This window comes from Halichoerus grypus, chromosome 1 (genome assembly GCF_964656455.1).
Source record: "Halichoerus grypus chromosome 1, mHalGry1.hap1.1, whole genome shotgun sequence".
In the NCBI taxonomy this organism is placed as follows: Eukaryota; Metazoa; Chordata; class Mammalia; order Carnivora; family Phocidae; genus Halichoerus; species Halichoerus grypus.
In genome coordinates this window covers 175,948,633-176,525,348 of record NC_135712.1, presented here as the reverse complement: position 1 = coordinate 176,525,348, position 576,716 = coordinate 175,948,633, and the positions used below count along the sequence as shown (strand labels likewise).

Below are 576,716 nucleotides of genomic sequence, written 5' to 3'. Positions count from 1 at the left end.
AAAATCAATTGCTGAAACATTCACTGAATACGAAGTATTGTGAACTGCTGTGTAATGCGACCGAGGCATAGCTGTGGCATTGAAGATGTTTTCCAAAGAGGGTAGCCGGAGGGAGTGGCCTCCTACACAGGTGCCATTCATACCACACGATATCATTAACCTCACAAGGAGATGCAGTGATGAGCAAGGCATGCTGGACTGAGTTCATTCCAATTGAGAGCAGATTTTATGGGCAAGGTAGAATTTTTAAAAATCTCTTGAAGGAAGCAAAGATTGTAAGAATCATTGTTGGTGGCATAGAAAGGCAAGACCGTGCAATGGCAACTCTGCATTTGAAAGAAGAGAGGGAAAGAAATATAGAAAATATTTGGGAAAGAAACACACATAATGCAAATTCTATACAAAGGTCTGTCATGCCGTTATTCCGCTAACAAATTCTGTTAATTATGCCCCCAAACTTTATCTCTTTTCTGTCTCATCCTCTAACTACAAGGCCAGCACGTCAAGCTAAACATCCAAGACTTCATCATCTTTTATGCAGCAACCACCACGGCCTCCTGGTGGTCAGAGTTGGATCCCACTCTGACCTTGGGATCCATTCTCCACATGGTGACCAGACTTCTTTCAAAATGCAAACTCTGTCCAATTTCTTTCCAGCTTCAAACCCTTCAACAGCTTCCTAACACAAATAGGAGAAAATCTTAGGTTTTTCAGTCAAACTGTGAGGCCTCCAAGACTTGACCCTGTCCAAACTCTAGTCAAATTCATCCCCACCTCACCTCTGCTCAGCATGCTCCCACCACACTGCATCCCTTTCCTTTCCTTCCTTAGAACTCCTGAGCATTCAGTTCTGCCTCGAGAAACTACTTTATTGGGCAAATTATCACTCATCCTTTAGGTCGCGTCTTAGATGTCACTTCCTCAGAAAACTGTTCCCTCCAATCTCAGTTGGGTTTCTTTGTTAAAATGTCTCACTATTCCCTTAACCTTTTGTAGGATGCACCCCAATTTGTAGCATGTGTGATCACTGTCTAATGTTTGTCTCCATCATGGCTGTTAAACTCCCTGAGAGTAGAGACCATGCTGATCTTGTCAAATCCCTTGTCCTCAGAGACAGGCACTCAAAAGGTAGTCACTGAATAAATGTATTAATGCAGGCATGACTGAGCAAATAATCAAGGACTTTCATCAAAAATGCAACACACATTTTTAAAGCCTCCTGATGTTTTATCTTCACAGTGTGTTAGGACCTAGTGAAACAGCCACATTTGTGTTGTAGGATTTCTGAGGGCAAAAGTAAATAGAATTCAGTCAGGTAAGTGAAAAGACAGATTTTTATGATTACACTGCTAGTAAAAAAGATAATAATAACAGATAATAAAGGCAATACTTTAAGCCCCGTCTAAGCAAATTATACATTATCTAATTTATACCCCATACAATGGTCACTCTTACTACCCCTCTTAGTAGGGAAAGCGAGGCACAGAGCCTTCACGTGATTTCCTCTAGAGTGCCCAACCTGTAGGACTGGGTGCACAGCCCTTAGGAGTGGCTCTTGTTCATACTGCCTCTCGCTCAGTTTGACTGTCCGTGTATGTAACAGATGGAATTGTAAGTATATCAACTTGATAGCAATTTCTCTGAAATTTTAGATGTTTACTGCCTTATGTTTCCTTTATTATAGTTAAACTATGATCTAATTAATAGTAAGAAACAAAACCATAGACTTTGAATATAATGAGATAGGGCCCGCAAAGTATAGTTTACATGAAAAATTTAAATCTATTATGTTAATTCTTTGAGACCACGAAGGATTCAATTGTTTTGTTTTGCTGTTTGAAAGCTCTCTTAGTAAATTTCTATGTTTTGAAAGTATTAATGTTTCTTATAAAATGATATCATTTCTTACCCTGCACAGCAGAATTTGGGGCCCAAAATTATAGCACCACTTTAGAGGGAAAAATGTCTGTTGGTAGATTAGCAATTATATCAGATGGATCTTGGTATAAAACAGAACTACTTGAAGTAGTAAAGACTATTACGGTAGGACACAATGTTGTTTTTAATGTAGTACATTGGAATAGCTTTACTCTCTAAACCATGGTTTTTCTTTCCCCTCAATATACATGAACCTAAAATTTTGTGAGGTAGAATTATTCTCTGCTACATCTTATTCTTACATTTATTTGGGGCAACGCTTCCCATGTTACTAAACAATGAAGGCAAACAAGTTTTTAGATCCAGTTTGTGTTAAAATAATCCTAATCAATATCTCCTAGGTTTCCATATGATAGCTAATTTTCAATAAATGCATCAACTTGTCTCTTCTTAATGACATAATTATACACTATTTTAAGTGACCTAAATGCCAGCAAAAATACAATTTTAAATCTTTGTTAAATATTTATGGTTCTTCATAGATGCGAAGAAACGTGTTCTTAAGTTTAGCACGTACACCTACACACACACACACATACACACAAACATACACACCCCTCCATATGTAGATACATATATTATATAGCCCAACAGTTAAGACCATGAGCTTTAAATAAAGATTATCTGAATTTTAGTCCTGGCTCCACTGTCTATTAACTTTGTGATTCTGTGGTTGAGTAAATTCATTTATAACATGGGAATAATAAAATTATATATCTGACAGAGTTTTTGTAAGGATTAAATGTGATAAGACAAATTCGCTTTTAACAGAGGGCCTATTCAATAAATGTTATCCATTGTGATATAATTATAAAATATTTGGGCCTTTTATCGCAGAACTTAACAATCATTTGGATGAAAAGTAAAATATTTTCAAGCCTTTTATTCTATACTATTTGAAAAAACTTTGATGTATTCATAAAGAGAATTTCTGATTTGTGCTGAGAGGTCCATTTAAAGTAGCACTATTTCCTTGTTCTACTGTGCCTCTCATTTTGCTTCATTTTTACCTTGTGTTATAGAAGGAAAACAGTGGTAAATAACATTTCAACACTTAGTGAATCTGTCTAACTATCTAATCTCAATCCATCACTTTCCACTCTTAGTGAGAAATCAAAAGCATTCTAACAAAACAATACTGACTCTGAAGAGTGATACTTTCAACTCTCAAGTAGGAAAGATTTAAGCAAGCAAAAATATAAATCAGTATGCAGTGCAGGGTCTGAGGTTGGGTTTTACCAATTGGCACTCTTGAGCTGAGATTTTGGCATATAGAATTTTCATTTGAGAACAAAATGCATCTAATTGTGTAATTTGCATTCCTTAACTAATGCATATGAAAAGCAAGAGTAAATAGAGAGCATTTTAATTTTTGAAGTGAAAAATATGATTGGCTCTTGTAAGGTACTTATCTTCCAAGAATCTTCTTAGCTTAATTTACAGATACAGAGAACAGGTTGGTAGTTGTCAGGGGAAAGAGGGTTGGGGTTGTAGGCACAGTGGGTGAAGGGGGTCAGGAGGTACAAATTTTCAGTTATAAAATAAATAAGTCATGGGGATATAATGTACAGCCTGGTGAGCACAGCTGTTGATACTGTAATGCATAATTGAAAGTTGCTAAGAGTAAATCTTAAAAGTTGTCATCACAAGGAAAAATAATTTTGTAACTTTGTAAGGTGATGGATAAGTAGATTTACAGTGGTGGTCATTTCAGTGTATACAAATGTCCAACCATTATGTTGTACCCCTGAAACTAATTTAATGTTAAATCTCAATTACACTGCAATAAAACAACAACAACCACAACAAAACAAGAATCTTCTTGGCCTAGAGTATATTAATGAAATTGTTAGGTAAAATAAGACACTGGGATAAGTTAGCAATAGATCATATAAGACAAAGAGCTCTGAGATATTTATGCCTTATGTGAATATATATATGTGTTTTATACAATAATGATATGGATTTTCAATTCTTAAATCTACCTCCCCTAAATTATCTTTTACTATCATGTTTAATTATTTGATATTGAATGAACTAATAAGGGTTCATAGAGTGATGCTAGAATCTTGTTCTACTTGTTCTACTTGCTCTACTTGTTCTACTACTTCCACTCCAGAAACGAAAGTCTGATAAAGGAGTTCCACAAAAACATTTGGATACTTGCTGCTCTGTATCTTTGGGATAGAGCTCTCTTCATTATGTATATATGCAATGTAGGTAGAAGACTGGGCCAAGGGCAAAGGCTCCTGCTTACTGAACTTCTCTCTTTACAAAGAGCTTTTCTGGAAACTTCAGAAAAGCTTCCAGAAGGAAAACAGTGGTAAATAACATTTCAACACTCAGTGAATCTGTCTAACTCACCTAAATTTTTGCCACTCACCTAAATCAGGCAAATACAATATTTAACATTTGAAGAATGTAGAGTGTAAGAATCCTGTTATTTTTACTGTTGCTCTTAAGGCAAAATGGAAAGTATGTCTCAAAGCAACTTTCTGATATTTTCATTTCAAAAATTTCATACAGATATATTCAGTCATTCATTTTGTTGCATAAATAGTTATTGAAATATTTACTGCATGCCAGACATTTGCACACATACATTTAAGATATTAATATCTCCTCCCTTACTTTTTATGATGCACAATAATGTAAAACAGGTTGCTAACTTCACAATAACTATTTATCCTTCTTCCTTGACTTAAACAATGTGCCCATCTTAAAAACTGCTCTTCCTTGGATCCATTGCACAGGGTGCCTGTGCAAATAAACTCCAGCCTATGAGATGTAAGTGGAAGTAAATGAATGAAGTTTCCAGAAAAGCTCTTTGTAAAGAACTCCTTTATCAGAGTTTCATTTCTGGACTCACCACACAAGAGAAAAATTGACCCAAATCTTCTCTAAACCATTCTTATTTGGGTTTTATGTTATAAACATCTATTTTTTATTTTTTAAAGATTTTATTTATTTGTCAGAGAGAGAGAGAGAACAAGCAGGGGGAGCAGCAGGCAGAGGGAGAAGCAGACTTCCCACTGAGCAGGGAGCCCGATGTGGGACTCTATTCCAGGACCTGAGCAGACCTGAGCCGAAGGCAGATGCTTAACTGACTGAACCACCCAGGCTTCCCTGTTATAAACATTTAAAGACATTCTAGAAATAACATTTAGGAATGCACATTCCCAAGTTCTTTTTAATAATGAATTAGACAAGTTATTTAAGTTCTATAAATTTGGTAGGGAGTATAAGATCTTAAAAACATACTGCACATTTGAGAAAAGTCATAGATAATATCATATGCAGTAGTGAAACATTAAAACTTTTTTCTTAAAATTAGGAACAAGGCAAGGATGCTCACTCTCATCACTTCTATCAGCAGAGTATTAGAAGTTTTAGAGCATTTAGGCAAGAGAAAGTAATAGAAGAAATGCAAATTGAAAAGCAAGAAATAAAATTATTCCTGTTTACAGATGACATGGATCTTATCTGTGGAAACCCTAGAAATTACACACACACACACATACACACACTGTAAGAGCTCATAAACAAAGTAGCAGGTTAGAAAATCAACACAAAAACCAGTTGCACTTTTTTACATTATCAATGACCAGTGAAAAAAGGTAATTAAGAAAATTGAATTTACAGTAACATCAAAAAGAATAAAATAATTAAGAATAAATTTACAGAGGCAAAAGACTTGAACATTAGAAACTACAAAACATTACTGAAAGAAATTAAAGACCTAAGTAAATAAAAAGATATTAGTACTCATTAAAGATGACAATACAACCCAAAACAATCTATAGATTCAATGCAATCTCTATCAAAATTCCAATGCTTTTTTTTTTTTTTGCAGAAATAAAAAAACCCATGCATCATTTCATATGGAATCTCAAGGGACCCCAAGTAAGAAAACGATCTTGAAAAAGAGCAAATTTGGAGGACTCACACTTCCTAATTTCAAAACTTAGTACAGTTACAGCAATCAAAACAGTATGGTACTAACATAGGACATATAGACCAAGAAAATAAAAAAGATCCCAGAAATAAATGTTCACATGAATGTTCAACTGATTTGCAACATCAATACCAAGACCATTTAATGGGGAAAGACATTCTTTTTAACAAATAGTGCTGGAAAAACTGGATATTCACATGTAAAGGAAAGAAGTTGAATCCTTAACTTATACCATATACAAAAATTAATTCAAATGGATCAAAGACCTAAACTTAAGAGGTAAAACTATTGAACTTTTAGAAGATTACATAGGAAAAATCTTCATGAGATTGAATTGGATAATGATTACTTGGATATGATACCAGAAACACAGGCATCAAAAGACAAAACTGATAAATTGGACTTCATCAAAATTTAAAATCCTTTGTGCATCAAAGGAAACTATCAAGAGAGTAAAAGACAACTCACAGAATGGGAGAAAATATATGCAAATCATGTATCTGACAAGGGATTAGTATCCAGAATATATTTTTAAAAATTCTTAACGGGGGCGCCTGAGTGGCTCAGTCGTTAAGCGTCTGCCTTCGGCTCAGGTCATGATCCCAGGGTCCTGGGATCGAGCCCCGCATCGGGCTCCCTGCTCAGCAGGGAGCCTGCTTCTCCCTCTCCCACTCCCCCTGCTTGTGTTCCCTCTCTCGCTGTCTCTCTCTCTGTCAAATAAATAAATAAAATCTTAAAAAAAAAAAAAAAAAACGACTCAACAACAACAAAAAAACAAATAACCTAATTAAAAAACGGGCAAAGGACTTGAATAGACCTTTCTCCAAAGAAGATACACAAATGACCAACAAATACATGAAAAGATGCTAAATATCACTAGTCATTAGAGAAATGCAAATCAACTCCACAATGAGATACCACTTCACATCTATTAGGATAGTTATTATTAAAAAAAGACAGGACATAACAATGTTGTTGATGATATGGAAAAATTGTAACTCACTGGTGGGAATGTAAAATGGTGTGGCCACTAAGTAAAACAGTTTGGTGATTCTTCAGTTCAACGCAATTACCATACGACCAGCAATTCCACCTCTAGATATATACCCCAAGAAATTGAAAGCAGGGATTTAAACAGATACTTGCATACCAATGTCCACAGCAGCACTGTTCAAATAACCAAAAGATGGAAGTAACCCAAATGTCTATCAAGAAAGGAAAGTATAAACAAAATGCAATATACATACATATACACATATACATACAATGGAATAATAGTAAGCCTTAAACTAGGAGGAAAACTCAAACACACGCTACAACATGGATGAAACTTGCAAATATGTTAAGTGAAATAAGCCAGATGCAAAATGACAAGTGTTGTATGATTGCACTTATAAGAGATCTCTAGAATAGGCAAATACATAGAGAAAAGTGGAATAGAGATTACCAGGGGCTAGGGGGTGTGGGCGATGGGGGGGCAGGTAGAGAACGTGGGGTGATTGTTTAATAAATAAAGTTTCTGTTTGGTATGATGAAAACATTCTGGAAGTAGACAGTAGTGATGATTGTATAACACTGTGAATATACTTAAGATCCCTAAATTGTAAACTTAAAAATGGTTAAAATGGTAAGGTTTATCTTATGTATATTTTATCACAATTTTTAAAAATGTATTGCAAGGATTCCATTCTACTTTTCATTGTATAATTCCTTTAACATAAGTTTAAAATATTTTTTTAAAATTTATGACATTTATTATATCAGTCTAGGAAAGCAATCTAAAATATCATAAAAAATAACTTGTTATGTAGAATTTTTTAAAAGGCCATTATGGAAGAATATCATTTAAATCATATCACCATGACAAGAATCCTTGTGCATTTTTTATATGAACTAAGGATCCCAAAGCTATAGAGATTCTATAGTTAAAACTTACTTGGGCAAACCTAATACTAATAGATGAGGGATTTCAATCTAAAATAAATCAGTTTCTTTAACAACGCTTGGCATCTGCCACAGTTTTGAATATATAAAGTTTAAGATGAAAATCTTAGGTATGTCCAAACACCAATTATGATATCTAGCCTTAGAGTTGTGATCTATTGGGCGCCTGGGTGGCTCAGTTGGTTAAGCGACTGCCTTCGGCTCAGGTCATGATCCTGGAGTCCCGGGATCGAGTCCCGCATTGGGCTCCCTGCTCAGCAGGGAGTCTGCTTCTCCCTCTGACCCTCCTCCCTCTCATGCTCTCTGTCTCTCATTCTCTTTCTCTCAAATAAATAAATAAAATCTAAAAAAAAAAAAAAAAAAAGAATTGTGATCTATTGTAAAACTTATTTTGAAAATAAAATAAAATAACCCAGATTGGGTTCTTCTCTAATTTTAAAAGATTTTTATGTTTTTTTATGAGTTTTACCTTAAAAGAGAAAAAGCAAAGTGCCCTAATGCTTAAAACACAAGCTTTAGCCACATTATAAGGAATTCTAGAGAACATTCTATTTAATTTGCTTTTTTCTAATACATATAGGAGGAAAATCAGCTATAGCATTTCCAGAATAAAGGAACTAAAAATGTAGAGTGTGACTAATTCTGTGATGTGCATTCAAAATAATTCTTTTAAGACGAGGAATGTGGTCACTGTATTCTGGTGACTTTGAAAGTTAAGCTTCTTTTTGTAGATGGAAATCTTGCAGTTTATCTTTGAATATCAAAGCACACTTTGCTTTGGGAGAAAATGGATGGAAAATGTTTTTCACAGTAAGATAGGATGGGACAGATATTCAATCACAAAATGTAGAGAAAATAAAAATAAGAATACCCCCAAAATATTACTCCCTCACTAGTCTGACTCCTCTTTATAATCAATATCACTTCTGCCAATCGTAACACAAAGTTTCCAAATATTAAAAACCAAGTTCCTAGAAGCTGTCCACCAGCTCCTTCCCACACCGCCTCCTTCTAATTGCAGTGCTGGGTATCCAGGGTTCCTAAGCAGCATCACTTTAAGCTCTCAGAGAAAAGTTAAAAGTGAAAGTGAAACTTTTCACCATTTTGTGAACATAGAAACATGTCTGCTTTCTGGATTAGAGAAAAATAGGAATCATGTATTTTTTAAGGAGTGTTGGACCACTGGCTTTGGATACAATCAATATTTATCAGGGATTGTTTAGAATGCTCCGATAAAAACACATTTCATTCATTGTAGCTCTTACTTTCAGAGACAAGGCAATTACAAAAAGAAAAGATTGGCAAAGAAATATTTGCAATATTTTGGCAAGGCTTATCTTCTCTCAGTGAATGGATAGTCTTGGAATACACAATAACAAATTTTAAACTTCCAAACTATGACTAAATCAAGTACATGCATTAAAAAGCTGAAAATGAAATCCCAGCAATAAGCCAATTGTGTTAGTCCCATATATTTGCTCTTAGATATGACAGGTCAGAACAAATTTACCAGCGAAGCAATTTCTTAGATGACAACTAAGCGTCTGATGTTGAAAACTTGTCCAATTGGCTCATTCATAAACACTATCTTTAGAATCATATCACTTATATTTGAGTTGAATCATAGCCTTATGGTTAGAGTATTATCCTATTAGACACAACAGAGCCCCGTACTTGGCAACAAAAGCTTCAATATTTTGGCCTGAAATATTTAGCTTATTTATACGAAAAACGGTTACCAACTGGAGATTGTGGGCTCACAGTTCACTCATTTACTATTTCAAAATCCTCTGAGGGTTCCACTTGGGAACACTGGATGACTAATTACCTAGTTAATGAAGCCCTAATTGTTATGGCATAAGCTAGTCCACTTAATGTTCCAACTTTCCAGAACAATTAGGCATGATTAGTATTACCCACTGACTGAGCTATAAAATAAGGTTTAGCATTTCATTCTCAACAACCTTTGGGTGTCCAAGAAGAAAATATGTCATGACTATGACAACAAGGTCTTCTAGAAAAATTAAATTAATGAATAAGTCAATAAATTAGAATTCAGGTGGCTTTTCAAGTAAATAAAGCAATGTTCTACATGTAAATTCTAAATAAATTGATATTAACATTCAATATTCAAGCATTAATTTATAAATGAAGACCTAATTTCTGTCATAATTAAGGCTTTTTTACTGAAATTAAGTACCAGAATTAATAAGTCAAACTATAGATTAGTGACTTCCACTCAAAAGTGAGATGGAATCGTGGGCAGGATACCAGAGCACCAACCCCTAACAACTAGAATCAGTAATGTTGTAGAAGAGCTGAACAACACTTTAACCTAATTTGCCATTCATAGAACACTGCACCCAGTAATGAAAGAATATACACCCTTTGTGAGTCCATAGAGGACATTTGCCAAAATAAAGTATATGACAAATCATTAAATAAAACTAAAGAAATTGCATGGAATTTAATTCATTCAAAGTATGTTTTTGGGACATATGGCAATTAATTAACTAATTACTCCAACAACAACAAAAAATAACTAAAATATCCCTCAGCTTCTTGGAAATTAAGCAATACATTTTTAAATAAAATGTGGGTCAAGAAATAAATCACAAAAAACTATCAGGAAATCTTTGGAATGAAATGATAATAAATATCAAATCTTCCAAAATACATGTGCTACAGTATTTAGAGGCATATCTATGTTTTAAAATTCATATATTAGGAAGTAACAAAGATTGAGAACCAATGAACTAAGTATCTATCTTAAGAAACTAGAAAGAGAAGTGCAAATTACTCCCAAGAAAGTAAAGGAAGGCAACAATAAAGAACAAAAGATAAATTTGACAATTTAGATAAAAAGTATATATTTTTAAAAATCAGTGATTATCAGGGATGCGTGGGTGGCTCAGTGGGTTAAGCATCTGACTCTTGATTTCAGCTCAGGTCATGATCTTAGGGTTTTTTTTGTTTTGTTTTGTTTTTTAAAGATTTTATTTATTTATTTGGCACAGAGAGAGACAGCTAGAGAGGGAATACAAGCAGGGGGAGTGGGGGAGGGAGAAGCAGGCTCCCGGCGGAGCAGGGAGCCCAATGTGGGGCTCAATGTGGGGCTCGATGTGGGGCTCGATGTGGGGCTCGATGTGGGGCTCAATGTGGAGCTCGATCCCAGAACCCTGGGATCATGACCTGAGCCGAAGGCAGACACTTAATGACTGAGCCACCCAGGCACCCCACGATCTCAGGGTTTTGAGCTCAAGCCCTGCGTCAGGCTCTGTGCTCAGTGGGGAATCTGCTTGAGATTCTTTCTTTCCCTTTCCCTTCTGCCCCTCTCCCCGCTCTTGCATGTTCACACGCTCTCTCTCTCTCTCAAGTAAATAAATAAATATTGAAAAAAAAATCAATAATTACCAAACCCAGTACAAGAAACCCTAAGTTCTGATGGTTTCAGTGGTGAGCCTTTTCAAACATTTAAGAAAGAACATTTGAATTTCAAAAAAAGGACAATCCTCCCTTGTTTAATGAGACCAACATACCTTTGACAGAAATCCTGATAAGGCCATTACAAGAAAGGAAAATTACAGGCAAATCTTTTCCAACAACAGAGATGTAAAATCCTCACAAAATATTGTATGAAATCCAAAACTATACAGGAAAGATTGTACACCACAATTAAGTGACGTTTATTCTGTGATTGCAAAGTTGGTTAACATGGGGGGGGGGATGTAATTAGACACATTAACCACAAAAAGAGGCAAATCATATGGATGCAGATAAAGATTGTGATAAAATTACACACTCCTCATTAAAAATAAAACAAAGCAAAATAAAACCACTCAAAACCTCACAAAAAACCAAAGTGGGATAGGTAAGAATTTTCTTAATATGATACTATCTCTTTGAAAACACAGCAAAGATCATGGATCATGATCAATTATTAAGTAGTTTCTGCTTGAAATAGAGAATGAGACAAAGATGACCGCTATCACCATTTCTAGTCAACATTGTATGGGAAATCCTAGCCAATGCAATGCAGGAAGGGCAGGGGTGGGTGGGCGGGAAGACAAGAGTTGGAAAGGAAGAATCCATCTTTATTCACAGACAATAGGAGAGTACCTGTTGAAAACCAGAAATAATTAATAGGTGAAGTTCAAAAGTAAGTAAAATTCATGTATGGTGAAAAGAAGTCAGGGTAATAATTTTTCCTGTGTGATGGGAAGTAGTTTCTGGAAGGAACATGTTATAATAGCCAGTTTCTTGATCTCAGTGCTATCTACACTGATGTGTTCACTTTTTGAAAATTTACTGACCCATCAGGTTAGGTTTTGTGCACTTTTCTTTATATGTGTTAAACTACAAAAAAATGTACATTGTATGTGATAGATGATATTTATTGAGTCACTGAGATAATTATGTGTCAAGAATTATGCCATTTAATATTGAAAAAATTTCAGGAGGCAAGTCCTGTTTGTAGACTCATTTTACAAATAAATTAAGTTCTTGGAAGTTGATTAACCTCAAGTATACACAACATAAAAAATCCATATACACATATCCTTCTGATGCAAAACTCATCTTTATCACTAAATTTAACATTTTCAATGCTTCTCACTCAAAGTTTTTTCAAATTCTCTGACAGTTCTTTCTATTCAAGACTTTGGGCAACAAGCACAGGTTAAATTCTAATTCAAAATGATTGTGAACTCACGACAGCCATGACCTCAAATGATTACATGCCTGAAAAACCCATGCTTAAAGAAATGATATTGAGCGCACACTGCATTTTACTTATGTTCACGCAAGATTGACTCACTCTGTCAAATGTTTAAAAATCAAAGCCAGGACTTATGACTCAAACATCTATTAAATCATGTGCACAAATGATTTATAACAAAAGCCAATCCACCCCCAGAGTGCTGGCAGCCATGAACAAATCACAGTTATGCCTAAATCTAGAGAACTACTCTTCTCATATATTGTTAATGATGAGATTACAAAGGCAGCAAAACACAGGAGATGAATGGGTGTCCATAAAATATAAGACGTATGCTCCAGTAAGACCCAAAGTAATTGAAAGAAATTAGATCATGGTGGCACTTCTTTCTCCTCTATCTAGTTTTTTTTTTGTTTTGTTTTTTGTTTTTTTCAATCTCCCAGCCGAAGTTGATGTAAGAAGAGAAAATATTTGCCGGTCGATACAACAGGCAGTGAAATCTTCCCACTTTTGTGCAGATGGAAGTTAACTTAATCTGGTTCATATGTTCTAAGAACATCTTAAAATAAAAACTGGAGGTTGATTTGCACCCAGAAAAACTGTGCATAAAGCTGAAGGAAGCAAGCAATTTAAATTTCCAATATGTCACTACAATTTTTTTAATTCCAAAAGGGTAATAATGCTTCATCATTTTTCCCCTCATCATTGGATTGTTTTTGAAACCCACACTTACTTTTCAAATATTACATCTGACCTAATTATTTTAAGAATATTGAAGTTGCTTTAAAAATCAATTACAATACCCAGTATGTTTTGTTTTCACTTACAAATTCATTATTGAAACTTGCTGTCAGAATTCATAGCAGTAGAGTTTCTAGTTATAATACATGTATGACATCTGTTATTTTCTCTTGCAAGTGGAGTCCTTGGAGTACATTGGCAAATTTGGTTATAAAAATATACAGTAACCATTTTAGCATCATCCTACATAACAGGACAATGATTATCTAATTATTGCCATGATACTTTTACGGAGTTTTAAATTCACATGCTACACTTATCTATATAATTATTTTTTGTTTCCCTGGGGAAGACAGAAAAGCCAAGCACTAAATTTTAGTGAAGTATTCTGTTAAGGGGATGGGTCCTCTATTTACTGCTCTATAACTAATTGGCATGTTTTCCATGTTAGCAGAAGAAAGGGGTGGAGGAAGGACATGCTAAAAATAAATTTGTTTTCTATTATTTCAACCCCCTGTTTGTTGAATCAAAGCTCCATGAAGGCAGGTGCCATGTAGGTCTTATTCACAAATTTATTCCCAGATTTTAGCCCAATGACTGTTGCATAGTAGGAGCCCAGTAAATTTCCATCTAAAGGATGAATGAGTTTGCCATACAAGGTCACTTTTGAAAGCTAAGAACAAAGAATTAGAATTAGAAGATGGTACCTCAGTTAAGGGTCCCCAAGACCACCCCCAGGTTTGATGATTCACTGGGAGAACTCCCAGGATTTAGCATACAGAGGTTCTCAAGCCATGATTTATGACGGTCAGAAAAGGGAAATGACTCATGGGGTGAAGGTCTTAGGAAAGTGGGCACAATCCTCCAAGAGCCCTCTCCCAGTGGAGTCACATGGGACTTGCTTAATTCCCCAGTGGTGAGTTGTAACAACATACATAAAACGTTGTCTACCAGGGAAGCTCATCAGACTCCCAGCCTAGGGTTTTTTACCAGGGGTTGGTCACAAAGGCATACGCTCCCTAGTAGGTACCAAAATTCCAGACTCATTGAAGAAAAGTTGGTGCGTAGTACAAATCATATTGTTTGCCTAAACAGCTTAGGCACAGTGAGACATGCTTATCAGTTCTAAACATGGTGGGAAGCCTTTCAAAATCTCAGTTCTCAGATGCCAGCCAAGGGCCAACACTGTCAGCAGTCCTTTCTAGGATAGTGGTCTAAGGACTGCTACTGTTTTCTACAGAGGGCTCATTTCAACTCATCATGCATATATAATATTTGTCAACTTTTCTCTTTGATTCCTAGGTTCCTTTTTAACAGAGCCCTGTGGGAAATTCCATATATATCTGATATCATTGATTATTAGCAAACATTTTAACACTAAGTAACATATCTAATAATATACACTGCTCTTTGGTTGAAGTTGTGATGAGAACCATAATAAACGGCACAAAACAAATTTTAAAAGTCCCTTTCCTTTTTGGGTTTCTGTACTGTTATGAATTATTTTGGTAGTGGTTCCGGGAGGGGTCATTTTTCCAATTTTGATTCATCTAAAAATGCAGAGACATTGTCTTATTAACATTTTGTCCCTTAAAGCATTTGGGCTTTTTATAAATTATTAGTACCACAAATATTTGTTGAATGAATAAATTTATGAATATTTACATATGCTCTTTGAAAGATAAATTTTGCTATTGGCCGAAATTTTAAGACTAAAAATTCCTTTAAAAATATTGCTTTGCTGTCTCCTAGGTAACTTGTTCTGGTTAAGGACATAGATCTTTTTTTCTTAATATTAATCAAAAAAGAGTCTGCTTCAAATGGAAAATGTAGGTGTTTAAGAAAGAAGCTTGAATTGGGAAGTTAGTATTTTCTGATGGGAAAATAGGATGATTATAGTAAACTGCCTTAATAGCACCTTCCAAGGTGAAAACAGAAAATCCAAGCACTAAATTTCGGTAGGACCTGCCTTTGCCATAGATCCATCTTCCCAACGGAAGGCCTGGGAGTCCTCTACAAGCAGCCATAAAAAACTAAAGGCTTTTTACGTTAAAGGTAGTAATGGCATTTTCCTCTTTCACCCAAAACTGGATAAAATGTGAAAGCCTTTTATTATTGTGGCTGGAGAAATCCAGAGAACTAAACATTCAAAAAAATGCAATATTAACTTCTTTGTGAGGTCAGGTTTGAGCAGATGGACTGCTTTTTTATAACAGTTTAAACCAACTACTCCCAGGTTCTTGGGCTGGCAATTTACAGGAAAGCAGCCGTGAAGGACTGGACCTTAAGTCACACTTTCTCTAATATTCCGCTGGCAAGAATTACTTACATAGATACACAGAGGTGCAAGGGGGGCTGGAAATGCGTAGTTTCTGGCTAAACAACAGCCTGCTAGCAACGACTTCACACAAGGGAAGTTAGGTGGTTAACTAGCCATTCCTGCCATGCTGATACAACCACACTTTGCCCGGGGAGACCAGCACCGGACTTCAATGCAGCAAGAGCTCAGTGCATATTAACAGAATAACTGAATTCATGAACTGTCTAGACTCACTCAGTCATCTTTGCCCTGTAGTGTGCATCTAGCTATTATTAGTGTATTTATTGGCTCTCACTGAGTAATTGCTTCATGCCAGGGGCTCAGCTCACGAACTACTCTGTGAGATAGGTATTATCAGTATCCTTGTTGTAGCAGATGAGGAAACTAAGGTTTATGAATAGTCAAGTGACTTGCCCAAGGTCACAGAGCTATTAGGCATTAGAATCAGGACTCAAGCCTAGGTCTGTCTAACTCCACAACTAAAATGTTTAAAGGCCCTTAATGGTTCCTTTGCAGTTTTAGCTCAAGCCTATGCTGATTGATAATGTAACATTTTCCATGTGTGGACATCTCTTTTGCAGTTACCACAAGTGCTTGGAGGAGATAATCTAAGCCTTTAATGATTTTCCCCCCTTGGGCCACCCCCTACCCCACAGCTAGGATAAATTTAATCTTATAATAATCTATACTGAAACGTAGAAAAGGGTACTAAATTATTTCTGTTGAAATTAAAAAGTATTTATTTCAAGGAACTAAAGGCTTTTTATGTTAAAGGTAGTAATGGGATTTCCCCATCTTTCACCCAAAACTGGATAAAAATGTGAAAGCCTTTAATTGTGGCTGGAGAAATCCAGAGAACTAAAAACGTTCATAAAAATGCAGTATTAACTTCTTTGTGAGGTCAGGTTTGAGCAGATGGACTGCTTTTTTATAGCAGTTTAAACCAACTATTCCTGGGCTCTTGGGCTGGCAATTTACTAACATTCAGTTTTACCAGATATTTTTACAAAAATGATTTTACTTTTAGGATAAGCAGGTAGTTGACCTTCATACAAAAATTGAATAAAAATAGTCCATGATTTATGTTCACTGGATCAGTAGTTAATATTAGCCACAACATCAGGCAAACCTAAAAAACCATAGGGGCTTCTAGATCCCTTTCTCCATGACAATGTCTAATCCTCATTAGGGTTGGGTGACCCTCTTCCCTTGCAGCTAGGCTATCTGTGTCTTCTAAGGCTGCAAAGACAGAGAAAGACAGGAGGAGGCACATCCTCTTAGCTGCCCTAGCTCCCCACTGACACATGTCTCTTCTGGCCTTAGTCCATTGGCCAAAACTAATTATGTGACCCCAACTAACTACAAGAAAGCCTGGGAAATGTAGGGGAACAGAAGAGTATTTGATGAGAACTGTTTCTGCTACATTTACAGCAAAAACAGGCACCCAGTTTTCCTGAGAGCTGGTCTAGAAATTTTCCCATGGATCCTAATCCCCCTGCAAAGCCTACTTATTGAGCTCAAAAAAAATTACCTGTGGCTTGTTGGAGCTGTGTTTATCAAGGCTATTATTTAAATAAAAAGACAATTCTGACAGAATCGTGGTGGCAGGTGTTATCCCCACATTCTCAATCTTGTGACTCTGAGTTTGGATTTCTTATTGTTGACCATGGAATTTATTTTCTAAGCTTCAAGCAATTCACAGCTGAAACTTGGTGACTGCAAGCCCAATGATTTAGTAGGAATGTATAGTAGTTGAAGTAGGTATGTTTCATAGTAGGAGCATGTATGATTTAGTAGGATTTTTCTCATAAGGAATATTTTTTTTTCTCTTTGGGTACGAATTCTGTTTCTGTTTCCACAACACAACCAAAGTAGCTTGCGCCGAAAGCTTTCTCCATGGACATATTGCAGGTTTGTTTTTTTAAACACTGAAAACTCAACATAGATTAAAACTGGTAACTAGCCACCTGTTTTTCTTTTCTTTTTTTCTTTTCTTTGATAATATGGATCATGCGGAATGCATTACAATACCAGAGGGAATTTTTTCTGGCATTAAAAGGCTTTAAAATTAATGTCACATAAGGTAGGATGGTATTTTCTAGTCCTATTCCTAAGAAAATTTTGACAGCATCATATTTCATAATAATTTGGACTTATCATTCATCATGGATATCTCAAGTGCTTTATAAACAAATTGCTATTTTTTGGAAAGCAAACAGATTGCCTCAAACTTTGCTCAAACATTGATTAGTAAAGATGTACCTAAGGGAGTTTTGAAATTCTTCCAAATCCTCTCATATGTTAACCACCTTTCATTTTGATGAAATATAGTCTATTATTTATATGTTACTAGTGGATAAGAGAGGTTATTTTAAACCCAGTCCTCCAGCATGGGCTCTGGAGAAAATATTGTAATCATTCGCCTACACCAAATTATTTCAAGCACTCCTTACAATGAAATGATTTTATCAGGAAGGTTTTATTAGAATATTACACTGTGCCTTAACTAATGCTTGTTTTTCCTGACTTTCAAATATCACATGGTATTATGTATAATCATGTAATGACCTCAGAAATACTTCCATTTATCTATTATTTGAAGCCAATGTTCCCCAGACACTGAGGAGAGTTTCCAGAAATTTTTATATCTTTTGTTTAATTTATGCCTAAAAGAGGATGTATGCCTGCCTGGTTTGAGGAAGCTAGAAAGTGAGAATCCCACTGAAGAGAAAAGATCATTTGATCTTTTGATCAAAAGATCATTTGATCACCAGGACAGGGGGCATTCAGCATGAAAAACCCTCTCTTCTTGAAGTCCTAAATATTTGTCAGTGAACTCTGAGCACTTATTGGCTACAAAAACATATAAAGGCAAAATTTTCAAATATGTAAAATGATAAGAGTTATTGTGAAGTTCAATCATATATACAGTTTTCTTAGACAAATTAAAGAATTACAAGCATGAAAAAGTAAAGGAGAAACTCAATTGTTAGAATTGGCAATTCTTCTCACTCTAATCACTCAGCAAATCATCGTGAAATGATAGTGAGATTGAAGAAATGAAGATACTGTTCCCTTGGGGTCTGTTCCCCGTGGCCTCTCCTAGTGTGTGCCTCTTGTCCCCCGACTATGATTCTCATGACAGTTAAGAACTTACATATGACATGTTTTCTGAACACTCACTAACACCTTCATGTATTCCTCAACCAACAAGGAAGAACTGGAGGAAAAACTCCCTGTGCTGGGCTTTCCACACAGTGTATGGAAATTTACTGAATTTTCAAAGATAGCTTAAAATGCCAAATTTTCACTTTACTAATTTCAGAATTCGAGCATCTGACAAGTTTTAATTGATACCATGTAATTATCACAATAGGATCCATATCCACATCATTATTCTCTCTCGGTGGGCCAAAGGATTGGTGGACACCTTGCGGAACTTCTGAGGGTTTCTCCAGAGGATAACGACCAACAGTGTGAGAGCTGAATCCAGAGGTTAAGGCTGAAAAAGCCAAAATTAATGGACTGAGCTTATTTAAAACACAGAGTGCTCAAGATTCAGCCACCTTCATAGCCAAGCTAGTCAGTAACATACAGGACACATTCACCTCTACATCGACAAGGGTTCATAAATCAAAATGAACATTATTCTTTGATTCAGTCAATGCCAACAAACAGCATATGGATTACTCACTATTATAATGCAAGCTTTGGAGGAAGAGGCATTATACACATGCTATTTGAGACTCAAATTTGGCAAACTTTTTCTGTAAAGGGACAGACAACCAATCTTTGTGGCTTTGTGGGGCAGATGGTTTCTGTTGCAATGTTGTTGTAGCACAAAAGCAGCCACAGACAATACATAAATGGATGGCTATGGCTGTATTCTCATAAAGCTCTCTACAAAAATAGGCAGCAGCCTGGATTTGGCCTGAGGGCTGTAGTGTGCCAATCCTGGGTACAGACAGGCTCTGGAAGGCACCTTCCACATCCCTGGAACACAACACAAAACCTCAGCAGCAGCTCTTGCCTCCGGGGAAAAGAGATGGAATGGGTGAAGGAAAGGAGACAGAAATTCACTTTCCATCACAGACCTTTTATAATCTTGAAATCCATACAATACATCACGTTTAAACAATAAATGAACTCATCTTCAGAAATTAATATTCCCACGTGGCAATCAGCTTTCCAAGGCATCCATTCCATAGTCTGTGGAATAAGGGTGTAACATCTCTTCTCTTGCTTCCTCTGGGCGATTATGGAAATAACACCAAACTCTGAATGCAAATATGCTTTATATCAAGCTAAAGTACCACCTAAATATGCAGTGTATTTTCATTATTTTATAACTGTTGCTATGGGGAGACAGAACAGTTTAGCAACTAGAAGCCCAGGTATCAGAGCCAGATTGTTAAACACCAACCAGAGCATTTTCAAACCCCTTGCTTTCTTATCACCTGCATGTTCAAATAGAAGCCAATTTCAAATCAATACCAGGCACAAGAAATTCAGACAGCAAAACTAGCGTCTTGAAAACTAGTACACAGAAATAAAAGTTCTAACTGAAACCCACACTTTTAATAAGAATTCATGGTACTGTCTTCTTAAATCTGTATAATTGACTAGAAAAAACTGAGATAAGGGACATGTTTTTGTTTTACCTAGTTTTTTAACTTTCCCTACTAATTGTGGAGTCAATGAACCTTCGACCCTGTCCCATTGACATTTACAGTTTCTATAAACGTTGTACAACTGGAAATTATCAAGATCAGAATAAGGACCTTAAGCACAAGGAAATCCTCAAGCACTAAGTAATATTTAATTAAATCATGTCAAATATATGATAAAGGGTGAAAATGAAAAGAAATATTTTAAAATCATTTTCAACAGTAAATCTTGTAACTAAAAGAAATTTCAGGTTAAATGACCTTAAACAATTTATTTTCATTAAATGTGTATTTACTGAGATTTATTTCTGAGGAAGATGCAAACGATTTTTGGATTACACCCTCTCTAGCTATTGTTTATAGTCCCTGGAATGGATAAGTTAAGAGACAGAAATGTTTTAAGAAACAGGAAGAAAGACAAGTGAATCAACATAGTGGAAATAAAACACTCACTGTTTAAACAGAACAGCTTTAGTACAGCCCTTTGGCAGTGTGAAATGTGAACAAACGTTGATTAGTAATTGGCAAAATATATACTATATAATTGTATTTGAACCACCTAGAAAGTTGGAAAAAATTCCTCACTTTGTTAAGGATACAGAATCCACAAAGTAATGAAATCTAGATATGAAATGGAGTCTTTGGGGTACTTTTTCCAACAATGAATCCGATATTGAAGTGGAAGACGCCATATATGTCACTGAGTCTTAGACCCTGAGGTAAGGCAACTATGAGCAGAACTATAGGTATGCATGATTCTGAACTCGAGAAGCAATAAATTGGAGGGGGAAATGGACTTTGAGTAGCCAATTCTCTAGGCAGCCAAAGATAAAAGACTTTCCTGTTTACAAATAAAGGCACCATAGCAAAGAACTACTTCATCAATGCGAGAGCTAATTAAATCTTTGAGAAATTGTTCCCAGGCATGGAAGATAGAGAGCAGATATCCAGGGTAATGGTTTAAAAGGAGTGCCCTAAGGATGAAGGAAATAAACCAAAATGAAAACTTCTTGGGGTAAAAAAAAAAAAGGAAAACGAATAGCCATCAACGTGGCTCACATTGTTGCTGAAGTAGGTGGTGGTAGAAACTGAGAATAACACGTGGCATTTCTACTAATTAATTGCCAACATAATAACTGAGCCATTTATATTCCAGAAATGAAATTCCTGGAACCAAATACAGTTATAGAACTTATCTCATGAGGAACAGAGTCTGCTGAAGTGGCCTGTCTAGTGCCAACTGTGGGAAAAGCTAAGCTAGTGCCCGAAGGTAGAACTGCAGGGCTTAAAGCATGTACAATTTGGGGTTTCTGGCTAAGTAAAAAAAAAAAAAAAGCAAAATTAAAAAATTAAAATTACTGATACAAAATTAGGTACAACAGGAGATGCTTCCTTGTAATGAGAAAAGAAATCACAACCAGTTAATTAGGAATGCTAAGAATATGACAAACACAGAAAATCCATGAAAAAAAACCCTAAAATATTTAATTAATATTTTGACATCGATCTGACCCTGCACCTTTTGGTGAAGATGTCATTGACACTGGCAGTAGGAGTAGCTCGGAGCCTTCCTAAGCCAGAATAGCTAGCCACAATTTCATAATATAGATGCATGGAACTGACTGTAAGCCACATAACACCCAAGCTAAGTGTATCCTCCAACTTCATCTCCTTTAGCAGATCCCACAAACAGTCATGGCCAAGGTCACTCAACAGAAGGTGAAATGTGACGGAAGGCAAATCAGAGGTGGACCACAGTGGTCTTCAACAGTTAAAGTCAAAAATGTCTTCTTTTTGCAAATGTTACAAAAACGCATTATGGTGAACACAGTGTGAACAGTTTGCAGGATTCCTCCCAGAACCTTGTGAGGGGCCCATGCAAGCAAGGGGTTCCTGCAGCTTCATCAGCTTCAGAGGGGGTTTGCCTCGCACAGTTACTGGTGCTTCTCAACTGGACATAGGCTACGACCTACAGGAGGCAAAACCAGTGTAGACCGGTGTAGTGTAAGAACTTGACGTTGTGTTTAATTATAACTGAAGTGCTTGACAGTAAGCTGATTACTATGGCATCTATTTCAAAGACAACCATTCTGAATAAATATTGCTAGGTGTATAAGACAGCTACTAGCAAAACAACTAGGTAAGAAACCACGCTGGCCCACCCATGGAGTTTCCCGCTTAGAAAGCCTTGGGCATCGTAGATCACTGACCACTTGAGTGACCCTACTTCTCCCTTCTCATGCCCTCAATCTCTCTGTTACATTTTAAATTCACCAAAAAAGATTAAACCTGTGAAACCCTAGGCACCCCACCCCTTGGACCCAAAAAAGGCAGAACCCAGGTCTTGCCCCAGCTCTCCCCTTCTCTACTCATAACCTGGCTGTGTGGCCCCTGGGTATGTGGTATCACTTCAAGGACCTGTGAGTAATAAATCTCGTTCCTCAAAGTTCCTGATGGTTGCTGCTGAGGTGCATCTTACAATCATAATAAGAACTGTAAGGACCAGTCCAGCTACAATACTGGTTCTAGTCAGTTGGGTCAATGCCTGTGTAGACTTACCACAAGTAGTGAGGGCCCAGGTGAATGCCTCAGGCATTCTTAGTCAATAGCACCATCATAGATAGGCTGAGGCTGACACAAAAGAGCCAGATGCTAGATTTTCATAAAAGTGATGAGGAAGTTGCAATGCAATTTATTTCCAACCATTCTGCTTCCTCTTTAACTTGTAAAGCTTACCAAAAATGAGAGCACTAACAAATACATAAAATTATTTAAGGGAAAATTTTTCTTGTTTATTTCTCTGAAGATCCCAGATTCTTCCACAGAAAGATTAATGGGACTTCATTCCAAAAGATTTAGAATTTCATGGCTACATGGTATGATCTGAAGAATGGTGTTAGACGGTTCTCTGCTCAAGAAAAATCTACCCAGGAAGGGCATTAAACTTCTCTCAGGCACTCATCATTTAGAATAAAAAGAATGATTCAAGGCCACTCCCCTCACTAAAATTTAAATCCCTCTCTAGCGGAAACTAAGCAATTTGGTCACATTATTATCAATTAGAAAACTCATCAGGAATCAGTATATTAGATCAGAGAGTTACCAACCATATATATGAGAGAGTATTACCCAGGAAAGTTATGTTCTGAAGTTTTGAGGCAGAACAAAGTTATGAATATAGATGAAAGAAATGCTCTCTTCCAAAAAGGGTTTCTGCTTCTAGAGGACAAACCATAATTGGGCTTTCAGTGAAGGGTGGGCAAGTGAAGCATAGGGGTAGCTAGAATTCCTGAAGAGGGAAGACAAATGGAAAGGGAAGAAGTGGAGTGATGCTGAAGTTAGTTTTTTTTTTAGTGTGTACTTTTGCCAAGGGCCTGATTTGTCCTTAGCTCCTGACCATGAGCAGGTCTGCATATATAATGCTATGGGACCAAAGCTGCGTGTGTAACTGAAGAGGTCAACAGTAAATTCTAGTGAGTGACAAAAGATCCCTTTTCATGCCAGGCACTTCAGGAAGGGGGAGTTTGATGAAGGGCTTTTTCAGCTGACTATCTTATGTGAGCAGTTCCCAAAAGGAAGTACATGTACTACCCCTGATGCGTGGGATGATGAGGGTTTGGTGGGCATTTCCTTTGAATGCTTTTATTTTGTGTTATACTTATCTTAATGTAGTAAAGGAAATATTTTATCTACCCAGTAAGTTTTCAGAAATGATAAAGTTTCCCTTTTAAATTAATTACATAAAAGAAAAAGTGGGTCAATTTAGGGAAAAGAAAGAATAAATAACAATATTTTGAACAGATGATACTGAGATGCGACAAGAACTATCAAGGTGGACTGAGAATAATGCAGGCTGGCAAAAAGTCATATATAATTCTGTCCTTTCTCAGGAGCCTAAAGAGGAGGAGATTTTGCAAAGACTGTAGAGATAGAACACATTTTGCTTTAAAGGAGCCCCATACCTCAAATTCCTAAAAGTTTTATCAAATAAAAATATAGTTGAAATTCCAAAATGTGGTTACATTCTTTACCTTTTAAATTTGAGCAGGGATCATACACCCCATTTTTAGTTAAGAGGAGCTTGAAGTGTGGAATAAGTAAGTTAATTCCAAACATGTGAAGGGCCATGTTAAGGTTTGAACACAGGTCTACTCCCTCCAAATTCCATAGTAGCGATTAGTCTAGCTCTAGTTGAAGGTGACATCTTGGTAAAAATTGTTAAGGCAAAGAATCAGTATGGGCAACAAAATGGTAAAAGGCTCAGACACAATGGGCATATTTACATCATTAGCTATTCCTGGTTAAAATTTTACCAATTCCTGGAGGAGAACTGTTAACACCAGATCCACACAGCAGTCATGATGTTCAACCAGAAAAATATGGTAAGAATGATGTACGCAAAAAAATTATATATGTGTACATATATTTACGTATGCATACATACACACACCTCCGTTCTAGGTACGTGTGACATGGGACTTTGTTGATAAAAATCAGCATTATACTATATGTTCTGACATTTAATGAGAACTCCAAAGCCTTATTTTCTGGATTGAAATCCCACACCAGTGATGTGACTTTAGATGAGATTTTCAACTTCTGTGAGCTTCAGTTTCCTTGAAACGGTAGTAAGAACAGTAGCTACCTTGTAGAGTTGCCGTGAGGATGAAATAAGGTTAATACAAAAATGTGCTGAAAACTGAGGCTGGGAGATTATAAATGATAAATAACTATGACATTATTCTCCATTTCATGGCACAATTTAAAATACACACAAATGCACAGAAGTCTCGCTCTCGTTTGACACAACAGTTAATCTGTTTCGATCACAGATTTATTTATTGAGTAGAACACTAAAATTATTTTCACACCAGCAGTTGATGGTAGTAAGTGTAAGATGTTTGAAATAGCTTTAATAGTATGGACCCTGACTATTTAAAGGAGACCCTTGCCTGAAAATTTGCCGTAGCTATAGTTGTTAAGTGAGTAAATGTTCTATTATGCCTGAGATCATTCTGATACTTGCCCAGTAGATTCTCCAGTTTATTAATTTGGACTAGAATGTCAGTGCTCCACAAGGGTGAGGAGGAGCAATGGAAGCACATGAAAGAGTTGGCTAACTCAGTCTTGGGTGGAAGTGAATTCGAAGGCTAAAGGATGATGAAGAATCTGCCAGCTGAAATGGCAGAGAGAGAGGCAGAGTTTGCCCTGGCAGTACCCACATATACAAATGTCTGGATGTGAGAAAACCCTGCTTATTCAGGGAACTGCGTGTTTTCTAGTACAGTGTGAGCTTCCATTATAAGTTGAGGGAGCTTGAGGGACTGAGCCCACTCAGGTTATAATAAGGCCTTTGTGTCTTGCTAAGGATTGCAGACTTTGTTCTGAGAAAAGTTGGGAGCAAATGGAGGACTTTAAACTAGAGAATTAACACAATCATCGCTACTAAGAGACCCCTGGCATCTATGTGATAAGAATTCTGAAACCAGAGTCCATGAACACTGCCTGAAATTCAGTGGGTCTGTGAACAGGGATGGCCAAAGGGAAAAAAAGAAATATTTATTTTTACTAAGCAATGTAATGTGGTCATAAAGAAGCATGTAATTCCACATTACAAATTTGTTTACAATATATGAGACTTTTAATAAAATTAATAAAATTGGTTTTCTCTGTAATCCTATGTCTTTTATTTCATGCTTTTAAAAACATTTTTCCGAGAAGGGGTCCACGGGCTTCATCAGGTTGCCAAAGGGATCTATGGCACAGACCGCCATGGAAGGATTACCCGTGTTCATACAGAGAATCTGCCAGGTTTTTATGGCACAGGCAGGGAAGCAGCCAAGAGTTCAAGTACAAACTACAAATCTCAATAAGGTAGTAATTCAAGTAGCTTAATTAGAAACTCCAAACACTGATAGCTCTAGGACTTTACTGTGTTTACTAGCAAGAAAGCTCAAAATGTTAGGTTGTCTCTTTCAATACCAGTCATCTGGCCAGCGTATAGACACTACCCCTGCACATGACTTCTGGTTGCTTCTGTACATACATAATGCCACAGTGGAGGTTTACTGAGGATGTCTCCCCAGATCCATCCCCCTCCTTCTGGCAATAGCAACAATTAATGGACACACTTCTTTTTTTTTTTTTTTTTTAAAGATTTTATTTATTTATTTGAGAGAGAGAGAATGAGAGAGAACACATGAGAGGGGATAGGGTCAGAGGGCAAAGCAGACTCCCTGCCGAGCAGGGAGCCCGATGCGGGACTCGATCCAGGGACTCCAGGATCATGACCTGAGCCGAAGGCAGTCGCTTAACCAACTGAGCCACCCAAGCGCCCGATGGACACACTTCTTATGCTCTTCCAGTGAGTATGGTCTTGGGAGTTCCCACCCCCCAACCAAGGCTAAACAATGACCATATTGCATTCCCTCAACCACATGACCTGTTTGTCCAACCACAGTAACTCTCAAGACTTTGCAGGAACCAGCAAGATTCTAGTTGTTTCTATGGGACATGAACCTGAGGTGCTGTGAAAATGGAGCTTATCCATCATGGCAGAGAGGCTGGCAGCAGAGGAAGAAGTCGGCATGGAGACAGCAGAGGCGAGAAATGGGGAGAAACGGTTCTGTTGACACCATGTGATCCCTGAAGACAGAGCTAACACGGGACTTTTAAAATTCACAAGCCAAGTGGTTTTTTTTTTTATTAATAAAATTAGAGTGATTTTAAGTTTTTATTACTAGAAAGAAATTATCCTAACAAAATTCTATGTAGTTCATATCATAATGTGGATTCATTTATCAATTAATTGGTGAATGCATCAAGTTATCATTGTCATAATCATGTCTTTGGTGGCCATACTGTGTTGATGGCACTCCTTAGGCAGAAGTTTGTCAGGTGTACTCCATGAACCACACGCAGCAGGATCCCGCAGCATGTAGGCTAACAGCAGACATTCCTGCACTCGAGACCAAATGTATTAAATCTCTGGAGGAATGGCTGAGACCTGAAAATCTATATTTCCCTCAGATGCCTGGTGATATCCACACACAGAAAGATCTGAGAACCCTCTTCCTTTATGGTTACTAAGGCTACAGAGAATAAGGAGAATTATGCCATCAGAGTTTCTGGGGTGGTACTGTGCAAAATCTTCACTTGATGTTTTGTATTTTTCACTTCAGTTTCATATTATCGAATGGATGCTTTGCACTGGGATTTGTGGTACCTAAATGGTCACATGTTCCATAATTTGTGAAGACTTTGGTATAAAAGTAGATTCCCAGGACTTATTCTGGATTCAGTTAAGAATAAGTGGAGGGAGCCCTGAAAAATCTGCCTTTTTTAAAACCAAATTTCTTAGGTAATTCTGTTGCATTCTGATATTTAAGATGCATTGAACTGGAGAGATCAAGAAAAAAAAAACAATTCTAAGCAGAAGAGAAAGAATATTAAATCTGAAATCTTTGAATTCCCTTTTTACTCGATCAACTCAAGAGACATCTTCACTTTTCTCCATTTGCTATAGGTTTTTCCTTTTTCATTATATCACATCTTCACCCCTAGAGAAGTTGAGAATTCATGGTGCTCTCTGTATAGAACAACTCAAGCTACTTGCAAGCAACAACCAGTTTTTAATTAGGAATATCCCTAAGGAAAAGACTCCGGCACTCTCACGGGCACTACTGTGCCTGCAGTTTGTCACTGCCCAGCTGGGCTTCATGCTTAATGAATTTTAGGATATTTTTAAAGTAGGAAATTGAGCATACAATTGAAAAAGTGAAAACACTGCTACATTCATCAAGTAAACTCACCGTGAGCTCTGAATTCCATTTCTGTCCCTCAGCCAAAATTGAGTTTGAGTTATGCATACATTTTTGGAATAAGAAAGCTATTACTTATTTCTTTTCAGATATGGGTTTTGGCATCTTCCTCAAACCAGCTGTAGAAATTGAACTGTATGTATAAGTGAGCAGAAATGTTGCAGTGTTTTATGAGGGTGGTTTTTTTGTTTGTTTGTTTGTTTGTTTACAATTGCCTTAGGTAGAAATGAGAATTTTTCCTACATTGTCAACAGTCCACTATTAGGAAGAGGAGAGGAAACTGCATTTATAAAAGGTTTTCATTCTACCAAATGGACAGGGTTGCCTTAATCTGTTGATTCATCGGATACTCCCCCTTTTGTGTGCGTGTAGAAGATACAGATGGAGAGTGGGGATGGGGGAGAGAAAAAAATCTTCTTCAATTGCCTATATGTATTAAGGAGCTATAAAGAACAATACCCATTATATAGTATAACTGTACCTATCATATCTTTTAGTTAATAAATCTGAAGAAGAAAAATCATTTGTATAATATTTTCATTTTTTTTCAGGGAAGTTTTAAGAAGTTAATATCCGTGTATTAAAAAGAAATGTTTCTCATGTGTAGCAACAGTAAGACAAAAGGATCCAATCACTTCCTCTTTCCAAAATAAAGGCATTTTATCTGAACACCGCACAGGGTACATAAATTATCTTTTAAATGAATGTTCAAATCAACCCTTGGAAATAAAGCTGCACAGAGCATTTCATTTCCACTTAATTCAACAAGCAATATGAACACATGAAGTGCAGTGTTGGTATCTCCTATCGCTATAACACAGTAGCATCTATACAAAGATTTGACTCAACATTTGACTGAAGCCAGAGCTTATGTAGGCCCACATGTTCCCTTAATGGTTTATTTGTTATGTGAAACCACTAGGCATTTTCTCATCAGGGACTATTAGTAATAGAAAATACTGTACATTTTGTACAGCCTTGCATCTATTCCCATCCCAGGCCTGATTTTCAGCAAGCGTATCAGTGATCGTTTAATCAGAGGATGACCACTGTGAGTGATTTATGAGGATAAGAACTTATGAGAATGTGGGAGCTGGGGGGCAGGTCCACGCAAGGCTCTAGCTTCTGCATCTGATTGTGGGCCTCAGTTACTATAGTTCAGACAGGATGTCCTCTAGCAGGGGAAGCTGGATATGAAGTGGGGCGCCAAGAACTAAGTGCCACCTGAAAGGATGAACTATAACCCACCAAGGCAAATGACACTCTTAATTTCTTCAGGAATACCTGCCACATGATGTGCGTAACAAAGTACAGGTCCTCTGTGAAGGGTAAACAATGCTTATCGTGGTATTTTTTTCCGCCAGTGATCAGAGACTCTGCTTCAGAATCCTTCCAAACACAGATACATAGTTAGTCATTTCCAATTAAATGCAGTTAATCAAAAAGAAGAAACCTATTTGCCACCTCTAGCTTCAACACAGCTTTCAAGTAAGGGGTGCCCTCTTACGCGCCTCCCTTACTCTCTTGGTCTCAATCTTCATCAGTTTTATGATTTAAAGAGCCTGTGCGGATAATTAATCATGATTTAAGACATTGCTTTCTGAGCAAAAAATGAATTTCAAGGTTCACTAACCATCTTAAGAATTCATGCTTGTTAGATTCCCAAGAGGAAGTATTTTATTAACAGTAGTAATGATAAAACCTACTCTTTTGAAGATTATCTACATTTATTTTTTTTTTGCCCCAAATTTGCATTCTTCAAATCTATGTAAACTTGCCCAAAATACTATTAGATCTTGAGAAGAGGATAAAAGTCAACTGGTGCCAAGCTGGGAGAGACCTGGACACTTCCAGCCTCTACAGAAACTCTTCTGTTAAGTACTGATTTCATATACTTCACAAGTGCATGGACTTTATTTTCTTTCCGCTCTTATTCATATTTGGCTTAAATCTGCCCCTCTCTAGCTTCACTCATGTGATCTGAATTCTGTCCAATTCCTCTCCTCCATGCGATCCTTCAGCTCTTACTTTTCCCTCAAATCTTCTCTGCATCAGAGATATGTGGGTCTTTAAGAAGTCCTCTCTTACCACATAGCATTATTTTTCACACATTCACACACTGTTCTTGATTGTTCTTCTCTAGAAGCATTTTGGTTATTCATACTTCTTCCAGAGTTGGGAGACTCATACTACATTTAGTACGGCACTGAGTCAGAGTATCATAGCACTTGTTCTGGAATATATGCTTCTATGATAGCCTTAGAATTCAAAACAAATTGCTTCTCTTTCTTTCTCTCTCTTTTTTTTTCTGTATCATACCATTTCCTTATATTGATCTTGTGGTCAGTTAAACTCTTCAAGGCTTCCCACACAGTAACTGCACAGCTGGAATATCTAGACTCAAGAGAAGGTCATTATATTTGTCATTTTTATAGCTTACTGGCCTCGAAAATTTCAATGGGAAAGGGCTGAGTGCCCCATGAAATTTTTCTATTGGATTTAAGCAATCACTACCACCTTTCCTAAGTGCTTACAAGTCAACCTTACACACTATTTTGGATTTTATCTGGCCTAGTGGCAAGTCTACCTGTCTATCCAGTACTGTATATTCCTATGGTTAAGAGCTCCACAAAAGTAGGAATTCTCTAGCTGCTTTGTTCACTGATGTATCTCTAGCGGTAGGCCCTCATTTGAATCTGTGGGATAAATGAATGATGTGACAGGTACTTTCTATGCACTAAATTATTTAATCTGCATAATGGCCCTACACGGTAAGTAATATTTTTATTTCATTTTACAGATGAGGAAGTGATGCACTCACTTTCAAATTTCAAAGTGGATATTGACTGGTTACTGGAAATTAGCTCTAACATGTGTATGGAAAACAAGAAACTCTAACCCAAGAACGAGATAGCCAAATTACCTAAAACTGATTAGATTTGCTTTATATACAAAGTATAGGTATTCATTCACTGAGACACATTTTGAGCTGTTTTTGTGCACCAAGCTAGGAGGAATTAGGCAATAAATAGCATCAAACAGCTGTTGATCATGCTCAAAGTAACAGAAAATGTGTGCTGATAAGAAACAATATAGAAATGAAGGACCACACATATGCTTATTTAAGTGTTTGAGTGGGCATGATTCAAAATGACACAGGCAATTATTTTTTTTAAAAGTCAGCAAAACCTCAAGTAGAGTTCACAATCATGGAATCAGATTACAAAATGAAATGTGATAGGAAGCCCTTCTGAACCACATAAAAACTGAGAGGATGGGTGCCATTATGAGACCCACATCAAGATTTATAAAAAAGATTTCATATTGATAAGAAAACCATTGATGATTTATTGCCTCATAAATAAGAGAGTGGCTGATCATATATGTACACAATGAAGATATTCCTCACTTATGAAGATGGAATTAATTAACTGAAGTAAGTAAGGTTTTTAATTGGTCTAGCTTGACTAGTTACAATTTATATCTATTCTTCATTGTTGATCTCAGAAAAATTCTTTTGTTGCAGGACTTCCTAGGTTATAAAGATCATTTCTGGATTTTTTTTCTTTGGCATCCAGGCTATTGATTTTTTTTTTTTTTTTTGTCACTCATACCAACAATGTATTCTAACAAATTATTAGTCAAAAGTTTGGAGGCTGACAGATTTAAGTATAAAAATCTCTAATTGTACGAATCTATAAAGCCTGTATCACAGGCTCATACACATCTCTTCCAGCAGATGCCATCTGTCATTACACACTTGTAAACTATTTGCCTCAATTTGACTTGTTCTAGTAAGAGTAAGCCTAATATGAGAGGTTAGGCTTAATTTCAGTCCGAAGAGACACTGGGAAGATGATTCATAAAATGATAAAAGCTACAAAAAGATTATTCTTTTAGATGATTCTATTCTTTAGATGGCACATTAATCCCACCCCCATCACTATTCACAATTTCATTCAGCAAAGTCACGGTGTAAGCCAATCCTGTTTTCTGAATTTCAGCCAGAAACTTGACTGTGACGTTTTCATTTCCAAGTTTCTAATAATGGGAGCTTCTTTGGTTTCTGATGAAAAGTCCGCTATGAAACTTACTGAGAATCCTTGTACTTCTTGAGTCACTTCTTCTGTTTTGAAAAATGGCTTTTTTGTGTATTGTGCTTTAGGACTTTATTTTTTTAGAGCAGTTTTAGGATCACAGCAAAATTAAAAGAGATGTACAGAGATTTGTCATTCATTTCTATACATGCATTGGTTCCCTCATTATCAACATAACTCACCACAGTGGTATATTTGTTATACTTGGTGAACCTACACTGATATATCATAATTACTCCAAGCCCATAGTTTACCTTAGCATTTATGTTTGGTGTTGTATATTCTATGGTTTTGGGTGAATGTTTAATGACATGTATCCATCATTATAATATCATACAGAATAGTTTCACTGCCTTAAAAATCCTCTGTGCTCTGTCTATTCATCCCTCCTCCCACCCCTTACCCCTGACAACCAATGATCTTTTTACTATCACCATAGTTTTGTCTTTTCCAGAATGTCATGTAGTTGGAATCATACAGTACGTAGGTATTTCAGATTATTTTACTTAGTTATGTGCATTTAAGTTTCCTTCATGTTTTTGTTTTTGTTTAATGGCTTGATAACTCATTTCTTTTTCATTATCTGAATGCACCCCTGTTTACTCACTTATTGAAGGGCAATTTGGTTGCTTTCAAGTTTTGATAATTATGAATAAGACTTTTCTAAAAATTTATTTATTTTTTAATTTTTTAAATTTTATTATGTTATGTTAGTCACCATACAATACATCATTAGCTTTTGATGTGGTGATCCACGATCCACTGTTTTCGTATAACACCCAGTGCTCCATGCAGTACGTGCCCTCCTTAATACCCATCACCGGGCTAACCAATCCCCCCAACCTCCTCCTCTCTAAAACCCTGTTTGTTTCTCAGAGTCCATAGTCTCTCATGGTTCATCTCTCCCTCCGATTTCCCCCCATTCATTTTTCCCTTCTTTCTCCTAATGTCATCCATGCTATTCCTTATGTTCCACAAATAAGTGAAACCATATGATAATTGACTTTCTCTGCTTGACTTATTTCACTTAGCATAATCTCCTCCAGTCCCATCCATGTTGATGTAAAAGTTGGGTATTCATCCTTTCTGATGGCTGAGTAATAGCCCATTGTATATATGGACCACATCTTCTTTATCCATTCATCTGCTGAAGGGCATCTCGGTTCTTTCAACAGTTTGGCTATTGCAGACATTGCTGCTATAAACATAGGGGTGCATATGGCCCTTCTTTTCACTACATCTGTGTCTTTGGGGTAAATACCCAGGAGTGCAATTGCTGGGACATAGGGTAACTCTATTTTTAATTTTTTGAGGCACCTCCACACTGTTTTCCAAAGTGGCTGTACCAACTTGCATTCCCACCAACAGTGTAAGAAGGTTCCCCTTTCTCCACAACCTCTCCAACATTTGTTGTTTCTTGCCCTGTCCATTTTGGCCATTCTAACTGGTGTAAGGTGGTATCTCAGTGTGGTTTTGATTTCATTTCCCTGATGGCTAATGATGATGAACATTTTTTCATGTGTCTGTTAGCCATTTGTATGTCTTCTTCAGAGAAGTGTCTTTTCATGTCTTCTGCCCATTTTTTGACTTGATTATTTGTTTTTTGGGTGTTGAGTTTGAGAAGTTCTTTATAGATCTTGGATACCAGCCTTTTATCTGTAGTGTCATTTGCAAATATCTTCTCCTATTCTGTGGGTTGCCTCTTTGTTTTGTTGTTTCCTTTGCTGTGCAGAAGCTTTTTATCTTGATGAAGTCCCAAAAGCTCATTTTTCTTTTGTTTCACTAGCTTTTGGAGATGTATCTTGAATGAAGTTGCTGTGGCCAATGTCAAAGAGGTTACTGCCTATGTTTTCCTCTAGGATTTTGATGGATTCCCGTCTCACATTGAGTCTTTCATCCATTTTGAGTTTATCTTTGTGTATGGTGTTAGAGAATGGTCGAGTTTCATTCTTCTGCATGTGGCTGTCCAATTTTCCCAGCACCATTTATTGAAGAGACTGTCTTTTTTCCATTGCATGTTTTTTCCTGCTTTGTCAAAGATTATTTGACCATAGAGTTGAGGGTCCATATCTGGGTTCTCTATTCTGTTCCATTGGTCTATGTGTCTGTTTTTGTGCCAGTACCATGCTGTCTTGGTGATCACAGCTTTGTAATATAGCTTGAAATTGGGCAACGTGATGCCCCCAGCATGAATGAGGCTTCTATAAACATCCATGTGCCATGTCTTTTATTAGACTTTCTTTGCTTTCAACTTTTGGTATTTTGACTATAATGTGTATAAGTGTGGATTTGTATGAGTTTGTTCTACTTGGAATTTGTTGAGCCTCCTGTATGAGATTAATGTTTTTCATCAAATTTAGGATATTTTTGGCCATTATTTCTCCAAATATTTTTCTGTCTCTTTCTCCTCTACTTCTGGAATTCCAATTATGCATATGTTGAACCACTTAATGGTGTCCTACAGTTCACTGAGACTCTGTTTATTTGTCTTCATTTCTGTTTCTTTTTTCCTCACACTAGATAATATCCACTGGTTTCTCAACAGACTTATCTTCAAGTTTGCTGAATCAGATCTGCTGGTAAGCCTCTCTTTTGGATTTTTTGTTTCAGTTGTAATTTTCAGTTCCAGATTTCCTTTTTGATTTTTAAAAAAATCATTTTAATCTCTTATTTGCTGAGACATTTACTTTAATTCTTTGAACATATTTATAATAGCTGATTAATATCTTTGACTAGTAGGTCCAGTGTCTGAGCTTGTTCTGGGATATTTTCTATTGACTGTTGTGGGGTTTTTTCTCCTGTTTATGGGATATACTTTACTTTGTGTGTTTGTGTGTATTGTAATGGTTTCTCTGTGTGTGTTGTAATGGGTGATTTAAATAATTTAATGGGACAAATCTGGAAATTATATTCAACTCTCCCCACCTCCACCCCACCCCCAACTTGTTGTTGTTATTGTTGTAGAAGTCTTTTTGTTTAATGATTTTCCTGCACCACTCATGTGAAGTCTGTATTCTTTCTTATATGCCCCTGAAATCACAGGTCAATTACCTTTGTGGTCAGTTAATCACTGGACAGAGATTTTCTTAACTGTCTTAGATGAATAAGTCTCTCATCCTTTGCCAAAGGACTTTGTGTATTCTGGGAGAAACCTCCAAAGTTAGGCAGTTTACAACTTTGCCTTAGCATCCACTTCCTCCTTGTGCAGAGCTTCACTGTTGGACATAGTTGAGAGATAAGTGCCTTTGTAGGTCTTTCCTGAGCACGTGCAGAGCCCTCCATATACACATTGCCTCTAAGGTCATCCAGAATATGTCAGAGCTTTGCAAAGCCTGCTCTGACACTGTTCCTCAGTTTTTCTTTTTATGTTTTCTTGGCCAACTGCTTATGTTTCCAACTGCAGTGGTATCACTGCCTTAGAAAGCTTTAAAGTTAAACAGTTGCTCCTGATTGTGTTTAACCAGCGCTCTGAACATAAAGCTTTTCCCACTGAGTAAGGTCTGAGTCAGTCAAATAAAGACAAACACTGGAAATGGAGCTTTTCCAGGGAGCTATCAGACAGATCAAATACTGACAATTCTCTGGGTGTGTGATTTTTGAGGGGAGCTCCAAACCCATTCTGCACCTCCGGTTATTGCTACGCCACTACTTTCCACATACACTTTGTTTGCAAGGCTGCTGAATTTCAAGGCTACCAAAGACCTAAGGAGAGAGAGTTATAAATACAGCAAGTTAAAAAAACCTGCTGTTCTTACCAAGATTTGGTTCTTTTTCTTGACTATTCTCCCTATAATTCATTGAAAGTTTTGATTAATTCCCTGAATTCTGAAAAAGTCGGTTTCCACTATTTTTGCAAGTATTCTTTTTTTTTTTTTTTTAAGTAGGCTCCATGCCCAGCATGGAGATCAAGACCTGAGCTGAGATCAAGAGTTGGATGCTCAACTGACTGAGCCATCCCGGTGCCCCTATTTTTGCAAGTATTCTTATTGTTCTTATGGAGAAGATTTTTGGAGGCCCTTTCTGTTCCATTTCAAGTGTTTCTTCTGGTTTGCTTTTCCATTTCTGTAATAGATTAATTTTTTTCATTGCTCTTGGCATATGGTTTTCTTTTTTCTTTTTTTTTTAAATTTTATTTTATGTTATGTTAATCACCATACATTACATCATTAGTTTTTGATGTAGTGTTCCATGATTCATTGTTTGCGTATAACACCCAGTGCTCCATTCAATGCGTGCATCACCGGGCTAACCCATCCCCCCACCCCCTCCCCTCTAGAACCCTCAGTTTGTTTCTCAGAGTCCATAGTCTCTCATGGTTCGTCTCCCCCTCCGATTTCCCCTGCTTCATTTCTCCCTTCCTACTATCTTCTTTTTTAGCATATGGTTTTCTTAAGTATCTTATTTAACTAATACTTTTTTTTTTTTTTTAAGATTTTTATTTACTTATTTGACAGAGAGAGACACACAGCGAGAGAGGGAACACAAGCAGGGGGAGTGGGAGAGGGAGAAGCAGGCTTCCCGCAGAGCAGAGAGCCCAATGCGGGGCTCGATCCCAGGACCCTGGGATCATGACCTGAGCCGAAGGCAGACGCCCAACGACTGAGCCACCCAGGCGCCCTTAACTAATACTTTTACCATCATTTGATATAGAGGTTAATGAATGAATTCAATGTATTAAAGATTGCTATGAATATAAATACTATAAGATTTTATATGATTCTGGTGGAGTTTATAATAAACAGATCTTTTACAATTACAATGCTAAATATCAAAAAAAGAACTTTACAATAGAACAATGAAGGATAGCAGGGTAAAGAGTTTTGAAACTTGCAAAATAGAAGTTAGAACATTCTGATCTATTTAAAACAGTAATATTCATTTTAATAGAGACATTTAGATACATAGAAACATTTTTTAAAAAGGTAAAATAACTACAGTGATTCATCATTTTTTGGGGGGAAATACACATCAAATGTCATGTTAGTTAAATGGAATTAACTATGTGCCAAAGAGAGAGAGAAAAAAATAGTGCAGACAATTCTGCTCACCATGCATGAGTTGGGAATGTTAATATGAGTTGGTTCAGGTCTTACAGCTACTAATTATTTAAGTGTCTCATTATGCTGCTGCATCTGATTCTATTGCTTAAAGATACAGTGCTGGAAAACTCCATTTTGCAAGATCATTACCTTCTGGATACATGCAAACATTCCTGTTAACATACAGAATTATGTACATGATACCAGGTGTCATGGGTTATACAGGGTTCCCAAAAAGTCATGTCCATCAGGAACCTTAGAATGTGAACTTATTTGGGGGTACCTGTGTGGCTCAGTCGGTTAAGTGTTTGACTCTTGGTTTTGGCTCAGATCCCGATCTCAGGGTCGTGAGCGCAAGCCCCACAACAGGCTCTGCACTCAGGGCAGAGTCTGCTTGAGATTCTCTCCCTCTCCCTCTGCGCCTCTCCCTGCTCATACACATTCTCTCTTTCTCTAAAATAAAAGAAATAAATAAAATCTTTTTAAAAAAAGAATGTGAATTTATTTGGAAATAGTGTCTTTGAAGGTATAATTAGTTAAGTGAAGATGAGATCATACTAGATTAGCGTGGGCCCTAAATCCAAAAATTGGTGTCCTCATAAAAAGAGGAGAGGACTCACAGAGACATGCACAGAGAGGAAAGACGTATGAAGGTGGAGACAGGGTTAGGAGTGATGCAGCTACAAGCTAAGAAACACCATGGATTATTAGGAACCAGTAGAAGCAAGGAAAAGGCAAGGCAAGAAAAGACTCTTCTCTAGAAACTTCAGAGGGAGCATGGTCCAGCAATATCTTGATTTTGGACTTCTAGCATCTAGAACTGTGAGAGAATAAATTCTATTGTTCTAAGCCACCCAGTTTGTGGTGATTTGTAGGAGTAGCCTTAGGAAACTATTTTAGCAGCGATCCCATACTTTCACCACAGTGAAACTACAGTCCAGATCTTCAGACCCCTCCTCTGATAAAAATTGCTATTCTTATTAGAAGAGCTCCCAACCAGTTTTGCATAATTGGCATGATGGTTAAGGTAGTAAGGTTTTGAGGCTGACATCTTTGGTTCAAATTTTGTCTCCACCTCATACTAACTTTGTGACTTTAGCAATTAATACAATCTTTCTAGAACCCAGTTTCCTTATCTGCGGAATGGATCTAATAATCAGACTCCCACATCATAGAGTGAAGAGGATTAAATGGGTTAAGACATATAGGTATGTAATAAGTACACCAAGAGAGTTAGTGGCTCTTATGATTACAACCAAATATTGTACTTTTGTAAATAGCTGCTATGTAATGCACTTTATGGCTTAATTCTGCTTATGTTTGCATTGCTGTTTGATGTAGCCCAGGGTTTCTCAACCTAGGCACTATTAACATTTTGGGGTGGATAACTTTTGGTTGTTGGGGGCTGTACTCTGTATTGTAGAATGTTTAGTGGTGTCCCAGGACACTATATGCCAGTAACACACATCCCTTCCCACTGTGTGACAACCAAAATTTCTCCAGACACAGCCAAATACCCCTGGGGGAATATCGCTTCTTATTAAGAACCACTATTCTAGTCTTAAATTCTTCAAGGGCTGGGAGTTGATCTTTTGTCACTTTGTTAACTCCCAATTATCTGACCTCATGCTCTTGTATAAACATTGTTTTTTATAATATGCTATATTATACAATAATCAGTGGGAAGCGTATTTAGAATTAAAATATTAAAGTGTACAATAAAGGGGGCTATTCTACCACCATTACCCCCATTATGACCAATATCTAGTAGCTAACTCAGTGCTTGGCTTATGAGAGGTATTTTATAAATGATGCTTAAATGAATGAGAAATTGGAGAAATTGTTCCTTTGTTAAAAGGGGTGCATTACTCCCCCATGCACTGAATCTTCATCTTGTAAAGGCACTGTACTAAATGCCTTACATATGTTATAGCGATTAACTCTGAATTACCATATGGTGGCAGAATCCCATTTTGTAGGTAAGAAAACCTATATTTAGTTCAAAGTCATACAACTAGTAAGAGACAGAAGCAAGGTTTCCGTGAATATCTTCCTAAATCCTCATCTTACTTTGCATTCTTTTGATACCACGGAGTTAAAATTAATAGCCCTAGAATGAATAGAATCATCTATAATAGTATCAAATTTTTCAGTTTGTTTCCTAGAATTACACAGACAGTAGAAAGTTTTAGATCCAAATAAATGCAATAAAAACTAGTGGAAGCATATGATGGTTTTGAAAGACAATTTTACAGTGTAAGGTTGAGGAAAACAAGCAGGTTACTTCCCCAAAGCATTTATTCATCAGTCATGAGCTTAGACCAACTTATCTTATTTGACATACATCTCATCACCTCTACTCAGGCTTGTAGCTCTCATTTCAGGATGGTATGCTCACAGTGGAAAATAAGTCTCAAAAAGATTTATTATGTCATTAATCAACACTCAGTGCCACAGAGCAAATAAACCACAAACATGCTGAATCTGCTTGTTCAGATGTCTTTAGTACGGTCAAGCCAGAGTGACTGAGATCTGAGTGTGCTCATCCTAGGGCTGAGTGTGTGTACAAATACACATATGTGATGTCCTATCTAGAAAAGTTAAAAACTATTTAATAACTTACCACTGTCCTCACACATCTCAGATCACACCATGACTTTATAAATTATAGCCAGTCCTGCTACTTTGTAAATAGGGCAAAAAAAAAAAAAAAAATTAAATGTAGATTATTGGAGGGGGTCCAAGAGGTGCTGTGGTAAGATCCTGAATTCATTTCCTCACATACCAAACTACAGCTATATAAGGATTATTTCCCTCTAAAAAAGATCTGAGAACTAGATAGACTGCTCTCCACAACAAAGGATAAAAGACCACATGGAGAAGGTAGGAGAGGCAGAGACATGATCTTGTAAAATACCCCACCCCTGGCACTGCAACACACAATAGGGAGGAATCTCTAGACAGATAGGTATTTCTCCCAGAGGAGCAAGGTGTTGGTGCCTACATTGGTGACTCCAGCTTCTGAGATTTGTACCAGAAAAATGAGCCCCCAGAATGTCTGGAATGGAAAATCAATAGAGCTGACATCTGGGGGTCCCACAGTGCTATAAGAAATTAGGATTCCCCTCTTGGAGGGCTTGTATGTGGCCTCACTTGCCCTAGACCCAGCAAAAAACAAAAACAAAAAAAAACAAAAACAAAACAGCATTTTGAAAGGCACCTAGATTATCTGTGAGGGAGATTCATTTGCTGATCTGGGGGCATTGGCTGGAGGGGGTAGGGGAAAGCTGAGACATTCTCTAGAGACAGAGGTGGTGGCAGATGTCTTTGATGAACTCTTCACATAGCTCATTAGCATAGGGAGGTAAGATCAGATGGGGCACCCTCCTGCCACCTTGGTAGGATGGGTTGAGGGTGAGCAACTGGGCACTTGCTGAGGTTGAAGAGCATAGACAACTGCAACACTCCCTTGCTTTCTCGCTGGGGTGGGTGAGTGCAAATGGTCAAGGAGTTCTTCTGCTCCCTAGCTAAAATCTGCCACCTAGGGTAGTTGTGACACTCCCCAGGCCTCTGGTGAGCATAAGCAGTGGTAGCATTCTTCCATTCTCTGCCTAAAGCCAACACACATACAGAGAAAGCACTTTCCTGGCATTGCTGAAGCCCTTGGGCACACACAGCCAAGATATTTTCCCAATGCCTTCTTGAAGCTAGCAAGTGTGCCCCACTCCCTACACTCTCCAGATGCCTTGCTGAAACTTGCTGAAAAGGCAAGTGTGTACAATCTATATTGGGAAAACCCCTTGATCACCTGGCCCTGGTGGCAAAGAAGGCTGGTGTTCCAGAGTTCCACAGACTGTAACAACCAGAAAGACAGTACTTGGCAATCCACCACCCCTAGGACACTGCACGGACAGCAGACTGAAATTAAAACCTAGTTTTCCTGTGAAAAGGGCCTATTTATTTAACCTGGAACTTCAGCCTGGGAAACAGGCTCCAGGTGTCCCAAACACCTAGAAGCTAAGGAGGTGCTCCCAGGGAATATGAATAGGAAGACACCATCTTTGTGCACCCCACAGGCCTTGCTACGGCCCGATGAGGCCTCCCAGAAAGGAACTTACACACTCAACTGGAGTCCTAATTCTTGCAACTATCTCCCAGGAACACCTCCAGATTTCCTGGTCTGGAAGCCAGAAGGGATTACAATTGTGTACCCACAGGACTGTATATATTCGTATACTTTTTTTTTTTAAGATTTTATTTATTTATTTAATTGACAGAGAGAGAGAGAGAGAGAGAGAGACAGCAAGAGAGGGAACACAAGCAGGGGGAGTGGGAGAGGGAGAAGCAGGCTTCCTGCTGAGCAAGGAGCCCGATGTGGGGCTCGATCCCAGGACCCCGGGATCATGACCCGAGGTGAAGGCAGTCGCTTAACCAACTGAGCCACCCAGGCGCCCCTATATTTATATACTTTGAAAGCTGCTGCCTGAGGGTCTGGTCTCCAATTAGCATGAAATTAAGTGTTAAAAATGAGACTCCTTCCCTTGGATCACTAATGGGTATTGGCACACCCTCAATAACGGGGACATATCAAGAATAAATCAGGTGCTTTAGGCAATCACAAAGGTTTAAAAGACAACCAAAAGCTAAGGCATGATTAAATGAGAAGTATTATCACCTACACAGCTCCATTCTCTCAAGACAGAGAGGTAGATGTTTCACCTAACATATCAAGGCAAACACAGAGTCAAGCAAAATGAAGAAACAGAGAAATATGTTCCAAATGATAAACCCTCAGATAAAGACTTCAACTGATATGGAGCTAAGTAATCTACCTAATAAAGAATCAAAGTCATACATATGCTTAGCGAAGTTGAGAGAAGAATGGATAAACACAGTGAGAATTTCAACAGAGAGACAGAAAACAAGAGAAGTATAAAACAGTAGTCATAGAACTGAAAAATACATAATTGAACTGAAAACTACACAGGTTTAACAGCAGCCTGGATGAAGGAGAACAGATCAACAACCTGGAAGATAAAGCACTGAAATTCACACAGATAGAGCAGCAAAAAGAAAAAAATACAATGAAGATAGTTGATGAGACCTCTGAGACAACATCAAGTGGAGTAACATTCATATTATAGAGGTCCCAAAAGGAGAATAAGGGACCAGAACATGTAGTTGAAGAAATAATGGCTGAAAACTTCCCTAACCTAGGGAAAGTTGCAGACATCAGACATCCAAGTCGGGGAAGCTCAAAAAGTTCCAAATAAGATGAACCTAAAGACAGCCACCCTGAGATACATTATAATTAAAATCTCAAAAGTTAAAGATAAAGAATCTTTAAAGCAGCAAGAGAAAAATAAATTGTTTCATACAAGGGAAACCTCATAAGGCTCTAAGCAGAATTCTTGGCAGAAACTTTGCAAGCCAGAAGGGAGGGGCAGTACATATTTAAAGTGCCAAAAAGAAAAACTTCCAACCAAGAATACTCTGCCTGGAAAGGTTATCATTCAGATTTGAATGAGAGATAAAGAGTTTTCCAGACAAGAAAAAGTTAAAGGAGTTCATCACTACTAAGTTCACTTTACAAGAAATAATAAAGGGACTTCTTTAAGATGTACATAATTGGCACTAATTAATGACAAGAAATCATATGAAAGTAAATCTAGCTGGAAAAGGTAAATACATAGTAAAGGCGGTGGATTAATCACTTATAATGCTTCTAAGAAGCTTAAAAGACAGAAGTAGTAAAATTAAAACTATAAGAATTAGTTAAGGGATACGTAAAATGAAAAGATGTAAAAAGTGACATCAAAAACATAAAAACATGGGAGGGTAGTAAAAATGTAGAGTTTGGGAATGTATTCAAATTTAAGTTACTATCAACTTAAAATACACTGTTATATACATAAGATGATAAATGTCAACCTCAATGTCCATATTACCCAAAGCAATCTATAGATTTAACACAATCTCTGTCAAAATTCTAATGATATTTTTTACAGAACTAGAACAAATAATCATAAAATTTGTATGGAAATACAGAACACCCCAAATAGCCAAAAAAATTTTGGTGCTGGCAGAAAATCAGATACACAGATCAGTGGAGGAGAATAGAAAGCTCAGAAATAGGGACACCTGGTGTCTCAGTCAGTTAAGAATCTGACTCCTGAATTTGGCTCAGGTCATGATCTCAGGGTTATGAGATCCAGCCCTGCATCAGGCTCTGTACTCAGTGGGGAGTCTGCTTGAGATTCTCTCTCAGCCTCTCCCTCTACCCCTCCCTACTGTTCTCTCTCTCTCTCTCAAATAAATAAATCTTTTTTTTTTTCAAAGAAAGCTCAGAAATAAATCCACCAATATATCGTCCATTAATTTACAACAAAGCAAGCAAGAATATATAATGAAGACAGTCTCTTCAATAAATGGTGTATTGGCAAAACTAGATAGTCACATGCAAAAGAATGGAAATGGACCACCATCATGTACCATAAACAAAAATCAACTCAAAACAGATTAAAGACTTGCATGTAAGACCTAAAACCATAAAATCCCTAGAAGAGAATATGGGCAGTAAGCACCTTTTCTTAGAAATATTTTTTTTAGGGCGCCTGGGTGGCTCAGTCATTAAGCGTCTGCCTTCGGCTCAGGTCATGATCCCAGAGTCCTGGGATCGAGTCCCACATCGGGCTCCCCGCTCAGCGGGAAGCCTGCTTCTCCCTCCCCCACTCCCCCTGCTTGTGTTCCTGCTCTCGCTGTCTCTGTCTCTGTCAAATAAATAAATAAATAAATAAATAAATAAATAAATAAATATTTTTTTTGGATCTGACTCCAAAGGCAAGGGAAACAAAAGCAAAAGTGAACTAAAAAATAAACAAACAAAAACAAAACAAAAATTTCTGCACACTGAAACAGTGAAAGAAATCATCAACAAACCAAACAGACAACCTACTGAATGTGAATAGATATTTGCAAATCATATATCTGATAAGTAGTTAATATCCAAAATATTTAAAGAACTCCTACAACTCAATAGTAAAAACAATCTGATTTTTAAAATGGAAAAAGGGTCTGAATAGACGTTTTGCCAAAAAAAAAAAGACATATAGATGGCCATCAGGCACATGAAAAGATGCTCAGCATCAGTAATCACAAGGGAAATGCAAATTAAAACCACAATGGTGTATCACTTTATAGACAGCCAGAATGGCTATTATCAAAAAGACAAGAAATAACAAGTGTTGGCAAGGACATGAAGAGTAGGGACTCTTGTGTGCCTTTGGTGGGAACGTAAGTTGGTGAAGCCACTATGGAAAACCACATGGAGGTTCCTCAAAAAATTAAAAATAGAATTACCATATGATCCAGCAATTCTGCTGGCTATCTATCCAAAGAAAACAAAAACACAAATTCAAAATGGTATCTGCACCCCTAGTGTTCACTGCAGCATTATTTACAATAGTAAAGATATAGAAATAACGTAAATGCCCATTGATAAATGAATGGTTAAGATGTATATACAATGGAATGTTATTCAGCCATAAAAAAAGAATGGAATCCTGCCATTTGTGACAATGTGGATAGACCCGGAGGTTATTATATTAAGCGAAGTAAGCCAGACAGAGAAAGACAAATATAACATAACTTCGCTTATATGTGGAATCTACAAGTCAGAACAAACGAAACAAAACACAGACTCACAGATACAGAGAATAGATTGGGGGTTGCCCAAGACAAGGTTGGGTAACATGGGTGAAGGTGGTCTATAGGTACACACTTCCAGGCATAAAAATGAAAAATCATGGAGATGTAATGCATAGCATGGGCAAGATAGTCAATAATATTGTAATAACTTTGTATGGGAACAGATGATAACTACACTTGGTAGTGAAAATTCTTCAATGTATACAAATATCAATCATTATGTTATACACCTGAAACTAACATAATACGGTATGTCTGTCAAGTGTGCCTCAATAAAAAAATCAAATGTAACCCTATCTTGTTTTAGGAATATGGAAACAGATAAACACCTCTTAGTACATGGTGCTACCTTCAAACATGTGAGCTCTTCAGTTGAAATGAAATAAATTAGGTGTCTGGGATTTCTGTTTAATGACTTCTGGCCATTACATAGGTTTTGTTATTTGGTGGCAAGAAGGGGGCTTTTGTTCACTTTGGTCATAGTCAATGCACTAATAATTATGTACATTGAAACTTTATTATTGATAAGTTGATCTTCAACTGTACTGTAAACAGGTACTGCATTGGAATCTCCATATATGTTTATTATTTTTCTGTAATATTTAAGAGTTGTTTAGGAGTATACCAAAGGTAGTTACTAAAATGTCTAAATTTTTTCTTCTCTCCCCCTTTGAAAAGAAGGAGCTTCCATTGTTTCTACATGGCTAAAACCATACTAAACAATGTATCAGTAATTTGTAACCTAAGTATTGCAATATGTTAGTAACACTATTGCAGCCTTGTTTTACAAAGTTTATTTTGCTTTGATCAATTCAGTACATTGCACTAATCCTTTTAGTATTTTCATTATATGAAATTTACCATGTGTCGGAAATGATTTAATCTATTTAAGTGTTGAACTGCTAGTAGAACTTGTACATTTACAGTAATTCAGAATTAGTAAGGAAAACAGTTCACCAGTGTTTGTTTTATATGGAGGTGCTTAGGTTGGAATAAAGTGGTATAAAAGGCAAAAACAAATAAAAACACTAAAGTATATAAATTTATTCCTTAAATTCCATTCAATTTAAGATTTTTTCTATCACATACAGTCAACCAGAACTTGCTTATAAATAAATTACATCCTAGTTATTCAGCTTTAAGGCAATTGTTTCTATGTTAGAACATGTTTCTGTCAAGAGTACCTCCATAAAAAAATTAAGTGTAACCCCACCTTGTTTTAGGAACATGGAAACTGATAAATGCCTCCTAATGCATAGTGCTACCTTCAAACATGTGAGCTTTTCAACAACAAAATTTTTTTTAAGATTTTCTTTCTTTATTTAAAGAGAGTGTGAGCTGGGGGAGGGGCAGAGGGAGAGAGAGAGAATCTCAAGCAGACTCTGCGCTCAGTGCAGAGCCCAATGCAGGGCTTGATCTCATGACCCTGAAATCATGACCTGAGTCAAAATCAAGAGTTGGTCACTTAACCGACTAAGCCACCCAGGCACCCCCATTTCTCACTTTACAATAATATGTCATTTCTACAGTCGATCTATAGAATTCTATTTAATTCTTAATGTATTTGAAGTATATAACATTATTTCAACTCTAATCAACCACTACAGTATCATTTTTATTGAAAAACATATTTTAAATTACAGGAAATAGACTTCAATTCCTTAATGGTAATGATGTAATGGGTGATGATGTAGTAGGGTCAAGAATTCCACCAGTAACAATGTAGAGAAAGATGATGCTACCGGATATTGAGAAGTTCTTTTATCTTTTAAATTCCATTCAAACTCTTTCAATATTCTATTTCAACACACGGATTTTACTCTCTGGATGCTCACAGTTACAAACAGGAAGCAAATCCAACTATAAATAACTGCAATAGACTGAGATAAGAATAATAACAGACTGAAAATACGTTAGAGATTATGTAGGGAAGAGGAGGACAAGCAGGATGGTGGCAGAGGATTTAAAAGGGCTTTACTGAGGAGGGGAGTATAAATTTAGGAGATCTGATCTAGAAAAATAAGTTGTGATTTTACTCACTCATGTGAAATTTTATCAATTCACCTGAAATTCTAGCATCACTCAAAGAATCTGGTAGTTAGATATCACACCATAATTATGAGCTATAATATAACCAATTCCTTCTTTTGTTTGTTTTGCTTTGTTTGAGTCTGAAGTTCTAGGAAATAACCTTTTGGAATTCACATTTATAAGAATAATAGCCATAACTGGAGCACTTACTACCACCTAGGAATTACTCCAAGCACTTTATATGAATTGTGTCATTTAATCCTGACAACCAGTTTATGAGGTGAACTCTATTGTCTCCATTTTGTAAATAAGGAAAATGGAGCACAGAGATATCAGTAACATTCCTGAAGTCACAGAGCCAAGATCTGAACCCAGTAACTGTAATTCTAGACCCAGATTTCACCACCATCCCATACTGTTTCCTAATAATTAAAATATAACATCTAGTTTGTTTTCCCCAGTTGCCATTTTTTTTTTTTTTAGTTCACACATTTCAGTGACATTAAAGGAACTTAACCCAGAGACTTCTGCTTAAAATTACTTCTGCTTTTGTATCTACTACATAGCCTATGGCCCAGCAATTCTACTTTTAGAATTCTACTCATTATATCCACATCTTGGTACATTTAACAAAAGACGTAGGCTCAAAGGTCCACAGCATCATTTGTAATACCCCTACCCTGGAAAATAGCAAAATGCCTTTCAATACTACAATGGATATACAATCTGTGGTACACTCACATAATGGAATGCTATACAGCAAGGAGAATAAATGGTCTATAACTACAGTCAATATGGATGAAACTCCCAAACAATGTTTGGCAAAATAAATCAGACAAATGAGTATGTACCATACAAATCCATTTGTCAAGTAGGAAAAGAGACAAACCAATCTAAGCTATTTAAAGTCAGAATCATGATTATCTTTAATGTGTGGGGTGAATGGGGTGGAGAATGAGTGGACTTTTAGGGATACTGATAATGTTAATTTTTTTTTAATGGGTGCTGGTTACATGGATGTGCTCATTGTGTTCTTCATTCATAAGGTATACACTTCTGTATGTAATACAACAATAATTCTTTTAATCAAATGATATAATGCATTGACCACTCAACAGAAGAGCTAGCTATACAAACAACACACTGAATAGAGCAAATACTAACAACTAAATGTTATTTTATTAAAACACTGCTTTGGATACACGATTTCATATATTTAGCCCTTAAGTCATAACATGATGCAAGCAAACATTTTATAATCTTTAACTGAAATAATCTAAGAATTTCATTTTTCTGGTTTGGATCTGAGCAGAGGGTATAAGGTACAGATGAACCAAACAGTCTTAGCAAAACAAGACAAAGGCTTTTGAGATGGGAGCACAGAGATGAGCCGGAAACAGGAGCAGCAAATGAAAGCCTCTAAGAAAATTCGGGAGCCCACTTACTAATTGAGTGGTGTGACCAGAGTATCTAAGGAAAAAGTGAAAGATGTTCTGGCCAGGCATGAGTCTATAAAGGAGTAAAGGCTTTCTTTGACTATGAGTGCAGGGTTAAATTCAAGTGCGAAGGGCAGCAATAAAAAGCAATAGTTGGTTCCAGGCACAAATCCATGGTAACCATCTTAAATTGTGTTCTGTTCCCCTGTTGGTCTTTCCAACTGCACAAACAATTATCACCTTTAAACCTATGGCAAAATCCCCAAATATTAAAAATTATATATATGACTATATCTTGAGCCAAGCAGTTATATGGGCATTTACTTTGTTATTCCTCCTCACTAAAACCCCCCAACAAAGGGAGAATACGTATTAATCCTTAGAATGTTAATGTAAAATATTTAGAGGGATCAAATGTTAGTAGCACTTAAGTACTGAAAATATGAATACTTGTCCTAAAGCACATAAAGCACCATCACAAACCAGAAAATATTAATAAATTATTGCTTACTTAAATTGTGCAGCCCTTGGCTCCCCTAGATGATGAACGTCAAGTAACTCTTTTTAAATGTACACTGGAATCGTCACTCATTTGCTGACTGGTAGAAGGTAAATAAGCCTCCACACTAATCTTTGTGTTAGTGCCTTCTTATCTCCTTGTTAATCTGTAATTAATTTAGGAAGCAGCACATACGGTTTGGGACTGGAATCAGTTTTATCTCCAACATTAGAATGGTAAATCCCTTCATTAACAGAAATAGTACATGGAATAGTTATTAAACTTATCATGTTATATTGGATATTTGTTTCAGATTGCAGTTATGCATGAATGGATATTATATGGTGCTTTGATGACCTTTCGAAACTCATCTGATTAAACGCTGTTGTACTTCATTATGACATTTCTCTCCTTGTACTACCAGATTTGATGTGTATGGCTTAATAATGCAAGGAGACACGCATGCTAATAACTTCACAATTCATTGCTATTTTGTAATGCACATGAAATTTAGTACAAGTTTCTCTGGCTGGAGGCTTACATGAATCATATAAATTAGAGGGTAACAAAAGAACATATTAGCATTTGTTAGCCTAGATGCACGAATTTTGTACTAACCATTTTAATGTGTACTACAACTTTTCCACCCTCAAGTTAAAAAGCCTTTCAATTTTTCAACCAACATCATAATTGAATTGGTTCTCTTTCTGCCTAAGGATAACAATTTTACACTGATGGAATCTTTATTAGATTCTAAGGATTATACTGATGGTTCTGGTTTGTAAAGTCAAACAACTCCACCCAGGGAAAGGGGTATTTTAACGAATCATGAGGAAAAAAAAAAAAAGTTAAATTTGTTTGTTAAGAGGAAAATGCTTGTTTAATTATTATAAGGTGAACAGGCCTCTGATAACGGATTCTCAGGAGAAATGGCCACACACTGAGAAAGCTATAAAACCTAATATAACCTAGAATTTCATAGAGCAAAATTGGCCCCAAATCATGGCAATTTTTCACTCCAGGTGGTGTTTTGTTGATTTCCTGACCAATGCATTTTTAAGTTGGTGTTTGAAATAGAATTTTAGCAGTCATAAGATAGGACCTTTCTTTTTTAGAGCTGAGGATTTTTGTGTGTGACCTTAATCATTTTCTTTGAAATGGGATTTAAATCAACTTCATATCAAGTTATAAACATGTTGCACTTGATTTTCAAAGTCTGACTAGTATCCTGTCAGCCTGAAAGAAAATCTTCAGATGCTCCAAAATTAAAAACTCTAGAATTATACAAAGGACCTTAGAGATAAGCTACATAGGCCCTTGTAATTTTGAACAATGAATCTGATATCTGGGGGAAAAAAGGATAGATGTAGCACATCCAAGTAATTTTGACTATTTTTTATATATTTTATTAGATCTTTCTGCTGCCTTTGGTCACTGGCTGAAATCTAGAAGAGTTAAAACAAGTATTGCTGACCATAAAGGAAGAATTGAGAAATGACCAGGATAGCTGGAGGGAAAGCAGATGAACGTAACTTTCTTGATTGCAAGCCACAGAAAGAAACTGTAAACTGATAAGAACATGCATATACTCATGGGTGCACACACACACTCATACACACCCAAGTCAATTGGAAGGAAATAGGACAATTCATAAAATCAAGAGAAGGGTGATTTCCTCTCTAAAATGATAGGAATCAGAGCAATTCTTGATTTCCAGGTAGCATGAATTAATGGGCATGTGCTTTTCCATTCCAGCATTAATACAAATTTTTTTCTGATAAGTGTACCTAGAATTTTCGCTCAGTAACCAATTCTCTTCTCACTTAGCTCAGGAGAGGATCATGTGTCCCCGGCCTAAGCCAATCAGAGTAATACATTTATGTATGTATGTACGTATGTATTTAAGCCCTGGCAATTGCCTAAGGATGCACATGTAACCCAATAAGTAACATCTTTCTGGGACTTCTCAGAAATATTTATATTTCTACCACCCCAGATCTGAATATCAGAGATTATATTTTCAGGACTTTTATAATAATTCATTAACACTGAAAACAAATCACTGAAAGTTAGCAAAAATTTGGGGGGAAAATATTCACATATGGACAACAAAACCATTATGTGATAAAGTAACTAATGTAGCAAAACCAAGCCAGACACTTGCACATAAGCCTCATAACTAATATAATTTTAATAGAGTGAATGCTCAGTAAATGATGCCTGACACTGCTCAGAGATTAAATGCACAAAAGGTCTTCACTTAAGACCCTACTCAGCTAACCAAAGGCCCCCACTTCCATTAAATCTTGGAGATTCTCTGGAGAGTCTCCATTCAGCCACTTAATCCTTTATCTTCAGCAAAATCATTGTTTAATTAAATGTAGGAATGATGAAGTTAAACCAGAATTTAAGTAATCAGTTGACTTCCAAAGCACAGGAATTATTAAAGTTCGTATCTGTAAATACATAAAATATGTTTTAATAAACTATCCAGAACTACGATCTTCTAAAATTGAACTTTGACAATGGGCCAGTCTCTGAACTACCTAGTTCAGGTACATTGGATCATTTTCTCATTTCATCTCCACAATGACTTTTTTCAGGTAGGTATAATTAGTGTTACTTTCAAGTAAATAGGCAGAGGTACAGTGTTAACTTGCTGAGCAGGGATTCAAATCCGAGTCTATCTGAAGTAAACCTACATCGTTTTCTGCTGCCAACACTTGTCCAATCTAGGGATATATTTTGATTATGCTTCTATTATTACAATTTTAAAACTGAGTTTTTTAATATCTGTAAACTCAAACTGAATCACCTTCACCTATCTAGAATTCAATTTATTACTGGCCTCTCTCATATCAAGTCCCCTCCCCAACAAACATAAACAGTGCTGTTGGGGTTGTGAACTGGTACAACTTTTCCAAAGTATTTGACAGCATGCTGTAAAGGTTTAAAAGTTCTTGTACTATTTGAATCAGCAAAGTTAATGCTAGGAATAGTTCCTAAATCACATTGTTACATTTCAAAGTAATTCAGAACAGAAAAAAATTACAATGCAAGTAAATGTCCAAGGAGCATGGAGTAAAGCAATTATTGCTTAATTACACAATGGAATACTTTGAAGCCATTAAGAATGTTTTCATAGAATAATACACAATAACATAGAAAATGTTCACAATAAGCATATAAAAAATAAAGTAGGATACTTAACACTATGTATAATATGGCTCTATAATCCTACTTTAATACCCACAGAGAGAAATTTTTGATTATCACTAAATAAAGGAATTCTGAGAATTTCTTTGCAAAACCTGTTGTGATCGCAAAGAATATAAACCTACTAGAACTAGCTGATGCATAAAAGGTGAATATATCATAAACTCCAAGGTATTTAAATGAAGACAAGGGGAGAAGTACAGCTGGGACTCAGGAGAGGGGCACTGGAGAGCTGTTGAGAAACAAAGCTGTTACATTCTTGAAATTGCTTTCCTCAAGACTTCTGTTCCTTTGAACACCTGTTTTTATTCTCCTCTATAGTTTGGCTTTCTTTGCTTCCCTGTGTGCATGGCATAAGTTGAACACCCAACTATATCCCAGTTCACATATCCTCACTTCAGTCAATTAGGGAAGGCTGACTAGTATCTCTAAATTCAAAAACTATAGGAGTATCTCATCAATCTAACTTGGGCCACATATGGATCCTGATTCAATAAATGGTGAAAAGGGACCAGGTCACAGATTAGGAATCTCAGTTTCAGTGCCAATCCAGGGTTTGGGAGTGGGAGGTCAAGGGCCTGGGACATTACCTTAAAATTTTTCTGTAAGAGGAAAAAAGTATTTCCTCGTTTTTGCATTATTATGCTTTTCTGAATTTTTCAATGTGAATGCATGCCTCTTTTGCACTAATGAAAAAAAAATTACCAAAAATTAAAAAAAAAAAAAAGATGTCTACTAGGTTAGGAGAGGCCCTGAACATACCAGGTGGTCTCCCAATGTGGACAGCAGAGCCATAAATTATACCCTGCTTAAATTCTCATAAGAGGTAGAGAATACTCTGGCGAGGAACTTGATATGACTCTTTTTTCATCACTACACTCTTTGACCCTTCTGATTTCATTGAAGATCCTGAAGGTCCCAGTAAAATATCTAATGGCAGCGGGAAAACTCTGATGTGAGTCTAAGAAGCCAAAAGCCTCAGAGATCCCAGCTTTGTTTGACTCCCAAGAGAAAACAGGTAAGGAAAACAGAAGGAGCATGATTTGATATAACATTCACTCCACCCTAGGAGAGAGGTATGTCAGGGCTTATGTCCCACCTTTAGGAAGTTACTCTGACTGATTTTTAATTTTATAAAATGAATGGGCTTGAACCAAATAATACATAGGTTTGAAAATATGTAGTTCTAAATATCTGGTAAGAGTAATTTGTAAAATAATGAGCTTTGGATATTTACTTGGTTTTTTATGACAGCTAAAGTATATCTTCAAGCTATTTTGGCCTATGTACCAGAAAGGAAATTTCAATATTTAGGGTCTTAGTCATTTATCACAGAATAGGCCTTGTCATTTAGAAATAATCAGGTATGCAATGCACTGCTATCTTAATGGGTTTTTAAACCCTCCTTCATGGTTCATTAACATGGATGGACATAACTTCAGAGGTCATAAAGCACAATAGCTTTCCTACACTTAGTTGATAAATAGGTCAATCAACTTACTTCATAGAGTCAACAACATTCTAGATAAGCAAAATTGAAACGCAAACACAACTAATTGTATATAGAATGACCAAAATGTCAACTCAAAATTAATATCCATGCATTAAACTATTATCAACTATATGAGATGGCCTTTCCTTTTTGGCTTACTCTATCTCTATGCCACAATACTCTAAGAGTGCATCAATATTTTTTTCTTTTTGAGAGACAGAGTAAGAAAACACAGTTTTGCATATATAAGTTAAATCTTCATCCAAAAATTTATTTTTATTATGGGAGCTAATTCTCAATACATTATACTCATTATTCGGTACTATTTTCCTAATGTGCTTGCTGCACATTATTTTAGTTTCAAATCAATGTGGTTCTTTTTTTAAAAAGATGTGCTACACACCATAAATGTACTTGAATTCTTTCCCTGATAATCAAAAGTCTGTCAAGAGGTTTGCTAGCATCTGACTCTGATATTATACGGTTTGACATCATTCAATAATGTGTTATACACTGAGCAAACAAGTGTTACTCTTTAGTCTCCAACATATGTCAAAATAAATGGCTATTTCAGTTCTAGTTTTCACTGAGTGACATTTCTATGTGGTGTCATGCTTTTACTTATCGACCTTAGCTTCCTGGAGTGATGAGACTCAAGACCAAACATTACCTCTATTGTTCCCCAGCCTATTTTTAACAAGTTGTCAAATCCAAAGATCCATTCCAAACAATTTCATGAAACAGTCTATCATGCCTCATCTACTAAATTGCTTTATTATCTTCTGCACCATTGGTACCAAGACTAGACCCTATCTACCAGTTTCTGATTTTGTAAACTTCAGTTCATATTTCTATGTAACTTTTTTTCACCATAGCTACAGGTTTTTGGATTCTTAATACACATTTACAAGATTATGTCTAGGGATAATCTTAAATAAGTGGGATTATTTAAAAGTTATCTTTATAAGTTGCTTTATAGACATCATTGCAGAGGCTTACAAAGGAAGAGATTAAAAAACTGAATTAGATGGATCTATTCCAGACTCTCAACTTCAGTGTCAAAGTCTTACAGTGGATAATTCAAAACCGCTTCACCAATTTAGTCTGAATTTCTGTGTTCATTTTTTCCCTCTCCCAGTACATTTTCTGATGGTTAATATGACAGATACTCAGTTACATCAATTGTTCCTTTTTTCCTTAAAAGCTTCTATAGTTTCCCTTTGTAACATGGAGTCTTTCTGAAATTTCAAGTGAAGTCTATGCTTTCCCCATCTTTCTTATATATTATTTTTGCAAGTGGGTCATGGTGGTAAGAAGAGAAAATATTTGAAAGTTGGGGAACACTCTTGAACTAAAAAAATATGTCAAAACAATGCATGTTGTAAAGAAATCAAAGTACTAAACATGAAACAATTGTATCTAGCTTTACTATTCCTCACCCTGTCCCCCAATTCACAGAATCAACTACTTTCAAAAATTTTGATCTTAGATCTATTAATTATTACTTCCAAATCCTAAATAGTTCACTTACACTGGTATTTCTAGATTTATCAATATAAGACACTATTAAATGCTTAGTTAAAATATATGGACTTAGGTCATTTATTCTGCCTTTCATCTCCTTACCAACATGTAATCAACACTGTAATGAGCATCCCAAACTCGTCTTTACCATCAGTGCCTCACAAAATTCATTGATTCACTCACCTGATAAACATGTATTGAATAAGAAGTACACGACCAAGCCTTTTATAGGTGCTGGGAATATAGCAGTATGCACAACAAGGCCTGCCCTCATAGAACTTTCATTCTAATCAGGAGAAAATAGACAATAGACAGAATATGCCAGATGCTGATAACATGTAAGAACAAAAAATGAATGCAATGTAAGGAATTCAAGAGGGTTATAGCATCATGTGAGAAGAGCCTTTTGACAAGGTAACATTTCAGCAAACACTGGAAGATAATGAAGGAATGAGCCCTGTCAGTATCAGGTGGAATATGAAGGAAATTATCAGAAGCATAACTGGTCTGAAAAGGGGAGGTAAGAAAGGTCAGTGTAGATGGTGCACAGTGAGTATGAGGCGAGTAGAGAAGATGAGAGGGTTGAGGCAGAAGGCAAGGAAGGGGATGTTTTGCAGATTTTGGAGAACTTTGTTAGCCAATGAGGAAATGCATGGTAAAATGAGTGAAATGGGGTCCCAGCAGCATCATGCATCAGAATGGAGACATACAATGTCTTCACCCACCATGTCTCAGACCTGAGTCTCTCCATCATAGCCTTTGTACCACATAAGCACCACTAGATTCTTCTAATAATATTATTTTTAACAGTGTTATGGAAAGCCTACTGGAGTAGGGAAAAAGCAATGGCAAGACAATGAACTTGTGTAAATCTATGCAAGGTGGAAAAAAGCCTTGAACCAAGGCAGTGACATTGGGTATACAGAACAGTGGACAGACTTGAAAGAAATTTCCCACAAGAAATCTGTGGCTATTTATGGCTATTTAGGGGAGTGACAGGGCAAGGACAGATTCCCAGGTGTCTGTCATAGGAAATGAAGAGATGCAGTTGAGAATTCAAGAGAGGAGGCAGGTTTGCTGAGGTTTAAAATAAAAAGTTTATTACAGGATAATTTAGGTTCTAGGTACCTGTTTGGGTGTTTATCTTCATCACTACAATGTGAAAGCTAGCATTCCAGGGAGAGGTTTTTAAAATTCTTCCTTAGAATTTAGTGTGTACTGTTACTTGTTGGATTAATAATTCTCATCCAGTTTTCTTCAATTAAGATGGAGTTGTGCACTTTGAAAAGGTGATAAGCTTAAAGCCAAAGGTTATATATCTGCAAGTTGACAGAAACTGGCATAACTATTCTGGTCATTTGAAAGTCCCTAACTAAAAATAAATTAATTAATTAATTAAAATAAAATAAAATGAAAGTTCCTAACTACTAGATAACCAACTTTAACATTCCATATCTTGTTGCTGCATCTGATTTCATTCAAAAAATATTTGAGGGCTTACAGTTTTCCAGATGCTACGCCAGTACTGACACAAAAGTGAATAAGGTATGGTCTCTACCCTATTCTTATATGGCAACATATCCCATTAATAAATTATGGGAGGGTCAATCGTAGCTCAATTGGCTGTTGAATAAATACTTTTTAAGGAGCACAAGGACAATTGTTTAAAATCATCTCACTGAATGTACTTTTCTAAAAATTTTAAACAATCCCTCAATGGAAAGCTTTTTAAAAATTATTATTCTGTTTTTCTTAATTTTCTTTTATAAATGATCCATATAAAGTTTGGCAAATGTGTAGTATCTTCCCTTCCCTTCCTGTGGCAGAAATTACTAATCTGTCACAGACTTCTTTCCAAATGAACCCTGGTACAATCTCAGAAATATTTTCTATAATAGAGCACAAGATAGCAGCAAATAATATTTTGTATATATGAGATGAAAACTTATTGCCATCTAAGTCTTGAAAAGGCACTTCACAAAAGATAATAGGAGAAGAGCCTATGTACCTCTATAAAAAGATCAACCTCATTAGTCATCAGGAAAATGCAAATTAAAGTGACAATGAGAGAGTGATGTCTAAAATGAAAAACTCTGACAATACCAAGTGTTAGCGAGGATGCAGATCAACTGGATGTTCCACTGTAAATTATTTAGATTATAAATTGGTTCAACGTGTCTGACAGTAGTTAGAAGAGCTGAGTGTGTACATTCCCTTCTAGCCTGCAATCCACGCCTAGGGTCATACCTATGCAAAATATTTCCATATGTTTACCAAAAGATATGTATAAGAACATTCATAGTAACAGTATTCAAAATAGCCAGAAAAACTGGAAAAAACCCAAATGCCCATCATTATATGGATAAATAACATATTTACAATATTATTATATATTAGTAAGGAAAAATAAAAACATCTTAAGTATATATATTTTATAATATAACATATTATAAAAAACATCTTAAGTATATATATAATACTATACAGTAATGAGAACAAACTATTCTACTTGCACCAAAGATGAAACTCATCAACCCAATATTTAACAAAAGAAGCCAGAAAAGAGTATATGATATAAAATTTTGTTTCTGTAAAACTCAAAACACAAAATTAGTCCAAGGTGTTGCAGGTTACCATTAGAAAGGATATCAAGGTTGCTGGGAGCTGATAGTATTCTAGGTGCTTGTTACATGGGTGGGCTCATTTTGTGGAAAATAAATTGAGCTGCAGTCAGATAATATGCATATGCATGTTACAATAAACTAATTATATGCATATTATAGTAAATTAATAGCTTACTTTAAAAAAAAAAAACACTAAAGACTTTGGCCATCCTTGAAATCCCACCAATTTTGGAATTTTCACTATTTTCAATTTGAAAATCCACTCATTCCAGAATTTTACTCCCATACGAACATCTAATGCTTTCATGATGGGACATCGCTTTAATTAACTGTAAGAAAGTTTAAAAATAAAATTTCAGCTTCTAAAAATAACCCCAGGTTTCTGGTAAAGTGAGTTTCCTACTTCTTCTAAATGGGCTCTGTTCATACTTCATTTGATTTTATGTCTTTATGTCAAAATTCGACTGCAAAATTTTTTTCAAAATAAGTGAAGTAAAATTTGGGAATAAAATACTTTTAAAAAGAATAATGTATTAAATTATTAACACAATGACTTTGAACATTTATCAAAGCTCTTTCTCTCAAGAGCTGGGAAAAGAGCAAATTGAAAGGTAAAAAATATAATATTCAGGTATATTTTTCTAGTACTTTTTATTCTTCTTACTTACATAACTTGTTTCTTATGCTTTCCCTGTGGAGTGTAAGATATTTGCTCTTTTCTGTTGATCATTATTTCTTTGGATGATAAATATAAACTCTGCCTTGCAGAATTTATGGGGAATTCTCAAATGCTTTTCTATATAACAACCTTCTAATTCAACTCACTGGGTTTATAACCACAAAATTAGAAGTTTTTAAAAAGAGAGAGAATACCTGAGATGATCTCTTTAATTCAGTTTTAGAAACTTCATTCTTTTTGCTAATGATTAACACAGAGGCTGGTTTGTGATCCCATTCCTGATTGAGGTAACGTGAGAGGAGGGGCTGTTGAGGCTTGTGGAAGGTGCTTTTCTGCGACACTGTGAAGGGTGCAGGTTTCTGCCTCTTCTATACAATCTGGGCAGCAGGAGTAAACATGGAATCAATCAGTGAAAGCCAAAACTCACAAACTTAATCAGCTTGACTATGATAAATAAACTTGTGGCTATTCATGTTTTTATAATTGATTTAATCTTACTGCAGAGCAGAATTTACAGAATTGGAATAATGAGCCCTCAGGAAAGAAAAGTAAGGTGGACCGACTAGGTCCTTGATGGCATTACTGAGTTATTGAGATTTCCTCACCTGGAGCTGACATATACTGGACTTTGACAGGTAGGTGTGATAATAAATGTACTTATTTCTTTTAAAGATTTTATTTATTTATTTCAGAGAAAGAGAGAGTACAAGCAGGCTATAAGGAAAAATTAAAACATCTTAAGTATTTGAGATGGACAAGTCTATTGTCTTTCAGATTTCCCCAGATTCTCAGTACAGTGCCTCAGACTGACAGGCACCTGACAAACATTTGCTGAATTTGCAATTTGTGCTTTTAGTTCTTGGAACCTAGAGCTAGAGGCATGTTTCCAGAGCTCTTCTCACTACCACGTCCCACCCCCCCAACCTCAGGGTTACATTAAACTTATTTAAAATGGATTAATATATTGATTGATTTAATTAATTTAAACTTAAATTTCGTTTTTTCTCTAAGGAGAGATTGCCTTTTTGAGCGCAGTATCTCCCTCCTGTCCATTAAGAATACATATGTTATCCCCCATGGTCAGTGCAGCATTATTCACAATGGACAAGACATGGAAGCAACCTAAGTGTCCACTGACAAACTAATGGCTAAAGAAAATGTGGTGTGTATATGCAATAGAATATGATTCAGCCATAAAAAAGAAGGAAATCCTGCCATTTGCGGTATGTATGGAACTTGAGGGCATTATGCTAAGTGGAATAAATCAGAAAGAGAATGACAAATACTGTATGATTTCATTTAGATATGGGATCTAAAAAAGCTGAACTCATAGAAACAGCGAATAATGGGGGCTGCCAAGGGTGGGAGGGTGGGGAAATAGGGAAATGTTGGTCAGAGAGTACAAACTTCTAGTTGTAAGAAGAATAAGATTTCTGGGGATCTACGGATCTGGGGATCTAACATAGAGCAAGGTGACTATAGTTAACAAGACTTTATTATAGACTTGAAAATTGCTAAGAGAGTAAAACTTAAATATTCTCACCGCCCCCCCACACACTGAAACTATGTGAGATGATAGAGGTGTTAACTAAGTTTACTGTGGTAATCATTTTGCAGGAATATGTACATGTACTAAATCACCACCTTAAGATGACACAATGTCGTATGTCAACTGTATCCCAACTAAGCTAGAAAAAAGAAGAAATAAAAATGTGTGCGCCAGAGGCTATCTGTTACCCCACACCACGTGTGTGGTGGGGGGAGGGAGTGAAATATCTCATTGGGAGCATCCTGACACCAAAATGACAATGACTATGGCTCATCCTTCTACGCAATGTTCTGCAATACACAGTAAATAGAATTACACAAATATAAATATTTATGAGTTTATTTATCATATTCAAATAAATATTATGCCTAGATTACAAGGTGTTTTTAAAAAATATTTTATTCATGTGTTTGAAAGAACACACATTTGTAACATTTCTTCCTTGGATAGAGTCATATTTTCTGAAACCTGGTAGGCACATTTTTATAGGATGCCTTGTACAATACATCAACAACTAATGAAGAAGAAATAATGATGACGGTGCACTGTAAAATGTATTAGAACACTAATTAGACAATCGCAGAAATGCTTACTAATGGCTTTTAAACACCTGCTTGGTAATTTCTAAGCCTGGGTGTTACTTCATTTAACAATAGACGCTTAATTAGAAGACAGAGTTAAGATTAAATAATAAACCCAGGGCCGCCCAGCATGCTCTATGCTTTTAACTTTCTACCTCATCCACAGAATTTAAGGAATGATAATTTCATTTACAGGGGAAGCAATAGAATAGATTTATCTGTTCCCTCAAGGCAGATTCTAATCGCTGTTATGAACCTCATTTCATAGAATGGCAGAGAAGATTTAAGAAGGACGGTGTGTGTATGGGGGTATGGGAAAGATGTGGGAGCCAAGAGTGCAAAGCTGATCATTTCCAGGTGTGATTTCTCCAGACACCAGGTAGCGCATTTCTCTGTGCTCAACAGAAACCAAATTCTGTTCCATCTTGGTGTCCCACAATGGGTACCTATTGTTTTATGTGCTTGCCACCCCACTTGTACACGTTTACTTTCCTCCTATTTTTGGACACACAAATACAGCGGAAGCTCCCACAATAATAAACATGATAACACCTAGCTCGCCACAGTTGGTGAGTGGTCTCTCACCATTCAGAGAGTGTTCTGTGGACCAGCAGTGCTGCCCTCACCCGGAAGTTTCATTAGAAGTGCACCATCTCTGGCCCTGCCCTTGACCTACTAAATCAGAACCTGAATTTTCATAAATTCCTCGGATGACGTACATGACCGTTAATTTGTGATGCACTGCCCTAGAGTACTTTATTACTGACGTCCCACTCAGTCATAGCTTTGGATTCCCTGCAATACTCTTGTGTCATTGTAACAAATACCCCTTTGTCCTTTAGCTAACCACAATGGGCTTCCCCCACCCGCTACTAGAAGACTCCAGAGAGCCCCGCTTTACCTCTTCAAACAATTTTATTTCCTAAAACAAATGAAACTTTACATTTAATTTCCAAAACAACTTCCTTTCCCTAAGCAGTCTTAAAATAAAGATGGAGGGGGATTCATATTGGGAGGACCTGAAATTAAGAGTTATTTGTTGTGGTTTAAAGGGTGATTAGTGAGTCTTTGAACACAGAATAACTACCCTCGTTCAACGGCTCAATTTATTTGCAGGAAAGCCTGCCACCACATAGAAAAAATGTTTTTAAGAATAATACTGTGCTGATAAATTATAAGAAATAAAGAAGGATGGAGTGATAACCTGTAGATTAAGAGAGACTTAAAAGGCACATTAGGTTAAAATACAGGAGCAAGAATAAACTCGTTTGTCTAAGGATTCACACCTGGTAAATAAAAATATTAAAAGTATTACTATAAAGTCAGGATAATGGCTACTTATGGAAGAGGGAATATGTGATTGAGAAAGAGCATGTGGAAGGGACGTTTAGGTAGGTAGCAAAGTTCTATTTCCTAGCTTGATGATAGTTATAAAATGGGTCCTCTGAAATAATTTTTTAAAGCATACATTTGTTTTGTGTGGGATTTTTTTGTAAGTGTATTTTATTATAAAAATATATAAACAACAGCAAAGAAAAGTCTGGTAGGAGAGTTTAGGTCTTCCTAAGAGCTGAAATACTTTTTCTACATGTCAGCCTCTTTGTAATTGTGTCTAGGGCTTTTGCTTTAGTAGAATAATATTAAAGTCAACTTAAAAAAAAAAAAAAGAAATACCTTTCTTAAAAAAACAAACAAACAAATATTGGGTATATTTTCAGGACTTATCATTCTGGATTCACCTGTTACTGACTCATTTTTTTAAAAGGTTCTATTTCATTTTAGCATAGCAGGAATTGGTTTGTGCTTCACCATGGAAGCTTTAGATCCCAGATGCCCAGATGCTAACATGAACTCATTGTATTAATACAGGGCCCTTTACTCATCCTTATCTTGGAGAGAGGGGTAACCATAGTATCAACCTCAGATATTTTATAAGGGTGAGAGAATATGTATTAAACCCCTAAGTGCTGTGCCTCACCCATTTATGAGGCCAAGAGCTGTTAATTTCTAGTAGAAGTTGTGGAAAGAGCAGGACTTTTGGGGTCTAATGATTTGGATTGAGTCCCAAAACTCATTTAAGCAGGGTAGCTATTTTCTGCCTAATTTCATAAATCATTTAAGTGTTCATTTGGGAAAAGTTAATTTGTAAGGCATTTTCTTCTATTGTTCTTAACATCTGGAAAATAATTCATCATTCAAATCCTAGACTATTGTCTTAGAATAATATCTAGGAGGTTGAAGTGCAAGGTCAGATCATTTGCACATTATGAGTCTTTTGAAATGTACCATACACTTGCATTGTATCCGAGATTAGATCATAAAGACAAAAAAAATTTTTTCAGTCAATATTGTTTTCAAATCTTGATAAATGTTGAATCTAGTTCATGGGTACATGGAGGTTCACTGTATTATTCTCTTTGTTTTTTATGCTTGGAAATTTCATTAAAAACATCTTCAAACTCAAAAAGATACATACATTAAAAATGCACAGCTTTTGTATGTCAATCATAGCTCAAATAAAGGAGTTTAAAAATATACAGACTGAAGAAAAGAATAAAATCTTAAAAAAAAAAATAGATAAAGTGACCCTTAAAAATCTCTTCTGGAAGGAACTCTGTTGAGCATAGTCTAACATGTCCTCTTTATAGAACTCCAACACGGTTAGTATTTCCTACTGCGTTGAAATAAATTGTCTTTTTCTTTGGTTAAGCACCAGATAAAAAAAGGACTTGCCAATTTGATAGTTAAAAAATTACATTTCCTCTTTTAATTTGTATTGCTCTGAATACTAGTGAAGTTGACCTTGTTACATTTTTTACATTTTTTAGTCCAATAAATGTCTTCTATTCATATCTTTGGCTCATTTTACAATAGGAACATTTATCCTTTTATTATTATTCTCTAAGAATTCTTTATACATTACAGATATTAATTTTATCATATAACACATATGCCAAAGTTTCCCTGGTTTTTTTTGTCTCATTTATTAGCGTACATAGAAGATGTTAACCTTTATTCAGATACACATATGTATGTATTTTTTTTCCTTTCTGCTTCTTTCTTTTGCCTTTCTACTTAGAAAATTCTCCCTTTCCATTTATCTGTTATCTATTTACATATATTTTTCTCCCTATTCTTTTAGGAGTCAATAAATTATATAATATTTAATATAGTATATATTTCATGATTTAGTATCATAGTAAACTCTTGAACATGGGTTTGAACTACACTGGTCCACTTATACACAGATTTTGTTCAATACAGTACAGTAAGTATATTTTCTCTTATAATTCTCTTTTTTTTTTTTTTTAAAGATTTTATTTATTTATTTGACAGAGAGAGACACAGCGAGAGAGGGAACACAAGCAGGGGGAGTGGGAGAGGGAGAAGCAGGCTTCCCGTGGAGCAGGGAGCCAGATGTGGGGCTCGATCCCAGGACCCTGGGATCATGACCTGAGCCGAAGGCAGACGCTTAACGACTGAGCCACCCAGGTGCCCCTCTTATAATTTTCTTAATAACATTTTCCTTTTTCTAACTTGATTGTAAGAATATAATATCTAATACATATAACATATAAAATATGTGTTAATTGACTATATTATCAGTAAAGCTTCAGGTCAACAGTAGACTATTAGTAGCTAAGTTTTGGGGGAGTCAAAGTTATATGTAGATTTTTGACTGCGCAGTTAGGTGCCCCTAAAACCCATGTTATTCAAAGGTCAACGAATTCCCTTTGGCAGGTTATTTAGATACATTTTTGAAGTACAGCTCTAACTTGGTTTTTCCCCGCAAGTAGACAGTTATTACTTATTCTGAAAATAAATCCATCTGTCCTTATGTACTTGAATTTTCTTTTTCTTTATATTCTAAAAATTATGAAAACAGGATGCTTTGTGTACATAGAATCTCTTTGTTATAGGTGACCATTCAAAAGCTGACAACAGGCAGCTTTAGTCTCAATAGTTGAATGATAGTTTCTATTATTCATTTTTCAGAAAGAGATGTACTTTTTTAGAAAATAAAGAAATTTTAAGGTCCCCATTTGTTTTCACAGGATGAGTAGAAAGGAGATAGAATCTCAACTGTTCTGTAGGTAGTTCCCCTGCCCTTCTCTTGCGTTCAAAACATAAATTTATGACACTACCATGAAGTAAAAATCATGGTACCTGTAACATTGAAATAATCTTGAAATTTCCATGAGAGGGAAAAAGCTTCATTTTTATTTTGAAGATAAGGCTTAAAAATGTAAATAGCCTTAGAAGAGTTTACATTTTGACCTCAAAGAACTTTAGATATGCTACTGATAAGAGCCAACCCTAGGAGCAGGTTATCAATGATAAGGGATCTTGTGACTGATAGGGCATGTTGGGGATGAAGAGAAGTTAAAAACATAGGATGAAAAATAGACACTTTCTATCGCTAGTCCTGCTATAACCTCCATTTCCAGAAAGACGATCATATCCTAAGTACAATCTAGCAATCCTTCTCTGGTAGACGGGCAAATGAGTCCATCTGTAAAAAAAAAATAGGGAATTCTCTAGGTTGTACATTTCATTTGACCCTGGTGATGAAAATCCTAAGTCATAGGTTGATGAAAAAGATGAGATAAACAAGAAGAGTTATAAACTCCAGATACAACAGTCTACTACAAATACACGTAAGTCGTACCTGTGCTATATGAGGAGAAACTGAAATTCCAAAGAAAAAAAATGACATATATTGTACCTAGAATCCCAGTGGACAATGCTTATAACTTCAGGGAGGGCAGAAATAACATTTAGATGACTTAGGTGATAAGTTGTCCTGACCCCAGGGATGCAATATTTCCACAGGAAGAGAACAACATAATTTTGGTGTTTATCTAGGGGCAAGAGATAACCCTTCCCAGGGACATACTGACCTGGACTGATATAAGCTGAATTTATCACTAGTTTACCATATAGCTGAGATGTTAAAACACCTTCGATGCAACAAACGTAGTATTTTACCAAAAGAAATAATTAACGGGATATTTATTCTTAAGCAACAGGATGGTCAAGGGACGATACTTTCTTCGACAAAGAGACCAAAAGTGCTTTCCTTTTCAATTCTATTTTTGCCCTATTAAATTAATGAACTCCAAGCATTCTCCAATGCAAAATATTGTCTCTTTTACAAGAAAGGGAAACGCAGTCAGTTCATATTATAACTCCTTGCCTATACCTTACTCTACCTCTCTATCTCTTCCAAATAAAATAAATGTTTTCTCATTTATATTGCTCTTCCCTGGAAATTGACTCTTGTTAAGAATAAAGAGTAATATCAAATCAAATTTTCACATGGTTGAAAGGCAAAAACAGAAGCTATTTCTGGTCTTATCCTAAGCGCAATCCTTTACAGATGAAGTATTAGTGTGGCTTTCTTGTGAAATAGCATCTCTAGGATATTCTCCATTATTATTAAATGATATATCATTTTGCTTTTTATATGGAGGTTAACTTGGACTGTACATATGTTTCCCTGTCAGTAATTTCATCTGTTTTTGTTTTTGTGGTCGTGGTCATTTTACAGTGTCTATTTATTGATTTAATGACCATCATTATTTGGATGATATCCAAATCAACACCTCTGTTCATTTTAACACACACCTCTAACTCTCTGCTGGATATTTCAACTACTTCTCATGTCTACCTAAAATCTAGCATGCTGAATGCTAGTCTCACAATCTCTACTGCAGCCCACAAAGAAATTGCTTCATTTGCTGATTTCCTTTTTGGTCTATGATAGACATAGCAATGAGTGGGAGTAGAGTCAGAATCCAACATTAGCAGACTCAACATCTTCTAGTGAAAGATGAGGCTCGAAACACTTCATCCGTATCTCCTTTCCTAACCTTCCTTCCCTCACGTCTAATTATTCACTTGTTAGTTTCCAATCCACAACTTCTTCCTTCATGGATGAAAGCAAGCAAGGACAACAGACAATGAGAACTATGACCTCACCCCTCCCCGTGTCCAGGATGGAGAGGTGTTTCACCTCTACCAGGGCCTGAGGAGAGTTCACCTTCACTCCCTGGATTCGTTCCTCACAGCACTATTAATGACACATTTCTATATAGCTTAGTGATCACACAGTTTTCTTTTATTTCCTTCTGGCATGTCAGATTCTCTCTCTCTTTTTTAATGGAGATCATCTATATTTAAGTCAACAATTATTTTTGGAGCACGTAATACATGCCTGGTGCTGTCACAGAAAGGGTGCCTACCTCCAACAGGAGAGTCTGGAAAGGTCCTACATTTCCAAAAGAAAGAGGAGAGGTATGCTCTTGTGCTAGACACCGCAACACGACGGGTTTACAGTTATTCTTACAACACATCAGTGCTAGAGAACAAATAAGGTAAAAAATTAATTTAGAAGAAAACCTCATTAAGGGCTTATGTGTTAGAGTACAGTTTTCAGGACACATGAAAGGGGTAAGAGAAGCTGTAAGAAGACAAAGGTTAGTGAGGAACCCAGCTCCCCATTAAAATTCCATGTGTGATTCTTCTGACAAGGGTAATGGCTATAGAGGCTTTACCCAGCAGGCCTCCCCACACCAGACCTGGGACCCCGCCAGTGCATGGCAGTCTCTGAAGGGGAGTTCAGTCGAGGACGCAGACCTCCTGGCCAGTCATGCTCTTCACATATTTACATTCCTGACCCAGAACCTTCATTCCTAGGTCTCTTTATCCAAGGCTTCAGGCAGAGGTGTTCCTCTGGTACCCCTGCTGAGGCCTCCTGAGGCAAGTAGGGGGTGGGGTTAGATGGGGAAACCTTGAAGACACTTCTCTCCGCTCAGACTCGGGACCTAGTATTTTTCTACACCTAGACCTCCCCCTTTACCTCCCCTCAGCTTCAGGGTCCATAAAACTACCAGAGTTTTTGTTCAAGGCTCCTGCTCAGCCGCAACACGACCTTTTCCTGGCCCATCACGGGTGTGCAGTCCCATGGAGAGGAAGGAACAGGGGGAGTCCGCACCTTCTCCTGTGTTAGCCTCTTGCTATTACCTTTCCAGAAAGTGATTAAGGGCTTCACCATTTCATTTTTGGCTTCTTCCTTTTACTAGGAGCAAGACCCTACCAAATCCTTTGTGTAAATAATAAGGTCTTCTCTGTGAGGCAGAGAATTTTAAGGAAGCACCTTCTCTGGGCAGACGCATTCAAAATGTTCCTCTTCCTCCAGGACCATGGGGCCAGGGCTTGGAACTGGAAGCTCAGGCCATATTTCACCCCTGTCCAAGCCCCACAACCACAAGGATAGGCCAACCCTAGATTGACAGTACTAGCAAAGCACACGGAAGGAGGAAGGGGCAATTTCCTACAGATAGTAAGGCTCTGGGCAGACAACAGAGCCCACCTCACATGCCATAAGCAGAAAACAGCAGTGGCTACTGGCAGAAATGGAATGGGCCTTTAGTTATAAGCAAGAACCGCAGCGAGACAGAAGGTAAGGTGTGGATGCAGGCATAGACACAGAAATTCACCCAACCATAACACAATGGAGATGAACATATTTATAATTAAAAAGAAAAAAATCACATAAAGGAACAAAGGCTCTTTAAACACTCAAGAGATCTCACACCCATTGTATAATTGGAATTGTGATTAATACCTCGAGAAGAGAATATTTATCCAGTACTTTGACAATGTTTGCTGTTTTGTGAACCATTAAAAGTTTGGATCTCTAGTCTTGAACTTTCTATTTCTATTGCTAAACTACAGCTTCTATCCACAAACTAAAGAGCAGATGAAATATAATTAGAGTATGCCTTTCAAGGAGAGAAAGGAATATGTAATAAGAGCATTTCAAAACACCATTTGAGCTTGGACAAGGATCAGTGCCAAACATGGAACGTTTTTCTGCTGCATGTGGCGATGTTTGAATTGGGGGACCCTTATTGGATAGAGAGATGATTGAAGTCTCACTGAATTCAAAAGTGACCTGAAAAACTGTATTTGTCTTTCTTTCTTTGAAAAGGATTTGGAATCCAATCTTTACCCTCTAAATATAATATTTCAAGTGAGTACTTTTTGAAGACATTATAATGACCCTGATTTCTTTTTATATAGATATGTCCTTCCTAGGTAGAATAATAATCTGACTTCTTAAGTGTCTTTAAATACAGCAATACCATTTTACCTACTTTAAAAAGTCAATATGAATGTAATCACAGATCCTATTAATTATTGCACCTTCAAAATCTATTTTCACCATACTAAATGTTACGCTTTTAGAATGAATACAGTAGACTACTGATACTCGCAGATTTGTGTTTTAAGATTTTGACAATTAGCAATGACTATGAATGTCTATGACATGTAGTACTTTGTAATTTTCTGGAGACCTGCATTTGAATTGCCTGCTGGGAGGTAGATGATCAAAAATAAGTCACTTAGCTAATGATTGAGTACTCTTACCCAGCAGCTGCATACCTGACAAACACCTATTTGCATTAACATAGATCCTAAATCAAGTTGTTTTATATTGTCAGAGGCGACTCTATTCTAACATATGTGAAGTGGGCTGATGATCTAACACAATGACTCTCAAACCTAAGGGTACATCAGAATCGCCCTGAGGGCTTTGTTAAAACACCAATTGCTGGGCCCCATCTCACCCCAGTACAATCTGAGTTTGAAACCGAAAATTTGCATTTCTAACAAGGCGCAAGAGTTCCAAGGGGATGCTTTGAGAACCACTGATCTAAAAGATTTTATCTATTTCATCATTAGAAAAAAATTTTTTTCAAAGCATAATTTCCTAAGCAAATACCGGCAACAGTTTCACCAATACAATTTGTTCAATCACACAATTACAAGAGATAATCTCAGTAAGAATTGATATTTTACTGATAACATTACCTGTACTGATGGTCAAAATTTAAAAAAAAAAAAACAAACAACTTCTGTACAGGTTGTTCAATAGGCACTTCACTGAGACAAGTAAGTCCTTTCCCTCTCTACAAATGCCATTCCCTTCAGCCTACTCAGGACATAAGCAACCAGGTGTTAATACCTGGTACAGTAGGGGACCTCTAGAACTTTTCTTATTGGTCATTGACCTTGGTTTTAGAAAGCAAAGCATAATAGGAACCAGAAACTTTCCCTTGCCCAAGACAGGTCAGCCCCCTCCTTAAGAGGAGGTAGGTAGGGAAATGGGAGCCATTCATAAGGACTCTTTTCTTTTTAATCTTTCCTCTTATTTTTTGATTAATTTCTTTTATCAATGTCTTACTGTTTTATGTGTATTTATCTTTCATTTTCTTGGTTAAAGAAATGCTTAACTATTTTATTGTTTTTTAGTCATAATGTAAATGGGGTTGTTACTTCTTTTTCAGATGCTTCACTGGGGTACAGAAATGCAACTGATTTTTTTTTTTTTTTGAGAGAGAGAGACAGAGAACAGGAGGTGAGGAGAGAGGGAGAGAAGGAATCTTTTTTATTTGTTTTGTTTTTTTAGAAGTGGGAGGGGAAGGGAGAGGGAGAATCTTAAGCAAACTCCACGCCCAGCACAGAGCCTGATGCCAGGCTCAATCTCATGACCCTGAGATCATGACCTGAGCTGAAATCAAGCCAGACACTTAATTGATTGGGCCAACCAGGCGCCCCAGCAACTGATTTTTGTATAATGATTTTGTGTCCTGAAACTTAACTGAATGTATTTATCATTTCTAACAATTTTTCATGGAATCTTTACTTCAATAAAATAAGGGCTCTTTTTGGTTAAAGAAGAGTTGGTAAGCTTATTTATGCTTGTTCCAGTAATGGAGGCTTCTTACAATGGAGTAACATCAAATTGCTATGAATTCATGAGGTCTCCGAATCAGAATCACTCAGCCTTGTTCGTTTGGGTCAAAAATCAGAAAGGAATCTGAGAGACAAACTCTACTGTTAACAGCAGTTCACCTGTTCAAGCACCCTCTCTGTGCCTTTAGAGCCGACCTGGTAACAGCCAGATTAGGATCCAAGGATTTGGGAAGCAGCCACCTCAAAGATTCAACGAGACAAAAATGTCAATGATATTTTGAAAGTTGTCTCATACATAAACATGTTACATAATAATGAATGCATAAGAATTTATCATCACCATATGTTTTTATATAATCATTGGCTTTCAAGATGTTCTAAAGCAGCACTAATACAGATATCCAGGGGGATGTCTTAGTCAAATCTTTGACAGATTTTCCTCATGTCCCTGTTGGTGAAATTCTTCATGGGTAAATTACCCTAGTTTAAATTTAATCACTTTTCCTCATTTGGTCCTTAGAGGAACAATTGTGTACCTCACAAAAAGCTCCCTAAATTTTAAGCTAATGATTTAAAAATCTCTATCACCTTTTCTTTCCTTTCTCATTTATTCAAATAAATAAGCACCTACACCTGGTACTAGGCTAAGTACCAGGGCTATAGATGAATTAAGTTTGACGCTGTCCTCATGACACAACCAACATCAGCGAAAATTACAGGTTTCTAGGAGAGAGCACAAGAGTGGATTAAGTTTGAACTGAGGAGCAATGTAGGGGGAAGAAAAGCATGAAAGGAAGACTTGTCTTGGGAAACCGTTTTGTGTAGTGGAGAAAGAAGAACCGTATGGTTGGAGCAGAGTGGGAAAGAGGGAGGGAAGGGCATAGAGACCACAGCATTCATGACCTTGTTGAAGATTTGGTCTTTAACTTAAGGACAATAGAAAACATTTGAAGAGTTACAAGTTAGGTGTGGTATGAGCAGATTAGATGTGGTGTGGTATGAGCACTGTGGCTGATGCATTGTGGGACTGCACTAGAGAGGACTAGCATGGCGAGATGGTAATTATTGTAGTATTTTACACCAGACATGATGGTGGCTTGGACTAAAATAATGATAGAGAACATGAAAAAATAGGAGCCAATTGGATATACATTCAGAAGGAAAGACAATCAAGATACTTTAGTGATGAAGTGAATAAGGCGGAATTGAGGTTGAGGGAATTCTCAAGACTATGAATAGTGATGTCACTTCCTCCAAGTTCAGGGACAGGGGAGATCGGGAGTTTATTTTCAGTTTGAGATGCCAATGAGCATTCTTGAGGAGGTACCACAGATATGCAAGTCTCTCTCCATAAGTCTGGAGTTCAAAAGAAATTAACTTTTAACCAAGTTAGTCATTAGTATCTGTAGAAGCAATGTTGTATAGTGGCTAGTTTAGGCTTTGGATTCAAAGGCCTAGGGGCAGGACCGAAGACATCATGAATCCCCAGAGAAAGGTTTTGAACTAGCTTAGAAACTGCCTTTTTCTTTTTTAAATGGTTTTCTGGTTCCATTCCATGAGCATCCACATAGTAAACATGATATTATGGTTCACTTAGTCTATATCTTGAAACCAGAAGAAATAGCATAATGGATTTCCATTTGGCTCTACCCAGATGACTAGTTGGCCAGAGACTGGATAAGGAGGCTAAACTCATAGAGATCAATAAACAAAACAAACAGCAACCCTGTCCTGCTCTGGAGACTTCTTTATATATTTTGGGTTTTTTTACTCAAATTGCTTGACACCCCAGTTAATGACTTTCTGTGAGATGAACCCTATGACAAACAGTTCTGATTCTGATGACAGTCAGCTCTTTAACAATGCCATGCACTCATCAGTTTCCTTAGGAGATGTCATCAGCAGAGCCAGTGAGTCCTATCTACGAAATCTACATTTTCATGCAATTTGAAGCAATAAACAAAATTCTCGGGATATTTACTCAGCACCAAAAATAATCTATTTTATACAAGGAAAAAAATTACATTTTTCATATTTGTATATAGACCTTACTTTTCTCTGTACTAGCTTGGGAGATATTCTCTCCCTCAGCTGAAGCAGAGTACAGTTTCATAGCAAAGTCATGTTTGGAAAATAGTATCTTAATATAAATTACTTAAGTGGCCATGATTAAATAAAAAAGGTTTTCTATAACATGGAGGATAATTTTCCTTCTGTTTTAAACTCTGATTAGAAGAACTCATTCTGCCTTGTCACTCATAACAGTTACACCTTTTAAAGATATTAGCACATACCTACTACCCCTTGGAAGAAATTCTGTGCCATGCATTGTAACTTAGTCCTCAACCGTTATAAGAGGCAAGCACTATTTATCTCACATCATATACTTTTATATTAAAAATATATAAATATATGTTTAATGTTATATTTATGTGTTTATTTAAACAGTCAAATAAATTGAAGGTTAATTTATACTGAAGTGAAATGCCCAAGGTCATATAGCTGTTAAATAGCATTTCTAAGAATTGAACCTTCTGTGTGATTCTCAGTCTGAGCTCTTAACAACTAAAAAGATACTTTCAGAATCATTTTTATCTTTATAAGATTCACAAAATTCATGGCATTGTTTGCCTCAGTGAAATTAACAGTTTGAATTAAATACTAATGTGAAAGTCCACCTTCAACAAAACTTTCATGTACCATCTTTGGTACTTGGGGACACATGGGGCTTGGTCTTCAAAGAGAATTATTTTCTCAGACTAAATGCAACTACTGAGAATTATAGCAACTCATTCAGCAGCAGCATCTATTTGCAATGAAATACTTGTCTTTAAAAATGATCAGTTCTCTTAGATATTCAGTTCATTCTCCAACTGTAAATTATTTACTTCTGCAGTTCTAATAAATCCTATGAACTATTTCTCATGATATCATATTCATATGAGAATGTGAAAATCTCCATCTTCTCTGTCTTTTGTGCCAAAATAAAATATAGCAAAGCTGCTGAAAGTTGTATTAAAGCATTGAAATTATGTTTCAAAAAATAATCAGGAAATATTCAAAGAGAGTCTCTTTGTGTGTGAGTGAAACTGATTAAGAGACTAAGGTATTTGCAAGCAAATGGAGATATCATGCCAATAGCATAAAAGGTTGCAAGTAGGTGTCTACTTTGTTTTAACATGAAAACCAACTGCTCACTGTGTGCACACTGTTTTAATGCACATCTCTTCCTTAATGAGTTCTGAGTAATAAAAAGAGAAATATACTAGAAATTTCATATGGAATTATGTAATGTATGAAAAGGGTTTGCATAAGGTTTCTCTTCTATCCAGGAGATGAAGTATATAATTCACTAAAACCCTGGATATTAACAGCTCCTATATCTGGACTGAACAGTCTTAGATATAAATGAAAATTTCATAGAAATATAGTCTAGTTTAAAACAGTGTTCTCAGAAGAAGGTGAGAGAGATGGAAGATAATATTTTTACTTAGATTTGTGCCTTGCCATATATGGACATGCTAAGGATGGTTGGACTTTTTCTTTTCTGTATAAAACACCAGAAATATGCCTAAGGGGCATTGTTGATTTTACTTGACACACAATGATTTCAGCCTTTTCTTGGGAGACACCCTCTGCCTTTACTCTATCATGATTCTAATGTCCCAAAGCAAACATGTTGAAATGTCCTAAAAGTCATTCCATATACCACCAGAAAGTATTTTCCATTCAAAAGCCCAATCTAGGGACTTAATTTAGAAAAATCTTTATTATTCACATAATCTTTAGTTCTTAAGGCATTTGACAAGATTGTTAATAGACAAACCATTTCTCAAATAAATCAGCCAGCAAATCTCAAGTATTAGTTCCTGTTAAGTGAACCCTATAATTCTATCTTGCAATTAGTTCTAATAAAATACATGCATCATAAAATGGAAATTAATTTTCAAAAATCTGGGATTCTTTGACAGTACTGGATACATATATCTGTGGACATAAACTCTATATTTTAGTCTGTTACATATATTTTCCTAAGTTCTGTCCTGTACTAACATCCTCAGAGACAAAGGAGACTTCAATACTTGGACAATAATTGGGAGATGTAAACAAGTACAAAGTGGTATATTCTAGAATTCCAAATATAAAGGTACTTTCAGTTTGCCTCCAACATCAACTGATTACCTTCACTTTCCTCATGATTAAATTTAACATGGTATTCCCTTCTGAAGTAAAACAGGTCTAAAGTCATCAGATGAAGGTGAGCAAGGCAGGTGTCCCGAGGGGGTTTAGGGGGGTGGGAGGCATGGTGGTGATCAGAGATCAGATGATCAGATATGAGGAGGGGTCTTCATGAATGAGTATGGGGTGGGGTGGAGGAGGTAGCCTGGTGTTCCGTGTCAGAGTCCAAGCAGGCTATGGAGGGTTAACTGGTGTGGGGTGTCAGAGCCCAAGAGGGGTATAGAGGACATCTCTGTGGAAGATGGTCTGCCACAAGTATCTGAGCCAGGGAAGAGTGAAAGTGTCATCCTCAAGGGAAAGCAGCCTGGCTAAGGATGACTTTGCAAGGAGAGGATGTGATAGGGTGTTTGGTGGGGGACAGTATTCAGTACAAAGTATAGGAACATGGACAGGGATAGGAGATGTGATAAGTGTGTTGACAGGTGATGGTGTCATTTCTGCACACAGGGAGATTGACCAAATGAGTAAATACCTTAAGGGACATGGGATTTGCGTTTCTCATTGTCAGAGAAAGGATTACCAGACCAAAATGCCACAGAGACCAAACAGATACACACTTTTTTTTTTTACTTTTTATTGTTATGTTAATCACCATACATTACATCATTAGTTTTTGATGTAGTGTTCCATGATTCATTGTTTGTGCATAACACCCAGTGCCCCATGCAGAACGTGCCCTCTTTAATACTCATCACCAGGCTAACCCATCCTCCCAAACCCCTCCCCTCTAGAACCCTCAGTTTGTTTTTCAGAGTCCATCGTCTCTCATGGTTCGTCTCCCCCTCCGATTCCCCCCCTTCATTCTTCCCCTCCTACTATCTTCTTCTTATTTTTTTTTTCTTAACATATATTGCATTATTTGTTTCAGAGGTACAGATTTGTGATTCAACAGTCTTGCACAATTCACAGCACTCACTATAGCACATACCCTCCCCAATGTGCATCACCCAGCCACCCCATCCCTCCCACCCCACCCCCCACTCCAGCAACCCTCAGTTTGTTTCCTGAGATTAAGAATTCCTCATATCAGTGAGGTCATATGATACATGTCTTTCTCTGTTTGACTTATTTCGCTCAGCATGACACCCTCCAGTTCCATCCACGTCGTTGCAAATGGCAAGATCTCATTCCTTTTGATGGCTGCATAATATTCCATTGTATATACATACCAAGTCTTCTTTATCCATTCATCTGTCAATGGACATCTTGGCTCTTTCCACAGTTTAGCTATTGTGGACATTGCTGCTATAAACATCGGGGTGCACATACCCTTTCTGATCCCTACTTTTGTATCTTTGGGGTAAATACCCAGTAGTGCAATTGCTGGATCGTATGGTAGCTCTATTTTCAGCTTTTTGAGGAACCTCCATACTGTTTTCCAGAGTGGCTGCACCAGCTTGCATTCCCACCAACAGTGTAGGAGGGTTCCCCTTTCTCTGCATCCCCGCCAACATCTGTCGTTTCCTGACTTGTTAATTTTAGCCATTCTGACTGGTGTGAGGTGGTATCTCATTGAGGTTTTGATTTGGATTTCCCTGATGCCGAGCGATGTTGAGCACTTTTTCATGTGTCTGTTGGCCATTTGGATGTCTTCTTTGGAAAAATGTCTGTTCATGTCTTCTGCCCATTTCTTGATTGGATTCTTTGTTCTTTGGGTGTTGAGTTTGATATGTTCTTTATAGATTTTGGATACTAGTCCTTTATCTGATATGTCATTTGCAAATATCTTCTCCCATTCTGTCAGTTGTCTTTTGGTTTTGTTGACTGTTTCTTTTGCTATGCAAAAGCTTCTTATCTTGATGAAGTCCCAATAGTTCATTTTTGCCCTTGCTTCCCTTGCCTTTGGCGATGTTTCTAGGAAGAAGTTGATGTGGCTGAGGTCGAAGAGGTTGCTGCCTGTGTTCTCTAGGATTTTGATGGACTCCTGTCTCACATTTAGGTCTTTCAACCATTTCGAGTCTATTTTTGTGTGTGGTGTAAGGAAATGGTCCAGTTTCATTCTTGTGCATGTGGCTGTCCAATTTTCCCAACACCATTTGTTGAAGAGACTGTCTTTTTTGCTTTGTCAAAGATTAGTTGACTATAGAGTTGAGGGTCCATTTCTGGGCTCTCTATTCTGTTCCATTGATTGATGTGTCTGTTTTTGTGCCAGTACCAAACTGTCTTGATGATGACAGCTTTGTAATAGAGCTGGAAGTCCGGAATTGTGATGCCACCAGCTTTGCTTTTCTTTTTCAACATTCCTCTGGCTATTCGGGGTCTTTCTGGTTCCATACAAATTTTAGGATTATTTGTTCCATTTCTTTGAAAAAAGTGGATGGTATTTTGATGGGGATTGCATTGAATGTGTAGATTGCTCTAGATAGCATTGACATCTTCACAATATTTGTTCTTCCAATCCATGAGCATGGAACGTTTTCCCATTTCTTTGTGTCTTCCTCATTTTGTTTCATGAGTATTTTATAGTTTTCTGAGTACAGATCCTTTGCCTCTTTGGTTAGATTTATTCCTAGGTATCTTATGGTTTTGGGTGCAATTGTAAATGGGATCAACTCCTTAATTTCTCTTTCTTCTGTCTTGTTGTTGGTATATAGGAATGCCACTGATTTCTGTGCATTGATTTTATATCCTGCCACTTTACTGAATTCCTGTATGAGTTCTAGCAGTTTTGGGGTGGAGTCTTTTGGGTTTTCCACATAAAGTATCATATCATCTGCAAGAGTGAGAGTTTGACTTCTATGCCAATTTGGATGCCTTTTATTTCTTTTTGTTGTCTGATTGCTGTGGCTAGGACTTCTAATACTATGTTGAATAGCAGTGGACATCCCTGCTGCATTCCTGACCTTGGGGGGAAAGCTCTCAGTTTTTCCCCATTGAGAATGATATTCACTGTAGGTTTTTCATAGATGGCTTCTATGATATTGAGGTATGTACCCTTTATCCCTATACTCTGAAGAGTTTTGATCAAGAAAGGATGCTGTACTTTGTCAAATGCTTTTTCTGCATCTATTGAGAGGATCATATGATTCTTGTTCTCTCTTTTGTTAATGTATTGTATCACGTTGATTGATTTGCGGATGTTGAACCAACCTTGCAGTCCAGGGATAAATCCCACTTGGTCGTGGTGAATAATCCTTTTAATGTACTGTTGGATCCTATTGGCTAGTATTTTGGTGAGAATTTTTGCATCCATGTTCAGCAAGGATATTGGTCTGTAATTCTCCTTTTTGATGGGGTCTTTGTCTGGTTTGGGGATCAAGGTAATGGGGGCCTCATAAAATGAGTTTGGAAGTTTTCCTTCCATTTCTATTTTTTGGAACAGTTTCAGAAGAATAGGTATTAATTCTTCTTTAAATGTTTGGTAGAATTCCCCTGGGAAGCCATCTGGCCCTGGGCTTTTGTTTTTGGGAGATTTTTGATGACTGCTTCAATTTCCTTAGTGGTTATATGTCTGTTCAGGTTTTCTATTTCTTCCTGGTTCAGTTTTAGTAGTTGATACATCTCTAGGAATGCAACCATTTCTTCCAGGTTATCTAATTTGCTGGCATAAAGTTGCTCATAATATGTTCTTATAATTGTTTGTATTTCTTTGATGTTGGTTGTGATCTCTCCTCTTTCATTCATGATTTTGTTGATTTGGGTCATTTCTCTTTTCTTTTTGATAAGTGTGGCCAGGGGCTTATCAATCTTGTTAATTCTTTCAAAGAACCAGCTCCTAGTTTCGTTGATCTGTTCTACTGTTCTTTTGGTTTCTATTTCATTGATTTCTGCTCTGATCTTTATTATTTCTCTTCTCCTGCTAGGTTTAGGCTTTATTTGCTGTTCTTTCTCCAGCTCCTTTAGGTGTAGGGTTAGGTTGTGTCCTTGAGACCTTTGTTGTTTCTTGAGAAAGGCTTGTATTGCTATATACTTTCCTCTTAGGACTGCCTTTGCTGCATCCCAAAGATATTGAACAGTTGTGTTTTCATTTTCATTGGTTTCCATGAATTTTTTGAATTCTTCTTTAATTTCCTGGTTGACCCATTCATTCTTTAGTAGGATGCACTTTAGCCTCCATGTATTTGAGTTCTTTCCAACTTTCCTCTTGTGATTGAGCTCTAGTTTCAAAGCATTGTGGTCTGAAAATATTCAGGGAATGATCCCAATCTTTTGGTACCACTTGAGACCTGATTTGTGACCTAGGATGTGATTGATTCTGGAGAATGTTCCATGGGCACTAGAGAAGAATGTGTATTCCGTTGCTTTGGGATGGAATGTTCTGAATATGTCTGTGAAATCCATTTGGTCCAGTGTGTCATTTAAAGTCTTTATTTCCTTGTTGATCTTTTGCTTAGATGATCTGTCCATTTCAGTGAGGGAGGTGTTAAAGTCCCCCACTATTATTGTATTGTTGTCGATGTGTTTCTTTGCTTTTGTTATTAATTGCCTTATATAATTGGCTGCTCCCATGTTAGGGGCATAGATATTTACAATTGTTAGATCTTCTTGTTGGATAGACCCTTTAAGTAGGATATAGTGTCGTTCCTCATCTCTTATTACACTCTTTGGTTTAAAATCTAATTTGTTTGATATAAGGATTGCCACCCCAGCTTTCTTTTGGTGTCCATTAGCATGGGAAATGGTTTTCCACCCCCTCACTTTCAATCTGGGGGTGTCTTTGGGTCTAAAATGTGTCTCTTGCAGACGGCATATCGATGGGTCTTGTTTTTTAATCCAATTTGATAGCCTGTGTCCTTTGATTGGGGCATTTAGCCCATTTACATTCAGGGTAACTATTGAAAGATAGGAGTTTAGTGCCATTGTGTTGCCTGTAAGGTGACTGTTACTGTATATTTTCTGTGTTCCTTTCTGGTCTATGTTGCTTTTAGGCTCTCTCTTTGCTTAGAGGACCCCTTTCAAGATTTCTTGTAGGGCTGGTTTCGTGTTTGCAAATTCCTTTAGTTTTTGTTTGTCCTGGAAGCTTTTTATCTCTCCTTCTATTTTCAATGACACCTAGCTGGATGTAGTATTCTTGGCTGCATATTTTTCTCGTTTAGTGCTCTGAATATATCATGCCAGTCCTTTCTGGCCTGCCAGGTCTCTGTGGATAGGTCTGTTGCCAATCTAATGTTTCTACCATTGTAGGTTACATATCTCTTTTCCCAAGCTGCTTTCAGGATTTTCTCTTTGTCTCTGAGACTCATAAGTTTTATTATTAGATGTCGGAGGGTTGACCTATTTTTATTGATTTTGAGAGGGGTTCTCTGTGCCTCCTGGATTTTGATGCCTGTTTCCTTCCCCAAATTAGGGAAGTTCTCTGCTATAATTTGCTCCAATATACCTTCTGCCCCTCTCTCTCTTTCTTCTTCTTCTGGGATCCCAATTATTCTAATGCTGTTTCGTCTTATGGTATCGCTTATCCCTTGAATTCTGCCCTCGTGATCCAGTAGTTGTTTATCTCTCTTTTTCTCAGCTTATTTTCCATCATTTGGTCTTCTATATCACTGATTCTCTCTTCTGCCTCATTTATCCTAGCAGTTAGCGCCCCCATTTTTGATTGCACCTCATTAATAGCCTTTTTGATTTCGACTTGGTTAGACTTTAGTTCTTTTATTTCTCCAGAAAGGGTTTCTCTAATAACTTCCATGCTTTTTTCAAGCCCAGCTAGTATCTTTAAAGTCATAATTCTGAACTCTAGATCCGACATTGTACTAATGTCCGTATTGAGTAGGTCCCTGGCAGTCAGTACTACCTCTTGTTCTTTTTGTTGAGGTGATTTTTTCGTCTTTTCATTTTGTCCAGAGGAGAATAGATGAATGAGAGAACAAAATGCTAACAGGGTAACCACGTGCCCAGAAAATATACTCTAAACAAATCAGAAAAGACCTGAAGCTGGGGGAAAAGAAAGGGAAAGAAAGAAAAGAGAAAAAGAAAAAAAAAAAAAAGAAAAGAAAAAGATAAAAACAAACAAAAACAGAACAAAACAAAACAAAAAAACAGAATATGATCAAATATGATCAGGCTGGTGCATAGATCAGTGCCACACACTAGGTTTTGGGTGTATTTTGGTCTGTTAGAAGAAAGTGACTCCCAAAATTTTAAAGAAAGAAAAACTTATATATGTACAAAAATAAGGGTTGATATGATGAAGGGATGGAATATGACTGTAAAGATGAAAATTATAAAAAATTTTATAAAAGGAATTGATAAGAAGTTGTTTGAAAAAAGAAAGAAGAGGATTTAAAAAAAAAAAAAAAAGAAAAAAAGGGAGAGAATGTGATCAGGCAGGAGACTAGAACAAAGCCATACACTACAGATTTAGGGTATATTATGATCTCTTAGAAGAAACTGTATCTCAAAATTTTAAAGAGAGAACAACTTATATATATATGCCAAAAAATAAGGGTAACTACTATGAAGGGATAGAATATGACTCTAAAAATGAAAAATAAAAAATGTCTTTTAAAAAAGGGATTGATAAGATGTTGGTTGAAAAAGGGAAAAAGAAAAATTCAAAAAAAAAAAAGACAGTTAAAAAAAATTAACTTTGGAAGACTAAAGAATCATGGTAAAAAAGCCATGGATTCTATGTGCATTATTCCCCTAGCGCTGGAGTTCTGCCCTTCTCATTGATCGGTAAACTTGGTCTTGGCTGGCTGTTCTTGCTGATCTTCTGGGGGAGGGGCTTGTTGCCCTGCTTCCCAAATGTCTTTGCCGGAGGCGGAATTGTCCCGCCCTTGCCCCCCGGTCCAGGCTAAGTAATCTGCTCGGGTTTGCTCTCGGGAGCTTTTGTTCCCTGCAAGCTTTCTGTACAGCTTTGGAGGATGAGAGTGAAAATGGCGGCCTCCCAATCTCCACCCTGGAGGAGCCGAGAACTCGGGGCTCCGCTCCTCAGTGTGCCCCCAGAGAAAAGCAGTCAATCACTCCCATCTCCCAGGGCCGCACTCTGTGCTCACCCGACCTGTGACCGAGCGTTTCTATCTCTGGCACCTGACCCGGTGTGGAGTCTCCAAACCCAGCAGATCCCTGCGGTGTGCTCCCGCGCCACTCCTCCCGGGGGAGGAAGGTGAGTCTCCCCAGATCTGCCGCTTGTTGGGTCCCTGCTGGAGGAGCAGTGGCCCGACTGTGCCGCAGATCACGGTTTATGGCAACCCCGAGCTGAGAGCCTACGTCTCTGCTCCGTCTCTGCAGCCGGCTTCCCCACTCCGATACCTGGGAGCTCTGCTGCACTCAGGCACCCCCGGTCTTTCTGTGACCCCGAGGGTCCTGAGACCACACTGTCCCATGAGGGTTCCACCCCCCACTTAGCCCCTGGAGCGACGTCCCTCAGCAGAGGCAACTTCTAAAAGTTCCGATTTTGTGCTCCGCGGCTCTATCACCTGCCAGAAGCCGCCATCGGAGGCCCCCTCCCCCGCCGTCTATCCACCAAAATATTGCCTTGGATTCACTTCTCCGCACGTCCTACCTTCCAGAAAGTGGTCGCTTTTCTGTTCAGAGAGTTGTTGCTATTCTTTTTTTCAATCTCCTGTTGAGTTCATAGGTGTTCAGAATGGTTTGATCCCTATCCAGCTGAATTCCTGGGACCAAACGAAATCCAGGTCTCCTACCCCTCCGCCATCTTGCTCCGCCTCTCCAGATGTCCACTTTTTATGGAAAGGCACTGAGGAAGCACTTGAAAAGTTCTAATAGTTGATTAGTGAAACTAATCAGCCAGTGAAACCATACTGTAAGCTGACAGATGAGTCTCAGACAAGTCTCACATTTTCCTGAGACATGGTGCATAATTATGCATCACAAATTTAAAGGCATGAATTAAAGAGTCAATTCACCCACCTGCAGACTGAGTAGTCTTAAACCTAGGATAGGTGAATGCATGGGATAAATCAGACTAACTCATACTGGTGGGGACAGGTGATCCTTCTCCTCCATGAATATAAAACAGTTAAGCTACTGTGTCTCATGAGACTAGCACAGAAAAAGAAACAATGCTAACATGACCCAAGAGATATTACATACTCAACTATGACATATGTTTTAAAGGTTTTGTCTCAGTCCTCACTGCAACCCACTATGTAATATGGATATTGTAAGACCATTTTTACAAAGAACAATGCAAAACTTAGAATTTAAATACACTACTAGTTGGGACATTGGACAAGTGTATTACAGGATTAAAGATCTTAGTCTGATTTCAAGCCGATACTTTTTAGCCTTTATACTCCCTCCCTAAAATGAAATAAAAGTAGTCTCCCAAATATGGTAGCTCTTCAGATGTTGCTCTCTCCCAGCTGCTAGACTTCAGTAACTCTGTTACAATAAATACTATCTTCTCAGTACACATTAGTATTATGTCTTCAATGAAAAAAAAAGTAGCGAGGAAATGTGGCTCTAAGATACGACTCTAAGATAATCAAGTGTTTTCTAAGGAAATGAGTTATTCCTTTTATCACAATGATGACAATTTATACATTTTATATGCAAGGTGATTTTATTCTTTTTCTTATTTCTGATGGCTGTCACTCATGGTGCCTTGTAACCTTTTTTTTTTTTTTTTTAAGATTTTATTTATTTATTTGACAGAGAGAGAGACAGCGAGAGAGGGAACACAAGCAGGGGGAGTGGGAGAGGGAGAAGCAGGCTTCCCACGGAGCAGGGAACCTCATGTGAGGCTCGATCCCAGGTCCCTGGGATCATGACCTGAGCCGAAGGCAGATGCTTAATGACTGAGCCACCCAGGCACCCTGGTGCCTTGTAACCTTATGTGCTTATTGATTTTTAACTGCTTGCTGCACATTTTGTTTGCAAACTTACATAGGAAGCTTCTTTGAGGCATGGAATAAAGTTGAGCGCTGAAAGGGTTACCATCTGGTTCTGGCATGGAGCATAAATGTACTCCTATTGGAAACATGTCTAAATTCCTGCCTTGAATCAGCGTTTTTGGACTGACCATTTAGGATGAATTTATGTTGCAAACTTGTGCAAATGTCAGCTTGTGCTTATATATTTTCAGGGAAGATATTTTACTCTTTCCTTTGGTACCAAGTTTGGAGACAAGCCATTTTCCTATTTCCATCTGGGAACAGAGTTATTTCTAATTCATCTTTACATGAAGAGACTAGTACTCGAGTTCCAACTAGAAGAAAAGAAGATTTCTGCTTTGACTTTCTCATATGGGCTCAGCCTTAAAATTGCTTTCTTCTGTACCAGCACCCACCCCAGTCCTGTGAAATATCAAAAAACGACACTCAAAAAAAACTGTGATTCGCACATGTGATTCGCACATGTGATTCAAGGTGAAAGCTGGCTTCAGTGTTCCAATCAATCTCAGGGCCTGGGCTTCACTCAGCTATTGCTCTAAGTTCTTTACTTTTTTTGTCAGACTACATAAGCATTTCTTTTCTCTTCCATTTTGTTGATTGTTTTCAAAAGAAAGGTCAGTCCTAGATCCTCATCTGCTACATTGCCAGAAATGGAACCTAGAAGGGTAAGTTTTTCATGATTTATTCAGTTAAACTCTAGAGTTCAGTAATACACATTGCTGAAATTAATTTGAGGGAAAGACTATTATAGATGGCGTGGATGATCTCATAACTTCCTATTTAAAGAAGAAATTTAACATATGTTAATCTTTCCCCTTGTTAATGTATTTCTTTTCATTGAAGATCAATAATTTTCTTTTAATATTTTAAGGGATAATGAATTCTTGAGAGGCCTACAGAGAGACTTATATTCTATGCTAATTTCAATAGGAAAAAAAGCTGTATCTCTTGGTAAGTGACAATATCTCTGGATACACTTGCAAGAAGTTATCTCAAAAGGAAAGGTTTGTGTTTCTTATAACTACTCAATTGTGGACAAGAACAATACATGGATGTAAAGATTCAGTCACAAAAAGGCCGTTGTGGGACTAAAATCTCATTTGTAACCACAAGATCTTTGAATGTGTTGATTTTAAATCAATGCATAATTTCATGGCAGTCACTCTCTACTTGTAATTCTGGTGTGTCATTTGGTCTCAAAAGACCTGATCTAAAGTTGGTAATGCTTATTACATTAAAACTTGCTAATGCCACTTGGAAAAATTAAACTATGTTAGTTAATTAAAATATGCAGTATTTAATACGGTGCTTCAAATTATTACAGATACTTGACAGATATACAAGGGGTTCAGTGACTTGTCTTTTGGAATTCGGTGATTGGAGCTGCTTCTTTGAGTCTTAAGTATAATCCTGCACTTCACAAAGTTAATACATTGGAATGTGTCATGAGTACCTGTACAGTTTATTTTTACTTACACTTATTTTGTATGAAATACAGGCTTTTAATACTTATACTTGTTTTGTATGAAATACAGGTTTTTAACAATTACATAGTCAAATCCTCTTGTTTGAGGTCTGATAAAAGCAAGAAAAAAATTCCTCTTGTTTAGTTAAGTCCCATAAAACTAGAAAGAGCGATGCTTGGCAAATGCACAAATGATTGCTTATGCATTTTATATAAACATTGAACTTGGTTTAGGCAAGATATTCCATTGATTGGTTTTACAATGAAACTCACATATTAGGTAATAATATCAGAATTTGTTTTGAGAATAATAGTATTGCCTGGCACAGTATCTGTCACATAAGAACATTAATAGTCAATCAAATATATGTGGGTAAATCAATCACTAAATGAACTATATAACGGGTTTATACATTTAAAAAAGCTCAATAAATATCTAATAGCACATTATCTTTAATTTTCTTAACTTGTCAAACAGCTAGTCTAGATCAGAGCTTTTTTAGCTGTGTGTATGTATGGGTGATCCTCGGGCCCTTGGAATTATGTGCCAAATTGCCAGTTAAATGCCTAAATGTGTTTTTTTCCTCCTGGGGAAAGTGTCACTGCTTCTAGAAGATCCTTCCAGTGTTTGAGATGCATAAAGTTTAAATATCACTATCTTAAGTAAAAGTGGATTTGTCACCAGCTACACCCCAAGACCTGGCCTTGACTGCCCACCTGCTTGTATTCACTAACCTTTGTCTTACACTTTTCCCTAAGCTCTTCTTTCAGTTTTCCTCTTAACTCAGACAAATGAAACTCATAACCACCCCTAGGTGATGGCAATTACCCAGATAAAATCTCCCACTGGCCCAGAGCACCCACACCATTGGAGCTAAACCTGACTCATGCTTGTGCAGATGGACCACAGAGTGACCTCTGGAATGACCTACAATTACCTTTACCTCATTATAATACTAAAACTCCATCCAAGGAGGAGCATCAGCCTCATTTACATAACATACAATGTATGTATAGGCATGTTTCCTTAAGATGCATACATTACCTTATGCCTGCCTCTGCATAGGATGACAAGACATGCTTATCTAAGTATTCATTGTAACCCTAAACAAAAGGAACCCATTCACTCTCTTTTGGGGAGTCACAGCTTTGGGAACCATTCCCTGTGATCTCCTTATTTACTGCAAATAAAAGTTTCTTGGTGAGACAACTCAACCTGGTACAATTTCTGACTCAACAAGAAGCAAACTCACGTTGGTTTGATTACAGATTTATTCTTTTGGATCAAGGTATTTCTCTCATCAACATGGTGGTCTCTTACTGGAACAACAAGAAAAAAATACTCTGATATAGTTAAGTCTTGGGATTTCAAAAAAACAAAGCATTATTAGGCTCAATCATTGCCACTTCCTATTGTAACAAAACCTCACAAGTGTGTAAACTCCACAATGGCAGGAATTTCTTTTGCCTTCTTCACTGGCTATATTTCCCACCACTTCGAGTGGCACCTGACTTATAAAGGTGGTCAAATTTTGTTGAGTAAATGAATTAAAATTCAAATGAACATTGCTTTTTTTTTTTTTTTTTAAAGAAACTCATTGCCTATATTTCAACAATTCAGTGATCTATTATAAATGCTTAATAGGGCGCCTGGGTGGCTCAGTCGTTAAGCGTCTGCCTTCAGCTCAGGTCATGATCCCAGGGTCCTGGGATCGAGTCCCACATTGGGCTCCCTGCTCGGCAGGAAGCCTGCTTCTCCCTCTTCCACTCCCCCTGCTTGTGTTCCTGCTCTCACTCTCTCTCTCTCTGTCAAATAAATAAAATCTTTAAAAAAAAATGCTTAATAAACTTAAAGGATGCAAAATTCAATATCCTCACAAATCCCAAGTTATATAAATTTTAAATTTTATGTGTGACTTACTATATGTACTCAGATTTTGAAACAGTGTAATAATTAACTCAAGAAATACCCAAAGCTATTTTTTAAATGCTCTATCATAATTTTTGAAAATCTGACCTATAACAATTTTTGAAAATCTTCCAGTGTATGGTGAAATATGTCAAAAATTTCAGCCAACTAAGTCCCTAAAAGTCATACCTATGATGTTATGTTCAGGTTTAAAGTCAAAACTTGAATCATCTTCAGGTTTGCTTTATTGAATGGTTTCACATTCAGCTGAAAGAGTCACACTATTTTATTCATTCATCAAAAGCCTAGTGTGCAGTATGAGCACATGTTTGTGAATAAGACAGATACCAACAGAGCTTATACTCAAGCAAGGAAATGGAAAGATCCATGCTTTTGATTTACAGTTCTTTCTAAAAGAATTGTCACAAATAATTGAAATGAAAGAAAGCAAAAAAAACAATTAAGAAATAACAGTGAGTATTACATTATTAATTATATCCACATTTACATGTTAATGAAAACTGAAACCTAAAAAGAACACTTAAGGATGATCTCATCTAACATTCATTTGACAGATGGGAAACCTAAGACCAAAGTGGTGAATTGGCTTGTGCAACCTAAAACAGATAATGCAAGGAGTCAGAAGTTAGGATAGATAGATACCTGTGTTTTCTGACAGCCTTCTCCGAATACTTTCTCATAGAATGGGGACTCACTCATCCCCCATTATAGTTACTGAATGAGTGTTAGTTGAATTCATTAACTAGCTCATTTTATTTTCCACATAAAGAAAAAGACATGTTATAATGTGCTAAAAACCTCAGAGTGATTAAGAACTAAGATGTAGGTCATGTGTACTGATGGGTTAATCTTTATCAGCAGGTATTCTAGTGGTTCTAACTTGCTTAATAAAAGCCAAGCTATGGGTAAATGCCTATCTTGGTAAAGATGGAATGGGAATATTTAGGTACACCATTTTGGAGGGTCATTAGTAATATCTATCAATATTAAATTTGTCTATCTTTTGATCTTACAATCACATCTCTTGAACACAAGTTTACAGACATGCATACAAATTAGCCAGGATACTTATAAAAGTGGCACTTGTAATAAGAGGAAAAAAGGCAAATAGGTAGCTTTACTCAATCATTAGGATTATAGAGACATGACTATTTTTAAAGTCTCTGTGGAAATTTCAGTCCCAGCATTTAGGATGGGTCTGATATATAGTAGGAGCATAATTAAATTTAATTTAACTCTTCGAAAGCACAGAACCTGACACAACCGCTTGTACATAGAACTTCAATAAATATTCTTGATTAATTCATTCTACCCTAAATATATTCATTCAACCTACTGGGAGGCACCTTGACAGCGTCATGGTTGAGAACGAGCATTGGCAAATAGTGTCAAATATCTAGATACTTTTCTAGGCTCTAACACATGACCATTCAAAACCTATTCTTTTGTTTCCTTTTTTAAAGCAGGGATAACATCACCAACCTCATTGGATTGTTTTAAGCAATTATCCTAACATCAGAGACATGGTGAATTGGCCATCATCATCATCTGTCTATGTACACGGGAGTATTATACTCTAAGCATTGTTTTTGCTGTCTAGGAAGTGCTTAAAATACTGGCTCCATTTTATTGGGCTGTAATAGAGGTCAAGAGAATTGTTGACTATAATAGTGCTTTGTGTTTCAGGTAATTGTAAAGTAGCATTATTTAATAACTATTTTAACAAAAATCCTGAAAATTCTTCCTTGAAATATGTCTAATATGATAATTACAATGAATTGTGACAGAGCTATTGAAGCTAACTTTAGTAATAAATCTATTTAAAAGAAAAATATACTAACATATCATGTGCCTACTAGAGATTCTGAAATTATAGTTTTTTTTTTAATTTTTTTATTGTTATGTTAATCCCCATACATTACATCATTAGTTTTAGATATAGTGTTCCATGATTCATTGTTTGTGAGTAACACCCAGTGCTCCATGCAGAACGTGCCCTCCTCAATACCCATCACCAGGCTAACCCATCCTCCCACCCCCCTCCCCTCTAGAACCCTCAGTTTGTTTTTCAGAGTCCATCGTCTCTCATGGTTCTTCTCCCCCTCCGATTTCCCCCCCTTCATTCTTCCCCTCCTGCTACATTCTTCTTCTTCTTTTTTTCTTTCTTAACATATATTGCATTATTTGTTTCAGAGGTACAGATCTGAGATTCAACAGTCTTGCACAATTCACAGCGCTTACCAGAACACATACCCTCCCCAGTGTCCATCACCCAGTCACCCCATCCCTCCCACCCCACCCCCCACTCCAGCAACCCTCAGTTTGTTTCCTGAGATTAAGAATTCCTCATATCAGTGAGGTGAAATTATAGTTTTTAATAGTATAGTGAGTAAAAAGACAAAATTACTTCTCTCCCCAGGTATAACCATTTATTATGTTTGGTCTATTTTTTTGAGGTATATACAAACACTGACTAATATTGAACTTTATGTTTCAAAAAGGAACAATAGGTTATGTTTTGCTTTGCAAGTTGTACCTTCTATAGCTCTCAAATTATATGACAAAAATTTGAACTGTCAAGCTATACAATGTCACAATGTCAACTAGTGTATATTCTTGTGATTACGTAGCTTCAAAACTAAACAGGCTTAATTTTATGTAGATCAGGAATCAGCAATTTTTTTTTTCCATAAAGGGCCATGTTTTTGACTTTGAGGGCCATATAATCTCTGCTTCAACTATTCAACTCTGCCCCTGAAACATGAAAGCAGGGGCGCCTGGGTGGCTCAGTTGGTTAAGTGCCTGCCTTCAGCTCAGGTCATCATCCTGGGGTCCTGGGATCGAGTCCGGCTCCTTGTTTGGTGGGGAGCCTGCTTCTCCCTCTGCCTGCCACTCCCCCAGCTTGTGCTCTCTCTCTCTTACAAATAAATAAAATCTTAAAAAAAAGAAACATAAAAGCAGCCAAAGACAATACATAAACAAATAGGAATGGATGTGTCCCAATAAAACTTTATTTACAAAACAGTCTGTGAGCAAGACCTCACTGAGCTTTGCTTTAGATCTCTTTTTAGCATTCAATGCTAGTGCTGTAGGCCCCTAAACCAGACAGCATTTACATGAATTTTATAACCTTGTACAAACTCATGCAAATGGGAGATTTCATGCACAACCTTTAATTTTTAAAGGCACAGAATTGTCAAATAGTGAGTTAACCACTGTCATAGGGCAAATGAAAGGCATCTTTCATGGACAGAATCCTGTCAGAGAGTGTTACTTTATAAAGAGAAAAGAGCACATTAGTTACTCTTCATTACTTGAAAAAACAAAAGCTACTCACGAAATATTAAAGGCACATGGATATTGAGTGAAAAGAGAAATAGATGAGCTATGGCAGCAAAAAGAACCATTTCAGTGCATTTTATTGATCATTAACCTTTTGCTTTAGGAGGCATTTGAAAACAACAGAGAATTGTGTTATTGGTTTGGCATGAAACCTCTAATGATGCATGAGAATATATGCTCAAAAATGTCAAAGGTCACTGGAGAAATCACATATTGGCAGATAAAATGTTTTTGATGTTGTGTTATACAGAAGTAAAAGGGCAATAAGCTAACTTTTTTTTGTAATGCTGGCTTGGGGAACTTTTGTGGTATTTAGTAAAGTTAAAGCTGAATGTGTTTCAATCTGGCCTTCTCCTTCCTAGATACCATGAGATAAAACTGATTGATAAAATATCAAAGTCAAGGACATATTTCTTACCAAGCTTGCATTTAAAATTGTCAAGAATCAACCAAAATATTTTTATTAGTGGTGGTTCAGCAATTTGTCAGTAAAAATTGTCAAAAATTGGAGAAACTGCTCACTTTCTTTGCTATACAAAACATTCATCCATTTTGCTCCTTCTGTGATTGCTAATGTCTAAAATATGTCCATGACTGGTATCTGATCTTAGCTAGTATAAATATTAGGATAAGCTCATTGGAGCTTTTTCTTTTCCAGAACAAAAGGTCCACAAATAAACTTGAGAGGGATTTTAAAAATCTGAAAGTTTTGTGGGATTATGTACCTTTTACACAGCACCAAATAAGCATTAGTATGCTAAAAAAATTCTGCCACACTTAGAGCATTATGCATTTAGGACCTCATCTGAGTTTCTTAAGCTGCTTTAATTGGAAAAGAATTTAACACTACCTTCCAAAATAAACTCAATTTGCAAAATTAAGCTTTGCAGGTGTATTAATTTGATGAAGATAAAAATGAACTTTAGACCAAAAACATTAACTTGTTATAAGGGTAGGATAGATTTCTTGATTTTGGTTGACAATAATTTACAATCTACCTGAAGAGAAGGCAATATTTGTAACATGTGGCAGAAGTAAAAAACACCAAGTATGCATTAAAGAAGAAATCTTCGTGGATTTTCCTGTAGGTAATGTTTGAATGATCTAAGATGAGTTGGTCAGTGAGTTTTACTTTAAATGATCAAGCAAAAACAAAATAAAAACAAGGAAGTCATACTTTATTTCTAGTTTCCCATCTCCCCCCACATTGAATTCATCAAACACTAATATTGATCCTACCTCCAAAATCACGCCAGGGTTCCCATTTCTCCCCACACTTGTCCTCCGCTCCAGCCCACCCACCAGAGGTTCTCATTGCAACTTTCACACTAACTTCCCAACTGGCCTCCCCACCTCAACCTATTTGACACACAGTGGCCAGTATAATTAAAAAAACAAAACAAAACAGGGGCACCTGAGTGGCACAGTTGGTTAAGGGTGTGACTCTTAGTTTTGGCTCAGGTCCTGATATCAGGGTCATGAGATTGAACCCCACATCAGGCTCCGTCCGCTTCAGATTCTCTCCCTCTCCCTCTGCCCCTCCTGCTCATGCTTGCTCTCTCTCTAAAATAAATAAACCTTTAAAACAAATAAAAGAACACAAACCCCCCAAACACCCCATAAAAAACAAAAAAATGATTTAAATCATACCAATCTTCTGCTTAAGCAGTAAATTGCTTCCCATTTACTGCATATAAAATCCAGCTGCCTTATCAGGACCTACAAGTCAACAATATGTCTACTCTGATTCCATTTTTTCTTGTCCAGACCCTCTTCTTGCCTCAATATCTTTGACTTAGTGATTTCTCTGTTCAGAAAGCTGTAGTCTTAACTCCTTTTATGATTAGAAAATTCTCCTCCTTTAGTTCTTTGCTGAAATCATCCACTACCCCTCACTTCTTACTCTCTTGAGTCCTCCTTTCTCCCATTGCCATTATTAACCCACTCACCGTATTTCCTTTACAGTCTATAATTATTCAGCTCATTTTCTGATTACTTGCCTTATGCCTATTATTTCTTATTGAATGAAAGCTCCATGAGAACAGAGGCATTATTTTCTTTGTTAACTGCTATATCCCACTGCCTAGCATGAAGACCCACCCACAACAGATAATCGGATATTAATTAAGAAATGAGACACAAAGGATGAAAATTCTGCAGATCTAATAATAAAATGACAATATAAGTTACACCCTCCCACACACACAACTAGATGTTTTATAATTAAAGTTTAATGTCCTTATTAGGTGTTTTTTGGAAATATTGCAATTGCACTAAGAGATGAAATATAAATAGACAAGGTAGAGAAAACACTATGGTCATGAAAAAATTAAAAACTCTTTTGTTTATGCAGAAAAATCACAAAAAAAGTTTAAGAACAGAGTGACTTTGTTTATGTAACTGATTTCCTGTCCCCAAACTCCAGAGCCTGACATGAAGCATTGCTCAATCAAAATGTCAAGTCTCAGTTAATGACAACCATTTATTGAGCTCTTATCTAGATCAGACTATGCTTTGTGCTTTCCATGGACTCTCTGTTAATCCTCACAACAACCTTTATTGAGTTGCTATGACTATTCTCATTTTGCAGATTAGGAAATCTAGAATCTTTTATCTCAACAGGCCATAGAACTAAAAAAAATTCAGCAAATCATCTGCTAGGCTCTGCAGATCTTACTGCTGTGCTTAATCATTTATGAATCTTAGTTTAACTTCTGTCTCTGACTGGAAAATGGAGAGACTGTGGAGTGCTCAGTTAATTAAGAAAAAAGACATTGCCTGTCTTTCCCCATGATTCATGCAGAAATGTCAGTGAATGAAGATTGGTATAGGAAGCAAAAGGAATGAGAAGATTATATCAGACTGAAAGTCGAGAGACAATGATCCAGAACTCTCATTCGTTAATTCACTTTATTAATTCTTTTATTGATTTCCTCTCAATTACCAGAGTGCTATATGCGGAGATAAGAAGATAAATAAAAAGCATTCCCTGCCCGAGACACAGTTACTGTCATTTGAATAGAGAGACCAGTAAACCAATAATAAAAATATGCTGATCCCTTCTATAATGGATGGTATGTATGGAACACTTCTCAAGAGTTAAGTACATACCTAACTTCTGAGTAAATTAAACAGTGTGAAACAAACCAGCATTAGATGCTTTTATGAGATTGTAGGGAAATGTCAAAAGCACAATTCATTAAGTAAATAAAGACTACACAACTTAGTAGATAGATACAGAACAGAAAAAAAAATTAGAAGAAAAGAGAAAAATCCCTATTTTTCTCTTTGAAAAATATCGAAGTATTCTATATTGTATTCAAGTATTCAATGTTGAACATATTGAAAAATGTTGAAAGTCCGTATTTTTCTCTCTGAAACAAGAAAATATATTTTCTTAAAGTTTGGCTGTTTACAAACTTACCCTGCTCTCCCAAATCACATCATATTGTTGTTTATTTTAGACATAACGCTGTCCGACTCACGCCTGTTCTCATGCACAGCTTCATCCTTGATTGTCTGAAGTTAATTCCTACGAGCCACTGCCTGAGTTTCCACTTTTACGTTCTCATAATAGAGAGACAAGTTTACCCTTTTCTGGAAACTATCTAAATTTGATTTCCAATACCTCTTAAGGATAAAATTAGCATCTAGACTTGGTAGCTATAAAACATCCAGCATATCCCTGCAATATATTTGACAATTGTCTTACAAACCAAGTGACATTTTGATACTGACAAGTCAAATTTAAGGCATCTTTTCAACTTAACATTGCTGCAAGCACGAACACCTAATTGTAAACACAAACGCTTACAAAAGCATTTCCATTCCTGAAATATTTTTTCTTTTTACTCAATTACAGGTTATTTCCTTAATTACTCTTCATTCAAATATGTTTCTCTTCCTTGACATTTGTGTAACACCGATTATTATAGAGTACTATACTTAACAAAATTTATTTAAATTTTAGTATAATCTCTGTGTTTGATTTTTAATATTTCCTTTTTCAGGTGTGTTTGTTTTATGTTATTCCCGATTTTCAGAGATTAAAGTTTAAAAAAGTTAAATGAATATGTATATACACACTTACACCTTCATATATATATGTATCTATTTATATGTCTTTAATCTGCCCCACAGATTGTATGCACATACACACACACACTTTAGAGAAAATGTAAATAAAACAGAAAGATATATACTCAGGTTTTGCATCATACAGCTTTCCCTCAGGTTCTACCTAGTAACCTTAATTTGATTTTAGGGCCTCCTCCCAAGCAAGCATTTTAGAAACTTCTCTGACCCCTTCTGATTAATCACTAAAGCCTTCCATAAGGAACCCCTCCATTCACCCTCTTTGCCTAAAGATGCAAATTTGGCTTGTGCTTTATTGCATTATTCAGATTCTGAGCCCATTATTGTCCAGTTTTATTTGGATCCAAGAATGATTTAAGATTAGAAAAGGAAAACTTTCTGCTTACATCATCAAGCACTTGTCTGTGTGAATGAATGAGGAAAACCTGCATTTTAAATCTTAGCTTGGCCCACACTGTGGGCTCTAAGGACTGGGGAAGACAAAGTCTTTTCTCCCTTCAGGCTTTTGTCTGGATTAGCATTATTTTACCTGCTGCCCTCACAGAAAAGAGGCTCACGCCACCCCTGAAAAGACAATGCAGTTGTAACAGAATCTGAAACCTAAATCTGAAATAGATTCCATATTTTAGCACGTGGAGCTCAATCAACCACCATGTGAGACTTGCCAAATAAAATGGGGCAAAACAAGTTTTGTGACTCAAGCCCCTGATTCATGCTAAATAAATATAAGAAGTTTAAGGGTGAGAAAATAAAGTGTTTTGGGGGGAGGGTTTGGGGTGTTACCATCACAACTACTTGTTCCCTTGACATGGGAAGAAAATGGTTTCTTCCTCTGTACCTCAATTTAAGAGAGAGGCTTCAAGGAGACCACTTTATATGTCACCTGTATTTTTAGTACACAGTGGATTGGGATGTGTTTCCTACATAAAACTATCTGAAGCATAAGCCAGCCTGCCAGCCTTTCTGAATTGGAATTAAATTAGAATTGCTGCTGCATTGGTCTTGGTTATAAATCCAGAGTTTGTCGGGGCAATGAATGCCTACGTTTTCAAATTTCCTCAGATAAGATGTCAACCACATGAGAGAGTCCCTGGTGCCTTTCACCCCTCCCCACACACCACACGAGGGGCCAGAAAAGCTCAGCAAAAATAAGCTTCGCCAGCTGCCACAGAGCCCAAATGTCTAGTGTGAGGAGTATGGGAACACAGAGCTCCTTAGTCAAGGTACTTAGTAAGAATTCCCTAGGATGGGGCAGTGGGTGGGAAGAATGTCTCCAGAGAACCCATGAGAGGGACCTCAATGGAGTCTCCTTGGACCTGTGATCCACACAGCACGGTGACTCTCAAGACAGTAATTTCTTACATGGCAGTTCAAAGATCCAGGAAATCCAAGCAGAAGGTGCCAGTCTTCTTAAAGCACAGGCCCAGAACTGGCCGAGCCTCATTCTTGGCATATTCTATTGGTTAAGGCAGCTCCTGGCCAATTCAGGTAAGAGAGGAAGGGAAAGAGTCCCCATCTCTTGATGGGGGTTTGTTAAAAATGTGCAGCCACTTTGATCTGTCCATGGTCACAACTGAGGAAACTAATGTCAAGTAGGTGCTGATTTACTAAGTTCTTTCCTGCCTCCTTACTTTGTTCTCTGTTCAGAAGCCATGGTTAGTGAGAAAGTAGAAAAACAGAAGTTCCGGATAAAGAGAAAAGCTATGCCTACTTCTCCCATTGAGACCGATAGGGTGCAGCAGACCTGAGATGAGCAAGGGGACAATTTTGTATTATTTTATTTGGATTTAGACAGGAAAGTTCAGTTATCAACTAGAACACTTAAAACAAGTGCAGACATGTCACTGGACTTGCCTTAACTTATATTCAGGAGTAGAGAAAGAATTAACATCGTAAGACATTTAAAAGGGTGATGAGCCCTGTTAGAATGGCTACATTAGAAAGATAAGAGATGGGAATGTGTTGGTGAGAATGTGGAAAAAAGGAAACCCTCGTACGCTGTTGGTGGGATTGTAAACTGGCGCAGCCAGTATGGAAAACAGTGTGGAGGGTTCTCGAAAAATTAAAAATAACAGGGACCTGGGTGGCTCAGTTGGGTAAGCATCCGACTCCTGATTTCAGCTCAGGTCCTCATCTCAAGGTCATGAGATTGAGCCCCGGCCCCCATTGGCCTCTGCAGTGGGCATAGAGCCTACTTAAGATTCTATGTCTCCCTCTCCTGCCCCTCCCCACCCCAGCTAGCACTGTTTCTCTCTAAAAAAACAAAACCAAAAAACTTTAGAGTCTAACTTGGATTCACAAAGGCCTCCTGCAAATATGAATGAGCCTGAAGATACGCCAAGATGTCATGCACATTTGACTCATAAAAATGTGAGGGTATCTAAGAGTCAAGTTTATCCTTAACCTGTACAGAAAGGCTTTAAAACAACAAAAACATTGAGATCTGAGTATGTTAGAGAAGAGGGATAAACTGTTTTTTGATGCAATGTTTTTTTTTTCTTTAAAAAAATACCGCTTATTCTCAAGGAAGAATAATTGAAATCAAGTGCTTATAGACTCAGGGCCTTAAAATTATTTACTTATGACCATTTGGGGGAAATGTTCTGGACCAGTAAAGAAAAGAGGTCGCTTTTCTTTTTGATCTCTCTTCTGAACCAGAACAAACAAACAAACCGTAGGCATCTCCTTTCAACATGGCATTTGCTGGGTCAGTTTTCACCTTGAGTAGCGAGCAAGTATACAAATAGGATCAATGAAAGTGATACAAACTATGGAATAAAAGGCACAAAGCATTTCAAGGATGAAGAAGTTAGCACTAACCTTCTCATTCTTTCAGTATTCTGGATGGGAGAGAAGTAGAATCGGTTCTGGGCATGCAGTACCGAGGTCCGACTTCCTCAGGTAGAGCGAGAACCCCGTTCTAGGCATTATTTCATCTAATTACCACACAATAGAAGCAGGCACTTGTAACCTCCATTTGACAGGAATTTCAAGGGAATTTAGAGTGATCGAGTAATGCGCTCGAAAGCACTAACCAAGGGAGTGGCAGACTCAGGACTTGGGGGCCGATTCCAAGCCCATAATCTTAATCATTTCCCAAATCTCCTATCATCTTTTCTAAAATACAAGTTAGATGTACTTACCAAGACTTGACCATGACTCAGCTCAGAGCTCTGCATCATTTCCTTCCCACCGGTGTGTTGCTCAGATCTGGAAACTTCCCCTAGGCAAGTTACCATCTGCAATAGGTTACTCCCAGGTGCGGAGGGGCTCTCCCAGTTCTGCCATCTCACCTGAGCAGCTGGGGCTCGTCTACTGTCACAACCACCTGTAGCCCACTAGCTACATTCACCAGGGTGATGGCTGTAAACACAATGTTTTCCACAGGACTTAACAAGTCTGTGAGGAAAAGTATGGGTAGGTGTTATTTTCAAGAAAATCTCTTTGAAGATACGGAACGACTTTTCACTGAAAGGTGAATGTCCGTGAAAATAAGTGAAATGTTTTCGATTGTTACTACCTTGGAAAATATACCCAGCACTTCTTCTCCCTTTTCTCATTTCTTTAGATTCAAATCTTGACCTACATCTGCTGTTCTCTCTGTCTTCAAGATTATTTCATTACTTTGAAATGAATCTCTCGAGCTATGGCATGAGGCAACTAGATTAAAAAAAATAATTCTGTATTTCTCATTTAGAAGTGGGGAAACAGAAGTAGAGAATGGCTTTTTTACCTACAGAAAAGGCCTAGTCAGGAAGGGCCTTGCATAGAGGCAAACGTACTTAACTCCTGAAGGGGGAGGAAAGCTTTACTTCATGTGGTAGCAGTAGCCAAAGACATCTCTTGGTGCTTCCAAACCCAACGGGACAGTCTCTCACTCATGTGTAGTGAGTGGTCCTGCGAGTTGGAGGTAACTGATCTAGGTAAGAACACAAAAATAGTAATGTTCTCAAAATGGGCTTTCGTTGGATACTCTTCACATGATTTCCTTTTATCTAATACATTCCTTTCTGCCAAGGCTCTCTAAAAACTCCTCAGCCATTCCAGACTAACTTCCAGAACCTTCTCTGCACGCTAGACCAGCCCTACCAGATCAAGTGACTCTGGTTTAAACTTAATTACTATGATACATGAGGAACATATATGAAGTCACAAACAGGCCTCTTAAAGGCAGTAACAATAAACCTTTTAGTCTGAGATATAACCATCTTTCTGAATAACATCCTCTGTATATCATCACTGGTGTTGACTTGTGGCAACATTCTGAGCTATTTGCCATTTGGGTCTGCTTTGAGAGAATACGGGTTGTAGACAGCAGAGACTAGGCTCCTTCCATGTGCCCAGCATTGTGCTACAAACTCTATAAACATTATCTTAGTTCTCGCAATTACTTGAGCATATATTCAAAAATACCTTTCTCATCCTCAAATTACTCTCTATCGCTTCCCTTGCTTTATTACTTCCATATAAGCTCCCTGAGAAGAGGAATCTTAGATCTCTTATCTCAAGACCAGGCTCTGAAACTATGGATGAATTCATGAACCAACCTTTGAGGAAGATTGTATTATTATGTGCATTTGACAAGTAATCATTGAAGGATTCAGCATTTAAAACCCAGTAATAACCATAATATGATTAACCTATTAGAGTCTGTTAGTGAGGACCCATGAACCAAACCGTGATAAAGGCATTCTGTGATTACATCATGCTAGGCCACTCCTCCAAGGCAGGTCCTTCCATTGGTGCTATTTTAGAGAAACACTATCTTAGAGGGGATTAATTTCTTCTCCAAGGTCACACAGTTATTTAAAACATGGCTAGGATTCCAACTCAGATCTATGACTGAGAACAAATGCTCTTAATGATGAGGTTATACTGCTTTCTTTCCAGTTTGGTCAACTTGCCCAATACAGATGATCTACTGCTTATAATTACTTCAAATAAGATTTTATAATACCTCTTCTTCCCCTAATTATTGTATCTATTATCTCCAGAGGCAGCACAGGAAGAAAAATTAAGCTAACAAAACAGGAGAGGGTCAGAGGAGATGGTGAAAAATTCACTGACTTAATTCAACAAATATGTACAGAACAGATAAAGATGAGCCATATCCAATGAGAGCACTCGCTCTGCCAGAGTTTACGATCCCAATGGGCATTCTGATGTGTGATCTTGACATTTAGCATTGGAAGGGCAGCCATTCTCATCTGGACGTTTTGGAAAAACCACTACAACAATCACATTGAGTGGACATTTCGCTTCCTCATTAGCCAGTCTAGCTATACATTTCAGATTAGCTTTGGGTTTTGTGTTTGTTGCATTCTACTGTCTGATGCCAAAATAAATCTGCTAATTTGCCATTCTTATCTTTGTCTGTCCCCTCACCCCCCGAATTTTCCCAGGAAACTTCCAATTATACAGTTTCTAATTCTTTCTCTTCCACACAGTACTAATGATCAAGGTAGACTCATCAAGCTCCAAGCTAATTTCAATGGGCGAAAGAAGAGTAAAGAATAGGAATGATGACCAGCAAATAATAGAAGCACCATTTCCTACATATTTAATTCTGTATCAGTGCATTTATTCCGTGTGCAAGTTCAAGAGGTAATTATCACCTATATATAAAGCAAGACATGCTAAATTAGGGCACAGCGTTCAAATAAAAACAAAAGCAGAAAAACCTAACAATTTAAGTAAGTCATATTCCAATCTGTTTATATCATTCCTTTCAAAAGAATGGTACAATTTACTAATTGCTAATTTTGTAATTGCTACTGTGGGTTGATTTTACCTCCAATATTTACTGAAGTGTATCCAACTTATAAGGAGTATCAGTACATTTTTCCCTTTTAAAAAGGGTACAATGCTTCAGAAAACAATAAACCCAATTAAGATTAATTTCAATTCAAAAAAAGATGGCATTATATGAATATGAAATGGCAGGAGGGATTTCAATCGGAAAAAAAAGAACTAGTAACATCCTAATCATTTTTTTATTTTATTGAATCATACTGTTACATTTTCATTGAAAATGGTAAAGTTATTGAAAATCAACCCAAACCACCTTTAAAAAAATTAAAATGTATGGTGAAAATTAAACATAAATCCTAGAAAATATTTTTCAAATAGACAAATATTTTTATAATTTTTACTTAAAAAATTCTGAAGCTGGGACAGTCTTATCTTAGAAAGCCTTCCATGTAAGAATTAGAGAATATCAAAATTTACAATTGCCAAAGGAAAGCTTCCCAGCTTTTCCATTCCCCAATTTGAATTATGATCAATAATAGAGGCAGAACAAATTACACTGCAAGTTGGTACTACAAATTTTTACTCAAAATCTCTAAATCTGATGGATCTGATTTTGATCTTTTTTTTAAAAAAGATTTTATTTATTTGACAGAGAGAGACATAGCGAGAGAGGGAACACAAGCAGGGGGTAGAATCAGACTTCCGGCTGAGCAGGGAGCCCGATGTGGGGCTCGATCCCAGAACTCTGGGATCGTGACCTGAGCCGAAGGCAGACACTTAACAACTGAGCCACTCAGGTCCCCCGATGGATCTGATTTTGAAAGGGATCTAAACATGCCGTAGAGCTTAAGGTTTGCAGTTTGCCTGGGTTAGAATCCTATTTTACTTGCCCTTGTTGTACTTAATCTCGTGGAGTCTTGGTCTCCTTATCTGTAAAATGGGCTTGATATTAGTACCTAACTGAGATGATTAATTTAGCAATAGTAAAGTGGCTCAGAGTCTGGCACAAAGACAGTGAAGATGCTATCTGACATTATTAATGTGATATTCTTATAAAAAATCTGATACAGAATCACTTTACCCTCTCCTAGGAATTACTGGTATCATATACCTTTCTTCTCAGTAGAATGAGATCAAGGGAGAGCTCTAAACATATTAAAAGAAAGCCACCTTCAAATGTTTACTTTTTCTTCCAGTGTCACCTATTTACCTCCTGAGGAGAAGACTAATGATAGGAGCATGGCTCTAAGCGCTGACACACATGGTTTCATTTACTAACTCCCAGCTTTTAAGTGGGCACACCAATAACCTCAATTCACAAAAGATGAAATTCAGCACAGAGGGTGCAGTGGTCACTGAAGATCTCACATCTCTATAAGAGTAATAGTACCATGTCCCCATTCTGCAGATAAGGAAACTGAGGCATAGGGAAGTTACTGAATGTAAGCAAGGTCACACGGCCCTAATTAGTGAGGGTGTAATTCAGACCGAGATGACACGGGCACGGGTTTTAATGACATAATCTGTTTCTGCATATTCCCTCAGTCTTTCCCTTCATTAAGGTACACTAATACACCTAGTACAACCGTAGTAAATTCAAAATCACTCCTCCCTACACACAGGTACACACACACTCACCCCTGGCACAAGCCCTACACATACTTTCCCAACTTGATTGTCCTGCCTCTAAATATAAGAAAACAGTTGAATTATTACTTTACTGTGAATTTTCCTTACATCAACAATAATATTTAGAACTCTTTACTAATTACAAATTAATCTTTTCTAGTATATTTTTTGGAATATTTAGAATACGTTACACTACAAGGGTGGTTTAGGAAGCCTCAAACACTGATACCAGTGAGAAACTATAGGGGACTTGGTAAGTTGATATTAATCTTAAGAAAATATTTGTCAAAAATGTGGGTAGACACCATCAACCAAGTCAAGTCATTAGAAACTAGATACCATAATTATGTAAAGTGAATTTTCTACTTCCCCTCCCTCTCTCCCCATACCTGAAATATTTTTAATATAAAGGACACTCTTTTAAACTGCTGTTTTTACTAAGTCAGTAGGGTATAAAAATAACTTTAAAAAACCCCTTAAAAGATGGAAAGATTAAAATTTGGCTGAAAAATATAAGAAATGATAGCATCAGCATAACTATTATGGTGCCGTCCCATTTCCCCTCTTAAAATATTCTTTTTGACCATACCACAATGAATCATGCATGGACATTTGATTGTTATAAATTTTATTCGAATAATAGAAAATAATACATACAGATAACCATAGGATACACACACAGAATTTAAAGATAACTTTTATACTTTTCAATATGAAACAAAGTACATATCTCATGGAGATATATTGCTACAAATGCCAGGAAACAATAGAGTAATCATCTTGAAAATGGAAAGTATAGGAACATATTATCAGAATTACTAAATAATAAAAAGGTACAATTCCATTACATGTAGCATAAAATACAGGTATTGGAGAAAGTGTTTCCCCACTTTGTGACTGGAAATAACAATGGTCATATGAAATCTACTAGTCATCCAGATTTTTTCTAGATATATACATTATATACAGACCTTGCAGAGAAAATTATAAATATTTTTCTCCTTTGTGTATAATGACTTTATCTCAAATGTAATCTTTCAACGTAAAGTAATATTTCATGATGGTATCAGAATTTTGCTATTTTCTATACTTTTTTGATATCTGAACTGTTGGTTTCAAATTCTGATATCTTTGTAAAGAAGAACAAGTTCTTGCAAAATGTGAAATTGGTAGGAAAGAGGTAAAAAATTGATTTCGCAATGTCTAACACTCAATCTGTCGATTTTCGTATATACTTTACATATTGCTATGAAGTCATGTCTTCAACAATCTTTTGAAAACCACATATTGAAAGACTGAGTCATACATATCAAAGTCAGCAGCATTGCCATGGGTCTATTACAAATTTAACTCAGGAACTAAAAAGCCTGCCAGACTCACTCTGATAGACGGTTGGATTTCATTAAAAAACCATCTCCACCATCCAAAAAAGAGAGGGTCCCTTAATGGAATCAGAAATTGGAAATGAAGAATTGTGTGAATTTTGTTTAATATTTGAGTTGAGAGTCAGATCATTCCTTATTTTCTCCACCGTGTTTTAATAAAACCTGAAAGCTTGTTCGCAGGTGTGAAGGAAACAATTACTTTTAAATTTTTTTTTAACAGTTGAGAAAGAATAAAATGGGATCATTTCAATTTCATAATATCATTGAAAAAAAGAAAGCATTACCCATAATAGAATGCAAGCTTTAAAAAAGTGGCTGGTCCGTATGACTTTTATATGGTTAAATAAATTCTTATTAATATTTTGCAAAGATTCAGCATGTTAAGGGTAACAAAACACTTTCACATTCCCTTCTTTATCTCTTAACAAACGATGCACGGGGCAGGGGCAGGTATGCTGGGTATTATCTCCACAGTCTATAGATGAAAAATTGAGAACTGGAGTGAGCAGGGTGATTTGTAAAGAATCTCGCAACTTTGTCATGCCTAAACAAAATAGGACTGTTCCCACCTCTGGTGTAGCATTTTCCAACATTCTTTTGAATCACATGCACCCTCTTCCAAACAGGGTAATTTAAAAAATGTATTTTCACCCTTGAGTATTTCAAATGAGCATATCAAAATAATACTGATTAAGTCTTCTGAGCAATGCTGTTATCATGGGAAAATAACGTTTGGATTAAATGAGTTTTTCTACATTAAAAAAACAAACAAACAAACATGTGTGCACGTGTGTGTGTGTGTGTACACATGAGAGCATGTGAGTCTATCCATAGGCAGTGCTTAAAATCATAGCTTACAAAGATCTTTATCAAAAGTCTAATGTAGGTAATATGTAAATTCCTTTGGTTTATCAAGTAAATATTAAGGCATTTCAGATTCCCCTAAAAGGATTTACTGTTTTTTTTTATTATATTCATATTTTACCTATAGAAAGTTAAAAATACAGAGTTGGAAAAAAAACATGCATAACCACCGCATTTCATGAAAGCACTTTTTTTGTAACCAATTAACTTTCTAGTAAATAATAAAAAAAAGTTAATATCACCACAAGGCATTTACAACAAAGAACAATACTACAGGTATATAACTTGACACAGCGTGGACATTTGAGATGGCTGAAGTAGAACCTCTTGCATCCATATCTGTCAAAGATGATAAATAACTCATTAATAAAGATTTTTACCAATATAAATTATCAGGGCAAAAGCAATGCCTCTCCTATCAAAATCAAATCATACCATGAACCTAACCTAAAATCACAAGTTATTATTAGCTCTCATTTTATTTATCAATGTAGCATATATTACTTGCCAAGAATATCTCTAAAAATGCCGATGTACTTAAGTTTTTTAAAAAATGAATCTAGGCTTTGTTCATCTAATATTATTTAACTTTAATTGAAATTGCAAAAACAACTTAATCATTTTGAAAACACACTCTATTACAGACAATTTTGAGATAATTCAATGGTTTAATTAAAGAAACCTTCACTGGATAAGAGTTTGGAAAAATCTATGTTTGTTTCTACTTTATGCATTTCTAGATAAATTATTAGGCATAATATAAAACATCATCTTTTTTTTTTTTTAAAGGCAATCAATAAAAGCTCCATTTTCCTAGAGATGGCCTTGTCTGCTCTAGTCCTTGCAAGCTCAGCAGACGGCGCATGTCAGATGAAAAGGCTACTCTTGACTCAGCAGCCCTAAAATGCAAAAATCGTGTCTGTTCCTGCAAAAGCATAGAATCTACTACTCCGGCCATATTAGAATGTGAACTCTACATCTTGCACTATTCTAGGAGTAAGAGAGCCTATCTTAATTACTTTAAAACCTATGTAATAATAATCATAACAAGCTTAAATTTCTAGTTTTGCTCTGTTGAAGTGCATACAGTTTTTAAAAGATCTATAGTCTGAAATGGTTTTTATAGATTTTTATGCTGTGGAACTCAGTTCTAAGATAAACCCTTCCCATTTTCTTGGTATAGTTTAGTTATTTGTTTGTTTTAGTTTAAGTATGGCAGTCTTTATGATTTCACATAAAGATAAAATTCTTCCAAGTTTCCATATCCCTCTTTCTTGTTACTTCCTAATGATGTCGGTCATTTTGTTTTCTAAGGGTAAAGAGAGAGCTTTTAATCTTATGCCCAAGATTACAGACTAGGTCAAGCCCCGTGAAAGGAAACAGGAAACAAGGTTATTTATGTCACTGAGAACTACAGAATAGAAGACAAGACGGCTTCTACTCTACTTAAACTGAGGTCCCCAAACTCCAGATTTGAGATTTGAAAGAATAAATGAAATTTCTTCTACCACTGTCACTGATAAAATATGAATGTGAGTCTGTTTCCCTTAATTCTAAAAGTGTAATTTCTATTGTAAAATAGGTTTAATTTGGATTTTGAAAGGAAAAGTTAGCGTGAACCTCCTTCGAAATCAGAAACGAAGAATTTTTTTTTTAGAAGTGTTTTGGTCTGGCCAAGCAGTTTATGACCTTAACAATGTTACATTTCCCACTTTTTAAAGAACTGATAAGATTCATGTATAATTTCTAGGAGGCAAACAAAGATCTTAAAACTAGTTTGTGGGTTTAACACTGCCCTTGAGAAATGCTTAAGAAATTCTGTTCTTTAGAGGCAATCCAAAGGCAAATTTGGGCATAGCTCATAAGGAGGAAAAAAATTCAGATTAATAAAGTTCTGCTAAATATTTTTTGATGTCTTTTCTATTTGTTATTATTATCTTTCTTCATATTTTGTATCACTCATGAGAAATTTCTGTTACCGTCATCTCTCATATTCCAAAACCTTCCTACCATTCGGACGGAGGACATCATGGAGGAGAAATGGACAGAAGGACATTGACTGACTCACTCTTGGGGGTTCATAATGCTGATGTTATCAATAAAGTGAATGTTGACTTTGACCAACTTACTGGTTATCCTTGGAATCCTGATCTGTTCGCTACTAGCTCCATCCCCTCCATCCGTGGTGGCCTTAACTTCAATAATGTAGTCCTCTTTAACGGGCAACAGAAGTTCTGCTGACGTCTTATTTGTGTTCAGCACTTGTACATTATTTTGACTGCTAGTCCTATAAAACACCTAAAATGCATGAACAGATACACTTATTTCTTACATTGCCTACTCTTACTTTGTTTCATAGAACTGATTACTCTGAAGTTACCTCACTTACATATTGTTTGTCTTGTTATATTCACCAGAATATAAGTTTAATTCATAGCTCTTTTCATAGGTCTTAGGCTGGGGGTCAGCACACACTAGAATCATCAAGTCCTCAAAATCAAGGAGGGGAGGAAGAGTGAACTTCTTCTATGGAAGAGATCAGCTGGCTTGGGCATTTGGAAGGTTGGAGAGAGGGGGCAAGACCCTACTGTACTGATCTCGAAAGCCAGACCAACAGACTAGAGCTAACGATTTCCATTGTTTTTTAAGTAGTATTGGGGAGGGGGGGCATCAGAATTAACAAAGTAATTAACATCATGAACAATTTACAAACATTTTGTCCCAAATCCCTGCATGACCAGAATTACTTCCCTTAAATTTATATTTAAGAAATCAGACATTTGGGGGAAAATATCCTTTTTATAAAAAGTTTGATATCTATGTTAAAATCAGATTGCAGCAACCGTATTATCAGAGTTAGAAAAATCATTCAAACTGAGCTTCCCTTGCCAGGAATAGGAAAAGAAAGCATTGCAAATATCTTACTTTGTATCCCGTTACTTCTGATTCGTTCTCCATTGCTTTAACTTGTTCCCAATTAAGTAACACTTTAGTGTCTGTAGCATTCCAAACAACATTTCCTGGTGGCTGACTGGGAGCTTGAAATGCAAAATGAGAAAATGAACCAGATTTGAACATGAACGATATTTTACATAGAACAGATAAAGGACGGTTATAGGAGGCTTATAAAAATACAGCAAAATCTCTTTGGTAATATGCAGCATATAGGCGGAATCAGAAAAAAAAATAAGGGTAGCTAAATTTCCTTTTCAAAAGGTTCTTCAGTGAAATTGTGAGAATTCATTTAATCATATTCATCACATCTTTGAGGACATTTCTCACTCGTGGCTGTGGGTCGCCCTTTTCTGGAAACACGTTGATAGTAGAGATAAGGAAATTCCTTTATCCACCACTAGAGGGACGCTTGTTGATGCACCAGGAAAGGCAGGCGGTGTGACCCACTTTCACACATCCACACAGAGGCCGAGAGAAATTGCCAACTGAGCAGATTAAAGACGCACAAAATGTAGTGTGGATGATTTTTAAGCCAGCATTGTGTGATGAGATAGGCAAACGGGAGGCAATCAAAGATAAGGGCTACTTCTATTTATCCCCATGAAGTAACAGCTATTCACATGAAAAACTGCAGCAGAGAGTCTATATTTCACTCTTCGTTTTCCAAGTTTTAAATCAGTTTTTGAGAAAAATAAGGCGAAACCCTAAAACATTAATGAGAATTCCATTCGATAATGAATGAAATTCTCTGAGGTTTAAAGACTTGGATTCATAGCTTAGTTCCCTCTCACGAACACCAGACAGCATACTCATGCTGGGGAAAGGGGGTTCAGCGGCAGCAGTCAGGACATTAAAATTCAGTTTCCTGCCAAGCACAAAACAAACACAATATTATCCATTTGGCCACAGCATCACAATTGCCCAAAGCAGTGCTGAAATATGTTGTACTTGTGGATTTAGCCACAGAATGTGATCTGGTTAACTGAATTTGTAATGGGAAAATGATATAAAATATTGGCTAGGCAGGGAAATTTCTAAACATCATTGACTCATGCCACGAGGGAAAGACGGCTGAACTTACAGATGGGAAGAGCTCTCAGATACTTTTATGTGACTAATGACACCAAACAAGACTGTCTTCGCTGCGGATTCTTTTGCTTCGTGTCTACTCTTTCACACTACTCTATGCTGCCTTTGAAATGGTGTGATCTGGCATTAGCAACGACTTAGAGAGTTCAAGCTGCACTGCTTTGATAACAAAAATGTATATAACGGCAGTAGCCTTAGGGTTGAAAGACTGATGACCACGTTCTGGTGACTTAGGGCAAATGATATGAATGCACCAGCCTTAGAACATTTTCCCGAAGTCTGTGATTTCCTGCGTCCTGACAGTTAGTGTAACGGGCCAGGTTCCGCTGGAAGCGGCTCAGGGAGCAAAGGCAGTAAGGTCTGTTTTACTGAAAGGTGCATGCTTGGGAGGTTGGATTTTATTAATATCCAACTTGAGTAATGTTGGCTGAATCATCTCTTCCAACACTAGTCTTGTAGAAGAGATGACTGCAAGTATGACACTGAGGCTTATCTTGTATCAGCCCAAAAATAGATGAGGTGAATGAATGCAGCCTCGATCGAATACTTTTTTGAATAAACAGACGAAACAGGAAAAGGGAAAGGAAGAAAACATTAAGGTTTGTTCTGGGTCTGATTACTCTTATTCTTTTTTTTTTAATAAAGATTTTATTTATTTGTTAGACAGAGAGAGACACAGCGAGAGAGGGAACACAAGCAGGGGGAGTGGGAGAGGGAGAAGCAGGCTTCCCGCGGAGCAGGGAGCCCGATGCGGGGGCTCGATCGCAGGACCCTGAGATCATGACCTGAGCCGAAGGCAGACGCTTAACGACTGAGCCACCCAGGTGCCCCTGATTACTCTTATTTTGAATCATATCAGTGTTTTCTGAGCCTCAAATCATGTACCACTTTCATAATTTTTGCTATCTTTAAAAAGAAGACTCAATTAAAAAAAAAAAAACATAAACAATTACCTTAGCTTCATCCCAAACACTAATACACTAGCATGGGCTTGATATGCTAGTTACGTTCTTACGGTACTATCCAATAAATGAAGCATTATTAAATTAAAAAAAAAAGTATTTGTGAACCACCCTCGAATTATCTCTTACCACCACTGATAAGAATAACATCATCTGGAAAATTCTACACCAAATAAACTTTCCTTCCAAGTTCAAAATCCTATTTGTTAGTAACTAAATGCTTATTAAACATTTATCATATGGACATGGTAAAATGTGCTTTTATATAATATAATTTACTTAATTTTCATTGCATTATAATAATGTCCGTTTCTGTACATGGGTAATCTGGAACCAGAGACTTAAAAAAATTGTACACTCATGTTCACAACAGCATTATTCACAGTAGCCAAAATGTGGAAGCACCCTAATTGTCTGTCAACAGATGAATGGATAATCAAAATGTGGTATATACATAAGATGAAGTATTATTCAGCCTTAAATAGGAAGGAAATTTGCTGACACATGCTACCACATGGATGAAGCTATTAGGCAAAGTGAAATAAGCTGGTCAAGAAAAGACAAATTCTGTATGATTCCATTTATATGAGGTACCTAGAGTAATTTCTGTCAAATTTGTAAAGACAGTAAGGGGAATGGTGCTTGCTAGGGGTTGAGGGCTGGGAATGGGGATTATTGCTTAATGGGTACACAGTTTCAGTTTTATAAGATGAAAGACTTCTAGAATCAGTTACACAACAACCAATCTTAATGCTACTGAACTGTACATTTAAAAACGGGCAAGATGGAAAATTCATGTTATGTGTATTTTTACCACAATTAAAAATTAAAAGCAAGAACTTGCTAAGCGACACAGCTGGTAAGAGGTATTATGTGGATTCAAGCCAGATCTGATTAATTCCAAAGTCTATGCCGCCCATATTATACCGTGCTGAGTAGCTGAGGCCTTATTTAACTCCTGAATGACTGATCACAGATTTGTAAATGATGTGAAAATGAATACTAATCAAGAATGTCACAAAATATACTCTACTTCCACTATCACAGGAATGCTTTTCCTGATTTCTCAGACTAAAGTGGGGGCTCTTTTCAGATACTAGGACCTTTCTTCATAATCCTCATCAAAGGTACATTTTACATTTCCTTGTGACTTTATTTTTATTAATATCCAGTTTTCCCACTAACCTGTAAGAATCTTGTAAGCAGAGACAATGTCCAGTAAGGTCTCTGACACAAAGAAGTTGATATGGTCGATTTTATTCACTAGCCCAATGCCTTGTCAAAGGGAGATATAAAATTAGATTTTGCATATGACTGATGTTGTAATGTAAAAAGCACAAACTCAAGGATCCAGGAAACACTTTTACAGTGTTATCAAGAAATAAGTTTGACCCATTTCCTTTGTGTTCCTAAGGAATGATTCATGCAATGAACATTCTGAATGAGGTAAAGATTCAGAGTAAGTATTAGTGAAATATTTCACCATGGTGGCAGCAGGACAAGATTTGGCTGGCCACACTTCTCAAATGCAGCATATCAAAATTCAAAATGAACTGTCTAGCTACATGTTGAAAGTTCTCCAAGACATCCCAACAAATGCTATACATTTTACAAAGATAAAACGGGGACAGTGAACACTCATTGACCATCAGCTTTGAGACTTGAGATTGAATATGTTCAATTGTACTGAGGCTAAGATGATAAGGAACATAATGCAAAGAAAGAACAGAATACAAAAACCGTGAAAAACTGGTATATTGATTAAATGACTTATTCAAGAAACATCTATGTGTTAAGGGTTAAGGGAAAAAATGAATAAGGAGGTGACAACATCTGGAATAGATTCTGAAAGGCAACTTATGACTTTTATATGTAGAGGCAAGAGAGGGAAAGGCGTCCAACACAGGGATAAACACATGCCAAGGCGCAAAGGCAGGAAACAGCAAGGTATAGCAGGGGGCTCAGAAGTTCTGCTGGTTGCAAGGTAGTGGGAGGAGGAGGGAAAGAGCAGATGCAGCTGAAGAAGCAAGCAGGAGCCAGACGCAAGGGTCCAGGAGACCAAAGGAACTAGAAAAGGAATTTTTTTGTAGGCAATTAGGAAGGCAATAAATAAGTGAAGGTAGGGAAGTGATACTCTCAGTTTTGTAGTTCCATAGATCTTTGTGGGAGCAGAGGGAAAAGGAGGAGAATCTTGGTGGGCATTCTGTTGAAAGAATCTGGTAGCACTTCATGGAAGAGAGAATAAAGGTCTGTTCACATGATGATGATTGCAGCGGAGTTGGAGGGATGGAACAGACATGAAATTTGTGTAAAGTCAACAAGTCATGATGACTGACATCATATGGGTGCCCGCAATAAGAAGCAAAGCTAATTCTAGCTGATGACACAGACCTTGGGGAACAACGTCTCTACCTGGAATTCCCTTTGACTACATATTTAATAACTATTTCTTATGAGTTAGGGATCCTTCCGAGTACATTAAGCAAAGAGATAGACATGTTCTCTGACTTCTAACCATTGGCCTTATCAGTGGTTCCCAAGGATCAATATTTCTACCACTAGAGATGATTTTAATCGGTGGATGACATTTTAAATTGGAAATATGTACATATTTTCACGTTAGGTTAAAAGAAACCTGTCACACCCAATTCTTGATTCACATATAATTCTTTTGGATGAAGCCAATATTGATACATCTGTGGTAATCTACTTCACACCCAACACACAGATCATTAAAACTAGGTTCTAAATAGTGATACAGAACAAAGGCTATTATGCAAACACAAATAACTCAGATGTTTCCAGCTGCACAGATGCCTGCTAAGCATCCTAAAACACACAGTCACAATTCAAACTAACTCTGACCTAAGGAAATATTTAATGCAAATAATTCATCTTAAACCAAGTGATCAGGAAAAGAATATCACTCTACTAATAACACTCCAAAAGACCCTGATTAGCTCATTGCAAAACTTATTTTCAGGTATGCATTTTTTTTTTTTTGAAAATCAATTAGGGTTATTTCTCTTTGCGTTTCATTTTACTGTTTAACTTTTAAACTTTTTCTATTCAAATAATTGTTTTGTTTTCATTTTATAAAAAAAATCTTATGGCTACTACCTTACAATAAAGAGTATTAGTTATTTTGTTTCTAGAAAAGATAGAGTTACCTTTTAAAAGAAATATATCTATTAAATAAATGAAATATATTAGGAAAATAATAAAGCAGGTTTTTGAGTCTGTGGCTAAACTCATGCAAATAGCGAGTGACAGGAGATGGCAAAACAGTGGGCAAGTTAGGAAGAGGTTGAGTTTGCTCATTGCATGATCCAATCTTCCCTTTAGCATCTTCATTCCCATTTGTGGTTTCCATCCTCACCAACATTCAGTTACCTTGTATTGAGCCTTCAATGCCCTTCTCTTCTATCTTCCTAGGGTCAAACCTCAAGTGGGAACCCTTTGCTTCCACAATCTATAAAAAGGCTGCCTATTTTTGTGCGCCAGGAGTTGTCTTGTAACAGCACAGAAAAGATCTACTTCGTATACTTCAGACCAAGGCCTGGAAGCACTGTGGCCATTTACAAGGCACATGTCCTTGTCTTAACCTAACCGAAGCCACAGTGTGTCAACTGTAAAACCAGGAGAAGACCTTGGAGAGCAATTGTTAGATTAAAACCTACAGGAGAGTGAAATTGCTCTAGAACTGGGAAACTTCAGATCAGAAGTTGTGACCTGAAAGCCCATCAGTCAGCTTGCAAACTTTTTTTTTTTTTTTTTTTGGCTAACCCACTGTACTTTAATTTTGCGTAATTGCCAACATTTAAAACTCAGGAGCTTTCACTTAAGTTCTGGGTTTCTGACTGCTGATTGCTCTTGCAATACTGGATGGAAAAGAACGGGCCTACTCTGAGGGATAGAGAGAATGGGCTGGACCTAAGAAAAGATGCCCCAGCCATCCATCCCTGACCATTGATACCTGCCGGGCCATTGAAGGTATCTGACTTGTCATTTCTTTTTTAAAATAAATACTAGTTTGGGGTAGTTTTTATATATTTTAAGGGCATTTTATTGACATATCAGGGTAAGTAATACATCTTGATGGAATAAATCTGTACAATGTAACTGTTTAAACTTGTTATTTCTCTAAAGGCTTGAGGTGGTGGATGCTGAGGGAAGGATGGGAAGGAGGAAGGGTGCAGACATTGGGAGCAGATGAAGCTGTAGTTCAGGGATCTCTAGAGTTCTCTCAGCTACCTGAGCTATAGTCTTAGATCCTCTGGAAACGACTCACTGATGATCCTTATTATTGGCTGGTAGGGTCGACTGTGTTATTGTTTCAAGTATTTTGAGGTAGATTGTATTGCTGTTTAAGATCTTTGCAAGTCCTCTGCCCTTTACTCCTTGTGGGAAGATTATACTTCTCTCTTACTGACATTCAGCTTGGCCATGGGACATGTGGTTCCCATGCCTGTAGAAGACATACTTCTGCTTCTCGCTGGCATCTCACAGACATCAGGCTTTGTCACATGACTCCTTTCAACCAATGGAATGTAAGCAAAAGCACAATGGGTCACTCCCCAGTGGCAGCTTCCAAAGCCAGAGAAGAATCTGTTCAGCCCTTCTCTTCTCCCTCTGCCATGAGATCAGCACAGCCCAGTGAGCGGCTGCTCCTTCAGTCTGGGTCCTGGAGTGAACGTGGCATGGATCGGATCTGAATCTTACTTGTGGTGGACATGTAGGATGAGTGAGAAAGAAACACTTGTAGTTTTAAGCCACTAAGGTTTGGAGGTTGGATACTGTGGCCTGGATTAGCCTAATCTGACTGGAACAGCTATTAGCCAGTATTCTAAATAGCTTTGATGCAACACAGTACATTTTTGTAAAGGCAGGGAGACATGGAATACCATACGTTAATACAGCTTATCTGTTTCACTTTCCAGATTCTATCCTATGTGGAATTTCCCTTTCCAGATTCTATCCTAGGTGGAAGCCCAACACAGCATAGGCTGATTGAGTTCCACACTTTATTAGAACTTGATACATGGTCTATATTTGTAAATTTTTGGTAAATTATGTCTCAACTTTCACATCGTACAGATTTTTTCCAGCTCAATTTCTACTGTTGATAGTATTCTAACGTAGAAAAAAATGACAAAAACTAATTTAATTTTAGTAGAAAGGTAGCATATCACTATACAGCGCAACACTAATTGGCAGGCTGCAAAATTATTTAAATAATTTCAAATGTTGTAACAAAAATAGTATTATGTTGAAGGCTTTTATTATTATTGTTTTTTAAGCATCCATTATGATATCCTCTGTGTATTTAATTAATACACTCCTCAATGTCAGCTTTATAGATTTTACTTAGTCCTCAGCCTCTTGCGTACAAGCAAGTGATAAATAAAAGGTTGTTGACTGGATGAAGCTAGGAATATAAGGCATATCTATCAACAGGAAAATGGTTAAAGTGTGGTATATAATTACAATGGAATATTATATATACACTAACATGTTTATGAAAAACTACTAGTGATAATGGAAATTTCTATGCTGTATAGGCAACTAAATATACAGCATACTTCCACTGTATAAGACCAACATTCTATAGAACTCAAGTCTGAAAAGAAAGCCCAACATTAACGATGGTATTTCTGAGACAGGATTATGGGTGATTTCTTCTCTACAATTCTCTTTTTTTGCAAATTTTCAACAATGACAATGTTTTCTTTTATATAATAAAAAGTAGAGGCTGTTAAAATTAAGAATATTACTGTCTAGAATTTTCCATAGTGATATTTCCATAGTGGTGATGGTGAAACTGGCATTTACTTTCAAAATATGGAATTTTAAGAACATATGCTTGCTGTGATTACTTATGCAAGACTCAACAGATTTCTTAATTTTTTTCTTGATTCCTTGATGATAATGAGGTGATTTAGTGATAAGTGGTTATTCTCACCAGTAGCCAGAAACTGTACTTCGTAGTTGGAGTTCAGTTGAGTTGAATATCAGCATTTGTGATCAAACTGTTGAAACTTGTGACACTGTGTAGGGATCAGGTCACCAAAAGATACTTTCTCCCAAATAATGAGACATATTTGTTTCAGAACCATTAGAGTTATTACAAATGAACAAATGACTTATAATAGGAAACTGACTCAATGTGCAACTATACAACAAAAACATTTTCTTAACTCATCTGAAACTCAGAAAAGACTTTTCTTGGGGTCCAACCTGGAATGTCAGGGAGGAAGATCTTTCTTTGTTTTAAATGACTAGAAATTTCCTTGACCAAAATCTTTTCTTCTTCGGGTAATAAAAATAATACAATTTGTAAACTCTAAGCAAAACATTTAAAACTTTCTAGAGAATTTGTAGGCAAGTGGAAGATTTCCAAAAAAGTGCCAAAGCTCCTACAAAGTAAAGTTCATAAGATTTACACATTTGGCCAGAGGAATGACTTGGTCTTATATTAGCTGAAACTCCCCGACTGAATTCTGTTCAAGTTCAATATTACATTATTATCTTGTTTCAGAACTTAAAACATCAGAAATCATTTTGCTGAAGTCCACAAACAAAACAAACAAACAAAAACCAAACAACAAAAAACCACTCCTAAATCTGAGGAACATGCATTAGTGAACAGTGTTCTATAGCCGTCTGTGATTGGTGGTATATCATATACAGATATGAATAGTTCACATACATATCTGGGATGTGATACATAGAGGACCTGACAAATAACATTAAGTCACCTAGAGAGAAATTACCTTTATTTCTCCTGTTAGCTTGAAGAGAAAGCTGGATTTGGGGATACTGGGTTTTTAATATCTCTTTGATACTAGGTTTTTAGTATCTCTTTGATACTAACATCATAAACAAAAAGGAAGCAGGTTTAGAGGTTTGAACAGGCAAGAGCATGTTGCTAGTATTAAAAAATGGAGAGTGGCTTATTTGTTCATTGTATTTATTATTATTGATTTTATACTATTTATTATTTTGTTAGCATCCATTTATGGCAATGATACCAGTTTCCATACTTGGTTAGTTTCCATTTTAGTTGTAAGTTGATGAAAGCAAAAATTATAAGCTAATTTTTAAAAAGATTTTATTTATTTATTTGACAGAGAGAGAAAGAGAGCACAAGTAGGCAGAGCGGCAGGTAGAGAGAGCAGGAGAAGCAGGCTCCTGGCCGAGCAGGGAGCCTGATGTGGGGCTCGATCCCAGGACCCTGGGACCGTGACCTGAGCCAAAGGCAAACGCTTAACCAACTGAGACACCCAGGCGCCCCTGGAAGGTAATTTTTAAGATAGGTACATATTAGAGGAGGCCCAAAGGAATGGCAAGAATTGAGAAGACAGGTCACCTATAAAATTTGGGAAACTTTGCATTGATACATTTCCCAAGTCATAACTTAGAGTAGATAATTATATAATTAAATTATACATACAAAAACTCCAGAACTTCCAAATTATGTATTTGAAGGAGGAATACTCATTTTATCAAAAACTTCTGAAATATTCTGACTCCTATTCCTTTAGTGTTTGTTTTACTCACATTACCTTTACAATTCCTTAGGACACACTTGATTGGTTTCCTTAAATTTAGGCAACTGATTTTAGCTCAACTTACATGGATAAACATTCCACTTGCAAAAACAAAAACTAAAGTGCAAAACATTGTACCATTTAATATTATTCTGTTTTCTCAAGTGGACATACATGTATAATTATCACCGAAGAAAAAAGAAATTGTATCCCCTTGCTCCGGGGTAAGGTCTGGACATGTGATTCAGGCCAGTCCAGGGAAGGTTTTCTATCAACTGCTCATAACAACTGGCTCTGGGATGAGCCAAGAAGAGCCATAGCTCTGAGTGGAGTTATCAGAAAAGAATAGTCCACTTTTCCCAGGGTGTTTAGTTGACAGAAACAAGCCTTAAGGTGCAAATAGCAATACTTCTACCCTGAAAAGGGAACATGGTAAGAATTATTCCACCTTGGAACAGAGCCAAGAGATGGAGAGTCTTGTTTGTTCAACATCTGTTATTGGGCACCAACTATGATTACTTCAACACTGGAGACAGAGCTCTGAGGACAGAGTTATGATCAAAGTGGGTAAAATCTCTGCCCTAAAGAACTTTTCTTCCAGTCAAAGCAGGCTGGAGAGACAACAATCAAATAAATGAGGACAAATTAAATGTGTGGTAGCTGTCAGTACTCTACCCAAGAACAAAGCAGGGAAGGGGATAGAGTGTCAGGAGATGAGGGATGCACTTTTAAACATGGCGGTCGGGTGGCACTGAGCTGATATTTGAGCAAAGATCTCAAAGAGATGAGAGAGAAAGCCACTGGATGCCTGGAGGAGCTTTCTGAACAGAGGGAACAGCAAATGCAGAGGCCCTGAAGTGAAAGTGGAATGAGCGAACAGGAAAATGGCAGGAAATAAGTCAGAGGAGGATTTGGAGGATGGATATAAAGCCTTGTTGAGCATTATAAGGATTTAGTATTTATCTGACATGAGATGAAATGAAACATCCTGAGCATCACTGTGGCCTATTGGAGACAAGGGTGGAAAGAGGCTGAACAGGAAGGGGTCACTGCCCCGATCCATGTGAGGGATGTTCCAGCTTGCATCAGGATGACAGCAGTGATAGCAATAAGATGTGGTAGATTCTTGCAGAAGTCAGATTCTGAATCAGTTGTTGGGCATGAGAGAAAGAGAAGAGTTGAGGGTGATTCCAAGATTTTTGGCCTGAGCAACTGAAATATTGTGATTTAATTTACTGAGATGGGGAGTTGTAGAAGCGACAGGTTTTAAATGGGGTGGATGGAGTAGTCAAGAACTTAGTTTTAGAAATATTCAGTTTGAGGTCTTATTAGATGAATCTTGAGGATGTTGGTTGAGTGCTAAATCCACCCTTACTGAAAGCCAGAATCATCACTTGACTTTTTAGTTATACAAAGCAGAATATTTGCCCTACAAATTCTTTCTTGCAATCTCTGAACATAAAATTCTCAATATGTTTCCTTTTAGAAGCCAACAAATCTCATCATTTACATGCCATCTGCAATTTTTCCTCATCAGTGCCTTTAGATACAAGATGTTCTTAAGAGTTAGCTCTCCTTGGGTTGCAAGTAACAGAGACCCATTTTAGATTACTTAAAAGAGGCTAATTAGAGTTTAACTCAGAAATGCTTCTAAAAAACACAAGTATTTGGATATCAAAAATTAAGTGTTTAATGGAAGCTACAGTATTTAACTTGAGAATCCTTGTATTATTTTACATTAATCAAAAATAATCACCCAAGATCTGTACTGATATAAAGGCTTGCATACTAAATTCCCTGATTATGACGAGTCCATGAAACTCGCACATTTGAAGAAAGATGGTAAAAGACTATAGTAAGTGTTTTGAATTCACAATGTTCAGTCAAGAGGAAGTATATTTGAGGGCGCCTGGGTGGCTCAGTTGGTTGGGCGACTGCCTTCGGCTCAGGTCATGATCCTGGAGTCCCTGGATCGAGTCCCGCATCGGGCTCCCTGCTCAGCGGGGAGCCTGCTTCTCCCTCTGACCCTCCCCCCTCTCATGTGCTCTCTCTCTCATTCTCTCTGTCTCAAATAAATAGATAAAATCTTAAAAAAAAAAAAAAAAAAAAAAAGAGGAAGTATATTTGATTAATAGTCCTTCAGGCTGGCCTGCTTTAGATTTCATTCATCCATTTAGCTACCCACTCAGTATTTAACAAGTGGCTTGTAGCACCTTGCTGGGCACTAGGGCTGGATGAACAAGACACAGAAGGATTCTTTCCCCATAAAGTTTACAATCCATAGGGGAAAACAGATAGCAAGCAAATAATAAAGGTGTTATTTTAGTTCTTTATGTCTGAAGCATGATGATAATTCTCTTTATAGAGATAATCACAAAAACCTTACCAAAATTCTTAAATAGAATTTGAAGCTAAATCCATGTCAAAGGTTAGGATGACTATTAAGAGTTGCCAGTAACAGTAGTAATAACAGCTTTAAAGGATTCTGTTTTACTTGCATTTTGGTATCTTTAAGGAAAAATTATTAACATAAAATTGAAAATTTAACACATGCTTTTTATTCTAATCTTAGAATAATTAAGGATTTCTATGATCTCTATGAATTTCCCACCCAACACAGGAAATTTTTCCCTAATAACACCTACAGATCAACATGCAGACTCCGAATGAATTGCAGAAATAGGAATGTATCACTTTCAGAGGGATTTTATTCAATTGTTGGAATTCCCATCAGACGACAGCTCTGTGAGCAAAGCAGTGCTGTCTATCTTTGATCACCTTACCCACGTCCTAAGCCTGGAGCAAAAATCCCAATAAATGTTGGGTGTTGAATGAGACATGGATATTCTGATTATATGGTTGAAAGAGAGGACAGCACAATTAAGACTATGTGTAGATTTGGATGCCTATCCTGTTACTTAGTCTGTGATCTCAGGGAAGTTAAATAACCTCCATATGCCTCAGCATCCTCATCTCTACAGTGAGGCTACCAGCAGCTTCCAAGTCATGGTGTTATGAGAACTGAGAATCAGTACATGAAAAATATACTTAGAACAGTAACTGCAAATTGCTCAGTTAGTGTCAGCCATTAAAATCATAATCGCCATCATTACTGTTGCAAATTTCTACTTTAGATTGGGTGTTTATATGCTACACCTAAATCATAAAAATTTCTTTTTAAAATTTTATTTCATTCATTGTACATTATAATATTCCTATTATTTGTCTTTTCCTCTTGTCTTACCAATTTGCTAAGTTCTTCACTGATTCCGTGATGATGTCACACAGTCTTTTACAATCAAATTTTCTAGCAAGTAATCATATCAATTATTAAGTCAGAGGAAAGAGCCAGATAAACTTGTTTGCATATATTCTCGCAATCAGAATTTTTGATTGATGCTGTGCTTTGCATATATAGTGATGTATGTTTAAATCTTACTAATTCAGAATTGTTATTGAGAATACCAAACATATTTAGCAGGAAGTTCTAAACACAGAATATTTTCAGTTTAAGTATTTCCAAGCCCACATACTCCTTAGTCTAAACCCCACCATGTACTAGGAGTAAGAGGTTGGGCCAGGCTTCCCCTAATATCTAGTGAAGGACAATACTGAATTATTACATGAGTTGGTTGCTTGTAAATGTATGCTACTGAAGATTTATAATGGTTTGTTGCTAAACTTTTCCTCTGCAATCTCATTATACTAGTAAATTGGTAATCAAGTTCTCCTTTATTCAGATAATACAAAGATGAACGTGAACTTCACTGATCAAATTAACACTGGCTAACTAAAATCTAAAGTAGTAGAATTATGTTTTATGTATGTTTTAACTTATCCACAAAGCTAGCCAGTGATATTCAATTTTATATTATTGGTACTCTTAGCAATTTTATCTAACAGATGTTAGATAAATTTCTTACAAAAATTTGGGAATTATATACAGATATAGAAATGCATTATAGAAATCATTTTGAAGCCAGTTAAGCAAATGTTTTTACTGAGTTAATAAACTTTGAAAACAAGAAGAAAAATAATTTTCTGTAAATAAAAGTAATGCATTATGGTGTTAAAAGTACTTCATCCTTCATGCCCATTTTCCTTACCTGTACAATGTTAAAAATACTGATAGCTACCTCCTGTGGTAGTTAGGAAGTTTAATTATGGGAATGCATGTAAAGCACTTGGGACATAGAATGTTCTCAATTGCTATTAGCTATAATGATGATAATGACAAGGACAATTCAAACGGTTACATTGCAAGGAGTTACTAACACAATACAACGATTAAAAATATACCTGTGCTATCAGTTTAATTGAAATATATGCAGGAGACTATGGAACTGCAAATCACTGATTTTCCTGTAACGTAACTCAAAGCCAAGTTATGTACATCTCATAACTGCTGTTTGTGAATTTACCTGTGAATACATAGCTAACAAAGACTTAGCTTTCAAGGCAACTGACATCTCTGGTCAGATTTTTTAAAATGTTAGTATATTCATGGGGACCAACATCTTCTGATGGTAATCTTTTAATGCACATTGGCATCTTTTAAATAAGGTAGGAAAGAAAAAAAAGAAGAAAATGACTCTTGACTCTCTGGTGTGAAATTTAACTTATTCACATGTACCAGAAATCCTCAAGCTTTGGGGAATTAAAAGAAAAATGGTGACTCAACACCCCACACTAAGGTTTTGTACACATTGATTTTCACATGGGGTTTCTATCTAAAGATTCAGGGATATCACGAAGACAAAGATATGTATGACTCTGAGTTTACAAGGGTTTGGGATTGGATTTGTAACATTCAGTGGGCTTACTGAGTTGGGTTGTCCATTCTAAATGATAAAGAAGGCTACCAGAAACTACTTCCTTGCCATTCAAAAAATCGAAACTACGTACGAGTTTTCTTTGTGGTTGCATTCACTGTGGTGCTAAAGGGCCCAGCACCAGCGCTGTTGTAAGCCCGGACAGCTGTGTAATACGCCAGATTACTCTTCAAGCCCCGGAGTCTGGCTGAAGTCTCATTTCCCGCCACTTTCACTTTGCTTGATGATTCTTCTTCTCCATTATTCCAGTAGCGCACCTGGTCAACAGAAAAACATAAAAGATGCAAAAGGTTGACACAAACAGTACCACCCCTTGCATTAAGTGATTTTCATTAAGATGGGTACTATAATATTCATTAAGGACACAATAAATGTTCATTAAGGACCTACTATGTGCTAGATATTCTATTAGATTCTGTGTCACAGGAGAAAAGGGACTCCAGGAGGAGACAGAAAATAAACCAGGTAAAGAAGCCAGATAAAGTCAAAGAGAGAAGTGCTAAATACTACTAGACTATAGTTTATAAAAGGAAAATGAGGGTGAAATCTGTAAATTTAATAGAGCAAGCTGTTCTCCCTTCTCAGGCCCAAGCTCAACTCCAGAATGCTGGCAGGTCCAAGCTCAACTCCAGAATACTGGCAGGTCTGCTTCACCTCCACTGGATGGTGGAGGTTTCCTCTGGGAAGAAAGCGAACTGTCAGAGAAAAGACTATCAAAGAGCCAGCTGGCCACTGGATTGTCCTCCAGTGATGGCCAGGTATCAACAAGCTCACCTGTGCATGCAGGACTGCTGAAGAGAAAAGGAAAGCAGTTAATACAGTTAAATTTAAGTTATGTTAACATGTTTTATTTGTACTTCATTATACTGAATTGTGCAAAATGATCTGAGATATTATATAAAGATAAATGCACACGGAGTATAAAGTATAAAAATAGGTTAATGAGAATATTTAATAAAAAAAGAAATAAGGTAGGAAAAATCCAATAAAAATACATGTTTCCTGTCTCCAATTTATGCTGTAAAGTTCTGCTATGCTTTGCTAGAAAGTTTGAATTATCCAGAAAGTAAAAGCAAAACTAACGCAAACAGCAACAGCAACAAGACCACCAAATGGTTCAGGAAAAGTACAAGCATTCCTCATGCTGAGACCCAATATCACCATTTAATCATGTAAAGCAGAGGCCAGACACTTAACATAAATATGTAAGGCAGACTGAGTACATATTTTTTGCTTTCAGAAAGAAATACATATGCTCTCTCCCGTATTTCTTGCAACATGTGCCCTTTCTGACTTTCATTTATCTTCTCTTGATAGCAAAATATGAAAACAGAAGACCATTTCTATAATTTGTGTAAGTCAACAGCAGTTCGAGCACATGAAAATGGCAGGTGTCCTTAGCCATCAGAGTCGTGAAGGCAATAGACACTTATGGGGACTATGGCAAAATAGATAGCCAAGTTCCATCGTAGTAAGGGAGCCACTACTTGGCTCTACTAAGGGAAGGTGGATCCAGTGTTTACAGGTCTTTTGTTTTTTTAGATTTATTTATTTATTTGAGAGAGAGAGAGAGAATCGCAAGCAGACTCCCCGCTGAGTATGGACCCACCCCCCCAAGGCAGGGCTCGATCCCCTGACCCTCAGTTCATGACCGAAGCTGAAATCGAGTTGGACACTTGACCGACTGAGCCACCCAGGTGCCCCTTTTGTTTATTTTTTTTTTAAGAAAAGGAGAAACCTTTATTTTAATGTGAAATGGCCCAAATATAGAGTTGGCTCAATTTTTTTAAAGTCATTGTGTGGTCCAAACGAAACTTGTTTATGAGCTGCTTTAGGGTAACCAGTTTCAGTCCCCTGAGAAAAATCCACTAGAAGTTACTGTTTTTTGAAAAAAAAAAATGAGTAACTATAAAATTCTTTAGTTAAAAAAATTAGTAGCGAAGTATAAATCTCAGATTTTTCAATGATCCTAAATTAGCACACTAATATTGTACTAGAACAATATTTTCCCTACATATGTGTATGTATGTGTGTATATATATATGCATGCGTGTATATGTGTAATGTATGTTTGTACATGTTTGTGTTTTTATTTATATTTGCACTCATATTTATATTTACATATAGGACCCCTTAAATTCATGTAAAATGCTGTGTCCATGTATATGTGTATGTGCATTTCTCTTAGAAAAGAGTTATTAATTTTTATATAAACCTCAAAAGAAGGATATGGACCCAAATGATCAGGACTAACTGGAATATGTAATTTCTACGCCTTTAAAGCACTGAATTAACACTGAAACTTGACGACATTTTAGCAAAAAAAAATCCACATATCTTAGGGAACCCATTATAAAAGAAAACCACATAGATTTTATTCATTAATTAAAGATAACATATAAAATTGTCTTTTATAAAGCCATAGACAAGTAAATTGTTAATGGATACTAAAAACTGGTACACATTCCAAATTCAACTACTGTAAACACTAGGTAGTGTTAGGGTTAGAGGACTCCAAAATGGTGAGAACATTCCCTGCCCTTGAAAGCATTACCCACTTATCATTTAAGAATGACACATAATCAATAATTTGAATAACATGTTACAGACAGCCTGAAACTTGCGGCCTTGGATGTAGCATAGATTGGGGAAAGAAATCACATAATTATGAGTTATTGAGACCCTTACTTAACAGATGGGACAGCAGAGGCACCTAGGAGTTAAGTAACTCAATCAGGGCCATCCTGTTATACACACTGGTCTCTGCTTATGGGCCATTCTTTTTCTGATATGTCAAATTACCTCAATTTAAGTTGCCTAAGAAAGTGTTCCTCAGGTGACTGACTTAAGAAATGAAAATAATTTTTAATAGGCATAAGGAATATCTCTTATAGATTTATTTATAAAAAGTATTTAAGGTTCTTGATAGCAGTATGCTTCTAAAGTACTCCATGTACCAGAACCAGAGATTTATTTTTATATCTTAGTTGCTGACACGTATTAGAAATATTTAGACCATAGAGAAAATCTGTGCCAAACTGGAATGTGATATTCATTGGTTGATTATGTAATCTCCTTACAAAACTTTACTTAAAAAAACTGAATAAATATGCATACAACTTAAACCTAAAAAAACAAGGCACTACATTAATATTCCCAATTTTCTATGAGTAGTTAATAAATTATGACCTATAAAATTTTCCTCAAAAATATTTAATAAGGGCAAATAGTATTTTTTTTAAGGAGGGAAAATTTTAAAAAAAGTAAAAGCAGAAAAATAAAGGACAGAAAGGTCAAGAATGAAATAAAGACAAAGACCATATGTTCCCCTCAGTTGTGTTTGGGTTTAAATGGTAAAAGTCCTATACCTGAGAAGACAGACCATAAGTCCATGCTATTTCGGATTTTATAGACACAACCACAATGCAAGGAAGAAGAAAGGAAAAGCATCTAGACTGAAGGAAAACCTCTGCAAATCTAATTGTGCAAAGTGTGCTAACTACACTTCAAAAAAAGATAGGATAGAGAACATATATATATATAGACAGATATAGATATATATGTTTGTATAACATTTGGTGGAAAAGAGTTAATATAACAATGACAGAATGTGAAAGTTGTATCTACTAAAGATGAGCAGAGAAAAATATTACAAAATACATAAAGAAGCCCCCTAATAAGAAAGAAAGTTAGCAGACTCGGTAGTGGGAGCCTAGCTACAAGATACTGATCTCAAGTGGATCTTAAAATAAGTATATTTAAAATGTCCAAATTCACTAAAGAAGGGACTGAATCTATGTTGCCAAGAATAGAAGATTAAACAAACAAAATAAAACTGGATGGATTTGAAAAATATCAGAAAAATACAGTATTAACAAAATCAGTGACAGAATTAAGTTGAAGACTTCATGATTGAAAAGAGAATTAATAAATCCACAACACGGAGAAAAAAATAAAAATTATGAAAACAAAGTTAAGAGATACCAAAGATCAAATGAGAAGTTCCAACCAGAGTTCTAGGAGAGATGAAGGAAAAGGCAACAATAAAAGAGAACATGTCTGGGAATTTTCCAGCAGTGAATACACACATTTTCGAGTAGTAAATTCTGAGTCGGGGTGGGCGGTGCAGGTAAATCCACTGCAAAGGAGCCGGTGGTAAGAATAACTGTGGCTCTCAACATTTTTCCATCACCATATACCTGAGAGTTACAGCCCATCCTCTGGAATAGCTGTGTGTCACTGTGCTGGTTTGCGAGTATGGAGTGCGCACCTGTGAAGAGAGGCAGCTGTACTTCTCGGCATGGCAGACAGCAGGAGGGGCAGATGCCAAGCTCTGGTCACACACCTGAGGCAGTGTGTGTCTTGGTCCTCACCATATAGCTCTACCAGCCACAGCAAAGCCTGCACATACTAAGCACTCAGTACTGGTGAGTTCTTAAATGACTTAACAAATGCAGTCTAAAATGCCTCCTTCCTTTCCACCACAGAGATTCACAGATCCCCAAACCCTTGGAATCTCCCTTTGAATGCTAATGAGCTATCTGGTGGCTTCAGGCTCTTGGATAGCTTTAGAATGGGGGCTGGTTGCCAAGGGAACCAACCTTATAATAAATAGAGGGTGGGAACCTCCATCCCCACCTCCTGACCAGGGACTAGAGGTTGGGTTAGTTAGGTTAACTAATGATCATTGATTTGATCAGTCACGCCTTTACAGTGAGGCCTCCATAAAAAGCCCTAACTGAAGGTTCTGGATTGGTGAACACACTAAGGTGTTGGGAGGGTACAGATCCTGGATAGGGCATGAAAGCCCCATGTGAGCCTCTTTCTACAGACCATGTCTTATGCATCTCTTCCATTTGGCTGTTCCTGAGTTGTATCCTTCATAATAAATGTATAATAGTAAGTAAAGCACTTTCCTGAGTTTTGTGAGCTGTACTAGCAAGATCTCAAACCCAAGGAGGAGGTTGTGGGAACCCCTGACTTATAGCCAATCAGAAGTACAGGAGGCCTGGCATCTGAAGTGTGTGGGAGGGGGGTAGGTGGGGGGTGGGGGTAGGGGACTGGCAGTCCTGTGGACTAAGCCCTTAATTTGTGGTATCTGAAGCTAACTCTAGGTTTATAGTGTCAGAATTGAACTCAATTTTAGGACCCAACAGGTGTAGGAGAATTGGTCAGTGTAGAGAAAAAAACCCACATATTTGGTGTAAGAAGTGTTGGGTGGATACAACAGAGAGGAAGATTTTTTTTTTCCTTTTATTCACCAAGCTAAGTACTCAAGTCCTAATATTCTGTGCATCTACGATACATTGGAACTCCCAATTTCTTGATAATATAATTATTTTTCTTCAGAAACATAAAACCAATCACAAACCAATATATTTTTATCTGGATAAGTAAACAGAAACAAACTCGAGGAATGTCAGGATTTAAAATGCTCTCTGTTTCTGCAAGTAATTTGGTTATTCCAAAAACTAATGTCCCTGCTATGAGGAGTCCTTAATATCATTGCACATGAGATTTCACTTAATTAAAACTTAACACAGAATGCAATTTATAAGAGTAATGTATTGAAAAACGGCACTTTTTTTTTTTTTAGCCATTAAAGTACAGGTATTAAGTCAGAAATACTATTTTAGTAGACTAAAATAATTTTGTTTATACTTAAAGATTTTCAGAGAGACAAATATTTCAACTTAGCTTCAAACATATTTAGATAAACACAAGGCAGGCAAAAATGCATTCAATAGTGTTTTGGAAGACAAGTCTGGATTTATCTTCTACTCTTCTTTACTTGGCTCTCAGTCATTGGAGGGCTGACCCGTATGCTACATGACCCTAGCCCTCTGGCTTCTCACTGGATTTGGCCAATAGAAGACAGGAGATGGGAGTGTGGGAGGAGAGGCTATCCCCTGGATCCCTCAATGCTGGGACACAGTTTGCTAGGGACTACCTTTGCCTAACAAAGCACACACACACACACACACACACACACACACACACACACACAACACAAACATCCAGTTATAAAATAAAAGTCATGGGGATCTAATGTACAGCAATGGTAACTGTGAAGGTAGATCTTTTTTTTTTTTTTTAAATATTTTATTTATTTATTTATCAGAGAGAGACACAGCGAGAGAGGGAACACAAGCAGGAGGAGTGGGAGAGGGAGAAGCAGGCTTCCCGCAGAGCAGGGAGCCCGATGCGGGGCTCGATCCCAGGACCCTGGGATCATGACCTGAGCCGAAGGCAGATGCTAGATCTTAAAAGTTCTCATCACGCACACACAAAATTTGTAACTATGTGGTGATGGATGTTAACTAGACTTAGTGTGGTGATCATTTCACAATTTATACAAATATTGACTCGTTATGTTGTATATCTGAAATTAATACAATGTTATATGTCAGTTATATCTCAAGCATACACACACAACACACACACACAACACACACAAACACACACAGCTCCCTTTGAGCACCCCTCGGCCACACAGTTGTTACTGCTCTAGCATAACCAATCCTTCCTCTGAGCCAAAAGTCTGCATTTCATTCACTCGAATTCATTTTTGCCTGTTTCCTATTTGTTTAAATGTATCTCAATTGTTTCTATCCAATTTTCCCAAGTTACATTTGACTCATTCTAGAATGAAGTTAATTCTTTGCCTGATAGTATGGAATTAGACTTAATGAATATTTCTTTTTTTTTCCAATAGAATTTTCACACTCTCAAAAAATTACTTAAATATTTGACATCTTTTCCCATTGTAATTAAAATGTTAGAAACCAAGCACATTCCGTAGAGCTGTTTAGAACAGGAGTCTGGGCTAAGGTATCAGTGAAGTTAATAGGCATTTTGCACATATTTCTGGTTATGCTCCCCTCCCACGCATTTAAAAAAATATACTAAGTTTCCCCCAAATGTGCTAATCTGTATTATTTTACACTTGTAGACTTCTGTTTCAATCCCTTATCAAGGTCATTCTCCCCAGTTTTATTTTTTCAAGACACATACTGGCTTTAAGAAATTGATGGTAGATACCATGCTATAATTTTGGAGCTTTTGTTCTTCCGGCACCTGCTACCCATGAACTTAAACACTCCGCATCCTCTTTATCATGTCTGTAACTCTTGTTCCTATCCAAAGGGCACAAGAAAAGATCGGAGCCTGAGTGTTATGGCTTAGCAGATGAAATAAATTGGAGCCCAGGGAAATGAGCTCCTCAACTACTACTTGGTCAAATCAGAAAGAAAATTAGTCTAGATGCTAATGATGATGTGTGCTCAGCATGCCATGTGGCACATGATCAACCCTCACTGAGATGAGAGAAAAGCAGGAGCTATTAACAATTTTAAAGCCATATTGGGGAAACTGCAACCCAGAAAGTTAGCTACACGACTGGTAATTAAAAACTCTGCTAAGTCATTTGTTCTTCCATGTTAGTGTTTAAATCATTATTGAACCTAAGAAAATACATATTTTTATCTTCATGTAATTATATAAAATATTTCTTAAGATTCTCCAAATTGGCACATCTTTCTCTTAGCTTGTTTTCTTTCTCTTCCTATTTAACAAGCACTCAGGAAAGAAATTTTCACTAGTTGTTTCCTTTCAACACTGTATTCATGCTACATTTGGATGTTAGGTTTGCTGCTCTTTATACAGACAGGAAAGATGCGATGCACCCTAACCCACAATTAATGTCAAGGTAAGTCCCATTTTCTCTTTGCCTCTCTCATCTTTTTGCCTCCTATCCCAATGGTAAAACACCAGCACCAACAGAAACAATAGTCACTGAGCCACGCACTTGGATTGTGCTAAGTGTTTCTATTTTTCTTCACTCCTTTTCAAATTTTTCCTTCCAAAGAAATCTTATCCCAGCGACCAATACTCAAAACAGAGAAAAGCCCACGTTTCTTCGGGCTGTTTTGACAGTAGCTGCTTTATCTCATTTTATTCTCCAATGATGCAGTATGTTATTTACTATTATCATCTTTATTTTAACTGAGCTTTGGAGAGCTTTAATAACTTGCTCAAGGCCACACAGCAGTAAGATGGTGGAGTCAAAATTGCATTTATTCAATCAACACATATTTTTTTGCATGCCTCCTGTGTGCTAGATAGGACTCCTGGCACTTGGCATACATCACTGAATAAACAAGCAGACTTCCCAGTCCCTGGTGGAGCTTATCCTCTATCCTAGTGGAGCTGAATGCAAGTCTGTCTAATTCTAAGACGGTGTGGACTTAATAAGATACTATCTTGGCTCTCTTTGGGTTCTTTGGTTTTCTCTTTCATTCAATCACTTTCCTGACATGGACAAAAGAGGTATAACTCAGCTTTCTTATAGAATATTTTATCAGCTTACACTTATATATTGCAAAATTAACATCTATCTGCCCCCATGCTGCCAAAAAATTGCCAGCAACTGCTACCTTTGCTGTGGTGCTTTGAAATCCACAAAGCCCATTTATGTATATTCTCTTGTTTATTTCTCTTAACTATTTCACAAACTATAACCAGCTCTCGAATTATGATCCTGTCTTGTGGTTTGTAAAGGGCAAAGTTATTAATGGGGGTGTGCATCTCAGTCTACTGTCTGAGGCATGCAAAATGTGTTTGTTTATTTTCTTTAAGTTAATTTGATTTACCACTGAGTTTCATATCCTGCTCAGCTAATGGGAAATTCAACCTCAGTCACTGCTGGGGCGCCCATTCCCAAAATCTTTCCAAGAAAACTTAATATTACATTGATTTGATCCCTTTGGTTCCCGGATCATGCTTGGAGAATGGGAAATCATTGATCATTGCTGAATGTGGGAAATAGCTCTGTCCTCTCCTGTGGTCTTACCACCAACATGGAGATTGCCAGGTAGAAAGGTATGGGCCCCCAAGATTTTGTAAGTCTTGGATCTCTGCTTCCACCAAGGTCACCTGAAATTTCTCTTCTCTTTTTTCCTCAGTGGCATTTTCTTTCTTCTTACCCTCCAGGATACATGGAACTAGCTCCTTAAGGGCTTGAATTTTGCAAACAAACCTAGGAAGAAAGGGCTCTTACAGGCAACTCCTCTTGACAACCATCATAAACTCTCTTGAGGCAGAGAAGCTTAGAGTTGAAGAACTGCTTGAGGATATTTACTGGAGAGAATTTTACAAATTAATACTTCAACAGTTCTTTTGAGATATGGCTTGCAATTAGGGACTGTTTACTATTATGAGCCAGAGACTGTGAGAAGCACATTAAGAGTCTAATATCATTCAATACTCCCCATATCCTAATATGGTTAGGCCAATTACTGCCCCATTCTGCAGGTGTGGAAAATGAGGCTCATAAAGTTGATGTGACTTTTCCTGCACAGCCAGTGAGTGGCAGTCAAGATGCTGTGCAGGTTTGAGCTCAGAACTACTTCCCTTTACATCTCCTTCCATCCCACTTACCTTTCCTGACAATGCCATTTCTCTAATCACTGAGGAGCTAATAGGAGTTGCCCACCACCTTTCGCTGCTTATATTATTAAAGGAACTTTCCAACTAAATGTTCTTGGCTTCTTTTCAGGTGCTGATCAAGGCAGTTTGTGGTGTTTGTGTGGTGTTTTACTTCTTCTTTAAGTCTGGACAGCTCTGTCCCTGGTCAAGTTTCTCTGTCAGGCTCTGTGTTTCCTGTATTGAAGGCGTGGGAAGACATTTCCCTATGGATACCTACTAAAAATCTACATTAAGAAGACCCACTCCTAGATATTTGGGTTCAGTGAGTCCAGGGAGGGCTCTGGGGGTTCATCTTTAGCAAAAATTCAGGTAATTCTGGTGAAGGTAGTCCACTGCACCATCCTAGAGCACCGCTGCTCTAGCCTATCTTTTCTCTACTTTATCATTAATATTTATTCAAGTCAATGTTTGGTTACCAGGAACACAAACTCTCTAAATTCAATTATAAAGGGAGTTTACTGAAAAGGAGGGCTAGGTGACATTATGAAAAAGAATAGAGCAAGTCTACTTGAAAATCAGATAATCGTCAAAGAGCTATTCTATTTTGCTTGCTGTCTCTACAGCTCCAAGGGTCCTTGTCTCCTCCATTCATTGGAGTTGTATGAGGGTACGTCTGCTCCATCTCATCTGCAGACAAGCTTTGTCCCGCTTGCCCATGGCCTTAACTTGAGAAGCCTGAACTGAGTCCTATATTCGACATATCACTGCATTACACTCAGTAATTACAATCTCTATATTGCTTAGTTCGAATACCAAACAAGAATCTGACTAGCTCAGCTTAACTATCCATGGATCAGGTGGCCACCCTGGTGTCATAGTTGGAGGTTATGTAGGCAAGTGGAGGGGTATACGGTCCTGTGTTGCAAATGTGCCGATGTGCGCCTACCACTGAATCAGAGTTACAAGCATGAGGGAAGGTTCTTAAAAAGATGGCTGAGGGTGGGGGTGAAATCAGAACCATGACTCTTACAATATCACTGTCAGAGAAGTCTTCTTAAGACTTTACTTTTGGGGCATCTGGGTGGCTCAGTTGTTTAAGTTTTGACTCTTGATTTTGGCTCAGTTCATGATCTCAGGGTCCTGAGATGAAGCCCCACATTGGGCTCTGTGCTCAGCGGGGAGTCTGCTTGAGGATTCTCTTTTTCCCTCTCCCTTTGCCACTCACCCTGCTCTATCTCTAGGAAATAAATACATAAATCTTAAAAAAAAAAAAAAAAAAGACTTTACTCTTTATCTTGCCAGTTCTCAGCTCAACTGCTTCCAGTTCTAACTGCTCCCTAATAAACATGGGGTTGAGTCAGAACAGTTCTTCTCAATATTCAAGGCCATCTGTGACCTGGCTCTCCTGTGTCTATCTGCAGTCATCCTCCTATAGGAACCTTCTTCAGCAGGTAGGTCTCTACTCCTTCTACTCCTCCAACATGCCATGCTTAAACTAGGATTTTCCATTTTCTCTGTTTGCTTACTTTTCCTTTAAAGTCCCATTAAGCCTATGAAAACTTACAAGATTGCTCATCAGTCTCGACCATTCAAACATTTCCTATGTCACCTATTCTGATCTTCATTACATTTGGTCTTGTGCCACCCTATGTTTCAGATCTCTCATCTTATTTCTCCAGAGTTCTCTGAAGGCAAGAATTAGGTCACAGACTGAAGGCTAGAATTAAGTTATAGACAGTTATCTTCTCAAGAGCCTAAAAGAGAATCACACAATGTAACAAGGCCACCAAGAAAGTAAGACAAAGAGCTGGGGGAAAATGATTTCCTGTTGGCATAAATATCCTTTGAACTTAAATATTATAGTTCAATCTCACTTTTATTTTTCAGTCAATCCATCTAAAAGATTGGTCCATCTGATATATGATTTCCTTCCATTTTACTGCTTTCTCTTTTCTTTTTTTTTTTCATTTTATTTATTCATTTGAGACACAGAGATACAGAGAGAGAGAGAGCACTGAGCAGGGGGACAGGCAGGGGGAGAGGGCGAAGCAGACTCCCCGCTGAGCCAGGAGCCTGATGTGGGCCTCGATCCCAGGACCCTGGGATCATGACCAAGCCAAAGGCAGATGCTTAACCATCTGAGCCACCCAGGTGCCCCCTTTTGTTTTTTAATTAAACACTTATTTATTTATTTTTGAGAGAGAGAGCGCGAGCGAGCAGGGGGAGGAGAAAAGGGAGAGGGAGAAAGAGAATCTCAAGCAGACTCCATACCAAGTGTGGAGTCCAACGTGGGGCTTGATCCCACGACCCTAAGATCATGACCCAAGCTGAAACCAAGAGTCCAATGTCCAACTGACTGTGCCACCCAGGCACTCCACTGTTTTTTCTTTTCTATCCCAAGTTATTTTCATTCAGCTTGTTAAGTTAAACTCAATAACCACTGATAATTACATGGGGCCTGTGCTGGTAAAATTTCAACAAAAGTTAGACTTTAGTTTAGATGTCATTGTTAAAAAGAATTTTAAATGAAAGGAGACAAGGTACCATGGCAACATACATACACAGTCTAATTAGTTTTAAAAGAAATTACCTCATAGCCAAGTAAATGTCCATTGCTTAACTTCCAAGGAATGGTATTCCATGACACTTCAATTTCTGAGGAAGATAGGCTATTTGCAGACACTTGAGATGGAGCTATTGTAGGTTCTGTTTGGCAACAGAAAGTGAAATACAATTATTATTTTGGTAGTTAATTTAAAATTCTATTGAAGCTCTTATTTTCAAAAAAGCATTTTAACATATTTGAAAATCTAATAAAATAGTTTATCAAAACATTTGAAAACATAAACTATGTCTTGATCTATTTCCATGCCTTAGGAGTAGATGGGCTTTTCCTTGCTAAACAGCTACAGAAAGCTCTTCTTTCCTCTGCTGCACTTTTTTCTTAGTATCTTTTCTTCCCTTCTTTCCCTCTGTTCTCTCCACCAGGTCCTTATTTCTCTCCTCTTCATCCCACATCTCCTGCTTGGGCACTCCAATGCCCATAAATGCTGCCTATTTATTTGTTTGTTTGTTTAATTTTATCTTGCTAAACCAAGTCATGCTCTACAGACTTCATTTATTCAATAAGCATTTAGTTAGTGCCTTCTGTATCCAAGGCCCATAAGGGGGGCACACTTCAATGAGATGGAGCAACTTCCAGCAGTTTACTGTTTTGAAGGAGTAGACAGACATGCACAGAACTTATTACACAACAAATATCCCTTTGTAATAAACAACTCTTAGCTTGAGGGGCTGACAGTGATTCTCCTCTCTCAGGGGCACAGCTCTGAGCAGGGACTTCCCCTCTTCCAATATCCATTTCTGCATTAAATGATCCCTCTTCTGGGCCGTGCTGATTGATAGTGAGGCAGAGTCTTGGGCCAAGGAAGGGCCTATTAGATTTTCTCTCCTGAGAATTCAAAACTTGGTTTGGATAGATGAGGAGTACTTGAAGCCAGTCAATCCAGTCCTGGCACCCTAGAGAGGCAGATGGTTTCTGAGGTCCCAGAGCTTTTCTTATTAATGATCTTTATGAGGTATGCTGTTTAAATCTTCCTTTGATTCAGTAAGTCCTAGTATATTTCCAACAAATCCTTCACTTTTTCATAGATAAGTCGAATCTCTTTCTGATGTTTGGAACAGAAAGACCTTTACTTAACTCGTCAGTGGTGGCAAGAATAGTTAATAGGAGGAGGAAAGTGCAGGGGGAGAGAGGGTAAAAGCCTGTGGTTGTCTCTCTCTCCAACCTCCAGCCCTCCCAGTCCCAGATGCACAGGGTAGGTGGTGTCTGAAAACTCCCTGGTTAACTGCCATCCTTCCTCAGACCCCTGCCCTTGTAATGAAAATCCTTGGCTAATCCTGGAAATGGGGTCTGGCTATGAATATAAAGGCTCTTTTTTTGCTAAGGTTTTTACGCCAGTTTGTTTTTCTCTCAGAACTCCGTAGAAAAGAAGAGGATAAGAACAGTGTCTGGGGTAATAAAAAATTGAGTTGTCTTATTATTTTAGACATGACAACTGTGGACGACTTTCTGAAATTTACTACAAGGTCTCAGGGTAGAGAAGACACTGTGAAATCACATTTCATGAGTTCAGAATGGTTAAGAGCCAAGGCTTTGGGTTAAAATACTGGCTTGGTAAGTCTGTATGGAGTTTGGCAATGTCTTTCATTAAACTTCCATTTTCTTATGTATAAATGGGCCATAATAATAGTACCCACATGTAATTTCTCCTTAGAAAATCCAAATGAGGTAAAGTCTGGCGATGGTAAGCATTCAATACATGTTAGCTCTTGTCATTCTTATTAAGTAGAACCCCATATGATAGCCAATATTCAGCTGCCTTTGTCCTATAAAATGGCCATTTCATATGATTCTCCTAGTAATCATATTTTCTAAAGAGATACCATAGTTGGGGCAGGTGTGAAAGAAAGGCAGAGAGATGGCATGGGTCCACAGTGGAGTACGTATGACTGCATGCTGGCTGGAACTGGTATGTCACGTCTTTAAGCTACACCTGACACACCTCTCCATGTCATCCTTCTGGCCCTTCTCTCCATCCTGCTAACGTTCTAGTCTCAGGTCATAGGAAACACGATAAGAATTGAGATTAGGGCATTTCCAAGAGAATAGCTTAATCTTATCCCCAAAAGAAGAAGGCTGTGCTATGCCCTGCTTCACAAGCTGGAACTCAGAATGTACTCCTCATCCACAGATTGTAACCAAGAGTTACATCCTCTGGTTAGCGACTGAGTCTTGTACTTCCAGTCGGCATAGTTGATGTTTATTACCTGGACTGTGAATCTGTGACTTCAGTCATCCTAAGAAATTTATCTGAAGTCACAAAGCATTTCCAGATCAGTTTTGGAAACATTAGTGGCTTATTAGGTTGGAACAGATACACAATCCACATGGTCTCTATACCTTCTTCGGCAGAGAACACTGTTGTCACCGGGCTAAAGGGTCCTTCACCTTTGTTATTATATACACCCACTTTAACTTCATACAGTGAAAATGGCATGATGCTTTCATTCCTAAAGACATATCTTGGGGTATCAGGAGATGTGACCACTGTCTGGATCCAGTTGGTAACTCCAAGAGGGCGGAAGGCAACAACATAACCAAAACCTTCACCGTTCTGTAGTTCTTCGGGAACTGGCTACAAAGGAAGGACATATTAAATCACCCTTACACATGAGGGCAAGGCAAAAATAAATAGAGCTCTAATCCTTAGTGTTTTGCAAAACCCATCAAATAATAATCAACATAGTATTAAGAGGTTATATTAAAAAAGGAGAAAAACAGTCAGTGGCAAGTCAGCTGCTTTTAAAGAGACATATGCCACTCTTTCATAGTGATCCAGATAACTAACTGAAATTTTCTAAAGTTATTCAGATTTTTTGAGCATCCTGTAGCCCCTATCTGAGTTATATATCGTAAGATATACTTTTAGTTGAATATACCTCATCTCTTGAGTCAAATAAAAATCATCTAATCCTTAATGTTGACTTTATGGAAAGAAATTACCCATTGATCTGATGATTAAGTACAAAGGAGTAAAACTATAAAAAAAAGAAAGTAAAAACAACGTATTAAGGTCAAAGCTGTATTTAGATCATGTCAAAAATTCCTACTGACACTCCATCATGATCTCTTAACTTTCTATTTTTCCAACAACATCTTCAAATAACACAGCCAATTCTCATGCTTTCTGACTTTAAATGTGTTAATTACAATTTTTTCTAATTACAACATAAAGCAAGAGCTGAGAGCATGGCCAGGAAGCAAGCACCTGCTGGAATCAGTGGGTGTGCATCATCAGCGGGGTTACAGCTGCGTGGAAAGCCGTGAGGACAGCTTGAGAGCAAACAGCCAGGACCTGACTCTCACCCCTATGTTTACCAGCCAAATGACCCTGAGCAAATTATTTAATATTCTCTATGCCTTAGTGTTTTCATCTATAAAATGTTGCAAGAGTGAAATGGAAACAAAAACAAAAACAATAACAAGCAAAACAAGCAAAAACAGAAAAAGAGTGCTAGAAAAAATGATTAGCAGAGAGTGAGCTCCTAGCACTACTACCACCTCCAGTAACACTAGCAGCACCGCCCAGGAGGCCATGATGGGAAGAGCAAAGCCCGCAGCGGGAGGGTGCTGCCGAGACACTTACATCCCAAGTTATCACCAGCTCAGACCGGCTTCCACCTCCTCCACTGACTTCTGAAGGAGGCACTTCTGGAACTGTGTAGGTCAGACAGACAGAGATAAAACCCTATTTGCATTTGGTAACATTTATCTGAAAGAAGATTCAATGTTGCTTATTTCTAATATTTGAAGTAATTTGATCATTGGCACATTATACACGTGTGTGTGTGTGTGTCTATCTGGATTACGTGAAACATGCATGCTATATATATATACATATATATCTTTGATGAGCTCATCAAATAATTTATATTTGCATGAAATTACCATAGATTCACAATATCTCAAACAATAAGAAAAAATGACTCTGTATAGAGGTCAATACAACAAGGGAAAGTGATTCACTGGGGATGATGGGAAATGAATCCAGCACGAATATTTCACTTGTGACTCTTCCACAGTAGAGATGTAACTGCTGTCAACATTGGCTTTACCTAAAAAAATGATCGAGACTCAATTCCTCAAATCTTGTTATGAGGTATTCTTTATAAACCTCACATGGGCATCAGATTCCTTGCTTATACTGAGAACTTTATGCTCAGTCATTTCTATGACACAACTAGAATAGAAGTCTTTGTTCCCAGCTGTATCCACCATATCTAGGAAGTGCTGAGCACACAGTAGACACTCCATAAATATGTGCTGTATGAATAAATAAATGGACTACAAAGATTGGCATGGTTCCCCTATTTCTCACAATTCCTGCCATAAATATCACGTGCATTGTCCTGAATAAGAAAGCATCATTAAAATTACTGAAATGTATTCCATGACTTCTATTTTGGCTCAGTTCTTAAAGTGACATACTAGCTATACTTCAAACATCATTTTAATTAATATTAATTAATCTTACAGATTCCGAAAAGGAAAGCCTATAGATCTCTCTGATGCCTCAGTAATGTGACATTATGTACACTTCCTAAGTTTCAGTTTCAATGTTAGGATATTTTTAGAATTGTAAGAACAGTCTTGAAGGTAATATCAATAGTTGCCTGAAACATAAAATTTTAACAATGATTCTCTCTTAATCTAATAGTTGAGGGGTCAAAATATTCCTAATCATCAGTCGCTTGAGCTCATTCATGGAGCTTGGTGGTGAAATGAGATTTCCTAGCAGCAGAACTCCCAAATGTCATTATCCTACCAATTTGTCAATGCTTGTTATAAATGAAAACAGCATTTCCCCTGTTAACAGGGTGACTATGTCAGATAGTAATTATAACCTTAAGTGACAAAAACATATTCACTCAACATGCACTAATGAACGCTGATGATGGACTGAACTTCTGGAAATGTCGCATTACATCAGAATCACTTACACGAGTGTCTTTTGACAAATGCCATATGGCCAGTTCTGCCATTAGGTAGGTCAGAAAATTGCAACAATGGATTATTGAGGTTAATCCCCTGTTGGCCTGGAGACCAAGGCCGAGAGAAATGAAAGTACACACCCAGGGAAACCTACTAACCCATTTTACTCAGAAAACAGAAACACTAACCTGCCTCTTCAGTTCTTACTTTTTCTGAGGGTAAACTGGGTTCTCCACCTCCGATTTTGTTACTGGCTACAACCCGAAATTCGTATTCCACCCATGGATTTAACTCGACTACAGTAGCTGTGTGTGTTTTCCCATCAATGACCTCAGGCACTAAAAAGGAATATATCAGAGAAGTAACAGTCTGCAGGTCTTAGCACTGACTTAAAATCCATTTATATGTACCGATGGCATTTGACTCTCCCCCTTTACCTGTTGTGGCAGTCTGCCAACCCACGGAGAAAGGTGTCCTCGCCTGGACAGAATAGGATATAACTGGGCTATGGTTATCTGTACCTTCTTTCCAAGAGAGTTGGGCTGTGGTATCTGTAATTTCATCCACCTTCACATTTTCTGGTGGTCCAGGTGAACCTAAGGAAGGCAAAAATGCAAACAGTGGGCAGCAATTCCATAAATATCATCTTCTACCCAAGTGAAGAATGTCACATGATTACTGTAATACTGACAACTGATCCTAATTTCAAAAAAACTTAGGGAAAAAGGGCATTTCCCTAGCAACAAAACGACTACATTTTCTTTTTGACATTTCTGCTGTTAGATATTCAATCTGGATGAGAGTCAGTAATTTCAAAATCATAGTATTTTAGGGTTGCAAATGATGCCCACTTTTTGAGGATTTCTGCACCCTTCCAAATACAACATCGTTTAGTTTTGGCATGATGCCTTTTCCTTTAATCTACCGGTACAACTCTGTAGTTCCCAGTTTGCTTTCTAGAACTGTTTTAGTCTATCACACACTCTGGTCATTTTTCAGCTCAGTAGCAAATCAGTACCTTGGACAGTGACTCAGATTGGCAAATTCTCTCAGGCATTCTGGATGATCCTGGTTTTTTGGAAGTTATCATACACACACTATCACTATTCTCTTTCATATTAAACACTATCGCTGCATTAATGACATGCTCAAAAACACATCAGCTTGGCAGCAGCTGTGAAATACTTATTACAGTGAGAGCTATTCGAAGGGCAGAGTTGAGATATTTATTTTGTTGAATCAGCTCCCATTTTTATCATCATAGTCTCTGGTCTGTTTGGAGGGGGGGATCAAATCAATAATATAACTCACATGCTCATATGCGGCCTGATGGTTTTTCTTCCAGTAAGGAATGATCAGTGAAGATGTAAGATTATTAAAAAACAAAAAACAAAACAAAACAAAAAACCACTGAGGCATTAATGTCTACCTCTTACGATGAGGTCGGCAGCAGATGAAACACTGTCCACCCCTGTCTGCACCATACACACATATTTTCCACTGTGTTTCAGCTGAATGTTTCTGATCATTAAATCGCCAGATGAACTCTGTTGGAAAAAACAGGTAATGAGAACACTGTCATTTTGAAAAAGGAAGAATATTGAAGGCTTGTAGCCAACACCATTGGGATGAAACCCATATTTAGAGAGACCAAGGAGGTTGGCGACTGTAGATTGCTACAGTGGAATGTATGGAAATAAAAACAAGTTAAAAACCATACGTGGTTGCACACATAGATTGCTGTAGCTAAATGAACGACAAGCTTTCCCCTGGGCATTTATGGCTTCAAAAATAAATAAGGGCAGAGCTTATGGTCTCAGAGTCTATTTACTTCCACTAGGGTGACACTTCTTTTTATATCCACTGCTCAGCACTGGCTCAACTCTTCTCTCTGGTACCAACCTGTACGCAATTATCTGCCTGAGAAGAGGAGGGAAGCATTTAGGTATCTGGTGGGAGATAAATATACAGGACAAGAGGATTACCATGGTTGAAACACTTTTCTGAACACATTGGTGCTTAAAAAGTCTAAAGCTGTTTAATTCTTTCACTGCAGAATTTAGGAACAGTCAGTATGAACCCCTCAATAAGAAGAAATTACAACACTTTAAACCCTAAAAATAACAGCTGTCCATAAAGACAATTGCTGGCATCCTCTAGCATCAATTAATGGAGCAAATGTATTTCTAAAAGCTCAACTTCAAATGGTCCACATTTTAAAAGAATATAAAATCATGTTCATAAAATTATTTACTGCAGGCCAGTTCCATGCATTAGTAAAAATATGGATGAAAATAAAATGATTTGGAAAGCAAAGCTCTTTGAAAATGATCACTGACTGAAACATCTCTAAATGCTACACAAGAGGAAGCAACAGTGTTTATCTTATTAATTAAAAGGATAGTTTTATTCTTGGGTTTTCCTAGTATTTTTTGAAAGATGGATTCTACTATCCGGCTTTTAGGTAATTTCCTAAGATCTCCTACAGGGTAATTCCTTAAATATTGCTTCCTAGGCTTTGGATTCTGAATGGGCTATATATTCTCTGTTGGTCAGATTGTGTGGCTTTTGCCTGAATGTCTTGAGTACTGGGAGAAAGCAGATGGGAGGTGATTGATGGCTGTAATTAAATGATAATCCAAAAACTGTTAAGTTTGCACATTTTACTTTCATCAAGTTGAACTTTTTTCTTTCCGTCCCTCTCTTTTCTCCTCAGGGTTATTTAGGAATTTATCCCCAGGACAAAACTTTCAATGCTTGCTGACCTTTAGAAACTCTTCCGGTTTTATGAGTTCCATATACTCACAGGAGGTTGATTATCATTTCTATAGAAATCTCTTATTTTCAGGGAAGTAAGAACTGTTACTATTAAATTCCATCAAGGCATTGGGTGAGTTATTATTCTTCCCTAGGTTTATTTGCTTATTTTGAAAGCAGTTCGGTAAAAGAAAATTGGAACTGGACTTTCTTTATGTCCTTAGACACATAAATACATCTTTTAGGCACATTGGCTGGTTATGTTTGTTGAAAGAATAAGGAAGAGACAGATACTGGATGTGTTCTTTCTTTTCACTTATGGTATGGGTGGGTGAAGAGCGGAAAAAACTTAGCTCGTATCAAAACCAAACCACCTTCCTGAAGAAATGTAGTTAGGCTCACCATCAGGAGAAATATAATTTTTAATTATCTATCTACAATGTAGAGTGGAAGAAAGAAGCAATTAAGTAAGACATGTAGACAGTAGGAACCATTGATTTTTTTTCAGCACTAACATGAAGTTGAGTAGATTAATACATAAATGGAAAATAAAATTTAGCAAAATTTAGAAAGGATGCTCTTTAATTTCTGTCTCTTTCAATAAAACATATTTGTATTGTTCCTCTTCAAATGCTTCTTCTTTCTTACTGTATCTATTCTTTTAATGGATCAGTATACAGAGTTAAGATTCACCTTAACAAAAGTTCATTGAGTGCCTGCCATGTTAGGTTCACTCCAGGATACAGAAGTATCTAATATATGGTCTCTGCCCTCTAGAATTTACGTAAGTAAACCCAAGTCAGGGTAACAGATATATACATGTGAAGCAACTTATTTTTTATAAGTTTAGAAAGCTTATTTAATGAAGGTTAAATAAATTTGCATAGCACAGACCATTTGTAGATAACTTCAGAATAAATGAGACAATTTCAAGTCCTGCTGAGGATGTGGAGCAACTGGAACTTGTTATACTAACAGGAGTATAGATTAGTAGGACCATTCTGGAAAACTACTTGGAAGTATCCACTAAGGCAGGACATATGCATAATCTATGAGCCAGCAATTCCACTCCTAATTATACACCCTACAGAGATGTATGTATATGCTCACCAAAGACATTTACAAGAGTATTTGTAGAAGCGCTACCCATAATAGCTAAAAAAGAGAAACAAGCTAATCACCGTCACAACGAAGTAGATGAATTACTGGAACACTCATTTAAGGAAATATTATTAGACCATGCAAATGAACTAACAGTAACTATAGGTCAACATGGCTGCCTCAAATTCAAAGACATAAACTGGATAGCAAAGAGCACATTACAGTAATCTATTGTATCACAAGCATGGATTATAGTTGCCTTTCAAAGGATGGGTAGTACTATGATGAAGCACCATGAGGACTTCTGGGATAAAGGTCATGTTGTTTCCTGATTTCGGTGCTGGATACTTGAGTGTGTTCAATTTGTAAATATTCATTGAGTCATACACTTATGATCTGTGCATCTTTTGGGTAGAATATAATGGTTCTTAAAATGCAGTTATTATTACATACAGCTATCTGTTTAAATGTTCCACATTAAATAGGACCACAAGCTAGTATTATAATCAAATAACATGATTATAATTCTAAACTCCAAATTCTTTCACATGAATGAAACATTTACTACTAATAATTTAAGTAATTATGCTATTAATTAGAATATCCTATTTCTTATCAAGATGTAACTGAATATTTCAGACATTAAAAAAAAAGATAAAAAAGGAAAGGAATTCCCAAGGAAAGTTTCACTTATATCAAACCAGTTCCCGTCCCCATCAATTTTTCATTGTTAACGGTTACAGTATAGTTAATTGCTGATTAACTGTGATAAAGGCGAGAGAAGAGGTGTATCAGAAAAACACAAGTAAAATTAGTATACTATAACTCAATAAAGCTGAAAAAATTTGTCAAAATGTAGTAAAGCAGTAATCAATAGATTATTTCTCAACAGGTTTATCAATAAAATTGCATCCATTATTTATATTTAATTCAAATAAAACATTTTTAGGAACACTATTAATTCTTTGAATAACAAATAGGTTGTAATTTTTTATCTATTAATTCAATTTGTTAGTATTTCTTTGTATTGTTTTCCTAAACTCTCTTCCTCCCCCCCCCGCCCCCTTCCTTCAAATACAGGGGATCAGAACTGGGCAGAAGTAGAGTCAAAGCATTTTTTTTTTGACATCTCTCATCCCTATTTACCTTAAACTCTCCCTCTCAAAGGACAACAGTGCAATTTCCAGTCTTTCCCTTTTCAATGCTGCTGATCAGAGATTTACTCAGAAATGGAGCTTTTAGTAGTGGGACAGGCCTATTCTGATGGCTTACACAGGAGTTTAAGAAGCAGGAGACATTTCCCTAAGCTACATGAATTTCAGATCTTTCTGAAATGCCCTATCTTTTAAAAAATAAGATAATTCATTCAAAACTATCTATTAAGCATCCACCTGTACTTTAGTCTCTTGGGATACAATGGTGAAAAAAACAACAGTCCATATGTTCATAGAGTTTACAGTTGAAAGACAGTCATTAATCAGACGACTACAATAAATCAATGTAAAATTATAATGTAATAATGCAAGCTTAAAGTACATAGAGGAATCTATGATTTTCTGGAGTTTTGGTGAATTGATAGTTGAGCTGAGATTTGAAACATGAACACAAGCTATCTAAAAAAAGAGCGTTATAAAAATGGTTTATATTAGGGCACTTAAACATACAAAGACCCTAAGGCAGGTGAGAACATAGTCTATTTGGGAGTATGAGGGGAGAGAGGATATCAAGCGTATAGTTAATCCACAAATTGCTCATTTGTCCCCAGAAAACTTAAACTTCATTGCAGATCATTTCAGGTTCATATTTATACCTTGACGACAATAAAATTTTGAGTTTTTTCTACTTAAAAAATTTTTAAAGCTTCACTAGATTTACTTGATCATCCAATTATTTGTTCATCTAATCATATAGATGTCTCCTAGAAAAAAATTCCATTTCCAGAACATGTTACAGGTATAAACAGTAAATGGATTTATAAGCCAAATCATCTTTGAAATAAATGCTAAGGGAAAATTCAGTGTGCATGTAATGAAATAGAAGAGCTTATTAACTTTTTCCCTATATTTTCTTAGATGATGATGCTAATGGAATTTCTGATGTAATTTAAAAACCGCTCTGCCCTGAAAAAAAAAACAAAAACAACTAAACAGTACATGATGTGATAACCCATGCCAGGTGAAAATAAATAAGCAGATAGATCATTAATAATTATAGGTAGGCTGAAAGTACACTGTGCTATCTACCATATGCTAAAAATCAAGGGATAAAATAAACCTTAGAACTCAGGAAACCTCTTGAACGGTGCAAATGTAGCATAAACTTGCAGTATAACAAATTATCAGCAAAAACGAATTCCCTAGTAAGCACTCTCAATGTAAATGCTGCTGCTAGGCTGCCAAGAAGCGTAATTTTCCAGTTTAAGGGGGGGAAAAAGCCTTTGATGGCTATTTGGAAGGTGAGGTTGAATAGGTGGTCCTCCTCCTTTTCGTCACTTCACACAGCCTGTTATTGCATAGATTCCAATATTAATCATTCATCCCATTGCTGGGTTGCCTTCCAAATCCTGACACGGCATGTAAATCATACGTAGGTGCCTTGAAAACAGTCAAACCTGCTGGTACCTTCTGGAACCTGGGTGATGTTTTCCTCCGTGAAGGTCCCTGAAGGAATTGCTGGTAGACATGTATTTCTGACCAACCAAATTAAAACTTGCCCCCCACCAACCCAAAACAGCTGCAGCAAGGTCACTATCCATTACAAATGCACACTGCTCATATAAGGAATAGAAATAATTAGCAGCCACGGAAACATGGGAAACAGGTCCTAATACTAAACAGTCATAGTTTTGTTGACTGACTAACAGCTTCATCTGAAATTGTCCAAAGCTTGCTTGTCTGAACGGGTGATATTTAAAGGCAGGTAATATGGAGTCTGTTAATATCAAAATTTGCTCAATATTCTTTGATACCAATAAACTGGAATAATTGCTCCATTACTGGATTGAGAGTCCCAGCTTGATCCATCAGAACTATTTTTGGAAGAGTGACACATAAAAAATGATAAAAAACTCAGTCAAAGGCACCTCAGGCATATTTCAGGTTGTGTCCAATACCCGTTTGCTGTAAAGGGATCAGCTTTTCTATTGCAACATCAAGTTCATTATTAACAACATGGGACATTTTTTTTTCTGGGTGGTGGTGTGTTGATGGAGTATCTAACTAAGCATTTGTAGCATCAGGATACCTTGTCTTTGTTCTCACAGTAATTTTAACTCAGTGTTTTCTAGTGACTTCATTCACTAGAGTTATACCTCCACAGTTGTGTTTTGCCGTATCTTAGTACAAAGGCTCTTTACTTATTTTTTTCTTAAAATTATAAACTTTCTTAGACTTCTATTTATCTGGAAATTGATATGGAAAATGTACGTCTTCATCTTAAATGGAAAACCGCTGACCAAAATAATAGTTACCTGCCAAAATGAAAACAATGAGTAGAAAACAGTGCAAAGGAACACTGTCCAAAATAATGTAAATGGACATTAGCTGGACAAGTTCAAAGTCTCTGAGACTGAGACCTTTGCTCTCTTAGTTAAAAGGGGAGATTAGCTACTATTAGAGAATCATTAGTGACAAACCGAACATCATACTGAACCATTCTCCTTGATTTAACCTAAATGATTGAAACAAAATTAAAAATAGAATAGATCTCTCATTCTACCTTATTTAGTATTGCCTATGGGTATGTGGTCTGTGCTTTGCAAAACATGGGGCTACCCAGTTCACTACACCCAGCAGTTCTCAGTGTTGGCTGGACAATAAATTCATATGACGAATCTTAAAAAAAATACCGGAAATGCCTAGGCCACATCCCAGAACAATTAAATCAGAATGGACTAGGAAATGGAGACCCTCTACCTGATTCTAATGAGTAGTCAGGGTCAACAACTGTGATACCTCCTGAGATAGTCCATTCTTCATCTTTACTTCTTTTATAAATGAAAGGCTCTAAATAATCACTCACATCTTTTCCTAATTCTAAAATTCTGCAACTAGTAACTGCATAAGAAAATCATTAAGTTAGGCTGTTTACTGATGGGCTCATAAGCTGAGAAGAGCAATCCTATACATATTTTAATCATACAGTACAGGTGAGAAAGCCAGTATTTGACACAGGTACTGCAGGTCAATCACAAGGCACATTTCCGTGTAATTAGACTGCCTTGGTATGTTCACCATAATTAAAAAACAAAAAACAAAACCCAACAGACACTGAGATAATTCAACATGCTGATAAATTTCTATAGATTCATATAGAAACTTACTGTTAGTCAACATGAATTACTCTAGGATTTCTCTGGATTTACGGGAAAATTCTGACACAGAATGAAAGTATTTCAAGTCATGAGAGACTATCCTGAGTAACAATTTAACTCATGGATCAGATCTCTCTCTCTCTTTTTAAATCCTTATATTACAAGCTTAAAATTTAGTAAGAGATTTGTCCCTTATAGAATGAAAAGACTAGTATATAAGAATAGGAATCCACTCATACACAGGAATAAAAAGTCATTGTTTCAGGGAAACTTGACCAAGCTGTGCCAAATGTCTTATGTTTACTTGTAGTTCCAATTACTATTGCTATGTAATAAATTACCCAAAAGTTAGTGGCTCAAAATAACAACGATCCTTTATTCTACTCTGAATTGTGTGATTTGAGCAGAGATCAGTGTGGAAAGTTCATCTCTGTTATAAATCTCATCAGGTGGGGTGGCTGACAGGGGACTGGAAAGCCCATTTACATGACTGGCAAGTTGAGGTGGGCTGCTGGCTGGGAATTCAGCCATACCTGTGGGCTGGGGACTTTAGTTCCTCTTGAGGTAGACCTCTCCACAGTGTGCTTGGGCTTCCTCATATTATGGTGGCTGGATTCCAAGAGAAATTGTGCTGATGGAACAAGATAGAAATGCATGCATTTTTACGAACTAGCCTTAGCAATCACATAGCATCACTCCTGCTGTTTTTTATTGCTCAAGGCAGTCATAAAGGACTAGGTTTCAAGGTGGGAGGCATAGATTTCACCACTCAGTGAGGAGGAGTGTCAAAGCCATTTTGAAAGAAGAGCATGTTGAATAGGGATGTTGTTATAGCTATCTTTGCAAACACGGTTGGCTACACTCCTCCAGAAATCTCTGTACCTACAATACTGCCTCTTTTTTGGGCAGCTGACCTATATGCATTATATATAAAATGGTTCCTTCAAACTCTGCCTTTTCCTTGGGTTCCTCCCATCAGGAGATCTGAGGGAAAGAGAACAGTGAGTTTGGGGTATTTGTTCACTAAAATTTATTCTTGCAAGGTTGTTTTGAGTGGCTATATACCCAGGACCCAAAATAGGTTAAAAACAACAACAACAACAACAACAACAACAACCCTTGCCTGGACACCCTTCCTTTCATGTCAGTAGCCTCTGTGAGTCAGAAAAAGGACTCCTAAGCAGTCAGAGAGAATAAAATTATACCTTCTTCCAGAAGAAGCGCTCTGAAAGAAATCTCTCTGTGTTTATTACAATAGCAGACCAAAGTATTCCATCAGTTTTCCTGATACTTCAGAAGTGTAGGTTTTCATCTCAAAGTCTTACTGAAGAAGATTAAGAAAAAAGACTAGGTTTAATGTCAGATATGACTATTGTTAGACTATTTTTTCTGGTAAAGAGTATGATCTAAAATTTTAGAGTCAGTATAAGAAAAACTGTAAAAAATCAGAGTGTTTACTGTAATTAAAAAAAATACCTAAAATTTCTGATTTTTGTCTAAAAATTTAAACTGCCCCAAAGGAACCATTTATTCTTTACTTTCTTATTTAGGTTCAGATCAATTAAATGGTATAATTAAATATTATGTCTTACAAAACAGAATGATTTTCTTTCTGAAATTGACATAAAATCTAAGCCAACATGAACAATTACAACTCAATAATAAAAAGGCAAATTACCCAATTAAAAATGGACCAGTCACCCTGACTTCTGGTTTTCAGGCAGTGTATGAGCAGCTTAACATTACAGTCTGTTTTAAAAGCAAGGAAAAAGTTGACTGAAAAATCAACAACTCATCTTAGATCTGGCACAAAATGAGATGATAGAGAAAATCACTGCCTCCCAAACTGGAAAAAAACAACAGGTAAATACAGAGAATCCTAATTTACTGGAGTAGAAACCTACGAATGAGCAGAAACTTGCTCAGGAGCCAGTAGTGGGGGTAGAGAAACCTGAGCTGTAATTGATGAATTGCTGGAGGGTCAGTGTGGACAAGCCTGAGAGCTATAACTCCAGGGAACCCAATCGCAGGGGGTTCCCCACATTTCTGTGAGTTGTTCCTCCAGCAGCTCTTCCAGGTCCTCACAGTGAATACTGGAGAAAAATCCCCCCGTGTCTCTGGCAGGGGAAGAGAACAGGAACCATTTACTATGTTGAAATAAGCCAAAGCATTCTGTTCTTAACAAGGCTTGCTTTCAGGAGAAACTATTTTACCAGAGCCTAACCTGCTGGGGTTTTTATCAGAGACAAATACCTCTTCTGGGGGGATAGAAATACCCAAATCCAGCTCCCTCTCGCCTTCAACATGGGGAACAGAAACAGACAACTTCAAGCCCTCTGGACATCTCATCAAATGGGGGAGGGGAAGAAACCCGGGTGAAGTTCACAGTCCAGGAGAACAGGCTCACCAAAAGAATGAAACCTAATCAGGATTATGGAATGCTTTCCCTCCCCCCACACCTTACACTACATTAGTAGTGGCCAATTTACTGCTGTTCTTTTCTACTAGTGCACCATCTGCCTTTCAACAAAAAATGACAAGGCACATCAAAAGGCAAAAAAAAAACACAGTTTGAAGAGACATAATAAGCATCAGAATAGGCACCAAGTATGGCAGGAATGTTGGAATTGTCAGACCAAGAATTCAAAAGAACTACAATTAATATGCTAAGGGATTTAATGGAAAAAGCAAGCAATATGCAAAATAGATGGACAATGAAAACAGAGAAAGGGAAATTCTAAGAAACAATAAAAAAGAGAATGCTAGAGATAAAAAACACTGTGACAGAAATGAAAAACGGTTTTGATGGGATCATTAATAGACTAGACATGGTTGAGAACACAATCTCTGAGCTTGAGGATATGAAAATCAAAGATTCTAATACTGAAAGTAAAGGAGAAAAAGGCTGAAAAAAATAGTAGAATATTCCAGAACTGTAGGATAACTACAAAAGGCATAATGTACACTTAATGGGGATATCAGAAGGAAAAAAGAAGAGAAAGGGAAAAGAAGTCATATTTGAAGCAAAAATGACTTAGAATTTCCCCAAATTAATGTTAGATACCAAAGCACAGATCCAATAGCTCACAGATAATCAAGCAGGATAAATGCCATAAAAAGTACACGTAGGCATATTCAAGCCTCAAAAGAAATCAAAGAGAATCTTGAAAGAAGCCCAAGAAAAAAAACACTTTACCTATAGAGGAAGGAAATTAAGAGTTACATCCAATATCTCCTCAGAAACGAAGCAAGCAAGAAAACATATGGAATGAAATATTTAGTGTTGAGAGAAGAAACCCACCAACGTAGAATTCAGTACCCTGAAAAGTAAAAGGAAAAATATACACTTTCTCAGGCAATAAAAAATATTAAGGAAATGTGTTGCTGGTAACCTGCCTTACAAGACATGTTAAAAGAAGTCCTGCATAGGGAAGGAAAATGATAGAGGTCAGAAACTTAGATTTTCATGAAGAAAGGAAGAGCATCAGAGAATAAATAAGTAAATGTGAAAAAGAAACTTTTATTCTGCTTATTCTTAATAGACCAACAGTTAACAGTTTGTTCGAAATACTGTCATCAAAGCGAATTTGATTTTATATATACATTTAGATATATGTATACATGAAATGAAAGACAGAAATGATAGAAGGGATAGGAGGAAAGAATTAGGAATATTTTGTTATTATAAGGTACCTGCACTACCAGTGAAGCTGTACACAGTTATTTGAAAGTTGAACTGGATTGGTTGTAAATACATATTGCACTCTAGGATAGCTACTTAAAAAATAGTGTAATTGGATATACTAAGAAGGGAGAGAGAGTGGAGTCATATAAAATGCTCAATTAAAACAACAAAAGGCAGAGAAAATGTGGAAGGTAAAAACAGAAACAAAGAACAAGGGCAACAAACAGAAAGCAGAAGAAATATGATAGATATTAATCCAACTATATTAATAATCTCTTTAAATGTCAATGGTCTAAATATACCAAGTAAAAGATGGAGATTGTCAGAGTGAATTAAAAAACAAGAACCAACTTAATCTTGTCTACAAGAAACCCACTTAAATATAAAGACACATATAGATTCAAAGTAAATGGGTGGAAAAAAAAATATACCATGCTAACACTAATAATAAAAAGAGTGGGAGTAGCTATATATATAAATTTTTTTAAGATTTATTTATTTGAGAGAGAGAGAGAGAAAGAACATGAGTGGGGGAAGGAGCAGAGGGAAATGAGGAGAGGGAATCCTCAAGCAGACTCCCCACTGAGTGGGATCCCAGGACCCCAAGATCATGACCTGAGCTGAAATCAAGAGTTGGCTGCTTAACTGACTGAGCTGCCTAGGCACCGTGGGAGCAGCTATATTAATTTCAAACAGAGTTGACTTTAAAATAAGAAAAGTTACCAAAGACAAAGAAAGGTATTACCTAATGATAAAGTGGCCAATATTCCAAGACATAACAACGATTAATGTATATATACCTAACAACAAGGAACCAGAATACATAGAGGAAAAAACAGAGAAAATTTTAAGGAGAAATAGATTAATCTGCTATTATAGCTGAGGAACTTAAAACCCATCTATCAAAATGGACAGATCCAGTAAGTATAAATACAGTAAGAACATAGTTGAACTGAACAGCACTATCAATCAACTGGATACAATTGATATCTATAGACTCCGTCATTCAACAACAGCAGATTATACATTCTATTCAAGCTCACATAAAACATTTACCAAGAAAGACCACACTATGGGCCATAAAATACACTTTAACGAATCTGAAGGGAAAGATATCCTACAATGTCTGCTCTCAGACCACAATGGAATTAAACTAGAAATTGGTAACAGAAAGACAGATGAAGATAGCTGGAAAATTCCCAAATACTTGATATTAAACAGCATACTTCTAAATAACACATAGGTCAAAGAAAACATCTCACGAGAAACTTAGAAATATTTTGAACTAAATATAAATGAAAATACAATTTATCAAAATTTGTGGGATATAGAGACAACAATGCTTAGAGGGAAATTTCCAGCACTGAATGCATGTATTAGAAAGGAAGAAAAATATAAAATCAAAATCTAAGTTTCCATCTTAAGGAACTATTTAAAAAAGAGAGACAAATCAAAAGTAAGCAGATGAAATGAGATAATAAGATTAGAAATCAATGAAATTTGAAACAGGAAATCAATAGAGAAAAATCAATGAAACCAGAAACTGATTTTTTGAAAAGATCAATAAAATTGATCAACCTCTGGTCACGCTAATTAAGAAAAGAAAGAGAAAACACAAATTACAAAATGAAAGAAGAGGTACCACTATGGATTCTCTAACATTAAAGGGCTAGCAAAGGGATACCACGAATAATTCTGTGTCCACCAATATGATTACCTAGGTGAAATGGGCCAAATCTCTGAAAGTCATATTCTGCCAAAACACATATAAGAAGAACTATACTATTAAAGAAATTTAATTAATAATTAATAACTCTCCCAAACAGAAAGTAAAAGACCCAGATGGGTTCACTGGCAAATTCTACCAAACATTTAAGGAAGAAATTATACCAATAAAAGCTAAGGGAGGGCGCCTGGGTGGCTCAGTCATTAAGCGTCTGCCTTCGGCTCCGGTCATGATCCCAGGGTCCTGGGATCGAGCCCCACAGCGGGCTCTCTGCTCAGCGGGAAGCCTGCTTCTCCCTCTCCCACTCCCCCTGCTTGTGTTCCCTCTTGCTGTCTCTCTCTCTGTCGAATAAATAAATAAAATATTAAAAAAAAAAAGCTAAGGGAGTATGTCCCAACTCATTTCGTGAGGCCAGCATTACCCTAATTAATACTGAAATCAGATGAAGACATTGCAAGAAAAGAAAACTATAGACTAGTATCTCTCTTGAACATAGACATAAAAATCTACAACAAAGTATTAGCAAATCAATTACAATAATGTATAAAAATGTATACAACACAACCAAGTGGGGTTTATCCCAGTTATGTAGGGCTGGTTCAATACTTGAAAATCATTTAATGTAATCCATTATATGAAAAATCTAATAAAGAAAAATCTTTGGAAAAATGTCTATTCATGTCTTCTGCCCATTTTTAATTGGGTTATTCACTTTTTGGGTGTTGAGTTTTATAAGTTCTTTATATATTTTGGAATCTAAGCTTTTATTGGATATGTCATTTGCAAATATCTTCTCCCATCCCATAAGTTGCCTCTTAATTTTGCTGACTTTTTTCCTTCGCTGTGCAAAAGTTTTTTATTAGAGAACAAACTGATGGTTACCAGAAGGGAGGATGATGGAGGGATGGGTTAGATAGGTGACAGGGATTAAGGAGGGCACTTGTGATGAGAACTGGATGATGTATGGAAGTGTTGAATCACTATATTGTACACCTGAAACTAATATTACACTGTATGTTAACTAACTGGAATTTAAATAAAAACTTAAAAAAAAAAAAAAAAAAAGAAGGACCATAACATCACTTTTGCCATATTCAACTGGTGACACAAACCAGCTCTGGTACAGCAGGGAAAAAAAAAAAGAAAAAAAATCACATGATCATATCAATAGATGCAGAAAAAGCATTTGACAAGAAAAAGAAAGAAAGAAAGAAAGAAAGAAGGAAAGAAAGAAAGAAAGAAAGGCCTATTCATGATGAGAACTCTCAGCAAACAAAGAATGGGGGAAATTCCTCAACTTGATAGAAAACATCTACAAAATAACTACAATTAACATCATAATTAATGGTCAGAAACTTAAAGATTTCCTGCTAACATCAAGAACAAGGCAAGGATGTTCCTTTTCATCACTATTCTTAACACTACTAGAAATCCTAGTAATTCAATAAGACCAAAAAAAAAAAAAAAAAAAAGAGGAAATAAAGGGTATACAGATTGGGAAGAAAGAGATAAAACCATCTTTTTTCTCAGATGATATTATTATCTATTTAGAAAATCTGAAAGAATCAACAAAACAAAATGCCTGGAAGTAATAAGCAATTACAGCAATGTTGTAGGATACAAGGTTAATATAGAAAAGTCAACTTCTCCCCTATATAACAGTAATGAACAAGTTAATTTGAAATTAAAACACATTACTATTTGTACAGCATTCAAAAAATGAAATATTTAGATATAAATCTAACAAAATACATATAAGAACTGTATGAGGAAAACTATAAAACTCTGATGAAAGACATCAAAAAAGAACTAAATAAATGGATAGATAGTCTATGTTCATGGATAGGAACATTCAATATTGTGAATGTCAGTTTTTCCCTGCTTGATGTATAGAATAAATGCAATCCCAATAAAAAAATCCCAGCAAATTAGTGTATGGATATTGACAAAGTGAATCTAAAGTTTACATGAAGAGGCAGAAGACCCAGAATAGCCAATTCAATATTGAAGAATTAAATTGGAGGATTGACACTACCCAACTCAAGACTTACTAACAGTAGGGGTGGATTCAAGAGTGGAATCCCAGTATGCACTAAGGTAACAACTGATGCCCCTTCCCCAGGGAAAAAAGTCATCTCCTAAGTGGAGTGATGCAATTTTATTGGAAGTTGTGGGGAAACAAGGTGAAATTCCCAGCAAAATCTTCCCAAAGTCTTCTTTAAATATCTGAATCTCCCCCAAAGTTTTACTCCCCATGACACATCCCCCAATTTTTTTATAACACACTCTCCAAAGAACAGTCATTTCAAAGTCTTCTCCATATCCCTCCTCAAATTCCCACAGCTTGTATATCCAGGAAAATCTATGAAAACTCTTAGGAAAATTTATGAAATTCAATCCAGGAAAATTTATGAAAACTCTTAGGAAAAGAAGAATATTGTTTTTTTGACTATGTGAACATGAAAACTTTTATGAATGATAATAAACAAAGTTAGCAGAAAAGTGACATACTGAAAGAAGATATTCCCAGTGAATTAAACTAAGATATAATCAATAGCTTGAATACATAAGGACATATTGTAAATCTGTAAAACAAAGTTCTGAATTCCAACAGGAGAAATGAATAAAGGATACAGATTTGCAATTTATGGAAGAAGTCTATGTCATACCATAAGACAGGAAATGACCAGTACATACTCTGAGTTTATGTCTATGTGAAGAATTTTCTGCTGTGACCACAGGAAAACACTGTCTAATGGACACATGACATAGATGAGATGAAAATCTGATACATGAAAAATGTCAATTTCACTGCTTTGTCTCTGACAAAAATAAAATACGTCTTTTTGGCTAATTGTTGTCTTGAAGCAGTTTGTGTTTTGTTTTTGTAATTTTTGAAAGTCATTCTCTATTGACAGATTAAAAAAATGTTTTTTGGGGGCACCTGGGTGGCTCAGTTGGTTAAGCCTCTGCCTTTGGCTTAGGTCATGATCCTGGGGTCCTGGAATTGAGCCCTGTGTAGGGCTCCCTGCTCACTGGGAAGTCTGCTTCTCCCTCTGCCCCTCCCCGTGCTTATGCTTGCTCTTTCTCTCTCTGAAATAAGTAAATAAAATCTTTAAAAAAATGTTTTTGAATATTCTTCTATATAATAATCCAGATAGGTGGACTTTTGTCAATTTTTCTAGCTAGAAATAAAAAGGTAATTTTTTTTCTCTCTTTTTCCTGCAGAAGTAATCTTCCATTTCACAAAAGTATTAAGCCCCCAACTGTCTTGATTTGGGGGAGTCAGTTATAATTCTAAGTATTTCTTTAATATCTAAAATGTTAATAAGCAAATGGAGAGTTTCTCAATCTCATTATTGACCTGAGAAATGAGAAGTTGGTGATAATGAGATCACTTTTCAACCATCTGTTTGGCAAAAATGTTTTATAAAAATGAAGAGAAAAAAACAGGTGTGGGAAAAGATTTGGGGTAACAGGCACCCTCATGTTCTGCTGATAGGAACATAAATTGCTGCACCTTTCTTTTTTTTTTTAAGCTTTTTATTTTTTTTTATTATGTTATGTTAATCACCATACATTACCTCATTAGTTTTTGATGTAGTGTTCCATGATTCATTGTTTGCGTATAACACCCAGTGCTCCATTCAGTACGTGCCCTCTTTAATACCCATCACCAGGCTAACCCATCCACCCCACCCCCGTCTCCTCTAGGACCCTCAGTTTGTTTCTCAGAGTCCCTAGTCTCTCATGGTTCGTCTCCCCCTCCGATTTCCCCCCCTTCATTTTTCCCTTCCTGCTATCTTCTTCTTTTTTTTTTTTTTAACACATAATGTACTATTTGTTTCAGAGGTACAGGTCTATGATTCAACAGTCTTACACAATTCACAGTGCTCACCATAGCACATACCCTCCCCAATGTCTATCACCCAGCCACCCCATCCCTCCCACCCCCCACCACTCCAGCAATCCTCAGTTTGTTTCCTGAGATTAATAATTCCTCATATCAGTGAGGTCATATGATACATGTCTTTTTCTGATTGACTTATTTCACTCAGCATAATACCCTCCAGTTCCATCCAGGTCGTTGGAAATGGCAAGATTTCATTCTTTTTGATGGCTGCATAATATTCCATTGTGTGTGTGTATATATATATATATATATATATATATATACCACATCTTCTTTATCCATTCATCTGTTGATGGACATCTTGGCTCTCTCCACAGTTTGGCTATGTGGACATTGCTGCTATAAACATTGGGGTGCACGTCCCCCTTCGGATCCCTACATTTGTATCTTTGGGGTAAATACCCAGTAGGCTGCACCTTTCTTGAAGGACAATTTAGAAACAAAGCTACCATTACAGCTAGTAGTAGTAATAGTAATAACAACAAGAACAAGAACTAACATGTGTTGTTCTAAGTGCTTTATATACATATATATATATATATATATATATATATATATATCTGAATAAGATACTATTATCACCTCAGTTTTACAAATGAAAAACTGAGGAAAGAGAGATTAAGATCAACAGTTCATAAGAGAATGAAATAGATTTTAAAAGTTGGAATTCTGAGTTCAGATTTTTTAATGATGAAACTAGATAATTCTAATCAGATTCAGCAATCCCTTGCCTGAGCAAATATCCAAAGAAAACTCTCTGGAAATTACTGACAAGGTTTCACTATTCTTTCAAAATAGTATTACCTATTCTTTTTCTTACCTATTTCTTACTCTAAACACCATCAGAATTATTTAAACTGGAATCAGATTGTTAGTTATTTAAAAACCATGGAAAAATCTAAGAAAAATTAAAAGCCTCATAATACACAGCTGCTTTATTTCATCCAGGAGCACCAACATTTTATGATTCTTTCCCTGTCTTTCTATCCACCCGTCCCTCCCTCACTCCCTCCCTCCTTCCATCCACCCATCCACCTATTCATTCATATTAATAAAGTATTATAGCTTTCTTTATTTAGGTCTTGCATACAAATACAAATTATTAACATGTATTTTATCTTTTCAAGGAGTTTTTTGTCCCATTATACTTTCTTATTGGTTACTGTTGTTACATTAAAAAGCTATTATTTTTTATAAATTTTTCTTGTATCTAAGCAGTTGACGGAACACTCATTAATTTTTAAAAATTCAGAGTTGATACTACTGGATTTTGAGTAGTCCAAATATCATTTTGTCCTCAAATTATGCTAACTCTGTTTCCTTATTTTCAGAGTTAAGTCATTTATTCCTGTTTATACCTCATTGTATCGGTCCAAACATTTCCAAATGGTTTTAAAGTAATGGTATTTGTGTGTTTCCTTTCTTATTGCTGATTTAAATAAAAGTATTCCTGGTAGCTCCCTTTAAAGACATTTTTGGGATGTGGAAGAAGTATTTTTCTGTTTCTATAATAGGTTATTAATTTTATTGAATGTCTTTTAAATACCCATTGAGAATACTGTGGTCTATTTTATTAGATCTATTGATACGATGCATGCACATTGGCTAGAATATCCCCACGTAGTTTACAAAGGGTCATTACCATTATTTTAATATAATGTTCAGTCTTGTTTGACAAAATGTCATTTAGGTTTTCATACTATATTCATGAAATGAATATTTACCTACTAATTATTTGCTATCTTGCTAGGTTTTGTTCTTAGGAGTATGTGAGCCTCACAAAATAAATTGAAAAGATTTTTGAACTTTTTATGTTGTCAAATAGTTTATATAACAAAATATTTATCTGGTTCCTGAAAACTTGAAAAAAACAGTTAAATTATCTGGCCCTAAAATCCTTTTTTTGTGGGAGGGGAGGCGGTTGGTGGTTATTGATTTACATGTTTTCATACTTAATGGATCTATTTAGGCTTTCTAATTCTTATTGATTTTGATTATTTCTATTTTACCAGAAATGTTCCACTTAATTGGATTCCATTAAATACATATGAGTCCAACATGGAATGCTCTGTTTTTAAATATTTCTTTATTATCTATTATATTCTCTTTCTTATTTCTGATTTTAGTTTTATCTTTACTCTTCACTGGTACATTCTAGAGATTATCCATTACTTTTTGACATTTCACCCACCCGGTTTTTTCCATCTCCTTTGTATATAATAGTTTTGCTATTTTTCTTTTCTAAGTTTTATTAGGGTATGAAAAGGAATGCGTATTTTCTATTTGTGTAGAAAAATTTTTATATGTATCTGTTTCTTCCATTATAATAGAGCATCAAAACTGCCTTTTACTAATTTTGGCAAAATGATCTGTTGGCAGTTAAAAAGAGCTCTCAGAGACTATATACTGATTTTGTTTCTCATTTTTCTCTTTGCTTTTGACTTGATGTATTTTAATGGTATATTATTTGCAGTATTATAGTTTATGATTATTATACCTTCATGACAGAGCAAACTTTTTTCAAAATGTATTTATCCTTTCTACTCTTGAGATTTGCCTTGAATTATGATCTTTTTACAAAATAACACTTGTTATTCTCTCTTTTTTGTTGCATTTGACTGATAAATATTTGCGTATTTTTTCACTTACATCCTTTTATTTATAGCCTTGGTTTTTGTTGTAACTGATATTTTTATGGGTTTCAGTTCAAGTTATGTGTTACTTGGTTTGACTTCTTATAAATTTAAATCTTACCATGTTTCCACTAGGGGTAGATGTGGACCATTCATCTTAATTAACATTTTACTTGACGAACACAGTCCTGGGGTGCCAATCACACTTTAAGTAGAAACAGAGCCTCTATATGCCTGGTTGAGCAAATGATGAGTTAGGGAAATAAACTCAACTTCAACAGTTTTGTGCATTTCCCTTTTTCCATACGCATTGCAGAACCCTTGTTTTTTCATCCCTAAGCAGCTTTTTGGGAAGAGCTGGACTTCAGGGAAGTGTTCAAGATAAAGAATAGTAATTTCTCTGGTTTAATCACCACTTTTATAGACTCTTTCCTGAGGATATCCTCTTAATGATCATTCCAAGTCAGGTGATGCTTTGAATTTGGACAACATATAAAATTTATAAGACCATCCAAGTAGGAGATGCTTAAAAACTCAGAGTATCGCCACAACTAGTGTTTGGAGGAGTGTTTTGCCTCAGATCTGTATTTAAAATGCACATACAGGGGCACCTGGGTGGCTCACTCAGTTTGGGTGTCAGACTCTTGATTTTGGCCAGGTCCTGATCTCTGGGTTGTGGGATACAGCCCCACATTGGGCTCCATGCTGGGTGTGGAGCCTGCTTGAGATTCTCTCTCTCCCTATCTCTCTGCCCCTCCCCCCCGCCCCCCCCCCGCCACAATCAATCAATAAAATGCACATAAAACCTTTTTTTTAAACATAGTGTTGTATTATAAAAAAACTGTTATTTTCAAACTTTTAGTCCTCAGACCCTGGTAATTCTATGAAACAAATCAAGTTAAAGTGACCACAATTGTGTTATTACACACAAAGGATTACTTTTTTTTTTTTTTTTTAAGATTTTATTTATTTATTTGACAGAGAGAGACCCACAGCGAGAGAGGGAACACAAGCAGGGGGAGTGGGAGAGGGAGAAGCAGGCTTCCCGCGGAGCAGAGAGCCCGCTGTGGGGCTCGATCCCAGGACCCTGGGATCATGACCTGAGCCGAAGGCAGACGCTTAACGACTGAGCCACCCAGGCGCCCCATACAAAGGATTACTTTTAAAGATATTCTTCTCTACCACCAAGAGCTGGGACATGCATCAAATCCTGAGGCTCACGAGGAGCTGCCATAACAAGAGTGAGCCTGGCCTGTGGGAGATAAATCATCCTGAAGTCAGCCACTCAAATGAATGGCAATCACTGCTAAACCAGTCACCGCTAAAACTCTTACTGCTTCCAGTGACTTTTATCCACACACATTCTAATTCATCATAGATGCAATTCCACAAAATGTTTGTAAAGCTGTACAGCTTGGCTTTCTACATTCTTCATTTCTAAAGCACCTGCACCCCATCAAGTTTATCAAAGCATATCCATTTGAACATCCATTACAATATACACTGAACTCTTGGTATGTTTTGGTTTGAAGGTTTCTATTTATAGTGACCCCCATCATATATCTCAGTCCCAACGGTAGCTTATTAGGCAAGTCAAAATTGTCCTTGAATGTTCTAAAAATTATATTTAAATTGCTAGGCCCCTGATACTTAGGTCCTAGCTCGTGATGTTCTTCTGTTTCTCTTGAACTGTGGGCTATTATCTTTTTCATCCTATTAGTGGAAGCTAAGGTTTATTTAAAAGTAGAGAAAGATGTTTTACCGGGGTGAATGATGGAATCTCTCTCCTTTCTCTCTCTCTATTATTTTATTTTTTTATATTTTGACTGGGTACATGGAGTGGAATTCTGTTGGTTAAATATGAGTATAAGAGAATGCTACTGTATACATATTGCTGAGACTATGTCTCTTCTTCTTTTTTTTTGAGTTGGAGAGAGAGGCAGAGGGATCGGGAGAGGGAGAATCTTAAGCAGGCTCCACGCCCAGCACAGAGACTGACATGGAGCTCGATCTCACAACCCTGAGATCACGACCTGAGCTGAAATCAAGAGTCGATGCTTAACTGACTGAGCCACTCAGGCACCCCAAGCCTATGTCTCTTCTTACAACTGCATTTATATGAAATAAAAGTGTATACATATGAATATATACATTCTTACTTACACACATTACTATATATATACATGTATACATACATACATACATATATATGTATATATATATATATATATATATAAAGATATGTAGACATAGTGAAATGGAGAGATAAAAGTGTTCCAGAAGAGACCAATGTGTGCAAACTCCCATGGTGGGAGGGAACACGGCAAATACTAAAAACTGATGTGAAAAGAGACCAGAAAATGAGGGAAGAAAAGTTAAGTGACTCATTGATGGCATCGTCCAGTAGCAACAGAACCTAGAGCTCATATGTATCTGAACACCAGTTACCCCACAACATGCCTGCAACTGAGATTTGTGTGGCAAACACTGGGCTTAACTGAATTCTTTCACTGCTGATTTATTTATACAACTTTGATTCGTCCCATGCGTACAGGAAGCTTGTCTCTGGACCCATACCTCTCCCCTGTGATATGCCAATTTGCTTTAGTCACTTGGTTTAACAAGCTTTTCTGAATGTATAACCATGCAGAAACCTGTGACTGGCATGATGTTCAAAGATACACAATAGATCTGATCTAAGCTATAAGAGCTTTTTGAGCTTGTGGATTTTTCCCAAAAGGTTGTTTTTTTTTTTTTTTTTTTTTTTTTTACAATAAATGAATAAGTATTGAATACTCAATGTATGGTCCAATATACCCTCTTGTATAGTCCCAATGACAACTGGTTGAATCAGTTAAAATTCTGAGCTAGATTTCCCAATTATAAATTACCCCTCCCCCCTTAAAAACAGGGTTCTCACTAGCCACCTTTCTTGGCAACTTTCCAAGTCACATTTTGCTGCTTTTGAAACCAGGGGATATATCTAGGAACATACTGGATAAAAGAGAAGCAGACTTTTCTAGGTATTAATGTGAATGCTGCAATGAATATACAATCAGAGGACAAGACTTGTTGTGTGATTCCCTCCTGATGCAATGGAAAACCAATTTACTTAATTGCCCATGTTTAAGGTTAATGTCATCATGTATGGCTTCCTGTTTTATACTGATGAGAGAATATTAAGTTACTAATGGCACAAGTCAGTAAAAAAAATTCAGAGGCCATGAACTAGCGTGCTAGAAAAAGAACAGAATTGGCAGGTGATACAATTAATTTATGAAATGTCATGTTTCAGATACCTGACTCTGGTGAAAAGATGACTTTATATAGGACCTATAGGTAAGGCAGGAGCAGGTAAATTATATTAAAACCTCAAACATTCCTAACTCCAAGCTCCTCTTACAGAAAGCAGTAATCTAGCTCAGTCTAAAGTGAGCATTTCTTTTAAGAATGTTTAATGAGCGGCGCCTGGCTGGCTGAGTCGGAAGAGCATGCAACTCTTCACCTTGGGGTTGTGAGTTTGAGCCCCATGTTGGGGCTATATAGAGATGGCATAAATAAATAAATAAACTTTAAATAAAAAGAATGCTTGATGAATATTAAAATCAAACTACTTTGGGTTTCTAGTCTCTCGTTATGTATTTCTTTAGCATTAGGTTAAGATGGAGGACACTGTATTGGATAAAACACCATCAATAATTTATATCCAGCAGATAAATCACAAACACAATTATCTACATTAGACAGCAAAGGTAACTAATGTTTCACATAAGATTCTTTATCTAAGAATTAAGGTTATGACAAGAGCTGAGGTAGAGGAGAAGCCTTTTCCAGACTGGATAAGAGGACTTTATGAAGGGAACATTCTAGTTTTTTCTCTTTTCTTTTGCCTTCCCTCCAAAGAAGGGCAAATGACAAACCCTACGTATGGAGTAGAGTTGGCTGAGAATACTAGCGTATGCCTTTTCCTATTGTGATAGAAATCTGTGACTTTTTTTTTTAAAGGGCATTTAAAGTAATAGTGAAAGAAATGCTAATAGGTTGTAGCAATTGGTGAAGTTCTCGAAAGCCTCGAATCAGTCAGAATAATTAGAGAAACTAGAACTTCTAAAATGGATAAGCCAGACAAAAGAAAATAGAAATGGCAATGACAATGTACTTTCCTTTATCCCCTTCATCAAATCTCTCCCTTCTTATAAGAACATCAGTCATATTGGATTAGGCCCCATTCTACCCCATTATGATGTCACTGTAACTTAACTAAGTGTATCTGCAACAACCCTAATTTCAAATAAGGTCACCCTCTGAGGTATTGGTGTAACTAAAAAAATTTCTGTATCTCCTTTACTGCCAGCTACCACACTTATACTCAGAACACACCACAACCCTTCTGATACCAGATGTGTGTATGTTCTCCACATCAAGGATCCTCTGACACATGTCGATGTCCTATAATTCAGTACTGACACTATCTGCCTGGAGTCAGCATCAGATACCATGAGTTAAGAGCTTGGTCCCAGAGGACTGCCCCCACCTTAGATACCAATCACAAGGCTTGGACTGTCACCTGAACCTTTGACCAACTGGCTGTAAACTGGGATTCCCATGACCCTCTGCTTGGGTTCAATCATTTGCTAGTACGGCTCACAGAATTCAGGGAAACATTTATTTACATACACCAGAATAAAGGATGCAGATGAATGGCCAGATGAAGAGGTACATAGGATGAGGTGTGCCACCCTCCCAACATATAGTTGTGTTCACCAACTTATAAAACCCCATACTTTTGGGATTTTTATGGAAGCTTCATCACATAGGCCTGATCAATTATGAATTCAATCTCTAACTCCTCTCCCCTTCTCAGAGGATGAGTGATGGAGCTAAAACTTCCAAGCTTCTAATCATGGTTTTTCTGGTGACCAGTCTTCATCCTCAAGCTATTCCGAAGCCCACAGAGAGACACCTCATTAGAAGAAAAGCATTACTATCACCCAGGAAATTCCAAGGGTTTTAGGAGCTCTGTGGCAGGACCCAGGGGCAGAAATCAACATATTCTATTATTTCACAATTAGGCTTTAGGACTTGAACAAATCTTTTTTTGGCGGGGGGTGGGGGGGGGCGCACACAATTGAAATCATAACATTATCCTTTTAAGTTGCACATGATCCTAGTAGGTTAATATACCTGTGTGTATGTGTACTTACATTTAATATGAAATCTTTGTCAAATGAATAAAACTGAGTTGTCCATCAGGCCATCTTTTGTTTTTATTTTTTTCATCCAAAGGAAAAACCTTGAACTCTACTATTCACCACTGACATCTTAGCTAAACAGAATGAAGCTATCCCTAAGTCAATGCAAATAGGCCTCCAAGGGCAACTGGCCTTGTGATTCTGGATTCACAGTTATGTGACCAGCTGTGGGGTCTGCTCTTAGTTTGTGTGGCTCATCAACGTTGAGTCACTTCATAACGGTTCTCCTCAAAGTGTTGGTTCTTCCTTGAAATCTGTAATTCTTCCTCACATAGAACCAGCACAAATGAGGAAACAGAATGGGACATAAGAAAATATTTGTGTTTTGAGCACATAAAGATTTAGGCTTGAATCTAGGTCCACACTAACTGACTCAGTGACTCTGGGCAAGTCAATAAATTTTTCAAATCCTTAGTCTGTGTATTTGTAAAATGAAAATTCTCACTGCTAATGCCCAGAGCGACATTGAGGATTAATGTGGATAAAGCTCTTGGCTTGACATAAAGGAGGCACTTAGCAAATGTGACTTGTTTAAATTTCATAATAAATATGTTATGTTGAAAACCGACACCTGTATAAGAAAACTTCCCTCCCATAGGGTACTAATGACAAAATTATCATGGTCTTATGTATAATCACGTATTTAATATAAATAAAACAAACATCAATTTTAATTAAAATTATAATTTATAGGTTGAAGTAACTGTGCTCACTTTGTGGTAATGGCAGTAATAAAATTTGATCACAACAGAATTGGGAATGCAGATTTACTCATAGAACAAACATTTCTCGAGCATCATATATGGGCCAGATGTTTTTTTAGGGACAATGTGTCAGAGCCGCAGGTGATATAAACAGCAAGAGGAAAGTGGCACAACTTACCCCACCGACTTTCTCAAAGTGAGATCCATCTTTCTTAAAATCGGTGAGGGCCCCATTGAAATACCAGGTGAACATGATGTCTAACAGGGGGTCATGCTGCACTTGGCAGGGCAAAATGACACTTTCGCCAACTGAGACATCCATGTTGGATGGTGCCAAAGTGATTCTCGTTGGTTCTATCAAGGAAACAAGAAAGGTTTAAGTAAAATGTTAGCATTTTTATTTTGATGAAAGCATTTTCACAAGCTGATGGTTAATCTAACATTTAGGGTACATGATTAAAAGTCTTCAAGATTAATATATTTTTATGCAGATCTGTAATGCATTTCATCGGATCCACAAATTCTTGTTAAAAGAATTGGGATATCTGAATTTATAGAATTTATCAGTTAAAAATTAAATTCACCTATAAACAAGAGTTATAATACTACTACAAAATCAATTTGAACTTATTTTTATTGCTTTGTGAAATACAGGGGTAGAAATAGAAACCACTGGATTCTCACTGACTTTGAATGACTCCAAAATGCATTGCTACCAAAATTTAAATAGACCCAAAAAGGGGCACCTGGGTGGCTCAGTTGGTTAAGCCACTGCCTTCGGCTCAGGTCATGATCCTGGAGTCCCGGGATCAAGTCCCGCATCAGGGTCCCTGCTCGGCGGGGAGCCTGCTTCGCCCTCTGACCTTCCCTCCTCTCATGCTCTCTCTCTATCTCATTCTCTCTCTAAAATAAATAAAATCTTTAAAAAAAAAAAAATAGACCCAAACACTTGAAAGACCACACAAAAGACATTTAGAACAGGTACTATAAGACGGATGCTAAGTTAAAATGTTAATGTGTTTTACCCCCAATGTCCCCATGTACACTTCCTTCTCCCTATCATCATAACAGTCCTCCCGTGAATTTAACTTCTTATGACCCCACTTTTCCATTGTTGCTCCTCATTTGTTGCCTCCATGTTGCAGCAAAAGTCTTTGAAAGAACCATTTATGTATGTTGTCTACAATTCCTCTAGTAAGTTCCCTCTTTAATCCACTCCAGTTAGCCTCTGGCTCCCTGCAACCCATTTGCTTTTGTCAAGGTTCCCAGTAATCACCCTGCTGCAAACCAATGGCACATTTTCCAATCTCATCTTACTTAATTGACCTCTCAGCAGCATTTGCTACCCTTGATCATTGTCTTCCTGTCAGTTCACTTTCTTTGCTTTGATTCTGGGACACCAAATTCTCTTTGTTTTCTGGAACCATCCTTGCTGGTTACTCCTTATCTGTTACCCTGTCTCTTCCTAAATCTCATAATGTTAGACTGCCTCAAGCTCAGTCCTTGGTTTTTCTTATCCTCTGTCTTCACTCACTCTCTTGGTGAATTTAGCTAGTCTTTTCTTTTCAAGTATATATCTATATGCTAACAACTCCCAAATGTGTATCTCTATCCTTCATCTCTCTCCCCAAACCCAGGTTCATATATCCAACTACCTCTCCGGGACACCTACTTGGGTGTTATGATAGACGTTATTGTTCATCATAATTTCCTTAAACACATACAGTAGGATTAAATTATCAACACCTTTGAATTCAGGCATAACCAAAAGCTAATGCTTGGCCAAAGAAATGTAAGATGGAGTTATGTGTGGCACAGACAGGCAGAAGCCTGGAAGAACTAAGAGACTATCTGGTGTGTAGTCTTTCCTCTTCCACTGTGACAGACAATATGCCAGATGGTGGAGGCACTGGGACCCTTTATTCCTGAACGAAGACAATATGGCTGACCTACCACGGACTTGCTGTATAAGCAAAAAGTAAGTATTTGCTATTTTAACCCACTGAAAGGTTGGGTTTGTTGCTAATGCCAGAATACTGTGGTCTACTTTACACAAATAGAGCCTAATGAACATTTCATACTTAACACATCCAAACTGAACTCCTGGTCTACCTTTTCCCAAACTTGTGCAACCTTCCCATCTCAGTTGTTTTGACTGTCATCATTCTATTATTTGCCAAATGCCCTGCAACTGTCCTTGTCTCCTTTCTCTTGGGCCTCACATCCAACTCATCAGCAACTCCTGTTGACTCTACAAGCAGAGTATTTACAGAATCTGATCCTTTCCCATCAATTCACTTGGGTATTATCATCTCCAGCCAGGTTTGCAGCTGTGGTCTTCTGAGATCTCTCCCACTTCTACTCTTGATTCCCCACAGTCTGTTGTCATCAGAGCAGCTAGACTAAACCTTTAAAAATGCATTTCACATCATCCCACTCCTCTATTGATTTGCACCAGCCTCCACTTCTCACTCCAACTAAAAGCTAATCCAAACGAGGTCTACAAGGCTCCTCCATGATTGTCCCCAAGGAATCTATTAGTTAACTCCACCCTCTCCATGAAATCTTTGTTTAAACCTCCCTTTCTCACCAGGCCTACTCCATTCACAGTGCTTCTGCTCCAACCTACCTCTACCATACACTACTCCGTATTTTCTCAATTGTTTGCAATTTTTTCCTTCTAATAATTTCCTATCTTTTATTCCTACTGCATGTTTTCTTTCTACCTCTGGTAGAAGGTAAGATTCATGAGGGCAGCATCTTTGTCACTTTGTTTGCCAACACAGGCCAAGCACCTGACACATAGTATTCATTTTTTTTCTTGAATGAATAAACAACATATATCCACAACTCTACGTGACTCTCATTGATGGCAAAGATTATTCCATGGGCTTAAACATCTCCAGGAAATATCAATGATATTGTGAAAGAGTGCATTCAGAAGATTTGACAAAACGGAATAGCATAAAAGTTGATCACCAGCATATGCTATTTGCAATTCTTCTGCCCATTATACCAATGTGTTCTCTGGTGCACACTGTGGTGTGTGAAGAAAGATTAACAATTGTTCTCTTGACTTCCACCTGTTAAAAATAACAGTGCAAACAGGTTCTACCTTGACAGTGCACTGCATATTGTAAAAAATCTGGTTTTTTCTTTGATCTCTTAATAACATACCATACAGTTCATCTCTACATAAGGCAATCTTTATATATACCTACCTGTAACAACCAAGTGCGTTGTGCCATTTGCTTTTCCAAACTGGTTTTCTGCTATGCAGGTGTAAGTTCCAACATCAGCTTTAGTCACATTGGCTATTTTAAGTCCTCCATCTTTTAAAAAAGAAATTCTAAAGAAAAATACAAATTAGACAATAAGTGTATAATAGTCATTTTTCCCAAATAAATAGCAATTTTTAAATAGAAGTATTGCCTTGAGCTAGGATTTCTATGGCTAGATAAACCAGTCCTTAGCTTTCTTGGGAATAAAGAATACTAAAAGAAAACTTACACACACACACACACACACACATAGCTGAGTAAGAAAAGATGCTCTACCAATTTGAACTTTTCTTGACATTTTTATGCAGCATTACTTAACAGCATTATTTAACATTATACCTACTTTCAGGGATGCCTTTATCAAATAAGTGTGAAATGTCTTCTAAAAATATATGGTGAGGTAGACTGTTCATGATGGGCTAGCCTTATCAGTTTGGAGAAAATAGAAAATAGACATGACATGAATTCCCTTAACTTTGAAACAGCATATGAGAATTCAGAAACTCTCTCCTTTCATAATGAATTTGGGAGAGTCACATTTGACCCAATATAAATTCAAATTTTGCAAAATAACACGTTCATGGGCACCTGTGAGCTATTGCAAGGAATCTGGGCAATACAAATGAACCTTACATTAGAGTTTCTGAGGATATGCTTAAAGCACTTAAAGCTTTTGTACCTAACTAATTAATTAAGGAAATACAAATGAGTGTCTTACATGTGCTAGGCATTATGAGACTCTCTGGGATTATAGTGTGAACAAGATAGAGTCTCCACCTTCACAGAAGTAACAGTCTACTGAGCAACATAGACAATAAATAACCATGCTCAGATATTGGAGAAGTACTCTGAAGGAGACAAACAGGGTGATACAATAAAGAGTAATAGCTATAAGGAGTGTTTCCATGATAGGGTGCCTCAGAAATGCCTCTTAGAAGAGGTATCATTTGAAATGAGAAAGAAGAATGAGAAAGGGTTTACCTGTCATTAGTCAGATCCATGCATCTTAATTGCCCATCTTGTCTACCCATAATTATTTCCCCTTTCCTTGAATTCCTAAAATCTTTACTACTCATACCATACATTTAACACCTAGGATGCCTTTTATCTTGTATGATTCATATCTTTGGTATGTGAATGTCGTATCTATCTAAAGACAAGGTCAACTTCTTTAAAACGATTTCCAACCCCAGTGTCAGCATGACATGATATATGTACACCATGATCAGTAAGTGTTTCTAACTTTTAGGCTCTACAGTAGACAGGAAGGATGGTAAGGGCATCAGACTATAGTGGACAATCTCAACTCAGTTTATAAGTATTATCCTGCTTGATGCAAGATTTGGAGGTGAGTGTCAAAGTGTGATTAGTCTGAGTTTATGTATCAAAAATACACAAGATACATATTTTATATTACACATACGTATTTTTAATGTATTTTTTATTATGTTCAGTTAGCCACTGTATAGTACATCATTAGTTTTTGATGTAGTGTTCAATGATTCATTAGTTAAGTATAATACCCAGTGCTCATCACAGCATGTACCCTCCTCAATACCCATCACCCTGTTACCCCCTCCCCTGATCCTCCTCCCCTCTGAAACTCCCAGATTGTATCCCAGGGTCCATAGTCTTTCATGGTTCATCTCTCTCTCTGATTTCTCCCCCTTTGGATTTCTCTCCTTCCCCTATGGTCCTCCGTGCTATTGCTTATGTTCCACATATGAGTGAAACCATATGATAATTGTCTTCCTCTGTTTGACTTACTTCACTTAACATAATCCCCTCCAGTTCCATCCATGTCGATGCAAATGGTGGGTATTCATCCTTTCTGATGGCTGAAAAATATTCCATTGTGTATATGTACTACATCTTCTTTATCCATTCATCTGTTGAAGGGCATCTCGGCTCCTTCCACAGTTTGGCTATTGTGGACATTACTGCTATAAACATTGGGGTGCAGGTGCTCTTTTGGATCACTACATTTATATCTTTGGGGTAAATACCTAGTAGTGCAATTGCTGGGTCACAGGGTAGCTCTATTTTTAACATCTTAAGGATCCTCCATACTGTTTTCCAGAGTGGAAATTCCTACCAGCTTGCATTCCTACCAACAGTGTAAGAGGGTACCCCTTTCTCCTCATCTTTGCTGACATTTGTTGTTTCCTGACTTGTTAATTTTTAATGTAAAATTACATATATATATATATATATATATATATATATATATATATATATATTCCTTTGATGACCTGTAATTCGCTTTCACTCAAATCCTACTTTCATTTTCTTGAGTGAGAAAGTGGTGGAATTAGAGCCAGCACACAGAGACCTGCTCATCATCCTGGGTAGAGTATCCATGAATATTTGTTGCTCATGTGATTTTTTTTTTAATATGTCAAGGTATGTGTGAAACAAAAGGGTTTGAGAACAATGGCCTAGAAAGCTAATCAGGGAACACAGAACATTGTATTTTAATTTGAGGAGCAAAGTACAAGGGTTACAAATGCCAAGAACTTTCCTAGGTAGCTGTGAAAAAGGTGTTATATCTGATTTCCCTCATGGAACCCTGACCACTTTGATGGGTATGAAATGTCTGCTGATCACTTTTCTCAAAGAGATCACTGAAGAAAATCTCTATACCTTAGCTTCTCAGAAAACAAATGTTTTCTTAAATAGTGTGTGATGATAATGGAAAGAAGAGACCCAGCAGAGGGACACAAGCAAACCAAACACTTCACATATGGAGACTGGTTTGAGAAACATGAGGAGTAACCTGAAAGAAATATAAGTCTGATCATGTAATTCCGCTATAACCCCCAATGCTGGCTTAGGCCGCTTCTCTGGCATCACACTGCCTATAGGAGAAAAATGATTATATCCTAAGCCTGAGCCGTATTTTCTCATCGGGACCCTACCTCTCTCTAATTCCGTGAAACCCCATGAATTCTACCCCTTGTTTGCTTTTTCCCAGTCACACATACTTTCTTTTAAATGCTTTTATGCTTCTTCTTGTCTTGGCGCCTTTGTGAACACTGTCCCCTGTGTCTGGTTAATGTGTACTGAACCTTCAGATGCTGGCCACTTCCCGGAGCCATGGGTCAGATGAGGTGTTCCTGTAAGCAATGATACATCCTCTGTGCCTGCTTTATAGCATTTGACTAATTTTCTCCTCTAGTAAGCTCAGAGACTGTAAGCTCTCTGGAAGTAGGGAGACTGTCTAGATAGTGTCTGATTTACTCACCACTAAATTCCTAGAACCTTGAACCATTCCTGACATAGAGTAAATGTTCAAAATTGATACTTGTTGAATGAACAAATGATTGTATGCCCCTAGAGAGTCACTACAGAAGAACTGGGATTAGTGAAGGCAGGTTGCAAGGCACTGAGGATTTTAGAAATTATAAGAAAATAAATTCAGAAAGTGTGCAGACTATTATACACATACACATGTATATACATATACACATATATATGTGTATTTATGTGCCATATATAAATATATCCATACATATGCACATGTATATGTGTATGGTTGACCTGTGAAACACAGGTTTGAACTGCATGGGTCCACTTATTCACAGATTTTTCTAATACAGAATTGTAAATATATTTTCTCTTTCTTACAATTTTTTTAATAATACTTTCTTTTCTCTAGCTTACTTTATTATAATAATATAGTATATAATACATATCACATACAAAACATGTGTTAATTGATTAAGCTATTGGTAAGGCTTCCAATCAATAGTAGGCTCTTAGTTAAGTTTTTGGGGAATCAAAAGTTACATTGAATTTTCCACTTTGCATGGGGTTGGCACCCTTAACCCCCATGTTGTTCAAGGGTCAACTGTGTAAATATATATGTGAAAAAAAGAAAGCTGAGACAATAGAAGGCAGGATGAAGAGAATTTAGAAATTCCTAGGATAAGAGGACTACAAATGTACTTTTACTATGAAGAAAGAAGTTAAGAAAGACGGAGAGACTGAAGATAAAGATGGGGAGAAAGGGAAGGAGGAAGGGAGAGAAAGAGTGAGAGAAAAGTTATCGAGAAAAGTCTCTGGGGCGCCTCGGTGGCTCAGTCAGTTAAGTGGCTGCCTTCGGCTCAGGTCATGATCCCAAGGCCCTGGGATTGAGCCCCGCATAGGGCTCCCTGCTCAACAGGGGAGTCTGCTTCTCCCTTTCCCTCTGCCCCTGCTCTCTCTCTCACTCAAATAAATAAATAAAATTAAATTTAAAAAGAGAGGGAGAGAGAGAGAGAGAGAAAAGTCTCTGAATGAGTACAAAGAAGGGCGATGTTCCTGACCCATTTTGCTTGCTAATCCTATCTTTAAAAATTTTGGGCCATGACCCTCAAAGAGGATAGGATTTGACCCATAGCATCGCTCAATAAATTTTACCTACCTTTACTAGTCAAAAAAAAAAAAAAAGGCAACTTTGCTGGAGATCTTAATATGTAAAGAAAGCAAGGTAGGAGATGGTTATCAGAAGGTCTTAAAGGTATTTAAAGTGAGGTAACCTCAACTGCTTTGAGATAGAGGCTGGAGGCAGAATTAGAAGCTCCAGGAAGCTGAGCAACTGACCACTTCCAAGATTAGCAAGCATGAAACCAAAGTAAAAATGTCTCTGGTTGACCGAACAAATATTCACTCGAAGCTCAGACCTTCTGATTTGGGTATCACAGAACAGAGATAGGCAATTTCAGATATCTTCACATGCTATGAATTAGTGTAACAGTGAACCTTCCACTACAAATATAGAACTATTAGGGATATTGGAAGAACTACAAAACCTTTAGTGAGTGAGGTTTAATAGCTGTAAATGAGCAAACCTATCTTTATGACTAAGCCAAGATGAGGCATAATTTCAAAAGCATGGCTAACAACTTAGGAATCACACAGACCCCAAAACAAACATATTGACTCTCAAAGAATGCAAACTCTGTACATTGTAAAATTTTGAGCTAATTGGGTATTTTCTTCCTAAATTGGTTCTTCCAGTAAGATCTAAAAAGGCCACAGGGCATCTCACACAACATAAAAATAAACAATATTCAGTAAATGGATGGAGTAATTGTTTCTCAAAAGAAAACCTTCAATAACCCATGCTTCCCTACAGAGATCCAAAGTGAAAATTTTATACTACTTCAGTATAAATGAAATTGCTTTCTAAGCTTTCTGGGAACACGTTTTGCTGCAAATGGATAGAGCTGAAAATGTAGATAACAATGAGTGTCTCCAAGTCTTGGCACAAAAAGTTAAAGATTTATGAGATTAACATTCAGAAATGTGGGACTCCAGTTTCCTTTGAAAAATGTAGAATTTAAATCACTGTGGCATTTTTGACTCCTTGATTGGTTTTATAATATACCTTTATATATCTTCTTTTATCAGGCTTTCCTTTCATAGTAAAAGAGGTTAATTATTTTACTTAACTCTGTGCCATCTATGGTTAGTTTGGGATAAGTAAACTTAACTGCTCCAAGCTGCTCGAATGGTCCATTCTGTAATTCAGTGACAACATTGAATTTATGACTGTTAAGAAAAGCTGTGTGTTCAGAAAGTTGACTGTTATCTAGGCAAGACTGACCTGTACTTTATGATGACATATAACCATCATAATAACACAGTATGTTTTAGAATGGGAACAGTGTGGCATATTATGCATACGAGGCAGGATTTCTGAATATATTGTTTTACCCTTGCCTATGTTCTGAATATTACGGTAATTTATTCAACTTGAATTTTAACAAACATGCCGCAACTCTACATTTTCTCAGGAAGCACATCTCAGTGGAGATGAAATCACATGAGATCGTAATGATTAAACTGCTGTATAGAAAATAACAAGGCTATTTTGGACTTCACTTTCTGAGTACATATTCGAAGAGATGGATGCTTACAATTAGCCGTAAGAGAAAAGTACTCACAATGCATATATTACAAGATAAATAATGACAGTTAAGAAAAGCAAATATAAATTGAGGAAAATGCATGAGAAAAATAAATGTCAGTGAAAAAGAGCACAAAGTGTATGTTCTTGTTTGCAGCTCCCTCTCAGCCCCAAACGCTTGGCAAAAGAACTCCTGCCGCTTGAGTTCAAAGATAACGTACACACACTATTTAGGAAAATTATATTAGAATTTTCATTCTTTTAACTATACCATTTTGGGCTTTCATCTTATAAATTCAGCGGTGTTAGGTTAGTGATTTATTGGTTGGAAAATCTCCAAGGAAAAGAGAGGCAGAGCAGAGAAGATTCAGCAGTTAATTATCCTATTTTTGAGTAAGCACTAGGCTAATAATATGCGGCGTTGTTATTTTGTTGTACACACAGATTACATGAAAAGGCATCTGAGGTCCTAGAGAGATGTACTTTTTCCACATCAATTAACATTTCTTCATATTCATAAGAAGAGAATCAACAGTAAAGGAACATAATCATTACTTTTATAAAACCTTTCCAAAAGCATGTCTAACATGACAAATAAATCTGGAGCTCAATTTTTGTGACAATAGTGATGTAATAGTGTTTCTTCTAAAATCGACTCAAGCCAATAGGACAAAAGGCCTTAAAGGGGGATTTCCAATTTGAATTATTATATCAAACTACTCATCTAAGTAATTCATGAAGCCGAGGTAATCCATTTGAAACATTTAAATCCTTATATAATGAAGTATCTGCAAAAATGATAAATATTCCTATGTATGAGGGAGTAAACCAAACAAGACAATTAAACAACTCTCTAATGGCTCATGTATTTAAAAGAAAACCTCAAAGGGAATACTTCTTAAGGTTCAAAGCGGTGCCGTATTTGACACTATTCTTTCCTGGTTGAGAGATAGACTCATAAGTGAAATCAATGAAAATCAAAATGTCAGTTCTATTACTTACACTATACAGAAAGCTGATTCAAAACTGCTTAAGTGAGCAGCATGGTTTTCTGATATTTCATCCCTGAATTAGACAGACCTAAGCACCCTGGCTCAAGTGTACAACCCCAGGCCCTTCCTGTAAGGTAGGGCATGGTAAAGAGAACATCAAAATACATTCATTCTCTATAGGAAGGCAGATACCAAAGAGAAAGGAGGGGACCTCAATGCGGGGCTCCATCTCAGGACTCAGATCATGACCTGAGCCAAAATCAAGAGTTGGATGCTTAATCAACTGAGCCACCCGGGCACCCCTGGGAACCATACTTTGAGTAACAGTATTCTAAACTATGCCTACTGGATTCTCCCTCCTTCAACTTTAATTTGTGAAATAAAGACAAAAATGATGCTTAGTTCATTCATTCCAGCACTTTCTGTGAGAAGATGGTGCAATCGCTTCTGCTAGGATTTCTGGAGCCACTTAGTTTTCTGTCCATCCCTGAGTCAGTTTCTGCAACTTACCTAATAATTCTGGGTAATGTCCTTGAATTAGTCCTTAGCTACAGTTCCCAAATCCCTAAAGGATATGAGCAACCACAAATTGGTGCCATGTACATAGTATTTTTTCAATATATATTGTTATCTTAACCAATATGAAGGGTTCAGAAGCAATCTTCCATACAGGGAGGACAAGGTTTTATTACAAATCAAGAATGGCCCAAAAACATCTGCCTTGATATTGTGTTCTTGCACGAAAGGATGGTTCTGGTCCCATTATCCCAATTCCAACATCATCTTCTATTTTAGATATTCATCAATGTATAAGTGGCCATTTACTTCTGCAGTGTAACTAAACTTGCTGGGATACAGAGTTCTTTGAATATTTGAAAAGTGTGAGAACTCTATGCAGAAGAAAGACACAGACATACAACACAAAGACAACAAATGTGATACAATTCAAGTTGAATTATCTAAGGTTCTGTGGACATCAGATTGGCAACTCTTGCTAGCAATCCTACTCACCCAATGCTAATAAGACTGTGCTCAAAAACTTTTTGTCTTGAATGCTTCAGTGCTAGCCTTTTTAGATGCACCTTATTAAGATTTTCCTTCATGATGACTGTGTACATTGGTGACTAGCTCTTTAAAAATTATCTTGTACAGGGCGCCTGGGTGGCTCAGTTGGTTGAACGACTGCCTTCGGCTCAGGTCATGATCCTGGAGTCTCGGGATCGAGTCCCGCATCAGGCTCCCTGCTCAACGGGGAGTCTGCTTCTCCCTCTGACCCTCCTCCCTCTCATGCTCTCTGTCTCTCATTGTCTCTCTCACAAATAAATAAAATCTTAAAAAAAAAAATTAAAAAAAAAAATTATCTTGTATAAAAATAGGGTGGTAATGTAAATACTGAGAACAAACCGGTGGTTGCCAGAGGGGAGGGGTATGGAAGGAAGGGCAAAATGGGTGAAGGCGAGTGAGAGGTACAGGTTTCCAATTATAGAAGGTGTAAGTCACAGGGGTGAAAGGCACGGCATAGGGCATATAGTAAATGATATTGTTATAGCATTGTATGGTGACAGATGGTAGCTACACTTGTGATGAGCGTAGGGTAACATAAAGACTTGTGGAATCACTATGTTGCACACCTGAAACTAATGTAACATTGTGTGTCAACTATCACCTCACTTAAAAAAGAAAGAGTAGTTAATGTTGCACCACTCAAGAATGTAGAGTCTTAGGCCACACATTCATTCATAATCTGGGGTGGGTTCCAAACTGTTTTCTGAGAAAAAATCTCAGTCCTAATAATCTGCACTTTCTTGTCCTTCCTCCAGGCAGAGGTGTGATCATTGTCTATTCACACAGGTTCTGGAGCCACCACACCTTTAATCAGATGATATAAACCTTAATATTAGTTCAATTGACTCTTTATAAGCACTGACTCTTCATTTTCACAGTAGCCCCTCCTTGAGTACCCTACATTCTTGACAGCAAACATAACCCTGAAATAATTTCTATTTCAAGCTCACTAAATCATACATGTGAGAAATAATATGCATGGAAAATTAGCTAGAAGAATGTGGTCTACCCCTTTCTCAAGAGCCTTAAGTTTTAATACTCAAAGTTACGCTTGGATTGCAAAGAATAAGAAAAAAAAATCTTTAATACTCATTGAGAAGTCATTGGGTTTTTTTTTAAAGATTTTTTAATCTAATCATCTGAGACACAGAGAGAGAGAGAGAGAGAGAGAGAGAAAATGAGTGGGGGGGGGTCACAGGGAGAGGGAAAAGCAGACTGCCTGCTGAGCAAGGTGTCTGACTCAGGGCTCCATTCCAGGACTCTGGGATCATGACCTGAGCCAAAGGCAGATGCTTAACCGACTGAGCCACCCAGGCGCCCCAAGAAGTCATTGTATTTTATTGTAAGAACGTGGACTGTTAGTACTACATCACTCAATGTTTTCTTCATGAAAATCCATTGTATTTGGATATACACATTCACATTTTTATTCCTAGGGAGAGCTGCGTATCTCCTTATCAAATGTTTTCATTTCACCTTATGGACATCAAGGATTGTGTAACTGGCAGTATTTTTGTCTGCTTATTTTTAGCAGAAAGCTCTGAGCCAAAATTGTGCATCTCGAATACATGAATGGATCCATTGGGTTATGTTTTGTAAACTTCCCTCAGATACTCATCCAACAACGATTTATTGAACATGTACTATGGATCATGCTCTAAAAGGCAGTAAGGATTCCCTGGTAAGAATTTAGGCTGTCCTAATTTATATAATTTACATTCTAGGCAAGTGGAATGCTGGCATCTTTTTCTCCTCCACAATTTTTTCTCCCCAGTGTGTACTTTGTATTTTGATAAATTGTCTCAAGTTCTTTTAGGAATGAGACATGACACAAATAAATGAAATAAACTAGGAGACATCAAGTTATTAAAATGAGGCTAGAGTAATAAAGAAATAATAAATAAATACAGTGGGGTATCAATATTTTTAAGTACCTAGGAAAACATATAATTTGTATCAAGTTTTAAAATACTACCATTTTCTCAGTTAAGTAAATTAAATTAATAAAGACTGTGGAAAATAAAGAGCCTAATAAGATCTTAAAGGTAAAGTTAAACACGCCTCTTTCTACAGCATTTGAATGTAAAAGGTCAGGAAATAATTTTTTCCCAAACAAGATAGATTTTTATATATTCAACCTCAATTATAGATTTTTTTTCAGGACTACATACTCACAAAGGGTCAAACACTCTCATCTTCTTATAGAAACTGCTCTAGCAATGAAATCTTCATTAAGACATGTATCATATGATCTCACTGATATGAGGAATTCTTAATCTCAGGAAACAAACTGAGGGTTGCTGGAGTGGTGGTGTGTGGGAGGGATGGGGTGGGTGGGTGATAGACACCGGGGAGGGTATGTGCTATGGTGAGCGCTGTGAATTGTGCAAGACTGTTGAATCACAGACCTGTACCTCTGAAACAAATAATACATTATATGTTAAAAAAAGAAGATAGTAGGAAGGGAAAAATGAAGGGGGAGAAATTGGAGGGGGAGACGAACCATGAGAGACTATGGACTCTGAGAAACAAACTGAGGGTTCTAGAGGGGAGGGGGGTGGGGAGATGGGTTAGTCCAGTGATGGGTATTAAAGAGGGCACGTACTGCATGGAGCACTGGGTGTTATACGCAAACAATGAATCATGGAACACTACATCAAAAACTAATGATGTAATGTATGGTGATTAACATAACATAATAAAATAAAATAAAAAAGACAGAATTTAAAAATATCACAAATAAAATCAGGAAGTGGAAAACAGGTCAAAGTGCAAAATCAATTGTTTTTAAGTTTGTTAGGCAGTAAGAAATTTAACTCAGTGTACCAACTCATTAGAACTTATATAACAGATCATAAATTATGAATAACACCTTCCAGCATCAGAATGTGGGAGGCAGCAACCATCACTACTGAAACACATGTTTATTCCTTTTTTTATGAAAGTGCAATGGCACCTCACCTAATCATCCATTCAACCATCCATCCATCCACCCATCTATCTACCCCTATTTCTGTTAAAGGTTCAGGGAGGGGAAGAATTAAAATAAGGAACTTTATTTTCAATAGGAAGCTTCAAGTAGAAATTTATTTAAAAAGCCAATTCTTGTATTTTAAAGAAATTGTTGTTGTAAATTAAATAAGAAAATTATAGGCGCCTGGATGGCTCAGTCAGTTAAGCACCTGACTGCTGATCTCAGCTTAGGTCTTGATCTCAGGGTTGTGAGTTCAAGCCCCACATCGGGCTCCATGCTGGGTGTGGTGTCGACTTAAAAAAAAAAGCAAAGCAAAGAAGAAGTGATTATAGGTATTTTTAAGAAATGGAAACCGCTCAAAAAAGAATGAAATTCACTTCAACAAGTATTTTTTGAGGACTTAAATTGCACTAAGTGTTTTGGAAAATAAGATAAGAACTAGCCCCTACCCTTTGAAGACTTACAATCTAACGGCTGAGGGACATACCTACAGGTCATGCAAAACTAACCAATAAATGTGATCACTTGGTAGGAAATTTTTTAAAACTATAAGGCACAAATTTATCCAACTCTACCTTCAAAATACATGGTATCTTTTTTTTCTCCATTTCACCCACTGTTACCCTAAATCAAGCCTCCAGTTACTCTTGTCCTGCCAACTACAAACTGCTCCCGAACCAGACTTGTGCTCCCTTCCTTTCTCTCTCCGACCCACTCTCCATCCTTCAGCCAGAGTTCTCTTTTAACCAGATCATGTCACATCCCTGCCTTAAGACCTCCAATGATTCTTATTCTATTTAAAATAAAATCCAACATTTCTATCATGGTCTTTAAGAATCCCATCTCTGAGACTTCATATTTCATTTATTTGTTTATTTTTTTTTTCCTGAGGCTTTATATTTTGTTCCTCTCCTGATCCATACATGATACTTTAGTGACACTGGTTTCCTCCTGATTCTCAAATCAGTCAATCTCATTCCCATCTCTGGGCCTTTGTTCTTATTGGGGTGTCTTCCTGGAAGGCACTTCTCCCAATTCTTGGCATGATCCATTGCTTCTTACCATTTAGTTTTCTGCCCCAAAGTTACTTCCTTAATGAGGCCTTTTTTTTTTTTTTTTTTAAATAAAACTCTATATAATTATATATATTTTTCTTTATGGCTAAAGAAATTATCTTTTTAATTTATATGTACTCTGCCTCTCCCTTTTGCAATTTCTATGAGGTCTTTTCAACTTATCTGCATTCTGCATTTCCCTTGTGCAAGTCCCAAGAGGAAGGGACCAATGCCTTGTTCGTGTGGTTTCCTCAGAGCCCAGGGTAATGCATGGCATGTGGGAGGTGTGCCAGATTGCACTTCCCAAAGGTGGCCGAAGTTAGATTTCCCATCCCACCTGCTCCCCTGGAATCCTGCTACTGTCTCATCAAGAGGTAGAGTCTAATTCCACTCCCTGTGAATCTGGTTAGCTTAGTGATTCCTTAATAACCAGTGTAATGCTAGAAAAGTGGAGTGTTGATTCACCTTCCATCTTGCTACCCTGAATATTCACTGGTGAACCCATCAGCTGCCTTGTAAGCATTTCAACTCCCTAGAGCCACCATGCTGTGAGGAAGCGCAAACTAGCCCACATGGAGAAACCAAATGGAAAGGCCTTGGGGCTGCCAAAGAGAATGCAGGGCGTATCCAGCTCCCGGCTGTTCTGGCTCTAGCTACTACCTAAGTCATGGGAGACAAGCTGAGCTAACACCTAGTCAAGCTTGGCCGAGCCTTTTCCCAATTTCTGACCCACAAAACAGTGAAATCTAATAAAGTGACTGTTTTTACACCACTGGCTTTCAGGGTGATTTGTTATGCAGCAATAGTTAATGGGAACAGTAGATGTTAAATAAATATTTGAGGAATAAATGAATGTTGAAATGAACAAACATGTATGGAGCAGAGTCTGAGGCTACCAGGAAAGATAAGCAAAAGGCTCTTTGAGAACCCAGGTAAGATGGCCTTCTGCACAAATAGTTATAATACACTGTGTTAGATGATACAATTGGATAAAGAAACCACAAGGGTAAAGCAGAAGAAAGAGCAATTAATCTCGCCTACTGGGCTTGGGGGAAGGCTTCCCACCATGAGTAACAATAAGCTGGACCTTGAGTGATGAATTCGGGTTTTCTGGGTTGAGAAGAAAAGATATTCCAGCCATGGAAATTACAAGAGCAAAAAAGGCAGGATGAAATGAGAATTCTGTCTCTTTCTCCTTTCTTTTAAAATTTATTCAAAAGGCAATGGTATGCATCCCTGTCCTGTCCTCTAACTTGATAGTGTTAAAAGAGTCAATATTCTTACTTTGAGAGAAAGCATCTGATTTTTCCTATCTTAAATATATTAGCAGGAAGAAAAGCAAAGGGAGTATGTGATGATAATACAGATTTCTACAATAGCTTTAATATATTTTTTCTTTCAATTTTCAGTAAGAACAAGGATATAGAACATTGACTGGGCTGTGGGCAAGTGTGTGTGGGATTTTGCAGCTTGAGTGAGAAATGCTCTATGACCAAACAGATGTGGTATGGGTGGATACCTGAGTATGGGTATGAATTAATTATCCAGTTCTTACAAAGAACTGGCTTCAAGTAGATTCCAATGTTCAGCACATTCAAATTCATTAACCAGCTTTCCCCTACCAAAATCATGACAGACAAAATATTTTTTTAAAGTCGCCTCAACTTTTATAATTCATTAATATCAAATTTGAAATATGGATTTAAGAACCACATGGTCACCTGCTAAATTTAGCTGATACGATTTTTGAAAGCAGCAATTCCGGGATTCCTGGGTGCCTCAGTCAGTTGGGATCGAGTCCCACAACTGGCTCCCTGCTCAGCAGAGAACCTGCTGCTCCCCCTGCTTGTGCTCTCTCTCCCTCTCTCTGACAAATAAATAAATAAAATCTTCAAAAAAAAAAAACAAAGCAATTTCTTGCGGTGCCTGGGTGGCTCAGTTGGTTAAGCATCTGACTTGGCTCAGGTCATGATCTCAGGGTCCTGGGATTGGCTACATTGGGCTCCGTGCTCAGCGGGGAGTCTGCTTGTCCCTTTCCTAGCTCTGCCCCTCCCCCCACTCGTCTTTTCTCTCTCTCTTTCTCTCAAATAAATAAAATCTTAAAAAAAAAGCAGCAATTTTCTTTAATAACATTTAGGTAAAATTTCTTTATTTAAGAAGGTTTAAATAATGAAAAACTCAGTTGAGAGTTGTAAAAAACAAAAGTCTTTACTCACATTTCTTTTTAACCCAGTCTCGTTACTCCTAAAGTACCTGAGCAACATGATGAAAACAGTTAATATTAAAAGCAACATGAACAGCAAGGGGTACCTTTTCCTGAGAGCATATCTAGAAGCCACTATAGAAGATGCTTCACACACACACTATCTTATTTTTATCTTTGCAACTTGAGTCCCCTGAGATAAAGAAATGTGAGAGAAAAGGAGCAGGGACAGAGTTGGACATCATTTTTCCAAAGGAAACTTCGTCCTTTCTCTGCTTGTCAGGGAAGGTCAGTATTTTGTCCAACCGGTGCTAAGAGTATGTGCCAAGCAAATGTCACCTAACAGACTGGCTAACTTTGCAATAAGACCCCATTTCACAAATAAGGAAACAAGACTCAGAGCTTAACTAACATGCCTAGCTCCACCTACGTGGTAAGTGAAAGAGCCAAGATTTAAACCACACCTTTCTGATTCTGATGCTTTGCTCTTTCCACGTGTTAAAATTAACTCAAGAAGGAAATCAAACCTACACTTTGCTTCATCCGACACAGTGAATAATGTGCACAGTACTTAGTATGCTGCATGCCAATTAAGCATAAATGATTCATGTCAATAATCATACAAATACATACTCAGAAACTTAGATGTCTGTGGTTAATGGGAGAAGCTCCGTAGGCATGTTCTGGTGGTTGAAGGGTGGGGGGTGGCAGAGAGGAAGTGATTAGGATGGCTTCCCAAAAGCCCTATTCCAACCCAAAAGTCTGGATTGCATTGATTCTTCTCTTGATTAACTTCACTGTTAAATACTAGCTTAATCTTCTCATAAGATATGGGATGTAAGGGTCAAATGTACTCTTTTCTCTTTTCTTTACAGCTGGAAGCATGAGAGAAATGGAGGTGTGGGTTACGGAACCCAGACAGGGAAGGGGGCTGTTCTCTATTCTCTGAGACTGTTGTATACTTACTCAGGTATCTCAATCTCCCCTTTAATAAAAATAATCTTCTGATATTCACCTCCTTTGAAAGAGAGAGATGGTGCCTTATCCGGAAAATAACTCAGGTCAGGCCTTCTCATTTTCCTTATCATATATGAACTTTAGCACAGACACAACTGGAATAAATACCCAGTTTCACCTCTGTCTATGCCATCCACCATTTTGTTCAGATGGTGTTTTCTCTACTCTTTTGCTCTGTTAGATTTTATAGATCTTTCAAAACGTAGCTCTAGGGTTGCTTCCTTTGAGATGCCTCTCCTTCTATGGAGCTGCTTTCCCAGTTCCCAGAGCTGAGACAGCATCTCTTCTCTGTACTTCTTACTCGCTTCTGTACACCTCCATTACAGACAAGGTGGCAGTGTCCAGTTTCCTCAGACCAGTGCAGTTTATATGTGTTGTCTTGTAGGTAATTGCTAGCAGTGCCCCCTTTCTCTTTCAAAATGTCTCAGTTTATAGAATTCATTATATGGTCCCCTTGATCATATAGTCTAACCCAGTGTAACTGATGGCTAACTTTTCCAAACTCTGAATAGACTATGAGTGTGCTCTTTAAGTGCTCTTGCTGTTTTGTATTCATCTGTGCATTCCCAGTGCTGTGGACAGCCCCCACCACTGAATAAAGACAAATTACTGAACTACATGAATACCTTCCCTATAGATAGGGAGCAGGGACCTCGGTCTCTATTCAATAATATCCAAGTCCTGAAAGGGGCAACAACACACAAATTAAATAAAATTCTCCTTTGATCTTCTAAGTTCACCAGTTCAAGATTAATTTGGAGCTAAAGGTACAGGGGTAAAGAATAACCCGAGATCTTAGCCGTTTGCCCAAGGGTAGATTAACTGAAACTTTGCACTGAGCTTCTGTATCTCTCAGGTAGTTGTGAGGTCACAGCTGTTTAGACGGGTAGACCGAGAATGAAAGGGAGGATCACAGAATCCAGCTCCTTGGGTGAAAGGGGGCAACAGAAGGCAGTCAGAGAAGCGAGCAGCATTTTGAACAGTATGAAACAAATAAAAAACAAAACAAAACAAACAAACAAAAAAACAGACTCTACTGTGATAAGAGAGAGAGGAGCCAAGAAATGTGGGGGAATGCGGAAGGGACGGAGACAGAAATTTTGGCAAAGGACTCCTTGTTCTTCAACTAAGAACTTGAGACAAGAGGAAGTGCCATCTAACAGATTTGCTGGTAGTAACAGAGCTCCTGGACACATCTTTACAGAGCAAGACTGTGGTGACTAGTAGTAGCAAGTGGTGGAAATGCCAAGTGGTTCTTGCTCTGACAGAATTATTCTGGTTCCTGGCAAAAGTTTCGATTCTGCTTCTCAGTGCTGTTGTGGAACTGCTCGGTGTTTCACAGGAGGCAAAAGTGACCTGTTGGGAGCATTTCTTGAGCCTTTCAATTTCTCTATGAAGCTACTCATGAATTCAGGATGAGGTGAATGTAAGAGTGCATGTAAATTTTTGCTTAAAAAATTAAAGTATACTTTATATATAGTGTAATTCACCCTTTTTTGGTATGCAGTTCTGTGAGTTTTAATAAGTCAATGTGGTCATGTAGCCACTGTTGCGATCAAGATCTAGAACAACTCCCTCACCCCTAAAAGTTCCCCCATGTCCCTAAACAGTCAACCCCTCCACCCACTCTGGCAACAGTGACTGCTGTTTTCTGTCCCGAAGGCTGTGCTTTTTCAGCAGTCATATAAATGGATTTAAACAGAATATAATTCTCACTGCATTCTTAAAGCCAGTTTCTAACTATATGTAAAAAGCATGTTAAGAATTGGTTAATACATTTCAAAAGCATTGTGTGGATTATGGCTATTAATATTTGGAAAAAAAAATCTTTACTATTTCTTTCTTCAAAAAGCATTTGAATTTCTATAATATTAAATGCTGCCTAGAACATGTGAAACAATTTTAATGTGTTTAATTAGAAGTAATGGGCCATTCTTTGACTCTCTTTCGAATTGAGGCTATTGCAATAAAATATTTACTATTATAAGTAACAGCATTCAACTGAAAGCCCCATTTTAAAAAAATAATTGGCTAATGCATTGTAAGTATCACTAAGTGATAGAGAAAAGCTAAACATTCTTTAAAATATGCCAACTGGCTATTTCTTCTTGAATACCATGCCTGCTTGCATTCTCTAGAGTCTTTTCTAATTTTGCTTTGCTTAAAGGAGAAAAAACATCCTATTTCAATTTCAGTCTTTTTTGAAAATATGTGGATTATAAGCAAATGAATGAATGAATAAAAGAACACTAAAACACTGACAGCTGGTGTACCACCACTGAACACTCAAAGGGGCAGGGCATTTCTGTTTATTCAGAAAACCTGTTTCTTGCATGGGGGAAAAAGCACAATAACTTTTCTCAGTAGTGGATGATACAAATATGAAACAAAAGAAAAAAAGCAAACAACAACAACTTTGTTCAGTACTGATGCTAGTAATTTCAAAGATCAGAGTATTTGCATACCAGGTGACTTAATATTGACCTTTACTTAGTAAATTGATTACTTACAAATTATGACTGTAAGCCATTTATTTAAGACTATAAAAACGGGCTTCTTCTACCCCACGACTTAAGCTTCCATCAGCTTCAGAGATAAGGTGTTGACCCTCTACCATTTAATGCTACGTACCTTCTAAGACAATTTTATTCAGTGCCATGGTTTCAGCTACCATGTCATGCTCAGAACAACTAAATGTCTATCTGTTGCTCAAGACTTTCTCCTGAGTTCCAGATTCATTTAGTCAACTTCTATATGCTCATATATCTAGATGGGTTTTCAACAAGCACTTCAAACACCAACAATCCCCAATAGCACTTACATTTGTGCTTACTCCTGTTTTTTCTGTAATGTTGCTTGTCTCACTGAATAGGTCTACCATGCTCCCTGATGTCTAAGCTGGAAATTTAGGATTCATCCTGGACTCTTACCTTTTCTTCAAATCATTAATCTAATCAACTCCCAGGTCCTGTGGACTTAACCCCTCCTCTAATTCCTCAATACTTCTCTCCCTTCTCATTGCCATTTCTTTAGTTCAGGCTATCATACTCTTTTGTTCAGATTGGTGAATTTTTACTAATTGAGGTTCTTGCCTCAAGTCTTTCTGCCACTCCAACCCATGTTCCCCATTGCCACCATTGTGATTTTTTTTTAAAGAACATAATCAAAATTAAATTTGATCTTCTAATTCTGCTACTTTGATTTTACTCTGTTGCTTCTCAGCGCCTGGAATAAAGCCCAAGCTTCTTGATTTGGCTTACATGTCATTCCCAGTAAGATTCCTGCTCACCTCTACAGCCCCACTCTGTCTGCATCTGCCCTCACAAGGCACTTTACACTTGAAGTAAACTGAAGCTACTCAAGTTCCTAAGCCCCCCTTTGCCCTGTGCCTTTACACATGCTCTGGTGCCTGAAGCATTCTTCTTCAGTAAACTCTAGTCATCTTTCAAGTCTTGCTGTACATATTACATTCTCCAGAAAGTCTGATCGGATCCCGAATTTATAGATGGGGCCTTCTCTGGTAATCACTGAACATACTGTAGTTTCCTAGTTGAGTTTTACTGTAATTGCTCTGTGTTGCTTGTCTGTATACCCTGAAAAGTATAAACAAGAGGATGGACTTGTCTGATAAAAATTAAATATCTGGTGCCTAGCACAGAGTAGGTACTCAAAATATTTTCCAATGAATGAATGAGCACTTGATTTTGAGACCTCAGGAATCACTATTTGTATTATAAGCTCTTATACTCTATTCAGAACAGCTTTTCTAAAACCTCTGCTGGGAAGTAATTCCTTTATTACCTTAGCTTGAAATGCTCTCTCGACCTCAAAGCAATAACACTGATTTCTTCTAAATGATTCTGTAATTTAGGTGTCTCACTGACTTAGATCCCCATTACTATCACTGATGCATTAATTACAAAGCTGTTATTGTGCTGATATAAAAACTTACAAACCAGGTTGATTATAATTGTTCAAATGTATTGTGTGATTTACATAGTAGACATATTTATTAGTTTATACAATTTTTAGGACATCTTTAATCCTTAGACTTTTTTTCCTAATTTGACTTTATTTTTTTCCCTGATTTAGGCTTTACATAATAAAGTATATGTATGTATTGGCTTAATCAAGTTTATTTGCCACCAGCATTCCCTACACTAGGGGGGAGAAAGCTTTCTCACTTACAAGTTTCTCATTCACTGATGAACCCAAGTTCATATAAAAAACAAAAACAAACTTAAAAAGCCAATGTATTTAAAATCGTGCCATAAATACCCTATAAAAATTTTGTCTTCTCTTATATTTTCAAATGTGTCAATAAATCCATTTGTCCCCCAAATGAGATCTGAATCTGCATGTTTTAAGTTGGAACAGCCAATGATTGAACAACCACAATAAATCTATCATTTAAGGTGCTTCCCCAATTTGCCTTAAGACTGTAGACCAAGTCAAGAGGGACAGACATGGGGCTTTTGCTGCCAAGTGATGGCTGAGGCCCACTCTGATTTCACATGAACTTGGAGAAGATTCAAAAGTACAACTTGTTCAATAATTGCTTTTAGCAGCCTTTTCCCTAAGCATCAAAGCTCTGGCTCATCAGTGCTTTTGCTGTCCAAATGGATAAAAGCAAAATCCAAACCCCCAGACTTGGTGCTATGTACTGAATGGTTGAGTCTCCCCAGAATTCATATATTAAACCCTAATCCCCAGTGTGATGGTATTAAGAGGTAGGGCCTTTGGGAGGTGATTAGGTTATGAGCTGAGGTTGGGGGGGGGAGGCCTCATGAATGGGATTAGTGCTTTTATGAGACCCCTGAGAGCTCTCTTGCTCTCTGTCTGCCATGTGAGGATATAAGAAGATTACCACCTGAAACCCAAAAGAAGCCCCTATCAGAACCTGACCAAGCTGGCACCCTGATCTCAGACTACCATGCCCAGAAGTGTGGGAAATAAATTTCATAAACCACTTGGTTTATGGTACTGTGCTATAAAAGCTCAGACTAAGATACTTGGGAGGGACTGCAACACTATGGACCCTCTTCTTAAACACGTTTTCTCTTTTTAACCCTATTTTTATACCTAAAAGTTTCCTTATTCATAGAGGAGATGTTGAAAATATTTAAAACGAAATGGAGGTCAGTAGTCCTCAAATGGACAGAAGTAACATCTATGAACATGATACATTGCTAGAGTAAACCATCTTCCTCTTTCTACTTAAAACATAATCCCAATTAAAAAGAAATCATCCCAATTTCTCACTGGATACATACGTGCCCACCAAAATAAAAACAAAAAAACCCCTATATTCCTCAGCCTCCCTTGCATTTAAGTTTGGCCTAGGAACTAATTTCTGCCCAGTAAGGCATCAAAGAAATTATTGTATGGAACTTCTGCAAAGTCCCTAAAAATGGAAAGAAGTATACCCTGATTTCTATCTTCCTCCTTCCTGTTACTGGGAGATGACACAGAGAAGCTGAAGCCCAGGGAGCCATCTTGATTCGGGATATGAAGAGAGTGGAGCAGCAAGATAAAAGGGGTCTGGGTCCCTGATAATTGTGGATTCCAGGTAGTCCTAACTGCCTACCTTTAGAGAGCATCAATCAGCTAATGAGCCACCCAACTAAAAAGCAAAAAGCTTCTATCTTTCTCAGTCACTGTTACTTTCAACATTTTATTTGTAATATATCTTTATTCTTACTCATCGGTATATCTGCAAATATCAGACATGCTAAATGCTCACTGTCTACCAAGTATGTAAGGTAGGAATTATGATCTCTTTTATGAGTGAGGAAAGTAAGATTCAAATGTGTTACATAATGGACCTAATGGCACCAAGGTAGTAAGTGGCCAAGTCATAAATCCCAGATCAGATTCTGGAATTTATACTCCTTTTTCCTGCATTACCCCATTACTGTATAACGTGGGAGTAAATCCCTCCTTGCATGCCTGTAGCTAAAACTCTTAAATCTTTTTATCCACTTTCAAAATTAAGATTAAAAACCTCTGCCTCCTATAGGCACTACTGTGAGGACAAGTGGGTTTGTTATTGTGTAAAGCACTGAAGTCCTTGGGATTTAACCACTATTTAATTTATGCACACAGTTAAAATTATTTAAAACTTTTCTGAACACAAAAAGCCATTATACAAGAAGACTTCACTTCCAATACAGCCACAATTAACTAATTTGTGCCACAAGCCTACACTTGTTTCAACTGGTTTACAAAATTAAACTCCAAATCACTAATTAACTTCCTGTTCCAGAAATCTATTCTGTGAGGCCCAGCATTTAGCCGGATTGTGTTTAACCACTCAGCTCACAACTTTGCCCTGTCATCTTGCTGTGGCTGCCTTTTAATGGAAATGTCTCCCATTAAATACTGGAGGAACTGCAAACTGTGTTGTCATACCAACTCACAAAAATACCTTGGTGCCTAAGTAATATACAAGCAGTTCAACTTGGTTGTCTGCAATAAGACTTTGTAATTTTGAAAAGTAAATCCACACTTCTTGGCCTATGGTTTTATTGTTTGTTTTCCCTCATCTCCAAAAAGAGTAATTTGGACTCCGTGACTGCAAAGGCTAAAGAGACCACCTCTAAAATTCTGGGCTCCCTATACAAAATGTGGCATTGAAAATGCTTCGTGGTTATGTCTAGGGTCAAACAGACAGGGATTAAAATCATGGCTATGTGACTTTAGGCAAATTATATAATCTAAGTTTTGTTTTTCTCATCAGTAAAATGGATATGATAATATGATCTATAACACATCAGAGTTCCAGAGATGTTTAAAAGAGATAATGAGTGTACAGTTCTGTTATCAGTGTCCTCTTGCTTCTATAATAGATTACCGTTAAGTTCAGTAATTTGGCCTACAATAACACAAATTTATTATTATATAGTTCTGGAAGTCAGAAGTCCAGTACGGATATCACTGGACCAAAATCAAGGTATTGTCTGGGCTATGTTCCTTGGGAAGGTTCAGAATTAGTAAATGCTCCTTGAGGTTGTTGACAGAATTCAGTTCATTGTGGCTATGGGACTAAGGTCCCTCTTTCTTTACCGGCTGTCAACTGAGGGCTGTTCCCATCTTAGAGAGTCGTCCAAAATCCTTTGCTCATGGCTCCCTTCCACCATCTTCAAAGCCAGAAATACCAACTGAAGTCCCGCTGAAGTCTGAAATCTCTCCTGTCTCATCCTTGATTAGCATACATCTCTGACAAACACTTCTGCCTTCCTCTTCCCCTTATAACTGTTCAGGTGATTACTGTCAACCTACCCACATAATCCAGGATAATCTCCCTATTTTCAAGTCATCTGCTTAGTAACTTTAATTCCATCTTCAACTTTAATTACTTTTTGTTATGTATGTAACATAATCATAGGTTTACGGATTAAGGACATGGACATCTTTGGGGTCAATAATCTATTTATCGTAAGCCCTGAGCATAATATCTGGCATATAGTTAAATCCTCAATAAATAATAATGGCTAATACTTACCTTTACTCACCGCCAGGTAATGACCTAAGTGCTGTATAGATATTTATGTAGTTCATCTAGCTAACAATCCCCATAAAATACTAACATCATCCTCCACAGGGCCCCTGGGTGGTGCAGTCGGTTAAGCGGCCAGCTCTTGATTTCTGGTCTGGTTGTAATCTCAGGGTCCTGGGATGGAGCCCTGCGTTGGGCTCCATGCTTAGCAGGGAGTCTGCCTGAGGATCCTCTCTCCCTCTCCTGCTGCCCCTCCCCCCCACTTGTGCTTGCTCTCTCTCTCTCTCTCTCTCGAATAAATACATTTTTTAAAATAGGAAAATGAGATATGGAAATAAAGACTTCCATTGAGCAAGTAAAAGGCAGAACAAATTGAACCCAGGCAGTCTGGCTCTACAAGCGGTACCTTTAAGCCTCATTCTTCCTCCTCGTTTTAAATGTTATTATAACAATCAGGAAACCAAGAAAGCCTTTGCTTAAACTAATATGAGGAATGCTAAATTATTTCAGTATAAGGCAATAGCAATATTAGTATTTATTTGGCATGTGTTCTCATTATATCTTCTCTTCTTTGTCCTAGGATATGGGCTCACCTGGGTCCGGGACTGACATTTCTTCATCATTCTACTTTGAGTCTTAATAGGTGACTGGGGAGGAAAATCCTTGCTAAAATAAGGTAGTCTGTATGGGAAGAGTCTAACTGATATATCTAACTCTTTTTAGATTTCAAAAATTGGGGTGCAATCTGCCTTTAGCTCAGGTCATGATCTCAGGATCCTGGGATCGAGCCCTACATTGGGCTCCCTGCTCAGTGAGGAGTCTGCTTCTCCCTCTCCCTCTACCCCTCTCTCCACTCATGCTCTCTCTCTGTCTCTCTCAAATAAATAAATAAAATCTTAAAAAAAAAATAGATTTCAAAAGTTGCTTACTATCTTCATGAGAGTATTACAGAACCAAAAATACTACTGTCTTCCTTTTTCAACACCTCATATTCTATTCATTTCATATTGAAAACCTACTTTGACATCACCATGGAAAGTAAGAAGAAAGCAAATCACCATTATTTTGGACAACAAAATACCTTTCATTCTCCTGTATGATCATATCTCCTTTCTTCCACGAACAGAGTGGTTTGGGGGAAGCTCTAGGTTTACAATCTAAGCTGACCATGCTGCCCACTTGCACCTGAATCAACTTTTTCATTGGAGTCTTTGAAAAATCTGGAGCAGAAGCTGAAAGGCAAGAAAGAAGAGAGAACGAGAATGTATTATTTATTAAATAAATAATTACTTATTAAATAAATTAGAATTTAATATTTTAAAATTCCTGTAGGTTCCAAGGTTGACTTTATAACCACTTGTAAAGTTTCCCAGCACACAGATATCAGTACTTGATTTAACTGACCACTCACAGGATTTCAGTGGTCAAAAACTAATTCCTACTATTGTGTTTTCTAGGAAGTTCTAAATCTTGGGGCGATTATTTTATATAGGAATTTTTAAAGCTTACTGTGAAGTTTTAAAATAGCTCAATCGTGAGCTTATTAAAATGAAAAACATTTATCATAGAATGTTCTTGAAAGTTAGTTCCATGCAGACAACAATAGAGTCAGTCTCTCCTGTGATCTCCGAGACTCAGCACGCGGCACAGTGTCTGGCACTCAGTAGGTGCTCAGTAAATGTTTTTAGAAATGCAAGAGAATGAGTTATTATTCTCTTGCATAAAAATTATCAATATCTATTATAAAATTTTCACATGGTTAGGTTTAATTTCTTAGTTGGAGAAATATATAATATGAATTATTATATTAATGTTACAGTTATCACATTAAACACAATAATATGTAGAGAACCTTATATCTGTTAATAATGCACACAATGCTGATCCTGAAACACCTGAACATTCAAGATACATAATAATGTATCATTTGAATGAAAAGATACTTTAATCAGAAAATCACTCTTCCTTTTATTGCAAATGTGGAAAATGTTAACCAAACAGTGCATTTCTCCTAATGTCTAATGCTTCATTTTATGGAAAATTCCAGTGAACACAATTTATTTATTTTTTTGGTAAGTGGAGATCATATAGAGAATTATATTATGTGGTTATATATAAGATTGTGGATAAAGAAGAATGTTACCCAGAGGTTGCTGGCCTTAAAACGTAAGATCTTAAAAGAGTGCCTTTGACTAAAAAAACCCTTTATATTTGAATGAATCATAATATATTTTTTAAACTTTTTAAAAATGATTTTATTTATTTACTTGAGAGGGAGAGAGAGCACAAGCAGGGGGAGCGGCAGAGGGAGAAGCAGGCTCCCCACTGAGCAAGGAGCCCGATGCAGGGCTCCATCCCAGGACCCTGGGATCATGACCTGAGCCGAAGGCAGATGCTTAACTGACTGAGCCACCCAGGCACCCCTGAATTATATAGATTTTTAACATATATTTTTCCCATACGAAAGCCTCATACAACATGTTGGGTAGGAAATCATCCACTTTACCATGAATGAACTATCGCTCATAAGGCTAATTTAATACAAGAATACAGCAATGCTTCAACTTAAGACTACTTACAAATTCCACTCTCTTTTTGTTATAATACCCCACTTCTCTGTCATGGATAAGAGTAGCCAGTTCAGTTGATGACCCGCCCTTCCCAGACTTTAGGCCTCCTAGTGCAGATGATATTTTTCTAACCTCCAGGCATCAGGGATGAGAGACCTCCCATTAAACCAGGGTTTCTCAGTGTGGCACCTGACATTTGGGGCTGCATAATTATTTGTTGTGAGAGGCTGTCTTGTGCACTGTAGGATATTTACATTGTAGGATTATTTGTGGGTAGCCTTTCTGGCCTCTACCCACATGATGCCAGTAACACACACTGGCTCCTTTCTTCTCCTATCTGTCCCCAATATTGTGACAACCAAACACGTCTCCCAACATTTCCAAATATTTCTTGGGGGCAAAATCATCCCTGACTGAGGACCGCTGAGTTAAATCCATCAGGGCCTTCCAACCTTTGGGTCATATGGATTGGACCAGTCATGGGTAGGTGACCCAAATCAGCTACACAGGGCCAATGACATGCAAGACTGTGATTTCTATTAGAGCAATTCAGAAAGCTGTGCTTCTTCCATTAGATTGACTATGGTCATAGAAACCGAATGTGCTGGGGAACACCATGTAGGTCCTGATGATGGTGATGATGCTTGAGCCCTGGATCATGTTCTGCTCAGATCCAAATCTGTACTTTCATTACATGGACCAATAAATTTCGTTTCTTCTTTCTCTCTTATGTATGTCATACTATGCTATGCTCTGACAATTTTGGTTTATTTTCAGGCATTTGCCACTTACAAAGTGTTTTTCTGGATAATCGCTCTAAACACGATAGAACATTTTCTATCTTTTCATATACTTAAAGTGAAAGAAGAAGAAAACAATTCATAACTTCAAATTGTTGAGCCTTGTTCATTACAACTTCAGTATGCCCAATGTCGGATGCTTTGAGCAGGGTCACTAAAAACAAAAGCAACTCCTTGCGGATCAATAAAGTATTGTTTTGAATTCTGTTTACTTTTCTGGCCCAGCAACAGAAAACACCAAATTCACTTAGTCTCTTAAAAGGCATTGCTTAGTTTGTAATATCAGAGTTGGATAAGGATGTTTTAAGTCAACACCGTTTCATTACTGTTGTGCTCTACTTCAACCTCTGAGGTTTATTCTGGCCACAATTGCTGCTTTTCCTTAGAAATCATTAAAAAACATTCCCTGATTAAAAAACCTGAATGATATTATTACAATACTGTAGATAATATAGGAATATAATAGGGGAAGTACATATTTCTGGTTCTAGCAAAAATTTTGGAGGATTTAAGAAAAAAAAATATGAGAAGAGAAGCTTAGTCTTACCTACAACCTTAAGTTCGGCACTGGAATAGACGAGACCATGTTTGTTTTCTGCGATGCACTGGAACATGCCAGAATCAGTCACGTTTAGGTTCGATATTGTAAGGGCACCATTTTCTATCTGTATTCTCTCCTAGGTGATAACAAAAATCTCTTGCATATAAATGTATATATCATTTTAAAAGAAAAACGAAAACCACTATTATTTCAATCATACACAAACCTCCTTCATTTTCTTCAGAGTATTAGGCAATCTGACCTGAAATGGTAACATTTCCTTATTTGAAAATCTGAGACAATTTAACATAACAGCCACACATTAGAAATACTAATAAACACCCTTCAGTCCAAATGTCTAACAGTAAAATAAATAACAAAGCAAGAGGTAAAATACTGTAGGCATTTCATTTTTCCTTATGGTTAAACTTGCAGACTTTAAAAAACGTATCATGTTTCCATCCCATCAACTGGAAAGGTTTTCACCATTTTTGTAATCATGCAAATTAAAGACATTATAAATCCTGTGCATTAGAAAAGGTTCTGGAAAATACATTTATTAAGGGTTTTTAGGTAGTATGACAGGTTATATATAGAAATTTGAAGGAACCTAATTGATTTAGTACATAATTTTTTAAAAGAGCAAAAATTACATGGCTTAAGAAAGAAAGTGATTGAGAAAATAAGTACTCATGGAAGAAGATAACCATGCAACAATGCATTTAGTCTCCAGAGGCCATACTAAGTTGTCAAACAGGGAAAAAGAAATTATATTCCACATTTGATTAAAGTCAGGTCTTCTCTAATTTCAAAAGCAAAAAAATAATAATAATAATAATATATCAGTTTTAGACTAAATTCACAAAATCATCTCATGAAATTCATTTGTTGAAAATATTTCCTTTTTGGCAGACTGGGTACTTGATTTTATATTTTTCCTCCTTTTACCACTTTTTAGGTGCAAATGAATGTGTGCAAACTCAATAGTTGACTTTGGCACTAGGTACGAGGAGGGCATTTATTCAACACAAAATGAAGGGAGGAAGGATTAACCAGGCTCATTACCTTACCTCAAGCACAAGGGCTTCTCCGTTTTTCAACCATCGGTAGGAGGGTTTGGGCTTACCACTTGCCCGGCATTCCCAAAAAAGACTGTCCTCCACTGCTATTTCTACATCTTTTATGAGCTGAACCCAGTGAGGCTTTGCTGCAAGGAAAAAAAAAAAATCAAACCACCCAGCAAATAAAAAATAAATACTTTCTACATATGGATATAAACCCTGTGAGCAATGGATTAATATGAGCATAGTGGCTAAAATTATATTTAATACCCTATTTACTAAGTGGATATGGGAAACATTTCTAGATTTGAGGATGTATGTTGCAATCTGTCACTTCCTAAGCCAAACTCATTATGCCTTCTCTGTTTTCAAAATTCTGGGCACTGTATTATGTTCTTTTTTTTTTTTTTTTAAAGAAGGAGAGAGCGGGGATGGGTGGAACAGAGGGAAAGGGAGAAAGAGAGAGAATCTGAGACTCTTAAGCAGGCTCCATACCCACACAGAGCCTGATGCTGGGCTTGATCTCATGACTCTGAGATCATGACCTGAGCCGAAATCAAGAGTCAGAGGCTTAACTGACCGAGCCGCCCAGGCGCCCCAGCAGTGTATTATATAATTCAGATGTGTATTAGTAGCTGGTAATGCAGGTATACAAAATAGACTCCTTTCCAAGTGCATATGTGAATCATAAGGTCACAATTGATGACAACTTACTACATGAATGACAGCAGATACTAGTCTTAATTATGCACTAAAAATTAACATCCATAGAAGGGAAACTTCTACAGCTGAGGAAAAAAACATTTCCCTCAAGTTAGAAATAACTTTTAATTAAATACAAACCAATGAGCATCTTATGAACCTCTGTGTGAATTAAAATGAAGGCAGAGAAAGATGGATAAATTGGTTCAATTTGAATCATATGATTTTTTATGAAAAAGAAGTAGCTCATGCACCCTTAAATTATGTATGCAAATCAGTGGCATCAAGTGGATTTATCATTTTCTCTTACATTTTAGAAGATATTTGGAAAATTCTTTTTACACATGAAAGCAACATACCACTTAAAACTAATGCCACTCTATATACACAGTATATTCAGCCAAGTCTCAGCTTGCATTTTAGATCCAAAACTGGGAGGTGAGATGTCTTACTGGTTTCACATTGCATTATGCATGTGATGTCTACTGTGGGATTTACATTTGCATCCTCCATATGGAGAAACAGTTTATCTATTTCTATTTAATTGCAACCATGGCAAGATTTGTCTTTCCATTCCTATCTCATAAAATTGCTTTTTTTTATAAAGGAAATTGAAATGAAAATATAGCTGTTTAGCTTTTAGAGAAAATGTACTGGTCTAAATTTTACCTTAGTATAATTATTAGTATTTTTTATATAAATGATGTGCCCAGTCTGAAGTGTAGTTCAGTCCAAAAATCACTTCACTCTACTTATATTAAAGCACATTTTCTTCTTTCATGAAATATCAGCCTTCATGGAATAAGACTGCAAAGAGACTCACACATGAGTCCTTGACTAAGACTCAAGTCTCTAGCAAAAAATTCCACTGGCTTCTTAATACTACTGTTCTTCTTCTCCAAATGGGAGGAAAATTTGTTGGACTGAAGCCAATCCTGAGATTACAACTGCCATGTTAATTGTGATTTCCCCCTTATTCTATCACATGAGATCCAAATATTTTATCAGACTATTTCTTACATGAAATATTAGAATGGATAACCAGAGAACTGCATGGCACTGATGGAATATACTAGTCTTTTTTTTTTTTTTTAAAGATTTATTTATTTATTTATTTGACAGAGAGATAGAGAGAGAGCACAAGTAGGCAGAGAGAGAGGGAGAAGCAGACTCTCCACTGAGCAGGGAGCCTGACGCGGGGCTCGATCCCAGGACCCTGGGATCATGACCTGAGCCGAAGGCAGCCGCTTAACTGACTGAGCCACCCAGGCGCCCCTGGAATATACTAGTCTTAAGCCAGAAATGTAGAGTAACTTTCATGAAACACCTTATCTCATTAATTTCTGATTTATTTCTTGGGTATGTATCATATTACCTACCTAATGGAATAAAGCAATAGTCTACCTTCTTTAGTCAGTACAGTGCATGATGTTGGTTGTCTGTTGTGCATCCATTTCCTCCTTTCTTTATTTGTAAAATAACCCCCATTTCTCTTTGAACTATCCTTTCTTCCATCACCTCACACTATCCATAAAATTTAGGGAAACCTGACGATATTCCCTGTTCCAAACAGAGGCTCTTAAGTTGTTTAAGCCAATTCTCCTTGCTAGTGATTGGTTTAGGAATAAACTTGTGGGCAATGAGATTTGAGAAGGGAATTGCAAGATGTTTTGGAGACAGGAAGAATGAACAAGGACTGATGTTCTCGTCACTGTGGGCAGCCATTCTGTGACTCTACCAGAGACTATCATGCAGAGAAAGGGAAAAGACAGATAAGGGCAGAACCAAAATCACAGAGAAACTGAGCAGGGGCCTGATTACAAGGTCCTTGAACACCAACTTAGCTTTGAATTTCTTGTCCTATGAGGCATACAGTTGTTTATTATTTAGGCAGGGTTGCTGTTCTACAGAGCTAAAACATTCCTGCTGAAACATTCAAACAGTTGGAATATCTCTTGTTTTCTTGTAATGGTCACTTCTTACCCTGGGTCAAGTAATGGTTTCTCCAAAAGGCTCCTTTGGAGCTTTCTCCTATGAGAAAAAGGCACTTGCTTTGGGTGTTTTTAGAGCTTAGCAGTCACATGGCTTAAGTGCCCCCCAGCCCACCTCTTTATTATTCCGCCAGCATGTAGACCTTGACACCTGGACAACCTCACCTTGGTGCTATGTATTCTAATGCAATCATGTAACGAGAGAGTTAAAAAACACAGAGTGACTCATGATATTAAACCCAACCTCCATTTTGTTCCTGACAGATCCTAAAATCTTACAATAGTTGAACAGGTATCAATCTAATCGTAACTAATACAAATTTTTTGAGGCAGGTCATAAAAAGCCCTATAATTTTAATATTTGTCTTTGCAAATGTTTTCCTCCCTAAAACATTTATGCATGCAAACTGTTTTCCATTTCCACTTTCTAAAATAAATAGAATGCAATGCAATTTGCCTTTCACAAAAGTGGTCAATTCCCACTGGTTTTACAGTGTTTCTAACAATTAAACTACAAGTTTAACTGAGCATATATCTTTAAATATATTACAGTACATTTTGTAAAATCATGTATTTATACCTTCTAAATCATGCTTTCTTCAAAAAAACCTCGTTTTTTTAATAAAGGTGATTTGAAAACAAATTTTGAAAAAAAAAAGATAATTTAATTTTTCTATGCCAATAGACTATAAAGGTAGCATTATCCTTTCCTTACCTAAACTGAACAGTACATCAAACAAATGTGATTACAAATTAAAGGAAGCAAACACAGCAGAGTTACATTACTGGAAGGGAGAGAATTAACACTGAAGAACTCAAGAGCCTAAGTTGATGTGGTTTGTCTAATGCAGTAATTACAAGTTCTCTCCCTCAACAGTTTCTTTCTGCTTGGTAAAGATCATAAAGAAAGATACAAAGTCACATGTCCTAGGGGAGAGGACAGACACAAAGGAGATCGCTCCTTGATATGATCAAGTGTATAGAACATTACTTGTAGAAAAAAAGTGGAATATTCATTTTTATATGAATCATTTTAAAATGCAAATAGAATATGTCATGTCTCCAACTCCACTGCAAAATGTTACTGCTTTTTAATTCCTCCTAAATATTCATCCTCATTTAACAAAACGCAGAACAGAACAAGTTGCACATTGGCATTCTGCCGTCATTTCCCACCGCCCAACAACATTTTATTGAGAGAGCAAAAGCTAAAAATCCAATTTGCCCAAAGTAGATGCTCACCATAGTAAGTGAGACGCCCTCTGGCGACATTGCTTCCTCGGGAATTCTCAGCAATGCATTCATAGGAACCCGTATCTTCCTGTTGGAAGTTGGGGATTTCGAGCACACCATTGAACTTCCTCAGTTTAATTTTACTGGAAAAGGGCAGTCCATCACTTCTCCTCCAATTAATCTGAGGTACAGGACTAAGAAGAAAATTGTCAAGTTATTCCTATTTTAAACAGATGCCTGGATGCATTTTAGGCTTGACAAAATAGATCTTCTGTTAGGATAGAGCAAAAAGGCACCAGGTATCAAATGCAGAACATTTCCAGTTGTCAATTACATAAAACTGATACAAGGATTTACCTAACTTGATATTTTAATAAAATAAGTTGTGCATTTTGAGTTAATTCATGATTTAGAAAAAAAAAAGTTGAACACATAATACAACAAACGAACAAGCAAAAGAAAAATAACACCAATCTAGTTCATAAAATTAGGCAGATACAGTCATTTTCTGCAAACTGCCTTTTAAGTTTCAACCCAAATTATGTATGTGCATTTTGCTTATATTTTATTTTTCCTTTGCTTCTAAATGAAAGAAAATTTTAGAAAAGAAGGAAAAGAAGAGTCTGTCAAAAACTATCTTGATCTTTTACAGCAAACTATTTCAGCACATTGGAGTAAATGTTATAAAACTTACTTTCCAAGAGCAAAACATTCCAATTTCACAGTTGCACCTTTAGCTGCTGGAAGAGTTTCTGGAAACTGCACTTCTATTTTTGGTTCATATTCACCCATCACACCTGTAAATCCACAATACAAGGTTAATAGTTTCAACGTTTCCTTTGGAATTGTCCCATTTTTCTTATATAAAACTTTCTTTTGCTCCATTTTGAACTAGTTGCTCTAATGATTTAAATTACTCACTAGCCATCCATTAGGTACTTTTCAAAACAGAGATAACTGGGCCAAACATGCAACATTACTAAACATCAGGGACCTTTGATTCCATGATTCATAAATTACCGCTTACAGAGTGGTTCCAAGAAAACCATTATGCCCTTTACATTGGGTAAAATGGGAGGTCTTTTCATTCTGCATTTAATCTGGACATTTCTAGTCAAACTGAAATATACAATGTATTATGACTTCCTGAAATATCCTAAAGAGCAAAAATTATGGGAGGGAATTTACTTAATGGTACCCTGGTAGCAGAGAAACCAATCTTAAACTTATTAAATGGCACACTGGAGACAAGAAACAGTAACTTAATAAATGAGAAAGATCAAATTCAATTATAACTGACTGGAAAGAAATGCTTAGGTAATATGTGGTCATGGCATTGTGCTGTATCAGATATGGTTTTGTGTAAGGGGGGCAGTTATGCAGGCTTACAAATCTGCTTCCTCTGAAGCTCATGCGCATTGCATTGAAATAGCAATGAAGGGGTTGAGGAAACATTCTTTTTTCTTTTTAGCTTTACTGAGGTATGATTAGCAAATAAAGATTACATATATTTAGACTGTACAACCTGTTTTTTTTTTTTACTGTGTACAATGTGATGATTTAATATATGTATACATTGTTAAATGATTATGTCAATCAAGTTAACACATCTAGCACCTCACATAGATACCATTTTAATTTCTAAATATTCTCTGGTAAGAACACGTCAGGTCTACTCTCTTAGCAAATCTCAAGTATCAATACAGTATATTTAATTATAATCACTATGCTGTTGGGGATGGGGGAAATGGGGAGTGGTTGGTCAAAGAGTACAAACTTCCAGTTATAAAATGAGTAAGCTTTGGGAATCTAGTGTACATTTATTTATTTATTTAATTTTTTCCCCATTTTTAAAAATTTAAATTCAATTAATTAACATATAATGTATTATTGGCTTCTGAGGTAGAGGTCAGTGAATCATCAGTCTTACATAATACCCAGTGCTCATTACATCACGTGGCCTCCTTAATGTCTATCACCCAGTTACCCCATCCTCCCCACCTCCCTCCCTCTAGTGCACATTTAAAAAAAATTTTAAGAGATGCTTTATATCCTACAACAAGATGACCACAGCTTTAAGAACCTCAAGGTGGCTGAAATCAGGAAAGGTGACTTCATGACAATGCAACCTGAGCCCCAGGCTCAGAAGAACCTCATGCTTGGTTCAATGGTCTCCTATCAACATCCTGAAATTCTTAATAATTTCTGAAAAATGGATCCGCCGTTTCTATTTTGCACTCGTCTTGAAAACTATAAAGCTGGTCCTGGGAAGGATTAGGTACAAGGACCTATGGTTAATGAATTAATCTTCATCACTGTACTCATAAATATTTTTGTTCCCCCAAAAAATGAAATAATTCTTCGTGATACACTTTTCACTTTTCCCATTTGTTTTTGCTAGTATTCACAACATTTACATTTAGAGTTGCACCTTGAAAGATTTCCTACCATCAGAACGTAGCACCAGAGGAGTTGGGGAGCCCAGCACCCTAGCGTTCGTCACCGTACTGGTCACCACACATGTGTAATTACCCACATCGGACGGCTCAACCTTGGCTATATAGAGGTGGCCTGTCTCTTGAGAGACAAATCTCCGACTGTCTTCTTCAACAAATGATGGATATTCATTGAAGATCCAAGCATATGACAGTTCTAATAAAATTTGGGGGGAAAAGAAATTCCATCATTAAGGAAAGTTTTCCATATTATACTAAAAAATACACAAAACCGCCTTTACCACAAAGTACTGCTCAGTGCTTTTATTGCAGGTCATGAAGAGAAAGAGTTCTGTGAACTGATTCTGCGGTCAGTCTGCATAATGGTGGAGGACACTGCTGATTAGCATTCTTGTGCGAGCAATAGTTATTACCATCATCATTATCACTACTCCAGACACCTCCTGACAAGTCTCTCTGGCTTCAGTCTTTCTCCCTTTTAATTTGTATCTCCACACCACACATTCTGTGATCTTTCAATTTACCAATCTCATCATGTCAGTTTCTGATATGACAGTTTTCTGCAATTCCTTGGTACTCTTGGGAATAATGCAAAATTTCTTAACCTGAATAGGAGACTCTGCAGGGTTAAGGCCCTGCTTAAAGCCTTAGCACCTGGGTGTCTTTGCACCTGCTGCTCTAGAAGCCTGCAGTGTCCTTCTTCTCCGTCCACTCTTCTGCCTTCCTCCCCCCTTTCAACACTAAACCCCATTTTGCCACAATAACTTCCAGATGGTTTTCAAAGCGTGGTTCCAAATATAAGGAACTGCCTCCTCAGAGAAGTCTTCCTTCATCCTTGTCCTCAGGGTAGATTCTCCTATCTAGAGCAACTCGAAGCTCACATCAGTTAAAGCACTTACTGCTTGTATGTAATGGTCTTGTTTAGTTATCTGTCGTCCCACCACTTGGTAAACACTGATGTCAACTTTTATCCTGACTGCCCTCCCCCACCCAATTAGCAAAATGAAATATCCAAAGACACTTAATAGTCCTCAATAAACATTTATTGAGTTAATTAAGGATACAATTATGCTACCATCTCCTATGTAAAGACCAGTGTGAGTTTTCTTGACTTTCAGGGTCAAGGTAAACCAACTTTCTCCAAAGGAACTAATTTTCTTCTACTCTGTGGTAATGAGGGTAAATAATACGATGCTGCATTGTTCTAGATGCCCGCATTTTTCAGAGGCAAGTTGTTATTTAAGCACAGTTACCATGGTTGGCTCATTTGATTCCTTCTTTCCATGGCCCTATTGTCTTTTACAATTTCATCAGCCTTACTATATTGGTTCATTACTGTAATGCTTTTTCAAAAGAATTTTCAGAAAATGTATGTAATGAAAATAAATTCAGTGAGTAATAAATTCAGAATATATTGAAGGCATAATTCCAGGGATGAAGGGTCTTTGCTTTTGGTAAAGGGGGACGGTAAGTCAGTACACAAAGAACACTGAGACAATGTAAAAGGGCTGGGTGAGAGTTACTCTGGATTTCAGAGGAAGGAGAGGTGACATTGTCTCATGACTAAAGAATGGGTCTTAAAGGACAGAAGAACATTCTGAGAGGCAGGGATAATAAAAGCACTCCAGATGAAGTGAGGAGCATGTGAAAAGCAAGCAGGGGAGAGAACACAGTAAGTACCTGTTGGCAAGGAGACAGGACTGACTCCCTTCTGCCTTCAATGCAAATGGGAATGTTTGATGATTCCAAAGGTTAGCAATTCAATGGCAAACTGTGTGCACGTTTAGAGACAAGGATTTTTAACCTTGAACTACTCTCCACATCATTCTATCCTATCAGTAGAGTGTTTCATGACATTTCAATCAGTCATCTGATAGGTTGTGAAATCTAAAGTTGTTTGTTGGACTGTATGAAAAAAAACAAAACAAAACAAAAAACGTGTCTCAAACGTCCACTCCACAGTTGGCCTCATGCCTACCCCGATGGTACTTTTCTCTTATAATAGAACTAAATAAACCACAGAGTTAAAGAATGCTGGTCAGGGAAGCTGAGTTCTGCAATTGTTGAAATTGACAGCTGTGGAAGCCTTAGCTCCTTAGGCTCTTCTGCTGCACTAAGCATCCAGTCCCACGCCAACATCCCCTAACCCCCGTAACCTCACCTTGCTTTAAAGAGGGCAAAGCCATCTCATTCTGCTTTTCAAAGTGTTCTATCCATGAAGTTAATATGATTGCGCCTCTCCCTTTCATTTTTTATTTAAAAATGTCTCTTTTGTCCAGTGAGTGTAAAACTTCCACTGCTCCCCAACATATATGTTATAGACCTCCGCTGGTGTTAAGAACAAGAAGTCAACCTTATTAAACCAGTTTATACTAAAATGAGAATGGCTGGTGGAAAGAACTCAGATTCAGAGTCAGAAAACCTAAAATCGAATAAATTCATGTAAGAAATACTATATAGCAAGGAGAATGCCTGATCAATAAGTACACGCAACACTTTGGAACAAATATTACATATGTAATTTAGACTGAAATGTGATAAGGCTCCACTCGTAGTATTTTTTCTAATCCCAAATTAATACTGTTAAGATTTAAATATTGTACTATCATGATATTGTCATACAGATATTGTGGTGGCTTTGCCTATATGACCCTAGTGATGAAGGATTGTTAGAAGAGAAGAAAGTCAAAATTATTATCATTTTAAGGCTGCTCCCAAAATGAGCATGGAGAAGTGAATACAGATGAATTGAAGGGAGGGTTGTGGTAGACACGGAAGTGTCCCACTTAGGTCTCACTTCAGGAGAACTTAATGCCTAGAACACAGTTACTGGAAGCTTCCACCTGCTAGCCCATGAGTGCCACGGCTGCACTTTCCTGGGGCTGCTTCTAGCTAATGGATGAAGCCCACTGGGGTGTTCATGCTGGCCCATTCCCCCTGGTGCAGGATTTCCCCCACGGGCAATTCTGGTTGGAGACATCCCATCAGATAACACCTATTCTCAGAACTTCCTGGTGGTCTGGTGTTCTTCCTATCAAAGTTTTCCTCTCCTCTCTTTGCTCACAGATATCAGGCTTGAATCTCAGACTGAGGTTCCCTCTACCAATTTCTGCTCCCTCCCCGTTTATCTTTCACAGGCACTTTCTCCAGGAATTTTTTTTTTTTTTTTAATAACAAGTCTGATCCTCTAATCCCATCTTGGGGTCTGCTTCTCAGAAGACTTGAACTGACACAGTGTTGCTGAATCTGAGCAACAGACTCTCCTCTGTATTAGAAATGGCCCCTTCCCTTAGACCTGGAAGAAATAACCTCTTTTACTGACCTCCTTTTTCAATAACTGTGTAATCCCCTCACCTCACCCTCAGGCTCTTCAAATTTACAAACTCATTCCTACTTGATTCTTAGTACCTACTCTCAGACAAGCCCAGACAAATCAGCATTGGGGAGGAAAACCGTGTAAGCCCATCCTGAGACCTCCACCAAACAAAGAAGAAACAATAGAACCTTCATCCCCCCTGGGCTATATTACTGAGCAGAAGCCCTAAAACTATCATTCATAATTTGAGAATCCAGTGGAGAAAAGCTGTTTTTTTTTTTTTAAGATTTTTATTTATTTATTTGAGAGAGAGAGAGAGTGAGAGAGAGTGAGAGAGAGAGCATGAGAGGAGAGAGGGTCAGAAGGAGAAGCAGACTCCCCGCTGAGCAGGGAGCCCGATGTGGGACTCGATCCCAGGACTCTGGGATCATGACCTGAGCCGAAGGCAGCCCAACCAAATGAGCCACCCAGGCGCCCAAAGCTGCTGTTTTGTAGGAATTAGTACTCCTGCATTCTTCTCTGAGAATCTGTATAATCAGGCAGATTTGGGGGTCTATCGTGGAACGGCATACAGGTATCCCTTGAATTACAAAGTGCTTATATTTATGAACCATCACCCAAAGCGTATTACAGATGTGATCTTCACACAATCATGTGGACTGTGTACTCCCTGTATATTATATGGTGTAGAAAGACATTTTAAAGAATTTTCAACAGCACTCCCTCTCTCTTCACATCCTAATAGCATGGTGTGTATACTTGTGAATTAAAAGTGCAGTAACATGGCCTAACATTGGAATACATGTAACCAGAATACCATAAATGGTCTTTCTCCATATTTCTTCCAAATAGTATATCCTCACAAATACAAGAGAAAAAAAGATCTTTGATGAACAGCACAAAATTTTAACTCTAATGTTTTCAGCTGGGGTAAACAGGAAAAACAGGAAAGAGGGAGGAAGAGCCACTTTAGGGAAGGAAGAGGTTGTACTGTAAGTCGATTCTGAGACTCAGGTAGGTAACCTAGAAGGAAATGCCCAATGGGTGGGCGAGATCTTTAAATACAAGCTTAGGAGAGAGGTTGGGCCTAATAATGGCATGGCGGGCAGAACCATGACCCCCAGAATATGTCAACACCCTGATCCCTGAAATCTTGAACATGTTACCCGACATGGCAAGAGGGACTTCGCAGATGTGATTAAATTAAGGATATCGAGATGGGAAGATTATCTTGGATTATCAGGGGTGGGTGGAAGGTCATCATTAGAGTCCTTGTAAGGGGGAAGCAGGAGGGTCAGAGAAGAGGAACTGGGACTGCAGAAGCAGGGGTGTCAGCCAGAGAGTGCTATTTGAAGATGCTAAGTTGGAAGAAGGGGCATGAGTCAAGGAAAAGAGGTGGTTTCTAGAAGCTGGAAAAGGCAAGGCAATGGATTCTCCCCTGGAGCCTTCAGAGCCTTCAGCAGCCCTGTCAACATCTGGCACCTTGACTGTAGGTCGGGGACACCTGTATTGGACTTCTGGCTTACAGAATTGTAAAATAATAAATCCATGGTGTTTTAAGCCACTACGTTTGTGGTAATTTGCCATACCAGCAAGAGGAAACCAATAGAAATAATAATAATAATAGATAACAATCAGATGTCGTTATTAAGTCCAAGCGCAGTGCTAAGTGGTAGAGATAAAATTTCCAGAGAAAAACAGATGACCAGAGACCAAAAAAATGGAGAAAGCCTGCAGTTAGAAGGCCTAAGAAAGAATCATATTTTATACAAAATGATTATAAGACCTATACAGTGGCAGGGGGTGGGGTATTCCAAAAGAGGCAGCAAATCACAGCAACCCCAAAGCAAATGAATTAGTGTTCTACCGTTTTATACAAAGATTCAGATCCTTGGGATGCATGGGTGGCTCAGTCCGTTAAGCTTCTGATTCTTGGTTTCGGCTCAGGTCATGATCTCAGGGTCGTGAGATTGAGCCCTGCCTTGGGCTCCACGCGGGGCATGGAGTCGGCTTGAGGTTCTCTCTCTCCCTTTCCCCCTCCCCCCGCTAAAAAACAAAACAAAAAACACACAAAGATTTAGACCCTTAACGACTTATGGACCATAAGAAATCAAATCTGTATTTAATATGGTATATACAGTCATGACAGTTACAACAGAAATTTGTAGCACCTACCTACCCTTCTTTACAGACTTTCTTATTGAGATGGAATGAGACATAACTTTTATGTCTTAGAGAGAAGACCTGCACTATTTCATTTATTGCCTGCATGACCGTGTTAAAATATATGGCATCACTCTGACTGAAAACATTAGAGAATTATGTGATTTATTGCATTCTGAATAAAGTAAAAAAAATACCTGCTGTAATACTATCCGAGTTTACTTATAAAAATCTGCGTTTGCAATAAACATTAATTGTATACTGCAAAGTAAAATATATATAAAATCAGCGTTCTTTGGAGATTTTTCAACATCATTTTATGTATGATGATAAATACAAAGCTATCATAAAAATGATAATTTTATATACTCAAATGAAATAGACTTTACAAAACCTTTCATAACCTGTGGTGTAAATCACAAACACATTATGCCAAAACAACCTGGCCACTGGGCTTTCTATTAACAACTCTACGTTAATATTAGGTATGTGAAATACTTTTTATTAGAGAGCAAAGAGGCTTTACCAATCAGAGCCATAAATTAAGATAATGAAGTGCTGAAACTGCTTTCTGAAAAAGAAATATGTGACAAATGACATCGCTCCTCCGGCCGCATTTTTTCCCAGGTCACTTAAGTACGAGGCCAGTCAATTTCACAGGAAATATGTCACTCTAGTGTTTACCTGTAGATACATTAATACACATACTACGGACATTTAAGGGTTTATTCCTAGTTTCATTATGAAATTCTATTATGAGGGAGATTTAATCCTTTATATAGGCATTTTCTAGAAAAGTTGTCCAAACCGCAGTTGAACAAAATTGTAGAAGTAACTTTGGCCCTTTTCTCTGGTGCCAACTGGGAAGTTTGACCTACCTTAAAAAGAAGGCATATTAAAAGGTCATGGGAACTTGCTGGATGTCATTCAAGATTTGTATCACCGATTCAGACAACTGGGAAGGAAATTTGGCTACAGAGCTTAGAGTCGACACCCACTGATGAAGGATCTGAGACAGTACATATTCAAAACTCTAGAGCCATGTAGAAAACTGAAGATATTTAAGGTTCAAAGAACAAAAGGTCAATGGTTAGGATTGAAAAGTCTGTACCCTCAAAGCCGAAGGCATCTATGGACCTTTCCAACATTTCAGCGTGCTATCTTTCAAAAGCTGTTTTGTAAGTTGTTGCGTTGAGGGCAACATTACATATGCTGCAGGTTCCTTGGTTAGCCTATAAATGTCTGCCTAATCTATTTTTACTTAGAGTACCAACAAGTGTGACTTTTGAGGGGAGGAAAAAAAAACCCAACGTAAAAATGACATTCCTTCATCCTTTTATACTTCCCGGCTGATTTTAGGTCAAGAGCCAGCAAAGTATAGCTAGGGGGTCAAGTTACAAAGCTGCCCGCTTTGTAAACTAAATATTTTGGAACATACTCACATCTATCCAGTTGTTATTGTCCGTGGCTGCTTTTATGCTACAAAAGCAGAGCTGGGGAGCCGCAACAGAGACTATATGGCCCATAAAGGCTAAAATATTTATCTGACTAAACTTGTAAGAAAAAGTTCGATGACTCATGTTCTAGGTTAGTATTAGCCCCGGACCAAGTTATGAGTTTGGCGATCTTTACCTGCCTTACTTTACTTTTACACCTCTCTTCCTTATAAGGCTGTCATACTGTCCTAACCACCACATGAAGATTCACAGCACTTAGGCTAGTCCCCTAAATCTTCTGTACTCCTCTCTCTTGCTTTAGTCCTGCCACCTTTTGGGAGCACATATGAGAGATTTCCATTGCATAACGGAAGCTCCCAAGAGATAATGCAGTTTCCTGATGTGCTCTGTGACCACCATTTTTGGTTCTACCATTTTCTTTCAGAAACAGGAATATTTTCAGTGGGTACCTGCATATTCCATCATTGTGACTCCACAAGACTCTGTCTTCATTTTTAAAGAAAATTTATTTATTTATTTATTTATTTATTTATTTATTTATTTGAGAGAGAGAGAGTGAGAGACCATGAGCAGGGGGAAGGGGGGAGAGAGAGAGAATCTTGAGCAGACTCCCCGCTGAGCGCAGAGCCCAAAGGATGCAGGGATTGATCCCAGGACCCTGAGATCATGACCTGAGCCAAAACCAAGATTTGGAAGCCTAATCGACTGAGCAACCCAGGTGCCCTTGTCTTCAGTTTTAATGCCAGTGAAGCTCTTCTAACAAATACCTTCATCTCTTTCCTGGTACTGTGGCTGCTGAAACTGATGTGGTACCAAAGTGAAGTAGCCCTCCAGAGGCCATTCTTTATTTTTGCTTGGATACATACACTCTTTTTTCTCACGAAGAACTTTTTAATTTTCCCCAAAGAACCAACACTCTCCCATTCTTTTTTTTTTTTAAGATTTTATTTATTTATTTATTTGACAGCGAGAGAGCGAGAGAGAGAGAGAGAGAGGTCACAAGTAGGCAGGCAGAGGGAAAAGCAGGCTCTCCGCGGAGTAGGGAGCCTGATGCAGGGCTCGATCCCAGGGCCTTGAGATCATGACCTGAGCCGAAGGCAGACGCTTAACCAACTGAGCCACCCAGGTGCCCCCAACACTCTCCCATTCTTAATACAAGTTGTTTCAGTGGACTGACTCCACCCTTGTCTCCTTGTTCCAAGGAGATCTCAAGATGAGGACGTGCAAGTGGGGGCCAACTTCAATGACACTCAAACTCTGCTGTCTGGCAATGACTTAGGGTAACTGAGAAGGGAAAAGAGCAAAATCATCGGCAAGACATTTACTGACCTACTTCCTTTGGCCAGGATATTAAGGAAGCATGACATTGTTAAAGAAAGTAGTTTAAATTTTCCTAAGAGAAAATGAGACCTAATCAGGATGGGCCAGTTACTGTGATGTCTTCTGAAGACAGGACAATCCTGTCTTGTCACAGACCCAACCTGCAGTTACTGCGACCCCTTGGTTGTATGTGGACTTACTGCTATAGTGATGAAACTCAGGCAGAAACCCCCAAAATGATAAGAGTCAGATCTTAAGGTAAGAGAGACTTGGGGAACATAATGAATTTCTTTTCTGCTTCCTTGTTTCATTATAAAAATATGCTTTTCAAAGGAGTTTGAGGCTCTGAAAATGTTAGAAAGCAATTTTAAGATTAGCTCAAAACCCAAATGCTGCGGATGACTACAAGTTTCATTGCCAAGACCTGCTTGTGCAGCTGAAAGAAAGTGCTTTGTAATAGCACATTTCGCACTACGCCACGCTTGATGCCATGTGTATGTCGGTGTGCAGATCTTAAATATATGCCAATCCCTCTTGCCAGGTTTGCACTTTCCTCATCACTTATACTGAATAATAGACATTTTTTATTATTTCAGTGACAGTAAATAACATTTTCCTTTTAAGTGCAGTCTAGGAGAAGCTAAAGAATCCTATAGCTCATGGGAGTGCTAATTGGAGCCAATTATAATTTGATTGACCTGCCTCCGTATTAAAATGATATGCAAAATTTACACTGTCCTTGCAAAATGGAAATTTTCTAGTACAAGCTAACTATAGGAAGCCCACCCTTTAATGAATCCAAAGGTAGTGCTCTTGGGTTACAATTTCCACATCAACTCTCAGAAGCTAATTCCAGACAGGGGCTTCACTGGGTTGCAAATGATACAAAAGAACTCTACAGATGGGGAAAATGTGCAATAAAAATAACTGAAGTAATTAAGGACTAGTAGATAAAGGAGCAGCATCACAATAACTGTCCATTCCTCATTAGGTCTCATTTTCTTGTATTCTTTCCTTAAGGAATGTCATGGGGACTTGATATTTCTCTTCTTGCCATGTGGGTGATTTTTTTTATAGCAGAATAAAATGTCCACTATCACTGGTAAATAGAATGTGTTTATTAGCAGAAGATGAAGTCACCCTACCAAATCACAGGGGTCTTCTTACTGGGTACAATAAAGTTGTCCTCAGGAAGCTGGAGAAATTAATGTTTCTCTCTCTCTTTCACACACACACACACACACACACACACATATACACACATACACCCACAAAATACTACCATTTGACATTAGTAGCACATCAAACTGTTCATCAAAATAGTTTTAATACTATTTAAAAACTTATTTTAAAATGGATCTTTACCCTTTGTGGTCTGTAACTCCTCTGAATAATAGACTTTAAATAGTAGTGGTTTTATTATAAATTATACTTTTGAAATAGTACAAAGTCACCTGATTTTTAAAAATGACTATGTAAATGTCTGATTATGGCAGGATATGCAATTATGTCTGAATATCCCCAATAAACTTGATAACAAAAAACAACGCCCCCTAAAATCTATCATCAAATGTAATTCCCATGCTTCACATCTATCAATGCCAACCTCTTTAGGCACTAAGGGATATGCTCAGGAGATTTCACAGAAGCCTCGGGTTCAAGTCAAATATAGATGATAGTTTGTAGGCTTTGAAAAAAGATGGGACTTTGAAAAATAGCATTTGTATTACGTCATGTTCACTTGCTTGTTATGCTAAATTATAGACACACGTGTTTACACATACATTTCTTCTCTGCCTCCAGTGTTTCTAGTCCTTGCCTACTTGGCTATGAAGATATGTTCAAGGAAAAATCTATCATTCTATCACTCTGTAAAAAATTGCCATACTTTTTCTGTGACTTTAATAATTTACCTGAATCAAACCCTGCTGATGTTAGAGAGAAATACACATAAGGAAATAAGAGCCTATTGTTCAAATGCAGGTTTTAGTTAAAATTCTCATTTGCTTAGTGTTTGACTTTTTTTAGAAATCATCTTTCTGACCTTTGTTTCTAAAGATTTACTACGTTGACCAATTGGCTTATTTATCAAATCCTCAATATCGTTGTTACTTTACATTTGATCCCTCTCTATCAATTTCTTTCTCTTTATAGTATACCCAGTCAGTGCAAGAATGATTTCTGGTCAATGAAAGATCAATACTTAAAGAAGTATCTGAAAGTCCCTAGTTCAGGGACTTTTTCACAATTTATACCACCCAGGTACAAGGAACAGTAAGAGGTAAAAGTTAGGAAAAAAATAATATATTGCTCTTATTCTGTCCATACCCTGCCATTGTGAGCTCCTCAAAATGATAGCTATTTATGTCATGTGAGATTCTTTATATTTTACAAAGAACTTTTGATCTATTATTAATTTCTAGTAGTAGACTTAACCATTGCTACTTTAGAAGGTTTTACGTATCCCTATTTTATTTTTCAACATGCCAGTTACCTGTTTACAAACATCATATTCAACTAATAGATGTGCACTGTATTGGTCAATAAATGCAGAGGTGTAAGAATAAGTGAATAGCAAGCTGATGGAGAGTATGTCAAAGGCAGCATTTCAACTATGAATTCTTTAATACTGTATTCCAGTGTTATGCAGCGCTTATTTTTCGGTGTCTGGCTAATGGACTAATGACCCTTCTAGTCATTCTTAAGGGGACCACTAGGATTCTAATCTGAATCTCGTTCTAATATAAAAATATTGAACGAATATTGGCTTCATTGTGATTTTCAAAATTGTAGAACAGAAGTCCACTGAGGCAGACAGAGTTTTAAAAAAAGGCATCCTAATTACACTTCAAGTTAGTAACGGAGCTCATCTGTGCCTCATGCAGAAGGTTGCAAAGCTCATGCCATAATCTTCAGTTGGTAAAAAAGGACAATGACCTCTCAAGCCAGCTCAAGTATTTAATATAATCTAAGTATGTTGTTCTATTGACAGTTGTCCCTAAAATGCGGTCAAGTGGTCAAGTTTATGTTTACTACTTCAGTTAATTTCTTTCCTTTTACATTTTTCAAACAAGAAACAAATTATAATAGAAGTTGTAAGAGCACTGACTTTTCTTTTTCTTTCTTTTCTTTTCTTTTTTTCCCCCCCTTTTTTGGCTCCAAATGTATTTACCTAAAACAGTACAAAGACATGCAAAGCAACCACCTGCTCCCTCTTTCAAACATTTTTGTACAGAGCACTGCTGGTAAGGGAGACAGGTTTCCTTGTGAAAAGGAAAAACAGCAATCATGTGAGTATTCTTCAGCCAATATGATGAAAAGGTTTTCTTTCCAAGAAGAAAAATATGCAGATCTACAGTGTACGAACATTAGATTCTGCCTTGATCAAAGTTGAAAATAAATTTATGAGGAACGTTAATCTGTTTGACATAAATGTTCACTGATCCTCTTTAAACTGGAAGTAAACTGAACTTCATTCCTTCCTAACCCAATATTACTTCTTCTATTTGTTCTCCCAAACAATACTGCGTTTTTATTTTTCTGTCTTTTCTCATTTTTTGAGACCATATGTTGTAGAAGGCTCTGGGAATTCCTGAAGTTGCTCATATTTGTTTTATACCACATTTTATTTCAACAACATACCTTCTGGAAAATTTATGAACATGTTCATTTCTTCCATCCCTTTATTAATTCAATTAGTTGACCTTCCACTGGCATGACATGAAGGGCTTTCCTAGTTTCCAATTTGAATGTATTACATCAAAGATTTTTTAGCATACCATGTTTTAGATCAAGCAACCTTGTAGCAATTTTTTATTTCTCTTACTCATAGATACTTACCATACTTGGGCTCTGATAAAAATAATCAATTTTGTCCTTCTCTTTAGAGAAAGATTTTCAAATTCCAGTTAGAGAATCTGTTTTTGTACCATTTGTTCACCAGAGAAAATATATGAAGGTAATGAGAACAGTCTTAGTAATATGGATTTGATTATCAACCCTATAGGATGCATGATGACTTGTAATGAGGCCAGGTAGACAGAACATGGGCACTGTTCTGTTGTAGCTCCAAACTTCCTTTCAGCCTCCGATATATAAAGATACAAAGGAACACTTCTCTATTGCTTAAGAAGGAGAAACAGCAAAGATAATGGGGATAACAAACTCAAAGAGCATAAAACACTGTTTAAGGACACAACAGTGCTTAACCAAGCTATCTTTCTGATTGTAAAAACAACCTGAAATAAGCTTTTTGGGACATCTTTGGAAGTATGGATTTCCGTGTTAGAGTCATGAGATTTAAGGCTTAGACATTACTTTGTCCCATTCTAGGTATGTGCCTTTGATAAATTATCTTAAACTCTCTGGTCTCAGATTCTCTTTCCTGAAAAAGGAGAAAGTTGCGTGAGAGTGCTTTGGTTGCCAAATATGGATTCTTTGGGAATTGTGGAATTGCTATAAGATTAGAGAATCCACATGCATGCTGTACTTGATGGAGAGACTGAACAAATTATATAACACACAAACAGGTCCTGTTATTTAAAATGTGTAGGCTATACTGTGACTGACAAGAATGTATATTCAATTAAAAAGTGTTACTGAATGGGGCACTTGGGTGGCTCAGTCGTTTAAGTGTCTGCCTTCGGCTCAGGTCATGATCCTGGAGTCCCGGGATCATGTCCCACATCAGGCTCCCTGCTCAATGGGGAGTCTGCTTCTCCCTCTGCCCTTCACCCTGCTCGTGCTCTCTCGCGCGCGCTCTGTCTCTCTCAAATAAATAAATAAAATCTCTAAAAAAAAAAGTGTTACTGAATTCATTAGGACTTTGGGGTATCATGTATTTTCTCTCCCCAAAATAAAAACAATAAAAACAATAGAAAACAATAAAAAGCAATAAAAACAGCTAAGTTGAATACTTAAACACTGATACTGATTTTAGCACCAGATACTGATAACACCTTTACATATTAGCTTATTTAATCCTCGCAAAAGTCTATCAGGCAAACAGTGTTATCATCCTGTTTTACACACGTGAGGCAACTAAGACAATTAGGTTAGTCCAAAGTAATAAATAAAATTAGAAGGATTTGAACCCAGGCAATGTGGAACAGAGCCCAAACCACTACACGGGACTGTCTTCTCATTGTATCTTCTCAATCATGTGAGTGATATTAACGTTTTGACAGTTAAAACGAACCCATGAATTCAAAAGGGTTGGGGAGTACTGGTGTTTATGATCCCTTCTATCCCTTCAAATACTGAATCTCCTTTGCAAATTTCATTTCTACAAAAGATGGTCTAGGGTACTAGGTTAAAAACAAGAGTCAATGGCAAACAAACCAAAACCAAACAACAACTACAAAAAAAGAAAAAAAACAACAAAAAACAAAACAAAAAACAAAAAAACAAAAAAGCCCAAAAACCATGACTAGTATCCATCCCTGGTTCTGCTACTTCCAGCTTTGTAATCTAGGGAAAATTTTCCCCTCTCCCTATGCCTCGGTTCCCTTTTGGCAAAATAAAGATATGAATAGTACCTACACCATAGGTTTGGTGTGTGGATTAAATAAGAAAATACAAGGCACTTACAGGCATGCATGACAAATAGTGAGTGCTCAATAAATATTTCTGGTTGTTGTCACTGTTTTTGGTGTTGTTTTGGTCTTGTTGGATTGTCCTCTGTGGGGAACCTACAAAGAAGTCAACTATGCAAAATGCAGGCATTGTGAAGAAAGCAGAGAGGCAGGGCTGACTAACTTGGACTCTGAAGTGAACCAGCCCACCTAGATTCAAGGAGTAAAGATAGAATTTTCTCTGGCAGAACCAGGGAGCAGACCAAATCATATGGAAGAGCTTAAGATGCTGGTCAGGAGGGCAAGGCAAACAAGTTCTCTATGCTTTGCTGATGGTGAGAAGCTCTAAAATCATGATGTGCATGGAGATTTGACTCCTATAACCAACTAGGTTGAGGGATGGGAGTTGTTTTTTAAGTGTTTTAATGGACTGTTAGGAGATACTAAGGTATACACTACTAGATATATAGAAACCATTATATATAAAAAGAGAAGGAAACATGGCAAGAATAAACTTTCATCAAAACAACTGGCAGAACCAGACAGAGAAGAATAAAATCACTAGACAAAATAATTAGGATTAAAATTTTATTCTCAAGAGAAAATGTAAGCCAGAGTAAGCATTCTAAAAAAGTTACCTGGTCTCTTTTGAATAGAAAGCTAATAGGGCCAAACTTGGAATCTGAAAAGATTCAAAGTGCAGGCATGATAAAACACTGCATCCTTTCTGCTAAATTCATCAGATGAACTAAGTCTGCAGCAAGAGCCAGGTTCTCAGTACAGGTGGTGCTGAGTGAGCTGGGGAGTGGGTATGTTGCTCTGCTCAGCACTGGAAGCTATCAATGACTTGGAGTTCTAACTTTGCTTTTGGAAATATTTCCAAATGGGAACAATCATTTCTAAATGTCAGTTCCCTGTCTCTAATCTTAAGTAATGGAAATACCGCATCACATCCCCATGAGGATACTGAGAGCTTGCTCTGCCTTTAAAATCATAAGAGCTATTAATTAAATGCTCATCTCCATGCCATTGTTTTGGATGAGATGCAGATATTAAATGAATATGAGAAAAGTTCCCCATTCTACTTCACTCTTGAACCCTAATGAAAACATAATGGCACAGACAGGAAAAGAAACAATTTATACTTAACATTTTAACGCCATACATATAAAATGGGATCCTGGTAATTAAAAATGTTCTCTCCTTTTCTTAAATTGATGAATTCTTATTCTCGGGTGAAAGGGAGAATGTTCAAAGGCAGATGATCAGCTCGTCGCAGCTCTGCTGGCTGCCGGCGGCGCAAGAGATTCAGCTGTCTCAGGGCCACGACGGTTTCCAATAAAAAACAATTCAATGACTTAAAATTACCTTAATATATCTCAAAAGGTGGGTAAGAGATCGTAAAACCAAATAAGCTAATACTGACAAATTAAAAAGGGACGTGAATTTAAATAAAAGTCTACACTGTAAATATTTATTGAGAGCCTAATATATGAGAAGTTTATTGGGAGGACAAACATCTTTTGAAATATTAATTACATAATTCTTACGATAAGAATATGCTTCAACTGAGTGGCTGTCACATCACTGATTTTAGAATTTCAAGTATTTTAAACACGACTGAAAAACTCAGTGCAAGAAAAATCATAGCTTGAAGGTTTTCATAGCTGTTTAAAAAAAGATACAAAGATACATAGAAAATAGATTTTAAAATCCAATAATATATTTATTTTTATTAAAAACTTTCTCACCAAAAAAAAGTATAAAATCAATGCTAATAATTGTATTTATTTTAACAAGTATTTCCCGATAAGTTCTATTCTAAGGGGCAGCTAAAATAGTCTTTGGATACAAAATATATTCTATCCATTTGTCTTCACAGGACATTTCACAAAATTGCCCACAGGCACACAGGCAAGAGAAAATCGACTGGCCTTTACAACCTCAACAAAGAAAGCACTCTTGTCGTCCACGTGGCAGGAAGTCCTGGATAAAATCAGGGAAATGAGAATCTTGAAGGACTCAGCCATCACTTAAAACATATTTAGAAAAGGACAGCTACTCCACCAGACTTTCTTTTCTTCAGCTCTTATGCTAGTTACCGAGTTTTAATGTGATTATTGAAGCGAATTCCCACTGTTTTCCATATTAGAGATCAATATGTATACTCTTGGCATTTGTCCCACACTAAGGACTAATTTTTCAGTTTGTATTCATATTGTCAGCATGCAGCTTCAACTGACTTCACACGCAAGTCACTGACAGAAGAAATGAAGGTATTAAAAATATTTTAATTATTAAAATTATTGACCTTTATCTCTCAAATATGGTATGCTAGATATTTATAGGCAAACTTTGTGGAATTACATTGGCTTTTATATTTGTAGAAGGCTAAATGAAATTAAAATCACCCTGCTAGTGTCACTGAATTAACGAGTTTGGATTAATTTTGTAAATTATTTTACCACACTGTTCAGTAAGTACAAGGTTTCTAGTTACATGAGAGAAAGTGGAATGGGAAGAATATGTCTGCCTCATAAAATCTACTTCAAAAAAACATTTTGCATCAACAAACGTGCTACCTAAAAATGACTCACAAAAGGGTCACGGCCAATTTTTTGTGCTTTATGCTATGCTTTGAAAAGTATGACACATATTGAGTATTCTACAATAAAAACAGCACAAAAAGTCACCGTAGTAACAATAACAACTATTACTTAATGAGAACGACTTTGTGCCAGGCATTTTGTCACTGCATGCTGATAGCTCCTTTAAATGTTCATACCACCCCATGAGGTAGGAGTTATTATTCCCATTATACAGATGAGAATATCGAGGCCCATAACAGTTACATGAGATCTCACACAGAGTAGGGCAGGGAAGCAAGGTTGGAACCCAGCTGACTCCTAAGCCCCAGCTCATGAAATGTAAGTCGTCGTGCACCCACTGACTCGGACTTGCCATCAATCTTTCCTCTCTCTTTAATCCAAGCTCTATTCCACGTGCCAAGATAAAAGAGAGAAACTGAAGGCCTAAAATTTAGATCCCAAGCCTAACGACTTGGAAGAAAGCCTTATTATTCTCTCTGCAATAAATAATGAGCTTCTGAAAGATGTAATTAAGATTCTCGGGAACCAGCATGATAATAACTTGTAGGAGTCAACACTACACCTTTGCCTTTTTTCCCCTCTCTTCTTTCAAACTCATCCCCTAGTCACATATCATCCTTACCCCTCACTGCAGTTAAACGGTACAGGGAACTATAGGAAATGATCTTCAAAAAAGGACTCTGAACTTTTAAGAACAAAAATGTCATTTGTTAGTCAAGCGATCTCATTAAGGGGCATTACCCAACAGCTGACTCAGAGCTCTAACAGAGCGGGATTCCAAATCCTGCTGTATTTGACCTAGGTGGGACCCAGACCCCAAAACACTGGCTTTTGTTAAAGGGTATGACTAAATAGAAGGAAAATGTGAAACACCTCTAGCAGCGTGCCATTTTAGACTTTATCTGGCTGCCGAGGGTCTGCTCTTTTTGAAGAAAAGGCTATTTCGTGGCAGCATAATTGGTTCTGATTCCACAGTTTTCTGTGTCAATGTTCTTCCTTCCATGAGGCCCTACAAAGCTTTGAGCTGCACAGGAAATATACAAAATCAAATAAACAGACTCAACGCCTGTGGAAGCTCCAAACACAGTCCCAAAGTTAGGCGCCGTAAGCAAAGCAGAAATCGCAGCAGGGAAGGAGAACTGCACGGGGTCCACAGGAACGGCACGCCAGCCACAGCCCACCAGGCAGACTGGGTCAGGCCAATACCTTGCCCAGTCAATAGTATCCACCCACCCACATGTTGCCCATACGGAACTCCTAGCAGATGCTTGCCCAGCGCAAAGCACGCCATTATAAAGATAGTAATGGAGTCGCCATAAAAGTCGGATTCAGCAGTGTTCACACAAATGGGCAAATATAACTGGGCAATCAAAATTACAATACAAAGGTTAATTTAGGGGAAAAAGGTAGCATTATAAAGGTACTAGGCACTCTGAAGGTCTTTTCTTTTACATTTATTAGCTTCTCTGCCAGTACTCTATTTATTGAAGTATGATAAGAACCCATTCCTGGTCATGAATTACCGCAGATGTGTCTTACTGGAGGAATTAAACACAGAACAGCCTCTAATACGAATGAAGGTGTTTTAATAACTTTGAGTTTGGCAGCCTGATAAAACATTATGATCACCTTGAGATTTATGCTGAAGTGAGCCTCCCTGCTTCACGGAAACAGGCTCCACCTGAATAATCCATGCTTTGCCTAACGACATGCTTCCTCCTTACCATGATACTGTCTCAGATGACAGAAGAGATTAAGTATAATACTCAGAAAGACGCAAAATTGCCAAGACTGCGGACATTCTATAAATATGTGTTTCCTGGGCTGGGAGACAGGAGCGCTCAAAAGCATAAATGGATCTGACTCTACTGCCCATCAACCATGTGACTGACTGAGCCTCAGTGTTCTCATCTGCTAAATGGGGAAAATAATCTCTCTGGCTTTTATGGAGTTGTTGTGAAGACTGAATAGCTAAATATAGCTCAGTGGCACAGACTGAGTGCTCAGTAAATGTTAGCTATTATATTTATTTATTTATTTTCCTTTTTTATTATGTTAATCACCACACATTACATCATTAGTTTTTGATGTAGTGTTCCATGATTCATTGTTTGCATATAACACTTATTTATTTTTAAAGATTTATTTATTTATTTTAGAGAGAGAGAGAGAGAGAGAGAGAGCAAGGGAGGGACAGGGAGAGGGATCGGGAGAGAAAATCTGAAGCAGACTCCTCACTGAGCATGGAGCCCAGCTAAATCTCAGGATCATGAGATCATGACCTGAGCTGAAAGCCAGAGTCAGACGCTTAACTGACTGAGTCACCCAGGTGCCCCAACTTTTATTATATTATTATTATATCATAATATTGTATTTATTATTATTATTTTGCACTCTGGTACTTAGATTATTAACACACTGCCTTTTAATTTCAATGAGCATTGTTATTCACTTTCCTCATCTAAGAAGTAGAGATAGGCCCTGGAATGACAAAGAAGGTATGAGAAGCAATGGAAAAGAGGGAATGGGGAGGGGGGGAGGCGGGGAAGGACACAGAATCTAAACCAGGGGCTGGCAATGTTGAGTATTTATTTGAAGGCAAGAGACATTAAAGGGCATGACTCCAACAGACAGGGGCCATGGTTAGACCAATGAAGGCTACTGATGTTGTAAATGGGAGGAGACAAGGCAAGGGAAGACTGCCCATGGCTCTTGCTTGCTCCACTTACACTTCCTCCCTCCCTCCCTCCTCCACCTTTTTTCCTTCCTTCCTTCCGCATTCAATCAGCAACCACTAAACCCTTAGAATATCACAAAAGCACATTCTGTAAAAACCTCAAAAACAAAAAGCTGCAATATTAGATATTAGGTAGAGAGGATACTGCGTAGCAGAATGAGACAGAGAGAATTCAGTGCCATTACATGTGTGAGTTACGTTGGAACAAACAAGTGAGAGGAATTCTCTGGTCTTGGGGAGCTTACATTCTAGGAGTGAGAGAGAGTGCTTTAAGGAACAAACATAAATAGATAGTGGAAAAGTATCAAATGATGATAGTGGCTATGTAAACAATGTTAGAAGGTTCATGCCATAAAAATCAACTCAGGAGAACTACTTTGGGCAGGTAGACAAGAATAGGGTTCATGTTTCTAATTCCGAGTTGCAGCTTAACATTCATATGTAGAGTGCACCGTTTTAAGTGTACAGCTGGGTGAGCTTTTATATATGCATATATCTGTGCAATTATCACTCAGATCAAAACCCAGAACATTCTCAGAAATTTGGTTTATGTTTTTCATAAATGATACTGTGTTATATACCCAATTCTTAATTTTTTTTAAAGCAGGCACTATTTTAAGGTCTCTGCGTATTACGCCTTTTACTTGTGGCTTATCGCCTCTGTACATACTTTCTGATGTGCATCAACCACATTTTTACTATACTTACTTATCCTCTAATCCATTAATGGACTCCAAGCTTGCTCCCAACAATCCAATGGTCTAGAATAATACTGAAAGGAACATCCTCAAACATGAACCCTTACTGAGCTATGTGAGAATTTTTTTCAAATACATGATGAAGAGCAGAAAGTCAGTGTGTGAGTCTATGAGAACAGTAATCTGACTGACAAATGCCAGACTGCTTTCCAGAACATGCACCTGCCACGCTCCCACCAGCAGTGTGCATTTGATCGTTGTTGTTGGCGTTTGCATGCTCTGATGTCTCATCATTTTGAAAATCTTTTCACACCATACTAAAACTTTTGATTTTTCTTCTCTTTAATTCGCTGCTCCTTCCCTTGGCACAGTTCTCAAAGTGTGTGGCCATCCCTTTCTGGATGATTAGCGAGGGGAGTGTTATTAAGGATGTAACACTTCAGCTGAGGTGTGATTAACATGGAGGAAAAGACCTTGAAAAGATCAGCAGGTTCCAGGCAGAAGGAACACCCAGAACAATGGCCCTCATGCAGGACTGAATCTGCCACGTAGAGGGAATAAGCCCAGAGCACAGGTGTGGCTGGAACACAGTGGGAAAGGGGAGAAGGAGTACAGATGAGGTCAGACAGAGAGAAAGGGCCACAAACAGTCCTGTGGTTCAAAATCTGCCAAACAGTGCTGAGTTTTTCCTGTTCCATTTGCAGAATTTTTAATATTGAACCTGACCTTTTACCAGCCATCAATGAATGGAGAATGAGAAGCCCAACTGTAGCCGATATACCTCTGGGAGTTTAATAGTAATAAAAGTAGATCAACAATTGTGATTCGAAGCCCTCAGAACATCATAAAAGTACATTCTATAAAAATCTCAATAACAAAAAGCCAAAAGATTACATATTAGGGAGAGGGGATATTGTGTAGCAGAATAAGACATATCACTGAGAGAACCCAGAAAATTGCTTTCTCCTCCTGGGAAAAGCCAAAAAGAATAATAATAATACACTTATTTCATTAGACCAGTCTGTGGAGATGTTCATCTCAAATTAATATAGAAATGAGTCTACATAAGGTAAGGGAGTTTGAGATTTAAATTTAAGGACAAACTGTTCTTCTCATTTATTAAGTCAAAAACTCAAAGGCTAGTAAGTTAATAGCTATAACAGAGGGGGAAAAAAAGCCTGCATCTGATTAGGGGGAACATGATTGAGTCTCAATAAGATACATACATTTTCCAGATGTTAATTAAGCATCTAGCATGAGAAAAATAGTGTGATTTTGAAGCAATGCATTATAAAGCTCTTAGAGAACAGAAACAGAGGAATTATTTATTTATTTTTTAAACTGGTGTAGAGCAAAAAGGCAAAGGATCTATCATTTGAATGACATTGGGTGTACATTTTATCGGGACACATGACACCCAATCTCAATTTGTCTGTCTGGCCCACAGTAAAAGTCATCACGAAGATGATGATGCTCATGATCATCTAAACTGTCCACAGTAAGAAAGGAGGCAAAGAACAGCAAACAGTGAGGAGACTGTCGTAATGTCTATCTAGAGATCAATGAAGATTCTGAAGTGTTAAAAGGAAAGTTGATCTCTTTTTTAGTCATTTGATTTGAAAAGATGGTGAGGAACTAGCAAAGCTAGATGGAAGCCAGTTTTTTAAGCATTTGTGATAAATGTTAAAATAATTATCACCAACAAGAAAATCTCTGCTTTCTATTCCTGATCAGGGCTTCTGATTTCAAATAAAGATACGATTTTTAATCACTTCTTGTTACTCTGCTGTGATGATAAGTAATTGATGTGTATGAAAGTGCTTTGAACTCACAGAAGAGTCTATAAATATAGGACTCTCATTATTTCAAATAAATAAATACATGAAAAATGTTTAACGGGCAATGAAAAGGAACTATATGTTAATAGAGTAATAAGAGAAAATGTAAACAACATAAATTGATACAATGATCAAAAAGAATGGAATTAACTAAGTAGCCTGAGAAGTCTAGATTAGATACTTGTTTGCACACGCCTATAGTATTCATTCTGTTTCCCTGCAAACTGTTCATGTCCTTTTCTGTTTCTTCTACTAGTCCCTAAGCATCTCAGGGCCAGAACGTCACCCCCATCTCTAAGGCACCGGAGTGTGGGATGGTGTTACAGGATAAGAAATGTGAGAATTCACCTAACTATACACAATCAGCAGATGAGCGCAACACAGAGGCTTTGGAGAACAAAATCAGGATCTGTCTGATTCAACAAATTTGTCATCAGTATGCTAAGCCTTCATCATTTGCCCGCCATATGCTTAATACACGCATACACATACACACACATACCTGGTCTCTGCCTACCTGAGGACATCCTCTCATCCCACTGTCCCCACCTCTCATTCTCCCCAGACTCGTGCTCCTCCCAGAACTCCCAAGGGCCAGCACTTAGGGCCCTCACACTGGCTTTCCCTCTGCCTCCAATGCTCATCCCATCCCGTCTTTCCCTGGCTGACTTCTTCTGCCATTGAGGGGGCTCTGCTGAGCCGGCCTCTTTCCTGAGCCTTCCATCTAAAGCAGCCTCCCCTGCCTGTCACTGTGCTGTCACCTAGGTTTATTCCCTTCATAGCTTTTTCCATTTTCTCCCATCTTATTGCTTACCGATCTTGTTTATTTTAAAAATTGGTGCCCCTTTGCCAATGCAATTAGAGTCTACCTCCAGGTGAGTTAGGACTTTGCTTAATTTTTTAGCCCTAAGATTGGAACAAAACAGACTTGAATCTGACTCCCTATGAGTACATATTTATAAAGCATTTATTTTTAAAAGATTTTATTTATTTATTTGCCAGAGAGAGAGAGAGAGAATGCACACACAAGCAGGGGCAGAGGCAGGGGCAGAAGGAGAGGGAGAAGCAGGCTCCCCGCCGAGCAAGGTGCCTGATGTGGGACTTGATCCCAGAACCTAGGATCATGACCTGAGCCGAAGGCAGACTGAGCCACCCAGACGTCCCAAAGCATTTATGAGAGTAGTTGGCATTTAATAAGAGTTACATAAATGCTTGATTAAAAAACAACAACAACAAAAACAACAATGAATTCGGGCTCTGCCCAAGCAGGCTAATAGCTAGTCAACCCTGGACAAGTTATTTTCCTGCTTTGAGTCTGGGTTTCCTTATTCCTGAAAATGGAATAATACTTCTTACTTCACAGGGTTTTGCCAAGAGGAAAATGTGAAAATGAACAGAAAAGTATTTAACATGCGGGTGGTTCAAAAAGTATTACTTCTTTCCCTCCACTGCTTTTGTCTAAGTTTTTAAAACTGTTTTAATGTGTGTCTCAAATTCTGTTCTTAAGTAGTTTACTTCTGGTAAAGTGAACTGCAGTGGTGAGAAGGTATTACATGATAGGAAAGATATTAAGGATTTTTAGCTGAAGATGAAACATGAGTAGTTTGTTTAACCTGAGGTCTCACTTGTTTACCCCCCTGTGCAATTTTCATGAGCCTCAATTTCTTCTCATACGGCTTGTAAGTGTCTTTATTATATTTCTCTCCACCACTGCACTATGAGTGGTATAAAGGCAACCATGGTGTTTATTTAAGTTTGCATCCTTTAAGCCCAGCAACAGAGTGGGTATAAAATCAATGCTTGGTGAATTAAGTGAACTAGTTATAAAGTGGAGGAATCTCAAATAATCATGACTCGTCTGTTTATGGCTGATTGTAGCCTATAAATAAAAAGGCTAGGCTGTTTTGGAGAGAGATTTACAACTGGGTCTTAAAATAGTTAAAAATAAATTTCCGAATGATGTCTCTAATTAAAATTTGTCAGTACATTTTATACAAAGAAATGATTCTCCAAATTAACATAAGGCTCTTCTTTTCTCCTTCAAAGATCCCATTACTTTTCCTTTTAACTTTCCCATTTGTTTATCTTCAAACAGAAGGTGTTCCTAATAATCTCCATTTAACAGATGGGAACACTGAAGTTCAGAGCTGCTGTTAAATTGCTTTCTCAAGCAAGAGCACCATCCCAGTTGGGGTCATGATAGAAGTCTTGTATCTTCCATTACTCTTTCAATTAGAATCTGCTTCCTAGTAATTAACACATTCTCTTTAGCCTGCAAAATAATCATCCTTTATAGAGCTCCGGTGTGGAAAATTCCTATTTGAGAAAGACTTATTTTGGAAAGTTTTATAAGGAATCGCAATTGCAGGCCATTGTGAAAATCACTGGGCCATTTTAGGTTTAAAAGTGTAATTGTGATCAACAATTCTCTGCAACCATGGCAACACAACGTGCCCCCTTCTACTTGTTTACTTTTAAGGAATTAGAGCACTATTTAAGGATTAAGATTACCACGCATGCTATACCAGCTGAACTTTACAAAGGATAAAATAAAAGCTCTGAGTACTCAGCCTTATAAATCAGTGTTGGTGATTACCTTGGGTTACATAGGTATATATGAACATTTCAGTTCTTAGGAACTATTTATAATAATCCAGCAGTAACGATCATATTTTAAGGACTGATCTGCACACCAAAGGATACTTTAATATAGTATTTATGTTTGCATAAGTTTTTGGATCAGTGTTTAATATCAGCTATGAGATCAAAGCAGATTCCCTTTATCTTGGATTTCCAAATAAGAATACATTCATAATTTTCCCTACTTCTATTAAAGATACATTAATATTTGTATAAGAAGAGCAGGGAACAAAAACTCAGGAGGAATAAACTTGTGACCTTGTTGAAGAAAAATGCTTCGTAACTGACAGGTTATATGTGGCTGGAGACTATGAGACCAGCTCTCTTATTAATGAATATATATATATATATATATATATATATATATATATAAAAATGTAATGCATTCTGGTTCCACTACTTAATAAGATCCAATTTAATTTACTCTTGAAGCTCAATCACTACACAAGATGAGTTTTTCTTTAACTACAATTTTTTAACTGTTCATACTAAAAAAGAGATACAAACTGTCCTTATTATAACCAAATTAGTTTTTGTAAAAGCATGTACTCAAGATAAAAAAGAGACTAGGAAAACAGTATTTACAGAAACATTTTTTACTAGCTCAGCTCTCAGCCAGTCTCTAATCCCTCCATTTGAATGTGAACACTGTTCATACTCTCGTTCATTCTCTCTCTCACAGTTATCTGAAACAAGCTGAGTCAGGGGCCTAATTAAACATTAAAAAACAGTATTTGTTAGAACCATTCTATTTTTGTTTTAAAGATTAATTTATTTATTTTAGAGAGAGAGAATGAGAGCACGAGTGGGGGGAGGGCAGAGGGAGAGGGAGAGAGAGAATCTCAAGCAAATGTGCCGCCTAGCCCCAGGCCTGATGCACGCTTGAGCCCATGACCCTGACATCACAACCTGGTCAAAATCAAGAGTCGGATGCTCAACTGACTGAGACACCCAGGCACCGCAGAACCATTCTAAAATGTAGGACACCCCTCTTTCTCTTAGCGAATTGAGCCTGAGGAACATAATCCGACAGCGTAAGCATTTAGGTAACATAATGTCACATGGTGTAATAAAGTGAGGCCCAGAGATGCTCACAGAGGACCCAGACTTGCAGAGCTGAAAACGCTGTGGTGTCTACTCCCCGTTCCTCTCATTTCCCTCACTTTCTGCTACTTGGTGAGTCATTTTTTCTAGAATAGCTCATTCTTCCAACCACTCTGCAATATGCAAGCTTTTTTATCAGCCGGCATTTTAGATCCTGGTTTTAAGCATAGGCTTGGCTGGGAAGAACTTATGAATGAAGCCCATCTTCCTCTAAGAATAAACTTTGTAAAAGATACAAGGTCTTTTATGTTTCTTAGGCTGGAGGCAATGTTGCCCAGGAACAGAAGCCTGGGTGCTGGGGATATGTGATCGTCTTCCGGGGGCATCAATTTTACCATGTGGATATATAATAGGGTAGAAGGCAAAACTACATGATTCTTCAAAGTGAGATATGAGACTTCAAAGGAATCTTGGATTTATGGTTGCTCTCCCATGGCTATGTCCCAGAACCCCTAAGGTCTGTGTTTTTCCTCTCCTCTTCCTAGTTTAAAAAAAAAAAAAAAAAAATAGAAGCACTGCTTAAGGCATGGGTATGAAATTATGTCATGCATACATGAGGTTTCTAATCATCTAGCAAAGGTCTTTAATGGTGGGTCTTTTTTTTTTTTTCTTTTTAATAACAGCGCACCAAATGAAGCCTTATCTAAGTTCATAAAACTTTAAATCTTTGGAACTCACCACTTTCTACCTTGTCTTACTTAGAGCCATGCCTTTTTCTCCTTCCATATCACAAACTTTTCCTCCTTCTGCATTGCAAACACAGAAACTTCCTATAGCACATTACCTTAAGTAAGTAGGTAGTAAATAACATTTTAAGTGTGCCAGGAGGGACCCAGCTCCTGTCTACCTAGTGCATGCTATGTACTAAGCATTATCCTGGGCTCTAAGGGTACAGAGCTAAAAAATTAAGCAAAGTCCTAACTCACCTGGAGGTAGACTCTAATTGCATTGGCAAAGGGGCACCAATTTTTAAAATAAACAAGATCGGTAAGCAATAAGATGGGAGAAAATGGAAAAAGCTATGAAGGGAATAAACCTAGGTGACAGCACAGTGACAGGCAGGGGAGGCTGCTTTAGATGGAAGGCTCAGGAAAGAGGCCGGCTCAGCAGAGCCCCCTCAATGGCAGAAGAAGTCAGCCAGGGAAAGACGGGATGGGATGAGCATTGGAGGCAGAGGGAAAGCCAGTGTGAGGGCCCTAAGTGCTGGCCCTTGGGAGTTCTGGGAGGAGCACGAGTCTGGGGAGAATGAGAGGTGGGGACAGTGGGATGAGAGGATGTCCTCAGGTAGCCTGAGAAGAGGTGTGTTGGGCCTTGTGAGCAGGATAAAGAATTTGAACTTGACTTTATCTGTGATAAGCAGCTGCTGAAGTGCTTTAAGCAAGGGAGTAACAGGACTGAATTTACATGTTGAAGTGGTGACTGGTTACTGTGTGCACAGTGAGAGAGGCAGGAGTAGAAACAAGGTATCAGGACACTCCTCCAGTGAGCGAGGCTGCCAGTTTCAACCAGACTTGTGAATTCCAAACATGTGCACGATCTTGTTGAGCAGAACTGCTGGAACAATATGAAGTGTAAGAGAAAGAGAAGCATATGGCTTGCTTCACATGCATTCTCTCAGGGACTCCGCCTAAGAACTTGTGACATTAGGAGACAATGATTGTCCCTTGTACAAGGTCACAAGGTGCTGGGTGGGTGAGTCAGGACTGAAACCAGAATTTGGGACTCCACCCACTTTATAATGGAAACTGATCAGTTCAGAAATTCTAATTCTTCAGCAAGAAGGTGACACAGGCAGAAAGAGGCCGAAGATCTAATCCATTCATGGCCTGACCTGGTGTTTGACTTTCCTCAACACCCCATACTGCAAAGCGGTTTGTGCTCCATAATTTAAATTTTCCGTTTTTTTTCTTTTCAAGAGTATTTACCCACAAAAATGTTACAGGAAATAGAAGCCTATCCAAGGTGATAATGCAACCAAACAGAACTTCCTGGGCTTTGAGAAATATTCTGAACTCCTTAGTCTTCTTGTTTGTCATTAAACTCATTAATGAAAGGAGTCGATTCGCTTCTAGTTCATTTTTCTCTCTTCTCTCTTGTCTTTAGGTTTATTGATATTCTACAATATAAAACTACATTGTTTTATAACCATGTCAGTATTCTTCAGTAGTGTTACCTGTTCACAAGCCTTTCCAACATGCTAGGGATGTTGCATACCTTGGGCACGTAAAAGGAAGTTGGCTAAGTCTTCTCAGTGTCTATTACTCTGGTTTAATCATACTAACTGGGGGAACTTGAACGTGATTAAGACCTTTCCATGCCTGTCTCTCTTTGATTACAAGTCTACCTTTTCCTCCTAATGAAACTTAAGTCTGTTTCCTCTTGAGAAAAGCTTAAAAAAGAATTTTCTTATAAAACTCAACATGGTCTTAAAATAACCCAGGACACAGCCTACTATCATGAAATGGATTAGTTACCAGGAAACCTGAGTTTTCGGATGACCTGGCCAATACACCATGTGATGTTGCTCAAATCAGTTGACCTACAGTGGTCTCAGTTTCCTCATCTATAAAATAAAGAAATTCAAGTAGATTTTTCCACAGTATGTTTTATGGCTAGCACACTACTGCAAAATACTGACATGATATAAAACAATGTAGTTTGCTCTAGAGCTTTTTGTTTTGTTTTGTCTTTTGTTTTTTGTCTGTAGGGACATTTTTAGAGTAAGAAAACAACCGAAAAAAAGATGGACTAGACAAGAATGGTTCATATTCCAACCACAGAAATTGTATTAACAGTCCTCACTATTTGTGCTTTTGAAGAATTCAAACACAAAAAACCTTTCACAATAACCCAAACTGCAGAGTGAAATTTACACCCAAAGATACTCATAATAGCATTAAAAAAGCAAAAGTCCAGTCTTTTTTTTAATTTTATTATGTTATGTTAATCACCATACATTACATCATTAGTTTTTGATGTAGTGTTCCATGATTCATTGTTTGCGTATAACACCCAGTGCTCCATTCAGTACGTGCCCTCTTTAATACCCATCACCAGGCTAACCCATCCCCCACCCCCCTCCCCTCTAGAACTTTCAGTTTGTTTCTCAGAGTCCACAGTCTCTCATGGTTCTTCTCCCCCTCCGATTTGCCCCCCTTCATTTTTCCCTTCAAGGAGTCTTTTCTAAAACTGTTGTTGATCATAATTTGTACTTCAGGATATAGTAGAAACAAAAACAAAAACAAAACTCTTTTAGGGCACCACGACTGCTTGAACGTTAGCCCACAAAGCTTATGATTTATTCTCTTTTAAGCATAAATGAGTTTTTATCTACATTGTAGTACATCCATCATCAATATGCTCTTGTCTTCCAACATCTTGAAATAAGCATCAATTTCAACAGCAATGTTGATCTTCCCTTAGCAGATGAACAAACACTTCCCTTATCCAGTTGCTCCCAGATCTTCCCAGCGACTGCAGGTTTCCAAGTCCACAGCACTGACTTAAACTATTATTTCCTTGTATTTACCATCACCACATACTCCCTCCTAGGACAGCTTCCCACCTTTATCAAATGACTTCCGCATATTGCTTACAGCATTTCTTGCCATTTTTTGGTATCTTGACATTGTAGAATTCAAATTCAGATTTCATGCTAGTGTTCTAAAAATACCGTTCCTTTAGAGGTCCTTGACTCCCTCAATGCCAATGAGTTTCACCTCCACTCCACTTCAGTCATTCTCCTTGGACACATTTGTATCACTTGGAAAAGCCCCCCCCTTCAATTCCTGAATGGAGTATAACCTGCTACTCCAGTCCCTTCACTGCTACTTAAATCTCCCAGTTCATCACCAACCTTCTGTGTTTGGTTGTATTTCTACTTAGGGATGATCACATTGTCAGCCAGTGAAAGCATAATGCAGAAAAGCTTTTATAATCATAGCAAAATCACTTGATTCTTCATCCTCTAGCAAGAAGGGCTGGTGAGCTACGATGTTCTTTCCATTGGTCAGGGCACTGTATATCTGGTTGACTTTCACAAATCATAACTTCAAACTAACCTGAAATCTTCTGCCAGCAGTATTGCCACTTTAAAAGATTTCTAATATAAGTTGCTGAATTTCAGGCTTACATGAAATGAGAGTCATGCTGTTAACAGTAAGCAGGACAGTGGCTTAGTGGGCAGGCAGCTACAGCTAATCAACTGTACTGATTTATTACATGACGATGTTTCTTCTTGGAATGGGAGCAGCGCTTGATCAGATTTTCAAAGTGACCAGTGTCTACTGCCCCTCCCCATCAACTTAAGAACCAGAGACTTACGAACAGCAACACATCCTTTAGATACTTAAAAATACCCTTCCCCCAGCAACCACTTACAAAATATATTCCAGTATCTTAAAAAAATAAAAGTCCCACCCTAAGTAACAAATAGAATACAAATAATATATCTTACCCTCTTTTAACAGACTCCAGAAATTGAGCATTTGGTGGGTCATTATAAGGTCTCAGTTCTCCATCATCTAAACTGAAACCATTGCTCCATAGTTTAAGCAAAATCTGAACATCTTGCAGTTGATTTTCTCCATAGATGTATTCAGACTGCTTACAAAAGGAATTACCCAGTCTGTATCCTCCACCTGTAAATGACTTAGATTTGTTATCACCGGAAGCTCTTGTGGCTTCATTCAGAGGGACAGCCCCATGTTCTCTTGCCTCTTTGAAAAGTTCATTCACAATTTTCCCAGTTGAAGGTCGAACTATATGTAATCCACTGTATTCATGTTCACTTGAATAGAACCTTTGAGGTGGTGTTCGTGGGCTTTTAAAGACTGTAGCTTTAGGTCTATCAGATTTGGAAGATTTGCATTTCACTTCATCTTCATATAATTCTGCCAAGGCCAACTGCAGATCCCGCGCGCTCGGGGGCCGCAGCCCAGAGGACCTCTCCTGCTCCCCCGGTTCGGCGCCGCCACCTTCCGCCATCTTTCACCGGCCCCAAAAGTCCAAACAATCTTAACGACTAATGAGAAATGAAGGGCCAGTTCCTTAATATGATAAAGAGTATCTACCAGAACAGCAAAAAGAAGTACACTTAGTGATACACAATCAATGGGATTCTCTACAGATGTATTTAAAAAATGGCTCTTGTCATGGTATCTTCTGGGAACAAATGAGCGGCACCGAAGAAACCTAATATAGTGTCCAGAAAATTTGGACACATTAAATATGAAAAAACTAGGTAGCCTTCTTGTATATTAGCCACAATCTTTAGAAAAATAATATGTAAATACCTAGACACACAATTTAAAAAGATATGTGTAGTTTATGCAGAAGGAAACTGGTGTTTTGAAAAAATATTGTGATTTTAATGCTGAAGATATATACCATATTCATGAATGTAAAATCTTAATAGTATAGATATCAATTTTCCCAAAATAACATGCAAATATCAGATAATTCCAATTAAAATCTTAAAAAGTTCTTTGAATGTGATGATTCTGATGTGCATTTAGGAGAATGAATATTTGAAAGACAGTATTTTTTCTTTTTTTGGCAAAATAAGTTGTATAACAGAGGAACATGCCCTACAAATTATTAAAACATTATGAAATGTAGCAGGTGTAGTATTTAAAATATTGTAGTGATGCTGTAGGAAGTGAATAATAAAGAATTCACAAATTGATCCATGTATGCATATATGTATGTATGTAAGAAGCTATCTATAGGATATTTTTTATTTATTTATTTATTTTTTAATTAACATATGATGTATTCTTTGTTTCAGGGGTATAGGTCTGTGATTCATCAGTCTTACACAATTCACAGTGCTCACCATAATTTTTAAGTGATTGGAGTGGCATTTTAAATAAGTGGGTGAAAGAGTGGATTATCCATTGAAGAGCATTGGGATAGCTGGGTATCCATCTAACAAAAAATGACGCTAAATCCCAATCTCACAAATTATACCAAACAAATTCTGGATGGATTGAACCGAAAATTTTAAAATATATAAAGATACTAAAAGAAAAATAAATGAACATATACGTAATGTGGGGACTTTATGAAGAATGATACCCAATGCTGAAAATCATATATAAATCAAAGAGATTTAACTATAAAAAGTTTTAATACAGTAGTACGGCAAAATAAGCAGGCAAATATGAATCCACTAAACAAAGTAAGAAGAGCCGACAAATTAGAAGAAAAATGTGCCCAATATGAGAAACAAAATGGTAATCATCTAAAAATATGAGGAATGATTTAAAGACATTATTTTTATAGTTATAGTTATTTCTTTTTATTAAAAAAAACTATTTCTAATGTGTTTATATCACATAGGGAAATGCTTAAGCTATAACATTAATAGAAAAAAGTACAAATTTGTTTGTATAGTAGTTCTCAATTATGGAAAAAAATATGTGTAAGAAAAAAATAGGACTGAGTAAATAGACCCAAATGATGGCTATTTTGGCATTGCAGTAATATGGGTAATTTTACCTTTGTGATTTAAACCTACTAAATTTTCTAAATGTTCTATAATAAGCATCATTGCTTTTATCATCTGAAAAAAAACCACTATGAATTATTTTTTTTAAAGTATCTTCAAGGGAAAGGCTTGAGTTCATTTTGAAATCTTACTTTTTATATGTTCCTTAATTTAACTATATGTAGTGGAGACTATGTCAATAAACACCACCTTTCTCCACGTGCGCAATTTTCCTTCCATCCAGTTTTCTTTCTTAGCAAATCTATAATTTGGCCAAAAGGAAAAGAAACCATGTGGGTACCAATGTGCATACGCAAAGGAAATAAATACACAAAGGAAATAAATAGCTAAAATGAAGTGGCTACATTATGTCTCATTGCTAGTAATTATTTTGTTTCCGCCAGAGGAAGAGAGCAATAAAGAAAAGATATATAGGAGAATTTTAGCAGTGAACATGTACTTATTAATTTTTTTCAGGGCTAAAATGACAACTCCACTTTGTTTGTTACAGTGTATCTTGAAAACTATTCAAAGACATAAAAGAAAAAATAAAAGTTCTTGTGCTAAGCAGCATGTTCTCAGACCTAAAGATTTCCAGAATGATGTGGCAGAGCAGAAAGGGTCCTTCATTTCTCCATTGCAAATGAACATTGAACTCTGCTTTAAGTTGAAGTATTACACTGGTATTTGTTAAATTTTTCCCTGTAGTGCTCAAGATAAAGCAAAGTGAAACTTCAGAGAAACAATGAACTGAAGAAGGCATCTACTCAGTGGGTAGTAGAAGAATCTTGACAGAAAACACGAAGGTGGGGGCAAAATATAGGCGTGCCAAATGTTCTAAGTAGAGGACCCAGAATTTTCTGTACCCACAAAAGCTTCTTAAATAGCAAGTCTGGAATATAAATACTTGATGGTAAATAAATACTTGATGGCAAAATAAAACACCATACCGTGTCCATTCAAAGGTATCTCAATTTGATAAAGTCTATCTTGCTGATGTTTAAAGCAATCACAGTACTACTCCTATTAGAATAGGAAATGTGTGACAGAGGCCATATACATATACAATAGGTTCTCCAGTGGTGGTAGTTGTGAGAAACATGAGGAGTCTCTAGTTAACCTTTCTTTGACCTAATGTTTTCCAATTTAGCCAGAATGGCCCAGGCAATCATGGGCTTCCTGCAGTTGGCTTATAACTTGGAGGAAGAACAACAATGATGTTTGAACAATTTCTGCTCCAGTGTGGGAGGCAGGAAACTTCAAGTTAATGTGCTTCAAAGGAAATTAATTTCCCACTGGTCTCGCAACTCTGTGTTCTATAAATCCCTGGATTTAAGACTAGGAATATTTCTGATGTGCTTTTGAAAATCTAACTAGTGTTTAAGAAAAAGAAAACAAAATGCTCCAGAACATAATGTTGTAGGCCTTTAAAATAAAAGGTTTGCACTGAGCAAATCTTATCCCTGGATTATCTCCCTAGTATAGTCACCGTGGTTGGTTTTTAAAAGGTATCACAGAAATAAGAAAGGCAAGAAAAGGGTATGCTCAGGAGGCAGTGCATGTTTTAATTCTTTCAACTGCATTTGGATTTGGAAGTTGTTCCTGTCCTTGGAGGGGACATGACTGAGGCGTGAAACTGGCTTGCAATCTGAATCTCTCTTGATGCATTTCCAAACTGGGCCAGATTGCTGGAGCCATTCTCAAACCTACGCACCCACCCTGCAATTCCTGGTAGACATTGTGCTGAACCTTTGTAAATCTATTTGGAATTGTTTGGAAAATGTCTGCCATTTTTAAAAAAAGATTTATTTATTTATTTATTTGGAGACAGAGAGAGAGAGAGAGAGAGCAGAAGGAGCAAAGGGAGAGAGACAGCAAGCAGAAGGAGCAAAGGGAGAGAGACAGCAAGCAGAAGGAGCAAAGGGAGAGAGAGAGAGAGAATCTCAAGCAGACTCCATACTGAGCTTGGAGCCCGACGTGGCGCTCTATCTCATGACCCTGAGATCATAATTTGACACAAAATCAAAGAGTCAGACACTTAACTGACTGAACCACCCAGGTGCCCTCTCCTCCATTTTCCATGTGGAATCTTGTATGCAGCTTTGCTAGAGGATTCCTTTCCTTTCTTCAGTGCACTTACCCTGCAATGGAGGCTTTTGCATCCTGATTCTAAAACAATTTTCATACAATTCATCTCTCCTTTTGTCATTTAATGAAGTCCCCTCCTTGTTACAAAGAGACCATTTGAAGGTTGTTTCCCTAAGTTTTACTAGGATTGTATTAGGACTAAGATAAGAGTATGGCTCTGTCAAATAAATAAATAAAATCTTTTTTTAAAAAAAAGAGTATGGCTGTCTATACAATTATCAACTCTATAATATTTTTTCAATTCCAAGTATAAAAGTTCTTAAGTCCTTTCACCAACACACTCCATAGAGCTTAGAAGAAGCAGTTCTCCATGCCACAAATTGTTTAAGAACTTTGCAGATATATAAGGGTGGTATGTTATGTCCCTTCTCAGGATGTCTTATCACAATATTAATAACCTAACTGCTAGTTGTGACAATTCCTATTAAATTCAATTCAAGGCATCTATCCCTAATCATGTACATAAGACACTGGAGTTCACAAATGTAACAAAAAATACACATAGGTACTATTTTGGGGGCAGAACAGTCTTACATTTAGTTCTAACTCTTCTCTACATAATACCTCCATCTGAAATTCCCAGGCTGTATGTTTAATGCTTGCTTCCTTTGACTAGGAAGTCATTTCTTGGCTTGTTTTGAAGTTCTTCCAACTTGGAGATAACTGGATATCCACTGAGTTTTGAATTTCATCTAAATCCTTCTACTGTCTGAAGAATTCCTTCATTGCATTATGATGTTATGACCATAATGACTTGGTTTTAGCAAACTAGCACTTCTTCAATTTACTTGAGGATTCTTATTGATGCCTTGTAGCTTGGAATACATATCTCCAATATACTTCACTAAGAATCAGAAAGAAGTCATAGCTGCTTTAATACCCCCACGCCTGTAAGACACAGGGAATTTTGCCTTGGGTCTACTTCCCTAATAGAAATATTAATAATGTCTTTAATAATAACACCCTGTGGGTGTTGCAATTGTGCGCATGTGTCTGTGTTTTGTTCTAATAGTTTTTTAACTCCCCTTATTCTTTACTCTGATACTGTAGAGAACAAAATCCTGTCACTGTAGGGCTATGCCTTCTGCCTAATCTATGGTGATGAATCCAAGATAGAACCACAGCTATGGAAAACTGGAATATAAATAACTTTCACTGCTTTCTACCACTGTATTAAGAAAACCCAATTAGACTTCATGTTATAGCCATGGGAAAAACAAAATCCATCATATAAGTATCTGTAAGTGGTTGGCAATATTAAGTATGTGTCAAGAATTAACATTTCATGTTTGTACCAGATGTCAGGTACACTACTTCTCTCTCTGAGCTGTCAAAAAGCATAATACAGAGAGAAAAGGTCAAAGAATCCTGAGGGATGTCAGTGGTGCTTAAAGGTTATAATGATTGAAAAAGATTGCTTTAAGTCTACATATATCACCACTGCAGATGTCATTTCATATCTCAAGTGGAAACAGAATAGGCCTTCTTAAGAGATTTGTGGAATACAATATGTTTTGGCAGTAACGTTGAAAACACACTTTGGTTACTGTAAGCCAGTCAGAATGGGTCCCCTTATTTGAAGATCAATGATTATGGGTGATTGATGGACTAGTTTCTCCACCAGAAAACACCAGTCTGTTGTTATTACTATAACAGATGTAATGTGATCCACACATAATTAATTGAATTTACAGAATGCCAGAAGTACATTAACTACTCAAAGCATCCCTTAATTTTCTCCCCCAATTTTCATTATGATATAATGAACAAACCACCCCTTAACATATCAAGAATTCTACAGCCAAAAGAAAAATAAACAAATTCAGGCAACTGACTCCACTTGTTCACTGATAAAAGATACATTCTTTCTCTATCCCTCTCTCCCTCCCTCTTAATCTCCTTCCCTGCTGCCCTCTTACTCTTTTCCTTCCTTTTCTTTATAACTCATCAATTCAGAATCCTGCCTTTAAGGAATATTCATATGGAATTACAAATTTAAAATAAGTAAAAACAAAAATGCTCTATATGAAGAGGAAATGAGAGGTACGGACACTAAGCTGTCCCCGTAAGTACTTTCATAAACCCTCAGAGCACTCAGCAGAGGACATTTTGAAAATTACTGGTGTGCGCAGTCTTCAAGCTAGATGAGCATCTCCTAAAGTGTGCTCCTCAGAACATCTGGTCCTGCAAGATGCTGCATAAGCAAAGGGTTCTCTTGTCAGGTAAATTTGGGAAAAGCTGCACGCTAGAGTCCTCTTGGATATGTAAACTCAATACTGTACTCTAAAAAGCCCTGAGAACTAAAAGAACAATGTTTTCTTTTGTTTTTCCCAGTATTTTTGAAAAAGTACTTTTTTTTAAACTGCCTCACATTTGTACATGATACTTGTTCCATAAGAACACAGTGTGAAAAATGCTGCTCAACGTCACACAAATGGTCTTTGAGTATAACATACACTGATAAAATATAAAACCACAAGAGAAAATAAGTCTAGGGTGGGAACACAGAATTTACCTTTACCCATTGTATTTAATGTATCAACCCATTAATCAGATGGTCATGTCAGGGAGGCAGTGCATAATCAAGTTCCTTACCTGTGGAAGGTGATCATTACAAGGCAGTACAGGTAATATGTGACATGTTGTATAGAAATTAAGCGGGAAATTAAAAGAAGTAACAGGAGTGAGTTGCAAAACGCATAATACTTCCAAATATAATGATATCATGGACAACATTATATTAGAAAAATGAGAAAAAATTGTAAATTTCTAGATTTATGTAAAAATTTACATCAGGAACAACAAACAACTTATTTACAGCTACAACAGAAGTAGTAATTATGTTTTTGCTGAGTTATTGTATTTACTCTTGGGAACATGATGCTTCTTCATGGGAACTAGGCTTGGCTGACATCTATCATTGATCTTCCGAAATCACCTTTTTCCAGATAAAATCAGTTTCAGTCTCAAGAATTACAGAGTTTGTACTTATGTATAATAAAAACCACACATTATACCCCTACCACTCTACTGTGATTCATTGGCTGGTTTAGCCCCACTTTGGGGTCATAAAACATTTGCTAAGAAAAGTAATGATGTAAAATAGAAGGGGAGAATGCTTAACTACTTCAGAATAAGTATGTAAAATGAATTTGGAAAACTATTTCCAGAAGGAATGAGATGTGACTTCCAAACACTGCAGGTCTCCAGGAACCCATAATTAGCTATTTTAATTAGCCTTGTTTGGAATTATTTTATTACTCTACTTTATTTACTCCTAAATCCCATAGAAGTGAATTTTTAATGGCTATAAACCATAACCTTAACTGTCTCTCAGACTTGTATTCTCTCAGATTGTTGAATCAATTAGGCCTATTTTTTTAAATTGGCATGAATTCTATGTCCCTGAGGAAGAGACCTCCATCTATAGTCTATAGGCTGACAGCAGCCTTGAACCATGTATTGTTTAACCCACACTATTAAAACATTTTTGGGTAATTTTGCCAACATAACAGTTTCTAGCTTTTTGTGAAAAATCCAAAGATGTACTTTCTCCATGGCAATAACCAGCTGGAGTTGAGTAGCATTTGAAACCTTTGGGTGGTCTGAACCTTTTGGGTGACATTTTTCATCAAGATATATTATTCTTATGTTTTCTTACTGGTAGAGTTAGGATAACATAAACTAATTATCATATCTAGATCCAGTCAAATGTAGGGAAATTGAAAGGACAATTTCAAAAGCCAAATAGCTAAAAAATAAATAAATAAGAGAGCATATGATTATGTTTTTATTAAGGTTATTTGTTGCTTGTCTCTGGTTTGGATAGTTTCTGGCCCATTTGATTAGCACTGGTCATAATGCTTGCTTTGCAAAACAGAATGAGTGTGGAAATGATTGAACTTGTAAACAGACAGGATGGTTCTAGTAATTTTCTTTTCTTCCCATCATGAGAATGGCTTATCCCAGACAAGGGCTGCCTTTTCTCAAAGTGAAAAAGTGACATCCAACATAGCTGCAGTCAACCCACCCCGGAGAGCCTACGAAATAGCAAATAAACCTTCGTTACTGTAAACCACCAAGACTTTGGAGTCATTTGTTACTACAAAAGAACATAGTAAAAGTTGACTGATACAAAGGAAACTTCGTCCATAAATAGTGAAAATGCTCTCTATGTGTTTAATATGCAAAATGTGCCTGTGTCTAAAGAATTTAAGAGGACATTAGAAAAAAACACCATGGTGAAAACTATAATCAGCAAATGGAAAATATGTGTGACAAAAAACTAAATGAACTAAAAAAGCCTCTGTATTTTTCTATAGTTAAAAAAATGCAAATAAAGTAAATGCTGTTAAAAGGTTTAATGTGTAAGTGGAAAAAAATTATCCAAGCCTCAAAACTTGTCTGTGCTCATTCATTTGCATCACTTGGCCAGCCCCTGCAGAATATGGAAAGGTGAGTACTGTGGCATTTCTGTGAATCTAAGAACTGATTCTTGTAATCTTATTGAAAACTTTGCACATGGCTCATTTCACAATTTCTTAGAGTTAAATCCTGGTATCATTTCAAAGTCCAACTTGCTATGATTAATAGGAAAAAACAGTTTTTAAATAAGAGTGAGGCCAAAAAGAGAAAGTGATCAATTTTGAAATTCCCTCCCTACAAGATCAATCTGGGTTTTACACTAGACAGATATACCCCCTTGAGATGAAACACACACACACACACACACACACACACATAATAACAATGAATGGATCCAAACTACTCAGGGGTGAGATGCCAAGCAGTGCCCAGGAAGACCAAAGGCTAAGCAATCTTTACCAACACCAGTAGTGGTGCTCAGTTCATGTGACCATCAACAATCACAGTTGACTTTGGGTGCCTACCGATAGTTCCACACCTGGGAAGGTGTGAAAGCCAGAGAATATTCAGTTACACATGGCGTACTAACAATTATGTTCTCTAAGGGAGCTAATGTTAATGAAGAAAAAACTCAGCGGAGATAGAAACTGCCTAGCTTTTAAGTAAATGAACATCAATGTTTTATATAAGCCAAGAATTCCATTTCCCTTTCAGAGTCTAAATTGTCCTTATTAATAAAATTCAACCACTGAAATATGAATGCTTACACTTTCTTCATCATAAACGATGAAGAAATATTCCTTGAAATATTTCTTTAAAACATTTAAATTTTTATTACTTGATGATAGTGTGTCTCAAAGTGTTGCTCAAAGACCATCTGAATCAAAAATCCTGAGTCATTTATAAAGAGTGCAGATTCCCAAGAAAGACCCTGCACTATTGGGTCAGAATCTCAGAGACTGGGATCATGGAATGAACATTTTAAAGAAGCTCTCCAAATAAAACTTCTCACATAGCCACTAGAGTTCACAAACAAGCCCTTAAGACATGTGACTGTATCTTATGTCTCAGGTCCTCATGTGCTCATTTTCAAAAGCACAGATATAATGAAGTATGGCAGAGACAGGTTAGCCATACTTCCGACCTGTTCTCACTTCTCCCTTGGCACACACTGGACCACATATTCTTACCTCCTTTGCTCTCAGTGTGACCATGTGACTGGAGACCAGTCAAAAGAATGGGCACATAGGTGGGATGCCTGGGTGGCTCAGTCAGTTGAGCATCCGACTCTTGATTTTGGCTCAGGTCATGATCTCGGGTCATGGGATCCAGCCCCATGTCAGGTTCCCTTCGTGCTTAGTGCGGAGTCTGCTTCAGATTCTCCCTCTCCTTCTCTCTCTGCCCCACCCCCCATGAGCACTAAATAAATAAATAAATAAATAAATAAAATCTTAAACAAACAAACGAAAAAGAATGTGCACATAGGTAACATATGACATCTAGACCTATTGCATAAAAACCACCCATGTGGCTTCTTTCACCCTTTTCTTTCTGCCAGCTTGAGGGAGACAGAGGCAATAACCATGGATTTTAGATGTTGTATAATAAAGGGGCATAAATGGATGGAGCCAGAGAGCTTGATTTGGACCTTATCTAAACAAGAAACACAGTTTGGTTTGAGCTAATCTATTTTCAGGTTTGTTACCGTAGCTCTTGTAATCTTAATTAAAACACCAGGTCCATATAAATGCATTTTCATGAAAGCAACCAATGTTTAGCTCTCCCTCTTACCAGTGCACAGATTACGTCTTAGGACTTGCCTAGTACTACTGTGGTGTTTGTTTTGTTTGTTTTTAATGACAAAAGCACCAACTAATGATCATCCTCAATTTCAGCTTAGAATGTTAGGAAACAAAGCCTTTACCATCCGTGATTTGCACTAAATTAACAACCTTATTTTTACTTAAAGCAGAAACCATCTGTCAGAGCTCTGCAATTTTTAAATAAGTTCTTGTTGAAACACTTATCACTGTAACGGTGGATTTAAACTTCCAGCTTATGCATGTAATTTTCTTGATGGGCTTAAGTCTCCTTCTGACTTATATCTGTGGGTGGATAGACTCAGAGCAAGGAAAACTCTGCAGTCTTTAGAGTGGGACAAAATGATTTTCTCATAGTACTATGGAAGACCATTTAGGGGATCTGAGAATGAAGTAGAAGGGAAAAGCATGAAGCCTGCTGCTGTGATAAACGGTAAGTGGAGTGGGGCACCTGGGTGGCTCAGTTGGTTGAGCGTCTGACTCTTGATTTAGGCTCAGGTCATGATCTCAGGGTCCTGGGATCGAGAGCCTCATGTGACTCCATGCTCAGTGGGGAGTCTGCTTGAGATTGTCTCTCCTCCCTCTGCCCCTTTCCCTGCTCGCCCACTCGCATGCTAAGCAGTCCTTAGTCTTTACTGTCTCTGGTCTCTCTCTCTTTTTTAAGGTTTTTATTTATTTATTTGAGAGAGAGAGATAGCAAATGAGAGAGAGAGCACAGAGGGAGAATGAGAGTGAGAAGCAATCTCCCCATGAGCAGGGAGCCCGATGCGGGGCTCAATCCCAAGACCCTGAGATCATGACCTGAGCTGAAGGCAGACGCTTAACTGACTGGGCCACCCAGGCGCCCCGCCTGGTCTCTTAATCCCTGGCAGGGCTGCATTTCTCCTCCATGTGCATCAGTTTTCTTGGCTGCCTAGTTTACATAATAGAAATAAGTCTGCCTCAAACTCCAAAATTCAGAATTATTTCCTGTCGGGTCAAATAACAAGTTTCCAGAAGAGAGCATCTGATTGGCCCAGCTTGTGTCAGGTGTCCTTCTCTGGGCCAGTCAGCCAAGGCCAGCTGAGACATGCTCCACGTAGGTGCAGCCCACGGGGCAGGGAGTCCCTGGGGGCAGGCAGTCACTGATGCGTGTACAGGCTAGGCACCTCAAAGCCCACCCATTCCTCTATTTCTAAGTGTCACTGTGTTGTTAAACAAAAAATGTCAAGTCTTCCATCCCCAACCACAGATTAACCAAGAAGGAGGGAGGAAATCCAAATATTTTCTAGAACCATGTTTTCCAAAGTGGGGTACAACTATTCCAGGCAAGAAAATCCTCTGGAGTAAAAGAAAAAAATACAATAAACCCTCTTTATAGATTTACTTTTATTTAAATATTTTATTTTTAAAGATTTATTTATTTGACAGAGAACGCAAGCAAGCAGGGGGAGCAGCAGAGGGAGAGGGAGAGGCATCTCTCCCCTGAGCAGGAAGCCCAATGCCAGGCTTGATCCCAAGACCCTGGGATCATGACCTGAGCCAAAGGCAGACGCTTAACCGACTGAGCCACTCAGGCACCGCCATTTAGGTATTTTAAATTTTTACATTTTTCCATATAGTAAAAACACTAAGACTATAGTATATTTTTTTGTCTAATAAATAAATCAGACATTTCAAACAAGTAACATGTATTACCTTTGTAAACCCTCACAACCATCCTATAAGGATAAGTTCTATGATTATTCCCTGTTTACAGATATGAAACAGATTCAGAGGTTAGGCAATTTGTCCAAAGTCTGTAGTAATGTCAGAGTTAGAACTGGAATTCAAGCAAGCTAGCTCTTAGATGCCTGGTTTGTACCCACTATGCCTCCTAAGTATGTCTGGGAGAGAAAGAGCTAGAGAGAGAGAGAGAGAAGTATAGGGTAGAGGTGCTTATAAACATTTTAATTATGTATTTGCATATATCAAAAGGTTCTGAAGAACATCATGCTAGAAGGCAGATAATATGTAAATCAAAAAATTGAAGCCTGTAATTTTTGTGAAGATAGAAAAATTTTCCTTCAAAAAGCAACAGACCTAGGTCTGAAGCCCAAATCTACTATTGTGTGGCTTTCAACAAATCACCTAACTGCTATGAGGTTCAGCTTGTCAATGTAGAATAAGAGTAATACACCCTTCCTTGATATTATGAACAATAAACCCAGTGTCTGATTGAACAATGATACTATTACTGTTATTTCAGGGCTAACCAGTCATCAGCAAACCCACCTTTTCACTTCTTGTGGGACCATAAGCCCCCAAGGACAAGGGGATTCCTATTTATCTTTCTATTTCTTACACACTTACAGGATTTTTCACTTGGGGAGAGGTTTGGGGTAAGGTTCAACAAATATTAATTTGAATACATTCCTATCAGTTTCATCAACAATGCTCTCAGTTTTTTCTCTACTTAATACTAAGATTATTCAACTAAAGGGCTATATTTATTATAGTAAAATAGTATTATAAGACATAAAACATCTTTTATATATCAACAGATATTTGATGGATGCAAGAGTAAATCAATGAATGAATAAAATGGATGGATGGGTGGGTGGATGGATGGATGGATGGAAAAAAGAATAAAAACAAGGACAATAGGCAAACTCAATGAGTATTTCTAATTCACAGATTCCATATTCAAGTGCTTCAGAGAAACAGGATTTTTCATCTCCACTTCCAACTACAAACAACAAATATTTCCTTTAGAGATCAAAATATTTTGCTTTATCCACATAATAGCAGCTGAAGTTTGTGTGTCAATTGACTCAGAACATACTTGTCTGAATGTTACTATGAATTTGTTAATATTTTGGACTCCTGTAAATGTCAACAGTCACATCAGAATTGAAATGGATTCAAAAAATTGTTTTACAATTGTGATATATTATTCATTCCGTCTACAGATGGATTCTCTAGCGTTTGGCATGACATGTTAACCTACCCGTGTCCGCTCCCCTCTCCCCAGTTAGGAGCAACACATTCAGAGTGATATACTCTAAGGCACAGATGCTTATTCCTCAGGAATCCACCAGTCATCTGCTTTATCTTGATCTCACAACTTGTGATGGCATAAATGCCTGCTAAGATACAACTTTTTCAGCTCTAGGGAAAGGAAAACCACTGGGTTCTCAGAGAAACACTTCACACAGTGATCAGTGATGCAAATGTGATGGAAGCCAAAAAGTCCATGAACCTTATCTGTATTCTTTACTTCAAAGTGTTGTAAGAAACTGTTGTTTTAAGTTTGACGAAATTACAAATATAAACAGTAGAGAAGTGTAGTTCAAGGAAAAACGAATGTCTAAGACAAAATGGCATTACATTCACAGATTATTTGTGGAAATTACTGTTCTGAGTTAATCCCATCAAAAATCCCATCAAAAAGCACATCATGGTGTCTTGTCACCTTAATGAAGGGTCTAGCAACTGGACACGTCTTTTCAGAAAATTTCTACTTGGCACCTTTTCTTCAGGCTTGTCCTGTCTAAGCTACCTGAGATGACGTTTGCTTTACAGTCTTGAGGAAAGAAAGAAAGTAAAAACAAAAAAACAAACAAAACAAAAAAACAAAACAAAAAACAACAACAAAAAACCACAACCAAAGATGTTGATACAGAGGGTGTAAATCCCATGCCATCTGGTTACGTTGCTAACAGTTCTCACCTCTGTCACACCAGGATTTACGAAGCAATTTTTAGCATTAAGTCACTTCAGCCTTCACTACCTGCTGTTTGGCATCTCACATTGTCCTTTGAACATCCCAAAGGCTATGTTGTTGTAAGTGGATGGCAGTGTCCAGGGCTGTCATTTCAAGAAGAGCATGCACACAGCACAGACACGAGAAGCTGGATCAGAGACCAAATACGGCGAAAGCCTACAACCTGTTCCTTACTCGGAATTAATTTCATCAGCCATCTTCGGACAAAAATCAACTCTTTATTAACAGGTGTGTATGCAATAACCTGATCAGCCTTTGAATTCCTGTCTAGTTAATATTTATCATGAAATGCCCATGAACTAGTCTTCTAACCTTATTTATAATAGGGTAATTTCTCTGCTGCATTTGAATTTCTAATGATTTTATAGTGATATCAGCAACTGCATGGTAATTACACTAATTCCCAGCTTTTCACGCTGTTGGTAACTAGATTAATAATTAAGCTACAGATAATCCATGTCCAGTCTCTTATTTCTGACTTGTCAATTTCTAGTTTTCCAACTAATTTTTAAGAGGATGCTAATTCCTCTTGCCTTGGAGAGATACTGGGTTGTTCTGTAGATAAGCCAATGGACAGGAAGTAGCAAAAAAAAAAGTCACAGAATGAGTGGAAGATAAGACCCCTCTCAAATGACAATGACCTGTGTTGCTTAGGAGTTATAGGGATTCCAAAGAGAAATTCCTAATTGTCACCTACCATGAAACAATTTTTCCTTCTTATTGGCATCAAATAAATGGTGACTGCTCTTAAGCAAAGCAGCCCCAGGTTGCTGCCACTTCCTTATAAATTATCTGCATAAGTGAATTACAGGAGTATAAATAATATATGCAGTTTCCATACTTTAGTATCCTCATTTAGGCTTTTAACATGTAGAATTCCCTAGTCTATTTTGGGAGAATATTTCTGATTTTTATCCCAAATGAACAATAGAAAGTAAACAATTTATTCACAAGAGAAGAGATTTTAACACAGTTTTACTATGGGCCAATAATAGAAGAAATAAAAGCCAGGAAATTAAAAAAAAAAAAAAAAAAGGGTAAAAACAGCTATTGTGACCTTCAATAAACAGCAGTGAAGTAGCTCTTATAGATCACGTTGCTGGCTACAGGAAAAACACAACCAAAACCCAAACAGAACACCTTTGGTGTGAGTCCCAACGCCACAAGCTCCACATCACCAAATGAGGAATGTCCTTCTAACATAGAACCCTTTAGAGACTCCTGAGACACCCCCCTGCAAGAAAAAGGCAGAAAGCAGTGTGGGAAAGATAAAGCTGTTTGGGGGCACATTACATCTCTCGATGATTAAAAAATGCATAGCATACTGTAACTAATGTGTCTTTGTGCCTTGATATTTTCTTTTTATCGTGATTAAAAGAGTAAAAGCATCATCTTACTCAGAGATCTGAGACATTCTCAGAGGGGTTTTGCAGAAACTAATACACCCAACTGATGGCTTCCATCAACAGCTAAGGTACTTCATGTCATATAATTTAATTTCAGCATCTGAAGAGTTTGTTCTTGGTGAGGTTCTCTATGAATTCTTATCTAAACTAACATCAAGTTCAAGGTTATGTTTGCCTTTCACATCACACCTGGGAGGTTAGAAGTCATGAGATAAAACCATGATTGCTTCCTATGCTTGGGACTCTGGCCCCTTCATTTCAAGGGCAACATTAAAAGGGCAATCCCCTTACCTCTAGGACTTAGAAAAAAAGAAAGACAAGAGTTTTAGGAGACATTAAATATATATAAATCTGTTGGAGACCAGGAAGGTCACCAAACAAGGGAATAAATCTGAGTGAAGAGCATCTTGAGAAAGACTCTTTAGGCGTGAGTGAAAGAAAAAAAAAAAGTGATGTCCTCGGGGGGAAGGTGATATTTTGGTTCTGAAATTACAAACAAATTCTAGTGTTTAGGCCAAGAAACTGGCTAGGGAAAAAGGAAGGAGTTTGAGGGCAGAAGTAAGTAACAGGGAAGTCATTAGGGACTCCACCTAATGGAACAGAGAGGCTAGGATATTGCTATTCAGAGTGTGGCCCATGGGCCAGCAGCATCAGCTTCATGAGAGAGATTACTGAAAATGCAGAATCTTGGGCTCCAACCCAGACCCACTGATTCAGAATCTGCATTTTAGCAGGTCCCCAGTTGATTCATTTGCCATCAAAGTCTCAGAAGCACTGGACTAGGACATACAGTGAGTTGGGCATGTGGTTGAACTCTGGGGAGATTTCTGCTCACGGGAACTTTGGGCATTGCTGATTTTTGTGTTTCCTTAAACAATGGTCTTGAATATTAAAACAAAACCACTAGCTCCACTGCATCTGATGTGAAATGTCAGAAGCCCTTGGCTTAGGATAGTGACACTTTCACTAAGGACTCTGCGCCTTTGTACCACGATCATTAAGAGAATGACACCTGAGGGCTGGTTTGGGGTGTGCCATAATAGAAGAAGCTGTGGCACAGGACTCAGGCATTGAGGGTCTAATTCTACTTCTTCAGAGTTCTATGATTTTAGGAGTGGCTCAGTGCTGAAGCTTACTTTCTGGCCTCCTGCCTCATCTCTCATTTATAAGCAAGAAGTCTGGGCTCAAGGCATTCAGGTATTGGCTGGGTGGGAGCTATGCCTCTTGGCATCTCCAGAACTGAAGCTTCCCGACCCTTAGACTGTCACTCAACCAGTTCCTTTCCATACTTTTAACCAAAAGAATCTTCTAGCAGATGATTTCCATGAAGAGCCAGCACACTGTTTAGCCTCTGAGGAGGACTCCATAAATAGAGGCTCCTAAGACTAGGGCTGTTATTTTTACTATTACGATGATTATTTTGCCATTCTGTGCCTCCATCAGGGTATGACTCTGGTAAGGAATACAGTGGATGAAGAAAATATGAAGGTGTCTTCAGTAATTAGAAAATAACAACATAATTAAACATTTCCAGCCACTGAGAAGGGACCAAGAAGAAATGGAAAGGAGTGAATGAAGGTAATGCAGAATGGTGAAGACAAAGAATGGCAAAAGTGCATGTCTCACAGGGTCCCAGGGTGGGCCATGAGTGCCATATATCACATGACTGATAAACCCTGGCATTGCAGCTTCAGCTGTTCTGTGACCTGCCTCACACCCTTCATCGAATGACAACTCCCTAAGTCAGTAAGGGCTGGGAAGCAGGGCTGCTATCGGCTGCTATGGTTGGAGTTCACGCTCATCTGTCAGTGCCTGTACCTGTCTGGTTGGCACCCAGGGCATACTGGTTGTTAGATGCTTGGACCTCTAGAAACAAAGTTTCTAGTGATCTCTCAAAAAGCCTTTATAACTGACCAACTCTAATAAAAGGATTCCTTTATTTATTTCATGAATGCGTGCATTTGTTCAACCAATATTCACTGACTACTTGTTACATCAACCAGCCTTGTGCTGCTTGTTAAATGCTTATTAAACTATTTTCATATGTGCTGACGTTCACTTTCCCTTGGGTGCAGAGCCAACAGTCACTTGGGCTCTGTCTTCAAGGAGTTCACAAGCCAATGTGTCACCGCAGTCGATGTAAATTGTGAGTATCTTAGCATTAAGCAAACTTGGATCAATGAGAATCCTGTTTTCAGCATCTAAATCTGACACCCCAGCCCTGATCATTTTCCTGCACAATCTAGCACTGAGGAAGGTATGCTTTTGTTCAGTTCTTTACAACTGCATGCATGGTCAAGCTTCTTCAGTGCTAACGTGTCCTATCTGGGGAAGCTTCTTTCCTTCTTCATCTACAATCCTACTTGACTTCCACAGTCACCCCAACCTATGTGCTCTAAAAAATGAGAAGAGAAATACAGGAAGTCACCAACAGTTCTCCAATTGCACAATATTAGAAAAGATTCTTTTGGAACATGTTCCATCCAACAGCTTAGTCAACAGAAAGGTCCCTTCTTTGTTATCAGCAAATAATCTTATCATAAAAACACTTAAAGATCACTCAGGATCTTAAATCAGGCCAACATTTCCGAAACTCACCACAGACAAGACTCTCCAGCTGTTATTTTATATTTATTTTAAAAATAAATTTATTTTGAAACTTCCTTACTACATGTAGTTCTAGCCATTGATTCTTTCTAATACACTACCTCATTTTTGCACAACAAAACCCTCTTTTCTTTTAGAAAATAGGTCTTTCTCATCAGTAGACAGAGCTGACCCTAACTCCCTGCTATAGGGATCATCTCCTAAATAAGGTTGATTCAGCTAAAATCGAGAGCCACTGAACAAAAGATTGTCTGGTCCATTAGGATCTCTAGCATTAAGGGACCACAAGAGCTTGGAGTTGCTGGAGGCCACCTTTGACACCACCAGGAGTCTACGTTACATGGAATCAACATTGAGGGAAGCAGAACCAAGAGATAGAAGGAAAGGATGACTGTTCATGAAATTGGTTGAACCTGTGGCCCCAGCAGAAGGGGAGCCTGGGTTCTCAGGGAACAGAAATGAGGCAGAGTTTGGGATAAAATATGTTTATCAATGATCAAAACTTATAAAAGGAAAGAAGCAGGAGCAGGACTAGGAAGAGAAAGAAGTCCAACTGTGATATGATCCAACAATGCCCTGGACATGTTCCCAGGAGGCTCTGGAAGGACTGCCCCTCAGAACTCCCTAGTCTTGAGCAGAAAGGGCTGACCTTTAATTCCTGCCCTGATGAGTCACCAGATGTGGGCGGCTGCAGACAGGGTGAGACTATGGGCAATTAGCACTCCACAGCTGAGGAGATTGGGAGGGAGCTGAGACCTAGAGGCTCTCCATTGACCCCACTACCCACAGTGAGGCAGCAAGTCTATCTGGGCAGTGCATCTCTCTGACAACCCTACAGCTCAACTAGAAGCCAACTAATCATCCCAGTGATGTGGAGCCAGGAAACTCCCTATTTTCTTCAAGCCAGTTTGAGCTCAGTTACTTTTATCTGTATTCGAGAGACTGTTTCCCTTCCAAGTTAAAATTCCCTTGGAACTTCAAGATTCCAGAAAATATATACTACTGAAGTAGACTGGGGAGCCCAGTGTAAACCCATACCCCCAACATCATGGCAATCATGTCTGCTAATCAAGCCCTACACTTGCAACCTTCCCTTGGCTCATACACTTCAAGTGATAAGATAGTGAAAATGGGATGTGTCTGTTTTATTGGACTGAGGGTTTTGTGATTAAAACTGACAAGTCACTTGTGGTAAAGGACTTGTATGTCACAAAACAAAGTCCATCATATTTTCATTTGAATAAACTTTACTATGATGGGAAGAGTTCTCAGTTTTGCCTCTGGTCAGGAAGATCCTCTCTAACCTGTTTATCTCTCAATAATTCCCATCCTCTCAAGAACAGAATTGCTTGTTTCTCCAAGAACAGTGATTTATACATTAATAATGCCCTCTTTGTTCCCGCAAGTGACCAAGTTTGCAGGAGTAAGCATGAGAGTAAAATCGAGCCAACACTCCAGGCTCTTACTGGGGAGCAATGCTTATTAAATTATTTTCATATGTGAAGTTCATTCACTCGGGTAGCTATTTTGTTAAGCTTCTGAACTTTTAGCAGTATTTCAATTTATACCAATGTAGCATAAAATTTGTAATTCCAACACCCCAATGAAAATGATGTGAATATACATACATGTATCATTTTCATATGTATATCATATGTAAAGAGATCCAACAGCATATATTAATCATCATGTTTAAGTGTGTATATGAGAGAGACAGAGAGGGAGGAGGAGAGAAAGAGAGAGAAAAAGGGAGAGAGTTGGGGGGGGTAGAGAGAAGGAAACCACAAAGACTCCACAAAGACTCGAATGTATGTCATGGTCTAAAACTAAATAACAAATGATAAGGTGTAATAAGCATTGTTCAGCACCATTAGGTAATTGAAACAAACTTGATCTCACTTGCCTTTACAACACTCCTTGTTGTAATAAATTATGTTTATAAACCTCCCTGGATGAACTATCTTTTGTAGAGTTTCTTATATTCCAACTCAGTTGACAGAATCCAATACTTGGGTTATCAATTTTCTTAGGGTAATTTAAGGAAGCAATAACAGTACATATGCTGTTGGTCTTGCACTGAAACTTATTCAATAAATACAAAAAACACAAACAGACCACTTCTCACCTCCAGAGTGTGGCGGTGGGCCACAGAGCAGGACGACTCCCTGGCCTTCACGCACAGACACCGTACTTCTCATTTTGGTTTTAAAATTTTCAAGATCTGATTTGAAAACAAAACAAAACGGAATTTCAGAAAGGGCAATACAAATTAAAATCTTCACACAGAGACAATCCGGTAATTTTTAAAACCTTTTCTCAGGAATCTCAAGAGGAGAACATTTGCTTGGAGAAGGAAAATTAGGATTTTGATTTCTTTATCAAGGCTTCTTAGAAATTCAGCAATACGATAAGAATATAGACCCATTAATCCTGTGGTGCTGGAACAGTGTCAAAAGTGGCCTGGGCTATCCCAAAGGATGAAGCATATTGGAATGAAATAACCAGACAATATGACTCAAAGAAGGAAATGAAGTATCTTGAACCAAAAATATACATAGACCAATATCCACATTTGCAATAGTGATTCATCAAATCGTGAAGACGTGTAGATTTACCTATTAATGAAAGCCAGCTATTCATGAATTTCTCTCCTAAAATATTTTATCCTAAGTAGCCCAAATAAATTTTATTCTACCTATAAATACTTCCATACAGGTAGGTATCATCGAAAACTACCATCCAGGTAGAATTCAAAGGATCACAGTAAACTAGGTCCACCTATTTCTTTATATTTGTAGCTGTGAAAAAAATGAAAACCATTTTTATAATTGTCCAAAGACTCTTTTTTCCCCCAAGTTTTTAATAAAGCAATCAAGGCAAATGCTATTTTGATCAGCAGTGATTATTATTTTTTTTTAAACTGTTTAATTTCTTCCAGTCACAGTCCAGGACAACAAATTCTGATTCTCATTCTCCAGCATAAATTACAGAAGGGAGGAAATTCTGTTGGTTCATTTTGAACAAAGCTTAAACCTTTGGGGGAAAAGGAAGAAGAGAAAAAATCTGTTTCTTTGAACCCAAAACTTGTGAACTCCACAGTTAATATACTCAGTGGTGTCACTTTATATATCAGAACAATTGCACTGTCAATTTGTGAAAGAATACACTCATTTCATAGCTCTTAAGGGTTCATATAAATTACCTATGTGGTGAGGCAGTGTGTCTACTTCAGAACAGAACTTGGAAAATTTCAACTCTGCCTTGAAAAAGGTAAAAAGCAAAATAATTATCTTCAAACGGATAAAACTACAGACTGTAGACAGCTATGAATATTCTAAGCACCTTAAATCAGCCTACCAGATTGAATGAAATAAGAAGGTCTACTTGTCTCATTTTAATGTTACTGAAAAACAGCATTAAATTACTAGGTTATAAGCATGGAATAAAGCTATTCAGCAAAACTCACTATGTGCGCCCATAAAAGAAGAAAAAATTGTGTTTCTGCACTTATTTTAACAGGAAGTTCCCCTACGAAAACGATATGATAACACAGTATTATATTATCTTAAATGTGTAACTAAAATGCAAAATAATCAAAACATTAAAGTTCCTGAAGTGTGCCTGAGCTGGAACTGCAAAACCATACCATCCAAATATTTCCCAGTATCTAAATGGGGGAGCGCATCATATCAGACTGTAGCCTATATATGGAAAAATAATATCAAATGACGATTTTTGGCAACCAAGTATGTGTCATCATTGCTAATTTCTTACCCAATTCTTGTTTTATTCTGTTACATAAATTCACACCATGGAAGTGATTCATCACTGATTCTAAGCTCGAATATGCAAAAAAGGATAAAACAGTTCTATGGAAACTAATAATGTCTCTTCTCCCCTAAAAGTAAAAATCCCTTTTGATTAAAGCACTAACAGGGCCTGGAACAGACCTGCCCATTGCTCTAGACACTTGCATTGATACTGTTTCTAATTCTATACAAGGGCAAAGAACATTATTTTTGGGATACCTGTAGTCAGTTTGTGGAGCATAGACATGAGGGAAAGAAAAGAAAAATACCTATACTGGCTTCAACATGTTTTCCAGGGCTTTGTTGCTACCAAATCACTGTGACTACAATGAATTTTTGTTTTCTTTAAAACCTAATCCCCTGAATTCTTAGTTCATGTTACTCCAAGTGTCGTCTAGGACCACCTGCATCATTATTACCTAGGATTCCTATTACAGATGCAGATATCTGGGAAATCACTTAAAACTAGTAAATTAGAATGGGATCTGCATTTTTAACAAGCTCACTAGCTGAAGTGTGCACACACAAAATAGAACTTTGTGGCTTCCTACTAAGATGTAGCAAGTTCAACCCAGATTAAGTATCTTAAAACGTATCTCAAACTTTTTGGAACATATGAAAATGCCCATGAGGTAAAGAAGCTTTGAAACATCCATTTAGCAGCAAGGATGAAAAGTGAAGCAGTCACTTATTGAACAAGTATCCACTGAAGACTTCAGCCTGCTGCAAGCATGTTCTGAACTATAAATCACTGGAGCCTCCTTTCAAGGAGAGCCCTGTCTGGTTAGAGACGGACTTGACACCAACAGTGAGAACCTTGCTCTTATCGTGGTAAGTACACAGAGGAACAAACACTCAACCTAGAGATGGAAGAGATGCCTTGAAAGAGCAGCAGTTCCTCAGTCAAATCAAGGATGGTGTGTGGGGGGTGGAGAGGGAGATTCTGCTCAGACAGAGGAGTCAACAAAGGAAAAACACTGATGAATAAGAACACCTGACAAAATATAGCAAGATTTCCTCCCTTTGGGGGGAACACTAAAGGCTACAGAGATAAAGGGAGTCTAATAAGTGTCTAAAAAGTTTTAGGTTACTGAAATACCTACTCGAAGGGTACATGTGTAACCCAAACTCAATTGAAGGCTGCATGGAATCCATGCTTGGCAAGATCTATATTAGAACAAACTCTCCTTATGAGTCAAAATAAATAAAAACTAAATCCAGGACTTTTTAGATAGAAACTTCTCAGAAATTTATTTTTGTCTCCTTTTCAAATTCTGGCAAACTCTGTAATTATTCTGGAACTTCTAATTAGCTGGACTTTAATCACAAACCAACATGATGAAAAAGCATCTACAAAGAAGCACAGTTAACATCATATTTGATGATACAGGACTGAAGGCTTTCCCTCTAACATCAGGAATATGACTAGGAGGTCCATTCTTACCTAACACTCTTGGCATTGTACTAAAAGTTCTAAACACTGCAAGAATGAAAGAACAAGAAATAAAAAGGATACAGTTTGGAGAGGAAGAAACAAACTACCCCTATTTGCAGATGATATGTCTAAATAGAAAATGAGAAGGAATCTATCAAAAACAAAACAAAACAAAACAAAACAAAAAACACAACTTCTCAGTATAAATGAGTTAAATAAGATAGAGGATACGATTTCTAGACACTTTAACACTGAACGTGCAGAAACCAAAATTAAAAATGCAAAACTGCTTATAATCATTCCAAAATAATTGAAATACTTAGGTATACAGATAATAAAACATGCAAAGGAAGTATATGCCAAGAGTGGCAAAATACTGATAGAAAACAATCAAATGTAAGCAAATGGAGAGCTGTACTGTGTTCATGGACTGGAAGACTCAACATAGTATGAACTCTCTGCAAACTGATATGTAGGTTTAATGCAATTACTAACAAAATTCCAGCACATTTAAAAATTTGTTCTGCTTCTATTTTTTTGAAGGTACAGGCAAGCTTTTTCTAAATTTTATATGTAAAAGCATAGGCCTTTAGAATAGCTAAGACCATGTTCACCAAGAAGACTAAAGTGGAAATAATCACTCTACCTAATATTAAAGCTTATTTTATAGACACAAGGATCAAGACAGTGTGGTACTGGTAAAGGGATAGACACACAGATCCATGGAACAAAATTGCCTAGAAATAGACTCATGTAAATATGCTCAACTGATTTTTAAAAAAATTTTTAATTTAATTTTTATTTAAATCCAATTAACATATAGTATATTATTAGTTTCAGAGGCAGAGTTTAGTGATTCATCAGTTGCATATAACACCCAGAGCTCATTACATCAAGTGCCCTCCTTAATGTCCATCACCCAGTTACCCCATCGCCCCACCCACCTCCCCTCCAGCAAAGAAAAGAAAACAACAACAAAAAAATGATCTAAAACTCACTCATATATGAAAATTAACTCAAAATGAATCAGAAACTTAAATATAATAAAACTATAGAACTTTCAGAGAAATACAAAGGAGAACATCTTTGGGATCTAGGGCTAGGCATGGAGTTTTTGATAAGAAAAGACTTGACAACAAGTACCTGAATCATTAAGAGAAGACTAATAAACTGGACTTGATCAAAATAAAAAACTTTTGCCTTATGAAAGCCCATGTGAAGACAATGAAAAGACCAGCTGCAGACTGGGAAAAAAATGTTTGCAAACCACTTACCCAGCAAATGAATAGTATCTAGAATACATAAGTCCTCTCAAAACTCAAATAATAAAAAACAAAACTATTTAGTTAGAAAATGGGCAAGCAAGCTGAACAGACACTTCCCTGAAGAGGATATAGAGATGGCAAATAAGAACGTGAAAACATGTTCAGCATCATTAGCCATCAGGGAAATACAAAGTAAATCCCTAATGAGATAGCACAGCACGCACATCCGAATGGCTAAAAATAATAGATGGTGACAACGCTAGACCTTGCAAAGATGTGGAGAAACTGGACCACTCCTACTTTGTTGGTAGGAATGCAAAATGCTACAGCCCCTCTGGAAAACAGTTGGGCAGTTTCTTACAAAACTAAACACACAACGACCATATCACCCATTTATCCCAGGAAAATGAAAACATACCTTCACACAAAAATCTATACATGAAAGTTAATACAGCTTTATTTGCAATAACCCTGAACTGGAAATAGCCCAGATGTCCTAGAACGGGTCAGTGGTTAAGTTAACAGTGGCACAGAGGTATCCTGGACTACTATGCAGCAATAAGAAGCAATAAACTACTGATACACTTTACGACTTGAATAGATCTTGAGAGAATTATGCTGCCTGAAAAAAAAAATCCTGAACGGTTACATGCTGTATGATTCCCTTTATATAATATTTTTAAAATTAAAAATAATTAGAAATAGAGAACAGGTTGCCAGTGTTTAGAGAGGTGGGAGCTGGGATATGGGTGTGGTTATAAAGGGTACTGTCGGGGATATTGATGGTAGTAGTGGATACACAAACTACATATGTGATATAATTGTATAGAATACACGCATGCACACACACACACACACACACACATACACACGAATACATGTACAATTGGGGAAATCTGAGTGAAAAACAAAGAGAAACTCCAGACCTCCGTATTTCCTTTTATTTTGTTTACTCTTCCTCCACACCACCCACAGTCTGGAATGCTGTACTAAGATATCCCAGAGCTCCAAGACCTGGCATCAAAGGGAGGTGTGTAGAGTCAGGAAAGAAGTGCACTCCTCATTCAGACTGCTTCCCCTGTGAAAATTCACACTGATCATTCCTGGCATATAAAATAGTCTGCCTTGATGCCTGTCTGTTGATTTTCTGGATGGAGCAGATTTTCCATGGACTTCTTAAGGACTTTACTTTTAGGTTCATCTCCCCAAGCTGTGGAGAGGAAGCCAAGACCATAAGAAACCAGCGATGCAAACAAAGAAAAGACTGGGGTGACTCTGATTTCCTGACACTCATGTGCTCAATTTGGAATCTAATTCCACTTGCTACATATTGCTGGTGCTGGTATCTCCATGTAGATTAATTCAGGTAATCACCTAGTGCATAGAATATGCGAGATGTTATTGAGTATAACTGCAGGGCTACAGTGAAAGTCTACCTCTGCAGGACTTCAAATCAGCCAAAGAATTCCCACCAAAGTCAGTTTGGGAAATGCTGTGTTGAGCCAAATTAAATGAGTTTCCTAATGCAGAGTAAGTCAGAGACCTTAACATAAAATAGGCACTGATGAGGTCTAATAATGTCAGATGGGTATTAGAGTATCCTAAACATATCTGACCAAAGAATTCTGTGTAGAACAGTTTATGTGAAATGCTGGCAAAGGCTGTATGTTGAATCAGGTACACATACGTGCAATTGGATATGTCATAAATACAAAAAAGGATGACAATAAAAGATTGCAAAATAAAACAAATCCTTTTTTTCCCGAAGAGGATTAAAAGGAAGCATAAAAGTGGCAATATGTCAGAAATTTTGACCAGCTGACTAAATGGTCCTAAAGCTTAAAAATTTAGAGCTTTGCCTCCAAATACCTTGTGGTCCTTTGTAATTAGAGCATGAGAAACTACTAAAAATCATTATCGCTGAAAACGGCATGTGAACTTTACTACTTGCGTAACACAATTCTACTTGATGCTATGAGGTAAAGAGTTCCTTTTCAATTAAAATGCAAAATATTACCCAGTAGTGATAGTTAAATAAACCGCCAAAGGAACACAGGTATAGGCAATGTAATAGTCTTCCGTGCGTCATGCTTTAAATGTCTTTAACGTATAATGTGGAAATACTTAGTGGTTTGTAGTTACCAAATTCAATCACCACCTGAACAGTGTAAATGACAGGACTGTCTTTAAAAGAATCAGATAGCTTTTAGTAAAAGAAAGCTGCACACTCCTATACAAAAGCTAAGAAAAAAACTCAATGAACACATCCAGAAAGGCAATAAAAATCAAAATCTCAGTTCGTTAAGGTTTTCATCTTCATTTCCACGGTACCAGGTGTTATAAATAAAGAAGAATCCCAGGAAATGATTCAGCTTCTACTACAAGTGGTAGAATTTCAATTAGTTGAAAAATCTCATTAAAGCATGTGCCACTGTGAAAAGAAAAATGCAAACAAACTGTGTTTTGCAGGATGACCATGAGTTTTCTTCCTTTTTTTCCTGACACACACAGAGGCCTCCGGAAGATCTCCCAAATCTGAATATTAAGACATAGCCAATTGACGCCCCATCATCTTCAGTATCAGCAAGTCCAAAACATAACCATTATTTTCTGCTCTATATCCCGATCCCCAAATTCAAAGTGTCTCCTCTTAGTTTGTTCCCTTTCTTATTTAATATACCAGTCCGATTCTCAAAGCATTTAATCAACTCTGAAGTCCCTAAGGGAAAATTCTACTGTGGCAACATGTGTGTCTTTGGAAAATAAAAATGTTCCCTTATGTAAAAACAATGGCTTGTTCAACAAAGTTCACTAGTGTTTCAGTTTTGTTTCTGCAAAAGCAGAGCCTCAGGTGATCGAGTGTGTGTGGGAGATGGTCTCGGGAGGTAGGAGGGAGTGAGAGAGGACAGTAAGAAGCTGCTACTAGAGTCCAGGAGGGCTTGATTGTACAAAAACTTCCAACAAGCTGACAAATGCTGTGCAGAACTGTCATTTTGCAAGACGGAGTCTGGGGCATTTACACGCAGGCTCCCAACCACAACACTGCAGGGTTTTCACTGAGGGCAATAATTCCTCCATACCCATCAGAGCTTCCACTGTGAACCTGCAAGGAACTGTCTACCCTCCTGCAAATAAATTAAGGTGGGCAAAGGGGATGTCACATTGGGTCCCCAAAATGTCTATTGCAAACAGATTTGTTATTGTAAGCCCGGCCTTTTAAAAGAGGTTTTAAAACAGGTGTACTCTTAGTTTCCAAGCAGACTTAAGTATTTTAAGACTTATTCAGTATTTTTTAAAGATTTTCTGTATTTGAGAGAGAGACAGAGAGAGAGAGAGTGAGCACGAGCAGGGGGAGGGGCAGAGGGAGAAGCAGACTACCCGCTGGGCGGGGAGCCTAATGCAGGGCTCGATCTGGGACTCTGGGATATGACCTGAGCTGAAGTCAGATGCTTAACCGATGGAGCCACCGAGGTGCCCCAAGTATTCAGTATTTGCTAAGCCTACTTAGCATATAGGGAAGCAGCTAATAACATCTTAACATTTTCAGAAACGGCTTCGTTTTGTTTTTTAAGCACAACTTGGGAATTTTGGCATAAAAGGGTGAGTGCCAAGCACGTAAACATATTCTCTAAGACCCTTCCACACAGGTGTCCCACAGTTCAGCTTCCCTCTGTCTCCCATCGCCCCAGTGCTCTGGCACCCCCAACCGTCAGCACATACACTGCAAGAGTAACAAACTAACTGGATTTCCCTGAGCACAGAATGCTGGTCTAGGGGCGCCTGGGTGGCTCAGATGGTTAAACGTCTGCCTTCGGTGCAGGTCATGATCCCAGGGTCCTGGGATCAAGCCCCACATTGGGCTCCTGACTCAGTGGGGAGCCTGCTTCTCCCTCTCCCTCTGCCTCTCCCCACCCCAACTCATGTGCATGCTCTCTCTCTCTCTCTGTATCTCTGGGTCTCAAATGAATAAATAAAATCTTAAAAAAAAAAAGCTGGTCTAGTCATGCAAACTGTGTTCCCACTTCTTCATGGGTATAGCATACTTTTATTCATCTTCAAAACCAGCTCCAGCCACATAATCCTTTCTTGAAACCCCTGAAATTATCCCCAACCTTTTACCCTGAACTTCCCATACTTTTGTATTTGTTCATCTTGTTCTCCTGTTTCGGGGGCTGCACCGAGATTAGAGCAATTATCATTTTCACCTTTAATATCTCTAGATAATAGCATATTTCATGGCATTGTGTGGGTCATCGATAGAAGTTTAAAATGAGTTAAACCGTCTTTTAATCATGCCATTTTTTTTGGAATCTCCATGGCGAGTCTCCCCCCCAGTCAAAGCCTCTGTGCCAGTGTTGCAGACTTCTGAACTTTCTATCACGGTGGCTTAGGAAAAGAACACAGGAGTAGGAACGCCAGAAATCTCGCCTTTGCTCTATCACAGTCAAGATCCACAGGACTGAAGAGTGCCCCATGATACCTCCATGCCTCTCAGCTTTCCACCTAAAAACTGGGGCCAACACCTGCCCTTTGAAGCTCACAGGGTTTTTTAAGAAAAGGATCTCTAGCATCACAGATCTGCAAGTCCTGTGAAAAATGAAAAAAACTGGGGCACCTGGGTGGCTCAGTTGGTTAAGCGTCTGCCTTCGGCTTAGGTCATGATCCCAGGGTGCTGGGATCGAGCCCTGCATCTTCAGTTTCCCTGCTCAGCGGGAGTCTGCTTCTCCCTCTCCCTCTGCTGCTCCCCCTGCTTGTGAGCTCTCAATCTCTGTCAAATAAATAAATAAAATCTTTAAAAAAATGCAAAAAATTATAGAAGTGCACACAAGTTGTGTTATTCCTTCTGAGTGTTTGGTTTTACACCTGTCCCTACTTCACTCTCTCTCATCTGTCCTCTATGCTTTCAAACATGCACAGATTACCACCTGAAACACAAAACGTATCTTCCAATGACCCTCATACTTGACTTTTGTAAACATCTCCCCACCCCCCATCCTAACCATCTCTCTGTTTCCTCCAAGTTTTTAACTTGGGTGGAACTCAGGTCTTTGTCCTCTGGAATTACACAAACCCAGGTACAAATCCCTTCTCTGAGACTCTCTGTTTGACTGGGGCACATTACTTCACTTGTTGATTCACACTTTCATCATCTGTACATTGAGGATAATGATAGCAATTATTTCTGCTTGTATTTGTGAGGAAGAAATAAGATCACTCATGCCAATTTCTTAACACGGTGTCTAATTTAAAGATGTTCAATAAATGAGAGCTATCATTTCTTTACATTTTTTTTTTTTAGGAACCTCATCAAGTGTGAAGCTTCTACCCCTATGTCCAAACCAGTGACATGTCTACCAAAATTTTGATTCAAAATGGGCATTTTCTACTTGCCTTCCAGACATTTTTTGGACGTCCAATTGCCACCTCATATTTGACATTTCATTTTCCGATGCTCATAATGCCCCTTATAAAGCCAGTTCCTCTTCCAACTTCCATCTTCCTATCATTTTCTCTCTGACTTCCATATCCAATCTGTCACTTCTCTTTCCTACGTCTGCTCAATTCATTCTATTCGATCATGCTCATTGTTCTGCAAAGCCTACACTCTCTTTTCTCACTGCCACCATTTTAATTTTGCTGGAATTATACATTCAACTGTCTATAGTAGTAAGCATGACTCCAGTATGCTTGTCTGTCTTTTATGCCTCAGCATCCCCAATGTTATAAGAATACAATTTATCAACATTGACTAAATGGATATAGCAAGAAATTAAAGGATGAATGGATTTGCTAGACTCTCTGATAGAAATTTTCTGAACTTAATCTCATTTAATTTTCAAAAGAGCTCTATTATAAAGACATTATTTTTCCATTTTCCAAAAAGCTGTGGCTCAAATCTATTAGGGACTTTGACAAAGATAGTCATAAGTGGTGAGGACAGTTCCATTGGTTTTGGTCCAGTTCTTTTTAACTTTACGTGTGCAATAAGCCTAGCCAACTTTTGGGCTTTTCTTCTCAGCTGTGGTCTCTTCCCTCCCATCCAAACTACCTATCCTGTACCCACAGCATTGAGTTGTTTTCTTCATAAAACATATCCCCAATTTTCAATATCTGCTCAAAAATCTACATTCCATTCCTCATTGCCTAGATGATAAAGTCCACATTCTTATCCTAATATCCAGTCATTGATTCAACAGATATGTATGTATATGTATGTAAAGTATGTGTCTATGTCTCAGGTACTGGGACAACTGAGCATAGCCTGTCACTTGGACTATTTCTGCTTCTCCAACTTGGGCCCCATCCTCTACTTTCAATTTACATTAAGTTTATATATATCTCAAAGTCTAGTCAAAAAAGTTCAATCCTATGTGAAGGAAGCATAGTCTGATAATTCTGAACTATTCGGTCGTGGTGTTTTAGATCTGTCTCTCCAACAAGACTAGGGCAGAGGGCTGGGACCTCCTCCATCTCTTGGCTTTCCACAGACCTCAGAATGCACCTATCCAGGACAAATGGCTTCAACTTAGGCGACATGATCCCTCTATAAAAGGTACTGTCAGCTGTCCAGAGCAAACAGAATGCTTGTGCCTAGGACCTATTCTCGACCATGTCCTTCTGCTTCCTTCTGTTGTATTTGTTAACAAAACTAATTGCTCAGCTTAGATATTTTGTTGCTGTTGAAATTAAGTTACTAGAGAAATATCAAAGAAAGCTGACGAAATAGGTATATGGAAAGAAGAAAATAAGCTAATGTTTATATACAAATAAATTTAAAGACTCTTGGAAAACTAATAAAGAAAATTTACCCTTCTCCAAAAACTGATACCAAAATGTGGGAATGGGGCCAGATAGCCATAAAATCTTGAAAATACAAAATAAAAATCTTTAGGCCATTTCTGTACCCAGGATGCTTCAGAAATGTTTTTAAAATTATTACTCAAATTAAAAAAAAAAAAAAAAACTATAAATGGAAGTCTCAAAAGATTCATATGGGTGTGATTTATACCAATAATACAATGAACTGTTAACATCCAACCTTTAATCAAAGAAGAGCTTTTGACACTACATTAAAAACTAGAAAACAAAAACAGAAAGCAAAAAAACCATATACAATTACATATTCAAAGCAAAAATAAAATTTTCATGATATATACGTATCCTTTTTAAAATAATTACCCGTTTTAAAAGAATTTTTCAATCAACCCTGCAACTATTGGTCCTGACTATATCAAATAAGAAAGCCCCTTATGTATTGAGAAAAAAGTAAATGCTGGGTTGTTAAATCAAACAAGAAAAATTAAGAATACTTTAATATTTATGCTATTGACAGTTTTGCTCTTCTAGTATATTGAATCTAGGAAAAACAAACAAAAAAACAACTCTCTTCACTTAATTATGGATGTTAATTTCTCCTATAATACTAAAGTTTAACACATGAACAGTTAATGTAAACTGAAAAAGTAAATCTATACTTCTTGAAAATGTTTTTTTTTCTTATTCTTCATGAATTAAGAAAAAAATCTCAGCTTTACCATCAAAACCACAATTTTAAAAACTTATCTGGCAAAACTATAAATCATTTTCCTTTTTTCTTTGAAACAAAGATCTTCGGGTATATCAGAGACTTGAGATAATTCAGAAAATCTGTATAAAACCATATTTTAAAAGTTAATTTGATTTCAAGAGGACCCTAGAAAAAGCCAGTGTTCTTATACAAAACATTACCAAATAAAGAAAGCTGAATTTTCAAGACTATTAAAATGTTATAATTCAGGGGCGCCTGGGTGGCTCAGTCATTAAGCGTCTGCCTTCGGCTCAGGTCATGGTCCCAGGGTCCTGGGATCGAGCCCCGCATCGGGCTCCCTCCTCGGCAGGAAGCCTGCTTCTCCCTCTCCCTCTCCCCCTGCTTGTGTTCCCTCTCTCGCCATCTCTCTCTCTCTGTGAAATAAATAAATAAAATCTTCAAAAAAATAAAAAGTTATAAATCAAAAATTAACCATCCTGTTGGATATGCCATCAAGGAATTTTAATAATTAGTAATATGAAGATATATTTGGTCCTTTCATTTAGGAACATCTACTTGCCAATTTGAAAATTAAAAAAAAAAAATCACATAAACTGACTATATTCTGAATATGGGAACATGTAATACTTCAATGTAGTTATCTTAACTATGTTCTCAAGCATTTTTAAAACGCTTTTTAACAGTCTAAATTAAAATATGTCCATGGCTTCTTCAGCAAAGAATTTGAAATTATACTTCAGTTGGAGTACCTGCTACTAAAACTAGCTCTATGATTTCGTACAAATTCTCAACCTCTTTGATGCACTGATTCTTCTGAAAAATTAAGATTATCTGAGAAGTGCAGGTAATACAACCTGTGTCAGAAGCCCACTGAGAGGACTGTATGAGAAAATAAATGCAAAATTCTTGGAATATATTAGGTGCTCAAGAAGTATTAGCATGCTGCTTTACCTCCCCTGGCAAGGATACACCCTACACGTCCTAGCCTCATCTTTCCAAAGCTACATCATTCAAGCCCAGCCAATATTTTTCCTTCTCCTTTGAAGCCTTCAACTATTACTCCCTTTTATCTATATTTAGCCTTTTGCTTTTTATAGGTCTGACTCTCTCCCCGGGAACGTCATAATTTCTATTGTTTTCCCCTCACAATTAATGGAGTAGTTGCTAAGTAATATTTGTTAAATTCAACACATAAAATGAGTTTCAAAAGTTCCTGATTTTGGTACCTGTAGCTGGCTGAGTAGATCAGTCACTGAGACTGTTTATAAATGTCACAGAACAGTTGCCTTTAACATACATATGATTTTAGCAATGAATATATGGTATTACATTATATACTTACTTTTATCGTCATAGGAATACTAAAAACAAAAACAAACTAGCATAATGCAGTAACTCTCCTAACACTACAGGAAAAAATGTCAAATATGGAATCCTTACACTTATTTCCAAATAGTTAATTCTTTAATGATTCACTCAGCAGCACATTTCCACACTAATAGCAAGGCTCATAGGTGATGAAAACTCCTAGCGTCTGGCATTCAAAGATCACCCTTGCTACATAGAAAGAAGCTAATTAGGTTTATTTTTTCTTTAATTATATGATCACTTCATACTGAAAATTCTCATTAAAAATAAGAGAAAGAGATAGAGGAGCAAGATGGCGGAGGAGTAGGAGACCTGGATTTCCTCTGGTCTCAGGAATTCAGCTGGATAAGGATCAAACCATTCTGAACACCTACGAACTCAACAGGAGATCGAAGAAAAGAATAGCAACAACTCTCTGAACAGAAAAGCGACCACTTTCTGGAAGGTAGGACGTGCGGAAAAGTGAATACGAGGCAATATTTGGGAGGATAGACGGCGGGGGAGGGGCCTCCGGCTGCCGCTTCTGGCAAGTGATAGAGCCGCGGAGCACAAAATCGGAACTTTTAGAAGTCTGCTCCGCTGAGGGACGTCGCTCTGGTGGCTAAGCGGGGGGTGGAACCCTCGCAGGATAGTGTGGTCTCAGGACCCTTGGGGTCACAGAAAGACCGGGGGTGCCTGAGTGCGGCAGAGCTCCCAGGGATTGGAAATGGGAAGCTGGCTGCAGAGACGGAGCCCAGGCGCGGGCTCTCAGCTCGGGGTTGTCATAAACCGTGATCCACGGCACAGTCAGGCCACTGCTCCTCCAGCAGGGACCCAACAAGCAGCAGATCTGGGGAGACTCATCTTCTTCCCCCGGGAGGAGCGGCGTAGGAGCGCACCGCAGGGATCTGCTGGGTTTGGAGACTCCAGACGGGGTCGGGTGCCAGAGATAGAAACGCGCGGTCACAGGCTGGGTGAGCTCGGAGTGCAGCCGGAGACCAGGGAGACAGGAGTGATTGACTGCTTTTCTCTGGGGGCTCACTGAGGAGTGGGACCCCGAGTTCTCGGCTTCTACGGGGCGGAGATTGGGAGGCTGCCATTTTCACTCTCGGCCTCCAAAGCTGTATGGAAAGCTTGCAGGGAACAAAAACTCCGGAGAGCAAACCCGAGCAGATTACTTAGCCCGGACCGGCAAAGGTGGGGCAATTCCGCCTCCGGCAAAGACATTTGGGAAGCAGGGCAACAGACCCCTCCCCCAGAAGATCAGCGAGAACAGCCAGCCAAGACCAAGTTTACCGATCAATGAGAACGGCAGAACTCCAGCGCTAGGGGAATACTACACAGAGAATCCATGGCTTTTTTACCATGATTCTGTAGTCTTTCAAAGTTAATTTTTTTTTAACTGTTTTTTTTTTAATTTTTCTTTTTCCCTTTTTCAACCAACATCTTATCAATCCCTTTTTTAAAAAAAACATTTTTATTTTTCATTTTTAGAGTCATATTCTATCCCTTCATAGTAGTTACCCTTATTTTTGGCATATATATATATAAGTTGTTCTCTCCTTAAAATTTTGAGATAGTTTCTTCTAACAGATCAAAATATGCCCTAAATCTCTAGTGTATGGTTTTTTTCTACTCCCCTGCCTGATCACGTTCTCTCCCTTTTTTTTCCTGTTTTTTTTTTTAAATCCTCTTCTTTCTTTTTTCAAACAACTTATCAATTCCTTTTATAAAATTTTTTATAATTTCCATCTTTACAGTCATATTCCATCCCTTCATCATATCAACCCTTACTTTTGTACATATATAAGTTTTTCTTTCTTTAAAATTTTGGGAGGCACTTTCTTCTAACAGACCAAAATACATCCAAAATCTAGTGTGTGGCACTGATCCAAATACCAGCCTGAGCATATTTGATCATATTCCGTTTTTTTTTGCTTTCTTCTGTTTTTGTTTGTTTTTATCTTTTTCTTTCTCTTTTTTTTTCTTTTTCTTTTCCTCTCTTTCCCTTTCTTCTCCCACTGCTTCAGGTCTTTTCTGATTTGTTTAGAGTATATTTTCTGGGGACGTTGTTACCCTGTTAGCATTTTGTTCTCTCACTAATCTATTCTCCTCTGGACAAAATGACAAGACGGAAAAATCACCTCAACAGAAAGAACAAGAGGTAGTACCGACTGCCAGGGACCTACTCAATACGGACATTAGTACGATGTCGGATCTAGAGTTCAGAATCATCACTTTAAAGATACTAGCTGGGCTTGAAAAAAGCATGGAAGTTATTAGAGAAACCCTTCCTGGAGAAGTAAAAGAACTAAAATCTAACCAAGTCGAAATCAAAAAGGCTATTAATGAGGTGCAATCAAAAATGGGGGTGCTAACTGCTAGGATAAATGAGGCAGAAGAAAGAATCAGTGAGATAGAAGACCAAATGATGGAAAATAAAGAAGCTGAGAAAAAGAGAGATAAGCAACTACTGGATCATGAGGCAGAATTCGAGAGATAAGCGATACCATAAGACGAAACAACATTAGAATAATTGGGATCCCAGAAGAAGAAGAAAGAGAGAGAGGGGCAGAAGGTATAATGGAGCAAATTATAGCACAGAACTTCCCTAATTTGGGAAAGGAAACAGGCATCAAAATCCAGGAAGCACAGAGAACCCCTCTCAAAATCAATAAAAATAGGTCAACACCCCAACATCTAATAGTAAAACTTACCAGTCTCAGAGACAAAGAGAAAATCCTGAAAGCAGCTCGGGAGAAGAGATCTGTAACCTACAATGGTAGAAACATTACATTGGCAACAGACCTATCCACAGGGACCTGGCAGGCCAGAAAGGACTGGCATGATATAATCAGAGCACTAAATGAGAAAAATATGCAGCCAAGAATACTATATCCAGCTAGGCTGTCATTGAAAATAGAAGGAGAGATAAAGAGCTTCCAGGACAAACAAAAACTAAAGGAATTTGCAAACACGAAACCAGCCCTACAAGAAATATTGAAAGGAGTCCTCTAAGCAAAGAGAGAGCCTAAAAGCAACATAGACCAGAAAGGAACACAGACAATATACAATAACAGTCACCTTACAGGCAATACAATGGCACTAAATCCATATCTTTCAATAGTTACCCTGAATGTAAATGGGCTAAATGCCTCAATCAAAAGACACAGGCTATCAAATTGGATTAAAAAACAAGACCCATCGATATGCTGTCTGCAAGAGACTCATTTTAGACCCAAAGACACCCCCAGATTGAAAGTGAGGGGGTGGAACAAACTGAGGGTTCTAGAGGGGAGGGGGGTGGGAGGATGGGTTAGCCTGGTGATGGGTATTGAGGAGGGCACATTCTGCATGGAGCACTGGGTGTTATGCACAAACAATGAATCATGGAACACTATATCTAAAACTAATGATGTAATGTATGGGGATTAACATAACAATAAAAAATTAAAAAAAGAAAAAAAAAAGAAAGTGAGGGGGTGGAAAACCATTTCCCATGCTAATGGACACCAAAAGAAAGCTGGAGTGGCATTCCTTATATCAGACAAATTAGATTTTAAACCAAAGACTGTAATAAGAGATGAGGAAGGACACTATATCCTACTTAAAGGGTCTATCCAACAAGAAGATCTAACAATTGTAAATATCTATGCCCCTAATATGGGAGCAGCCAATTATATAAGGCAATTAATAACAAAAGCGAAGAAACACATCGACAACAATACAATAATAGTGGGGGACTTTAAAACCCCCCCTCACTGAAATAGAACGTCTAAGCAAAAGATCAACAAGGAAATAAAGACTTTAAATGACACACTGGACCAAATGGACTTCACAGACATATTCAGAACATTCCATCCCAAAGCAACGGAATACACATTCTTCTCTAGTGCCCATGGAACATTCTCCAGAATCGATCACATCCTAGGTCATAAATCAGGTCTCAACCAGTACCAAAAGATTGGGATCATTCCCTGCCTATTTTCAGAGCACAATGCTTTGAAACTAGAACTCAATCACAAGAGGAAAGTCAGAAAGAACTCAAATACATGGAGGCTAAAGAGCATCCTACTGAAGAATGAATGGGTCAACCAGGAAATTAAAGAAGAATTTAAAAAATTCATGGAAACCAATGAAAATGAAAACACAACTATTCAAAATCTTTGGGATGCAGCAAAGGCAGTCCTAAGAGGAAAGTATATAGCAATACAAGCCTTTCTCAAGAAACAAGAAAGGTCTCAAGGACACAACCTAACCCTACACCTAAAGGAGCTGGAGAAAGAACAGCAAATAAAGCCTAAACCCAGCAGGAGAAGAGAAATAATAAAGATCAGAGCAGAAATCAATGAAATAGACACCAAAAGAAGAGTAGAACAGATCAACGAAACTAGGAGCTGGTTCTTTGAAAGAATTAACAAGATTGATAAACCCCTGGCCAGACTCATCAAAAAGAAAAGAGAAATGACCCAAGTCAACAAAATCATGAATGAAAGAGGAGAGATCACAACCAACACCAAAGAAATACAAACAATTATAAGAACATATTATAAGCAACTCTATGCCAGCAAATTAGATAACCTGGAAGAAATGGATGCATTCCTAGAGATGTATCAACTACCAAAACTGAACCAGGAAGAAATAGAAAACCTGAACAGACCTATAACCACGAAGGAAATGGAAGCAGTAATCAAAAATCTCCCAACAAACAAAAGCCCAGGGCCAGATGGCTTCCCAGGGGAATTCTACCAAACATTTAAAGAAGAATTAATACCTATTCTTCTGAAACCATTCCAAAAAATAGAAATGGAAGGAAAACTTCCAAACTCATTTTATGAGGCCCCCATTACCTTGATCCCCAAACCAGACAAAGACCCCATCAAAAAGGAGAATTACAGACCAATATCCCTGATGAACATGGATGCAAAAATTCTCACCAAAATACTAGCCAATAGGATCCAATAGTACATTAAAAGGATTATTCACCACGACCAAGTGGGATTTATCCCTGGGCTGCAAGGTTGGTTCAACACCCGCAAATCAATCAAAGTGATACAATACATTAACAAAAGAAAGAACAAAAATCATATGATCCTCTCAATAGATGCAGAAAAAGCATTTGACAAAGTACAGCATCCTTTCTTGATCAAAACTCTTCAGAATATAGGCATAGAGGGTACATACCTCAATATCATAAAAGCCATCTATGAAAAACCTACAGCAAATATCATTCTCAATGGGGAAAAACTGAGAGCTTTCCCCCTAAGGTCAGGAACGCGGCAGGGATGTCCACTATCACCACTGCTATTCAACATAGTATTGGAAGTCCTAGCCACAGCAATCAGACAACCAAAAGAAATCAAAGGCATCCAAATCAGCAAAGAAGAAGTCAAACTCTCACTCTTTGCAGATGATGTGATACTTTATGTGGAAAACCCAAAAGACTCCACCCCAAAACTGCTAGAACTCATACACAAATTCAGTAAAGTGGCAGGATATAAAATCAATGCACAGAAGTCAGTGGCATTCCTATACACCAACAACAAGACAGAAGAAAGAGAAATTAAGGAGTCGATCCCATTTACAATTGCACCCAAAACCATAAGATACCTAGGAATAAATCTAACCAAAGAGGCAAAGGATCTGTACTCAGAAAACTATAAAATACTCATGAAAGAAATTGAGGAAGACACAAAGAAATGGAAAAACGTTCCATGCTCATGGATTGGAAGAACAAATATTGTGAAGATGTCAATGCTACCTAGAGCAATCTACACATTCAATGCAATCCCCATCAAAATACCATCCACTTTGTTCAAAGAAATGGAACAAATAATCCTAAAATTTGTATGGAACCAGAAAGACCCCGAATAGCCAGAGGAATGTTGAAAAAGAAAAGCAAAGATGGCGGCATCACAATTCCGGACTTCCAGCTCTATTACAAAGCTGTCATCATCAAGACAGTATGGTACTGGCACAAAAACAGACACATAGATCAATGGAACAGAATAGAGAGCCCAGAAATGGACCCTCAACTAATCTTTGACAAAGCAGGAAAGAATTTCCAATGGAAAAAAGACAGTCTCTTCAACAAATGGTGTTGGGAAAATTGGACAGCCACATGCAGAAGAATGAAACTGGACCATTTCCTTACACCACACACAAAAATAGATTCCAAGTGGTTGAAAGACCTCAATGTGAGACAGGAGTCCATCAAAATCCTAAAGGAGAACACAGGCAGCAACCTCTTCGACCTCAGCCGCAGCAACTTCTTCCTAGAAACATCACCAAAGGCAAGGGAAGCAAGGGCAAAAATGAACTATTGGGACTTCATCAAGATAAAAAGCTTTTGCAAAGCAAAGGAAACAGTCAACAAAACCAAAAGAGAACCGACAGAATGGGAGAAGATACTTGCAAATGACATATCAGATAAAGGGCTAGTATCCAAAATCTATAAAGAACTTATCAAACTCAACACCCAAAGAACAAAGAATCCAATCAAGAAATGGGCAGAAGACATGAACAGACATTTTTCAAAGAAGACATCCAAATGGCCAACAGACACATGAAAAAGTGCTCAACATCGCTTGGCATCAGGGAAATCCAAATCAAAACCTCAATGAGATACCACCTTACACCAGTCAGAATGGCTAAAATTAACAAGTCAGGAAATGACAGATGTTGGCGGGGATGCGGAGAAAGGGGAACCCTCCTACACTGTTGGTGGGAATGCAAGTTGGGGCAGCCACTCTGGAAAACAGTATAGAGATTCCTCAAAAAGTTGAAAATAGAGCTACCATATGATCCAGCAATTGCACTACTGGGTATTTACCCCAAAGATACAAATGTAGGCATCCAAAGGGGTACGTGCACCCCGATGTTTATAGCAGCAATGTCCACAATAGCCAAACTGTGGAAAGAGCCAAGATGTCCATCGACAGATGAATGGATAAAGAAGATGTGGTATATATATACAATGGAATATTATGCAGCCATCAGAAGGAATGAGATCTTGCCATTTGCAACGACGTGGATGGAACTGGAGGGTATTATGCTGAGCGAAATAAGTCAATCAGAGAAAGACATGTATCATATGACCTCACTGATATGAGGAATTCTTAATCTCAGGAAACAAACTGAGGGTTGCTGGAGTGGGGGGTGGGGTGGGAGGGATGGGGTGGCTGGGTGATAGACACTGGGGAGGGTATGTGCTCTGGTAAGCGCTGTGAATTGTGCAAGACTGTTGAATCTCAGATTTGTACCTCTGAAACAAATAATGCAATATATGTTAAGAAAAAAAAAAAGAAGATAGCAGGAGGGGAAGAATGAAGGGGGGAAATTGGAGGGGTAGAGGAACCATGAGAGACGATGGACTCTGAAAAACAAACTGAGGGTTCTAGAGGGGAGGGGGGTGGGAGGATGGGTTAGCCTGGTGATGGGTATTAAAGAGGGCACGTTCTGCATGGAGCACTGGGTGTTATGCACAAACAATGAATCATGGAACACTACATCTAAAACTAATGATGTAATGTATGGGAATTAACATAATAAAAAAATTTAAAAAAAAAATAAGAGAAAGAGACATCAAAGATTACTTATGGATTGCCTGAAAAAGATATTTACCCAATTCAGTTTAAAGGACTGAAATGACTTTAGAAGTACATGAACCTCTAGAGACTCATGTATTTTATCTCACATGATTCTTAAAAAGAAAAAAAGTCTGTGAGACAGGCAATATATATTATTATTACCAATTTTAACATGAGCAAATCAAGGCTGTGAGAGGTTAGATTTTGCCCAGTCACACTGCTAATTAAGTATCAGAGCTAGGCTGATGGCACATCCTCTGATTTCTAATACAGGAAAAAAAAAAAAGGAGGAACATCACATCCAAATTAAAGTTTAAGCTTCTGACTCTTTTTCAGTCTTTAAGAAACTCTACCTTAGGAAATTGGCATGAACAATATTTGCTCAATCTGAAAGTCATATTTAAGGTATGTTCATTCTTTCAATCATTCACTCAATTATTCCACAAATCTTATTCAGTGCCTACCAGGCTGTGTGTGAAAAGATATGGTCCCCCTTTTCGGAAACTTTCCAGCTGATTCCTTGATCACATGGTGTCTTGGTTTCCTCTTTCTCACAAAGAGGGATACCACCTGTGCAGGAATCCCTTGGGGGTCTGATAATAGTGATCGAAGGCACTGATCACTGAAACAGGGTTTTTTAAATGTAAATGACAACACCATATTTAGATGTAAATGCTCCCCCTTTAGGCATCATTCTCTATAATCTTATGTAGCTTCATGTTTTTTCAAAGCCATTATACAATACTGTATGTAAGGTGTCTTCACTGTTTATTTAGTACCGACCTCCTTCCCCCATCCTGTCTAGAAAGCTTCACAAGACTACAGACTTTTTTCTGCTTTATTTTTATATCCCAGACACACAGAATGGTGTTTTGCATATATTATGTATTAAGTGTATAAATCGATGTTATCCTAGGATTTCAGTAAGAGATTTCCCGCTCATATACCTGTACATTAACCTACACAAAACAGCAGTGCGAGGCTGATATTATCTTAGAGCACTACCCTGCATAGTTGATTTCTGTTGTTCTGCAGCAGATCTCTTGAATTGTTAAAGCTCACAAAGCAAATAGCTAGGAAAAAAAGAATCTCTCACAAAACATAATTGTGAAATTTGAAGAGATGTGTGTATTTCCCCCTAACTTTAACACTGGGTCTGACTTACTGTGTCATGTACATCAATTTTAAAAATTTTATAAACAAAAAAAATGTAGTAGTTTACAATAATGGGGAATAATAAAAAGTTAAATTTGTAATAATGACTTCTTATTAATTTTATGAAGTCTTTAAAATTTTTAACCCAGAAAAAAAGCCCAACCTATTATAAAGTTATTTAAGAAAATAAGGCATGTATTATTTTGTCATTTTAACAGCATACCCTAAAATAAACTAAAGCATAATAGATGGATATAAATATTATGATAGCCTGCTTTGTTGCCATGGAAACTTCGCTATCAGTATATCTCGGAATATGCATTTCCCTGTTTCTCTGGCTAAGCAAACAAACACAAATTCATACTACTTGTTTTCTTTATAAGTTATATCAAGACCCAGCATAAGCAAAGAACAAGAATGCAATTTTATGCTTCAGAAATGCATTACACATGATACTAGGTGACACATGGATCCATCAGTCTAGTAGACCCCCCACCCTTTAGTACTTGAAGAGGCTTGAAAAAGGTTTCTTGGTTTAAATTTTTAAAGCACAAAAATGTACACAAATTAGAAAGCAATTAGGGCAAATGTGCTGATGTGGAGGGTAAAATAAAGTGAAAATGGGACAAATGTAAATAGAGTATTGTTAGAATAAATGTGCCAACTTATTAAATGAGTGATATATTGTCCTTTGGACCTGTTTATTAACAGTGCCAGAAATCATGACACTAGCAGGAGAAATGCACTCCATCAATCCTATGTATGTTTCTCTCCATAAATACTCTTTTGCATTTAGCTGATGTGGTCAATTAGGCTACCACTGTCATAGAAAATACTGCCCTACAAGTATATATTCCATAAGCCTGATTTTTTAAACACTGAGGTCTCTATATTCCTTTTCTACTCTTTTTTTTTTTTTTTTTGCTTAAGTAGTAAAATTAGATGGGAAATGGGTCTGAATTCAGATTGTGGAAATATAACAGAAAGGAGAGTGATTTCAGGACTACTTCTAGGAGGTAAAATTATATGACTGATAATGTGTGCCAATACTGATGAGGAAGAAAAGAAAGTGCTAGAGGAAACCCCAAGTTCCTGTGGATGGCTGATGTGGTCCGGAGGGATGGGAACCCTGGCTCTCCTGCGGCATCCCACCATTGCCTATGGTCCTCCTCAACTTCAGTCAGACAGAATTCCTTTCTCTAGGCTGCCTACAGCACGGCTGTGTCCTGTTTCCAGGCCTTCCTTCTCCCGCTCCTTCCACGTGGCTAACAGCCATTGACCCATCCAGTGCAGCTTGGGTACTGTTTCTCACTGGAGGTCTTATTACTAGGTACCTTATAACAGTAGAGCGGTGTCACCTACTGTGTGAGCTTCATGAGGCCAGGGAACTGTTGGGTAAGATTTGGCACTTAGGAGGTGCTGTATTAGTTTCCTAGGGCTGCTGTAACAAAGCACCACAAACTGTCCCACCATTCTGGAGGCGGGGAAGTCTAAAATCAAAGTGTTGGCAGTGCTCCCCGTCATACCTGTACAAGAATCCTTCCTTTCCTCCGTCTAGTTCTAGTGGCTTGCAGGTGATCTTTGGCCCTCCTTGGCTTGTACATGCCATCACCCCACTCTGCCACCGCAGTCACATGCATCCTCCACATGTACATGTGTTTGTCTTTACATGGGTATCTTCTTCGAAGAACACAGATCACATTAGATTAGGGGCTCACTCCACTCCAGAATGACGCATCTTAGCCACTGCATCTACAATGACCCTATTTCCAAATAAGGGCATGCTCTGACCCTCGGTTAGGACTTTAACATATCTTTTTTGGACATGGAGAGAGGGTGCACAATTTAACCCAGAATAGGTGGTGAACAATATTATGAATAAAGTACAAATGTTATGTCTAGGGCAGAAGGGGCATTCAAGAATAGACGGTAAGCATTTCCCACACAACCTGTGCATGTTTCAGAATGCTGGGCAGCAGATCTCACTGAAAGCCAGCCTTCCTGTGTCTTGTCCCAGAACTTTTCACCTACCAGACAGACAGTGGACCATGTTTAATCACAAGCTTCGAGATCATGACTCTTCTTATGCCCAACACTGCTACCTTTCTAGTTTTCAGCAAATATTCTTTTTCTTGGCGTCCCAACGGGCACTTTAAAACTAAATGTGGTATAGCTTCAGTTAAAAAAAGTTTTCTCAAATTACCGCTTTCACTAAATTTTGATATACTTCTAAGCAAACCATTTTAATTGAGGAACTTTTAGCAAAAGTTTAAATTTTCTCAATTATAAACCTGTCGGGAACTAGCTGGATATGGCCTGCTCTTTTACTGCTCAATTAAAGGACATTATTGACCGTAAAAAAATTCATATATACATATGTGTATATACAGGTATATATCCTTATGCATGCATATAAAGATAAATATAAAATATTAATATTTTATTTATATGTAAATATAAGTACATGTGTATTTATAATATAAATATATATATATATATATATATATATACACACATAGAGAGACAGAGGGAGAAAGAGACAGAGACAGACTCTATACTAAATGGTATCATAAGCCCTACAGCTGACTCTTGAATACAGCACCACTAGTCACATGTGGCTACTAAGCCCTTGAAACATGACTAGTCTGGATAGAAATGTGCAATAACTATATATCAAAGGCTTCGTATAAAAATGTAAAGTATCTCCTTCAAGCTTTTTATACTGAAATAATGTATGTGTTGAAATAAAATTTAGGATATATTAAACAAAATGTTATTACTTAAATTAACTTCTCTTATTTATTTTTGCTTGTTTAAATGTGGCTACTAGAAAATTTTAAATTACATATGTGATTCACATTATATTTTCATTAGACAGGGCTGCCTCAGAGTATTTTGCTTCAGGAAGCCAAAATACCACCATACATACATTTCCAGAGATCAGGGTCAGATGGTAGGGCTTTGACTTTTAGACAGACAGACTTACATTGTAGGGCATGCCAACAAACTTCACTGTAATTTCTTCTATACAAATATTCCACACTAGGTCTTATTATATGTGAATGTAATACCAAGTTGCTTGAAAGTGCCAAAGACACTTTCCTTCATTTGTTCCATTTATAGTTATTTCATTAGACACATATTCATCAGATTTTAGCAGTGGACAGATGGCATGCTTCAGTAGGGTAAATGGAGGACAATTTGACGAAGAGCAGGGTATGAGGAAGCCCACGGTAATACTCCTACTACTGTCCTATTTTCAAGTTCAAGATTTACCAACCACTTTCTCTCCTAGGATGAAAGATCTAGTGTGCACAGGTTCTCATCCCTTAGTTGGAGAGTTCACAAGGAGTTTCACAGCTCCAAGATACTAACAGTAGGAACAAGAATCTTCTGGACTCCAAATTAAATTGCTCTATTTGAAAAACACAAACCATTTTATAATGAAGAGATAAAAGCAATCTCAAAAGGTCATTTTTTCCCCAGCTATTTGAGTAATAACTCATTCTGGCACACCTATCAGGATGCAGCCCAGCTCAAAATTGGATGATCCATGTAGCCCATTGCCTGATGTCATTTTATGGATGGGGCACTCAGCTGCGAACATCTGCTTTAAGATTTTCCAGGTTAAAGTTTTGTCTTCTATGCTACATGGGGCAGAACTCTAGAGTTTTTCACCAATTACTGACGCACATAATATGATTCATGGATCTTCTATGGACAGAGAACTTATTCATTCCACCTTCAGGAATTCCAGGAAGCACATTGACACTGAAGTGGGTAAGCCCTGTATCTAGGTGAGAATACAAGGGCAACTTCCTCTTTCTTCCTTGTTGTTTATACCCATTCTGAACACGTATTTCATGCTGTGTACACTGCCATATAAGCCATAAGTAGATAGGCTTCTTCTAATCAATAACACAGAATAACAACAGGACCATTAACGAGTAGTTTCATTTCACAGAATTAGTTAAAGGATTAAGACATTTGACTTGGCCTAGAAAACAAAAGGGACTGTGATATTGTAAATACCCTCTATTCCTCCTTATTCACTCGTATCTCAATTTACTGCTTTAGCGTATGGCATCAGAAAGCAAACCACTTGGGTGAATCTGACATGTATGCAAAGTGTGGAGCGTAATAACAGGCTCTGAAGTCAGGATGCCATTTGCTAACCTGAGCAACTCAAGTTACTTAGCCTCCCTACCAACAACGAAGGTTCCTTAGCTGTAAAGCAAGAGCAGCATTACATACATACCAGGAGCTGCTGAGAAGAGTAAATGAGATATCACAAAGAGAAGCAATATGAACGCTAAATATCAGGCGTTCTTACAGTGTACCAGCCCAAACAGAGATGTCTTTCATGGCTATCTTTATGAAAAGGCCCTCGTGGTCGACCAGAAGGATGCATTCCACTATTTTTCTGTTTTGTAAAACATTCCTTGTTTTCTGTGTTGAACAACAGCCATCACTATCCATCTCACATTCACCTCTGCTTGGTTCTAGGAAACAGTTAGCCTCTTCTGATGATCATAAATGCTTTCTATATCCAAGATTAAAAATTTATAAACCATCATGTTTCATTTTGGTTGCAGCTATCAGGATACTTCCCAGCTGTTAGAATTAACATCTCCCAGGTGCCTCCAATCCTTTTAAATGGTCCCTATTTTTATCTTGTCCCATTTTATATTAATTTCCTTCTGTAAGCTAACTCAAGTCTTTCAGAAGCCATGGAGTATAAATCATAAAGAAATATCTATGTATTATATAATAAAAATTAATGCAGATTTTTTGTGGCTTCTTATTGTGCCTGCTCTGGGGCCATTTCATTGCCAACTGACATCCGGCCACAAGGAAGATAAAGTAAAAGAAAAAGACTGAAATTAAATTAATCATTTTTAGATGAAGTTCTGAGTCTTAATGTAAATCACACCGTTGTAGTAAAGAGTTTTAATCTGAATTATTTATATACTCTTTTAGAACACTAATCTCTTTCATCATCTTTGCTCAATTAAAAGAAAACCAGCCATTTTTTTTTAATAGAGAGAAGAATAAATTCCAGTTTGGCTTATAATAATTAGCAGGGGAGCATGTTTAAAGTGAGTATTCCCAGGGTCTGCCCCTAAAGATTCAGACTATGCATGTGGTGGAGGGGCTTTGGATCTATTAAATATAAAATGCACAGTATTAGAAATATAAAATTGATAAGCCCAAGTAGTGAGCTGAGGGTGAGACATTTTGCAAAAGAAAAAACATTTTGCAATTTTGCATAAATGGATAGTCTACCTGATAGGCAGAAAACCCTGTGACATACTTTATCCTTCATGAAATGGTAAGCCTGGGTTGACTGAAGTCATTTCGATTCTGACATTTACCAAAAGCCAGTTAGCATTAATTGGTCTTCTTCCAAATATTCAGGAGAATAGCTGAATACTAAAGCCAAAAATATTTACCCAGGTCCCTAACATCCAGAGAGATATTCTTAGAACATTATCATTAAGCAAGAGAATTGTTTGAAAATTCTAGACACATAAGGCAATGTAATTACATATTTCTCAAAAGAGCATGTTAAAGTACCTCTCTTATTTTTATAATAATTTGTTATGATCATATGTAGTTATACAATCATTGAATAGCAAGAGAATGAATCATGCTGAGTCCTCCCTTCTCACCTCTTATCTAAAAAATGAAAACAGTCCTTTGCTTGTAGGTTTGTGAAAATTAAGTGACTTGAGTCTCTAACACATAGTAGGCTTTCAGTGAATGGTAGTTGTAAGTGTCTATTACTGTGGTGGGGTAGGTTTTATATTCTGCTTTCTAGCTATTTGAAATATACTTTAAACATACACCGTTTTTTGAGATACAGTAAAAGGAAAAAAAAAAGTCTTCTAATGTTCCAGTTATAAGAATATACAAGAAAATCTTAAGAAAGATTGCTTCAGAAATGATGTAGATTAGGGATATAAGTGAGGTTTGGTGGGGTGAGGTCCGGAGCCAATGACCAAGAAAGAATTCTTGAGACGTCTTTGGTGCAAAATGGTTGTTTTATTAAAGCATGGGGACAGGACCTGTGGGCAGAAAGAGCTGCTGCCCTGGGGTTGTGAAGGGTGGGCTGATTTTATACTTGGGGGTTGGGGTAGGGAAAAAGAGAGATTTTCAAAAGAACTTTCATATGCTAAAGAGGACCTACAAGATACTGGAGGCCTTGCCATTATCAAGTTAAGGTTGTTTTTCCCTCTAGTGAGTCTTTAAGACAGTTGGGAGCTTCCTGGAGGAATGCCACACATATCCCACCCAGGAGTTGGAGGGGAGGTGTGCATTGTCCTCAGCTAGCCTTCTGCTCCCTCCTCAAGAAATACTAAGAAAAATCTCATACATTACTGGTGGAAATGTAAATTGGTATAACTTTGGAAAGCCATTTGACAAATTTCTATCAATCTCCGTAAAAGGTCTACATACAAAGATAGTCACTGCAGCACCATCCACCAAAGTCTAGAAAAAACCTAAATGGTTTTTAGTATAAACCACTATAAAGAACATGGTTCACCCAGAGCCCTTGTTCTCAAGCTTTAGTGGGCATCAGAATCACATGGGGTCTTGTTAAAACAACAATGGATCCTGGGTCCCACCCAACAGTGTATGATGCACTGAATAGGAGGTGGGGCCCCAGAATCTGCATTTAAAGTAAGTTCCCAGGTGAAGCTGATGCTACTGATCTAGGGAACCACCCTTGGAATCTACTGGTCTATGCCACGGATTATTACACAGCTGTGGGGGGAAAAAATCAGAGCCATATGTTCTGATATGGAACAATCTCCAAAATATGTTGAATGGGAACTATAAGGGCTGGACAGTCTGTTTGGCTTTAACATTTAAAGGATATATGCTATATATGCTTGAACAGGCACCGAACTGTGGCCTGGCAACCACAGATATGCAGGAGGGAAGAGGGCATCTCCTTCATAGCAGGATTTTAACATTTCACATGAGCATATGTTATTTTTTCAATGAAGACCTATCTACTGGAAAAAAAGAAATGAAAAAACAATTCAAGAATATTCAACTTTAATTACTTTTCTACTGATTTACAAAACCCATCTTCCTTGCCCAGGAGCATCTTATTTTAAAGGTACCACAGTAGTATATTTGAAATCTGGAGAATCCTAAAGCCAGATCCACCTATACAGTTTCTTGGCAACATATTAGGATTATTTTGCATTAATGGGCTCAAAATGAGGGGGATCAATATGAAAAATGACATGTTTCTTTTAGAACAGTAAAGTACAATACTAAAATAGTAACTTAATGTCAGTACGTAGGAACAGATGAAAACACAGAAAGAGATAATCTGCTCATTTACCATTAGGTGGTATGCACTAGCGAAAGCACCTGATATTCATACAAGGTTTCAGTGGTGGAAAGTAAATTGTCTATAACAGTTGGGTTGTTGAACGTTTCTTTAAATAGGAAGCCAATGACTGGTAGGAAGTTTCATTGTAGCTAATTCACACTGTTAATAAAAAACATAAAACTTTCTCAATTCTCTTTGTTATGACTTAGGCTAAACTTTTTTGGCAGATGAACATGCGGTGTTCCTCTCATCCAGCTAAGAATTTGAAATATTCCTTTTATGTTGGAATAGCAAAAGATTAAGAGTACACTCAAAAAAAATCTACTTACCAAGAAGTTTTTTTCTATATACTCTATTTGCCATAAAAATAAAGCAATTTAAATAATTCTAAAGGCCAATAAATGGAAAGGTTATAAAACTTCTTCCAGAAACATGCTATAATGTGTTAATGGTAGATTTTATTTTTAACATTAAAATACTACATTTTATAAAGTTCTATGATAAAATTAATGTTCCAGAAGTTAGTAGCCTATTTTAATATTATTAAAATCTGATATTTTATAGAATCTTATGATAAACAAGATTATATAACTGACTTCGGAGGAAAAAAAAGAACTCACCATTTAGTGTGGAGTAAAAAAAAAATTAAAAGTGCTCTGATAGTTTGCAAAAGTTTAATGTACTCCACATGGGTAATGGTTTTCAGAAAATAACTTTCCATTAAGATATAATTTTAGATATGTATACATGTTAACAGCCTTTGATTTATAGTTAAGTGGCCAAGATTTGCATTTATACTTTGTCATCAACTATGTGCCTAAAGCAAATTACTTTCTGAAACTCAGTGTTCTCATAAGTAAAATAGGAATATAGAATAATATAAATTACCTCAACAGGTTAATAAACAAGACTCCCCTCCCCCTCTACACCTCCTACCAAAAAAAAAAAAAAATGCTATTTAAACTTAAAATATTTTTGTAGTATTAGAGGAAAAGAGATGTTATGGAAAGCATCTGTCTGCTCTTTTTAAAATAATCCAAGGAAGAAAATGTTTACTTTGACTTCTTATCTGTGTGCCATATACACACTCAGTATAAAAAGAAGAAATCTTTCACATTTAACATTTATCAAGTCTGGTAGAAGATAAAATTCATTAAATTTTTAATGCCTTGCCTTGTTAAAGAAAAAAAAAATTGCATGGCCCAAAAGGATAGTTCAACTAATACATGACAACAAATTAGAAGAATCTAAGAAATTAAAAAAGTAAAAGCAAGAAAAAAAAAAAACACACACAGAGTCAGAAACTGTTATAAAGTCCTATCTAACTTACATTCAGGTCACTAACTCCATTCTGAGCTTTCTAACAATTATGAAGAAAACAAACATTTACTTGATTAAATAATTCACAATGTCCAGAAAGTTTTTCTTGTTTAATTCAGTGAGTAAAACACAACCATACCCGATACCGACTAGAAGAAAAAAGTCCTATAGGTTCCCATAAAGAGGATCTATCTGCTGGTGTCAAGTGCAGTCCCCTTGCCTACATCTTCCTGGGGCACACAATGGTGAGTATTTTACGGATGCCCCTCACAGGATCTTCTATTTGGGCTGAGGAGCTTACTATGGGTTGACCATATAAAATCATCTATACCAAGACAATTCTGAATGTGAACAGAGGCATTAACTAGGCATGAGACAAGGAAAACAGATGTAAACTGAAAATGTCCCAGGCAAATGGGAACAAATGGTCAACGCTGCCAAATCCATGAGTAAAAGCAATTCAATAGAGACTGAGGGAGGACGTGGTTGGTAATTGGATGAGGTCCATGTAAACAGCTCTCTGCTGGAGTAATATATATATTTTCTCCGCTTCTGATTAGCAATGGGAATTTGTAAAAGCATAAGTAATAAAAGTTTACATTTTCCAGGACTTACTAAGTGCCTGCTACTAAGGGTTTCAGGAGTTGGTGAACTATGGCCTGAGAGCCAAATCCAGCCTGCCACCTGTTCAGCCTGGGAGCTAAAAATTATTTTTATATATAGTTGAAAATAATCAAAAGAACAATACTGTTTCATGACAGGTGAAAATTATAGGAAACGAAAATTTCAGTGCTCACAAGCATTATTGGGACACAACCACACCCATTTCTATGGCTGCTCCTCTCTTACGAGGGGAGCACTGAGAAGTTGTGAGAGACCATGGGCCCTGCAGAGAAGCCAGACTCAAAAGGTTCTATACTATACAATCCCATGTATATGGCCTTCTAGAAAAGGTACAAGTATGATCACAGAGAAGAGATGGGTGGTTTTCAAAGTAAGGGATAAGGGAAGACTGACTAAAGGGGCAGGTAGGGATCTTGGTTGTGTCGCTGATGTAACTATCAACACCCTTAGATCTATATGCCAAATAGTGTGAATTTAACTGTATATAATTAAGAAAAGAAACCTGGTCTGTTTGGTTCCAAGCCCCATAGCCGTAAAGATTCAATAGATCACAGTTTTCTCTCTTTCCAGTTCTGTTCTCTTCCAGCTGGACTCTACCCACCAACTGTAAATCCCCAGTCTCAATTCAGGTATCTTTAAATAAAAGAGCTATATTTTATTCAACTAAAGACCACCAACGTCACCTGCTTCATGTGAAGCTCAGTCAAAGCCTTTCTTGACTGAGCGCTCCACAACCATCCTGCACTGACGGGACTCTTCAGGGTCCTTTGCCTCCTCATCTCTCTGTTATGTCTTAGGGTGTTTGCACAGTATCCTCCATGGAGCTTGCTCTCTTTTCTCCATGTTACCTCTTCTCCCAGATATTATTCTCCTGGATCCAGAGGGCTCTTACTACTATCTCCCACTCATTCTTCTTTCTATACCCAGTCTATCACGAAGTTGTCACTTCCTTCTCTGAATACCTCCTGATGTTTTCCTCTACATTTCCAGGGCTAAGGTCCCTATCCAGGCTATCATCATGAGCCCATTCTATCAAACAGCCCTGCCAATCGTCCATGTGCAGATCTCACTCTCCTACTGCACTGCTTACACCACCCCAATGGCTTCCCGCTGAACTGACTTCTTAACAAAGCTTGCAAGATCTCTGCCTGCCTCTTTCCTCAACCTCATCTCTCTCCACTCATCTCTATAAATTCTAGGGTCCAACCATCAAACTTCTCTCAGGCCTTGGGATGTCCTGTGCTTGCTGCTTTTCCTTTCACTCATCCTTTACACATGCTGTTTCCTCTGCTGAAACTCTCTCCATCTACCCTTTTACTTTCCTCTTCCACCCTCTTCCCATCCATTAGTTCTCAGTTAAAAGCAGTCTTTAACCTTGAAGGTAGCTTGCCTAAATGCTCCCCCAAAAGACTACACCATTCTTTTATTATCTCTTTAGTTAGGTTTTCTAAATTCTGGCTTTTCTGTTTTTCCTGGAATAATTTAAGGCAAATCTAACCAGCTCATTATTTTATTTTAAATACTGCACTATTATTTCCAACAGCTATCCTCTTTCTCTTCCAGTTAACCTAAGTTTTACCAGTAGCACACGTAGTGCTTGCAATATTTCCTCCCAGTCGGTAGCGTATCTTTTCATTCTCTTCCCACAGTCTGTTTTGTTTGTTCTGTTTGTTTTTTGCTGTTCTTTAAAAATTTTAATGGGGTCCAATTTATAAATTTTTTCTTTTAATGGCTCATGCTCTTGGTGTCAAGTCTAAGAACTCTTAAGCTAGCTCTAGGTCGCAAAGATTTTTTTCCTATTTTTTCCTGGAGTTTTTATAGCTTCACACTTTATACTTAAGTTCATGATTCATTTTGAGTCAATTTTTGTTTAAAGTGTGAGGTTTAACTCCAGATTCATTACTTTGCCTATGCATATCCAATTGCTTCAACATCATTTCTTGAAAAGGTTACCTTTCCTTCATTGAATTGCCTCTGCATCTCTGGCAAAAATTAGCTGAGGGTATACGTGTGAGCCTATTTCTGGATTCTTCATTCTATTCCTTGATCTATGTGTCTTCCCATCCCCCAATACAACCCAGTTTTCATTACTATAGCTAAATATTAATCCTTAACATCAGGTACAGTCATTCCTTATCCTTTATTCTTCTACATCAAGATTCCTTTAACTATTTTAGGGTTTGTACCTTCCCACATAAATTTTAGAATAAGCTTTTCTCTATATAAAAACAGAACAAAACAAAATAAACCTCACTGGGATTTTGTTAGCAATTGCATTAAACCTGTAGATTCAACTGTAGAGACCTGACATCTTTATTATGTTGAGTTTTCCAATTCAGGAGCATGGTATGTCCCTCATATATTTAGGTATACTTTGATTTCTTTCAACAGCGTTATACAACTTTCAGCATAAAGATGCTGAACATGTTTTGCAAAGTGTATACCTAAGTATTTCATTTTATTTGGAGTAACTGTAACTGGCATTATGTTTGTGATTTTGGTTTCAATCAGTTCATTTGTTATCATATAAAAATGTGTCTATTTTTGGTGTGTTGAACTTGTTTTCTCTGACCCTGTTGAACTTCCTTCAAAGAGAATTTTGTAGGTTCCTTGAGATTTTAGACATATGATCTGCAAATAGAGATTTTTTTTTTTTTTACCTTTTCAATATGTATACCTTTTCTTTCTTTTCCTTGCCTTACTGAAGTGGCTAGAATTTCTAGTACTATGTTGAATAAGAGAAGTAAGAATGGACATCCTTGCCTTATTTCTCATCTAATGGAAAACCATTCAGTCTTTCACCATTACATATGTTAGTTGTAGGCTGAAGATGCAGTTCATCAAATGGAGGCCATCCTTGGATTCCTAACTTGGTGAGAGACTTGCATCACGTATGGATGCTGTTAAATGTTTTTTCTGTGTTACTGACATGATCATATGATTCTTCTTCTGTACCTGGTTGATATGATTCACTGATTTTTACCCCTTCCACCATATGTGGATATAATGGGAAGCCTGCAACCCAGAAGAAGGCCCTCATCTGACCATGCAGGCACTCTGCTCTCAAGACTTCTAGCCTGAAGAACTATGAGAAATAAGTTTCTCTTGTTTTTAAGTTATCTAGTCTGTGGTATTTGCTAGAGCAGCCCAAATGGGATGAAGACAACAAGCTTTTTGTTTCATTGATTTTTTTCTCCCTCCTTCTCCTCTTCTTCCTCTTTTTTTTCCCTCTCTTTTCGTGTCATTTATTTGTTGAAGAAAGTCAGACATTTGTGCTACCGACTTGATTACAATATGGATTAGGTTAATTACATCTCTGTGTTTTCTTTCAACTTGAACTTCTATCCCCTAAACTGGTAGTTCGACCTACAGGCTTAATTAGAGTCAAATTACTACCTGTTTTATTTATTTAGTTAGTTAGTTTTTAGAGGTGGGGAGGGGCAGAGGGAAAGGGAGAGAGAGAAAATCCCAAGCAGACTTCCCGCTGCGTGCAGAGCCTGGTGGGGGGCCTCGATCCCAGGACCCCGAGATCATGACCTGAGCCACAACCAAGAATCAGATGTTTAACCAACTGAGTCACCCATGCTCTTTTTTTTTTTTTTTTTTTTTTTTTTTTTGGTAACTATCATTCATAGGTGGCACTGTATACCTTCTGTGGCTTCAAATCAAGGCACTTAATTCTGGATGCCCCCTTTCTGGTGATGTTAAAATTGACCAGTAGGTTCAGATATTATCTATTTCCCAACATAGAGCCATTAAATCTCCACTAATCAGGAATTTCAGTAAAACTGTAATTTCACTTTTCAAACCGTTTGCATCTAATTTGCATTATATTGTTGGATACTTAAATGATCAATCACTGAGATGGTCTGTCAAAAAAAGCTGAGTAAGTATGTTCAACACTAGGGATATTACTAGGAAGGGATATTACAATGTGGAGCAATTTTATAAGTGAATTCATTAATGAATATTTTCTTGTTCAAATCACTTCCTATAAGGAATCAGATAATGGTTACAAGAAGGCATCCTATCACTCAATGACCTATCTCCAATGCCCTTCCATTATGATTTATCCTTCTAAGTTAGAACCTCCTGGGGTGGGGGAGAGCAACAACAACAACGTGGCTTTCCCTTATATTATGTGCAAACTTTTAAGTCTTTCCCCGAGTACCTACAACAACTAAAATATTGGCTGTTGAATAATTTAATAAATTTCTAAAAGAACAAAACCCTATTTTACCCATTCTTCTCCAGCTATCACAGCACCCTTCAATCTTCCTTTTATATTAACTCAAAAGCTAAGAATCAACTTAGAGTCATCTTGCTTCTTTGTTCCTCACCTAAGTCCAGTCAAGTCTATTTCGGGCATGTTTATCACTGAAGTCAACTTAACCTCTTTTCCTTCTGCCTCTCCCTGTTTCTCCTAATTAGTCCTTTTTTCTAAACTCCTTACCTCCAAACCATCATCTTATCCTGCCAGATTAAATGTCCTGGAGCACAAATCTGGTCATCCCGCCATTTCTGATATTTAATGGCTCTTCATTACCTAGAGATTGTCTCAAATCCCATCTAATGGCATACAAGACCTCTTTCACCTAATCCTACTTTTCAACATTTTCCTTCTTATATAATTTATTAAAAAAAAAACAAACTATTCCCTTGTATCCATATGCCTATACTTAAAAAACAAAAACAAAAACAAAAAACCCTACTGCCTAGAATATTATCTCCAAAAATCTACAGCAGAGTCAATACCCAAAGTATCTGATGACTTATGTGACATGGGCACCAACAAATCAGATTGACTGTCAGCCAGTAAGTCTCACTGCCTGGTACCAGTTTAGGGCAGACCTGTAACAAAAGCTTCAGCATTCTTTAGGAAACTGCATCCTAGGCTACTTCCTCTATAGTATCTCTATTCATTCCCACAGATTCCCATAGCCCCATACAGACATTGAAATAAGGATCACATCATAGTTACGTCATTTCCCTGTCTAGTCGGTAAACTTCCGAATGTTTAGAACTTTCTGATTCATCTTTGATGCCCTTTCTATCCCTAGGATAAAGCCTATCTTTTATTTGTTTAAGAAAGACCTACAAGTTATTGAAGTCTAAAAACAAATGGCATCTCCCAAGGGCAACCTTTCATATTCTTCCTGGCCTTGTCAATCTCTCCTTACTTAGTGCTTCAATAATTTCTTCAAACTGTTACCTGTAGGTCAGTCTGCCTTTCCTGTTAAGCTGTGGGTCAATTAAGGGCATGGGAGCATGTCTTTATATCGCCCATAGTTAGCATTGTGACTGGTACACAGAACTTGCTCAATAAAAGGCTATTTAAATGAATTATCAAATGAGCTCAGTAATGACTGGTTTGGTGAAGGGCTATAACAACTCTGACCCATTAATTGTTTGATTTTATAATGTGTGGACAGCTAATTTGCATTTTGTGCATGTCTCTTTTCTACAATAAGACTGAAAGCTCATGAGTCTGTGCCATGTCCCTTTTGTCTCTCACATAGTGCTTAGTATCTCTGAATACCTGCAAACGACTGATAGATAACATCAATACCAACAGACATGAATTTCGGTGAGTAAGTAAAAGTACAAGATTAAAAGCTAACTATATAGGATTCCTGGCCGCTGGGAGAGGGAGTGAGGCATACCTACCCTAGTCTCCTGCTGTTAGAATCCATGGTTCTCTCTCTCATTATAAAGCCGACTCCTTATGTGAATGCCCCTATGAGCAACTAATTGGTTTTCTGGATTCCAGATTTCCTACACAAGATGTCAAATGAGTTTGCACCTCATGCAGACATATCTCACAGCAGGGACAAGACTATCTTAAAAATGTTACATGTTTCCAGTTTAACACTGTTCTGGCTGGTTTCCTGGTCAGTTACTTAAGGAAACCTGAAAAACATGTCTTACCTTGTTGTTGTTTTGTTCTCAGGTCAACATCTCCTGGAGAGCCAGCACGTCTTATTCACACCCTTCACTTTCTCTCTAATGAAATGATGCTGTGGTCTAAATAATCTTCTGTCTTGTCTACCAGCATTTTAAAATCAATCCATATTACAAATCTGTTGAATGTGAAAGAAGTCCAGAGGGACAAGAAATGGTGATCCCTAGCCAAAGGTATATGGACCTGGCTTTAGTGTTTTTATTACATTTGATCCAGTTAAAATTTGTAAGCAGGCATTCGATGAGAACCCCTTGACAATGTCAGATTCCTAGTAAACCTAGCTGGGACTTCAATGCTTTGCACAGTTTTTTGTTTTTTTTTTTTTTAAGTAGGCCCCACACCCAACATGCGGCTTGAGCTCACGCGCCTAAAATCAAATGAGCCAGCCAGGCACCCCAATGTTTTGCATAGTTCTTTTTATCCAGAGTCAAAATCTATATAGTAGTTGAAGTAGAGACTTCAGATGAAAAATGGTAGGCTTCAGACTCTGGCTCTCCTCTTGACAGCTGTGTGAACATCACACGGTTGTTATAAAGATTAAATGCGATGACTATGTAAATGATTTTATTAGCACTGTGCATGGTCCATAATAAATGCTCAACAGATATTATTACTGTTTCTATACATAAATATACATATGCAAAAAAAATCTTTTATTAAGCAGCATTTAGAATTCTCAACCGAATGTATTATCTGTTGGCCCCCAAATAAACTTGGTTGTGGGACCCAACCTACGGTATTCTGATTTCTTCTTTGCTGAGATACTTGATAATTTATATATAGTTATAAGGGCCAGAGTATAAAAAAAAAAAGTAGTGCTAAGGCATGACAAGAGGAGAGTAGTTTACATGAAAGAGTGGCAGTAGAACATGCTGACAGCTTAAAATCCAGCTGCCAAAGCCACAGTACTTACACCCCTGTCCATAGAAGGCCAATCAAAACATTTACTGAAGAGCTACTAGACCCAGAGGACAATCTGTGCAGAGTGCCTACTCAGGAAAAAAAATCCATTTTATACAGTAAATTCATATTACAAAACTGTTGAATTTAAAAACAAAAATCCACAGGGAAAAGAAATGGTGGTTGACAGCCAAGAGTATATGTACCACATTTTACTGTTTCTGTTACATGCATGTGATCCTGTTGAAATTTGTAAACAGACATTCCCTAAGAACTCTCTGATAATCTCAGTTTCCTATTAAACCCAGCTGGGCCTTAAATGCTTCCCATAGCACTTAGGAAAGTGGTGGGTACACAGTAGGCCCTCAGTAACTGTTAGCCAGCTTGCAAAATTATTTTCCCTCAGGTACTATGTGCCATCCCGGGGATATAAAGTATATAAAATGATCCCACATACAGTACTAAGTATTGTGCAGACAGACAGGAGAAACAAAAAATAAGTAAAGGTCCTTTAACGTTGCTATTACATGCACAAGTCAGTTAAGGAATGTAGGGATCCGTACATTATTTAAGGAAAAAGAACACTAGACAGGAAAGGTTATAACAGAAAAACAGCAAAAAGTGGAAATACAGCCTCAATTAACCTACCACATCTGAAATAGCTTTTCCATGCTGTAGCTCTAAAAGGAAGAATCTAGAAAGCCCTGTAAAGCTGTGATTATTTCCAAGGGAATTAAATACCATCTTATTCTTGACCAGGAATCATCTCTGCACACAAAAAACATGTATTTCTCCATCCGAGAAAAAGTTATAGTGGAAACCTCACTTTTGCTTGTGCGGCATCCAGCCCTCTTTTTGGTAAAGAACCTTTGATTTCTTTTCTTCAGTGTCTAAGGACTGAATGAGGCTCAGCCAATTGGTGGATTCCAGCCACATGGTCAAAGAGTAATCCAGGATGAGCAGGTCTCCTGTTCCAGGTGGGTAAGGCCTACCCCTGGGATTCACGTGTGGATCCTGAAAGAGAAGCAAGTCTTTGTCCTGAGATGCCTGGCAGCGATCATGATGGAAAGCAGATAGAAGCCGTACCAGAGTGAGGCCAGCAGAGGAGAGGCCAACAGAGAGGAAAGTAGGAAGCAGAGGGACTGAGGCCTGAGGGCCTTCTCTGAACTCTTAAATCCAGCCTTGGTAACAGTTAATTTACCCAGGACTTTTGAGCTGCAGGAGCCAAAAATTCCCTTTAGAGTTCTAGCCAATTCTGATTTGAGTTTCTATCACTTGTCCCTGGAAGCGTCCAAATGAAAACAAGCGGAGACTGAAAAGACACCAAAAAATGGTGCCAGGAGAGAAAGATGGAGAAAACAAGGGAGCTTGGCAGAAGGGCAAGTGACTCAGCAGGAACAGAGGAAAGTCAGGAGGCAGTAATGGACAAAGGAAGAAGATAAACATGGTAAGTGGCATAATATTAATCTTTCTGGACACTGAATTCCTTGCAAAGAAACCAACCCAGGGCCTCATCAAGAAAAAAACGGTTTTGAATTGCTGACACCACTGAGTCATGGCATTTGAAAAGGCATAATTAAAATATTAATAACAACATTCATAGTCAAGAAAGAAAAATATAATCATGAAATTGAGATCAATTCCTAAAATATTATGTCAAACCATTATTGTACATTAGGAGACATATGATTTTGATAGTGGGGAAAAAACTAGGATAGGTATAATTATATGTCTAATCACTAATACCGGTTCTAAATGGGAACTTGAAAGTGAGATGAGTTGTCATGGAAGAAAATTTATCTAACGACTATGGGTTGGAGTGAGACCTTTCATTAACAAGCTGTCTACTGAACAAGCTAAAATATAGATTTTTAGGAAACATTTTCAGTATATGCATTAAAACAAATTTAATATTTTAAGAAGGCAGTTATCATAAAAATGCAAACTTGAAAATCAAGAAGTCACAAACAACATATTAGGAATGCAAAACAAAAAAAAATAGATTTATTCACCTTAAATCATTATACATATATGTTTTTGAGTGGAAAGGAATAAAACTTTAGTGGGAAAGTGACAGACAGCATTGTTAATCATAGCCTGCACATATGAAGAAGAAAAATTGATTAGTGTTCACTGTAGGAAATTTCCATCAATAACTTTACCAAATCAAATAACTGAGGTGAAGAAATATTCTATTTTATAAAAGAGAACATTGTTTGAAATGTTGAAATTAAAGTTTTGAAGTATTATTTATAGCCAACAGAATTTTTTTAAAAGATGTATTGTATTCTTGAGTAGCGTATGCTTTGCTTTATCACAGAAGGTTTAGGGCAGACAATTCACAAAACAAAAAAAGGGTCATTAGTATGTCTTTTGCAAATCAAATCATTCTAAAACGAATAAACAAGAGTTGCCTTACCAATGTGGAATTATGAGAAGATATACAGTGAAATATTATATGCTTATAAAAGGTATTTTGATTTTTAAAGCCATAACTTCAGATGGAAGAAAAATAAGAAAAAGAGGGAAGAGGGAAAGAAAAAAAAAAAAACCCACCAAAAGAGATCACTACTCTGAAAATTGCAGGATTCCAGGTATGATCTTAAAGACATTTCCAACATTTGCAAAATAGAATCACAGCAGTATAATGAGCATTAAACCAGGACTCAATTAAATAGATCCTCCTGTAGAAGCAAAAATTACAGAATATTTTTAGCATGCTACACAGGATAGCACAACAGCCTGAAAATTATGGTACACAATGCACTACAAAACACCACACACCTATAATAGTGGTTTATGTGAAATTAAAGGGTTGAGTTCAATCTAGCCTTTTCACAAGCCATTTGGTTTTAACTTTAAATATACCACCCAAGCAGCTGCTACCTTTACCAAGCAACACTTTCTTTCACAGACAAGCCGTAACAGTTCTGCTATAGACAAGAAATTGCTTTTAGAGTTAAGACAAAGTGATTAAAAAAAAAAAAAATCCCGACAGAACAGCAATGAAAGAATACTCCAACAGTGACCAAAGAGGGAAAGTAAAACAAAGCAACAGGAAGACGATTTCTAAGCAAGAACTTTTCTGAGGTTCAGGGAAATAAAACTGATCTATCCTGAGAAGCATTCAATCTACTTCTACTGTAATGGCATTATATTGGAACAGAAGAAAACCCATATGGAAGAATGCCAGTTAATCAAAGGGCCAAATGGCCTGGTGATTTTGCCAGCCTCGGGAAATTTCCAAGTCTCTGGGATACTAGACTCTGATAAGACAGGATTTCACGGGACTTATTTTTTATACAATTGCACTCAATTTGAAAGGAATCAGAATCAGAGTCGTAAAAAGCGAAGCAGCATTTTTTCTTTGATCCCCACAATGATACATACAACATGCTTTGCATTAAAAAATATGTATTAGAAGTTAAAATAAAATACTATTGCTATTTCAAGCAAAACCTTGAGTCTAGAAGTTTATCATGATTGGTAACTGACAGAAAAGGGAAGGGAGCTGAAAGCCAGCCAAGGTTTAACATCAAAGAAGATTTATTTTTTTAAAAATGAAATGGAATAAAATCTAAAATGTCCATGTAATTCAGAGATCAGAAATCTTTTAGATGCTCAGACTTGAGACATACTGTCATCATTAACAAAGAATCTAACTTAATGAATTTCACAGAATGGCTAGTGATCGGCCCACACTGATGGAGAACACTCCATTCTGATACCATTACCCCTGCAGGAAATGCCCTATTTGACTTCTTAGAATTAACTGATCACATTTTAATGATGGAATTAGCTAAAACCAATTTAATAAAACAAAACCACAGCTGGGAAAAAAGCAAAAAAAAAAAAAAAAAACTATACTAAACAATTAACTGGATTTCCATGAACGCTACTATATTTCAACATGCAGTAGGAAAGTTTCAAGATTCTCCACAGTAACAACCCTGTGGTTATAATAAACAAGGGCCACGTCCAATAATCAACATCCATAGACACAAAACAGAGGAGTCTCTTTCAGATAACAGATTTTGGAGGAGTTTAAACATTACTCTTCAAACTGTGAAATTCCATCATCTTACAGAAACAGACTCTATAGGTTCATCATTTAGTTGGTAGTTTCAACAAGTACTCCCTAGAAGGGAAAAAGGCAAAAGGATTCTAAAGGCTGTTATTATACTGATATTTGGGTATCCTTGATTTAAAAAAAAAAAAGAAGAAAGGAAAAAAGATATTCCATGTAAAACTCACAGATGTATCAAAATCTAGAAGTTAGTATCTTTGCCTTGAAAATAACACTAGCTTCATTCTGTTCAGCTTAACTTCTAACCTTAAAATCATACAAGGTAGAATAGGAGAATATTTTAGATGCTCAGTCCTTCCTTACAAATAAAAAAAAAAAAAACAAAACCTGAGGCCCAGAGAAGCTGAGTGATTCCCATTCATTAACTGAGCCAAGACTAGAACAAGGTCTTCAACTTCTAACCCTGAATTCATTCCACTCTAGCACATTGGTGTGATTAGCATAGTATTTACAGTGTTTCACTTTAACCCTATTGAATCACTCCCACATTGAAGGTACCCCCTTTTCAGCCAAGTACTCAGAGAAGATTTCTACAAATGACCCCAGAGTTTTAAAGAGGTGACTTAAAAACTCACCTGACACACAGAATGGTAGGAAACTTTGCATATATCTGACAAAGGACTAGTATACAGAATGCATAAAGAATTCTTACAACTCAATAATAAAAAGACAACCCAATTAAAAGATGGGCAAAATCTATGAATAGACATTTATCCAAAGCAGATATACAAATGGCCAATAAATCCATGAAAACATGCTCAACATCATCAGTCACAAGAGAGATGCAAATCAAAACCACTTCATACCCACTGGGATGGTTACAATTGCCTGAGATGGGAGAAATTAGAACCCTCATACACTGCTAGTGCAATGACTTTGTAATTGGTGCAATGACTTTGTAAAATGGTACGACACTTCCTCAAAAGGTTTCACACGAAATTATCATATAAACCGGCAATTCCAGTTGTCAGTGTAAACTCAAGAGAAATAAAAACCTACGTCTATATAAATGCTTACACATAAATATTTATAGCAGCATTATTCATAACAGTTGAAACGAGAAAACAACTCTAATAACCATCAATTAATGAACAGATAAACAGCATGTGGTATATCCATACAATGGAGGATTATTCACAGCAATAAAAAGGAATGAAGGATTAATATATGTTACAGTGTGGGTGAATCTCCAAAACATTATGGTAAGTGGAAGAAACTAATCAAAAAATACCACATACTGTATGATCCCATTTACATGAAATGTCGATAATAGGACAATCCATAGAGATAGAAAGTAGATGAGGGATGTCTGGGAGCTGAGGTGGGGGAGCCCTTGGGGAGAAATGGAAACTGATTGTGAATGGGCACAGAGTTTCTTTTGGGGATGACAAAAATGTTCTAAAATTGATTGTGGTGATGGTGAACTTGGAACATTGTACACAAAATACAAGTGAAGTTGTAATATTCACAGCTCTGTGAATCCCCTACAAATCACTGAATCACAAACTTTAAAAGGGGGAATTATAGGATATATGAATTGTATCTCAAATGAAGCTGTTTTTAAAAAATATCTGAATCTGTTCCCTGTTCCAACTGACCACGTCCCCAGCTATTGGCAGGACCATGTCAGCACACACAGTGCCTGTTTAAGAATTATAAAAAGCTGCCTTCTCTGGGCAAGACAAAAAGCCACCCCTTCTTCCATGCTGACACGGCCAGACCTGGAGCAGACTGCACTGCTGGAAAAGGAAGCCTTGGGTGGATTTCATCCAGGAGCCCTTGGGCAGGGCATGGCCTGCATAAATATGTATAACACATTTGTGACATGCTGCTCATAGATCACTCTATTATTATCAAAACAGATGGAAAGATTATCTTTCAGGTGACCTATAGTTATGCTATCAAACTGTATGCTTAAAATTACAGACTCATGACCTTCCCACCTCCTCCTCCTCCATCCAACCCACAAAATACCCTACTCCTCTAATGTTGCTTATCTTGGTGAAGTGTACCACCATCGAGTCAAGCCTCTGAGAAAAATATTCCACAGCCCTCACATCCAATCCCTCACCAAGTGATACCATTTTTACCACAAACTCCCCCTCAACAATCATCAGCTGTGTAAACACCGGTAATAATTTCCTATTGGTCTCCTTGTTGGCATTTTTAATGCCCTTCAATCAAATTACTACAGAGAAGTAAGCCATTTGATCTTTATAAATCAAAACATGTCACCCTGTTTATTGGCTGCTTGGAGTAAGATAGCTTATGTGAACTTGAATGATTTATCCCTGTGAATACTTCTGTTAAGTCACCTCATACCATTCTTCCTTCACTGGCCGCAGTGTGCTGACCTTCATTCCTGTCTAGGTCATAATGAGCTCTTTTTCACTTCATTTTCTTTAAGGCTTAAAGAGTAAAGACTGAATTACAGAAATTCAAGCACCAAAGACAGATTATGGAGAAAGGGGAGGCAACTGGTTTTCCTTACAGTACTGTCACAGTTAGTGTATAATTTTGTATTAATTTGATGAAATTCTATTCTCCAATAGGCCCTCAGTTCCATGAAAATAAGATCCTTCCCAGAATGCCAGGCATCTCATAAAATGTCTAACAATAGCAAATATTCAATGAACGCTCACTGAATAAATGGATGAACTCTGGTCATAGAGTTTCAGTAACCTCTTTTGGTGGCTCACCCCTACCATTATAAAATCTAAAATGAAAATGCTTCCTTTACATCTGGAAGCTTTGCTATCATGATTGGGCCAGTTGATTATATTATGGACCCATGTAATGAAGATCTCAGTGATAAAGATTCCAAGTCCAGCTCAACCTCAATAGTCCAGATCAAGCTATACTATCCAATAATTCAACACAAGAGCATGTCCTAGGAAAGATTCATATCAATATGCTTTCTAGAGAAAATGGATTGGAAAATATTCTGATTAATTCAGACATGTGGGTCATATGTGCTTCAACCACGCCATCCTTCTCATTCATATATAAGCATCTCAAAGACATGAGAATCAGTGGGTACACACAGCAAACTCAGTGGAAATTTAGATTAAGATACTTGTCTATGGAATCTTCTCAACCAAGATTTCCCCCAAAACATAGGGCCTGAAAAAATACTGTCATATAATAAATACCCTTAGATATGCACAGTTATTTTACAAACTAAAACTTTTTTATGATTCAAAAGGCAAAGAAGAAATATATTCCATTTATATGGAAAAGCACAAAACAGACTGAGAAGTTACTGAAAAACTTGACTTCTATAGAATGTTGTTTTAAAAATCATAACTTTCCTATGTGACTGAGTTGAAGAGTATTTGACTAAAAAGTTTTGCTTTGCTTTTTAAATTCATAAAAGCATGAATGGTGTACTGATAAAGTTACAGCCTTTTGTTTTAAATTTAACTTGTTTTTAGACCATCAGAGCAAAGCAGCTTTGAACTTCATCAAAGTCATTATGTTCAAAGATGAAATTTATGTTTTTAGCTGCAGTATTTAGTTATGAGAAATAGCACTGCCTATAACTCACAGCAAACTAAGCTCCTACTAATTATAGCACAACAGTTTAAGCTAATTAGTCTTTAATGATTTTTCTTTTCAGATACAGCCAGCAACTCCGAGTTTCATCCTTAAAATTTTCTACATTTGTTTAATCTTTCTTCAAATTTATTTTCACTAGCCTCAATGTGCTTTTAAATATTATAATCTAAGAAAAGTGAAAAATGTACTACCTCTTCTGCTGGTAGAGGAAGGAGTAATCCTTTGTAGGGGCAATATGGTCAATTTCCCATTTTACAAAAAGATTGGATAATGTAAGAAGAAAAAGAAAAAAAAAAAGGAACTCTGGGCTCAGGAGACACACTGTCTTGTTTCTTTTTAAGAGAATGAGTTAGCATCATTTACAATCCAGTGCGATCCTTTTAATTTCAGTGTATCTGCTCTGAGCATCTAGGTTAGAGGTCACTAACTGGTGACACCTGAGCTATATCTGGCCTTTAGACTTGTTTTGTTTGATGCAGACAGAATTGGCCCATGCAGTGTTCTCATTTAGTCTCTAACATTTAAAAAGTTGAGACATTTCATGTAAAGAATGATGGATTCTGGTTTATCTTGAAAAGTGATTAGCTTTGCTAACAGTGTTCCTGCATTTTTTCCTTTGTTATTTCATTCACTAAACAAACACTGGGTGAGTATCTAGTAAATTCCGGGCACTCTGTCAGGCTCTAGATAGAGCAGTGAAAAACACAGTCTTTCAATATAGTAAGGGAGATAAAAATAAAAAGATGCTCAATGTCCTATAAGGATCAAGGATATGGTGAACATATGGAGAAGTGAAAGGATTTGTTTCTCCCCTGCCTGTTTAGGAATTCACATTAAAACAGTGACTGGATGAAGTGAGCAAGTGAGCAAGCTGTACAGATCTGACAGAAGCCCTGAGATGAGGATGTTCTTCGCATACTAAGGAAGGACAAGGTTAGCGGGGCTGGATTCAAGGACACAATAAGAAGTGGTAGGAGATCACATATGGGAAGCAGGATAGGGCTTTCGGAGCCAAGGTAATCAGTGACATTTATTCTAATGGGAAATCGCTGGGGGTCTGAGCAGAAGAGACTGATTTGACAAGTGTAGAATCACTGCTTCTTGGGTGGAGAAAAGAACATTGTGGGCACTGGCAGGGGTTGGGGGGGTGGGGGGCTGGCACGAGGAAGAGATAGGAAGTAGAAAGCTACGTAAGAAGGCTAATGCAGTATGCAAGGTGGGAGGTGGACAAGACTCGCATTCGAATGGTAGCAGTGCAGGGAATGAGGAGTGGTCAGCTTCTGGGTATACTTTGAAGGAAAACGAATAGGATGGATTGATGAATAACGGAATTCACGTAATGTGGAATGTGAATAACGGAAAAAGAGCTCAAGGATGATTCAGCTTTTGGGCCTGAACAATGCAACAAACATATCTTTTTTTTTTTTTTTTTTTTTGGTGGGCATCAAATGAATTATTTTTTTTTATTCAAGCATAATTAACATACAGTCTTATATTAGTTTCAGGTATACAATATACTGATTCAACAATTCTAGACATTATTCAGTGCTCGTCACAATGGCAAGAAAGGAGAACCCTAAGCTCACCTTGTCTCACCAGTACACCTAAGTAACAGCCACATCACTGCAACTAACCCAGAAAATAAATGTGTCTTTTATCAAAATGGTGAACACTGGAGAGGAGCAAGGTTACCAGGAAAATCAAACTGAGGGTTCTAGAGGGGAGGGGGGTGGGAGGATGTGGTTAGCCTGGTGATGGGTATTAAAGAGGGCACGTACTGCATGGAGCACTGGGTGTTATACGCAAACAATGAATCATGGAACACTACATCAAAAACTAATGATGTACAGTATGGTGATTAACATAATAAAAAAAAAAGATTATGGTTTGGAAATAAAAGTGTGAGATGTCTACTGATATCCAGAGGAGAACTGGCAGGTGGTTATTTGAGCCACAACTTTGGAGGAAAGATCACAGTTGGAAGTATGAATTTAGGAGTAAATAAATGACAAAAACTGGGGAACTGAGCAGTCAGCACCCCTTTAGAAAAAGCATGCCATCATCTCTGGCCCATTCTACACCTTACTACCCCCTACTGTTTACACCAAGCTTGTTTCACTCATTTACATTATCTTCCTAAGTAACAAAATTGAATAGAAATATAAAAAAGCATAAGAAATAGGAGAGACATCTAGTTCTACAGATTGCCTTGCACTGTGGGTTAAAATACAGCAAAAATTAAGTTGAATGCAGAGCTGGGCAAAAAATTAAGCTGAAAAGCAGAGCAATTCATTCTAGAGCTTATACTCGGGTTGCCAGGACAGTGGAATGAGGATGTGGGCAATGAGAGCATTAGGCTTGGCAATCTGGGAGCTTCGGTTGAACTGCCCGTGTGGAAACAGGAAATAAGGTTTGGGGCCTAGGAAGTGGCCATTTGGAAATAAGCCCTTTCGTACACAGGTGCACACCTGCAGGGCTGCACTCGTGGCTAAACCCCTTCATGCACCCAGGCAAAGGACGAGGTAGTTAGCTTGTCCTTCTGGTTCTCCGTGGGTGAGGCTCTGGTGGGGGTGGGGGTTTGCAGGACATAGATACTTCAATGAAGAATTCACAATGTGGGACCTACACCTCACATAGTGTGGGATTTCATATGCAGTTAACATATAGTTAACCCTCATCATTTGTGAATTTCGCATTTGTAAATTCATCGACTCCCTAAAACTTAATTTGTAAACCCCAACTCAGTATTTGTGGCACTTTTGCCATCATTTGAAAACATGCATGAAGTGGTGAAAAATATGAGTCACATCATGTGCACATTCCCAGCTGAGGTTGAATAAGCAATGCTCTGCCTTCTTGTTTCAGCTCTCCTACTGTAAACAAGCATCTTTTTTTCCTGTATATTTAGTGCCACGGTTTTTGCATTTGTGTGCTTTTTGTTGACCTCACTGCTTCAAATGGACCTCAAGCATAGTGCTGAAATCTATCTCGTGTTCTCATGCGTACGGAAACTGTGCTGTGTCTTATGGAAAAAAAAAAATTGGTTTGTTAGAAAAGCTTTGTTCAAGCATGAGTAATAGAGTTCCTGACCATGAGTTTAATGTTAATAAATCAACAATGTACATTACATTTCCTTCAAAGTATACCCAGATTCCTTTAAACAGAAACATACATAAAACAAGGTTATGTATTGATTGGTTGATGATAATGTTATGACCAGAGGTCTGCAGGAACCTAACCCTGTATTTCCCTGAGGAGCAGTGGTTCAATATTCGTTAATTCAGTGTTAACAGTGACTTTATAGAACATAACTACCATAAATAGTGAAAAGTGACTGTTTGTGTTGGGCTACATAGAACCAATATATTAAAATAAAATTGTTCCCAGGTTGGTTATATCCCTGAGGTTCCTGGCAAAAGCAATAAAACTCCTTAAACCAAGGCTAAGGAGAGTCTCATGTTGGCCTGGGAAAGTAAAATTTCTACTAAAGATCATATTCACGTCTAGGGGCGCCTGGGTGGCTCAGATGGTTAAGCGCCTGCCTCCGGCTCAGGTCATGATCCCAAGATCCTGGGATGGAGCCCTGTGTGGGGCTCCCTGCTCAGCGGGGAGCCTGCTTCTCCCTCTCCCACTGCCCTTCCCCCACCCCCCAGCTTGTGCTCTCTTTCTCTCTCAAATAAATAAATAAAATCTTTTTTAAAAAAAGATCATCTCTGCCTCTGAAAAACAAACTGAGGGTTCTAGAGGGGAGGGGGGTGGGAGGATGGGTTAGCCTGGTGATGGGTATTAAAGAGGGCACGTTCTGCATGGAGCACTGGTTGTTATGCACAAACAATGAATCATGGAACACTACATCAAAAACTAATGATGTAATGTAAGGTGATTAACATAACAATAAAAATAAAAAAATAAAAAAAGATCATATTCACATCAAAAAAATAAACATGGGAATATTTTTATATTCCCAACAGATCACAGGTTAACACTGGCAATATCCTGAGCTAATAAAACATTGTGAAAGAATATCTAAATACTTAAGACTTTAAACAATTAAAAGAAAAAAGAAAAAATGGGGTTGCATGTCAAATCATCAGGAAAAACAAGATGCTCTGAATAGAGAACAGGAACATAGAAAAAAGAATCAGACAGAATGTCTACACAGGAAAATACATCACTAGAATTAAAAACTCAAAGGACAGTTTATTTTTTTTAAGCATACATGTGACATTTATAATAATTGGTGATATAATGGGCCACAAGTAAACTTCATATATTTCAATAATACATGTATTATTTCAATGGATAGTTTAATAGTAAAGTAGGCAGAGATTACTTAGTTATGTGCAGGCTGGAACTAAGTAAGTAACTCTGAACACCTCAAAGAGATGTGGAGATAGAAAACATGACAGGCAAGTTAACAGATACGCAGGAGAGAATGAGAAATTTCAAAATATATTCAAAAGGAAACCAGAAGGAGTGGAGTTGCCATGGGGATAAACAAATCTGGAAGATACCTGCTGAAAATTTTTCAGTTGCCATAAGACATGCATCCCAAGATTCAGGAATCATACCCTAGAATTATATAAAAATGACAACAGCTGATCCCTGTACAGCATGCATTTTGTGCTGGGCACTGCTCCGGGTGCTTCACATACTTTAGCTCATGTAAACCTCACACCTGACGAAGTAAGTTCCACTGCTCATCTTTGCTCTACAGATGAAGAACCAGAAACACAAACAGGCTCAGGATTTGTCCAAAGTCACACAGCTGGTAAGTGGTGAAGGTGGGATTCGAACCCACGAAGTCTGGCTCCAGTCTCAGAGTGTCTGTAACAGTATCTTTTGCAGTGAAATTCTTTTTTGAAGAACAAGGGCAAATAGACACACTTTCAGGCCAATGGGGAAAAAAAAAGATAAAACAGTACTGACCACCAACAGAAATATACTAAAAAATTTCTAAAAGATAAGGATCTCAAAGAAGAAAAATGAGCCCAGATACAAGAAAGAAGGTGCACAAAGGACATAGTGAACATGTGAGTACATCTGAAAAAACACTTGATTGTGTGAAATAACAATAAGGCTTCTAGAGAAAACACATGCATGTCTAATTTCTCTCCTCCTCTGAGATATTCCCCAAACCAGGACTTACTTGTGGTACAGAGGTATTTTTTGGAAGGCCCAAACTCACAAAGACAGGAAAACAGAATAGCAAAGTGCAATAAAATTGTAGAAGGCAGAAAACAGAAGTGATTGGTTAACTGGTTTTGCAAAATGGGGAAATAGGACTTTTAGGCTCATAGTGGAGAAAAGCCTAGAAATGAGTAGATTTGTGGGCGGAATCCTCAGAAAGCTTAGGAATGGGGGTAGCAGGCACATCTGGAAATGGAAAGGAAGTGCAGGAGGTGGTAAAATAAGAATTTTAAGCAGCAGATACCCAGATCCTGTCCTCCCCTACAACCAACAGAGGAGAGGCTTATTGTCTAAAGGGGTAAAACACAGGATGTCTTGACTAGACATTACTCAGCAGATCTTGTGACATATATTGTGAGGAAACAGGAGGATTAAATAAATATATGCATCTTGGACACTGTAATCCTTTAGGCCTCTTCTCCCACCAGGCTCCCAGAATACTAGTGGTGGCTACTGCCATCCACAGGAGAAGAGCAGATTGTTTTTCCTTCTGGGGAACCTGATTTACCCAAAAGGGAAGAACTAAAAGCCCTGATAGTAAGGGCTCCTAATGAAATTAGTGACTATCATTAACCTCACAATGACAAGGTCCACCATGAAAATGGAGATTTATGTTAGGGTTTAGTTCCCTACACCTTAAGTCTGTGCAAACAACCAAAAATTACCAGACGTATGCAAAAAAAAAATTCTTATTTGAAAGATAAAAACCGACCAGCATAAAATAGAAATGAAGCTATTTGGGAAAAACACTTTATATAGGGGAAGTATTTAAAATATAAAGGAAGAAAACCATCACTCAAAACGTCATATGTATATGAAAAGGTATTACAGCTATTAAACTAGAAAAAGATATAAAGAGGAAATTTAGAGTACAAAAAGTCTCTTAAATTGCAAACATAAGACAGCATGTATTAAAAACTCAGTAGAAATGTTCAAAGAAAAGACCTCCAGAACAGATTTCAAGAAGATAAAACTGACAGAGTATTTGATGCATCTCAATACCTGAGAAGACATTGAGAAAACTAGCCAAAATTTTAGATGACATAGTATAAAACCACAGAAAATTAAGAAATTAAAAAAAAATAAGATTACCAATTTGTGGGAAAAGAAAAATTATGCACAAAAGAAAAAATAATTAGTAATTATGCTTTGCTACAAAACTCAGCTCTGAGTTATCATTTACAAAGTCATCATCATGGAAACACTGAATACTGACCTATTTCAAATTTTGATCCAGTAAAATCCTATGATAACATGCCCTATATTAATGCATATTCAAATATTAATCAACTGGCAATTAGCTTCTTCCCAGCCCCCCAGTTTCGAACAAAGGCAGGTGAAATGTTTATTCACTGTGGAGATTTTGATGAGGGCTGGCTCTAAAACTGACTGGCTTGTGCTCATCTAAGCTCCATCCAGTAAGAGTACAGTAAGTGGAATAAAGTGTAGATTTCCCTATTTTTAATTTTGTGCTTTTGTAAGACTTACGACTTTAAAATGCTATATTTCATAAACCTCATAAAAAGGCAACCTCACATCACTGTGGTGGCAAGATGGTGGTATGAGACTGTTATAGCATCAATTATCAGATTTGATAGTCAAGTAATGCTTAAAACTAAAAAAATCAAGAAGTAGCAATAAAAGCAAGTTATTTATTAAAAAATGAGATAAATATCACAAGAGCCAAAGAGTTGAAAGTAGTTTCCTCTAGGAAAGGAGAAATAAACAGGATATGGGCAGAAGCCTGCAGTTTTTCTTAAAAAACAAACAAGCAAAAAAAACAAATACAAAAAAGCAAACAAAAACTATGTAGAAGTTTGTACATGCTTACATTATCTATTTCTGATATAAAAGAAAACTAGAAAATAAAAGGAATAGGATCAGTAATGTCTAATTCATGGCATTAAAAATTTCAATAAAAATACTGGATAACAATAGGACAGTATTCTGGAGAAAGGCAATACAGTTGAAAATACTGCAAAGTCCTCCATTGTTAGAGATATTAACTGTAGACTTTGTTAAGCATGCATACTGAAACTTCTAGGGCAATTACTAGAAGAAAATAAATAACGTGTCTAACTTTCAGTGTTACTGAGAGGGGAAGAAATTCTTAATCAGTCCAAAGAGAAGAAAACAAAAAAATCAGAATATATTAATAGAGCAATATCAATATATTAACACCTAAATTCTAAGGCAAACAATTTATTAGGGATAGTTGGTCATCTCATGTTAACCAAAAATATTCCTATTGGAAATTTTTATACATCAATAATTCACTAAATATACAAGGCAAAAATATAGAAATATTAGGATAAACAGAAATCTATCATTGTATGAAACTGATTGATTAGATAAAGCATCAGTAATGAGATATACAATTTCAGGAACACAATTAACAAGTTTAACCCAATGAATATATGGAGAACACTGCTCTGATCAATGAGGAACTAAGGTAAGAAATCAGTAACAAGGAGTGCCTGGGTGGCTCAGTCAGTAAAGCATCTGCCTTAGGCTCAGGTCATGATCCGGGGTCCTGGGATCCAGTCTCATGTTGGGCTCCCAGCTCACTGGGGAGCCTGATTCTCCCTCTGCCCATCCCTCACCCCACCCCCACTCATGCCTCTCTGGCACATACATGCTCTCTCTCTCAAATAAATAAAATCTTTAAAAAAATAGAAATCAGTAACAAAAGATGTCTAGGAAAACTCCATTATATTTGGAAATTCAAAAACACATATCTGATAACTCACGGATCCAAGAGAAAATCATAATGAAATTATAACATTTGTAAAACTGAACCATAATAAATATGGTATATGTCAAAACCCTGGTTGACAACTGAAACTATGATTTCAGGAAAATTTGAAGCCACACATATTTGTGTTAGAACAGAAGAATGGTAGGAAAATAACCATATAACTTAAGTGATTAAAAAAAGAAAAATGAAATAATCTAAGAAGTGGGGAAGAGCAATGAAAAGAAAATGAATGAAATACAAAGATTCAAAAGTGAACAATAATGCCAAGTTCTGACAAGTTTGATTAAAAAGAGTTCTGAAATAATACTTAGAATGAAACAGGGAATGTACATATAAAGCAGAGATAAGAATGATAATAAAAGGAATGTTTTGATACAACTTTTTGCCAATGCATTAGAAAACATAAAATTCCTAGAAAAACCACAACTTTGCATAAAGAAAAAGATCATATGATTCACTCAATAGTTAAAATATTTCCTCAGTGAAAACTCCAAGTCCAGATGGTTTTATTTGTAAGTTCTACTTCTTATTTAAGGAACAGATAATTCCAATATTTCTCAAATTTTTCTAGGTGCTATAAAAATAAGAAATACTCTCCAGCTCACATTTAGAGGTGAACATAACTTTGATACTAAAGTTAAAGAAAGGATAGTATAATAGAATATAAAAAGAAAATCTCCTATATGAATATATATGCAAAAATGCAAAATAAAATACTGGCAAATACCTACCATCCACTTATTTAAAAAACTTACATAAAAGCCAAGATGAAACTAACCCAGGAATAGAAGGTTGGTTTATATTAAAAATTGTTTACTACATTAACAGTTTAAAGAAGAAAAACAGCATGAATATCCCAATAAAAGTAGGAAAAGCACTTAGACATAAAGCATTCATGATAAAAACTAACCTGGAGAGGATCTGCCTTAACTTGATAAAGAGCATTAACAAAATCTATAGGATGCATCATATCAAATGGTGAAATGTTACTCTTAATTCATTTTCTTTAAAATCAGAAGCAAGATAGGAATATCTACCATCAATGTATTTAACACTATATTAGGCTAGAGAAAGTGCAGTCATATAAAAAGATATAAAAGATGCAAGAGTTGATAAGGAAACAGAAACTCTCATTATTTGCAGATAATATAATTCTCCAAAAACGTTCAAAGAAACCAAAGACAATGATCATACATTGCATTCTGGGTGGTTAAGAATGGACTCTTCAATCAACTGGACTGCTAAGTTGACTTCCCATATTAGAATAAAATAAATGAGTACTTCTATCTCACATGATATCTAAAATCAATTCCAGATAATTAAAGACTTAAATATAAAGAGCATAACATTAAACTTTTATAAGTACATTTAGGAGAATGTCTTTACCACGTCAGGATAAGGGAGAAAAATTTTTAAACAACTCGTAACAGAACATAAGCTATAAAGAAAAAGATTGATACTTTAATTCAAAATTAAATTTGAATTAAATTAAAATCTGTTCATCATTTGACAGCATCAAGGGAAAAACAAAACAAAACAAAACTAGCCACTAAAAAGAAGATGATTAATTGAAAGTGTACAAAGAAATCCTGCCCCCCCCAAAAAAAACTAGATCACAGAAACATTAATGGTCACCAAACATAGAAAAGAAGCTTAACATCATTGTAATTGCAGAAATGCAAATTAAACCATAGTGAAATACAATTTTATATTCACTACATTTGCACAAATTTAAAAAACGAACAACAAGCATTGGCAAGGATGTAGATCAAGATACTCACAAACATAATGTTGAGGGGACAAAAACGTTGTTGATGTATGCATACCGTATGATGCCATTGTATAAAAGTTGAAAAGATTAAAAAAGTAAAACAATTTAACATGCTATTTAGAAAAATACACATGTGTATTCAAAGGATTAAAAAACACATTTAATTCAGAATAGTGAATACCTATTGAAAGGGGAAGCGAGTAAAGGAAATGTCAGGAGGGTGAGTTAGCACGTAGGTTTTTTTTAAATTTTTTATTGTTATGTTAATCACCATACATTACATCATCAGTTTTTGATGTAGCATTCCATGATTCATTGTTTGCGCATAACACCCAGTGCTCCATGCAGAACGTGCCCTCTTTAATACCCATCACCAGGCTAACCCATCCTCCCACCCCCCTCCCCTCTAGAACCCTCAGTTTGTTTTTCAGAGTCCATCGTCTCTCATGGTTCGTCTCCCCCTCTGATTTCCCCCCCTTCATTCTTCCCCTCCTGCTATCTTCTTCTTCTTTTTTTTTTTTCTTAACATATACTGCATTATTTGTTTCAGAGGTACAGATCTGTGATTCAACAGTCTTGCACAATTCACAGCGCTCACCATAGCACATACCCTCCCCAATGTCTATCACCCAGCCAATCACCAGTTTATTTCCTGAGATTAAGAATTCCTTATATCAGTGAGGTCATATGATACATGTCTTTCTCTGACTGACTTATTTCGCTCAGCATAACACCCTCCAGTTATAGCAGCAATGTCCACAGTAGCCAAACTGTGGAAAGAGCCAAGATGTTCATCGACAGGTGAATGGATAAAGAAGATGTGGTATATATATACAATGGAATATTATGCAGCCATCAAAAGGAATGAGATCTTGCCATTTGCAACGACGTAGCAGGTAGGTTTAATTAACTTCAAATGCTTTAAATCTAGGGTGCCTGGGTGGCTCAGCTGGTTAAGCGACTGCCTTTGACTCAGGTCATGATCCCAGAGTACCAGGATCGAGTCCCACATCGGGCTCCTTGCTCAGTGGGGAGTCTGCTTCTCCCTCTGACCCTCCCCCCTCTCGTGCTCTCTCTCTCTCTCTCTCTCTCACTCTCTCTCTCAAATAAATGAACACAATCTTTTAAGAAAATTCTTTAAATCTTGAGTGGTAGCTACACAGACGTTCTTTACAATTTCTCCATGCTGCTTGTACATGTAATATAATTCATGATTAAAAATATACTGCAGCACAAATTGGCCAAAATAAAAACATTTTAATAAAGAATTATAAGAAATTCAGGAATAAGACAAATAAAACTAATTATTAATAAAGCAAAGATATTTGGGAATTTGGAGGTACTATCCTAACCTGCTGTGATTGGAATTAAGAATTTGGAAAAACATTTTCAAATATATTAAGCAAGTATCAAAAATTATACAATGTAACATAACAGCAAATAATTGAGAAGGCCTGTAACTCAAACATTGCATCACTTTACATATTTCTCCCTTCCACAGGTTTCCTAACTGTTGTATAAGTAACCTACTAGAAGGGGTTGAGAATGACTACAAAAAGCAGACTTCTTAAATTATGAATGGCCTTTCACTTTGATTTTATTACAAACACTATTTTCAAGCAACTTGAAAATTAAGATGAAATTTCTTTGCATTTTTACCAGCTTTAAAAGTGGTATATTGACTATACTTTTATTTACTCATTTATCCATGAAGCACAATTTAAATATTTTCTTCATGACGAACAGAAACAAAAAAGTATTACTAAGCATGCAAACATAATCAAGAGAGGAGACATATAGTGAACAATTAGGACATTTTTCAGTGTCAACATGTTACCCTCCATTTGCCGGCAGCAAAAGACAGTCAAAATTCCCCTGAAGTCACGAGCATCTTACTAATACGAGAGTCTTGATCCTAATTCCTTCTTCAGTTAATATATCACATTCCTTCAAAGCTGCCAAGTTAAAGCAGTGCTCTCTTATAACTGGTAATTTTGAAATCTCTGATACATTAAATATCTCCCACTTCTTTTCCCACTGTCCTTGGTTTCTTTACCAGAAACCTATATCTCAACTATATGAATTTAAAAATACATTTTTTACCTTTCCAATCTAATGTGGCATTAGGCTAAGAATACCCAAAATTCCTTCCTGTAACTTCCCAAAAACACTTATGAATTGCCCCCACCCCTGCTAACTGCAAAAGCAAACCAAGCCAAAGAATCTCATTGTCCACTAAGACAACTAAGCAATCTCATGTCCAAGCATCAGAACAAGTAAAACTTGTGAGGCAGATGAAGAAAGACTGTGGGGAAACCTTAGGAACTAAATGGAACATCCTGGGTTTTCTTTATGAAAGATGGAATTCCCAATGAAGGTCAAAAGATACTTTGTCTCCCATTCACGGCATATATCCTGATAGGGTGCATCCCAAGTAAGAAAGTCAAAGACAGTACCAAACAAACAGACAATGGACAACTTTTTTCAAAGTTTTTAGTGGGTGTGCAAAGACTGAAAGGTCCGGTCACTCTTATGCAGGCCCATTTCTCAGGGATGTGTCTGAAGAGAGCAAGCTGGAGGGATAAGGTAATGTCTTCCTCTAAGCTGAAGAGCAGCTTGCTTACTGCTTGCTATAAAAGAGGTGGGGTCTCTGGGGCGCCTGGGTGGCTCAGTCGTTAAGCGTCTGCCTTCGGCTCAGGTCATGATCCCAGGGTCCTGGGATCGAGCCCCGCATCGGGCTCCCTGCTCGGCGGGAAGCCTGCTTCTCTCTCTCCCACTTACCCTGCTTGTGTTCCCTCTCTCGCTGTCTCTCCCTGTCAAATAAATAAATAAAATCTTTAAAAAAAAAAAAAAAAGAGGTGGAGTCTCTAAGCCCAGTGTTCCTCAGCTGTGGCTGTGGCATCTATCCCAGCCATATCTTATCACCTCTGTGGGACTTGAGGGCAAGGGGAACTGCAGCATGCTGTTTGCTGCGCCGAGAGTAATAACGCTTTTTGTCACGGACCCAGGAATATCGTGTCTTCTGCTAGCATCTGTGAAATTGCAGCAAGCCAGCTTATTAGCTTGTAAGTAGGGTAAATAAAATCCCAGACTTAACAACTTTATCCCATTTTGCCTATAAAGTCCTGGCTAGGAAGTAGGGGAAGACTGGAAGAGGCATGATGTAGTTTTAGAAGTATTTCCAAACAAGCCATTCTCTCTATGAAGGATAGTTATTTATACTTCTTCAGATATTACAACATATCAAGAATCTGTAATAGAAAAATACCACTGTATAAAAGAAGTAATGTATTTGGTGAAAGACTCCTAAAATAGGGAATTCGCATGGGAATTGTACATTCTCCTACGGATCTGAGAAGAGAATCTGAGCTCTTCATGTAGAGAAGCAAGCAGGGCCAAGGGAATTCCCTGACACTACCTGTTGATAAAGGTGGGCTTTGGATAAAATTTGCTTTAGAGTGCACTGAAAATATTAAGCATAAAAATGAAAACACCAAATGGGAGTAGGAAAAAGACTGCCTGTAGATCCAAAAGAGCATTTCAGAAAACTGACTGTATCTTCAAAAGAAAACAAACAAATAGATGTGGCCTCAGTAAATCAGGAACAGAAATTCATAGGAAGGAACAGCATGAGATAAAGAGTATTTCAAGAAATAGGACAAAAAAATCCAAGATAGAGTATCAGTGCTTTTTTAAAATACAAATAAATCACACACAAAACTAAAAGATATAAAAGAAGGAAAATTTCCAGAACTGTGTACAAAATATGCAAGTATGATAAACTAATTTTTCACATTCTAAGCAAAGTAAATTAAAAGAAAGGTAAATCTAGCTGTTTGCTGGAAATATGCATGTTTTTAACTAAAGGGATGAAGAAAAAATGATCTCGTACACAAGCAACACGAGACAAAAAAAGAAAAAACAAAAACAAAAAAGGAGTTGGTGGTGAGCTCCCAAGAAATAGAAGTGATTCTGACCCCAGACTTGTGTTCAGCAACACTAATTCCAGAAGACAACAGAACACCACATTGGAATTCTTTGGCAGTTTGGGATCCAACCTTCGCACCAACCAAAAGGTGTCTTCATACTTAAGTCAATATAATGACATTCTTTAAAATGCAAGAGGATGAAACATAGTTATATTTTTAAATGTAACTTATTAACTGTTAAATATTTAAAAATTGAGAAATTAAAAAAATTAGAATGCAAGAATGGGAAGAGGTCTTGTGGCTGGCATTGCAACTAGGTAAAACATTGATATCTGATAGATTCTGGTAAAATTCTGGTTAAAAACAATATGCATATATAAAATTATTCATGAGAAAAATATTATATGTATACTTTTTATATACATACACACACGCATATATACATAATACCTAATAATGCCCTGTGTGTGTGTGTGTGTGTGTGTGTGTGTGTGTGTGTATGAAAATGGCATATGTATGGAAATGGCGTAATAAGAATTTAAATCAATGACCACAGAAATCACCAACAGCAATGTATACAGTAAGGGGAAAAAAGGGAACTGAACTTGTTTAAAATGAAAAATAATTTAGATTTAAAATTATGGCTACTAGAGAAGTATATACAAAACACCTTGGTAAACATACAGGCAAACTTAAATTTGCATAATATAAATCTAACATCTAGCTTTCAAAATACCCAAGGAAGATACAGCTTTAAATCAGAGAACCAGAAACACTGTTCATAGGGGAAAACAAAGTGAAAACAATGGAAAGAGCAAATAAGTATGAAAAACAGAGCACAAAGAATATTGTATCAAAAGCAAAACAACCATCGTCATTATAAAACAGAAAGCTACAGAATAAGCCATGCATTAAATGACACATCATCAATTTATTAATGGCTTGTGGCTGTGGAGAGAGAATACTACCACATTATAAGAACACATGCATTCCAATTTCAGAATTACTGAGGTATAAAGAACTAAGAAACCTCAGAACCAAGATAATCCTGATAATGCATTACAGAATACAAAATATACAGCTAAAACAAAGGAAGAGACTATAGTAAGAAGAAACAAAAAGTAGAAAGTAGTCAAAAGATATATCAGGAAGATAAAAACTAAATGAGGTCTCTGGTCCCTATTCTAAATTCCCTGGAGAAAGAAAGTGATTTTCTCAGGTTGGGCCATGAGTTCACCCAGGTCCAATTAACCCTGGTACAAAGTTGGCTTCCAGAGCCAGGCCTGAGTGAGGGTTACCCCGAAGGTTATTTTGAGCTGGGCCAAACTGCAAGGGAGGTCGACAAAATGTCACATTCTTTTCTTTTTCATTGTCCTTGTTCCTTAAATATTTTCAGATTTGTCAGATATAATTCTCTAATTTCAATGCTCTCTGAGAGCAAGGACCATGTCTAACAATTCTTTCATTTTCTTTTCAGTTCAAATACAATATAAAACACAGGGTGGCTACTCAACAAACATATTCTTTTTTTTTTTTTTTAAAGATTTTATTTATTTATTTGACAGAGAGACACAGCGAGAGAGGGAACACAAGCGGGGGGAGTGGGAGAGAGAAGCAGGCTTCCCGCAGAGCAGGGAGCCCGATGTGGGGCTCGATCCCAGGACCCTGGGATCATGACCTGAGCCGAAGGCAGACGCCTAACGACTGAGCCACCCAGGCGTCCCTCAACAAACATATTCTTAACTGGATTCTTTTTCCTGTCCTAAATAGAATCCTTACAAAAATAGTAAAATGGAAAACATACCCACACACATTTTAAGCTCTGATTTGTACAGTACCTAGAGATCCAAAAGATCATAGTGAATTGTTCCCTCAACCTATTTATTCAATTAATAAAATCCACGTATTGTTTCTGAAATCCAAAATGACCACACAAACTTAGTTATTTTAAACGTTGAACTTGCTGGACATTATGACCATAAACTTACAGGCAAACTGGAGTTTAGCTTCTCTGCTGACTATTGTTCCAAGTGAATTTGTTGCGAAACACTGGTAACTTCCTGTATCCCAATTTCTGTTGGGGTTAATAACCACAAGATTTCCTCCATTCAACTTATAACGATATTCCATACTCAGATTAATATCACTTCCATTCAGCTGCCATCTGTAAAACAAATGTCAAGGTTTTTCCCCTCTTAGTATATTTAAATTAAAAAAAAAAACAAACTACATTATAAAATCCACTTTAAACATCACCTCTCTTATAAATGAAAGGCAATAAATATATTATTCCACTGTGACGTATCTGAAGCTCAAACATGGCCCGTTTATCAGAAACAAAAGGTTCAAGCATAGTGGAAAGCACAACAGAATAGCATCTAAAAGTTAAAGATTTTTCACGATTTTCTGAAGAGGTGAGAATAATTTGTTCACCAGGGGAAAAAGAAGGCTAGGTCTGTATAGGCAGAGATGAAGTAGAAAGTGGAGGTAATTACCTCATGTACTTCAGGCCGATCTCATGCTGCCGATGAAGGGGGGAAAGAGCACACTCCTTTGATTTATTCAGACTGACTGAGCACATTTAATAAATTAATTGGATAAGTGCTCAACTATCCATTTCAATTTGTCTGGGTAAATACCCATCCCCGAGGCACTCTCCACTCTTCTCAGCCATCACAATGCTATTTACTAAATGGTACACTGCGGTAAAAAACCCTAAATGCCACCTAGGGGGTCTCACACAGTAAAGACACTAACCCCAGAGCCATATTTATCAATGGGAGGCCAGAAGAAAAAAGGAAAAAGAAAAGATGCTGGGTTTTAAACAAGAGTTTTTAAACAGAAAAACCAGGGTTCTTTTTTTAAAGATTTATTTATTTGAGAGAGAGAGAGAAGGAGAAAGAGCAGGGGGAGGGGCAGAGGGAGAGACAGAATCTCAAGCAGACTCCCCGCTGAGTGTGGAACCCGACAAGGGGCTCAATCTCATGACCCTGAGATCATGACCGGAACCGAAGTTGGAGGCTTAACTGTCTGAGCCACCAAGGTGCCCCCAGAAAAAACAGTTTTTAAACAGTGAGTATACCTGACACATCAAAGTCACCTTTAAAAACTCAGAAATATCCCATAGTCTCAAGAACACATCCATTGTATAAATTAGAGCCATCTACCTCCTAGAAGACTTGATTTTTATAATAAAAAGAAACCACTATCAGTTCTATAAAATTTTTGTGTATTATAACAACAATCATCCCAGTTGCTCTTTGTAACTTTGAGAAGGTGGGTAATCTAATACTCATTTTATAGATGAAGGTTTTGATAAAAAAGTTGAGTGAGATGTCAACTGTCCCCAAGTAATGCATTGTTGGATCAGAAGTAGTCCTCATCTGAACTCTCTAGCCCACAGTCCTTTTATCATGTCATATGCCATCTAAAAATTGTTGCATTAATATATAAAATATTTAACCTGACCATATTACATGCTCTAAAAGCAAATAAAGACATGAAATGTTAACATTATCACAAATGAAAGTATGCAAAGTTAAATGAAATATTAGACAGCTGTGAAAATGTATGAACTTAGCATGGAAAAGTCTCATAAAGAATCATGAAGCATTTTATAAAATAAAAATTGATACCATTTATATAAAGTTTTAAAACATATGAAAAATGATAAACCTCCACTTTAAGGTATTTTAAAGCTCTCATGGAAAGAAAGTGGGGTATGTTCAAGGGGCAAATACTAGGAAATTTGGGTTTTTGGTTTTATTTCTTGAGGAGTGGTTATATGGATGTTCATCATTGGACTAGATTATATGTTTATATCATTTTCTATATCTGAATAATACACAATAAAGTTTTAATGATAAAAGCCATAGGAAATGAACAAATGTATAAGTTCAGCCCCACGTTTTAATGAGTCCTCAGGCAGGTACACATGCAAAGAAACAACATGGGGAAGACATAGTCCTACACATTCTGGGCTTGACTTTCAGAAAATAAATAGGGCAGTAAATCACAAATGGGTGGGTTGAATTTTTAAGATGTAAAAGGTTTGTCAGTTTCTGAGCAACTTCATGCTTGCAGTAGGAAAAAGTTCTCTAAACTCAAACCAGAAAAGATGTTGATAATCTCACATACTTTTTAATGGGAGACTCTCATGACAAAGGGTACTTGGTGTTACAGTTTGCATGGGAAAAAAGGATTTTAGTTCTAGAGTTGGAATGTTTATGGCCTGACTAAGTATGCCTGATGGCTTCATTTGAAAATTGTGCTTTTGTGTTTAGCCGATGAATAATAAAGGCACAGTGGCTATGTGGAAAATTGTAAAGATAAATAAAAATATGGAGAAGCACTTCTTCTTGCCTATTTAATAGCTGGAAAGATTTAAGAGATCATAATGTATGTGGGAGAATACTTTATTTCAGTAAATGTCTAAGATCTAAAAGCTACCATCCCAAAGCTTTGACTACACAACTAAAATGGAAAAGATTTTTTTATGCATAAATATTTACTATTTCCTTTAGCTCAATCTTCATCATATAGACTGAATCCCTAGATTATTTCACTATGTGAAAAGGCAAAATCTACTCTCTTTTAAATGTTTCTGCTATACCAAAAGTAAGAGTGTTTTTGCTTTAGCAAACTCTTCAGAGCTAAGATTTACACGACATACCTGAAAGAATGTTAATTTTCTTTTAACAAGGTGATACAATTATTTCTCTCCTTCTTAACACTATTCATCATTAACTGGAGCTCATCCCCAGGTGATATAAAATTTCTCAATATCTTATTAAACATTAATTGTTTTTCCTCTTGTTGAAAGTATGTGAATTAAAAAGGACTGTATTTATTTAAATTCTGAAATATGTAAGGAATCTCTGGGCCTGAAATTCCAAAAATTATCATATCCTGAGAAAATAGTGTACTTATGTTCCCAATGCAAAATATTCATATTTGGGCCTGATTTCTAAATATTTCTGAGATTTTCTTCTGTACAAGAAACATTCAGGAAAACTGAAGGCAGACACACATACTCCTTTTACAAAGTATGTGTCCAATAAATCTACAAATTAGATTAATTTTCTTTGCAGTAAATTGTAATCAACTGTTCAGAGTTCATGAACATAACATGTAGTAATAAAGTGTAACAGGTGAATGGCACATTTAGGCCATGAATTTGGGAAGCTTTTAGAGATAGATACTATCTTTTAGCTTTGTACGTTGACAATTCTTTGTAAAAAAAAATGCAGATGTCCACTTTCATGAATAAAATGTGAAGTTCATGAGAACCTATCTAAAGTTTCAGAATGAAATCTTTTTGAAATGACAAAATTGTTTAAAAATTCATAAAAGTAACATTTGCATGCCCAAATTCCATTCCAAAAGGCTTAATGCAGTGACCTGGAACAAAAGAAGACCGTCTCATGGCTCTTGGTGCTGCATACACTAGCATTTCAACCCTATAACATTTACATTGTGCTCTAGAAACAGACTAACCTTGTAGCTTTAGCTCAGTGGTAAATGTCACAAGATTAAGCACCTTTGTATAATCATCATGTTGTAACACTCTTGAATGATCTTATAAGTTCACTGCCAGCCTTCAGTGTTCAAACGCTCATTCTACACAAATTAGGATTTGCCTTTAGAATCCACAAGTGAGAAATGGTTTAATATTCATATTTTACAAATCTACTGATTCTCAGGCAATGAGCTCTCATCCCCTTGCATTTCTTGGTGTGGAGGTTATATGTGAATTTGCTTCTGGGCCAATACATAGAAGTTGGGAGCTGGAATGAGAAGTGCTGGGCTTCACACTCTACTAGCCTACCTGAGACAACATGAATTTGATCAATCCACTTCTCCTAAAATCTCATCTCCATCCTCTACACAACAGGGTGCTGATATCTCCTCACTGGAGGGAGGCTGGGCAGGTAGAGTAAGGAGACTGGGCCAAGCCTATTCAATGGAATGGTGGAAGTCTATGGCCCTAAACATTTTTTTTTTTTTTTTTTGGATAGAATTTCTTTAAAACATCATGCATGCCCTTGAGCCAACAGGTTTTGAATTTTGAATATAACAGCATAAGGTACCTGACATAGGAGCTATTACAACTGGCAATTGCTACTTTTTCATGATGAAAACTATACTTGTTACTCCTGGGAAAGACACTAAAACATCAGTGACTGAGGATATAAGAACCACTGCCTTCCAAAACAAAGAACAAACGATGTGTAAGAGTGTGCATGTGTGTCTGTATGTGTGTGCAAACATGAATTTATATGATAAGTTAAATCAGTATGAAAAGCCTAAACTTTCAGAGTTGAAAAGTGCTTTTGAAAGCATGACCTCCAATTAACAATGACTGAATCACTGCTGAGTTCCCACCATCAGCCATAATAGGAGGAGCACGGTAGGCGCTTATAGAATTTTCCTGAGTGGAGTAACCTAGCCATAACTAACCTCCATATAGTCACCCCTCACTGTTGTCATCCATATTAGCAATTAACATCTCAAAGATGAGGAATGAATGCATATTTATTTTCATTTACCTTATTAGTTATTATTTAATTACATTACTAGTTATTACAGGAGATGGCAAGTCTTACACAAAACCTCACTAGCATGAACAACAATCATGAATATAAGCATAGATCTATCTCGTCAGTATAACTTAAGGCACCGAGCCCTAACCAGGGTCTTTCACTACAACATGACAACAAGGTTAGAGACTGTTGTTACCCTTTGAAACTGAAACTAACAAAACTGAGTGACTTCAGGTAGTTTTCAAAATAATCCCCGAATATAATTTACCTCACATACAAAGGTAATGTCCTTCAGGACATCTATACTATCACACCAAATCTGGTCAGGCAAATGGAAATACGAACCATATGCGGGTGAAAAACGAATGTCACATGTTAGACTTCAACATAAAACAAAGCGAGAAGAACAAAATAGTTTACTGAAATCTTTAGGGAGCGGGGCTAGGTTTGGGAAATAAGCCCACACTAAACACTTGTTAAATCAACAGGCAATACTTTATTTGGGGTTTGACAGGAAAATTAGGAATTTAATCACAGAAGCAATTTGTGGTTTTAGATGCGGCTTTCAAGTTAATAAGCAAATGCATTTGTGTTCAAATGCAATGTTTGTTAATATGTTTACTGAAGTGATGAGAATAATTGCAGCCCTTGAAAGAATGAATGTTCAAATTTGCATATTCAATACTTTATCCAAAAATAACTAGTTAGGCTTCAGCAATAATTGCCAAAGATATAAATGAGTTAAATTGCAATGCTGTGTTTTTAAAAATTCAGTTTTTAAAATGTGTTTTATGACATAGATTCCCATTTCTCACTCATTGATAAATTTTAAGCATATATATTTAAGAAAAAAAAAACAACACTGGGACTAAAAGCAACTCTTCAGTTTACAGAGTTATAGCTTGGTTTAAATTGATCAGTGATTGCCTTAAAATTATTCCTATGAGAATTACAGAAGAAGTTTGCTATTCCTGCCTTCTCTGCATCCATTTTTGCTCTTTCTAGTAGCAGTACCCCCTCACTCCTTTTGAAGAGGTCGCTCCTCACGTGACCTGGCCTGGCCACTCAGAACAATCCATGTCTCTGCCTCAGTGATTAGTTAAGAATATGAATGTGGAATGTGACCCAACTGATTTAACTTGGTTTTGACCATTATGTGTTTTCCTTCCTCCTCATCCCACTTCAAAAACACAAGTAAGAAGAACAACAAATGACGTGAATTAAATTTTACACTTCCATCTGTGATATCTAAAATCTAACTTCTACATTTTTCTTGGGTTATCGATTGCTCACACTATTAGCTATGTTTTTATTTCACGTTTTTTCTGACACCATTCAGAACTTTTGATGACACTAGCAGGAAGGATGCCCTCTTTTTCCAGCTGTTACGGGGAGGATATAAGTAAGCCTCTTGTTCTTTGTCACTTCATGGGCGATCTATCTTAAAATGGAGCCAATAAAAGGAATCAATCCAAACTTAAGAATATGCTATAAAATGTACTATTGACTACTTCTAACCCTCTGATCCTTCATGGCATTCTTGACTCCTAAACATGATCTAATCCCAAATTTGCTTTGTTTTCCCCCATTAACTTCATTCCCCCCCTTTTTTTTTCATGCTCCACTTTGGCAGGCACTGTTTGCTAGGCATTTGGAAGGTAAGGATGAAGAACACACTGTCCTCAACTTTAAGGGAGTTATATCCTACACCAAGGCATTATCGCACATTTCATTTTGTTAAGTTTTATCATACAGGTAGGCACAGGGTACAATGGGCATCATCGGAGCATGGGGCCCAGCACAGAGGATATTAGGAAGGTTTCATGACAGAGACAGTAATGCAGACAAGTTTAAAATGCCCTGTAAGAGATGCCGTCTCCCTCTGTTTCCCTCAGGTACTACAGATATTCTTTACTTTTTAATGGTTAGCAATCATTCCAACCATGTGAACATCTCATTGCTCTTAGTGGCTGACTATGAGTGTGGGGACCAGAAATCATCACCTGGAGAAATCAGGATGCTAAAAGTTGTTGAGCATGAACATAAACACAGAGAATCAGGCCTAGTAACCCAGCAGAAAGGATTGTATCTCTTTAAGGGCCAGGAGAATTTAGAGGAACAAAAACTCTTATTTGCCATGAAGCAAGCATAAAAGTGAAATAATAGTGACATCAGATCTTACATGACAACAAGATACATGTAAGAGACAAACTGCCTATAATAAAAAATTATACTTAAAATATATATTGGATATTATTATATAGAATATAGATTATATTATACACGGTCCATATGCTATATTCTATATTATACATGTAGAAAATACAGCATGTACAAATACAGTACATATATAGAGACATATATATTACCATATGTGGCATCACGTACAGTATTATGCAGTGTGTGTGTACATATGTGTGTGTGACTATGTATGTATAGACCATAAATGACCTCAAATTTTACTTCCTTACATTTTACTCTTTCAATAAATGGTGAGCAGAAATTAGTCTCTTTTATTTTCCTTTCCTATCTTGTACTGAATGCATTTAGTAGACTTGGTAAATTCCATTATTGGGAACTATACCTAAAAGGGAGAAACTGTGGCCAGGGAACATGATATTTTGCAATGACATTTATTTATTTATTTTTATTTATTTATTTATTTATTTTTATTTATTTATTTTTTAAAGATTTTATTTATTTATTTGACAGAGAGAGATAGTGAGAGCAGGAACACAAGCAGGGGGAGTGGGAGAGGGAGAAGCAGGCTTCCCGCCGAGCAGGGAGCCCGATGCGGGACTCAATCCCAGGACCCTGGGATCATGACCTGAGCCGAAGGCAGACGCTTAACGACTGAGCCACCCAGGCGCCCCTGCAATGACATTTAGTCCTTATAACGTGTATCTCCAATATTGTTCACAACATACTTCATTAACATAGTTTACTTATCATATAGAGCTGGAAGAAAATAATGTTGTGATTATTTCCTTTTGAGGAGAAAAAACAGAAAAGCTATGGTTTCAAGGGTCAATCTAGAGCAGTGCCATCCAAAAGAACTTTCTGGAAGCATAAAAATGGTCATCGGTTCCTTCTAGTACAGTAGCTATTAGCCACACATGCCTACTCAGCACTTGAAATAAGGCTGAGTAGGGGCACCTGGTGGCTCCGTTGGTTAAGCATCTGCCTTTGGCTCAGGTCATGGTCTCAGGATCCTGGGATCAAACCCCACGTCAGGCTCCCTGCTCAGTGGGGAGTCTGCTTCTCCTTCTGCTCCCCGCCCCCACTCATGCTCTCTGTCTTTCTCTCTCTCTCAAATGAATAAATAACATCTTAAAAAAAAAAAAAAGAAAGAAAGAAGGCTGCCTTGACTGAGGAAATACATTTTTAACTTAACTAATCTAAATCTATAGGGTCAACTTCTGGCTACTGGCTACCATATTGGACAACATAGATCTTAAGTCTCAAGCTAGACTCAATGTTGAAAACATAAAGCCCACATGGGCCATATTCCACTTCAAGACTTATTTTCTTTTGCCTACATTACAGTGAAGAAGAAAGGCAGAGTCAACACTAGAAGGAGCGATTCCGAAGAGAAAATACCTGAATTTTAAAAGCTTTTGTTACCCTGGACTGGGATTCCTGGATGGTAACCAGTGGCCAGCACTGAGAAGCAGTCATGACCATTCAATAGGCTTGTGGCTGAGTGCTGGACAGTTTCCAGTCATTATTCAAAGTGTCTATATGTTCTTAAGGCACACCCACCTCTTTTAGCTCTGTTACTTGCCTGGTCCCTAGAGGCATTTGCATATTTTACCCCAGTCTAGCTCCAACATGTGGTTCCTTTAAAGGCTGACTGACATTAGTAGAAGTGACCAGGGATCTTCCTATTCGGGGTCTTTTATCTGAGCAAATGGAGAGCAGCTGTAACCCCATGAGAAGTTGGAGAAAGCCCCTCCCATTTAAAAAAGTTAATAATACTCCCTCAGGGTAATCTCTTTCAGCATCATCGGCAATTACAACGAGAATGAATACTAATTAACCTTTAAATTTAGGCTTTGGGGCTTAGGTGGGGAGATGCAAAAGAAAGAATAAAATTCTCAATTAAACCCTAACACAAGTAATTTCTCTTGAGAAGTTCTGAACTTTTGGATTTCTAATATGGCCAATTAAGAGTTGTTTTTACCCGGGCGCCTGGGTGGCTCAGTTGGTTAAGTGACTGCCTTCGGCTCAGGTCATGATCCTGGAGTCCCTGGATCGGGTCCCGCATCGGGCTCCCTGCTCGGCAGGGAGTCTGCTTCTCCCTCTGACCCTACCCCCTCTCATGTGCTCTCTCTCATTCTCTCTCTCAAATAAATAAATAAAATCTTTAAAAAAAAAAAAAAAAAAGAGTTGTTTTTACCCAATGGGATAACCAAGAAAAGATCTCTCATCAGACAAATCTGTCTCAGTCTACAAGACAGGCTGTAGGCTTATGAAGGATATCCTTTTATAAGACTCTTAAACTTTATTCCGAATCTTGGGAAACACGTTTGGATTGTCTTTAACTTGTAATTTCACATGAACCAGTGATTTTCCTCCATGGTATTTATTTATCTATCTAACTGCTTATATTTATAGTTATAAAAAACCTAACGTTTCTCTGACTTCATGTAAAAAAGGAAATCCCCATTTTCATGTCTTCAGTGTTATTCCATACTTATACCATTTATCTGTAGTTTTTAAAGGATAGTAAAAAATAAGAATAAGCAAGCATATTTTCTTCTGAAATATTTCTTCTGAGGGGGTTCTCAGAGAGGCCCCCTTCCCATCTCCCTATCCAGAGCTCCCCTCATCCCCCTCCCCTGCCAAGGTGTCTTCCATGACTCTCCTCAAAGCCTCAGGCCATGTGGGGTTGTTTTGTTTATCATCTGTTAGTGCCTGCCACACCCCACAAATGCTGTAATCTGAAAAACACATACTATGGAACATTACATGACTAACTATTAAAGTCAAAAGCTAGAAGAAAAAAAAACAGGCTGTAACTAAAGGTATTGTCTAAATAGATAAGGTCATAATTATAACCTACATTGTTCTATACTCCCATTTACTCTATCGTCATAACCTCTTATACAGATAACATGAATAGTGGAGTTGGTTATAGGGAAGCCTAATATTTTCCCAACGTGAAGAGGTTCCCTTGTGCTTTTTCAAGGTCTCGACTTCTAGTGACTAAAAACCTTTAGTTTAAGTGGAATTTTATATTGGTTACAAGTTTTAACTTTAGAAAATCTTTAGAGCTATAATGAAAGTGTCTGCTTTATTTGGCTACAAACCAAAGTACTTTAAAACAATACCTAGCATGTTAAATTTCTGCACTTTTCAGACATAAAACAGATGAATCAATTTAAGTCACATATCTCCTAGTCTCAGGTACAGATTTTGTTTAAATTGCAACATACAGCATCAGGGGCCACATTATAAAACATAAGAAGCGCTGTGTAAATGGTGGGACCTCTTCATCAACATTTTATACATGTTGTCCGTATGCTTAAAAACACACTCTCTGGCATTATAATAAATACCCGATATATAAAGAAATGATTGCAACAAAAGACTATTTCTGGATTTCTGATCTCAAGAATTCTTGCTATTTGATAAAATTTTACAAACACAATTAAACTCTTCATTTAGAAATATACTCCTGTCTGACAAAATCTTGTAACTAATAATAATTTTTTCAGCTGAACACATTTATTATCAAATTTTTCATATGATAAATGCTAGGAATACAACTTTACTGACAACAGAGAAACAGCCCACAAATGAGTCATTCATATGGACTCTTTATCATATTACAGTCATATCTAAAAGGAGAATCTTCTGTTTCAGGGAGAAACAAATGGATGCATTTAGAAAATGTTAGAATGTCCTATGAAAATGCTGCGGAAAAAATGTTTCTAGGATAACATCTTATTAAAGTTGATCTGTTCATCTTTCCCCCAAAAAGGAAAATATTTTCAGATGTTACTTCTGCTTATGTCTGATTAATTGAACTATCCATAAAATACAGATTCTTTTTTTTTTCAATTGTTACATTTTTCTTATTTCTGTAGGGTGAGGAAGAGGCAGAGAGAAAACTTTTTATCACCTCTGTCAGTTCTGACCAGTAACCTGGAATCATTGTTTCTTTTGTTGCAAGTACACAGCAGGTGCTCAATAAGTGCATCTCGAATACTGTTGAAAAAGACTGACCTTGATTACTTCCAGATGCAAAAATACAAAGGTCTACCTTCTAACCCAAGGCTGACCCAATTTAACAAGGAATGTTGGCTTCTATTACTTACATGGATTAAGAAAACAACAAAGTTCAATACGATCTACATGACTAAACACTTAGAATTTTATTAATATAGGCTGAAGTATGCTTGTTCTGCAGGTTATAGAAAAGGTTTTGCCAAGAAACTAATATTGTAAACAGAGTTTTTGAGACAAATGCTCACAGTATTCAAAAGAGCATGTTGTTTTCAAGGTGCCTCAAGCACTTTTTTGTAGCCACTTATATGAAAGCAGCATATGCTGTTTATAAATAATTCATTTCTTCATTAAATTGGGTCACCTAAGCACACCTAACAGTAAAAATTGTTAATCTTGTGTTCTTTAAAAAAGTAAATGCCCATCCCATCCAAATAAGCTACTATCGTCCCCCAAATGTTAATATTTCTATCTTAAGGTGATGGGAATTCAGATTTTTTTTTCCTTATACCTTTCTGTGATGTTTGAAGGTTTTCAGTGAACAAGTATTATTCACGTAATCTGAAAAACACATACGTTTACATGAAAAAAACCTACTAAATTAAATATAATTTCTCTCCAACAATAATTAAAATAACTTTAGTAAGAATGTTATTTTATTCTTCTATACCTAATGAATCTTCAAACACAAAGTCAGTTAAATGGTAAAGAAAGAAGTACAAATGCTAAAAAGTATTTTTTTTTAAACTATGATATCCAAAAACTTTTGGAACATCTGATTTTATCCCCATGATGAATATATATGTTTCCAATGACTACATATGGGCACATGTTTATATATTAAATTGCATTATAAATGAGTGAATAGACATTGTTTATTTAAGAGATCCTACCAGGTCTCTTTTAAATCAAGAAATCTTGTAAAGTGAATAATTAATCAAATATATACAGTGGATCCAAATGTTCAAGTATGAGATCTGCTGAACATAGCATACAACTCCAGTTTCACTTATTCTTTCTTAGTGATGCCATGAACATATTGAAACAAACAAACAAAGAAAATCACAATTGCCACATTGTTATTTCTTAATTTAGATTTGCAAACTTGTCACTGTACCTGTAATGAGGTGAGGGGTTGCCTCTTGCTTCACAATTTAAAGTTATTTTTTTATCCTCTGAACCCACAGGGAAAATGCTGTTGCTGGGCTCTCTGATAAACACTGGACCTTGCAAGAGAAGCTCACCTGTATGGGTGGGAGACATCCAAAAAAACAATCACAATAAGTAAAAGGTACTGTAAAAGCTGCATTCTAGAATCGAAAAAGAAAAACAAGCAAGAAACAAGTATCTGCTCTTTAAAAAAAAAAAAAAGAAGAAGAGGCAGGTATCGCTTCCCAGAACATGCTCTGCAGACACTGCTTTGCTAATGAGCACCAATGAAACTGTTGACAGCCTAGTAACATGTATAAGACAATGAAAATTAGTATTGAAAAACATTGCCATATTAATAAAATCCCTTAAAAGTATAAATAAGGCTGTACTAATTACTTTTTATAATATAAACCCTACCTAACTTTTTCACTGGTGAATATCCTATTGCAGAAGGTCTTTCTGTCATAAGGCTCTTCACAAAAGTCAAGTTGTATTCAAGACTAGTCGAATACCTGAGCATGATCTTACTCACAAAATCTGCCATGCATGCCAATCTGAAGGTTGACAATATTCTTTTTCTGTTTGGACCTCAAAACACTCAACATTTGGTGGTACTTCCACTTTATTGCCAACCAAGTGAAGAGAGGGATATAACCCTCAGGAAGTATCTTTTAAAAAGGTTTTCTACTTTAGTGAAGAAAATTCGAATATTTTCTGAGAATTTCCACATATACCCAAAAACAAAAATCCGTCTTTGTTCTATGAATTTAAAAAGGAACAAGATAATGCCATCAACAAATGCTTATGGCTACTTCAGTTGTACAATCATTGCCAGAGCATTTCTGAAAACAAACAAATTCACAGGGGAAAAAAAAAGAAACTCTTTACTCTCCTATCTTGGAACACTCAGTAAAATGGGAGGAACTCCTGCTGAAGCAAAGAATGAATAAACAGACTAAGAGACAAAGGCCACACTGGATCTGAGGGTGGGACCAGCCACACCTGAGAGTGTGGGACGGGGACTGGCCACACCAGAAAGACCAACTTGTGACCGATGGTGGGAGAGTTGAGTCATGGGATATGAGCTGACTTGGACAACTGAGCTCAACTACACGTGCCATCATCAGTCACTATTATGTAATGAGGCCCCTGTAAAAACTCTGGACACTGAGGCTTGGCGAGTTTTCCTGGTTGGCAATAGTCCTTGCTTATTAACACACATCAGTGCCAGGAGGTTTACTCATCTGAGGACAACAAAAGCTTAGCATTTGGGACCCGTCCAGATGCTATACTCTGGGTTTCTTCCTTTGGCTGATTTTAGCATGTATGCTTTCCCTATAATAAACCATAATCATGATTATATTAGCTTTCAGTGACTCCTGTCAGTCCTTCTAGCAAATTATCAGAGCCAGAACTTGCAGTTGGTGTTAGAAATGAGGGTAGTCTAGGGACCGTACACTCAAATCTCAAAGTCTAGCTAAATCTAGATACCCTTTCCACTGCAACAACACCACAAAGTTAATCCTTACTGATACCAACCATACCTTAAGAAAGCAGCCTGCTATCCTCTTTAGTCCCTGGTTTTTATTTACCTCTGAAGGGGAAAATACCACAAGGAAAAAGTTCTCACTTTTCTTTGTGGAAAAGGAGAACTTTCAGAAGAAATGGATTTTGAAATAGCTACTAAAGCCCCTAATCAAAAAGATCCAGTGTTGTCAATTTCCTGATTTTTTCCCAAGTAAGTTTACTGTATTAAAACTAAACAAATAAATACAAAAATGACAACTGGCTTCACTAATCAAATTTACTGTCTTAGAAAGTTGAAAATAATTCTAATGCCTGTTTGTAAATATTTACAAACACGGTGGATTTTTCATAGCATTTTTTTTTTTCTGGTGTAATAGCTCTTGATTTACTTTGAGTGGCTCATCTATTTTGTTCACTTATGAGATGGTATAGCTTCATTGTTCTGACTAACTCTGATGTACATAGAGCTTGAAAACAATATTATAGTAACATAATGGTATAGATTTGAAAATTCCAGATAAGTTGGGGAGAGAAACTGACAAAAGGAAAATTAGGTCAAGATAAGAAGGGGGTGATTTCAATGAAAAAGACAAAAAGAGGTGCTTTTTAAAAATTTCCTACAAGGTGACCAAAATGAAAAATCCAAATGTCCATTCCATCATCTTCTAACACAAGTCAAATGATACTCTAATTCTTCTCTAGAAACCACTATTAATTTTAAATGAAGGTGTTAAATAACTAGATGCCTTTTTATTCTGACACCCTTTTGAGAGAGTGACAATCATAGCTAATTTGCTAACATTTATGTGCCAGGCAATGTACTAAGGAAATTACAAGTCTTGCCTCCCTTATTCCCAGGCTATGTTTGGCCCCATCATCTACCCTGTGAGGTCCAGCACCATCCTTGTCTATGCCTCAGAGTCCATGCTGACTGTTGTTACATTTGGGCTCAGCCCCCACCACCCTTGTTATTCTTGTGCTCTGATTTCCTTTTGTCGTTCAGAACTCAGCATAAATGTCATCCTCTCAGCTTAAATGTCCCTCCACCTGCCCCTCACTTCCACCTTTCACAAAGGTACCCAAAGCACATCTCACTGTATCTCACTATATATAATCATCATATATGTTCACATATGTGCTTGTTGTTTGTGTCTAATTCATGGTTGTAATCCCAATTCCTAGAATATGCAGATATTCTATGTTTATCTGTTGAATAAATAGGATGAATGAAGGAATTCTCACAATAACTCTGTATAAGGCCAATACTTTTTTACAGCTAGTGATTGATAAAGCTAAGATTTTAATTTCAGAGCTTATGTTCTCACCTTATAGTTATTTGGCCTCCCCAGCAGAAATGAGGCACAGAGCATTTAAAAAACCCAACCGTGGTAACATAGGATTTTTGGTCTTTTTTGTTTTTGGTGAGAGACCCGGATTCATACCCTCATACTCCTATTTTTTGTGCGTTTCCCTTTCCAGTAAACCACACAGTTCTAAATATGGGCAAACGCAAAAATTAACCATCAGCTTGCTATTTCAACTTCAGTATTTCCGGATAACACTGGAGTTTCCAGCCCGTGAGGCACATACCCACCAATTCTGAAGCTTAAAGCTCCTAAAGGCTTTTTAGACCATCAGCAGCATTCAAAAGCCTCCTAAAATGGAAGTACAAATTAATAATCAAACATGACAGGTCAGTCCATGCTTCATACTCTGAAAAGAGATAAAGGCCACTCAGTCTTGCTTCACCAGAATGAAATAAGAGATGCTGGGGTATAATGTTGTAGTCTCTTGCTAGCAACATAAACTTAAAAGGAAGAGATTCTGAAGTCTCATTTTCTTCGAAATGAATTTTGATCTTTAAAAGGACAGAACCTTGACGATTCACATGGATATTCATAACCAGCAAAAAGCAGCTTGGCTGAGAACAGAAGGGGGCCTCCTGGCTAACGAAATGGATTCAATGTAACATTGAGATTGATGCTCAACTTTACTTTTTGTGACAGGGGCATTTTTTTGATATGCCAGCCTGGCTCCAAAGCTCCATTTTACGTTTATAGCCTAAAATAAAGGGCATATAACATTTCCGAACAGGACTAATAAGTCCAAAAGTCCAATCCTGAGGTGTTATTTTTTCCCCCAAACGCCCATGGGCTACTCAGAATAACTACCTTTGAATATAAGTACAAGCTTTATGCGCTCCTAAGGTAATGTCACCTAAAAGATCAAACTGTGGCCAATCAATTCTAATAGTCATACTCTATACAGTTTTTATGAAGTCTGACAAAGAGAAACAGACAAAGCATTCCAGGCAGTTGGATTACTTTGACTAAAAGAAATAAAATTCCTAAAAGACCACGATGGTATCTCTGAAATTGCTATGGAAAAAGGAAAGCACATCCTATCTTCCCTCACTTATTTACATCACATCTACATGATGCAAAACTGAAGGATATTTTGAAATGAAGAGGGTAAATCCAAAAAGGGAGCTAGGGTGGGCACTGCTATTTAAAGCAGAATTTAAGAGACCGTAGAGCTAGAAAGGAATAGTCAATGTACTTATAAGGTATCCAAACCAAACAGAATGAGCTCTAGCCTGGGTCAGAGAAAATAAAAGTAATATGTCACCAATGAAATGAGACCTGTATTCTAGGTCCTACTATTTTACAAAAAAAATAAAATAAAATAAAAAAATTTAAAAAAAATTAAAGATGGAAATATTTTATAGCAGTGGGGCACCATCTTTTTTTTTTTTCTTTTTGGCATTGGTGGCTTAAAGCTAGAAAATGCCAAACAAACAAGAAATGACAAAAATAAAATTCCATTTATATTATCCCAAAGTCTCATTTCTTTAACAAATATTTGAATGCCAAACACACTCAGCATATAAAAAACTAGCTGTAGCCAACATCAGTGGTTGTCGACTCAACCTCTCTTAACTATTCCTTTTCGTTGCCTTCAAAATCTGCCTTTCATCAGAGATACAGAAAGCACAGATAAACTACCGTCCTAGAACTCTGTAGTTCTTGACTGGGCAGCAGGGCGGACAAGGAGGATTGGGTTAGGAGACCAGTAACAGCCAAAGAGGGGTGTATTAGTTTGCGAGGGCTGCCATGATAGAGCAACACAAACTGGGTTGTTTCAACAACAGAAATTTACTGTCTCACAGTTCTGCAGGCTAGAAGTCTCAAATCAAGGTGTGGGCAGGACTGGTTTCTTCAGAGGGCTATAAGGGAAGAATCTGCTCCAGTCTTGTCAACTGGGCTTATAGATGGCTGTCTTTTCCCTGTGTTGTGTCCCTTCAGGTGATCTTCCCTCTGTCTCTGTGTGTGTCTGTGTGTCCAATTTTCCTTTTATAAGGGTACCAGTCATAACAGATTAGGGCCCACCCTAATGACCTCATCTTAACTAATCCCATCTGTAATGACCCTATGTCCAAATAAAGTCATGTTCTGAGGACCTGGGGATTAAGATTTCAACACACAAATTCTGAGGGGGACATAATTCAACCTATCACAAGGGGTAAGGGAAAATCTGCTAAAAGCCTTTAGGAAAGAGTGTCTATCCTGATTTTGAGGAAAAATCAAAACAAAACAAAAAACATGAAGGAAATGCTGAGCTTGGTTCCTTTCCTTTTTGATGGAAATTGTCAGGTGAGGAAGGAGGTCATGCTGGGAACCCCTATGGCCATCTAGACACCATGAGGGGGAGTATATATATATATCACAGAAAAGCTAACCCAGAGCCCTCCCATCTTTGAGTTCCTGAACCAACATGAACCACATAAGCCCAAACATCACATGTTAGAAAAATAAACCTCTAATGGGTTTTTGTTACATACAGCTGAATGTATTATAACCGACATCCTAGAAAAAAGGGAAAAGGCAATACAGCATACTTAAGATGAACAAGAAAAAGAAAATGCTTACCAGGAATAACTAATTTATCCATTTCCCACATCTGGAAATGTTATCAAGCAATTAGGTTATAAGAAAAAGTGCTGGAGAATGGCAGACACCTGGAGTATGAGAGCATGATAGAGACCAATAGAAAGCAATAAAAATTATTTAATTTGCTAAATTAATGGTTTACTACCTGATTTGCTCAATCTGTGTTTCACATTTTGTCCATAAACAGAAATAAAGAAACTGCATGGGAAGCAGTGTGCAATAATTAGAGAATTAAAAACTGAAAGGGACTGTTTAAGCTTTACAGGTGCTGGAAATAAATGTTCAATAAAAAAAATTCTCCTGTGGACTGGGAGAACCCTTTCAAACCATGACAAATTTCAGCAAAAACTGCATTTTTCTTTCATCGCTACCTGTCTAAAAAAAAAAAAAAAAAAAAACACCACAAAGATGACCACACCCATAAACCTATATGGACATTATGGTCATGTTGAAAGTTAAAATATCTGGACTTCAGCACTTTTCTTTAGTGAACTAATCACATATTTTGATGAAAGTTATGATCTATTTCACTGGATTAATATTCAATTTGTACTATAGTTGAGTAGAGGAAGAGAATGTGGGAGAATTGTGAGGGTGCCCAATATTTAATTTTGATACTTTCAGGCCAGTGGCTGTATTTCTGATTTTTGAACTATTCTTTACAATTGAATGAAGCAGTTAACCACTTTACTGTTATATTGGAGGAAATAATGTATGTGGGAGAAAAAGGCTTAGGAGATGGGTTGAAGTATTTGTAGATTACAATGTTTTCATAATGCTCTATGGCTTTCTTTATTTAAATTCATGTTTTGGGGCGCCTGCGTGGCTCAGTCGGTTAAGCGACTGCCTTCGGCTCAGGTCATGGTCCTGGAGTCCCTGGATCGAGTCCCACATCAGGCTCCCTGCTCGGCAGGGAGTCTGCTTCTCCCTCTGACCCTCCTCCCTCTCATGCTCTCTGTCTCTCGTTCTCTCTCTCTCAAATAAATAAATAAAATCTTTAAAAAAAAAATAAAAAAATAAATTCATGTTTTGTCTCCAAATGAATGTGAGTTCTAGTGCTTTTGAACTTCCCTGACCTCCTTCCATAATCCCCAGCCCAGAGTTACACCGTCCTTGCTAGATGGTTTAATAGCAACTCCACATGACAAAAGAAAGTTACAATGCTATTGTCAGATGCAGTGTGCAATGTGCACAATACAACCAGGATTGTACAATCCGTGGCTCATGTGCGTGAATAAAACAAAACAAAACAAAAAAAACCACAACCCACTTACATCCCCACTTTCTAATATACCAACTTCCATTGAACATCTCTGATATATGCAAATTCACAAGGTTTTGACCAATCATTTTGAAGACTTCATTAATCAAATCTTTTAAAAACATTTCTTAGAGAAAAAAAGAAGAAGAAGAATGTAGCAGGAGGGGAAGAATGAAGGGGGGGAAATCGGAGGGGGAGAAGAACCATGAGAGACAATGGACTCTGAAAAACAAACTGAGGGTTCTAGAGGGGAGGGGGGTGGGAGGATGGGTTAGCCTGGTGATGGGTATTGAGGAGGGCACGTTCTGCATGGAGCACTGGGTGTTATGCACAAACAATGAATCATGGAACACTATATCTAAAACTAATGATGTAATGTATGGGGATTAACATAACAATAAAAAAATAAAAAAAAATAAAAAATAAAAACATTTCTTAGGCATCCTTCCCTCAAAGGTTTTAATAGAGATTATTATGTTTGTGGTTTCTATTGTTTACCAAAGAGATTGGGTCAAGGGTTTTTGGGGCTCAGGCATGATTCCCTTCATGTATTTTAGAAAGAATGTTTCATATCGAACTCCAGTTCAAGGCTATTGTTTCTATGAAAAAATAACTATACAATAAAGAATTTCTATTATAAATCAGTTGTAATGGAGAAGCTATTAAGAAGTAATACCAGCTGGTGATTGAATTCTGTAGTATTTTTGCAGTGTAACCTCATAAAGTAGAAAAGAGCATAATCGTTTCCTGCCTACACTTCAGTAAGCAGAAGCCAGCATAGTGTTTGTAAACATCTGTGTATATAAAATACCATCTAGTTCCCTCTTCCCAGCAAGGACCCTGCTTTTTTCTTTCTAGACCACTAAGGGTATTAAGCTGGGCTGTGAGGCAGGTACAGAGATCCACAGAAGCAGGACAGAGGATGGCGAATGCCTATGGGGTGGGGGTTGGGGGACTCTCAGAGCTGCCTGAACTTGAATAACTAAATAATTTCTCAAATTTACTCTCATTATTTTTCATTTACCCACAACTGAAATTTATTTTTCATGATTTATTGCAGACACAGCATGTGTGTGTACACACACATACAAGTGATAGCAAAAAAAGAGTCTCTTGAAATAATGTTTTTATTGCATTCTGGATCATAGCAGTTTTCTATTCTATTCCATCCAATCTCCTTTAACCTATTCTTTTTTTTAAATGCCAGACATAGCTACCATATTACTATCATCACTCATCAATGAGTTTCCATCCCCAATTTGATAATCCCTGGTCTAGAGCCATGCCTCTCCTGCCCTCAGTGTCCTAGATTATTATTTTGGGGGAGACTTGTGATGCTTGTAAGGTATTTCTTTAATTTCCTTTACTCAGGAATGAAACCAACTTAGGCAGTGAAGGTAAAGAACTGTCTACATTCGAAATGGAAAGAGTATTTGTGGTACTAAGATGTAGAAATGACAAGAGGGTCTTCCCCAAATCTGCTGAATGGCTACATTCTCTGTAGGCTTAGAGAGGGGAGCAAATACTATTACACATCGCTGGTAACCTTGGCAAATAAGAACACATATTTTATTTTGTTTTGAAAAAAAAAATTGTTTCTTAGTTCTAAATAATATGGAGCAAAACCCTCATTATATATACTTATTAAAAAAATGCACAGTCCCAAGCATCAACATATGAAGGTAAAATAGACACTGCTTACCAGGCCCTGTACTAGACACTTTGCTTCTACTGAGTCACCTAATTCTAAGTGAATATTAAACACTGAGTAAAAAATGTTACTCATTTTAATGTTATCGCTTTCCTTCATATTGACACAATATAAGTAATGATCCTCAGGGCTGCAAAAGATGAGTTAAATTGAATGCTCTACACACATTTTCGGTGCCACCACTCTGGAGAAGCATTTGGTGATATGTATGAGGAGCCCCCCGTCATGTAGGAAGTCTAAGGAAAATCGCTCAATTCTTTCATTTTTACTCAGTATCACCACTTAGCAATCTTCCACCATTCAGAATTCTTAGAAAAATTTTTGTGTACTCTTCTCATCACAATATCCCTATCGTATTATATATTGGCTTTACTTGTTTTTCACTCATATTTTCCTTATTCCTAGTCTTTAAACTTTGGAAGATAGTGAATATATTAAACACACACTTCTACCTCCTAATCAGGCCAATCATATTGTATATATTAAAAAACTTGGTACATTAATGTTAGAATAGAAATATATGTGTGTTTATGCTTCTTTGCAAATGGCTTTAGTTTACAAAACGTTAATGCTGATCAAAAAAAAAAAAAAAAGAATTTGGCCATTCTCAAGATAACCCCAAGCATATACCCTATCTCCAATGGAATATGTGTGTCCAGCTGCAACATAATTCATCATAGAAAAATATGGACTTATAGAAGCTAATTGAATGACAGCATCAATGACTCAAAAAATACCCCCACCTGTGTTCTCACAGGTGTCTACCATCATTAGGTGGCTATTTCTGTTTGAGAAATTTACAGGATGCTGGTCACCTATAATTCATCCACTCCCTCCTAAATACTGAAAATACAGGTACTGCATAGGAGTAACTTCACTAAAACCATACATAAATAGCACGTTTAAGAGCAATACACTCTACCAGTCATTTCTTGTGTAACTTCTGAGTGCTAAAGCAAAGCCCCATTTCTGGATTTTAATGACTCATTTGAATATAACAGCTGCCTTAGCCACTAAAATTAAAAAAAAAAAAAATGTTGAGCTTTTGGTGGGCTTTTATTACTCAGATTTCTAAGGAAGTTGCTTAAAGTTACTTTTAAGAGAGGCCAGCATTTGCACAGCTTTTACTGTTCCATGAAATGGATCTGTTTGCAAAATATCCCCAAATCCATAATAAATTGTTCATGTGAACCATGAATTTAGTTAACACATAACCAACATGCAATCCTTACTTTAGTCTAAATCTTCTAAGGTTAGGATGTAACGTTAGCTGCCTGCACATTTCACATTTCTGTATCTTTATCTCAGAACTGGAGATCTCCTTAGGAAAACATGCTTGCTTTTCAGAGGAGGCCTGAGCTAAATTGTCTTTCCAGGACTTTTTACATGCGAGATTCTTCAATTTTATGAAGTGTATATGATGCAACTCATTACACATATTTGGGAATTTTGGTTTGCAGAGCTGTACGCTGGTGGCCACTGGGACAAATCTATCCTGCAGCATTATTAGACTTGGATCATAAAATGTTCAGGGGGGAGAAAAAAAACCTTCCCTTAAATTAAATGGCCTCATTTAAAAATCCAAAAGTATTAGGTTTAAAGTCAAATCTAAACTTAAGGAAAAAAAAATCAATGATCTAGTAATACCAGACCTCCTTTCTCCCATGGCAATCCTAAACTCAGCATTGCCATACAGAGAGAGCAACATACTCAGTCTCCCCAGAAGGCAGCCCCACAGGGAGTGAGACATCTTGGGTTGTTAGCAAGAAATTCACCCACAGTTACGTGAAAATAACTTTGTTTACCAACTAAATTATCTTGAATTGATTTACACCACTCTTCTTCTTGAAATGCTTTCCCTCCTATCACTCAAGACATGGAATATTTTGACAGTCCAGGCAAAATTAATCCCACTTTACCAGAAATTCAATTTACTGCACAGGATTATAACTCTCCCAACGCATCTGTATTTTAGTAATTTGTGTGGAGGTTGTCTCCTTTTTTCTGAACCTATGCCCTTTTTATTCCCCAACAGCACACTGCAAAATACCTTGCACATGATAACCCAAGTGCTTGATAAAAAATGATCTTAAAAAAACATATATTTATGCTTTAGGACAGAGGTCGATAAACTATATCCATAGGCCAAATTCGACTGCCATCTGTTTTTGTACGACCCATGAATCAAAAGAACTTTCATGACACATGAAAATTATATGAAATTCAAGTTTCAGTGTCCATCAATAAAGTTTTATTGGAAGACAGCCATGTTCACTTGTTTATGTATTGTCTATGGCTGCTTTCACATTCTAACGGCACAGTAGTTATGACAGAGACCATATGACACACAAAGCCCAAAATATTTACTATATAAATACTGCATGATAAAGTTTGCCAACACATGCTTTAAGAAGGAATAGGTCTAATAGGAGGAATAGTGGCTTTGCATCGAGATAGACATGCTTCCCCCCCTCTTAATACTACCATCTACTTTTTTAGGCAAGTCATTTAAGTTCTCTGAGCCACTGAGTTATGGGAATGATATCAGTATTAAAGGGGTTTTGATGCAAAGATAAGCAATATTTTTAATGCAGCAGGAGTGCAAAAAATGGGATGTGATACTATTGACTCTTTTTGCTTAGCGCTTGCATCAAACTTTTCTGACCGAGGAACGGTAATTTATGAGAAGGTAGTCTAATAAATGGCTTCACTCATTAGAGCAACCTATCTACAAGGCATTGTCCTTATCTTCATGCTAGTTGTGAACACTGCCACCTGTGTTCAGCTATCTGGTTTGAGCAAATAATTGCAAGTATTATGTCTAAGACAAAAGGTCCTTAATAATCTATGGAGGGTGGTAACTTCAAAAAAGAGGGGGGGAAAAAGGAATCTTTATAATACCTATTGCATCAGTTCTCACTGAGAGACAATTCTCCAACAGGTATTTATTCTCCTTTCTGTCTTCAAGTAATTACTCACCATAATAGTATCAATGGGAAACTCAACAAAATAAGCAGTAAAGAGCTTTGAAAAACCCCATGAGGCAGAAAAAAGCATTAGATTCTTTTATATTATTGTTAGCCAAATGTTTATTTTCTCTCTTCTCCCATAATAGGAATAATGTCCACAGCACCGAGTATTCTAAATTTGCTTTGCTGCAAAATCAAGCAAAATGAAAAAAAAAAAAGAAAGCATTTGTGGCATTGTAAATGCTGCAGTATCATTTCTTAACTAAAGATAGATGGCTACTCAGAAACCCATGTAGTATATTGTTCAACAGCCAATTCTTCACAATTATCCACATAAATATGGTCTGTATATGACCCTTTCGTATGTTTTTTTATACATATGTCTGAGTTTAAGGATCATTCACATGTATGCACACACTCACAGGGTGGGAATGAAAAGCTCTCATTTCCTATTCAAGAAGTCAGGGAAGGTATTTTAAAATCCTATAAAAGAACAACTTGGTAATGAAAAACTTATTTGGAGACTAAAAATCCAGGAGTTCTACTTCAAAAACTTAAGGCTGATATAAAACTCCATATAGACTGCCATCTGCCTTTAAAATCCCCCGGTGGCACATCCAGACTGCACTTTACATCGCAGAGGTTCTAAGAACAAGAGGGACTATGTGACGGTGCCATGAACAGTGGAACAGGGAAATACTGTCCCCAGTAGTCACATGTTCTTTGATTAATACTTGAAACCTAGTAGCGCTACATGGCAACAGGCAACACCAAGCAATATCACAATGGCAGCAAGTGATCCCAGAGTGGCTGGATTCCTTAAGTCCAGCCAAGAGCAGCATTCAACAGCCTTCCTTGCTCATAGGATGGAAGGGAGCAAATAACGTTCACATGCTTGGAATAAACCATGACCAAGTCACCAGAGCCAATGAAAAGAGCAGCCTACACATTCCGCTCTCTCACATCAGCAGACCCTATAAAGCGATCCAGGTCAAAAACTGAATGGAGTCACAGATTCAGAGAATATGGATTCATGAGTCACCACGCCACCACGCAGACCGCACACCTCTGCAGCTGGTCCTTGACTTTTCTTTCTTGACCACCTTCCACAAACAAATCATGGGTCTCTGATCACTATGCAGTAAGTCCAAGAAAAGAGCAGTTTGTTCTGTGTACAAGTCTCCCAAGGTCACTCATCATAAGTCGGGGCTCGGGTCTACCAGAATGAAGAGACAGTGCTCTCCTTTCCCTTTTTTTTTTTTTAAGCTGTCCTTTTAGTTAAAAGGAACAAATTGCTTCCTGTTTAATTGACAGGTGGGAATATTACTTTTGTCTCCAGCAGTCCCATAAATAAGAAGAGTAAACCCAGATAATATAAAGAGAAAGTAGTAAGTCAAATACCAAGATACGAGCTTAATTCCTTAGCTGCCAGGCAGAACTTGAAAGAGGAAGCATTTTGGTAAATCTAATGGCCTGCTAGAGGTATAGGAGGTTTTTTGCCTTCCTTTTGCCCGCCCCCCCACCCCGCCAACATCACATTTGTTGTTTTTCTTCTTTTTAACCAATAAATATCCACGATGTAGCATCACCAAGAAGCACATTGTTTTACACTCAGTACATGCTTTTCAGATACCGATAGCCTGTTGTGCAAACATTTCATTATCACTAGTATTTTCATCTTAACCATGTACCATGAATTTTATGAATAGTAGTACTGGAATGACACAAAATTTCACACTCAAACTTGTAGTGCAATGGTAGAGTTATTTTAGGTTCCATTTGTTGCATCAATGATTTGATTAATGACAAAAAATTAATAAATAATGTTACAGAATCATTTTCCTGTATACACTTGTTTACTGCCAGACAGATAAATTCAAACATTTCATCCACGTCTGTAAATCATTTGCCTTCTTGTTTTCACTAACACTGTTCAGAGAAATTAATGTGGTGTTCCTTGTGGTCATTGGGAGTTGACCTTATGTAAAAACAGAAGAATACTGGCAATCGGTGGACAATTAGCGAAACTGGCTAAGCCTTTCCTTTCCTCAGCTGACAAATAAAAACTCCAGAATCTGTTCAATAATGTGATGCTGCTTGAAAACTATGAAAGTCGTATCACAAAACATAAAGTAACTATCTCGTCCCGTAGTTTCTTCAAATTACTGACACAGATACTTATATATGTTAAGATGCACACATAATTTGGTTGTTCCCTTACTGCATATTGTCCTCATAAAGTAATCTGAAATTTAAAAATATCTCTATCTAAAACAGCATCCCGTATTGCATATTTAATCAGAGTTCTGTCACTTGACATTGTCTCAAACTTAAAGTGCTGGCTGATATTCAAAGGAAGCAACATGCAGAAGTGAACCTAAATTGTATTTGCATATCTCATTCATGAGGGGAAAAAAGGGCACATGACAAGTTAGGGCTCACTGCAACACAAGAACAAAGAGCCCGGCTATTTTTCAAATTAAAATATTCTGCAGTTTTTGAGTTAGGGTTTGGCTTTGCAAGTAATATGGAGGCAGAACTGGTCCCTCTGAATGGACATTTTCTTATGTCTAATATTTGAATTTACACAAGTATAGGGCCAGGGTTGGGGGTGTGGGTGAGGCTCTAAAAAGATGGATGGTCAATGGCAGGTTGCCCTAGGAAGTCAGGGAGGGGATTCCCAGGGAATACCCTTGCAGGCTTTTTCACTGCTAGAGTGCTTGAATGGTATGTTAAGCAAAAAGAAAAGTTTTAAAACTTCGAGGAAACAGAAGATAGAAAATATGTGGGAACAGGACACTACACAGTTGATGTGAGAATTAGAGAAAAACATGAAAACTCCTTGCACAGTGCTTGCCAATGAGGACAGCCGAGTGGTGGTGGTCATTATTTTTACACAAGCTTAAAGAGATGGACTGCAACTGGTAACAGTGAGGAAATGGTCTATTTCCACACTGATGAGTATTTTTATATAATCAAACTCATATAATGATTAGCAAGATGGTACAAATATAGTATAAGGAAATGCACATGATATTTAAGGACCCAATCTCCCAAACACTCAGCAGTAGGAAAGATGAATCAGCAAGAGCTCCTTGAAGTAATAAACATTAGTACATGCTCACAATTCATTCCAGGAAAGCAATGTACGGTTTTTAAAAGGGAAAGACAAAATAGACACAGAAGCCAGGACTAAGACTTACCAATCATCAATCCCACTGAATAACAAATAGGATTCTGATCCCCTAAGCCACTTGGCACATCAAGGCAATTTCTGGCTACATATTACCAGTGAAGTGTCGTTTTTTTACTTAGGAGTAGCTCTGTATTGAAAGAACCACTTTCCTTTCAGTAGCCCAACCTCCCTGGGACACTTACAGTTTCTGTCCATTCTCTTAAGCCTATTCACCTTAAGAGCAGCTGAAAGAAGTGGCAAACATACAGAAATGTTTTTAATAGACAACTCCTTCCAATGTACACCTGGGCTGTCATGCACAGACACACCTGTCTTCTAAATGCTGGTCAATATCAATACTCTCCAGAAGGAAACATTTGGTTTTTTTTCTGTAAAAGAATCTACAACACACCATACTCAGAAAAGGCTTAGTGCAGTTCAAAGCTTCAGTGGGGGAAATTTAGGCAATCTAGATCAAGAACCCACTGGGCCAGTAACTGGCCATGTACTGGGGGGGAAAGGGGTCCCAATAAACCACACTATTCTAATTTACAAGATGGGCATGGCCTGGAATACGTTAAGTGTATGTACAAAAATATATGCATGTGTATGGATATAAATATAACCCTGTTTTATCAAAGATTACTGTTATCAATGTATTTTCTTCCTTCCTTACCGAGTATTTCTTCCTTAAAGGTTTGCACTCCCGTAATTCAGGACCTCTTCTTTTTTTTTCTAAAGATTTATTTATTTATTTGAGAAAGAGAGAGAGCACGCGCATGTAAGCATGAGCGGGAGGGGCAGAGGAAGAGAAAATCTCAAGCAGAATCGGCACTAAGTGTGGAGCCCAGTGTGGGGCTCCAGCTCACAACCCTGAGGTTTTGACCTAAGTCAAAACCAAGGGTCAGATGCTCAACCAACTGCACCACCCAGGTGCCCCAAGGCCTTATTGTTCACGAGTCTTAGCAGCTTTTTCTAACTCCATCTTCTTCCAACTCTCTTTTTTCCTGAAATAATTCCTCAACTTCCACCTTATCTTGCTAACTTGGAGGAGATCTTCCATATCTTTGCTCTGTCCTTCCTTCCCTCTCATACCTGCCCCTGGGTTCGGTCTGCCTCTTATAACTCTCCATCCATCATCCTTAAACAGGCTCCCCAGTTGCTATCACAATGAAAACCCCTCCCCATCTCGATCTCCTGCTGGGATACCATGTGCTCCCCACCCCTCCCCCAAACACTGGGATCTAATCTTTTAACAGACTTGCAGCTCATACCACCCACTCTTAGCATCTCAAAACTCAGTATGCTGAAAACACATCCAAATCCTTGCCTCCTTCTGTGTTTATTATTTCTGTTAATTGCCTCATTATCTTCCCACTCAATGTGGAAACCTCGAAAGTCTTCTTTGACAATCTCTTCTCCCTCACCAGGTACAACCATCCAATTGTTTGTCATACATTTTCAGTTTCGACTCTGTCATTTCTCCCACCTCCAGTCTTACCTTTATGACTCCAACTGCCCTAATTTGGGCATAAGTTATCCCTCACTTCATGTACCACGATAACCCCAAGGCAGGTCTTTTCTTTTAGTTTTTCTTCCGTCCAATCTATCCCACAAATATCCTTTGGGGGCAACAGTCTTATAGCAAAGTCAAGACACTATCATTCCTTGCTTAACAATTTCTAGCCCCACCCTTTTTTTCTTCTAGCCTTTTCTCTACCACTTCTCTTCAAGTGTGCTAAGGGCACAGAGCCTACATCTGTAATTTCCAGTGGAAACATGACTATACTTGATACCATATCATATAATTGAAATTTGCTGAGTAGAACTTAAGTGTTCTCATGAAAAAAAAAGATACATGGCACATATAAAATCTGCATTGTCTAGAAATAAAAAGGAAAATCGGTGAAATTAATTTTAATCATGTATTATAAATAACCCAATATATTAATATTATTTCAATATTCAGTCAATATAAATATTGCTAATGGGATATAATCTATTCATTTTTCAAAATATGTCTTTGAAATTCAGTATTTTACACTTAAAATAAATCTCAGTTCAGATTAGCCATACTTCAAGTGCCCAATAGTCACATGTGGCTACCATATTGGATAGTGTAGATCTACAGAAATATGGCCTGAGTTTGAAATGTGGTTAATAACAGCATGCAACTTTAGGCAAGGTAGTAATCTCTCTGTACCTCAGTTTCTTTCTATTCTATAAAGTAATAATATTTATAATAATACCTATCTCAAAGGGTCATTGCAATAATTAAATAAATTAACACAAATAAATTGCTTAAGTTGGGGCTGACATGCAAGGACACTTCAATATACATTAATTGTCATTATAATCAAAGCTATTCCATACTTGCCATGCAGAGCCAGCATCCAATTCCATGTTACACTTTTCTCCACACTTAAATAATCCTTCCTGCCTGTTATGGGCTGAATGTTTGTGTCCTCCCCAAAATCCTATGTTGAAGCCCTATCCCCCAACTTAACAGTATTAGGAGGTGGGGCCTTTGGTAGGTAGTAGGACTTATATGAAGCCATGAGGATAGGGCCCTCATGAAAAGATTAGTGTCCCTGTAAGAAGAGACCAAAGAGCTTCATCTCCCTGCCATCTAAGGACCTACCAAGAAGACAGCTGTCAACAAGCTAGGAATAGTGACCTCACCAGGAAGTGAATCAACTGGCACCGTGACCTTGGATGTCTCAGCCTCCAGAATTATGAGAAATAAATTTCTGTTGTTAAAACCACCCAGTCTATGCAACTTGAACAGACTAAGACATTGCCCTATTCTCTTAGATTATGCCCAATTTTAACATAATGGTTATATCCATGGGCTGAGAAGTGAGGCTGTATTATAGACTGGTTTCTAAATTCCAGCTCAAACCTTTGTTAGCTCATGTGAATTTTAGAAAATTCCTTAACTTGTGAGAGCCATTGGTCCCTCATTTATAAAACAGGGATAACAACAGTATAAAGCTCAGAAGGTTGCCAAAAGAATTAAATGATATAATCCACACAAGGCCCTGAGCTTAATGCTTGGCACGAAGTAAAAGCACTCAATACATGTTAACTCTAATTATTATTACTTTAAGACCCAGCTCAAATGCTGTCTTCCCTATGAATATTTTTCCTTCTTCATTTTTTAGAGATGTATTTATTTATTTGAGAGAGCACAGCAGGGAGGGACAGAGAGAAAGGGAGAGAGAGTCTTAAGCAGACTCCGTGCGGGAGTGTGGAGCCCAATATCAGTCTCACAACCCTGAGACCATGACTTGAGCCAAAACCAAGAGTTGGATGCTTAACTGACTTCACCACCCAGGTGTCCCAACCTTCTTCATTTCTATAAGTTCTCCCTTCTGAGAACTTCCATTTCATTCCAGTCTTTTTTTTTTTTAATTTTATTAATTAATTGCAGTGGTTTTTTTTTTTTTTTTAAGATTTTATTTATTTATCTGACAGAGAGAGACACAGCAAGAGACGGAACACAAGCAGGGGGAGTGGGAGAGGGAGAAGCAGGCTTCCCGCCAAGCAGGGAGCCCAATGCGGGGCTCAAACCCAGGACGCTGGGATCATGACCTGAGCCATTCCAGTCTCTTTTACCAGCATTTTTCTTAAATAGGATTTTAAATCTTAGCATTTTTCTTCTCTGTTTACATGTGCCCCCTTTCCTTCCTAGACAGACAGCAACCTAATCCATCTTAGCCTCCTCTATACCATTTATTGCAATGTCTTACACAAGACAGACATTCAGGAAATGCCTGCTGAATGGCTGTTCAAAAAGATAACCTGGGTTGCAATGTGTGGGATGTGCTGGAGAAAGGAAGGGAAAGAAGGCAAAGAGATGAAGAGCAAGGTTAGGGCAATAGTTCAAGTGAAAGATAATAAAGACTGGAGCGGACTACAGAAAACTGAACTGCAAGTGGTGAAAACAGAGAAGAATGACAAGGAAGTGTAATTTAGGGACACCCTCTGTCACAGCATCAACACTGCCTTCTCTCTGCTCATATGTCTATTTGTAAGATGGATACTACTGATCAAAATCAAGATTCCTTTTGTTGTGCCTTACATAAATGCATACACGTTTGTGCATGTGTGTGTTTGTCTTATACTCAAAGTTTGTGATTATTGATGAGTTAATAAAGACTGTACCCCTACATAGCAGAAACCCAATCCTTTTAGCTCTGCTAAAAGCTCATGGAAGGACAAAATATGCACAGGGATACTTAAAAACACTTTTATATGATGAGTACTTTAAGACAGCTTATCACTGAGGCAATAGTCAATTAAGTTGGTTTCAATGAGCACTGCATTTCCAGGAGTCAGTGAATTAATCAAAAGATACATTTGAGACAACAGCTACTTTAAGAGCTAAATAAAATTGTGAGTTTTATTTAATCTTATGCGTTTCCTGAACTCTAATAGCATTTCCAAGGCACGTTATTTTGTAAGTCCCCCAAACGCTTTCCTAGTCACCATCAAGCTTACAAAAATCCAGTATGTGGAGTTATCAATGATCAAGGTTATGAGAACAAAATATACCAACAATGCCTGCCTTGTTTTTCCTCCAGATTTTCACATTCATACTCTGATAAACTGTCAAGATTTAAATGGGATAAATGAAAAGCATTTCAAGATTTAGGGTGCTGCATTTGAGGGGGATGATTTGAAATAAGTTTATCGCTGAAAACGAGGATGTCAAGAGTGCCATCAAATCATATTACACTGCACACAAATACCACAGAAGAAATGACAGTCATTTGAGTTTATGGCAACAGCGTACTTGAAGGGCCACATCCAACACTACAGACTCGTTCTCTACGTGATTACAAGGGGGGTGTCATTAAACTGATTGAAAAGTATTCCTCAATTACTTCAGGGAGGACTTAAAAAGTTTATTTTGCTTTTAAAGCTTTCCTTAGACACGATGGGGTGAAAGACTAGCACAGAAAGTGATTCACATCAAGGTGACAAAGAACAGGATGGAACGTGTGATTCGGGCACTCAAAGATGTCATGTCCTTTGCCCACAAACTAGTGCCTTTAAAACAAGCAAAGGGTATGATTTTCAAATGCAGCCCAAACACGTGAATTTTGTTTGTATTGTTGGTAGATGTTGTCCATTACTGAATCTATAGTGTTAAAGGAAGCCAAGGCTCATGTCTGGTGATCATATATTTCATCTTTAATTACAGTATCAACAGTTATTAAGAAATTAATCAAGATGGGGCACCTGGGTGGCTCAGTCGTTAAGCGTCTGCCTTCGGCTCGGGTCATGATCCCAGGGTCCTGGGATCGAGCCCAGCATCGGGCTCCCTGCTCAGCCAGGAACCTGCTTCTCCCTCTCCCGCTCCCGCTGCTTCTGTTCCCTCTCTAGCTGTCTCTCTCTCTGTGTCAAATAAATAAATAAAAAATCTTTAAAAAAAAAAAAAGAAATTAATCAAGATGATCCGAATCATCTCATAAAGCATAATCTAGGGTCTCAGTTATAACACATTCAGGGACATGACGAGGGGCACAGGCTGCCTTCATGATTCTTGAAAGAGGCAAACAAAGTTTAGGGGTTAATATAGCTCTGCAGAATAGAGACTAGGCCAGGTTAGGGGAGTAGGTGTGATGGGGGAGGAGGGTATTTACTGCTTTTTATGCTGTTTAAGCCAGGAGTGGGGCCATGTAAGTACAATATCACCGAAGAGCTGGTTTCTTCTGCTATCTCTGATCTGTATGCACAGAATCAGCATTTCCCTCAGGCTGGTTTTTCTGATGATTACAGGATGGCCACCTGCAGCAATCAGGGTTTTAGGATTCATTACTCAGACATACTAGGAGACAGGGCACTTTCCACAAAGTTTGAACAAAAAGTTATGGCCAAAAAACTGCCACGAGCTCAGCAGCTGAGGCCAATCACTGGGGCTAATGAGACAGGTCCATCTTGGGAGCTTCGCGTGGTGCCAATCTTGTCCAAGCCTCACGGCTGTTTCATGACTGCAGACCAGAGTGGGTGTTGGAGCCACTACCACAATATCCAGTATAAGAAGGTTAAGGACAACTGAGGATCATCTTCCCTTCTCAGATTAATGGCTACTTACTTTCACAAATAATTTTTAGGTATTACAAAGTATTAGTAGATCCCAACACACTGGTTATTCACTAAAATTTTAAGAATTTGATGAAATAAGAACCCCTTGGAACTTTTACAGAAATATGATATTTTCCATGATGGTGTTTTAACTGGGCATCAATAATGCGTTCAGTTATCCAAGGAAATGTCTCTTTCCAAGCCAAGATGTCCATCGACAGACGAATGGATAAAGAAGATGTGGTGTATACACACACACACACACACACACACACACACACACACACACACACAATGGAATATTATGCAGCCATCAAAAGGAATGAGATCTTGCCATTTGCAACGACGTGGATGGAACTGGAGGGTGTTATGCTGAGCGAAATAAGTCAAACAGAGAAAGACATGTATCATATGACCTCACTGATATGAGGAATTCTTAATCTCAGGAAACAAACTGAGGGTTGCTGGAGTGGTGGGGGGTGGGAGGGATGGGGTGGCTGGGTGATGCACATTGGGGAGGGTATGTGCTATGGGGAGTGCTGTGAATTGTGCAAGACTGTTGAATCACAGATCTGTACCTCTGAAACAAATAATACATTATATGTTAACAAAAAAAAAGAAGAAGATAGCAGGAGGGGAAGAATGAAGTGGGGGGAAATCAGAGGGGAAGATGAACCATGAGAGACGATGGACTCTGAAAAACAAACTGAGAGTTCTAGAGGGGAGGGGGGTGGGAGGATGGGTTAGCCTGGTGATGGGTATTGAGGAGGGCACGTTCTGCATGGAGCACTGGGTGTTATACACAAACAATGAATCATGGAACACTACATCAAAAACTAATGATGCAATATATGGTGATTAAGATAACATAATAATAATAAAAAAAAAGAAATGTCTCTTTCCAAAAGACTTACATTTACTCAGCTAGTCCCGCTAGAGGATTAAAACTAAAAACACAATAGAATATAGTCTGTGAAGTCTAGAATTTCCACATGGATTGATTCAGGGCTTGTCTAGTTCACCAAGCAGTGACACCTGGAATCTGAACTCATCCTACAAAGAATTCAGTATTTGGAGGGAATACACTCTCAGGAAGTATTTACAACTCGTCATATGAAATCAAAGAAGTCCCATTATCTTAATTCATTTGGTTTCCTGTTGGGCTAGTACATGGTAAAAACATTTGTAAAACGGTCAGGTTTTTATTTCATAAATGTCTAGACTTGTGCTGTCCAAAATAAATAAAAGGCAAGCTACACACATAGTTTAAATTTTCTAAGAGCCACATTTAAAAAGGTTAAAAGAAACAAGTGAAATTAATTTTAATAATATCTTTCTTTAACCAAATATATCTAAAATATTATCATCTCAACATCTAATCAATATAAAATTGCTGAGATATTTTAAATCTTAATATTTTTGGTACCAAGTCTTTGAAAATCTGTGTGCACTTTATACTTACAGTACACTCAATATGGACTACGGTTAGTGGCTTCCGTATTGGACAATGAACATCTAGAGTTTCTAATATGGTTAAGCAATTAACTAATAGGTAATCAAGTCATGAGACAACAATCTCCTTGAGTGCCTGATGATTCTTACCCCATGCCCTATACCCTGACTTTATTCCAGAAAATAAATTATTGAAGTAGTAAGTACTACTGATTATAGTAGGGGACTATACTTTGATTTCAAAGACAAGTAGAAATCTTGATACTACCACAAAGATTAGGAAAATCACTTAAAATCTTAGAGACTGCTCTCCTTGTCTCTAAGATAGAAGTAATAATATCTATCTCACTGTATTTTTGTGAATTAGAGGAGCTAAGTACAGCACTTCTGCACTGCCTAGTATAGGGTGAATGAGGTTCCATCTATTAATACTGTTAGTATTATTAACTTTGCTGTCATTATTATTATTCCTTACTTTTCTGGCTTCTTCTCAAAATGCAGGAGGGTTCTCTTCTCTATCACTCTTTTCTACTTAGGTCTCTGGCTCTTAAACTCTTTTGACAGCAACTTAGTAAGAAATATATGAAATATCAGGATTCAACACACATATATTAAAAGGAAGGCTCCAGGAGGATTGGGATATTGTTGGTTTTGTTTCATTGCGATATTCCAAAGGCCTAGAAGTGCTCAGCAGAAAATATTTACTAAGTGACCAGTGCATGCTGATATATTCTACTCCAACCCTTTTTAAATCTAATTTACTTATTTTAATAAAAAACACTGGTCATGTTCCACTAAGTTGACTTTTTTACCCACTACTTAGTGGAAAATTGTCACACATGCTTTGTGCTGGATCTTCATTCCACCCACGAGGCACACCTCTTGAGGTGAACAGAGGTAATATGCTCTAAACACAAGGTGACAAAGAGCCTTCAAGTTACCCTCAACTCACCCTTTTCTCTCACACCCCGTATCAAATATTTCTCACCCTTTTCTCTCACACCCCACAGCAAATATTCATGATTTTACCTTCAAAGTACACCCAAAATTTGACTACCAACCCTGCTACCACCCTGGAGTCAGTCACCATCACCCCTTGACTGATGACTGCATTAACTTCTAATTGGTGCCTCTGCTTGCTCACTTGCCCCTCCACAATTAATCCACAACACAGTGTCCAGCAATGCCCTTTTAAAAAATAAGTGAGATCAAATCATTTCTCTATTCCAACTATGCTATGGCTCCTAGGGGCATTTAGAGTAAATGTTCTAAATATTCTCAGTCATTTACTCATTTTCTGCTACATCCATCCCCACATTACCTCTTGGCTCTCTCCTGTTGCTTCTCTCCTGGTCCAACCATGCTAGCTTTCCTGCTGTTTCTAGAACACTCAGCTTGTCATATATTAGAACCTTTGCATGGACTGTTGACTTTGCCTGGAGCTCTCTTCTCTAAATATCCACAAGGTCAACTTGTTCCCCTCTAAGTCTTTGTTCAAATGTTACGTTCTTGATGAGGACTTATCTTATTTAAAATGGCAATCCACATCCCAATCTCCCATACTCTCACCATATTTTGCTTCTCTTCCCCATTGCACTATCATCTTCTAACTTGATGCCACTTTCCACCTCACCATGACAAAATGTAAATCCCACAAGGACAAAGAGCTCTGTTCATTTCCTTCACTGAAGACAATGTGTGTTGCATAAACAGATGCCAAAAAAGTATCTGTTTAAGAATGAATGAAGCCTAATGTTTTTTGAAGAAAATCAGTCAAATGCATCCTAAGAAAAAGTCCTGGCCAGAAATTACATTTGCCTCTTTGTTGCAGGAGGAAGCATGCAGAGGCAGAACAGCAGAAGGAAATGAAAAAATGCACAAAATAATGGATAATCAAAAGATTAAATATGAGAAGATAGAAAACGCAAATTATCAAGCATTTGCTGCATTTATCTACTTTATATCATTGGCTAAACACCACTCTAAGTAAGCAAATTCCCACATGTGTTTTTGCTTGCTATTTGTTATAAGATAGTCCCTATACCATGAACAGAGTTTCAACTTTAATACATAAAACACGACCCATATTGGTTAGCAGAATATCACACTCACAAACCTTTTTTTTTTTTTTTAAAGATTTTATTTATTTATTTGACAGAGAGATAGAGAGTACAGATAGGAAGAGCAGCTGGCAGAGGGAGAAGTAGGCTCCCCGCTGAGCAGGGAGCCCGACGTGGGGCTTGATCCCAGGACCCTGGGATCATGACCTGAGCCGAAGGCAGACGCTTAACGACTGAGCCACCCAGGCACCCCACACTCACAAACCTTTTAACCTAAATTTTAGAGATCCTAGAGGAGTACCAAAGTATGTAAAGTACTATATAAAATCAATGCTCTTTAGAAAACTGGTAAGAGCCCAATTCTTCTCTATAATTATAAAAATTACCACTTCTCTAAATAACACTCTACATAAAATTTATCATACATTAATCCAATTCTTCCTTACAAATCCTTACAGATTTTTTATCAACATATCCAGAGAATCAAGTTGACCTTTAATGTGTTTTATGATGCCTTAACATTTTAGCAAAATGGACACTGCTTTTCTTATAAATTTGCTCAAAAATATGTAAAACATTTCTCAAAAATGCTGAAACAGGGCGCCTGGGTGGCTCAGTTGGTTAAGCGACTGCCTTCGGCTCAGGTCATGATCCTGGAGTCCTGGGATCGAGTCCCACATCAGGCTCCCTGCTCAGCAGGGAGTCTGCTTCTCCCTCTGACCCTCCTCCCTCTCATGCTCTCTGTCTCTCATTGTCTCTCTCACAAATAAATAAAATCTTAAAAAAAAAAAAAAAAAAAAAAAAAAATGCTGAAACAATCAATGCAAACTGGACATGGCATAAAATTACAACGGAAAAATTTAAGCCATTGATAAAGTGATCTCGTTTTCTGTCACTATACTTCCACTTCCTGCATATATCTTCTTTTCAATTAATTGGGAAATTTCAAGGTTGCTCTATGAAAGTTGATACAGTGAGTAGTAACATTGCTGTAGCTATAATCCCTTTCATTTTGGTCCCCTCTACAACAATAGAACTCAAATTTGAAATTGTGTAAATGAAAAAAAAGAATCCAAGAAAAGAGTATTTTAGTCTAGATATCTGTGTTGATCTTTCTCCAATGATCACTTGAAAAGGCAAACATCTATAAATATTTGGTCCTTCTTCCCTAAATGCAGCTTAGTAGCTGACAAAGATAATAATTTAGAAGCAAGACTGAGACATCACAGGGGAAAACCCATTTAAAAGAAACAAAAACTTTAAAAGTTGGGGGTTTTAATTTATAATCTCTTACTGATTATGAATTTTTGCCATATATTTTCATTTAAATATGTGAAAAATGTTTTAAGTTTGACATAGGAGCTCAAAAATCTACTCCAATATATGCACATCTTCAAGTAACGTGTTTAATCTGACAATACATTTGTCCTCATTCCACACCAATTTTGTCCTCTTAGAAAAGAAAAATGACAGGTTACTTTTGTAATTAGTTTCCTTAGGTATAATAAAGAAATTGTGCTTAGGTAGAAAATTGGCTGTCTCCTCAAGAGATGGGCGCTGAATTTTTTAGGGGTGAGAGGTGATGATCTCTGAACTTATTTTCAGATGGTTGAGTCAAATAAATAAACAAATAAAAGGAAAAACACACACATGGACACATAGACAGAACAAATACAGTAAAATGGTATAATAGTCAAATAAAAAACATATAAATGGCATGTATGTGTATATTCATTATACTATTTTTTCAGCATTTTAGGCGCTGGTTAATTTTTATAGTATAAAGAAGGACAACATTAAAGAAACCAAAAAAATTAATAGTAGTATATATACCACTTTATTTTTAAAAAATTTTCTTTTACTTCACCATTCCTCCAGAAAACAAAACAAAAAGGAAATATATCAAATAACTTACAATAGATGCTTTCATATAACCAATATATAAGACTTATTCCTTTTTCTATTTTGTTCTAGATTCAAAATTCTCTAAAAATTAAAAAAGAAAACAGCCTATGTTAATTTTTGATTCCTAAAGTAAGTTATTTGCAGTAAAAATCGTATTCTTTTTAAGATTAGATATGAAAATACTGGCATTTTTTAAAACATATTCTCCCTTATATTCTAGAGATTACAACTTATAGCTCTTTTTGGGAAAAAAGTCATAAATTAACATTCTCAAATTCTGATTAACTGTTATAGTTATAATACTACAGTAGGTTTGTATTATTAGGTATCCTTATATTTGCTATGGAGATAGAAAGGCTTGTAAAAATAAGGGAGTTGGGAAGAGAATCCAATTTTCAGAAGAGAATTAAAACTTTCTTTCTGGCAAAAATATTTGTTTCTCTTTGCTACTGGTGGAGTATTATTTCAACATTTAAAAACTATTAACATATGACTCAAGTATAGTTCTAACCTCAATTTAGAAAATACAGCTTATTGTTACCTCCTAGGCAGCCAATGAATGAAAGCAGGATCAATTGTTTCCATGACAACATCATCTTTAATTGCCAAAAGCAAGAGTAACTCTTGTCCAGTCTCTGATGAACAGAATGCTTTGTCTTCAGGTAAATCCTTTAATCTGTAAAATATATGTACAAAGAAGTTAGACTTAAGAAAAAAAGTTGCTTTAAAAAATAGATTTTCTTATCATAAAACTGTATCATTCACAGCCACTCAAAATCCTAAAATGAAACAAATCTTATGATACAAAAGAGAAGATGTATGAAATGTAGTTACTTTGAAAACAATTTATGTGCGGCACCTGAGTGGCTCAGTCAGTTGAGGGTCCGACTCTTGATTTCAGCTCAGGTCATGATCTCAGGGTCGTGAGATCGAGCCCTTCGCTGGGGTTCAGAGCTGAGCATGGAGCCCGCTTGGCATTCTCTCTCTTCCTCCCGCCCTCCCCCTGCTTGCATTCTCTCTCTCTCTCTCTCAAAAAAAAATTAATTAATTAAAAAAATAAAAACACTTTATGTAACTGATATGCAGATGGAAGTAGCTTCACAGAATTATAAATGTTCAACAATACTGAAGTATTAAATATTAACATATTAAATATTCAAACTTTTGCTAGATAATTAGAACAAATAACATATTACCCTAAAATTCTAACTTTTCTCATTTTCTCTAATGATAACATTTTGGTGAAACTAAGAGTCAAATATGCAGATATCTTGAAGCACCATTTTCATTGTCTCTGAATCCCTAATAAGACATATGAATTATAAATAGCATTATCAATGCTCATATTAAGCCTATTTTTTTTCAGAGACAATTGCAGAAAGCCCCCAATTACATATGCTGCATAAAACAGATCAAAAAATGCTAATGGTGAAAATTGTTCAGTCTGAGAATCTTGCAAATGAAACAATTTTCTTCTTTCTTTCTTGAATTTTCATGAACTTCAATGTGCTGATTGAGAGAAAATAATTACGTGGATACCTTGCCTTACTTTCAGTGGCCATTTAAAACTAGTTCAAGTGCATGGTCAATGATCAACTAGGCTAGATATTAACACCTAAAATTGGAGAATCTTTTCTGGCCTGCTGAAACTCAGCTGGTTCCGTACACAGGAACTGATGACTTTGACTATCATTCACATTAGCAGAAAAGGTGTAAAACTCTGATTCAGCAGCTGCTATGGATTGGGCTGTATTAGTTGTTGCTGAGCAAGAGAGAGATATCTCAGCTTTCTTAAGACAGTGGTGGTTTATCAAGGGATCCTGATTTGTGATGTATTTGATCGGAATGAAGTGTGTCCAGATAACAATTTTGAGAGTGAAAATATGACAACTTGCAAGTTATGTACTTAAAATAATATATTAAATCAGTCATTCGTCTAGTAATGTTGTTCTTGTGCACCTGTAATCTAATATATGTTCTTGTGTGGGAAGTAAGAGGTGGGATCGTAACAAAAATACCAGGATTTGGGTATGACCTTAATCCATGGGAATCTGAAACAGGTGGAAATACAATTGAGAACTACTGTTCTAAGAACTGCAAGTGAGTAACTTACACCATCAGGGGATCTATGACCATCTCTCACCAGCCCCAATACTACAAACTGCATATATCTTGGGTTCCCCTAATACAAACACTGCTAAATGAATTCAAATGCAAGCAGTCTGGGTGGTAAAGGACAAAAAGAGTCAGGGTATGGTGAAAGGAGACAGGGGGAAGAAGGAAGCCAATAAAGGGTAAGAAATAAACCCACTAATCCCTATGTTTGACGGGACCCTATTCTCACTGGGGAAACTCTAGAGGTCCAGTCCAGGTAGAATGTATGCCTCAGAGTCATCCAAGACTTATTTGGAGTTGCCCAGAGTTATCCTTGCCAATGGGCAAGGGAGCTGGGGTATTTATACACCAACTCCCATTAGTCATCATTTGAAGGTGATTTTCAGGGAGTATTAATTGACCAGCACTTCTAGCCTCTCACTGGGGGAACAAAATAGCTCCAGAGGCCAAAAACACGCCTTCAGGTAAAAAAATGCATTTGCTGGCAACTGGAAGTGGTGTGTGCACTGAAGAGATGAAAAACTAGAGGGTATGTGTGGGGCAGATGTAGTGTCTATTAGAGCAGGCACATGAACCTGAGCGTTTTTGAAGCTATCTTCAACAAAAGACTGAGGGCCAAAATTACTCAATGATTTAAGTACAGAAGTGAGGACACACGTTCTACCACAATCGATTGTTACACTGCTCAAGCTTTTCCAGCGGCTGTTTCCCCCCGCTTGGATCAAACGCTTTCGGATACCAAGCCTTCCTTCTTTTATTCCTTCTCAATCAGTGACACATTTTATGTCCATATGTTTTCAATTACTAACTTGAATGATAACTGAAATCATTCTAGATTATATTTAACTTAAAACTGACATCCACGAATGCTATAATCTCCTTCTAATCATGCATGTAAGGAAAGTAGTCCAGAAATCATGAGAAGGATAACACAAACTATACAAACTCACACACACATACACATAAACATGTGTGCATGCACACAAAGTAGAAAAGCAAGAAATTAAAAAAAAAAATCTCAGGGGCGCCTGGGTGGCTCAGATGGTTAAGCATCTGCCTTCGGCTCAGGTCACGATCCCAGGGTCCTGGGATCGAGTCCCGCATCGGGCTCCCTGCTCGGCAGGAAGCCTGCTTCTCCCTCTGCCGTTTCCTCTATCTCTCTCTCTGACTCTCATGAATAAAAAAATAAATAAATAAATAAATAAATAATTAAAAAAAAAATCTCAAATAAAATACAATGGCAGTTAGTCAGAGAAGGCATGGAAACATGAAATGCAATGATATTATACAGGATGTGTCAGATTCATAAAAAATTCAAGAGTGATTGCAAGACATATTAAAGTCTGGAGACAATGGCTAAGTTTTAAATAGAGGAAAGGCTTGAGGAGTATAACAGTGATTGAACTGGTATCTCCTCCTTTGAGGACTTAAAGCTAAGTTTATACACTAAATCGAGCTTGGAAAGAATGTGGTGATAACAAATGTAAAAAGAACAAGTAGTTCGAATCTTCAAGAAAAAAGAAAAGACAAACTTTAACAAAGCAACCTGTAGTCCATCATTGCAATCATTACTAAAAAGCATCCAAGGGCAACTGACTGGCTCAGTGGGTAGAGCATGCGATTCTTGATCTCATGGTCATGAGTTCAAGCCCCATGTTGGGCATAGAGCTTACTTTAAAAAATAATAAACAAACAAATAAATATATTACCTCTTTAAAAAAAAAAGCACATCTACATAAATATGAGAGGCATTGCTCTGTCATATAGAAAACAAAATGTATGGCCTCTGTTCTGACATTGCAATGGAGAAAGAAAATATTATAAACACTTATAAATAGGATAAGGAGAAAATTACTAGATTGATACTCTCTGAAGTTAGGACATAGCTCATCCACCACTAGTTGCTCCAATGTTCCAAACATCCTGTATATGGTAGTAGGCTTTCAAGTTTCAAGTTTTAATGTTTCTTGCTGAGCTTTAAGAACAATGAATAATTCAACTCAGGAGATTAAATCTTTGTACTGGACATCAAGTGAGTGAAAGCATTTCTATTAGAACGAAAAGGTAAGTCACAGCTTGGGATCTAGCCATCATTTGAAAATTACTTCAGGAAAATGTGTTTAAAGGCATTAAAAAGATGGTAACTTAAAAAAATATTATTGGGGCACCTGGGTGGCTCAGTCAGTTAAGTGTCTGCCTTCAGCTCAGGTCATGATCCCTGGGTCCTGGGATTGAGCCCTGGTCAGGCTCCCCGCTCAGCAGGGAGTCTTGCTTCTCTCCCCCCTCCTAACCCTTGCCATTCATACTCTCTCTGGTGCTCTCTCTCTCTCTCAAATAAATAAAATCTTTTAAAAATATGTTATCTTCCAGGGCACCTGGGTGGCTCAGTCGGTTGAATGTCCGACTGGTGATTTCAACTCAGGTCATGATCTCATGGGTCATGGGATCGATCGAGCCCTGCTTCAGGCTCCACGCTCAGCAGGGAGTCTGTATGTCCCTTTCTCTCTGCTCCTCTCCCCACTTGCCCTGTGTCTCTCTAAAATAATAAATAAATAAATCTTTTAAAAAATGTTATCTTCCCAACAATGCATCCCCAAAGTAACATGCATATCACTTAAATTTTAAAAGTATAAATGCGTTCAAAGAAATTCTAAAGTCTTTTTGAAAACTTATTCATTCAATAAATATTTATTGGGCACCTAATAGGGGCTGGGATTTCAAGACTCAAGGAAGGTAGAGGTGGGGATGGGGTTGTCGGGTCACTGATGATTCCTGTCCTCAGGAATTCCTGCCCACAAGCAGTGAAACATGATTAAAATCATTACGAAGTATTTATGAACTACCCACTGTGAAAGGTATAATATAGGGGTAGAAGATTCTATGAAAGGCTCAATGAGAATGGCCCTCATCAGGAAGGTCAGGGAAAGCTCCTCTGAGGAAATAAAGTATAATGGAAGAAAAGAAGAGATTATATATAATCAGAGGTGTGTATGTGTCAAAGGGGAAGAGGAAGAAGAAATTTCCCAGGTATAGACAAATACTTGGTATGGCTTTGAGTTGATAAAGAGGCTAGTGAGTAGTCACTGTCTGGACCTTCTCGCATCAACTACCACCTCATCTCCCAAAAACTGCCCCAGCACCCCACTCCAACACCCTGGATCCACCACCTAAAGAGTTAATCCCTAGCTCAGCAAGGGGCTTCCAGAATCCTGCTCTAGCCCAGACTGGTCAGTACCCATGCCCTACTGCTGGTTAAGTATTTTGGCAGTCAGCTCTGGACATAAGGAATAGAATATGCAAAGGCCTTGGGGCTTAAGGGTTCACGGCTTGTTGCTAGAACAGAAAGAAGGCTAATGAGATGAAATGCAGGGGGCCAGGTTGAGTGTGGTATGAAATGAGACTGCAGATGTATAATGTCTGGCTGTAGACCTCATATGCCTGGCTAAGAATATTCCTATCAAGATAAAGCCCTTTGAAAAGTCACTGCAGTGTTAACCAGTAATTGCCATGATTGGATTTGCAATAAACATTCAGATCAGACATTATAATCTGCATCAGACTTAAACGGATGAAAAGAAAACATTCTGCAACACACCAGTTTCATTCTTACCTTCAAATTCATAGAAATCAGAGGCTAGACAATATTAGGCAAACTATCTGATTTAAGAGAAGAAAAAGATATATTCTAATATTCTTATATATGCACACACACACACAAACACACACAGAAACACAATGCATAAGGTTTGAACATAAAATAAAACCTCATTTAGGAACATTATTTCTAAAAATTATGTTGCTGGTTTTTATTGAGTGCTGAAGTAGGGCACTGACTTTATAAATAATGAAGGTAATTAATACAATCACGACCTGACTTCGCAGCACTGCCGAGTATTGTCACAGAGAGAAGGGACACATAAAAGCTTGTCCCACTTCTGAAATCACCAAGCTAAAATAAATACAAAGGAAGCTACTGAAGCAAGACAAATACAAATCAAAATGTCATCTGCCACATTAAAATATTCTCCTAGTCATAGGGATGTTTTAAATCAAAGAAAAAATAGATAGCCTTTAGAATTTTCTCTGCTAATAGACATTTACATCTGGGGGCTACCGCTTAATATATTCACAACACGTTTCTCACGGCAATCTTTAAATAGCCCCCAAATTTAGTACATATTGACAACTGTACTATCTATTCTTAATGTCAGCTGAGCTGAAAAAAAAAATGCTAGACCTTGGACTCAAAACCAAAAATGCTCTAAATAGTTATGCCTGGTTGCTCTAAAAGAAGAAGCCATTTGTGACTTTTGTCACATACTTCACAAAATCGCTACTAAGATTGTGGATCATGAAATATTGACATGTATTTATAATATTAAAATTATATGGGCAACTTTAAATGTAGTCTTGGCAAATGCTCATTGTTAAGTTTCTTTATGGGTTGGAAAGTCTAGGCATGAGAATGATCTGGCTTTGTTTGTATCAGGGTAGTAGGCACCTAATGAGCATTCTCCTTTTCAATGAGACAAACCCTACAGAAATTCTGTCTAGAAGGATTGTGTAACACATCTCTCACATCCACAAAAAGACAACTCTGACTCTGACATCTGAGAAACAAATTCGATTCATTGAATATATATTGTTCCCAACCCCCACCAAAATCCTCCCCCAAAACAACCCTTTAGCAGATTAGAGACTTGTAGTATAGTAAAACATTCAATTATTAGTGGATAAAAGTTTGATGCCTATGGGTTTTGTATTATGAGTCTTCTAGTACTTGTATCAACTTACTATCATGGAATGCAACCACCATACCACAGCAGTCAACTAATAAATAAGTTTAAGGACTTGATGAGACTGCACATCCTGCCAGATCAGAAATCAGGCATCATCTACCTCCCCTGTTTTCATTCACAATCATCATCATTCATTCATAATCTGCACATCTTCCTGAAATGTAGGTGATCTACTCTGCATACCAAACCTCTTCCCTACTGGAACGGAACTGGCAGGGAATGAAATTTACATGAACATTGGACTCCCAAGTCCAAGATTCTTGACAACTCCATACCCATCCTCCCTACAGTTCACCAATGTTCAGCAGTAAGGAGAGGGGAGCTTATAATGTGCCCAGTCTGATGATATCTTCACAGTTCTGTGTTTACAGTAGTGCAATCAGCAAATACAGCAAATGCCAGCTGGAAGGCATCTCGTGCTCCCAAGGACCCCTATAGCACCTGATCTTACTTCCTTCATGCTCAACATTTTCAACACCTTCCATGACAGTTACTTTGACTATGGCTTCCCTCTTCAACTAGACTAAGATCTGCAAAACAAAAAACAAAACAAAACAACAGTGATTTATAACCTGTTGTAGGTTAAGGCCCCTTCCAAGAATCAGCCAAACCTATGGATTCACCTACCTCCCTACCTGAATACACACAGACTGATATAACTTTTGTACACAATTGCTTTACTACACTGAAAAATAATTTCTTTCACATAGATATGATATATATATGCAGGTGTACAAATGTGCATGTGAAGGTATATGTATTTAGAGATTAATTTCTCATTTCTTTGTTCATGCAGAGATTAATAGAGACTATCAAAATAGAATTAAATATAAATTATACAGAGAGAAAAAAATCTGTTTAAAAAATATTCTGAGAAGGCTATTGTTGAAGGCTTGACAAAGAAGCTGAAAGTATGAAGCTGTTTTTGGTACGGTGAGGCATGTCATCTCTGACATCCAGTTAGTTTTTTCTTTTGGTCTTTTAGCAATCAGTGTACACAGGCAGAAACACAACCAGAGTCATGTTGTGTATATACATTGAGTCAATGAGTTGTCTATATAAAAACGTTGCCAGAACACTCTGAGCTGTCTTGTGTTGATTTCGGAGCCTCTCTACTTTGTCCCCAACTCAAACATATCTTCCCTGGCAACTCAAGGAGATCTCCCTGTCCTCAATTCAAAGAGATTTGCACTGATGTTATGTCAGGAAAAATTACATATCCATTTTTCAATTGGTTCCACTGGCTTCAGCCAAATGCACACTGAAGGGAAAAGACACAGCCACCAAAACATGCCAACCCATTTCCTGCTTCAAAATATTAGACAAAATGTCAACCCTTCTTAAGTATACTCCAGAGAGGGCTTAACTTCAATCTTCTTGCTTTATGTTAAGCCTCAAGTGAACATGGCCATTTCCAGGGCACGCTGTTTTACAAACATCTCTCCAACAATGAATGGGTGACTACTTGGCATGCAACGCTGACCCTTGTAGTACGTTCAGGACAATAATTTTGTTTTGGAACAAGTCCGGGTTTCAAAAAAATTGCGGGATTTTCTAATGCAACCTTCATCCCTGAAAAAGATAGACTCTGTCTAATGGTTTTCTAATACAGTCACACCTAATATGCTCTTTTGGGATTTTTTTTTTTTAATTTCATACATCTGTTGAAAGGAACCTTACCAGGGCACCTGGGTGGCTCAGTCGGTTGGCATCTGGCTCTTGATTTTGTTGCAGGTCATGATCTTGGGGTTAGGCGGTCAAGCCCCACATTGGGCAGCTCGCTCAGTAAGGCATCTGCTTGGGATTCTCTCCCTCCCTCTGCTCCGCCCCCCACCCCAGCTCATGCGCATGCTCTCTCTCACTAAAAAAAAAAAAAAAAAAAGGAAGGGGAACCTGGGTGGCTCAATCAGTTAAGTGTCTGCCTTTGGCTCAGGTCATGGTCCTGGGGTCCTGGGATCGAGTCCTGCATCAAGTTTCCTGCTCTGCGAGGAGCCTGCTTCTCCCTCTCCCCACCCCACACTGGTGCTATCTCTCGCTATCTCTCTCTCTCTCTCAAATAAATAAATAAAATCTTTAAAGAAAAAAGAAAAGAAAAGAAAAGAAAGGAAAAGAAAAGAAAAGAAAAGAAAAGAAAAGAAGAGGTCTTTGCCCTAATTAAGGGACTTAGTCTTTGGGGTCTCACCCCATTTAATGATAATAGGAAAACTAAACAATAAGCAAATTCTATGACATATTTTTATCCTTGACATTTTCCAAATTAAACAGGAACAAAATGAACAAAGACAAATTTCCATAATTATAAATGCTGCATGAATTTTCTTTCCTTCTTATCAAATGGGAAATTATGGCAGACCTCATGACATGGTGATGAGGAGCAATGTACCTTTCCTAAGTCTGCATAACAACATTCCTTGCCATCATATGTTTATTTAGAATTTTAAAATAGCCTAATAACAATATGATGGAAATGTTTTTCTACAAAGACAATTTCCAAAATTTAGGAAAGGAAAATGAATAGTAACATAATAACCACTGCCTTTTATTGAGTGTTATTTGCCAGGTACTGCTTCATACATTAACCCATTTCATCCTCACAATAATCCATGAGCATTCATTCTATTATCACCCCCGTTCTTCAGATAAAGAGAGACACAGACCGGTCAAGACATTTACCCCCCAAAAAATGATGACAGATGCTGTGTATTCTCTATACATATTTTTTCACATAATAGGTGTGAAATGGAATGCTTAGGCCAACAGGACCATTAGGGAACCATAAAGTATAATCTGATATTTTATATATTTTTAAATATATAAATTTTAAATTAATATAATCGGCAATTGAAGCTAGTTCTTTAAGTGATAATGCACTAAATTTCATTAAATTTTGAAGAAATTAAATTTCTTCTATCAAGGGAAAGGACAGGGCTACTTAAATAAACAACTCTTCTGCTTGATTTCAAGCATATGCACTGTGATAACACACCATCCCTGTTGCAAACATGAATTAAGAAGAATTCAGCAACTCTATTTAGGATTAAATCAGGATATCTCCAAGACACACTAAGTCACAAACATAAGGTGCAAAACAGTGTGTGAAAAGCAGGATACTTTTTGTATGGGGACAAAAAGCATCTATCTATATACATTTGTAAGCATGGAGAATAGTTTGAAAGGGTATGTGAGAACTGAAGAGAGCAGCTCTTTCTGGGGAGGAAACTGTACACTTGGGAACAGGCACTAGAGGAATAAAATACGTTTACGTTATTATACATTATTATAGATTTTAAATTTTCTTCAGTGTACATATATTGATTTCTTAATACAAAATATATAAATATAAAACATTAACAAACAATTTTAAAAGAAAAAAATTTACTTCATTTCCATCATGGTAATAGGTCAAAAACGTGTAAATAATTTTATTGTCAGAGTCAAGTAGAAAAAGGAAAAAGGGGGTTGAAAAGTACTAGAAAGAATGTTTTGTCATTCAACAGGAACTCCAGGTCTGTACACCTGGCAGGGCCATTCCATTCCTCCCCTCATAACTTTGAATGAAGGAGAACATTCATTGAGTGCCTACAGCACGTCAGGGACAGACACAGAGAAGATATTTTAAAATATCATCTTTGCCCTCAAGAAGCATGCTGATCCAGAAACATTCTAATAAAAGAGTCTGGACTGGAGAAGAGGAGTCTGCAATGGGATGTTAATGTGAAGTTCCTTCAGTCACCCAGACACATCCCAAACGCAAGGGAGGTTCCAGAACAGAACGGGGAACAACTTTTCAAAGCAGATACCGCAAAACCATTTGTCTGGCTGAGACCCTTATTCACACGAGAGGTCTGGAGACGAAGTGAAGGATTTGAAAAAAGTTTCTTTAAAGAGAATTCTGGTAAGTTCCACCCCCTTGGTGGCAGGAAGGATACTTCTTTTCACCTATGCTTTAAGGACTCCAGAGAGAGCTGCATTCTGGGGAATGCAGTGGTCTAGGACCACAATAAGAATTAGAGCAGGCTGAAGCACAACAGAAGATTGCAATGTGGGAAGGAAATGGATCTTAAGAGATGATAGGGGCACAGTGCATGGCATTTCCTGGGAGCCAGATAGACACTGGGGGGTACGTGGGGAAAGAAAGATCCATATGTCCCAAGCAGAAGAAGCACCTGAGTGGGAGGAGAGACCTGCCAGAGGGAAGCTAGGATACCTCTGGACTTCCGGTGACTGAGGAAGTACGAGGTGACAAGGTCAGGGTGGGAGTGTATCACCACAATCAGAGACCTGAGGGAGGAACATATCCAAAGCTTGGGGATCTCTAAAGAACCCACCAATGAAAGAAAATAGCAGTTCTACATTACTGGCGAGTGTAAAGTGCCATGATCTTAAATCACTCTAATGAAATCCATCAAGTACCACTGGCTGGCCTCTTTCTTCTCTTCCCTTGTAAAACACTAAGCCAAATTGGATTTAGCAAATTAAGGGGTGGGGGGTGAGGACATGCCAGGTAAGAAGGGAAGCCAAAGAATGCTTTCTCTGACTGCTGACTTCCCCTTCTCTCCCCTCTTCCCCTCTCTTCTGCTTCCCTCAGCAGCTGAGCACTGGAGGGAGATTAGTTTTGTCTCCAAATCAAGTTCTAAGTTTTACTATTACACAGGACTGGGCACTTTAATTCTTTGATCAAAATTACATCTGATATCTAAGCATCATCAAAAGTACAGTGCATAGGGCTACTTGGATTTTCACCCAGGAGCAGGAGAGGACTCCACAGAAAGAATCTAAGGGGACAATGAGAGACAACAAAGCTGCCTTATGGTCACAGCTCATGAGCTGCACCTTTTCAATGTATAGTTATAGATAAGAACTACGACCAATGGTTAGGAAATGAGGACACTTCACAGGACATCCTAGAACAGGTGGCATCTGAGGTAATCTTAAATTAAAAAGGGCTTACCTAGGAGACAGGGAAGAAGAGAGGTATGGGAGAACATAATAACATCAGCAAAACCCAGCACAGTAAGTGATTCATGGGAGCGAATGAAATGACTCAGGGTACATCCAGAAAGCACTGGGCTGAGAGAAAGATGGAGAAGCCCAATGTTTAAGATGTGAGCAGAGGAAGATGAACCCCCTGAGGACAGAAAAGGACTGTAAGAGGCACAGGGCAGCCCATGGATGGACTGCGTTATAAAAGCAAAGAGTGCATGCAGAGTGCATAGTTTTGCAAGGGAGTGATGGAGAACATCTTAAAACACTGATTGCCTGGGGCTGGGAGTGTGACTACATGGGGACTGTAAATGGGCGGGAGGGTTCTTTCTACCGTGATGGAAGTATTCTAAAATTAGGTTATGGCAATGGCTGTGCAACTCTGTAAACTTACTAAAATTCACTGAATTGTACACTTACATGAGTGAATTTTATGGTATGTAAATTTCACCTGACTAAAGCTATTTTTAAAAAATACACAAATAGGGAGAGAAAGAATAAGAACAAGAAAGAACCAGAGAGAAAGAGAGACAGACTCTAGGAATCAAGACCTTCAACATGCCTTTGGCGATGTTATCGGGCCAGGCTCAGTGTAGTCCTTGCAAAGCTTCAGCCACATTGTGGAGGGCAGAAATGTAACTAGAGGGCAAGCAAGTGGCCACAGCAAGAATCAGCTACACTTTTAATGAGAAAGACGGGATAGTGGTTGGAGATGGGCGAAGGGTCGATGGAGAGTCAATGAAAGCTATTTTTAAGCTGGAAAATTCTTGAGCATATTTATAAACTGAGGGGAAGAACTGAAAATATAGAAAGGAAAGGGTGTGTTTTTCTAGAGGAGACAATCTTTTTTTTTTTGTCAAATGCCTTTTTTTATTATTATTATGTTATGTTAATCACCATACAGTACATCATTAGTTTTTGATGTAGTGTTCCATGATTCATTGTTTGCGTATAACACCCAGTGCTCCATGCAGAACGTGCCCTCTTTAATACCCATCACCAGGCTGACCCATCCCCCCACTCCCCTCCCCTCTAGAACCGTCAGTTTGTTTCTCAGAGGAGAGAATCTTCCTGGAGTTTACTTGCACGGTATTGATTCTGCCTCAGCCAAAATCACATGAGCAAGATTGAAGGTATACGTTGAAGAGGAAAGAGAAGTGATTCACCACTATTCAGTAGCTGAAAGAGAAAAGATGGACTCTGGGATGGAGATGTCTCGTTTTGGACTATCCCAGGCTGGGCTCTGTATCAGTGTCACCAATGCATCAGAGAAACGCTGATGCCTAGCCAGGGACCAAGTGCTCACCATGTCCTTTCTGCCTATGGCTGTACTGTTACTTTCACAGGTAAATTAATATAGAAACCATGGTTTGATCTTATGGAGTCGCTCCATTTTAAGGAGTTCTAAAAACCAACTGCACCACACCACACTTTTCTTCTTTTACATCACAAACTACTCAGGCAGCAATTTGAGTATGCATTCTACGTAAACATTCTCAAAGCACTCCAACACTTACGATCACTAGTAACTAAATATGATACTAATACAGCACTTTGGAGAATCCCTTTATCTCCAAGAATTCCAAACCATCATGTTGGCACAATGGGTTCTAGGGAGATACGAATGGCAAGCACTAAGTACTTAATGTATGCCAGGCAAGGTTCTAAGAGCTTTATAAATGTCAACACTTGTACTATAACCATCCCCATTTTACAGATGAGGTTACTAAGATAGATAAAGGTTAATTAACACGTCCAATTTCACATAAATGACCCTGCCTAAGTCTGGCATTTCTAAATTAATCCCTAGTTGTTGTTATGCTGCCTAATCTCTAATTGGTTGACCCTAATCTATGGGCAGGATGTGGTTCTTGGAAGCTTTAGATCTCTGATCCAAGGTTAGCTAGGCATACATACCAGGTGAGGTGATGTGTTCACGCTCTAGGGCAGTGGTTCTCAACGGGGGGTGATTATGCCCCTCAATGGACATTTGCCGATGTCTGAGGAGGTTTTTGGCTGTCACAACTGGGGATGGGGTGGCTATAGATATAATACTGGCATCTAGAGGGTAGGGGCCAAGGGAGTCACTAAACATTCTACAATTCACAGGACAGTCACCCACAACAAAGAATTATCCACCCATGAGTATCAACTGTGTCAACATGAGAAACCCAACTCTAGAGCAGTCTGGCATCAGAAGATCCCAAAACCAGCTTCTGTCAGCCTGGCTACTTACTGTTCACATCTTTACAGAAGAAAGGCCACACCAACCTTCATGTATCCTGCTCTCAGACAACCAGCAGCCTTGGCAGAAAACAAGAGAAGACCATGGTGGCCCTACTTTGTAAAAATAACTTTCTATTATGAAAAATTCTAATCACATACAAAGTAAACAAAATAGGATAATAAATTCCCATATACTCATGATTCAACTTCAGCAAATATCAGACTCTGACACTCTTGTTCTGTCTGTACCCCCACTCACCCCACCTCCCATTCGATTATTGTTTAGTTACTTTAGGTATAATTGGCATACATTAGAACAGCTATATGATTTTTAATACAGAATTTTGAATAATTCTTTTTATTGTAAAATAAAGCAAAGATCTTTCCATTGTAAGGTAAAATATGAATACAAAGACAAATGTATGGCTCCATGAATCATTATGAGGAAAATCTCTTTCTATTGTGGCCTCATTTTAACAAGTATCTCTTATCACATGCTCTATCAGGAATGGCTTCCCTGATATCTAGGTTCTAAAAGTCAGTGTTTCCCAAACTTCAGGTTATGTTCCATTTGGGGGACTATGCACTGATTTTTTGTTTGTTTGTGTGTTTGGGGACAAATGAAAGAAGAGAAAATAATGATCAATATGTACTGAATTTAATAAGGGTTAGTACTGCTTTGTACAAGGATACTATGGAAATACAATGTATTAAATAGTGAGCCCTGAAATAACTTTTTTTACTATGAATGGTGGTTAAGAATAGTTTAAAATCATGACAGGCAGAAGGAACTGTGGTTAAATATGTAATATGTGTGTATATTCTATGTGAGTACGTGTATATAAATATGTGGCATAAACATATATGTATGTGTGTACACACACACACACACACACACACACACACACACAAGGTCATATAACTCTAGGCAAGTTACTTGTTATTTAAACCTCTTTTGCGCTCTTGGGGCACCTGGGTGGCTCAGTCGTTAAGCGTCTGCCTTCAGCTCAGGTCATGATCCCAGGGTCCTGGGATCAAGCCCAGCATCGGGCTCCCCGCTTCACGGGAAGCCTGCTTCTCCCTCTCCCACTACCCCCTGCTTGTGTTCCCTCTCTTGCTGTGTCTCTCTCTGTCAAATAAATAAAATCTTAAAAAAAAAAAACAAAAAACCTCTTTTGCTCTCAAATTCTGCATTTGTAAAATAAGGGCGGTAAAGATGTACATAACTGGTTAATTGTAAGGATTAAATAAGATTGTGATTATATGCTGAGCCAACTCCTTGGTATTCAAGACGCAATAGTTACTGCTATTATTTCAAAGAAATTAAACATAATTGACACCTTGACTAGAGAGAAATCAAAGACTTGAAGTACTAACTCAAACATAGGTCTCTAACTCATTTTAAGGAGACATTAACTGCTTATATCTTTTAAAAAAATACTTGTTCTGCTTAACTGTGTTTTTTAAAGTTGCTTTATCACAATGAAAGGAGTGATTTTGACACTTTTTAGAAATGCTAATCATGGCTATGAATAGTTATCTGCTTAGAATTCACACCTATTAGGGGCTGTATCTAGGTGTATAAAACATCCACTCTATCAACACAGACGTGTAAATCTAAATTGAGGCAAACTGTGATAGCAGCTTGAATTTATACCCACAGCAATTTCAGCTGAGGAGATGGAGAGAGGAAAAGTACCCTGGGCTCCCTCCCCCACCACAAGCCTCTATTTGTTTTCATACAAATAAATAATGGTTCTGATGAAGCCCATACACCACAATGGTGGTAGGGGGTGGAAGGATCCTCCAACTGACTGCCCATATGGAATAATCTGGGATGTCCATAAGGACGGGTGGAGCCTGAGCACAGGAGTGTGGGTGTCCATGTACCCCAGCCCTGGGGGCTGTCCACATGGTGCAATGTGAGCCCAGGGCTGCCAGACACTCTGATTTTTTGGAAGATGCTGGACCTATAGAGTTTTAGAGATCTCCCTGTTTTCAAACATTTCAAACTAATTAAAAACACAACTTCAAAACATTTGTGTTGACCAAACAAAATATGTCTGCCATTTAGATGCAATCCATCTTGAAATCTCTGACCAAAATGCACTTTTCTCCTTAAAAATTTTGAAAAGCATAATTGATCACTCTCTTGCTCCTGAAGAAATACACAACACTCTATATTAGAAACACTTCAATATTTTTTCTAATCAGAAATACAATTTCCTTATTGTACACTCGAAACTAATATAACATTGTACATTAACTAACTGGAATTAAAATAAAAACTTAAAAAAATAAAAAAATACAATTTTTCTTGAAAAAATTTTGTTTTTGGGGAACCTGCCTCAGTCGACAGCTTAGGTCACAATCTCATGGTCGTGAGATTGAGCCCTGTGTCGGGCTCCGCAATGAACATGGAACCTGCTTAAGATTCTCTCTCTCCTTCTCCCCCTCCCCTCACTGCTCACCTGTGCGTGGGCTCTCTCTCGCTCTCTCTCTCTCTCTCTCTCAAAAAAACAAAACAAAAACAAAAACTTGTTTTATCTTTTCATTGGAGGAAGTGTGACAATGAAGGGGAGGATGCATCTTCCCCATGTGTCAAGGGAGAAAATGTCTGTTATGCAGAAAGTATTCCATTTGTATTCAATGAAATGGTTCTCATCCATCCACTAATAAGCTGATGTCTAACAACCAAAACTTTGCAACCAAAGATCAGAGGGCACCAAAGACGGTGCCCACACGGGAGATACCTCAGTTCTGTGTACATAGGCTGCCTCAGGCCACAAGGAGCCTCTCTTCTCTATACCAGCACACCATACAGATATTAGCATTTTCTATGCATGCCCTACGTGAAATATTAGGAAAGCATTTATAACTCTCGGCAGAAAAAGTTTGAAGACCTTAATGAAGACCATGAGGTGCAACTGAAAGTTAACACATTTCAGTTCACACAACAGTAATCTATGTGTTTTCATTTCCCCACATAGACTGATTTAGGGGGTGGAACTGAATTTACCAAAAAGCTACATGTAGATTTACAGGTAAAGGCCCAATACTGAATACCAGCGCTGAGTCTTTGGCACCTAGAATTCTGCCTGAAAACATTTATAACAAATAGGCTGATAATGGACGCTGTGGTTTCTGGTTGGTTTAGAGCACAGATTCTGCTTACTTCTGGCTTCTCTAGACCCTCCAGATAAAGGACCACTATGTGGACATTTGAGGTTCTATTTCATTTTGTAGGACCAGAAAAAAGTTCCCTTCGCCAAGGCCTTCACATTCCAGAAAAACAAAAACAAGTGATACTTTCCACAAATACATACTCGAATTTTCCCCATATACTCAAAATATGAGGACATTAAAGAACCAGCAGACATTAAAAGTCAGTTAAGAGTGACCGGTGGGAAGGGCGTGGAGCTGCCCACAGCCCATCCAGGGAAAAGGGTCAGCTGCTTCTCACTTCCAGACAATAGCTGCTAACATTTTTGTTTTCATGTTGGCAACTCATTTTTGTTTTTAAACACAGAATAGCTCTAACAAAACTTGCCTTACACAAGATGTGGCCTGTAGGCCAGGAGTTTGAGGTTTCTGAATATAGTTACAGGTGAGGAACAAGAGAACAACAATATCAAAAATCCTCTTATTCAAATAAAGATAAGCTCTCCCGTGCTCACTTTCTGCTTAGCCGTTTCCGTGCGCATCCCTACTGTACGCCCGTGCGCCTGTCATGGTGCTTGGCTCACAGTAGACACTCAACGCAATATGTGCTGAATTAATGAAGAGCAGATCTGGGGCAGTAGTTGCTACACTTGGCTCCGTATCAGACCATCTGGGGGAGCTGTGCAAAGACGCTGATCCCCGGTCCCAGTGCATCATAATTTCCAGGCACCAGGCCCAGAACTGTTGTTGTTATTGTTGTTTTGTTTTGTTGTTGTCGTAGTTGTTTTAAACTTCCCAAAGTAATTCTGCTGAACGGTCACTGATGCATTCGGAACCACTGGCTAGGACGCAGTGAGCTTCCAAGTCCCAGCCCTAGGTGTCAGTATCAAGACCGAAAGGTGTCTTCACCTCTGGGGCTGTTATAAAAATTTTATTTATTTTATTTCTTTTTGTTGTCTGATTGCTGTGGCTAGGACTTCTAATACTATGTTGAATAACAGTGGTGATAGTGGACATCCCTGCCGTGTTCCTGACCTTAGGGGGAAAGCTCTCAGTTTTTCCCCATTGAGAATGATATTCGCTGTGGGTTTCCAAATCAGCAAAGAAGAAGTCAAACTGTCTTCGCAGATGATATGATACTTTATGTGGAAAACCCAAAAGACTCCACCCCAAAACTGCTAGAACTCATACAGGAATTCAGTAAAGTGGTAGGATATAAAATCAATGCACAGAAATCAGTGGCATTCCTATATACCAACAACAAGTCAGAAGAAAGAGAAATTAAGAAGTCGATCCCATTTACAATTGCACCCAAAACCATAAGATACCTAGGAATAAATCTAACCAAAGAGGCAAAGGATCTGTACTCAGAAAACTATAAAATACTCATGAAAGAAATTGAGGAAGACACAAAGAAATGGAAAAACGTTCCATGCTCATGGATTGGAAGCACAAATATTGTGAAGATGTCAATGCTACCTAGAGCAATCTACACATTCAGTGCAATCCCTATCAAAATACCATCCACTTTGTTCAAAGAAATGGAACAAATAATCCTAAAATTTGTACGGAACCAGAAGAGACCCCAAATAGCCAGAGGAATGTTGAAAAAGAAAAGCAAAGCTGGCGGCATCACAACTCTGGACTTCAAGCTCTATTACAAAGCTGTAATCATCAAGACAGCATGGTACTGGCACAAAAACAGACACATAGATCAATGGAACAGAATAGAGAGCCCAGAAATGGACCCTCAACTCTATGGTCAACTAATCTTCAACAAACCAGGAAAGAATGTCCAATGGAAAAGACAGTCTCTTCAACAAATGGTGTTGGGAAAATTGGACAGCCACATGCAGAAGAATGAAACTGGACCATTTCCTTACACCACACACAAAAATAGACTCAAATGGTTGAAAGACCTCAATGTGAGACAGGAGTCCATCAAAATCCTAAAGAAGAACACAGGCAGCAACCTCTTCAACCTTAGCCACAGAAACTTCTTCCTAGAAACATCGCCAAAGGCAAGGGAAACAAGGGCAAAAATGAACTATTGGGACTTCATCAAGATAAAAAGCTCTTGCACAGTGAAAGAAACAGTCAACAAAACCAAAAGACAACCGACAGAATGGGAGAAGATATTTGCAAATGACATATCAGATAAAGGGCTAGTATCCAAAATCTATAAAGAACTTATCAAACTCAACATCCAAAGAACAAATGATCCAATCAAGAAAATGGGCAGAAGACATGAACAGACATTTTTCCAAAGAAGACATCCAGATGGCCAAAAGACACATGAAAAAGTGCTCAACATCGCTCGGCGTCAGGGAAATCCAAATCAAAACCTCAGTGAGATACCACCTCACACCAGTCAGAATGGCTACAATTAACAAGTCAGGAAATGACAGATGTTGGCGCGGATGCAGAGAAAGGGGAACCCTCCTACACTGTTGGTGGGAATGCAAGCTGGTGCAGCCACTCTGGAAAACAGCATGGAGGTTCCTCAAATAGTTGAAAATAGAGCTACCCTATGACCCAGCAACTGCGCTACTGGGTATTTACCCCAAAGATACAAATGTAGGCATCCAAAGGGGTACGTGCACCCTGATGTTTATAGCAGCAATGTCCACAATAGCCAAACTATGGAAAGAGCCAAGATGTCCATTGACAGATGAATGGATAAAGAAGATGTGGTAGATATATACAATGGAATATTATGCAGCCATCAGAAGGAATGAGATCTTGCCATTTGCAACGACCTGGATGGAACTGGAGGGTATCATGCTGAGTGAAATAAGTCAATCAGAGAAAGACATGTATCATATGATCTCACTGATATGAGGAATTCTTAATCTCAGGAAACAAACTGAGGGTTGCTGGAGTGGTGGGGGGTGGGAGGGATGGGGTGGCTGGGTGATAGACATTGGGGAGGGTATGTGCTATGGTGAGCGCTGTGAATTGTGTAAGACTGTTGAATCACAGACCTGTACTTCTGAAACAAATAACACATTATATGTTAAAAAAAAAAAAAGAAGAAGAAGAAGATAGCAGGAAGGGAAAAATGAAGGGGGGGAAATTGGAGGGGGAGACGAACCATGAGAGACTATGGACTCTGAGAAACAAACTGAGAGTTCTAGAGGGGCGGGGGGTGGGGGATGGGTTAGCCTGGTGATGGGTATTAAAGAGGGCACGTACTGAATTGTGCACTGGGTGTTATACGCAAACAATGAATCATGGAACACTACATCAAAAACTAATGATGTAATGTACGTGATTAACATAACATAATAAAAAAAAAAGAAATTGCTATACCAAAAAAAAAATTTATTTATTTATTTTTAAGACTTTATTTATTTATTTGACAGAGAGAGACAGGGAGAGAAGGAACACAAGCAGGGGGAGTGGGAGAGGGAGAAGCAGGCTTCCCATTGAGTAGGGATCCTGATGTGGGGCTTGATCCCAGGACGCTGGGATCATGACCAGAGCCGAAGGCAGACGCTTAACGACTGAGCCACCCAGGCGCCCCTGTTATAAAAATTTTAATGTGGGTTCAGTTTCCCTGAATCTCTTCCTTTTGCTGGTTCTGTGATTCCTTGTTCACACGAAAAGAGGAGGCAGGAGAAAAACTTCAACTTGTTCCCCCAGTGCACAGGATATTTCCAAAAAACCACTGAGAAGATTCAACAAAAGCCTCAGCTAGAAATACATTAACAGAGCAGGAAGAATTTCCTTCAAGACTAAAAACGTATTTCCTAGCCAGGGAGGCATGGGGGTCTGGAAGTCCACAGAGAAGCACCAAGCCTGAAGAGAAGAGAAGTTACCCAGAGCTCCCAGAAAGGCGGACCTGGGAAAGATTTCAAGACGGAAGCAGGGACAGGCAGCCTGATAGGAAGGGACACATGGAGACAACCTGGAAGAATGCACCATCTATGTAGCCTACCCTTCCAAGTCTTGCTCATTATCACCCACTTCACATTCCACTGGCTCTGTGAAGACTCTGGGAAATATAACAGGACACCTGGGGAAGCAGAATGAGGGTTTGCCATTTCAAACAAACAAACAAATAAACAAACAAACCTAAATTGAATTATAAAAATGATAGGAAGCAAGTTTTCTTGTACCCTAAGAGCTTGTGGGTTACAATTCCAACCTCTAACATCCTGCTACAAGAAGGCTTTTTATACAAACTTGGGGTGATACTTAGTTGAAAGGATTTTGTGCAGATTAATTAGTAACTGTTTGTGAAACACTTTGGTGGGTGCAGTAAGGATCCGCGTTATTTTGGTTACATAATCTACTAATTTTACAGTTTGAAAGCAGAGTGATTAAAGTTTGATCACAAGCTCAGAAAGCCGAGAACGCTGAACTTCACTTAAAATTCTCTCCCCGTGTATTCCTCCTGAGCCCAATTACTTCCAGGGTCAGACATATTTTATGTAGCAAAACTGGTGCTTGGAAACATATAAGATAGATTCTGATTTATCATAATAAAAATCTTCCTCTTTAATGTTCATTTTGGAGACAATCTAGGTTATTGGAGCATGTATATTTGAATAATGTTTATTATCATGTGGGCATTCCGAAAACTGAAGTGTTTTACAATATAAAGGTGCAGACATTCATGTCCTTGGTAGGTGGTATGTGTTTTTTGTGAAATGCTCTTCCCTGAGGCAGAAATGGAGAAAAGAAATCAAAACCAAAGCTACTGGATCTATGGGGACTAAAAGTCTGGAAATTGCTAACGATTTGCAGCCACAAGCCAAGCCCTCTCTTCACCAGAGTCTAGGCTGATATTGAGTTAGGTATACACTGCCTAGCTATGGAGATTATGCACAGCTCTGCCCATTCTGATTGGGCAGCACAATGCCCCTCCATAAATATTCGGAATATCACCTCTGCTACCTTGCAAAAAATAGTTTAGTGGGCTTTTCATATTATACAGGACTATATAAATGGTCTTTTTCTAATATTTTAAAAAAGAAAGCCCCACACTAATTCCAACGTGTGCTATATTTTCCTCTCAGGACATGGTGTCCCATGGACACGGGTCTGACATAAATGAGGACATATCTCGCACAGGATGGATGATGAGAATGAGATTGAACTATTTGAAGTGCCCTTTGGGGCAGGAGTGTCACTTTGAAACTTCGGGATTCGATTTATTTCAAGTGTTTAGTGCCAAATACTGGTACTAAAAATGTTTCTCTTAAAGTACTAAAAGGCAAATGCTGATAGCAATTCCTGTCTTTTATTGACTACCATGTGCTTGGCACTGAGCTCATTTAATCCTCCCAAGGGCCCTATGAGGGGAGTGCTAGGACTCCTGTCACCTACAGAGAGGTAAAGGAAGGCTTAGAGAAGGGAAGTAAGCTGCCCATCATCACCCAGCTTATGAAGACTGGTCTGGAGTCTACCCCAGTGCAATCTTAGGACTCAAGCTGCTCTATTTCCACTGCCTGAAATATCCATGGGCCCCCTGCACCAGCTTAAAACATCTGTTCCCTCTGGGATGGAACAAAAAAGTAACAATTTAATATAATAGCATTTAGGCAGTCCCTACACCGATATTTCGACTGTGGAGCTCTGCTACTGCTTTTTTTTGTTAGGTACTGGTTATCATTTCTTCTTATTTGTGCATTTGAGTTCACTGACATGTTTGTACTTTCCTTGTTCCTTTGAGCCTCTGAGGAGGAGATGGAGTGGGTCGGTGAAGAACTAGGACTGAAGGCAAGTAGGGTTAAAAACAATACGGTGGTACAAAGAAAAGTCCTCTCTTAGAGTCTAAACATATAGGCATTACTTCCCACGTCTGCATTGTATTTGTTCAGAAAGTAGGCTCCATTTGCTAAGAAGAGGTGACAGGATGACCTGGCAGAGAGCCTTCCAGAACAGCACACATAAAATCCAGACCTGCATGACCTGTCATGCAGCACGTTCTATTAGGGAAGCTGGGCTTCTTCAAGGTTATCACGCCAGGGGACAATGTTTCTAAGAACTAGGAAAGTGCACAGTTAGCAAAACACTTCCCTCTTCCAGGCCTGGCAGCCCTCCAGGTTTGCAGAAGCACACACTTGAAATAAAAAGCCAGCCGCTCCGCAAACACGGTGATTCCTCTATGGTTTCTATTTTTGTTTATACTTCTTCCCGAGATTTTCATAGATTTTTCTCATCTGTCTTTCAGTAAAAAGGGGTGGGGGAATGTGGAAAAATGTGAACAAAGAGTAAGAAACAGCTTTAGATTCTCAAGTTTGGGGGACTTCCTTTGTATTGCTTAACAGTTAATAGTTCTCTTTCTACCACAGGAGTTTCTATGAACACCGACTTGGTTATACATGATGCATTGGTCTGACTTTGGCTCTCAGAGTGTTTCCTGTACTGTTATTTTCCTTATGTGCATCCTGTTTCTCCGAGCAGATGGTCACTGAAGTCTGATGAACATTTATTATATGCCACCTTCTATACAAAGTGCTTTGCATGGATTCCATCTATTCATATTCACGCAGACAGATAGGGTAAGCACTAACTCTTATGTCGGGGAATTCGAGTTTGAGTTTTGAGGAATCTGAGTTTGGGAGATGAAGCAATTTGCACATGGCTAATTAAGGGACACAGCCAGCAAGGAGCTCAACAGCTCTACCTCCCTCTCCTTATACACCGCTTCCTACCTGTTAAAGACTTTCTGCTGCTTCCCTCTACCCAAACGACATCATTAATCCCAAGTTAAGAATAAAGAATAAATTATACAACCAAGTAGTATCACTGAATCAAACAATATTAAGTGACCATTCATCTATTTTAGGTGTGTACATTTATATATATATATATATATATATATACTCTCATACATACACAGATACATATATATATATGCACATATGAAGGTAGTATATGTTATTTATGTTTGTAATCATAACGTACAGATTATTCTATATTTTTCCATTTAAAATATTTCAAACTTTTGGTTTTAATAATACAAATCCATTGTGTAAAATATAGCAAGTCAAAAAGAATAATCAAACACTACCAAAAATGTCACAATATAGATAAAATCATTGGCAGAAATTTAAAAGTTAGACTATCAAGTGTTGGTGAGTCAGTGAAACAAAAAGAACTCTTATACCTTGACTGTTGAAATACAGGTTCAGAATAACTACTTTGGACAAAAATGTGTATCATTTGGTAAATGAAGGCACCAACATTCGTCTCCTACATTCGTCACCGACATTCGTCACACTGGAAAAACTCTTGTACCTGTACACCATTTAACATGTCCAACAATAAACCTAGCAGCATGACAGGTAATCGCAAAAACAGAAAACAAACCAGTGTCTTTCAACAAGTTTGTACTCAGTCAATGGAATACTACAAAGGAGAAAGGACTGATAGAAGTACAGTTTTACATATACACATAATTGAATCTCAAAAATACATTAAACGAAAAAGCACACTGCAGAAAAAGAGTATAACACCATTCACATGAAATCCAAAGAAAAAATTAAAACTTAAGAGTTGGGCAGAGTTACATGAACACATAGCAACACTAAAACAAAAAGCAGGAAAATGATAAATGTAAAATTCAAATGGTACCAACCCCTACAATAAGGAGAAAGACAGGAATAGAGAAAAATATAAAATAGCCTTCAAAGCCACTGATAATATTCTATTTCACAAGTTGTGTAGTGGGCTCATGAGTTTATTTTACTGTCCTTTATAAATTATGTACGTGCAACACAGATTCTTTTGTATGCATGACATGTTTCACTATAAAAGCAAATATGAGATTGTTTTTTAAAGATTTTATTTATTTGTTTGTTTATTTATCAGAGAGAGAGAGAGAACAAGCAGGGGAAGCAAGAGAGGGAGAAGCAGACTCCCCGCTGAGCAGGAAGCCCACTGAAGGACCCGATCCCAGGACCCTGGGATCATGACAAGAGTCGAAGGCTGATGCCCAACTGACTGAGCCACCCACGTGTCCCCGAGATTGTTTTGTTTTGTTTTGTTTTTTCCTAAAGTCTATAAAGCTGGAGACTACAACAAAGAGTTCAGGTAGAATATGATGATTAAAAATCATTTGCAAAGAAGTAATAATTTTTTTTTCTGTGTTCTTTTAGCAGTCTTTGTATTTGACCTTCATTTCCACTGGAAAAACTTTTTTTTTTAGATTTTATTCACCTTTTTGAGAGAGAGAGAGAGGGCACGAGTGGGGGGGAGGGGCAGAGGGACAAGTAGATGCCCCACTGAGCAGGAACCTGAGGATAAGAGGATGTGGGGCTAGATCCCAGGACTCTGAGGCTTTGGAAAAAGATGTATTTAAATAATTTGTGATTTAGAAAAATTAAGCTAGTGGCCACTGGCAAAACTGAAAGAAGATAAATCAGGCCATTAAAATAGTGGATTATGGGGCGCCTGGGTGGCTCAGTGAGTTGAGCATCTGCCTTCGGCTCAGGTCATGATCTCAGAGTCCTGGGATGGAGCCCAGCATTGGCCTCCCTGCTCAGTGGGGAGCCTGCTTCTCCCTCTGCCCTTCCCCCAACTTGTGCGGTCTCTCCCTCTCCCCACCTCAAATAAAATCTTAAAAAAATAATAAAATAGTGGATTACTACTGGGGAGATTTTTCAAAACCCATATGTTTTTGCTCTGTCCAAGCAAAATCCAAGGCTTGGCAAGGTACGTATTTGAAAAAGTTCTTAATGCAGTGAGTTACTAACCACTCAGCTAAAATGCACTAAGTAGTAGAACATGATGAGTCATCAGAAACAATGAGTGTCATCTAACATGACTCAGCAGTGATCACAGGGTCTTGACTATAGCTAATGGTGTAAATTTATCAGACACATTGTTTCAATATTGTTTAAAAAATTCACTAATTTTGATTCTATTTCTTTTTTTCTACTTTTACAACTGAAAAGGTTCTCTTCTGACTTCATATTTTCTTTATAATATAAAAAAGACTGATTACTAAATTTTGTTTTTTTTTCTTTTAAAAAATTAAGAATGGCTGCTACGCAGATTTACCTAACAGTTAAAAAACACAGTGTGTTAAATTTCAAAGTATTCAACAGGCATAAAGTAAATGGAATGTGTGGCAAACTGAGACACAAATAATCAAGATAGAAGAGAATACGAGAATATGCAGGCATTTAAGATAATATGACCAGAAAATATAAGGTTGAAAACTAGCATATAATTTATTACTTAGGAATGATAATCTTTGGTGGTAACAGATCTTCTGAGAACACTTCACAAATGATGTCGCCAAGCTAAGGCTTTTGGATTTAATGCTCCAGGTAACGAGTTGCTTTTGACACTTATCACAGGTTTTCTACAAAAAAGGGATTAAAGTGAAAATACTCTGAGATTCAAAATGGAGAAAGAGAAAAATACGCATTCATAAAAAACATGAATTAATATAAGCTAAAATATTTTCCAAGTAAAATGATACAAACTAATTAAGTAGAATATCACAGGAAGTACCATATTTACACCTTCAATATTGTTTTCTAAATTTACCTAGAAGATATTTATATTTTATATACGGATATTAATTTATGCCCCCCCCCAGAAAAACCTAAGGGACACTTTGATCATAGCAACTGCACAAACATGAGCATTACATAATCAAACCTGTAAGTATTCCATAATTAACTTCACAAAGACCTCACAGCCCCACATTTCATCCTGAGATCACAGAAATGCCAAAGCTGGGTAGGACAACAGAGACAGTATAGGAATAGCAAATGAAACTGGACATCCCAGCGATTTGGTAACCATCTAACCAAGTTGTTAAATTAAGAGTTTTTCCAGTGGAGGGGTGCCTGGGTGGCTCAGTGAGTTAAGCAACCAACTTTGGCTCAGGTCATAATCTCAGAGTCCTGGGATCTAGCCCCACATCCTCTTATCCTCAGGTTCCTGCTCAGCGGGGCATCTACTTGTCCCTCTACCCCTCCCCCCCACTCGTGCCCTCTCTCTCTCTCTCTCAAAAAGGTGAATAAAATCTAAAAAAAAAAGTTTTTCCAGTGGAAATGAAGGTCAAATACAAAGACTGCTAAAAGAACACAGAAAAGAAAATTATTACTTCTTTGCAAATGATTTTTAATCATATTTGACTGACAAGTTCAAGTTAAACTTTCAATTTGCAATGGTGGAATTTGTAGAGTCATTGAGGATAAATTAATCCGAAACTCCAGGAATGCAAGAGTCAGAAAGAACACAGACTGATTTTTCTATATTGATCAGAGACCACAGGCAGAAAATAAATTGGGAAAACTGACATGGGAGGTCAAGCTGGCATTGAAAGGGGAAAGGCATTATTAGAATTTCTTCTCATTAAATTATGATATGAATTCACAACCTTATGATATAACAATATATATTGAACAGCTCAAGAATATTACATATCTGACTTTGAGAAACTTTAAAGTTTAAAGGAGTCTTTATTCATTCTCAGATCGTATTGTTAAACTCTTCACTGAACATACGTAAAAATGTTCTACTTTTAAGTAGTATTTACAATATAGTTTTAGGAGCACTCAAAATTATTTAATGATGCATAGATATCTTCTTTTTATCCAAGTACTGTTATTTACCAGTCCATAAACTTTCTAAGGTTTACAGGACTGAATATAGACCATCTCCTACTCTAAAATAAAGACTATGAATGCTTCTGGAAAGACATGGCATTAACCATCTTCTTCAGAATCCTTTAAGCTGCTTATTTAAAAAGCCAATTACAGAGCTCCTTCCTCCCTTGGATTAACTGGATGAGAACATCAGGGTGAGATCAAGGAATCTACATTTTATAAATATAGCCTAGGTGATTCTCTGGTATAGTGAAGTTGAGAAGTAATGGAAAATCTTTAAAAACAATTCTGAGGCACAGAACAAGAAATCTTCAAAACAGTGACATCATTACTCCAAAACAACATATACAATATAACAAAAGTTGCAGCAGGCAGGTGTAGGGATGTGCCCTGCAGGGCTACTGTTTCAAATACCCACTAGTTAATTCACAGCAATTAGCCGCTATTTTCCCAACTTGAAATTAGAATGTCTATAATTTGCTTTAAAATTTTCAAAATAGAAAGCTATCCTTAAAATTTCTCTAATCTCTGATGGGATGCCTATTTAGGATCTTCAATCCTATCAAAATGATTTTCTGAATGAACATATGTATGCTGTTTGACCACTCCCCTACTCAACCTTTAGGGCTTTGTGAAAATTATCCTTTTGGAATCCCCACTACTCTCCTTAATATTTTAATGACTCTAAATCTACTTGGTATCAGTTTTACCAGATTCAAATTCCACCATGTCTGAAGTGTCCATAAAACCCCATCTATTCGCAAGCATTAATGTAAGCATTTTATTTATACATTCTCAGATCTAGTAGCTGCCTTAACTTAGACTATAAGTTCATTAAGGTCAAGGGACCTTAGGTCAAGGCCTATAAGTTCATTAAGGTTAAGGCCTTTTATTTAAATTGTATTACAAGAACAAGTTCTTGATCTTTTTTCCTAACAAAACATACAGAATTATTTTTTTAAGGTTTTATTTATTTATTTGACACAGAGAGAGAGAGCACAAGCAGGGGGAGTGGCAGGCAGAGGGAGAAGAAGACTCCCCGCTGAACCAGAAGCCCAATGTGGGACTTGATCCCAGGACACTAGGATCATGACCTGAGCCGAAGGCAGGCGCTTAACCGACTGAGCCACCCAGGCATCCCAAAACATACAGAAATTTTAAATATGAAACTCACTTTCTTAGGGATACTCTGATATTCTGTGATAAGAAGCAAATGATGTGAATTTGTTCAGTTGCTACTAAAAAATACTTTGATATTTTTTAAATGTGACCATTTAGATCACATCAATAAAGCTGTCTTGATTATAGTAGCCTATACTTTGTGTACCATCTTCATGTGATAAAAGGCAGAGATGAGAACTGGGTCCAATCTCTACTATTAATCACTCAACTACACCATCTCTCAATAACTATTTATTTTTATTTTTTTAAAGTAGGCTCCATGCCCAGCATGGAGGCCAACACAGGGCTTGAACTCACGACTCTGAGATCAAGACCTGAGCTGAGATCAAGAGTCAGATGCTTAAACAACTGAGCCACCCAGGTGCCCCTCCTAGTAACTTTTTAAAGTTCTTGATCTGGGCAATTCTTAGGTGGCTCAGTCAGTTAAGCATCTGACTCCTGATTTCCACTTAGGTCATGATCTCAGGGTTGTGAGATCCAGCCCTGTGTTGGGCTCTGCACTGGGTAAGGAGCCTGCTTGAGATTTCCTCTCTCCCTCTCCCCTCCCCTCCCCCCAAAAAATAAAGTTCTTGATTTGGTTTCATTTCTTAAAACTTTAAACAGTCAATAAATATCCACATTTACAAACACCCAAAATATTTTTTAATCCCATTTACTTTGTTTTCTTTCATTCTATTTAAATTTTATTGATTTAGTATAATTAATTTTTTCTTTTACTACCTCTTTTCTGCACTTCACTCCTTTTCCCATATATACACATCACCCTATCATTCCCAACCCACTTATTCCAGGTTAACAAGCCAATTGAACAGGTATCCTTCCACAGCCTCCTTCATTTTTATTAATTTAACTGTATTTAAATATATATATATTTATACATACATATTAATACACAAATATACACCTACCTAAAGTGTTTGTCATTGATTTGCAAAATTTACAGATACTGTTTCTTTTTTTTTCTACAATTTGCTATTCTTATTCAGTAATACCCAATAAAAATTTCTCCAAGTCAACCGTCATGGCTCTAACACATCATTTTTTTTTTAGACAGAGAGCATGTGAGGTGGGGGGAGGGGCAGAAGGAGAGACAGAGAGAATCTTTTAAGCAGGCTCCACACCCAGTGTGGAACTTGACTCAGGGCTCCATCTGACCACCCTGAGATCATGACCTGAGCTGAAATCAAGAGTTGGATGCTTAAGAGACTGAGCTACACAGGTGCCCATCAAATACATCATTCTTAACAGTTACACAGTTGATCCTTGAACACCATGGGCTTGAAGTATACAGGTCGACTTATATGCAATTTTTTGGATAAATACAGTTTAGTATTGTACATGTATTTTCTCTTGTAATTTTCTTAATATCTTTTCTCTAGCTTACTTTAAGAATACAGCACATAATACATATAACATACACATTATGTGTTAATCGACCATTTACATTATCAGTAAGGATTCTGGTCAACAGTAGTCTATTAGTAGTTAAGTATGGGGGGAGTCGAAACTTATACACAGATATTTGACTGTGTGGGATGGTTCAGTGCCCCAATCCCTACATTGTTCAGGGTCAACTATATAAGTAGATGCACTGAAATGTTTTCAACCCTTTCCAAACTCTTTAACAGACAGACAGGCAGACACACACACACAATATTTCACTTATATGGAATAGATTCTCAGGAATGAAAATATATGTAATGTAAAATTTTTAAAATAATAGTATCAGATTGCTTTACAAAAAGGAGGAAATAATTTATATTTCTATTGACAAGCAAATGCCCTCACTTTTTCACTTTTGCTATGACTTCATGAACTTTAAGCATCCTTTTATATATTTGCTAGCTCCTTGGTTTTACTTTTCTATGAATTACCTGTTAGTTTATTCCTTTTTTTATTGAGCTATTTATATAGAAATAAAATTAACAAATTTCAAGAGTAATAGATCTTTGTATATTATGGATATTAACTCTTTGCCTGTCATCTACTTGCAAATTTTCTTCACCATATTTTCTGATTCTCTCTGTGCTGATACTTTCTATGTAATAATTTTTAAGTTTTACATAGACAATATGTCTATATTTTCTTTATATTTCTTGGTTGCTATCTTAAGAATGTTTTCCCCACTATTAAACATACAGCTTCTTAAATGTCCTCCTAAGACTGTTTTCATAGTTAAATCCTTCACCCATACAGAATTTATTTTAATACACCACACTGTAAGGTAAGGGCCCAATCTCAACTTCACTCCAGATGGATATAGCCATTTCTGCCAGCACTACTTCTTAAATGAATCATCTATTTACCACTAAACTGAAATGCCATCTTTGGTATATATTAAATTCTTACATATACTAGGATCTATTTCTGGATTCTATATTCTGGTACGCCAATCTGTCTCTTCTTATGCCAAATCATGTAGATTCGGTTAGAGTACGTTTGTAGAAATGATGGTGATCAAAGGCATTCTTGCATATTTTTTAAATTTTAATCTCAGTGGTTGGCCATTTAAACTCAGAGATGTTGGTTTTAATCATTTTTAGTATAAAGCCTTTGTCCTACCTAAACACTTTTCAATTTCTATTTTATCTACATATCGAACAAGAAATAACAGCTGATCCTTAGTAGATGGTTTTTCAGTATATATTTACTACGGTCATATGGTTTTTCCAAACTAATTTGTTGACCCTTGTGACACAGTGAACTAGTCTTACATTCCTGGAATAAGCCTTCTTTGGTCAGAGTTATCTTCTTAATACTGCTGAATTCCAACTGTTAATATTTTAGTTAGAATTTTACATTTTAGTTAGAATCATCTTTCTTAAAGTCATGTATATAGGCCATTTCCTTCTTATATACCACATCATTCTGACATTAAAATTAGGTAGACTTCACAATATAAGTTGCTGAACTTTCAATATTTTTCTAGGGCATTCACTAGGGATAGACAATTGCACACATTGATGGTCTTGCTCCAGGGATATGATGACTCTTCCATCCATGGACATAATATAGTCTCAAGGGACCTAAACAGTGTGGACATTCTGAATAACATGATGTTATACTAATAACAGCATGTTAATCAGACCAAATGAGAAACATATGGCAAGGATATTAGAGGTCTTGATATAATACTGTGTATTCCAGAAAGTGGAAAGAAAACCCTACCTACATCCAGTGGTTGGCCTTATAGCTGAACTTTTTTTAATTTTTATAGGTCCAGTGATATGAAGCATATGATGACATTTCCACCGAAGTAAAGGACAGATCATTGCATTGTCAACCCCCCCACCACCACCAGTTAGGTCTCTTTCTCTTCTGAACAATTCTCTGACCTGTTACCCAGATGATACAAAGACTTCCAGTTTTCAGTGGGCCCAGAGCCAGAAAAGAATACAGCAGACAAGGGCATGAGTGCAAGCAGCCCTTCACCTAGGGCCATATGACCTGGCAGATGTTATGGTTTTAGCAGTATCAGTGGTGGGTAAATGCACTGTAAGGTTTCTGGCAAGTCCCAATAAGAGAATCACAACATATCCCCTCAGGGTCCTGGAGCAAGGATATGCCTTCTGCAATGGAAAATTATACACCATTTGAAAAACAGCTCCTGCAGAGCTCCTGTGCCCTGGTAAAGAGAGATGCCTGATCATGGGACATTACAGAACCATTCTGACAGAACTGCCCATCATAACCTGGTTCAGTCAGACCCGCCAAGTCACATGGTCAGGCCCGCACAGCAGATATTTCTGGGATGACGCATAAGCAGGGCCAGACCGGCCATTGTGCATGTGTGGGCATGTCAAAAATAAACCCCATCTCCAACCAGAGGAGGCTCTGAGAGACAGCCATGAAGGCAAATATTCACAATGGGCAGAGCATCCATTTTCTGTTAAAAGGGAAGTATCCTGAGGTAAGAATATACCTGGAGTGAAAGGCAGGAGTTCATAGCTTGGCTAGTTGGTCAAGAGCCTAAAATAGGAAACAATAGCAGATCAGGGACAGAGTGACCTGTGGAACAAAAATGTGAAAAGAAAGACAAGAGTGGGCACAAAAGGTGAAGATCTTAGAATTACAAGTATTATACCCCAGAGAGGCGGCCAATAACCTAGTAAGGCAGAAGAGCTCACCAGTTATCAGCAAGTTTTTGTCATCAACTCCCACAGCACTGGCTGGCTCCCTCCCTAGGAACAGCCTGCAGGAATCACTGCTGTTTGCATGGGATATAAAGGCCTAGTCCGCTGCCTCAAGGAAAGGCAACCCCTAAGGTCCATCCCAGCCCAGATCTCACCAGAGGATGGACTGAGACTTGGATATGCCTGCATCACAGTTGATCTTGTCCCTTGGCTCAATCCTATTTCCTCTGTTCTCTCACAGGACTTGACGCTGAAAGCACCCCCCCAAGAGACTGCCTATCTGCAGAACTGTGTCTCAGAGTCACTCTCCCAAGGAAGACAACCTAAGACACCTTCCATTTTTAGGAGTACATTTTTGCAACAGGCCTCAACAATTGTTAGTGGCATATCCATGTATCCCTGTGCCATATATTTAAAATGATGACCCGTGGCATGCAAAGCCCTTCTGCGAATATTTTTTAGTCAGATGTAGATCATTATAAGAATTAAAAAAAAAAAAACAAAAAACAGCATATAGATGATTCGCATAGTCTTTGGTATAATGGACCTGGATTTGAGTCTTCGATCTGCTATCTACTGACTCCTTGACCTTGGGTATATTACTTAACATCTTATATCTTATTTTCTTTATCTATAACATGGGGTTGATAATAGTAACTTCATTCAAGGGGCTGCCTAAGGCATAAAAATGTACTAAGCACAGAGGCTCGGTGAACATTAGCCATTCTTTTCATAATTAATTACTAGGAAAAAATATACAAAAATGGATTTACATACAAAGTTTCCTAGTCTACACTGGACTTCAGATTCCTTAACAGCAAAATGAAGCAGTAGATGAAAAGATGCTAAGCTGTCTTTCCTTGGGGAAAAAAAAAAAACCTGTGATGCTTTAGATGCAGGGAACCAAATGATTTGCATTAGTGGGTTTTTTGGTATTAACGATCCCTAAGATGTTGATGATTCCTCCACAGCCAAGGGAAAGCACTGGCCACCCCTGCTCCTTTGGGGCCTCATTAGAGCCTTGCTCCTCAGCAGCTTGGAAGGTTCGTCATCATCAGGGAGCTTTAGCATGTGGCAGTGGCTGTGTTCCTTGTGACTTACACAGCCCACCTCCACCAGCAGGGAGCTTTGTGGCTGGCAGTCAGTCCTCACAGAACTGAAGGGTAAACATAGAAGTTTAAATTAAACGAAGACACCCACAACCAACCTAAATTAAAAAAAAAATAGCAACTCTGAGCAATATTTTAGTGCTTGTGCATTGCTCAAAGGAGAAAAATAGGAAAGAAAGAAAAAAAAAATCCTGCCTCCTTAAAAGAAATGAAGGCACCACCCTCCTACTTGATTTAATGTTGTTTCTTCTCTTTAGATGGCTTCCTGATCACACCAGGCAACTGCTTAATATAATAATATACAGATTCAGTGGCTTCCCAAAGGGTATTTCAGTGATCCATAGTCAGAACCAAGGCGTCAACAGTCTCAGTTATGATGAAATCTAATGTCTGAGACACTGGGGCACTGGTAATAGCCCCAAGTCTAGAATATGCATCTCTAAGGCAAGTCAAGATCATGTATCATTCATTCAAAGGGTGACAACTCAACAGGCATTTTATGTTTACAATCACCCCTATGGACTGGATGACCATCAATGACGTCAATATATGTAATGTCAGCACCACTCAGGCTCTGAAGCCAGACTACCCTGGGTGCAGATGTCAGCGGTGAATTCATTGGGTAGATGCCAGAAGGTACATCGGTGCACTCTTTCAAGCATTAGTCCCTCCTCTAAAATAGGAATTGAACAATAACACTTAGCTCTTGAGGACCAGATGAGCTAATACCTATAGAGTCCTGAATGCAGGCTGGCTGACTGACTGATAAGGGTTACTGCTCATTCTGAATGATGCTATCAGGGATGGTAACCTCAACAGAAGGCAGATTTAATTATATATTCCTGAGATCCTGTATTAACCTATAAATGCCTTAAAATTTTTCAATTTACATAAAAACATATAAATGTATTATGTGTATACATAGATACACATATGTGTATATGTACACATGCATGCACATATTTATAAAAAATTTAGAAATGATCTAGCCATGCCTCTCCATCTCCAGGCTGTCACCCTTGTCCAAACTACTCTAATCTCTTAACAGGATTATTGAAACTGACATTTTTTTTTTTAAAGTTTTATTTATTTATTTGAGAGAGAGAGAATGAGAGACAGAGAGCACGAGAGGGAAGAGGATCAGAGGGAGAAGCAGACTCCCCACTGAGCAGGGAGCCCGATGCGGGACTCGATCCCGGGACTCCAGGATCATGACCTGAGCTGAAGGCAGTCGCTTAACCAACTGAGCCACCCAGGCGCCCATGAAACTGACATTTAACTAGCTTGTCAGCTTCTCCTCTTGCTCTCCCCTCCTTTCATTCCCCTCCCAGTAGCCAGTATTTAAACCCTAGATGATCTCTTGTTATTCTCTGCTTGAAACTCTCCGATGACTTCCCATTGTCCTTGGAATAAAATCCAGCTCCTTGGTATGGGTTACAAGGGCCTACTCATTCTGGCCATTGTCTCTCCCTCTAACTTCATCTTCTTTCACTCAGGTTTCATCACTACATTCCAGCCATTGGCCTTCATCTCTTCATCTCTTCTTCAAGTAAGTCAACTGTATGCCCTCCTCAGGGCATTTGTACTTGCTAATGGTCTGTAAATTTTCCTTCTGCCCCAACCTCCCATGGCTTGCTTTTCCTCCCATGCTTCTGGTCTCTGCTCAGGACAGGCCTCCCTTACAGAGTGTCCTGCTTCCCTTACTGTCCTCAGTACAAAATCTTGTCGTACAGTCCTTATATCCATTATCACTCCCTGGATTTATTACACTCATTTTTACATTTACAATTTATCTCCTTCCGACTGAAATGGGAGTTCTATGAGAGACGCATTAGGTACTACTATCATCCTCAGTGCCCTCTGCAATACTTTACGTATAGTTAGATAAAACTCACTAGCTTCTTTGTAAATGAGTGAATTCTTTTTCTTTTATGGGGGGGGGAACAGAAAGAGAGGGCGAGAGAGACTCTTAAGCAGGCTCCATGACTAGCACGGACCCCAACACAGGGCTTGAGCTCATGACCATGAGATCATGACCTGAGCTGACATCAAGACTTGGATGCTTAACTGACTGAGCCACCCGGGCACCCCATAAATGAGTGAATTCTTGAAATAATTTTTTAAAAAGGAAATAGCTTCTTATGCACCAAAACAACATACGATCATCTTTTTTTACATAAAGATGAGTGTGTGTGTGTGTGTGTGTGTGTGTGTATTTATTTATTTATTTATTTATTTATTTCTACTGACCACATACTTGACAAATAAGAAAGGTTGAAATGGATTTAGCATTCAAAATTGTAGGCCCCCAAGAGCTTTAGAAAACATTTCTAGGAGCTATGAAGTGAGCTATTCTCACAAACCTGACTCATCCAGGATAGTAATTCACCTAAACCCTTGGGACTGAGATCCTATACACCACTTGGCATTCTCCCCATATTTCCATGAGCCACATAATTTTTTATTCTCATTCCCAGTAGAAATTATTGACACAACAAAGCAAAATGAAACAAAACTGTTAACATGTTTGTAGGTAATGTGTTCGAGCATATATGACTAGCTGTGAAAATAAACACATTCAGTTTTTACACAGATTCAAGTAAAAATAAACTAAGACCTGCTTTTGTTGCATCTGGTGTTATTTTCATAACTTCCCCAAATACAATGCTTTCTCCCTTTTCAAATTTTTAATTTTGTGTTGTCTTCTTCCTTTTTAAATCTTTCTTTTGGTGTCTGCTTCACAAACGTAAAAAAGAAAAAGTGCACACACCATTGTTATTTTTTCTTTGTTTGCCAAAGAATTAGATGCTATGGCAACAGCATCCAGAAAATGATTACTGAAAATAATTAGGGCTCAGGCATGAACACAAATTATACCCAGGTAATAAACTCAAAAGGGAAAATGAGGGACTGAAGATGGGTAAATGCTTTTGCTCAAAAATGAGCTGATGATAAGCCATGAACGTTTTTATACACTTGGCCACACTGGCCACACATGGCTCTTCTTCCTCTGCTTCTCCCTCTGCTACCAGAGGCGGCACTGAACTCTGTCTGGACGCTTTCTGCTAACAAGATTCCAGAGTGCTTTCACTCAAGTCATCAGGAGCCCCTCTCCCTCCTGGATACGTCAACTTTTCCAACCCTTACCTTCAAAGCAGTTCAGACAACAGAAAGGGGGAAAAAAAAATTACTGTATTTGACCTTAAAGCTGATCACTTGAATTTTCATGCAATTAAAATCGTCGAAATGTAAACCCCACAGTGAGCATCTATTAGAAAGGCTAAGAGACACCGAGGCATCCCTGGCATGCAAAGCGATAATGCCCATCTGAGAATAACGATAAAGGAGCCGCAGATGTTCAGTCAATTAGACTGCCTGATTAGCTGAACATTCCACTGCACCATGCAACTCAATCACAGCTCGTCCCACTGTTCCTTTTCTGGGGGAATGGCTTTAAAACAGCGTACCCACTACAGCTGCTGGGGACCATCTATTTGTTTCCCTACATTCCACTATTCAATCCACCTCTTCTTAGTGCTTCGTTTGGTTGCCAAGTCGCAGATGTTTTTGCTTTCTCATCTCCCCTTGTCAGAATACCTTTTTCATTTGAAACCCAATAAGCCCGATGGGAGAAAAAAAATTTCCACATTAGCTCTTCAATTGTGGGAGCTAAAAACAGATACATCACTGCCTACTGAAAAGGTTATGCCTGCAAGTACCACATTCCATGTTCCACGATGCTATTGCTAAGTAATAATGGAATCCTATTTGGAATCCTAACATTCCTCTTATAGGTGAAGTGGACCTCCGCCATTCTGGGCAGTCAACATCCTCGTTGCTTACATGTGAAAACTCCCCGACAAGGCCTGAGGCAGAATCCTCCAGAACAGAACTCCAGTTGCCAGAAACCTATTTTCCCAGGCTCCCTTGCAGCTAGGATGCAGCACATGACCTAGGCTCCACAAGTAAATATGCTCACCCCAGACTGAAAGGGGAGCTGATGGCCCACAAGCATTCATCTTAATGGAGAGTGGCGAGAGTGGTGGGAAGTCCTTCGCTCTGGCCCACGAAGTCACCTGGGGAATCCAGTGCCCTCTCTGCAACATCAAACCTAACCTTCCACCATTTCCTCATTTCAACTCAGGAAAAGGAAAAAAGCAGGGTGGAGTGTAAGTGGTTTTATTTTTTGCGGTTGTTGCCTACTGCTGCTATAAACAAGTCTACAAACTTTGTGGTTTAAAACAGCACAAATGGATCTTTGGGGTTAAAAATCAAGGTGTCAGTAGAGCTGTGTTTCTTCAGAGGCTCCAGGACAGAATTTGTTCCCTCATCTTTTCTAGTTTCTAGAGGCTGCCTATGGTCTTTGGCTTGTGGCCCCCTCCTCCATCTTCAAAGCCATCGCTCTAACCTCTACTCCCCCATCTTCCTGCCTCCCTCGAATAGGGAAGGGCTCTTGTGATTACACTGGGTCCACCTGGATAACCAGCAAACCATCTATAGAAAGTTCCTTCTGCCATCCAAGGTAACAAATGTATTCATGGGTCTCGGTGATGAGGACATGGACATATCTGGGAGACTATTATTCAACTAACCACACAATGGAACCCAGAAGTGGAACCTATCATTTTCAATCACATCCCACCAATCTGAAATGAGCCACTATAGCCACACATAGCTGCAAGGGAGCCTGGAAATGTCATGCAACCCGTGAGCATGTGCCCTGCCCAAACTCAGTGATCACGGTAAAGGGTGAGGGTTTCTGCAAGGGAAAGAAAGACGAGATGCATGGAGATGGGGTGTGTCAGTCAGGGTCATGCTGGTGGTAATGAGGTGGTAGAGTCTAATGGTATAATTCAGGAGAGTTTAAAAAAGGACTATTCACAAATGTATGAACAAGGTTAAAGGAAATCATCATGACAGAGTATCCTAAAATTAGCAGAAGCTGAGGGCTCTTACCACTTCTAGATCTAAAGGGGAAAAGGCAGGTGTATTAGTTTTCTAGGGCTGCCATAACAAATTACCACAAACCAGGTGACTTAAAAAAAAACAGAAATTTATTCTCTCAATGGTTCGGAAGAGAGAACCCCCAAATGATGGTATTGGCATGGCCAGGCTGTCTCCAAAGGCTTCAGGAAAGAGCCCTCCCTTGCCTCTCCTTGCTTCTGGTGGTTGCTGATAATCCATGGCCTTCTTTGGCTTGTGGCAGTATTAACTTCAATCCTCATGTTCATCTTTACTTGGTCCTCTTCCCTATGTCTCCTCTGGTCTTCGAATCTCCCTGTCCTTATAAAGACACCAAACACCAGCCATTGGATTTAAGGTTCACCCTGACCCAATATAACCTCATCTTAACTTGACTGCATCTGCAGAGATCCTATTTCCACATAGAGTCACATTCATGAGTACGGGGGGTAGGACATTAACATATCTTTTGGCGGAACACAATCCAACCCACAACAGAGGAAATTACCAGGCACTGGAATGGGGGATTCTAGCTTAAGAGGGGGTTGGTTAAGAGAAGCTGTGACCTCAGTAGAGGAACACAGTCCAGTTATGGCAACCCAACATGGAAGCAGCTGATGTAATAACTACTGATTGCATTCTCCTCTCACCATCTGAACTTCTGCCATCCACTGGCTGAATTCAACTAAAATGGAAGCTGGGGGGAAATGCAGGAAGAAAGTCCAAAACAGCAATCCACAGAAGTCAGCATTTTGGGGTACAGACTGGGTCGGAAAGGCTTGTAGAGTGGATGTGGGAATGCAAACAGGGTTTACCTTAGAGAGCACTCAATGTCTCTGCGCAGGCATCCTCATGAATACAACACCTAAAGTGGCTCCCGAACCATTGATAGATGACTATCAAACAGGTGAGATCAATTCAACATGTTTGAGTTCCTGCTGTGTGACACTTATCACCTTAAGTACCACAGTGACTACAAATATGGCACCTTCCCAGTGACTGAGCTACTGGGGAGCAGAAGGCACCTGCATGTCCTCCAAGAGGGGGGCCTTTTCAGATCTGAAGAAGATAAAGTGTAGAGTCTTTTTTCAAATGATCATTTCCTCTACTGGCAACCTGATGATGCTTCTGGGTGCTTGTTTCCAAGATGCTCAGAGATAAACAAAGGAGACACACAGCTAAACAAAAACAATTTGATGGCAATTTTAACAGTATGCAGAAGAGCTAAGAGAATACAAATGAGGGAGCAATTAGCTGGGCTCAGTACACTGCTGGTTATAATTCACTGAAATTCCTCTCCTTGAAAAACTGGTAATCTATGAAAAATAAATATGGAAAAATCTGTGTTAGCAAGATGTGAACAGTTCTCTGTCATTCTCTGTAAACTGGGAGCTCCTAATTGAGGTCCACTTGGTAATTGTTCTCAAAAACATGTCTAGTGATGGTCCCTAAACTTTCTAAGCCAAAAGAGAAAGAAATTCCTAAGCATTTTAGAAGTCATCAATATCAATTTTCTACTTTTGAAATGCTGAGAATATGATACCTGTGCTGTCCAATATAGAAACTCATTCACTTAATAACTTTTTAAAAAATTTATGTGACATTTGAGTAGAGATTCCTAAATGATTTAATGAAGGCAAATGGGAATGTTCTCATCTGTATTTAAAGAAAGCTTAAAACAGACTCTAAATTATCTATGCACTTTTTGTCCATGTGTATGCCCATGAATGTGAGCACATGTGTATGTGTTTAGAGAAAACAATTCCTTCACTCCTTCCATGTGGACAAGATCCCGTTAACTTAATATGGTACCTTCTTCTTACTCCTCTGCTCCAGGGGATATGGAATGACTTAACTGCCTAGCACAAGTGGAAACAAACTGAACACAATCAGGTCACTCCATGCTTCCTTCTCTTGGTTTCAAGGTCACTTTGCTGTTCTTCTGGAACAGGTTCTGTGAGGTGAAGCCTACCCCAGTCCATCTCTGCCTGTAAGAGGTAAATACATCTGCTCATTTAAAGATGAAGTCTCAACAAGTCCATTTAGCCAACAGAACCAAAGCTCTGCCTCCAACTTGGCCTCTACCACTAACAAAGGTGATAATTTGGCTTCAACAGCCTCTTCTCTGCTTTATTTTCCATTGTTTTTCAGAATGTGAGTAGGCAATGGGGTTCTATTTATTGGGGGCCCTCTCAAAGGCTCCAACCTCTGGTGAGCTACCTTGGAATATACATCAAAGTGTCAAAATTGGTGACGCAAATGGTGCTTTTATGACACTAAGACCTGTGGTTTTGAGTCTTGCACTTCAGAGTGTGGGCAAAGGAAATGTATGCTGATGGCCAAGTCTTGGACTTTAGTGTGTGAGCAAAGGAAACAAACATTGATGATTGGGTAAAGCTTGTCTGAGGCTAGGAGCATTAAACAGCCATGCTCTGGGTAAGAGGCTCCAAGCCTGGGACCAGATGGTATCTTGAACTTGGAGGGTTTAGTGAGTATAGTTGGTATTCTACCGAAATCCATGTGGATCCACTTAACAAGTTGTGTGTGCCTTGCTCCCAGTTTCTGTATGATCTGGGTCTAAAGAATCACACCTGTTACCTATGACTCCTTTAAAGGCCTGCCCTTTTATTACTGGAGCTCTATCACCTCATGAGCATAGAACAGAAAATGCCTGGGAATTACATCCCTTGGGGGCGGTGGGGAGGCGGGGTGCTGACCCAAAGCGAATGCCTGAATGGTGTGGGAGGACAGAAGCCCAGCTCCCTTACCTTAAAACAGGACAGGCTTTGGGTGTAATTTATACACCAGAGCTTCTTGAAGGATCAGGCTTGGCCAGGACTTTGCCTGATCTGCCCACTGCTTAGCTTCTTTCCTTTTCCTATCCTTCTCCCCTGCTTCCCTACCAGCCTCCCCTGGGAGCATTTCCTCAAAAAAAAAAAAAAAAAATACTAGCACAAATGTCCTCACCTCAGGGTCAGCCATGGGGGAATCCCACTAAGAGTGAGAGACCAGAGCACCGCCTGACGTGAGCAGCTCCTTCCACAGAGGCAGGAACTAAGCATAACCTGTGGGCCTTGAGCAAAGTACTAGTGCCTCCTCGGAGGCAAGACAGCCCAAGCCAGGTGGCGGTGAACGGGAGGATCTCAAATATGTCTCCAACAGGTTAGGTGGGTAGCTTTGAGCTTCAAGTGCCGGCTGGCCAGTTGATAAAGGCAACCCTGCTGTTCCTGGGCAGGCTAGACCGAGGCCAAGATTACACTGCAGGAAAAGAGCTCCGATAGGCCTTTTAGGCTTGGGTAGGCGTAACGAACTTTGCTGCTTCTAACAGTAATTCTCCATTTGCCACACAGACCTACAGTACTGAGCCTCAGCAAGCAGCACTAAGTCAAGAGAAATCATTCTCTATTCTGGGCCAAAGGCAGAAAGCTGTGGTAAGACGTACACTGAATTCATTTTGCTTGTCCACAGGCTCAACAAGGGAGAGCTCACAAATGATGACTCAGTGACTTTAAAGTATGATCTTCCAGATGAGTCCATCAGTAATGTCTAGGCCCCGAGGGAACATGCCAGAAAAATAAAGAGAATTCAAAAGAGTCTTAAGCAGAAGTCTTGGTCTTCAAAAATTCCTGGGGCAGAAGTTTCGGCAGCATTGAGAGGGCCACAAGGTCAGGGACCAGCTAAGCGTGAGTCTGCAGTGGAAATAATTGGCAGGATGGGGGAGAAAGGTTCCCTGGCAGACACTGAGTCAGTGGGACAGCTACTGAGGAATGGAACTGAAAATGCCCCACATCAAAAGAGATGCTGCATTAGGAGGTAAAGCCAACACTCAACTCAGTGCTGCGCTGAGTGAAATGAGGAGGTATCGACTGGAGAAGAAAGAAAGAAAAAAAAAAAAAAATATATATATATATATATATCTTAAGACCTACTGATTAGGGCCACCATCAGTGCAAATTTTTTTTAACGTTGCGTATTAATTTTCTACTGCTATCTAACAAGTGACCACATGCTCAGTGGTTTAAAACAACACAGGTTTATGCTCTCATAGTTTCCATGGGTCAGGAGTCTGGGCAGCAGCTGTGTCCCCTGCTCTAGGTCTCACCAGGCTGACATCAAAGTGGCAGGCAGGGATGCAATCTCACCTAAGACTCAGGGTCCTCTTCTGAGTTGACTCAGGTTGTTGGCAGAATTCAGTTCCTTGAAGTTGGAGGACTGAGATGCCCTTTATCTTGCTGTCCACCAGGGACCACTCTTAGCTCCAGGAGCTCGCTCAAAGGACCTTGCCACATCGGGAACTGAGACAGGTCACAACTTGGATGTCTGCTTCCTTCTGAGCCAAAGGAATTTCAACTCTCTACTTTCCCCCTCTGCAACCAGCCAGAGAAATGCTCTGCTTTGAGAACTCGGCTTGCCTGCTTAGAACAGGCCCACCTGGATACTCTCTCTTTTGCCATATAAAGTACCAGTATCACCAGAATGATATCTCATTATATTCACAGAGTGCCACCAATATCCAAGTAGATTATACAAGACATGAACACTATGCTAGGGGTGGAATCCTGCTTACCGTACTACAAAGCAACAATAATGTCTAGAATGCAATCCTCTGAGCTAGGAAACAGTATGCAAAGGTGGATGTTTCCACCAGGTATGGCAAATGGATAGTGTCCAATTTATCTTCTTACTATGAGACAGAATTTCCATTCATACAGAGGACTGGGCAATGAAGCTGAAATCAAGATACTGTCTATTAGCCCCCTCTCTGGTGACATTAAATGCTGGTTTCTGCAAACATGACACTGCCTGAGTAGTCTACTGCCCTGTCGACTGGACATTGGATTTTTTTCCAACTCAGACTATGTTGCTGGGGAGCGAATGTTGAGTGATAATCTTGTGTGTCCTATTAATTCTTTGACTCTTTAAAAACAAAGGACACCAGAGTCCTGGCCTCAATTTCCAAGGTATTCCTTCCTCAGACTGCAAGAGTCAAGGATCACCAATTTTCTAATGCATCACTCAGACTAAATAGGAGGGGATGGATATGGGGTTGCACTCTTAAGATTTTGAAATTGTAACTTTAATACAAGAAATTTGACTGTAGACTTTAATTCATGTGAATGTGTTTGGTATTTAGCTTCTAAGGGGATTTAACCTTTACATTTCTCTTTTTCCTTGGGAATAAGATAATGGAGCGATGATTCCTACTTGAATTTAAGGCATCTCTAAAATAATAAAGAATAGACTACAATAGCCAAGAAACATGGTGTGTCACATTTGCATGGGTAAGTGCTTGTACATGAAGTATAATTTCTGAATTACATATATTTGTGCACTTGTGCTTGGTTATTATATAAAACAGATTTCTGACTGCAGGCTGCAGTAAGAGTAGGTTGAAAGCCATTTAATACATATAAAGTGTTTAATAAGTGCACATAATAAGCATCAGTGTATTTTAGACAGTGTTCCTATCTTCTTCCATATCTGTATCAGCAGCTCTCAACCTGGGTGGGACAGTGAATCATCTGGGGAGCTTTAAACTACCTGGGGATGTTTGTTTCCTCACCCTCCACACCCCCAGATTCTAATGTGACTGGCATGGGAGATGGTTTTTCATGAAAATGGTGATCAGCTCAGTGGTAAAGACATTTGAAGTGGCTTTTGTTGCCTGTGCAACCCTAGACAAGCCACTTAGCTTCTCAGAACATCAGCTCTTCCACCTGCAATATGGGAATTATTCTATTGTCTGCTTCTGTAGGGTTATTACGAGGATTATATGGCATACTGCATGAAAAGCACTTAGCAAAGTGCCTGTGGTGTATGCTCACAAAGTGGTAGCTGTTATTCAGACTTATTAAAAAACCTACAACAGAAAATGTACAACTCAGATACTTACTGATGCTTTTCATCAAAAGAAGCTTGTCATTTATTTAGACAATATGTATCAGAAGTCATTTCATCCTTGGGAACAAGAAAACAAAAATTACAGACCTCAGCTCTCTCTTTCACTAATGCCAATTATGAATTCCACCTTACCATATTTTGTCACTTTCTTCTTGTTCAACTACTAGTGGCCAAGTTCATCTTTGCTCCTTCCGGCTCTGCGGTCATCCACAGCTACTTCCAATTATCACACCAATTAGGGTATAATATTAAATATCTCAGTGGTGACTTTGGGTCACATGCTAACTTCTTAACTACCCCACAGTCTGCCCTTCACCTGCCATGGGCTCCATGCATTTCTCATCAATTTCTTTAGTGTTTCTAACTTACTTTTAAATAAAATATATGAGCCTGCCTTGCTGTTCTACTTTTTTTCACTAAGATCTGCTACAAAGGTCACCAATTTGTGTACATAACACATTTCAGTTCCCTGAGACAGGTAAGTTAAAAGAAAATACTTTTCACCCATCAGATGAACAAGCATTTTAAAATCTGATAATATCAAACACTGGAAGAGAGTAGGCAAATGAGAACTCTCTGGCAGTGCCAGGGGGAGTAAAATTAGTACTACTACTTTAGAAGGCAATTAGAAATTATCAAAGTTTAAAATGTACTTACTCCTGCACAATGCAGGTACTGATATCACACTTGTGAATATCTAATATAGAAGAAATTTTGCCACATTTGAAAAAGGAGGCATAGCCCATGATAGTCACGGCAACTTGTCTGTAATAACCAAAAACCTAATGTAAATGCTTATCAGAAGGGGAATGGCTAATTGAACTATGCAATACTATGCAAATATTAAAAGGGAAAAGCTTAAGCTATTTACAATAAAACATAATGTTAAGTGGTAAAAGCATGATATAAAATGACACATCGTGATACTATTTAGGTAAAACAATGTACAACAATAGCTTCTATCTTCCATATTTGTGCATGTGGTGGTAGGCAGGCACCACACAAAGGACCCACAATACACAAATGAAACTCTTAAATTTGTCTCTGGAATGGTAGAGACTCTTACCTGTACGATTTGGGTTTATTAAAGGATATATTTATTAATTAGTTGTGTAACTGGAATTATAAAATTCTACTTTCTTAAAGAATAATCATAAACCTCCATTTTGCTCCTTTTCCTGCAGCAGACAACCTGGGAATGGGAGAGAACCTGTATGAGAAGCCAGGCAAAGCCCAGGGCAAGAAGTAACTTCCTGCATGCCTGGGAGGATACCTGTAATCCAGTCAATTAAGAAGGTCTAAGATGTCATGTACCTTTCATGTAGGTCTACATGAGTGCCTGGAGAGACCGTAGAACCATCTTTAAATCACCTTACTGGCATACAGTTAGTGCTTAGACCAGGTTGGAGAGAGTGGAGGTTCCTTGCTTTATCTCCATACCTAGTACCTTTAAGACAAGTAGAGATGGCAGTTTCCCCATGGGGCTCATGACTCTTTGCCTCAATGCCTTTGGTACAGAGCTGCATGTTTTGTACCCAAACGAATGGAGGGGATCAACAGGACTCCAGTGAGTTGCGAAGGACCTACTCTATCTGAATGTAAGAGCGTTCTCCAGGCCCCAACATTCAGGGACACCCTGAGCCTCAGGGGAAAGGATGGAAGGGACTTGGCACAGCTGATACATGTCTGAGGATGGCGTGAGATGTGGGTGGGGGGTGGGCAGGCTAAAAGGGAAAGCTCTCCAATTGTGCAAACCACCATAAACCCTGGCTCCCACGTGCTGGGCTGTCACAGAGTAAGCTCAATGCATTTTCTCTGTACTGATATTTCAGAATCTATATCATAGGTTACAATCACCACTGGTATTCTGGTCATGAAAGATAAACGTAGGAATGAGAGTTTAGGGCAGTCATTGCCTAAGACAAACCATATGAAAGTCCAGAATTCATGGTCTTACCTATACATGAAAATGTTTTCAAAGTGCCAGGACACATTAAAACTATACCTAACCCAAATACTCAATAGTAAGGGGCTGATTAATAAATTATGGTATACCCACTTCTGGAATATTATGCTCCTATTAAAGGTATGGTATAGAAATATGTTAGTCAACATGGAAAACTGCTCAAAAGAGGCAAGGAACAGTGAAGTTCCACAGAGGTACCCTTGAAGACAGTCTGGGATTGAGTCTAGGATATATCATTTTTGATCTATGGATACTTTAGCAAGACTCCTACCAAGACTCTTAGCTAAGACTTTAGTAAGATTCTCAAGCAGTGTGTCAAGATAATAAAGCATCTGACTTACAGAATTGTTGTAAGGCTTGAATTAATATATACATAAAGATCTCAGAGGAGTGCCCGGCACTTAGTAAATGCTCAATAAATACCAGCTATTATTATGAGTATTAGCATTATTCAAAAATTGCTGTTAAATGGAAAAAGCTCACAATTCAATGGATATTTCCCACTTTGAAAGAGTATACAGATATATTTATATATAATCTATATTGATATAGCAATAATTCAAACACACACACAGATATATATGTATGTTTCAAAATTCAGTGACATAGAAACAATTTAAAAGATATGACTAACAACTGTTACTGAGTACTCTAGGAAATATTTTATTTCTTCTCTTTACCAATTTGAATAGCACAGTTGTCAGGACTCTGAACTTTAAAGCCAGACAATCTCTGGATTGGTCACTTGTTAGCTGTGTGACTTCGGGAAAGTCACTTAACCGCTTGGTGCCTCAGTTTCCCTTATTTGTCAAATGGTAATAATATTTCTAGCTATGTTAAATTAGAATGAAATATATATCTTATTTAAAAAATCATGCTATTTACCACAAGAAATGGATTAAAGATCAAATGTTTTAAGTATATGTGATGGGTATGAAAGGATCATGTCAATTTTTACTTTTCTATCCTGAGTTTACAAAAATGATGGTACTGGATTAAGGATACACACATAGATAAATGGAATAATACTGATATTCCAGGAATGAACTCATATACCTAATGAGAACTGATTCCTGGCAAGGGTTTCAAGACAATTCAATGGGGGAAAAAGAATAGTTATTTCAACAAATGGTGCCAGGACAACTGGCTATCCACATGCAAAAGAATACATGTAGACCCCTACCTCCCAACATATACACAAATTAACTCAAAACAGATCAAAAACCTGTATGTAAAAGCAACAGTTGTAAAACTCTTAGAAGAAAATATAGTGTAAATAAATCTTTGTGACCTTGAATTAGACAATGTTTTTTAGATATGACACCTAAAGCATAAGCAACAAAAGAAAAAAATATATAAATTGGACTTCACCAAAATAAAATGAAATCTTTTGTGTGTCAAAAAACACTATCAAGAAAATGAAAAAACAATCCAGAGAATGGGAGAAAACACTTGCAAATTATGTATCTGTTAAGGGTCTAGTACCCAGAATACATAAAGAATATTTGCAACTCAATAAAAAGACAAATAACTCAAATAAAAAGAGACAAAGGATTTGAACAGACATGTCTCCAACCAAGTTATACAAACAATAAGCTTATGAAACCATACTCAACTGATCACAGTAGAAACTCAAATCAAAACCACAATGAGAAAACCACTTTGCACCGAAGAAGAAAGAAAGAAAAAAAGGAAAGCAACAAGTGTTGGTGAGGAAATGGAGAAACTGGAACTCTCAAGCATTGATGGTTATGTAAAACAATGCAGACTCTGTGGAAAGCAATCTGGCAGCTTCCTAAAAAGTTAACCTCAGAGTTGCCATGCGACCCATCAATTCCATTCCCACTTATATATCCAAGAAAATCCAAAACACATGTTCACATAAAAACCTGTATACCGATATTCAGAGCAGTATTCTTGTTAACAGCCATAAAGTAGAAATAACCCTAATGTCCACCAACTGATGAATGGATAAATATAATGTGGCATATATACGTGTATATATATATACACACATATATGCAGCACAATGAAATTATCATTTAGAAGTAAAAAGTTATAAAGTATTGGTACATGCTACAAGAATGAACCCTGAAAACATTCTGCTAAGTAGAAGAAGGCCAGACACAAAAAGGCCACTTATTGTATGATTCCATTTATATGGCATTTCCAGAATAGGGAAACCCACAAAAACAGAAAGCAGATTACCACTGGTAGGGGATGGGGGGTGGGGAGAATAGGGAGTGATTGCTAATGGTTAGGGGGTTCTTTTAGGGTGATTAAAATGTTCCAGAATTAGGCAGTGTTGATGGCCATACAATCTTGTGAATATACTAAACCCCCATCAAGTGTATACTTTAAAATGTTAAACTTTATGGTGTGTAAATTATAGTTCAAGAAATCACAACTGCTTAGAACATTTTTAAAAACTGAAATCTAACTTCTAAAATTCCTGCTTCATGTTTCATGGTAACTAAACCAAAGCAATTGAAGTTTGCTATCAAGTTAAAGATTTGTCCATGAATTTACGTTATTTTCCCCCTAACAAACTTTTTATTTTCCCCGGTGTCACACCTATATTTTCAGTCATTAAAAGGTACCAGTTGCCTCTGGAATCAGATGTAACTGGGTTAACCTCCACTTCCATTCTGGAAGATTCTTGGGAAAACCTAAGGTTATAGGTTCTACCAGGCATTTCCTGAAGGATCTGCATTACCTTCATATAGTCTTACCACTGAAAATTTTAAAACTGTGGTGAGAGAGTGCATATGTGAAATTAGAGAGCAAATTGCTCATTGTAATGGAAAATAAAATGCATGCTTTCTCAGAAGCATTTTCTATTCATTTAAAATAAAGTGATTAGATAATGTTTGGATATTCAAGAGTGATTCACTGTCCCTCAAGTCTCTCCCCAACACACACATACACACACATACACACATATACACAAAATGTTTCAAACTGTATAGTTAGGTCTTTTGTGGTCCCTTCATTTATAGGAAGTTATCCAGAGAAAGACCTCAATTCCTGGCTTTCCTCTCCCTCAAACTCCTTCATTTTTTGGTGTCCCTCTCTTAGACCAAGTTAAATCCTTCTGGGAGGCTTCTGAGTTCATTGAATTACGAAGGAGATACCCACTATCCCAGCCTACAAGATTCTTGGGAATCCAGTGCCTCTACTTTTTCAGAGGAAAACCTGAGTGGGTAAACATTTCCTAGGTTGGCCATCCCGGTCCCCAGTGCCCAACTTCCCAAGGTCCATCATACATAGTCCCACCTGTTTACCCTGGAAGATTCTACCACCTGTGGAGTATGGTCAAAGACATCTGCTCCTTTTAACACCCAAGACCTCTGCCTCCTTGTAATGCCAAGATTCCTTCTCCTTCCTTCTATCACTTCATTCCCTTCCTTCCACATCCCTCTCCTCTTCTTTTTTTCTTCCCTTAAACCCAGAGGCTCAATTTTTTTTCCTGTGAGAGAGAGCAAAGGAATATAATACAGATTTATTATATCTTCAGAAATTATCCTGCCATGTATTTATGTGAAAACAAACACAGTTCTCTGATCTTGAGCATATCAAATAAACTTCTAATGTCCTCATCAATAAAGTGAGAGAAGTTGGGCAGCTAATCTCAGCAGCTTCTTCCCATTTAAAAGAGAAAAAAAAATCAGTATTATATATGTCTAACTAAAATGAACAAGAGAAATTCATTCCCAAAACAGACCAGACTACATACAATTTCTTAAGAAAAATAATTCTTACTGAGCCTGACCACAAACAAGGAGGAAACAATCTCATAAATCAGTAAGAATTGAAATTACATTAATCATTTATATGTAAACCAGAAAAGAAGTTCTTTTTATGGCTGAGATAAAAATCAGAGTGGTCATATATTATTCCATTAAAAATGTTCTGAAATTGTATCTATTCTTTAGAAAAGCTTCTGTTTCTCACACTGTAATTTTACATTTATACTAAGTAAAAGAAAAAAGAAACAAAATATCTACCCTGATGCTTAATGATTTTTTTTCCTGTTTAGAAAAAAGAAAAGTATTCTTACGTACTTTTTAAACAAGTCCATGCTAAAAAAAAATTCAAATAAAGCCTTAAATCCTACTTCCCTACTGGAAATCAAGTGTTTATTTTCTGGGCCAAAATCCCCACTTTTCAGCTTATTTTACTTACTTCTCAAATTAACCACTGATTCTTACAGAATCTTACAGACTATCCCTGGCCTTCCAAAGAGCAGCAGCTATGAATTTGGAAGAGGTCTTCTTACTATACCTGAGAATAATGTAAATAAACCCCTCCACTGAGTTTACCGTGTCCAAGCTTCGTTCAGGAAGGAAAACAAAACACACACCTCTCTCCCTGGAGAAAGATCTAGTTACTATGCCCAGAACACAAAGTCAAGTCATCACAACCTAAAATTAGGGAAAATGCCATCCAGGGAATTATGCCAAAGATGTTTTAGATGAATGGATAAACTAATATCAAATGGGTATCAAATGCTTCCACGCATTATAAAGATAAAGAGATACTTCACTAAAACAGATCGTTAATCCAAGTTGTATCAGCAGTTTCCCCCTTAGAAGTTATGATTTCTGACTGTTCAAACTTCCCAAGTGATAGCATTAAAATGCATCTGGCTTCATTCTTCAATTGGCTTCACAGCATTACTTATTCTATTATACATTTTCAAGAGTGGGGGGGAAAAAGAATTATATAGTACGTGTATGTTACTGAAATGACCTCAAACCCAAATAGCATAGTTTTCTCATTTAACCAATGCATATTTCATTTTTACTACCACACAAGATCTCCAGTTATTCTAAATTATTCATGATCACTCCTTCCCAGTAACATCCATATGTTCTTACTCACCCAAAAGAGAAAAGCCATTTCCATTCTTGATTAATACCATTTGCAACCTATCACCTTTCTTTAAAATGAAAGAAGGTTGACTATTAAAAAAAAAAAGTCATTATAATATTGGTGAATGCTAAAAGCTTGGGTCACATACAATCATTACTTTTAGCCAAAAGTTTTATCATGAACCAATGATGACTGTTACTGACAGAAATCTATGATTAGATATTTTAATATTAATTATGTTGCTGACACATACGCAGTTCACAGAAATCTAGAAATGTGCCTGGCACAAGGCAGGCATTCCATCCATATTTGTTGAAAGAAAAAAATGAATGTCTAACTGATGGAAGTTTTATTTTAAACTTTTTAAAAAGATGCATTTATTTTAAATGTTTCATATTTCTAGTACAACAAATTTTTGAGAAATCCTTACCAATTTGCAAATGAAACAGTGAAAATATCAACTTCCTTATAAAGTAATTTACTAATTCCCTATTAAAGAAACACTAATGTAAAAAATTACATGTAACACACAATTTAAGATTCTCATGCAATGTATCACTTCCATTAATCAGTTAATGTGAAATCAGGTTCTGTGAAATACTACCAGGTCATTTAAGTTAAATGAAAGGACAACTCTTTCATATAGACATCTACTCTCTACAAGCCATTCTGCAAGTTCATTTACAAGCACATTCATTAACCCTCAGAGTATCCCATCATGAAATCAGGAATCATTAGAATTTAGAGTTGGCTAAAGTGGCACGTTTCAAAAAAGACTAAAGTTACATAAAGGGTCTCATGACTTACTACGTTTTCCATATGATTTGGAAGGATTGGGGAAGGCGACAAAAATTACAGGGTTTTATTCACTAATTGTAAAAGACTTAAAAGCTTAAAAAATCCTGTGTTTGTCAATTATCCCGCAATAAGGCTGGAAAAATAATAGTACCCTATGAAATGTGTCCCCTGCCTCAATAGGAGTAAAGAATGAACCATGTATACTAATATGTCACAGACCTAAGCCTATCAACATCACATCAAATGTAAACAAGCACTTGCTGCAATTAAGAGGCAAAGACTATCAGACTAATTTTTTTTTTTTAAAAGCAACTATATGCTCCTTACAAGAAATACACCTTAAATTAAGGAAATAAGTTGAAAGTAAACAGAGAAAAAAATTTCCCATGCAAACTCTAAGCCTAAGAAAGCTAGCATTATATAACAATATAAGACAAAGTAGACTTTAAAACAAAGATCATTGCTAGGAATAAAAAGGGCATTCCATAATGACAAAAGGATCACATCATTAGGTAGAGATAACAATCTTAAATGTGTACACACCTAACAAAAAATCTTCAAAATACAGGAAGCACAATTTGACAAACCAAAGAGAGAAGCAGAAAAATATACAATAATAGTTGAAGATTTTAAAATCATTTTCTCAGTTATAAGTAGAAATAGTAGGCTTCCTCTCACCCAACAGGGAAAAAAATCAGTAGAGACACAGAAAGCTTGAAACAAAGTATCAGCCAATTGGCTCTAACTGGCATTAACAGAATACTAACCTAAGACCAGAACACATATTCTTTTCAAGTTCACTGGGACATTCACAGAGACCGACTGATGTTGCTCTCTAAAGTACATTTCAAAATCATCAAAGAATTGAAATAATAAATAGTATCTCCTCTGACAAAAAAGTATTAATTTAGAAACTAACAAAAACCAAATAGATAAATCGAAAAATATTAGGGAAAATGTATTTCTAAATAACCCAGGGATTAAAGAAGAAATTAAATAGAAAATATGCTAAAATTAATAATAATGAAAATATAACATCAAAATTGTGCAGTGCAGAGAAAGCAGGTCTTGGAAGTGTATAGTTTTAACTATTAAAAGAGAGGGAAAAAGTTTAAAAATAATGATCTGAAATTCTACTTTAAAAAGCAAAATACTCACGAAAATGAAGCTCAAAATAAATCCAACAAAGAAAATGTTAAAAAAGCACAAAGAACTAAAAATTTTAAAGGACCAATAGGGAAAATCAACAAAGTAAAATATTGTTCTTTGACTATATTAATAAAATTGATAAATCACTAGCAATACTGCACAGGAAAAAAAAAAAAAGAGAGAGAGAAAACAGAAAATCCAACATCAGGAATGAAAACAGCAACATCACAACAGATCCTACAAACATTAAAATGATAATAAGAGGGGCGCCTGGGTGGCTCAGTCGTTAAGCGTCTGCCTTCGGCTCAGGTCATGATCCTAGGACCCTGGGATCGAGCCCCGCATCGGGCTCCCTGCTCCGCAGGAAGCCTGCTTCTCCCTCTCCCACTCCCCCTGCTTGTGTTCCCTCTCTCGCTGTCAAATAAATAAAATCTTTTTAAAAAAATGATAATAAGGGATAATAATGGAAGAAACTGTAAACATTAGGTCAATAAATTCCTCACTCTGGATACAAAGGACAAACTCCTTCAAAAACACAAATTATAACACCTAATGCAAGGTAAAGTAGAAAATCAATGTAATCCCGTATCAATTAAATAAATAAACTTGCACTCAAAACCCTTCCTATAAAGAAAGCTTCAGACCAGATGACTTCATGGGTGAATTCCAACATTAAGAAAATCAAACCAATCTTACACAAACTCTTTCAGAATACAGAGGAAGAAGGAATACTCCTTAAAACATTTCATGTGGTTAGCATTATCATGATCTCAAAAAATCTGACAACTATTACAACAAAATTACAGACCAATATTTTCTCATGAAAAAGAAATTTTAAATGCCTTAAAATCCTAAAAATGCAAAAGTCCTTAAAAATATTAACAAATCAAACTCACCAATGTATAAAAAGGGTAGTAAATCATGAAAGGATAGGGTTTATCCCAGGATATAAGATTGGCTTAACCTTCAAAATACCAGTGTACTTGCCACATTAACAAAGAGAAAAAATATAATCATTCTCAACAAATGAAGAAAATGCATATGACAAATGTCATCACCTTCACGATAAAACTGTCAGCAAAGCTGGGGTAGAAAGGAGCTGCTTCAATAAGATAAAGAGTGTCAACACCTATAGCAAACATCATTCTTAATGGTAAAATTAAATCTTCTCCCACTTTTACACAGGGAAGGCCAGATGTCCTCTCTCACCAGTGCACTGGAGATCCTAGACAATGTAATACTTCAAGCAAAAGAAATAAAAGGCAGGGCGCCTGGGTGGCTCAGTTGGTTAAGCGACTGCCTTCGGCTCAGGTCATGATCCTGGAATCCCTGGATCGGGTCCTGCACGGGGCTCTCTGCTCAGCGGGGAGTCTGCTTCTCCCTCTGACCCTCCTCCCTCTCATGCTCTCTATCATTCTCTCTCTCTCTCAATAAAAAAATAAAAATCTTTAATAAAAAAAATAAAAAGGCATTCACATGGGAAAAAAATGTAAAGCTCATTATTCATAAACAAAATGACTGTGCATTAGAAAGCCCTATAAAATCTACCAAAAAAACCCCACAACTATTTAGATTACAATGTGAATTAGCAATGCTGCAGAATACAAATTCAATAGACTAAAATCAACTGTTATTTCTGAATATTACAATGAAAAATTAGAAAATGAAAGTTCAAAAATCATACTTCCAATAGCATATAAAAACATCAAATAGCCATAAATAAATCTAACAAGTATGTCTGATACCCCTACACTGAAAACCACAAATATCGCTGATATAAATAAGATGACCTAAATAAAAGGAGATATAAGCAATGCTCTTTGAAAGATTCAGTATTGTTAAGAGGTTCATTCTCCCTAATTGCCTTACAGATTCAAAGCAATTCCTTTTAAGATTCCAATAGGTCCTTTTAAAGAAACAGATAATTCTAAAATTTACATGGAACTGCAAAAGATGGAGAAGAGCAAAAACAGAGAAGAACAAATTTCAACGACTTACACTAACTGATTTCAACCCACAATAAAGACAGTGTTGAATCTGCCTTCAACCTACAATAATTAAGACAGTGTTGAATTTGCATTTGAGACAAATAGATCAGTGGAAGAGAACAGAGTTCAGAATCAGATCCCAAATATTAGACTGATTTTTTTTCTTTCCTTTTTAAACCAAGGTACCAAAGCAGTTCATATGGGTGGATGCGTGGGGCTGTTTTTAATAAATGTTACTGCAGAAATAGATATCTATATTTTATAAAAATCCTCAATTCCTAAGTCACTCTATTCACAAACATTTATTTGACATGGATCATAGATATAAATGTTAAAAGAGCAAACCCATAAAGTATCCATAAAAAACACATAGAAGAATATTCTGTAACCATGGGTAGGACACACAAAACATCAACAAATTCATAAAGTGATAAGCTGGATTTCTTCAAAAATAAAAATTTCTTGTCATAAATAGTATCATTAAGAAGATCAACAGACAAGTCAGTACAGGAAAAATATGAGAAGAACACTTTTATGCTGAATATATAAGAAAAAATGATGAAAAGACTTTTTTTAAATCCTATAAAAATGGGCAATAGACTTGAACAAACACTTCCTAGAAGATATAGAAATGATAAATTAGCATATGAAAAGTTGCTTCACAGCATTCATCATGCAAATTAAAACCACAAAATGATACACTTTTTCATTTACTAGAATGTTTAAAATAAAGATGAACAAATGGTGGCAAAGAAGGTAGTAACAGGAATCTCCAAACATTGCTGGTAGGAAAGTAAAATGGTACGACCACTACTAAGAGAGTATGTATGTGTATGTGTGTGTGTGTGTCTGTGTGTCTGTGTGTCTGTGTGTGTGTGTCCCTGTGACAGAGAAATTCTATTCGTAGGCATTTACCCCCAGAGACATAAAAACATGTCCACAAAATAAATGGTACACAAATGTTTATATAATCTGTATTTACAACTTTCTCATTTTTACTGGTGGGAATTTAATCTATGGCAGTGACGGAGTGACAACATAGGTTAATGCCATTGAAAGATTAAAAAAAAAAAGACTTATTACTTATATTTCACAAGAGAAGGGGGCATGCCATGCCACACAGGGCCATATGGGGAGGCACCACTTTTGGAAAGGAAGCAGAAGGAAGGCACAGGACACAGCTTTTATAGGAAAAAGGCAAGACAGGGCCAAGTGAACAGCTTAGGATGGGCTAGTTTGAATGACCATGGAGGACGCTGGGGCATAGGCGCTCTACCTACCTGCCTGGTACCTGGTTCTGGGTTGATTTAAAGCAGGGGAAATCCTGGCTTGATGCGTGGCACGTAGATGAAGGAGACAGTTTAGAGCACGGGCTCTGATCACAGGGGAGATACAAATGACTTTGGCGATTAATGAATGCCAAATAGACAAATAGAGAATCTAAGAAAACACAGAATAATAACAGCCCAAGACTGCAAAGCAAACCAATTGTCCAACGGCAGACAAATGAATAAACAATTTGTGGTATGTCCCTATAATAGAGAGCTTCGTAACAATTGGAAAAGTACTGTTAGATGTGATACTACCTAAATAAAGCTGAAAAAAAAAGACATGACCTTGAACAAAAGAGCTATATTTTAAAGAATATATAGATTATATTTCCAGTTATATGAAGTCGGAGAACAGGCAAAACTCTATTGCAGTAGGAATTAAAAGGAGCTATCCTGGGAACTGGGGGGGGGGGGGGGGGGGGCTGGGATTGCCTAGAAAGGGCCATGAGGGAAATTTCTGGGGGAATACGTGTGATCAACATCTTGTTGTGCCTATTTGTGGCTACCTGGGTGTATTAAATTGCCAAAATGCATCAAACTGAACACATATGCACACAGATCTGTGCATTTAGTTGTCTATTATGTATACTTCAATTTTTTAAATTAAAAAAATCTGTTAGAGAAGGTTATACATCTGAAGCACAGAATTGCTTTGTCTATTTTTACTGCTGACTTTTCACATTCATCCTTTACTTAGAGTCCAGTAAGAAACAATTAGTTGCAGTTGTTCCAAGCACAAGCTTTGCAAACAGTCCTAGTTTCTAGTCCTGGCTCTTGTCCCTGGTTCTTAACCCAAGATCTGTGTGACTTTTTTTTTTACCAAGGTACTTATATTTTCTAAGCCTCATCTTTAAAAAAAAAAAAAAAAAAAAAAAAGTGTCATCTTTTTCACCTGAAAAAAATGGAGAAACAGTACTTACTTCTTACTTACATAAACAGTCTGGCAACATCACAGCACAGTGAGCCACGTACTGATACCAGTCTCTGGTTGAACAATTAATTATATGTAATATGCATTTTCTTCATTTGTATTTTCTAGATCATGAGGAATTCTGTATTTTGTTTCTTACAATCAATGTGACATCTTATACAGCTGTTGACATTCAAATGGGATAAAACGTAAGAAAATGAAGCAAGATATTCTTGCTTCTCAGAAGGTATGAACTGTGGCATTGTACCTCCAATGTGCTCTACGAGTAATATTACATATGATCCTTGCAGCATGCCTATGAAATGGCTATTAGTACAACTGAGGAAACCAAGCCTTAGAGATACGCCATGCTCAAAGATGACAAATGGATAAATGGCAGAGCCAAGACTTCAACCTTATCATTAAGAACTCTGGTTCTTTCCATCTTTCCATCCTGACAGCCTTGTGTCAAGGCTTATCATGACTATAAGATGTTTGTCTCTGATTGGGTGTCTTTCAGTAGCTAAAGTCCAGAAGGGAGAAAGAGGGAACTTCTTTGTCCCTTTCTAATCCAACCAGCTGAGTAACAAATACAAGGACCACTTCCTCCCTTTTATAATTCCTCTGAAAGGAAAAAAAGTACGAAGGGGCACAGCTAGCTTTAATAAAATAGTATAGGTATGATTTCCCTATGCACGGAGAGTCATTAGATTTAAGGATTCTGATGGGTCTGTATTCACAAGTTATAAGTGAGGTCTGTGTAAATGAAGCCAAGTTACAATGACTTGGAGAATCACAAATTAAGCTGTAAATTCCATAGTGCTTTTATGTATGATCGAAACAGAAGCTGGAGTATCTAATTCTTATTACTTTAATGTTAAGGAATAACTGTTCATAAATCCAAAGTCTATGGATTTTCTGTAAAACGACTGTGGGAATTAAGTCCTTGCAAACTACAGAATTAATCATTTACTGCCATTTGTGGGTTTAAGTTGCATTAGATTTGCTATTTTGAAATCAGATTTAGACAAGTAAAACACTACAAAAAACTGACCATCTTTTATACTATAATAAACTGAATGAAATTCTATATTTGTATTTGACCCAAAATCTTATGGTATAATACTGGCCTTTTGTAAGTTGTACTAAAAAAATCACATGCGAACTTATCATTTAAATATTAAGTATATGTACATTTTAAGGTATACTATAAAATTAAAACATACTTAACTTTGCAAAATCATTATATCTGCCATCTTGAAATATTAAATGGCTGTCTTAATGAAATCTAACGATTTTACTATTTCAAATAAACACAACCAAAAATGCAATTTTAATGTCAGATAAATACAGATTAAATAGGGATCTATTCATGACCATTTAAGAATTTCTTAGCTGTTAAAATGAGCTACAGAAGAAAAATGGGAATTGCATTCTATTTTATTCCACCTTTCTACAGAGGCACAATATGAAATTCTTTTCTTGTAACTTCCTTGTTAAAATTACAATGTATCAAGTAGAATACCAACCCACTGGGATAATGGTAAAATTACTGTCTTGGCATTCAGACTTCATTTCCTCAAAGATTTTGGAAGTTGTGACAAGCTGCTAGATGTCTTCAAACTACAAAGAAAAACAAAATATCCTTACTTTGGCTGGCACAGGACAAGACAGCAAACAAAGCAGGGTGTGTAGCCTCGGGCAATGATTTCTCTATAGAGATTCCAGATCTGAGAAAACCACTTATCAAAATATTTGTTCCTCCAAAGCGATAGAGGAGGTTTCCAATCAAACATGTAATGGACATTTCATCAAGAAAACACATAAAAGTCATTAATAAAGTGAGAGACTGAAGGAAGAATGCTAAAATATATATATACCCCATTAACTTCCTTATCTGGATTGACTGCCAGAAACACTCCCCTGGATCTTGTGGACTTAATCCTCTACTCTGTCTTTTACCCTGCATTAACAATGAAGGATATAATGTACAGTTTCAGGCAAAAGGTATTAAGAAAATGTATTGAGTGACTGCTTGATAAATACAGTGATGGATCACAGAATCAGACTGGGGGCTTCAAATACCTAGTAGAGAACTGGGTAGCTCTGAGAAGCTGATTGAGTTACTTCACCTTTTCAGCCTCATCTTTCTCAGCTGATCAAGAGGATTAATAATAGCACCTCTTCATGGTGTGTCTGTGGGATTCTATTAATTGATATACATAAGGCACACAGGTTAACTAATAATAAAATATTATAGAAGAAAGACTGAATAAAGTAACAAGCAAGACACTACACTACCCAGGATGTACCAAAAAAAAAAAAAAGTATTAGCCCTTTTCTCTCAAGTAATGTTAAATCTCATTAGGGAGCTTAGGAGTATCTGTGGTGTTGTCTTGCCTTCACCTAGCATCTGTCCTGCCTCGATTTTACTTTGATGAGCTGCCCCTCCCAGTCAGTCTCCCTCCAAATAATTCAGGTGGGACATGTCCCACTTTTCCTTGTTCTTTCAAAGATCCAAGGATAGGCACATGGCCCATAGCTGGCCAAAAGGAATCAATTTCAGAACTTAGTATCTATTAGTAAGAAAATGATTCCTTCTTCCATGCAATAGAGTTAAAAAGCATTAAAAATCTAGGAATAGAGACAGATAAAGCTGTGGGTGGAGCATGGAGACAGTGCAGACAGATAATAATGACACAAAGGAAATCCAGATGAGTTCAACATCAGGCCTATCTGTTCAGAGCCAAGATGTCCATTGACAGATGAATGGATAAAGAAAATGCAGTATATATATATATACAATGGGATATTATGCAGCCATCAAAAGGAATGAAATCTTGCCATTTGCAACGACCTGGATGGAACTGGAGGGTATTATGCTGAGCGAAATAAGTCAGTCAGAGAAAGACATGTATCATATGACCTCACTGATATGAGGAATTCTTAATCTCAGGAAACAAACTGAGGATTGCTGAAGTGGGGGGTGGGGTGGGAGGGATGGGGTGACTGGGTGCTATCTGTTCATAAATATTACGGTTTTCCTTTCCACTCAGGCACAGAGGAGACTCCACCCACCCCCCTTTGAATATGGGCATGGCCATTTGACCGGTTTTGGTCGATGAGATATGAACAGAAGGGACTTGTATCTCCTCTGGGCAGAAGCTTGAAGACAACTGCACGATTTGCCATGTTCCCTTTTCCATATCATTGCAAGAGAGAGGCACATGTCAGAATTGTGCTTCTGTCAATCTGGGCCCCTGAGTAACTCCAATGAGCAGACTCCACCTGCCACTTATGCTGGATATGTAGGATGAGCAAGAAATAAGCTTTAATTGTATTACGCTATAGTGAGTTTGAGGACTTAGCCCGCCTGACAGATACATGAGCAAAGAGAGAAGGAAAGAAGAAAAGCAGGCGGAGCTAGCCAATAACCATTGCTAAACTCTTGGATCTTACTCTACCTAGTGACATCTGTCCTGGATGTTTTCAATAAAGAGCACCAATGCATTTTGAGGGAGCTGAGGATAGAGGTTGGAGCAAGTTTGAGTTGGGTATCTGACATCTGCAACCAAAACTATGCCTTCTAATACAGGAAGGAGCTATTCTCGTGTACAGAAAATAAACAGATACAACTATAATACAGATGCTAAACTATCACAGGACGCTTTCAAACAGATGAGGGATCACAGTGTAAGCTTTAGGCATAGATTGGATTCTGAGAAGCAGACAGATGAGTGCAGACTTTCCCTAGGAGGAGAAGGGCACATACTACTATGTGGATACTTTGGAAAACATCTAGGGGCATTTGAATTGGCTCATTGGAGAAAACCAGGGTCTTTAGAGGGCAGAGGCCATGGAGGCTAGATGTCCTGCAATGCAATCCCCACCTGGCTTTCAAATGGGAAGGTGAGAGAAAAACCTATTTATCATTATCCAAGCTTATAAAGAATGATTTGCAAACTCTTAATAGAGAAGAATGCAGCTCTTATGTAAATTAAAAGACTGAATTTGTAATGTTCAGATGTCACCCAAAGTTGTCCACCATGTCAGAAAAGTGGCATTGCCCCAATGGGAATCTGGTCAACAGCTTGACTCACTGGTAATTAGCCTGCCTTGTATCCACCACATTCACATTGATGCTATGAATATATTCATATATACATACTTAGCTATTTTTTTAAATGTGAAATGTGAAGAAAAATGACTCTAACATTTAGTTGACTACTGTCTTATTTCTCTTCATTACAAGGTTAATTATTACAAGTATACCTGTAAGTGCAGGTAATCTCATCTTATCTTCTAGGGTGGTCACAGCCAAGCATTTATTTATAGATTAAAACATCAGATTATATCATGACTTAATATATTTCTCCTTTTATTACACTTGGGGCCTTATGTTGGCTCTTTTGAAATCATGTAATTCTGCTGTATTACCTATGAATTTCATGTCAGTATATAAAGAGGATGTTGCAAAATATTAGTTATACACAAGATGTGTGAGAACCATTGACTCTGATGGGAACAACTGAAAGAATCATACTGTTGTCAAAATGGAGGAAGCCTTGAACACCAGGTTAAGAGCTTCTTTTGTTTTGTTTTTACATTTTTCCACAAGCAGCAAGAAGGTATTATAGTTATGAAGTGATCACGTAGTGTGATAATTAATATGGTACCATGCAGGGTGATGGGAGGAGAAGAGAAAACAGGGAGGCAGCGACTGTGGTCCTGGTGGTGTGATAATAAAGGCCTGAACTGGGGGGAATGGCTGGGGGCATGCATCTGAGGGACAATGCAAAGAAGACTCCAGCATGAAGAGTGATGGGGTTTGGGAGGTGAGGAGAGAATCAGTGGCATTTGATGGGCTCTGGTTTCCCTGACAGGGAAGACAGTCCTGAGACAGAAATACGGATGTCTCAGAGGAGAAGCCACACCTGGGGAGAAAAAGGAGTTCAAGGTCAGACATACTCAGGTTTAAATCAACAGCAAGACACTCAGACAGCAATGGTAGACAGCGACTGGCTATTTGGGACCCAGCACACGAAGACTCCAGAGCTGACAATACATAATCAGGGCACAGGAGTGAAGAGGATGGACCCTCTAATGGAAGAAAGTCAGGGGGTTGGGGGGAGAGGCAGTAAAGAGCTGAAGCTCAGGGCGCCTGGGTGGCTCAGTCGTTAAGCATCTGCCTTCGGCTCAGGTCATGATCCCAGGGCCCTGGGATCGAGTCCCACATCGGGCTCCCTGCTCGGCAGGAAGCCTGCTTCTCGCTCTCCCACTCCCCCTGCTTGTGTTTCTGCTTTCGCTATCTCTTTCTCTGTCAAATAAATAAATAAAATCTTAAAAAAAAAAAAAAAAAAAGCTGAAGCTCAGAAAACATCTACAATCGAGCAAGGGAAGAAGGATAAAAATCAGTCACACAGAGCAGCAGTCGGAGACCCAAAAGTTCAGTGGTAGGAAAGTCCAAAGAGGTAAAGTGAGGGCAAGGAGGAGCGGCAAACCGCACTAGAGCTTAAAACAACAAGGTCGGAGACACCAGCACTGGCCTTGCCAGAAAGAAGGTGCTTGTGACCTCAGGAATGCCACTTGCAAGTGGTGAGAGCAGAAGGCAATCAAAACTAGACGAGCAGGTGCAGGCCACCTGTTCTAGAAGCTTAGTGGTGTAGGAAAAGCAACGGAGAAAAAAAACCTCAGGTCACTGATCACTGATTTCCAGAGAGACTACCAAAAGATAGGCTGATTGACACAGACAGGGATTTTACTCTAGAACTGAGAATCGGGGGAAAACACATCCACTCCAAAATATTACTGGCAAAAAGAAAAACAAAATGAAATGTATATCTTTTATCTATACATCTATCTATCTACCTATCTATCTATTGATTGTATCCAGTGATTCTTACTTTAAAAAAGTTAAAGTGACACAAATATTTTCTTTTTTTTTTTTTTTTTTAAAGATTTTATTTATTTATTTGAGAGAGAGAGAGAATGAGAGAGAGCACATGAGAGGGGGGAGGGTCAGAGGGAGAAGCAGACTCCCTGCCGAGCAGGGAGCCCGATGCGGGACTCGATCCAGGGACTCCAGGATCATGACCTGAGCCGAAGGCAGTCGCTTAACCAACTGAGCCACCCAGGTGCCCACAAATATTTTCTCTAAGCCTTCAGCCTTCGGGATGTGGTCATCCTATATGCCTTGGCTATGAGGCTTCTGGGCCTTGTTTTCCTGAAGGAAAATGAGGGTAAAGAATAGGTTGTTACTAGGATTTTCCTTCACAACAAATGACTATGGGTCACATCCAACTGAAGACTGATCTCTAGTATTCTTAGTAAACTTGTTTTTTAAGGAGCTTAGAGCAAAACTCTGGATTTATATGTCTCACTGATCATAAATTCTCTCTAGAAAATCTCTTTTTTGGTAAGGTTGCAAAAAATATGTGCAGTTTACTAAAGCAACAATTGTTACCTTTAATTACTTCATAAAACTAGCAGCAATTGAGTGGCTAGTAAGTTTTAAGCACAAACAGAGCTTTAAAATAATTTTAGCTTCCTAAAATGTAAACAAATCAGGAAAGAGGCTCAATATTTTAACATTTATTATTAGGTGTTGAGTTTTAGGTTTTGACTTTTGATTTTTCTTTCAAAGATGTCACAAATTCTGACTAGCAAATTAACTGAGTTTTATAGTTTGGCAAATTTGTTTTCACTTTAGAACAATTCACGACAAGAAGTCTAAAATGCATTGTGGCTAATTAATGGCTTTTGGGGGGTTGATATACATAATACATGAGCTTTCTGATGGTTTCACCTCAGATCCTACTGAATCATCTCTCTCTAAAATTTCAACACATGTAAGTGGTTGAAAGAACAGAAATTCCATTTTCTCTTCTTTCGTAACAACTTTGGTGCAAAGGTGATTTGCTAGTGAACATCAAAGAACAAGGGATAGACATGGAAGATGGAAGGAACATTATCACATGTGACTTTAAAATGTCCAAAAACATACTAGTCTAGAATTCCTAATGATGTTATAAAGTCTAAGTGTTCACAGGAAGGGAAAATATTTTCATTGATGCTAAGAAAATACCAGTATTCCTATTTGGAAGAATAATAACAACTACCAAAAATTGAGCGTCTCTGTGCCAGCAATTGTGTTATTTTTAATTCTGACAAGTTGACTTTACAGATGAGGAAAATGAAGCCCGGTCAGTTTAACTTTCCAAGGCTCTCTTTATATATACACACACACACACACACACATTAGTGAGTAGGTGGAAGCTATTTAAGAACCTCACCTTTGCCCTGTTCCCTGCTGGAACTGTTCTAAAAATAGGATCAACCATTAGCTGTTATGTCTATTATTTTAGCATCTGCTAAGAGGAAGCCCACCTTGACAGTAAGAAATATGTCACGGACTTAAAACTTACACAGAGAAGAAATATCAAATATGTATTTCTTCACTCTCCCAACACCAAGCCACAGTACAATGGAGTAACTTGGAACAGAGTGACTGACAATTCATTCTCTCCAGAGGTGGGGGAGAGATGGCACTTTGGATAGTGGACACAAAGGGGATAAAAGACCCAGAGAACATGGGAGAGAAGAAATTCAACTCCAAAGGGAATGTTTTATTCTCCTAGCTACAAGCTCAGTGACAGATGAAGATGGGAAGTACGGGCAGATTCTCAATAGGCTGTAAGCACCCAGTCTGTTTTAACTTCTCGTGCACCCGATGTGACAGTTTGCTAGTGGGCAATTCCATCAGTCCTTGCACTTATATTAAACACAATGTACCATAGTTAGATATTCCAAACAGTATTTCCTATCTGATAAAAGTATCAAATAATGTATACAAAAACAAAATAAAGGAACAAAAACATAATGGATTACCAACATTGAAATCAATGGATCCCATTCCCTGAGCAAATCAAGTTAGTATAAAATAAAAGTGCACCTGACTTGAGTACCTAGGGTCCTCCCAGTTGCAAGTGGTATAATTCTGTCATTGGAGAATATTACTGTATAAGAAGCCAAGTTTCAATGTCTTCAACATGGCATCAATATGTTGATAAGAACAATAAATGACCTGGGGTTAATCGTTTTCCCTTCAAGGGAAGTATAACCAAGTATCCCCTGGAATTCAGGTCCCCACCCCCAATTCTCCTAAATACACTGGCAGAAGTTAGGCAATCTAAAACACTCCATCCATTCATTTACCCAGAATTCTAGGGCAGCAAAGTAATGAGAGGAGGAGGGGCTCCATTCACTCAGACAGTTCAGAGGTCTGATATAAGGAATCTGTCGATATACATTGACTATACACAAGATTCACGAAATCAGACTTATTCTGGGTTTGGTCCTGAACCAGAAAATCCCTCTTTACAACCATTTCAGAAGAGTTTATCATTATCCTTGCAATAATGATTTCATTAGATATATAAACCTCTCCACATGATTTAATGCTGCATGTGAAAATTCTCTATACTCTAAGCAAAAATCTTTCCTAAGCAAACATCTTTCTAGAACGATATTGCATCAAGCAGATTATTATATTTTTTAATGAATAAGGAGTAACCCAGACTTTGTTCCTCCTAGCTACTGAGCTGTGGCTTTGTGAAATGGAATTTACAATCACTAAAGAGAAAACAGCCCCAAATCCCACAACTCCTTTCACTTAATTATTCATGACATCGATCAGCACATTTATTTTTAAAAACAGATAAAGTTAGAGCAGCACTCATAGAGGAAGAAAACTTCTTGCTGTCTGGCACTACTGTGGACTGCGGAGTTCCTTTTTCAGACATTTGTACTTTGCATGTGCAAAATATAATGTTAAAAGCCATCTCCCACAGGTGACACTTTTCGTCCTAATTCACTCATCAAGATCAGTTTCTGTTTATTGTTCATAAGCATAAAAATTAGATAACTCTAGCAATACTAAAAATAATAAAATATTAAAAACTAGACTTTCTACTTCCCATACCAACTAAGGATATCTTGGAAACTTCCAGAAGAAAATTTAGAAGCTACAAAGGTAGCTTCCTTGGAGTGGGAGATGTCTGTGAAGACGGCAGCCAATGCTGTCCACTATGCTGCTTCTCCCCATCAATAAGTAAAGCCTGTTTCCCCTTTGCTCATTCCTGGAGTGGCCCTGTGACATGCTTTGCCGAACAGAAAGTAGTAGAGGTGATGCTCTGCCAGTCTCAGGCTTAGACCTTAGGAGGCCTTACAGCTTCCACTTTTACTCTTTTGTAATGTAAGAGAAAGAAAAGCAAGCAAGCCCAGACTACTGAAATGATGATGACACGTTAAGAGAGGGCAACCCATCCAGGTCCTAGGATTTCCAGCTACCCCAATGAGGTGGCAGACTTGTGAGTGAAAGCACCTTGGATCCTCCAGCCTACTCAAGCCATCCCAGCCAACACCACATGGATCAAAGCTCTGCAGTCCTGGAAGTGCCCTACTTGTATTTCCAACCCACTCACACAACTGTAAACCATGACTGTTTTACACCGTTAAATGTTGGGGCGGTATCACCCAGCAATAAATAACCAATAAATACATTTATAATTGAATTCAGTGCAATGTGATTCCCATAGTTACACCACTTCCTTAATATAGTAAGCAACTCATATTAATTCTATAAAAGAATCAATGAACAAATACTTCCTGAGGCATTTACTAAGCATAAGACACAGAGATAAAATTAATAATAGCAATACCAACTGCTTAATGGGAGCTTAAGTATGATTATTTGTTCATTAAATATGTATGGAATGCTTACAAAGATGCAGGTGGTGCGCCAGGCACAGCTGCCCAGCACTCAGAGAAACTGCACAACCTAGAGGGGTATATAGGCAAGCCAAAGACAATTATAATATAGTATAATAACTGCTATCATAACAAAGAGTTAAAATCTAGGTGTGGAGATTTTTAAAAATCGAGAAATAACAATGTTGAGCCAATATGATACACATCATAAGAAAAGTAGCTGCATTGCTCATCTGTTGTAAGCATTAAATGGAGTGGTTGGTTAGCATAGCACTTAGCACATAATTAATCCACATTAAATGGTGCTGAAAAATCTAAACTATACAAAGAGTTACAAGAATTCAAACAGGGAAAGATCATGAGTGGTTTGTAGGCTACTTGCGGTCTTTATCTAATTGGTTCAATATTTTTGAGAGCCTACTCTCTGCGAGGCACTGGGGTACAGCGGTAGCCAAGAAAGACAAGTTTCCTGCCCTCAAACTACTCAATCTGGAAAACAGACAGTAAATAAGGATGGTGACAGGTACAGAAAAGTAGAGCAAAAATTGTCGTCTGTTCAGGAAGTGTCACCTACTGGGCAACTTGTAAGATGAGCAGGAGTCAGCCAGGCAATGGCTGCTGGGTGAGCGCATCTATATGAAGGTATGTGTGTGGTGGGGTGGGGTTATGGGGAAGGGTACTCAGCCAGCGATCACACCACATGCAAAGACTCGTCCATCACTGCTAGAATGAGAGAACCCAGGTAAGAGTGCCCCACGATAAGGCCAGAAGGGCAGTCGGGGTAAAATCATGGAGGCCCTATGAGCCCTGTCAAATAATCTGGACTTTATCCTAACACTAACTGAAATTCTTTAAGGTCTGAAACAGGGCTTCATATTACATTTCATTTTACACACTGGCTGCAGTATGGAAATAGGATGAAAATAATCAAGAATGGATAGCAGAGACAGGAAACCAGACTGATGCTTTGGTAATAATTGAGAACAATGCTGATGGTGGTCTAGATGAAGTTATTGGAACTAAAGGTGGAGAGAACTGAGCAGTTTCAATGCATATCTCAGATGCAGGAAAGACAAGACTTGCATGCTATTCCATATGGGCTTCAAAAGAAGAGGTCAAAAAGAAATGCCAAGTTAATGGTTTGAGCAATTGCTTTGATGCTGAGGTTGTTTTCGGTGGTGGGAAAAGGTGGAGAACACTGGCACCAATAAAATCTTGGCAAGGATGTTCATGAAGTCAGCTCTGTATGTGTTGCAGCCAAAGGCTCTGAGAGATCCAAGTAGAAGTGGTATTATTGATCAGCACAGATCAGGTTATGCTGCAGTAACCAACAACATGAACATCTCCATGTTTAGTGACAATAAAGTGTATCTTGTGCTTATGTTTGATGTTTACTGCAGGTCAACAGACAGTTCTGCTCATGGCAGTCACTCAGGTCCCAGGCTCCAGGAAACTCCATCTTTACATGGGATTCTATGGCCTCAGAAGCAGAGAAGAACAGAAGGAACCATGTACTGGCTCCCGAAGCCCCTGCAGGAAGTGACTAAATGTGAAATGTTCACATTTCATTGGCCAAAGCAAGTCACCCAATCAAGCCTGTCATCATCAATAGCATGCGAAAGAATCACCCTTCCCCAGGGAAGGGTGAATGATTCTCAAGTCTGTGAACAGCAATAAATCAAACAATAAGATAAATAGGTTTAGATCTTTGGATAAAGCTAACTAGAGCTAAAGAGAGACAAAAGAGAAAGGTTACGTTGAACTTTAAAAAAGATGTGTATGATTTCGACAGAAGTAAAGAAAATCATTAGGAGGATTCCGGGTATTAATGTGGGGCAACGGTAAGGAAAGCACCTATGGTAGACAGTTTTTGTTAGTTTCTGTGTTCCTCTTTTATAGTAAAGAGCAAAACAGAAAAAAAAAAAATGAATGATGCACATGAGGGAGAAGGAAAACGAGCCAACCAAAGACTCCACGACCTAAAGAGCTGAGGAGGGCCAGCTTCGGAAATAGGGGAAAAGGGAGGGTTAAGCTAATGGGGAAGATGAAAGAGGTCCTGAAAAGTGAACTCAATTTCAGTCCTAGAGATGAGATCCCACATAGAGAGAGAGAAGTGAGTCCACTTGGGGTCTGAGAAGAGTAAAAGAGTTCACTCACAATCATTATGGAGGATAGGGCAAGAGTTCCCATTTCCAGTTATATAAATTCTTCTTATAAGTGGAGGCTGTTCCAGAGTGAAAAATGCACTGCTTGCAGACACGGGAAATATGGATTCCTTTTCCGGTTAGGTCATTAACCTGTGTTTGACCTGAGGCATTCTATGAATCTTTTTGGCCTCATTGGCAAAATGTATTCTAAGATGCTATGCTTTGTAAGAATGTTTGGGCAAAACATAAAAGCTCTTTAGACAGATTTTTACCTAGACCCATCCTCTCCCCAGTCTCCTATTACTTTAGATTCACAACAGGGCATGGCGTCAGATCTGCCTCTATGCCCTAATAGTATCCTACACTCTGCCCAAATCAGAGTCTCCATACCACAACTTACAGATCACCAAGTATCCCCTTAAACACACTCTCATCTACAAGCATGGAAATGACTCACTGGTTCAAAAACCTGCCAGTCCAACTTTTACTAAGCAAACAGACTGAGCTCTGACTTCCAGCCCTTCATACCTTGAGGATTCAGCTCATCCTAGATGCATATGAATGAAGCCTTCCCTAATCATTCTTCTTGACAGTTCTACCAGTTTCCTTTCATTCTTCCCAGCTCTCCTGTCTTTTGGCATATACTATATCTCCATTATTCTAAATATATATATAAAATATATATAAACAACAGGCAGGAAAACTATTCATTTTTTTTAAGGGCCTGACCTTATGTTGCTTCTTTATTATGACAAATCTATACAGGACCAATATTCCAACTTTACAGATGAAGAAAGTGAGGCTTAGGAGAATCAACTATGTGCCCAACATCACCAACTATTAAGTGGCAGAAGTATGTCTAGATTAAGGAGCGAAAGAATACACTTTACCACTAGGCAAAACTTCCTATATTTTTCACTAGATTTCCAAATACATAGGAGTTCTTCCAATTGGACTGTACATTCTCTGAGAGCTTTCATTATATTTTCCAACTCTGTGTATTACTGAGCTTCACACAGGACTCCTTCACTTAGGCAGCAATTAGAGAGTTATAATTCATTCATAGGCAATAAAGTGACATTTTACATTTCCTGTTTTTAATTTGAAGTGCAACTAAAATCTAGAGGGCATTTACAATGCTTAATGGATATGAGGTTTAGTGGTATGGCAGATTGCATTATTGGCCCAAATTCTTCACCTTTCCTGTATCTGTGCCCTTGGCCATGTGACTTCGCAATTCCTGCCATTAAGGGGTAGAGGATAGCTCCCCACCCTTGACTTTGAGTTTGGCCATGTTCTCATTATAGCGAACAGAAGACAGCATTAAGTGACAATATTCCAATTGTGGCCAAGATCTTGTATGGTTCCATTTGTCCTTCTGTACCTATGTAATTGGCATGAGAATAATTTCTACCAGGGAATTTCTCCTTCAACCTATACCTCAGAATTAGATGTATAAATATCTGAGCCAGTCAGACCTGAAGCTTACGCAAAGAAACCCAGCCAGGCCCAGCCAAGATCTGCCAACTCCCAGCTGACCCATAAAAATATAAGCAAGCCCATAGCATAACAACATATGATAGGACCTAGCAGAAGCTCTAATGTGTCAGTAATAGTTTGGGTCAACTTTTTGTACTTCCACCGTAAGATGTAGAGACTATAATAAAATCTTAGACTTTCAGCCTTATTTCATAATTAGATAAGATTTAGGGGTATAGTTCCTGTGGACAGGTGGAGTATAACAGGTGTACATGTGACTAAAAGTGTACTTTATGTGTAGAAGACTAAGAGAGGTAGATTATGGTAGATTATATTACTATTTGTAAACACCCACTTATCCTCTCCCTCCTTTATTGGCCCTGCTCTGACTTCTGGCCAATGAAATGTGAAAACAACCTGATATATGACCAGTCCCAGCCAACGCTGTAAATATAACTTTATAGTTCAAGTAAGCCTCTTGGGTTTCTGCCCTTGGCTGTGAAAATGTGTCCCAAATCAGGGCCTTTCTTAACCTGGGCTCCCTAGAAACAAAGGTTTACTAAAGAATGCTCTTGCAAGAAAATGCTATGGGGAAGTATAAAAAGGCATGAACATGGGGCGCCTGGGTGGCTCAGTCAGCTGAGCATCCAACTCTTGATTTTGGCTCAGGTCATGGTCTCAGGGTTTTGAGATTGAGCCCTGCATCAAGCTCTGTGCTGAGCATGGAGCCTGCTTCAGATTCTCTCTCTCCCTCTGCCTCCCCACCTTCTCTCTTTCTCTCTCTCTCAAAAAAAAGAAAAAAAAGAAAAAAAAGAAAAAAGCATGAACCAGCAAAGGAGAAGCCTGAAACTTAAAGTATTGCAACTGAGACCTCGGTTGGTCTTAGGGGCTTTCTGCAGCTGGGATGGCCTTCAGAGTTCTCCTAAATTAAGGCAAAGGGACCAGGTTTTTGTGCCCAGGCATCAGCCAGTCATTGGCACAGACACCAGCCAAGAGGAGGCATAATCTTGCCTGGGACAGCTCCCTCTGCAAAGGGAAGCTCCCCAGTGAGGGATGAACCTGTGAGCCATCAGCAGCTGATATACCAAGAGACATGGGTAGGTATATAAAGCCCTAAATTGGCAGACCTGGATGGAGCTCCACAATACATACTACATTAGCTGTACCTTCACCCTGGAGCCCAGAATGAAAAGCCACATGGCTGGAGCAGGCACACTGTCAATCAAGAGCATGGAAGAGAACCATGCTGGCCCACCTCTGACCCATAGCTTTCGGGTAATGCGGGTGAGTAATATTTGTCTTTAGAAGCCAATGAAATCTGAAAATTTCATTGGCTTCTTACCAAAGTAAAACTGACTGGCACATTTATAAAACAACAAAAAGAGGTAAGACCTCACATTTTTAAAATATTTTCTTACATTTTTAAATGTGTTTTTTTTTAAAGATTTATTTATTTATTTTAGAGAGAGAGAGCACGAGTGGGAAGGGCAGAGGAAGAGTGAGAGAGAAATCTCCAGCCGACTGCACTGAGGGCAGAGCCTGATGTGGGGCTTGCAATCCCACTACCCTGAGATCACAACCTGACCCGAAACAAAGAGTTGGACACTTAACCAAATGTGCCACTCAGCTGCCCCAAATTATAAAACATATAAATTATAATTATAAAACATATACGTGTGCTGCTGCTGCATAAACTACCCTAAAACTTAATAATTTAAACACAGTTTATTTGCTGATGATTCTGAATTTTACCAGAGTTCAGCTTGACGGTTTATTTGCTAGTTTTGCCTGATGTCACTCATGTAAGTCAATCATCCAATGGCTTAACTGGGACTGCTGGCCTTCCATGACTGACTACCAGTTCTGGCTATTGGCTCATACTGGTTGTAGGCTCTGTCTTTAGGTGGCCTCTCAATCTCTAAAAAGCAGGCCTGAACTTCTTTACGTGGAGGTTTCAAGGCAGGAAGAGAACAAGAACATAAGCTCCCATCGCCTTAAGGCTTAGGCTAAAAATTCACAGTAACACCACTTTGGCTACTTTTTATTGCTCAAATTCAAAAGGCCAGCCCAGATTCAAGGGGAAGGAAAAGAGATTCCTAAAGAGGAGAGCAAGTCCCTATCATGCAAAGTGCCAAGAAAGATATTGTTGCAGCCAGCTTTGCAAAGTCTCCCACAGGGCTGAGGTGTGCTTTATCTTTTTCTAAAGGTATTTTTCTCTGAAGATCAAACAAATATATGTGATCTTTTCAATTAGAGACAATTGAAAACATTTACCCACTAGGGGTCAGTACAGAAAAGTCAATTCAAAACTATAAAGTGAAAACAAGGAAGAAAACAAAGGAAAGGAAAAAGAAGGGGAAAGAGAAGATGAGAAGGAAAGAGGAGCAAGGATTGGACTAACTCTAAAACACGTGGCATATTCATCCAATATACAATCCAAAATTCCTCCCTTTCATTTGATTTTATTCTCTTCTGCTTGAATGCTTACAAAACATTTGTACTTCTTACCTTCTGAATTTTATGAGTTGGATTTAATTCTATTCCTTACTCCAGCCTATGTCTTGGGTGGTGTATGCGTCTGTGTGTGTGTGGCCAAAGTGGGTCGGAAGAAGAAGAACAGGACATAATCAGATTATTAATAATCAAATGGAAGGAAAAAAATGAAGATTCAGGAGAAATACCCTGTAAGTAATTTCTAGAAAAATGACAAAAGATATTTCCAACCAAGCCATAATGCAAAACCATTTACAGCAGCAGCCAATTATGGCACTATTAGATTAAAAAGAGAAATGTCTATGTTCTAGAATTTCCCATTATATGGAAATATGCCCTTCACTTACAAGCATCTTCATAGAATATGTGGTTTCTGTCAAATAAAACAAAACCCATATATTGAGACCTTTCTGTTCTTTTTAAAAACTAACACTGCCACTAAGTGCCACAGAATCAATTCCACCGGGGTAATTCTTGTTTAATATTGGTGAAATAATCCAATAAATTAGTACTAAATATAAACATGTATATCTTTCCATTGCACATGAGAAAAATGTTATTTAATGGCATGAGAAAGTGAGAAAGAGAGAAAATCTTTGACCTACAAGCTTCAAATTTCAAAATTACACAGCTGATGATGCACACAGTTCTTGGTTGGTTTTTCTTAGCAAAATAAAAGAACTCTTAGCAAAGCTTCACTAAGAATAATCGACAAACTGCCTAACATATATAAATGTAAACATTTTTGTAGGCAAAGGGAATGGGAAGGGGTAAGAGTGCTGCTGTCTGCTGTCGCACACACCCGAATTTGGTACAAATGGGCCTTATCTGTATTCCAGAGCCTTCAGAATATTCACTGGAATTGGTAACGACTAGTAATCAGCAACTTTTCCACTGTTTTATATTCACAGAAGCGGCCAGCCCAAGTGAGTAGCAGCCATCAGATTAGATCACTAGCTATATTGTTCGGGTTGATTTTAATTGCCTGGAAAGGGTCATTACCATCTTCCACAATATGTTATTTTAAAGAGTGACTATTCCTACGTGAGAACAAAAATGGACCATGAGTCTGTTAGGGTTAGAAAGTGCAAGGAACTATTCAGTAAGATCTTGGCCCTGGTGGCATAAAAATCCTGTCCAAGGCTGATTACACTGACAAACAAACACACTTACCTGCAGAACTTTTTAAAACTAATATGGAAAGTCAACACAGATTCCCAAACCGATGACCATAGAGAACCACCCAAATGTCACATCCTGCTTTATAAAATGTCAAGACTTCTGTTTCCATAGCAACTTTTACATATAGGCAACTCCAAGGTGAATGAGTTCATGATATTTAAGAGCAACAAGATAAACATTTGCATGGGAAAAGGTCTATGGAAGGAGAGTATTTGAAATCTGGAGGACACTTACAAAATTATTACATCAGTGTATGTTTAATATGGAAACTGCAGCCATCAGGATATTTGTTCTTTAAATTAAAATCCTAGATACATGATTCTATACATGGGATAAAACTGCGTAGAGCTATACACACACTCATGTACTCAGGTTTAAAAAATATAGTGATAATTATAAATAAGGTCTGTTGTCTTGTTAACAGTAATGCACCAATGTCAATTTCCTGGTTCTGATATTACACTACAGCTAATATGCAGTATCACCACGGGAGGAAGCTGAGTGAAGGATGCACAGACCTCTTTGTGCTATGTTTGCAACTTCCTATGAGTGTAATCACTTTAAAATAAAAAATTTAGGGGCAACTGGGTGGCTCAGTAGGTTAAGCATCTGCTTTCAGCTCGGCTCATGATCTTGGGGTCCTGGGATGGAGCCCTGAGTTGGACTCCCTGCTCAGCCGAGAGTCTGCTTCTCCCTCTCTCTCTTCCCCTCCTCCCTGCTCATGCATGTGCTCTCTCTCTCTCTCTCTCTCTCTCTCTCTCTCTCTCAAATAAATAATCTTTAAAAAATGGGGCACCTGGGTGGTTCAGTCAGTTAAGTGTCTGCCTTCAGTTCAGGTCATGATTCCAGGGTCCTGGGATGGAGCCCCACATCAAGCCCCCCACTGAGCCAGGAGTTGGGCTCCCTGCTAATGTTATTCCCTCTCCTTTTGCCCCTCCCCCCCACTCATGCTCCCTCTCCAGCTCTGCTCTCTCTCTATCAAATAAATAAAATCTTTAAAAAAAAAAACTTTAAAAAAATAAATAAAATAAAAAGATTAAAAATGTAAGTTACCAGTTCTCATCCCCACAAATAACTCAGAAAGTCCTGTAAGGACCAAGGAATTTGTTATTTCAACAGAACAGTTAATGTTTCTAAAAGATCATAAATTGGGAAGCAGTGAAAAGGAAATGGGCTATTTTCTGAGGTATAATGGGGGCTTTCTATCGAAGGATAATTGGTGAGACTGTTTAATGCCCACAAGGCATCCCCCATCCTGTTTATAACTATATAGCTATTTATTGTTTAGGAAGATGATCTTTTGATTTGTTGTGAAGCATTTAGTTGTTTCTTTCATATTCAGTGTTTTACTCTAATAAATAATGGATTTTGCAAATTCCAAATTATCCCTACACTAAAATAAGCCACTTACATCAAGGACCAGCCATAAGTACTGACTACCTAAGCTTATGCCCCCTCTAGGGCATATGTTTGTCACAGAATTTTCTAAATTCTGACCATATCAAGATATCCATCTATTGTCAATTAATGAGTTGGCACCCAGAAACTGTGCAAAATACAATAAAATCTTCAAATTTTACACTCAAAAATTTTAAATCCAATAAAAAGAAGCCCTAATATAACTATAGTAGAACTGCATGTGAATGAAACAGATCAGATCATCCTCCTTTCATTCCGCAAATACTCACCAAACTCCTAATATGCTGTGCCATTCCACCCACAGACTATCAGGAAAGACAGATACTAAACAACCGTACAATATCAATTAAATTCTAATCCATTCTCCCTCTAAAGAAAAATTTTTAAGACACAGTTGGGAGCAGAAAGTATGGCGCTCAAACCTAGTCTGGAGGACACTAAAGGCTTCCCAGAGGACTAGATCAGTGGGTATCACCCAGACAAATGGTAGGATTAGAATTAAAGAGCTTTCCTGGCACAAATAACAGTGAATTGAGGGTGGATATGAGTTGAGATGTGAATGAGGGGCTTGGAGTGGAAGCCATGGGTGCAGGAACCTTGAAGCCAAAGCTTGAGTTTTCCAGAAAGTTTTAAAAAGCTCCTATAAATTGTAACTTCAAGTATGGGTAAGAAATAAAGGAAAGAAGTCTCATGCAGACAGGCTGCACTGGTGGCATTTTTTCTCTAGGCAACGGGTGTCCAACGATACAAGGTTTCTGGCTCATGGATGAATACCGCAGAGTGTGTCAGAAAGACTGGAGTACGAAAGGCAGTGGGGCGGAAGATGGTTTCTTAATCTGCTGCGTTTAGGTAAGAAGTATAAAGGGTGTAAAATGCTTGAAACCTGGGCTGGTGCATAATCACACAAATGAATGTTCTTGTATTTTTAATCGGTTGACTGGATGCAGGGACAAAAGAAGAGGATGGTGCCAAAGACTACTGGTGCCACATGCCTTGAGGACCACGATGAGAATAAATGAAAGAAGAGATCACCTTAAGCTTAAACCAGCTTGGGAGGAAAAATGATGAATCCCATTTTGACACAATGGGTTTAAAGTAGCAGATACCCAAGAGATCAAAGAGATGATGTGCGAGGTGACAGAAAGAACACTCTGTGAAAAGTCAGCTGCAGACCTCTGCTGAATATGAGCATTACTGACAGGATCTTTGGTCACAGGGGTGCTCCAGCCACATGTTGTGAACTCAGCACCCTCCAAAAGCAAAGCTCTTGTGCGTTTATCAAACTCCACTGTGAGCCAGATACTATGATAGGAGCTGCTTTGCAATAGCGAGTAAAACAGATGTGGTAACTGCTTATAAGATGCTTATGGAATAGTAAACAAAGAATCAGATAAGGAAATAGTTCCAAATTATGATAAGTGCTTTGGGGGATATAAAAAGAAACTGGCAGAGGGACCCTAATTAAAAGGAGGGAAATTAGAGAGCCCTCTTTTAGTAAACGATATTTAAATTGTGACCGAAGGGATGAGCAGTAGTCAAAAATCTACATCTGTGTGTGTGTGTGTGTGTGTTTGGGGGTAAAGACCAGAATGTGGACTACTAGGCAAGGGGATAAAATAGACCCTAAGGTCAGAAAGAGGTCAACAAAACTGCAGACAATGAAGCCTATGAAGTTTGTGTTCCCAAAAGCATGGCATGAGATGATGTTGGAGGGACAGGTAGTGTTTAAATCCTACATGGCTTCGTAGATATTTAAGAGTTCCGAATGCAACAGAAAATCATTTAAGTGCTTTGAGGAGAGGAGTATTAATTTAACTTACATTTAAGAAAAAGAACTGCCCTGACTGCAGTGCAGAGAATGACTTGGGGGAGGAAGCAAGAAAGGAGGCAGAGAAACCAGTGTAGTTAGTTATCCCCCAGGAGAAGATAGTGACTTGGAATAGGACAATGTGAGTGGAAATGGAGAGAAGTGGACAAATTTGAGAAATATTAGAATCAAAACACACAACAGATCTGAGTGGTACTAGTTCCCTAGAATAAGAGTATTTGAAGTACTGAAATGGTCCCAAGAATTCTTTGTCCCAAAGACAGTATAGGGACAGGCCCATGTATCAGCAATATAATCAAAGTGGTTTTTGAATTACAGATTTCATCCCTTAATATCTGAAAGGCAATCAAAGTCCAGCAACTAGGAAAAACAAATGGGACAAATTTGTTCTCCTGTTTCAGAACACAGAAAATTTACAATCTGAGTTATAAAGGCACCTAAAAGCGCTATGGAATTGCTGTTAACATATACAATCTATTACTTAGAATGCCAATATGTCTGCAATAAGCAATATGCATACTTTCTGAATTATTTTATCCTACTTAATAAAATAGTCATTTTTTCTCACTTTTTGCAAGGCAGCTTCTTGCACAGTAAAGATTCTACAAATATTTACATTCCAAGTAGCAGAGCTGTTTGAGATGCTATAAAGTTCTGCCAGCACTTCTATTACAAACCCTTATTTCTTGTTTATAACATGTACATAAAAAGGGGAGAAATAAAAATGTACTATGGATTGAAACTTGGCATACAAAGTTTCAACTACAGAGTGGATTTCTCCTGCAGCAAATTTTCAAAAGAAATGTCCCACTAGTATTAAAGAGGGCATGTACTGAATGAAGCACTGGGTGTTATACACAAACATCATGGAACACTACATCAAAAACTAATGATGTAATGTATGGTGATTAACATAACAGTAAAATAAAATTAAAAAAAAATGCCCCACGACATCTACTGGATAAATGGTGGGGGAGGTGGTGCAAACCAAAAAACCGCTTTGTATAGTTGATTTGTTCCTGAAATTTTTACACAAATTAGATCTGAGACTGATATCTGTTATCCCTTAATTTCAAAGAAATGTTCTATCTCCAACTACTCTGTGGCCAGCCCAACACTCAATTATTGCCAAGCATCTTTGCAAAAAGAATAGTATCTAAGGCAGTAGTATCAAGCATAAGAAAGGACATAGCCTACCAGCATTAAATGACTAGTAAATACATTTTAAAACCATCGGGACACCTCCGAAATGCTCACCTTCAAAGAGACAAACTCCCCTAAGATAAAAAGCTTAAAAGTGAACCAGTGGTGGTGAATGAATCAGAGATGGCAAGCAAACATGCACAGCATCAATTAATCCTCCTGCCATCGGAATATCTCCCATAGAGTTAACATTATTTTTTCTGCTAACGCCTTACTAACTGATGATTGGAAAACACAGAACACTGAACCAGCACCATGCACAACATAGTGATATATAGATCTGGCAGTTTTAAAGGGGCAATTATAGCTATATATCATTTCAGCACAAAACATATCAAGAGTTAATGAGAACTTCAAGTTGCACACTTAAATTACGCAGTAAAAACAAAACTAGAAGATGTGTGCTGAAATTGTGAGGAGTTAGGAACTTATAAAAGAGAAAGACATATTTTGCTAGCAGAGCGAAGAGGCTATTAGTTTGTAATAACTAGGCATATATGAAATGTGACAGTGACAAAACTGAACGTAAATCAACAATGGAAAGGCTACAGCTTGCTGTCTATAGCTAATCTTTGCTCCAGTTGAAACTGCTCAGTCCTATTAAATGTTTGGCTGCCATTTTAGGGAACAACTGGGCTATCTGGTTGGGTTGTGAAGGATGCTTAAAAGTTAGAGTTTTGGAGAAAGGACTTAATGCCTTCATGTCTTCAGGCTAACATTACTGATGTCCAGACAGTGCCCAGAACATGGGGCTGAATGCTATTGTCTGAGGCAGCCACTGCCTGAATCTATTACCCTGCAAATCAATTAGCCACTCCAGGTGTGTTATCCCACCTTCAGACAGGAGGGCCACACATATGCATCAGCCTCACCATTTACCCTAAATAAAAATGTGTAGCAATTTGCTCTATTTCCTTGGTGGATACTGTCCCTTTGGAGGGTCCTCAAACTATATGTTGACTCTCAACTGACTTCAAGCAAGCATTCAAAGACCATTAATGCCTGAACCCACTATTTTTATAATTTGCAAGCAAACATATTTCCATTAGCAAGGCTGAACCCTATCAGATGTCTTCTATGAACCACATTTACAAGAACCTGTCCCATTGCAGCCAGTGACTGGCATATATTAGGCATTTTTATAAATGTTGCTCAAATGGGTACGAGTAGTAACCTACAGACAACCTCCTCCCTCGTATCACACCCCACAAAGGGTTAAAACCACAACCTGAGATGCCAGGTCATTGCAGCCAAAGTCATGTTACTGTTAGTAAACACAACCAGCAAAGGAAAAGTAACACATTTGACTTTGGTATTGAGACATAATAGCTCTTTCAAAGGCAAATTACTCCTTTTCAATCACTGAAGGGCTCTGACTCATTGTTCTGATTAATTCCTGTTTTTAATCTATTTACAGATCCGGATTCTTTTTCAGCTAGTGTGATACTCATCTCTGTGGGGGTAAACAGAAACCACAGCTTGTAGAGGCCTCCTACCTTAAAAAAACAAATATTCTCGCTTAATCATTTTTAAATTATTTCTGGATTTACCTACTCACCATATGAGCTGGGGTTTCTGAGCTCCCTCCTAAACATCACTCATCTCCCCTCTCTCCGTGTTGCTTTCTCTATCTAGCTGTTTCCCCACATCATGGTTTGAGGTGAACAAATTGGCCACCCCTTTCCCATAGCTGTCTGTCCCCCTCCCTTTGGCTCAAACCAGAGATTGACTCTCTTCACCATAGCGGGTATTGTTTATTATTAAATCATTCCTCTGGGCACATCTCCTTGTTGTAAATCAATAAGCAAATGCAATACAGAGGACACACGGATTGGCGAGTCGTGCGGAGCTTTGCACAAGCACAGCCCATAAGCCGTTCGTTCATTTCAATCAACCAGAAAAAATTTCTAATGGTGCTGTGACTTGGGGTACCCAGTTGGCACTTCCTGGTTTTCCGTTCCTGATATTCTGTTACCTGCTTGGTTAGCTTTGCAGGGCTCCTTAGAAAAGGGAAAAGCAACCAAGACCAGGTCCGAGCTCAAGAAACCCGGACTATAGCCCATTCCAGAGAAAACCTGGCAAATAATCTCAGCAGAAGATCCTGTCCAAGGCTGCAGATTTGAAAGTGGAAAGAGAAGAGAATGCAGCTTGGAAAACTTGATCCCTAATCGAAGAATCCTCCGCCCTGGTTTCCTCGGAGCTAGGGACCAGGGAGGGGTTTCTGGCAAAAAGCTATCACAATCCTCCCGCCCCCTGCACTATGAACCTAGGATTCATCTTCAACACTCCTGCGGTTCACAACTTTCTTCCTTTCTTTTTTCCAACTTCACTAGCCAAATCCGCTGCGCTAAGGGCTAGCCAGAGGGACCCACCTCGCGTTTCCCCACGCTGAAGGTGGGGATGAAGTCTGGAAACCAATCCTCGCCCAAGAAGGAAAAAATATCTCCCCAAAGCAAATCTGCTGCGAGACGCATCTTTTATTCTCGGCCCGTCGGGTGCACATCCCCGCAAACAAACTTTAGGGCTAGGAGCCTTGGAGCCAGTGCGTAAAGTTTGCCCGGGCAGGTGGCTCATCGCGGTGCCCCGGGCCGGCGGGAAAAGCCGGGCATCCCTGACTCACCTGGTCCCTGCAGCTCACAAGGAGCCCGCCCGCCGGCCGCCGTTTCCCGGCGCCTGGGGGGCCGCCGTGCGCGCCCGCGCGAGCCGCAGCCGCAGCGCTCCGGTCCGCGCCGCTCCCCGCCGAGCCCGCGGCGCCCGCCCGCCTGCCCGCCGCCGCCGCCGCCGCCACCACCACCGCTGCTGCCGCACACCAGACTGCTGTGGCTGCTGCCGGCGCCGAGCGAGCGCTGCCTGCACCTCCGCCGCCCAGGCTCCGGCTCCGGCTCGGGCGCGGGCACTGGAGGGAGGGGAGAAGGGGCGGGAGGCAGGGGCGGGGAGCGCAGCGGAGCAGCCAACGGAGTCCCGCGCCTCGCGCCGGCTGCGCCCCCCGCGCCTCCGCGCCGGCCGGGAGCCCGCACCGCCCTGCGCTCCGCCGCGTGCGCCCACGTGTGTCCGGCCTCCGCAGGGCCTTGGGCGGCGGCGCGGGATGGGGCGGCGGTCAGCGTGTCACCGCTTGGTGGCCTTGTGTGCGCAATGCTGGGGCCCGGGGAGCATGGGGTTAAAGGTAGGAATTCCACTTCTAGGAAAGCCTCCTGCAGCTGCGCTCCCACAAGTGCGCAAAGATTGCCAGTTTCATATTAAAGCGGATAATTATTAAACGTTCGCTATGTACCAGGTAGTGGACTGCGCAATTTAAGGGAATTGGTTCATGGCGTCCCCAGAGCAACCCTGAATCTATTATTATTCCCTGACTTAATGATGAGGAAATTAATTTGCCTAAGGCCTCAATGAGTCAGTTATAAGAATAATCACAATTGTATTCTGACAAGGACCCTGTGAGGTACGTCTTATTTTATTTGCCTATGTACATGCAGGCAGTGCTTGGTTGGAGAACCTGGAGGTTGAGTGAAAGCCTGTTGAAGTCCTAAGCCCTTGCTTTGAACAGCTAGGCTGAACTTACTTCCAGTACCTGTGCAAAGGTTGTTCAGTCAGCTTCACACGTAGTTGAAAAACAATTGGAAACAACCTACCTGTCCATCATTAAGAGAGTGTCTAATTAAACTAGTGGAATGCATTGGACTATAATGCAGCACCTATAGAGAGGGAGGTACATTTATTACCAGTGGCATGAAATGACCTTCAGGAAGTATTGTTAGGGGAAAAGTTAGTTCAGGAAAGATATTTACAGTTTTTGTGCTTATATGCACGTCTATATATGCATATTTATGCATTCACAGTTTCTAGAAGGATGTCCTAGGATACTGTTAACAATACTCCTTGTAAGACTGTAATTGGGGCCGAATCTTATAATTCTTTGACATTGTTTTAAGAAGTTACCATAAGTTTACTTTCCTTTTATGGTAAAAACAAAAATCCAGTCATGTTTGTTTAATTAGGTTTAATAAGTTCACAGCCCTGTCTCCTCTTTTCTCCCTGTGATTCCTCCTGTCAGGGACAAAATTCATCATCAAGCGCAGCACCCTGGGAGAAGGAGACCTGAGAGGGGGTTTAAGGGAAATAGCTATTTTGACTGCTCTTTCTCATTCTTGCTCATTTCCCCCAAAAAAGTACCCCTCCCTAGTCCCCTGCAATTCAGAATAGAATTTGAATTGTTGGGAAAAATCTCAGTAAGCAGGTTTAAAAGACAAGACGCAAGCCCAGGTCCTGAAGGTGCCATGGCAGTGCTCCCGCCATTCTGGCTGGTAGGAAGGAACTGTGTCAAAGCCTTGAGCAAAGCAGAGGTCGCCCCAGAACTACTTGAGCAGTGATGCTGTCTCTCCCCATGAGCACACAGCAGGGACCTGGGATGCACTGGGTAATTTTCTCTGATGTTGGTCACTTTTGTCCAGTCTCTCCCTTTAGCAGGAAACCTTTCTTCCCTGTAAGAGTAATAGCTGGATTACCAACAACAACAACAATAAAGGCTAGCTTTATTTATGTTTGAAAAGGGGGGAGGCAAGGATAGATGGAACATGCTACTATCAATAAAATAATGTGCTTTTTCCCATCAGAATTAAATTGCAGTAAATTTGGGCTCCTTAAAGTCTCTCTGCTTAGGAAAAGAAAAAAAAAATAGAACAGGTATGGAAAGGTTGTTTATGGCCTTTTCAGTTGTTACTGGTTACTGTAAATAATCTTTTTGCTTGCAATCTGGGAACATGTTGGCAAACCCCCTGAGTGTGACAAAATGTTTTATTGAGTAGAACTGGTGTATTCTGGAAGGAACTGAGAAAATTTTACATGCAAATTATGCTCATGCCTGGCACCTAGCAGGTGGAATTACTGCCATGCCCACATCCATCAAAAGAAGTGCTTCTTCTCTTAATATTTTCAAGTTGATGTCTCATAATGCATTTCCCTTCTAATACATACGTATATACCCCGTCTAGTGGGAAAGGAAAGAGCATTTTCATCAAGGAGGGAGAGCTGGCCCCAGGCAGCAAAATGACAGGGGGAAGACAAGAAAGAAGCTTCCTACATTCGAGAAAAATCTAAACCTGAACCCCTCACCACCCTCTCCAAATACTTAGTCATTTCCAAACTCAGATTATATTGCCTGTGCTGGTGAAAACCGATTAGTACTGGAAAGGGATTTAATGGACTTTCTAATCTATGGTTATGGCAGAAGGTGGGGGAGGGGCATCTTAATTTGTAGGAGTGATGATGAACATTTAGTGTGAACCAGAGTTTCATAGGCAGAACAGGTAAGAGGTGTATAAATATATGTATTTAGAGAGATATGCATCATTTTATTTCCTCCCTCTGCTCAAAATGTAAAACATAATGTGAGTCAACTGAAAACCTGATATTTACCAAAAGTTGATACACAAGAGCAGGTTTAAATAAAATTCCCATCCAATTTCTGGGCCGGAAGCCCAGGAAATTAAAAAAAAAAAAAATTAAAGGCACATGTGGGTCTTCTCAGTGTGAATGCCGGATGGAGTTTTTATTGAATTTGGCCTCAACTGACTGTAGCATTATAAGCAATTTTGCAGTTAAGTTTCAGCAGCCATTTAGATGGCAAATCCTTTTTTTAGGGTATTATAACTAAGAATAATAACTTCCTTTTTATATGGCACCTTTTATATCAAAGCACTTTAAAGTGTGAGATCATCTTCCCATTATTAATATACCTCATCTGTGTTGGAATATAGAAGCTATTTCATGCCACTGACACCACATAACACTTCTTTGTTTGCCTGTTTATTGTGTAGCAAAAGGAAATGAAGGAAAATATCTGCTAAACCCACCGCCTGACATTCTTAGGTAAAAGTATAAATTGGGATGTAGCCAAGTTACTAAAACATACCTATTTCTATAAAAAGAAGTGTGGTGTCTTTTGGTTTCCATAGGTGGAAAGAGAGGTCCTGTGGACATTGCCATGCTACCGTTCCAAAGTTCTAGCTCATATCTAGATGTAAAGGTCATATTGCTGAGTATACAGAACTGTCATCTCTAGTGCTGGGACGGGGGTGCTTCTGTGGGTTCTTTGGGTCAAGCTACAAAGTAATAATACATTGTCAGAATCCAAGCTGGAGTAAAAAATAAGATGGCTACAATAACTGGATAATATAGTCATAAATCTTTTCATGAAACGTTCACCTTAAATATCTGATTGTCTAGTGAATATCCTTATTCAAGCAAGTTCTCCACTTTTCTGGTGAGAGGGTCAAACTGAGGGATTCTGGAAACTTGAACGCATATAAAATGCTTAGCACTGTGCCTGGGACTTAGCTCTGAATACTAATCAAATATAACGAATTCAGGTGCCTACTCATTTGTTTTCTCCGCTGAAGTTTGCCAGCTTCCTGTCTACAGTGGCTCTGCTGTCATTCTCTCTCCTTCACATGACATATCCCTATGTGACATTTTTTTTTTACATCTGTTTTGTATTGCCAGAATCCCTCACTAGAATGAAAGCTTCACGAAGTAGGGACTTTGTTTTGTTTACTGCTGCAGTCACAGCCCCGGCACGTACCTGACATACACATGATAGGTGTGCCATAAATCTTTAATGATTAGAAGAGCTTCCAGTGTGCCCAGCACTGTATTAATTGCTTGTACGCAGTACTTTGCAACCCTCACAACAACCCCATGAGGTGCCTACTGTTTCACCACCTTTTTACAGAGGAAGGCACTAGGACAGAAAAGTGAAGCCATATATTTGGAAGCTCTCCCTTCAAAGATTACGCGAGGTATAAGTAGCAGGGCTTGGCTCTGAATCCAGGGGTTTAATGCCAGCTTCTGCCCTCTGTACATCACTGTAGGTTAAAGTGGATTTTGTTGCCCATCTAGTCCAGCACTTCTAAAACTTTAATAATGCCTGCTACCGGGGATCTGATTAAAATGCAGATTCTGATTGAGCAGATCTGGGGTAAGGCTCAAAACTGCGCATTTCTCCCAAGCTTTTTGGAAGATGCCCGTGCTGCTGGTCCATAGTCCAGACTTTCAAGAGCTAGGATATGGTCCATATCTTTCAATACTAACATATAAGCCAGCTGGCACATTCCAAACTTTAGGGATATAAATTAATGGAAGTTAAAAACAGTATTGGAATTAATTGTGAAAGCATAGAATTCAACTTAGACATATTACTTCTAGGTTTACAGTGACTGGTCCGGAGGACAGCTCCGGACTGTCCTCATATTTATTGAGGACAAGCTCAATAAATATGAATTTCTTAGAAGAAGAACCAGAGGTACATAAAGATGATGTAACTATCCCCAGTTCATAGACAGTAGAGCTGAGAAAACCTCACAGCTGTTCTCTCTCTTTTTTTTTAAGATTCTATTTATTTATTTGATAGAGAGAGATGCAGCGAGAGAGGGAACATAAGCAGGGGGAGTGGGAGAGGGAGAGGCAGGCTTCCCGCGGAGCAGGGAGCCCGATGCGGGGCTTGATCCCAGGACCCTGGGATCATGACCTGAGCCTAAGGCAGACGCTTAACAGTTGAGCCACCCAGGTGCTCCACAGCTCTCCTCTTTTTGATCAGAAAGCTCTGGCTCCTCTCAATCAGTTTCTTAAAGGTAGATTTCGTGGAAATTTGGAATGGCAACAGAATGACAAGGTTAAGAGAGTTGGTAAAGAGGGTGTGCACAAATATAACTAGCAGTTAACACTTTGGTAGGGATGAGGTTGTTGCAAAATGAAGAAATGAGGCCATTTGAAGTTCACAGCTCTTAAATTGAAACACTACTACATAGCACCCTAAAGATTACTACATATACAGACCCTCCCCCCAATGTATGTGACTATACACAAGAAGTGTAGGTTTCCAATTTAGTAACTTTATATGTGTTCTTTTTTTTTTGCCCAAATATAAATGAGAACAACACTGTCTTCCCCATTTAAGTATGATCATATTTTAAAAAAGAAATTATTGAAAATATGAACTTTGTACAAAGCGATTTGCCTTTCGTTATTTCATTATTTTTGCTTTTTACTAGGGGTTTCAATAATTATTTTATCAGTCTATCTAAAATGCTTTCCCCAAGACTGCCAACATTTCTTGGAATAAAGATGAAGATTTTTTTCATATGCTAAAATATAGAAAATAATCTGTATATACTGATATTTTAATTCTGTTCACATTACTATGGTACTACTTTTTTGAGAGTAGTAAATTTACTGACATTAAAAGTGGGCTTCTACTCTATGTGTATCTTTGAAATGCTTTATATATCTAAAAACATCTTTGTTGATATCTTGAGATAAAGGCATTTTCTAAACTTGAGGCAAAAGAAAGTTCTTCATAGGGGAGTGTGAGAATGAAAAACAAAGTGTATCTTTATGAATAAAGAATGGCTAGTATTTTTAAGTGTATTTGTATGAAGTGTAAGAATGAAATTATGATTCTTTCAGTTGCTTCTAGCTGCTATAACAAATTACCGTGGACTGTGTGGCTTAAACAACAAACATTTGTTCTTCACACTTCTGGAGACTTGGAGTCTGAGGTCAGGGTGCCAGCATCTTGGGTTGTGGTGAAGGTCCTCTTCCTGGCTTACAGATGTCATCTTCTTGTTGTATTTTGACAGGTCAGAGAGCAGAAAGAGAGAGAGACAGAGAGAGCACAGGAGAGCAAGCAGGCCCTCTGGTCTCTTCCTATAAGGGCATTAATCCCTAGAGTCATGAGGGCTCCACCCTGACCTAAGCACTGCTCAAAGCCTCCACCCCTCAATACCATCTCATTGAGGGTTAGGATTTCAACATACGACATCTGTGGCAGGACACGAGCATTCAGTCCATAACAACAATACGAGGTAGGTTGAGATAAACTACTGTGCTAGATAGAAGACACTGATAGCCAACCAAGAGACAAGCAAGAAGTTTATGATGATTTAGTTGCTATCATCAGATCCTTATGAGCCTACAGAGTAGTGTGAAATAGTATTTGACAACATTTCTAGGCATCTATATCAAATGGGTTTTTCAGGCTCTGAAAAAGGAAACAAAAAAAGTAGTTTTATATTTCAACCAGTTTGCCCCTTTGCAATGCCTTTTCTTTACTAACTTGGTGTGGCGTTAATAAGAGTAACCATAGGTATAAAACAACATGGAGTGAGTGATCAATTCTGTCACCATTGTAGATATCTCACCATGACTACTTGATCTATAAAAGTAAGATCTGTTTCCATATTTGCTAATCACTGAGACTGTATCATCGGGAAAGAGTAATTTCCATACCTAGTCACAACTAGCCAAACACAGTGAACCCTTTTCTTCCTCCACAAGTGGAAGAGCTGCTGATGTCTAAGGTTTTAATGACGGCCTTGGGACCACTCACATGACCCAACACACCGCATACATGAAAATGTTCATGGAAAGAACACGCGTCAAGTGGTAAGTTTCTAAAATTCTTTTTGATTATGTGCCACTCATTTTGGTCATCTACTTTTGATATTTTTTTCATTTTTCTCAAAATGATTAAAGGAAAAGAGATTTTTCTCATCGAAACACATACTTCATTATGCTAAAATACCCTTTTGAGGAACTAATAACCAGAATTCTTTAGCCTAGTGGTTCTGAAACTTTTGCTGCACATCTGAATCAGTTGCGGGGGGGCTTTAAAAATCTAGATGCCCTGGCTGTACCTCATACTCTTTAGCTTGGAATCTCTGGGGTGTAGTACCCAGACATCGGTATTTTTTTTTTCACTGCCCTTGTGATTCAGCTGGGCCACAACGTTTGAGAAGCATCATGGGTTAAGTTTTGCCCCCCCCAAAAAGCTTTGTTGAAGTTGTTCCCCAACACCCGCATCTGTGTGAACAGGACCTTATTTGGACATAGGGTCTTTGCAGATGTAGTTAAATTAAGATGAGGTCTTACTGGATTAGGGTCAGCCCTAATCCAGTGACTGGTGTGCTTTTATAAGGAGGGGAATTTGGATACAGACAGACACATAGAGAGAGGGGGATGCCACGTGAAGATATAGAGACAGACACAGAGGGAAGGTGACCATGTGGAGATGGAGGTATCATGCAGGGGCCAGCCAGAAAGCACCAAGGATTTCCAGATACCACCAGAAGTGAGAAGAGCATCATGGAACAGACCCTGCCTCTGAGCCACCAAGAAGGAACTGCCCCTGCTGATACCTTGATTTTGGACTTCTGGCTTCCTGAACTGTGAGCAAATGTTTCTGTTGTTTAAGCTACTGAGTTTGTAGTGACTTGTTACAGCAGCCCTAGCAGACAAATACAGCACTTAGTCAATCCAAGGACAAGGCTGGCTTGCAGTATGTGATTCTTCCTTTTATCTCCTTTAGTCTTCGAGTTGAATTGGTGGGTGGATTCTAAATTAATGGTCATTTTCACTGACTATGCCAGAGTAAATACGCTTCCTCCTTTTTCCTCCTTCATGCCCCACCACTGCCATTAAGCCAGGCAGAAAAATTCAAAGCACTTATTTTGCTGAAACATTTCTTTGGGTCATTATAGTTTTAGGTATTAGATTTTGCCATTTGCTATTCCAAGCATTCGCTTGCTTACACACTTTCTATCATGGTCCATAAAATACTGTGTGACTTACATTAATATTTTTTTCTGCTAACCAAGTCCAGTTGTTGCAGGATGTAGTCAGCATAAGCATAATCAAAATATAATTTTTAAGGTTGAAAACAATGAAGAAGAGGTAGATCTCTTTTTCTTGAATCTTTTCGCCAAGATAATAAGTTCCCAAAAATATTGTCCCATAAAACCGTCTCTTCTATTGTTTCTTCACTTATTATGAAATGATCCTACAAAGCAACCTATTTAAAGATGAGATCAAAGGAGAGTTTAAGTGACTCTTAATCATCTTCAAACTCTTATCACAATTTTCTACAATCACTGGAAAGAGAAGTGTAGGTATGATTTGGCCATGGATGCCAACAACCTAGTGATCAAAAGCAACTCTCTTCCCAATTGCCATTTTAGATAACTAAGTAACCGTGGCGTGAGATGATATTCTTACTGAGATCCCAGTCTAGAAAGTTTATAAACTAGAAGCCCCAATAGGACTGCTGTGTATCTGACACCCAGCCAACAGAGACTAGAGCTACAAATGCAGATATGTAAATATAAAAGCATCAGGAGAGTTATCAAGTGAGATGTTATTTGACAGTCAAAAACACAAGGTAAAAATAACTTACATTTAAGGGTCAGTGGGTCCCATGGATGAAACACCATTGGTGGAGAGAGAGCTTCTAACTTCTCTTGTCAAAGATTGATAGTTCCTCGAAATAAGCATTACTAGTATTTTGGTTAATTCTCTTTTGACCACCAGGCAAATAAATATCACTGGGACTATTTCTGGCTTTTACATTCTTAGGATCCTCAGCAGGGAAAACACACATAATAAAAGCAAGGTGGAGGATCAGAATAATATTACTCAGGTGACTGCAGGGGAAGAAAAGATCTCTTACTCTTTGAGAGCCAAAGTATTTTATACATAGCTAATGGCTGACTACATGGTTTGTGGCTCCAAGTCTGAAATGAAAATGTGGGGCCATTTGTTCAAAGCAAAGGGAAAACGTGTGAATAAATAAAGCTTTTTCCTTTCTCCCGTGGTCTATATCCCTTGAGTTGTCATGATGTTTTTTGTTTGCTATGTAATGTCATTCTAAGTAAAGGAGAATTTAAAATGTTAATTTTTCGCATGAAGTTTACCATGCATCTTTATGTTGTACAGTGCCAACTTTAAATGCAAATATAAGAACATTTAACTTATATGTGGAATCACCAAAATTACAGTTTGTATTTTGTAGTTTCTACATGCGTAGGTATTTTCTTCTTCCCAGAACAATGGAAATACCGGACAGAGCTAACTCAGCTGTTGTTATTTAATCTGATATGCATGCATTTTTACCAATACTCTCTATTTTTGGCTTATTGATGAATAAGGAAGGATTGAAAGGCGAAGGAAGTATGGGTTGCCCTGTTTTTCACTCTATTCCCATGTCATAATTTTGACATTCATGGTTGGCTGGTACAGGGAAGTAATAACATAGACGAAAAGACTGAGTAAGGTCCTTTGGTCATTAGTATTTCTGAGAATGCCGTTGTCCTCTTTCTGCATTTGAAGCAAAATTCTAATTACAGTGGAAAATATGGCCTCTCAGGGCTGTCAGCACCTTGCTTACTCAGTTGTAGATGTAATCAGCTTCCTTTTTACTCAGTTTGAGTCTTACTGAATTCCCCTACTGAGTGGAGCGGGTGTGCCGGAAGTCTGTGCAAATGGAACTTTGAGAACACTTGGTGAATGGTGCACGTCACACATGCAGACTGCACTTCTAGCCTCTGCCCGAGCACGTGCCCTATTGCCCAGTGGATTTCACTTACAGAACTCAAGTTCAAAGATAAAATTACTGAGGATTTCTAGACAGCCACAGCATAGCATTAAACCGAAAAGAGGACAACTGCACAGGTAATGCCAGCATGAGGCCGCCCTGGGCAAAGCCGGCATAAGCCTATAATTACAATTTTCAACTTTAACTCTGCTTTTTACTAGCATATGATGTCCTGGATTTAGATGCAGGTTTTGAGGTGATAGCTAAGGACTTTCAATCTAGTAAGTTACTTGAGGTATATTAAAAAGATAGTGCATTTTTTTTTTTTTTTTGGTGGTCTATCCTAATTTTGACTCAGTAAAAATTGATTTTTTTCTTACATGAAATATTAAGCACAGTGTCCATGAGTTGGTTTTCATATTTTTCCTTTGTCAGTGTCCTTTTTTTTTTTTTTTTTTTTTTTTTTGAACCATGTTGTACATTTGGTTTTAGGAAGGACTCACAATCTGTATTCTCAATCCCCAAAGTTATCTAACAAGCCACGGGCAATTAATATTTACTGGAGAGCAATATAATTTTATATGCAGTCACACCCTTCTGCACACATTTATATGCACTTAGTTATTTTTTAAATTAGTGTAGTCATCTATTTTGGTGTCTTTTTCTTAGGGAACAACTTTTATACGACATGTTTAAAAAGTTACAATAGGGTGCCTAGCCACTTGGCTTTGTGATTCATTCATATGTCCTTTGAGGCTAAATCTGCCTGTTACCCATTGTTCACCTCCTTTTCCCACCACTCCCCTTTAGAGGGTTCCTGCATTTGAAATTTAGATCATTAACTTTAAGTAAGAAATGGCAGAATCTCAAAACTGGCATACATTACAAGAAAGCAGCCTGGGGGCTACATATACTCTTCCAAATTTTAATACTCCCAGGTGCTTTTTTTATTGAAAACACTGCAACTCTGCCCTGTATTTGGTATGCTGCCCTGCTTACCAAGAGTGCAAATCTAGTGTAAGCCTTATTCTTAATAAGGCTACCAGAATCAGAGCCAATCAAAAAAGGAACAACCTTCATAAATATTCACACCTCACCAGAGACTTAGCTGTAACAAGTAATGAATAGTCATAGGGAATCTCATCATTGACTGAGATCCATCAACGCAAAAACAAAACCCCATTTCCAAAAGCAAAATAAAGGAAGCATGTCTGCAAAAGGCTAAGAGTAGTGTTATGAGAACATTATTTCAGTTTAGAGATGTTTCTGTTACATTCCATGTATCATTTATTTTCTCCCCCACTGAGATTAAATATAGATTTTTAAATATAAATATGTTTTAGAGACCTGTTTTTCCCAATATACCATTTCCCCCCTTCTACTTGGATAACTGTGTGTTCAGATACCACAGACGGCAATAAGATACATGCATTTTCTCTGTATAGCAGATCTGTTTGCTTACAGGACTCATGGGAAGGTGGTAGGTGATTTTTTAAAATGGTTTCTGGCTTGTGGTAGGACGTTTCATCCTGAAAACTGGAAAACCGCTTGGTTCGACTACCCTCAATTTGAGAATTAAATATTTGCGCTTAAAACATAAAGTGGGTAGAGGCATATGGGCTACAATGAGTCAGGAAGTATTCTGGACGTTAAATCTGGGAGAGCAGGGGAAAATGTGTCTCTTCTTCCTTATTTCTCCCTTTACTGCTTGCTAAATAGAATTGTCAAAGCCTCCAACCTCCTGCATCTGTTGCAATGTTTTGTAGATTAGGTATTTGGAAAGCACTGTTGTCTTTCTGAATTCGTCTTAAATGTGATCAGCTCTCTGTTCCTAAACCCATGCAATTAAAAATGATTTTGGAGGTGGTCCTGTGAACAGGACACCTCTGGTTGTATGATATGCTACCCGTCTTCACACACCCCACTCATCAGCATGATGAAACCGTAATAGACACTTAAAGGACTTCTGAGTATTTTAATGTATACACGGAGTCAATCCATAGGGAATTCCCTCATTTATTCATTTAACACTCTTATTATCCTCCCATCTCTCTCTCTCTCTCTCTCTCTCTGTCTTGTCTTTACTTTTTTTTCTTTTAACTAAATTGTAGTTGACTTACAGCAAATCCATTTCACAGCCTGTTGCCTCTTCCCTACCCCACCCCCCACCTTCAATTCAAGAAACACAACTGCCTACTAAATTAAATATAAATTCTGCTTCTTCTCATTAGGACTCTGTCGGAGTCAGGATGCTTTGGGGACAAAACAATAGATACCCACACAAAAAGGAAAATGTGTTGTTCAAAGAACTGAAAAAAATACAGAGCTAGCATTAGCTTTAGACACAGCTAGATCCTGGGCCTCACAACATCTCATCAGCACTGTCTATCTCTGTCCTCTTGCCTCTACTTTCCTTTGTGTTGTATTCAGTATCAAACACATTCTCTGCTTTTGGTGACCCCTGGAAGCTCCAGGCTTACTTACATCCTCCCAGCTTCACGTCTTTCTGAGTGAGACTGCTCTTCCAACAGAAGTTCCAACAGAAGTTCCAGAATGAAGTCTCATTGTACTCACCGGCCTGGCTTGCGTAACCTGCTTTTCCTTGAGCCCGTCTCTGGAACCAGATGAAATGATGCTGTGACTTACAGACTTGAGTCATATTCCCACCTTTGGAATGAGGCGTGAAGTCAGCTCTCCAGAACCACATGGACTGTGATACTTGTAGGGAAAGTCAAGTCAAGTCAAGACAAATAAAAAAGTTAGGGCTGGGAAGGACATTACAACATGGGTCCATTAGAAGCCACAGGCTACATTTCTTGTCTTATTCTGTTACCCTAGAGAAACCGGTTGTAGGGACTTCCCAGCTTTATCGGCCACCACATAGGGGGATGGCAGTGGGGATTCTGTGCCTAATTGGAGGTTATGAGTTTCAGCCATGGTTTCAGGAGCTATAGACCTTTTCCCAAGAGATGGCACTCAGCCACATTGATAGGAACTTTTTCTCCCAGTTGTTAATTCAAAACCCTAGTCTCATACCAACAACAGTTGTCTCTAGGGATACTGGAACTCTGTTAGGGTAAAGCTTTAAATTTGGCCCCAAAGTTTTAGTATCTGAAGCCTCTCTGGGATGTTTAATTAGGTATTCAACATAGGTTTAATCATATATTGAACATTGCCAAGTGCAGGGGATGGTAAGATAATTGTTCCTATACCTGGAACCTCCCATTCGAATTGAGATCCCTCAGACCTTCGCTGCAGTACACTGGTCAAACAGACATCTCAATACATCCCTCTGGTTGTCTACCCCATTGACCTATCCAAAGGCTATTTCTTTTTTTTTTTTTATTTTTTATTGTTATGTTAATCACCATACATTACATCATTAGTTTTAGATGTAGTGTTCCATGATTCATTGTTTGTGCATAACACCCAGTGCTCCTTGCAGAACGTGCCCTCTTTAATACGCATCACCAGGCCAACCCATCCTCCCACCCCCCTCCCCTCTAGAGCCCTCAGTTTGTTTTTCAGAGTCCATCGTCTCTCATGGTTCGTCTCCCCCTCTGATTTCCCCCATTTCATTCTTCCCCTCCTGCTATCTTCTTCTTTTTTTTTTTCTTAACATATATTGCATTATTTGTTTCAGAGGTACAGATCTGAGATTCAACAGTCTTGCACAATTCACAGCGCTTACCAGAACACATACCCTCCCCAGTGTCTATCACCCAGCCACCCCATCCCTCCCACCCCACCCCCCACTCCAGCAACCCTCAGTTTGTTTCCTGAGATTAAGAATTCCTCATATCAGTGAGGTCATATGATACATGTCTTTCTCTGATTGACTTATTTCGCTCAGCATAATACCCTCCAGTTCCATGCACGTCGTTGCAAATGGCAAGATCTCATTCCTTCTGATGGCTGCATAATATTCCATTGTATATATATACCACATCTTCTTTATCCATTCATCTGTCGGTGGACATCTTGGCTCTTTCCACAGTTTGGCTACTGTGGACATTGCTGCTATAAACATCGGGGTGCACGTATCCCTTTGGATCCCTACATTTGTATCGCAAAGGCTATTTCTTAAGGGTATGAGTCTGCTAAGCAGTGAATCCCCCAATAGAAAATAGGATGCAAAAACAGGTTCTTGACTTAGAAGGATCCTTGAAGTCCAGCCTGTGCCTCCTTCCACTCGTCATGACCTCAGGAAAGACCTGGACAAGCAGTTTAGCCTTGATGTGGTGTCTTAGAGATCCTCACTCCTCAAACCCTGGTCTGAGGACCAGTAGCATTAGCATCACCTGGGAGCTTATCTCAGAGAGCCTTTCTAGCCCCTGAGATTTACAGTTTTGCAGCAGTACATTGCAGTAAAGAGCCAGACTCTAGAGCAAGACCACCAATCCTTAATCTTCTGTGCCTTGGGTTTCCTTAGCTTTATAATGGGAATAGTCATGGTGCCCACTCATATCATTGCTATGAGGGTTACATGAATTAATGCATGTAAGTATTTAGAATGGTGTCTGGGACATAGTGACTTCTCAATATGAGTTTTTATAATGTAATAATAATTATTATTATTATCCTGTACTTGAAATCAGAAATGAGAATGATCCATGGTCAACTCTTTACCCAAAGCATGGGCAAAGATGGAGAAATACTTCCATACCCTGGATAAATTTATATATTCTCTTTGGCCTGGCACCTTTCAGTCATCTTTCATGAGTCTCTTTTGTTCATCTAGCAGAGATCATTTTCTTCGTTCAGCAATGATTTAGTGTTTTGTCCCACTTTTCATGGGGACTTGACTTCAAGGGCTTGTGCCTTCACCACATTTGTTCATCTTGGTACATTGGTTTACTTTTGTTGTCTATCCTATGCACTCCCACTAAGCACACAGCAATCTAAGTCTTCTTAGGCAACAATGGTACTTTCTTTCTGATGCATATGTTATTTTTATTCTTATTATTTCAGCTAGCAGCATTCATCAGCAATGCACCTACTGACATTGAGGCAGACCTTAGGGTGAGGGCTTCTGAAAATCATTTTATATGCTTTCACAATCAAAATTCCAACCCAAATGAGTTCTGTTCCCACAGCTTCCTTACCCTGCCTGCCATATTCCCTGTCAGCTTTCAGACTGCACCTGACCCAGCAAGGATTAACTGGGCCATTTAGTTCTGGTCTCACAGTCATGAAACACCTCAAATTGACCTTTTAGTATGATTGCCAAGTAAGTTTGTAAAATTTTACATGTCATCATTGCTTTTGTGAGTTGATTTAATTGGCATTAGTTTGGTAAAAATAAAACCTTAACAGTACACCACAACTTTTATAGCCTACTTTTGAAATTTAAAAAAAAATTTTAATATCCTGGAAGCCTCAAAAAAAAAAAAAAAAAAAAAAGAAGGAAAGCAGCCTCTGGCCCTCTCTTCCAAACAGCTTTAAAATGATCTCTCTTTATTGAAACTTTCCAGATGCCACCTTCCTCAACCCTCATAGCAAGTTGTGAACTTCTCACCGAGTCTGCATTATTTTCTGCCTTGAATTAGAGTCATCATGTGCAAGGCTTAGATAATAACCTTTTGAGTTCAAGGACTCCTTATACCTTGCCTATGGGTTATTTATATTTTTTATGATGTACTTGCTTAAGCCTTAATAGTGTCACAGTCACCTGGACAGAACCTATATATTATTCATTCATTGTAATTATTATTCATTCAGAACCTATGTATCTAATAAGATCCTAGCAAAGGATCTTTTGCACAAAGTAGGTACACAGTTCATCTTTGTTGAAATGGCATGAATCTTTTAGTCTGAATTTAGAAATGGCTGTGTCTTGTGTGTGTCTTCATGGTCTAGATGGTAGTTGGTAATGAAATCCACACTTTGCCTTTGCTCCTGTGAATTAATAAAGGGTTTTCCTTTTGAGAAATAGTCCTCACTAGTATCCTTCTTACTCTTCATCAGGGAGAACCAACCACATTATCTTTGCCTCATTTCATGTATCATTCATTCATAAATATAAATATTTATAAATATGCTTTGATCATGTGGCACTTATTAGTTTATGGGCTACCACATTTTCTTCTTCTGTGAGCCCTTCAAAAAACAAGAACGGTGTTTTTCTTCATTATTATATCCCTAATGCCTAGATCATATTTTGGTCTATAATTATTTTTCATATTTACTAAGTAGAAGGAACAATGGATTGATGTAAAACAATTCTTCTAATGTAAGGATGGATTCTGGTGTAATGCTTAACTATCACCATGATTATACTTCATAACAAACTGCCCTGAGACTTGGTGGCTTAAAATAACAACCATTTATTCATGTTCATGTAGCTGTGGTTTGACTAATCTAGCAGTGCTTGGCTGGATAGCTGTGCTTCCAAGCGTGGGTCTGGCTGGGCTTGGCTCCTCACCACGCATGGGGCTCAGTCTGCACCACCTGTGACAACTCTGGGGCATGAGAGTTACCCAGGGAAGCTCTTTACATATGATGGCAGAAGTAGAAGGGAACAAGCTCTACTACATAAACACATTTCAAGCCTTTGTATATATCATGATACTAGCATCAGGTTGGTGTTAAAAAAAAAAAAAAGCCTAATGGCTAAATCTAAAGTCAATGGGTAGGTAAGTATGCTTTGAGTCTATATAAGAACTAAAAAATCTTGGGGCAACGTGCAAAGATACAGGCAGGGGTGGAGAATTGTGGCCAGCATTTCAATCCACCACATCAGGTTATAAAGAAGATCCTAGAATTGGACAGTTTAATTTAGCTATTGGTGTTCTAGGATTTACTTGTATTCAGCATCCAGGATATCTAAGGATGATTCTACTTTAAATCATATTTGAAGATCTCTTGAGTTGGTGCTTACAGAGTTGTCTTCTTACTGCCTTTAAAATATAAATTGTATATATTTATGGATATCCAAATGTTGCTGGGCTGTGCTTACTAAATTTAAGGTTAGTCTCTTTAATGACTAGATTGCCTTTAAGAAAGAATGAAGAGGGGGGGAATTGGAGGGGGAGATGAGCCATGAGAGACGATGGACTCTGGAAAACAAACTGAGGGTTCTGGAGGGGAGGGGGGTGGGGGGAATGGGTTAGCCTGGTGATGGGTATTGAGGAGGGCACGTTCTGCATGGAGCACGGGGTGTTATACGCAAACAATGAATCATGGAACACGACATCAAAAACTAATGATGTACTGTATGGTGATTAACATAACATAATAATAAAAAAAAAGAAAGAGAAGAAAAAAAAATAAAAAAAATAGATTGCCTTTCAGTCCCTGGTTTTGCGAATCCCCCTAGTGAAGTTACCTCCTTAATAATTACTAACAATCATTATGGTTCAGAGAAGCAATGTTATTTAAAACCTTCTTCCTTATAATCAAGTCAGACTCTATGAACACTTAAGATTTTTTTTTATTATTTGTAAGTGAGCATGATTTTAATACAAGTTTATGCAGTAGTTCCAAGGTTTAATATTTTGCACCCTCTGCTGGGGGAAAAACAAAGAGAATTACAGCAGATGTGGAGAAGCAAGCGATTTGGGTTATGACGTGAAAACCTTAGATCAGAAAAGCACTTGGCTCATAAAAGTCATTTCACAATTATTTTGAGAATATGTTTTTGTAACTCTCCTTGCATAAACAATATATCACAAAATTTAAATTCACAAACATTAACCTAAAAATATTCAAGCTTACAATTTATGGGTTGTTGAGATCTGAAAAATCCCTCTCAAGCCTTCCCTATAGATGAATTTTGGAATATATTTAGGGTAAATCCTGTTAATGAGAACCCAAAATATCAAGAAAAGGAAATACTACATATCTGAAGAACTGAGACTTAAGTGGTACATTCTACTGAGAAAGCCACAGGCTGGTAATTTTCTGTTCTATATTGTACAAAAGAGGTTGTCAGCTTATGCGGTGCTTGAATTAAAAGGAAACAAATATCTTTTTGTTTAAAAAGTAAATTTAAATGCTGTAACCTCTTACTGTGAATTACTAAGTATGCTAATGGCAATATCCACTGGCACACACTTTCATTTAAAGGCCTCCACGTAATGGCAGAGACAGCTAAAAATTACTTTAAGTTAGATTCAAGCATAACATAAATCTGAATTTCATAATGCTTTTCATAAGGTGGAAGAAAGTAGCTATCTCAAAAACATTCTCCAGCTCTTATTCATAACAGGTGAAAAATTTCATCAGAGTAGAACGATCGCTTAGAATGACAAATGTGTTAAGTGGATGAATATTAGAATCAAACAGGTCTTCTTTCTAAAGCCTTCTACCTGTACCTGTAGGAACCTCTGTGTGACCATCCTAGTCAATGTGGAGTGCCATAATATATTGCCGAAAGTGGTCAGACATCCATTTCCCACGCTTCTATAATCCACTGTTGAAAAAAATATTTCAGTAGACACGGCTGTCTCAGTAGCCTCCGGAGCAACACAAACCTGATATTTTCTAATCCAAGGTTATTTTTCAGGTCATCAATTCTATTTCCAAACATCTGACAGACCCTGGTGTTCTTAATTAGAATGGTGGCACATCTATCGATCATTATCTTTATGACTTCAATTTTCTCCTCAACTTGTAACAAGTTCAGAAGCAGGCTTTCACAGACCTTGTCTGTTACTCTCTGAATCACATCTGCTAGAACTTGCTAAGCCAGGCTGACATCATTTGATAAGTAAAACACATATCCTTAGATGTTAAATCAGAAATAGGATGGTTTACCTCCAAGAAAAGGACCTTGAGGGCAAAATGGTGAATTGTGATTTCGCTCTGTTTCTCTCTCTGGATCTCTCCCTCCCTCTCTGTCTTTACCTAAAGCCACACACTTAACAAGATATAAAATACAAACATGAATAAAATTACATTTCAGTATCTCTGTGGCTAGTCTTTAAATGGTATAGGGAACACAAATATGTGACTTTTGTAAGTACTGCTCTTCTAAACAGTGCCATAGATGGGAATACAAGAAAAAGAACTACAAAATTCATTTAGGTGTATTTTCTGCTGGTTTGGTGCTATACCCTGCCTTTCCTTTTCAGCCTTCTCTTCTATGACTCACAACATACGCTGTTTTAATAGAACCTGTGCATTTAAGGCTCTTCAAGATGCCATTCTTGTCCATTCTTCTTCATGGGTTATAACCTTTCTAGAGTATCTTTTCTTCTCATTTTTACTCCTTTACATCAGATTATATTCAGCTTGCATAATTAACTATAGAACTTATTTTTTTTTTAATGTCACCATAAGGTAATATTTTTTCCTAAGGTTAGTACTAATCTGGTTAATTAATTAATTAATTTCAGTTGATTAGTTAATTAATTGTGTCACATATCTCCCCTCTCAACACAAATTTGGATGGAGTTGATTAACCTTTATACTCTCTGACCCAGATCCCTGTAGCAATTTTCTCCTGAGCAAGAAAAACCCCAACTATCCCATCCCAAAACACCCACTGTGTTGACTCTCTCAACCCATTTTCTTGCCACAGAGAGAAAGATGTCAGAATTTGTTTCATCTTTATACATGCACTTGTCATGCTTTTCCATGAATGTTTCCACCCTCGTGTTAGTCAGGATTCTTTCAGTTACAGGTAACGGAAAACACAAACTACCTCAAGGTAAAAAAAAAGAAATTTACTTATTTACAATATAGAAGGAAATGACACAAGGTAACACGCAGAATGAAGAGAAGAGACTGAAGGCCCTAGGAACTGAAAACGAAGACTCTGTGCTTCCCAGGCACTGTCTATATGTATCTGTCTTCCATCTCGGCATCTGTCTCTGTGGGCCTCTTCCTCCAGCTCAGCCAAGCTCTTCCCATCCAGAGAGCATCGTAGCTGCTAGAAGCACCAGTTTAGAAACCAGCAAAGAGTCAGCCTCTCATTGTATGGTCATCTGGGGGAGGCATCTGATTGGCTCTGCCCTGACTCACATATTCACTTCTTGGACCAGTCACAGTTTCCTGGGGTCGAAAAACTATTAGATTAAACCCTATGCAATTCTTGTTTCTGTGGGTTTAAAATGGTCAAATGTAGGCGGGTTTTTTTTCTCTTTTACTGAATGGGGATCAGGCCTGGGTCACACACTACCCTTGGGGCCAGGTGCTTTTACTAAGAACTGGAGAATGAGGTGAGAGACCTATCAGACAGCCGACAAATTAGTTATCACATAGTTTCAATAAAAAAGGTATTTTATATACTTCAGTAACTTAAGGCCAGTAATATAAGCTTTGTTATATGAGGACTGAAACCATGAAAATATACTTGGTGCAATACAAAGCTGACTTTTACTAATCTGAAGTTATTTTATAGGTCATAAGTTCTATTTCCAAGCATCTGGAAGGCTCCGGTGCTCCTAGTTGGAATGGCAGAGGCAGTTTTTCTTTATATATATATATTTTTTTCTTTTTACTAAAATGGATTTTAATTATCATGTTTCACATGCTAAATTTCATATCATATATATCATTTCTCATCCAATTCTCAAATAATTGAGAACAGTATTCTGAAATCTTTCCTATCTTCTTATACAAAGCCATTACTCTGTATTAAAAGATGAGTGCTTATTTATTTAGGGTCATATAACAGGAGATATGTAGGTATGAGACGGATATTATCCCTCTGGGTTTTGTAAGTTTAAAGAGTACAGGTCAAGAGCAGCTTTATTTCATTTGAGCACAATTATTTATGGTTGAACCTTGTGAAATGCTAATATCCAAACATTTTTGACTGCCCGAACTGGCAGTTTCATATGGTTTAAACTGTTAATCCATGGGAGAAATTTATACCAAATCCTGCAGACTGACTTCATGCAGTATGCAACTCAGTGTCGGTCTTGATGTAGGTCTAAAGTGGTACAGGAGAACCCCCTGAGATATAGTTTAACTTAGTTGTTGTTCCCGCTAGGTTAAGAACAGCAGCTTGTTGCCATGGTATCACACACCCAGACACAGCTGTAAGCGGACAAAGGACAGTTTTCCACCTCAGTCTAGGTATGTGTGTGGGATCATAGTAGGACTCCCAGATCTCCCTAAAGGAGCTCAAGCCATACCAGTTTTGTTCATTGTGTTGTACTCAATGCTGAATACTGAACCTAGAACAACACAGGCAGTTAGTACAGTAATATTAAATGAATGAAAATAAATACATGTGTTTGAATGCACATTGAAGTAATTATTTTGATGGGAAAAAATGCCCTAAGTATATGGAAAATTAATTAGTTAGCAACGTGCCATTTCACTGATGGCTTTGGTGAACAAATTGTGAGACAGCACACCAGGCTGACATGCTAAATGTGAAAAAAAAAAATAAAAAATAAGTAAAACAAGGCCTGGAGATATCTACTTTATGTTAAAAGATGAAAGTGGGAATTCAAATGGTTAACTAACTTGCCTAAGATCACACAACCAGCTAGTTAGGAAGAGATGTATAAGACTCAAGACTCAGGAATCCCATTCTGATAGTCTTACCATATTTTAATTAAAAGAGAAAAATCTAATCTATATATAGGAGCTCATTCATTGTCAAATTTAGTAGTAACCCCTAAAGTGGATATAACTGAATTAAATGCAATATACCAAGTCAGTGTGTACCCCAGAACATTTTCCTTTGAAAAAGGCTGTATAATGTTTCTGAATGGTCATTTTATTTTATTTTTTTTAATAAATTTATTTATTTATTTGAGAGAGCGAGAATGAGAGAGAGAGAAAGTACATGAGAGGGGGGAGGGTCAGAGGGAGAAGCAGGCTCCCGGCTGAGCAGGGAGCCCGATGCGGGACTCGATCCCGGGACTCCAGGATCATGACCTGAGCCGAAGGCAGTTGCCTAACCAACTGAGCCACCCAGGCGCCCCCTGAATGGTCATTTTAGAAAGAACCTCAGACATTTCATTACTTCTCTACACCGGTAACATCGGAGAAGGCAGAGTGTGTTTTTTACCCTGATTACTTTCTGTAAGTTTAACTTATTCAATTTAATAATGCTTTCCAATTTGAAACCTACATGCGAGTGAAGGCAACACACACACAATCAAAGACCAGTAAGCTTACTGATTGCATATTCTGAAAATTAAGAAAATTAGGAGGTCACTAAGGTAGAGAATTATGAAGGGAATGGAGGAAATATGGGGGGAAGAAATGTAGATCAGGAATGTATTTTCTGATAGGTTACATGTCATGATGAGAAGGAGACATTCAGAGTTTGAAGAAATGAGCATCCGCATAGGGGGAAAAAATGACAGTATTTGCAAAGGCCCTGAGATGGGAAAGAAGTTGAAAAACAAAACAAAACAAGAGATAGTGCAGGGACACCAGAGGGCTGGAGAGCAGCGAGCAGGGCAGGTGGGGGAGAAGAGCTTACTTGCGTAGGTTAGGGTGTGGGCTCATTTCTACCAGGAAGATCTCGCTTTCTCTTTCTTGGTGCTTCCTTATTATCTGACCTGTGTTTCAAAAAGATGGAGACAGACCTCCGTGAGTCTCCTGCTCCCTTACATGTCTTGGTGGCTGTGCCAAGGTAACGAGTTTTTACAGCACGGCCCAAGTATTTCTCAGGGTTATTTATTCCGCCTATAACTTTGAGAGATGAGGTTACATCTTGACTGGACACTGAGCAGGCTTGCTTACTATTTGCTATAAAAATGATGGATTTCCCCAAGCCAAGTGTTCTTAGCTGTGACACAGACCCACTGTGTGTGAGCACCCAGCACATGGCCCCCCATAGGACTTGGCAGCAAAGGTAACTGGCACAAATATGCTGATGTTCATGCTGCTTGCTGTGCGTTGTGAGTTATAAAGTCATTTGTCTCTGACTCAGGAGTCTTGTGCATTAGCCAGCATCCAGGAACAATAAAGGGTCACATTAGCTTATAGGCAGTGTGAAAGGCAAGTCCCTGACCTGACAATATGTTTTTTAACCCCCCAATTCGGGGGAAATAATAGAAAGATAGAACTTGCCTTTTGAAGAGTGTAAGCTAGAGATTTGACTGAATATAGTCACATTAACTTTTAGTGTGATTTTTAATGAGGAAGAACATATGAGAATATTATTAGTGTTTGGTTACCATCTGTGAAGAGGTACAAAATATCATTTGATTACTTTCATAGGGATGATAATATAATATTTTTAGGGAAAAGAATTTCCATGCTATGTGAGTAGATTTTCCTCTTGAATTTATAATGTCGCAATACAAATAAACACTTTAGTTTTGTTATATACCCACTGGAGACTCTTCCTCTATTTTGCTTAAGTATCTATACATAAATGCATTCTTTTCTAAGATATTGTGATCTCTATAGTTTTCATCTTTTTTGTAATAATGTACCAAAATACATAAATATCTAAGAAGTTTAGTTCATTCATGTGATAGATTGGAGATTATGATATTGTATTTTAAAGTTGTCATGTTTAATGACTTGTGTTGAACTCTCAAAAGGTCATTTTGAGATGACCCGGGTGGCTCAGTCGGTTAAGCGTCTGCCTTCAGCTCAGGTCATAATCTCGGGGTCCTGCGATCAAGCCGCCCCATGATGGGCTCCCTGCTCAGCTGGGAGTCTGCTTCTCCCTCCCCCTCTGCTACTCCCACTGCTTGTGCGTGCGTGCGCACGCTCTCTCTCTCTCAAGTAAATAAATAAAATCTTAAAAAAAAAAAAAACAGAAAGAAAAGAAGAGTTCTCTGAGACTCTCAACTGCAAGGGAATGAGTATTTTACTCAGGTCATTGCCACAGGAACACTCTCAAAAGGAGTGTCTTCTCCTCAAACCCAGGGAATAAGAGGCCTTTTTCAGGGGAAGGACAGGAAAGCTGTCCGTTGCACCCTAGCTGCACATTTGCTGGCCTTTGGTGAGACAGGTGCCTCGCACAAGCAGAAAGGAGAGGATTTTTGCAATTTGGTCTGCGTCAGCCCTTTACATACTGTTCTTGTAGAGCTTGACTCAAAGGAATTTAGAAAGAGGCAGTTTGGGGCGCCTGGGTGGCTCAGTCGTTAAGCGTCTGCCTTCGGCTCAGGTCATGATCCCAGGGTCCTGGGATCGAGCCCCACATCGGGCTCCCTGCTCAGCGGGAAGCCTGCTTCTCCCTCTCCCACTCCCCCTGCTTGTGTTCCCTCTCTCGCTGTGTCTCTCTCTGTCAAATAAATAAATAAAATCTTTTAATAAAAAAAAAAAAAAAAAAAGAAAGAGGCAGTTTGTCTATGAACATAAAATCATGGTAGTTGAGCTAATTTTTTCCAATACGTTCATTACTGTTTAAGATTCTTTTGAAGGTTGACAGAAGGACCAACATCATGTTTCTTAAATGTATCCCTTAATATTACAGGTGTTGAAACCAGATTGCCAATAAAGTTATTTTAAAAATAAACCAAACTTCTACAGGACTGTAGTTATTAAATATTTTACAAGAGATATTTTGAAGCTCCCTTTGTGAAATCTTACATGAATGAGCATTTCACTGATTAACTGTGGAAAGGTGATTTATTCTACCTCAAACTTAGAGTATAAATATAATCATTTCATTACTGGTAACAAATCATCTTAAGAGCGTTTACAGCTAGAATATTTCCTCACAATCTGGCATTAAATATTGACTGCAACTTTCAATTCTATCTCCCTTTATCATGTTGTAATGAGCCTGAAGGTTAATTTCCTTCCCATCTGCCTTTATTTCTTCTTCTGTTGATCTTATGCTTTTTTTTTTTTTTTCCTTTTTCTTCCATGGGAATATATTTTTTTTCTATTCCAAACCCCTTTCTTTTTTCCACTTGCAGAATTGGGCAGCAGATTTTTGGTAAGACTTCACACTAAAGGATCACGCTTTCATTAACATAATGTAAAATCTCTTTCTTCCATTAAGCGGCTGATTTTATAATTTGAATTTTTGTTTTGAAGCAACTGTTTTTGTTTTTGTTTCTTTTCCTGTAGGTGAACAGCACTTTGAAAGTTGTAGAAAACAAATACTGGAGAACCTATATGAATTAGTCATTCTAAATGATATTCACACAACCTAGGCATTTTTTTGATCAGGAAGCTATATTATGACTTTTTCCTCCATTGAGACTTTTTTAGTACTAACTACAAGTGACATAATAGTATATGCATCTAAATCTATTCAAGGAGTTAGGCAGTTTAGTAACAGCATTTTTAAATTTCAATTGGAGCTATGATCAATTTGAAGAAAAACTTGGGTAGTCTGATGGGATGTGTGCTGGGTTTATTTGACAGTTGTCCTCTGTCAAATTGTAAGCAGTGTGCATAATGGTTAAGAGTGTAGGTTTGTGGACAGTCTCACCTGTTGACTCTAACCTTAACTCTTTAATCCCTGATCTGTGAGCTTGGACAAATACCTAAGCCTCATTTTCTCATCTTCAAAATGAGGACTATAATGCCCAGATCAGAGGGTTGTTGTAATGATACATAATAATTGCTTAATAAATTCTATTGCTGTATTGTTACTATTACTATAAATGATGCAGAGCCAATGTAAAGCAAACATTCATTGGCCAAACTCAGATGCCTCTGTTGAAATGGCAGGACGATTAGTGCCTACATGTTACACATATAATGCCTTAATTACCCTATTTAAACCATAATAATGTGCCTCTAAAAATATGTTATCTTGACCTCAATTTAGATTGTAGCAGCATATGGATTATGGATCTTTGATATTTTTAATTCAGTCATCTTAGTGCATCAAATACTTTCAAACGTTTTAAAAGGAACCTGTGTTGCATAGATCTGATGTTTTTGTACTTTGCTTCACACCTGACTTTAGTACCTGACAAGATATGTAAGTTTGGGTATTTTGTTTTCACACGTATGAGAGAAAGAATTTATATTCCTGCTTTTTTTAACTATTGATGTTTCTTCTGCCTACTTTCAAATATTGCATTGTTATTTTTTTAAAGATTTTATTTTTTTATTTGAGAGAGAGAGAGAGAGTGCATGAGCAAGAGAGCACAAACAGGGGGAACAGCAGAGGGAGAGGGAGAAGCAGACTCCCCACTGAGTGGGGAGCCAGATGTGGGGCTCCATCTCAGGACCCTGAGATTATGACCTGAGCCAAAGCCACCCAGGTGCCCCCAAATATTGCATTGTTATAAAATGTTTTCTTTATGTTTTAAAGCCACAATACATAAGGGTGATGGTAACATGGAGTCATGGAGAAAGACTGTAAGTTGCAGTTGGGATCTGGAGTAACGCTCTAGCTTCTCTGCTCATTGGTTATGAGGTCTGGGATTAGTTATTTACACTTGAGGAATGTCAGTTTCCTTATTTACAACCTGAGGATAGTAATATTCTCATAGGTTTCTAGTGAAGATTGATGGAAGAAAAAATGGTACTGTAAATAGTAGAACATATATATAAATGTCTATTGTTGCTATGAAAGTGACTTAAATCCCAGTAATTTAAAGTAAATTGCTGGCAGACATGTGACATAATCTTGGGGATTTTGTTTGTTTTTAAAGTAAGTAATTTGTGTCTATATTTGTTATTAATTATATTTCTTAATCTTTAGATGTGTCAGCTTACATTAATATTAATTTTTAAAGTGCAAAATTGGTATCTCATACACATTAGGATGATTACTTTAAAAAAAACAGAACATAACAGGTATTGGTGAGGTCTGGAGGCATGAGAACTATTGTATACTGCTAATGGGAATATAAAATGGTACAGCTGCTATGGAAAACATCTCAAAAAATTGATGGTTCCTCAAAAAATTAAGAATAGAATTACCATATGATCCAGCAAGTTCACTTCTGGGTATATACTCAGAGAAACTGAAAACCATGTCTCTAAAAGATATCTGTACATGGTGTTAATAGCAGCATTATTCACAATAGCCAAAAGGTAGAAGCACCCCAAGTGTCCACTGATGAATGGGTAAACAAAATGCAATGTGTGCGTGTGTGTGTATGTGTGTGTGTGTGTGTGTGTGTGTGTGTGTGTGTGATGGACTATTATTCAGCCTCAAAAAGGATAGAAATTCTGACACAGGCTACAAACATAGATGAACCTTGGGGCCATTATGCCAAGTGAAATCAGCCAGTCAGAAAAGATAAATACTGTTTGATTCTACTCATGCAAGATACCTAAAGCAGTCAAATTTATAGAGACAGGAAGTAGAATAGAGGTTGCTAGAGGCTTGGGAGAGGGGGAAATGGAGAATTGTTCTTTAATGTATATAGAGGTTCAGCTTTTCAAGATGAAAAGAGTCCTAGAGCTTGGTTTGAGTGAAAATGTACTTCACACTATTGAACTGTAACATACAAATGGTTAAGGTGCTACATTTTATGTTGTGCATATTGTATGTGTATTTTCCCACAGTCTTCTTTAAAAAAGCCAAATTGGTAGTGGTTTGACCATCTGAACGCTATATAAAGTCGAACAGCATAGCCTGGTATTTAAAAGTGCTGATGGGGGGCGGGGGGAGGGGTGGCAGACAAACCTGGCTCCATTACGTACCTGGGGAGTTCCTAACTTTGGAGTAGGTAACTCTAAACTTGAGTACCTGCATCCTTAAACTGGGTTGAATTAATACATCTGCTTCAGCTGTGCTGTTTTGAGGTTTAAAAGAGATATTCTAGAGCACAGCAAGGTATTTGTATTTGTTTGCTAGGGCCGCTACACCAAAATACCATAGACTGGGTGGCTTAAAAAAACAGAAATTTCTTTTCCCAGAGTTCTAGAGGATAGAAGCCCAAGATTAAGGTGTTGACAGATTTGGTTTCTTTAGAAACTTTCTCATTGGCTTATAGATGGTTGCCTTCTCCCTGTGTCCTCACATGGTCTTTCCTCTGTATACACATGGGTATGTGTCTAAACTTCCTCTTCTTAAAAAGACACCAGTCATATTGAATTAGTACCCACCCTAAGTACCTCATTTTAACTTAATTAACTCTTCAAAGACTTTGTCTCCAAATGTGGTTACATTCTGAGGTACTGGGAGTTAGGGCTTCAACATACTAATTTTGGGGGCTCTAGTTTAGCCCATAACAGTATCTGCTACATCTTATGTGTAGAATAAACTTAAACTGGTATGAATTAGTTATTTTCATAGATAGGTGCTTTTAGTGTGCATATGATATTCCTCTCATAATTCATATAATTGAAAAAGAAATGTGATATAGATAAGGTCATTCATTCAGCAAAATGTGAGTCATCAGTCAGTTGAATAAATGAGAACTCACTTGGGTAAAGTAGAGAATTAAAATATGGTTCATGTGTTCTGGAAACTAAAAATGAATGTCATTACTTTAATCACAATATTTACTTTTTATTTTATACTGTTCTATGTAATGCTCCTAAGAACCTTGTTAGGAAGATGTGGGCCTATGTTTTATATGTTCTAAGGTTATATATTTATTTCTGTTGCATCTGGTACTGGAAATGAATTGTGACAGTTTTAAAAATGTACCCACTGTATCATTCTAAAATAGAAGTAAGTGAGGCAGTCTTGGCAGTAATCCAAGGGCAAAAACATACACAAAATACTGAGAAATCTGGATTCAGAGGACAAAATGAGCATGTGTCTCTAACATCCCCTTCTGTTTCAATTCCCTTGAAATAAGAGAGAGAATATATATATATTTATATATATGTATGTATATATATATGTACTCACATATACGTATATATTTATAAAAGTTTTATAAGTGAAGCATAGGAGGACAGATACAATTTGACGGAGACACAGGAACAAAGGAAAGAAAAGGGCAAAACTTATAATAGGGATGGCCTGTTACTTGGGAGTGCTTCAGGTTTAAAGTCAGTGGAGTAGGAAGGAAAATTGAGGGTTTGAGAGGTTAATTGGGCAACTACCTTTTATGTTTGGGTTAGGGCCCCTGAGCCTTCCTCAGTCTCTGGTGGTGGTTCAGAGCTGGAAGCAGGCCCATGGATCAGACAGCTCATAGTTCCCAGGAGGAACAGGTGTTCTATCTGCAGCAGACAAGCTACTGGTACAGCCCATCAAGAAGTCTAGTCTGCTCATTTCCTCAAATTGCTGAGGGCAGGCTCTTGCAATCATAATCAGCCTCTCAGATTGCAGTGTGAATAGTCAGCAGATAATTTTTACATATTTTGGGAGAACTCACACCACCCAAGAAAAGCATTAGAATGGGGGGTGTTGGGAATGGGGGGAGTTAACAGAGGAATCAGAAGATGATAAATTAAGTGGTCTCTGAGTGATCGGTGAGGATTAGCATCCTTATCATGACAGCAGACTGGAAAAATAACATATTCAAACTTTAAAATTAAAAAAATCCTGTAAATAGTAATAATAATAATAATAAAAAGGTTTGCTGATATAGAATGGATACAACTAAAGAGGAAATGAAAGAACAAGAAAAGGAAGCCTAGGGATTTTCTGAAAATGTACTGCCACAGATGAGAGATAGAAAGCTAGCATGGGAATGTAATTGATATAAGAGGACACATCTAGAAGTTTCAATGACGTGAAGAAAAGACAATAGAAATGATGGAAAAATTCCTCAATGGGCAGCCAGCAGGATGGATGAAATAAACAGTACCCATTTTTTTAACCACTCTGGTACAAGTCCAGAATTTAAAGATTAATAACAAAAAAGTTGAAAGGCAAGCAGTGAGGAACAAAAACAGAACAAAGCAAAACAAATTACCTACAAAGAAATGAAAATCCAAATGACATCACCATTGTTTTCAGTAACAATGAATATAAGAGAATAATGAGAAGAAAAGAATGGAGAATCCAGAATTTCCTCTGCCAAACTAAGATTCAAGGGCATGATTTAAAAATTTTGTTACCATGGAAGGACCCTGAATTTTATCACACATGAAAAAGCTACTCAAGGGTATGTACCAGCAAAAAAAAAAAAAAAGAGAGAGAGAATTTAGAAGCTTGGTTACAAGAAGTCTTGGTAGGTAAAGAACCCAGTAAAACTTCCTTGTGGTTAACTCTAAAATGTACTACTGCAGAGGAAAAAAATGTATGCATATGTGAGGATGAATATCAAGTCTGAGCTAGAAAAACTAGAAAAGACATAAATAAAAATAAGGAGCAAAAAGGGAACATAAACTGATATGGAAGAGATTCAAAAATAAGTAAATGCTGCCTTACCAGAACTCCTGAGTTTCCAGACAATATAGGTATATAGAGCTTGCTTTGTTTCTTTAAATATTTGCATGTAGGAAGAAATGTAGGGAGTGACCATGAATTAGAAGGCAGTGGACCAGTTCTTAACATCACAAGTTCTCTTTTATATGAACAGGTTCAGGACACAGTACCCCAAAGTATGACACTTGGGTGTACGGAATTTTTAAGCTGAAGGAGTGTGATATAACAGCAGAAGTAGGAAGGTCATTCTGACCTTTCCCCTGCCCTTCCATCTTGAAACAAGTCAGAAGACTCTCAAGTGAGAGTTGTTCTCTCTATATAGCCAGAGGAAAGGAACATCTTTATCTCCAAAGACAAAGGGATGCCGAGAAAAACCCTAACAGGCTTTGCTAAATTTCTCCCAGTGGACTTCTTACCTCATAATCTTTAAGCTATTGTATTCCTCCATGACTGTCTATTCCTCATCAAACCTATAAAAATGCTCAAGTCTGTCTCTTTTCCTGTGTCACATAAAATTTAAATAAATTGGTATGTTTTTTTCCCTCTTTTCTTCTTAATCTGTGTTTGTCAGTTTAATTTTTAGACCCAGCCAGGGCCCCAAGTGGGTCAAGGAAAACTTTTTCCTTCCCTATATACACATGACCTTAACCCATGGACCCCCATGTTCAAAAAGCTTCTCCCAATTGCTTTTGAAATTATAGTGAAGGAGGGACTTTTGCTCATGAAATGAACACATTTTTAAAAGGCTATTCAGAAGGAAAGCACTGATAATACACACCTGAAAAGGAGGCAAATCCATTTGAAAGCTTAAGGAATCAGAGAATTTATTCAGAAGTCAGAGGGGAGTTTTACATTAAAAGTCTGTAAAGGAAGAGGTCAGGAGGGTGGGACTGACTCCCAATCCTCCAATCATATGGCTGGATCCCCTGGCAATCAGTCCCATCCTTAGGTGCTTTTCAAAAGTCACCTCATTGGGGGGGCGGAGCAAGATGGCGGAGGAGTAGGAGACCTGGATTTCGTCTCCTCTCAGGAATTCAGCTGGATAGGGATCAAACCATTCTGAACACCTACAAACTCAACAGGAGATCGAAGAAAAGAATAGCAACAACTCTCTGAACAGAAAAGCGACCACTTTCTGGAAGGTAGGACGTGCGGAGAAGTGAATCCCAGGCGATATTCGGGAGGATAGACGGCGGGGGAGGGGCCTCCGTCGGCCGCTTCTGGCAAGTGATAGAGCAGCAGAGCACAAAATCGGAACTTTTAGAAGTCAGCTCCGCTGAGGGACGTCACTCTGGTGGCGAAGTGGGGGGTGGAACCCTCACGGGACAGTGTGGTCTCAGGACCCTCGGGGTCACAGAAAGACCGGGGGTGCCTGAGTGCGGCAGAGCTCCCAGGTATCGGAGCAGGGAAGCCGGCTGCAGAGACAGAGCCCAGGCGCGGGCTCTCAGCTCGGGGTTGCCATAAACCGTGATCCGCGGCACAGTCGGGCCACTGCTCCTCCAGGAGGGACCCAACAAGCGGCAGATCCGGGGAGACTCACCTTCTTCCCCCGGGAGGAGAGGTGCGGGAGCGCACCGCAGGGATCTGCTGGGTTTGGAGACTCCACCCGGGGTTGGGTGCCAGATAGAAAGGCGCGGTCACAGGCCGGGTGAGCGCGGAGTGTGGCCGGAGACCGGGGAGACGGGAGTGACTGACTGCTTTTCTCTGGGGGCTCGCTGAGGAGCGGGACCCGAGTTCTCGGCTCCGCCGGGGCGGAGACTGGGAGGCCGCCATTTTCACTCTCCGCCTCCAAAGCTGTACGGAAAGCTTGCAGGGAACAAAAGCTCCGGAGAGCAAACCCGAGCAGATTACTTAGCCCGGACCAGCAAGGGCGGGGCAATTCCGCCTCCGGCAGAGACATTTGGGAACCACGGCAACAGGCCCCTCCCCCAGAAGATCAGCGAGAACAGCCAGCCAAGACCAAGTTTACCGATCAATGAGAACGGCAGAACTCCAGCGCTAGGGGAATACTGCACATAGAATTCATGGCTTTTTTACCATGATTCTTTAGTCTTTCAAAGTTAATTATTATTATTATTTTTTTTTAACTGTCTTTTTTTCTTTTTTCCTTTTTTCTTTTTTTTTGAATTTTTCTTTTTCCCTTTTTCAACCAACATCTTATCAATCCCTTTTTTATAAAAAAAATTTTTATTTTTCATTTTTAAAGTCATATTCTATCCCTTCATAGTAATTGCCCGTATTTTTGGCATATATATATAAGTTGTTCTCTCTTTAAAATCTTGAAATAGTTTCTTCTAACAGATCAAAATATACTCTAAATCTCTAGTGTATGGTTTTTTTCTACTCCCCTGCCTGATCACATTCTCTCCCTTTTTTCTTTTTTTTTTTTTAACCCTCTTCTTTCTTTTTTCAAACAACTTATCAAATCCTTTTTTAAAAAATTTTTTATAATTTCCATCTTTACAGTCATATTCCATCCCTTCATCATATCAACCCTTATTTTGTACATATATAAGTTTTTCTTTCTTTAAAATCTTGGGAGGGACTTTCTTTTAACAGACCAAAATACACCCAAAATCTAGTGTGTGGCACTGATCTATAATCCAGGCTGATCATATTTGATCACATTCTGTTTTTGTTTTGTTTTGTTTTGTTCTGCTTTTGTTTGTTTTTATCTTTATCTTTTTCTTTTTTCTTTTTTTCTTTCCTTTTCTTTTTTCTCTCTTTCCCTTTCTTTTCCCACTGCTTCAGGTCTTTTCTGATTTGTTTAGAGTATATTTTCTGGGGACGTTGTTACCCTGCTAGCATTTTGTTCTCTCATTAATCTATTCTCCTCTGCACAAAATGACAAGACGGAAAAAATCACCTCAACAAAAAGAACAAGAGGTAGTACCGACTGCCAGGGACCTACTCAATACGGACATTAGTACGATGTCAGATCTAGAGTTCAGAATCATCACTTTAAAGATACTAGCTGGGCTTGAAAAAAACATGGAAGTTATTAGAGAAACCCTTTCTGGAGAAGTAAAAGAACTAAAATCTAACCAAGTAGAAATCAAAAAGGCTATCAATGAGGTGCAATCAAATATGGGGGCGCTAACTGCTAGGATAAATGAGGCAGAAGAAAGAATCAGTGAGATAGAAGACCAAATGATGGAAAATAAAGAAGCTGAGAAAAAGAGAGATCAACAACTACTGGATCACGAGGGCAGAATTCGAGAGATAAACGATACCATAAGACGAAACAACATTAGAATAATTGGAATCCCGGAAGAAGAAGAAAGAGAGAGAGGGGCAGAAGGTATAATGGAGCAAATTATAGCAGAGAACTTCCCTAATTTGGGGAAGGAAACAGGCATCAAAATCCAGGAAGCACAGAGAACCCCTCTCAAAATCAATAAAAATAGGTCAACACCCCGACATCTAATAGTAAAACTTACGAGTCTCAGAGACAAAGAGAAAATCCTGAAAGCAGCTCGGGAGAAGAGATGTGTAACCTACAATGGTAGAAACATTAGATTGGCAACAGACTTATCCACAGAGACCTGGCAGGCCAGAAAGGACTGGCAGGACATATTCAGAGCACTAAATGAGAAAAATATGCAGCCAAGAATACTATATCCAGCTAGGCTGTCATTGAAAATTGAAGGAGAGATAAAAAGCTTCCAGGACAAACAAAAACTAAAGGAATTTGCAAACACGAAACCAGCCCTACAACAAATATTGAAAGGGGTCCTCTAAACAAAGAGCCTAAAAGCAACATAGACCAGAAAGGAACACAAACAATATACAGTAACAGTCACTTTACAGGCAATACAATGGCACTGAATTCCTATCTTTCAATAGTTACCCTGAATGTAAATGGGCTAAATGCCCCAATCAAAAGACACAGGCTATCAGATTGGATTAAAAAACAAGACCCATCGATATGCTGTCTGCAAGAGACTCATTTTAGACCCAAAGACACCCCCAGATTGAAAGTGAGGGTTGGAAAACCATTTACCATGCTAATGGACACCAAAAGAAAGCTGGGGTGGCAATCCTTATATCAGACAAATTAGATTTTAAACCAAAGACTGTAATAAGAGATGAGGAAGGACACTATATCATACTTAAAGGGTCTATCCAACAAGAAGATCTAACAATTGTAAATATCTATGCCCCTAACATGGGAGCAGCCAATTATATAAGGCAATTAATAACAAAAGCAAAGAAACACATTGACAACAATACAATAATAGTGGGGGACTTTAACACCCCCCTCACTGAAATGGACAGATCGTCTAAGCAAAAGATCAACAAGGAAATAAAGACTTTAAATGACACACTGGACCAAATGGACTTCACAGACATATTCAGAACATTCCATCCCAAAGCAACGGAATACACATTCTTCTCTAGTGCCCATGGAACATTCTCCAGAATAGATCACATCCTAGGTCATAAATCAGGTCTCAACCGGTACCAGAAGATTGGGATCATTCCCTGCCTATTTTCAGACCACAATGCTTTGAAACTAGAACTCAATCACAAGAGGAAAGTCGGAAAGAACTCAAATACATGGAGGCTAAAGAGCATCCTACTGAAGAATGAATGGGTCAACCAGGAAATTAAAGAAGAATTAAAAAAAATTCATGGAAACCAATGAAAATGAAAACACAACTATTCAAAATCTTTGGGATACAGCAAAGGCAGTCCTAAGAGGAAAGTATATAGCAATACAAGCCTTTCTCAAGAAACAAGAAAGGTCTCAAGGACACAACCTAACCCTACACCTAAAGGAGCTGGAGAAAGAACAGCAAATAAAGCCTAAACCCAGCAGGAGAAGAGAAATAATAAAGGTCAGAGCAGAAATCAATGAAATAGAAACCAAAAGAACAGTAGAACAGATCAACGAAACTAGGAGCTGGTTCTTTGAAAGAATTAACAAGATTGATAAGCCCCTGGCCAGACTTATCAAAAAGAAAAGAGAAATGACCCAAATCAACAAAATCATGAATGAAAGAGGAGAAATCACAACCAACACCAAAGAAATACAAACAATTATAAGAACATATTATGAGCAACTCTATGCCAGCAAATTAGATAACCTGGAAGTAATGGATGCATTCCTAGAGATGTATCAACTACCAAAACTGAACCGGGAAGAAATAGAACACCTGAACAGACCTATAACCACTAAGGAAATAGAAGCAGTCATCAAAAATCTCCCAAAACACAAAAGCCCAGGGCCAGATGGCTTCCCAGGGGAATTCTACCAAACATTTCAAGAAGAATTAATACCTATCCTTCTGAAACTGTTCCAAAAAATAGAAATGGAAGGAAAACTTCCAAACTCATTTTATGAGGCCAGCATTACCTTGATCCCAAAACCAGACAAAGACCCCATCAAAAAGGAGAATTACAGACCAATATCCCTGATGAACATGGATGCAAAAATTCTCACCAAAATACTAGCCAATAGGATCCAACAGTACATTAAAAGGATTATTCACCACGACCAAGTCGGATTTATCCCTGGGCTGCAAGGTTGGTTCAACATCCGCAAATCAATCAACGTGATACAATACATTAACAAAAGAAAGAACAAGAATCATATGATCCTCTCAATAGATGCAGAAAAAGCATTTGACAAAGTACAGCATCCTTTCTTGATCAAAACTCTTCAGAGTATAGGGATAGAGGGTACATACCTCAATATCATAAAAGCCATCTATGAAAAACCTACAGCGAATATCATTCTCAATGGGGAAAAACTGAGAGCTTTCCCCCTAAGGTCAGGAACGTGGCAGGGATGTCCACTATCACCACTGCTATTCAACATAGTATTGGAAGTCCTAGCCACAGCAATCAGACAACAAAAAGAAATAAAAGGCATCCAAATCGGCAAAGAAGAAGTCAAAGTCTCACTCTTTGCAGATGATATGATACTTTATGTGGAAAATCCCAAAGACTCCACCCCAAAACTGCTAGAACTCATACAGGAATTCACTAAAGTGGCAGGATATAAAATCAATGCACAGAAGTCAGTGGCATTCCTATACACCAACAACAAGTCAGAAGAAAGAGAAATTAAGGAGTCGATCCCATTTACAATTGCACCCAAAACCATAAGATACCTAGGAATAAATCTAACCAAAGAGGCAAAGGATCTGTACTCAGAAAACTATAAAATACTCATGAAAGAAATTGAGGAAGACACAAAGAAATGGAAAAACGTTCCATGCTCATGGATTGGAAGAACAAATATTGTGAAGATGTCAATCCTACCTAGAGCAATCTACACATTCAATGCAATCCCCATCAAAATACCATCCACTTTCTTCAAAGAAATGGAACAAATAATCCTAAAATTTGTATGGAACCAGAAAAGACCCCGCATAGCCAGAGGAATGTTGAAAAAGAAAAGCAAAGCTGGCGGCATCACAATTCCGGACTTCCAGCTCTACTACAAAGCTGTCATCATCAAGACAGTATGGTACTGGCACAAAAACAGACACATAGATCAATGGAACAGAATAGAGAGCCCAGAAATGGACCCTCAACTCTATGGTCAACTAATCTTTGACAAAGCAGGAAAGAATGTCCAATGGCAAAAAGACAGTCTCTTCAACAAATGGTGTTGGGAAAATTGGACAGCCACATGCAGAAGAATGAAACTGGACCATTTCCTTACACCACACACAAAAATAGACTCCAAATGGTTGAAAGACCTCAATGTGAGACAGGAGTCCATCAAAATCCTAAAGGAGAACACAGGCAGCAACCTCTTCGACCTCAGCCGCAGCAACTTCTTCCTAGAAACATCGCCAAAGGCAAGGGAAGCAAGGGCAAAAATGAACTATTGGGACTTCATCAAGATAAAAAGCTTTTGCAAAGCAAAGGAAACAGTCAACAAAACCAAAAGACAACTGACAGAATGGGAGAAGATATTTGCAAATGACATATCAGATAAAGGGCTAGTATCCAAAATCTATAAAGAACTCATCAAACTCAACACCAGAAGAACAAAGAATCCAATCAAGAAATGGGCAGAAGACATGAACAGACATTTTTCCAAAGAAGACATCCAAATGGCCAACAGACACATGAAAAAGTGTTCAATATCGCTCGGCATAAGGGAAATCCAAATCAAAACCTCAATGAGATACCACCTCACACCAGTCAGAATGGCTAAAATTAACAAGTCAGGAAATGACAGATGTTGGCGAGGATGCGGAGAAAGGGGAACCCTCCTACACTGTTGGTGGGAATGCAAGCTGGTGCAGCCACTCTGGAAAACAGTATGGAGGTTCCTCAAAAAGTTGAAAATAGAGCTACCATATGATCCAGCAATTGCACTACTGGGTATTTACCCCAAAGATACAAAAGTAGGGACCCGAAAGGCTACGTGCACCCCGATGTTTATAGCAGCAATGTCCACAATAGCCAAACTGTGGAAAGAGCCAAGATGTCCATCAACAGGTGAATGGATAAAGAAGATGTGGTATATATATACAATGGAATATTATGCAGCCATCAACAGGAATAAGATCTTGCCATTTGCAGCGACATGGATGGAACTGGAGGGTATTATGCTGAGCGAAATAAGTCAAACAGAGAAAGACATGTATCATATGACCTCACTGATATGAGGAATTCTTAATCTCAGGAAACAAACTGAGGGTTGCTGGAGTGGGGGGTGGGGTGGGAGGGATGGGGTGACTGGGTGACGGACACTGGGGAGGGTATGTGTTCTGATAAGCGCTGTGAATTGTGCAAGACTGTTGAATCTCAGATCTGTACCTCTGAAACAAATAATGCAATATATGTTAAGAAAGAAAAAAAGAAGAAGAAGAATGTAGCAGGAGGGGAAGAATGAAGGGGGGGAAATCGAAGGGGGAGAAGAACCATGAGAGACAATGGACTCTGAAAAACAAACTGAGGGTTCTAGAGGGGAGGGGGGTGGGAGGATGGGTTAGCCTGGTGATGGGTATTGAGGAGGGCACGCTCTGCATGGAGCACTGGGTGTTATGCACAAACAATGAATCATGGAACACTATATCTAAAACTAATGATGTAATGTATGGGGATTAACATAACAATAAAAAAATTAAAAAAAAAAAGTCTGTAAAGGAGTCCTGATGTTTTTCAAGGGAGTAAATCATTGAGACCTATTTTTGTTCCTTAAGTCTTTAACTCCTTGGACATGGAGTTCTCTTATATGTGAAATTCTTTTAATTATGAGGAGGAAAACTCTCATCAAAATATGTCTCTTAATTGACTCAAGTAGTAGCAAGCCTGTAAGAATGACTATCTGAAGAATTAATGGAAAAGTCATTCACAAATTTGCTCCTAAACCATGCACAGGCTAAAGTAAGTCAAATACTTTAAATGATTTTTAGAAAGCTATTTTTACATTATATAAGTGATTCCAGAGCATAGAAACAACAAAATGTCCAATAGTGGGATGATTAGATAAATTTCAGTGCACCTACACCATAAAATAATACGCACACATTTTACCATAAGATAGACCTGTATATACTAACATAGAAGAATGCCCAAGACATAATATTTAAATAAAAAGTCAAGGAAAAAATGTGGAGCATTTTCAATTTATACTTTAAATTAACTATACATGTATGGTTAAATGTACACATAAATGTAAATCCATACGTTAATAGTATTATATCAGAGGAGAAGAGATGGTGTGTGCGTGCATGTCTGTGTGTATGTGTATTGTGTATTCCTGTGTATGTGTGTGTGTATATGTGTGTGTGCGTGTATCTTTGTTCAGAAAACTGGGGAGAACTGACACATTTACATTAAAATCTATATATTTCGATATTTTGTTAATATGTTAAAATCAGAATGGTTTTATTTCTTACTTTGCAATGAAAACATACTTAAGATAACATAGAAATCATGCCAAAGTATTTCATTTTCATAGAAAGATAAAATCACTGAGTCTCAGACTTACCAATCTCTTTGCAGAGTCAGAAAACTTGACTATCACCTGAGCTCAAGGCTAGGTTTTTGGAAACCTCTATCTCCCCGGTTTAAAGTGATATATTTATTTCTAAATATTACAAATTACATGTGGGGATATTCTGATTTTAAAGATACCATGCACACATACTTCATACATAAATCACAAAACACATACACACACATAGAAGGCAAAAATAAAGGTCACCCACTATTAAATCACTTAAAGATAACTAATGTGAAAATTATTAGGTATATGCTTCTGGTCTTTTGTTTGTGCTCATACATACTATAAAATATTTTAAAATTAAGGTTATGGGTACATATGTATATATTTCTAGTTTTTAACATATGTCCATATGTGTGTGTATATACATGCTTATGTATGTATGTATGTATGTATACACATGTATGCACATATTACACTTTTACAAAATAAAAGTCCATTATGGCTTTTCAAGCATAGTATATAAAATATTTTCCCATGCCATTAAATGGTCTTATAAAGGCTGCTTGAATATCTGTGTATTACTTTATCTTTTGTATGGGTGCAGCAGGACTTACTTAACTAATTCATTATCACCAGAATTTTTGCAGTGTGTTATCTCTGAATATTTCCTTACAGCACATCCCTAGCAATGAAATTTCTTAGTCAGAACTCATACCTGTAAGTCTTTTGATAGATCTCATGGAACTACTCTCCAGAAAGTTTTTACCATGGCCGGTTTATAAGCAGGCTCCTTTCTCTTTCCCCAGACAGCACTAGGTAATCAAAATAAATTTTATTAGTGTTCAAAGTTCCCAGTACAATAAGTGCATGACGTTATTTTTCTGCCTTTCAGACCCCACCATTTAGTGCCATTTAGCGCCAGGTGAAATGCCTGACAGAATGCATAATACTCTGGGCAAATCTTTACTGTCAAAGCAAGTAGGTTTTCAAACTTTCAAAGTATCCACTTAGAAGTAGGTCATTCGGGAAGAACTCCTAAGTGCCAGTTACATTCCAGGGTAACCCAGATAACAACTGAAGTCACTCACTCTGTCCTTTGAGATGCAAATAAAATTAGTTCAAACCTGTCTTGCTGTCCCTAGGAAGTATAATATTCCCTCTAAGAAGTCTGAATCCCAAGGAGCATATGCTTTCATGTAACCTTGCACTCTGATTTCTTGCTCCATCCGCGCCTCCCTGGCTCTCACTGCACCTGCGGAGTTGTACTGTCCTCCCTGCATTATTGAGGAAAGAGGGACCACACTTCTAACAAGACTCACGCCGTGCGGTGGCAGGCATAAAGGGGACCTTCTGGGTGGGAATTAGAGAGTTGACACCCCAGTTCTACCCAGCAAATGACATTTAGAAATTATGAATTTATGAAATGAAAAGGAATTAAGTATTAGCCATCTCCATTCTTAAAAGCCACTCCGATAGCGCAGGAGGCAGGTCTCATTGTCCTTTCTCCTAAGGGCAGCACCTGCTGACATGCATCTCAGACCTTCTGTCCTCCTCTCTGTCCTGCAGTCTCTTTGTGTCTCTATGCTCCTCGCTCAGCCCTCCCCCACCAAATCCAGTTCACTTCTCTTGTGGAATTGTTTAATGATGGCTTTTCTCTCTCCACGCCATCCAGCTGGAACCCAGGAGACTTCACCTTCATAAGTAATGTGCCCATTTAAGAATGTTCCTGGACAAAGACCATTTTCTCCCAGATAGGAATATTATCATTAGCACTTAAAAGCATACCTCGCTGCTTCAAAGGTACAATGCCAGGAAGGCTTGGATATGTGAAGGGGAACAAAATCGGATTCGTGCACTCCAGGCTGTTCAAATGCAGCATCTCTTTTCTAGGCTTGGCCTCTGACCACCTGCTGACTTTAATCACCATGTGTGATCCTGACCTGCCCATATCTCAGAGGAAATTTAAAAGAAGGACTCAGGGGTATAGTCTTCACTCAAGAACCACAGCTTAAATCTGGCACACAGGGTCATTCGTGCTAGCTCTGTGAACTCCTGCATTTTGCTGTCTCATATGCAGTGTTCTGGCAGGTACTATGTCCTATTGCCATTCCTGACCTATTATGATGCTAGAAAACTTCTTTGCCAAGCCAGTATTGAGTTCATCCAACTTGAGTTCTGTCTTTATCCTACTTGGCATTCGGAGTGAGTATATGTTATGTGGGGCATTTTCTTAGGGACAGAAACCCAACTCAGATTACCTTAAGAAAAAAAAAAGAGAGAGAGAGGGAGGGAGGGAGGGAGAGAAAGAGAGTTATTGATTGATGTCCCGGGAAGCCTAGTGGTAGAACTGACTTCAGGGAGTCCAGAGATTAAAACAGTACTGCCCCTTCCTTTCTTCCTTCCTACCTTCCTTCCTTCCTTCCTCTTTCTCTCCCCCCACCCACCAATGTTTCTCTCTCCCTCACTGCCCCCTGTCAAAAAGAGAGTACTGTAGAAGGGCTCGCTGGCTATAAGATATACCACTATACTGACTCAGTATGGAATCATAGAAAGAATCCTGATTTGGCAATTAAAACACTAGGTTATAATTCTAGTTTTGGATCAAGCTAGCTATAAGTACACAATATGGCTTATTAGGATGATCCAAGGAGTTTATGAAAAGCATGTGCTTGAGCAATACAGCAAGTCCATTGACTCACAATCTCAGAGGAAAGGGTTCCAGACTCTCCAAAAACCACAGATGCTAATATGCTACCAGATTTGGGAAACACAGAAATAACCCATATGTTTTGGAAGTTTCCTCCGAGATGCAAAATGTATGACACTAGGAAGTTGTAGGAGGACCAGATCCAGCTACATACTACATGGTATTTTGTGAGTTCTTCATAAAAAACACAGTATCATTATAAACAGTTACAAAAGAATCACATGTTCCAATTAGACTTGACATTTCTCTGAGATGAAATAAAATGGATGTTCTAAAAAGATCACAGAAAAACCTTTTCAAACATGCAGGGAACGTGGCATGCATGCACTCTTCATAGATCACCAACAAAAAGATGAATCAGAAACTTGTGGGAAAATAACAGGTAGTGATGATAGATTAATTAAATATAGATCTAAGGATATGCCACCATGGGAATTTTGGTGACAAAACACAAGACAAATGCAGAATAATAATATGATTTACTAGGTAAACAGAAATTAAGTAGGTCTCAGGATAGTGGTCATGATACTTCTCAGTTCAGCAAGATTCTTGCTTCCCTTTATATGCAACTTAATAACCATAATTTAAAGATAACCACGTTGTGACCACTGTTGGATGCTTCTTGGTTCTAGATGACTCCATTAATGGAAGCTTCTCCTACATTGATTTAAGGAAAATTTGGAATAATTTTATGCCCAGGCTGTCTGTTTAGGCAGAAAATCCTACAACACCTTTTTCATTAATTAGTTAATCCATTTTATGAGGGAAACAAACAAACACCTTATTCTATATGAAAATTTACACTTTGTATTAATCAAGACTCTTTCAGTGACGTGCAAAAATATGCAAATCAAATGAGCTTATGAAGAAATAGAAAGAAAAAGGAAAAGAGAGGGGTTATCTTACTAGTTCACATAATTGCAAGTGTAGGGGCCTGCTTCAAGTCAGCTGGGTCCAGAGTTCAGATGCTGTCATTAAGACCTTGTTTACCTATGTTGGCTTTATTTGTCTCATCTTGGCTTCATTGTCAGTACAAGCTTTCTCCATTTGGCAGAGCCAGATGATAGCTGGCAACTCAAATAATTGTAATTATCAAAATGATAATACTGAGAATAGTTTATCAAGTATCCACTCTGTTCTAATTACTGTATATGAATTAACACCTTCATCAGCAGTAGCTCTGGGAGGTGAGTCCTGTTATTGGCCTATTTTAGAGATGTGAAGACTGTCACATAGAAGTAATTTACCCAAGTTAGTGAGTGTTGGAACTGGGATTCCAATTCAGGCTGTCTGACTGACACCAGAGCCCAGAACCACTTGCACTTGGTTGAGGGGGGAGAAGATGGGTCCACTCTAATGTTATGACCAAACATGATTATTGTAAAATAGGGAGTGGTTTTCCCAAAGGAAGTGATGATGGAGAGAGCAACCAAAAGACTAAGACATATTTTTTCTTCTGGTAATTGAACACTATATGTAATTAAAAAATGCATTCAGCTCTCAATATCTTGATTTCCTCCTTTGTAAATCACAAATAATCCCAGGGTTGTTGTAATCAATATGAGTTAATATATATTTTACCAACAGTAATTCAGTATAAGGTATTATTTAAATAGAACTGGCTTCCATTACTAATAAAGGAGTGTGTCTCAACATAAAAAAAAAAAAAAATGTACGTGGTTGAAGGACCAAAGAATTAGAATTAATCTAAAAGCTGGAAAGGTCTGTGAGACAAATTAATTTGGGGGAGGAAGAAATGTAGTAGTCAATGAGATTGTTAGAATAAAGGAAGCAACAGTAATGGGAAAGTAAATGAATCCACCTCGTGAAGGTCATTTGGTTTTTCTACCTCCTAGCAGTTCAGGTAAGTTTTTGGAAGACACTTTGATTTAAAAGCATGGAACAAATATATAGGTGTTCAGGTCTTCAGGAAGATGAGAGAGCTGCAAGATAAAAGAAAGTGAGAAATAATTTGAACAACTTACTTTGGAACATCTTAAATTTACTTGCTTTGTTGCTTAACCACACACAGGCAGAATCAGTTCATGCACATGCACACACACACACTTTTTTTGGTGGAAGCATCAGAAGTGAATGTTTCTTTATATCAGATTCAAGAATGAAGGCATCTTTTGGGTGATAAAATCCTTTTCTTCCAGGAAAGCCAATCTTTGTATCTTCTCTATGTGCTTCTCTCTTTTAATCTATTTAAAAAACAGATACCAAGTCACAACAAAACTCACCTGAAAACAATGAGAGGATAAAAAGCAAAGCAAAACAAAAGAAACAAGATGGGAGTCAGTCTATACAATTCAACATCAGAAAAAGAGTAGAAATGGACACCTCTCCCCAGTATTTGTTTCCGCACACTTAGCTGGTTCCATAGCAAAGGCCAACCTCTCTATGATATAGTTGTAAACTTTTTTATGAGGGACATATATGACAAGAGCAATCATTTTTGCTTTCACTGCTAAGCAATATTTTAGAATAAGATTTAAAGAATGGCCATAAAGAAAAATGTAAACCCTTCTTTCTTCAGCAACATATTACAACTTATTGGTGCAATATACTAGATGGAGGATTTTTATATTTTGGAAATAATTTCATATGTTTTTCTATTACTTTTTGGGATGGTCCCCTTCTGAGTACTTTGGATGCATTTAATGAGAGAGTATAGTGGTAATGAATAGGGTGGTTTAGAGCAGAGAATTTTTTGCTAGCATGTTTGAGAAGTGTTCTCAGGAATCCATCATCCTTTAGAGCTATATTAGACTACTGTCCATATAGATGTATGTTTTAAAAAATGAATATCTTAATCTAATAAAGCATATCATATTTGATATATATCCCATAGGAAGACATGTCAGTGTGATTGGTCCCACCAAGACTGATATTTTTCTAAATGTTACCTACATGAAATTGATCATATTTTAACGACTTCTAGTCCATTAAGGAGTTTTTACCCCTCTCTAGGGGTCTTTCCTCATCTTTGCATTATTGCTGTGATAAGAGATGGGATTAGGCTGATTCTTGTTAAAGCAAAATAAAATCTGATTAGAGAAATGTACAAGCAATGGATTGAAGTGTTTTTGAAACTAGATGTAAATATATGCTTTCAAGTAAATTGATGGAATGAAAGTACATGGAATTTATTGTATGTGCTTATAATAGATATCGAGATACTTTTAATAGTAAAAAATATATTATCATGCAATATCCCTTATGGTTTTAGAAGAAAGTACTTTTGTTGACTTTTTTTCATTTAATAATACTGAATTCTTATAATGTTCTTAGAAAAACTTTTCAAATATGAACATGTTTACATATGTACCTACAGACATATAGTCATCAGAGTGACATGGAAATTAATTTTATTTTTCCATTTACTTACTAGAAGTGTAATTTTCTTCAGACCAGGTATATTTATTGATTCTAAATTTATCTTTGAGAAGATGGCCCCAAGTACTATTACGAATACTGTCACGAATACGTGACACTATACTTTATTGTAGTTTATAAATATTTCTTTCAAGTAACACTTTTATATTTGATTTACCAGATAGAATATTCTTTATTTTATCTAATTAGTAATATTTTCCAACTTTTGATTAGCTGTCAGTAATATGGGCAGATTACTTTCTTCTGTATTATAATTTTTCCACATTGTAATCTTTAGAACTGATTGTGTATTTATTATTTTCTAAGGGATGATTTTTTATAGTAAGTCTTCAGAAAGATTGTTATTTTCACAAATGTTTAATACAACACTGTGCTGATCATCTATTAAAGGCAACAGATTGACACTATTTATTATCCTTGAGATGAAATTTGTGCCTATTTCTGTGTGTGTCACATTTTATAGTTCTTACCTCTGGAATTTATTTTCAACTATTTAAAGTTAATTTACTGAGCTGGAATTGATAACATACAGAAAGCTGAATGCCACAGGCTTTGAGTGCTTTAAATTGATAAAACAAACAAATAAACAAAAAACAAGCATACACTTTAGAGACCATAGTGGTTGATTATTACCCATTCTACCCAAAACTTTTCACTGCGAGCATAGTCACTAAAGTAATTTGGTTTTCACATATTGATTCTAGATCAATTCCAGGCTTCAGTAAAAAAAAAAAAAAAAAAAAAAAAAGCAAGAAAGAGGACTAATTATAGTAAAATTTCTGTGTTTACCAAACTTAAAAACACATCAATATGTTGAAGTACATTACACAATCAGCATGGGACAATGGGAAATTTTTACTTCAAAAAGTTTAAAACATCTCACACTCTGGACGGTGGAGGTCTGTGTGGCGTCATTACTCTTTGATTGTTAAGGATTTTTTGTTGTAGTTGTTTTGTTTTGTTTAAGTAGAGATTAGAACCAGTCTTCAAAGTCAGATATAATTAAGCCTGGATTCTGCTTACACCTCCTACTAGCCTCGTATGAAATTTCTGATTTACAGAATGGAGACAAAAATACCTACTCAATAGGGTTGTTGTAAGGATTAATGACAGATACACACAAGCCCTTAGACTACTGCCTGGATGAAAGTGAGGGAGAGCCATTAATGATACTGTTACCGTTCTGTAGGTGTTATAGTTGTTATTGTCTTCTGGGGTTAGATGGTGTGTTAATCAGGCAATCACACCATTCTGATCTCTCCAGATATTAATAATTAATTACTTATAATTGCCTGGGGAAAGCTAGTAAGGATAAGGTATATTAGGATATTTTCTTTTTTATAACCAGATTTTAAATCCCAACCTTCAGCTGAACTTGCTGGAATTTTCTTAGGCACAGAAAATCCACCTGGACTGTGATAAAGTCACCTCAAATAAAGTCATCACTGGGGGCTCCATGCACAGACTTTGGAAATGAAAAACATTTGATTCCATTGGAGTATTCACACCTATTTGTATCTTATCTATGTCCTGTAGACTAGGACCAAATATATTTTGTTTTCCACCAGATACCCAGTATCTAGCATAAAGTCCAGAATATAAGAACCCTAAATATATATTTGTATATATATTTATATATATGTATATATAAATTTATAAAAGAAGACATTAAATCATATACCATTGAGAAGTTTCTACTCCCCTCTTCTTTCTTAATATTCTGAAAAACATTAGCAAATCTATTTTCTTGTCAAGTTTTCAAGTGATTGTCTTCCTCATTGCCGACATATAAATCTATATTCTATATGCCTCTATATGCCGACATATACATCTATTATTCTAGGGGTAGCAGAAGCATAGTCTATTAGAAAGTTACCGGCTTACCTCACTGCATGCAAAGAAAGAACTGACAACAAAGGTCAAGAAAAAGAGGAAATTCAAGAGCTCCCACACAACAATTTAGCTGCCAGTAGCTGCCAGTCTGTCTTTAAATTTTCAAAAAAGGTTAGCCCAGCTTGGGTGAGATGTCTACCTTTGGACCAATCAGCTATATTCAGGGGTAGTATTACTTACTAGTGACACATTGGTAAGAGTCTACCCCGGGGGTAGGACTGCTCGTTTACAGCAATTAAAAGAGCTGGAAGACAACCCATCTCTATCAGGAAGAGCTAAGCTATCCTGCGGTGACAAATTACCCCCGAGTCATAGTGACTGAATTCAACCAGTTTTATTTCTTACATCCAGCACATTTCCACGGCTGAGTTCCCTGAGGGCTCTGCTTTGCATCGTGCTCGCTCTAGAACCCAGGTTGAGAACAGTCTGTGCCTAGACATACGTTGTCCAATATAGTAGCCGCTAGCCATATGTGGCTGTTTAAATTTAACTTTAAAATAGTTACAGTAAAATAAAAATATAGTTCCTCAGTCATACTAGCCACGTGTCGAGTTCTCAGTGGCCTCGTGTACCGTGGCTGATGGCTAATATACTGTACGATTCAGAGAACATTTCCATCTTTACAGAAAATTCTAGTGGACAGTACTGATCTGTTACTCATCAGTGTGGCAGAATAAAAGCGGGCTCTAGGGGGTCTTGGGCTGGCAATTAAACCATTTAGCTGAGAAGCAACATGTATCACTTCTCACAGTAATGACCCCACCGAATTTCATGACTCTGCCCAGTATCAAGAGGTTCAGGAAACGTAATCCTGTGATAGTTAATTTTACGTGACAATCTGACTGGTCCACAGGATACCCAGATAACTGGTTAAACATTGGTGCGTCTGTGAAGGTTTCCAGCCGAGATTAGTATTTGAACTGGTGGACTGAATAAACCATATTGCTCTCCCAATGTGGGAGGTCATCATCCTATCCACTGAGGTCCTGAATAAGACAGGAGGGCAGAGGGAAGGTTGAATTTGCTCTCTACCTGGCTGCTTAGCTGGGAGATGGATCTTTTGCCTTTGGAGCTCCTGGTTTTCAGGCCTTCAGTCTTGAACTCTAGAATCTACACCTCTGATCAGCTCTCTGGCCCTCAGAGCTACACAGGCCCTCTTGGGTCTCCAGCTTACAGATGGCACGCTGTGGGATTTCTCAGCCTCCTTAATCATGTGAGCTAGTACCTTATAATAAGTCTTTTTCTGTGTATCTATATTTATATATCTATATATCATTTTGGTTCTGTTTCCCTGCACAACCCTGACTAAAACACCTACAATGTGACTAGAAGCAGAAACCAAGACATATTGGTGCACTAGTACTAATAACAGTCACACAAACCAACAGGCCTTTACTGTAACAGCAAAATTAAGAACCATGTAATACTTATTTTTTTTTTCCTTCAGTGAAATATCTATGGCTTCTCCTTTCCTTAGGGGAACAGTGTTGGACATAAAATTTTCATTTGTGATCTGGAATGGTCACACCATCCAAAAAGCTACCAAACTTTCCGTGTGTATGTGTGTGTGTGTGTGAGAGAGAGAGAGAGAGAGAGAAAGGAAGAGAAAGACAGAGGGCAGGAAGAGCAAGAAAGAGATGGAGTGGACGGTAAGAATATGGTTGATGTCATTACTTTTGTCTAATTCTCCTTAAGGACAGTATCCAAATGATTTGCTTCTGCTTTCAGAACATTGGTTTTATATGACAATATTAGTTTGATAAGCTAAAAGAAAAAAGTATCCAGTCTTAAGAAAGCAAGGAGAACGATTATGCTTTTGAAGAGCACCACTTTACCCTCTAAACCTCTGAAGGCAGCCTTTGTAACAATAGTTCAGAACATTGACTGCGTGGCATGTATTATGCTGAATCTGTTACATGATTAAATTATTTAATTCTCATCACCTCAGAATTTTACAAATAAAGGATTGTTAAATAACCAGCTTAAGATCATAAGGCTGAAAGGTGGTAGCCATGGTACTGAATTCATGTCTGTCTGAACATTCTGGATTCCAATCCACGTACTTGGTGACTTCAGAATACCAGTTCATCACTTCGTTACGTTTTCTCCTACCAGGCACTAAGATAATAATTAAAGAACAAATTGTAGAAACTCAGATTTCCTGAAGACCTTTAATCTCTTTTTGAATAACTTATCTTACAGATGCAACGAGAGGGCTACATGGGGCTCAGGCTGTTGATTAAGGTCACAGAGGTAGCTATTAGGATGGAGGTATTAGCTATTAGAGGCAAGATGGAGACCAAGGCCTTCGGAGGGCTGTAGCTCTTTACATTTATAGGGGCAGAAGAAAGGATGATGATTCTACAGCTACCCGATCTAGTTTCATTCATTTATTTATTCTCCCATCATTCTACTCAGCAGATATTGGATAATATTCTACCTTCCTAGCCCTCAGGTAGGTCATAAGGACAGAACTCTAATCAGACATGATCTCTACACTTGTGGAGAGTGTCATTAATTGTGGCATAAATTTAGTTACTCATTTGAAACTTTAAGATGTTTTCTATCTTTTAAGCCTTTGAGACTTTAAAATAAATGCTAGTTGGTATTAGCACCTTTATACTCTAAAATCAATTTTATTCTTCATGCTCAAAAGAGCACAAATGTTTCTTTAGAATGGATAATGTCACTCCAGCTTTGTTAGGCTGTTTAACATTTTACTCTCAGCAAGACTTCTGAGACCCTCTGCCCATCTCTGTGTTGTAGAGTTTTCTGGATTTGAACCAGTAACCCAGAAGTGATAGAATTTATATTCTGTGTATGACCCAGTTACAATCTCTGACACCTCCTGTTTTCTCCAAAGGGTTGATTTATTATTGCACAACAGATCTTTATACATTTCTTCAGTTACAAGGTATTCACTGGTGGCTGCTCATGCACTTGTTGTTTGAAGACCTTGCTTTCTGAATTCTTTTAATGCTAAGCCATCTATCTTGAATGCTCAGTTTAAGCAAACTTGACTCCCTTTTGCTATCAGATACCCTATTTATAAGGGTAATTTCATGCCATTTACACAGGAAAAGCATGGCATTTGCTTTTCACATAAAGAAGTATGTTTAGTTCTTAGTGCTCTAGAGATTGTAAAAATGTACCTGGTTGCTTTGGAGGATTTTCCCTTGGAAAAAATTAAATCTTAATCTACTTTATAAAATTCTGTCTTATTATTTTGACCATATCCACTCAAGTAGATTTCTGCCCGTGTTCTGCAAGGGAAAAAATAAACCATCCTCTAAACTAAAACTGATATTTCATGAGAAAACAGACAAAGGAAAGGAAGGCTGTTATTAATCTGTAGTGTATCATGCATATGTCTCCTTGAGTTTTGAAACTGTGCATCAGCTACATGAAAGCATGTCCATGGTGGCTATTATAATCACTTGTACATGGACCATTATTTATTCTCCATAAATACTTGGTCATTTGGATTGAGAGGTAAAGCACACAGTGTATTGGATGTTGTTGTTTCCCCACCTACATCCTGCTTTTCCAGCCCCGTATACACATTCATCAGGAACTGTGCATGATGACAGCTAATGGCTCACTACTCCAAAGAGTTGGCCTTCCTTCTCCAAAGAGTTGGCCTCAGCTGATAAGGGCCATGTCACCATGGAGGTCGCACAGTGAATCACTGATCTGGAGATAGTAAAGGTCACCACCTCACTCAGTGTGATTTATCTCTGTGGTGCAATTTACATTCCATGGTTTGCGTGGATTAGGCAAAGCTAGACTTAACGAAAAACCTATCCCTGCTTTTCTCCTTTCCTTGCCCTATTCTTGCTTCCCTCCTTATTTTGACATCTTACCCATACCAGGGATATAAGGCTTTTATGAGGTCCCCCCCTTTTTTTTTTTAAGATTTATTTATTTACTTGAGAGAGAGAGAATACAAGCGGGAGGGACAGAGGGAGAGGGAGAGAGAGTCTCAAGCAGACTCTGCACTGAGCGTGGAGTCCAACACTGGGCTTGATTCCATGACCCTGAGATCATGACATGAGCCAAAACCCAGAGTGGGACACTTAACCAACTGAGCCACCCAGGCACCCCTAAGAGGTTTACCTTTAAGATTGATCTTAGAAGGCAATAAATAATGTGGCTGAGGGTAAGACAGAGAGCTCTAGGGAGACATTCTCCTTGATGGCTAAATAATGGAAAGAGGTCACCGTAATAGCAAGGCCATATTCTAAGCTGACCCTAGTGATGGATCAGATTTATATAATTCATGACCAGTAATGATTGCCTATTTTATTTATTTTTAAAATTTCATTCATTCTCTTTTCAGATATAAATGTGGCATTCTTTTAAAAAGGACAAATCTTCCTTGCAGAAGAATACCAAATAATGTATGTAGATCCTCTTTCCCTTTCAGGAAGGGGGAATTGATTCTCCTCCCCATGAATGTGGGCTAGATTTCATATCCCACTTCCAAAGGATAAGGTATAGAAAGGAGAAAAAAAGAATAACTTTACAGTTGAGAAACTTGACAAATGCTACCTTAACCAAGTGATCAAAGTTAGCATCCTCCATGATAACTCATGTTAATATCATGTACCCTCTGATACAGTGCCATGAGTAGGGCACTTCACCTCTCTGGTATTATTCACCCAAACCCATAACCCTAGTCTCATCCTGAGAAAACATCAGATAAACCAAACTGAGGGACATTTTACAAAATACTTGATCAGTGTTTTTCAAAAATTTCAAGGCCATGGAAAACAAAAAAAGATTAACAGACTGTTGTAGATCAGAGAGGACTAAATCCAGTGCAATATCTAGATTAGATTCTAGTGTGCAAAGGGGACAATAATGAAAAAAAATCATGAAATCCAAATAATGTATGTAATTAAGTTAATAGTGTTGAACCAATAATTGATTTCTTATTTTTGCCCAGTATACTACAGTTATATAAGACAACATTAAGAGGAACAGGATAAAGGGTATACAGGAATTCTCTGTATTGTCTTTGCAATTTTTTTGTAAATCTAAAAATATTCCAACATTAAAAAAAAAAAAAAAAACAGTCTTACTACAGAGAGAGAGCACCGTTGCCTCAATTCAGATACTTTTATATCTTAACAGAATGTAGCAGAACCACTGGGAGTAATTCTAGATATAATGAGCTACATTTAATCTAGGAGCCCCTAAATTAGGAATTCCAGATTAATTCGAGGGAAAAAATTAATCTTTTAAAGCATTTAAAATCTCTTAGTCATCCCAAATAAATTTTGAGATCCACTGTGTTCCAGGCAGTGGCAATAAAAAGCCTTGTGCCTGTACTGTATAGTATGTGCTTTAGAGACTGGCTGTCTGAGCCCAAATCTTCAGTTTCCTTTGAATAATTTAACTATTTCTGGCCTCAGTTTATTTAACTGTAAAATGGGGTGATAAGAATAGTACTTACTTTATAGAGTAGGAAGATTAATGGGGATAATGCACATACAGCAGTTGGTACAGAGCCATGAAGTATGTTAGACATTGTAGTATTATTATAAGGATCATCTAATATATGCATAACTTGGTATTATTAGCACTAGCATATATCAACTAGCTTTGCAGTAATTCTATCAACTGTAAATTTTAATATATATGCATATATATTTAACTGGAGTCTCACAACCTTCAAAGTAGATATATTTCAACTTGTTTATTGCAGAGGTGAATAAATATTTGGGGACATCTGAAGGAAAAATGTTGCATGGTTCTGCCAATATACAAATCAATTAATAGCATGAACATCATTTACTAGAATTTAAATCATCAAGAGAGTAATACATTTTTGATCTCTAATTGATACGATTTAAAGTTCCATCATAGTCATTTATAATACTAGTTTATTATGACCATTTAAATAAGAAATTGAAGCCATGTGTGAAAGCTACATTTAAATACATTAAAATAGATGGATAAATTGAGTTATGAGATTATGTACACAGATAACATTGCAGCTAAGGAGCGGAGACCACACTGGCACCCGGTAGAAGGTAGAAGTCAGTTCTTTCTTGCTAGCAGCAATACAGGAAAAACTGTTTTCCCAATCCTGTCTCTCGCATTTCACCCTTTACAGCCAGAACCAGATAAAACTACTTTGGGCCATTTGTTTACTGACATTAAAGTGGATTTACTGAGACTGAAAGCCTTTCTATTGTCCCTTCTGGGCTGAATCAACTTTATTTAAATAATTCACTCACATATTTCTAATCCCCTTCAAATGCTTTCTTTGTTTATAACAACCAAAGATATTGAGGATTTGGAAAAACAGTTTGCAAATATTATTGAACATATTGGATAATAGAGCCTCCTGCTGTTACTTAGTAAATTAGACATTCCTAAAGAAAATGGAATATTTCCATTTTTAAACTAAAGATTTAATATATTAGACAAAGGATTTAAACATAATCCTATATGTATAATTAATCACTAATTCTGGTAGATAGTTAATAACTACTCTTGGAAAATAGAGTCTGTTATCAAAACTTCTCAAAAGTCATTTCTATTGTGTTACTCCAACCATTACCTTTTCCTCTTAGTTAAAAATGTTTTCCACTGGCACTAACTTAATTTTTTTCTCTTCATTTGGGTCTTTGCCTCTTGCTTCATTAAAAATTTATCTTCATTTTTAAAGGATACTTGTGAAACAAAATCCTTGGAGTTTGGTTTGACAAGTATATTCATTTGGCTTATAAACTTTGCAGTTTTACAAATGCTTTCTATTTCTTCTCTTTTTTAAAAAAAAATGTTTTGAAGATTTTATTTTCCTGCACTTCATAGTGAAGCCTTGATAACATAATGCAAAAATTAAACAACTGTTTTTATGAATATGTTACTGCTGTCTTTTTAACCACCTGATTGGCAGGAATACTAATTTGATATGTCAATGCGGTTAGAAAAGGTGGAGAATATACAGGCAACTAGATATGGTCCTTCTATATTTTTATACATTTGCCAGAATTTGATTACAGGGACCACAAAAAACCCTGAGTAGTCAAAGTGATCTTGAAAAAGAAAAGCAAAGCTGGACCCTGAACATCAGTCAAAGCGATCTTGATAAGGAAAAGCAAAGCTCCAGACTTCAAGCTATATTACAAAGCTGTAGTTATCATGAAAGTATGGTACTGGCACAAAAACAAACACATAGATCAGTGGAACAGAATAGAAAACCCAGAAATGGACCCTCAACTCTACGGTCAATTAATCTTCAACAAAACAGGAAAGAATATCTAATGGAAAAAAGACAGTCTCTTCAACAAATGGTGTTGGGAAAATTGAAGAGCCACATGCAGAAGAATGAATCTGGACCACTTTCTTACACCACACACAAAAATAAACTCAAAATGGATGAAAGACCTAAATATGAGACAGGAATCCATCAAAATCCTCAAGGAGAACACAGGCAGCAACCTCTTTGACCTCAGCCATAGCAACTTTCTAGACACATCTCCAAAAGCAAGAGAAACAAAAGCAAAAATGAACTATTGGGACTTCATCAAGATCAAAAGCTTTTGCACAGCAAAAAAAAAACAAAAAAAAACAAAAAAAACAATGAAACTAAAAGACAACCTACAGAATGGAAGAAGATATTTGCAAATGTCTTATCAGATAAGTGGACTAATATCCAAAAATCTATGAAGAACCTAGAAACTCAACACCCAAAAAACAGATAATCCAGTTAAGAAACGGGCAGAAGACGTGAATAGATACTTTACCAAAGAAGACACCCAGATGGCTAACAGGCACATGAAAAGATGCTCAAAATCACTCATCGTCAGGGAAATACAACTCAAACCCATGATGAGATACCACCTCACACCTGTCAGAATGGCTAAAATTAACAGCACAAGAAATAACAGATGTTGGTGAGGATGTGGAAAAAGGGAAACCCTCTTACACTGTTGGTGGGAATGCAAATTGGTGCAGCCACTCTGGAAAACAGTATGGAGGATCTTCAAAAAGTTAAAAATAGAACTACTCTATGATCCAGCAATTGCACTACTAGGTATTTACACAGTGAATACAAAAATACTTATTTGAAGGGACACATGCACCCCAATGTTTATAGCAGCATTATCAACAATAGCCAAACTATAGAAAGAGCCCAAAGGTCCCTCGACTGATGAATGGATAAAGAAGAAGTGGGTGTGTGTGTGTATATATATAATGGGGGTGCATATATGTATATGCGTGTGTATGTGTGTATAATGGAAGATTACTCAGCCATCAAAAAGAATGGAATCTTGCAACAACGTGGATGGAACTATAGGTATTACACTAAACAAAACAGAGAAAGATAAATACCATATGACTTCATTCATATGTGGAATTTAAGAAACGAAACAGATGAACACAGGGGAAGGAGGGGGAAAGAGAGAGGCAAACCATAAGAGACTCTTAACTATAGAAAATAAACTGAGGATGACTGGAAGGGAGGTGGGTGGAGGATGGGCTAAATGGTTGATGGGAATTAAGGAGGGCATTTGCTGTGATGAGCACTGGGTGTTGTATGTAAATGATGAATCACTAAATTCTACTCCTGAAACCAGTATCACACTATATGTTAACTAACTAGAATTTAAATAAAAACTTTAAACAAAACAAACAAAACAAATCAGAGATTATCCACCATGTTTATCTAATGTATTGGATTCAGTATGAGGAAGGGGGAGGAATGTGAGAGATAGGAGTGAAGTTTTTGGTCTGAATAACTTTTTTTTTTTTAAGATTTTATTTATTTATTCGACAGAGAGGGAGACAACGAGAGAGGGAACACAAGCAGGGGGAGTGGGAGAGGGAAGCAGGCTTCACGCCAAGCAGGGAGCCCAATGCAGGGCTCGATCCCAGGACTCTGGGATCATGACCTGAGCCGAAGGCAGACGCTTAACAACTGAGCCACCCAGGCGCCGCGGTCTGAATAACTTTTAAAAAAATGATAATGCCGGGGCACCTGGGTGCCTCAGTTGTTAAGCATCTGCTCAGGTCATGATCCCAGAATCCTGGGATCGAGCCCCACATCAGGCTCCCTGCTTGGCGGGAAGCCTGCTTCTCCCTCTCCCAATCTCCCTGCTTGTGTTCCCTCTCTCACTGTCTCTCTCTGTCACATAAATAAATAAAATCTTTAAAAAAAATGATAATGCCATTTACTGGATTAAAAATTACTGAGAGAGGAACAGTTGGGAGGACAAATTGAAAGGATATATACCAAAGTATATAATGGTCATGGCTAACAATCACATACGTGCTTGCTAGCTCTGGGCCAGGCCTTGTAACTGATTTACCTTTACATTCACTCATTTCATTATCACAGTAATTCTTTGACATTTAGTATTACTGCATTTGGTAATATGGTTTACATTCATATTTATCTAAATATGCTAATTTTATTTGCAATGAACATGTATGCCTTACGTAATAAAGGAAAGTTGAATGTGAAAAAAAAATCTATTAGATTCTCTGACTGGATGAAAAAAGCAAGATTCAATTACATGCTGCCTATAAGAAACAGACTTTAAATGTAATGAAACAGAAGATTTGAACAGCACTATCTACCAATATCATCGACCAATACTAAAAGCATTGCATTGAGGACAAGAAGCCAGACCCCCCAAGTTATATGTAAGTTATTCCAATTATTAGAAGCTAAGAACAGGCTATTAGAAATTGATAAATTAATTAAAAAATAAAAACCTAGTATACTGCCTGCTTCAAAATTATCTGAAGTCCTGTTAATTTCCCAGGCTACGTCAGGTCTTTTGAATATTAGAATATTTTGGAAGTAGGGCTTATAAGACATTAAGAAAGAAGGAGTACCGGGGCGCCTGGGTGGCTCAGTCGTTAAGCGTCTGCCTTCGGCTCAGGTCATGATCCCAGGGTCCTGGGATCGAGCCCCACATCGGGCTCCCCGCTCCGCGGGAAGCCTGCTTCTCCCTCTCCCACTCCCCCAGCTTGTGTTCCCTCTCGCTGTGTCTCTCTCTGTCAAATAAATAAAATCTTTAAAAAAAAAAAAAAAAAAGAAAGAAGAAGTACCAAATAGTAGATAGACAAACAGAGGTAGGGCAGGCTAAGTGGCTTATCCACGGTCACCTAGTAAATGAGTTACAATAATATGTCTCCTGACTCCCAGTCTATGGCCATTCCCATTATATAGCAACTGATTCTTAGTTCAGATGTGGGGTCAGTTAAGGGGACCTGGGAATACATTGTGATGCTTACATCAGAAGTGACCTTGTATGCATGTCTACTTCCACTCTGCAACCCAGAAGTAATCTCGCCATCACGCACTTCCAGGCTTGTATAACAGATCACATTCAGTATCACATGGAGAAGTTGATATGGGACTTACCAGAGGGGGTGCTTACCAGAAGAAGCAGGCTGCTGAAAGGAAGAGAGAAAGACAGAAAATTAGACTCGAGTCTCTAGTTTATGGCAAAAATAAGAAACAATCATTTTTAAAATTTTAAGATCATTTAAAGATGGTTATTCTTTATTTTAGAGATAATCTTTTATTTCTAGTTAAACAGATCTATATCAGGTAATAATTCATGGGCATAAGTCTACTGATACATTAATTAAATTAAAATCTAAATATAGTACCATCAAGAAAGGTAGACTTACAGTTAATTTTTTTTTGCAAAAAAATTCCAAAGGGTCTTATTATCATTAAGACAGGTGATATACTCGGAAGAACATTAACACCACATTCCTTTCAGTCTTATAGGAAAGAAATATTGTTTTTTAATTGGAGCACATTGAAGATAAGGCTACAGAGTTGTGAGGTGATCATAAAACTTTGATCCTTGATTCTAATAGAAAACAGTTACTTTGTAATAACACTTTTTTGTGTGAATCTAGTTATTCAACATTAATTCATCTAAATTTAGCTCTCTTTTCTTGCTTGAATCTAGTTATTCAACATTAATTCATCTAAATTTAGCTCTCTTTTCTTGCTAATTGCCATAGGAATATTCATATACATATTAAAAGGCTAATTTTCATAGTCTATTTTATTAACATATATACCTGTAATTTAGACACAAATTAAAAACAAACCTCAGGTTATTTCTCAGAAGCAAGCCAAAGTCTATGAAGAGGAACAAGGTATAATTCATTGAAATTAATCAATTCAATTCATTGAATCCACTGAATTCATTAAAAAACATGAACTGCTTTTCATCAATGCCTTTGAAATCACTATTGCTCAAATCCACAATTCAAATATAACCATTGGAATTCCTAAAAAGAGTTTGTTGAAATAGGTGACTGAGGGATAACTAGTCTGCTCAGTCCATTTTTTTTTCTTTTGGAAGCAAGGGTAAAATTTTGCAACACATGCATGAACAGAAGTGCAAATGTGAATATTATTCACATTTTAATATCAGTAACTAAATTAACTCCCTAAGTTCTAAAAATAGATAACTGAATGCTCTGTAATTTACAAAATACCTTCTCAGCCATTATGTCAAATTACCTTAATAAAAACTATGAAATATGAGGGAGAGGTTTGAAGTTATTGAGTCTAGGGTGGTGTTGATGGGGATAAAAAATGTAGGGCATTCAGGGACTTAGGGATTATTAATTTTTGTCCTCCTTGAATAGCTGAGGAAATAAAGGGGTAAGAAAGAGATTGGATTGGAACTCAGGTATTGCTGTCTTATCAAGGTCACCTTCTACGGAACTGCATTGGGTTTGGTTAACCTCTCACATGAAGAGGGCTAATGTCTGATCATTTCACTTTGTGCCTTAGGAGTATAGCAACAGAATTAATCTTGTAGGTTTCTTTTTATTATTCTCATTTCACCCAGTGTTCCATCTTCATGTCTTCTCTCTTTTGAGTGGCTTCTTTTTTGGTCTTTTTTTTTTTTTTTTTAATTTTATTTATTTATTTTAGAGAGGGAAAAGGAGTGTGGGGGGAGGAGCAGAGGGAGAGGAAGAGAATCCTCAAGCAGACTTCCTGCTGAGTGCGGAGCCCAACATGGGGTTCGACCCCAGGACCCTGAGATCATGACCTGAATCAAAATCAAGAGTTGGACACTTAACCAACTGAGCCACCCAGGCACCCCTCTTTGTCTTTGATTAATGTGTCACAGAGAGGTGACTGAGATCATAAGGTTGCTGATAGTAGCATAGATTAAGAATGGCAGCATATTCTCAAAAAAGAATATGAAAATTGGATTTAGGACACATGGGCATTTCTCTCATTTCTGCTGCTAATCACCTACATGAACAGGAAAAAGTCTCTAAAGGGAGGAACTCTTGTAATACCTGTATTATTTGCTTCATACAGTAAGAATAAAAGGAAACCACATGTTATTAGAGTTTAGAAAAATAAAATGCCCTGCACATGTAATCTGTTTCTGTAAAACTCCATTTCTATTAGACTGTGAATAAACTGAGAGCCAAATAACCTTTCTTAGGTACATGCTGGTATATAAATATATTTTCCATTAGCATCATACACACACACACACACACACACACACACACACACACACACACACACACACACAAAACAGGCTTGGAAGGATCCTTAAGTTATTTTAGTCCAACCACCCCACTGTTGCTTAGATACATTCAGCATACATGGCAATTATATAACTAATGAAGGTATAAGATCTCATATCCAGACATAGCACTCTAAGGCATGTCTATTTAATTTTTATACATTGTAGTGATGTATTAAGATGGCAGTTTTGGAATCATGGAAAATATGAATATATGTACAATGGAGTTGTAGTTTACTTGAGGATTAAGTGAGCAAGTCAGCATTAAATTGCTCATAATGACTTGGACCAGGGCTGTTAAAGTATTAAGATGGAAGTTTTGGAATCATGGAAAATATGAATATATGTACAATGGAGTTGTAGTTTACTTGAGGATTAAGTGAGCAAGTCAGCATTAAATTGCTCATAATGACTTGGACCAGGGCTGTTAAGGTTTAAGACTCATAAACTAGCTTGTTTTGTTTCTCTGCATTGATGTTGTGCATTATTGGAGGCTAAGATTTACCTTGGGGAGGAGGTTGAAAGTGGTGGGTGCAGGTGGCAAATAAAGGGATGGTTCCCTCTTTTTGCTGACTTCTTGAGGTTTCATTTGCTTATGTTATATGTGTGTATTCTGGGACTCAACTAGACCTACATTTATTTCTAATGTTGTTAAAAAGCACTACCTCTAACCCTATAGTCTGTTGCTCATAGTCACAGTAAGTGTTTGCGTCTGTGTTCACAGACCCTCCGTGCTTCCCTGCATTCTCTTTTATCTTGATCATTTTTGTAAAGCTTCAGCAACTTCATTTTAGTGTAGCGTGACAGAACGTTTTAACATCAGAAACTTGGTCTTGAAATTCTTCCAAATGAGGACCAGCTCCCTCTCCTTCTTCCTGGTTGACATTCACCTTCAATTCTCAAGTTGTGGGAGAGATCATAGCATTGTGATGCATATGTAAAGTGGCAGTGCCTGAAGGGCTGAACAGTGATTTGGTATTTGTAGGAGGATCAAGCATTCTGAGCTGGGGTTTCATGTTTTAGTCATGTTTTCTAACTCATTTCCTATTTACCTGCTCCAAAATCCAGACATAGATTTTGGCAGACAAAAGTAATTGATACCTTGGATATCTCTCCAGGAATTTTGGATAGATAATTCCCAGATAGGAAGTCAAAATCTCAACTTATGTATACACATAGACGCGTATCAGTATACATGTATGTGTGCCTGTAGGAAAAGCTCACTGTTGCCCCTTTACCCTCAAACTCTTGACACTTCTGACCTCAGATACATAGGTTTTTCTCAGCTAGAAATTCTGACACGGCCTGTAGTTGAGGCACACCCCACGGGGGGAGGCTCAGTACCACAAGACCGCCCCCTACTTCAGATGCCAGTTGTAAGTGGTGGGTCCCCAGATCACCCACAATTTCTGTCTGACTTGGTTACAAATGGGAGGTTCCCATGACCCCCTCCTCAGATTTGATAATTTACTACAGCAGTTCACAGAACCCTGGGAATGTCACTTATTAATGCTGATTATTAAAATACGAAGGGTATTTTAAAGGACTAAAATGAGCAGCCAGATGAAGAGGTATGTAGGGAGAAGTCGAGAAGAATCCCAGGCACAGGAGCCTCTATCCTCATGCGGTTGGGGTGCATCACCCTCCCAGAACATGGATATATTCACCAACCTGGAAGCTATCTGAATCCCCTAGCTCAGGGATTTTTTGAAGGCTTCATCACATGAGCATGATTGATGATTAACCATAACCTCCAACCCCACTGCCATCCCTGAGGATGAGGAGTGAAGCTGAAAGTTTCAGTCTTCGAAACATGGCTTGGGCTTTCTGGTGGACTGGCCCCATGCGGAAGCTATCCAGGAGCCACCAAGAGTTGCCTCATTAAAATAACAGATACTCCTATCACCAAGGAAATTACAAGAAATTTAGGAGCTCTGTGTCAAATGGGGTGGAAGACCAAATATTATAACAAAAGATGCTCTTAGCACCTGTATCGTTTAGGAAATTACAGAGGTTTTAGGAGCTCTGGCCAGGACCTAGGAATTAACACCAAAATATATATTTCTTACTGTATCAAAGTATCATAATGCATATATTAAAAATATTTATCTATCATGAATCTTTTTATGTTTCTACCTCCCTAAATGAACATTCGTTAGCTCACACTCTCTGTTCTTCATTGAATTTTGTGCTACTCTTATTAGTTAGCAAGATGCCCCTGGAGTCTCAGTGTCTGGGCTTATATCCCAAAACTGTTGTTCCCTAGCCATGTGACTTAGGACAAATTACTAACCTTTCTGAAACCTCAGCCTCCCCATCTTACACAGATCACACAGCTCTCCTAGGATTGTTGGGGGATGTTGAAGGCCTAGTACAGCAATCATATAAATAATCATTAAATATTAGCTCTTAAAGAAAATGTGGCATATATATGTAACATATGATGAATATATATAACTCTACATAATTAGTATAAAATATATAAATGATATATAGTACATATAAATATATAAATAATACAGTATATAAAAACAAAATAGAAATTATATTATATGACTATATATGCTATAAAATAAGTATTCATATTATATTTATCTTATAAATAAAAACAAAATATGTAATACATAATTATAATACATATAGTTTATTATTATATAACATAATATATATTGCAACACATATATAATCATATAGTTATATATGATTTTATTTATAATGGAATATTATTCAGCCATAAAAAAGAAATCTTGACATTTGCAACATCCTGGATGCACCTTGAGGATATTATGCTAAGTAAAGTAATTAAAACAGAGAAAGGCAAATACTATAAGATCTCACTTTTTTTTTTTTTTTAAGATTTTATTTATTTATTTGAGAGAGAGAGAGAATGAGAGAGAGCACATGAGAGGGGGGAGGGTCAGAGGGAGAAGCAGACTCCCTGCCGAGCAGGGAGCCCGATGCGGGACTCGATCCAGGGACTCCAGGATCATGACCTGAGCCGAAGGCAGTCACTCAACCAACTGAGCCACCCAGGCGCCCTGTAAGATCTCACTTTTATGTGGAATCTAGAAACATTGAACTCAAAGAAACAGAATAAAATGGGGGTTGCCAGGGGCTGAGGTGTGAGGGCAATGGGGAGATGCTGGTCTAAGAATACACACTTGCTGGTTTAAGATGAGTCTGTTTCAAGGATCTAGTGTACAGCGTGGTGACTATAGGTAACAATATGCTTTGCATACTTGAAAGTCATCATGAGAGTGGAGCTTTAATATTCTCACCATAACAATGAAATGGTAATTATGTGAAGGGTAGGATGTGTTAACTAACCTTATTGTGGTAAACATTTTGCAATAAAATAAATGTATAAGATTATCACAATTTTACACCTTAAACTTACACAATGTATGTCAATTATATCTCAATAAAGCTGGAAGAAAATAGCTCATATTACTCTCCTTTTAACCTTTGTTTTTTGGTTTTATCATTTACATACTCATCTAATTTCCTCATCTCGGGGCACCTGGGTGGCTCAGTCCATTAAACGTCTGCCTTTGGCTCAGGTGGTCCTGGGATTGAGCTCCGCCTCAATCTCCTTGCTCAGTGGGGAGCCTGCTTCTCCCTCTGCCACTCCCTCTGCTTGTGCACTCTCTCTCAATCTCTGTGAAATAAATACATAAAATCTTAAAAACAATTTCTTCATCTGAGTTGTAAACTTGTAAAGAGTAAGGATTTTATCTTCCCTAACGTTATTTTCTAATGCCTATTATCTTACACAATGAGAAAATGTGTAGCTCTTCATAATAAGTGTGGACTTTGTGGTCAGAAAGACATGGTTTCATTCAAATGTGGCTTCTGATACTTAAGGGCAAGCCTCATTTTTTTTCATATACAAATTTAGAATAATAAAAGTACCAAAGTCAAGGTTATTACTGAGTTTTTATAACATAAACTATACAAAGAACTTAGCTCAGTACCTGCCACACACACAACAACATCTGTTAGTATGATAACAGTATCTCTTACTGTCATCACCTGGAGAGAAAGAAAAAGAGCTCATGTAAGTTTTGAAAATGATGAAAACTATTAGAGAGGAAATGTACAAAAATGTGAACTGATTACATATAACCTGCTAAAATTCTTTCTCATGCATATGGTGAAATTAGTCACACTTTTTAAAATGGGCAAAATTATATTCTAGAACTATAATGTCTTAGAGACAGCACATTTTCCCCTCACTCAAGGAGATCAGAAAATGGAGATCTAGGAAACAAAATTGGTTTGTTAAAGAGGCCACCTCTCTTTAATGAATGTTTCCTTGATGACCCCTTTTAATATTCTCTGACCGTCATTTCCTCCAGTGGTAATCTCTAGCCGACATAAAAGTAGCCATTTGGAAAAGATTTCTAACTTACCTTATCTGCTCTCATATACTTGTTCTTCTATTTCTTTCCCTCAGATCTGGGACAGGAGATCTAGCTCATCATTTAATTTGAGCTTCAAAATATCCCTGTGCACTATATAGGACAGGTATAATTATAGGCGATTTTAAAATGAGAAATAGCCCCAGATAGGTTAAGTTAGTTATCCATGGTCATACAGTTGTAGTCACTGGTAGGCAGGATACGAACCTCATCTTTGAACTCTAGATTCAGTGTTCTTCCTATCACATCAGTCTGGTTTTGACTTTCAAGACTGCTTGGGCCAGGCCGTTATGCAATGGGTAGTCTTTGGATGAAAAGTGTGCCTCATGCCATCAACTGTCCAAACAGTCAATAAGTGTCAACTTCATCATAAGCATCATAGTGTTTTATAACTGAAGGAGAAGAGAACAGCTCAACCAAATGTAGCGAAAGAAGAAAAAGGTTTATATATTGGAAACATATTAGCAAAAGAACATGCTTTGTGGATGCAGCTAAAATAAGAGTCTGTCTAAGGTAAGTATCATGTCTATTTGGTTGCTCTGTCTAATTCCATTCCTAATGCAGTGCTATTTGCTTAGGAAAAACACATTTCCAACGATAAACCCGATTTTAAAAAAATGCACATCTTTTCTATTATAGATCAGTCTATAAAGACACTATGCAGTTGTGTGAAATAAGTTTTTGATGTTCAATTATCTTGAAGCTTATCCCTAGGAAAATAAACATCTGAGTTTTTGTTGACCTCTCCCCAAAATGCTGAGCATATGTTCTCATACACAAAAAAACACTGAGAATATATTATTCACCGACTTACTGAAGGTAAACCTTATTGAACAAAAACACTGTCCAGTTTCTTGGAGGGGCTGAAGTCAATAATTCATCTCCTTGTAGACACAAATGAAAAGCAACTCTCAGCAGAGCTGCCTGCTCCCCCTATGTGTGGTGATTGATGGAGGAGGAAGTAGGCAGTGAGTGCTCCTAAGGATTTCTTGCAGAGTTCATAACCAAAAGTGCACGGATAACTTAAGTGATAAGTTTTATATGGTCTGCAAACCACTGCTGATAGTATGCAAATATTCCGACATACCTTTATATATACACCTTAAATGGAACATATATAAACTTAGTTCTTCATTAATAATCTCTGGTGTAAGCCACCAATGTGGCTAACTCAAGGAATTAGATAGCACAAGTTGGAAGAGAGTTGTGTAGCCTACTACTGCTTTTATAGAATCAGAAGGAATGGCTGAAATGTTGAGGCATTCCTGTTGTAACTTCACTTCTCCAGTCTTTGTGGACGATAGGTAGGATGGAGTATTAAGATAATGTTCTTTAGCCATAAATTTCAAGTGGAGGGTGTAAAGATTGAGATTATATTGCCTACTTCTGTTAGGTATCTAAAAATATCCCATCAGATTCGTCATAAGTGATACACATGAAAAATGTGGAATGAACAGCTATATAAGGAATGGTAAAGTGCTAAAGAGCTGAGAATTTTAGGATAAAACAAACTAGATATGTCGGAGAAGCATCTGTCTCCAGAGAAGGGAATGGATGGCTAATTGTATTATGGGCATTAAGGTAGTCATTTATTAAATGTTAGGCTTCTTAATGTTCCAGAAAGTTGTTTTATTTCCAAAAGTTGAGTCTTCAGTATTGTACTTTTTAATAGCCTCGAGATTTAATATCTGCCTCCATCACACTTCCTTCTCTGCTTTTCTTACCATTGGGTTCTCTTTTCATTTTCTTCAACTCTCTTATATTGTAAGCTCCACAAAACATTTGTTTTGTCAACACCTATATATCCTATATGTGTATGCATATATATATATATGAACTTTTTCTATATGCAAACAAGAAGATGATAAGAGAAAGTATTCTGTGCTGAATGTCACTAGGTACCTATTTTCTGCAGATATTTCAAGCCTACAAATCTCTTTTGTATTTTTTCATTATCCCTATTAAATGCATCTGATTTATAGTGAAATTTGCAGAGGTAAATCAGTGTCACAGAATAGAATATACTGTAAATGCCATGGTTCTATGATTAAAAAGCTAAGTGACATTGCCTGTTTTGGCAAAAATTTCTTCATTTCTCCTGTGGGAAGATAATAGTTGTCAGTTACTTGGAATACTTTTTTCTTGTTAGTGGATTTTATCTATGATTTATATTGAATTTCTAAAGAGGAAAAACACAGATTTCACTTGGTTGAGACCAAGAGTGTAGGGAAGTTACAGAAATGCCAACTCTAGATAATTGCCAATGCTCAGAGGCTCTCTATTGATTATGTTTTTCTAGATTTGACACCATCTTTTCCTAATGATGGCATTTTATGGGCCACAGGGTTTACTATAAAAAAAAAAGTTCAGCACTTTACTGTAGATGCTCAAAGGAAGAGAATTATCCCAGTTATTAAACTGAGAACAGTCTGTAAAGCAACCATATTAATTTATGCATGCACTTCCCAATGCTGTAATTAGAGGTGAGAATCACATTCTTAACAATCAGTCTGTTCAACTTATAATTACCAGTGTCCTGGAAGGATAATATTTATTGCAATTTTTTAAATGGTCATAATATGTGATCAGAGTTACAAATTTTTAAACTTGTCATGGTTTGGAGTTACCTGCTTGAGAGTTAAACATTATGTTAGAGACCAAAGCAAAGTTCAAGCTTAGTTAATATATAAACATTTTTCTCTTTGGTTTAAAAATAAGTAAGCAGATGATACAGGTAGAACAAAATACCTTGTTCATACAATAGAGAACCTCAGCTGTTACAGATAATCAGACAAGTTTTGTGGTTTGATTTTAACTTGATGTCTATTTCTAAATTACTAACAAAGGAATTTAATAAAGGTTCCAACTATTTGACTTCAAACTTCAGATTATTCAAAGCTTCAGTTATATTCAAGCCTATTGATGCTTTTCAAATAATAGAACTCTTACTTCCAATCTGGAGGGTTATAAATTTTTTTTTAAATCAAGTAAGTAGATTTCTTCCTACGCCTGATGAAGAGAACTGACAATTATTAAACTCCCAAATTATACTAACCTGGGGTAAGCTTAGCTCTTTATAAAGTATATTGACATTTATGGTAGGAAACAAATAGCTGACTGGGGTCATTTCTGCACTGGAAAATAAAAAGTTTTCATTTGAATCATGTAGGTTCAATGTGTTGTGCCTTTTAAATGTACCACCAATTAAACTGCCCTCTGTTGCCTGAATACTGCCAGATGCCATTTCATCTTAATGTCCACATGGTTTCTAGTACAGTGTGACCATTTAGGCATACTGTGAGAGATGCAAATGTGTTTTTCCAGTTGCTTCTTTCATACTATTTTCCCAATAGATCTGGTTTCCGTATTGAAATGGTGTACAGAACTTACCAAATTTTAGACCATACTGTGTTTTGTATCTGGTTTGTTCAACTACTGTGCACACTTCTCACCATACCCCTTCTCTCCCCCTTCCTTCTTCCCTGATTTTCTTCCTTTCTTCTCAGTGGAAATGAGAGGAAGACATCTGATGTATTCTTTGTTTCTATGATTATTTGTTATGTTAGGGCTTTCAGATCTAACTTCTGGTGACATTTTCTCAATTATAAAACTCAAAAGACATTTATTTACTCTCCGAGCCTTCTTAATCAGGGCAGCAGTCTATCAGAATAAGGTGTTGGGATCAAAATGGGATGATTGTTGTAGACAGAGGTCTCCCCCCACCATCTCAAATAGGGGCAGAACATAATTTGATTCATTATTTTTTAATGGTGCAATCTTACCCTATTTTATTTTGTTAAATAAGCTTAAAAATAATTTAGGGTGATCTAAATATTCAATTATAATATTTGTTTACAGAAGATTGATGGAGAACTCTTTAAAAGCTGAGGTTTTGAAAGTCATGTAGTCTCTTGAAATGAGGGGAGTTTACAACTTCAGCACAGCATTCAAGCCTCCTCCTCAGCACTTGAACCCCCTACAGGATCTCTTGTTTCTCCCCCCTTGCTTGTTGTCCTTAAATAATATGCCTTCTCTTTCCCTCCTCAACCATTCCTTAGCTATTTTTCAATATTTCTCTGCCTGGAATGCTCTTCCCTAGAGTCTACAAGGCTAAGTTCCTCACCACACTCAAGTCTGTCCTCCAAGATCCATCCTGATCATCTATTTAATCCTGGAACATTTGCTCCCACCCCACCACAAACTCCTGGTCCTCTCATTCTAGTTTTTATTTTTATTTTTATTTTTTATTTATAGTACTCATCATCTTAAACCCTAGATTATTTACTTATGTATTATATTTCTCATGGATTTCTTTAACTCCCATGTTAAAGGGTAACCCTCATAAGGATGGTGATATTTGAACTGTTCACGGATATATTTTAATCACCTAGGACAGTGTTTGAGACACCATAGGAGCTCAGTAAATATTTGTTGAATGAATCAATCATTTTGTATAACATACTTGATATGGTAGATTTGTCTCCATTGCAAAGCAATGCCATAAAAAGACACCCAACATTTTCTTAATTATTTTTAAAAGTTAGTGTGAAAACATAGATTTTGGCAAAGAGGATAAAATAATTACTGAGGACTAAAGAATAGTTATCACAAATGTGATGTGATAGCTCAGTTTGTATTGTCAGCCCCAAATCACAAGAACATTCAGACACCTGCTTTGTTCTTTAGAAAGAATACTATTAGAGAAATGTGTTTATTGTAGTAAAAAAAAAAAAAAAATTCCAACATTTTAACACCAGTAAAATTGTAGGTCATCAAAATAGTGTCTGAGCAGAAACAGGTATGTTGTGAAAGTTTTGTAATGATACACATCTGAAATAAATGGCAGATTTTGATTCCTTAAAGAATAGTTGGGATGTTTCAACCAGAGTAGCAAATAACTTTTGTTTTCTCTATTGGAGTATTTTTTTTTTCCAAATTGCAGTTGCTATTGAAAATGAATTTATCGGGGCGCCTGGGTGGCTCAGTCGGTTGAGCGGCTGCCTTCGGCTCAGGTCATGATGCCGGGGTCCTGGGATCAAGCCCCGCGTCGGGCTCCCTGCTCAGTGTAGTCTGCTTCTCCCTCTCCCTCTGCCTGCCTCTGCCTACTTGTGCTCTCTCTCTATCTCTCTGTCAAATAAATAAATAAAATCTTTAAAAAAAAAAAGAAAATGAATTTATCATTTCTTTTAAAACTTACAGCTGTGAAACTATTTTTATCTCTTTTAAACTACACTCTAGTTTATATTCAAATGAAATCTAAATAAATATAAACTTTTAACCTGAAAATAAGTTTATAGAACGATATCTTTTGAGACACAGTCATTTTCACTATAAATACACAATTAATAAGCATTCTCACAATAAATGCAACTTTATCTGGCATTATATTTGCTGAATGAGACAAGAATATTAAAGAGCTATTGATGGGAGAGAAATGCTCAATAGCAATCTCAAGTTTACCTTATGGAGGAAAAAATGGTTTTCTTTGAAGTGTGGGAGAGATTTAATTAACATAAAATAAGGAAAAGGTTACTTTCTATTAAAATGTAAAAGGTTAAGACAGTAAGTACAAAGCAGTCCATGACACCATTTTTTCCAAATTCTCACTTCATTTGCATCATACAAAGCAGCTAAGTCATGCACCCCCCACACTCCAAAGTGGATGACAGAGGTATGTGTATAACATAAAAGAACATCTGTTAGTAGGTCTCTTGTGAAGAAATGGGAAGGGCAAAAGCTTCCTTCTTTCAGAATTAATTTGATAATGAGAGTTCTCTCTGAAATCTCAGATGACTCAACACAGAATAGCACAGAATGTCAAAGCGTAGAGGGAATTTCCAATGTAAATTAATAGGCTGATGGTAATAAGTAGATGCAGCGCTAATTCCTCCTTTTCTAATTGCTAATACAATCGTAATACAGTAAGACAATATGGGAACACATGAAAGTGAAAAAAAGAAAAAGGAAAGGTCTGCTTATTATTATTTCAGTATGAAATGCAGCAGTAAACTTGAGGCAGAGGGAAAATTCAGTTGTTGTTGTTGGGTTTTTTTTTTTTTTTTTAATCATCTTCCTCTGAGGGAATTGCTCTATTTCCAAAAATGAGTTCTTAAAAAAAGAAAGCTACAGTCTGTACTTTGAAATCAGGTGCAATTATCCTATTAGCAATTGAAACCTTTCCCAAATTAGGAGAGACTTAATTTAAACTTCTTAGGTCTAAGGTAATTGGATTGATTACTCACTAGTAACTAGACTGCTTTTACTGGGATGGTCAGTTATACAGTCCTGTGGGTGTAATCTCCCATTCAGAATCATCAGGGAACATCTATGGAAAATTTCTGGCTTACAATGATTTTTTTTTGTGCTTAATTTAAATAAGTCCCAAAGGGAATCTAAAAGTTGCTTTGAGTTCCCTAACATGGTGATTGGAAGTAAGGTTCTCCCATTGATAGAAATATCCTTTTCACAAAGATTTTTTGGTGTCATATATAATTATCTCAAATAAAATAGACAGTTAATTGATGTTATTTGAGGAGTTGGGAGGTTTATTAGAGGGAGAGGAAACAGGTTTTTGTATATTGAGTTGTTATTCATAAATTGCTCAGTGCCCCCCTTCTTAACTAATTATAAAGAAGAAAGAACCCATAAGGGATGCCTGAGTGGCTCAGTCGGTTAAGCGTCCGCTGGCTCAGTCGGTTGAGCATCTGACTTTGGCTCAGGTCATGATCCCAGGGTCCTGGGATCAAGTCCTGCATCAGGTCCCCTGCTCAGCGGGGAACCTGCTTCTCCCTCTGCCTCCTCCTGCCACTCCCCCTGCTTGTGCTTGTTCTCTATCCCTCTCTGACAAACAAGTAAAACCTTAAAAAAAAAAAAGAACCCATAAACTAAGTCATATTAAGATATCAGTGACTAATATTGTATTAAAATTTTTGTATTACTCTTTCCAAGATTGTTTGCATCTTCAAATAGAATGTCTAGAGGTAGAAATATTTTAATTTATATGAAGAGTCTCTAGATAGTGGTACAAGTGGGAGACACATTTGAATGGATGCTACCTTTCAAATCAAATACCATAGTACAATTTCTATTATGCTCATAATGAGTGTCCTTCCTAGATATTAAAATGAAGCTTCTCATTGGTTTCTGGTTGTGGATAATATAAAGTGAGGACACTCCACCCTATCTCTCTCACAGATCAACTATAAACCCTGGACAGTATGCATGGATCAATTATTTGAGGACTCATCCAAGTAAATCTATTCACAATGGCCAAAAGGTGGAAAGAAGTAGATGAGCAGATAAAGAAGATATGTTATATTTATACAATGGGATGTTACTCAGCCATAAAAAGAGTGAAATTTTGCCATTTGTGACAACATGGATGAACCTTGAGAATATTATGCTAAGTGAAATAAGTCAGACAAAAACACTTATCACATGATTTCAGTTATGTGTGTAATCTAAACAAACAAAGAAACAAAACAAAACTCAGACTCATGGACACAAAGAACATATTGATGGTTGCCAGAAAGAATAGGAGGCAAAATGGGTGAAGGGGATTAAGAAATACAAACTTCCAGTTATAAAATAAATAAGTCATGGGGGAGTAATGTACAGCGTGGGGAATATAGTCAATGACATTGTATTAACATTGTAGGTGACACATGGTAACTAGACTTGTGATTACCATTTGTAATGTATACAGATGTCAAATCCCTCTGTTGTTGTACCCCTAAAACTAATATAATATTGTATGTCAGTTATACTTCACTAAATATTGTAAAATGATTTAAGAAATTAAGGCTTGAGGGGCACCTGGATAGCTCAGTCAGTTAAGTGTCCCACTCTTGATCTCAGCTCAGGTCTTGATCTTGGGGTTGTGATTTCAAGCCCCACGTTGGGCTCCACATTGGGTGTGAAGGATACTTAAAAAAAAAAAGAAAGAAAATTAAGGCTTGAATATGTAAGTAAACCAATATCTGTACTGACAAATCATGCAAGTGGAAACCTTACTGTAAACAACTGTGACAGGAGAATAAAGCCTGTGATAATCACAGAGATACAGATTCAAAAGAAAAAAGCCACAAAGAATTTAAGGATTTAAAATTAAAGCTAAAAATTCACTAGAGACAAAATATTTGCTGTGAAAAATAAGGCAGAAATATGCTTATGTTGAGCAAAATTGTCCATCTGTCTCTCTGTTGCATTCAAGAACCAACCAAAGATTTCTCGTTTCCTAATTAATATGGAAGACTCATGCAGAGTAGCATTAATGCAGAGTAGACAGCAGTGCTGATTGCAACTCAGTAACTCATGTCATATGTCATGTTATATGACCCTAGTGTTCACATATTTCTTTTAATTTGCATTGCTTTACTTGATGCTATTAGGTGAAATTCAGCCCTTCTAAAATATTCTGGGTTATCCATAGTTCTATTAATAAAAGATTATAATTCTGGATAGGAGATTGGTATGTGAAGAGAGAATTAACGTTTCTTGGTCATCCCCCTCAGTCCATTCCTCCTTATTCTGTTCTCAAGAAATTTCCATTTGGGGGCATCTGGGTGACTCAGTCGGTTAAGCGTCTGCCTTCGAATCAAGCCCTGATGCCAGGGTCGTGCGATCAAGCTCTGCATCGGGCTCCTTGCTCAGCAAGGAGTCTGCTTCTCCCTCTCCCTATGCCCCTCCCTCCCTGCTCGTACTCTCTCTCTCTCTCTCTCAAATAAATAAATAAAATCTTAAAAAAAAAATTTCCATTTGGGATCCTGTTTGTTCTGGGGAAGCTGAGTCTATCTCTGGGACCTGGGACCAAGTCGAAACCAGTTACCACATTCCAATCCTCTGGCCACAGAATTGGTGCAGCAAACGGTATATAATTCTGAACTGATCCAATCAAAGTGAACCTTTGAATGTGTGCTCAGGTTGCTGGGACAAAAATACCCTCTCTTCTGCTGATATGAAGGAATGATTTTGTATCCATGAGACCTACCATCTTGGGATCATGATGGTGAGTGACTCAGGGTGACATCAATGCTGAGTAGAGAGATTGACAAAAATCAGTCATTTGAAGATATCAGGCCTGTCCTAAATCCAGCTCCCTGTTCTGCACTTTTCAGTTACCTAAACCATGTAAGTTCCTTAACTGCTAAGCCAATAAGAGTTGGTTTTCTATAATAAATAACAGTATCATACCTGCTACAGAAGGAAAACTAATGCTTTTTGTGATAGGTAGAATAATGGCCAACAAAAGATGTCTACACCCTAATCCCTGGAACCTGTAAATACATTGTTACATGGCAAATGAGGAATTGAGATTGTAAGTGGAACTAAGGTTGTAATCATCTGACCTTTAAACGCAGAAACTATCCTGGATTATCAAGATGGGCTCAAAGTAATCACAAGTGTCCTTAAAATTAGAAGAAGGAGGCAAAAGATGAGTTAGTGTCAGAGTGATTCAACTTGAGAAAGATTCAGCCAGCCATTGCTGATTTTGAAGATGGACATCATTCATGTCCCCATGAATCTTTGAATACTTTCTTAAAGGCTGGCACAAAATTTTCTAAGTTTATCTTGTACTTTCCATACCCCAACCCCAGAATCAGCCATTTTCTCAAGGAGATGGTATTTTGAAATCAAGATCTCAGTGTTAGGTATGGTTTTTGCTACTAGAATTTCATTGCTTTCAGGTTGTTTCAGCAAACAGACCTAGGAAATAGGAGACTTGAAGTCTTCAATCACAATTCTGGATTTGTCTACTTTAATTTTTCAATCAGTTTTTCCTTCATGTAATTTGAAACTCTATTGTTGGTGCAACAGTTAGGATGGCTATGTTTTCTTGGTAACATGCCTCATTTATTGTTATAAAATGTCCCTCTTTGACTATGGTAATATTTTGTTCTGAAGTCAACTCTGTCTAGTATTAATATAGTCACTCTGATGTTCTTTTTGCTTTCTGTTTGAAAAACAGCATTACTGAGATATAATTCATATATCATACAGCTCATCCATTTAAAGTGCTTTTTTTCAGTATTTTTAAAGAATTATGAAACCAACACCATAATCTAATTGAAGAACACTCTGCTACCCTAAAAGAAACCCCGTATTTATTAGCAGTTAGCCCTGTCCCTACTAAACCCCCTACACTCAGGTTTAAGAAATCACTATTCTACTTTCTGTTTTTATAAATTTGCTTATTCTACACATTTCATATAAGTAGAATCATACGATGTGTCGTCTTTATGACTGGCTTGTTTCACTTAGCATATTTTTTTCAATCTTCACCCATGCAAAACATGTATCAATACTCATTTATTTTCATAGCTGAATACTATTCCATTGAATAACATACTTGTTTCCTCTTGCTGATATAACAAGTTACCACAAATTTAGTGGCTTGAAGCAACATAAATTTATTATCTAACAGTTCTATTGATTAGAAATTCAATACAAGTCTCATTTTGTTAAAATCAAGATGTTGGCAGGGCTGCATTCCTTTCTGGAAGCTGGGGAGAATCCATTTCCTTGTCTTTTCCATCTTCATGTAATTTGAAACTGGTTTATGGCCCTCTCTCTCCATTTTCAAAGCCAATAAAAGCAGGTTGAGTTCTCAAATGGATTTTCTGTGACTGACTCTTCTCTCTCCTTCTTCCAATTTTTAGGAGCCTTGTGATTACCTTGGGTATCTTGATCTTTCAGGGTAACCTCCCCATCTCAAAGCCCATAAATTATTCACATTTAGAAAGTCCCTTCTGCCATGTAAGATTACATATTCACAAGTTCCAGGTATTAGGACTTGGTCATATTTAAGGGTCTTTCTTCTGCCTACCCCATTTGGATATGCCACATTGATTTATCCATTTATCAACTGATGAACATTTGGGCTGTTTCCACTTTTTGTTATTATGAATAATGCACTTGTGCATTTCATGTGCATATCTTTCCACTTCTCTTTGGCATATACTTAGGACTGAAATTGCTGGGTCATCTGGTGACTCTGTATTTAACTTTATGAGAAGCTGCTAAACTGTTTTTGCAAAGAAGCTGCATCATTTTACATTCCAGCAATCTATGAAGGTTCCAGTTTCTCCACATCCTCACCAACAATTGTTATTTCCTGTGTTATTTGTTGCAGCCATCCTCACATTTTCCTTTCTAATTAGTGTTTGGATGGTAAATTTATTTCCATTGTCTCATCTTCAACCCAGGTATTGTGGTTGAAGTGGTTTGAAAGTGGTTTTTTTGTGAACAGCATTAAATGCATCTTACATCATCTTTTGTTTGTACATATACCATAGCCCTTTTAATGTTAATTTCTATAAAAATTTTTGAGAGCCAAATTTTTGAAAATATGCAACCCTTCACAAATTTGCCTGTCATCCCTGCTCAGGGACTCTACTACTCTTCTATCATTCCCATTTTAGTGTATATAGTGCTAAAGTGAGCATTCTTATAATAATGTTCTTACTTGCTTATAGCCTTACTAAATTATAGGTCTTGTGAGAGCAGAGATAATGTCTAATCCATTTATGTTGTCTTTCCTAGCTTTGTGCCTTAAGTATTTGTTGAATGAATATGAAACTTTATAGATTTTCACTCTGCACATATTATCCAGAGGGCTTATCCCATGGTTGTCAATTGGCTCTCAATTATTTTGTATTGGAGGGACAGCTGAGAGTATTGGTTATACACTTGAAAGGGGACTGGATTAAATCCACTTTTTCCCCAAAAGGTGCTTAATTAACCTTTCGATTCCATCAGTTTCCAACTGTTTACTAATCCAACAATGATTCTTTCTCCCGAGTCAAAGTTCTTTTTAGTCTAATATTTATGTGATCTTTTTCTGGACCGGCTTGACATCAGGCTCATTTAATATTGTACTATTCTACTCTACATGATGCATTTTGACCAACTAAATATTCCATCTAACAGATTTGTCAGTAAAGAGATAGCTCTTCAGTTGCAGTAGAAATAAATTTGGCACATGATTGACACTGTTCACACACAAAGCAAGAGGTATCAAGTGAACTGGTGTGTCATGGCATCATAATGCAAAACAGCAAAGTATGTATTAAAAGAATACATTAAAAAATTTTAGATATGGCAATATCTGGGGTTCTAAAGAACATTTTGTAGATGTTAAATCTGTATCTTTGTTGCTTTGGTGTTTTAGAATTTGCTCAAGGATTCGTTAAAAGTAATTTACAGTTAGAGGATCTGTTTTCATATTACTGTGGAAGGAAATATAATTTAGTTTTAAAAATTAAAATTATGGACAAAGCATAGACTCTTAATCCTGACTCATTAGAAAAGACTTAAATGCAAAGAGCCAATAGCTTTTAATTATAGGAGAATAGATATTGCAAGCTTTACTGTCATCTAAATATAAAATCTGTCGGGGCGCCTGGGTGGCTCAGTCGTTAAGCGTCTGCCTTCGGCTCAGGTCATGATCCCAGGGTGCTGGGATCGAGGCCCGCATCGGGCTCCCTGCTCGGCGGGAAGCCTGCTTCTCCCTCTCCCACTCCCCCTGCTTGTGTTCCCTCTCTCGCTGTCTCTCTCTCTGTCAAATAAATAAATAAAATCTTTAAAAATATATATATAAAATCTGTCTTTAATATCCTAGATTAAGTAGAATAGATGATTTAAAAAAAAGTAGGTATTGGGGCACCTGGGTGGCTCAGCGGTTAAGCGTCTGCCTTCGGCTCAGGTCACGATCCCAGGGTCCTGGGATCGAGCCCCGCATCGGGCCCCCTGCTCAGCCAGGAGCCTGCTTCTCCCTCTCCTGCTCCCCCTGCTTGTATTCCCTCTCTAGCTGTCTCTCTCTCTGTGTCAAATAAATAAAATCTTTAAAAAAAATAAAAAAATAAAAAAATAAAAAAAAGTAGGTATGGACTGTTTTTTACATACGAGAAATTACTTTCAATTGTTTTCTAGTTCTTTTCTGTTTCTCTCACTTTTCGCCCGGCTCAAGTTAAAATTCCTTGAGGGTAGGAATCCTGTCTTTTGGTTGTTTGGTACTTTCACAGCAGTAAAAGCATAACATGCATACATAGTAAGTGCTGATAAATGTTATTTGAAAGCATGCTGCCTCTCTGACAACTTCTGCTCTGTCCTGGCCCGGACGCCTCTTCCAACACTCTTCTTCCCGTATGGCTCCATTTCTTGTTCAGTCTCTGTTCAGATGTCACCTTGTCACTGAGGCCTTTCCTCACCACGTTGCATGAAATCTCAGTTGCTTTCTCCCTCGTCCATTGCCCTGCATGACTTTTCTCCACTTAAGAACTAAAATTCTGATTTTTCTGTGGGCAGAATAAGAAAGTATGCAAGAAATTCTGACATATTTTTAAACATAAGCTTAATTTGTATTATGACGGTAATATAAGCTTTTGTGAAAAACTAGAAGCTGTAGAGATAAAAAAAAATTACGTTTTTATCCTGCAGTGACATCAACATGCTTAACATTTAAATTTAACACTTCCCAGGGTTTTCTTTGTAAATATTAACTTATTTTCTACTTTCATTTCTGAAGTTTGGAACACAAAATATATATCATTAAATTTTGAATTTAAATGACAATAGAATATAATATACCATTAATTTTAACTATTTGAAGATTGAAAAAATTTAAAAGGCATGCAATGTGTCAAGACAATTCAAAATGATATATTGACTGTTACCAATATACCTTTCTGTAAAAAAGTAAAAATAGCATCAAATTTTCCTAAAGTGCATTAAGAGAATTAAAGATTTTATTTTATTTTTTTTAAAGTGTTTTTTTTTAAGGTTTTATTTATTTATTTGAGAGAGAGAGAATGAGAGAGAGCACATGAGAGGGGGGAGGGTCAGAGGGAGAAGCACACTCCCTGCAGAGCAGGGAGCCCGATGTGGGACTTGATCCAGGGACTCCAGGATCATGACCTGAGCCAAAGGCAGTTGCTTAACCAACTGAGCCACCCAGGCGCCCGAGAATTAAAGATTTTAATACTTATTTAATTGGTATTGATGCTTAGATGGATATTTTAAAATTTTATTTCAATTGACTAAATAATGATAAAAAATCTTATACAAAATGAAGTTTTGCCATATTTTGCTTCTGTATGGATTATATAATCTATAACATATGGATTACATAATTTCAATTTTAAAAATCCATAGAGTGAAATTAACCTGTACAATTTGACATCCTTAAGTCAAAAGATACAGAGGCCAAAAGATTTTTTGGCATGTTTAATTACCAAAACTGACATAGTAACATTCTAATTAAAATATTATTTCTATCTTAGCATTGCTTTTAGAAGATTCAGTTTAGGTCAACATGAAAGTGGGAATGAGAGAACGGTTATAATGATATTTTGGCTATATGGTGCCAGTGAGAACTTTGAGATTTCCTTAATTGAACTCCTTTTCTTGTCTAATACAAGTCTGAGTATCTTATATTGATGCCAACACCTACTTTGCAGAATTGTTATGAAGACTTGAAATACATACCAGTCAGGAATTAAGCACAATGCACATAGTAGACAACTGAGCACACAGGGACTTATTATCTGATGCATTCATTTGCAAGTTAAGTTTTACTCTTTGCTCATACACTACTCTAAAATTGACTTTGTCTTCCTTCCTTCCTTCCTTCCTAAAACTTTTTCACCAACACAAGGTCTCAGCAATTACTTATCCTTTCACAGAAAGTGGAATACTGGCTATAATGTCTAGCTTTTCTAACTGGATATGTGACAGAGATTGTTCTTCATCTATTTTCCTCCTGTGAAACAGAGATAATATTATCTGCTTACCTATAGCAATATAGGTAGGTGGTAAAGATAGAAGATAATACTTGCAAACAGCTTTCAAAAATCTAAAATATTTAAAACTGTTTTTTCGTTTTACATATTTTATCAGAGGTTACAAATTGGTGGCCCTAACTGGGACCCGAAGACTCTTTATTTGACATGCATGTGCAATTTCCTTTAGAAAGAGCCTGTGTTCTCCAGTTTACCGTACTCTTTACAATTCCTGTGCTATTAGGCCATTTTATTAATTTTTATTAATTTGCATTTCCATTTGAATTATTACCAAGGTGAAAAACGAAAACTGATTTTGTGGAAACATCAAGTCATTACTTTGTGAAAACAAGTTTGGGTTAGCACATCCTCAAGGTTCTTTTAGCACTATCCACCAGTGTCATATTGTTACTTTCAAGCAGAACTCAGGAGGTTTGTGAATTTGATTAGTAAAATATACAGAATTACCCCTTTCTTTCCAGCATGTTCTTTAATTATGAGTGTAGGTAACAAACCACAGTAGTATTGGTAGTACCTACATGCCATCACTAATAGAAGTGTTTTTGCATGGTAATACACGTTTTGCAGCTATCTTGAAATACTGCTTATCTTTAATTTGAAATTAGTTGTTGTGAAGCCCACTGCTAGATCGTGTTTTCTAATGTCTTATTCAAGAGCATACATTGCTATATCACAAATATGTCCTAAGACTATTTTGATAATTGTATTTCAGAATAATTTGTTTCCTTTGTATCTCTTGTAATCCAGTGTGTTTTGGTTCTTGCACTTAACAACATTCTTCTGAGAAGTACCTTGGCAAGAGAGAAACAAAATAAGAAAGAAAACAAAACAAAACAAAAACAGACTCTAAAACCCTGTTTCTTTATCTAAAGAAAGTTCTTATTAGTGCAAAACAACATATGTATCAATTCGGTACTGTCATATAATCTTTTATTTTCAGTGAAAGAAAACATATTGGAAATTATTATTTCCCAATTGCAAAATTATTCTTTTAGTAAATGTTTCTTTACTTAACAGCACCTTTCTCACAAACACATTTATATGCACATTTTATCTTCTAACACACTTAGCTAAAAGAAGCACAAAATGCTTTAAAATTATGTATTAAGAATTTATCACACCCACCACTATCTTTGCATAGACTTGAAAACAGCAAAATAGCACTGTGTAAATCACTTACAATGTGGGTTTTGAAAATCTGGACAAAATATTCAACTGCAAAATTTTAAATAGTAGGCCTGGACTTTGATGAGTCTGTGACTTCAAAAATACACAGTTGTTCTCTGCTGCAACTGCCCAGTTTATGTTTTCTACATGTTGGAGTACCAAGCAGCATTTTAACCTTCACGTCAGCTGCATGCTTGTGCAAAGAAGCAGTCACTCCAGACGTACCAGGTGCTTCTCTGTGTCATTGGAACTATCAGTGTGATGATATTCTGCTCTGTGGCTTTCGTCTGATCAGAGTGTGAGCAAGGATTATGCCTCTGCTGAACAAATGTCGTTTTTTCTCACGTGCTTCTCTGAGAACTGATTATCAGAACTCTTTCAGGAGAGCAGTAAGCCATTAAAAGACGGTTGAGGGGCACCTGGGTGGCTCAGTCGGTTAAGCGTCCGCCTTCGGCTCAGGTCATGATCCCAGGGTCCTGGGATCGAGCCCCGCATCAGGCTCCCTGCTCAGTGGGGAGCCTGCTTCTCCCTCTCCCACTCCCCCTGCTTGTGTTCCCTCTCTCACTGTGTCTCTCTCTGTCAAATAAATAAATAAAATCTTAAAAAAAAGAAAAAGACAGTTGAAATACTAAAGGATTTTATTTAAACTATTGTAATATTACCCTCCTCCTCCCCCAGAAGGGGAAAAAAAGGAAAATTAATCAATATGGAGAAAGTATGCAGATATTATAATTATATATCCCCAGCCTGAGTTTCTCCTTTTAATAACAGATCCTATATAGTGTCTAAGAGAATAGTAATATTTTATACATTAATAATATTTTACATATTAACAATAATGTCTACTATTCATGTTAGATTAGGAACTCCAAAACGTGGTGATCTTTTCTTTTAGCCCATCATTCCAGTGCAACATTGGAATGCTTCATTGGTGAATGGATCTAGAGAGTATCATAGGACCACGAGGAATTGAGACAGGAAAGGAAAGCAAGCCAATAAATAGGCTACACAGTGGCTCAATACCCTTGGAAAATTCTAGAAGACAGTGTGGGAAACATGTCAGAAGCTGGGATAGTTATTTTCCAGCTTGCATCCATCATTGGCTTAGAGCTACTCTGGAGGCATTAATGCTACTGCGCTTGTCACTTTTTGTTGGTCTCATGCACAGATCAACAGAAGAGGAAGCCCTCAGGTACAGACTCTCAAATGATCACAGGATAAGGCCTTCTATACCTGCAGGACTGACGAGCACAAAGAGGTATTTTGCCTCCTAGGCAATACTAGGACATGGTGAAGACAATTTTTATGTGATTCATAAAAAAAAGTTACATGAGATTAGGAGAGAAAATCTCATAGCAATTCTGAGAAAAGTGGACTAAAAATTAAGAAAATTTACCTTCCAATGCTTCTTTCATTTTTGCCCTTATCATAATCATTTAAAGTTGTTCACATGTTATTTAAAAAAAAAAAAAACACTTTTGGGAGAAGGTAGGTGGAAGTTACAGGACAAATACATGCAAGGAGGAAAGAAAAAGGACAAAATTGCAATAGTGAAAGAAAGCAGAATGTGATCAATCTCCCACAGTATTTCAGCACAGAAGGCATGAAACAAAAACCAAGGGCAGATATCTCACCCTTCACTCCCACCATGCAGAACTTACACTGTGAAAATTAACAGCCTTTTGCTTCATCAGAATTAAAATCATACACAATTTGTAGACATACACTCACACTTTGGAAATATATATATATGTGTGTGTGTGTATATATATATATATATGTATATATATATATATATAATTTTGGAAAGAAATTATTCATTCTACAGCCTCCATTGGAAAATGCCTGAGAATTACAGAAAATTTTTAACTGTGAGTTAATAGTTTGTTTTAATTCTTTTCCTCTGACAAGAATATAAACTCTGAAATCAGGAACTTACATGTGTTGTTTTTTTTTTTTATCATTTACTAATACAATGCCTGTTCTATCATATTTATTCTGTTATGTGATAGCTGAATGAGTGAATTTAATTGAATGTGTTAAATGAAGTCGTTTCTATAATCTAGTGGCTCTTAAAGGAGGGATAGTGGGAGATGATCCCCCCCCACCACCATTTATCAATGTCTAGAGAGATTTTTGGTTTTCACAGCAGGATGGAGGATGTTACTGGCATCTAGCGAGTAGAGGCTAAGGATGTTGCTAAATGTCCTACAATGTACAGGACAGTCTCCATGACAAAGAACTATCTATCTCAGAATGTCAATAGTAGCAAGGCTGAGAAACACTGCTATAAAGCCTATCAGTGCTTGGTCTTTTCACATATTCTATTCATACATTATAAAATGTCCTATTAGTCAAGAATGAGGACATTGCTCTTTTGTCCAATATTAGTCTCAACTAATCACATATAAAGTTATTTGATTTATTTTATCTTATTTTTAAGATTTTATATTCATTTGAGACACAGAGATACAGAGAGAGAGAGAGCATGAGCAGGGGGAGAGGCAGAGGGTGGGAGAAGCAGGCTCCCCGCTGAGCCAGGAGCCTGATGTGAGGCTCAATCCCAGGATCCTGGCATCATGACCTGAGCCGAAGGCAGATGCTTAACTGACTGAGCCACCCAGGCACCCCTGTTTGTTTCATTTTAGAGTTAATATGTGTGCCCAGAGTTTGGGTTTCTCCAGAAGTCAACCCAGAGACAAGTAGTCCCACACAAGTGGTTTTTGAGAGGTGATCACTGGAGATACCAGTAGGAAATAGGGAATTGAGGAAGGGAAAAAAGGTAAGCCCGTTAATAGCATGGCATTATCAACATCACTAGCCATCAGAGAAATACAAATCAAAACCACAATGAGATACCACCTTACACCAGTTAGAATGGCAAAAATTAACAAAACAGGAAACAAATGTTGGCAAGGATGTGGAGAAAGGGGAACCCTCTTACACGGTTGGTGGGAATGCAAGCTGATACAGCCACTCTGGAAAACAATATGGATGTTCCTAAAGATGTTAAAAGTAGAGCTACCCTACGACCCAGCAATTGCACTACTAGGTGTTTACTCCAAAGATGCAGATGTAGTGAAAAGAAGGGGCACATGCACCCCAATGTTCATAGCAGCAATGTCTACAATAGCCAAACTGTGGAAGGAGCTGAGATGCCCTTCAACAGATGAATGGATAAAGGAGATGTGGTCCATATATACAATGGAATATTATTTAGCCATCAGAAAGGATGAATACCCACCATTTGCATCGACATGGATGGAACTGGAGGGGATTATGCTAAGTGAAGTAAGTCAAGCAGAGAAAGACAATTATCATATGGTTTCACTCTTATGTGGAACATAAGCAATAACACGGAGGACCTTAGGGGAAGGGAGGGAAATCTGAAGGGGGAGAAATCAGAAAGGGAGACGAACCATGAGAGACTATGGACCCTGGGAAACAAACTGAGGGTTTCAGAGGGGAGGGGGATGGGGAGATGGGGTAACTGGATGATGGGTATTAAGGAAGGCACATGATATGACGAGCACTGGTTGTTATACGCAACTAATGAATCATTGAACGCTACATCAAAAACTAATGATGTACTCTACAGTGGCTAACTGAACATAATAAAAAAAATAGTGTGGCATTATCAAGATATTTGCCACTGTGGGCAACTGGAACTAGGTCCTACTAGAGAACTGTGGAAGACAGAGTAGAGTCCAGCTCAAAGTTATCCCAATTGAGAGGTGAGGATGCGGGGGTGTATATCCACCAACTCCCTTTCATCAGTGGCTGGAGGCTGCTTTCAGGGGCTTGAACTCTGAAGCACTTCTGGCTTGCCCTCCACCCAGGTTGAGTACACTCCGCAGCCAGATAAAGACTTTAGGTAGAGAATCACGGATGATCCTATTAAGCAGCCTTTGGTGTGACAAGGTAAGGCCAAGTGGATATGGCAGGCAGGGACAGCAGCTACTTCATCATGAAAGGGCAGAGTTATGAGCAAATAAGATTTCATGTAGGGAACTATATAATTAAGATGGTTTACAGTGAGTTTTTACTAAACTTTTACTTTTCTTTTTGGAGATTCAGTACTCTTGGATCCATATTATTATCCAATATCTATCCATATTTGATAGAATCACAGAATCTTAGAATCATAGAATCACGAAGCCTTTCAGTGTGTCTAACCCAACCTCCTCCATAACTTGGAGAAACAGATATTTAGCTTCATTTTAAGCATTTTTGTCCCACTGCTTTCTAACTACTTGATTAATTTAATTGATCCCAAATCAGAAATAGTCTGTTTTCTTTTGTATTTTTACCTTTTCTTATGGATTAATGAATGTCAAACTGTCCTTGACATGTAGATCTAGTGCTTTCAGAAATACCTTGACATTAATTCTTGATTTATTTTTGGAAAAATATATTAAACCCAAAAGAATTAGCAAAATTTTATTCAGAAAATGGTGTTTGAAAGTTTCCATATTTTGTGTATATTTGTAGTTTAAATACTAATGAAAGCTTTACATTAAATACTCATTCCAAATAGGTGTGTGATACTAATTTATAAGGAAACACAAAATTAGTTTTATAGAAACTTCTAAAACTAGTATAAATCAGCCTTCAATGCAATATTCATCTCTGTCCACACATTATATTAAAGTGTGCTAAAATGTATAAATTTAACCCTGATACATAGGAGCTGAAGGCTCTTTTACATGATTTATGGGATTACTGAAGGATTTATTTCTCCTCCCCAGTCATTTCTCTACCATCATCTCAAGATTTATATTATCCAATCAGGTAAAGACCACTTTCAACCCCATTTGAATAACTGCTGATAGGTCATAACTTTTCTAGAAAGGTATATTAGATACTCTACTGATGTTCTTTGATTTGACAAATCCTGAACAGGAAAAGTTTGGCTGCTAAAATTTTCAACGTCAATCCACTCTTCCTGTTCTTACAAGTCTTTTTTAAGTCTCAAAACACAGAAAGGAACTGTATACGTCAACTTCTCAAAACTGTTCCCCAAAAAAACAAAAAACAAAAAAGTTACCAAGAAAACTGTTCAATTTATTTTAAATTTAATTTCAGGAAAGAATATTAATATAGATGATTTTATGATAGTTACAGCAATTTACTGTCTTGACATAAATGAATTGTCGTTCATTTTTAGTTTATTTTTTTCTTCAAAGTTTAATTAGATGCAATATAATTTTTGTGCACAGTTGCGTTTTTCTCACATTTTATTCACTGCTATTATTTATATCACTCTGTAGAGAGTTAACAAAGGGACAGAACAGGAGATAAAGACTTTTTACACACTTTACATGTTATCTTATAAATATTTTATATAAGGTTGATTTAAGATGAAAAATTTGGTACTATTAAAACCATCAAAAATATTTAAGCCATTTAGATCATGCATTGGAACTACTTTTCAAATACTTCATGCCAATTATGTTATAGAAGAGATTCTAACACTATGAAAGACACCAGTGTTAATGTTTTATAGAAGTATATTTCTTGAAGAATTAATTTATATATTTAGACAGTGAATCTGGCGTGAGTATGCCCTAGTTCCATTTGTGAAACATGGATTCCATTTGGTATCTTTGACAAAGTGCTATAGCAATCAACCTGGTTTTTATTTAGCATTTGAAAGGACAATCAGCCAAATTCTAATCTCAGATGTGTGAACTTATCACATATTTCATGAAATATGCTGCTTTGCAGTATCAAAAATGGATTTGAGGCATTTATGGCAAAGCATAGTACGAGAGAAGCACATGAGGGTGGATGAATTCATTTTCAGGGAATGAACTTAGGACTTGACTCGTGCCTTCAAGAACCAAGAACACATGACTTTTATTTCTCTCTTCGTGTTCCAGTCAGTTCAGGAAATCTTATCAGTGGGCAGAAGAGAGAGGCTAACCACTGTGTGTGGGAAGAAGAGAGCTGCAAAACTGGGAAGCCACAGTTTACCTGAGAGCTACTCGGTACACAGATGGGTTTTCCTTCAGCGATCCCTGATTAAACCAACCATTGGTCATTTGCGTTCTCTTGCATAGCTCTTCATGAATTTCCGTTATGCTTCTTCTTACAGTGAGCTTGTATACTGCCGAATATGACCACTATTTCTTATATAGGCTTTCTTGATTTGATTCTTTCCTCTCACTTTCTGCACCTCACAATGAATAAAGCTATAACATTAGGAGCTGGCAAAGAACCTTTAATATTTATACAGTTCAGTCAACCTTCTAAATTTCTGATCTTCCATGAAAGGCAATCCAAAATGTCTCATCCTTTGTGGCCTCTCTGTTGAGTCTGAGTGAAACTTAGCTATGTCATTAAGAGAAATATTTACTGCAGGAACTCATATCTTGTGCATTTTAAGTTTTACATTTTGTAACCTGATCATCTATTCTATGCATCATATTTCCATTCTATTGTATATAATTATGTTTAGTTAAATGCAGATTTTTGACAAATTCTAATGAAATACCCACTTGACAATTTTTACTTTTTTTTTTTTTTTTACGGGAGCTATGGCTCTTAAGCATTATTATTTAATGTGATTAATAATACCTTTTTTGGTTGTAGGTCATATTCTCATAGACACCTTGCTGTTCTGAAGGAGGTTGCTTTATTTTTAACCACGCAGTTCACGGGCGCCTGGGTGGCTCAGTTGTTAGGCGTCTGCGTTCGGCTCAGGTCATGATCCCAGGGTCCTGGGATGGAGCCCCGCATCGGGCTCCCTGCTCCACGGGAAGCCTGCTTCTCCCTCTCCCACTCCCCCTGCTTGTGTTCCCTCTCTCGCTGTGTCTCTCTCTGTCAAATAAATAAATAAAAATCTTTAAAAAAAATAAAACTAAAAAAATAAACATGCTGTTCAATTGAAACTGATATTATGCAGTTCAAAAATATATATATTTAGTCCCCTTTCACTTTGAAGAATTACAGTCCTTGAATGCATTTCTTCCCATTATTAAGAACAACTATACTTGAAGATCAAGTCCTATAGGCAGACCAAATGCCAGCCTTTACCGCAAGCTGCCTATTTTAAGTGGATAATTTAAATGTAATAATTTAAAATAAACACACCCAAATGTATTATCTTTCTTCCCTCCTAGATACTGTTCGAATATCTCATCTGCAAGAGAGCCTCAAACCTACATATATGGTGTGTTTTATTGCAACTAGCCCTTGCCACTCTGCAGTAAGATACTGTGCATCATGTAGTGAAGGCTGCAAATCGAGGACAGATATGAGTGCGAGGGATCAACATTAACTTCTAAGTGGCTCTGAAGAAGATCGGGATCCTCTAGTCTTCACCCCGACTCTTCCATTGATTTATTGTGTGATAGGGAAAATTGTGTAATTGTTTCTTCTGACATTTTCCAAAGGGGTCCTACATCTTTGAGGAATATTTAGAGTTATAATGTAATAATTTCTACATTTCCATGAGTAATGTTGCCCATAAACATTAAACACTGAAAAGACTTAGTGTTCTGGCTAGACCAAATTCATTCATGAAACTGTTGTTAATGTTTTTAGTATTATTTTATTATTGTTGTTCAGTAATAGGTTTAATACATAGCAACCATAGACCCTTTTTTAAAGTGCATTCACATTCCTGTCATTTAACATCACCAGAATGAATCTCTGAATATGAAACATAGTTACTTACCAGTTTATAATATAAAATCCAATGCATACAAAATTAATGAGCAGTGGCAGTTGGATGATCCCGTGACTGATAAAGACTCACGGAATATTTCAAAATCTAGTATAGATATTGAATTTTTTGCTAGAGTTACATATTTAATATCTTGCTTTCATTGATGAATCCTTCCTTCTCTAATCCATTATTTTGGCTAAGTTTCTTTTAATTTTTATTTAACATTACATTTCACTAAACTGTGAAAATTTGCTAAGTGGTTAGAATTCTACAAATACTTATCGAGCCCCTACTGTCTGCCTGACACCACGGAAGGCACTGAGTAAGTGCCTAACTCATAAAAATACCCATTAGAAGCCATTCCTGACCTCAGGACTTCATGGTTTATTCAAACACTCAAAATCTATGATATGACAAGAGCCATGATTAGGGAATTAAAAAAAAGGGGAGGGGGTTACTCACAGCACAACTGTAAAACCCAATAAAGAATAAATCATCAAAATTCTTGGTGATCCATTTTTTCAACCAATATTTATTGAGTACTTACTATGTACCAGGTCTTATTCAAAATACCGGAAAAGTGTCAGTGAACAAAACAGACAAAATCCCTGTTCTGGGGGCACGTGGGTGGCTCAGTCGTTCAAGTGAGTGTCTGTCTTTGGCTCAGGTCATGATCCCACGGACCTGGGATCGAGCCCAACATCAGGATCCCTGCTCAGTGGGGAGTCTGCTTCTCCCTCTGCCCCCTCCCTCCTGCTCGTGATCTCTCACTCTCTCAAATAAATAAATAAAATCTTTAAAAAAAAAAAAAATCCCTGTTCTGGTAAGGCTAACATAGTAGTAGGGGGAGATGGACAATAAATTGTAAGTATACTTATAAATAAGTATCATAAATAAATAAGTAAATTATGTAGTATGCAACATTTGCCCATTTCCCCCCTTCAAGGCAAATAAACTTATAGCCTGGTAAAGGGACATATTTGGGGACATTTTTAAAAAACTCTTTAAGATGGTGATTAACATAACAATAAAAAATTTTAAAAACCTCTAAGTCACATTATTCATGTTGAATATTCAAGTATATTTGAAAAATATGAACTAAGTTCTAGGTTGACTTCCCCAAATCTCATACTTTATTGCTACTAAGATGCACATATCTTCACATATTTAGTGGGTTTGAAAACAGTGTATCAATTAATCAATAGGATGTAGCATCCATTGTCAACTGGGCAGCAGGTGCGGTGAAAGTTGGCACCGGCTGTGCATGCACAAACTTGGATTTCAATCATGGTGGCATGATTTCATTCATGGTACAACCATTACCATTGGCCTTTCAGCTAACACAGCATTAATGAACCCATTAAAGAAAAAAAAATAAGAATCCTAGTTGTGATCTAAAAATCTTTCATTAATTGCTGGATTTTCCCTTTTTTTTCATGAAAATCATTACTTTCAAATGAGGGAAAATTTTTCTGATATTTAAAAGACATCACAGAAGAGATCATCTGTTTGGGTTTTACACATGAACATTCCATGATCAGCAGGTGAAAAAGACAGAGACCATCTGCTGCAATTAAACAAGGAAGGTTTCATTCAAATAACTAAATAATTCCTACAAGCTATCAGCAGGAGAATCAAAAGTCAATGCATTAGCTCTTTTTGTCATTCAGAGTAGTTCAGTGAGGTTTCTGATGACCAGGATATCTTTTTTTAAAGATGCATTCTTGCATGATTTGGCGTTGTTTCATCTCTACCACTCTGGGTTTTTGTTTTTTTTTTAAGTATATTCAAGTCAATTTATAACAATGATGTAGTTTTCTCTGTAAATTCCATTATGTTTGCATAGCTACTACTCTGTTATGCATACCAGGTAGACAATATTTTCGAGGAGTGTTACTAGAATAGTTAAGCACAATTGTCTAACAGCATGCCTGGAGATAAACAGAAGGGGTGGTGAAGAATTGAACACATGCCTCAACTCCCGCTTGGTACCTGTCACATTTCAGTCTCTATTCACCCTTCAGGTTCCTAGTTTCTCTTTCTACCCCCTTCCTCCCTCTCCCTCTTCTGCCCCGTGCCAAACCCCACACACAGAGTGAGCAATATTTTTATCTTAAGAACACAAAGGTAGGGAACAAAGAGGTTTTTGCTGTACATTTTTGGTGTGTTGGGAAAGGAAAGAATTCTTCCTGGTGCTTCTCAAATAATGCCCAGTGGTTATTGTTTTTAGAGTTTTGGATCAATTCTTATGGAGAAAGGAGTACAGTTATTGATGGATGATTAGTTATTTTAAAAATCAGATTAAAAATGGACTTTCAGTTACTTTTTTGATTCAAGAATGTGGACTTTTTTATTTTTATAAGCAAATGTCATTTGTAAAAATATATGAAACGTGTTTTACAGTGTTAAATTAATACGGTAATACGGTTAAATTAAATGGTCTACATACTATATGGTAAAAATAACATTAATATTTCTAATGGAATTTCTTCTTAAATGTATTGGTAGACTTTTCTCATTTTATGTTACATAATTTCCTTTTGTAGTTAAGAATATTGGTGAAAGGGCGCCTGGGTGGCTCAGTCGTTAAGTGTCTGCCCTTGGCTCAGGTCATGATCCTGGGGTCCTGGGATTGAGCCCTGCATAGGGCTCCCTGCTCTGCAGGAAGCCTGCTTCTCCCTCTCCCACTCCCCCTGCTTGTGATCCTGCTCTCGCTGTCTCTCTCTCTGTCAAATAAATAAAATCTTTAAAAAAAAAAGAATATTGGTGAAAATCTAAGTGATAGAAAGATCCATATCTCAGCAACAGAGTTACCTACTGTGATGTGTTACTTCTATGGCGTGACATGTATACCAGGAATTGGAGAACATTGAAATGTTTAGGTAGATGAGCATTTCCTCTTTAATTGGCATAATTTTATTCTTTAATTTGTATTTTTTAATTGGCATATCCACTTAGATGAACATTTTTTCGTTCATTGTATTGTATTCTGTTGTGGCATAAGAAACAGGATATACTCGACTTTACTTGAAAGGATCCCAAAATCAGGGTCATCTTTATAAACATTGATTCCTTGATGGCAATTGTATAGAAATAAAAAACAAACAGTTTTTTTGGGGGGAACTTTTAAGGGACAGTTAAATATCATGTGAAAATACTATTAAGGCTGGTATTTTCTGCTGTAAGCTGTTTCTTTCACCTACTTTTGGTTCAAGTAATTTTTCTCAGCCTTTCTACACCTCCACTGTCCTTGACTACCAGCTCTCTTTTTTACATCCATTGTTTTCTTTGCACTTTTGTCCATTGTTTTTCTTTCCTCCATTTTTTTATTTTATGGTGTCACTTTTTTTTTTCAGACTCTCTTTGGCTTTCGTACTTTTCAGATTTGGCTTTTAGTTATTACTAGAGAATAAGAGCAAGTCTTTGCTTGGATTGACATTCCAATCTTTAAAGTTCTTGGCTGGATTTATTGGTAGAATTTTCTATTCCTTCTCTTGTTGGGACCATATCAGAGCATTGGCCATGTTTGCTCTCCAAGTGCGGAATATACATAGTGTTCCTGTAATAAAAAGGAGAGCCTTTGGATACCAATTTTATTAGCTTACCAAAATGCAGATTCTCTATGCCAGCTTTGTGTAACATGGCATTTGGATACATGGCAGTATTTTATGAAGGACACTACGTGTTTTTGCCAGAGTTTGTATCTAATCTAATGTCTGTGACTGTTGTGCCAACAATATGGCTAATGAGTAGATTTAAAAACAAAAAACAAAAAACAAATCTGACCATTACCTGAAAAGAAAGTGTTTAGTCATTACAGATCATAATTTATATGATTGCATGAGATAAAAGTTGGCATTGGAAGCTCTTTCCTAAAAATTTAACATTTCTATGTAATTGACACATCTCTGTACCATCCCAGTTGATTTGGGTGAGGTCACCAAAGTAATCACAAAGCGTATAGCTTAGAGTTTTTACCATTAGCCTCTGATATAGTAAGGACCTTAGTTCCATGATGACATATGATGTGGACAAATAATGTAACCGGGCCCATGAATCTTTTATTTAAACTTTCTCTGTTGTGTAATTACTAATGTGTGGCTTTTTTCCTAATTACATATATTTCTCAGGTAAAACAATTTTTGGAATTTCAGCTTGATTTCTGTATGTGAAAATATATAAAAGAATTTTGTGAATTAAATCTATAATATCTCTCTACTGCTATGACCTTACAATTTCTACTCAGTTCCAAAGCAGTTATATTTATAAAGCAAGAGGTAATGTGATGAGATACATGGGCTCTTTCAAATGAATAGCATAATATAAAGTGTAAGAGGTTGGCTCTGGAGTTACACTAACTTAGTTCAAGCCTCAGTGTCATTACTTTAATTGTGAGATATTGGACAAACCAAACTTTTAATTCCTGAGCTTCACTTTCCTCATCTGTAAAATGGGAAGGATTGAGGTACTTCCGTTATAGGACCACAGAAAGGATTGTAGGAGAAAATATTTAAATATGCCTGGCCTGTGACAAGCACTTGAAAATGTTAGACCTTATAAATATATTTTCAGAGTAACTATATTACATTTAGAGATGACATATAGGAATGGACAAGAATTTACAGATGCATTTGCTGGAGAAGCCATGATTACATATGAAAGTCACAAGTAAAAGGACAGTAGGAGCTTTACTTATACAGGTTTACCCCAGTATCCGAAAGCAGAGTATTCCTATAAAATTTCCTTTAAGCTGAAATGGCATAAAGCAAAGAAGCAAATTACCATTGATTTATATGGAAAAAAAAAAATTGGGAGCATTCCCAGACCCCAAAAAATAACCTCTCTCAGGCTTTTCTGGTACGTTAGGACACATCTTGCTAACAGATGCACAAAATAAATCCAGATAAAGCACAGATGCTCCCAGACACAGTTCAGAGCTGTGGAGGTCTGCTGCTGAGATGCTGAGTGTGGTTCCCGGGGAAGGAGTTTCAATGGGGCCACTCTTGCTGCTCAGGGTGAGAGCTGCCTCTATAATAGGCTCACTGCAAAACAAATGCCAAATGCTGTTTGCGTTTTCCTTCTTCTTTCATAGAAGCAAAACTCCTCTTTGGATTTCTGTCAGTTAACAAAAACAGGTACTGATGTAGGTCTTTCATAAAAGCGTAACACAAACTTTGGAAAACCAGGGGTACTTGTTATCTATTTCATTGAGTAATCCATCTTCCACGGTATGCAATCTAACATAGCCCCACGTGGAAAAACCTTCAGAATGTAGCCAGGAGGCTCAAGTTTTGCTTCTCTGAATATTGCCACTGTGCTGGAGAGAAAACAGGAAATGATATAGAGTAGATTTGATTTTTTTACTATCTGGAAGCTCACTATTTAAAATGAGTTTGTAGAAACACAAGTTGATCTTCTAGAAGGTATGATACACAGAACATGATTCAGTTAGCCATGTGGTAATCTCCATTACATAGGATGACTACAAGTAACTTACTTTAATTTTAACATGATGTTTTAAAAATCTGTTACTATCCCTGTGTGATGCCTAATAAGGAAGATATTTTGGAAATATTGGAGATATTTTGAAGACTTAAAAATAATAAAAATTATAAAGTCTGCTATTATTTCTGTGCAGAAAAATAAAAAGCAATATAGGCTTTGAGACTTAATTTTCCAGAAATGTCTGTTTAATAATTCAGTTGTCAAATATAGAATATAGCAGGTGCTTTTGACATGCTTCAACCTTTTCTCTGTCCTTATAAAAGTGCGTTGAAGTGTTTTGTGAGTTTGCATTGCATGGTATTTAATAATAATTCATTTTGTTGTAAGGTGTTACAATAGGATAATGAGCCATTTAATCAATGGAGGACTAAAACATATGTACATATTCATGTCTCAATTAATCAGTCATTCAAAAATCTATTGAGGGATTCTAGAAATTGCAGGGAATATTGGAAACGGTATTAAATATTTTCAAGAGTCTACAGTCCAAATGGGAGGACAGTGGTAATGCATAGGTCACAAGTAAAAGAATAATTAAATGTACTTCATAGAGTACAAAAGCTATTTCTCAAAAACTCTAAAATAACAGATAAATCTATAGGGCCATCAACATTTCATGCAAGTCATGCTACCTTACAATGCAGGGCAGCATCGCCAGAAGAGTTACAGAGACTGTCTTAATATTTGAAGTTTTTCATTGCGTCAGCCAGGTCTTGCCATGTCATTGCAGCTCATGATTATCATCCCCACCCGGGTAGAGGTTGGTTTAACAATGAGTACATCATGCTCGCTTCGGCAGCACATATACTAAAACAATGAGTACATCAATATCATATTTTGGAAGGTTTCATGGAATAATACTGTACTTCTCTTGTCCTATGTGATTTCTGCCTAAAGTTGTAATTTTGCTAAACATGAATGCATACTAGCATATAGTGCATAGTAGCCCCTATAAAATGGAATGGAAAAATCACAGTCATTAGTGGGTCATTTTCTGTTGCAAAATGCTGAGGATGTGCGCAGGACCACCATGTGCAGTTGTATAAGTTGTGCACTGCACAACTCTAATGGTTACCATCTACATTATCATCTATGCAGAATGTTGTACACAGGAAAATTTCCACGCTAGAGGTCATAGCCCTGTGCCAGTAGCTGTTACTTGCTTACTCACCAGGGAACATTTTTTTCATTACAAATGTTTGATAACAGAGAGTGATTCCCCAGACCAAAGTGAAGATTCAATACAAAATAAATGGGTAGGCTTTTCAAAACAGGGATGTCTAAGTCAGTGTAAGTGATGGTGATGATGTATGCATATTGTCAGTTGCTTACATATTCTTTAAGGATCATACTGGCAAGAATTTTTTGAAGAGGTAAGAAATATTTTATTTTCACTTTCTGTTGTTTATCTAGGTTCTGTATTAGCTGCTTTTTTGAGAACTGACTTAGTGAACAGAACCTTAGGTTTTTTGTGTGTCTGGGTTGTTGAAAGATCTTTGGTGAAGCTATAAGCAAATCTCTCTGCCCAAAGTGTAGCAATTAAATATTAGCTTAACTCTTCTATCACCTCCTGGGTTTTTACCAGCCACCTCCAAACAAACTCAACAGGAATTAAGAATATTTCTAACGATTGGAGACAAAACTTATTTTATTTGTACATTCTGGGAAAATGCATATATAAGTTTATGGTGTGTGGTATATTTAGGTACAACTTCGTAGGCTGAAGAACTGTGAACAGAAAAAGGAGTGTTCAGGTATGCTAACACATGCTGTGTTCAGATTCAACGGCTCTTGTTTTCGTTTGCCACATTTCTGCATAGAGGCGGGTACACATAGGTGGGACTACTGTCATGGAAAGATAAAGCAGAAGGAAATCCTTTCTGGATTACATACTTCTTACTTCTTATTAGTTGAATCATTTAACTGGATTAAAATGGAGAATGTTTTATGGTCATTGCAAACTCAGCTCCCTGATCTATAGTGACAAAAAACAAGCGTGGTTGAATAGGGCTGGGTATTGGGTATTGGATGGTAAGGGGTAGACAGGACTTTCTGAGGCAATGGCCATGCTATATTTTGAATGTTATGGGTGTATCCTTTTGCCAAAACTCATTAACTGAATACATGTGATCGGTGCATTGTATGAAATTCACAGTTAAAATAAAAGTGATTTTTAAATACTAGATGCCTGTATCCAAAAGAAAAATTCAGGTAGAAAACATTTTTCTCTGTGTTCAGAAAAGAAAGTATCACATTCTATATATTTAAAAACAAAAGGAGAAAAGTCTTTGAGAATTAATTCCTGAAGAAGTGAAAATATAACTAAAAATAAAAGTGACAACATCATTTCAAAGTTTTCCAGGTCATTACATCTGTGGGTGTGGGATTATGTGTGTGCCTGAAGAAATAATTGTCCTATTGCTAAGTAATCTAAAAATGTATAATTTGTTTGCTATAAACATTGGAAAGTTCTCTTTCTTAAAAATCATGATTTTTTTTGCAAATTAGAGTATTTGTTTGAAGTGTTTGAAAAATATGAAATACTCCTCTCTTATCCTTCCTACCCATTTTTCAACTAGGACTTCACAATTGGGAGCTCACACTGGTACTTTGGTGTGCGTCTTTTCAGATTCTAGTAACTCAGTCAACAAAGATTCTGGTATGGATGAATGGATTTACAAAATAAATGCACACACACATACACATACACAGTGCAGTTTGGTCTTCACTTCAGTATTTTTAAAATATTTCAAACATCACTAAGTAAGACTATGTCCAAATCCAGATTTGGTTGGTCAGTTGAAAGTGTATGTCTCCTCCAAAGTTTATCCCAGAGGGCTTTTGGTGGTTAACATTTTAAAGTTGATGATTACAAAGGAATGTTATAGCAAATGTTTTAAAACCTTTAAAATACATATAAATTAGGGGCGCCTGGGTGGCTCAGTGGGTTGAGCTTCTGACTCTTGGTTTAGGCTCAGGTCATGGTCTCATGTGAGATTGAGCCCTCATTGTGGGGCTCCGCGCTCAGTGCTGAGTCTGCTTGGGATTCTTGCCCTCTCCTTCTCCCTCCCTCCCTGCCCTCACCCCTTGCCCCCATGTCCACGTGCTCATGCTATCTCTCTCAAATAAATAAATAAAATCTTTAAAAAAATACATATAAATTACAAAAGATAGATCTTAAGTTCACCGGGTCTTGACAAATGCATACACCTGTATTCCACAATCCTATCTAGAAAAAGAACTTTTCCATCTTCCTAGAAACTTCTCATGATCTTTCTCAGTCAATACCTGACCCACTTCACCCCACAGAGGCATCAACTGTTTTATTTCTTTCATCATAGGTTAGTTTTGTCTGTTACAGGTCTTCATATAAATAGAATCAAACTGTTTGCACTCTGTATCTAGTCTCCTTAGCTTACCAACATGTTTTTGAGCTTCAAAAAATCTTTTTTTTTTTTTTTTTACTGCTAAATGGTGTTCAGTTGCAGGACTATATTACAATTTGTTTATCCATTCTCCTGTTAATGGATATTTGGGTTATTTCTAATTGGGGCTATTATGAGTAAGTGCTATGACCATTTTGTACAAGTCATTTTTATGCATGTATGCCTTGTTTCTTTGAGGTAATTATTTAGAAATTGCTGGGGATTAGAGTTAGTGTATGGTTAACTTTTTGAGAATCTGCTGGACGCTCCCTAAAGTGGTGTATCATTTTATACTCCCACCAGCAAAGCATGTGAATCTGGTTAGTAGCCAATATTTTAAGGCTATTAACTTCAAAAGGATTTTGGTACCTAGTATTTTACAAGAACCATGGGTTTAAATAGACAATTTGGCCACTGCCATCAGGGAGCTACTTTTAGCTCTGAGGTGTCATTTTGTAGGGCAAGAGTTAAATGTCAGAAACCAAAGCATTATTAGTCATATCTCCTTTTGTAAAGTATCTTTTCCAAAAAAATGTGCCCCCCCCCCTTTTTTTTAAGATTTTATTTGTTTATTTGCTAGAGAGAGAGAGAGAGAGTGACAGTACAAGCAGGGGGAGTGGCAGGCAGAGGGAGAAGCAGGCTCCCCGCCAAGGAAGGAGCCCGATGTGGGACTCAATCCCAGGACCCTGAGTAGGTGCAACAAAGATTGTATGACCCCAAAAGACTAAAATACCTACAAAACTGTTTGCCAACCCTCATCTCGACCACTACATTAATCTACCTCATATTTCCTCTTTTCCAAAGTTTAGCAGACTTTTGGTTTCTTCTGTTGATTCTAATGGTTAAGATGAAAACTAATATGCCAGATTGCTTTCATGTCACATGCTATGTGCACTCAGTTAGCAAGGACCTGGATCACTGTGTTGAAGAGGATATGAGACCGTCCAAGCTCAGGGAGAGGAATGTTGTGATCAATTAGTGATGAATGTCATGGGCACTGAGAGAGGTAACTCGCAGCAGGCCTGGTGTCTATTTCTTGAGCCTGACTGTAAAATATAAAATGTTTAAGAATGTTTAAAAAAAAAAAAACTGTTGGATAACTGTGACAAAGTATGGATGTAATGTACACATTTTTAACTACACCATTAAGTATTTATCTGATTTTGTTCCAACTGTTGTGGAAGTTATTGTAATAATATGTAAATATTTCACATTCATAAAAAGTGAAGAAAATAAGATCATTTTGTGATTTAAAGAAAAAGATGACAGGAATGTGTAGCTATCAATTATTGTAGCAGTAGGAACTCCTTGTCTGAATGCCATGTCATAGACACAGTGAAGTGTTGTTGCATGTTTTCTAAATGTATCTTGTTTTCTCTCTGCAATGCCTTTATCCATACTGTCCCTACCTTCTGAACAAGTTTGTCATCCCTTTTTTATTTTTGTTTCAAAGATTTTATTTATTTATTTTCCAGAGAGAGAGAGGGAGAGTACAAGCAGGGGGAGTGGCAGGCAGAGGGGGAAGCGGGCTCCTCGCTGAGCAAGGAGCCCGATGTGGGACTCAATCCCAGGACCCTGAGATCATGACCTGAGCCGAAGGCAGACGCTTAACCATCTGAGCCACCCAGGCACCCCTGTCATCCCTTTTTTAGAAATCTAAATCCCCATGGCAGTGCTCAGCTGAAAGACTACCACTGTAGTCTTTTCTGAATCTCTCCAAAGGGACACATAAACTTTCATGTGAAGTCACTTAAAAACAAATGAAATGATTTTGTTTTCATTGTAACTTGTTACCATGTTTTTTTATACTATTAGAGAATGAATTATAATGAAAATAGTTGTTTTCTTATATGTAAATATCTTTGTGTTTGGAAACTAAAAACAGCACCGCACCTCATCACAATGCCATCTTTGTCATCACCTCAAGAGCTAACATTTACGAAGTGTTTTCCATGTGCCAGACACATGCTATGTTCAATCAATCAGTCAAATGCACATTGGGAATTTTTAAAAATCTTGCCCACATTCGGTTCCTTCCTCCCAACTTCTTTTTAAATATGCTAATTTTCTCTATCAATTATAGACACTCAAGATGGACATTGCATGAAAAATCAGTACAGAGAAAGCTCCATTCACTTAGAGTTGTGACAGATATTAAAAACCAGTATACACTACTGTCTAATTTCCAGTTCTCTTTGAAGTGTTCTTTCTCCTGCCCTCACTCCTCTCTTATCTTTTAATCCTAGCCAATATATGAGCTTTAGCATGAACATTTGTAAATCAGACTATGGTGAGGATGAGTCACTAAAATATTGTGAAATCTTTAAATACATGTTTGCAGTACAGAATTGGACTTGCCTATCTGTTGGAAAGTGCATCTGTCTTTAGCGCTGAACTTCAGTGGTTCATTTGAGAATACAAGGCAGTTTTTCAGCCATCAAAGAGATAAACCCATACTAAAGGTTTCTTCCATGTCTTTGAAGCTTTCTTTGATTTAATCAAAAGATCTGTTGTTTGTATAATAAAGAACTGGTGATTGTGAAATGTAGTTTGTTTCTTAACTTTATGGTAATTTTGGACATTAAATGGTATTTTAAAATCTATTTATTGTATTGGCTTTGTATCTGCAAATTTGCTGAACTTTTTATTGCATTAGCCCTGATAGTTACTTACTGAGTTCTTTAAAGTTGTCTATATTTGAGTACATGTCATTTAAAAACAGATAGCTTTACTTCTTTTCCAATATGGATTTGTTTCTTATTGTATCCAGTTTTCCTGGCTGCAGTTTCTATTACAGTGTTGAATAAAAGTAAAGAAAATAGATATCTTTGATTCTATCAAAGGGGGAAGAGGGGGGGAAGCTTTTAGTCTTTGACCTAAGTATGATGTTTATTGTGGGTTTTTCATAGTGGCCGTTTATCAGATCGAGGAAGTTCTCTTCATAGTTTGTTGAGTGTTTTTATCATGAAAGGTTTTGGATTTTGTCAAATCTTTTTTCTCCATATATTGAGATGATTACTTTTTTTTCTTCCATTCTATTAATGTGGTGTATTACATTTATGTTTATCATCTGTGTTTTTTAAAATCTCCACTCTGATCTTTATTATTTCATCATTCTGCTGTCTTTGTATTTCAGTTTGTTCTTTTTTCTTGTGCCTTAAGGTGTAAAGTGTGGCTTTGATTTGAGACCTTTCCTCTTGTTTAATGCAGGAATGTACAGCTATGTATTTCTCTCTGAGCATGGCTTTTGCTGAATCCCTAAGTTCTGGTATATTGTGTTTTCATTATTATCCATCTCAAAGTATTTTGTAATATCCGTCCTAATTTCTTCTTTGAGTCATTGGTTATTTAAGAGTGTGTGTATTTTTAGATATTTGTGAATTTCCCCAATTTCTTCTGTCATTGTCTTTTTGTTTCATTAAATTGTTCTTAAAGAAAAAACTCTGTATGATTTCAGTCTTTTTAAATTTATTGAAAGTCATTTTGTAGCCCAACATGTAGTCTATTATGGAGACTGTTCCATACCCAGTTGAGAAAAAAATGCATATTCTACTCTTGTTGGTAGAATGTAATATCGATGTCTGCTGTCTAAGTGGTTTGTAATGTCATTCAAGTCCTCTTTTTCCTTATTAATCTTCTTTGCAGACATCCTATCCCTTATTTGAAATGGGGTATTGAAATCCTTAACTCTTGTTGAACTATCTACTTCTCACTTCAGTTATGTCAGTTTTTGTTTTGTGTGTTTTCAGACTTTGTTTCTAGGTGTATATATGTTTATAATTATTTTATTTTCTTCGTGGATTAAACTTTTTATCATTATATTATGTCATTCTTTGTCTCATGATAATTTTTGTCTTAAAGTCTATTTTCTTTGTATTAGTATAGCAACTCTGATGTTCTTTTGCTTATTGTTTGTATGGAATATCTTTCCATCTATTTATTTCCAACATATTTGTGTTTTGAATTAGAAATGAGGCACTCGTAAACAGCATATAGTTACATCGTGATTTTATATCCATTCTTTTCATTTCTGCCTTTTAATCCATGTACATTTAATGTAATTACTGAAAAGGAAGAACTTCTGGTACCTTTTTGTTTTTTGTATGCCATATATTTTTGTTTCTCAATTCTTTTACTACTGCCTTTTTTTGTATTGAATAGTTATTTAATAGTGTACCATTTAAATGCTATCATCATTTCTTGTACCATATATTTTTGAAATAGTTTCTTAATGGTTGCTAAGGATTATAATTAACATCTTAATTTTAAACAATCTAGTTCACATAAATACCAACTTAATTTTAATAGTGTACCAAAAATTGCACCTGTATGGCTTTGTTACTCATTTCTTTTATGCTGTTGCAAATTTCATCTTTATACATTGTGTGCTCATCAACATAGATTTGTATTTATTTATTTGATTGTTTTTAAATCAGATTGGAAAAAAGGTACACTACAAACAAATGCATTAATATATAATGCTTTTTATATATACCTATGTAGTTATATACATGGTCTTCATGATTTCTGATGAGATAGGAGTCGTTAATCTTATTGAATTGTTTTGTTTTGTTTATGGATGAATTGCTTCTCTCTTGCTGTTTTCAAGATTCTTTCTTTGTCTTTGATTTTTGACAGTTTGATTATAATGTGTTTCAGTGTGGATCACTTTGAGTTTTTCCTACTTGGGGTTTGTTGAACCTGTTGATGAATAGATTAATATTTTCATCATGTTTGGGAATTTGGGGCCATTATTTCTTCAAGTATTCTTCAAGCATTCTTTCTTTCCCCTTCTCCTTCCTGGCAATTATATATATGTTGGTAAACTTGATTGTGTCCCACTGGTGTCTTTGGATCTGTTCATTTATCTTCAATTTTTTTTCTTTAGTTCCTCAAACTAGATAATTTCAAACAACCTATGTTCACTCTTGCTCATTCTTTCTTTTGTCTGCTCAAATCTGTTGTTGAGCCCCCCTGGTAAATTTTCATTTTAATTATTGTACTAGCCAAGAACTGTGATTTTTTTCTTAAAACTTAAATGTGTTATTGATATTTTCTATTTAGTGAAATGTAATTTTTATGCTTTCACTTCTTTTGACATGATTTCCTTAGTTTTTTGAACATATTTAAAATAGCTCATTTAACTTCTTTGTCTCATAGTTATAATGTCAGGATTTTCTCAGGGATATTTTCTCTTGATTACTTTTTTCCTGAATGGTCCATACATTTAGGTTCCTTTCAAGCATCATAACTTTTTTTTTTTATTTACTTATTTGATAGAGAGAGAGAGCACAAGCAGAGGGAGCGGCAGAGGGAGAGGGAGAAGCAGGCTCCCAGCTAAGCAAGGAGCCCAATGTGGGACTCAATCCCAGGACCCTGGGATCCTAACCTGAGCCAAAGATAGACGCTTAACTGAATGAGCCACCCAGGCGCCTGTCAAGCCTCACAAGTTTTTGTCAAAAATTGAACATTTTGAATATTACAATGTTGTAACTCAGGAAATTAGATCCCCCCCACACAAAAATTTGTTAACACTGCTTCTTTGTATTATATGTTTTTAGGACTTTTCTGAACTAAATTTTAAAGTCTGTATTCTTTGTTGACTGTGGCTACTGAAGTCTTCTGTAACCTTATTGTCAGGTAATGATTAGATAGAGATTTCTTTAAATTCCTAGAACAAAGAATCTTCTAGTCTTTGCAGATCTACTCCATGTGTGTAGGGGTACATCTCAAACACACAGCCAGGCATTTTCCAGCTCTGTCTTAGCCTTCACTTCCTGCTTGTACAGATCTAGATATGAGACCTTAGGCCCCCTCAGTTCTTCCCTGAGCATGCATCTAATCCTAAATATGCATTTGGTCTCCATATTCTCAGGAATGTCTCAGAACTTTTCAAGGCACTTCTTCTCCAAGCATCATTCCCCAGCCTTTCCTCCTGTCATATTTAAGTATTCCATTGCTCGTCTTTCCCGCTGTTATCTTTTGCTTTGGGCAGGGAAGTCTAAAACATTTGCCTGAAAATATTTTCCATAAATGTCCCCTGGATGGCTTTAGCATTAGAGTTAGGCAAAATAAAACAGACCCTTTGAGCCAGTCTTCTATGAAGTCACCGGGCAGATGAACCAAGAACAGATCTTTGGAAAAGAAATCAGTCATATTCCCTTGGACACTGGTAGAATGCAAGCTGTTATCTTCCAGGCTTCTGCTGAGCTGGAGCACAGGAACTGGGGTAGTCGGTGGTGGTGGTGGGTGGGCATAAGGTAGGTTAAACTCTTATGGAGTTTGCTGTCCTTACTGAGATTCAGTGAGTTCAATAGGTAGTCCTTGAATTGCTGCAGGCTTTGTGTTCATTTTCAGAATGCTGAAAAGGGTTGATTTTTCCAGTTTCTTAGTTATTTTTACGTATGGGCAAATTTCTGAAGTTTCTTACTTCTCCATTTTGCTGACATTCCCCCACAATCCTGTGTGTTCTTGCATGCTGTTCACTTTTTCCATTAAAGCCCTTGTCATATTAATTACAGTTATTTTAAATTTATCTTCTGATAATTTCAACAACTGTGTCATCTCCTATTGTTTGCTTTGTCTCCCAGATGGTGTTTGTCTTGCCTTTTAGAATACCTGCAATTTTTCATTGAAAGCTGGATATGTTCTATTAGTAATAAGTACTGAGGTAAACAGACTTTTTATATTTATTTTTTTTCACACAGAACACTTTATTTTTTGTTTTATTGAGGTATAATTAAAATACGGTAGTGTATAAGTTTAGGGCATACAGAAAAATGACTTGATTTACATATATTGCAAAACGATTACCATAGTAAGTTTAGTTAACATTGATCACTTCATTTAGTTACAAAAACAAAAAGATAAGCAGGCTTTTAATGTGAGGATTTATGCTCATCTGACTAGGACTTGTGCGGTGTTTAATGTTTGCTATACCCATAGATGACAGAGGCTTTATATTCCTCTAGTGTCATATTTGGCTCTTGGGTTGACTTTGAGTTTCTCTAAATATTCCCTAAGTGTTCTCTGTGTCTCTCTGCTCTTTTAGCTGTAATCCACATTATTATGTGGAACCTGTTGGTGTGGTGGTAATGCATGGGAATTATGGGGAAGCGTTATATAATCTTATGATTAATTCTGCTTTTAGTTGACCTGTGTCTCTGGGTTTGGCTTTGACTTTCACAAGTGTTTCTCCAGTGGTAAAAGTCTCCCTGCTGCCTCAACACACATACCTTAAGGAAGACAGGAAGGCTGGAGGGAGCCAAAAAGACCTTCTATGAGCTGGGAGAAAGCTCTGGTAAAATCTTCACCCTTGGAGAGTACACCTTTGTTTTGGAGAATGTTCTGGGTATATTTCACTGTGATTAATCTTTTCTTCTGTCCAGAGCCACAGTAGGCTCTTTCTCTGATCTTCATCCATCAGAACCCAGTTGGGATCCTGGTAAAACCTATACTATAGTGTCAGGACTTCCTGAGTGAGGCCTCAGGAATGTGTCACTTCCACACTAGTCCACAGCGAGCCTCCAGCAATTCTTTAAAATTACTACTTAATTTTTTCTACCAGTTTGTCTTTAGTTCCAAATAGGTAGATCTTGGCTCTGATTCCTTTTATTCCCCTTTCTTTCCAGATTCGTCTTCAAGCTTGGTTAACTGATGGGTCCAAGAAAATTCACTGACTTTCAGTTTGTTTAGCTTTTTCTTGTTATAAGGGCAAGAGTGATGACTTCCAAGCTCTTCACATGTCAGAAAGAAAAACATAACTCTGGGGCGCCTGGGTGGCTCAGTCGTTAAGCATCTGGCTTCGGCTCAGGTCATGATCTCGGGGTCCTGGGATCGAACCCCTCATTGGGCTCCCTGCTCAGCGGGAAGCCTGCTTCTCCCTCTTCCACTCCCCCTGCTGGTGTTCCCTCTATCGCTGTGTCTCTTTCTGTCAAATAAATAAATAAAATCTTAAAAAAAAAAAGAAAAGAAAAGAAAGAAAAATAGTCTGTGCCTTTATTTTTAATGTCTTATATTTCCTGTGCTTCTATTTGGATAATTTCTATCATTTTAACTTCAAGTCCACTGATCTTTTTTTCCTCAGTATCTTATGTGATGTTAAGCCATCCTGTGAATTTTAATTTTTTTTTAATTTTTAATGTTTTTTTTTTTTTTAAGTAGGCTCCGTGCCCAATGTGGGGCTTGAACTCATGACCCTGAGAACTAGAGTCATGTGCTCTACCAGTTGAACCAGCCAGGTGCCCGATACTGTGAATTTTAAATATGCAATATTGTGTTTTCCACCTTCAGAATTTCCATTTGGTTCTTTTTTATATCTTCCATTTTTCTAATCATTATATTAATGTTTTTATTTAAATTCTTGAGCATATTCAGGATATTAATGATTGCTATTTCAAATTCCTTTTGTGCTATTTCCATTATCTATGCCATTTCTTGGTTTATTTTTATTGACTGATTTTTCCTTGTGATTATGAGTTATAATGTATGCTACTGTGAAGTTTCTTTAGTCAGGCAGTTCAGTTATTTGCTGATGAGCTTTTTTCTTTAATTTCTTAAAAGCCTTCTTTTTAAGCTTTGTTAGAGTATATTACAGTAGTAATCTTTAAATTAAGGCTAGTTTTGTTTTCATACTAAAGTATGACTCTGTTTCTCTGCTGATTGCCTCAGTGTTCAACAGGGTCTCTGGATTCTGAGTGAGTTCTGGAAGGTTCTGCATATAAACTTCTAGCCATTTTTGTTTTGTTTCACTTCAGCCAATAAAATATTTCCCTTTTACAGTGATGACGGGTATTTATCTAATTCTCAAAAAACATCCTATGAAGACTGCTAGAGCCCTTTTTCTCTAAGGCTTCTTCCTATCCAGTACTTTGTCCCACAGATTACAGCTAATTTAGCTTTTCCAAACTCTCATCAGTGTCTCTTCAGTTTATCAAGATCTTCCTCCTCTGCTTGGGGGGCGGGCCCTCCTGTGCTATTGTCATGCAGTTGTCTTCAGGTAGGAAGCTGTGTCAATTTCAAGGGGTGTCATTTCTTTCTCTTCTCTCAGGGATCACAGTCCTGCACTGCTTCTTGTTCAAATGTATCAAAATAATTGTTTCCTATATTCAGTCAAGTTCTCTAATTATTTATGGCAGGAGGGCAAGTTTCATACCAGTTACTCCTTCAGAGTCAGAAGCAAAAGTTCTAAATTATACTTCCATGTCATTGGATTTCCATAATGTAAACTGCCATAAATTTTTAGGGCACTATGGAATAGCAAACTAACCTTAACTTCATAGAAATTCATTGGATGAGTTCTAAGGAACTTGTTAGTTTCCTTATTCTCAGCCAATTTTATTCCTGTAAGTAATTTCTTAATTTTCTGGGTTTTGAAATTCTGTGCACCTTCACATAATAATACTGTTTTTAATTATTCCATTACTTGGCAATGGGTAGATTTCAGTCCCCAAATTTTCTTAGTATACATTCAAAATTAACAAAAATAAATTGAAGCTAACAGGAATAATAGTAATCACATTAATGAATATTTATGGAACCTTAATTCTATGCCAAGCAGTGAGCCTGATTCTTTACATAGTTTATTTCACTGAAACTCTACACTGTCTTTAATCACAATTGTTATTATTGTACCTGATATTACAGATGAGAAAATAGTTAAGGTAGGTATTATTATTATTACACCCACTTTTTGCATAAGGAAATAATGCTTAAAGAGATTATATATTGTGTAGGATATGAACTTAGGTTTATCCCAGGAAAGTATGAATAAATGCTAATTTCTCTTTAAAAAAGAAAACAATGTGAATTTAATATATATGATTTAGGATATTCCTGAAAGAGTAACCTTAAAAGCTAAAGCTAGAGGCTTTTTCAGAAGTGTGAAAAACATTTTTCAGTTAAAATTACTTTCGTTATCCATTTGAGATTTCAAAGGCTCATCTTAGAAACATGTAGCTTATCTCACTGCCTTTTATTTATTTTCATTTTTATAGTTATTGACATCATTATTTTGTGGGGACAAAATTTCCCCCTTTCTAATTCCTTTATATATAAATATTTATTTATCATCAAGCTCACCACCATTTGTATTTCTCCAAAGATTTCCCTACCATTACAATCTGTTCTCTTTTACTCTAGACATGGATTTATTTATATTCCACCACCTCCCAATTCACTTTGCACATACTGTAATGGTATTCATTATGCATTTGTTGAATAAATGAGTAAATGCAATAAATAAGTAATGAAAGCCTGAAGTCCCATGTCTGCTCTCCAAGTTCCCTATGCCAATTACTTACTCTTTTTGCTCACCACAGAATTCCACATCTCTAAATCACTTATAGTGTGAACGAGTTATTGCACTTCCGTAGAGAATCCAAATTCTTACATTTATTCATTTTTCCTCGCCTCTTTTCTTGACTCTTACCTCTCTAAATTATAGATGTGCACACACACACAACACACAGACACACATAAACCATACATCCACTCACACAGGTTCCTTGTAATTGTGTGTTATAAGTGTTTGTTCACTCTTTCATAATGGAAAACTCCTTGCAGACAGGAAACATAATTTTCTCCTTCCAGCACTTCACTCCTCATTTGCAATGAATGGAATCAATGTGTTCATCAAGGATTGCCCACTCCCAAAGAAAATGCTATCTAGTATTATTTCTTGATTGTTTAGCAGAGTCCTACAACCAAATTTGTTCATTTTTAAGGATTTTTGCTGCTACTCTTAACTGATGAGATGTGTGTGTGTGCATATCACATATGTATATGTATACTTATATGTCACCAAACACTGTCTACACATAGCCTTTTACTTTATACTCATTCTGCTTTACAGTACAAATAAGCAGACATAATCCCAATTTCTCGAAATGTAAATTATAATATGAAGAGAATTTCAGTTTAACTCAGGCATAATGATATAGTATCAAGAGAAAACAGCCAAAATAATATTCATATAGTTCAGAGTAGAGTGATTAAAATTAATTACTGTTAGTTAAAATATTATAAATTATGTTAATTATATATACATATATGTACATATATATTTATATGTTTTGGAAGCATGATATTGGAAATGTGAAAGAGGTTATAACATAAAATTAAGAACATGGATATGGATATCTGCTCTGGGATTAAATGTTAGCTCTGGACATGTAAGCTGTAGGGTCTTGGGGAAGTTACAGAAACTCTCTGGTACTCAGAGATAATACCTTTTTCATGGCACTGTTTTGATGATTAAGTTGTAAAAAGCAATTTCCCCCAAATAGTGCTTTCTCCTGTAATCTTCCCCAGTTGTTCACATAATTACATATGACCTGTTACTTAATATTTCTATGAAAGTACTCACATTTGGTTTTTGTATTTTAAAAGAAAACAATAAAGAGAAGCAGTATTTTTTCTAATTCATGTGGAAACAAGTACATACATATTAATATAAGAAATTTTGTATATCTTTGATAATACACATACAACTGTATTTGGGTTAACCCTAAGATAATACTAAATTGAAATGACCTAGAATTAAATATGGTATATTAAACTACTGCTCAGTAAATTATGATTGTAATTATTGTTCATAATTAAATTAGTATGATAATGATAAAATAAATTATCTTTTATTAGAAATATTTTCAGAGAGAAGATGAAATTTCACTCTGGTCACTAAGTAGGAGAAATTTGGTAAATGGGTGCCAGGGATTCAGGGAGCATTCTGATTTCATTTAATCAAAACCTGATATGATACTGTGTCCCAGTTTTTGCTTTAAAATATATCAGAAGGGAAATAGGTTTGGTGCAGAAGGTCCAAAGAGGTGAACAGATTGCGTTTCTATTAAGTTTCTACGTACTGATGCTGCTGGTTCTTAGTTCACACTTTGAGAACTACTGCTCTAAGTCATTAAGTCCATCTCTGTTGTTCATTTGCACATTTACTTCTGTCCTGCATGTGGGAATAAATCTATACTTAAATCCACTTAAAATAATAGACTGTTCTACAGTGAGGGACTTCCCTAAATAGTCCACATTAGGTTAGTCCTGTTTCTTGACTTTGACAATCCACAGATTGTCAGTTCCCCCACCCTAGTTCCCAATCCTAATGATCCTGACTCTTAAGACAAATCTTCTGCTAGATCTATTTCTACGTATAGGTGTTGTAAGATTACACGTCCCTTATCATTTGGAAAGACCAAAGAGCATCAAATTTATGAATGGATGGAAATGCCTCTGTGCTCCAGATGGTTCAGGCTTTGACAAGGTTCTGTCACTAACTTGTCCACTGACATATTAAGGTCTAAATCATGCCCTCCCTCCCATCACTCCCTCTCTCCCCTGCCCCACTGCAATCCATCATGAAGCCATGTCTCTGCTTTTAAATGCGTGCATGGCTTAGTTGGTTAAGCATCTGTCTCCAGCTCAGGTCCTGATCCTGGGGTCCTGAGAACAAGCCTCACCTCAGGCTCCCTGCTCACTGGGGAGTCTGCTTCTCCCTCTCCCTCTGCCCCTCCACCCTGCTCATGCTCTATCTCTCTCTCAAATAAAATCTTTAAAAATAAATAAATGTGTTTTTACTCATTCAAGGGCCTTAAGAAGATTGAAGAGCGCCCTGGGAAGGATGACTTTGACTCTTGGCCTGAGCCTTACACTCAAGCCTGCCCTCTGTCTCACTACTGGTCCTACAAAAAAAAGATTCTATTTGAAACATACTTATTACAGATTCCTCAGTTTCTAGTAATGCCTTGCAATGTATTTTTATTTTTTTAATTTTTTTAAGATTTATTTATTTATTTTAGAGAGAGAGCAAGTGCACTCACAAATCGGGGGAGGGGCAGAGGAAGAGAATCTTCAAGCAGACTCCCCGCTGAGCGCAGAGCGGACTGTAGTCTCAATCTCACAACCCATGAGATCATGACCTGAGCTGAAACCAAGAGTCAAACGCTCAACTGACTGAGCCACCCAGGTGCTCCACAACGTATTTTTAAGTCCATTTTTTCCTAACTGTTCCCTTGATTTCTGGCCCTTGGGATGTTACTGCCATACAAATGCTGTTAACTATATTTCCAGCCTTCCTTTACCTGATCTTTTTCTAATTTAATAGAATAGAATAGAATAGAAAGTCTTATAATATCAATTGTCACTTCTTTAGCTAGCTACCATTTTTCTAAAAATCTATCTAGTTTTATATTCTCTGGTAGCAATCTAGAGTGAACTTTTCCCATTGATTCTCTCAAACCAGGTCCATATTTCATTGTCACATTTGATTATTGACTTATATAATGTTTGATAGATTTGTAACTGTTTTTTGCATGATTTATAAAATCCCAGCTAACGATTGGTCTTGTTCTTATTCATTTTTCATATTTTTCTTAATAATAATATCATCTGAATTTACTTTAATTGGTCATTTGAATTGACTTACTTAGCTTATAACTTTTGTATTTGTAATCATCTGAATATCCTCTTATGTTTTTTATTTGCAATTTTATTTTCATTTATGTTGATTATGCAATTTTAATTTTTTTAAAATATTTTAGTGAATGCTGTTATCCTATATGCTTAAATAGCCAGGTCTTCAGTTTTGCCAAAAGAAACAGACAACTGTATGATGGTCAATAACTAAAGGTATTACTAATATATGGGTCTTAAGCAGTCGTTTTGTGTAACCACTGTTGGTTTCACAGTAAATCTCTTTACTTTTTACTTTAATTTTGTTATGCATGGAGAGCTTTTACTATGGAAAACTGCTCTGGGGGTAACTGCAGCTCCTAGTTTCAGTCTCTTGTCCTCTCTTCTAGTTCTTCCTTTCCTTAACTCCCAATGCCTTCAGAAAACTCTCTGCTGTCAAGCTTCCTAATTCCCTCACCAAAACCTGCTCCTCACGGAGTTGTACAACTTTTAGGACTTTTTTTCTGAAATCCATCGATGCTTCCATCAAAATCTACCAGACCTTGCCTTTCCTCTTGATTCTGCCAGCTTATCAGACAAATTATCTGATAATTTTTATAAGCAAAAGTGGATACTTAATCACTTGGACATAAGGATGCCATCTATTGAGCACAAGGGCAAGAAGCGTTGACGGGACTTCTCAAGGACTGGCTAGAATCAGGAACTGGAAAGCTATCGATGATTCACTGATTTTGTTCAGTTTAGAAAACATGGTCTAATTTGTTTATTCATCTCTGTAGACAACTTTTTTCTTCCTCCATGCATACGTTCATGCCAGATCTCTCAATTTCATGTTTGTATTAGCAAGCCAAGTGATCAGGCTCCTTGTCACACATCAGTGGGATGCAGAAGTTGGCCCATGTTGGTATCTGTTGTCTTGCCCTTTATCAATAAGCCATTTCCAGGGGAAAAGGATGTGTAATACAATATAAGTATCGAGGTTGACTCCTGAGGGTAAGAACAACTCACATGATTGTGGATTTCTCGGTACTTGCAAATGATAAAACACATTCAGGGAGATCATTATGATACCAAATGAAAATAAAATATACCATTCCTGAAGTAACCACTTTTAATTTCTTTAATTTGATTATTTTCTTTTTAAATATTGTATAAACTTAGCATAGAAAAAATGCTTAATATGCAGCTTAACTATTTTCATACTGTAAACACACCCATGTTGTCAGTATCTAGATCAGGAATTAGAACATTGCCAGCACCATAAAAATCCTCCTTATAGTTTTTCTCTCTCATCACAAAATGTAACTACTACCTTTTCTTCCAATATCCAAGATGAGTTTTACCTGTTCGTAAACTTTTTCATAGATGGAACTATACATGTTTGGTTGTTTGGTCTGATTCTTTTGCTCAACACTATGTCTTAGGGTTTTATCTGTATTATTATGTCATTGTAGTTTATTTTCAATGCTGTAAAAGTGTCCAATTTTTATACTGTCTCTGGTCTAATGTCCATGTGCATCTGCATTATTTTCAGGTTTTGGTAATTTCCAATAATACTGCTATGAACATTCTCCTACATGTGATTAGCTGTACATATAGACACATTCTTGTTGGATGTGCTCCTAGAAGACATATTGCTAAGTAATAGAGTATGCATACATTAAATAGTGGTAAAGAGCTTTCCAAAATAGTATACCAATTTACATCCAAACTGTCAGAATACGAGAATTCTAGGTTTTCTACATACTAGACAACATATGGTATTTTTGGCCTTTTTGTTTTAGCCTTTGGGCTGTCTAATCATACTACATTGTGGTTTTAATTTATACTTTCTTGATGACTATTATGGTTGAACATCTTTTCATTTGAATATATATATATTGAATAATATATATTGAATATATATATATTTGTGAAGTGGCAGGTCGGGTACTTTGCTAATTTTTATTTGTTTTTCTGTATTTATGTATATACATATAAATATATATACACATATATATACACACAGACACACACACATACACATATATATGATGGCATACATTCCATATACAGATCTTATGTCAGATAGATGTATGACAAATACCACTTCCAGATTTGTGTCTTGCCTTTTCACTGTTCAGTTAATCCATTTTTAAATTTACAAAATTTACATGAAGTTCAATTTATCGATATTTGACCAAATTGTGGTTGGTTCTTTTGGTGTCTTGTTAAAGAAACTTTGACTACCTAGAATCATGAAGATACACTCCTAGGTTATCTTTCGGATGAGTTTCTGTTTTAGCTTTCATGTTTAGATCTACAGTTATTTTTTGTGTATTTTGTAGAAGGGGACACAACTTATTTTTTCCCATGTGAATACCCCTAGACAGAGAACCACTTTTAAAAAGGCAGTTCCTTTACAGTGCCACCTTTGGTGTCACCTTTGGTACCAATAAAGTGACCATATATGTGTGGATCTGATTATCAGATCTATTCTGTTCCATTGGTGTATTTGCATATCCTAGCACAAAAGCACATTGTCTTAATTATAGTAAGTATTGCCATCTGGTGCCAAAGGCTCTTTATCTTTGTCTTTAACAATAGCCTTGGTTATTCTTGGCTTTGTATTACCATATTTTGGAGTCTGTGGTCAATTTCTTTCAAAAATATCTGCTGAGAAATTGAGAGATTGCATCAGAACTGTAGGTAACTGTCAAGGAAGACTTAGATTTTATAGTACTGAGTCTTGCCATCCATAAGTATGGTATACCCTTCATTAACTCATGTCTTTATCAATGGCTGATAGTATTTAATGAGTTTACTGTCTAAAAAAATATTAATATTTGAGTTTTAAAACTGACTTTATATACCTCAACCCAAAGAAGATCATGAAGTATGGATTCCAGATATTCAGTTTAGCTCTAGTAGAATGGAGTTAAAAGTGATGGTAAGGAGATGAAGAGGAAAAGATTTTCCACCTTTTTTATATCATAACAAATAACTAATTTTCTCAACCGCTTTAATTTTGGTAATGTCCTTAATTTACATTTTGAGGTGGTTGTTTTGTTATTTGCCTAACTCTAAAGCAAATTTATTTTCCTTCTTTATCCTACATCTGGGTTGTTTTTTTTTTTTAAGATTTTTATTTATTTATTTAACAGAGAGAGAGAGAGAGAGAGAGAGCACAAGTAGGCAGAGTGGCAGGCAGAGGGAGAGGGAGAAGCAGGCTCTCTGCCGAGCAGGGAGCCCGATGTGGGGCTCGGTCCCAGGACCCTGGGATGACCTGAGCCAAAGACAGCCACTTAACCGACTGAGCCCCACCCAGATGCCCCTACATCTGAGGTTTTTTAAAAAAAGTTTATGTTTCATGTCTAAATCACAAAAATTCATGTTAGAATGAAATATGGAATTTGATTCCTAGATTAACAAGGAAGGAGAGGGAAATTCTGTTTCTCACCAAATATTCATACAGCTAAATGAATTAGGTGCATGGTTGGTGGATAAGTTTTTCAGACGTCCAAACCAAGAGTGGTTTTTTTAATAGATCTAATCTCAAAGTCAGAGATTTCAGGAAAGAGAAAATTATTTTAGGCATGAAAAGAAGGTATTATATATTAGTTTGTCAGATGTGATTTTCAAGTGAGGATTTTCACATCAAGAAAAGTAAGATCTATGTATCTTCGTCATTATCATCATCATGATCATCTATCTATCATTCTTTTTAATACTGGGTAAGGACATTTACGGTATATTTCTGTCCCATTATCTTCAATTCATTGTAGGATCGGATATATTTCACATCTCAGAAAGAAGACTGGTGAGCTGGGAGCTAGAATACATCTGACAATATGCCTTTAAAACAATATCCTGTTTTATAATAGAATATAATAGAATCACAAAGAATTGTAAGAGAAAAGAAACTATTCATTGACAAAAAATTCTTGATTCTCTCACATTTAGCAATTTTGGGCAAACATGGATAAAGGTTCAGATAGTTTTAGATCTGAAAGATTTATGTGATAAGTATTCTCACTTTTAGCCTTACATCTAGTCTTCTGACCAAGTGAAATGTCTGTTTTCACAAATGTTATACAATACCAAATTGTTTCATGGTGATGGAAATGTGTTTAATAAATACATTGTCAGGGATTATTTAGGTATAATAATGAAAACAATAATAATTGTAATAACAACTAATTATTCAACTACTATTCATAACAATTATAACAACTAATTCAACTATATTCATGTTCATGATGGGCCATGCACTTTGTCCTATAATAAGCTTATGAAGTAGGTACTAAAAATATTCCCATTTTACAAATAAAGAAATTCAAGTTCTGAGACATTAGGTGGGCAGACAAGGCCAGGGTTTCACAGTCAGTAAAGAGCATAGTGACAGATTCAAATTCATGTTTATACGACTCAACAGCTCTGCTTTTTAACATTCTACTGCATTCCATGGGCATGAACACAAAATACTTATCTTGTAGTGAATTTCCAAATTCACTACATATAACACACATAACACAGCATATTTGTACATATAACACACATTTATACATGTTGACCATTTAAGAGGTGGATTCCTTTTAGTTTTTGGCTATTAAGAGCAAAGCTACAATGAACAAGTATGTACAAGTGGTTGTATTAACTTATATTTTATTTTCTCTTGGGTAAATATCTAGGAGTAAAATTCTTGGTTGTTAGGAAAATGTATATTTTACATTTTAGTATATTGCCAGACTGTTTTTCAGAGTAGCTGTATCATTTTGCTTTCCCAGAAGCAACACATGAGAGTTCCAGGAGCTCCATATTCTCAGCAACACTTAAACTGTCATTCTTTTAAAAATTGTAGCAAATTTAGTGGGTATATAGTAGTATCACATTGTGGTCTTATTTTGGATTTCACTAATGACTAATAATGTTGAAAATATTCTGAGATGTTTATATGCCACTTGTACATCTTATTTGGTTTGTGTGTTCAAGTTTGTTGCCCATATTTTAAAATTGAGTTGTTTATCTTCTTATTGCGTTTTAAGAATCCTTTTATATTCTAGATGTAAGTCCTTTATCGTATAAGATTTGCATATATTCTATTCCTATCCCATTCTGTGGCTTGTCATTTTTTTTAAAGAGTGCCTTTTGAAGAGGAAAATATTTTAATTTTGATGACATCCAATTTACTATTTTGTCCTTAAAGTTTGTACTTAACATGTCCAAACTAAGAAATATTTGCCTACCCCAAGGTCATAAACATTTTCTACTATATTTTCTTTTGGAATTTTCTATTTCCACCTGTAATACTTTAGTTTATAGTCAATTTCAAGTTAATATTTATCATGTGAGGTAAGGATCAAGGTTAATTTTTTTTGTTATGGATATCCAATAGCTTCCACACCATTTGTCAGACCATTCTTTCCAAATTGAATTACCTTGGCACTTTTGGGGAAAATCAAATGACTGTGTAAGGGTGAACCTGTTTCTGTACTCTTTGTGCTATTGATCATGGTGTCTATTCTTACTCTAATTTATTGATTACCGTAGCTCTATCGTAAGTTTCAAAACCAGCTAGTGCATGTTCTTCAACTCTGTTATTCATTTTCAAAACTGTTTTAGTAATGGCTTTTACATTTCCATATAATATTTAGAATCAGTTTGTCAAGTTCTACAGAAATCCTGAAGGGATTTTGATTGATTTAATGTTGAATCTATAGACCATATTGGAGAGAGTCATCTTAATAATATTTAGTCTTTTTTTAAATTTTGTTTTATTATGTTATGTTAATCACCATACATCATTAGTTTTTGATGATTTAGTCTTCTGATCCATGAATGTGGTTTTTTTCTTATTGTTTTATATTCCTTTTTTTATTTAATTTTATTTTTTATTAAGATATAATATATTATTTGTTTCAGGGGTACAGGTCTGTGATTCATCAGTCTTACACAATTCACAGCACTCACCATAGCACATACCTTCTCCAATGTCCATCACCCAGCCACCACATCCCTCCCACCCCCCTCCACTCCAGCAACCCTCAGTTTGTTTCCTGAGATGAAGAGTCTCTTATGGTTTGTCTCCCTCTCTGGTTTTGTCTTGTTTCATTTTTTCCTCCATCCCCCTATGATCCTCTGTCTTGTTTCTCGAATTCCTCATATTAGTGAGATCATATGATACTTGTCTTTCTCTGACTGACTTATTTCGCTTAGCATAATACCCTCCAGTTCCATCTACATCATTGCAAATGGCAAGATTTCATTTCTGCATAATATTTCCATTGTGTATATATACCACATCTTCTTTATCCATTCATCTGTTGGTGGACATCTAGCTCTTTCTGTAGTTTGGCTATTGTGGGCATTGCTGCTACAAACATTGGTGTGCATGTACCCCTTTGGATCACTACATTTGTATCTTTGGGGTAAATACCCAGTAGTGCAATTGCTAGGTCGTAGGGTAGTTCTATTTTCAACTTTTTGAGGAACCTCCATACTGTTTTCCAGAGTGGCTACACCAACTTGCATTCCCACCAACAGTGTAGGAGGGTTCCCCTTTCTCTGCATCCTCTCCAGCATCTGTCGTTTCCTGACTTGTTAATTTTAGCCATTCTGACTGGTGTGAGGTAGTATCTCATTGAGGTTTTGCTTTGTATTTCTCTGATGCCAAGTGATATTGAGCACTTTTTCATGTGTCTGTTGGCCATTTGGATGTCTTCTTTGCAGAAATGTCTGTTCATGTCTTCTGCCCATTTCTTGATTGGATTCTTTGTTCTTTGGGTGTTGAGTTTGATAAGTTCTTTATAGATTTTGGATAGTAGCCCTTTATCTGATAGGTCATTTGCAAGTATCTTCTCCCATTCTGTCGGTTGTCTTTTGGTTTTGTTAACTGTTTCCTTTGGTGTGCAAAAGCTTTTTATCTTGATGAAGTCCCAATAGTTCATTTTTGCCCTTGCTTCCCTTGCCTTTGGTGATGTTTCTAGGAAGGAGTTGCTGTGGCTGAGGTCGAAGAGGTAGCTGCCTGTGTTCTCCTCTAGGATTTTGATGGACTCCTGTCTCACATTTAGGTCTTTCATCCATTTTGAGTCTATTTTTGTGTGTGGTGTAAGGAAATGGTCCAGTTTCATTCTGCATGTGGCTGTCCAATTTTCCCAACACCATGTGTTAAAGAGACTGTCTTTTTTCCATTGGACATTCTTTCCTGCTTTGTCAAAGATTAGTTGACCATAGAGTTTAGGGTCCATTTCTGGGCTCTCCCTTCTGTTCCATTGATCTATGTGTCTGTTTTTGTGCCAGTACCATACTGTCTTGATGATGACAGCTTTGTAATAGAGCTTGAAGTCCAGAATTGTGATGCCGCCAGCTTTGCTATTCTTTTTCAACATTCCTCTGGCTATTCAGGGTCTTTTCTGGGTCCACACAAGTTTTAGGATTATTTGTTCCATTTCTTTGAAAAAAGTGGATGGTATTTTGATAGGGATTGCTTTATTTATTTATTTTTTTTTAAAGATTTTTTATTTATTCATTTGAGAGAGAGAACGGGAGAGAGAGCACGAGAGGGGGGAAGGTCAGAGGGAGAAGCAGACTCCCCGCTGAGCAGGGAGCCCGATGCGGGACTCGATCCTGGGACTCCAGGATCATGACCTGAGCCGAAGGCAGTTACTCAACCAACTGAGCCACCCAGGTGCCCCGGGATTGCTTTAAATGTGTAGATTGCTCTAGGTAGCATAGACATTTTCACAATATTTGTTCTTCCAATCCATGAGCATGGAACGTTTTTCCATTTCTTTGTGTCTTCCTCAATTTCTTTCATGAGTATTCTATAGTTTTCTGAGTACAGATTCCTTGCCTCCTTGGTTAGATTTATTCCCAGGTATCTTACGGTTTTGGGTGCAATTGTAAATGGCATCGACTCCTTAATTTCTCTTTCTTCTGTCTTGTTGTTGGTGTATATAAATGCCACTTTTTTTTAAAGATTTATTTATTTTAGAGAGAGAGAGAATGGCAGGGAGGGGCAGAGGGAGAGGCAGAGGGAGAGAGAATTTCAAGCGGACTTCACACTCAGTGCACAGAACCCGATGCAGGGCTCTATCTCATGACCCTGAGATCACGACCTGAGTGGAAACCAAGTCGGATGCTTAACCATCTGCACCACCCAAGTGCTGCCATGAACATGGTTTGATTTATAGGTTTTCTATAATTATTTTCAGTAGTATTTTGTAGTTTCAGTGTACATGTCTTGAACATGTTTTGTCAAATTTATTTCTAAGCATTTTAGTTTTAGAGTCCTCAATAAATAGTGTTTTTTAAATATATATTTGAAGTTTGAGCTGGTGTTTGTTAGTACATAGAAATATAATTGACCTGCATATTGACCTTGTATTTTGAGTCCTCGCTAAACTCACATTACTTTTCTTAGCCTTCTTTTTTTTTTTTTAGGTCCTTAGAATTTTTCTGCATTAAAAAATGTATTTGGATCTATTTAAATGAAGGTGAATCCCCTTCTCGTGAACCATTACACATTTGAGCAGGCACTTTTTGCTTAGATAGTTAGGTTGCATGGAATATCAGGTAGGTTTTTATAGCAAATGTGGTTGGAGATGCAGACTGTAGATAATAAAGAAGTGATGCACTCTCCTATTTCTCAAAGAGAATATTAAATTATTTAGCTGTAGCTCAGCTGAGCATTTTTACCTCTCTTTATCTAAAATGCTGTATATCAGCCCACAAACAACTGCTTTTGTTATAGAAGGTGATTAAGTAGACTGAGATAAGAAAAACTCTGCTTGTATAACAGTGTTGTATATATAATGTACAAAGCCCTGCTCTCATTATGAATCCTATAGAGAAGCCTTCATGTGATGGGCTATTTTTAGACAGATTCTTCTAATTAATAGGATTTATTAGCACTGTGACTTATTTGATAAATACCTATTTCAAACTGAACTTTTACTGATACATGCAATTTTATAAACACGTATTTATATTTACATTTATATACATAAGTTTGCAGAGATATGTTCTATTGTAATTTACTGGCTCACAGTTACAAGATACTGTAAATTATTTTAAGTTAACCAGTTAAAGTAAAAAATAGGATTCTACTTGTGTGATTTGAGAGATTTCGTTCATTCTATATTAATAGACATTGGTTGTCATGTGCCGAGATCTACTCTAAGTTGATTTTTTTAAAATTTCTTCTCTCTTACTCTTAACAGAAGTGTTAATTATAGGTACTGTTATTATCTTCATTTTTTATATGATGATTTTCAGTCCCAGAGAAGTCCAGTAACATGTCCAGGGTCATACTGCTAGACAATAATAAAGCAAGATATGACACTCTGGAAGATGCCATCTTTAATTCCACACTATGTTTTAATTGGCTAGACTTGATTATAGGCAGAATTCATGTGCACATGGCTCATGGTGGCTGTATAATGTTTCAACTTGGCTAAGCTAAATCACATCGCTCAGAATTCCCTTCCTTACGTGTTTCCAATTCATGTGGGCCATAAGTGAGGTTCTTATGGGAGAGCTGAGGGGCAGAAGTAAAGCAGCAGCCCTTTTGACATATTACCCCTTATTTGCTCCATCACCTCTTGTCCTGAGACAGCAGAAGGGCCTACAGTTGCTCTTCCTTCCCTTGGATCCTCCTTCATTTACTGCTACTTGGGCTGTATGTATATGTTTAGCTCCATGATGGAGGGTCCTGATTTCTGCTGGACGCCTACACCATCAAGATCAAAATCAACAAGAATTGGGGCCGGCTTACTCCCAGTCCTACGGGCTTCAGCTCACCCTTGGGGGTCTCAGCTTGCCAGAGTTCTCCCATTTTATAATCTTCCTTTCTAAACTGCCTGCATCAGACATCAAGACTGCAGCCTTATAGAGATTTCTTACCCAGCTCCCACAATAGAGTAAGGTTAAATCCCTTGAGATATTATCATTGCTATTATATAATTTCTATTGTATAAAATTCCCATTACATATAATTGTTGTTAGTAGATGCATATATAATTTTATAATATGTTAATATAATTTTATATTGGATAGTTGTTATTATATGTATGTATGTGTGTGTGTGTGTTTATAATGCCCTAGTGGTTTTTCATCTCTGATGAAACTTGGACTGATATGTTAATCTGTAACAATTTTTGAAAAATCAATAAAAGTTTTTTATATCAAAGGAATGATGTCAAGTGCCCAGTGTTGTATACTGGACAGAATAATGCCTGTGCAATTAGATCTTTTCAAAAACCAGCTCAGACTTATATTCCATGTGACCCTGGAGAAGTTATATAACTGCTTTGAGTTTATTTTCCTCATTGGCAAAATAAGATTGTGAGGACTACCAGAGATAACAGATCAAGTGCAAAATACTTACCAAAGCACTTAAAGAAATGATAGATGCAATTACTTGTATTGTTGTGGCTGTCAGAATTAGTACTAAAGACATGGGTAATTTCATCTCTATAAAATCATCTATCCATATAATAATATTTAAGGAGACACAATGATAACAGTATTTTCTCTCTGGCAAAATCATAATAGCACTTTATTCCAGGCAGGGCATTTTGTTGCTGAAGTACTAAAAATGCTTTTTAAGAGGAAAACCAATCTGTATGCTTAAATAAAATTAATAATAGAATTTTAAAAAATAACACTTATTGAACATTTGTGAAAGAATCCCATTCACATTTTAGAATTGAGTTATAGTTCACACGCAATAAAAGAAAGGCACAGATGTCAGATGTTCATTTTGATGCGTTCAAACAGTTGTGTACGCCCAAAAACAAGGCAAAGAACTTTATGATTCTCCTCCTGCCCCTTTCTAGTCCATTTCCCTACTGAGTCCACACAGCCTGATTTCTATCACCAAAGATTACTTGTTCCAGTCCTGTGACTTCATAGAAATGACTTAGAATATGTATTCTTTTGCTTTTGGCTTCTATCATGCCCCATAATGTTGCAGTTCTTCCATGTTGCTACATATATCAATCCTTTTGCCTTTTATTGCTGACTAGTATTACATTGTATTACTATGCTGCACGTTGTTTATACCATTCTACTGAAGATCGACATTTGGATTGTTTTTAGTTTTTGGCTATTGTATATAAGTCAGCAAGAACATTCCTTTTTTTAAAAGATTTTATTTATTTATTTGACAGAGAGAGAGAATGAGAGAGCACAAGCAGGGGGAGGGAGGGGCAGAGGGAAAGGGAGAAGCAGACTCCCCGCTAAGCAGGGAGCCAGACTCGGGGCTTAATGCCAGGATCCTGAAATCATGACTGGAGCCAAAGGCAGCCGCTCAACTGACTGAGCCACCCAGGTGCCCCTGCTAAGAACATTCTTAGACAAATTATTTTTGGATATGTCTTCATGTCTCCTGAGTGAAGATCTCAGTGTGAAGTTTTTGGGTTATAGGGTGCTGATATATTTAACTTTCTAAGAAACTGCCAAACATGTATCCTAATAACTTGTTATTTTATGTTCCTATCAGCAGTGTATGAAAGCTGCAGTTACTCCACCTGCCTACCAACATTTGCTATTGTCAGCCTTTTTAAAATTTAACCATTTAAGTGTATATAAAATGGAATCTAATTCTGGTTTCAGTTTGCATGTGCTTGATGACCGATGGTGTTGACCATTTTTTTCACTTGCTCATTGGCCACTTTTACATCTTCTATTGTGAAGTGTCTATTCAGATATATGCACCTTTTTTGTTATTTTTCTTTTTATTGATTTATAGCAGTTTAAAAAATAGATACTGTAGATATAAGTCCTTTGTCAGATGTATATATTGCAGATAAATATCCACATCTCTGCCTTCCACTTTTATTTTCTTAATTGTGTATTTTGATGAAGTCCAATTTATCCATACTAAAAGATTTTTATGGTTAGTGTTTTATGTGTCCTAGAGATCATAAAGATACTTCCAAGAGACTTTATGGCTCTAAATTTCACAATTAAATTGTGGTTCTTCTTAATTTTGGGGTGTAAGGTAGTGGTCGATGTTCATTGTTTTTCTTACAGATAATCCAGCTTTTCCTACAGTATTCATTAGAAGGTTGTCCTTTTCTTACAGAAAGGATTTGGAGCTTTGTCCATCAGTTGGCAAAATATGTGTGGGCATCTCTGTACTCTTTATTATGTTGCATTGATCTATTTACTTACACCAATAGAACAGTATCTTCATTACTAAATCTTTATACACAGCCTTTATATTTGGTAGTAAAAGTCAACATTGTTCTCTTTCAAGATTGCTTTGGGTATATCATATTGTTAGCATTTCATAATAAATTTTAGAAACAGCTTGTATTTATGATCATGAGTGATAATTGGTCTACCTTTATTTTGTCAGGTTTTGATATCAGAATTATGCTGATTTCATACATCAAGTTGAGTTGTGTTCCTTCTTACTTTTAATTTAAAAGAGTTGTCTAAGATTGGTATTATTTCTATCCTAAATATTTGATAGAACTCACAAGTGAATGGATCTAGACCCAGATATTTCTGTGGGATGATTTTTTTAAAGTTTTTATTTTAATTCCAGTTAGTTACCATACAGTGTTATATTATTTTCAGGTTTACAATATAGCAATTCAACAATTCCATACATTACCTGGTGCTCATCATAAGTGTACTCCTTAATCCCCATCACCTATTTAATCCATCCCTCCAACCCCTCTCCTCTGCTAACCATCAATTTGTTCTCTATAACTAAGCATCTGTTTTTTAATTTGTCTCTTTCTTTTTTCCCATTGTTCATTTGTTTTGTTTCTTAAATTCCACATATGAGAGAAATCATATGGTATTCATTTTTCTCTGATTGACTTATTTCACTAAGCATTATACTCTTTAGCTCCATGTATGTCGTTGCAAATGGCAAGATTTCATTCTTTTTTATGGCTGAGAAATATATATATATATAGTAACATATATATACATACATACATACACATACACACACCCCACATCTTCTTTATCCATTCATCAGTTAATGGACACTTAGGCTGGTTTCCATAGTTTGGCTATTGTAGATAATGCTGCTATAAACATTGGGGTGCGTGTATCCTTTTGAATTAGTATTTTTGTATTTTGGGGGTAAATACATAGTAGTACAATTGCTAGATCATAGGATAGTTCTATTTTTGACTTTTTGAGGAACCTCCATACTGTTCTCCAGAGTGGCTGCTCCAGTTTGCATTCCTACCAACGGTGCAAGAGGGTTTCCCTTTCTCCACATCCTCATCAACACCTGTTGTTTCTTGTGTTGTTGATTTTAGCCATTCTGACAGGTGGAAGGTGACATCTCACTGTAGTTTTGATTTGTATTTCCCTGATTATGAGTGGTGGTGAGCATCTGTTCATGTGTCTATTGGCCATCTGTATGTCTTCTTTGGGAAAATGTTTTTTCATGTCTTCTGCCCATTTTTTAATTGGATTATTTGGTTTTGGGGTGTTGAATTTTATAAGTTCTTTATATATTTAGGATACTTACCCCTTGTAGATATGTCATTTTGCAAATCAATCAACATGATACATCACGTTAATAAAAGAAAGGATAAGAACCAAATGATCATTTCAAGAGATGCAGAAGAAGCATTTGACAAAGTACAACATTCATTCGTTATAAAAACCTTCAACAAAGCAGGTTTAGAGGGAATATAACATCAACAAAATAAAGACCATATATGGAAAACCTACTGCTAATATCATCCTCAATGGGGAAAGACTGAGAGCTTTTCCTCTACTATCAGGAACAAGACAGGGATGTCCACTCTCACTACTGTTATTTAACATAGTACTGGAAATTCTAGCCACAGGAGTCAGACAACAAAAAGAAATAAAAGTCACCCAAATTGGTAAGGAACAAGTAAAACTTTGATTACTTGCAGATGACATGGATACTCCATATAGAAAACCCAAAAGACTCCACCAAAAAACTGTTTGAACTGATACACTAATTCAATAAAGTCACAGGATATAAAATCAATGTACGGAAATCTATTGCATTTCTATACACCAATACTGAAGTAGCAGAAAGAGAAATTAAGGAATCTACCCCATTTACAATTGCACCAAAAATCATAAGATACCTAAGAATAAACCTAAGCAAAGAGGAAAAAGACTTATACTCTGAAAACTATAAAATACTGATGAAAGAAATTGAAGAAGACACAAAGAAATGGAAAGACATTCTATGCTCATGTATTGGAAGAACAAATGTTGTTAAAATATCTATACTAACCAAAGGAATCTACACATTCAATGCAATCTCTATCAAAATACCAACAGCATTTTTTCAGAGAGCTAGAATAAACAATTCTAAAATTTATATGGAACCACAAAAGATCCCAAATAGCCAAAGCAACCTTGAAAAGGGAAAGCAACACTGGAGGTACCACAATTCCAGACTTCAAGCTATATTTCAAAGCTGTAGTGATCAAAACAGTATGGTACTGGCACAAAAATAGACACACTGATCAATAGAAAAGAATAGAAAACCCAGAAATGAACCCTCAACTATATGGTCAATTAAACTTCAACAAAGTAGGAAAGAATATCCAATGGGAAAAAGTCTCTTCAACAAAGCGTGTTGGGAAAACTGGAGAGCTACATATAGAAGAATGAAACCGGACCACTTTCTTATACCATATACAAAAATAAATTCAAAATGGATTAAATACCTAACTCTGAGTCTTGAAACTGTAAAAATCCTAGAGGAGAACACAGAACCTCTTTTACATCGGCCATACTAACTTCTTTTTAGATATGCCTCCTGAGGTAAGGTAAACAAAAGCAAAAACAAGCTATTGGGACTTCATCAAAATAAAAAGCTTCTGCCCAGCAAAGACAACAACCAACAAAACTAAAAGGCAACCTACGGAATGGGAGACGATATTTGCAGTTTCTGTAATTTTTATTTTTCAAGGAATTTATTTTATTAGCATAGTAGGAGTTCATCAATTTTATTAGTTTTTTTCAAAGATTTAACTTCTAACTTTATTTATCTATTATTTGTCATTTACCTCATTAACAACTTTTTCTATTTTTATTATTTTGTTTTAAAATTCCCTTTGGTTTTAAACTTGATCTTCTTAAATTTAAATTAACTGAGACATTTTTTATGGTCCAAATTATGCTGAATCTTAGTGAATGTTCCATGAGGACATGAAAAAATGTATTCTGCCCTTGATGACTGTAGTGTTTTATAAGTTAATTCATTCAAAGTGGTTGATAGTAACTGTGTAAATATTCTATATTTTTATTCTTTTTTATTGTTATGTTAATCCCCATTCATTACATCTATATTTTTATAGTAGTAGACTTTTGTTTACTTTTTCCTACATATACTTGTCTGCTAGTTTGTTTCCCATATTCTGATTTTTATTGTCCACTTATTTTTGCTCACTTACCAAGTATCCTAGTTTTCTGTTGTTTTTTTAATTATCAGATATTTATTAATTTAAAAGAGCACAGATTTATTATCTCACTTTGGGTCAAGGGTCTAGGTATGTTTTACCTGGGTCCTGGGCTCAGGTTCTCAGCTAGCTGAAATTCGGGTGTTGGCTGGGGCTACAATTTCATCTGAAATTTGGGGTCCTCTTTCAAGATCACTCCAGTTTTTTTTGCAGAATTTCCTTGAGGTTATATGATCTGTGGCCCTTGGTAACTGTTGGTTGTGTTTCACTCTCAGTTCTTAGAGGCTGCCTTCAAAACCTAGCCATGTGGTGCTCTCACAGTGTAGCAGTGTACTTCAGAATGAGGAGCTCTCATTAGTCTCCGATGGTGTGTCTTATGTAACATAGCATAACCATGGGGGAGATTATAAAATTCAGTAACTTTGTCATATGGTGTAACCTAAGCAAGGGAATGACTATCTCATGGTAGTCACCAGTCTCAAGGGGAAGGAGTCTTGGGAACCATCTTAGAATTTGTCTACCACAAGGAGAAATCAAAATGAATCAATACAATTGTTCTGCTATATATTAAAAGTCTCCAAGTGCATAAGACTACTGTAATAAATTTATAATTAACTGGTGGCTCCTTGCAGTGACAGGCGTGGGCATGGAAACGTGGCGGTAGGACCTGGGCCATGTTTGAAGATCCATGCTTTATAAAGAGGAGAGAGATTTTAATTACCTGAGGAATATCCTAAAGTAAAAGCTTATATAAGAGTACCTAGGGACTGCCTTGTGGCACAGGGATTTCAAAAAAGAATTCACTGCCAGGGAGCTTGGATGGCTCAATCCATTAAGCATCTGACTCTTGATTTTAGCTGAGGTCATAATCTCAGGATCGTAAGATGGAGCCCTGTGTTGGGCTCTGTGTTGGGCATGGAGCCTACTTGAGATTCTCTCTCCCTCTCCCCCATCCCCACCCCCCATGTGCTCTAGTACTCTCTCTCTAAAAAAAAAACAAAAAAAAACACTGCTAAAAGCATAAAACGAAGGACCTTTGGGGAACAGAAAAGTTAAAAAGATACTTTTCAAAAGAAATATGTTATAGTGTAATGTGAACACACCTAGTACCCCTAAAATCTTAGTAAAGGCCATAAAATTTATGAAAAAAAATTTAATATGTTCAGATTTCTTGTGGAAACCAGTGAGAGGACTTGATTCCTTGTCATTGCTGTTGTGAGGGCAAACTGGAATCTGTCTGGGCAGACGAGGAGACTGACATCTCTTTGACATTGGAGATCGCTGTTTCATAAATATATAATCAGTCCTCAATACATTTTATGATGAAAAAGTGGGGAGAAAACATCTTTCACTCCTTTTCTTTCTCTTAACCCCTTTCTAGCTGCAGGTTAGCTTAATGACTCTTACACAGTATTTTGGAAATATTTGGCTGTTTCTTGAACTTCTTAGAAGCTTAATTGTAGGAATAATTAGCTGCTGAAAGCAGAGTTTCAGAAATGTTGATTTCATTTAAAAAACTACTTCTGAATATTTACACAGTTCAGAAAAATACATATAACACAATAACATTGATCCATATTTTCCCTTGCTGTGGAGATCTTAGCCTTTCTGCTTGCTTTCTTAACCTTGTTCGTTCTCCTCCTCCTTTTTTGCTCTTCTCTCTCTCTCAACTTATTACTCTATTGATTTTATTGAAATTATACCTGCAGTGTTAAGTGTAAACTATTAAATAATTAAACAATTACGCAGTGATTGCAAGATGAAAATAAAAACAGTGACAATAAAATACACTATAAACCCTATCACCACCATGAACATCAGGTGACTATCATTTCATATTTTACATATATTAGAGAGGTAAAGAGAATGATAGACATAAAGAGGTAACAATTACTGCTACTTTTAATTTAGGAGTAGTAGTTTTATATTTTAAATTTAATAGCAGATTAAAAAAACCTCAAAGTTGAGTAAATAAGTGAACTTCAAATATATATTTTTTTCATTGCAAGAACTATTTCATAAACGATCTTTTAAGGTGAAAAAAAAGATTCTAAAATGCATTAGTAGTTGGATTCTATTATTTATTTCATATTTCCCTATCATGAACAGTAAAGACAGGTATTCTCACAGGTCTCCTTTCCACCCACAACTGTCTGTTTTTGTTTTTGTTTCAAATAACTGAATGACATTTACAGGGTAGATAATATTCTTGGTTTTTATTTGCTTTCACTCAGACATTTGTAAATGTTGCTTTCTTATCTTTGGGCATCGAATCCTGCCACAGAGGAGTCCATAGCCAGCCAGCCTGGTATTTCTCCATTATAGGTTAGTTTGTTTTCCTTTCTGGGTGTTTAAAGAATTTTTTTTTTTTTTAATCTTTGGGATACTAACTAAGCTATTTCTAAGAGTGAAGTATCTGCATCGACTTTCTCAGAAACATGACAGGTTATTAAATTTGTAGTTTTTCTTCGTTGAAAGAAAAAAGAATTCTTATATAATTCCATCTCCTTGCCAGTTTCTTTAGTTTCCTATCAAATAATGTCATGATAATGTAAACCCTTTTGACTTTCTCATTTGTATTCACTTTCCTTACCTTAAGTGTTCCTTTTATACCAATAATTCAGTTCTTAGTGTGACTTCTATTTGGCTCCTTCCTATTTTTTAATTTATTGTTTAGCTCTATAATGATGACACCATTTTGCCCTTCAATGTTTTTTTGGGGGGTCTGCAATATGATTTTCATCTCATAATGTCATTTATTTTATTGTTATATGCTGTTTTATTAAATTCATGTTCTTATTTATCCTCTTTTATGAGGCAGTTAGGAATTTCATTCTATTCTTTGAGATTTTAATTTTTTCTGAATCTGATTACTTGCTTTCCTGTTATGTCCTACTTTTTTATTTCTCCATCCCTCCTTCCCTCTCTCCCTTCTTTTTTTTCTTTCCTTCATGTTTTCTCTCCTTTAAAGTATATTTGCATTATTGCCATGTTTCTTTCATCTTGGTTATGCTTAGGATATTCTCCCTGTAAATTCTTTTGCTCTTAGTTAGAGTGAATGGATCTTGACTCCTCTCCACTAGTATCTAGTTTGTCTTCACCTCCAAGCTAGAGATGAGGGTTGGGGATTGTGTACCTTAACCATGTTCCTGCAGATTGAGAAGGGATGGTAGGATAAGGATGTACAGATGAGGGGAGTCAGAGAACTCAGTAGAAGTTTTGGTTGAAGTCCTGAAGCAGATTTCCATCTCTCTAATTGGATATTTTTCTCATGGAGGGACCACCCTTGGGCTTTGGAATCTTTTCTCATCTGATATGTAGCCCTGGAGCCTTTAGTTGATTGAGTTACACCCTTACACCCTTTGTTATCTTCCTTATGTTCACCTTTAGATTCCATTACTCCTCAGTACAAAAAGAACAGATAAAATGGATGTCTACCCAGTTGCTTCATTCCAGATTTTGGAAAGCATTACAGTGAGTAGTCTTGGCATTTTGTTAACTCATTAGTAAAGGAGCTAAAGCATGAACAGTGTTAGGAATCAAGTGATTTATCTCCTATTACCAATATTATCTGTTAAAGACTTTTTTTTTTTTAATTTCCTTGTTTACAAGTTGTTCAAGCATATTGTTAGGTTATCCCCTTTTACTTGTTTGTATCTTTGTTTTGGTGCTATTTTTTTTTTTTTTTTAGTGAATTAGAGAATGGTAATTCTGTTATATTTGTAGTCCTCTCTCTTCACCCAGAACGCAGAACTTCTTAATAAGTTTGTGAAAAATATAGGTTGACTTTTTATTTTTTTAATTGAAAAAAGTAGAACAGTTGTTTTCATCTTCTTCCTTTGATTTCTGATAATCATTTTCAGAAAAGTGAAAGAAACTGTACAGTTTCAGATGAAAACTGAAATGAAATCATTACTTCAACATACACATATATTACTTTGTTCTCACTTGCCCAAAAGGCTAATTTTTATTTATTATTTTAATATACTTTAATATGTAATTTAAAGTCTGTTTTTGTTGCGTGGTGTCTTGATTTGGTTTCCTCCAGACCCAGAACTTGAGACAAGGATTTGAGTGTAGATAGCTTATTTGGGAGGTAACAGAGAAACATTATAGGACATTCATTATCTGAATTATGGCCCTAGAGGGAGAGTTAAGAAAATAGAGAAGAGAAAATCATCAAAGAATTTGCACAAGAAAATTTTCCAGAGAGGAAGGGAATTATGTTTTTAAAATGAAAGGGTTCATTGATGAATGTGGAAAGAGCTACACCAAGTCACATGTGATACCATTAATGATAAGAAGATCCTAAAACTATTAAGTTAAAAATACCAAAAGACAAGATAGAATATGTACAAAGTAGACAGGTATCAGAACATGGAATGATAAAAGTTAATGAGGCAATGCCTTTAAAATTCTGAGAAAAAAAAAATTATATAGAATCTAGAATTCTGTACCCACCGAAAATATCAGTCAGTTGGGAACATTTAAAATATTCAAGACTCTTAACATTTATCATTTCTGTATCATAGGATTTTCTTGAAATATACTAGCAAAATGAGGAAGAAAACCAAGCGAACCAAGCTCATGAGATCCAGAACATATGGGTGTAACCTAGGAGAGATGAATTCTCGGTTAATAGTGTTTGACTAGGTGACTCTCATCTTAAATTAGAGCAGATTATAGCACTTTGTAATTTATAAATTTCCAGGAAAAGAACTTATATAATATATGATATTTTTGTCTATATATATATAAATATATATATATATGATAAATTGGAGCTATGGCAAAGCTTGTAATTGTTTTGTTTCTTTGGTCAAGAAGAAAAAGAAAAGGCAATTACAGTGGCCAGGCAAAATCAAATTTTGTGTAGGAAGATCGTTATCCAAGCAAATATGAAGCAAACTGATACGTGGAATGGTTTGAAGTAAAGGAGTATAAGAAAAGCAATTCTGTTTACGTAGGAATATCATCCTCAGAGCTACTTGGGGATCATAATATTGGACAAGTAAAGTAGAAAATTCTCTATCTGGCAAATCCTTAAATGAACTTAAGACAGTCATAATAATGTTGATACAGCTTGTTGGTTTTCAACTTTATTAATAAATCTATATAAAAGCTCAGGTAAAGATTATGAATATAGAATGTAATGTAATTTTAGTTTTAACCTTAAAAATATGCAAACAGGTACTTGAGAAAATGTAGAAGGTGAAAAGTAGTGGAAGAAGCTGAAATTGAAGGGCTTACCTCATCAGAACCGTCATACTGACTGGGGATGATGGCACAAGAATATGAGCTGTGAAAATATTGTTCAAGGTTATGAAAGAATAAAAATAATGGTATAAATAGTGGAACTGGGAGAATGATTGCTTTTCATTATATATTTTTATACACTCTTTAATTTTTATTATATGCCTATATTACATTAAATATATTAATTGATATAATTAATATAAATATATTAATTGTACAATGATGAAGAAGCAGTTGCTTGCTTTTCATGTGACACTTTATTCAGAACCAATATTTTTCTGGACATAATTATTTCATGATAGATGGAGGATGGTTCCATTTATCATTGCTCAGAATTTTTCATCCATTCCATTATCAAAAAACGAAAATAAAGGAAAGATGATAGATAAAAATCAAGGCACATTTAAACCTTAAAACTGATTTTGAAAAGGATTTAAGAGCAAGAGAAGGGGTGCCTGGGTGGCACAGTCGGTTAAGCGCCCAACTCTTGGTTTCTGCTCAGGTCGTGATCTTAGGGTTATGGGGTCAAGCCCCACCTCTGGGTCCACAATAAGTATGGAGTCTGCTTGAGACTCTCTCCCTCTCTCTCTGCCCCTGCCCCCACTCTCTAAAATAAATAAATAAATCTTTAAAAAAAAAAAGACCAGAGAAAATGGTTGAATAAATTTACAGCCAATGTGAATCCTGAGGCTGTCAATAAATCTATTCATTATTAGGCAATTTATTTTGAAATATTTAACTTATGTCAAAGAAATATTTCAATAATTACTTCAGTAACAGATGGTTTGCACTCTGTAGCTGCAAATATCAATTCTTTGTTGCTATCTCATTTATGTTTTCTTCTCAGAAGAACTGGACTGTTTTTCCTATTAAAAATAGATTATTTGAGAAACCTATACCTCTTAATATACAAAATCAATTATAGTCATATTATGACAGAGCATTTTACATATCTGTATAAAATTTATAGGATTATTAGGTTTGCGATATCGAACACATGCCAACATTCAGGCACAAATAATTTAGGGACATAACGTGAAAAACTGCAGGAATCTAACCTACTGTCTTTTATTTCAGTACGCTGTCATTCGATGCTGTGTGAGACACTTTGAGCTCTACAGCTTAACAGATATAGGAAAAGTGGAGAGTCAGTGAAAGGATTAAAAGACTGACAGGATAATAGTTGGATATAGAAATCGGGATTTGGTTTGGCAAAAATTGTTTTTTGAGAAATAACTAATCACTTGTGCTGTTTTCCCTGGGTGCCCTTGTACAAATCACATTGGGGGAGAGGGGTTAGTTTTTCCATCCTTAAAACTAAAGGATTATTTTAGAATATTTTTAAGATCTCTTCCACTTCTAAATTGTATAATTCCAGGAAAGATTAGCACAGAAAAGGTATTATCTTAAAGTAGCTTAAATTGAAGCAAGAGAAAGTTAGGCTACATATTGCAGAGAAAAAGAATGTTAATTCATTTATATTCTTCTGCAACAATCTCTTTCTCCTTGTGTGTGTGTGTGTGTTTTATTTTTTTTTAAAGATTTTATTTTTATTTTTGACAGAAAGAGAGAGTGTACAAACAGGGGGAGCGGCAGGCAGAGGGAGAGGGAGAAGCAGGCTCCCTGCTTAGCAGGGAGCCTGATGCGGGGCTGGATCCCAGGACCCTGGGATCATGACCTGAGCCAAAGGCAGACGCTTAACCGTCTGAGCCACCCAGGCGCCCCATGTGTGTGTTTTTTAAACAATAGGAAGCTAATTTGTGTGGAAAAAATCTTTGTCTGCTTATGTGTTAGGAGAGAATGAAGTAAGTCCATTTTATTTTATTTTATTTTATTTTTATTTTTTTTTTTTTTAAAGATTTTATTTATTTATTTGAGAGAGAGAATGAGATACAGAGAGCATGAGAGGGGGGAGGGTCAGAGGGAGAAGCAGACTCCCTGCTGAGCAGGGAGCCCGATGTGGGACTCGATCCCGGGACTCCAGGATCATGACCTGAGCCGAAGGCAGTCGCTTAACCAACTGAGCCACCCAGGCGCCCTGAAGTAAGTCCATTTTAAACAAACAATACCTAATCTTATAAATCTCAGTTAAAATAAAAAAAAAAAACAACAAAAAACAAAAAACCCAGCCATACCTTTAGCAATAGTACCATTTGTTCTAACTAGGTGAGACCTGCAGAGCATCTCATGGTCTTATGTATTCTTTATACACCCTCCCACCTTCCCAGAATCTTTGCATATGCTGTTGCCTCAATTTAGACCATTTCCCCCTCCCTTTTAAGCCAGCTAATCCTCAGGACTTAGTTTAAGCATCATTACCCCTCACAGACATTCCTTAGTTCTTCTCATTACATCAAATCATCTTGTTATGAACTCAGCACCAAAATATCTCCCCTACAATGTACATGCCAGAGTTGGAATTTTCATATCACTTGTGTGCACACCTGGATGTGTTCTGTTTCTTTCTGTAATGCCATGAGGGCAGGGACTAGTTAGGGCCTGATCACAGTGAGTCCCCAGAGTTCTGACACAAGCCCTTACACCAAGAAGGCATGAGACACACATGTTGAATGAAGGAATGGATGCTTTCAAACCTTTATCCACGCTCTCACAGGTCTTGATTCTCTTTTCAGTATCATTATTTTCTACATTTCTAATTTTGAGGATTGATAAGGTATTTATAAACTCATAATTTCTTCCTTCACTTTTACTCTCACCTGATAATTAATTTTTATTAATATCCAGGAAATAAATTATTAAGATGATGAGAGAGTTGAAGAACAATGTCATGTCATATATATATATTATATATAAAATGTATATATAATATACATAATGTCATCTCATATATATATGTATATATAACATACACAATGTCATATATATGTGTTTGTGTGTGTGTGTGTGTGTGTGTGTATATATATATATATATATAATGTATATATAATATATACATAAGATACCAAATGTTGGGGGTGCCTGGGTGGCTCAGTCAGTTAAGCGGCTGCCTTCAGCTCAGGTCATGATCTCAGAATCCTGGGATGGAGCCCGCATTGGCGTCGGGCTTCCCTGCTAAGCAGGGAGTCTGCCTCTCCCTCAGCCCCTCCCCCCTGCTCTTGCTCTCTCTCTTGCTCTCTCTCTCTCTCTCTCAAATAAATAAAATCTCTAAAAAAAAAAAAAAAAAAAAAATACCAAATCTTAACAAGATATGGGTTCCAGTTCAAAATTTGACTTTGTCCCTTGTTCCCTGATTTGTCTGTAAAATATGATTAATAATATTTATCTTGCCTGCTATGTTGGATAGTTTTATATATAGAAAATGAAATATTTCCCAATTTTGTTGTCTTCCTATTATCTATTAAACTGTGTACATCTATTTAAATATAGCCGGGAGAAAATAATCAGCAGTATGAACAGTTATATATTATTGAAGCTCTTTCAGTTGTAAGTAATGCAAACAAAATTCAAGTATGCTTAAGAAAAAAAGGGAATATATTAACTTACATAAACAGAAAAGTTCAAAAGAGATTCAGGTACAAATGCATTCAAAGGCTTAGATGTTGTGAGCTCTAAGGTTTTAGCTTTATTTTGCTTTTGTTTGTGTTAGCTTTAGTTTCAGGAAGGACCACCACATATGGTGGTCAAGGTGGCCATATGTAAAAATATTTCCCACCAGGTTAGCATTCCCAGCTAGAAAAAAATAAAAAAACTTTCTTAATTGCTGCCTCCAGTACCCTGGCATTCATTGTCCTGTCCTGATGCACGTACTATCCCTGAACCAATTGTTTTGGGATTTGATTATTTAGGCCTGAGACAAGCACCTTACCTTTTTTAAGTAAAGGATAAATTAAGTCATATCCACACTTATATTGCATTTGGGAAGGGAGGGCTTGGAGGTTCCTGGAGGAAAAATAGTATGTTCTTTGGGAGGAAAGACTACTAGGAAGGCAACATAAAGCATGACTCCTGCAATGTCTATCTTGGTATTTAGGATTACCTATAATCTGTTACCCAATTTCTGCTTCTCTATTTTGGTTTCTTGTGGTTGTTGTTGTTTGTTTGTTTGTTTTTAAGAGAGAGAGATGGGGGTGGATGGAGAGGGGTTGAGGGAGAGAGAGAATCTTAAGCAGATTCCATGCCCAATGTGGAGCCTGACCCGGGGCTCAGTCTCACCACTCTGAGATCAGGACCTGAGCTGAAATCAAGAGTTGGTCACTTAACCGACTGAGCTACCCAGGCACCACTGTATTTTTCAATAATTCTACAATAAATACTGTGTGGGTAATAACAAAAATATAAATGAGATACTATATACAATAGTGTACTCTGAACCCTAGCTCCATAATGAAAGGGATTATTAAGAATGACTGGAAATGGGGGCGCCTGGGTGGCTCAGTCGTTAAGCGTCTGCCTTCGGCTCAGGTCGTGGTCCCAGGGTCCTGGGATCGAGCCCCGCATCGGGCTCCCTGCTCCGCGGGAAGCCTGCTTCTCCCTCTCCCACTCCCCCTGCTTGTGTTCCCTCTCTTGCTGTATCTCTCTCTGTCAAATAAATAAATAAAATCTTTAAAAAAAAAAAAAAAAAAAAAGAATGACTGGAAATGGAGAGCCGGGGTGGCTCAGTCAGTTAAGCATCTGCCTTCGATTCAGGTCATGATCTCAGGGTCCTGGGATTGAGTCCCATGTTGGACTCCCTGCTCAGTGAGGAGTCTGCTTGTCCCTCTCCCCCTGCCCCCCCCCCCCCGCTTTTGTGCTCTCTCCCAAATAAATAAAATCTTTTTAAAAAAATGACTGGAATTTTTTTCAAACAGTAGAAATAGGATAAGCAAAAAAGCTCAACCAAAACACCTTTAATCCTCAACGTTTTAGAGTGATTGAGAGTGTTTATGTGATTTTTTTTTTAATGTGCTTGACCTAAGGAAAGAATTTAAGATTTTTTTTTTTTTTCAGCATGAATCTGTCATTGCCTCTAAAAGAAGATTTGGTCTATTTGCTCTGAATGCCAGTGAATAGCTGTGACTCCTTATGATAACTCAGCATCTATTTCTCTACACACGTTATGGCTTAAGAGAGCATTTTCTCATTTTTTTCCATTTTCTAATCGTGTTCTATTTATTTTATCTTTGGCATCGCAGACTGGTGGTAGATTGAACCCATGCAAGATCTTAGTTGATGGAGTTTAGATAGAAAGCAAGTCTTAACACTATCATTTCCCTTTCAGCGGGGTTCCATGAATGTGTTTTATTTAGCCAATCATACTGAGAAAAACAATCTAAATAATTATCTTCAAGTGAAAATTACTGTGATGTTTGTTCTTTCTTCGCCCCCTCATCTTTCACAGTTTTTTCAAAGGATTCAGCTTTACAAGGGTTCTGTATATGTTAAACTCTTTTAGGTCGGGTTACCCAGGAAACAGACTGGAAACAGGGATTTGCATGCACTAAGTTTGTTGGGGAGGGCCCTTTGGAACCACATGTACAAGGGAGTGATGAAACAAGATCATGTAGAGGAAAAGTTTGTACTGTGGTGTGGTTAGAACGAAGGCTGTCAGCTGATTTTGTGGAGAGTTGAAGGAGTACAATGACCTTTCAGGGTTGTCCCAAACTGAGAAAAGGCAGATGGGCTTTTACACCCCAACATAGACTGGTCATTGAATGTGGGTGGCCTCTGGGAAAGAGGCACAAAGTGGATGAAGCACCTCCCCATGAATGAGGGCATTTCTTGAGCAGGTCTCCCCAGTGAGCCTTTAGTAGCCAAGTCCTGGCAACTGGAGAAATGAGTATTTTTGTTTTAATAGGAAGCATCTGGGTGACATATCACATTTGACCTGTCTCAATAATCAGGGACAAACATCTAATTTAAGGCTTTGATACTTGCATCTAGCCATAAAATCAGTCAGTTGGATTTTTTTTAATGCATTTTGTTACAGTTTTCCCAATCTCTTCATTCATTCGTAAAGATTCAGTTTTCCCTCCAGTATCAGTTTCCTTCATCCTGAAGAACTTTCTTAATTTTTTTCTTGTAGGTTAGATTGGCTAGGAATAAATTGTCTTCATTGTTCTTTGATTTGAGATTGATTCCTTGATTCTCTTATTTATCTTTTATTCTTGAAGGATTTTTGTTGGATATATAATCCAGGTTGAAAGTTATTCTGTTTTTGTTTTTCATGTCAGTACTTTACCAATGTCATTATGCTGACCCTTCTTGGTAAATTTTGATGAAAAATCCATAGTATTCAAATTGTTATCCCTCTCCCTGTAATGTGTTTAATTTTGTTTGAAATATCTTTGGATTTTGCAGTTTGATTATTATGTACCTATGCATCATTTTCTTAGAATTTACTGAGCTTCTAGATTCTATAATTTATGTTTCCCATCAAATTTAGGATATTTTCAAATGTTGTTTTTTTAAAATCCATTTGTGCCCTAATCTTTTTATCTTCTCTTTCTGGAAATCCAACACCACTTACTTTAGATATTTTACTATTGTTTTGTTTGTGCCTAAGTCTTGTTTAATTTTTGAATCAATCTTTTTTTTCTGTTTTCTTGAGTTTGAATAATTTTTATCTATCTTTGAGTTTGCAGATACCTTCCTCTGTTACATATATTCTGTTATAGAGCCCATCTAGTGAACCTTTTATTTAGGATATTGTACTTTTCAGTTTTAAAATTTCATTTAGTTATTTTTTATATTTTTATTTCTATGCTGATATTTTCTGTCTCTGTATTTATTCCATATGTATTTGTTATAAAATTATAACACATAATAGTAATTACAATAGTTACTTTTTTAAAAATTTATTTATTTGTCAGAGAGAGAGAGAGATCGAGCACAAGCAGGGGGAGCGACAGGCAGAGGGAGAAGCAGGCTCTCCCCTGAGCAGGGAGCCTGATGTGGGACTTGATCCCAGGCCCCTATGATCATGACCCGAGCTGGAGGCAGATGTTTAACCAACTGAGCCACCCAGGCATCCCACAATAGTTATTGTTAAGTCCTTGTCATGATAATCTGAAATTCTGGGTCATCTTGGGCTTTGTAACTATTGTCTTTTTTCTTAAAAATGGGTCACATTTTGGGGTGCCTGGATAGCTCAGTTGTCCTGAGTCAAAACTCTTGATTTTGGCTCAGGACATGATCTCAAGGTTGTGAGATCAAGCCCTGCATCAGGCTCCACACTGGGCATGGAACCTGCTTCAGATTCTCTCTCCCTTTCTCTCTGCCCCTCCCTGCCCACTCTCCCCCCTGCTCACACACACTCATGCTCTTTCTTAGAAAGGAAGGAAGGAAGGAAGGAAGGAAGGAAGGAAGGAAGAAAGAAAGAAAGAGAAAGAAAGAAAGAAAGAAAGAAAGAAAGAAAGAAAGAAAGAAGAAAGAAAGAAAAGAAAGAAAGAAAGAAAGAAAGAAAGAAAAAGAAAGAAAGAAAGAAAGAAAGAAAGAAAGAAAGAAAGAAAGAAAGAAAGAAAGAAAGAAAGAAAGAAAGGAGGGAAGGAAGAGAGTCACATTTCTAAGGTCTTTCCATGTCAGTTAATTTTGGGTTTTATGCTGGTCACTGTTGATGTTATGTCCTATAGATTCTGTTCACTATTACAGTCCTCTTGGGGATGTGAATGGTTTTGTCTTAGGAGGGAATCAGTCCAGTTATGTTCAACCTCTAAGATCTGTAGTGGTTTAAATTTCAGTTCTGTTTTTTCGGCCTTTGATATGCTGGTTTGGGTATACTTTGTGCATATACATTTCGGGGGTAAACCCAAGCATCATTTAATCATAGCATCCTCTTTTATTCTCAGTAAATTACACTTATGAGTCACATGTTCCTTATCATCGAGCAATGTCCAAAATTACCAATTAAAAATTGACATATCACAACTAAAGATTCCAGATGTAAATTAACTGAATCTAAATAAAGAAAAACTTGCCTCTTCTAAATTTATCAAAGAGAATGATATTTTAATATATATTTTTAAACCTGGTTCAGTAACTTGTAAAAAGTCTACTTTTAAAGAGAGATGATAAAGAAATTCTTTTTCTAGCAATGACTAACTAGGACACTTAAGAACAGCCTTTTTGCTGAGAACAACTAAATAAGCTAGGAAAATATGTTTTTAAATATCTATTTTAAGACACACAAAAAACTACCAATGGAAAAAGAGTACCAATGCAGAACTGAAAGAACCAAGAACCAGGAAATGAGGAACACCACGAAAGATTATTTTAGTGTCTGGAGCTACTTTTCCCATTAAAAATAATGATAAGTGCTAAAGCACTGGTGAGAGGATAAGATACTGAGCAAAACATTGACACTTTCATGTAGCTGGGGAAAAGGTGGAGTTTAATGGTTCTTATAAATACTTGAGTTTTCAGTTGACATCTAAAGTTATTATATTCTACATGCATGGGAACTAGACCAGTTCTCATAACTGATGCCCAGTTTAAAATCACCTCAATTCCTGACTGGATTATGGTGATGCTCAGCAATAACAGAAATAATCCCTCTCTGGAAAAAGATGCCATTAGCTAAAGCTTCAATTGATTGATATAAATTTGCTACTTAATGATATATAATGTTGTTAAGCAATACAAAGTAATCAGCACAAAAAGTTAAGAATTGGCCAACACACAAGAGAAAAAGTAGGCAACAGAGATTTATCAAGAGAATAACCACATATTAGAGTTATAGTACATAACTTTTAAATTAGTTAATATAATCAGAAATTAAGTAACAAGATGGAAAATTTTAGCAGAGAACAGGAAAATTTGAAATTTGGAAATTCTAGAACTTAAAATAATTGAAGTTAAGATTTCAGTAGCTGAGATCTTATTAAACTGAGTGGTTGAGTTTAATCATCAGATTAGATGTAGCTGAAGAAGGAGTAAGTGAGTTAGAAAATAGGTCAAAAGAAAATGTCCAAACTGAAGCAAGGAGCTCCAGAAATATGGAGAACCTGAGAACATAACAGACAATTAGAATATAGCATAAACATCTAAAAAATATGTAACTGGTCTTAGAATTAGAAGAGAGTTACTTAGGCAAAAGCAATAGTTGCGAAGATTGTGACTGAGAATTTTTAAAAACTAATCAGTGAATTCAAGGCCAAATTGAAGAAGTTCTATAAAACCCAGGCAGTATAGATACAAAATATATATATATATATATATACTGTGGTATGTCATAAATTATTGAAAACAAAAGTTAAATAGTAAATCTTAAAAGCAGCGAGAAGTCTACAGATTCAGTTCAATCCCAGTCAAAATCCCAGAAGGATTTTTTGAGGAAATTTATGAACTGTTCTAAAATTAAAATGGTATTACAAGGGGATTTTTACAATGAACAAAATGGAAAAAATATACATTCCTTCTTTTAAGAACCTTTATAAAGCTACATTAAGACTGTAGCATTGGTATAAGGAATAGCAAATATGTCAGTAGAAACAAATACAGAGTCTAGATTTAGATATAGATACAGATGTAAATTTCCAGAGAGTCAGCTTATTTTCAGCCAAGGTGCTAAATTAAATCCATTCGGAAGAAATGAAATCTTTTTAAACAAATAGTGCTGGATCAATTCTATGTCATTCCATACACCAAAGTTAAATTACTTCAAGATGTATCAAAGGCCTAAATATAAAATCTATCACCCTAAATCTTCTAGAGGAAAACATAGGAAATTGTTTTTGTCACCTTGAGTAGGCAAAGCTTTATTGAATGAAACATAAAAAGCACCAGTCATTATAAAAATTGATAATTTTCACTTCATCAATATTAAAAAGAAAACTTCTATCAAAAAAAATCATTAAGAAAATGATTAAGAAAGCCACAGACTAAAAATATTTACAAAATGTGTAAATTTGACAAAGGAATTTTATCTAGAATATAGAAAGAATTCCACAAATCAATCTTATAAAGACAAATAACCCAATAAAAAGGGCAAATTTTGGGACACCTGGGTGGCTCAGTCAGTTAAGCGTCTGCCTTCGGCTCAGGTCATGATCCCAGGGTCCTGGGATCGAGTCCCACATCGGGCTCCTTGCTCAGCAGGGAGCCTGCTTCTCCCTCTGCCTGCCACTCCCCCTGCTTGTACTGTCACTCCCTCTCTCTCTCTCTAGCAAATAAACAAATAAAATCTTAAAAAAAAAAAGGGGGCACTTTTTTTGGAAAAGATACTTTGCAAAAGGAGATATGACTAATAATGCTTCTGTTTAAGATCTCAGCCTCACCACTGCTATATTGCCAAGATGTTGTTTTCTAACAAGCTGCCTCTGGACAAACTGGACATGAAGGGGAAGCAGGTCATCATGAGAGTGGACTTCAACGGTCCTATGAGAACAACCAGATAACAAACAACCAGAGAATCAAGGCTGCCATCCCAACCATCAGATCTGCTTGAACAATGGAGCCAAGTTAGTTGTTCTTATAAGCCATCTGGGCTGGCCTGATGGTGTCCCCATGCCTGACAAGATCTCTTTGGAGCCAGTTGCTGTAGAACTCAAATCTCTGCTAAGCAAGGATGTTTCATTCTTGGAGAACCTTTGCTTTCGTGGGGAGGAAGAAGGGAAGGAAAGAGATACTCCTGAGAAGAGGGTTAAATCTGAGCCAGCCAAAATAGAAGCCTTCCAAGCTTCACTTTCCAAGTTAGAGGATGTCGATGGCAATGATGCTTTGGGCACTGGTCACCAAGCCCACAGCTCCATGGTGGGAGTCAGTCTGCCACAGAAAGCTGCAGGTTTCTTGTTAAAGGAGATGAACTACTTTGCCAAGGCCTTGGAGAGCTCAGAGCAACCCTTCCTGGCCATCCTGGGCAGAGCTAAAGTTGCACACAAGATCCAGCTGATTGATAATGTGCTGGACAAAGTCAATGAGATGGTCATTGGTGGTGGAGTGGCTTTTACTTTCCTTAAGGTGCTCAACAACATGGAGATTGGCGCTTCTCTGCATGATGAAGAGAGTGCCAAGATCGTCAAAGAAGAATGGTGTGAAGATTACCTTACCTGTTGATTTTGTCACTGCTGAGAAGTTTGGTGAGAATGCCAAGATTGGCCAAGCCACTGTGCCCTCGGGCATCCCTGCAGGCTGGATGGGCTTGGACCGTGGTCCGGAGAGGAGCAAGAAGTACCTAAGGCAGTTGCTTGGACTAAGCAGCTTATGTGGAATGGACCTGTGGACGTATTTGATCGGGAAGCTTTTGCCCAAGGAACCAAAGCCCTCATTGATGAGGTGGTGAAAGCCACTTTCAGGGGCTGCATCACCACATAGGTGGTGGGGACACTGTCCCTTGCTGTGCCAAATGGAACACAAAGGATACCGTCAGCCATATGAGCCCTGGGAGTTATGCCAGTTTAGAGCTCCTGGAAAGTAAAGTGCTTCCTGGGGTGGATGCTGTCAGCAATATTGAGTATTTTTCTGCCTTTTGGTTCCTGTGCACAGCCCCTAAGTCAACTTAGCACTTAACTGCATCTCTACATGGGCTTAGCTAAAATCTTCCCCCATGTCAGGATTCAGGTAGTGGCCAAGGGCTGCAGCGCCAAGAGCCATTCAACAGTTGCACAGCATCTTAGCTCATCTCCACCACACCTTGGATTTGCCTACATCCTTCAAGATCCCATTTGAAGTTTTTAGTAACTAAACCATTGTGCATTCTAGAATGCATGTATTTATATTTTGCCTGTTAAAATACACTGCTTTAGCTTCCCTTTTTGAAGTACCTTATTCTGATTAGTTTTGCCATTGTTCTATTACTCAGCATGGAAATAAGATGAAAGCCCAATTGTAAGGAGGGAGGGGGACAAAGATGGTGATCTATTAAATAAATAATAAATGTTTTTATGAAAGAATAACCAATAAGCACAAATATGTAAAAAAAAAAACTCTATACTAATCATCAGAGAAATATTAATGAAAACCACAATGATAAATCAACTGTCATACAATAAAATAAATTAAGAAAAGCACAATTATATACAATTTTACACCCACTAGAATGGAAAACGGTTAAGAGTGACAATGATAATTGCTGGCAAGGTGGTGGAGCAACTGTAACTTTCATAAATGCTGGTGGGATTGTAAAATTGTACAAATACTTTGAATCACTGTTTTGCAGTTTCTTATAAAGTTAAACATACATTTTATCCCACAACCCAGGATTCCATTTTAAGTATTTACACAAGATAAATAAAAACATACGTCCACAAAAAGATTTATAAAAATGTTTTTCACAGCATCATCAGAATATCCTCTGATTTGAGACAACTCAGATGCTCATCAACAGGAGAATGGAGTAAACAACTTGTAGTATACTCATACAGTGGACTACTTCTTGACAATAAAAAGGAAATGAACAGTACTGATACATGCCATGTCATGATGAATCTTATAAACACAGTGTTAAACACACAACTTTGGGGACAGTTGGGTGGCTCAGTCAGTTAAGAACCTGAATCTTGATTTCGGCTCAGGTCATGATCTCAGGGTCAAGAGTTTGAGCCCAGCATCCAGCTCTGCACTCAGCAGGGAGTCTGCTTGAGATTCTCTCTCTCTCCCTCTGCACCTCCCCCTGCTTGTGCTCTCTCTTTCTAAGTAAATAAATAAGCAAATAAACTAAAATCTTTAAAAAAGCCCACACAATTTTGAACAAAAGAAGCCATACATAAATAATTATATGCTGTAGGATTTCATTTATTTTAAGTCCAAGAAGAGGATGATAGTGATAGAAATTAGGACAGTAATAGTTTAGGGGGGAGTGTGGAATTGAATAGAAA

The 576,716-nt window shown here is 37.4% G+C and overlaps 1 protein-coding gene, 1 non-coding gene and 2 pseudogenes across 2 annotated transcripts; 1 reads left to right on the top strand and 3 right to left on the bottom strand.

Annotated features, from left to right (window-relative positions):
• Positions 1–102,214: 102,214 nt before the first annotated feature.
• Positions 102,215–433,694, bottom strand: CNTN3 (contactin 3). The gene is made up of 23 exons (XM_078075960.1): positions 433,574–433,694; positions 351,807–351,941; positions 325,128–325,254; positions 313,226–313,401; positions 251,785–251,880; positions 201,616–201,819; positions 199,862–199,964; positions 199,177–199,361; positions 195,251–195,387; positions 194,187–194,316; positions 191,351–191,501; positions 167,513–167,640; positions 164,470–164,645; positions 139,638–139,755; positions 138,646–138,804; positions 138,397–138,546; positions 136,863–136,933; positions 135,617–135,851; positions 133,244–133,359; positions 121,301–121,484; positions 106,765–106,877; positions 105,969–106,137; positions 102,215–104,178 (listed from the first exon to the last, which is right to left on the bottom strand). Exons 2-23 carry the CDS (start codon positions 351,859–351,861, stop codon positions 104,078–104,080), a joined length of 3,084 nt encoding a protein of 1,027 aa, XP_077932086.1. The 5' UTR covers positions 351,862–351,941; positions 433,574–433,694; the 3' UTR covers positions 102,215–104,077.
• On the bottom strand, positions 231,228–232,084 carry LOC118528583 (UBX domain-containing protein 2B pseudogene; annotated as a pseudogene).
• A 74,965-nt stretch (positions 433,695–508,659) lies between the features above and the next one.
• Positions 508,660–508,762, bottom strand: LOC118522576 (U6 spliceosomal RNA). Its single transcript, XR_004910694.1, has one exon. It is a non-coding gene; the product is annotated as a U6 spliceosomal RNA (small nuclear RNA).
• Positions 508,763–574,196: 65,434 nt separating this feature from the next.
• On the top strand, positions 574,197–575,402 carry LOC118522536 (phosphoglycerate kinase 1 pseudogene; annotated as a pseudogene).
• The last annotated feature ends 1,314 nt before the right edge of the window (positions 575,403–576,716 follow it).

What these genes read in the sequence shown, in the direction of transcription:
- CNTN3 (XM_078075960.1), bottom strand. Translation starts at nt 351,861, where the DNA reads ATGATGTTGTCATGGAAACAATTGATCCTGCTTTCATTCATTGGCTGC. An exon ending in TGCCGAACTTAAGGTTGTAG is followed by an intron (nt 191,502 to 194,186) that starts GTAAGACTAAGC and finishes CTTGCCTTTCAG; the next exon opens with CTTCTGCTCCAGATTTTTCA. An exon ending in AACGCACTTGGTTGTTACAG is followed by an intron (nt 164,646 to 167,512) that starts GTAGGTATATAT and finishes TTTCCTTGATAG; the next exon opens with AACCAACGAGAATCACTTTG.